This window comes from Delphinapterus leucas, chromosome 13, assembly GCF_059928025.1.
Source record: "Delphinapterus leucas isolate spDelLeu-1000000601 "Yukka" chromosome 13, BTC_Dleu_Yukka2, whole genome shotgun sequence".
Taxonomy (NCBI): Eukaryota; Metazoa; Chordata; class Mammalia; order Artiodactyla; family Monodontidae; genus Delphinapterus; species Delphinapterus leucas.
The window spans coordinates 82,971,229-83,547,944 of record NC_143141.1 but is presented as its reverse complement, the minus strand read 5'-3'; the positions used below and the strand labels follow the sequence as shown (position 1 = coordinate 83,547,944).

General features: G+C 41.7%; 2 protein-coding genes across 6 annotated transcripts; one reads left to right on the top strand and one right to left on the bottom strand.

The window, feature by feature from the left end:
* Positions 1-120,656: 120,656 nt before the first annotated feature.
* On the bottom strand, positions 120,657-463,750 carry NBAS (NBAS subunit of NRZ tethering complex). Of its 5 annotated transcripts, XM_089923419.1 has the most exons (52): positions 463,587-463,750; positions 462,197-462,251; positions 460,595-460,631; positions 457,755-457,832; positions 457,354-457,401; positions 452,781-452,824; positions 439,660-439,793; positions 437,628-437,761; positions 435,838-435,936; positions 415,812-415,950; positions 409,084-409,152; positions 398,306-398,434; positions 388,763-388,826; positions 385,842-386,035; positions 384,481-384,738; positions 383,641-383,766; positions 380,233-380,384; positions 373,366-373,506; positions 373,025-373,103; positions 369,585-369,689; positions 369,080-369,216; positions 339,446-339,529; positions 332,201-332,354; positions 320,818-321,003; positions 319,308-319,481; positions 312,813-312,946; positions 306,898-306,960; positions 304,893-305,015; positions 300,022-300,124; positions 296,634-296,863; positions 293,853-293,965; positions 287,721-287,834; positions 282,873-282,986; positions 280,595-280,752; positions 279,519-279,608; positions 268,835-269,002; positions 265,858-265,971; positions 265,416-265,539; positions 253,854-253,930; positions 253,328-253,465; positions 240,566-240,795; positions 236,239-236,349; positions 226,061-226,311; positions 224,494-224,828; positions 194,214-194,429; positions 190,597-190,799; positions 188,390-188,479; positions 168,569-168,764; positions 148,264-148,403; positions 144,475-144,613; positions 139,050-139,178; positions 120,657-121,050 (listed from the first exon to the last, which is right to left on the bottom strand). In XM_089923419.1, the coding sequence occupies exons 1-52, from the start codon at positions 463,701-463,703 to the stop codon at positions 120,775-120,777; spliced, it is 7,116 nt and encodes a 2,371-aa protein (XP_089779545.1). In that variant the 5' UTR covers positions 463,704-463,750; the 3' UTR covers positions 120,657-120,774. The 5 variants fall into 5 exon arrangements, with proteins under 5 accessions (XP_089779545.1, XP_089779549.1, XP_089779547.1 ...); XM_089923423.1 differs by lacking the exon at positions 460,595-460,631 and having other exon boundaries at positions 457,755-457,852; positions 462,153-462,251; XM_089923421.1 differs by lacking the exon at positions 398,306-398,434.
* A 21,936-nt stretch (positions 463,751-485,686) lies between these two features.
* Positions 485,687-518,965, top strand: DDX1 (DEAD-box helicase 1). Its single transcript, XM_022554140.2, has 26 exons — positions 485,687-485,791; positions 488,689-488,740; positions 489,047-489,110; positions 490,108-490,137; positions 491,115-491,211; positions 493,289-493,336; positions 495,004-495,087; positions 495,326-495,409; positions 495,778-495,854; positions 496,423-496,495; positions 498,080-498,156; positions 498,269-498,383; positions 499,108-499,246; positions 504,268-504,328; positions 507,409-507,507; positions 508,312-508,401; positions 509,131-509,319; positions 509,989-510,040; positions 511,729-511,875; positions 514,199-514,290; positions 516,001-516,073; positions 516,227-516,299; positions 516,379-516,421; positions 517,534-517,629; positions 517,871-517,991; positions 518,637-518,965. Exons 1-26 carry the CDS (start codon positions 485,776-485,778, stop codon positions 518,765-518,767), a joined length of 2,223 nt encoding a protein of 740 aa, XP_022409848.1. The 5' UTR covers positions 485,687-485,775; the 3' UTR covers positions 518,768-518,965.
* Positions 518,966-576,716: the final 57,751 nt, after the last annotated feature.

Genomic DNA, 576,716 nt, shown 5'->3' with positions numbered 1-576,716 from the left:
GATATTTGCCTTTCTCTGCCCGGCTTATTTCACACTTTTTCACTTGACCACACAGTTGGAGATTTCTCTATGGGAAGCGTTTCCAAAGAGAGAGAGAGAGTCAACAGTTTTAAGTGTCCCAAAGTGGTTAAAGATACTGAGGGCGAGACTTGATTTGAAAGTTATGACTTTCTCAATAATATATATATTTTTTTTTGCGGTACGTGGGCCTCTCACTGTTGTGGCCTCTTCCACTGCAGAGCACAGGCTCCGGACACGCAGGCTCAGCAGCCATGGCTCACGGGCCTAGCCGCTCGGCGGCATGTGGGATCTTCCCGGACCGGGGCACGAACCCGTGTCCCCTGCATCGGCAGGTGGACTCTCAACCACTGCGCCACCAGGGAAGTCCCTCAATAATATTTTTAAGAGCTGGTACGTAGAGTTTGTGAGTGAGGAAAGCACATTGCAAAGGGTGATGTAAGGAATAAATGGAAGCAAACTCTCAAGCTATTCTTTCAAGAAGGGGTGGTGGGTGGTGAGAAAGACGCAGTGGGAGGTGGAGCGGGTAGATGGGTTGAAAGAAGCTTGCTTCAGGATGGGAGTGTGACGGCTGAAGGAGGGATTGAAGATGAAAGCGAGGGCAGAGACCGGAGATGAAACAGGATTCCAGCAGAAAGGCAAAGGCTCTGGTGGAGAGGCTGGCCCCGAAGATAAGAGACGCTGGGCAGAAAAACAAAGTTAATTAAAGCACAGAGGGAATTTGAGATGGAGGGAAAAACGGAGACAGAACTCCATCCCTGAGGTGGAAGGGTGAAGGGGTAGATTGTAAACAAAAAGAATATACATATTGTTCATCTTAGGATCCTCACAGCTAGGATATGAGAAAGGGCTTTTATGGGTAAAATGATGCTACTACATGGTGTCTCTTATTTTGAGACATCTAAAACAGAACTTGTTGACATGGGTGGGGGAAAGAGCATGATAATCCTGCTAGCATTAGATTCTGTAACTATGGAAGTCTGAAGCAGAAAGATGAGTTTAAAGTCATTAATAGATTAAAAATCAACCATCACCTACCCGGTGCTTATTCTGCACCAGACACTATACAAAAAGCTCACAATACAGCAGTAAGTGAGAGGGTGACTCTGGAGGAGCACAGAGTCCAGTGGGAAAGACCAAGGTTTAAATAATTATCACCCGTGATGAGTGCTCTAGAAGAGGCAACACAAAGGGGAATGAACAGAGAAGAGCAGGTAATAGTACATCACTCCAGGGCCTGCCTCTTAGTAGGATCTGCTTTGCTATGTGTTTTTGACTGAATTAATGCATATAGAAGGCATTTGTGTCACTTTGATTTACAAAATGGAAACCTAATATACGTATTTCAGTACAATACCTAGTGGGAGTTCCTTCAAATTAACTTAATGGTTAATTCATTCTTTTAAGGACTGTATAGCATACCATGGTATGCATGTACCATAATTTATTGCTATTCCCTTATTGGTGAGTATTCACCAATTTGTTTCCAGTTTTCTTTTCTTTTGTTTTTTGTTTTGTTTTGCCACTATGAATAACGTCACATTGGTCATCCTTATTCACGAGTCCTTACATCTTGGGAATTTAATCTCTGTGAGAAAGGTCACCAAGAGTGGCTCAAAGGATAGAGGTAGTTTAAATTTTATAGGTGTTGTCCATTGCTTAATAAAAAAAGCTGTAACTTTTCAAATTTCTAAGTTAAAACTGAAAGTACTATCATTTTCCTCTCATGCTTGACAACCATCGGTTTCATATTTCCCTTTAATTTTTGCCAACGGGTATCAAGTTATATCTCATGATTTTAATTTCCATTTCCTTAACTGAGAGTTAAGTTAAACATCATTTAGTGCTGACTGGCCACTGGTATTTGCTTTTCTCTGCATTAACAATTTATGCCTTTTGTTCATTTTCTTAATGGTTGTTTTCCTTCTTGTCAACTTGTAAGAAATCTTTGGATATTAAAAATATTCATGCTTTGTTCATTATCTGCAATAAAAATATTATCAAACCATTACCTTTGAGAATTGACTTTATTTGTGGAGTTTTTTGTATACACAAAAGTTTGAATATTCATATATTCAAATATGCCTTCACATTCTTACATAGCTTTGGGGTTTGAAGTTTTAATTAAAAAGGTATTCCTAACTCCTATATTGTACATGTAGTTTTTTAGATTTGTCTACATTTAACTCCTTAATTCACCTGGAATTTTTTCTATATGACATAGGATTAAATATGGCTTAAGATGGGTGTCTTCTTTCAGATGAATATCCGGTTGGGTCGGCACCATTTATTAAATATTAAAGTCTCACATGTAATTGGGATATATTTATGTGTTCTTTATTTTGTGTCCCATTAATCTATTTCTCTATTCATAAACTAACACCATACTGACTTGATTACAGTGGCTTTATGGTATAATGATATCTAACAAGGCAAATCTCCACTTCCTGTTCTTTCTTATACTTCTCTCATATTTTTTTTCAGACTCTTATTCTTACATATAAACCATGTGATAATTTTCTCAGTACCCTCCCAAACTGGGGACTCTGATTGGCATGGCATTAAAATGTAATACTAATTTAGGGTAATTAACAAGTTTGTGATAGGAAGTCTTCCTATCCAAGTATAACATATACTTTTCGGTTTAGATTAATTTTACAGACATACCTCATTTTACTGTACTTTTTATTGTGCTTCACAGATATTGTTTTTTTACAAACGGAAGGTCTGGGCAACTCTGTGTCAAGCAAGTCTATCAGAGCTATTATTCCAACAGCAAGTGCTCACTTTGCGTCTCTGTGTCACATTTTGGTAGTTTTCCCAATATTCTGAACCCTCCACCAGCAAAAAGATTATGACTCACTTAAGGTTCAGATGACGGTTAGCATTTTTTATACTAAAGTATTTTTAAATTAATGTATGCCCATTGATTTTCAGACACAATGCTACTGCACAGTATACACTGCCATATAATGTAAGCATAATTTTATATGCAATGGGATACCAAAATATTCAAGTGCTCACTTTATTGCAATATTCACTTTATTGCACTTGTGTGGAACCTAAACCACAATATCTGAGGTATGCATGCACTATAGTTTTCTTCATATTGATTTACTGTGTTTCTCGTTTTATTGACTCAAGTACTTCAGGTTTTTCACTATCATAAATGAGTTCTTTTCCATATCAGATGAGGGAAAAGTCATTAATAATTTTGTAGATAGCTCCTATATCCAGCCACCTTACCATATTCTCTTAATAACTGTAATAATATTACTAGAGTCTCTTGGGTTTTCAAACATAAAATAGATCATAAGCTCAAAGATAAAGCTTTATTTCTTCTTTCCAAATGTTTGTAGCAGTTATTTTATCTTCTTATATTTTTGCATTCACAAAAACCTCTCTGAACATTAAATAATGAAGGGAATGGCAGCTAAGCTACACAGTTCCTGATTTTAATTGAAGCAATTTTTTCCATCTAGAATAATGTTTACTACCAGTTTTTAGTCACTGGTATTGTCATGTTTGTTGTCTTTAGTCTTTATCATATTTAAGTAGTTTTACTTGGTTCCCACTTTTTGAGTTGTTATCAGGAACTGCTGTGGAATTTAACAATTGCCTTCTCAGTATTTACTATTATGAGGATGAAGGTTTTCTCCTTCGGTTTGTTGATATAATGGGTAATGTTACATGTTTCCTTGATGTTGAACCTCAGTTGACTAGAAAACAACTCTGCCTCATCATTGCATCTTATTCTTTTGATACATTGCTGGAATCCATTGACTAATATTTCGAACATTTGCTTTTATATTCACGAGTGCAGTTGTTTTATAGTTCTGTTGAATAGATCAATGACCACAGAAGAAACCTGAACTATGATTAAAGGACTACCATTGAAAAACTCATCAGCAACTTATGAGCTCACGCTTGCACTTTTTTTTTTAACATCTTTATTGGAGTATAATTGCTTTACAATGTTGTGTTTGTTTCTGTTGTATAACAAAGTGAATCAGCTATATGCATACATATATCCCTATATCCCCTCCCTCTTGTGTTTCCCTCCCAAATAACAGATAATTGCATTGTTTTCTAATCTAGCGATTTCCAAACTTTGGTATGAATACAAATCACCTAGGAAACGTGTTGGGAAAAAAAAATAACAGCAACAAAAAAAAAAACAGAGGCTCAGACCTTGACAGACTTCAACAAGTCTAGATTTCTGTATTCCCTATTAGCTATCCAGGGGATTCTGACACATACCAAAATCTGAGAACTACTGTTCTGTTTCAAAAGCTCCCAATTCATTTTATGAAGACAAAAACACTTCAATACCAAAATCTGATAAACCTAGGGTCTTTTTATCTTTTTGAAACAGAAATCAGATTGTGTCAATCTCCTGCTTAAAACTATTGAATTGTTTTCCACTGTACTGGAATAAAACCCAAATTCTATACTCTATGATGCCCTGAAGCATTTGGCATGCCACCATATTCCTTTGACATCTTTTTGCTCTCTGAGCCACAGCTTTTCTGTCCTCAATCTCAACAAACTCAGTCTACTTTGCGGCCTTCATAGTTTCCTCCACCTGGAACCTTCCTTCCTCCAGATGCTGACATGCTCACCTCTTCTTGACAGTCCAGTATCAGCCTAAGTACCAGCAAGTCTTTCCCTACTGGAGTCTTAAAATAGTTCCTTGTCACTACACTACCTGATGCTTTCTTTTTTATGTATCTGCTCATTTGTTAATATTCTCTCTCTCTCTTTTTCCTTCCCTTGCTCTCTCTCCTAAAATGCAACCTCCATATCAGCAAGGAGCTCATGCATCTTATTGAGCACTAAATTTCCAACACTTAGAATAACACTTGACATACCGAGTCAATGTATTTATTCCCTTATTAGTCCATAGGCTTCAGAAGATACAATTCTTTCTGGTTCATATCTGTAGCCTCAGAGGCTAGTATGACACAGATGCTCAGGAAACATTTGCTGAATGAGAAAATGAATGCTTGTTGGTTTTTACTCAACTCTGAAAGGATTCATAACAAAGGGTGGTTGATTGTAAAATACTGCATTAAAACCTTATAGAGAACTTAAAGACTTTCTAAGAAACGGGAGGGAAGACTGGCCTGAGGAAGAAAGTCTCACTAGGAGGGTCCAGCTACAAATTCTCACCAAAGTGCCTTTTCCCAAAGGTGTGACTTCCCTTAGAACCATGATTGAATTATAAATCTTACCAAAATAAGCTGAAAATGATTGTCTGGTACAGACTCTCTGCTTTCAGGCTGTTTCACCATCATTATCCTCACTCTATAGATGAAGCTTGATAGTAACAAAAGAAAAGAGGGACCTTGGCATTAGAAAGAGGGGCAAATTAGGTAAAACACAGAAGTCTAACTAGAGTAATTTCAGCAAACTCTTGGGAGAGGTAAAGGAATTTGAAGAAAACTATTACCAGGCCTTGGAAGTACACTCCTGCGTGTTTTGCGATGAGAAACACACAAGAAGGGCTGATGGTGTCCGGTCAAAATATTCTGGGGTGTGTCAGCGTTCTCGTGTGTGTCCTAGTAAGGTTTCATCAAGTGACGTAGCACAGAGTGGGATGGGAGGTGGGGAAGCAGAGTCAAAGAGAAAGGAAGATGACGGCTCTGCTTAATGGTACTGCACTGAACACTGAAAGTGTGCCAAGAGATTAGACTTCAAGTGTTGTCATCGCCGAAAAAAGGTAACTACAGGAGGAGATGATATGTTGATTGCCTTGACTGCAGTAATCATTCCACCGTGCATATGCATATCAAATCATCATGCTGCATACCTTAAATATACACATTAAAACATTTTTTAATCGAAATGTAGTTAAGTTACAATGTTGTGTTAGTTTCAAATGTACAACAAAGTGATTCACATATATATATGTATACATATTTATATTTTTTTCTTATATATATATTCTTTTTATACATTCTCTTCCATGACAGGTTATTATAAGATATTGAATATGATTCTCTGTGCTATATAGTACGTCCTTGTTGTTTACCTATTTTATATACAGTAGCGTGTATATATATTTTTGGTCGCGCCGCACAGCATGTGGGATCTTAGTTCCTCAACCAGGGATCGAACATGCGCCCCTTGCGCTGGAAGCGGAGTCTTAACCACTGGATCGCCGGGGAAGTCCCAAGAGTGTGTATATGTTAATCCACATTTTTATTTAAAAAAAAAAGAAAAGAATCAAAGAAGGATGGAGGGAGCAGGGCTTGGTATTCATGGAGACCACTCAGGAACAAATGCCACACTGAGTGAAAGGAGTGAGCTGGTATCTACTTCCACCCTGAGTTTTGCAGATATCAGAGGAAGATCAGAGATGGTCAATGATTCCACCAAGACCAAAGAGCTAAGGGTGGAGAGGAAACAGGCAGAGTGCAGACCTGTCTTGCTGCCCGCCCCTGCCATTGACTGCCTGAGAGGTTTTGGTCAGGGCCCTTCCCAGCATTACCTGTCAAATAAAGGGGAGGGGACAACAGGGGGAGGGGAACAGGAAGGGAGGGGAAGGCACTAGATGCTTCCAACTCGGACTCTCAAGTCCAATATTTGCAGTATTCTCTCAAATGAGAGCTGGGAATTCAGGAAGAATGGTATTCAAAAGGATCCATTCTTCAAAAAATGCTAGTAATTTGTCTTTTGAAGGACAACCTTTTTAGCATTTAAAAAAAAAAAAAATTCAGGCTCACAGCCTCCACAGGTCACCAGGGAGGAAACTCTTCACCATGCTGTTCCTGCTCTTAATTAATTTAAGCATCTGTCTGTTACCTTCAGAAGATCATCTTCTGGGAAAAGGGGAAGTTGATACTTTCAAGCATAATTTTTCCCCCCAAATCACATGAAAGGTCTTAGCAGTGAAAAAGAGTGGGCCAGGTTCTCCAACAGCTAGTTCAGAGTTGTGATACAAGGGGAACAGCCGTCAGGGGACAGCAAGATGGCGGGAAGGGGGCAGAGGGTCAGAGTCAGAACTCTGTGGGCCACAGTCGTGCGTGAGTTGGAAGAATTGGGGCTTTTAAAGCAGAGGAATGACCAGCAGAGGTTTGAGGAAGGAAAATCCAAATCAGGGATTTTCTGAAGCACCCTCTACAACATCCCCTGAACACTGATGAACTGACCCAGGAGCTCCTTGACCCCATCCTGGCCTTGGTGGTGGTTTCCTTTCCAGATGCCACTCCAAGAAGGAGGATGGAGCAGATGTGGGAACCCCTGTCTCTGCCAGGATGGCAGGAAAGACAAGAGAGGCAATGTTTCGTGTGTGTGTGTGTGTGTGTGTGGCAGGGGGTGAGGTTTACAGATAGGATTCCTGTTCACGCCCTGCCCATTTCCACCTCTGAATTTCTGGTGTACAGTCATTAATACAGCTTTTAGCATTTTATCCGCTTCGAAGCACTTCTCAACCTTGGCACTGTTGACATTTTGGGTCCAATGACTGTTGTGAGCAGTGTATGGTGCACTGTGGGATGCTTAGCAGCATCCTTGGCCTCTACCCACTAAATGCCAGTAGCACCCCTTCCCCTCCCAGTTAGAACGACCGAAAGTGTCTCCAGACAGTGCCGACGCCCCCGAGTTGAGAACCATAGCTGGAGATTGTGTGCGTCACACTGGCTTTTCAGGTGTGACTTCAGATCTGAGAATACAGACCATGCTTGTTCTTTGTTGCTCACCTGCCTCAGAAACCTAGTTTTGAGTCTCAGATCTGCCACTAAGCCTACACGCCATCATTTGCTTACAAGTATAAAAGGAGAAGGTATATTCTCAAATGTTTTCATCTCATGTATAGATTGTATGCCAATATATCAATCACAAAGTATACAGAAGCTCATGCTTAGAGTTTATTATAATTGACATGAGATTGAGAGCTACAAAGCGTTATTACCAACCAACGACCTCGTATAATTACCTGCCAGCTCTGTCACTAAAGAGCTGTGTGGGGCTTCCCTGGTGGCGCAGCGGTTGAGAGTCCGCCTGCCGATGCAGGAGACGCGGGTTCGTGCCCCGGTCCGGGAAGATCTCACATGCCGCGGAGCGGCTGGGCCCGTGAGCCATGGCCGCTGAGCCTGCGCGTCCGGAGCCTGTGCTCCACAACGGGAGAGGCCACAACAGTGAGAGGCCCGCGTACCGCAAAAAAAAAAAAAGAGCTGTGTGAGCTTGGACAAGTTGTTTAGCATCTCTGGGCCTCAGCGGTCTCATTTTTGAAGATAAGTATTTAAGGACCATAAATAACCTCAAAGGCTCTACAGTCTGGGATCCACGTCTCAGTTGGGCTGTGCTATGTTCTTAGTGGATCCCGCCTGGGGGTCCTTCGATCTGAGCCTTGGCTGAAGCACCGAGACGGTGAATGCCAAGTCCTCGTGCACAATGAGGTAGAAGACTCTTGGCAAACTACCCACATCTGGCCTATCCCTGGAGTCGGATGATGGATGAGAGGAAAAGCTGGACCAATTTTTCACTCTTATAAACAATGCTGCAGTGAAAGCTCTTGTAAATCTTTCCTAATTTACATATGTAAATGTTTCCTTAGGGTAAACACTGAGAGGCTGGATTACTGAATTAAAAGTGTATGCATATTTTCAGTGTAAGTAGAAACTGTGAAATTGCTCTCCGAGAATTCAATTTCTAGTGCCACCAGCAATAAATGAGAGGAGTTGTTTTTCTATGCCCTTTCTAACACTTGATAGTCCCAATATTTTAGATTTTTCCAATATGTTGTATTTTTAAAATGTTACCCCGTTTTTGTTTTATAATTTGTACTTTCCTGATGATCATTGGCCTTGAGCCCTATTCATGTTTGGTGCCTAGCAGAGTCACTGTATGAAATAAATACTAGTAAGTATTTTTATAAGATTTTCCAAATACAACAGCAAAAGCAAAATTTACTAGACGATGTGCCAGGAGGTATACAAAGCACTTTATACACATTTCCTCATTAATTCCCTCAGCTGTTCTCTAATTATTTTTCCTTCCCATTTGATAAAAAAGAAACGGAAGCCCTGCCAGATCAAGTACATTCCTCAAGGTCACAAGGATAATAAGACAACACAACTTCCAGCTCAGGTCTGACTCCACAAACGGAGTCCCATTCCACCTGGTCACCCCCCAAATCTTGGGTGAGCACCTACTCTGGGCAAGAGCTGCAGGGGGCTTACAATCATGAATGCTGTGCCCATTCCAGGCATAACTGGGAGGATTTCACATACTTTGATATAAATACAGAGAATCACACACAGTGAGCTTTACCACTTACCGCTCACCAAATGCTTTCTCCCCACCGCACGTTCGGTACTCACTTCAAGGCTTCAGGAAGAGACACAGGCAGGGCCTGTTTGAAGCCTGTCCATCCATATCCTGCAGATGTGAAACCTGAGTCTCAGAGAGGTTGTGAGTTGTCCAACAGGACCCAGCTGACAAGTGGTGGAAGAGGCTGAGTACCCGAGGAGGAACCAAAGTAGGAAAGACAACTGGAGTACCTGAGGGAGGTCTGAGCAAACAAGGAAGGCCCTGGAAGAGCAGACCCTGACAGGAGCCTAGAATATGGGAAGGTTTCTGGGGTGGGAGGGAACACAAAGAATCAATGTGATCCTCCAAATGTCAACATCAAAGGGACAGAAGTATCAGTATTTTCCTGGAGCTCAGATTCACGCAGGTGCTTTGCTCTTCTCTGTGGTGAGAGTTGTAATTACTCTCCTTCCTCCACCACTAAAGCCACTGGACCTCAACTGAGGTCTTGCCCTGAGGACCCTTCATTTAAAAAGGCTGCCATTTGGGCTCCAAGAGGGCGACAGGGGACCTGAGGTATGTTGCACAGCCTCTGGTCCCACACAACCTTGTGTTTCCTTCTGTGACGGGACCAGTTAGAGTCTCCTAATGGTCTCTCCCACTTTGGCCAGTCACCCCATTTCTAACTTCTCTGGGAGTAGAGACCAAACCTTACTCTTCTCCGTATCTCCCTGTCCCATCCCACCCTGTCTCCGCCTACGAGGCCTAGCACTTCTGCTACCAACACATTCACAGCGTTTCACAGTTTACAAAATTGCTCTGTAGCCAGGAGTGGACGCTCTTTACCTGAAATCTGGAACTTTTACAATGTGAGGGGACCTCTTTTCAAAACATACCACAAAATAATAAATCAAAATGAAGTTCAAATGAATAATTATTTGGAATTGGAAATAAATGATTCCAAACTGCAAATTTTAGGAAGTGGACAAATATGATAAATATCATGAAATCTAGAAAACAACTTAGTTCTCTTATCTCTAATCATCCTTGTGCTACACCTCTACAATCTTGTGTCCTACATTTTGTGGCTGCACCCTCTTTGATCCTCTTTTCATATGACAATGATTTGCTAAACGTATTTATATAAGGACAATTAAAAAATTAATTCCATCTTTCCCCCAGTATGATTGATTAAAACTTCTTTTTTATTAGTAGTAGTTGGGAGGCATGAAACATGTGACTTTACACACAGACAGAGTTGCTGACTGTGATACTTCTGTGGGTTTGTACTCTACAAATACAGGTATTCTCAGAAATTCCATTTCACGTGATTCCCATCAAATAACGGAACTATAGTGAATGTATAATTGTATACGTTATAGACTATATTCTCAATAGGAGAGAACTTTCATTTGACCGTTAGATCAGTACCAAACCTCCCACTTGGAGTTTTACACACCTCAAGGTTGGAAGAATTTCCCACAGACGAGCTCCTAGCTCTGTGCATTTCATATGGTGTTTCTCCTGCATCACCCAACCAGGTCTGATGGCTGGCGCCATGGGACATGTTCATATGGCAATATGGCCTCTGCCCCTACACCTTTGTGTCCTAATACCAGGTGAGTCAGCACAGTGACATCCCCCAAGACGAGCAGCAGTAATTTATCCCTCAGAGTGACTGGGACCAAGTGAATATATCCCACTGAGCCCAGACAAATGTATCCCCCAAATCAAGTCTCCTTTAGCCTATCCCAGAAAGGCCCACAGCTGTTCCATACCGCCTGACTCGAGGGGGGTGTAAGATGGAGTAGAAAACAGGATGGAAATCAGAGTGAAAAGAGACAATGTTCTTAACCAATGGCAGATACAATCTCTTACTTTTGTAGATTTTACAAAAAGACCTGATCACGTGAACATGATATGAGGGGCCCTAAAGCTTTATCTTCATTGGCCTTAGGATAAATCCACCTCTGCTCTGGCTCCTGGTTCCACAGGAGACACTATGAATCCACATTTGTAGCACTGACTAACCTTTTGCGAAAATTGGAATAGCAGAAGCAGAGGAAGTAAATTTGAATACAGACCCTGAATCTGATTAGTTGGTGGCTTTGGACAAGTGACTTATCTTCACTGAACTTAGTTTCCTAATCTGTAAAATGGAAACATTAATACCGGTCTCGGGAAGCCACATGGAGGATTAAATGTAAGGAAAGTGCCGAGCACACAGTGGACACACTAGCACTGTTGCTGCAGTTGCACACTGAACAAATAGGTTGAAAATGGAGACAACTGGAAGGTGGGTCTCATCTTCCTGCACTAACAACCCCTTAGGTGCCTTCAGCTCAGAAACATTCTATGATTCAAAGTCCCCATAGACATAAACCAGGGAAGGATTTAAAGAAATAGTTACATATGATTTTTCACAGGCTAATCTGTGGCTCCATGTGGGTCAAAGAAGATTAAGGGCTCTTGGAAATTCAAAGGCTGATTACTTCAAATCCCATCCCAGGAGTCAAGAGGGATATAGCACAGGTCAATATTTTGTGCACAAGCCAGGTTTTTTAATATAAGCATTCAGGGGAAGCTAACATAAGGCGAAGGGTTTCCAGAAAGCTGTGACTTTAAAACAAATCCAATGCAGCAAAGCTCTGCTCATAGCCTTTGCACTCAGTTGGCCCCCTCCCTGAGCCTGTGGCCAGGTCTCACCCCTGGCTCAGGTGCCCCTGTGGCTGCTGGAAACCAATTCCTCCCTGCAGCATCCCAGGGCCAGGAGAACTCAGAAAGGGCTGCTCTGGAAGCCAATCACCTCCTGACTTTGTATCTTCCTTCCCAGCCCCTCCTCCAAGCTCTGCTAAAGGTGAGGAGGTGAAGATGTGTCTGCACTTAATGGGGAACAAATTAAATGACAGCTTAAATCTTGTAATGGGCCAGGCAGGGGGTGAGGTGAGCGCTGCCTCTTCAAGAAGGTGATTGAGCCATCTCCTCCGTCTCTGGGGAGAAGGGCCGATTGGCAGAGAGAGAAGAGCGGTGAGCATGGAATTAGGAAGGGATGAACCAGCCAGGGGCACATCACTCCGTGCTGCCCCTGCAGGCTGACTCAGCTCAAGGCCTCTGAAAGGTACTTTCCTAGAGCTTGGAGTACCTGCAAGAAGCAGGATTCCAACAAGGCAGCCTCAATCGTCTTGGAGTGCCTTCCCCCATTGCACAATCGTACTCCTTGTCAGCATTTACTATGTGCCTACCGCATGCCTGCTGTGGGTCAGGTGTTGACACACATTCAATACATTCTTGATCTCATTTAACCCTCACCGCACCCCCAACAGAATAAGTTTTATTACGGTGGGGGTGGGGGGTGGGAATTGATGCTTAAAAAGAGGTTATGGTGACTTGCCCAGGGTCACACAGAGCCCAAATCACAGCCGTCTAGGAATCTCTGATTAGTCCAAAGTGTCTGATGGTTTGTTTTGATAAAGCAAATCTTTGCTGAGTCTTGCATGTGCATACAGACTTGTCCATATGACCCTGAACCCTCAGAGGGTAAACAGCCGGCAGTCAAGGCTCCAAAGAAGGAATCAGAGCAAAGGCTTCCGAGAAAACTGGTCAGGACCAGCAGCCTGATGGTGAACTTGTGCCATCCGGACTCAACAAACAGACGTGGGGCTCAGCAACAGGCACTGAGCTCACGACGACAGCCGACCCTGGACTGACTTCAGGTGGGCTTCTTTAAACCCACCACCCGGGCTTCCCTGTCACACTTGAGCTTTTGCCTTTATGAGCCCTAGCCTCGCCTTTGGTCTAGGAGATTCTTCACAAGGGCTGCCCCGCCTCAGACTCCCTTCTTCTCTCTGAGAAATCTCAGGGCTCGGAGCTGCCCCTGCATCATTCTCTGACAGGGAAACAGAAGGCCTCCATCCCTTGCTCGCTCTCCCCTCTGATGGTGAGGTTGTCCCTGCCTTGCCTGGGGATAAATTCAGCTTAACTCTCACAGGTCTCAAAGTCTTTGTTTCTCTTTTATCAGTTAGTTTTCCTCGAACTACTGCCTAATTAAGTTTCCCTCTCCAGGCTTAATCCCCCAGGCTTAATCCCCTGTAATCTAATTTACACATCACTGGCAGATGAAATTTACCAAAATTTAGCTTTGATCATGTCAGCCCCTACCCCAAATCCTTCCATAGGGGCCCCCCTTCGAATAAAGTCAAGCCCCTTATTCCAATATTCACATCACTCTTTACTCAAGTCAAAGGGAGCTACCTCGTGTTCCCTGAGCAGAGGGCATATCTCACTTCTGTGAGGAATACTGGTCCGCACCTCACCGTGATGGTCTCCAGACCTGGATGAGAATAGAGAGAACTTTCTGGAAGAAGGCAGAGCTGAGCCTCCACAATGGCAGGTTCAAGGACCTCCCCGGGAATCAAAGAAGTAGGCAGTTACCCATGCAGAAATCCGGGTCCATCTCCAGAGGAAATCAGGGGTCACAGACCAAACAACTGGGCAAATTCTGAGATTCAGGAGCACTTTTGCTCTCCCATATCTGTTCCCTACATCTGTGCCTTCTTCCATGAAAACCCTTACAACAAAAGCAGCTCTAGGGCAGGAGGGCCAGAGGGCTGAGGTGGCAGGATCCCACTTGTAAGAGGTGGAGAAATCCCTGAGGGAGACAGTAGCTGTTGAAAGGGGAATAAACCCTTCTGGGGTGGACCAGGTGAGCCTGGGACGGAGAATGTGCCTGGTGGCTTGGACGTGGGAGGGGCACCCAGGTCGGGTAACCAGCTCAGGACAGTAGCAGGAAGTCATCTTCGACTGTACGTCAGACAGAGAAACAAATGACTCCTGAACAAATGAAGAAATCTCTGCCGCCCAGCAGCTGCCCACTGCTTGTTCCAAATAAATAAATAAACGAGCACGGCACATCTGGGCCCCTATACCATATGCACGGTGAGAAGCCTTGTCTGTGCTGCTTCCAAGGGCTCTGCCAGCACCGATGTTCTATTTTTTCCTTTTTTTTTTTTTCTCTTGGATACTAAATGGAAATAAGGTCTGGGAAGGTGGGCCCATTTTCACAGTTGAGAGCACATATTCTGAAGTTGGCGTCGGAAGAGACTGTCTTTTAGCGAGTGAAAGTGAAGTGAGAAATGAAAGTGATTTGTGTTTGTGCTTCACGTGTTTCTCTATTTGCTTTAAACACAGACAATATTTAGTAGCACGTGCAGCTTCTAAATCCTCCTGATATTTCCAGAGCCGAGAATTGCTGGCAGCCTAACATAGAAACTTAGTCCAAATTGGTTTCTTTTCTAAGAAAGAGAATAAGAAGCCGGGGGCCACACCTGAAGGCTGGTGGTCTTTTTCCTCATTTCCGATCCATCTATAAATATATAATTACCATCCTCTGCACAAGAAAAGGCAAAGAAGTGTCAAGAATAGCTTGAACCAAAGAAGTGACAATGTCACGTGCTGGCTGGAGCTGAGTCACGCAGCAATAATGACCATCATTTGGTTAGGTTTCTACTTATTACTATACACGTTGTTAATTGGAATCAAAGAAAGAAAATTACTGCGAGAGGTAAAGTAAAGAGACAGAATTACTCCAGGAAATCAGGAAAGAAGTGAAATGAAAAACAATCAGGCTAAAATAACTACCAGGAAAGAATGGAAGAGAAAAGAAACGCACATGTTTTATGTGGGATTCACAGGAAGCCTGTTGGCGCTGGTCTGGTCTGCATTTCTTCTAAGGGGTTGACCCAACATGAAACCAACTGAATGACACTAGCAAACGCCACATGTGTTTTCTACAAGAGAGGAGCTTGGCAAGGCTGCCAAGTTGACTATACCCCCTTCCTTACAAGAAATCATTGCAAGCCAGGTCCAGAAAGCCAGACGACCACAGGAGCCTCAGCCTCCTGAGCAACCACAGTCAAATCAATAAATGGAAGAGATTCTGGGATCTCCCCATGTCAATTAATAATTAAATTTGGCAGGACCGATAACCCATGACTTAAACCAGAAGCCAGAAAACATTTTCAGTCAAGGGCCAGATATAAACGTTTTAGGGCCATGCCGTTTCTGTCTTTACTCAATTCTGCCATCCTAGTGTGAAAGCAGCCAAGACAAGACATCAACAAATGCACGCATCTGTGTTCCAATAAAACTTTATTTACAAACACAGGCAGCAAGACAGATTTTGCCACCCCCTGAATTCAGTGACCATAGCAAATTCTATTTGACAGGACTTGACCATTTAGATGGCACCCTGGCTTGCTTCTTCACTGGCTCACCTCAGGAATCCGCAAGGAGGCAGAGTAGGGATGGCTAGACTCATCCGACGGACGAGGAGTTGGGGGTTCACAGAAAACAGGCACAAGGCACAAGGTCACACAGTCTGCAGGCAGCAAAACTGGGGTGTTCCCTCCATGCGTGCCTTGGGCCCCCATAACCTGGTCCGGCTCCAATTCCTGCGGCTCTGCCTTCCGAGGACCTCTGGCTGAGCAGTGCATCTGCGCGAGTGCTGTGTCTGTCCTGGCCTGCTCTGTCTTTCTTGTGAGGCCTCTTCTCCCTCCCTCCATCTCTCTGCCTGAACGAGCTTCCTCAGAGTCAGATGTCAACTCCTGCTAAAAGCCCTTCGGTATCTCCCCGTGATCCACAGATTAAGTAGGACCTACGTGACCTTCCTGACTCAGGCCACGGGGCTCTCCCGGCCCCGGCCTCTGCCTAGCTCTCCATGCTCACCCCTCGCTGAGGCCTCCTAAACCTCAGCGATTTCAAAGGGCATGATGTGCCCACGAGTCGTCACGCTGTACCAGGCCTCTGTGCCTTTACACGTCCTGCTTCTTATGCACAAAAGCCCACCCCTCCCCCCACCCCTTATCCCGGGATGTCTCTGTTAGGGAGACCATGGTGGTCCAAAGGACTTAAAAATTCCCCAAGAGTTAGAAAACCTGGGTTCTAAGTCTAGTTCTGCCAGGGGGACTGGTGACCCTCTACTGGCCAGCCTGCCCTTTGGCACTCAGCTCGGTGTCTCCCCCAGAATGCCCCTGACCTCATCCCACGCTGGGCCGCCAGGGCTCCTGTTCATATCCTCTGTGGTGATAAAAAGCCCCCCCACTGTAAAGCCTCCCTGTGCCCACAGCCTGAGAACATAAGGCACCTGGACAGAGATCCTCTTCCTAAACTTTCTATTCCCAGCACGTGGCTGAGTGCCTGGTACGGAGCAGACGAACAGTGAATGGTGACGGAGTGGATGGATAAATGATAAAATCAGTGAACAAAGTTCACAGATGAGGGAACGGAGAAGTTCTCACTCTGACTTTCTCATAAAGGGTTAGGCTGAATAGAGAGAAAATTTTTAAATTTTCCTTTGCTTCTACGTAAAATTTAGACAGTTCTCTAGTTGTGCTTCTGATTTTTCAGATTCCAAATGACAAAATTAGCATTCTGTAAGGCCACCTGTTAATATGCTGATGCTGCAGGATTTGCAGGTAGAAAGGCCTTTGCATGGTTGAGTTCCTCACATTGCTGAAGCATCCGTGACAGCTGACTTGACAATAAACTCCCAGCTAAGAAGCCCCACAGCACAATTATTTCAGCTATATTCAAGCCAATTGACGTTACACATACAGAAGAATGAACAGCAAAACTGTATTAATGAGGTTTTCCATAAAACAGAAAATTAAATGCGCTCTGCGGCAAAACATACTAACAAGGGGCTCAGCGGAGTATGGAATTAAGATTTCACAAAATAGCTACAAAGGCGGAGTTCGTGTTTAGGGTGCCCAGGGAGAATGTAGAGAAAAAGATTACCCTCTGAGTTGGAACACCAGACCTTTTGTCCCGACTCAGATGTTCAGCAACTCACTTTACTTACCTAAGACTCAATTTCCTCATCTGAACAATGGGGGTGATAATCTAGGCCTGCCTACCTCACAGGGTGGTTGTGAGGTTTTACTGAGATGACCTCATTTTCTAAACTGTAAATAACTGTAAAGAGGCAGAAGGTACTCTATTGTCCATGCTTCTATTTAATCTAGCAATTATTTTCACCAAAGGACAGCAGGATGCTTCCCATATAAGATAAATGTGACCCATGTGTTGCTTTCCACATTTAGCCTTCTGTTGGAAATGAAACAAAAATGCACTGGCTAGCGCCAAAACATAATTGGGGAAAGGCTAGCACACAATAATGAAATGTCACATGCTAATAGGAGCTCCCCAAGAGATGATGTATCGAAATCAGATTTCAAAGGAAAGAGCCCATTCCACCCAATTAGCAAAGACTGATCAATTTCTAAACATGATCTTCTCGCAAAATAAATATCAAAATCTCAGTCATGTATTTTCCAACTTTCCTGGGGCATTCCACTTAGATGAATCAATCCACGGGGCACTAATTGACCGCCAGCACTGGGTCAGGCCCTGTGCTGGGAGTTGAAAATACAATACGACCCAATCCTGAGCTCACAGTCTAACGGGGAAGATAAAGGATTCTACAACAGTGTGGGAGGAGGGGATGGTACGGTCGGAACAAAACGCTGAGGAGGCACAGAGAGGGGGAACCATTCTCTGCATGTGTGTGGGCATTTCCCCACCCCGCAGTAACACGGGTCGAAATGGTCCTGCATTGTGTTTCATTCTGTGATCTGAGAGCATGGAAAAGTGCTTCTCACACCGCCACTCAAAAATGCCTTTCCCAACATCTGGCAATCGCCAGAAACCCACACGTAGTGGGTTTCAGATAAAGATATTCCCGTTTCTAGTTTTCCTTCCAAATCCCTGCTACTCTGGGCTGGGGAAGAAAGGACTGTTTCAAGATCATTTCACGCAAATTATCTCAGTTAATCCTCACTGCACTTCGATGACTTGGGTTCTATTAATCCAGTTACAGAGGAGGTCACTGAACCTCAGAATGGTTAAGTGGACCTTCCAAGTGTGGCACAGCCAGCAAACCCTGGATCCTCCACTCCCAAGCCTGTCTTCTCAAATGCTGCATCAGCTCAAGCATCCAGCCCTTCTTGGCATGGTATGAACCATCTAGAATGGTTTCTAGGACCCTAGCCTCAGTAACACGGGCAGCTGAGTCTGAGGTCCTGGGGCAATGGAGGTTCTGATAAAAACAAAGAGAAAGGAGTTCTTGGGTCTGAGATGACAACATCCTGGGAGGGGGTTAGGGTAGAGACAGAGAAAGGAACAGACACTGATAACTGCAGAGTTCCCACCAGGAGTTATCAGAACCTTACAGGGCGACGCTCCCAGCACGTAGTGGACATTCACGGGGCAGTAGTGCTTTATTACCACTGCCCCGAAAATGCACTGGCTCACTAGAGTCTTCAGGGCTACCCAGATCTCCTTGTTGTGATTATTCTTAACTATACCAGAGGTGTGTCTGCCAAGCCCCCATCTTACAATAAGGAACTTGAGGTCAGAGGAATGGTCTTGGTTACCAAGACAGAAAATGCTAATTCCAGAGAATTCTGGAGAATTCTCAAGAATCTGGGGCTTAGCTTTGCCTCCACCTTCGTAAAGGACTTTGCACAAGTCTTTATCCTTACCTGTGAGATGGGAGTTCTCCTAGTTAAATTACTTTCAACACAAGGCAGAAAATAATAAATTAACATAATTACTACAGGGATGAAAGTATATCCATTCATTAAACAAGTTGATGCTAACTTACTAGGTGTCATTGTTCACTGTGCAAGAGTCAATGATACCACCCGGCCCACCCTACGCTGTGGTCAGCAGGTTCCTCTGGAAAGATTCAGAACTTGAACATGGGTAGATAATTGCATGACAGTTATACTTACTATCATCTTGGCCTCTCTCATTTGAATCTAATCCTTGAACCTAATCCAGCACTTAGATCTAATCCCCTGTTTGCCCTACAGCATTATTATTCCACATTTTATAAATGAGCAAATTGAGGCTCAGAGGTATTGAGTGACCTCCCCAGGAAAAGAAAACAATAATAAGTGTAAGGGAAGGGCTTGAATCTATGTGCTCTGGTTCTGAAATGTGTGCTCTGCTCCAGAAACATCTCTGGCCTGTTGGCCATATCCTTTATCTATAATGTCCACTATATTTTCCCTATAAGAATCCAATATCTTTTTTGACACTTTTCATTTGGAAATAATTTTCTACTTACCGAAGATATGAAAGATAGTCCAGAGTTTTCCCTATACCTTTCAACCAGCTTCCTCTAATGTTACAAAACTTTGGTCCATTTATCAAAACTAAGAAATTAAATTGATATTAAACCACAGATTTTATTAGAATTTTCTCAGTTTTTCCAGGAATGCCCTTTTTTCTGTTCCAGAATCCAATCCAAGATATGATGTTGCATCTGTGGGATGTTGTTGATTAGACTGAAGTTCTAGATTTGGGGAGAGGGTACCACAAGATGGGATGTCCTCATCACATCATCAATATTAGGGACATGTGATCAACATGACTTATGACTGCTGAGTGTAACCTTATGATGAAGGTGCTGTCTGACTTTCCCTTACTGTTCTCTATTTGCTAAAAGCTAGTCACTAAGTCCAGCCCACACTCAAGGAAATAGGTATTAAGCTCTGCTTTCTGGAGAGAGAAGCATCAAAGAATTTGTAGTCATATGTAAAAAACACCACAGTAATTAGTAAATATGTGAGGAGATACTTTGTGCCTATGTGAGGAGATACTTTGTGCCTATGCAAAGGTCCTGTTTCTCCTTAAAGTTTCACTGATGAATTTTAGAATATATCAATTGATCTTGACTGTAGCTATCATAACTGCATTGCTCTAATAGCGACTTTTTTATTTTTTTATTCCTTATATATTTATTAATTAGAACTCTTCTATAAGGAAGATTTGCCCCTTCTCCCCTATTTACTCAGTCAAATCAGTGTATTCGTTTCCTTTTCTCTCCCTGCCCCAGCCCTAGATTCAGCTGTTTCTCCAAGGAGCCCTGGTTCCTTTTGCTGGAGAGTAGTATTTAGCAACCAGTATCTGGGAGCTGGGTATGCTCATTGCTACTGAGGTGTCCCTGCTTGTAGCCTTTCTCAGCAGACAGAGCTAGGAAATAATTGTATGTATAATAGTTCACATATAGTAGTTCACGTATGCTGACAAAACTCTCCTCGACCAAACTCTTGCTGGGCTCCTCTGTGCCCTCTTCTTGACTAGATCTTGACCTTATCCCCATCCTGGCCTTTGGCCGACCCAGTCCAGTCTTAGCAAAGAATCCTGCAAGGTTTCTTGACATCTAATCACCCTTGATACCTGGTCAAGTTCCTAACCCCCCACCTTTGATATCTAAGTTCTCGACATGCCTTTAGCAAGAATCCCATTGGGTCAGTTGAGCAAGAATCCTCTACCCTCGATATATCCTCTTAGTACTTTTCCATCCACTGACCCCTTCACTCTGTCGGCTATATGTCTCCAGCTGTCTTTGCTGTATTCAGAGTTGAGCCCAATCTCTCTCCCCTATTGAACTACCCCTATTGCAATAGTCCTAATAAAGTCTTCCTTACCATTTTTCATCAGCTTTAGAATATTTTTTTCTGTAACAATATATACACACCTATAATGATTTCTGTAACTATCTAGCTGTACACACACTGACACATCAAAATAAACATGAGTTCATATTGCTATCTCTAAATCTAATCCAGCAACTCAGGGTTCATTCTAATCGTCAGTGCCCCTTATTTGTATTTTCTTTCTCTGACAGTGAGAGAAACTCTGTTCTCATTAGCTACAGTTTATGTACTTATCTGTTAAACCCTAGCAGACATGTAGTTTCAGAATTGCTAACCTATACCCTGTGAGAAACAACCTTACCAGTCAGAGTACGGTGTTGATCAGTAGTTCTTTTCTGTCTTTAACCTTATAACATCCAAGCAAACCACTATTTTCCAAAGTTTCTTAGGTCCTTATTCCCCACCACCACCTCCACTGAGGTTGTGTCATATAATTGTATACAGTTAGATTCATTCATTACAGATTGCATTTGATCCTGGGATCCCCTGCCACTCTTTATTAGGTGAAGGAAGTTCCCTTCTATTCCTAAATTGCCTACATTTATATGATGAATAAGTGTTAAATTTTGCCAAATGCTTTTCATGTCTCTACTGAGATGATCATATAGAGTTTGTATTCTTTCGCATCTTAATAAGTGAATTACGTTGTTCGAACTCCAAATGGTAAACCAATATTGCATCCTTGAGATGAGTCCCACTTGGTCATGAGGTATTACCCTTTTATGCATTGAACACTTTGATTTACTAGTATTTTCTTGAGGATTGTTGCCTCTATGTTCATGGCATGCTAGGGTGATGCTAACCTTATAAAGTCAGTTTAGAAGTGTTCCCTTTTGTACTTTCTGGAAGAATTTGTGTAGAATTGGTATTATTTCTTCCTTAAATATTTGGTGTTATTCACCATGAAACCATCTGGGCCTCTAGCGTATTAATCTTAGCTATTTAAATTCCCTGTCAGATAGTCTCTACATCTGTGTCATACCTGTGTTGGGTTCCGATGATTGCTGTTTGGGATTTTTTTGGGGGGGGGGGGGGGGTGGAGGTGTTGCTTTTCCTTGCCTTTTCAAACACCTTGTGATTTTTTGTTGAAAGCAAGACATGAATGTATAGGACAGGAGAGACTGAGGTAAATAGTTCCTATGTCTAGAAATGGGTATGCCTTTCCTTTGGCTAGGTCTCTAGTGTCAGGGGCTGGGCGGGGCTTGAGATTTACTGTTGCTATAGTTACCTTCAGCATATCACAGTCTTCAGAATTCCTGTAGAGACAGCTTGTGTCTAGGGTTTACCAGGGCAATGTCTGTTTGATTCTGAGTTTGCTCTTCCTTTTGTGCTGTGACTCAGAAACGGTCTCCTTCCATACTCTTGTCCTCTCCTATCCCTTTTCCAACAGTATTCTGCTCTATTTGTCACTGAAATCTCCTTAGGGTGGTGGTGGGGATACGGGTGGGAAGGGGCCATCTCTGTAATTCCGATTAGGAATTAACCTCAGGCCTGTACCTCATCCCTGGGTTCCTGGAGTGTGGCCTTCTAGGTGTTCCTGCTTCCTCTCTTCTGCAGTTGTGGGCTCAGCACCTGATCCTTCCCTTCCCCAAGGAGCAGTGGTCCTCCCCACTGCCTTTCTTCAGCCGCTCTCCTGAGCTTTCCCCAATGACCATGGACAGCATAGTGGCCCAGGGCCCCAGATTAGGGCTCTTGTTCTGTAGTGCAGATGGAGAGAGGCTGGGGCAGAGATTCTCATCTCTCCCTCATGGCTGCTCTTTCCCTCACTCAGACCTTCTGTGAAATAGATGGGGTTCATAGGCCGTGTGGGAAACATCTGTAAGAGGAGACAGACCCCCAGTTTCAGCAGCTGTAGAAGTCTCCCTCTGTCCCACCAGCCCCCACCCGGCCTCCACCAATCTGTCAGCTCTTCTAGCACACGTCCTCTCACTCACGTTGTGTCTCTCCCAGGTGAGCACGTGTTCACATCTTCTCTCCCTGAGGGCACGGTCTCTCCTTAGATTTCCTACAGGTTGTTACCTCTATGCCCTCAGCTCTCTGATAGTCTCAAAAACAGTCATGAACTCGAAATAGGCCCACTCTTTTTCATTGCATTGGTGGTTAGTAGTACTCCTTCCAGCCCTCTGTGTCCTGGGGTGGAAGCTGGATTCCTATCTTTTTATGGCTAATTTTTATTTTAGTTCTTAAGGCTTAATTTGAATAAGCTAAAAAGTTAGCTCAATGGGAATGTCTTATTCCAATTCACGTAAATCTTAAAACTTAAAAAAAAACTTAAAAACGATCATCATAAATCCAACTCAGAGAAATCTCTTTTAACCACAGTACGCACATAATTATAGAATTGGGGGGGGTATCACTTAGACCCAACAAACACAAGCTTCCAACCTTCCTGTTTTTTTAGACTCCACAGGCAATTAAAAATGAGAATAAGTTGAAGGCAGACAGAAAGCTTCCCTTCTGGAATAGCAAGAAGCTGCTGCTACTGTGTGGAAATGGAGAAGACGTTACATTTTTACTTTATTTATTTTATTTTTTGCCACTTTAATACTGGCAGTCATTTTATTTTGAGTTCATTTTTAATTAGTGCAGAAGAGAGTCACAGTCAGTCCACGGCAGGGGAAAAGAGTTATTCTAGGCAACTCTACACTAATGATAATCTGGAAAGTGCTGAGCAGAGATGGATTTCACTAATGACAAACTCTACACTAGGAGTGTTAGTAAAGGTCACCAAGGAGGTTACTGGGCCTTGAAGGGCCTGGTTCTGAGAGGTGATGGAAAGGAAGGAAGGAAATCCATACAGAGGCTCCGGAAAAACCTATGGACTGGTCACGGGGGTGGGTCGAGCCGGAGGAGAAAGCTGGGTGTCTGCTGGCGGAAGTTCTGACTGCTGGCTGGAAGTTGGCGGAGCTTGCACTCCTGGGTTCTGAGCAGGGGAGATGCTCTAAGGAGGTGAATTTCTCCAGCAGGAAGGACGGAAGCAGGGGCTCCCATGGGGGCCATGGAGTCCAGAGGCAAAGCACTCACGGTCTCCCCGGGGTGCTGCAGTATGATTAAGAGAGAAAGAGTTGAGGGACATGATGGAGGCAGAACAGAAAGGACTGTTTTATCGCCTGAAAATAGTGAACAAAGAGAAAGGAGACAAGGATGGCTCAGGTTCTAAGCCTCAGTCCCGCCTTAGCAAAGGCAGGTGCAGCGGACCAGGCAGCGGGAACAAGGGGAGCAGATCTGGCTGCCATCCCAGCTCTGTGATTTCCTGGCTGTGTGACATCGGTCAAGTTACCTAACCTTTCTGGTCTAGATTCCTAGCTGTAACACAGGGATACTGACCTCAAAGCCTTTGGCACAGAGTCTACATCAGAAAACGCACACAAGATACTCAGCACAGTTCCTGGCTCAGAGGAGGCGGTCAGTGGCTGCCTATCATTCTTTAGTCTTGTATCCAGCAAATGGCTACTGGAATCGTCTCTGTGCCAAGGACTCTGCCCAGCAGTAAGGACACTGCAGGCAGAAAGACAGACATTGCCCCTGCCCTTTTGGAGCTTGAAAGTACCAAGAACTAGGGGTAGTAAATGGGCCCTAGAGCCAGGAAAGGACTGAGCTGGTACCCAGAGTGAAGTGCCCCCTGCAGCGGGGAGGGGAGGGCTGAGGAGGGGAGAGGGCAAAGCACGACTTCCACACACTTCCGTCCCACGTCCATCTGAGCCTGAGGCTCTCTCCCTGCCCTCAAATCCCTCAAAGTGCAAGGCACATGCCCGGGCCCACGTGAGAAGCAGCCCCACCTTTTCTCTCCATCGACCTCACGGCGCACCCACCTTCCATCAGCTCAGCCCCCATGTTCTCTCAAAGCCAAAAGTGCCAAACAGCAGCCGCGGAGCTCCTAACACGAGAAAGCAGGCGGCTTGAGGCTCTGCCCGGAACCGACTCTGGCTCCCTCCTCCCTCCCCCGAGGACCACCGGCGGCCTCCGTCCCACAGCAAGCGCTGACTGCTGTCCCATCCCAGGTCAGACCGAAGCCAACCCAGCTCAAGAACCAGAGACCATCACCAAGTCACCGGGCTCTGGTCCCCCTGACCCGGGACTGGCCTCAGCAACGTGGCTGCTTCCTCGTTCCTGAGACCACAGCTGGCTCTGCCCTGGTCCCTGCCCTCTTTGATCAACACACAGCATCCGGAGTCCTGCACTGATGAGGTGCTGTCCGCACGTCAGGGCTGAATCGCACAAGACAATGTCCCTCCCTCAGCGAGCTCTGCCTGGGCAATTACGGGTGATTAGAAGACCCTGTGACGAGTGTGTGGCAGAGAGAAGGGGGCTCTGGGGGCCACAGAGGAGAAGCAGCCAGGAGCAGGCCAAGGAGCCGTCTGCAAGGAGGTGACGTCTTAGCTGAATCCCTGAGGAAAGGTAGGAGCTGGTCAGACGAAGGGCTGTGCAGGCTGGAAAAAGTTGGAAGTGAAGAGCGGATGTGCTGTTTAAGGAATTGTAAACTGTTCAGAACAGCTGAGCCTGTCTCCAAACCTGCGCGGCTGCCTCGTGTGCCAGTTCTGTCCAGACCGCCCGCCTGCAGCTGCAGCCCTGTCACCTGCACCGCAGCTCCCAGATGCCAGTCACCTGCCTGCCGAGAGGTCAGGTGTCACCTGTGCTCAGCCTCCCCGGTGCCACGTTACAGGCCCCCGAAGGGCCACACCGCTCCCTCCTGCCGGACCTCCTCCAGGCCCCCACCTGCTCAGGCTGCCTCATCTCCCCTCCTTTCTGGTACGTAGTCCTCTCTGGGCCTTGCTTTGCGGCTCCCTCCCATCTGCTGCGGCGGGAGCATCCCTGCTGCTCAGGCAACGCTCAACCAATCAAACCTCGTGGGCGTGGCCCTCTGAGCTCAGCCCAGAGGAGGAGGGGGTTTGCGGGCCATGGGGGCTTCCAAGGGGCCTGGAAGCGACCCTCCTAGGACCCAGCACGTCGGCAGCGCCTGGGCCTGTGAATCTAAAACAAGAACCCCCGAGGCAATTTCCTCTCTGAATTGGTGCTGAATTCCCAGCCGAGGGGGCCAGCGGCTGGTGGAGAGCCTGAAGAGAGCCCTGGGCCCCTCCAGAGCTGCTGTCAGGAGATGGCGACCAGCGCCCACCTCCTCCCGACCGACCACAAGGCAGACCACGCGCTGAGCAGGGGGGTGCTTGTAAACAAGCCGGTGACAGGCCCAGGGCCACCAGTCTGATGCCTAGGGAGCTGACAAAAGACGAGAGATGCCATGCGCACGTGTCAAGCCCGAGGCGCTGGGGATGTGGGCTGTCTGCTTCTGGCGGCCCAACCAGCCCAGGCCCTGGGCCACGAGCTGGAGGCCTTAGACGTCCCGGCCTGGAGCCCTTAGACCTAGATTTTAGTCCCAACTGCAATTCTAAACGACGTGTGGCCTCGGGCCAGTTCCCTCTCCTCTGCACCTCTGTTGCATCATCTGAATTATCCAAAACTCCAACTTCCAAAATTATCCAAATTATCCAAAAATCCAAAACTTCCACACACGGGGTCTCTGTGACTTGCTTCCCATCTCATTCAAGCCACTGCACTTCAGTAATGCAGCCCTAGACACCATCCCCAACACAACCTCAAAACAGAAAGCAGCCTCCCTTTCCTAATTCCCACTACATTTTATATATACTTCTTTAAAAACAAAAAAACAACAACAACCAAAAAAAAAAAAAAACTTTTTTTTAAACTAGGTTATCTGCAAGAGGCCCACAATCTTTGATCCAAAACCTTTGGGCCTGCAAAATTACAAGTTTTCCTATCTTAGAAAGGGATGGAGGGCATATAATGTCTATCATGTAACACCCAGCTGGGTCTCAGGCAACACCCAAGCACCCCACCATCAAACACTGGCCATTCTGCAGCCAAGCATATAAATATGGATATGCATAGAAAATGGGGTGAAGATAACTCAGCTCAGCTCAGAAACAAAAAAAATCAGGATGAGAAGGGTTTGTGCAAATGTAGCTGCTGGACAGACCCCAGCCCAGACAGACATCTGGAATCTGGGTTCATTTGGGTTTCCACCTTGACCATCTACCTGTTCCTGGGCAAGTTCTCTAAGCTGAGCCTCAGTTCTCATGTCCATAAACAGAGATCATGATACTGAGCACAGGCTCATGAAAAGAAAATGAGAGTAGGGATGAAGGAAGGAGGTAGGGGGTGATAGAAATCTAGGTAAGTGCGGGCAGGGCACTCTGGATCTGCCCAGCCCTGGTTTTCCTCCACACTGTCGTGTTCAGGGTCTCCTGGTCTGAATGCCCCCCTCCCTGCTAAGCCCCTGTATTGAGCATTTTCTTTTTATATTTCCAGTACCTAGTGGAGAGTCTTGCAAATAATGGGTCTCAATAAGTGCTTGTTGAATGAATAAGAGAATGATAGAATTACTAAGGACGCACTCAACAATCACCTGGTGGCTGCACAATGAACACATCCTCCGAGATGTGTCCCCGAGACAGTAGCTTCTTCTCCGGCTGTCTGTTGTCCAAGCAGACACCCTCGGCCAGTCACAACCACTGAGATAACAGCTGCAGAACCAGCCATGCATCAGTCAGCGACTCAAACACAATTGTGTGAAGGGAACCTGCCAGGTGAATTGTGCACAGAATTTATAGCCGCACTGGGATTTCACGGAGGTACAAGAGAAGGAGGCCAGTAACAAATTGTTGGCCGGAGCACAGGACTCGGAGTCAGACACACCTGGTTGGGAATTCTAGCTTGGTCATTTCCCAGCTGTGGTCCTGAGGCAAAAGACCTCACCCTCCAAAGGCCTTGGTTTCCTTTTTAATGAAAATAATAATAAAACCTGCTTCCCGAGTTGTTGTTCATGTCAAAAGCACAAAATAAAAAGCCAGTAACAGCTGTTAAAATTTTACACTGCAGATGACTGCACCTTAGAGCGAGATGCAGTCTCTCACCATCACCATGATTAGGTTAATTGCTTTAATGTGTATTGCAATTAAAGCACCTATATTTGTCTCAGGCATTTTATCACATATCACTTGATGCCAACCTGACTGTTACTGTGGGACTTTGATCAAGTCAGTGATTGATGGACGGCAGACATCAATTAAGGAGTGACCCAGATTTATTTTGTCCTCCTTGACTTTTCTAGAAGTGTTCTTTTCCTACCCTCTCAGAATGTTCAAACCCTACCCACTTTTGCAAGGGCCAATTAAAAGGAGGTCTTTCCCATGAAAACTTTCTTTCTTGTCCCCCAGCCATAAATGCACTCCTTTCCTCCTACAAGCTCCCATCACTGTACTACAGTGACAGTGGACTTCTCACATCTCCCTTCTTGATTGTGAATATCTCTGGTCAGCAGGGGCCAGGTCTGACTCACCTTTGTCCCTCTAATGCTCGGTACACTTAAAATACCCCCAGCCACTAAGCGATCCCATCAGACAAAGTGGTGAGGAAAAAGAAGCCTACTAGGTAATAAGATGCAAAAGCAAGCAATAAATACAGCACCTCTCTTTCCAGGGGGACATTTATGTACCTAGTCATACCCATGTGCTTTCAGGCTGAAGTGTGATGCCTTGGGAGGTCCTAGACACACCATAGTAGAGGCTAGCATTGTGGTGGCTCTCATCTCCCACCCCCCCCCTTCACATCCGTCCTTCTCCCATCATACAAAACAAGGATGTGCTTCTTGCCCAGCTGAAATCTCCCCATGCTAAGCTGCCTCTGGAGCACAAAACAAAGAGATATTGCACCACTCAATTGCCCCCTAGAATCATGGCGCTATGAACCATTCCGATCCATCTCAGAGACACAACTCCCAGTAAAATTTACTTTCCACATTTAGTTAATCAGTAGACAAATTTGCTATGTATATATACATATACATATGTATATATACTGATAAATTGCATACTAAAAATAATTATAACAGTAATTCAATATAGAAAAAAACGTTAATGCTTCAGAGTTTAATAATTAAGGGAATGTACAAATTATATTGCAAATTATGTACATATTTTTGTTGCAGGGACATATGATGGGATGATTAATAAGAGACTTTTAAGTGTAAAACTATATTATGTTAATTTAAAATTTTGAAGGGGAAGAGAAACGGAAATACAATGTCAAGAAGGAACAATGTAAATCTGCAACTGTTAAAAAACAGTTTGTTCATGTATTTTTTTTTAATGAATGATGGTAAGTATAAAGTCACTATGGTTTTTACATTCCATTAAATACATTAAAAGAAAGGATGGAACGTTTTTATTATAAAATGTCAATGTTTTACAGGAAGCCAGAAATTGTGTCATTTGCATCTCTTTATAAGTACGATTAAAATGTTTAGATGTGTACACTGATTTTAAAATTACTTTAGGGGTATGCCACGTTTCTCTCTAATAAATGAATGACCTGTTGAAATTTGAGAAAACAAAGGTGAAATAAGTAAATTACTAACTGCTAGAGAACAGAATGTGTCCCTCCCAAAATTCATATATTGAAACCTACTCCCCAGTGTGACGGTATTAGGAGGTGGGGCCTTTGGTCGGTGATTAGGTCATGAGAGTAGATTCAGATTGGTCCAGCTGAGTTTGCCATGCTATGTGCATTCCTGGTAGTGTCCTCCGGAGCACCCTTTAAACAACACTTTAAAGCAGCACCTGCTACACTGTGCTCCACTGAACACCCATGTTTTTACGAAGTGTTAACAGAAACCCCAAAAGCAAAAACAAAAGAAAAATTTTGGAGGCCAAATACGTTTGGAACTTAGATGATCACTCTTGAAGATTCAGATGGTCATTAGGATGTTAAGAGGTTTCTGAAAGCTCTGTAGCAAAGGAAGTTAACCGTTTAACTAAGACACAGCTTCCGATTTGGGGACATGTCACTCATTACATCTGGCACTGGGTAAATGATATTCATCCACTGCTATCTGTGTGACCTGGCGATGAGATCACTTGAAACGGTGTCTAATGAGAAGAAAAGGAAAGCAAGGATGACTCATGAGCAAGTACCAACACTTCAGGGGTGAGTGAAGGAAAAGAACAGTCAAAAGTTTAAGAAGAATCCAGTGGAGATACGATGGAAGAAATACCGAAAGAGAGTGGCGATTTTGAAGCCAAAGGAGGAGAGAGTTTCAAGAAAGAAGACATGGGCTTCCCTGTCTTGGGAATGAATGGTTAAGAGTCCGCCTGCCAACGCAGGGGACGTGGGTTCAAGCCCTGGTCCGGGAAGATCCCACATGCCGCAGAGCAACTAAGCCCGCGTGTCACAACTACTGAGCCTGCGCTCTAGAGCCTGCGAGCCACAAGTACTGAAGCCCGCGCGCCTAGAGCCCGTGCTCCGCAACAAGAGACGCCACCGCGATGAGAAGCCCGCACACCGCAACAAAAAGTAGCGCCCGCTCGCTGCAACTAGAAAAAGCCCGTGCTTAGCAACGAAGACCCCACGCAGCCAAAATTAAATAAATAAAATAAATAAATTTACTAAGAGAAAAAAAAAGAAGACATGATCAGGAGGGTTATCCACTGCTGAAGGATGGAGAAGAGTGAGACCCAGGTGAGAACACCAGTGGTGCTCTTATACCACTAAGAAGCAGTGGCTTCTCGGAGAGACTGGTGCAGCACAGTGGGGGAAATGTCACCTCGAGAGCCCTTGCTCTTCCTCCTGTCCATCTTCCTCTTTCTCTTCCTGAACAGTTCGGTCCTAAAGCCATTGGGTGGGGCTAAGCAAGGTGCGGGGTGAGGAGTGGAGGACAAGCAGCGCCCCCTTGAGGGGCATGGGGGCCAGAGGAGGGCGAGGAAAGCGTCTCTTCGGGATGGTGAGGGATGGTGGCCAAGGGCAGCAAGTCCGAGTCTGAGCCTGGGTCAGCAGCGCAGCCCAGCATGGGGGAGCTGGAGCCCGGGGGTGCAGGGAGCCCCTGCGGGTGAGAGACGGCAAGTGTGGGAGGTTGGTTACCTACAGGGGTTGACAGAATAAAAACACATATTACCATTACGGGAGATTTCTCCCTTTTAGAGAAGGGAGTTACAAACATGGGCAGGGAGAAATCTAGAAAGAATGTTTTCTGTTAGCTTGGAATTATACCTATTGTGTGAATTTATGGTTTTCAACATCCCGCAGGTCCCAAAATGTAGGTTGTCGTTTTAAGCTTTAATAACTTCCAAGTATAAACACTGCAAACTTCCAAAACACATCATTTGAAAAATTATTTACATTTCTTTTACAGGTGTTTACTTTGTGAATTTTGAACTGCCGAGTTTTCATGTGCTCAGTCCTTCTGAAGATGGAAAACATTGGCCAAAAAATTAAAAACATTATTCAAAACTTTCTAAACGAAATAAGCGTAAAAGAGATTTAAATAAACTTTCAAATAATGATTTTTGTAACTTTACGGTACTTTTGCTTCTGACATTATTAAAGTTTAAAAAATTGCTAAAATTATGCTGTTAGGGTGACAGTCTTCCTAGACTCTCTTAATGGACATAGCTAGAGAATGTGTGTACATATGTGTAACTCATATAATACACACAGGTATAACTTTTTTAAATTTTTTAATTTATTTTTTTATACAGCAGGTTAACTATTTATTTTTTATCTGTAACTATAAACGTTCTACATAGCAGCAAATAAGCACCACTAACACCCAAAATCTGGCTTGCAAATACCACTCGCCTTTAAAAAGAACACTTTGGAAACATAAGACGCTTGAAGAAACTGGCCTCAGGACACAGCATGGCCTCTGTCGTATTCCTGCCAAAGATGCATAACCTGAATCTATTCATGAGGAAACATTAGACAAACCTAAACTGATGGACAGTCAACAAAATAACTGGCCTGAAATCTTCAAAAGTGTCAAGGTCATTAGAGTCAAGAAAAATGGAGGAATTGTTCCAGACCCAAGGAGACGAAGAAGACAGGACAAGAAGGCACACCAAGTGACTCTAAACTAAATGCATTTGCCCTAAAAGACGTCGCTGGGGCAAGTGGCAAAACTCAAATGGGACTGAGGATTGACGAGAGCACAAAGCATCGATGTTAATTTTATGATTGTTTATGTGGAAGACTGTCCTTGTCTGTAGAAAACACACACTAAAGCAATCCGATGTGATGGGGCAGCAGGTCAGCAACCTACTGTCAAGTGGTTTGGGGAAACAGAAGTGTCTTGCACTGCACTCATAACTTTTCTGTACAGTCAAGGCTGAGTGAGAGGTTTTCTTCATTAAAATAAAAAGGAAATATGGACTCTTAAGAGACTCCATTTCTTCATCTGCCAAATGGAAGTGCTCGTGCTTGGGGGAGCTTGTTGAGGGAATAATAATGTACATGCATTTTTCTTGATTAGCCAGGAAGACCCTTTGCAGACCTCAGATACTAACTACAGAGCAGCTGGAGAGACAGTGGCGTTCGGCTAAGCCACAGGGGATGGCTGGGTGAGCCAAGGGCAAGAAGAAACATCTCACTTCTGAGAAACAGTGAACCAGTTTATTGTTGTTTGTTTCCTTTTGTTTTTCAAGACAGGGTAGATTGCACAGAATTGGACCCTGCTCTCATTTTCCCTTTTGCGGACATTTGCCAAAGTTTGCAAACCCAGTCGAGAGCAGCTGGCCTCAACCCCAGGCAGCTGAGGCCAGCTTCAGCCTCTCTGTGTCCTCACCTTCTCTGTGTCTATCCTTCCCTTCAGCTTTCCTTACACAAGGCCTGTGTGCACTCAGCAATGACCAGCGTGGCTTCTTGTAAAAACCCAAAACACCAAGTGTGAAACAAAAATCGTTGGTGGGGAGCTCAGTGATTGGGCAGGAGAGGAAGAGAGACTAACCCTGCAGTATCCGTTACATCGGCAATCATGTGAATACATCCGTGATTCTCAATGTAGGAGGCAATTTTGACCCCTAAAGAATATTTGGTGATGTCCGAATTCATTTTGATTGTCACAGCTGGGGGGCAGAGGGACAGGGGAGAGAGAACATGCTGGCATCCAGTGGGTAGAAGCCAGAGGTATGGCTAAACATCCCGCAATGCGTAGGACACCCTCCACGACAAAGAATTATCCAGTCCAAAGTGTCAACAGCAAAGTGTCAACAGCGTGAAGGTTGAGAAACCCTAGAATTTATTATCTAACAAGAAATACACACAAATTTTAAAAAATATTTGGCTTCTGCTTTGAATCAAAAACAAACCAACAAACTACAGATCATTAAGCAAGGAGCTGTTGACATTTTAACAGGCTAAACATCAGGCTAAACATATAACAGGCTAAACATATAAACACATGTAACAGGCTAAACATATAAACACATACAACAGGCTAAACATATAAACAGGCTAAACATATAAACACATGTAACAGGCTAAACATATAAACACATGTAACAGGCTAAACATATAAACACATGTAACAGGCTAAACATATAAACACTTTAACAGGCTAAACATATAAACACATATAACAGGCTAAACATATAAACAGGCTAAACATATAACAGGCTAAACATATAAACAGGCTAAACATATAAACACATGTAACAGGCTAAACATATAAACACATACAACAGGCTAAACATATAAACAGGCTAAACATATAAACACATGTAACAGGCTAAACATATAAACACATGTAACAGGCTAAACCTATAAACACTTTAACAGGCTAAACATATAAACACATATAACAGGCTAAACATATAAACATATAACAGGCTAAACATATAAACACATACAACAGGCTAAACATATAAACACATGTAACAGGCTAAACATATAAACACTTTAACAGGCTAAACATATAAACACATATAACAGGCTAAACATATAAACAGGCTAAACATATAAACATATAACAGGCTAAACATATAAACACAGTAACAGGCTAAACATATAAACACATATAACAGGCTAAACATATAAACAGGCTAAACATATAACAGGCTAAACATATAAACAGGCTAAACATATAAACATATAACAGGCTAAACATATAAACACATATAACAGGCTAAACATATAAACAGGCTAAACATATAAACATATAACAGGCTAAACGTATAAACACTTTAACAGGCTAAACATATAAACACATATAACAGGCTAAACATCAGGCTAAACATATAACAGGCTAAACATATAAACACATATAATGGGCTAAACATATAAACAGGCTAAACATATAACAGGCTAAACATATAAACAGGCTAAACATATAAACATATAACAGGCTAAACATATAAACATATAACAGGCTAAACATGTAAACACGTTAACAGGCTAAACATATAAACACATATAACAGGCTAAACATATAAACACTCTAACAGGCTAAACATATAAACACATATAACTGAAGTTCCTAATTCTGAAGCCAGCATGACAGTACACAGCATTTAATGCACAGGCAGTTCATTGTAATCTAGGTCACTGTGGTTGGGAAGAAAGTTGAAACCCTTGTAGAAATGGCTCCAGGGTAATAGAAAGTGGCTGGGATTAGGGGGTCAGAAGCCAGAATTCAATTTTGGTTCTATCGACCGCTACTTTCACAACTGGCCAGGAATCTCCACCTTTCCTCATCTGTAAAAGGTGGTTAATATCCTGACATTGTCATACACTGCACCCCTGACCCTGTGGCGCCTTCCGGGGACAGACGCCTCCCCCGTTTCCTCTGCTGCAGCTCCTCTCTGAATTACCCAGATAATCTCATGAATATTTCCTGAGTTTTTTAGATGCTAAAAACCACCACCAAATGGAAGGAATTAACTACTTGATGATCATGAGCTCGTAGCCCCCGAGCTACTGGCGCCTAAGGATTGATAATGTTAACCCCCGATACCTCGACATCAACCAATCAGAGAACTGCGCATGAGCTAATCACAGACCCTGGGACACCCCCCCCACCCCCACCCCCCCACCCCCGCCTCCGTCACTTGACCTTTAATAATGCTTTGCTGAAACTCGTTGGGGAAGTCCGGGGTTTTCTGAGCAGAAGCCACCCATTTTCCTGGCATGGCCTTGCAATCATCTTTTCTCTGATGCAAACTCTGACGTTTCAGTTTGTTTGGCCTCCCTGTGAGTCGGGCACATGGACTTGCGTTCGGTAATGTGTTGACCCACATGCCACAAGCAAGGAACACACGAAAGCAGACCTGCAAGGCGAGCCTGTTTCAAGCAGCACGGGGATCCCGCAGGATTCCCTTGCTCTTATCTTTAGGACCCCTCTTCCCAAAGCCCTTGCTTCCAACACCAGCCCGTGTCTGAGCAACGGTGTCGTCCCCACCAGCCTCTGAACAGCCACATCTCAATCGCTTTTTCTTTGGCCCCTGTTTTGAGCATCCGCCTATTTTTCTGATCCCTGACTTTGGCAAAATCTATCACCAGGCTGGGGTTGATGTTGATTTCACCGCTAAATCGGGCTGGGGGATGTGGGTCATTGTGAGAAGAGGGATGTGGAAACAATCTGTAAACTCGAATGTGCTCCACAGATGGAGGAAAACTGTTGTTAGGACAACATCTCATGGTGTCTCGCCTCCTTAGAACCCGGACCACACCTGGCGCATAACCCACGTTCAGTAATGCCTCCTATTGTTGATGGAGCTCACAGGTGTGTGGGGTGGACGGGGGAGGCCCATCCTCACAGAGCTCACCTGTAGTGAGGAAGACAGACGCCTCCAGGACCAGCAGAGAGCCCTAGCAGGAAAACGGCCTGTGTGGGATGGAGGGGCGTGTCCTCTTCAGAGACTGTCTTACCTAGAGCACCAGGGGGTCTGACACAGCCTCAGAGTTCTCCCTTGGCGCTGGCCTGATTAGACCTGACCCAGGGAACTGAAGGCTTGTCACGATATGCGCATCCAGAAATCATCCAGAGAAGGCAATTGGGATGAGATTCTTGCTGTAAGAAGAGACTGAAGAAATCAGAGATGCTGGCCCTGGAGAAGAGTGGAAGTTCACTGAAAACGTATTCTGTGAAGCTCTGGGGGTCCGAATTAGGATGAAAGGGGGGATTTCAGTTCAACCTAAAGAAGATCTTCCCAGTCATCAGAGTCAGACCACGGCAAAAAGGCTGAGCCATGGGGAAGTGTGTATTTTTCATCACGAACTAGTATGTTTTAATCATGAACTCTGATGGGAAGGGTGGCAGTGTGGCTACAAAACAACAACAGCTCCATGGAGAAGGCTGGTCATTTCACGCATCACACAATCACCTCATCAAGAGTAAGCTCCCAGCATGCCACACTTGCTGGGTGACGCTGAATGAGTCACGGAACCTCACTGGGCCTCTGTTCCGTCATCTATAAAAGGAGGAAAACCATACCCCATACCATGAAGCATCAAAATGAAGATCAGTGAGCTTGCTTTGAAAAGCATAAAGTGCAATGTAAAGGATGTGGATTTGGGTTGTACTCCGCCCCCACCCCTGTGACGTCATCAGGAAACATTCCCCATCTCCTGGCAGTTCTTCTTCACCAGTGTCCCCATGCAGCTCGAGTCTCAGTGCTGCCATCTGTGCATCAGTGACATTTTCTTTTAGTGAGAGCAGCACAGAGAGAACTCTTTTTTTTTTAACACTGAGTTGTACTTTTTTTTTTTTTTTTTTTTTTTTTTGCGGTACACAGGCCTCTCACTGTTGTGGCCTCTCCCGTTGCAGAGCACAGGCTTCAGACATGCAGGCTCAGCGGCCACGGCTCGCTCCGCGGCATGTGGGATCCTCCCGGACCGGGGCACGAACCCGTGTCCCCTGCATCGGCAGGCGGACTCTCAACCACTGCGCCACCAGGGACGCCCAGAGAGAGCTTGATGTAATGAACTCAGTGGACTACATCGGACTGTCTGCATGAAGACCATATTCTACTGAAACAAGGGGAGAACACAGCACAGGGCCTGCTGAGCCCCTGTGTGCCCTTGATCCTGGCACTCATGGGGTGGACCACTTCTTTCCCTCTCGAGGGGGCCTGCAGTCCTCCCAGCCTTGGAAGGGGGAGAATGACCAGCCGGCTGGGGCAGCAGGAGGAGGACAGGACTTCAAGTCGAGGGAATCCCAGGTCTTCACCTTTCCTGATGGGTAATTTGAGTTCAGCACTGTAACCTCTCCGAGCCTTAGTGTTTTCAGCTGTAAAATTGGAGAGATTATCTTAATTCTGACCTCAGAGCTTGCAGGGAGGATTAAATGAGATATTGCTGGGCAGAGCTTCAGTGACAGAAAAGAGAGGCACATGCCCACTCCCCTTACTGCCCAGAAAAGAAAAATAGTATAACTTTCACACACGGTACAGGACTCTCAAAAGTATAAGAAATCAGCTATATAATTTATGATCTGTAAATCGGGCTCAATTCCATATAAAATATAAAACAGTGCAAAAAAAATCACAATGCTTTCATCGATACAGAAAATTAAAACAGTAGAACTATGAAGACTCGCTTCTGAGACAGGCTATAAAGGATGGTCCAGGGCTTAGGATAAAATGATAAAACTGTGTCCTGGGGGATTTGGGACCAGAGACACAAAACTGGCTCCCCCCATGGCAAACACTACATACACACACGTGCTTACAGGCATGTTTGTGTGCACACACCCACATACAAGCGCACAGACGTTTGAACCCAACTGGGTCTAAGATGATCACTGAGAGGCAGCTTAATATGGAGAAAAGAGCAAAAGCTGTGGAGTCCAAATGACATTCTGAGTCTGTGGTTTTTCTTACCAGCTTCATGAGTTTGGGCAAGCTACTTCTCCGATCAGCATAAGAACTAATTTTCAAAGTTGCTGTGAAGATTAAATCATATACCTAAATTGGCTAACCTACTGTCTAGCACATAATAAGTATGTGATATATGGTAGTTTAGAGTGGTAGCCATTACCTATATGAATGTATGTGATTGCATTAGAAGGTAGTGGGTGTTGGCGGAGACAAGGCCCACATGGGCTGACCTCCCCAAGGTCACGTAGGACATGTGGGTGGGGTGAGAGCCCACAGTTCCTGCTCCCATTCCTGTGCTCCATTCACCTGTTCAGTGGTGAGTACGGCCCCCAAGAGAAATTCACCAAGTGGAGAAGCCTGCTCCAGCCAGGAGCTCCACCAGAGCGCTCTGGAAGGCTGTCTTCCAACTCCCTCCCGGTTATGTGGGTGGTGACAGCCCAGGAAGAAACAATCTCAATCTTTGTTTATGGAAAACATTTGTTTGCAAAATCCCTTTTTGTGTACATCACTAAAACCCTCAGTTTGTAATTCCCCATCTGTGGTTTCACAGGGGAAAATAAGTAAACATTAAAGAAATTTTTTAAAAAAGTGTTACATGATGAAACCTGCAAAAATATACACAAGTCAGGAGGGCCTGGCAGAGAGAAAGCAAGCCAGGGGCCCAACATGAAGTGAGACAGTGACCATCAGCCCCTCCCTCTAAGATGGACAGCCGAGACCCCGAAAGCACTCTCTAGGCCTTTAAAAGGAGGGCAGCCCCAACCAGGCTCCATCAGCTGGAATTAAGTTGGGCCATCCACAGTTCTAGTTAACACTGCTGTCACCCTGTAGCGACAGAATAGGTCCTTCTGGGATTCACTGTAGGAGAATAAAGCTGAGTTACTGCTGCCCCAGTTGCTGGCCTCCTTTAGCATTTCTCCACGACCCAGGCTTTGCAATCTCACCTGCCACAACTGCGGACCAGAAAGGATGCCTTAGCCATTGAGCTTGAAGATTACCTCTCAGTGTATCATCTATTATCCTGTGTTATCACCACACAGAAAATGGACTTGGTCAAGCTACACAGAGTCATGAAATGCCTGGGCTTCCAACTGGGCTCTTTATACTGGAGGAAGGATATCTGAAAACCCCATCTCAGTATCTAACCCAGCACGATCCTTTTATAGGCAATTATCCCCCCGTTTGGCCTGAAATTCAAATAAATGTTTAGAAATGCTCAAACCTCCGGATGAAAGCTGTAATTAATGTGTCAATGATTTTCTTCTAAAGGGCATGCAGTCAAAAAGAGGAACCAGCATATTAGAGCAATTAATGGAAATTAGAGACGTGAGGACAATGGGTTTACATTCTGGTTTCAAACATTTTCAGGATTTAGATGCTGTCAGGTCAAAAGCTGTTGTGGCTGGAACCCAAACTCTGATTAACATTCATGTCTTTGAAGGGGCATCACACATGCACAGTGAACTCTGCAAACAGCAAAACCTAAAAAGACAAAGTCCTGCCACATGGAACTCAAAATCTGAACAATATGTAAACTAAACAGAAAACAGAAGTATTCCATCAAAACAATGTGGACAGGGAAGGGGTGCTAGGCTTAGGCAAGGAGGGACACTTCAGGAAAACCAGAATGGAGCTGAGGTGATAAGCACAAACAATGCCACCTGTACCCAACACTGGGTCCATAAGTGACATCTCCACAGCTGTTCCCACAAGCCAACTTCAAATGGCTGGGCTGGGCTGCAGACTTCCCTGTCTAGCGTATTATCAGCCCTGGAATTGCTCTAAAATCACCCTTCTTCTGGAGTGTGCGCAACTCAAGGGCAAATCCTAGTTTTTATATTCCCAACCTTCAGTTCAATGCTTGCAGAAGAATAGATGCCCAGAAATTGCTTCCAGAATTACATTAGATTGAGTGCTGACTTCTCACATCTATCTAATTTTTAGACTCTTCTTTGGGTTTCTAGAAATGTGTATGCATCTTTCAAGGTCCCCTGCATGTTGCCTCCTCCCAGAAGCCTTCCTTAACTGCTACAGCCCACAGTAGCCTGACCCTCCTTTGTGCTACAAAATCACTCAGCAGTCCCTATATGTCTTTAGGTATCAGCATCTAGACTGTAAGCTCCTGGAGGATGAAGAGAAGGTCTTTTTCATCTTTGCATCTTTCACAACTGATTTTTTAAATAGATAAGGTGTTATGGACTGAACTGTGTCCCTGCAAAACTCAAATGTTGAAGTGTTAACCCCCTGTACATCTCAGAATATATATTTGGAGATACAGTCTGGTCTTTAAAGAGGTAATTAAGGTTAAATGAGGTCATATGGGTGGGGCCCTAATCCAATAGGACTGTTGTCCTTATAAGAAGAGGGAGGGCTTCCTTGGTGGTGCAGTGGTTGAGAGTCCACCTGCCGATGCAGGGGACATGGGTTCGTGCCCCGGTCTGGGAAGATCCCACATGCCGCAGAGCGGCTAGGCCCGTAAGCCATGGCCGCTGAGCCTGCGTGTATAGAGCCTGTGCTCCACAAGGGGAGAGGCCACAACGGTGAGAGGCCTGCATACCGCAAAAAAAAAAGAAGAGGGAGAGACACCAGGAGTGAGCACACAGAGGAAAAGCCATGTGAAAACACAACGAGGAGACAGCCATCTACAAGCCAAGGAAAGAGTCCTTGGAAGAAATCAACCTGCCGACACCTTGATCTTGAACTTCCAGCTTCCAGAACTGTGAGAAAATATATTTCTGTTGTTTAAGCCTCCCCATCTGTAGTATTTTGTTATGGCAGTTCAAGCAGACAAATACATAAGGTATACAGAACATGAAACTATCTTTTATTTGTCCTTTCTCCTCTAAGCAGTAGAAGGGGAAGCAGGGAGATAGAGAAGAGAGAGGGGATGACTTCAGCCTCCAAGTTCCTGAATTTGACCACATTGATAATCACGAGAATTAATCCTAGAATCGAGGACATGTATACGTTAATTGTGAACACAGATTTAGAATGAGGCAGAATGATCTAAAGTTATGGACCTTGGAAGTAAGAGAGCCCTGGATTGGAAGAGTAGATCTGACATTTACCAGCTGTGTGTCACTTAAACTCTCTGGACCTTAGTTTTCTTATAATTTTTTTCACATTTGAAACATCTACTTCTGCCTAGTCTTAGCCTAGACTGCTGTAAACATTAATGCGTTAATGTGGGTAAAATACCTATAATGACTGGCACATTCACAGATGCTGAATTACAGGGAAGCCACAATTAAGGAGCATTCAAAGCAGGAAGAAAGACACTTCTGGAGAAATGGAGGAACGTATGTGCTCAGCATATACTTCCTTGGAAGGTTCTGGGCCTAAATCTCTAGTGAGGGTCTTCTCCCACATCTGGATGAGTGGCGGAAGTGCCGAGTCCTGACAAAGACTCTCCTTAACCCAACTTTAGGCAGGCTCCTCTAAGCCCTTCCTCCACTGGGCCACATCCTTGGGCCTTGTCCTCAAGAGCAAGAAACCTGCTACGTCAGTTTAGTGAGAGTCTTCTCCCTGTAATATCTGATCACCCTCAATATTTGATCAAATTCCTAATCCCCCTGTATCCTCCTAAGTGACATCTGATCATCCTGGCCTGCCCTCAGCAAGAATCCTAGGTCAGTTTAGCAAGAATCCCCCTACCCTCTTGGTAATTTTCCATCCACTGACCACCCAACCCACTCCTTGGCTATAAATCCCTACTTTGATCTAGAGTTGAGCCCAGTCTCTCTCCCCTACTGCAGAACCCTATTGCAGTGGTTCCTTGAATGAAGTCTTTCTTACCATCTTTAAACGGGGTGAGAATAATATTTTTTTAACAGTCCAAGCTCACCATGTGGGCTTGAATCCAGTCTCTTTTCCTGGGCAAGATAGAATATATTCATCTCTTGAACGCTGGTGTCTATTACCTGGCAGTTCTGATAAACTGTATTCAGGTAATGGAAGTAGCTGGTGGGAGTAGGAGGAACAGGAGTAATTCCTACTGACTTGCTTTTCTTTCTTCCTTTCTTTCTTTTTCTTTTTCTTTCTTCCTTTCTTTCTTCCTTTCTTTCTTTCTTCCTTTCTTCCTCTTTCTTTCTTTCTTTTTCTTCTTTCTTCCTTTCTTTTTCTTTTTTCTTTCTTCCTTTCTTTTTCTTTCTTTCTTCCTTTCTTTCTTTCTTCCCTTCTTTCTTTTTCTTTATCTCTTTCTTCCTTCCTTTCTTTCTTTCTTCCTTCCTTTCTTTTTCTTTCTTTCTTTTGCTGTGAAGGTGTTTTTTTAAATTTTTAAATTTACTTTATTTTCAGTTGAAGTATAGTAGATTTGACTTGCTTTTTTTGTTATGATTAGTTTTTTTTTTTTAACATCTGTATTGGAGTATAATTGCTTTACAATGGTGTGTTAGTTGCTGCTGTATAACAAAGTGAATCAGCTATATGTATACATATATCCCCATATCTCTTCCCTCTTGCGTCTCCCTCCCACCCTCCCTATCCCACCCCTCTAGGTGGTCGCAAAGCACCGAGCTGATCTCCCTGTGTGATGCGGCTGCTTCCCACTAGCTATCTATATTAGATTTGATAGTGTAGTGAGGTGGATGGACCTAGAGTCTGTCATACAGAGTGATGTAAGTCAGAAAGAGAAAAACAAATATGGTAGGCTAACACATATATATGGAATCTTAAAAAAAAAATGTTTTGGACTTGCTTTTCTAAACAACAAGCTGAATAGCGGCAGCCCCATCCAGAGACCACACTTGAGAAGGAGTGCCTGTTCCTGGATCTTGTAAATTCTGGACACATCCCCTTATCTACAATTGACAAAAGAACATGAGGACACGTGCATTTAGGCTATTTTTGCAATTTATCAAAACTCTTGCAGCAGGAAGCTCAGGACTCCCTAAAATAGCTCCTGATTACCATGCCCAGCAGTGAAGCTGCTTTGAAAATTGTCAAGTTGCCCAGAGAAGAGATTCCCTCCGTCATGACAAAAACCCAGAGTGGCTCTCAACACTCCATCTTGAAATGATTACCTTCAGAACTCACGCTAATGAGTGCTTTTACTGAAAGATCTCCATCTTTCAGACCAATGAGCTCTGAAGTCATACTCACTGTGGGAACTGCAGATCTTATCATGGTTTCAGTTAGGCTCAAAAAGAGAAAAAAAAAAAAAACAGATCTGGCAAAGAGCAAAGATGGCAAATGACACTACAAAAACTACTTTTCAAATTTCAAAGGATTAAAAGTCAGGAGGTATTGCTCACCTCATCTCTGTAAAATCTTCCGTCATGTTGACAGAGGAAAACAAAATAACTTTTCAAGGATGTTTTTCCTCTGTGACAACGTCTACATAAAACATGCATGAAAGAGCAAAGACAGACCAATGTCTGGCCTTGTTCGTGAGTGCTTGTAAAATGAACAGTAGCTTAGCATTATCATTACACTAGGGAAGCCAGTAATGCATAGATGAATTGGAGGTAACTGGGACCCCTTTTATAAAGCCCATGAGGAACAGACTCCCGATCCAGGTGTCCTACTTTTTGTGAAGACCTCCACCATGAAGATCTCAGAACTGCAGTGTCCCCTGGAAATACCCTTTATTTAAAAAACTAGGACTTCCCTGGTGGCGCAGTGGTTGAGAGTCCGCCTGCCGACGCAGGGGATGCAGGTTCGTGCCCCGGTCCGGGAAGATCCCACATGCCGTGGAGCGGCTGGGCCCATGAGCCACGGCCGCTGAGCCTGCGCGTCCAGAGCCTGTGCTCCGCAACAGGAGAGGCCACAGCAGTGAGAGGCCCATGTACCGCAAAGAAAACAATAAATAAATAAAATAAAAATAATTCATTTTTAAAAGTGGAACCCAACTGTCTCCTAACTTGCTCTCCCCCATGGGCCTACTTGTGATGCCGTTTCTTAGTTATGTCTGTAAATTTCTCATCCAGGGGAAATCGAGGCACCAAAAGGATGGCTCTAAACTAGGTCTCTCTGGTCACTCTAGCTCCCAACAGGCACAGCTCTTCCCTTGGATGGATGATGCCCCTGAGGCCCCTAATGGGCCTTGATCAGCTCTTTCTGTGACCTAGGGTCCATCCTGGCCCATCTTGCAGTGAGAATTAAACTCAAATACATCTGCCTTGAGGCTAGAGGGCTCCACAGTTGCTGCCCCTGAAAATCAAAGTGAAAATCAAACTCAGCTGGGCACTGCTGGCTCCATGCCAGCTCACTAACATGAGCAGACACATTCTATGGCTCCCCTGGGCCTCCCAGTCTAGGCCCTTCAGTGTGGGCCAGGCCAAAGGTCAATCAAGTTTCCTGCCCTAGGGCTAACGGCTCTCCACTAGGACCACCAAGTCCCTGCCATGGAAAACTCCAGCCTCCTTCACACTGGGGTGAGCCCTTATCCTAAGGGCCCACACAGCCATCCCAAAACAGGCATCATTTCTCAGGGCACCAGTTCCTCATACCTACACCCGATTACGTTGTTACAACACTTATCTGAAAGACCAAAATGTAAAACAGATCAAAGTGAAGCTTTTTGGGGAGAAGATACAGGGATTCTATCTTCTCTATCAAATTCTTCATTTTGGCAGCTGTGATTCAAGAACACACAGCTGGGGGTGGGAGGGAGAAAGGGGGAACACAGCAGGTTAGTAACGAAGTAGGCATGGGAGGTAGCATTTCCCCAAGTTGGTCCCTCCAATGAAATTCCACCCCACATGCTCTCTTAGGATGTCAGATCAACACTCCCCTACCCAGAAGAAGGGTTTCTGTCCCCAGCCCAGAGGAAGAAGAGACCTACTCCCCCAGGAAGAACTCTTTAAACCAGGGGTTCTCAACTGCCAGGGAACATTCAGATCTGTCCAGAGGCATTTTTGTTTGTCATGACCCTTTGTCATCCATCGGTATCTAGTGGGTAGAGGCCAGGGAGGCTGCTGTCCCCACAACTAAGAATTATCCAGCCCCAGACATCAGTAGTGCTGAGGTGGAGAAACCCTGCTTCAAACCATAGCAGATTCTGGGTGAGCTTCTCAGAAAACCACCAGGCAGAAACAGGATACCACATGCCTTCAAGTTACACCTGAAGGAGGACATGGATTTCTCCTGAGTTTAAGGAGAAATCCGTGTTTCATGAGTTTAAGGGGACTCATTTCCTCCCAAACAAGGAATAAGCATCTATCACCCTTTTGCTTCTGAAGTTAAGAACAGTACTCCCTCCCTACACAGTCTTTCTCAGCTGGAGGTGGGACTGAGAGCCACAAGATGTAATGAAAACTTTATCCATGAAAAGGTGAAGTGACTGAATCTTTGTCCTTGAAGAGTTTGTAGAGATAATAAACAAACAAACGAGGATGGATGTCCACACAAATGAATATTTGAAGTTTTCTGCCTACTTTCTCAGGATGGATCTCTAGAAGGGATTACTGTTTCAGAGTTATTTGTCTTGAGGCTCTGGAGATATTTTCTCATTACTTTCCAAAATTTTACCTGATAAAACTCCCACTAGCAGTGTAGGAGCGCTACACTGCCTCACAGCTCTGGCTAATATTTTTATCTTTAATCTTTGGTTATTTAACAGGTTAAACAAATACTCACCTTGTTGTTTTAATTAACTTTAGTACGGCTAGCTTGCTTTATTTGTTATTGGCCATTTGTATTTATTCTTCAGTGAATTTCTCACTGCGTTCACTAGGGTTTTAGGGTTTTCTTATTAGTGTGAACATTTTTATATATCAAGTGTATGAATCCTTTACCATATTACTATAAATATTTTTCTAATTTCTCATTTGTCTTTTGAATTTTTTATGTTTTGGTTACATGGAAGATGCTTAAAATTTTTTATCTAGTCAAAGCCATTTGATTCTTTAAGATTTCTCCTATAGCGTGGGAGTTCCTCTTTAAATAATCAGGTAAATATTTTCCTATTTCAACGTTGGTTTTGTATTTATAGTCTTATAAACATATAATTACATAAATATTTAAATAGTCTCCATACAAAGCAGTAAGGGAAATGATAAATATACCACCTAACTAAGAGTCACAGGGAAAGGAAAAGACTCTGACATTGACATTTCTCATCTGAGAACAAGTGTAGCCTCCCATTTTATTTATGACTTATTTTATGTACTCAGTAGACCTTTTTAATTAAAAAAGAATTATTGACAGCTAAGACACAAAAAAAAGTATAAAGAAGAATATAATACACTCTCCTGTATCTTTGCATTAGCAGGAGATAAAACAATATCAACGCCGTTGAAGACACCTGAGCCTACCCCTGGGCATCCCCTACCTGCCCCACTGTGAGTAGTCATGACCCTAAATTTGCGTTTATAATTTCCATGCATTTTTTCCACTTTGTACTGCTTAAATATTATTAAGCAAAATATACTTTTTCATGTTATACACACACACACACACACACACGTGCAGGCACACACACACATGGAGACATACATGTATTGTATAACACTGTTTTCCTTTTCCTCTGTGACTTGCTCTTTTTTACTTACTATTATGCTTGGGAGACTCATTCATATGGATGCAGATAACACCAATACATATTTTTCACTGATGCATTTTATGTGTTTGAATGTATCAACTTGTTAATAGGCATTCAGCCTCCCAATTCTTTTTCCCTTCACACACAGCTGCTGTTAATATCTCTGTGCCTATATCACTAAAATAATTTGCTAGTGTTCGTCACAATTTCAACAGGATATTTTTAGAACTAGACATAGTGATTTTATAGTTCTTTGGGAAGAAAACACTTGAAAAACTCAGGGAAAATCAGAAAAATCTCTGGTGAAGAATAAGGAAGATAACACCAGATATTAAAATATTTTATAAAGCTATAGTAATCAAAACATTTTACTGTTGGTTCAGGAATAGAGAGAACAGAATAGCTCAAAGAGCTCAAAAATAAACCCAAGTCCTTAAGAAAACTTGTGCAATGTTAAAGGAAGCATTTCAAACCAATGACTTAAAAAAAAAGCTGATTTAATCAACAGTGTGGGGGGACAAGTGGCCAGTTATTTCATAAAACTAGGCTGGATTCCTATATAGAAATTAATTCCAATTGGATTGAAGATGAAAGAAAGAAAAAGAAAGAAAGAAAGGAAGGAAGGAAGGAAGGAAGGAAGGAAGGAAGGAAGGAAGGAAGGGAGGAAAGAAAAAAAGAAACAGAGGAAAGAAAACAACACGTTTATAATCTCATAATGAAGGAAATCTTTTCAAGCAAGCTATGAAAAGAAGAAGTCATAAAGAAAAATATCAACAAATTAGATATGGTAAAAATAAATATTTTTAAGATAGCCATGGTGGAGGGCGGGAAGGGGAGGGGACGTAAAGTCAAAAGTCAAACAAAGGTGTGTGTGGGGACAGGTTTGCAATTCATGTGACAGATACAGGGTGAATTTCCTTAATAGACAAAGATCTCTTACAAACTAATATGGAAAACTTTAAACCCACAACAAATAGACAAGTAACAGATTTCAAGCAGCGTGCTCACACACACACACACACACACACACACACTAAAGTTGTCAGAGAACATATAAAAATGGTCAACTGAACTCACAGTGAAAGAAATCCCATATACCCTGTTTTCCTATGAGAATGGCGAGGATTTAAAGGATGGACGATACCCAGTGTTAGCGAGGGTGTAGCAAAAAGCTGATGGTCGAACATAAGTCTGGGTAGTTTGATAGAATCTCTATACATTTAAAATACACATAGTCTTCAAGCCAATAATTCTACTTCAAGGGATTAATTTTGTTACACAAAAATTAATCTACAAAAGTGTCCACCGGGCCATTGTCAGTAATAGAAAACAACCTGATATGCCCTGAATGCTTTTTGGTAGGAAACTAGATAAATAATTCATGGCAGACCTATACAGTTGAATACTACGGGGTCGTATTTTAAATGACAATATATCAATGCTAAATTGTTAAATAATGAAAAAGCAAGTTGCAGAACAGCATGTGTGCTAGAGAGAGATGCACTCTCCACTCTCCTGCATCCTGCCCTTTGCTCTTGGAGACAGCTTGTATGGACCACATCAGCAGACCTGCCCTCTGGCTTCCTGTTGGCATCCGCCACTGGGCAGCCCCAATAGCAGACCAGAGGTAGTAGAGTAGAGAGAGGTCCAAGGATGTATCCCCCTGGCTCCCTCATGGCAAGGATGCCTCAGGCTGACTGTGCACCCCCAGCCAAAAAGCAGTGAGTGTTCACTCAACTTTCTCCTTCTCATTTCTGTAACTATTCCTTCCCCTCATTTCTTCAGCCCAGGGCTGGGGCCACCTCTGTTACTATTGGCTCCCATTTCCTGCTCTGTCTTGTGTGGTTCCCCAAAGTATCACCCATCTCTTTGTAACTAACCCCTTTGCAACTAACTGAACTTTCTGGAAATTACCCTCAATAGAGTATGTCATTTGTTTCCTACTGGGATTCTGATGTACTGTGTACACTATGATGCCATTTATGGACCAAAACCACTGTCTCACACACACACACACACACACACAAATGCCAGGAAGGATCCACAGAAAACTGCTGCCAGTGATCACCTCTGGGGAATGGAGTTGGTTGGTAAAATTGGGAACAATGAGTGTTTTACATTTTCCTTTGTATAAATTTGTGCTAACTGAGGTTCTTCCCAAACAAAACCAGCATTTATTTACTTTTAAAACAGAGAGATGTTTAAAGACAGAGAATTACAAATCTGCCACTGTGCCCTCTGTCTTTAAGTCTTTGATCAGTTCTTTGAGGTGCCTTTGAGGGGTCGGATCTCTTCATAAAGAACACCTCTATCCTAAACCTCTATCCTAATAACTGCCCCGATTAGACACGGGGGCCCTTGGAGCTAAAAGCCTGGAACAGTCTCTCCCCTCCATTCCACACCAGCAGCAAACGTTGAAAACATGAGTGTGTTTGCTTCATCTTATCTGATACAAAGGTTTTGAGGATTGGCATGGAATGCCCAGGAATCTGGTCAAGGAATATTTAAAACATCAAAAAAAAAAAAAAAAAAAGAAGTCTGCTGAGCAAAGGAGAATCTAGAATTTCTCAGAATCAAGGGATAACGATGCAGGCCAATGCGCCTTCTTTCTCCTGAGGACCTGCCCTCTCAGCCGTGCTACTTTGGAGGAGGCTGAAATTTAGCCAATATCAGGAAGATGAGATTATCTAAAATCTCTTTATAAAATGTCTCTCCCAGCATCAGACTTGGACTGGGACCTGGCATGAGATATTTAACAAGGGAGAGAGGGGATGGGACCTGGTGACAGAAACACAGGTTGCTTTCCAGTAACCTTAGAGGCCAATTCTTGGTTGTCCACTAAGCCCAAGCCCCGTCTGAAGTGGCTTCCATACCTGAGATGGTTTCCATTTCACTGTAGCATCAGGTTCTCAGAGCCCTTTGTCACTGTTGACCAAGTCCACAATCGAGTTGTCCCCAGTGGCTTCCTTCAAAATGCCCCTTACCCTACAGCAGCCTGGCAGAACATTTCTGGCTGCCCGTCGGTTCTGACTTCCGAGGCCAATGACTGTGCACGCAGTTGTACCTCTGGTCATCTCACCTGTGACTTCATTTCTTTTAAGTCACTGTTTCATCGAGGGACGGAGAAATATTTCACAATGGCTCAGAGCTCTTCATAGAAAGTGCTAGGATTGTTGCATTGCAATTCCAACAAGCAAGGATAAAACGAAACCACCTTATTTATGCTATGCAATCAAGTTATAAATTAAACAGAGAAATGTCTATTTTTATGTCAAGATTTTTCCCTCCTCTATGAGTTGTATGAAGGCTTACACTGCTAGGACCCTGATGTTTCTATCACATACAGCCAACCATGCAGCATTCGGTTCAACAGACTTCTTTGGTTTGAATCCTCTGTGCCAGTCATTTGCCGGAAACTGGGAGGCAGTGATGCATAAGACGGCACCCCTTCCCTCAAAGGGTTCGCAGCCCAGTTGGGAACACAGAAAAGTGAGTAAGTAAAAGCAGCCCATTGTGTTTCATGTAATAGTGGGAGTAGGTGTGAGGTAATGATGTAGCACTTTGAAGTGTGTGATGCATTCCGGAGGGGAAGAGAGAGCTGGGAAGGATTCATAGAGGAGGTCTCTGGATCATGGTTTTGAAGGTTGCATAGGAGTTTTCAAGGCATACAAGAGGAGAAGAGACATTTTGGACATAGGTCCAGGTATCTACAAAGGCCCCAGGATATAGGTGGACTTGCTGGGGCTGAGCGCTGAGAGCAGAGAGTGTCAGGAGATACTCTATATTCCTTTAACACAGAATTGAATTTTATTCTGCAGGAATAAAAGGAAGCCCTGATGGGAGAAGCACGGTCAGATGGCAGTTTCACTGTGGGTGCTGCGGTGGGAATTAGCCTAGTGGGGGCATCACAGTATTCTTATTATGAACAATATAATATCAATAAAGCTGGCATAACGCATTCTCCTTAAGGGCGCCCTCTTTTACTGCTAGAAGAAATAATGTTTTGTCCTATATCAGTTCTTCCTTCTAGAAAGCTCAAAGAAGCTTGTGAACTTTGCCTCTTTAATCTTTTCCAACATCTCTGAGGACAGGGTGAGGAGATAACACCTCCACTTGGCACTCAGACACAAAGACGTGCATGTGAATCACGCAAAAGGAGGGCTTTGATCTCCGTCAACTTCACCCATTCCCCAGCTCCCCGCAGGGGAAGAGGACCCTGGTCCTGGACCTCCAGGGTGAAGACAGGATTTGAGGGCTCTTGATCTGAATTGCCGACCGCGAGCCTGTATTGAGACTTTTCCAAATAATGGGCTTTTCATTGGAAAAATCTCAGACCGTACAGAAAAAAGAATAAACACAGGCATACCAATCAGTAGTTATTCCATAACCCAGAGATGATGACTTTTAACATTTGGATGTATTTCCTTCTGATCTTCTTGGCCACACAATAAAATCAGGATGAGAGAGAATATACAATTTTGTGTCCCAATAACTTTCAATCCTGCTGAAGGTGGAGGGAGACTTGAGAAAATGGGCATCATATAAGGAGTAAAAAAAAAAAGGAAAATGTACTGCAATTTGTTAGTGATCAAGATCTGTGAGACAGAAAACTGCATAAAAGTGAAGGTCATTTCTACAACCTCTGTTCTAAACTCCTCTCAAGCAGGAAAAGTGCAATGAAGTTTTAAGTTATAGTTGTACTGTGTAGGCAACCTCACAATCCCCTCCAAAGCCTGGTTAATCTGACTCTGAAACTATAAAATGACAAAGGACCAGGTTAATCTCAGAGGCTTTAACTCCAAGTTTGATTCTTCTGAAAAGAGGAAATGTGAAATTTTGAAACAGACTGGGGTGGAAACCTAGTCCAGCCACCAACTAGTTGGGTAGTCTTAATCTAAACATTCAATTTCTCTAAACCTCAGTTTCCTCATCTGTAAAATGGGAATGATATGCCCACCGTCATAAATGTTTGGGAATTTAAAAGAGGTTGAAGCATGCAGTAAGCACTCCATAAAGATACTTCACCACCAACACTCTCACTTTCAGGTCCCTAAGAAATCAGGTAGAAGTCATCGCTCACTTCTGAGGCCCCTGAAGGGACCTGTCAGGATCTACCACCTTCACTCCTTTCCACACGAATTCCCAAGGACACAGGACCTTCTTTGCATCCGTTACTAACCTGAACCTCTCACCATCACCCCTGCCTTGACCTCTAAAGCGGCACTCAATTTCTGAAGCTCTTTTCATTCTGAAAGAGCTCCGGTTCCTATTGTATCTGGTGTGTCCAATCCATTCCCAGGTTCTCAGAGGATGTCGCCATACTCCCTGGGCTTCTGCCACCCTTGGCCCGGTCCTCCAGGTGGCACTCATGCCCTGCGATGCAATTCACTTGCTTGGCTTAGCCCTCTAGCAGACAGGAGCTCTTTGAGGGCAGAACTGCATTCTTGGTCATCTCTGTAGAACTACTCCCTAGCTCCAACGGCCAAGCAGAGAGAACAGAGCCAATAAACACTTACAGAAAGAGCGATGTATACAATAATTCAAACTACATGGCATGGTCTTCTACAGCTCTAATATTGGCAAAGAAGCAGTTCTTTTCTTTCCATTGTCTGAGTCTGATAAAAAATAAAGAACAGAACACCTCAATGCCACCCGAGAGGTTCACAGAAGATGAGGGGGGCCAAAGAGAGCAAGCCAGGCCCTCTGCCCCAGAAGCCACTCCTCTCCACCAGGACACCCTGGCAATGCCCCAGCCACGCAGGCAAACTGGCCTTCTCTTTCAGCACTAGTGGACTTGGCAGGCTCTCAGCTGGAAGAGGTGGCCCTTTCTCCTCCAGAAGTCCTGAACCATCACGGTCAACCCAGTCTTTTTAAGCCCAAAGAGCTCACATGCATCTCAACATAATTTACCAGAACCGAGCTGATGAGAATAAGGCCTCATCCACAAAGATTCAGCTTCAGAGCAACACCATCCCTAAATGCTCTCATGTGCCAATGACACCTCCTCTCCTCTCTAGAAACGTTGTTCTCCTGACCCACACTTGAAGCCCTCACCAACTGGGGCAAAAAAGAGATCTGCAGGATGATTGCTCTAGTTACCTATGACCTCATTAACAAGTTATTCCAAAACTCAGTGGCTTAAAGAAAAAAAAAGGCAAGCATTTTATTGTAGCTCGTGATTTTATGGGTCAAGAACTTGGGCGAGGCTCAGCTGGATATATCTTCTGCTCCATATAGCATCAACTGAAATCATTCAGTGGAATTCGGTGGGCGGAAGGGCTGGTCAGGAGGACCAGATGGCTTCACTCCCATGTCTGGTACCCAGTGGGGATGGCTGGAAGGCTGGGCACAGCTAGCCTGAAGAGGCATCACGTGACCTTTCCCGCACAATGGTCTCAGGGTAGTCAGACTCTTTCTGTGATGGCTCAAAGTTCTGAGAGGGTTCAAAGAGCCAGGAAGCATAAGCCTCTGATTTCTCAGTAGCATCATTTCTACCCTATTCTATCGGTCACAAAGCCCACTCAGATGCAAAATGTTGAGATATAAACCCCACCTTTTGGTGGGAGGGCTGCCAAAGAATTCACAGGCACCTTTATTTTCCTTTACTTTTAAAATTCTTTTTAGGTTCCTTCTTTTAACATCTTTATTGGAGTATAATTGCTTTACAATGGTGTGCTAGTTTCTGCTGAATAAGAAAGTGAATCGGCTATACGTATACATATATCCCCATATCCCCTCCCTCTTGCGTCTGCCTCCCATCCTTCCTATCCCACCCCTCTAGGTGGTCACAAAGCACCAAGCTGATCTCCCTGTGCTATGCGGTTGCTTCCCACTAGCTATCTACTTTACATTTGGTAGTGTATATATGTCAGTGCCACTCTCTCACTTCATCTCAGCTTACCCTTCCCTCTCCCCGTGTCCTCAAGCCCATGCTCTAGTAGGTCTGTGCCTTTATTCCCATCTTGCCACTAGGTTCTTTGGAACTTTTTTTTTTTTAGAATCCATACGTATGCTTTAGCATACGGTATTTGTTTTTCTCTTTCTGACTTACTTCACTCTGTAAGACAGACTCTAGGTCCCTCCACCTCACTACAAATAACTCAATTTCATTTCTTTTTATGGCTGAGTAATATTTCATTGTATATATGTGCCACATCTTCTTTATCCATTCATCTGTCAGTGGACACTTAGGTTGCTTCCATGTCCTGGCTATTGTAAATAGAGCTGCAATGAACACTGTGGTACATGACTCTTTTTGAATTATGGTTTTCTCACGGTATATGCCCAGTAGTGGGATTGCTGGGTCATATGGTAGTTCTATTTTTAGTCTTTTAAGGAACCTCCATACCGTTCTCCATAGTGGCTGTATCAATTTACATTCCCACCAACAGTGCAAAAGGGTCCCCTTTTCTTGACACGTTCTCCAGCATTTATTGTTTGTAGCTTCTTTGATGATGGCCATTCTGACCAGTGTGAGGTGATACCTCATTGTAGTTTTGATTTGCATTTCTCTAATGATTAGTGATGTTGAGCATCCTTTCATGTGTTTGTTGGCAATCTGTATATCTTTAGATAAATGTCTATTTAGGTCTTCTGCCCATTTCTGGATTGAGTTGTTTGTTTTTTTGTTATTGAGCTGCATGAGCTGCTTGTAAATTTTGGAGATTAATCCTTTGTCAGTTGCTTCATTTGCAAATGTTTTCTCCCAATCTGAGGGTTGTCTTTTCGTCTTGTTTATGGTTTCCTTTGCTGTGCAAAAGCTTTGAAGTTTCATTGGGTCCCATTTGTTTATTTTTGTTTTTATTTCCATTTCTCTAGGAGGTGGGTCAAAAAGGATCTTGCTGTGATTTATGTCACTGAGTGTTCTGCCTATGTTTTCCTCTAAGAGTTTGATAGTGTCTGGCCTTACATTTATGTCTTTAATCCATTTTGAGTTTATTTTTGTGTATGGTGTTAGGGAGTGTTCTAATTTCATTCTTTTACATGTAGCTGTCCAGTTTTCCCAGCACCACTTATTGAAGAGGCTGTCTTTTCTCCATTGTATGTTCTTGCCTCCTTTATCAAAGATAAGGTGACCATATGTGCGTGGGTTTATCTCTGGGCTTTCTAAACTGTTCCATTGATCTATATTTCTGTTTTTGTGCCAGTACCATACTGTCTTGATTACTATAGCTTTGTAGTATAGTCTGAAGTCAGGGAGCCTGGTTTCTCCAGCTCCATTTTTCTTTCTCAAGATTGCTTTGGCTATTTGGGGTCTTTTGTGTTTACATACAAACTGTGAAATTTTTTGTTCTATTTCTGTGAAAAATGTCATTGGTAGTTTGATAGGAATTGCATTGAATCTGTAGATTGCTTTGGGTAGTAGGGTCATTTTCACAATGTTGATTCTTCCAATCCAAGAACATGGTATATCTCTGCATCTATTTGTATCATCATTAATTTCTTTCATCAGTGTCTTAGAGTTTTCTGCATACAGGTCTTCTGTCTCCTTAGGCAGGTTTATTCCTAGGTATTTTATTCTTTTTGTTGCAATGATAAATGGGAGTGTTTCCTTAATTTCTCTTTCAGATTTTTCATTAGTGTATAGGAATGCAAGAGATTTCTGTGCACTAATTTTGTATCTTGCTACTTTACCAAATTCATTGATTAGCTCTAGTAGTTTTCCGGTAGCGTCTTTAGGATTCTCTACGTATAGTATCATGTCATTTGCAAACGATGACAGTTTTACTTCTTCTTTTCCGATTTGGATTCCTTTTATTTCTTTTTCGTCTCTGATTGCTGTGGCTAAAACTTCCAAAACTATGTTGAATGATAGTGGTGAGAGTGGGCAACCTTGTCTTGTGCCTGATCTTAGTGGAAATGGTTTCAGTTTTTCACCATTGCGAACAATGTTGGCTGTGGGTTTGTCATATATGGCCTTTATTATGTTGAGGTACATTCCCTCTATGCCTACTTTCTGGAGAGTTTTTATGATAAATGGGTGTTGAATTTTGTCCAAAGCTTTTTCTGCATCTATTGAGATTATCATATGGTTTTTATCCTTCAATTTGTTAACATGGTGTATCACGTTGATTGATTTGCGTATTCACAGGCGCCTTTAATCCTTCAGATAGAAAAGGACTGTCATGCTAGGGTGGCTGACGTTTTCCCCTGGAATTAATTATCTCTGTCTCTCAGTGATGTTTCCACATCAATACCCACAGTCCTTAGCTCAGCCAAGCAAAGCCAAAACCATTTTCCTTGTGAACTCAGACATCCTTGGGTCTCACTGGCCTGTGACTAGCAATGGGGTCGTGGAAACTTTAATTTAGAATTTTGACTAGCATGCCACCCCTACCTGTACAATGGCTGAATCTTCACCTTTTACTCTTAAGTTTCCCCAAGTTACTTTTGAGGGTTCCAGGGGGATATCTCCAGGGGAAGTGTGTTGAAGACTGTTCACTCAGAATTAAGTCCTCTCAAGTTGTTCACAGACCTCCTCACTCTCCACTGAGATCCTCAGAATAGATAGGTAGATAGATAATAAATAGATAGATAGGTGATAAATGGATAGACAGATGACACATAGGGATAGGTACAGATAGACAGACAATAGATAAATGATGGATAGATAATAAATGAATGGATAGATAATAGGTAAAAGATAGATAAATGACAGAGATAGACAGACAGGTAGATAGATGATAACTAGATGAATAGATAGATAATATACAGATAGATAAATACATGGATGGGTAGATAATAGATAGATAAATGATAGATAGACGACAAAGAGAGAGATAGAGATAGATAGATAGACGATAACTAGATGAATAGATGATAGATATATAAATAGATAGGGAGCAAGCTCACAGGCCATATTTGTTTATTTACTTACTATGATGTTACAAGAACTGGCCAGTACACCCAGCCAAGGCCCTCTGCCTCCAGCACAGTCTACAGTCCACTGGCTTTCCTGACACCATGTGCTCTTCTGTCCCGTGACCTCTTCATCCAAAATTGCTACCCAAAATCCCATCCTGGAGAGAGCTGCTCACAATGCAGCCACATCCTTCTCGGGGCTTCCTCACTAGAGAGAGGTGCTCAGTGGGCCAGGGCCTCTCCCTCTCCCCCATCCTGTACAGTTATGGTCATGGGCCCTTTCTTCATGAACCCAGAGCCCAAACTGCCCCACTCAGCCTGTTAGACAACTGCCCTCAGTTCCCTGCATCAACACAGGTTGGCTCTCACCAGATGGGTCGTGGAGCCCAAACTGTTTGAGACTTGAGCTGCCACCTGGAAGCCTGGCCGTTTCTGTCCACTCTGGGAGGTTGCATTTTGGCAGACGGCACAACAACGCGACTAAGGGCATAGCTGGGAGTCAGGGGCAACTTGTCTACGCACTAGATGTGTAATCCGCAGAAAGGCTTTTAACCTCTCTCTGTTTCCACATCTATGAGATGAAGATGATGCTATCCATCTCACAGGGGGATTGCAATAACTAAATAAACAAGACAATTGAATACAGAATCTGTTCCCTCAAAAAGTACTCAAAAATGGTAGCTATTAATAAGATGAGGGTAGCGGTGTTATTATTGCACCAACTTACCTGGTTCTGCCCCTGAGCCCTCAGCTATGTCCTGGGTCTAGCACCACCCATGACCACATCACAAAGTTCCTTACCTGGTTCTGCCCCTGAGCCCTCAGCTATGTCCTGGGTCTAGCACCACCCATGACCACATCACAGAGCTCCTTAGGTCCTCATCTGTTCTCCTTGCTCTGACAATGATCTGTATGCCAGTCCTTACCCTCTCTGCCATTCATCCATTAATTCATTCATTTAACATGTTTGTGGAGTCACTATTACAAGCTGAGCATTGACCTAGGGGCTAGAGATACAGCAGAGATTTGGTCATGGCCCTAACAGATCTTCCAACACCACTAGCTCATTTCCTGTTCTGAATCAGGTGATAGCTGACGACCTTGACTCTCAAATCTCACAGCTGGAAGGTCACTTCCATTCTCTCTGGGCCTTTAATTCAGGTCCACTCTGCTTGTGGCATCTGCAGTTCCTGACCCAGTTTGGCTCCCAGCACCCCTTCTCAGCTATGCTCTCACATTCTCTCTCTTGCCCCCTTCTCTCCCAGCTTCCCCGAGTGGAAACCCCACCCAAACAAGCGCAGGCCTCTGGGGACCAGGGTTTGCATCAGCCCACCCAGCCATTACCCTGGACCCAAGAGCTCACTTCCCCAAACTTAGAGAGAGCTATAAAAAGCATAAGAGGGGTTTCCCTGGTGGCGCAGTGGTTGAGAGTCCGCCTGCCGATGCAGGGGACACAGGTTGCCCCGGTCCGGGAGGATCCTGCATGCCACGGAGCGGCTGGGCCCGTGAGCCATGGCCGCTGAGCCTGTGCGTCCGGAGCCTGTGCTCCGCAACGGGAGAGGCCACGACAGTGAGAGGCCCGCGTACCGCAAAAAGAAAAAGAAAAAAAAAGCATAAGAGCTATTATTTATTAGGTATCTCCTAAGCTCTTTGCAAGGGTGCTTTCATTTACTCCTCCCAGCAAGTATATGTGCTAGAAGCCTTCACCTCCACTTTACAACTACGGGGACTTGAGACTTAGAAGGGGGACAAGAACTTGCCCAAGTCAGCTCATACGTAGGAGGTGGCATTCAAGCCCAGGTCGTGTAAGAATTGAAGATGAGAGACTGGACAAGCTACACAGAAAGTTAATGGACGTTTCCCCCACTTCCAAGGAGTTATTCATCCTTTGTAGCATTTTCATTTACATGCGTCTCCCTGTGGTGGACATGGCCACTAGTTAGTAGGAAAGCATCCCTGTCAAGAATGGAGCAGATGTGTGGGGTAGAGCAGAGGGAGATCATGGAAAACACTTGAGGTGGAGAGACCAGCACTTTCCCAATGTTCCCCGCCCACCCACAGGACCTGGATGAACTCTTTCTTTCCAAGACCCCGCTATCCTGGGGCATTTGAGCTGCTTTCTGTTTCCTGCAAACGAGCCCTCTAAGTCCATCACTCATGAGGACAGTGCCTGCCTTCCTTTCCTCTCTAACTCCCTGTTGTGTAGTCCTGCACAGGACACAGCGGATACCCAAAATCTGATGGCTAAGTCCACAGCAGCACCCTCTTAAACTTTTTAAATAAAAGCTGGGGTTTTGTTTTGTTTTGTTTTTTTCCAGGTTTGTTTGGAAGGAACAAAATGTCCTCTTCTATTCCACACGCAATATGTACCTCCTTCAGCGCTATTTGTAAAAGTGTTCTAAAACTGAAAATTGTTGTGAGCTAAAATTGTCTGCTCTCTCCTGCAATTTTTTTCTGTCTCAGAATAATGCTGTGATGAGGAAAGAATGGATGTTTGATACAGGTAGATCCTGCTTTTACCAACATAACACACAGAATCATCAAACCATTTTCATCCAACACAACAAAAGCCTAGTCCTTCCAAATTTGTGTGGGTATATCAGGGGAGGGGAGGGACTCCATTAAGAGGCCCCTGGGAATGACTGCTCAGCCTGTATAAAAACCAGCATGTTCTCACAAAGGTGAGAACCACGGAGGTTGGAGAGCATGGGCTTCGGGGTCAGAATGATCAACATGTGAGTTTCAGCTCCACAAGTACCAGCTCTGCAACCTGACACAAGTGGCTTAGTGTCCCTGAACCTCAGTTTTAACATCTGTAAAATGGAGACAAAAATGCAGACAGTAGGTTGGCTGGCTGGATCAAATAAGAAAACATATAAAATATCTAGTATAATAAATAATACATGGTGAGCACTTTATTTTATCACAGAAGCAACATTCAAACAAATATACCTATCAGTAATTAATTAATCCATTATTCAAGTGGCTTGTTCTTAGTAAAACCAGTATTAGAAATAGCCCAGAGTGTCGGAGATAAAATCTGTTCTGCTGCCTCTCAATTATCTCCTGGAAGTCCCCCACGCTTTCTCAATTCTGGTTCCTGAAGACGAAACACAGCCTCCAAATCTCATGAAAGCCAGGCACCCTCCATCTGCCAAGCTGGTCTCAGGAAAAGCTGACTCACAGTCTCATGCAAACAAGGGGGGATCCCTTACAGAGGCACGTGTGCCCCTCACCACTCGCCACTCATCCTTCCCTCCCTTTCTCTCCCCCTTTTCAATGGTCTGAGAAGTAGGTTCATTCATGGTGAAGATAAAATTGCAGAACATTTAGACAATGTAAAACAGAACCAAATAGACTCAAGCTCTGTAAACCACTTAAAAATTATTCATTATACAAAAATCTGTTGATTTGCTTCCTGTGAAGGTGACTTTTACATGTCAACTGGGCTACAGGGTGCCCCGATACTGGATCATGTCAACTGGGCTACAGGGCGCCCCGATACTGGATCATGTCAACTGGGCTACAGGGTGCCCCGATACTGGATCAGGCCTTATTCTGTTTCTGGAAGGGTGTTCTGGGATGAGATTAACATTTAATTCGGAAGATGAATAAAGTAGATTGTCCTCCCTACCGTGGGTGGGCTTCATTCGAGGGCTTGAATAGAACAAAAAGGCTGAGTAAGAGGAAACTCCCGCCTGGTGGCCTTTGAACTGGGATTCATTTTTTTTTCCTACCTTCGGACTCAAACTGAACTAAAGCCTCAGCTCTTTCTAGGTCTCAAGCCTGCGGGTCTTACACTGGATCTAAACCACCAGTTCTCCTATGGGTTCTGTTTCTGTGGAGAATTCTGACGCACACAGTTACTGAAGACTGTTCTCGTCTATTCATTAAAACAGGAATTTGAGTAACTTCTGGGCAATGCTGGTCACGCAGTAAGAAGTAGTTAGAGCAGGTAAACTGCGGGTTTCTCGAATGTGATGTGCGTGGCCAGCCTTTCTCCTTCTTTAGTCTGCCCTTCATCCCTAACCAGTCAGACTAATGATGTTTGGCTGCAGTTATTACAGTTAAGGAAGACAAAGTGACAGGCCTGGCTCTCCCCTACAGCAGTGCACCTAGAGGAAGGGAAACAGTAAATGTCCTCAGAGAACTCACCTTCTCAGGCATCAAAAAAAGACAAACTTGAACATCAGGTCTCTTTCGGCCTGGAAGAGACACTGGTCAGTCCTGCACGCGTTGGATTAGGGACTGCCTGCTGGCCATCCTGGTAACAGGACAGAGGGTATGCCAGCCAGCTGGGGAGAAGTTGCTGAAAGCAGGAGAGACATCACGCTGTACGAGAGCTGGTCCACCCTGGCCTGGGGAACATTTATTCCCTTTAGCTTGCCTTTCATTTATTCACTCCTTCATTTATTCACACAACAAATATTTACTGAGTGCCCGAGGTCCAAAGCTCCGGTGGCAGGAGCTCAAAGTATTAACTCTGGGGTTAAATAGTCTGGACTAGAGCCTGAGGGACAAAACACACAGCAGGCAAGCCTTGAGGAGAAGCAACCTGCACCCAGGAACAGGCCTGGGTCTGTGCAGACGGAGGCTCGGGGGGCAGGTCCAGCAGGAATAGGGAGCTGGAGGGGAGGACAGGGCCAAGAGTCAGGACTCCTCTCCCTGGTGAGGATGCAGAAGGCCGTCATGCCAATGGGGACGGGACCAGCCAAAGAATTTGAACTCGATCCAAACCCACCCCAGGGACAGAGAATTTTTGAGTATGTCATAGGACCTATATTTCAGAAAAATATATCTGACAGGGGAAAGTTAACCCAATTTCCTATTTTTCTGGATTTCTTTTTAATTTATTTCTTTCTGTTTCACTGCAAAGGCCTAGATGTTGAACATGAAAGACCTTTTAAAGTGGAGGGAAAGGAGACGAAAGACACTTATTTCTTCTCCTATGGTAGAGTCTTAAGTATATGCTTTATCTTTCCCACTAGATAAAAAGTTTCTTGACACCAGCGGCCACAGCTCACTCAGGACCCCCTGCTGCTCTGTGGCCTGTTCCCGACATGCTGTCTGCCAGCGGGCCTAGCAACTTCTGGGGGCTTTCCCCTGATGTCCCCCATGGAAGCACGGGATGAACTTTAGGACCACAGAATGTCAGAGCTTGAAGAAATTTCTTCCAATCTCAGAGGTGGAAATGGAAAGCGATGTGAACAGGATGAAGCAATGAGTCCACGACAGATTCACGACAAGAATCCAGATGGGCTAATTCCTGGTCCAGTGTTCCCTCATCCCAGAAATGGATTGTGATGGAAGAGAATATACCCAGATTCAGGCCAAGAGACAGGCCTGTAAAACCAACAGGGCTCAACAGACCCATGCTGGATTCACACAAACGGCACCAGACAAGCACAGAGCAAGGGTGCCGACCTGCCCATAGCCTGTCCCTGCAGCCTCCTGGCTGGTTTCAAATGTGAGACTAATCCGGCAGCAAAACTACCCCTTCCATTCTCCCCAGAATGTTCCAAGCTACTGGAAGCCTTGGTGTCACAAGATCAAATTACAAATGGCTTTGTGTTTCATGAATTTCAGAATTCTGCAAGCCAAAGAAATGGAATTGGCTTTTAATATATACCCAAAATAATTATTTTAAAATTCCTAATCATTCCAGAATCACAAAAGGGGAGAGTGGGGAGAGACTCTGGACCCTCTCTCATCCAATTCTTCTTTGTACATGTGGGAAAACTGAGGCCTGGGCAGGACAAAAGACTTGAGATTTGCCCAGACTGGTGTTTACAGCATCTCTTTAGAGCCAAGGTCACAGCTCAGACACCCAGAGGACAGACAGGTAATGGAGTAAGCAAGGCTGGGTGCAGGAAGGGGAGGGGACACGATACAGAGTGAAAAGGGCTCTGGTGGGTACACTGAGAGTGGTCCCCACGCAGTTCCAGAAATGGTTGCTATGGGCACAGATAGGCTACGTTACCAAGAATTTTTCCCAAAAAACCCTGAAAGTCAGAATTTTATATGAAATCACTACCTTTTAAAAAAGGTTGAGAACTGAGTCAACATTTTTAAACTTTCTGCCAGAAATATGTGTCTGTGGGCAGAAGGTGGCAGGTGGGCCTCCGACCTGTGACCTCTGGCCCAGAGGATGGAGGCCAAGCACATGGAGGACAGCATAGGCCCCCCCTCTCACTGCCTTTTCTCCCTGTGCGTCTGTCTCTTTATGCCTGTCTGAGTGTGACAACGCATCTTTTTAGTCATCTGGGAACTTACAGAGCTGAGTCTCTACTTTCAGCTCTCTTGCATCAGGTCAAATCACCTACATGCAAGTAATTCTGACTCCTGTGGGTGAGTCTCTTGGGCTCCATAAAGATTTCCCCAGCTCAACCTTGGTTTCCATCAGTGTAAAGCATTAGATAACCTCGACATAAGACATGTGCATATGGACCAAAACAGAATGTGACCGGCTGATCCCAGCATTAATAATCTGGTAGCCCTGTATGGGCACGGTGTTTTCCATGGAACAGCTGCAGGACAGCCATCTGGCTCGAGCAAGCTAGAAAACCCAGAGAGAAATGAAAAGAGCATCCCTTCACATTTACCCTCAAACCCTGCTGTTGAAAATTAACAAGACATCTTTGAAATTGCTCCAAATAGAAAAGTAATTAAAAGAGGAAAGCCTGGTCTCATCTCATTCTGTTTCCGGCACTGGAAAGAACCCACCTGAGGCTGTAAAATCCCTCTGGGTAAGTAGCTAACAGGCCTGACACCCAGATGCATATTTACATTGACATTTATACTAATAACATCTCACTCCTTATTTGGAAAAGCCACAGGAAGAAAAAAGGCTTCATTTGGGAGCTCTGTAGCATTGGATAAAAGGCATTTCAAATGGTTTTCACACTCCAGCTTTGTATAGCCCACACTGCGAGACTCTGGAGAGATAACCTTATTGGTCGTCGCATCCTGCACAGAATCCTCTAGCTGACGCTGCGTCCAGCTAAATCCTTTAGTGACCCTAAGCTCTGAAAAAATTATGGTACCCTGCTCTCCGTCCTTACCCATGTCTGTTATTCAAAACACACTCCCAATCCTAACACAAACAAAACTTATGCTATGAGAAACTCAAGATAGCTTTTCCTAGATATCTAAGGTTGAAAAATTCTGGATAAGTCCATGAAGTTGAAACTTTCTTCATTTTTGTGGTGCCCTGTTTTGGGTGTCCCAAGCCTGGGTCCAGGCTGTCTGTTTGGCAACAGAGCACCAGCCTTGCTGAGACAGGGCCTCAGTGAGGAGAGTGCACTGCCTGGGCTTCCTTGTGACAGGAACACGTGAGCACTTCTGCAGAGGCCATCTAGTTCAATGACCCACACCTGTAGCAAGGTGTGACCCTGAGCCCAGAAATTTCAAATACACCGCATACTGCTTCATTATTTCATTCGTCTATCAGTAAAATGAGCACCTAACCCCTTGGTGACTTTAATAATCGCCAAGTAGAGGAAAGTACACTTCGAAACCTTTTCCTAGGACTCCTGGATTCCACTGTTGAACTGCATCACTGGTGGCAAGTCAATTTGCATGTATTTCAAAAAACTTACCTAAGATGGTTTCAGGAGCCCAGCATGATCAATTACGCACCCTTGGCAAAGTAAGGAAATGCATGTTCTAATTAGTTAGGTATGCAAAACACAATGAGCATTGGACTTGAAACAAAGGAAGAGATTTGGAAAGCTCAGGTCAAGGTTCATCAATAAGCTCCCAGAGAAATGAATTAATTGCTTCTGCTTTTTGGCCCCCCATTTAGTTCCACAAATATGTTACAAGCCAGCGTCTTCCCTCTGGCCTTTCCGCCATGTCTCTGAAGTTCCCTGTTTCTTCAGTCATGTGCTTCCCTTGCCTGGCTCAATGCTCCCTGACTATGGACGTGGCCAGAACATCCTCCAGGGTGCCTAATTCACGGATAACTAGTCTGAACTAAAAACATAATCCACTCAGGGTAACTGACCCTATATGAAGTCAGCTTAAAAAATAATGTCTACCCTGGGCTTCACGGATTTGTATATGACATGATTATTTCTTAAGTCAAATGGAAATCACAGGAGGTCTAATCCCCTTTTAGGTGTGTAGATCGTCACTGGTAATTCTGATGGCAAGGAGGAAGCAAGACAAACTCCATAAACACATCACTGTTATTTTGACCCAAAGCACAGAATTTCAATGGAATTATTCTAAAATGTCCCTCAAACAGAGCGAAGTGTTCATCCCTGGCACCAAGGACATTCGAGGCCCTCCATGAGCTGGCCCAGACACCTCCACTGCCTCAATTACTGCTGTAATCAAGGAAAAGAGACTAAAATAAGAAGGTATTTCTGCCTGGCGAAGGTGAATAAACATGTTCAAGATACACATTATGTGCTCTTATATGAAGTGTAAACCGGTACAAACTTTCTAGTTGGCAATATGTTTAAACACTCGGACCCGGTAATTTCACTTCCAGAGTTAACTCTAGACATCAGCAAGACAGATGAAGATTTTCTATAAGGAAGTTTATCACAGTGTTATTTACACAGATGAACAACTTGAAAAGAACCCATGTCCACCGTTAGAGAATCGGTTAAATAAATTATATTAAAATCCAAGGTTAAATATCATGAAGCCATTAAAAATGGTGTTTACCAGGGACTGCGGGGATGGAGAAATTGGGAGATGTTGATTAAAGTGTACAAAGTTTCAGTTATGCAGGATGAGTAAGTTCTGGAGATCTAATGTACAGCATGGTGATGATAATAGTGGACAATACCGTACTATTCTTGAAATTTCCTAAAAGGATAGATCTTAAATCGAATCTTCTAAGCACGCACACACACACTAATGGTAACAATATGAGGTCATAAAAATGTTAATAACTTGATTGTGATAATCATTTTGCAAATGTCAAAACATCATGCCGTACGCCTTAAATATACATATTTTTATTTGTCAGTTATACCACCATAAAGCTGAAGAAAATAAAAGGGTGTTTAAAACAATTATTTAAAGATACGGCAAAAATGCCCATCATATGAGTACGTAAAACCGGCTACTTTTTTTTAATATAGAGAATGACTGTTTTCCCAACTTATTATACTCTTATAATACAAAATAGTTTTTAAAAGAAAAAAATGGATGATTCTCACAATACTTTATAAATGTAAAGTGTTATTTAATTATAACGGATTTTTACAGGAAAGCCAGCTTCTTGTTGCTAAATTGAGAGGCAGAAAGTGAATTTTGTTAATTTTTTTTTTTTTTTTTTTTTTTTTGCCTTACGCGGGCCTCTCACTGTTGTGGCCTCTCCCGTTGCGGAGCACAGGCTCCGGACGCGCAGGCTCAACGGAAAGCCCCTAATTTTTAATAATAGTTTCAGAAAGACATAACAATCTGTGGAACCTTCGTTTCTAGCCAAACTGAAAAATCAGCTTCCCATTCGATGGATCTCGTTTTAAAATGTACAAAAGGGGGCTTCCCTGGTGGCGCAGTGGTTGAGAGTCCGCCTGCCGGTCCAGGGGACACGGGTTCGTGCCCCGGTCCGGGAAGATCCCACATGCTGCGGAGCGGCTGGGCCCGTGAGCCATGGCCGCCGAGCCTGCGCGTCCAGAGCCTGTGCTCCACAATGGGAGAGGCCACAGCAGTGAGAGGTCTGCGAAATGCAAAAAAAAAGTACAAAAGGAAACTGCAATAAAGCAAGGCCCATAAAAAAGTCATTCGCCTGGACCTCCCATTCACATCCAGTGCAGCCCTTGCTGGCTATTACGGTAACTGTTTGGAAAGAACATACTCCCCTCTCTGGTAATCAAAATGTGTCTTCTCCTCCATCTGTCTCATAATGAGAAGTCATAATCTTCTTTTTATGACATCACTATAAAAGACATCAATAGAACAAAAAAATACATTGCTCCTGGTAATAATAGTGTTTGTTATGGAAATTGTAAAATGTTCCCATGTAGGTGCAATCCACTTTAATTAAGCCTTGTCAAAGAATACATTTTCCAAACATCTAAATCAGATATTGCAGAGCCATGAACTTGATGTCTTGGGGAAAAAAATGCACCTCAGGGATTATGCCTGGGGCTGAATCAATTTTCTTAAGAGCCTGCATGGCTCAGGACATTTGTAATGGAAGCTAAGCCCAGCCTCTCACTTTAAGTTCAGGCTGGGAGTCAAGGACTGATGGGGTCCAAAGACTGTGCGAAGTTTTCCTCCTCAGCCTTCCCCCCCCCAGCCCCCTCTGCGGAGCTCTCCTCCAGAGTGGACCCCAATCTAAGCAGAGGGATGGAACTGAGAGCCGATGGATCCCCATCACAGGGTCCAGGAAGTTTCCAGAAAGAGAGGAATGAGGTAATGTGGACCCAGCCAAATTCTAAGGAGGAAACCATAATTTTCTTTTCATATTATCTAAACCTTTAATATAAATTCCTTTTCAAAAATTAAAAAGGTAACATGAGTGCCCCATAATTTTCAAAACACTACTAAAAGGTACAGTAAAAACTAATCTTCCCTACAGCCGTTGTAGCTCACACCTTGTAAAGTAGCCAACGGGAGTCAGCCTGGCATGGATCTTTCCACAATTTCCTCCATGCTCTCAAAACAAACATAGGCGGTGTCATTGTTTGTTTTTATTAAAATCAGGGCATTTCACATGTATTACTCTGCAATTTGTTTTACTCACTTAACAGCCCTCCAGGTCAATAGCTACAGATCTAGGAAATCAGCATTTTCAAACATTCAGCTGTGTTCCCGAGTGCCCACCCTGTGCCAGGGCACACAGGGGTAAAAGCTGCCAAAAGGAACTCAATGGGGCCCCGACCACAAAGGAGCGCACAGTCTAGTGGGGGGACTGATAGACACATACCGCCGGGAATGCCCCAGACGAGGTGGGACACCAGTGTCGCTGAAGATCCCACTACATCTGCCCCAGAGAAGGGGTGAGGGAGGGCTTCACAGACAAAGTAACGGTTGAGCCGGGTCTAGAAGGGTGAATGGATCTCATCAGGCAGACAAGGATAAGAAGGGCATTCCAGGATGCAGGAACAGCTTGTACGAAGGCACAGAGGCATTAAGGCAAACAATGAAAAGTCTGGTGGGCTTAGAACTGGGACTTTTCATGGGGAGTAGGGGGCAGAGACAGGAGATGGCGGGATGGACATTTAAGCTGGAGTCACACTGGGAAGGGCCTTTATAGCAGAGCAAGGAGTTTACTTCTTATACCTTGGGTAACGGAAGCCAGTGAAGGTCTAGAGCAAGGAAGGGGCCACTGTCAGGTTTAGCCCATGAGAGACACTGCTGCAAGGTGGAAGGCGGGAAGGAGGAGGAACCTGGGCATTCTACCTCTCTATCTGTGCTTCCTGTAGCATCTCTGGTGTGACTGCATCTCCTCTGCAGTCTCTAGAACTGCTCTAGCTCCCGCCCTACAGTCCCCACTTCTAGATGTAGCAGCATCCCCTTCCCTTGTCCGTCCAGCCCTCGGGCTGCCCCCTCCATCCTCTGCTTGGCTTTGCCTCCCTGGCTCTTTCTTCACCCATGGAGCCAATTCCCTGCTGGCAACTCTTTCTATGAAAATACTGAGTGTTTCTATTTTCCACTGGACCCTCAGTGATGCACAGTACTTCCATTTTATCAGGATAGTATAAGACCATTAAAATTGTTTTATAAATGTTTTAGTGTAGTGAAGAAACGTTTATGCTATAATATGAAAAAAACAGCAAACTGCAGAACTGCCTATGATATTATTTCAACTATGTTTTCAAACTGAGATTTTTTTTTTTAAGACCACTAAGACAATGTTAAAATGTTAATAGCTGTCTTTGGTTTGAGAAGAGAATGATTTTTTTTTCTTCTTTTAACTTTTCCATATGTTCATTATTTTCAATGATGGGCGTATTTCAAAGTTTACTTTTTAAAACTGTCACCTCCTGGCTTGAGTCTGACTGGGAACCAAGCACACAGCCCCTGCCCACCTGCTTCCCCAGCTGTCCACGCACAGGCTCGAAGGAGCTTCTGCCCTGTCCCCTACCTTGCCCGGGCCTCTTTCCCACCGCCAACCCCCATGACCCAGAGGCAGGGAGTGAGGGGAACCTCCCCTCTAAGCATTAAAACCCCTCTAACTCCTTTGATGACCATGGCCATTTGTCTAGGCAGTGGCCAGGCCCTGGCATGGGAACATAATCTTCCCCTAAAAGCTGACATTACCACACTGACTGCCATTCTTCACACCTACCCGCATCAGAGGGCAGGAAGATCACAGCGTCTGACCATGTCTCGGAGACACTGCCGGAGGCTGCTCGCACCCGTCCTGGAGGAAGAGTAGAGAAGGACTGCCCAGGCTTCCCTGGCCCCGGAGCCACCCAGGCCCCGTGCGGGCACATGAGCTCTGAGGCTGGATGGGGAGCCCCACGAGTGCCTCCCCCTGGAGGCGTCTCAGATCTGGCCTGAGGCACCAGGCCAGGAGTCAAGTGGTCTATATCAAGACACAGAGCTTGTAACCTAGTCTTTAGATCTGTGGGTTCTGTCAACCCTACCTTACCTGAGAGCTTTGGTTGAAAAAAGCAGCAGCTCAGCTCACACACACACGCCTGAACAGTTGCCCTTAACCCAAAGGTTTTCCAAGCCCCACCTTCATTACTTTGCTTTTTCAAAGCCAACTGCTCCCCAATTTACCAGCTGGTCTAATAGAGACAAGGACAGATTAGGTAATTAACAGCCCTTCCTGCTGTTGAGTCAAGCTCACAGCTGAAGCTCAGACCCAGTCCCTTGGGCTTAGAATGCCATCCTTACTGGCCCTCACTGAAGCCATTCTGTGGGCTGCAGAAAAGCTCTCTGCAAAACAAAAAATGAGAAAACACAGCATGAACTTTGGTGCTGCTGGATGCTCAGAAACAGTCCTTCATTACATAAGTCCTCCTCCTAAATCTTCACGTGTTTCAGGAGCATCCTCTAGCTCTCCCCATGCAATCTCCAGTGTCCGGTTCCAAGGACTGTCACCACCCACAGACAGGAAGATGCCATGCCACCAAGCGCCCGAGACAGAGCAGTCAACAGGGCAGGGAAGGTGCAGAGAAGGGGCAGTGGGTCAATCTGAGGGTTTGTCCCCTGAGCAATCCACCCTGGTTCTTGTAGGTGATGAGCCACTTCCTCCACAATAAAAACTTTTTTATGACCTGGCTCTTATCTGTTTACTACCATCCCAACATGGTAGAAATCAACAAAGTTATCTTTTGAGAGAGAGACATGGGAGAAGGGCTATGGAAGGAAGAGATCAGGAGCATCTCAAAGCAAAGCCTGAGACAAGGATTTGGAGCAAGGAATTGACTGGGAGGTGATCCCAGGAAACACCACAGGGGAGACAGGAAAGAGATGGAAGTAAGTTGCCAAACCAAGCCATTACAGTTTAATCCCCTGGGCAGCTGTGGGGGCTGAGACAGAGTTAGACCATCCGAATTGGGGTTGCAGCTGGGGTATATACATAGCATCTCCTGTCCATCACTGGTTGAGGGCTACTGGGTGGGCTTGTGAATTCTCTGGCACTTCCTTCCTGCTCTGAAAATGCTCTTATCAGAGGGATGGCTGCTGGGTAGGGAAGTCAAAGAGCGCCCCTGGTCAGGCCCCTGAGGCCACAGAGCTCCCAGGCCATAGTGGAGACTGAGAGGGAGTTCCGTTCAAGTTTATAGCATTATGAAGAGTAAATGGTAATAATATTATATAACAGGGGTTGTCAAACTTTTTCTGTAAAGTGTATAAACTAGTAAATATTTTAGTCTCTGTAGACCACAGGGTCTCTGTCACAACTACGTAACTCTGTTTATATAGAGCAAAAGCAGCCATAAATAATACATAAAGGAATGAGTAAGGCTGTGTTCCAATAAAACTTTATTGACAAAAACAGGTGGCAGGCCAGATTTGGCCAGCCTCTGCTAAATAATAAAAACCATCTATTGGACATACCCTGTATTATATCTACGATCTGACTTAATCTCTAATGTTAGGTATTATTTCTCTTATTTCATAAACGAGTGAGTTGGGACTCAGGCTGGGTCACTCACCCAGTGATACCTGCCTGGTTAGTAGGAAAAGCCAGGACCCTCACCCAGGACAAGCTGGCCCCAAACCCTGTGTTAGTTTTCTATGCTAGCAAAATATCTACAAAATATTTAACAAATATTTACAGGGAGTTGCTAAAAATACAGAAACTTACTGTTAAGTGAAAATTTGTGATACAATATTATATAAACAGTATAATACTAACTCTATTTTTTTAAATACCCAAGAAGAGCTTGGAGGGGTATATACCAAGATTTTAGGTGATCCTTTCTGAGGGGGTATTAGCATAGATTATTTTTATTTTTACATTTTTCTCTAGTTTCCAAATATCCTACAATGGGCACATGTAACTTTACTAAAAAGGTTAACTTTGTTTTTTTAACTATAGGTACAAGTGGGACCACAGAGGAAGAAGTTATTTAATCTCAGTGATTCCTGAGATGGGATATAGCCATCCTGTAATGCTGACAGAGGAGAGTATAAAACTTCTGTTTTTATTTATTTATCTTAAAAGATAAGAAAAATTTACATTCTACTAAGTCAATGCTCCAAATGACCCTGGCACCCTATTTAATTCATATGTCATATGACCATGTGTCTAGGACACATGGAATCCTGTCGGGAAACAGAATTCCCCAAGATGGCTTGACAGTAATGTCCGGGCTTTGTAGATAATTTCACTGTATTGTAAATTATTTTGCCATCTATTGTATTTTGTGTGTACCCAGTTAAGTTATAGGTGGTATTATCTGGTGTTTATTTGAAAATGGACAAATGATTTAAAAAATTTTCTGCAAAGAAGTATCCAGGTGGGGCTTCCCTGGTGGCGCAGTGGTTAAGAATCTGCCTGCCAGTGCAGGGGACACGGGTTCAAGCCCTGGTCCGGGAAGATCCCACATGCCGTGGAGCAACTAAGCCCATGCACCACAACTACTGAGCCCACATGCCACAACTACTGAAGCCCGTGCGCCTAGAGCCCGTGCTCCACAACAAGACAAGCCATCGCAAGGAGAAGCCCGCGCACCTCAACGAAGAGTAGCCCCCGCTTGCCACAACTAGAGAAAGCCCACACGCAGCAACAAAGACCCAATGCAGCCAAAAATAAATAAATACAATAAATAAATTTTAAAAAGAAAGAAAGAAATATCCAGGTGAAGATAATATAGTAATACAGGCACAAGTAGACAAGAAAAGGAAAAGGTGGTACTTCTGAGTATGAATTTTTTTCATCCACAGTGCAAGGTGGTATGATGATACTCTACAATGATGACGTTCTAATCAAATTACAGAGGAAGTCAGCCCCCAAAAAACCATTTAAATTACGAGCGTTCTGTTTGAAATGTGACTTTCCAGCCACTATTATAAAGATAACCCATATACCCTAAATACACACAGGCTTGGCTTTTAAAGTGTAAAGCATCCAGAATATGGGATTTTTAAGAATTTCTCATTTTTTCTGCTGCAACAACAGGGGTGAAATTACACAGAGCTACAATATGGTGATAAATTAAATTGCATTCTTTGTCAGAAATACATTTGGAAGACACCCAAAAGTTTTTATGTGGGAAAATTTGGGGAAAATGATTATTTATGTACTATCAATGTTTTTCCAGGCAGTTGAATTAAAGTGCAAACGTTTCTGACATGTCCCATTTTATGGATTTAGATTTGAAGTATTTTATTCTAATGACTCATACAGTTGTCCAGGTTGTGCACTGCACACTCCAGAAGACATCACACACATTGTAGTCTATGTGATGTGTGCCCCCTAACATTGTGCAGTGTCCTTTCTGGGGGCCCTGATGTAGTGACCTGGAATGACACGTGAAGAACTACTTTATATGAACGGTGAAAGTTATTGAAGAAGATACAGTCTCAACAATTGAACCTGTAACAGTAACTGTGTTTTACAGGAACACTGTAGAAACACAACCACTAAAATTGAAAAGAGACTCCAGAGTGGGGTTACAGAGCTAGTGTCACACATGAAATGCATTCACGGCATCATTCAGGTTATCACAGCAAAGAAATATAAGCTAGAGGTGCACACAGTGCCACAGAATACCATTGATGTAATTAAATATAAAAGGAAAAGGGTATTTGAATATTAGGATTTTCACAAAACTTCATGATAATATAAGGTATGACCATGACCTTCCTTTGGAACACCCAATGTACTTGAAATCGTTATTGAATGAACTAGAAAATGCATGAGGCAGCTTTCCTTTACAAACAGATAGGGTATGACCTATCCTGTGATGATAAATGGCTCTCAGCAGTGTGCCACAGGTAGATAGTTTTTAAAAAATAAACACATTTAATTTGACCCTTCAAGGTCAAGAGTGAGTGATGAAGTAACTCTTTTCCAAAGAAATTCAGGTGCAGAAGAGCATTTTTGAAAGCATTTCCATCACTATGTGTTTTCTTGCCAATACACTTGGTTATCAACTATAATAACGTTTACATATGCACACTTAAAACAGAAGTCTCTGGCCTGCTTAAAAATCTTCCAAATGAAGTTTCAATGGGTTTGGGACCCACTTGTTTAAAAATGTAAAAATGGAACACCTTCCAATTCGTTTGCAAGAAGAAATGCCTGACACCAGGAAGATGGAAATTTACTAGCCCAATTTCAATAAAAACCTTTGCATAATTGATGGATGGCGTTGACAAATGAGAATCATAATTAAGTAAACACAGCCACAAATGCCCTCTTCCATTTGGATCCACAGCTCTTTGTGAGGGTTCCTTTACAACTCTGGCAGCCAGTAAAATTAAGCATTTTTTTTAGACTGAGCTTCAAACTTCAATACCTTGCTGTATCATCTAGTGTTAAAATTTCAAAAATAATGAAGCATATCCAGTCTTAATACTTACTTTAAAATATTATTACTAATTCCCGTGGCAGCAAAAAGGCTTTTTGTAATGTAATTTAGAATATTATTATCAATGTCATATTGATATCACTTTTAAATGTTCTATTTTTGTGTCTATTATATAAGGTAATACATATATAAATTACTTACATGTTTATATTATATATAATACGACATATATAAGGTACAGTATAGTAGTATATTTATAAGTACATATAAGTTAATAATACATATACAGTATAGTAATACATATATGAATTATAAATGAAAAAACACATAGAAAAACCTTAGGATTTTCATCCCATCTGAATGTGCAGTAGGGGAGGGGCAGGTATGGGTTTATTGAAGGGGTGAGTTTTAAAGCAAGAGTAGCACCTAAATCATGATTCCAACTAAATCATGGATGGAGAAACACAAATTTCTTTATCCAATCTTAATATTCCTTCAGAATCAGATGGGGGTGGGCCTAGAGCAAAGGAGAGGATGTTGCCCTTTCTATAGCAGGATCCTGTAGAAACTCATTTTCCTGCAAGATGAGAGAGGGTAGAAGGAGAGCTGGGTTCCAAGAGAGTGAATCTCACTCTTCAGTAACTAATTCGAGGGGTGCTGAGTGTACAATCCATTTCTGAGAGTGGAGATCATCCGGGCAGGGATGCCTCTGCATGACTTTATGGGCCATTTCTCTTGCTCTTACAAGGTGAAGTGACCTGCCCTTTAAGACCCAGTCCAAAGGTCCCTTCCACAATGCTTTCTCTCAGCCCTGGGTTGGAGGTGGGTTCTACTTCCCTTCAACTACCTGGCTCCTCAGAATGTGTTAGGGCAATTCTGAGGGAGGAGGGTCCTAGGTGTCAGGAGGGCTATCACCCAAGATGGGACAGGCAGTAAAAGCCCAGCAGCATGGCAGAAGACTCAAGTTCAAAATCAAGAGGCCATAATGAGCACCAAGTGTGTGGGGAGGTGGGAGAACAAGTGGTGAGGTGAGCGGCTGGGACGATTACAAGGAGGGGGTGAGGTGGGAGGAGCTGGTCCAGGCAAGTAGGTCAGGCCAGCATCCCTGAATAGAAGACGCTCTCCACCCACCCGTGCATCCCATCCCTATTACTCAGTTCTTGAGGGATGGGGGAACCAAGTGGTATTCATATATACATTCACTCAACAGTATTCAGGAAGGGTCAGGTGCTGACCCATGCTGGGTTCTTCCTACCTGATAATACAGTTATTTCCACTCATCTAAATTCTCCTACCCAACAGTGAGTTCCAGCAGGGCAGACCTCTAGCTCAGACTTGCAGCTCCATGGTGTCTAGAATATGGGCTCCCACAGGTCTGATGAAGAGAGAGAGGATCTGTGAGTCCACTGTGAACCCATGGGACTTGAAGTGATCGTCCACTACCCTTACCACAAGCTCTTTCCAGCATTCGAGAAGAAGCTGGCTTGATTATGGGTTGAAACGACAGCTCTTTGCTCCCTCTCCCCATGCACCCACGACTAATGTCTGTCTTCACATCAGACTAATTTGGAACGGTTGGAAAGAGCAAAAGAATATGCCGGGACAAGCTCCGAAGCATCTTCCTTGCATCTACCGTTACCTGGCCCTCTGCTCTAGCCAGGGAATTCACGGGCCTTGAACCAAAAATCACTCTATCCAATACCCAAGGGTCTCGTTTGTCAGGGTTTACAGCTTTTGGAGGGTTGTATGCGGAGCACTGAGGAGGGAGGGAAGGAGGGAGGGAGTGAGAAGGAAGGAAGGAAGGAAGGGAGGGAGGGAGGGGAGGGGAGGGGAAAGGACAGAAGGGAGGGAGGCATGGCTTGCCCAGCTGGCCAACCAGCCAACAGAATCACCCTGATCATAAGGGAGGAGGAAGCAAATCAGTCTCACATGTGACTGCTCCCAACACAGCTCTGTTTGTTTGTTTGTTTTGTTTTGTTTGCGGTACTCGGGCCTCTCACTGCTGTGTCCTCTCCCGTTGCGGAGCACAGGCTCCGGATGCGCAGGCTCAGCGGCCATGGCTCACGGGCCCAGCCGCTCCGCGGCATGTGGGATCTTCCCGGACCGGGGCACGAACCCGTGTCCCCTGCAGCGGCAGGCGGACTCTCAACCACTGCGCCACCAGGGAAGCCCACAGCTCTGGTTTTAACCTTCCCTCTGAACCTTCAGTCTTCCCTACCCACCCCACCCACCACTCCCCTTCCACATGTTGTGAAGGTTATTTTATGTGTCAGCTTGACTACATCACAGCCTTCCCAGATTACACATTATTTCTGGGTGTGTCTGTGAGGATGTTTCTGGATGAGATGAGCATTTGAATCAATGGATGCAGTAAAGTAGATCACCCTCCCCCATGTGGGTGGGCACCGTCCAATCTACTGAGGGCCTGAATAGAACAAAAATAGGAGAAAGGGAGGATTCATTCCCTCCCTGTCCGTCTACTTGAGCTAGAACACAGGTCTTCTCCTGCCCTTGGACTGGGATTTACACCATCGGATCCCCTGGTTCCTTTGAACTAGAATTACACTGTTGGCTTCCCTGGGTCTCCAGTAGCTGATGGTGGGACTTCTAAGCCTTCATAGTCTTGTGAGTCTATTCCTCATAATAAATATATGTTTATGTATCCTATTGGTTCTGTTTCTCTGGAGAACCCTAATAGTCATGTCAAGTTTCTCACTGAAAAACTTCACTGATGCTTCACCCTAAAAGTGAGGTCTGTAGTCAACATCATCATTATCCCCTGAGGAACATCTTAAACTCTGAATTCCCAAACCTACTGATCCTCTGGCAGGTGATTCTCACACACGTTAAAGTTTGGGAAGTTTTATTCTATTCATTCAAAGTGCATACAGTAGGCACTTACTCTTTGCCCTACACTGTCCTAGGTTTTTCCTAAAGGTCTTCACTTTGTGTAATAGTCCTCTATCTGACCCCACTATTATAAATTCCTTGGGATGAAGGACAATGTCTTACATTCCTCTGTATCACTGAGACCCCAGGCACAGAGAAGCTGCTCAATAAATATTTTCAGATTAAATGAATAAGCAAATTTATATTTCTATATCCCCAGAGAAGCTATATTTTTTTCATCTGAGAGTTTTCTTCCAAGAATTTAATAGAGAGAACCTGGAACAGGTCCCAGAACCAAAGGAAGAGGTGCAAATATGGTCTGATCAGAGCTGGACTGTCACCTCCATGGTCTGCACAATTTCCTTACATCACGTGGCCAAATGAAAAGTTAGCTGTTTTGAGGACCATGTAAGTATCAATATAAGTCTACGATTACTGAGCCGATTAGCAACTAAAAAGCTTAGATATTTTTCTTTCATGCAGCAGCTAAGTCATGCCTTTCCTATCTCCCCCATCGTGTACTTGTGAGAAACTGACTTTCGGATGGAATGTAGGACTTGTAACTAGGCATTCTTTCAAGAATCATTAATTGTCCATCTAACCTGTAGTCAACATTCTTCTGTACTCTGGAGATACAGAAAACACAGTCTGTGCTTTCCAGGAGCAAACAATGTTACAAGATCATTTATCTGCTACATGTTTTTTGTTAGATTGAGGATGTCTCAGCATAGAAAAATCTTTTTGATAGTGTGCTGATTTTTTCACCCAATGTTTTTGTGGCCCATCCCAGCTTACTACCATAAAAGGATCAGAAAATGTCATCAAAGACATTGTTTAAAAACTGATAAATAGTTCAGGAGCAAGGACAGAAGTCTCTGGTGCCTGGAAAGAAAAATTCAGGTCCCACTGAATTCAAACATTTAATAAATCTCCACCTTGTATCAAAAATTTTGCAAGATACTGGGGATTTGAAGATTAATCAGGTACAACCACAATCCTCTAAGAACTGCCCAACTATGGTTGTGACAGGGACACAGCACACATGTACCGTTTAACGTGACAATGACCATTGGCCATGTCCAGGTCATATTTCTCCCTTGGTCTCCCGAGATCTTTGGAGAATTGTCTTTCATGTCTTTCATGTCCAAGTCACACACACAGGGAAGGCTAAGATTTGTTTGTAATAGAGGATGACAAAATATTTCAGAGATCATGAATGCCTTTTGCCTTGGGCAACATCTGTCCAAATTGAATTTATTCCAACAACAGGACAGCTATTACAGCAGCACTCTTTCAGCACCGTCATCTAATGAGATGGCTTTGGATACTATTAAAAGTTAAATCAGTCGATAAGTGAAATATTAAAATCACCAGAGAATTGGCCCTATGCACAAAATATTAACACTGCAAGCTCTAAATCAAATGCTGAACATGAATTTAGCCAAAGCCATTAAAACAAGACTATGGACTCTGTACTGAATTTTGGAGCTGCGCCTGAGGAGAGTTTTTTCAAAAGCTGAGTTTTCCCTCTTGTTAGAACCTTGGTGTGAGGGAGCTACACGGTGAGGGCTCTCTCGGGATGCTTAACACTGGAAAACCTCTGGGAACCCACAACACTTAGGAAATGATGCATCAAATCACAGGGCAATGTGACAAGTTCATTATCTATTAATCACCTCACTCCCCCACTAGACCATGACATCCTTGAGGATAGGGACTGGTTGTCACCCAGCTCTGTACACCCAGCTCTTAGCCAGTGTCTGCCACAGCATAGGTGCTCACCAAATGTTATGTTCAATCTCCTTCCCACGATATTCTCTCTCTCTCTCTCTCTCTCTCTCTCTCTCTCTCTCTCTCTGTCATTATCTCATTATCTCAATATCTCTTGCTCTTTCTCCCTCCCTCCCCTCCTCCTTTCTCTCTCTGGGTCCTCTAAGAGTTCCCTGTCAAAGTCACATGCATCTTTCAAGGCCCAGTTCACCTCTTCCAAGAACAGTCTCTGATCCCAATGTCAGAATCACTCTCTTCCACAATTAATCCCTCTGCCCATGGCTTGAGATATGAACAATTTGTTGGACTATTTTTTCCAGCCTGACTGAAATTACAGTTACCTGTACAAATGTGTGTCACTGTCTTTTTTTAGGCTCTCCCAGATTTTGATCCTGAGACAAGGATTCAAGTTCAAATGGTTTATTTGGCAGGTAGAGGGAACACTGGAATGGGAGTGGGCTAGTGGTACAGGAAAGTGAGGCAGTCAATAAAAAGTACTGTGTTAAGCTAGTTATTACCAGGAGGTGACTGGTTCTTCATCCCAAGGGAAAACTCTGGGCAATGGTATAAAACACACCCCTAAGAGTCCACCTGAGGGGTGTGAGAGCTGGGGTATTTATACACCAACTTCTAGAAATACATATTTGAGGGCTACTCCCAAAGGCTGCTCCCCAGCATGTCCAGACTGCCAGTAGCAGGGAGAGAGTATCCTTCTGTAATCCCAGGGGGAGAAACTTCAGACACAGGGTATGCTATATATCCTCTTCAAATTCATATGTTGAAGCTCTAACCCCTAATTTGACTGTATTTGGAGATGGAGCTTTTAAGAGGTAATTAAGGCTAATCAAGGTCAGAAGGGTGGGGTCCTAGTCCAATAGGATTAGTGGCCATAAAAGGGGGGAAGAGAGAGATCTCTGTCTCCATGTGCACACAACAAGGAAAGGCCATGTGAGGGCACAGAAAGAGGCAGCCATCTGTAAGCCAGGAAGAGAGCTCTCACCAGAAAATAAAATGGCAGGAACCTTGATCTTGAACTTCCTACCTTCCAGAACTGTGAGAAAATAAATTTCTGTGGCTTAAGCCACCTAGCTATGGTATTCTGTTATAGCAGAGCAAACAGACTAAGACAGCTGTAGTGCACAGAAAGGTCAGAGGAACCTAGGAGGGGCAATGAACACATCTGTTTCTGTGCTTCTCACAAGACGGAGCCCAAGGCAGGGACATGCAGTGCTGTTTTCCCTGAGCACCAACCAAAGACAGAAGAGAAGCAACACTTACTGAGTACTCACTACATGTCAGGCACTGTGCCAGACATTTAAAAAAGTTTATTTTATTTAGGCATCATTTACATACAGTAAAATGCCCACATTTTCAGCATACAGTTTGGTAAATTTGACAAATGTGTATACCCAAGTAACTACCCCCCACAATCAAGATATGGAAACATTTCTATCACCCAGAGATTCCCCTCTCCAGTCAATCCCCACCCCCACCCTGGCCCCAGGTTACCACTGATTTGATTTCAGTCACTACTGATTAGATTGTTCTCTCCAAGAGTTACAAACAGAATCACACTATACACAGTGTTTTGTGTCTGGCTCCTTCTTCTCAGCACGATGTTTTCGAAAATCATCATTATCTTAAGAATCATGTAGCATATATCAACAGTTCATCTTTTATTGCTGACTAGAATTCCACTGTAGGAATCTCTCATAATTTGCTTATTTACTGGCCCACTGATGGACCTCTGGGTTATTTCCACTGGAAGTTATTATTAATAAAATTTTATCAATATTTGTGTATAAGTGTTTGTGTAGACACTTGTTCTTTTCCTCTTGGGTAGCTTCCAAGGAATTGAATTGTTGGGTCATATGGTAAGTTTATGTTTAACTTTATATGTAAGTGTACGCTAGGTATTTTTAACTTACCTCACTTAATTTTTTGACCACCCAACTATAGGGGCATAATCATTCTCTCTGAGTAAGTACACTGAGGCTCATAGAAGGTGAGTGACTCACCTAAGCTCCTATAGCTTGTAAGGCCAGATATGGAATACATGCCGAAGTTTTATCTAGCCCAAAAAATTTTGTGCTTTTTTCGTGATACCATCTTGCTTTTATTTATTGACTCAGCGAAGAGGACTGGGTGTTGAATCCCCCTCCACCCCCCAAAAAATAGATAAAGAGTTACTTACATCCTTCTAATGTCTAAAAGTGTCTGGTTCAGGAAAGGCTGAGTGACCATATTGGAGTAAATGAACTCCAGGGAGAGGGGGAAAGATGGTTACAGAGGCAGAAACCCTGGCTGGACCTGACCTGGGACAAGCACAACGATATTACTACTTAACCACAACTAATATACCTACCAGTGTGGAGTCCATGCTTTTGAAATTTATAATTGATTGTCTACAGCCTGTCAGGCTGAGATACTACCTATGAATAATGAGCATGAAGGAAGCAGTCAGTTTTGTCAGTCTGTGTGTGAGAAAGGGTTTTTAAGTCAACATCCAAGCAGCCAAGTGAGGTTAAGGTAGAGAATAATATCAACCTGTAGGCTGACCAAGGTAATCCGATCAATTAAAGCGAAGTAAATACCCCTCCACACGGACCTCAGAACTCACCTACTGGGGAATCAATTCACTGGAATAAGGAAATAAAGGAAAACGGTTTGGGTTAAGTTCAAATCTTTAGAAGAATTCTTAAAGGAGGAATTGGCCTGTACGGCAAATCTGTTACTGCTAAAGATGCAAACTTTGGCTAATGTCCAGAAATAGAGACTATTAAAAATGCATTAGGGCTTCCCTGGTGGCGCAGTGGTTGCAAGTCCGCCTGCCAATGCAGGGGACACGGGTTCGTGCCCCGGCCCGGGAAGATCCCACATGCCGCGGAGCGGCTGGGCCCGTGAGCCATGGCCGCCGAGCCTGCGCGTCCGGAGCCTGTGCTCCGCAACGGGAGAGGCCACAACAGTGAGAGGCCCGCGTACCGCAAAAATAAAAAAAAAATGCATTAGAAGGGTCATGTTTACATTTCTATAGTCAACTAAAAGCCTCTGCTCATACAAAATGGGGTGCCCTCTGTATATTATAGTCTTTAGTGTCCATCAATAAGCGGTAACGTGCTTGAATTCCACAGAATTGCCATTCTTGGAAAAATGCAGAATATTCCTTGAGTTCATGGCCAGTGTGTGGGATTAAAACAACAGCAACAACAACTAGGAGTCATACGTGTTTGTCTGATCCCGTCCCGCTGCTGTGTCACATGCCTACTCTAGGTCTCAGCCTTGCCCCCGTAATGAGGATAATAATCTCTCTGCTACTTATCCCGTGAGATGCTGTCACGAAGAAATATGTCCTAAGGTGCTTTGGAAATAAGAGATCTTTCAGTAATGTGAGGTTTTTAAAATACTTAAGTGGTTTAAATGTTTATGCTTTTCTGTTTACATTGTTAATTGTTAAAATATACTTCTTGGGCTTCCCTGGTGGTGCAGTGGTTGAGAATCCGCCTGCTAATGCAGGGGACACGGGTTCAAGCCCTGGTCTGGGAGGATCCCACATGCCCCGTGAGCCACAGCTACTGAGCCTGTGCCTCTGGAGCCTGTGCTCTGTAACCAGAGAGGCCGCGATAGTGAGAGGCCTGCGAACCGCAACGAAGAGTGGCCCCCGCTTGCCACAACTAGAGAAAGACCTAGCAAGGAAATGAAGACCCAACACAGCAAAAATAAATAAATAAATTTTTTAAAAAAAAAGCTTTAAAATGTACTTCTGGCAGATGGAACACATAATCCCTTTCCCCCTCAAGCGGTCATTTAAATGACAATTAAAGAATTCTTAAAGTATGAAGCCACAGAGTCAAAGGGACTAGTAAAGGATACCACCGGAAATGAGAGAAGTCAATTTCTGAAGCCGGAGGAGAGGCTAAGGGTAGCTGTACCCAAGAACTACAGAGATGAAGATTCATGGGAGTCCCAGATGAGGAGGTACCAGGTCCAACGAAGGCACATTCAGTCTCTGAACCAGCTGCACAGACCCCAGGGAAGTGATATACAAGATGATTTATTTGGGTATGGGAAGGAAATATTAGAACTTCTATTTATAATTTTCTTAAAACAATAAATAAAAACAAGCTGTACTAACATTTAATACATATGCTGATGGGGAGTAGTACATGTAAAGTACTCCTGCATACATGCACAAAGATGGACAAGAATGAAGACAAAGTTAGTTCAACAGAAATTGAACCAGAGAAGTTACAGCCTGTTTGCCAGCCTAAGGGACAGAGGCTGTAAGCAGGGGTGCTACTCAAGAGTCTACATACCAAACACGGGAACTCTGACCCCTTTCTCTGTCCAGCGAAATACCTCCCATGCAGGAGATTAGAGGGCACTTCTAATGGAAGTGAATCATTCCAGCCAGGGTACCCCAATGATAAGGTGAGTTTGCAACAGTTCCACTTGTTGACAAGCCTTCTCCCTAACACAAATCCACAGAGAAAATTCCATTTCACTTTGAAGTCCACTCTTAAATATTAGCAGACAACCAGAGATAAGCAGAAATGTGAGGAAAGCCTATAGCATGAAAGATGGGGACCAAAATAAAGAGCTTAAAGGGGTCACAAAATGTTGGGGGAAGGAAAGGAAAAAAAAAAAAAGTCCAAGATAGAAGTGCTGGCCAATTCAGTTCTTTGTGAGAGCTCTCTTCCAGGCTTGCAGACAGCCACCTTTTCACTGCATCCTCACGTGGCTTTTCCTCTGAGTGTGCACAGAGAGAACGAGATCTCTTGTGTTTCTTCCTCTTCTTATAAAGGTACCAGCCCTATCAGATTAGGGTCCCACTTTTACGACATCGTTTAACCTTTATCACCTCCTCAAAGGCCCTATCTCCAAATATATTCACATTGGGGATTAGGGCTTCTATCAATAATATGAATTCTGGGGTGACACAAACATTCGGTCCATGACAAAAGGCATCAGTAGTAGCAACAGGATATTGAAAACCGACACGCGTGCAGCATTTTTTGGTTTACAAAATACTCTCACACCCTATTTATTTTCGAACCTCTCAGAAGAAGGTAAGGAGTAAAAGGATTATTACATCACACTGGCTGATGAAAAGCTCTCAGGATTTTTTAAAGATGCAATTAAACCATCTACCTTTCAGGAACTTTTAATTTCATACATATATAGGTTGGATTTCTTTATAAAAAAAGAAAAAAATCACATTAAATATGTACGTGAAACTCATTTTCTCATTCTAGCGAAGGAGATTTGGAAAAGTTGAATAATTATTTTTTCTCTCTCTCTCTTGCTTTCTTTTTTCTCTCTTCCCCACCCAATGCTAAAGCGTCTCCATTTTCAATGCTATGCTCCATCAATTAGACGCAGTACGGGTGTCATGGCCCCCTGCAATTTGTATCAGACCTCACAGGGCAAACGCAGTCATCTGGGGCTGTGCAGTGTGGGGTCACACACAGCCACTTGGGGCTTAGAGGTCTGGGTGAAGAAGATGCCCAACCCCCTCCAGGACCATACTCACGGGGGCGACGGAGCCCGCTCAAAAGGTCTCTGCACTTGAAGCCAGGTTGACCTCCCTGGCAGACAGGAAATGAAGCCTGGGCACCTCAGGTCAGTTTCTGGAATCCGCCCCACCTCTCGCCCAGACTCATCAGCTCCAGGCCCCACCTTGCAGGGACCCTCGCCTTTTCTCCTGCTCAGGGCCCAGCTCTTCCTTCTGCATCTGAGGGCTGGACTGGGCCTCCCTGGCCTCCCGGAGGAAGCCCCTGCAAAATGCGCTCTCCAGAAGGCTAGTCTTGAAACTTATCCTGAGAAGGAGAATCTCTGACACGATCTGGGAGTGTGTTTTTCAAGCAGATTTGGACATGTTCCCTAACTGCAGGCCTTCTCAGAGCCTTTGGTATGCTGATGTGCTGATCCACTGTAAGGAAACCATTAGAAGGTGGGCTTTTCCTAGACTCATGGCTGGGGACCCCTTTTGGGGAGTAGCCCCCCTTCTCATCCTCAGGGCTGGTGTCACTAGGAGCACAGTCTGGGAAACGCTGCCCTGGGAGCACGGACTATGCGTCCCCTCCTCCGCTCCCCTGCCCTGCGGGTCCCGCCCTTGGCCTGTCCAGATCTGCCCCAGCCCCTATCCTCTCGAAAGGACAGAGTGTGCTCAGGTGCACAGGCCTTGCACTTGCTGGGTCTTGATGCTCTGCTCTGCACCCAGGAAGCCCTTCAAGCAGCTGGGACTGGGGCTGTGCAAGAGGACAAGCCAGACAGCAGCGCTCTGCTAGCAGACTGTCCCCTGGGTTTATCAGGACAGGCTTTATTAACAAGAAAAAAGAAACGATCTGTTATGGACTCGCCCAAGTCCTTCACTGCTCTGGCGTGGCTCTCAGAAAGGCTATCGGACTCTTGTCAGTTGAGCAGAGGCGGCTTCCAGGGCCTGAGCCGAGCCCAAGACCACTGATCACCAAGTCTCCTGTTACCGCTAGCTCCTGGCTGGTGACGGTCATTAATCAGGAACTTCAGGGGCAGCTGGGGTGAGCGCGAGTTTATCAGTGAAGTTCACTGTGGAAAGTCTTGGGCAAGTTTCTGTGTAGGTTAGAAACAAGCATCCAGGTGTATTCTCAACCATCGTCATCACTAAAGGACACAGAGAGGTGGCGGCCGGGCTCCAGTGTCACCTGCTGAGCCACCGCTGCCCACACTCGCCACCTTGCTTACACCACGCCCCCATCTCCTCGTATCTGGGCCGAGCGGGACTCAGTTTAGCCAATGGAAGGTGGCGGGACAGACACTCTGCCAGCTCCAGGCCTAGGTCTCAGGGAGACCTGACAGCCCTGCTGTGTGAAGTGGGGACCCTGAGGCTCCAGGTCCATGTACAAAGTCTGGCTGCCCTGCTGGAGGGATGCCATGGAGAGGCCACGCAGAGGGGCCACGGAGATGACACAGACACACAGCATCCCGGCCGAGCCCAGCCTTCCTGGCCAAGGGGCCAAACAAGCAAAGAAGCTGTCTGCTTTGTTCCGATCCTGGCACACATCACAGGGGACAGAGATGAGCCGTCCCCACCCCTCCCTGCCCGAGTTCCTGACCCACAGAATCCTGAGAAATCATAAACCTGGCTGTTTTCGGCCATGACCTTCTGGGGTAGTTTGTTAAGTAGCAATGAATAACTAAAACAGAGAGGAAGTGGGGGACCCGTGGCTCGGAGTCAGGGTTCCAGAAAAACAGAGGCACGGCCTGGGGCGTGTGGAGTGTGAGGTCAGAGAGGGAAGGAGGAATGAAGAATCAGCAACAGACCCGGAGGGTAACTCTCACCACAGAGCGGGTTCAGACTCAGCAAAGAGGGGTGCTCTGTGCTCGGGCCGAGCCTGGGGGCCGAGCAGGAAGAGAAGGGAGGGCAGGGTCTCCGGTTCAGCCACAGACGGGCTGAGAGCGGGGAGTCACGGCAGAGGCGGGATCACCTGGCAGGGAGCCCCTGCCATCAATGAACATGGTCACCACCGTGCGCAGGGTCTCGGGGACCAAAGTCTCTCACATACACGCCAGCACCGCTGACCCTCACCCCGGGTCTGTGTGGTGGACAACACCATCGCCCCATGTTATGGCTCAAGACACGGAGGCTCGGCTATTAAGTGACAGGCTGGGGTGCAGTACAGGGCAGAGGTCTGGTCAGGAAATCCAGCTGGTCCTGAGTGAGGCTGTGTGGCATGGGCCCATCATCCCCGGGAGTTAGAGATAAGCTATCACTATTCATCACTTCTTCCCCTGGTTGTGGGTGAGGGTGCTTCTGCCCAAGGGTCCGATGGGAAATGCAGCCTCCCTTTCTTTAAAGTAGCCACCACGGGCGGCGTGGGCCTGACTCCCAGCTCACCCCTGACCCATGCTGAACCTTGGACCGCTTATCTGACCTGCCTGGGCTTTTGTTTCCTCCTCAGTGAATGGGGATGACAGCCTTTACCTCATAATGTGATTTCCAGGGTGAATTGAGCTAATTTTTGTAAAATACTTAGAGCAGTGCCTGGGTATAGTCAATGTTTTGTATTTGTTAAGTAGGTAACCCCTGAGAGCTTCCTAGGTGGCTGCTATAGCCTACCTGCCTCCAGGTGTGTCATCTTTGTGCAGGACCCCAGCCCTCCTTGGGGCATTTGCTCTTTATCAGGGTGAGGCAGGGACCCCTATAGGGAGTATGAAAAGGGTGTGGTGAGGTTTCCCTAAAATTATTCTCCCCTTGGGGGTCTCCTGGGTTCCTGCACGGTGTGTGGGGTGTCCCAACTCCAGGGAAAGGGCTCACGGTAAAAAGGAGCTGCAAGCAAGAGGAACCTGCTCCGCGGGGCTCAGCCCCGTCCTGCGTGTTAATGTAAAGTGGACGGTGCCATCAGTCACTGGGAGCACCTGTGCAGTTGGGTCCTGGTGGCCCTTCCTGTGAATGAGGTTTGAGAGCCCAGGACAAGCCCCCAGCCCCACTTTCTGTGGAAGGTGGGGTAGCTAGAAGGCATTTTCATCGAGGCAATTTTCATCACAAAAATAATGCTACATACTGTGGTTGGCTTCTCTAAAGTCTTAGATCCACAAGAATATAACAAGCATGAGATAGCGAACGTGTATTAAGCACTGAATACGAGCGGTTCTGTTTCATGTGCTTTCTCACTTTTCTTCCCCACAATAATCCTACCGGGTAGAGGCTGTCATATCTATATTTTACAGATGAGGAACCTAAAACTTAGGATAAATAACTGGCCCAAGATCTTGAAGCTAACCTCAGAGCTGTTGCTCGAATCCACTTTGCGGTTGGTACTCTTACCCACTGTTGCATTATTATTGGTAATAAAGATAACACTCAAGTCAATACTCAAAACGACTGGGCTTTTGAGAATCCATTTCCACGTGGTTTGGCAGTGCCGCTGGTCACTCACTGTTAGTTCATTTGGCTGTGGTCAGGGCTGGGACGCAGGAAACAAAGGGACCTTGGTCACAAATGTAGGCTGTCCCCACAGAGGCTCGCTGCAGAACTGAGCCCCTGCGGGTCCCTGAGGCTTTATCACCTTACACCATCCATCCCCACAGCTCTGCAAATAGAAATCAGACGAGAAAACCAACAAAAGTTCACCAGCCAGGAAGTGGCAGCTGGGACAGCAATGCAGGACGCCTGACTCCCAATCCCACCGTCGTTACCCGTGGAGAGATGTGGGCGGCCGCACCTGTTCCTAGAGGTCCTGATGACCGAAAATGTTTAAAGTCAAGTGTAGGGCCTTCAAGGGGGAAGTGGGAGAGGACAGGGTGTCAGCCGAGTGACCTCTTAGAATCTGAATGTGCCGGTTACACCAGGGAAACCAAACCAGCTTAGCAGACGTTAACAATGAACACATTCCTTCTTTCATTTTAATTATTCAGTGCCCGTTCCATGCCAGGGTATTGGTTAGTAAACATTGTTTATCACATTTAATACCCACAATACAACTACAACGTGGATACTGTTTTTATCCCCACTTTACAGCCAAAGAGACTGATGTTCAGAGAGATAATTAATGTACCCGCACCTGTCCCACCCCAAACCTGTGTTCTTTGCACTCCAGGTGTGTCAAGGGGCAAGAAGGGATGGGTTCGTCCTCACAACTCTCAGAAGTATAAAGCCATCTTCTTCTTATTTTCCAGGTAAGGAAAATGAAGCTCAGTGAGGTTTATGGCTCCTTGAACGTTCCCTGATGTGAAGTGAAGATTTTAGGATTTAAACCCAAAATGTTTCCTTTGCATTTTCCCCTTTAAGAGCAGGGATCCTGGCATACTCTGCTTTGGCATTCTACATGTCAATGTGGCCGACACAGGAAAACAGAGCTACCATATGATCCAGCAATTCCACCGCTGGGTATGCATCCAAAGAAAACAAAACATTAATTCAAAAAGATGCATGTACCCTGATGTTCATAGCAGCACTATTTACAATAGCCGAGATATGGAAGCAGCCTAAGTACCCCTCAATAGAAGAATGGATAAAGAAGACGTGGCATATACATACATGATGGAATATTAGTCATAAAAAAGAATGAAACTCTGCCATGTGCAACAACAAGGATGGACCTCGCAGGAATTATACTTAGTGAAATAAGTCAGACAAAGCCCAGTACTCTATGTTATCATTTATATGTGGAATCTAAAAATAAAACAAAGGAATAAATAAAACAGAAAACACAGATACAGAGAAGAAAACATGGTTACCAGTGGGGAGAGGGAAGTGGGGAGGGGCAAGATAGGGATATGGGATTAAGAGGTGCAAACTATTATGTGTAAAGTAAATAAGCCAGCAGGATATATTGTACAGCACAGGGAATACGGCCAGTATGTTGTAATAAGTGGAGAATAAGAGGAGAATAATCCACTTAAGTGGAGAATAATCTATAAAAATATTGAATCACTATGTTGTACACTTGAAACTAATATGATATTGTATATCAAGTATACTTCAATTTTTAAAAAGACATATGGGGGACTCCCCTCATGGCGCAGTGGTTAAGAATCCGCCTGCCAATGCAGGGGACACGGGTTCCAGCCCTGGTCCGGGAAGATACCACATGCCGCGGACCAGCTAAGCCCGTGCGCCACAACTACTGAGTCTGCGATCTAGAGCCCGCAAGCCACAAGTACTGAACCCATGTGCCACAACTACTGAGCCCATGAGCCACAACTACTGAAGCCTGCACAGCTAAAGCCCGTGCTCTGCAACAAGAGAAGCCACCACAATGAGAAGCCCGTGCACCACAACGAAGAGCAGCCCCTGCTCGCCGCAACTAGAGAAAGCCCACGGGCAGCCACGAAGACCCAATGCAGCCAAAAATAAATAAATAAATTTATTAAAAAAAAACAAAAAAACAAACAAAAAAAACATGTGGGCGAGGGACCCCGGCAGCCCACAGCTTCCTTCCTCTCCACCATGAACGCCTGGAGCTTTGTTTTTTCCCACACGTGGTATCTCTGGGACTGAGTGTTTCTTTCTGCATGTGACCCTTCCCCCAGTAGGACGCCTTTTGTCACTCTCTAATGGCCTATTCACAGTACCTCTCCACGTCTTTTATTCTTTTTTGACTTCAAAAACATCTATGTTTCACTCAGCCAAAAATTTTGCTCACTAATTCATCTTCTGTCTTGAAAGAAAGCCAAATGGGGATGAGATACAATTATTTGTAGATTTCCAGCCAGCCCATATGTCTCCCACTGTGAGAGTTGGGTTCTCCTCATTGGCATTCTTTGTTTTTAGCAGAATTGCCTTCTGGGACAGTGACCTGGTTTACCATCCTAAAGAACAAGCACAATACATCTTTTCTCTCTCAGTGCACTTTAGCCAAAATCCTTAAATCCTCTCCGTAGCTAAAGTCTGAGGCCCACGACGGCTGCCGTGACCAAGAATGATACTGGTTTGTCCTCAGCTGACAGAAGTGGAACAGACCTGCCACACAGTCACATCAGCCCCAGTTCTGCCGTGGAGGAGAGATGATTCCTGTCATCACGGTTAGCAGGGAAATGTTTGGGGTACACTTCAGACTCTAGGACAACTCTTTTTACAAGGGTCTGTGGATTGAATGCAGGCATTCTAAGAACGTGAACGGGGGAAAAAATTCTACCTTCATTTTCATTCCTTTCTAACTGAAATTTAGCATTCCTTTCAATTATGACAGTAAGCGACAAACCAGAGTGATGTAAATAGTAACGCAGCTGTCACCAGTACACATGTAGATATTTTTATATTATACAGCAGTTGTGGCAGATACAGGAAAATACTGTATACACCCGCTGCTACTTCCAACTTAGGGAGGATGTTTTATCTATACTAGATCGGGTTATTAAATTCATTAAAAGAAAGCACATGTTGTATTTGATCACAAATGGGGGGTTTAAACGTTAAATATATTATTATATATATCTACATATATAGATATATCATATAGGTACATAGATATAACATATAACAATACTTATGTTTTACATTTTGTTATCCTACGTGTTTTATTTTGTGCATTAAGAATCATTACTTTGAGAAGGGGTCCCTAGGCTTCATCAGACCACTAAAGGGACCCATGGCATAACAGTGGTTAAGATCTGTTGCTCTAAGGGAAGACTGAGGCACTTATACCCCCTCCCCAGCAGGAGGTGGAGAAAGAAGGAAGGAAGGATGATGAGGACGAAGAGAGTACGAGCAATGGAAATGCTACCAGAGGAACGAAGCGGACCAACAACGGAAGGAGAAACAGAGCTTTCCAAAACCATTCCAGGAACACGGCACATAAAACTGAGTGAAGCAGAGATTTTAAAAGAAGAATGGTGGCGCAGTGGTTGAGAGTCCGCCTGCCGATGCAGGGGACACGGGTTCGTGCCCCGGTCCGGGGGGATCCCACATGCCGCGGAGCGGCTGGGCCCGTGAGCCGTGGCCGCTGAGCCTGCGCGTGCAGAGCCTGTGCTCCGCAGTGGTAGAGGCCACGACGGTGAGAGGCCCACGTACCACAAAAAAAAAAAAAAAAAAAATTTGAAATCTTGAAACCCTCTATACGCAAATATCCACTGTAAGATAAACACTGACAAGCTTGAAGAATGGCCCGCGACCAAGGATCTGAGTGGCCCTGCTTCCGGCCCAGAGACTCCACAGAAGAGCAGCCTCAGCCAGAACCTGCCGAGGCTAAGGCCAGAATGAGGAAAGTTCTGGGGTTTTCATTGGATCCTACTGTGGAACGACAGGACCCAAGTGCCCTGGCTGACCAAAAGCAGTGGAGGTTGGAATCTGGGTGCTGGAACTCTGCATCACTCCTGGGCTCCAGCCCAGCGCTTTCACGGCAGAAGGGGAGCCACCCAGTGACCATCCGCACCCCCAGGAACGGCCCAGAGCTGGCACCCCGCTGAGGCAACCTGGGGGGTCATCAGGGCACAGTGCCAGCCCAGAGGGCTGAGTCATGGCGGCTGTCAGACCCCGTCCATGCCCTCTCAATTTCCCCTTTGGTTATTACATCAGGTCAGACATAGCCTTTCAATACTGACTCAACTGAGGGAGCCACTGGGGCTGACACCGTATCCCCTGCTTTCTACGTCTTCTCCATCCCTCTCACTACGGCAAGGAGAAGGAGTGGGACCTTGTCGAAGGCTGGGCTCCCATAGAAGCAGACCCTGAGGCCAGGTGCAGGGTAGAGGAGTGGGGAGGACAACAGGGAAGGGAAGGTGGCCAAACAGGACCATGTAATCGAGCCAGCTCAGTCCCACTGGGGGAACTCTGGAAGCCCACGAAAGACACACAAGTCAGAGCCATCCCACCTAAGCAGCTAGGGATGCTGGGGCATTGATCCACCATATTTCCTCAGTGCCTGCTTGAAGGATGACAAAGGGTGGTGGCGGTGCTTAATTCTCTGGCAGCAGCAAGAGAGAATCCACCAGGCTAGAAACGCAGGTGCTGGCATCTGGAAGTCAGCTGCTAGGTACTAAAGAGGGACAGGTGAGGGGATGGCACAGGGCACCAGCACCAGTGCTGCAGAGCTAAGATTTGCTGAGTTCTTGTTAGGTACCACATGCTAAACACTCCACAAACTTTCTTTCTTGTCATCATTCCAGTAACCACGTGCAACTAGTTTTGCTAGCTCCACTTTACAAAGGAAGAAATAGAGGCCCCGCCCCGCTGTCCGAGGTCAAACCAATAAAATGCAAAACTGAGAATTGATCGCAGGCTTGTCTGGCTTGAATACAGCGCCTTGCTTTTTCTACTAAACCGTACCTCCTCTATAGTTTCAGAAGGCCCTGGTGCAAGGCCAGCGTCATGGGCATATGACCCACGTGTTCACCCAGGATCCCGGTTCAAAAGGGCTCCAAACTTGTTTGAAAGCTTTGAGATTTCACTATCTGGAAATTTAGTAACTTTTGAACAACTGTCCCTGTATTTCCATTTTGCACTGGACAACAAATTATACAGCAGGTGCTGACTCGGCCTTGCCTACCTAAGTTCTAGTTTACTTAAGAAATGCATCTCAAACTCTTAGTCACTCAAAATCTGACTATACAGAATTCATTGAGAAATCCCTGCCACTTGGATAACAATCTTCCTCCCCAAAGTTACAGCGAGAATTAGCAGGTGATAATGGTTTAACAGCACACTCCCAGCAACAAAGACAGTTCAAATTATTTCTCAACAGCCCCAGCTGTTACTTTAATCTTCTCACTTCTTCCTTGTGTCAGAGCACAGCAGTTAATGACCTGTAATAAATCCTAGAAACTGTGACTTGAAAGCCACGGAGGCCCAGGGAGGAAACAGATCTGTATTTTCTTTGAGAGGTGGTATCTAGGTTACCTGGGCCCAGCAAGAATTCCTCGATATTAAGGCTCTTCTTTAAGGCTCTTTTTCTTTTAAGACCCACCTCGACATCTCTACCATCTCACCCAGGGGCTTACATTTTTTCTCTTAATCACCTGTACCTACCCTTTTATCTAACCTTTCAAGACAGCTTTGCTTTTTAAAGTGCAATGGCTGGATTATCTGACAAAGGTGATGGTAGATGTGGTGTCAGAGGAGAACCGTCCCAAAGCCTGGTGATGTGGTCCCCCAAGTCACATGCTGGGGTTGCAGCCATCACCCTGTGGCACCTGGACACACCTCTCCAACCCCACCCAACGACGTGCATGTGATTCCAGAAGGATTTCTTGAGGCCACCAATGCTCCATATACACCTTTACAGTTGCAAGTCCCCGTTCGGCTAAACCTTCTCTACTTACAGACAGATCTATGTGATACAAGCTAAGTTTGAATTACTCTCCAGTCAGCCTGGGAAAGTACATAAACAAAGCTCCTTTTTCTTCTCCAGCAGCATCCCTGGAGAGCACCTAAGGGAATTCCTCGGGGGAAACAGGTCCGCAATCCCTTAACCTCCGTTCCAATATCAACAAAGCTCAGAAAGCTTTATCTCAACTTATTTGGTCAAAACCTGACCCACACTTAACTGAAGCTGAATACTGTCTTTATCCCTTTTAATACGAATATTCCCACTTTCACCACAGAAACATGAAGGTATTTGACTATAGGGAACTACCCCAGACCTACTGTAGCTGTTACATGATGTAGAATAAATGCACCATACTCTTTCCAAAATCTGAAAAATTCTAAATTCCACAGCACGTTTGTTCCCTGGGGTTTTAACTAAGGGATCGTACCACTTCCCACCCCAAACATTGCAGTCACTGGACACCTGCAGTGTAGGGCATCGAATCAGGCAGTCCCTAGCCCAAGAACCTGGGAACCTGAGAAGGGGTGAGACACACTGTTGGTTCGAAACCCAGGGAGTCCCAGGGTGAAGTCCCAAACTGGCCCCTCGGCAAGGAGAAGCCAGACCACCCCAGATTGTTGGACGGCAGGTTTAGTAAGGAAGAGGATTTACATACCAGGCCTGTTTTGGGCGCCGCAAATCGAGTAGATCTCTGCAGCTGAGGCCAGAATCTTCACAGTTTGTAGAGGGGTCTAAACTGGATTTAGTCGCATATTCAGCCCAGATGGCCTCAGCAACACCCGGCTCTCTCAGGGCTGCGGGCATCCTTGCAGATGGCTCCCACGGTGGGGCCCGTGGGCAGAACTACATTCCAAGGACAGGGAGGGGGTGACGGGCCCAGGTACAGCTCGCAGGTCAACTGGTGATCAGTCCCACCGTCTCCGGGACCTCCTCCAACATGCACCCATACATAACCAGCCTACACAGTAGGACATGGTCATTCTGGTTTGGGGATCCCAGGGGGTGCTTCGTGGAGGAGATTTAACTGGCCTAGATGATGGCCTGGGGAGGGAAAGCCATTCCCGGGTGTGCAAAGGCACGGAGGCGGCATGCTGTAGGGGAAATGTGGGCTCAGGGAGCTCGCTTCTACAAGAGCCAAAGGCCGGAGGGGCAGTAGGAAATAAGGTTGGAAAAGTCACATCGGGGAAGTCCTTGAGTCCACACTGAGGCAAAGCTCGGTGACGCTTCTGGGGCTGTTTTCGAGAAGTTAAATTCTGGCAAAGCCGGGAAGAGCCCAGAGTGGGCGACTGGCCGGGAGGCGCCCGCAGGAACCCAGCGGGAAGATGTTTAAGGCCGTGGCTGGTGCAGTCCGCAGGAGCTATGACTGAAAGGAGACTTCACGGTACAAGGAAACGGGTCAGGGAGACGAGGGGAACCCGGTTCCCAGGACCCAGGAGCCCGCCGTTTGAGCCGCAGGAGGTGGGGGCCGAAGCCCACGGGGCGCCCCGCCTCTTCCCGGCTTCGCATCACCACTGGCGCACGCGCTGTGTCTCCCCGGCCCGGCCCGGCCTCAGCCAAGCTCTTCATTTGTATTTCGCGTGTAACTCACCCAGGGAGGCTTCATTGTTTAAATCTCAATTACTCCCGGTTCCGGAGAAGTTTGTTTAACCACACACACACACACACACACACACACACACACACACACTCTCTCTCTCTCTCTCTGTCTCTCTCTCTGTCTCTCTCTCTGTCTCTCTCTCTCTCGTCCAGGAAGTGTCCAAGAAGAGAACTTCCTAAAAGGTCAATATTCAGATGATCTCAGAAACAAGAAGCACCCGGAATGGAAGGGTCCCCACTTCGGATGGGAGAGACATCTTTGCTAAGCAGACAGAGGTGTAAACAATCTGTTACCTGCTGGGCTCGATCTTAATGCTCTTAAAGTGGGGCTCAGAACCGAGGCCTTCTCCCTCTTACCTTCAAGCATCCCCACCCTAAATTCACACTGATGCCACTTAAATCATTTGCTTCCTTATGGCTTTTCTATCTACCCAAGCTGGAAGATGAACCTCATTTTTTTCGCAGTGTAATGTGAGAGAATTTGCATGATACCCGCAGTAACAAGTGGGTCCTGAATTATGTATGACCCCCTCTAATGGGCCAGAACTTGTTTGGAAAGCATGATCTTATAAACTACTGGGTTTGCTTTTTATGGCAAATTGAATGCCATTCCCCTCTCTTGCTTTACATATTCTCCTAATTAGGCGACGTAAAATAGATTTTCGACCTGACAAATGTGATTTCTTTCCAAGAGCCCACATTTGTATGGAAAATTAAGCTCATTTCAGTCAGCTGCACCCTCTAATTTAGAGCTGTTGTCAGCATAAAGTATCATCATAAAAGGTTTCTCCTTCAGGAGCTCTTACGCCATCAGGATCTTAAGGTGGTATCCTCAACTTCAGGAGGGACAGTGAGGTTTGCTCCTCAGGTGGTCTCAGAAAGTCTGGCATGAGACTTGGGTTTCACTAAGGATGATTTAAATTTGGTCCGTATTTTGCTTATCTATTCCTCGGGAGGCAGAGTGAGTTTGACGTTAATAATAATTGCTACTCCTTCTTGAACCTGACTGTGCTCCAGGCGGGCGAGCCAGCTGCTTTTGTGATGCTGTCTTGGAGATGAGGTGGGTCCTGGGTGGCACCTGGTCCTTCAGCAGTGACAGAGCATCCATCCTAGGGGTCTCGGGGGAGCCAAAGTTGTAGTGGCCCTTCTGGCCCTTCTTTACGGGTGTGCAGAGGGGCAAGAAGTAGGGGGAGCAGTTGGGGGGAGGGTGTGAAGAGGTGTGAGTATTCCGGGGGTGGGGGCAGTAGAGGGAATATGTAAGGATCAGGACCCTAGGAGGTCTTCCCAAAATAGAACCCCACCCATGTCCTCCGCCTGCCTTTTGTCTGTAGGAAAACTTTAGTCAAAGAATGACTTTAATCAGAAAAGTGAAAAAATGCAGAAAGAAAGGAATAGAGTCAAGCAAGATAAAATAATAATACTTTAGCCATTAAACAAAGTCAGGGACTTTTCGTTCCTCCTCAAGGTCTACAGATAATATTCTGAGCCACGTCCTTTGAGCTGTTCTGCAGACGCCGAAAGCCACACCAGGTGGGAGAAGTTAACTGCTGCCCACAAGCAGACCCCAAACCAGCTGGAACCAGAAGGTTAATGATGTTGACCCCTGATGACCTCACCACCGACCAATCAGAAGAATGTCCACGAGCTGATCACGCCCTGATCTTTGAACACCGCAAGACTCCTCACTGCTCCCCTCTAGGGCAGGACACACAGTCTTGAGGGCATTAGCCCACTGTGGCCCCCCTTTGCCTGGCAAAGCAATAAACCTATTTCTTTCTACTTCACCCAAAACTCTCACCGAGATTTAATCCAGCACCAACGTGCAGAGGCCGAATTTCGGCAACAGGAAGACTATCCAGAAAGTATCGAAGCTCTGTGATCCTGGGTGGTGGAGTCCCTGATTTCTGCTCTCACCCCAAGCAGGGAGACACTCTTCTTTCAGACCTCGAAGTTGCTTATAGGATGAGATATACCTGCTTGTCTTTCTGTGCCACTCAAGGCCTTAGTCCTGATTATCTGCTAAAAAATACTGTGAACAAGAAACTTCACCTCCCCCAGGTCAAGAAGCTCTTGCACCAAAGTCCATCCCACATCCAGCAGAACCAAGAGATGTGAGACAAACATGCAGGAGCTTCTTAGAACATAGCTCTGGCTCAGCAATACCCTGCAATTTACAATTCCTGCAATTTACAATTCCAAGCAGAAAAACTTTTCTGAATAAAACATCTGCATCCAGGTTCATGGCTCCTTTAGTTTTCTCCAAGAGCAATGGGAGGAGGGCCTTTGTGTAACAAACAAGCCTCTCTGGAGATTTCTCTTTGGAAGGAAAGCATCATCTTTGGCCAGGGAAATTCACTTTACTACCCCTGAAAGGAGAAACGTGCTCACAGCTACTCACCAAGATTCCAGAATAAGTCTTAGGACCCAGAAGAAGCCTGCCACCACCGCCACCAACACTGCCCCCGACACATGATAACCCAGCATCAGAGCCTTGTCTGACAAGTGCAAGTACAGGGGAGGGCAGGGTCCTGGGGCAGAGCACGGGCTAGAGACCTGACCCAGATTTGGGACTGGAGGAGGTCACACCTGAGCAGAGATTGGAGGGTGGGTGGCAGTTAGTCAGGTGGAGGACAAGAGAAGGAATGAAAATTTCAGGCAGAGGGAACAGCAAGTGCTGTACCTCCCCTTGGAGAAAAAGAGTCCAGAGCTTTCTAGAATCTGAAAGAGGTTCAGCGAGGCTTAAGGGAGGGGCCCAAGGATGGTTCTGGAGAGGTAAGGAGGGTCCAGATTATGGAAGGTGGGGAAGGTCGAGGTATGACGTTTGGAAGGGGTCCATGAAGCATTTTAGGTAGAAGTGGTATGTAATCCGATTTGCCTTTGGCAAGAGTAATGATTAGAACTCATGGAGCATTTTACTCTGCACCAGGACCTGGGCTCTGTGCTTTCCAAGTACTACCCCATTCATCCTGGGGAACAGCCTGGTGTAATAACAGAGGGAGGGATCTAGAAGCAGATTCCCAGGCCACACACCTGCGAGGGAATCCCAGGCTCCTGGCTCTCCTTTGAACTGAGACCTCAGAACTGAACCCGCAGACCTTCTGTGTCTTCAAAACGATATTAAATAAATACATACACCAAGAAACAGAAAAGACAATACCAATATTCAGTAGATGCTCATTTCACGGCTAATTTCTCCAGACTCAGAATGTATCACTTTTGTGCAGTCGCTGAAATAGACTCAATCAAATAATAAAGAGCAATTAGAAGCTGTGAAGAAGAAAGAGCGGGATAATTAAGGCACATTACTTAGCTCAGCCTGAAACAAAGAAGTCACTCAAAGAATTCACCTTTTCCTTAAAGGAAAAAGAGAAAGAGAAGGCAGGTTTTAGTTTTCTCCCGTTTGCCTTTGAGATGTCAAACTTATTTTTCACATCTTAATTTTTCTGCTGAGTTTTTGTTAGTTCGTGGAGGAGCACTGATTCTGCTCAAGTGCCCTGGCATGGATTTCGGGGAAAAGGCCAGTGTGAGACACAAGACGAGGGATGTTCTGCCTCTCCTGCCAGGCTTCGACCATGGCCTGACAATGACCCAGCTGTTCCTCTCCAATTGACTTTTTCCCCTAAAATGTCAAGAACACAGGCCATTATCATCCTTTTAAAAAATGGTTGTTTTTTTTTGCGGTACGTGGGCCTCTCACTGTTGTGGCCTCTCCCGTTGCAGAGCACAGGCTCCGGACGCACAGGCTCAGCAACCATGGCTCACAGGCCCAGCCACTCCGCGGCATGTGGGACCTTCCCGGACTGGGGCACGAACCCGTGTCCCCTGAATCGGCAGGCGGACTCTCAACCACTGCACCACCAGGGAAGCCCCCCAAAATAAGAAGTTTTTAAAACTACCAGAGAGCCTGGGGTAGGCAGCTGCCTGTCATCTTGGGAAAAGCAATGGGGAAGAGGGAGGGGCATTAGGAACCTCTGATTTCACAAACATTCCTGGTCCTTCTGCCTTGAGCTGAAGCTCAGAGCTTGACCCAGTGTTCAGTCACTGTTTAAGGATGATATTAAGACAGTAAATGTGATTTTGATCTGGGTTAGTTTTTTACTTTGTTTTTTTTTTTACTTTTTGATCTTCTGTGACGTGTATATGTGTGTGTCTGGTGTGTGTGTGTGTGTGTGTGTGTGTGCACGCACTATATGGAAAACCACCTCGGATCCTCTGTGGAATTGGGCAGGAATAAGATATTTTAGAAACCGGAAATTCCTGCTGCCTGCTGCAATCACTATGTTTTAGCCCCATTCGTGAATCACATATAAGAGACCATGTCCTGGCAAACGGAGCAAGGGTCCTCACCTTTCCAAACAGTCCTTCATCTAAGAACAGAAGGTATGGGGGAGGCACCAAGGAGAGGGGTCGCATTGTTTTCTCCCAGAGAACCTCTCCCAAAGCCCTCCTGACATCAACAAGCCTGCTTCCCAAAGTCATCCCGATGTGACTTTGACATTCTTCCCACAGACTGAGCTCTATTATCCCTCTCCATGAATCTGGGCAGGTCTGTGGCTATGGTGTGAGTGATGCTATGTGACTTCCAAGACCGGGTCATAAAGGCGATATGACCTCTGTCTGCTCAGCTCGTTTTGGGACACTTGCTCTTGAAAGGCAGCCACCATGCTGTGAGGAAGCCCAAGCAGCCACATGGAGAGGCCATGTGTCAGCACTGTGGCCAATAGCCCTCACTGGCTGTTCCAGCCAACTATGAGAAAAATGAGCAGTGAGCTTTCAGATAATTCTAGTTTCTAGCTGTCAAGTCAGCCCGACCTTCCAGTCTTCCCAGCAGGGGCCCCAGACAGCATGGAGCAGAAACAGTCCTTCCCACTGTGACCTTTCCAAACTCCTGACCCTGGGGATCTGTGAACATAATGCATGGGTGGTTGTCTGACAGCTTTGTTTGGGGTGTTCTGTAATGCAACATTAGCACTGGGACACAGTGAAGGGGAAGGGAACACCAAATTTCCTGGGATTATAGAGTGTTACCATTTAGTGACCTCAAACAAGTCATTTAACCTCTATGGGACTCAGGCTCCCTTTGTAAACGGCAATAATGTTGATATCTATCTTACAGGGCCTTGTTCAGGGTTATATAAAATTTTGTACAGAAAACATTTGACAAATATAAGGAAACACTATTCAAATGGGAAGGATTATTATTTTTCCATTTCAGGAAGATCTGCAGTGATCCAATGGCAAATTCAGCAGGAATCCTGCATGGTCCTAGGTGATGATGCTGCTGGGTGGGGTCCCTGGGGCAGATGCCTCTCAACTTTAACTGTGACCTAAAAGGTAGTCATGAGAATCCAGAAATAAAGTGAAAATGTATATGAAATGCATTTCATTTTACAGTCCTACTAAATAGGGTTGCTCAGGGCATTAAATTGTATAACACGGTCACATTAAGGTTGAAAATAAAACATTTCTTAGGGGAGCTCTGGAGTCTTAACTCACAGCCAGGCTTATTCCTACCCCAGGTAGGAGACCAGAGGGAATCTTCACCAGGAAAGATGTGCAGGATCTGGGATTTAGTAAGTGGTCAGTAAATGTAAACTACTACTTTTGGTGCAGTTTGTAATGGTCTTACTTCTGTGAAAAATATTTCTTTTGGAGGAAATGCCTCTCAGGATTTTTTCTGGATAAATTGGCTCTCTCTCTGTCTCTGTCTCTCTCTTCCATCCTCCCCTCTCCCTGTACTCTCCCCTCCTTTTCCCTCTCTCCTTTCCCATCCTCTCCCTCTGTAAGTTTCCACAATTTTGAGTTTTGAGCTGGCACAACCCTCTACTGTGACTTTTTTCCCTCTTCAAACTCAGCACCCGTGTGTGGAGTGTTTTCCCTGAGCTCAGCACTTTGACACACGCTGGTTCGTTGAATCCTGGTGACTCATGAGGTAGTGACCATTGCTCCCATTTTACAGATGAGAATAGTGAGGCTCAGGGAGACTCAGGATTTACCATCAGTGGTAGAACTAGGATTGAAGGCCAGGCCTCTGACTCCACTGTTCTTTCTGCTCGACTCCAAGTAGGTGGAGGGCGCTTATCTCTTGATCTACTTCTAAACCGTATTTTAGAGGCTTGGGATGATGTCATTCTGTTTTAAATAACTTCATATAACTTCATTTAAATAACTGTCATTCTGTTTTAAATAACTGCCTCCAAATGCCGTGGGGAGGGTGTTTGCAAGTTGGTTTCATGAAGGCTATAGACTCATTTGGATGAAGAACCAAGATACTTTATGTATGATGTTAACAGAATCGATTATCAGCAAAGCTTGTTTTTTTATAACAGGGACGATCTCTATACTTAGGCCAAATGGAGAGGCAAGAACTCAAAACTTGTGTCCCCTTTACCAGGTAAAACCTGCCCCTCAACAGGAAAGGGGAGTGGGTGCTAGAGAAGAGTTCTCGCCCAGCATGACTGATTCGGGCACCACGGAAACCCAGATGTTATCACATCTGTATGGTTTTTTTTTTTCTCTTCCTGGAAGTAACAGGAAGAGAAATAACAAGCTCTTGAAATTCAAATTCCCATTGACTCTGAAGTCATGAACATATTTAAAAACAGTGTGAGGCTGTGACATTTACAATCACTAAATTCATGTCGGAGAATAAATCCGGAATCAACTCCAGTCACTGAAGACAGAAGAAGCAGGCATCTCCGGCCCTGTGTTGGGGCCCAGTGGCTTCAGCAATGATAATGTTCAGGAAATCCTGGATGGGGGTGACCACCCTCAGCAACCGAGCCTTTAGACACTTGCAGATGTGCCAAAAATCGGGGGTGAAAACAGAGACCCAGCAGCAGGGAGCAGAGAACAGGACAAACAGAGGGACCCAGCCTTGCTGCTTGTCTACCTCTACCTGCGCGGCCCGCTGGGCTCTACCTGCAGGCACAGGTGCATGGGCTGCATGCAGCAAAATGAATGTCACACCCTGGGACAGGCGCGTGCCTTTCTCAGCCAGAAATTCATCGCCATTAAAGCCAAATAAGGCTCCCGCCAATGTTGGGTGTGCTTGGCTGGTACTGCCACAGTGAGGCGATTCATCCAGGAGCTAAAGATGCTCACCTCGGCAGGGCTGACAGGCAAGCATTTGAGAGACATGTCATTGGCCACCCTCCATTCTGAAGAGACACCTGCCAGCTCTGCAGATGGGCGCCCTTCCTGTCAGTCATCCTTCCTAGCCTTGCTAAAAACTCTAAATGCATCCCATTCTCTGGGGGAGCTCGTCCCAGGTTGCCGGCTGGAAAAGCTTCCTGTCATTTTCCTCTCCAACTTCATCCGTCTGAAGAGGGTGAGGAAGGGGGAGCGTGGGCTAAAATAAACACCCACTCTCCAGATACCTGGAGAGCATCTTGGTTTTACTTTTTGAACCTACATCTGGCACACAGATGAGAATAAAGAAAAGGTTGAAACTTGAGAAGAATCATTCCTCCCTTTTTCTAACAGGTTTCATGTCTAGAGGTTGAGAGGAGGACACCCAAACATTCGTCCTGCCCGGCCATCCCACCAAAAGCAAGCAGTCGTTGAGCACGAGTTCCAGGGAAGAGGCAAACCAATGAAATGTGTGCGGGATGATTTTCTGCTCTGCACCCCAGACAGAAGCTTCCAGGAGCCCGCTGTTGTGATCTACCCCTTTGTGCCTCCCACGAGGTTGGACCACGTGCTCAGCAACCTTCTAGAATTCCTTACTTCATTTAAGGCTCCAAGGACCCTGCTAAGTCAATTACCACCCTCATTTTACAAACGGGAGATCTGAGGCCCAGGGAGCCCGGGGTCACGCGGCAAATGAGTGTCTGTGAGGCTGTGGGCTGGACTCTGTCTGACTCTCAGCCACTGACTGCTTCAGATCACAGGGCAAAGAAGACATGACACTGATTAACGGAGTGGAAGTCCCAAACAACTTCAGAACAAGGGCCAGACTGGGCACTCAGGTCATTGCATGGTTGCTCCCCCACCCTGGGCAGGGGCAGCATCCTGCCCTTGGGGCCACATGGGCCACAGCTGCCCCTTCTGCAGCCCTCAGAGGTGTGGCCGTGGTGGTGACCTGCCTCCAGCCACCCTTGGTCAGGCTGTCGTCCCCACCGTGGCCTGGTCCCAGGGCCCTCACCGTCACTCTCGTACACACGTGCACACGCCGTGTCACAAGACGACATGCCTTCCACGTGTGCAGCGTGGCCACAGCCCAGGAAGCGCCTCTGCCCCAGGCCCTCACCACCCGGGTGCTGGCCCCCTTGGCAAACTGTCCTGGGCCGTGAACACCAAGGCTATTTCCAGAACTCTTCCCACTGCCACAGACACAGTGTCAAACATGTCACTCCCCTAAACCCCCCCAACCTGCCAACTTAAGTAATGAAAACATGACATTTCTTCACCAAAGGAGTCTCTTGCACGTTTGACTCTTTTTGCTACTACCGACCCCAATATGATTCCATTCATAAAAGCCAGACTGAGCACCGCACTGGGCGAGGCCCTGAGAGCAGCACACGAGCCGGGCTGTCAGGAGCCCGTCCAGGCAGAGGCGTGGCCCTGCAGCCACAGCGGTGCGCGCCGGCCTCGCCTGTGCATCAACATTAATAAAGGCAGCGGAATAGAGAAAGTGCAGACTTTGAGTCAGCCAGCTCTGGGTTCAAGTCCCATTCTGCCAGGAACCAGTCCCAACTGGGACAACACAGGAAGTAGTGTTGTTTTGTGAGATTTGTTTTTGGTGCGTCACACTGTTGAAGCGACGCGGGCAAACTTTCTCACAGTTAAGGAGGAGGCCACAGCAATACATGCGGGCCGGCAGATGAAAGCCGACGACTTGCAGAAGTGCCTTTCTTTACTGCAAAGTGGTTGGCTTAGAAGCTACTAGAACAGCTAAGCTTTCCAAGAGGTTAAGCTATCTGGTGAAGCTGTGAGCAGAGGCCAATCCCTCTATTAAAACAGTGGATTAACGAAGAAGGCTACACCTGGAGTAGATGTTGAATTTGGATAAAATCGGGTCTCCAGAACCTAGTCTCGATGGAGGATGCACATGCCCCAAGTTTAAGGCAGCAGAGAACGGGCTGCTTCTGTTGCTGGGTGCAAATACCAGTGAAGTTCTAGCTGTGTGACCTGAGGCACGTTACTTAAATGCCCTGTGCCTCAACCTCTCCCTCAGTGCAATGGAATAATAATGGCACCTGTGTCATAGAATTGTGGTGAGAGTTGAACGGGTATTTAAAACCCTGCCTAAAACACAGGAAGCACTTAAAGTGCTAAATATAACATCTATTCAAGTATAATAACAGAGGTCATGTTAATTTCAGAATAAAATGTGATGCACGTCTTCTGTAAAACCGGGGAGACCTTTGTGATGACGTCCGGCAGAAGGCAGAATCCTGCTACGGGTCGTTTAAAAAGATAACTAAAAAGCTCAGCATCGCAGTCAGCAATGGATGGTGGATACGCTCTGGGAGCTGCTCCCTACAAGGGCCTGAGAGGTGGCGGTGGGGATAAAAGGGCAGATGAGTGACGACCCCGCCCTCTCAGTGAGCACGCACCCACCAAGCCAACCAGAGCCTGGGGTGCAGCGAGAGCCCAGGCAGTGGGGATACCGGGGCGCGCTTCCCAGAGCGCAGAGCCATGCGGCAGAGCAGATGGACAGGGCTGCCCCTCCCTGCGGGCCGGGCCCAGCAGGCGGCCCCACGTGGTGTCGGAAGCCCTGAGACGAGAGGGCAGAGAGGGTAAGGGTGCCCCCTACACAGCGCTCAGGGGGACAGCAGGGCCGTGAGGCCGCAGTGGAGGCAACGCGGCTCAGCGTCCCCTCCCCTGAGGAGCCGCTTCCCCCGATGTGCAGATTAGCTGGCTGCCTGCCCCTGCGGCTCTTCTAGGCCAGGGAGGGTCTCTCTGTCCCTCCAGCGCCTGACCTGCCGAGGCTCTCAGGACCATCCCTCGTTCTACGCGTTAGGAACCAAGAAGGTTCCCAGGGAAATGTGTCCAAGCATCTAAAGAGCAGTCCTCCGAGCACAAGGAAACCAGCTGCCCTGTGTCAGCCTGGAGGGCACAGCTGGCAGGCGAGGAGAAGTCACTGGGAGACAGGTGTGCACTCCAGGAAAGGGAGGCGTTGCTCGGAATGAAGGCTTTGCAGCCCGGCCGCTGCACGGGTGCTCCCCTGGGGCTGACCACGCTGTTTTTCAGGAAATTTGCTTGAAGAGAGAATGCTGGATGACGAAGGCCCCTTCCAACCCTAGCCTGTGACTGATCAAATCCTCGGACAGGACGTATTGAAGATATTTGCCCCCTTACCGCTCAGCAGAGGCAGCTCTGAGCCCACCTGCGCTCACCGCCCCCGCTTCCCGCAGCCCCCAAACGTGCCAAGGTTGCTGCGGACCTTGAGAGACATAATTATCGCATCGCTTCATGAGTGAATTAGGAGCAACCAATTCATTGCCCGGCTCTCCTGTTGAGTTTAAACATAAGACAGCAGGCTCAGATCAGGAGAAACCTGGCAGGTTTTACCTGGGGCCCGAAGCTAGTCTAAAATACCGATTTTGAAAAAGAATGAAAAAAGGCAGAGATGAAGGTATGTGTTTCCAGACTCGAAATATTCAGTCTAAGAAATGAGCTCCTCCTGACACCCAGCTCTGCGCCCAGGGCAGGAGGGATGCTGAGAACCCTCCGACTGCTCTCTGAAGTCCTGGGATCCAGCTGTGGGTGGAGACTGACACATGGGACAGCCAGAAAGCAGCTGACCACTGACCTGAGCACAGCCAGAGACCTCGAGGCACAGCAGCCATTCCCACGCGATGCCGTGTGCTGGAGGCCCAGACACAGTGAGGCCCAGGTCCTGCTGCTGCGGGGGCCCCAGTTAGTGGGGGACAGACAGTTGATAACCAGGGTCCCTGCAACAAAAACCGGTTGAACAAAGGTGAGGAACAGGGCCCTAAACCCAGGCGGCAGGGGTGGGTGTCCATAAAATCTCCCAGGAGGATATAAAGCATGACCTCAGTTCTGGAGAACAAGACAAAGAGGCGAGGGGAGGCCACTGCAGGCCGAGGGCAGTGCCCGAAAGGCACAGGACTGAGGGCGGCTCCAGTGGTCCCGGGGGGCTCGAGGGGACCCAACTTGAGCCTTGAAAGCTAGACAGGATTATCCCAGGCCCCAGAGCCTCGCATCATAAATGGAAGGAATTCCTCTCCAGCAAGTTGCCTACTTGAAAGCTAAGCCCAGCCCCTGCAGTTCCACACAGGGCAGTGGTTGGGGGTCTCAGCTCAGGCCTGACTCCAGCATTGACTAGATCAAGAGAAGTATGAAATCCTGGCTTCATCATAAGTGATGACAAATATAAAGAAAAGATGGAATTTTACAAAATAGAACCTGTAGCCTAGACATTTGAGATGTATTTCTTTATCTAAATTCACAGCTTAGAGATTTATTTCTTTACCTAAATTCACAGCAACCAGATACAATGACTAAGGGAGATTCCATTGTTTATTCTCCCATTTTAAGAAAGAGAAAACCGTCTTAGACCCAAATCTTTGCTGCCCATCAATCCAGTTTTTTGAACACGGATGATGTACCTGGCGTTAAGGTTTGTAGCTGGGTGGCCATTAGCCTGGATGGATCCTGGTCGGCAAGTTACAGTTTGCCCCAAACATCACCTGCTCCAGGAAGCCTTCCTGACTTACCAAGCCTCAGGTCCTTTAGGGCTAACCGTAAGGTCAGAGTCACAAACTTTAACCCTAAGTTTGCAAGCCTATTAATTCAGGCATCGCTGGAGGGGCGCCTGGGGCACAGATTTTCTTAGAGCAAAGCCCACCAAGTTCAATGCTCATGGCCCAGTGTGGGACTCACTGTCAACTGTCTATAAAATGAAGATGGGGCTTTCTTCACCCAGGGGTGGGTAGCTGAGCGGGGAAGTGGGAGCTCAGAGGGCATGCACATGGTACAGGGCAAGAACAAGGGAACCTAAGTCAGAGAGGTCTAGGTTCAAGGTCTAACTTTTCCAGTTTACAACTTCTCCAAGGAGAACCGTCTCTACAGCAGCAAAGGTAGACACACAGAAGGCGGGGTCAAGATCCACGGCAAGACAGAAGAGGATACATGAGAGCCAGATGGTGCGAGGGCGGTTTCTAGGCTCACGCAGGTTACACTCCAAGAGGCTGAAGGGAATTGCCAGTGCTTTCAGAGCCACCTGAGGTAAGAAAAAAATGGAGAATAACTTCCAAAAGTGCGGGCAGGCAAAAATTCAGAAACTGCAGCCCCGTTAGCCCGACGTCAATTGCTAGCAGAACTCTATCAATGGGGATCACGCAGATGGCGTGTGGGTTTGATCAGTGATGCCGATGTTGCCCAGCTCACCTTAGAAATGTGTTATGGACAGAGTTTAGCTTGTCTGAGCCAAACCCTTGATAAAATCCTTTCTTTTTTCTAGCAAGACGAGGAAGGATGAGCCGCATGCTGTAGTCTGAGGTGCCGTTCATGGTGGGGCTGTAAGGGTGTCTGCGGGAGAGCAGACAAGCCCTGCGTTGCTCCTGCAGGTCCCATGAGTGGGTTTTGCATGGAGGCAGATTTGCCTCCACTTTCAATCAGGGCTGTTTAACAGCGCAATGAGATTCTCTGAGTGAGCTCCCCATCACTAGAGGTATTCAACTAACATTCACAATAACACGGGCCAGCATTGCTCTAGAGGTATAGTGTTGGGATCTAAAGTGAGAAGACCCAAACGCAAGGATTTATTGGCCAATTACCGCCTGTGTAACCTTGGGAAATGCATTTTACCTCTCTCACTCTTGCCCGCCCTCTACATAAAGTGAGGATAATTCTTTATAGAGAGGTTACGAGTTACAGAGAGGTTGTAAGTCATAAATTAAACAAGAGGATGTCCATAAAAGCATTTTATAAACTAAAAAAATGCTCTGCTAATGTGTGTTAGCATTTTAGGAGTCTGGAAATAAAGGACTCTTGAGGCTGGTAGCATTTCGTGCAGACGGCAGGATTTGATGCCGGCACTCTGAAGCCTGGATAGAAATAAAGTGCCGTGAGCATATCACGCCAGCTCTGGCACGTGGTGCACAGGTTATTACTCAGACTTCTCGTTCATTCGCAATGATTTTAAAGCATCCAGGCTGGGTTGGTCTATCAGCTTGCAAGTTGGCATATTTTTATTTTGGTTTACTCCAAGTTTGAAACATGATGGATTGGGCACTCTCTAGGTCCACGAACTGTGGATGAAATTCCCCACCTAATTAAAGAAGTTGACAGATGGAAATGAGTTTCATGACATTATAGCCCCAGCTCACTGCTGGGCTTGGAGCGAGGTCGCCAGGCTGTTCACAGGGCCTCCGTGGGGAGAAAGACATTGCAGCTAGACAGGGCTGCTTTCCTCCTTTTCCCCTCCAAGGGGCTTCAGAGACACAGTGGTTTGGGGGCTGCTTCTCAGCTGGGACTTCGGGCAGCTCGCCGCAGAGCTCTGCAGACAGCTCCTGCTGGAAAGCTTGTGTCTGGGGTCTGGGGAGCATGACTGCGTTCCATTCCCACTTGCTGTGCGTCTTCCACTTCCTCGTATGATTCCATCAAGGAGGATTTGTTTGAGCAGCTACCCTACTCAGCAAACTTCGGTCTCTCCTGTGAATGAGACCTGGGCCCAGCCCTGTCCCAGCACAGGATCCTCTTGACCTAAAAGCCCCCAGAGCCGAGTCACCGAGCTGACCTTGCATTTATTTACTGCCAGTTCCCTCGGGTTCTAGCACTTCAGCCATGGAGCCCAGGAGGGTAGCAGACCTGGTGAGTGTTCCAGTGACCCAGTCTAACCAGTGATGGAGCCGGGAAAACGTGAGCAGAGGCTGCTCCATTAACTCTAAGGGACCCCCACACTAAGAAGATGGTTGAATTGGGTGATTCCTCACCAGTGATGGAGCCGGGAAAACATGTGAGCAGAGGCTGCTCCGTTAACTCTAAGGGACCCCCACACTAAGAAGATAGTTGAATTGGGTGACTCCTCAGACCCTTTCCAGTGCCTTAAATGATTACAAATTTGCAACTGCAGAGTAGTTAAATTTCCAAAGTATCAGAACACCATAGAGCAAAATAGTTAGCTTTTGGGCTCTGTCACTTAACGACCTGAGCGTCTCTGGGGAAGCACTCAGTCTCACTGATACTCCATTTTCCATCTATAAATAAGGATGAAAATCTCCACCTCCCAGAGGCATTTAAGTTCTTACGTCAAGTGCCTAAAAGCTTGACTGGTACATAGTAGGGGCTCAATAAATGTGTGTTAGTCCCTTTCCCCTCTGTCTCCGACAAGAGCTTCTCTTTTCCTTCAAGGCAGTAAGGACTCACCTGCCAGGAGGCCTGACAGGTCATGTACTGGGAAAGAGGGCGTGCTTCCAGGACTTCAGTGAGAGAGAGGCTGGTCCCCATCTAATCCACTTCGGTGGGAGGTTCCCAAGACCAGCACCCTGGCAACTGAGGACGCCTCCCTCCCTCCCCACACTCTGTCCCATTTCCCCAGGGACCCGGTGCCATACCCCACGGCTTCCAGGGGAGGTGGCCCCCCATTTCCGAATCTGGGAGCAGATGACGTGCCAGGGCTCTGGAAAGCAGAGTTACCCGTCTCAAGCTGGGCCGTGCTCCAGACGCTGGGCTTCATGGCACGGTATTCGCAAGGCTCTGCATTTCTAGACGTAGTGAATCTTCCTTCTTTCTGCAGAAGTAATTGACATGCATGCATAAAACTGTTGAAAAAGTTTCAGCCCATTTCTCTGTTCCCTTTCCACCGCGTAAACATTCCTACAGATCCCGGCTTGGTGGCCCAGATGGTCTAGGAGGAGAAATCAACAACTCATCGCCGGGCGTTTCTTGGTGCCACGGCACGCAGGAGGTTTATGTTTCACAATGGAAAGGTAAGTGTCTCGAACAAGGCAGAACCCAGGGTAATAAAAGCTCCTTTTATTTCATAGTTTCTTTCACAGTGGTGGGTTTTATTCTGAATCTCACTAGATGCTTAACAAGCATAAAAAGCAACTGTTTCTGGCCCCAAATCTGTTGCCTTCTGAGTTCTTTTTGTTTCCCTGAGCTGAGCCAGCTGAGGTAAGAGAAGGCTGTTCTTTGTGGGAGGGCAGAGATGCTGAGAAAAATGGCACTGTTTGCGCTGTAACCGGAACAACACTTGTGCGCGGGCCTGCACCCCACTTCCCAGACCTCTTCCTACAGTAGGTGGGGGGATGAGGTCTCTCCCACCGGGCAGGGGGACGGGTCACCGGACACAGGTGTGTGAAGCTAACCTGGCCTGTGGAATTGAGTTCAAGTCCACTCTTCGCACAGTATCAGCGCTGTGCACAGACTCTACAGAACATAATTTATAATGAGCTTTGTGTCTTGAATCCAGTCACTTATGTCACCCTCAAAAAGGTTCTTATTCAGTGTCTCTTAACCTTTCTGGATTTTTGAGAATCCAGAGAAAGCCATGGGCATCCTCACCCTCACACACACACACACACACACACACACACACACTGCACAATTTTGCATGCAACTTCAGGGATTTCATGGACCCCCCCTGAAGCCCAGCCATGTAACCCCAGGGATGAGCAGATCTCCAAGTTAAGACCTTTGTTCTAATGTGTGCCCATCCCAGGAAACCACTTCCTAAGGCACCTCTCCTCCTTGAGTGTAAGCTGTCCGAGGCCAAAGTCACACCATGTTCAGCTCCGTATTTCCCACAGCCATTAACCCAGGACCAGGTGATAATGAGAGAGCAATTCCAAGTCCAAATCAGCCCCAAGACCCAACAGGTGACTTTGCTTAATCTTTTAACTGAAAAAAGATTCTACCCACTACGTAGAGTATAGAATTATAATACACCTTAGGCGGAAGCCTCAACCTTGACCTTCTAAACCAGACAAACAACCCCACACAGCTCCGGGGGCCCCCCAGCTCCGAGCGCCTGTTCAGAGCATCTTCATAGCACAACCCCGTCACCTACCTCTGCTTCCTGGACCACTTCATCACCACCCAGAATTCCTCTCCCACGGGTCTGACGATACTAACTAAGCACCATGAAACACAGCTGTCCTTTCTTCCCATCAGAAGCAAAATATCTAAATATTTCATAGAAAGCTGCATCGAAAGCCCATTTTTGCTCCTTAAGACCTGGTCTGCAAGTGTCACTTGAGGATTGGGGGAGGGGGAGGACAGGAACATAATGGAAAGAGGGATGGCTCTGGATGGAAAATACCCAGGTCCCATTCCCACCTCTGCTGCTCACATGCAGGGCGACCTTGGGTATGTCACTTAAACGTGTCTTCACCTGTTTCCTCACCTGTAAAATGAGGATAACAGTATTTACCTCGCACTGTTGTTTTGAGAATCCAAGGCTGGGTATGTGCCGCGTAAGCTCTGAGGAAGAATAGGAACAATCCCACCCCTAGGGCACAGTCCCCCCGACTCCGCACACCCGGGCGGCAGGAACAGTACCCGCGGGAAGCTGGGAGCCTGTCAGGACCTTGCTGCAGCCGCCCTGCAAGGTCATCCCGTGAGCTGAGGGCCTGAGCAATGGCACTGATCCTGGTAACCTCCATCCCTTGGGAGAGGCCAGCATCAGGACGCCTCTGGGACCAGGAGTCCTGAACTTCTGCAGCAATTACCCTTTTCTAGCAAACTCTCTGGGCCCCAGAACTCGAGGTTAAGACACAGCCAAGAGCTAATAAGCCCAGCGCCCAGAAGAGCAGGGCTGCGGGATCCCGTCACCATGGCAACTCCTGCAGGTGCTCCTGAAAGGAATGACAAGGCCAAGGGAGTGGGGTTGCTTCTCTCTCCCTTTCAGCAGTCTAAAAGTGAGAGAGGTCACGGGGTGAGAGAGGCCACCTAATGCCAGCAACAGACACACATGAAGGCTCCTGCCTGGGGTGACCCACCTAGTAGCTGCTCCCCGATCTGTCCTTCCCCTCTGCACCAGGCTGCCCCTTAGTGAACATCCCAACTGGAGGAAATTGTGTCTCTGCTGCACAGACCTCCCAGCCCCCCTCTCGAGGCGCCCAGATACCTGTGTCCTGTCGCCTCTAGAGACCTAAACGAGGGCGGCTGCCAAGCCCCAGGTCCCCAGGGCCTCTCCTGCTTCTGCTGGTAACAGAGCCTGCTCTCTGCAGCGCTGACCCACCCGGAGCCTGTCCCCGGGATCTACCTGTCGGTGGGAGGGGCAGGGAAGGCTCCCTTTCCTCTTGGGTGGCCCAGACATTAAGCCCATGAACGCTGCCACGTGGAGAAGGCCCATCTGTGGGACCTGGTAGGCAGAGGGCTCAGCGACTGTTGGTAAGAAATGAGAGAGGGACTCGTGTAGGCATCTGAGTCCCTAGATCCGGGGTTCCCGGAGGCCCTCTGACCCTGCCCTTTCTGAGTTTGGTTACGAGAGTGAGCAATTCCCCCTCCCCCTCTGAGCTGTCCTCTGCCAATAGCACCCACATGTCCCCCACCTCCCATGCTGTCTAAGGCTGTGGAGACCCTAGTTTGGTGCAGCAGCAATCACTGCACCCTTCTCTCAGGGTATCTTCCATCACTGCTCCTGGGACCTGAATGCCTCCACCCCTTGGAAGGGGCTCAGAAGAGGCATCAGGAACAGGAGGGAGGAAATGGGGCATGGGGGCGGGGTGGGGATGTCTGCCCACATCCCTGAGACACCTAGCAGGCCACATTCACCTAAGGGAACACCAGCGACATCCCGGCCCCCAGGGAACTAGGAGTCAGATTTAGGTGGGAGAGCTCTACCACTCACAAGCTGGGTGACTTAACTTCTCAGTGCCTCAGTTTCCTCAGTTGCAAGTTGGGGGCTGATATGATCCACCTCAGACTTGTCAGCATGAAAGGAGATGATGTGTTGTCCCAGGTAAGATGGTTTCGGCAGGATGAGCAAAGATGCCTAAGCCCCACCCCACCCCCGGGATTTACTCTAATAAACCAGGAATTACAAAGCAGGGGATCCTCCCCCAGGACTCAAACCAGGGAAGGGCACGGTCCACCTGTCTGCTAAGGATGCTTAAACCGGGGCAGCTGCCGGTCCATAGGTTGGACTCCCAGACTCCATTCGTGGTGGGAACTTCCGGGGCAGAGCCATGCGAGTGCACCAGCTAGGCCTCTCTCTTGGGTTTAATCTTGGCTTCACTGGGGCATCTGCCATTCAGAGCCCAGAATGCTTTCCCGTGCAGAGCTTGTCATGAACAGTCCTATGCTTTGGAATAAATGAAGATGGTGGACAAACCACACTTACCCGTCGTAGGTATATACATACAATGGAATATTATTCAGCCTTTAAAAAGGAGGGAAATTCTGAAATATGTTACAACCTGGTTGAACCTTGAGGGTATCCTGCTGAGCAAAATAAGCCAGAGAGTGTGTGATTCCACTCGTGAGGTTCCTAGAAGTCAAAGCTATAGCGACAGAAAGCAGAATGCTGGTTGCCAGGGGCTGGGGAGAGGGACACGGGGAGCTGTTTAATGGCTGTGGAATTCCAGTTCTGCGAGATAGAAAAGCTCTGGAGGTTAGTTGCACAGCAATGTGAATATACTTAACACTCGTGAACTGCACTCGTAGAAACTGTTAAGATGGTAAATTTTATGGTATGTTTTTTACCACAACACACACACACACACACACACACACACAGCTTGGGACACGGAATAGAGGTTTGAGCCTCAGAGACCACAATGTTCAGATCTCAGATCTCCCACCTCCTGACTTTGTGATTTGCAGATACTGTCTAACCTGTGAGCCTCACTGTGCTCTATAAAATGCATTAAAAATAATAATATCCAGCAATGAGGTTATTGTGAAGATATACCTAAAAAGGATGTTGCACGTTACATAAAAAATTGCCACTAATCCAAACATGACATAAAGGCTTTGATTATATTGCTAAGGAGCTTCTCTTGTAGACCACAGAGAGCCACTGGAGGGCTTTCAGCTGGGGGAGGACAAGATCAGATAAGTTTAGGAAGATGGCTCTGGTGCTTGCAGGGAGGGGCCCTGGAGTAGAGAGACTGCAGGTGAGGAGACCAGGCAGAAGAGGGTGGGAACCAGGTGAAGATGGGGGTCTCTGTGTCTGCTGTAGTAGAGAGGCAGCTTCAACAACCTTCAGGGACCTGGCCCAACACGTTGTGGCTGAAGGTGATGAGAGAAAGGATGGGCTCAGTGATGTTCAAGTGAGCATCATTGCAGGTGCCCCCCACACACCGGAAGCCCCCGGGCAGCCCGTGGACCGCGGCAGCTGCCTATGGCTGGGAGGAGGTATCGCAGCTCGCAAAAGATGGAACTTTTAGACAGCTAACTGCCATCTCGGGGACAAGCTGCTCTGTGAGACAACCTTCAAGCAGAGGCTGGAGGACCTGCCAGACGCACTGGAGCAGGGAGTCCCAACAGGGTGGGTGGGAAGCAGCACCAGGCGACCTACCTCCAAGGGTCCCTCCAGTCCACGTCTCTGATTTCCTGCTCTCTCACAAAGGGGCCAGTCTCTTCCCACCTACTATCCAGAGAGAGTTTGAAAGATAAAGGGTGGCACACGGATGGAGCTCTGACTGAAGTTAAGTGTGGGAAAGCTGGGCTTTCTCCCAACTGTGTGGGGTTACCTGGAATTAGAAGGTTTTTTTTTTTTTTTTTTTCCTAAGTGGAAACATCCCTTCTCTAGGGCAGGATGAGAAAAACTTTTGCTTTAATAGGAAGTTAACATGAAAGGGTTCAGAGGATTTCTCTTTTGCCTAACAGAGCCTGGATACATTTTGGATCATCTCTTTACACGAGGAGACAATTGGTTCCTGACCCTCTGGCCGTGGTCGACCCCTTTTATCAAAGTGCATGGCTGTTGAGACTATTAGCCGGGCACAGAAAGCCAGAATTCTCAAGAAGTACGGTGTCGTGCAAAAGTTGAGCTTTAGAATCAGGTTGACATGAGTTCAAATCCTGACCCTCCCTCGTAGGGAGACCTTAGGCAAGTCAGTTCACCTCTCCGAGTTGGTCTTCTCGTATATAAATGGAGAATAATACCACTTTCCTCACTGGAGTGGTTTGTGGATAACTGTTAATGTATCTAAGAGAAATTGCACACATATAAGTGCTCAATAAATAGTACCTTCTATTATTTTTATTGCTAGTACTAGTGAAGAGCAAAACGTCTTCTTTCATTTAAAACAAAGGAGTTGTTAGAAATGGGCTACAAACCAGGGGATGGGGGGGATAAATTGTGACATTGGGATTGACATATACACACTACTGTATATAAAATAGATAACTAATAAGAGCCTGCTGTATAGCACAGGGAACTCTACTCAATGCTCTGTAATGGCCTGTATGGGAAAAGAATCTAAAAAAAAAAAAGAGTGCCTATATGTATAACTGATTCACTTTGCTGTACACCTGAAACTAACACAACATTGTAAATCTACTATACTCCAATAAAATTGTTTTCAAAAAATGGGCTACAAGCAAATCGACCAAATGACAGGAGGAGGCCTTCTCCCATCTCCTGGGAAGAAATAAGTTGTAAATAGGACTAACTTGGACACAGGGAGATGAAGGACGGAGGCACGGCACGGAGAACACTGAGATGTAGCTGGTGGTGTTGACGTGAATTTCAAGTATCCAGATAAGAAAGTCAGTCTCTTTCCTAAGAGAGAAACGGGCAGGGTTTGGGTGGCACTTCTTTCCCAGGAACAGGGTGGCTTTGGCTCCTGAGCCTGGGCCATTCAGCCACTGGCCTGCAGCTCTGCCACAGGACGGGCAACGTGAAGGGGCAGGAACCGGGGCCGCCATCCTCAGGCAGTCGAAGGCCCATTTAAATCCTCAGCCCAACTCAGGTGCAGTGGGGAGCCCTTGACTATTCAAGTGCTGACGAGAGCACCAGAGGGAGGTTAGGGGTCGCGCCTGCGGCCCTCAGGGGCTACTCCCTGGCCGCACCTGTGCAGATGCGCCCGTCTAGAGATGGACCTTCTGCACGGCTTTCACAGGCTCCAGCCGGGTGCCTCATCCTGACACCCCTCCCCAGCTCCCAGGCCCCGGAGGAAGAGCTCCCCAATGAATCTGAGCCTCACAGCAGTGGAGAGGTGTAGACAGGAAACAGATACAGAGAAAGCCAAGGAGTGACGCTGCCAGGGTCATAAATTAGCCAAGGAGGGCTCTCAAACCCAGATCCCTGACCCCATCCAGCGCGTTCTCATAAACCTCGCTGCCTCGGCAACAAGCAGGTTGCTGGCCCAGACAACACAGTTCCATTAGCCAGGCTGAGGGGTCCCTGTCGGAGAGTGAAACCCACCTCCCGGGCTTGGTTAGTTACGCATCAGGATCTCCCCACCCCCAGGCCCCCTCCAGGGCTGGTGAATCTCACACCCTTCAGCTTCTCTCACCCCCTGGCCTTTGTCCAGGGCTTTGGTTTCTGAAACCCGCTTCTTGAGCCTGAGGCACCCGTCCAGAGCTCCGACAACCACTGGGGAGGAGACCCCACCTCCAGGAATTTACCCCCAGCATCAGAATCCGAGCTGTTCTTCATTTCACTCCTAACGGTCTGATGCACCTCATTCCCCAGCTCTCAGCTGTGAGCGGTTGTTCTCCAAGTTTGCAGCGTGAGTCTCTGAGTCAGGACTCTGGATTCATTACAATAGGAAACCAAGCCCCGCTTCTCATGGCTCCCTCGGGCGGTGAAGAGAAAATCCCAAGGATGGATCCTCAAACAGGAAGCCTCCTTTTCTTCCTCTTAAGCCCGTGAGCACCCAGTACTCTATTTTCCTATTCTCCCGTTTTCGAAGCCATCTTCAGTTTATGAATTTGGAGTTATTAAGAAGAGATACTGGGCTTCCCTGCTGGCGCAGTGGTTAAGAATCCGCCTGCCAGTGCAGGGGACACGGGTTCGAGCCCTGGTCCGGGAAAATCCCACATGCCACGGAGCAACTAAGCCCGTGCACCACAGCTACTGAGCCTGCACTGCAGAGCCCGCGAGCCACAACTACTGAGCCCGCTAAGCCACAACTACTGAGCCCGTGAGCCACAACTACTGAAGCCCGTGCGCCTAGAGCCCTCTGCAACGAGAGAAGCCACTGCAATGAGAAGCCTGTGCACCGCAACGAAGAGCAGCCCCTGCTCGACACAACTAGAGAAAGCCTGCATGCAGCAACGAAGACCCAATGCAGCCAAAAATAAACTGAAAAAAAAGAAAGACCCAATGCAGCCATAAATAAATAAATAAATAAATAAATAAAAAGAAGAGATACTAAATCCCCAGCTGTAGGAGATAAATGAGAGGAGAGAGCGGCTGCGTGTACAGTGAACTGAAGAAAAAGGCAGCCTCTCTCCAAACAATAGGGCAAAACTGCGTTTGAATGCTCTCCTGCTACATTGATGGGAATGAGTTTTCTTTCCCAAAAGATAAGACCCAGTATTCAAGGTGAGGGGGAAACGGAACAGACACAGGGACCCACCTCAACTCCACACTGCTCGCTTCCTTTTAAAGTTAGCTCCTGTGCAGCTGCAGGCGAGGGCTGGGGGAGAAGCAGGTCACTTCCAGCCGGAGGACGCCAGCCTCGTCCTCGACTAGCCAAGCCTTCTGGAGCGGGGCTGGACTGGCATGGAGAAAGGGGCCAGAGACATGGCCAAGAGATGAGAAGCCAAAGACATAAAGCCTGCTCCCTCAACTGGCCGTGATGTAACATCACGTGGGCCTCACCCCTAGATGTTCTAATGTAATTGGTCTGGGTTGGCCTGGGGACACGGCATCAGTCTGGTTTAAATTCTCCTCGGGTGATTCTAAGGTGCAGCCCTGATTGTTACACTGGGCCCGAAGACCTTCAACGTAGGTGTTAACACTTTACACGTCCTGGTTGTAGTTAAGCTGCATGAGGCCATGATAACTGTCTACAGAGAATGTTAATAAATGGTAGTCAAACCTACTGCACCTTCTGGGAAATCTGGAACACTAGGGAAGGTTTGAACAAAGGCCCAGGGGTCTTCTGGGAGAAGCAGGGGAGTCTGTACGTCTCAGGATTAGGGCTCTTGAGCAGAGAGATGAAGGGCACCCCACGTTTCAGAAGGCTGGGATGTCAGTGGGCAGGTGAGACTCAAAGGGCATTTCAGAGCCCCCTGTGCCACAATATCATCAGTTCATGAATGGAAGGGAGGGATGGCCAACACAGCCTAGTGTCATTCACATGCCCTCCAGGAAACTCGCCCAGGTTCCTCAGCCGAGCACCTCAAGAGCTGTGAGGACTGGAGTTAATACAGCTCATACAGCGTCACGGCCAAGGGCTAGGCTCTGAATCAGATGACCTACGATTGCATCGTGGTTCCATTACTTGCTGGCTTTGTGTCCTTGGACAAATTACTGACCCTCTCTGTGCCTCATTCCCCTATAAGGTTGTAGTGAGGATGAAATGAGTGAGTGCACTTAAAGCTTGGGGTATACGTTCCGGAGAGAATTTCTGCAGCCGAAGCAGGGGCCCAGCACCGTTGTCAGAGACAGGAGGCCCTTGGTGGAGCGGGGCTCCAGCAGGTCACAGGGCGCGCTGGGCGGCTGCGGTGCAATGGCATTATCTTGTTGAACTGCAAATACCTGGAAAGGCATGATTAGCCCAACTCATGCATGAGAAAATGAGTCTGAGCCAGAGGAAGTGGTTTGCCCGAAGGTCTCACGGTCTTCACACCTAGGCCATCTGACACCAAAGGCTCACTCCCTACTCTGCTCACCCTGGCGTCCACTGTCCAGGCAAGGAAGGCTACGAAATCTGAGCGTGAGTGAGTGAGGGCCCGAGCATCCCTTTCTTACTCTGTTTTCAAAGAGAAAGGTCTGGGGCAAATTTTTTACGATAAGAAAGACGACATATTCCTTCTTTAACATTATGGTGAGCATCTAAATACCAACAGAACATTGTAAAGCCCAACTCAGCCTTCTACAGCATTTAGGCAATTGACGTGAATCTGGAATTATTCCCTTTGTTTCTTTGCTTTTTCTTCCCCATAGAAAGTGTTCAAAACTTGGAAATTTGGTTTCTGATAAGTAAGGACGTGAGTCAGATCAGAGCAGCATAAGTTATACGAGGGAATCCCTTCCTCATGAGCATTTCGGGGTGGGTGGCTTGGATGTGGAGACCCACACTCACTGCTGGCCTGGCGCCCTCTGGGCCTCATTTATAGATTCATATAGTCGGGATACAATACTGATGTCTAAGGCCTCTAATTCTGCAATTAGAAGAAAAACATCTCTAGATGGATTCCACTGAAATGGACTCTGTTATCTCAGAATACTGCTTACTTTGTTTACAATCAGTTGAAATGATGGAAGTCGGCTGGAAGGTTAGGGAAAACCGAAGTTGCCAGTAGGCATGCTTCCTGGCTGGATTAATGCCATCTGTACAGCTGGCAGCACCACAGTTCTAGGAAGACCTTTGTGACCTCGGGGATCAGTCTGGACAGATGTTATCTAATTTGGGAGAATTACGCTGAGACTTTTCCTCAGAAGCATTTCAGAAGCTTGTACAAGCCATTCCCAGATTCCAGGTGCTGCTGAAGGTTCAGGCAAAGAACTCAATCCTGGAATAGACAACTGGTCAGAAGTCAGTGGAGTGAGCTTTTATGCCAGTAAATCTTCCTCCAAAGATGACAAAACCTTTTTCCTGTCAGAAGACTCTAGCTAGCTACACTCATAGGAGCAAAAATGAAATGAAGCCAGTGATGACAGACGGTGAAGACGATGGTGACGATGATGGTGATGATGGTGATAATGGTGATGATGATGATGGTGATGATGGTGATGGTGATGATGATGGTGATGATGGTGATGATGGTGATGGTGATGGTGATGATGGTGATGATGGTGATGATGGTGATGGTGATGATGGTGATGGTGATGGTGATGGTGATGATGGTGATGGTGGTGATGATGGTGATGATGGTGATGGTGATGATGATGGTGATGATGGTGATGGTGATGATGGTGATGGTGGTGATGGTGGTGATGGTGATGATGGTGATGATGGTGATGGTGATGATGGTGATGGTGATGATGGTGGTGATGGTGATGATGGTGATGATGGTGATGGTGATGATGGTGATGGTGGTGATGGTGATGATGGTGATGATGGTGATGATGGTGATGATGGTGATGGTGATGATGGTGGTGATGGTGATGGTGATGATGGTGATGGTGGTGATGGTGGTGATGGTGATGATGGTGATGATGGTGATGGTGATGATGGTGATGGTGGTGATGGTGATGATGGTGATGATGGTGATGGTGGTGATGGTGATGATGATGGTGATGGTGATGGTGGTGATGGTGGTGATGGTGATGATGGTGATGATGGTGATGATGGTGATGATGGTGATGGTGGTGATGATGGTGATGGTGATGGTGGTGATGGTGGTGATGGTGATGATGGTGATGATGGTGATGATGGTGATGGTGATGATGGTGGTGATGGTGATGATGATGGTGATGGTGATGATGGTGATGATGGTGATGGTGGTGATGGTGGTGATGGTGATGATGGTGATGGTGGTGATGGTGGTGATGGTGGTGATGGTGATGATGGTGATGATGGTGATGATGGTGATGGTGGTGATGGTGGTGATGGTGATGATGGTGATGGTGATGATGGTGATGATGGTGATGATGGTGATGATGGTGATGGTGATGGTGATGATGACGGGTGAAGTGAGGTGAAGTGAACTTACTCTTACAGAGAGGGTGGACCCAACCAGGTATGTGTGTGGCATTGGTGGGGGTGTGGGGGGGAAAGGTGGAGACTAGGCTGTCCCAATATGCCACACGTCAACAACGCTCAGTGAGCCACATAACACTCAGTCCAATGGCTCTGACAGAGCAATATGGAAATTGACCAGAGGCAGCCTTTCCACATTACTTAAACTAATTAAAAATTATTCATTGTAGTAAAGGATTGTCCTAGATGACATTATCTATCTAGACTAAACATTCTTATGAGTACACGGCCACCTTCTCTCTCTCTCTCTCTCTCTCTCTCCAAATATTTCTTTGGGGTTGTGGTAAAGACCAGTGTGCATCAGACAGATCCTCCGATGGTCCTTTAGTCACAGAGTTTGCTCCCTGCCAACTGCTGCCTAGGGGTAGTTGCTGTGGGTTGAACCTGGTGTGAGGCTTTCATGAGAGCTAAGCCCAGGACTTCCAGCCGAGAACCTTCACCTTCAAGCGCACACTTCTGCAGTGGAAGCACATGCCAGTGAGTTGTGCATTGGGGTCCTTATGGTCCTGCGCAGGGAATTCCCTTTCTGTGCTGCTTTTCCCAAGGGTGTTGCTAACCACGCCCCTGTTACGATTGGCTGTGTGTTAGTCAGTGACCCCCCGACAGCCAATCCTGGCTGGCTCTGTCAGCCCACCCCCCGGTTACAGAGGTTCTACAGACATGCAAACCCGTCAGCCTTCTACGGAGATGTTGACAGGTTTGGAGGCCCCTAATCAATAGGCAGCCATCGTGTGCTGGTATTGATCATCTACCTGTGGCCTTCAAATCACAATTCATCTACATGAGTGACGTGGGGGAAGAGGTAACATTTCCTGGGCCCCTGCTAAGTATCTGACAGAGCCTCACATGACACACAACCTGTGAGATAAATAACACAACCCTCATTTTCTACAGGACAGACTAAGGCTCTGAGAGGGAGTACTTTGCCCAAAGTTGCATAACTAACCTGAGACGTGACTCCAGGTCCATCCTTCCTCCGTCCAGGACGTGCTCCAGCCACTGGCCATTCCACACGCTCTCCCCTTCCACCACCACCACAGCCAACGGCCTGAACTGAAGTTTTAGACACTGTATTAATTGTATTCTATCAGAAGAGATGGTTTAAAAAATAAATAAATAAATAAATAAGAAGAGTCCAGTCTCTCTTAATAGGAAAGTATGTTAACCAGTCGCTATAAGAAAGAAAACAAAGTAAAAAAAAAAAAAAAAAAAAAGTGGCAGCTTGCTCATCATTTATATACAGCTTTATTTGCAATTCGCTGAAACCACTGAGAACAACTGACAGGTACACATGTTGCCTCTGGAAACAGCTGAGCCTGGTGACGGCGGTGGCCATGGGCGGGCGTGCTCACACCCAGTGCTGCGCCGCACCCAGGGCTGTGCTGAAGGTCCTCAGGGCCCGATGGGTGCCCCGCGCGGCCAGGAGGAGTGACCCGGCTTCGGCCTCGTGGCCAGCTGCCCGCAGGTGTCTGGCCAGATCCTCTGCATCCCAGCGCCCTTGCTGGGGGCTGGCCAAGAGGTGCTCGACAAGACGTGGGTAGAAGGGAGTGGAGACGCACTTCACCAAGAGCTTGGCGTCCAGGAGCAGGGAGAGAAGTTCTCGGTCACAGTTTGAATCATTCACCTGCAAGAGGTAAGACAGGCAGGCGTGAGGGGTGGGCGTTGCTGACTCCCCACCAGCAGATACAGACACATCCCCGCTGCTGTGCTGGGCGCTGCCCTTCTGCCTTTGTTATCAGAAACCCCTTTACCCTGGCTAACAGCGCCTGTTCCGAGAAGCACACACAGGGCATGAGCGTCTCTGGCGTCACACACACGGGATGGCAGACCCGGTCTCCTTTTCACGTAAGACATGGCCATGTACCAAGACGCCCTGGGATCGCAGTGGCAGCTCCCACATCGAGTGTCAGAAGCTGTGCTAAGTGCCGGACGTGTGCTCCTTCACTGAGTCCTCCTGGTCTACCCTGTGAAGCCAGCACTTTAACCTCCTGACTTCACAGATCAGGAAACTCATGGCTAAGAATTTCGCTTAACATCGTGGTCGGTAAACTGTGGAGCCAGAATCTGAATTCAGGTCAGTATGACTTCAAAGCTCGAGCTTGTTAACAACCACATTTACCATTTCATTTGTGCTTCACCATGGTCCATATTCTTTAACCTCAAACCTCTCCTTTATGTAGATCCCTGTGAAAACAATTCTTTTCGGAACAAGAAAACCCTTTTTCTACTCCACTGAGAAAGTACAACCATCAACCCCACTGTTGTAAATAGGGTAACCGACAGGAGGTGTTTAAAAGTTGTTCTTGCTTAAGCCTCTAGAAAGCTCAGCACCAAACTCACCTTTTTTAAAAACAAGTTTTCTGTGCTCTTTCAGTTGCATATTTTCTGTACTTCCTCCCTGGTCTTATCTTCTTGGCCTATGCATGGTTTTCCATGGCTTTGACACTTAGCTTATATTTTTTTGTTTTACTATTGTCCATATTTTCATAAGGAATCAAGTCAACACGAATCACAGACCAAAATTCAGGGCTTCTCATTTACATTGGGGTGTCATAAAACAGCTTCACGACAGCTTCTTCTTCGTGTCACTGTGCACTTTTTAATAGTTTGGGGTGTAGTAACCACAGAAATAATGTGGCATTTCAAAGCCAATTATCTCATGTTTGGACCAACTCTATTACGTAACTGTACATGGCGTGAGTGTTCTGTGACAAGGAGGAAAGGCTACTGGAGACAAGAAGGTCAAGGGTGTCGACTGGCTGCGAGGATTAAAACAAAAGAAGTTCTGAGAATAAAAGTTACTGCCCACTACCAGACGGCGCCTATCTTTCCTACCAAGCAGTGATCCTTCAAAACCCCATAAAGATGTCAGCTCCAGTGCCATCTTCTTGGTGACACTTCCCCTAGATCTCCTGGCCAAGCTGAACCCCTCACCCCACACTCCAGGACGCCGTACACACGCCCCTCTGCGCTGTATTATGGTGCTTGGTCCGGCTGCCTTTCTACCACCCTGGGAGCTTCTTGAGGGCACGGGGGGTTGCAGCCCTTTTCATTTCAGCATGCAGTTTAATTCGCACTCGTTAAATGGCTGAATGAACCTACCTCACTGAAACCTGTCACATTTTTGTAAAGTGCACACGTACATGATTGAACAAGATTCTAGACTCAGAACTGAAGAGTCTTGCAAACTCTGGGCATCTTTTCTTCAGCCTCTCATTCCATCAACCGTTACATTCCGCTCATCCACCTCTGACTCAGGAAGACACTGACGTTGAATTCAATTTCCCACTTTTTGTTTGTTTTCGTTTTTAGAGGTGGTGACAAAAGCAACTGGTACAAGACCAGTTTTTCTGCTGCTGAAAGTGGCAGAAGAGCTTTCCATCCTCCCCACTGGGGCGGCTGCTTACGAAGGTTCTGCATGTCTTCTTTCCCTCCTTTCTCTTTTGCTCCAGAGTAGGAACCAGGACCTGAACTCCATCACGGTGCCTGCCACTTCCTGAGAGGCCCTCACGTGCCACTGAGGCATCTTCTCTGTAAGCCTTAAAACATCCCTTTAAGACTGTTCTGATCTCATTTGACAGACGCATAAACCGAGGCTCAGTGAGCTCGGAGCCATGTGTCGAGCATCATAAGGCTGCTGCCGCCCAGGAGCCCTCAGCTCTGACTAGTGCGTGCGTTTACCGTTTGTTCCCCCCCCCCGACCCAGACTACGAGCTCCTGCAGAGCAGGGACGGTGTGTCCTCTGTTCACCCTGCAGCCCCAGGCCCAGAAGAGCGTGGGCCTCATGGGAGGAGCCCAGCAAGATCTGTGGAATGAACACGTGAAGAATGAGTAACTCCAAAGCTCGCGTCCTTTCACGGTACACCTCAGCCTCGACACACGGTCATGTGAGCGCGGGCACACACACAAGTGCACGAGTGGCGGCTGAGTTACTGTGCGTGTTGTTAGTTTGGTTCACTGTTAAAAATAAAGAATCCTTCCACCTAACCCTCCAGGAGAGAACAGAGTGTGTGCCAGGATGCTACAGGCAAATGTTTGATAAAATACGTGGATAAAAGTCTCAGCGTCCAAACACCGCAGGGTGGTACTTTCTTTGCTGCCCTGAATAAGCCTTCAAGGCTAGGACACCTTTATTATTCTTTCTGTTGACTCATGACCCCTCCCTCTGGGGGCCTGAAAGGCTCCCAGAAAGGGAATGATGGATTTTTCCAGCTCGAGGAAGTGACAGGGGTTCTGTGAATGCTGCCCCTCTGATCCCCTCTTCTGTTTGCTTCTCTCCAGCGCAATGACATCCTGAAAATTGGTTTCCCACTGGATATGCCTTTCGGATAACTGCCCGTGTCCTAAGGCAGGGTGGGTGTCCACCCTCCAAAAGCTCTCCATCTACCATCCCGGCTGAGGAAGCCTAAGGCTATAGTCACGGCAGTGAACTCCGACATCTCCCCTGTGGTCCTGGCCCGCTCAGAGGTTCCCTAGAGAGAGGCGGAGGCAGAGACCGTGGACCTCCACTGAGCCTGGGCCGTGGCCAGGGGAGGGCGTGGGGGAAATTCTGCTTTAGTTCCTCATAAGCAAATGCTGGGAAAATGCAGGGCTGACTCTGTTTCCTTTCTCTGGCCTTCTATCTGATTCCGGCTCTTTGCAAGATGTACAGGATGGCCAGAGTATACTTTATAATTGTCATGTGCAAGGAAAACACTGCATATTTATTCTGTACATATTTGGGACAAAACAGAGAATGAAAGAATACAGAAAGTAAGAGAAGGCCTTTCTAAGGACCCAGTGCAACAACTGCGTTTTAACGAAGAGGAGCCTGAGAGTCAGAGAAGGAGAGGATTGCCCAGGATTGCCCGCGGTCACAGGCAGCCAGAACCGCTCCTCCGCACACGCCAAGCCGCCTGCCTCAGGGGCACCAAGGCCAGCCTGGGTCTTCCTCAGCGCAGCAGAGCTCCTGGCGTCATCGCGACATCGTGGAGCTGCTACGTTACTTTTCAAGCCTCAGCTTGTCTTCGTTTTTCTTGTTTTTGACTAAAATCCTAACTTAAGCCACTGATCATCTAGTACTACCTACCACAGAAGCCTACAACTGTCTTACCAGTTAGAATTACTCATTCTAACCCACCTGATTTTTCTTTGTGAAATAAAAAGAAAAAAATGGAAATAGTTTTAAAAAAGAAAGAAGTCTTCTGTATCAGGATCACCACAAGAAAATTATTTTATCCTCCTTTTCTCTCTAGTAATTATCTATATGCAAATATATTTCCACAATCAATCCTGTGACACTTGTACCTACCTTTCTCATATGTTGAGAATTCTAAAAAACGATTTTCACACAGTTTTCATTCCTAAAAAGGTTAATGGGGCTTCCCTGGTGGCGCAGTGGTTGAGAGTCCACCTGCCGATGGAGGGGACACGGGTTTGTGCCCCGGTCCGGGAGGATCCCACATGCCGCGGAGCGGCTGGGCCCGTGAGCCATGGCCGCTGGGCCTGCGCGTCTGGAGCCTGTGCTCCGCAATGGGAGAGGCCACAGCAGTGAGAGGCCCGCGTACCGCAAAACAAACAAAAAAAAAGTTTAATGGCTGCAAAGTAGTCTATTGAACAAGTTTTTTAACTTCCCCTGCTATAAATAGCTGTTTATAATCATTTGATATTATTGAAACACTACAAGTGAATGGTTTTTACATATATCCTTTCTTTATTTGAATTATCTCCTTAAAATAAATTATTACAAGAGGTATAACTGGGGTCTTATGGGATGTCATGTATCCCCCCAAATTCATATATTGAAGTCTTACCCCCCAATACATGAGAATGTGACTGTATTTGGAGACAGGGCCTTTAAAGAGGTCAATAAGGTTTAATGAGTCATTTGGGTGAATCCTAATCCAGTTTCATTGGTGTCTTTATAAGAAGAGAAGATGACACACACATAAACCCAAAGGCAACCACACGCGGACACAGGGGGAAAGCAACCATCTACAAGTCACGGAGAGAGGCCTCAGAAGAAATCAATCCCGCTGACACCTTGATCTTGGACTCTGGGCCTCCAGGATTGCAAGAAAACAAATTTCTAGTGTGTAAGTTGCCCAGTCTGTGGTACTTTGTTATGGCAGCCTGAGCAGACCAATACATGGGGCAAAGCATCGGAAACCATTTTTGGCTGAGGATGTGAGAGCAGTGCAGTCACACAGTGACGTGGACCGTCCAGCTCACAGGGGTGCTATCAGGGGAGGAGTGTGTCAGTTCCACTGCAAACTTCTCAGCTGTGGATGTTATTGTTTTGAAAAGAAACTCATTTTGCTAATTTAGGAGATATGCATAGGTACCTCAAAGATGATTTTATTTTAATTTGTTTATTTGCAAGAATGAATTTTTTCCATATATTTCCTGTCATTTTTATTTTTTCTTGTGGGAAGGATCAAATCCTTTGCTCATTAACTGGAGTTTCAACATCATTTTCCACATGTGAAGGAGTTCTTTGTATAACTTAGACATTAAATTTGATTTGAGTTATTGATATAATGGACATTCTAATCTGTTGTTGGCAATTCTGTTTTGGTTATTTGTTGTCTTGTAGAAGTTTTACATTTTTATATCATAGGAAAGGATCTGTTCCTTTGTGATCCTTTTCCTATTGCTTTAAAGCTTGGAAGCTATACTGGCTTGAAGGATCTGATATGTATGCGTGTATGTGTATGTTTGTGTGGGTGTGTGTATATATACATATACATATATATAATTTTCTGATTTTAAAAATATCTTAACTTTTTAATTGGTCGGGAATCACTTTGGTGTATGGTCTGGGGAAAATCAACATCCCTGACGTCAGCTGGATTGGTGCTTTTTTTTTTTTTTTAACATCTTTATTGGCGTATAATTGCTTTACAATGGTGTGTTAGTTTCTGCTTTATAACAAAAGTGAATCAGGTATACATATACATATGTTCCCATATCTCTTCCCTCTTGTGTCTCCCTCCCTCCCACCCTCCCTATCCCACCCCTCTAGGTGGTCACAAAGCACAGAGCTGATCTCCTTGCGCTGTGCGGCTGCTTCCCACTAGCTATCTATTTTACGTTTGGTAGTGTATATATATCCATGCCACTCTCTCGCTTTGTCACAGCTTACCCTTCCCCCTCCCCATATCTTCAAGTCCATTCTCTAGTAGGTCTGTGTCTTTATTCCTGTCTTACCCCTAGGTTCTTCATGACATTTTATTTTTTTCTTAAATTACATATATATGTTAGCATATTTGTCTTTCTCTTTCTGACTTACTTCACTCTGTATGACAGACTCTAGGTCCATCCACCTCATTACAAATAGCTCAATTTCGTTTCTTTTTATGGCTGAGTAATATTCCATTGTATATATGTGCCACATCGTCTTTATCCATTCATCCAATGATGGACACTTAGGTTGTTTCCATCTCCTGGCTATTGTAAATAGAGCTGTAAATAGAGCTATTGTAAATAGAACATTTTGGTACATGACTCTTTTTGAATTATGGTTTTCTCAGGGTATATGCCCAGTAGTGGGATTGCTGGGTCATATGGTAGTTCTATTTGTAGTTTTTTAAGGAACCTCCATACTGTTTTCCATAGTGGCTGTACCAATTCACATTCCCAACAGCAGTGCAAGAGGGTTCCCTTTTCTCCACACCCTCTCCAGCATTTATTGTTTCTAGATTTTTTGATGATGGCCATTCTGACTGGTGTGAGATGATTATCTCATGGTAGTTTTGATTTGCATTTCCCTAATGATTAATGATGTTGAGCATTCTTTCATGTGTTTGTTGGCATTCTGTATATCTTCTTTGGAGAAATGTCTATTTAGGTCTTCTGCAAATTTTTAGATTGGGTTGTTTGTTTTTTTTGTTATTGAGCTGCATGAGCTGCTTGTAAATTTTGGAGATTAATCCTTTGTCAGTTGCTTCATTTGCAAATATTTTCTCCCATTCTGAGGGTTGTCTTTTGGTCTTGTTTATGGTTTCCTTTGATGTGCAAAAGCTTTGCAGTTTCACTAGGTCCCATTTGTTTATTTTTGTTTTTATTTCCATTTCTCTAGGAGGTGGGTCAAAAAGGATCTTGCTGTGATTTATGTCATAGAGTGTTCTACCTATGTTTTCCTCCAAGAGTTTGATAGTTTCTGGCCTTACATTTAGGCCTTTAATGCATTTTGAGCTTATTTTTGTGTATGGTGTTAGGGAGTGATCTAATCTCATACTTTTACATGTACCTGTCCAGTTTTCCCAGCACCACTTATTGAAGAGGCTGTCCTTTCTCCACTGTATATTCCTGCCTCCTTTATCAAAGATAAGGTGACCATGTGTGTGTGGGGTTATCTCTGGGCTTTCTATCCTGTTCCATTGATCTATCTTTCTGTTTTTGAGCCAGTACCATACTGTCTTGATTACTGTAGCTTTGTAGTATAGTCTGAAGTCAGGGAGCCTGATTCCTCCAGCTCCATTTTTCATTCTCAAGATTGCTTTGGCTATTCGGGGTCTTTGGTGTTTCCATACAAATTGTGAAATTTTTTGTTCTAGCTCTGTGAAAAATGCCAGTGGTAGTTTGATAGGGATTGCATTGAATCTGTAGATTGCTTTGGGTAGTAGAGTCATTTTCACAATGTTGATTCTTCCAATCCAAGAACATGGTATATCTCTCCATCTGTTTGTATTATCTTTAATTTCTTTCATCAGCATCTTATAATTTTCTGCATACAGGTCTTTTGTCTCCTTAGGTAGGTTTATTCCTAGATATTTCATTCTTTTTGTTGCAATGGTAAAGGGAGTGTTTCCTTGATTTCACTTTCAGATTTTTCATCATTAGTGTATAGAAATGCCAGAGATTTCTGTGCACTAATTTTGTATCCTGCTACTTTACCAAATTCATTGATTACTTCTAGTAGTTTTCTGGTAGCATCTTTAGGATTCTCTATGTATAGTATCATGTCATCTGCAAACTGTGACAGCTTTACTTCTTCTTTTCTGATTTGGATTCCTTTTATTTCCTTTTCTTCTCTGATTGCTGTGGCTAAAACTTCCAAAGCTATGTTGAATAAGAGTGGTGAGAGTGGGCAACCTTCTCTTGTTCCTGATCTTACTGGAAATGCTTTCAGTTTTTCACCATTGAGAATGATATTGGCTGTGGGTTTGTCATATATGGCCTTTATTATGTTGAGGAAAGTTCCCTCTAGGCCTACTTTCTGCAGGGTTTTTATCATAAATGGGTGTTGAATTTTGTCGAAAGCTTTCTCTGCATCTATTGAGATGATCATATGGTTTTTCTCCTTCAATTTGTTAATATGGTGTATCACGTTGATTGACTTGTGTATATTGAAGAATCCTTGCATTCCTGAAATAAACCCCACTTGATCATGGTGTATGATCCTTTTAATGTACTGTTGGATTCTGTTTGCTAGTATTTTGTTGAGGATTTTTGCATCTATGTTCATCAGTGATATTGGCCTGTAGTTTTCTTTCTTTGTGACATCCTTGTCTGGTTTTGATATCAGGGTGATGGTGGCCTCGTAGAATGAGTTTGGGAGTGTTCCCCCCTCTGCTATATTTTGGAAGAGTTTGAGAAGGATAGGTGTTAGCTCTTCTCTAAATGTTTGATAGAATTCGCCTGTGAAGCCATCTGGTCCTGGGCTTTTGTTTGTTGGAAGATTTTTAATCACAGTTTCAATTTCAGTGCTTGTTATTGGTCTGTTCATATTTTCTATTTTTTCCTGATTCAGTCTTGGCAGGTTGTGCATTTCTAAGAATGTGTCCATTTCTTCCAGGTTGTCCATTTTATTGGCATAGAGTTGCTTGTAGTAATCTCTCACGATCTTTTGTATTTCTGCAGTGTCTGTTGTTACTTCTCCTTTTTCATTTCTAATTCTATGATTTGAGTCTTCTCCCTTTTTTTTCTTGATGAGTCTGGCTAATGGTTTATCAATTTTGTTTATCTTGTCAGAGAACCAGCTTTTAGTTTTATTGATCTCTGCTATCATTTCCTTCATTTCTTTTTCATTTATTTCTGATCTGATCTTTATGATTTCTTTCCTTCTGCTAACTTTGGGGGTTTTTTGTTCTTCTTTCTCTAATTGCTTTTGGTGAAAGGTTAGGTTGTTTATTCAAGATGTTTCCTGTTTCTTAAGGTAGGATTGTATTGCTATAAACTTCCCTCTTAGAACTGCTTTTGCTGCATGCCACAGGTTTTGGGTCGTCGTGTCTCCACTGTCATTTGTTTCTAGGTATTTTTTGATTTCCTCTTTGATTTCTTCAATGATCACTTCGTTATTAAGTATTGTTTCACCTCCATGTGTTTGTATTTTTTACAGATCTTTTCCTGTAATTGATATCTAGTCTCATAGCGTTGTGGCCGGAAAAGATACTTGATACAATTTCAATTTTCTTAAATTTACCAAGGCTTGATTTGTGACCCAAGATGTGATCTATCCTGGAGAACATTCCATGAGCACTTGAGAAAAATTTGTATTCTGTTGTTTTTGAATGCAATGTCCTATAAATATCAATTAAGTCCATCTTGTTTAATGTATCATTTAAATCTTGTGTTTCCTTATTTATTTTCATTTTGGATGATCTGTCCATTGGTGAAAGTGGGGTGTTAAAGTTCCCTACTATGAATGCGTTACTGTCGATTTCCCCTTATATGGCTGTTAGTATTTGCCTTATGTACTGAGGTGCTCCTATGTTAGGTGCATAGATATTTACAATTGTTATATCTTCTTCTTGGATCGATCCCTTGATCATTATGTAGTGTCCTTCTTTGTCTCTTGTAATAGTCTTTATTTTAAAGTCTATTTTGTCTGATATGAGAATTGCTACTCCAGCTTTCTTTTGGTTTCCATTTGCATGGAATATCTTTTTCCACCCCCTCACTTTCAGTCTGTATGTGTCTCTAGGTCTGAAGTGGATCTCTTGTAGACAGCATATATGTGGGTCTTGTTTTTGTATCCATTCAGCCAGTCTGTGTCTTCTGGTGGGAGCATTTAATCCATTTACATTTAAGGTAATTATCTATTTGTATGTTCCTATTCCCATTTTCTTAATTGTGTTGGGTCTGTTATTGTAGGTCTTTTCCTTCTCTTGTGTTTCTTGCCTAGAGAAGATCCTTCAGCATTTGTTGTAAAGCTGGTTTGATGGTGCTGAACTCTCTCAGCTTTTGCTTGTCTGTAAAGGTTTTAATTTCTCCATCAAATCTGAATGAGATCCTTGCTGGGTAGAGTAATCTTGGTTGTAGGTTTTTCTCCTTCATCACTTTAAATATGTCATGCCAGTCCCTTCTGGCTTGCAGAGTTTCTGCTGAAAGATCAGCTGTTAACCTTATGGGGATTCCCTTGTGTATTATTTGTTGTTTTTCCCTTGCTGCTTTTAATATGTTTTCTTTGTATTTAATTTTTGACAGTTTGATTAATATGTGTCTTGGCGTGTTTCTCCTTGGATTTATCCTGTATGGAACTCTCTGTGCTTCCTGGACTTGATTAACTATTTCCTTTCCCATATTAGGGAAGTTTTCAACTATAATCTCTTCAAATATTTTCTCAGTCCCTTTCTTTTTCTCTTCTCCTTCTGGGACCCCTATAATTCGAATGTTGGTGCGTTTAATGTTGTCCCAGAGGTCTCTGAGACTGTCCTCAGCTCTTTTCATTCTTTTTTCTTTATTCTGCTCTGCGGTAGTTATTTCCACTATTTTATGTTCCAGGTCACTTATCCGTTCTTCTGCCTCAGTTATTCTGCTATTGATCCCATCTAGAGAATTTTTAATTTCATTTATTGTGTTGTTCATCGTTGCTTGTTTCATTTTTAGTTCTTCTAGGTCCTTGTTAAATGTTTCTTGCATTTGCTCTCTTCTATTTCCAAGATTTTGGATCGTCTTTACTATCATTACTCTGAATTCTTTTTCAGGTAGACTGCCTATCTCCTCTTCATTTGTTAGGTCTGGTGGGTTTTTATCTTGCTCCTTCATCTGCTGTATGTTTTTCTGTCTTCTCATTTTGCTTATCTTACTGTGTTTGGGGTCTACTTTTTGCAGGCTGCAGGTTCGTAGTTCCTGTTGTTTTTGGTGTCTGTCCCCAGTGGCTAAGGTTGGTTCAGTGGGTTGTGTAGGCTTCCTGGTGGAGGGGACTAGTGCCTATGTTCTGGTGAATGAGGCTGGATCTTGTCTTTCTGGTGGGCAGATCCACCTCTGGTGGTGTGTTTTGGGGTGTCTGTGGACTTTTTATGATTTTAGGCAGCCTCTCTGCTAATGGGTGGGGTTGTGTTCCTGTCTTGCTAGTTGTTTGGCATAGGGCGTCCAGCACTGTAGCTTGCTGGTCGTTGAGTGAAGCTTGGTCTTGGTGTTGGGATGGAGATCTCTGGGAGATTTTCACCGTTTGATATTACGTGGAGCTGGGAGGCCTCTTGCGGACCAGTGTCCTGAAGTTGGCTCTCCCACCTCAGAGGCACAGCACTGACTCCTGTCTGCAGCACCAAGAGCCTTTCATCCACATGGCTGGCGAGCGGCTAGGAAAGCGGAGGGTGCCGGCAGGGACTGCTTTCACGGGAGCGGAGCTTCGGCAGGTAACTGCCCCGAGCTCTGGGGCACACTCTCGCGGACTCCGTCTGCCGTGGGCCGCGCGGTGCTCAGGAGCGCGATGCCGGAGTTGGAGCGGCGCTGAGCCCGGTGCTTGCCCTCACCCGTCTGCCCGACTCGGTTGTGTCACTGCCTGGGCTCCCGGCCGCTCCTGGATTGGTGCTTTAAGGGCTTGAGGAAGAAAATATATTCGGTCACTTTTGGAGTCAGTTGGATGTTTGAAATAAATATGTCAGAAGTCCAGGAGGATTAGTTGATTTAATTCCTCTGATCAAATAACTCTGAATTAGAGTGTGATGTAGTCATCTTGTGAAGAGAAAGCAGACAGGCTTTTGGGTGAGAGACCAATTTCCAATCCTGGCTTTTTAGCTACATAGATGTATGACCTTGTTAAGGATAATCTCTCCAGGCCCCAGTTTCCACATGTGAAATACAGACAACAGACAGAGGTTGAGATAATCTATGTTTTTAACTGCCTAGCACAATGCCTGGTGTAGAGTTCAAGTTCAGTAAATGGCTGGAGTTATTACAGTCAAACAAATCAGGAATAAAGCACAGAAGAAGAAGGAGGCCTTACATATATCATACAATGAGTAAAAGGCTTGCCTTCTCTGTCAGTGATTTTTTGTTTTTTGGTCGGTGATTAATTTTTGAGAATAAATGAAACTTTGCAGATCTTGGAGAAAAAAACTTATTAAAGCACGAAGCACTACTGTCTTCCAAGCCATTAAAATGTTAACTGCTTAATTCCTGTTTCAACAATAGGTAATGAACCTCCTCTGAATTAAATCTTTGATTTTATGAATCCGTACGAAGCTAAGAGTAATTACAGTAAGGAGAGAAGCTGAAATCCCAGTAGCCCAATGCATGCAGGACCTCATTTCAATTACTTTAAAGAAGTTTATTTAATATTATTTCACTGTTTACTTTAGAGAAGGATATTTGTCTCACTGCTACATATCCTATTACTAATAAAAGTTATTAAATATATCAACTACAAGTGCAGAAAAATAAAAGGACAACAGAAGTGTATACTTGGAATAAGAAAAATGCCTGCAGGTAACTTTTTGTTTTCTCTATCTATTTGCATGGCATTCAGACTCCATTTCTCGGCACACCATCAGCTCCACTCCTGGCACGGGATTTAGTAGCATACATACCTCTTCTAAATCCAAAATTAGGACAATGCTCTGACTGAGGATCTAACAATGGGAGAGAATCTTTGAAGATTCAAGCTTGGTCACCTCTATGACCCATTCTGGGGCCCTGAGTTTGGCTAGTTCCAAACTTTGTACTTGCCCCCTTTCTACTTTGCTTAATTCCTTGTGTTATTATTTCATATGTCAATCTCCTGATGAGATAATTCCTCTACACAGAGGGATGTGTATTTTATTTCATCTTTACAAATGTCTTACCCATTCCTCACACCAGCACACAGTACCAGCCTATGCACAATGGTGCTTTATATGTCTGTTCACACTAAGTAAGGCAGCCACCCATCAGAGCTATCTAGAAATCTAATAGGTTAGCCCATAGGGAGTGAGCTGCCTGTCGCTAGAGGCAACCAGCTGAGACGATTGGGAGATATTCTGTTGCAGAGCTTCCTTCACGGAGAAGACCAACTACCAGCTGAGGATGAAGGAAGATGGGTGAAAGCAACACGTCTAGGTATGTACAAGTTAAAATGGTATTTAGAAATAAGTAGATATGCCCAAAATTCTGAGAAAAAGAGCCTGGTACTAAAAGAGACAAAAGAACAGTGATTGTAAAAATAGGTCAGTTTCATAGAGAATGGACTTGAGGACACGGGGAGGGGGAAGGGTAAGCTGGGACGAAGTGAGAGTGGCATGGACATATATTCACTACCAAATGTAAAACAGCTAGCGGGAAGCAGCCGCAGAGCACAGGGAGATCAGCTCGGTGCTTTGTGACCACCTAGAGGGGTGGTATAGGGAGGGTGGGAGGGAGACGCAAGAGGGAGGGGATACGGGGATATTTGTATACATATAGCTGATTCACTTCGTTATACAGCAGAAACTAACACACCACTGTAAAGCAGTTATACTCCAATAAAGATGTTAAAAAAAAATAGATCAGTGTAATGGCAATTGGTATCTGTAAGAGATACAGGAAAACACTCACTTGATCCTTCTTTGCATGACTGGATCGCTTCAGCCTAACCTGGTTTGGATACGCTTAGAAGAAAACCAGCTGACATAAGGGCCAAAACAAAAGAAGGGCTTTGCAGACACCAAACAGGGCTGTTAGGAGCCCAGCCCAAGGTCCCTGTTATCACAGCACGCCGAGGCTGTGGGGGACATGTGTGAGCCTGACTTCAACGCGAGAAGGCAATATTACGGGAGCACTACAGCGGGGGACAGATGCTCACCAGGGAGGTCCTTGTTGGAAATATGGATTGAGTTAAAGGGGGAGCAAAGAAAGGAAGGTTTCCCGGTTTTATATACATGTTGGCCCTTGAACAACGTGGGTCTGAACTGTGCTGGGCCACTTACACGTGGATTTTTTTTCAGTAGGAAATACTACAGCACTGCACAGTCCCTCGTTGGTTGAATCCACGGATGTGGAGGAACCTCAGATGTGGATTCAGAGGCACCTCGGGTACAGAGGGCCAAGCCTAACTTACACGTGGCTTAACCCCTGTGCTGTTCAAGGGTCGACTGTAAACATGTTAATCCAAGCATGCTTTTCTGAGAATCTTTAAAGCTCTCCCTCCAACCTAGACACTGGTCACTGCGAGTAATGTTGGTAGGTTCCAGTACCTTCATGGCAAAATTAAAGGAGATAAGAATTTAATATGAATTTATTAAAACCATGAAGGACTGTGTTGTGGAAACAATTGCACCGGGCAGAACTGAGATCCACATGTTCAAGATAAAGGCTGCAGGCTTCATTCTAGAGGTGCTCTCTTACGAGGGCTTTCAGAGCACAGCACAGAGCACCCAGGGAGTGGTCAGCTCCCCACCCCTAGCCGGGCTGGACCAGGGCCCAGTGACTTAGCGGATTTGGAAAAGGAAGCCCTGTACCGGGCAAGCTGTCAAGCTAGCTCTGCACTGCTCTTTTCAGTGCTGATACTATATGGTTCAAGATGCTTTCAGCAAGTTCACTACCCCGTGGAGACAACCCTTTTCCAGTATCAGAGAGCCCACTAAGTTAGGTCAAAAGAAGCGGCGTGGTCAAGTACAGGCTCTGAACACTGGATCCAGGGTTTCAATTTCAGGTCAGGCTACTTACTAGCCGTATGACCTCTGAGGCTCAGTGTTTTCATCTGTGAAACCAGAATGGTATCTTTCCAGAGGATTATTAAAAAGGGACGGTCAGGATGTTCCTATTATAGCACCTGGCACAGTTGGCACTGGAGATAGTTATTACTAGCATCAGGGAGAAACACTTAATTAGGTGCCAAAGGTCTTAAACCCTTCCATGAATGATTCTTTTAACAGGCACGTTGTCCAGGACAGTCCCTGCGATGTGGCGTCCGGGCAGAGGCACTGAGCAGTACTAAAAAGGACGACATAGTGAAGAGCAGAAGCCACCACACGTCCGGAATTATGAGCCGGGAAATGTTTCAGTCTGTGAAGCTATTGTAAATACACATCTGCTTACTTTGATGGAATGAGTCAAGAGACTTCCACCTGGTAGAAGGTATCCAGAGATGAGATTCAAACTCACCAGCAATGAATATACTTCTTGGAGAGAAGAAGGTTTTGAAGGTGAGCTCTAAATCTCACCAAGGCTGATGGAGAGGGTGATCCGGCAGTCAGGACCACACCAGAGTTTTAATTATTCATCAGTGGCATAATCTCTAAGAAGGCCTTTCTATCTCTGGCCTAGGAAAGAAGCTGCTGGCCATTTGTAAGGACATGCCAAACACCAGAGGCTTGCAATTTCAGAAAAGTTTAGAGAAAGAAGTGAGCACCGCTATTGGCAGAGAAGCTGGTATAATCTCTGGCATCAGCGTTAAGTACCACCCTTTTAAATGTAAACACCTATAAAGCTGTCAGTATCTTAGAACAAATAGCAGAATTATACAAGCTATCAGCAAGCAAGTGGAGGCGTTTTCTGCCTGGATCCACGCACTGTGCAGGAACAACTGCCCATCAGAGGAGTTCCTTTGACAGATGTTTTTTGCTTTTGTTGTTTTTTTCAATGTCAACAGGAATTACCGTCAACAACCAAAAGGGCAGAAACAAGTTACTGATGAACTCAGCCCCCCGCCCCCACAGTAATGGACAGAGTGAATAGCAAAATAAACACAAAAAAAGAAAGCCAACATTTCATATTTTTCACTGTAATACCAAGTATGATTTAAAATAGCTTGACAGGAGCCCTGCAAAAAGGCCCAATGAAACTCTTCCCTTAGAAAAGTATAACATGACTTTTTAATGGTGCTGGGAGAGCAAGGATAAATTATAGTAATTTCTTTTCATTTGTATCGCACTCCTGAAACGACAAAATTACAGAGATGGAGAAGAGATTAGCAGCTGCCACTGGCTGCTGGGTGGGGGGGAGGGAGGGGCTGGCTGTGGCTATAAGGGGTGGCCTGGGGGGTCCTTGTGATGGAGCTGCTCTGGGTCCTCACTGTAGTCACATGAATCTCCAAGGGACAATACTGCATAGAACTTTATGCACAGACACACACACACACACACACACACACACACACACACACCACACACGAGGGCACATAAAACTGTGAAATCCAAATCAGGTCCGGAGATTGTATCACTGTCAACGTCTTGGTGATAATTATACTATAGTCATGCAAGATGTTACCACTTGGGGAAACTGGGTGAAGGGTACAAAAAAATCTTGCTGTTATTTTCTACAACCGAATGCGAACTTAAAACTATCTCAAAATAAAAAGTTAAAAAATGTTTAAAAACTGGAAAAATCTGCAACACTTTATTTCCCTGGAGGATGCAAAAGCTTCCATGAACACACCTGAAGGTCACAGATGGGCCAGCCTAATGTGAGTACTCAACTTAGTGCAGAGAAGTTACAAGTCAGTGTCATTACCGCATTCCTAAAAGTAAGGGTCTCAGTGGTAGGTGAGTGACTCGCCTCAGCAACGTGCGCCTCTGGCTTTGGCTTTCGCACCTGTGACCTGAAGGCCACAGAGGTTTTGGGTGTTCTCATCGCAGCCCTAGGCGAACCCCCACAGGCTTTCAGCACAGCGCTGCGCGTCAAACGTGCAGATCAAAGTGTTATATGGAGGGGAACCAGTGCCGTTTAAGAATGACTTGGGTGATGCAACATTCCCATCTGATTTCTTATTTTGATGGTGTGTGCACGTGTGCGTGTGCACATGCGTGTATGCAGGGGTGTGTGTCAGGCAGCAGGGCTGGTTCACAGTTAGGGAGCCCCCCTTCTAGTTGCAGTTCTGATGCATTTGAGATAAAGAATCTTTAAAATGAAAACTGAGACGCTCGCCTATGGGATTCAGGAGTGTGTCAGGAATGCCCTACACAGGACGAATGGGGAACGGCAGTGTTTAATACATCACTGTTTTATGCTCAAAGAGGCCCATGGCAGGTTTTAGTGGGAAGACCTGAGCAGAGATATGAATACGTTAAACGGTGGTGAGGGAAAAAAGACACTGAAAGTATGCAGCCTGATTTTCTCCAGTTTTCCCTTCTTCCCGATGTCTTGGATTTGCAATTAAAAATCAGCTAAGAAAAAAAAATCTCACTGCAGTTCTTAGTTTCTTGTAAATTCCCAACATTATGCAACTTTTATTTCAGCACAGAGAGACAGGGAGGTTACCACTGGACAAGTCCCCTCAATTCCCTACTTCAGTCTAGTTTCTAGAGAGGCCCTTGTCATGCTCAACTATCAGTGATAACGAAGCTTTTTTTTTTTTTTCCTGTACGCGGGCCTCTCACCATTGTGGCCTCTCCCGTTGCGGAGCACAGGCTCCAGACGCGCAGGCTCAGCGGCCATGGCTCACGGGCCCAGCCGCTCCGCGGCATGTGGGATCTTCCCAGACCGGGGCACGAACCCGTGTCCCCTGCATCGGCAGGCGGACTCTCAACCACTGCGCCACCAGGGAAGCCCCACGAAGGGTATTTTTATCAACACAAAATCTTTAGAGAAACTTTACATTATTTTGAAAATATATCTAAATGAATAAAGGCACTAGGTTTTTCTCATTTTGTTCATTATTACTGTTTCCAAATGCAATTATGTTCTGCTTTCTGCATCCTTTGTCATTAACAAAATTGTACATCCATGACATCTGTTCATCAATCTCTTCACTGCACCACTGCTCTAGGATCCTTCTGCCCTCTCTGGTCCCTAAAAGACATCCTCTTGTATTTTTGTTAAAGCACACACATACACGCTTCAAATGAAAGAATGATCGCCCCGCAGAAGGGTTTCAGTAAGGATAATACAATGCAAATTCATTAAACACAACCCTGAGTTATCTAATCCTAAAGTGTAAAATTTAAAAAGGGAAGTGAAAGTTTCTTCCTTAATCATGATAACAAGGCAACAGCCTTGAGGGAGGACTCTCCAGCCTTGACTCTAGCCCCCCATTCCTCAAACTAGGAGGGGCTTCAGTGGTGGTGTCGGCCGCCAGAGGAAACACGAGCTTGAGATTCCCGACGGTGCCAGGACACATGACTCTTTCTCACCCTTTATTAGTAGATAACCAAACACATGCAGGCACAGAAAACCTGCTTGATGCTAGGAGCTCCTCGACCAAGATTTCAAGTGGCAAGGACTAGTCCGCTAGTCCCAGGCTGCTTTGACATTTTCTTGAGACTAATACACGGCTTCTCTAGAGAAGATGCTTCATGATCTGGATTTGTATTCTTGGCACCTAAACCCAGAGTGTGGTTCATGGGAGGAGTTTAGTGAATGTTTGTGAAATAGACAAATATCTACTGCTTAGATAAACAGAAGCAGCTAATGTGGTCAGAGTGGAGATAAAATAGTCCTGAGTAAATCACGGTTGTTCTTGATGAGAATGGCATTACTAATTCATTTCTCTGAAACATAAGAAAGAAATTCCGCAGGGAGCACCTTAGCAATGGCGGTGATGTGGTCCAGGGCCATGGCGTGCAGATGCTCGTCTCGGCTCTCGAGGAGAAGCTTCAGAGACGGGAGCAGCAGGGCCTGGTGCTGCAGCAGCGAGCACAGCTCCTTCACACCCTGGAAGCACAAGGGCAACTTTGTGAGTGAGAAGAAAAGGGAGCGCATCGAAGCGCTGGCATGATTCTGCTTGTGTCTTTCCACGCCTTTTCCTATGAGTGTGTGTGTCTGTCTGTGTCTGTACAAAATGCACACATGGGACCACCCTGATTTAGTGTTTGATACCTGTTTCACTCACTTCACCATCTATTCATAAAATCTCTCCAAGTATCAGATATTCACCTACAACGTTGCCATTTTAATGGCTGCATAGGATCCCGATGGATGGACATAGGACTGGAATTTATTTTCCTAAACTCTCAGAGCTCTAGTTTCCTCCCAAGTAAAACAGAGGTAAACTGTATCTACTCTGCAGTGTGGGGTGTGTGTGTGTGTGTGTGTGTGTGTGAATAAGTATTAGTGAATAATAATATACAATGCTCAGCATATACTAGACGCTTAACAATAAAAACTATTGTCAATTGTTAAAATTATCAAAAATATCTAGTTATCACCCACTGTAACAAAGGAAATCAGCAATTTGCATATTTTAAAACCTGTTTATAGTTAATGTCAATGTAAACTGGATGCGTGATATACTTAAGATGCTCCATCTTCATAAAAACTACTCGTGGTCCAGAAAAATGAAAATGGATTTAGATTGTCACAGACATATTTGCATTTTATTCGCGGCCCTTTTTTTATGCTGGCTGAACCTGCCATCAGAGAGCAGGCTTTTCTATAAGATAACAAACGATAATCTTTCACAACAAAAGTATAAAAGCATAGAAAATAAATTTTCAAGCTATTCTTCCCTGCTGAGTTACATGTTCCCTCGGTGTCCTGACTTTAGCTGTAACGTGAAGAACAGAACACTTGGACCAGAGACCGGACAAAGAGCGCAACCTCGTTATATAAAGCGAGGGCTGTTTTTGAAAGAACTGGGGGTCACCGCCCTGTGTGGGACGACCTTCCTCTTGTGCTACTCCAACAGGAGCACATCGGAGGAGGAAAACTCAAATGCATGACATTTTCATAATTCCTTTACGTTATTATAAAGAGTAGATAAAAGAAGGCTGACATAAAGAAGCCCTGCTTAAAGCTTGGGATAAAGGTCTCTTTGGAATTCCACTCACTGTCTTTTATTAGCTTGCACCCAGCAGGCCACTGCTGGAAATCAGGCTGTGCCCCCCAAACCCGTGTGAGAGTGATCAATATCGGCTGGGTAACAGCTCTGTAAAATGTGTACTTCAAACACGGATTCTCATTCAGGAAAGTGCTCTGCATGCCTTAAGGCACGTACCGCATACAGAGGCCTCTCACCCAGCATCGGGGCCAAAGAGAAATGCGGATTTTTAATCTGGGATGCCAATACCTGCAGAAAACACTTGGGAAGACGAAATATAAACCCCCGTGCGTGACAGTCCAGCCCAGCCGCCACGCACCAACCTGCTTCCTCCGCCTTCCTCCCTGTAGCCTTACGGCCTCGCCCTCCCACCCTGCACAGTCCTCCGAGAGCAGCGCCTGCACGGGAGACCTCCCTCTCACCACGGGATGCTCTGAGCTGCGCTGTCCAGCAGGGCAGCCGTGGGCCACGTGGGGCTTGTGAGCATTTGAGATGTGGCTAGTGCAACTGAGAAACTGCATTTTAAGTTTTATTCAATTTCACTTAAGCTTGATTTTCATACCCACGTGTGGCCCACGGCCGCCACAGTGGAGGGCGCAGCTGAGAGTGTGAGGCTCTCACGGACCTCTGGGTCTTCGCACACGACGTAACCTCTGCTGTCTCTCTCTCTTTGATTAACCCCTACTCATCGTTAGGTCTCAGCTTACAAAGGCACAAGAAAATTCCATTCCCTGCGATGGTACCTCTGATGTCCCAGGTTTGGCGCTCCTATATTCTGGCTATACCTCGTTGAATATTTCCTACGTTATCTGTCATCTTGTATTACTGTAATCATTCATTTGTCTATCTGCCTCACTTGAGGGCAAGGAGGTTTTTCCTTCTCTGTGTTCCAAACTTGCTTAGTACATGCTGTACCCCAAATTATTTGTATTCTCTCCCTTAACTCTCATATATGCTTATTCAATACGTTATCAGTAATTGGTAAATAGGTATTTCTCAGTAATTTATGATATTTGGAAGAAGCATATCACTTGGCTGATCTCAGCTTTGATGAAAAATTTATGGAAATAACCTATACACCCCTTGAGCAGGCATAATGGCTAGATATCCCACAGCCAGACAAGGACACCCAGGAATGGAAGAATTCATTTTATGAGAGCTACTGAGTGCTTTTTATCTCTTAGCTAACAGTTACTGGCTAAATGCTTACTTGTAATTAAGGACTATACTATATTCACCAGGTATTTCCCCCTGTGTTACAAGAGGACAGTTTATTAGGATGTTTATAAAGGGATTTGGGGAGCTGCAGGAAAGGTCAAAGTAGCAAAGGGAACCACAAAACACCTTATATGGTACGTTCGCAGCTCAAACCTGTCTGGCCATCAGGACACAGAACAACAATGAGAGGCCTTGAATGCAGAGGAGCAGGTGGGCTGGGGCCCAGAGCCAGGCCAGAACCCTGGGCGCCGGTCCTCCCTGTGGACTGGGGTTTATGGTGATGCCCTGGGCCCTGTGGCTGACGGTCGTCAGAGCAGCGGGACCGGTCCACCAGCGGTCCTTCTGTCCTCACGCGACCCTCCCACTGGTCCTGGGGTATCCAGCACCTAAAGGTGTGGCAGGGCCCGCAGCAAGAGCGTGGAGCACAAGGTGTGCAGGGGTGGGTGTCGTCGATTCAAAAAACCGAGCTCTCGACGTCCTCAGGAGTGCCTCAGCCGTGAGAGAGAACAGTCACACTAAGACTGAGAAGCCAGGGTCAGCTGGGCTCCCTCGTGAGCTGGGGGGCGGGCTCCCACACACCCGCCGCAGTGTCTGCCATGCTAGTTCCTGCTGTGCCTCTGCAGGGACCCTCGGGGGCAGCCACAAGCAGATGGAACTTGGGATTTTACATCTAAATGCCAGGAACTTGTTTTATGCCAAGTTGCTAATTTCTGGTTCTACAGATACCCCACTCCTGAGGACGCTGCACGCGTTGCCACGGACAGAAGCTGAGAGGAGGATATGTTAACTTTCAAGACCGTGGGACACATGACCTGTAAGAAACAGTGATTTTATCTTTCTCTAATATTTTCCATCAGCAAAACCATCATGGCCATAAGTAAACAAGTACCATGAGCAACAGCAGGAGATTGTGAAAAGAGCCACAAAGAAAAAGAATCTCTACATATGGGAACTTGGTAGGAGGATGGGAAATGGGGATGAAGGATAAAGTAAGCCCCTTTAAGTCCCGTCAGAGATAATCAGGCAAACGCATCTCACACACCGGGCAGTAGGGCAACCAAAGGTACTGGAGGAAAAAGAAGTGAGTCATGGATAATTTTACTGCCACAGTGATATTAAATCTCATGGAAGTCTGAAATGAGACTATGCAGATTCCAAATGCGGTAAAATAAACTTAACAAGACATTTCCATTTTATGATAATACTGTTCCTTCCTTTGAAACAATTCTGATTCACATTTGAGCAAATTTAGTGATTAATAAAAATAGTACACGACATTTGCAAAGTTCCTTCAATCATGGCATCCTAAGAAAAAAAATCTACATATGTACCTAATTAAAACACAGAAGATAGCAAAACAGAAATGAAGAAAAGTCACTGTGGCAACAGAGCTCTTGATGATGATCTTTCAAATCATCAAATTGGAACAGAGAAGCGATAATGACCCGCTTCAAAATGGAGCTCAATCCAGTACCTTACTCCTCACCCCAAGAGAATGATGGACTCATGAGAGGCGGTGAACTAAGTGCTACGGATGAAGAAGTGAAGAGACAGCCTCAGGTCACGCTCCTCCCAGGACTGGGGACCTCACAGGACAGTCAAAACAAGAGTCCCCGCTGAGGTCATGTGGTCTAACCCCTTGTTTCAGAGATGAGAAAGTGGAGGTCCAGAGATCCTAAATAATGTTTTCCTAACCTAGATTCAATAGAACTGACAGTAGGACACTTCTGGTGTTTGGTCCTAATCTAACAATGCTTGATCTTAGCTTATGTTAAGGCAGAGATGAAACCCATGTTATTTACTTACCCTGGTGGGGGTAAGACAGTGTGTTGAGTCCCCACTCTCCTCAGTATGCTGAATCCTGCCTTGGGTGAAACAGAGATGCTACAGCCATGGTTCCTATAATATAGCCTATAATATAACCTATAATACAGGTTCCTATAATATACAATATAGCAGAGCCGATCGCAGGTACATAAGCATCTGACTCAAGCAAATCACAGGCTACTGGAGTAAGGGGAAGTTATCTTTGGTGTTGGTACTTTAAATATTTTATAGAATAATTTTGTCATTCTGGTGGTTGAAGACGTCTTTAGATGGACACAGTATTTTAAATTCAATCAAAAAACACTTAGCCAGTCCTTCATTCAGAAAACAATTCATTAAATTGCACTCATAAAGAGAATATTTTCCTTGAGTGAGATGACAATGAAGATTCAAAGAACCCTATTTACAATTTTATTTTCAAGTTTATCTGCTACGTGGTAGAAACTCAAAAACCAATTAATCAGTGTAGTGCCATTAGCCAAAGGCTTAAATTTAAGACATGTAAATTGCTCAAACAATACATTGCTGAGGCCAGATCCACAGCAGGGGGCTGCAGTTAATATGTGCTTATTTTAGAATGTACAAATTTACATATATATTACACAAATATCTCTGCGACACATATTATAGGATCAAATAGAGAACAAGGTCAACATGGAGGTGGCTGAGTTTTTATCATGTTTACAGAGAATAAATATTGTGGTTATGCAATCTTATTACAATGATGTCAAAAAAGTATGTGAAAATCAGAGTGGCTGGTTACCTGCCGAGGAGTGCTAAGGTAGCTGCTATGTTACCAACTGGCCTGGGTCGGCCAGACAGGACACTTGAGCTACCGTGACCTCTTAGAACAGAAACGTGAGGTAGACATAAAAGGGCACCCAAAAAACCAGAAAACTGGGTTCTACTCTGGGACTTGTAAAAGGAAAACTGCTTCAGAGCTCTAACAAAGAGTAAATGACCTCAAAGAATCCTTTTAGCCCTGCTTTTCTTCATTTGATCGGTCACAAATTACGGGCTTTACTTTACCTACCGATAACTTAAGCTAAATGTTCCCCAAGTACAGTCACTGGTATTGTTTATACCAAGGAGCTGGGAAATGGAAAGGGATATCCCCCAGGAAAGCCACTTGAAATACCCACTCACCTCTGCAGGGAGCATCTGTTCGGTGTTATATAAAGAGCGGCAGATTTTCAAAACTTCATTCCCCAGCCCTTCCTTGTTCTCCACCGTACATCTGGTTAGCATCACTGTAGCCAGTCTCACCCACGGATTATTGGTTATGCTGGTTCGAAGGGAGAAAAATGCAAGGCATGGGAAACGACGAAACTTATAACAATTGTGATAAGAAATTTTAAAATAGAAAAGAAATCCCACTTTTTCAAGTAAAATGCTTTTGGCAAATTGCAGTCATAACCTGCACGATGTGTTCCTTCACGTCTATCTTGGAGAAAAGACACCAGCCCACAGAGGGGAAAGAGCTTGCTGTGGTATGGACAAGTGCCCCAGCAGCATGGAGCCAGTGGGTGGACGCCAACCAGTACAGACTGCTTTGAAGCCCAGCAACTCAGGCTGACATTCCGGCTCCCTGACTGTTTGCGCGAGTCACAGAAGTGACTTATACACGCTCAGCCTAGTTGTATTGTTCTGGGGAGGCCACCCAACCTTTCCGGGCCTTGGTTCTTCTCACGGCGAAAAGGCAATTTAATGTTTTCCTGGCAGGCTTGCGCTGCTTAATGAATGGCGTTGCCACTGTGAAGTACCACTCTCAGTAGCAGGCACATCTTACTATTTATTCTCTTATTTCTGAGACACAAAAGCACAAAAGTTTGCCTTTTGTTTCCCTTCTCTGGCAGCCGCTACCGTGACTTCATAAAAACATCACGATTTATATTTCAAGAGACAAGTGAAAGGTACATTCATTCTGGGGTACTGATTTTACTTACAACATTTTAAAATAATTTTACTCTTTATTAAGAGTCTGTTGTCTCATTAGCACAGCACTAGCTTCTAGCCACCGAACACCAAAGGATGGTCCCTCCCTGGAAAGAATTTCATTCCTTGTGCCTGAGAAAAACATCAAGTGCAACAACAAGGGGACTCAGAATACTAGCCTTTGGCAAAGCCTTTGTGTCTCAGCTCAAACTAACAACTCGTGAGGACAACGAATGCTGCTTATTTCAAGGTACAAACAAAGCTCAGGGAGCATCTGGTTGATGGATTCTTCGTACACTAGAGGACTCGCCCTCTTCTTTCCTCTTTAAAGTCTGGATTCAGTTCTCCTGGGGTTTTCCCTAACAGGCCACCTCCCTGAAGCAGAATTGCACAGTGCATCCCAGTGGCTTTTACAACAACTATCAAAACATATTGCCCAGTGTGTACAGGTCAATCCCAAACTCCCCAACTACCCCTTCCCCCCACCCTTCCCCCTAGCAACCATAAGTTTGTTCTCCAAGTCTGTGAGTCTGTTTCTGTTCTGTAAATAAGTTCATCTGCACCATTTCTTTTTAGATTTACACTGCTGTATTTAAAATGGATAACCAACAAGGACCTACTGTATAGCACAGGGAACTCTGCTCAGTATTATGTAACAACCTAAATGGGAAAAGAATTTGAAAAAGGATACATGTATATGTTTAACTGGATCATTTTTCTGTATGCCTAAAACTATCACAACATTGTTAATCAACTATACTCCAATATAAAATAAAAAGTTAAAAAAATGTATTTTGCACCAGCCAGCTGTGATACACTGGAGGAAAACTACGGATCTTCCCTAATGCCAATCTATTATGCTTTCCATACATGTTCTGACAAGGGACTAAAACCAAAACTCCTAAGTTGGTACCAGTAAATTAGCGGTCATGTGGATCAAGCAAAGTTCTTGAAAGTCAAATGTTTGACTTTACCATGTTGACCGGCAACATTCAGTCATCGCCACACTACCCCTCCCTCCCCGCTCCCCACGCTCCCCTCCCCTTTTCTGGTTGTCTTGGAAGTGCTGGAGTCATACGTTGGATTGTCTGGGGGAAAAAAAGTATTCCCAAGTACTTTTAAGGACCTGTTTTAAGTGTTCCCTCATACGTTCTCCTGTGCTAAAACACCAGTTTGAGCCAGGAAAGAAGCAGAAATGGACTTTATTTGACTTATTATTAAGTCAAATATGTATGTATAACTGGTTATCGCTTAGGTAGAGGAGACACAGCTGGTAAGAGGGTTAAGTGGACTCTGGTAATGCTTGGTTCTGATGCTAATGATTTCATAAAGGAAGTCTGTAAACACAGGTTACTAGCAGCTTACAAATTTCACACAGGACTACAAAAGCAAGAACGTATGTTTGAAAATGAGTGAATGCATTAAATGTTTAAACGCAGTCAGTGTTTTAAGTAAAGCCGAGCTTGCTTCTTGTGGGGAAGTGAGTGCTTTGCAATGGTCAGTGTTCCGAAAGTAAAAGAAACTGTAGAACCAGTTAACTAATCTACCAGAAGTATCATACTTTCAATTTGAAAAATTCTCTTTAGACTCAGAGATCCATTTTGAGTGTATGAAGAAATCTATAATTCAACTCTCATGATCTTCTAAAAAAGGGAAGCATTACTGACAATGTAATTAGTGGGTCCCACATCTATTTCCCATTATCATCTCCTAGGAGCTGTTTAGAAACTGAGGCCCAGGCCCCGGTACCGAGAGTTGGACTCGGAGAGCCAAGCATGGGACTCTGTTTTTAACAAGCACCCTCAGGTCCTGAGGCAGCTCTGCCAAGATAATTGGGAACCAAATGGAAATGCTCTTTCAAGGTACTGTCACAAGTGAAACTAAAGCTTTTATGATGTGGGAACTTGCACTGCACGGTTTCACAGAGTGAAGGTAAGAACCTATGCTCAAGCGCAGATGTCAGCACGCCATCGCTGCCACAGATGCTTGAGATCTAAGAGACGCTTCTTGCCTTTCTGAAAACACTTGGTTAAAAAACCAGACCAAACCAAAATGCCCGCCTCCTTGGTTTGCTTCAGGAATTCCTAACGGTCTCGTCTGAGGGTGAAGGTAAAGGGGCTTGCCCAGATGTTCCTTAGTGCTCCTAAACTGCTCACGGAATCATTTCGAGAAAACATCCTTCTGTGTACATCTGAGGTGTGGAGACGTACTGGTCTGGGCGCACAAAGTGCTGGCTGACGCGGGAAGAGCAAGGTGAGTCCCGGCCGCCGAGACATTCGCAACAGAAGCGCGGATGCTCTCGTTTTTTGCCAGAGGAGCAGCAGTTCTTGACAGACAGCATATGTGCTCAGAGGAAATCTGGCCACTTCTTCCAAAGGACTCCTTGGCCAGCAGCACAGGGACTGCGCGACTACCGGGGCAGCTCTAGTGGTGGCTGCAACCTCAGCCTGACACAGAGGATCAGCATGGGCTGTGGAGGTTCCAGCAGCTGTTGGAACTCTGTCTCCTCCGTCTCAGGGCCAGGTGCTGCCTGAAGCTGTTTAACTTCTGAGCTTCCATGTTCTCATCCGTAAAATTCGATAACATCACCTTCCCGTGTAGCTTTGCTGTGTGACTTGACAGTGTATGTCAACTGCACATAACACTGTGTTCTCAATAAACGGAAATTATCAATTTATTCCCCATGGATTCTCAAGTTAGCATCGTAAGCCGTGTTAAAAGAGCGTCAAAACATGTCCTGGTGAAAATACTGGCACAAATTTTGCTGACATCCTAAATCAGATGTTATTATCAAGCATTGTCTATTTCTGAATAAAATATTTGGCTTTAGGGGTAAGGAGAAATGGAAAGAAACTGTGATATTTCAAGAAAAACAATTCTAATTTCATCTAAAGGTTTATACTGATTTTATATATTTCTTTCATTGGCTCTTCTGAAGGTAGTGATTTTTTAAACCTAGAGTCTAGACAAATAGAAGTCTACTTTTATGTTAATACTCACGTATATTCCCGTTTCACAGGCGGCCAAGCCTGCAGGAGCAAAACCAGGTGCTGGAACTCGACCTCTCGGTGACTGGCCTCCAGGAGCTCCACAAAGAGCGAGTAGCGCTTCTCTTCATCCTCCGTGTCAGTTACGTCCACCTGGAAGGCGGAACACACACTTGAAACCCACAGCAAAGGCCACGGAATTGCTGTCCGGAAAAATTCAAATTTGATTATTTTGATTAAATGCTCTTTCGGAAACTTTTACAGTGTGTCAAGGGGAAATTCAACAACATCTCCCCCACCCCCACTCCCCCAAAAGCCTTCAAAAGCTCTACGTTTTACCCAACTTCAAACCTCTATGTTACAAATTGCTTAGAACGAAGTCACAGGAAGGTTCTTAACATTCTTTAGCAAAATAAATTCAAACAAGTAGACTTCCATAGAACTGGCTTATTGGCATTCAATGTATGTTATGTTAAAATACTGAACTGTTTCATGTGAAATTATAATAGTTCACCATACTCAATGTTAGCCAATGTTTTTAGTTTAAATTATCCTGCATTGCTAATTTTCATTTTAGAATGAGTATCGCTAAATCTTCACATTGTCTAGAAAATTTCTCTAATTTGAAAGTAAAGATTTTACTAAAGTACATTTGACATGGAATTTTTTTTTGCTATAAATCAAAATAAAGTAAAATAACTTTTATTCACATCTCCATTTCTAGCGCAAAAGAAGTCTATCAACTAAAAATACTAATTTTTCCTCTCAATGAATAACCAAATGATACTTCTTTTACATTGAGGCGGTCCTCAAGCAAGTCATACCTCCAACACCTCTGTGAATAAAATGTTTGCTTTTTTTTTAAGTTAGAAAGCAGTTTTAAATATAAAAGTAAGCCAAAAGCTGGTTCTCTTGTTTCCTAGCCTCTCCCAACATAGACTCTCTATATTTGGACTCAGAGGATGATACTCTGAAAGAATAATGAGAACAGATGGTTACCTATATATTTGCTAAATTGTCTATACTAATGCATGTTTCCAAAACATTTGATTTAATGGTCACCCTGGCTCTGACCCCAGCAGTCACCTGAAAAAGTTATACCATGAATTCTGCATTTTCACAAAAGTTGATATGTACAATGAAATTATTGGTAATTACCATGTGGAGTCTTCCTCACACAGTGACCATTCAGATCCTTCCAAACCTGACTTAAAGCCCCATGTCATTCTTCCACGGAATAATAACCCAAAAGCTTTTTCTTGTTTTTAAAATAATTTTATAATACAGTAAATTAGCTGATCCTTCCAACAGCTTTGTATGGAGAACTGCACAGGTATTTTTAACCTCAATCTACAGATGAAGAAACAGGCTTATCTGTCCTGGTAACATGGCTAGCAAGCAGCAGAGCTGATATATAATTATACTCAGATCAGGATGTTCTGAAGCTAGAGGACTCAGTAAGCTAGAGAAGCTCTGAATTATTTAAATTAGTAGTCTAATTGGGAGTTTGGCAATATTTTCTTGCCTATTTATAAAGAAAGGTTTAAAAAAAAAACAAAACCCTCTCAAACTCAAGACATCCATCTGTCATTATCTGACCTCACCACCTTCAATTCCTCTCCAGCCTCGGGGCCTCCCAGGCGCTCTGCGCATTCATCACTCCCGCTTCCACCTGGGGAACTTGGATCTGCTTCCTCTGCCTGGCACATTCTTTCTTTAGATGCCTGCATGGCTCATTCTCTCATTTCTTTCAAATCTCTCAAATGTCACTTTTTGAGGGAACACACTGCGTAACTACCCCCCCCCACAAAGTAGCATATTCCCCCACCCCTATCTACCTCCCTCACCTTTATTTTCCTTCTTAGCACTTACAAGTACGTGACATATTGCATATTTGTTTGAGAAAACAGAAACTTATTTGTTCATTGGTTTATCCCCGCTACGTAAAATAATACCTGATATAGAATAAATGCACCGTACTTATTTAGTGAATGGATGAAATAATGAATGGATATACAAATGAATGAAGATAATTTATTTATAAAATCTTGTAACGCAGAACTATATTAAATATTCATGGAGTTACCATAAATTTTTGGCTGTTCTTTTTTTATTGGAGATAGATGTAAGGTTTAAAAAAAAGATCCCACCAAAAGGAAATCACTAAAAAAGACCCAGAGGTAGCATGTGTATTGACATTATGTTTCAACCGATGATGCCTTGCAGTTAGCTATGTGATTTCAATAAAGTCCCTTGTTTTGAGTCTCATTTTTCCTCGTCTGAAAATTGGGCTCCAAAAATCCCTGATGTCCCAGAAGTTCTAAGGAGGTATCTGGAGGTCCGCAGCAGGGTAAATGGCTGCTTTCTTCTTTCTGAGTTATAATCTGAGTTTATTTGTAGAGAAGGTTTTGTGCTTAAAAAAATATTTTTTAAACAACTGAATGCTCTGTCTCCCAGCAGTGCCAATATTCCAGTTTCTTTAATAAACTGCAGTATAGTTAATAACAAGATGATTCTCCCTTACATGAAATGCAGCCATATCATGAAAATGAAGAGATTAGGCAAAAGTGATTCATGTTTTCAATATCATTTAGATTTCTTTCTTTTCAGAAACTATAATAGCTTGTAAATTTTTAGGGCATGAACTGTATCATAAGGGAAGGAAAGAGAAACTAGAAACTATAAATTAGATCTCTCTCTGTTTGTTTTTATATTAGTGTACCAATATTAGTTTCCATTTTAAAAAATGCGTTTGCTAATAAGTGTTTTGTACAATGCCTTTCTCACACGTACACAGAATTGTAAGAGTATGGCTTTTTCAGGAAACATTTTCTCCTGAATCCTCACTAATCATTTCAATTATTAGTAACTTATTTTTCAGAGCATTGACACCCATGTTTAAAATACAAATGTGAAAAATGTAGTAACTTAACACAATTATCCATTTTGTGTATGGACACTTGCATACTCCCTTGTTATCAAAAAGGATGTCAAATTGTTATTACTCAGCTCTTAAGAAAGCAGTTTTAAATTCTATCGCTGTAGCTACGAAAGCTTTACCTTATTTGAGAAGAAAATGGGCCTAAAAATGAACTTGAGCACATGTTTGTTTTTTTTAACACATGATAAAGAATATACTTTGTTGGATAATCATTATATACTCTGATATACAAGTGTTCATCTAGGACTTGTGTCCACATATTAAAAAAACTAAATTTATCAAAACTTACCAAAATAACATAAGCTTATCTTGTTCATCATGTCTAAAAGCCTTTAAAAATAAATTCTGGTAACTAAAACTCAAAATGAATTTTTGTATAAAGAAATATAAAAGGTAAACATATACAAGGAATTCCAGCTTGGACAAAATGGCTTTGACCCATTTTTCCCTACTCCTCTCTGCTAAGCACAACTATAAACTATGAAAATAATGAGACACCAAATGAGAACTCTTAAAGGTAGGAAAAAAGAAAGCAAACTAGTTTGGGACCCTAGGACTTGAGGAACAATGCAGCAGGAGGGTATCTTGTGTTCCTTCACCAACAGAAGGAAGACACTTAGACCCAGTGTTTCCTGACTCCTCACCTAGAAACAGAAGACATCCCAGGTAAGGTCATTTCTCAGAATTCCAGAAGAAAGGGAGAAAGAAAGTGGAGCTGAAAGAGTATTTTAAGAAATAATATCTAACAACTTCTCAAATTTGGTGGAAGATATGAATCTACAGGTTTAAGAAGCTGAGCTAACCCCAGAAAGGGTAAGTCCAAAGAAATCCACTCCAAGACACAACCCAATTAAACTCTTGAAAACAAAAGACAAGGGAAAATATCTTGAAAGCAGCCAGAACAACACATTACCTAAGAAAGAACAACAATTTGAATAACGGGATTAATCATCTGAAACCATGGAGGCCAGAAAGAAGTGGCACAATATTCTTCAAGTGTTAAAAGAACTGTCAATTGAAAATTCTATATACAGAAAAACTACCCTTTAGGAAAAAAAGGAAAATAAAAACATTTTCAGATAAGGAAAACTAAAAGACTCTGTTACCAACAGCCCTCATCTTAACGACTAGCTAAAGGAAGCTCTTCAAACAGAAAGGAAATGATAGAAGAAGGAACTTTGGAACATCAGAAGGAAGAATGTAGAATACAAAAAGCAGAAATATGGGTAAATACAATAGACTATCCTTTTTTATATAAATTTTCTAAATTCTATTTGATGATTAAAGCAAAGATTATAACACCAACTGATAATCAAGGCAATGATATTTAAAAGCAGAAAGGTAAAGTGGCCCAAACAGAAGTGATAGTTCCACATTATACTCCAAGACAAGGAAGTCCACTCCTACCACTCTTATTTAGCATCATACTAGGAGCTCTAGCCACTGCAATAAGGCAAGAAAAATAAATAAAAGGCATACATATTAGAAAGAAAAAAATGAAATTCTATTTGCAGATAACATGGTTGTCTACATAGAAAATTCAAGAGATCTATTAAAAAAAAAAACAAAAAAAACCCCTAGTACTAATGAATGAGTCAGCAAAGGCACAGGACAAAATCAAAACAGAAAAATCAACCTCATTTCTATATACTAACAATGAACAAGTGAAAACTGACAATAAAAACATAATACCATTTATAATTGCTTCAAAGAAAATTTTAAAATTTACATGTTCAGGATCTATATCCTAAAAAAGTATAAAATGCTGATGAAAGAAGTCAATAAATGAAGAGATACACTGTGTTCATGGATGGAAAGACTCAACCTAGTAAAGATGTCAATTCTCTCTAAACTGATTTACAGGTTTAATACAATGTCTATCAAAATCCCAGAACGGTTTTTTTGTAGATTTAGACAAGCTTTTATAAAATGTAAATGGAAAGACATTCCCTGAATAGCTAAAACTATCTTGACAAAGAAGAATAAGGTGGGAGGAATACCTCTACTTGATATTGAGATTTATTATTTAGCTACAGTAAGAAAGATAAGTGGTATTGGTAGAACGATAGAGACAAAGATCAAAAGAACAGAACAGAGAACGTAGCAGCGAATATACCCAACTTATTTTTGACCAAGGGCATAAGCATTTCATTGGAGGCCAGACAGTGTTTTCAACAAATGGTGCTGGAGGAAATGGATATCCCTAGGCAAAAAAGGGAAATAAACCTCAACCCAAACCTTACACTTAATGCAAAAATTATTCAAAGTTGATAAGAGATTTAAATGTATTAAATGTTAAATGTAAAACTATAAAGCTTTAGGGAAAAAAAACATAAGAGAAAACCATGAAGATCCAGGGATAAGCAAAGCGCCTCTGCTCATAAGACTTGGAGGAACGTGAGAAATCCATGGAGAATTGTCTCTCAGCAGTTTTTTGAGACGTTTACAACCCATCCTGCTGGAAAGAGTCCAAGACTAGTCTATCTTAATGCCAAATTCTGTTCTTTAGAAAAGAGTATTAAGTGAAGGTTCCTAAACATGGTTTTCTAGATGATCAAAGAGTTAATACTTCTTCTTTTGAAGAGTAATATTTACTGTAAAATTTATTTAAGAAAATGATGACACACTAAGTTTAAAAAGGTACATCTTTCGGGCTTCCCTGGTGGCGCAGTGGTTGAGAGTCCGCCTGCCGATGCAGGGGACACTGGTTCGTGCCCCGGTCTGGGAAGATCTCACATGCCGTGGAGCGGCTGGGCCCGTGAGCCATGGCCGCTGAGCCTGCGCATCCGGAGCCTGTGCTCCGCAACGGGAAAGGCCACAGCAGTGAGAGGCCCGCGTACCGCAAAAAAAAAAAAAAAAAAAAAAAAAAAGGTACGTCTTTATAATTAGACCCATATATACTAAGCCCCTATACCAGTGACTTGAGTTATTTTCACATATACTATGTATTCTTCTATCATTGATTTCAGCCCTTATAATAAGTTCCACTTATTACTTCTAGTCATTTTCAGTATTTTTCTTGGGTTTTCCAGAAATTAGGATGATACAATCTATAATAATGGTAATTTTGACTTTTTAAAAAGTTATAGCTCCTACTTCTGTTTCTTGTCTTGCTACATTGACTAGGATGCTGAAAAATAAGAATGATATTGGGCATTCTTGTTTTGGTTTTAATTTTAATGAAAATGCCTTCAAATTTTTAGTGTTAAAAAAGTCTGCTATAATTAAAATCCTAGTGATCAGCAGGGAACATGAAGCACAGCAAATGATCAATATACATTTTTTGGTAAAAAATATAATAAAAATATTGATGTTATCTACATACTTTCTATAAGACGGTTTTGTCCCAATATATTTTCATATCACAACTAGTAATAGTGCTCATTAATGGTAAAAAAATTTAAACAACTTTCAGTTGAAGAAAATCACTATGTCATAAATCTGACAAATTATCTAAAAAAAAAATTTAGGAAGAGAAGTATTGCTCTGAGACAATAAAAGTTAAAGCAAACACATCTCAGAGGCTTACAGAGATTGTGAGAGCATGTGATTTATATTAATATCATGGGAACTAAAATTCCCTAAAATACCCCAAAACAAGGCAACTGGCTGAGCATGAATGTGGACCTATGAAAGAATCAGATTCTCTCTTTTCTGAGAAGTACTGCAGTCTGTATTGAAATATATATTCCCAGTATCTAAATATATTTCATAAAAGTATAAGGGGTACAGAGAAATGACTTCGGTGTCCAAACAGAATATGAAATGACTATAGAATGTATTTTAAAAGAGAGGAAAAACTAACTGTAGGTGGCTATCAAATGCTCCAACATACTTCATAAGGACTTCATAACATACTTCATAACATACTACCATAAGGAGACTCTAAAATAAATAATAAAGGGCAATTCAATTAAATGTGCAGCTTTTAAAACAGTGTTGGTAAAGTCAAAGTAATACAGAAAAATGTTTATTTTGGAGACATTACTGGACCTTTCTGAGGCTTAATTTCCCCTTTTGTAAGATGAAGATCCTTCATATTTATATCACGGTTGTGAACATTAAATAAGAGGATACAAATAAGATAGCTAGCAAGAGGCTGGCACATGGTAGGCACACAATAAATGATGGGTATTATTTATATTATCATCTATATAATACGCTAGATATGAAAAAGCAGAAAGCTGGATGTGTGCTATGATTTCTTCTAACAAGAATTATGCCTACAGATTAGGCAGGACAGAAAAAGAATACAAAGAAACATGGCTATTTTAGGATAATGGAATCATGGGTTAACTTTTATCTCTTTTTAAAGTCTCATTTATTTGTGCAACAATTAAAGTATTTGAAATGACTCTTAAGCATGCCTTCCAAAGATCAGTAAAAATAAAATTGAGAGACATTGCTATTTTTTTCCCTACACTTTGTTTTATCCTGTCCTTTTCCCCAGTGAAAACAAAAGGAACATGTATCTGTTTTAACACTTCTGTCCCTTCCCCAGTGAGCAGGGGGTGAAAATGTTCACTATTTTACAGGCACCATAGAGTTGGTGACGACTCCATACTGACACCAGTAACTAAGTATCACAGGATTTTAAAGGGCAAAATTCGAATGTGACGCAAACATAAGGATATTTCTTTCCCTTTTTGTCTCTGAAACTGATGTTTCTCTCCTCATTGAATTGGGTGACTTTAGCCCTTGAGGTAAGTCAATTTGTCAAGCAGCTGCAGCCTCCTTATCAGACACAGAGTCACTGTCCTTGAAAAAGTGGACTGAGTCACTTATTCTCAGATGAGAACAGCTTTAACCTTAAATTTCTCTGAGGCTGCTTGAAAGTGAACATGACTATCTTAAACTGAGGCACCTCTCCTGCAATCGGCACCTTCCTATAGGCATTGATAGCAGCTTACCTTATCTTCAGATATCTGTAAACATGAACAAGGTATTAATGCATATGAAAGTACTTTATGAATAGAAAAAAATGACCAACATGTAGAGGATTATTACTGATAGTAGTATCACTAGTCACCATATTCCTACCCTGAATGTGAGTTTATGAGCTGTTCTAAAAGGCTCATATGATGACACCTGATTTAAAGTTACCAAGGCACTGTGCAACTCCATTCACGAACACAGTAAGGTCAGGCTGAGCTTTCTGTACACAGGGCTTCAAAATACAAAACAAACAAAAATCCCTACTTCAATAGATATACAGAAATATGAAAAGGTAACAGAAATGATCTCTACAATACTAGACCCTTGTATGTTACAGCTACTCCTTTTATAAGGTTTCTGGTGGCCAACACTGTCTGTTGTGTCCACTGGGTCTAATCAAGATCTCTGGTGAAGGAAAGTCAAATTTTTAGAAGACAAAGAAGTCATAAGCTTCTGCTGGACTTAGTGAGAAGCTATTAGACTTACCCCACCAATCTCAGCAGTGCTTAGGCCAGTATCTGGCACACAATAAGTACTCAGTAAACAGTATTATTACTATTAACTATAGTAACTGATTATTCTTAGATAAGAGAATATAAACAGAACGTAAATTACGATCATGTCCATTTCTGAGTATTTTTAAGTTTTATTAAATAGAAAACATAAAATTGTGGTAATAGGACTAAAGTTTAAATACTAAAAGTAGGATAGCTATCTTCTAGGAGATTTTCCCATTTCTATGGCAGAGAACTAAAGAATAGATGTAGCTACTGAGAGAATTTCATAAGTACTATATCTTGCACTGCTTATAATAAAGGCAAAATGTGTTGTTGAAACAGCCTGAAGGTTCAAACAGCCTTCCCTAGCCCACGCGGAGGGAAGAATATCTACCAAAGAGAGGGTGTACGGATAAGGAACAAAGAAATGAGAGATTGAATTATTTCCCACCTTTGCCTCTAGGTCTGGTGATGAGCACAAACATTTAGCCTCTGCTTCTCTCCTAAGGTATATTAGGAAAATGATATTGTATATCATTGTGTATTTGTGAACTCCTCAAGAATAAATGGTTCTCTATTGCCATAAAAAGTCTCTCCTAGGGCACAGCAAACATGCCCTTGGGATGGGGGGAAACCCAATGAAAGAATTAAGTTCCAAAGGGTTTTCCAGGTGTTTGAGGCTGTATGTGTGGTGCATAAACACATAAACATACACAAAAAGCTAGCAACCACACTTATGAGCCATGTTCTACAGCCTACTTAATTTATTGTATCTCAAAAGATAGAAATTACACAATAAAGCATTCCATAATCACTCTCCATAAGTGCTGTTGTAACTTCAATACATAATACATATTTTCACATGGCTAAATATTTAATGAAAACATTTTTAAATGAGACATATGAGAGGGGGAAAATACTTTGTTTTAAAATAAGAAGATGTGCCTTACAAATTTTTTCTCTAGGACAAATAATCAATCACGCCATAAGAGTCTCCATAAATACACATGTTTACTTTAAAGAACTGCTATACAAGCCAATCTTTTAAGGCCAGACTTTGTTTTTTAGTTAATGTTGATAAAGTATTAATAGAATAATTCATGGAGCTGGAAATGCTTTCACTGTAGTGTATCATTCAGACTCAGATGGAATACTGGCCCTGCCGCCTCATAGCTCTGTGACCATGTAAAAACACCTCAACAAGCCTTAGTGTTTTCATTTGTAAAAATAAGGTAATAATACCTAACCTATCAGGGTACTTTGAAAATAATATAACATAATATAATATATAACATAATACAGGACAATATACATACATACACACACACCTGTATAGGTATCTAACACTGAGTTAACACTGAGCTACTATGGCAGCCACAGTATTGGTAGTTCATTATTATACATCATTCTGCTGTGTTTTAGCAGAGGTACTATAAAGATTTCTTAACTACTCTGAGCCTATTTGCTCATGTGTTGAATGGAATGATAAGATCACTTCCATCAAAAGGGTTATTATGATTTCTATCAGTTTCATAGTGATATCACAGGGAGACCTGCATCAAAATCTTCCTCTGATTTAGGAAATTTCCTTTTTTTCTTGTAAATATGCTAATTTGGCTGCCTTGATAATTATGTAAGCAACAAAATTCCTCATTAAAAAAATGGATCCATGACTTTGTCTTATAATCAGCTTCTCTGCTGTTCTGTGTTTAATGACACGCTCCACCACTGACTCGTCCTTGACCGGAATCATGGAAGTCCACGCTGAAACATCTTTTTTGCCAACATGGCTAATTTCAAATGTTGCATAATACAGAATTATCTATCCAATATACATCCTAAAATTTATTCCAGTAACTGCATCTTTTAAAAATGTGATGTTGGGCTTCCCTGGTGGCGCAGTGGTTGAGAGTCCGCCTGCCGATGCAGGGGACACGTGTTCGTGCCCTGGTCTGGGAAGATCCCACATGCCGCGGAGCGGCTGGGCCCGTGAGCCATGGCCGCTGGGCCTGCGCATCCGGAGCCCGTGCTCCTCAACGGGAGAGGCCACAACGGTGAGAGGCCCGCGTACCGCAAAAAAAAAAAAATTTAAAAATGTGATGTTGTTTGCATATTGTGTTACACCAGGACATTCTGCTCATTTTGTCTGAAAACATTTTAAATATGCTAATATCCCTATGTAAACATCAACTGTAAACAATTGATTGCCATTTCTCTATGGACAAAATCTTCCACCTGTAGGGATGTAGGAAAACATAACATCTAGTAAATGTTTTTATTATTTATCAAAAAAAAGGGTTATTATGAGGTTCGAATGATAAGATACACATACAAAGCCTAATGTTTGGTTCATAGATGGCTCTAAAAAACATGAAAACTGATAGCATGTGAAGTATCTTCTCAGCTTAAGTAAAAACAGATTTCTGCTGTAATGACCAGAGTTTTTATTTTGAATCTATTTTTATTACAGTTAGAAGTTATCCAGAGAATTATGCGTAGTAGAAGAAAATGGTGGCCATTGAGCTATGTGGCCTCCTATATATTCTCTATATAGAATACCTACATACCCTCCAAAACAAAAAGAGCAAGAACAAATAAATTAAATAAAACCCATACATTCAGCACAATTACAGGCCAAGAATGTCTAAACTTCAAAGTATCGTAAGTGAAAAAGGAAGAATGCCAAACTCCAAAGAATGATCTCTCACATTCCATGTAAATGTTTCACATATTCAGAAAGTGGATCCATAATTGAAATAAACACGAACAGCAAAAACCATACAAATAGAAATAAAATTAATCTATCTATAAGTGAATAAGCAAATCACAGTGGAGGTGGTGTGTGTGTGTGTGTGTGTGTGTGCGCGCGCGTGAAAAAGAGAGAGAGAGAAGGGGAGGGAGGGAGAGAGAGAGGGAAGGAGAAGTAACCTTGAAAAAAGATTTTTGAGTACTATTACTCTAAGGCTAAAGACAAAAAGAGCTCTACACAAATATTCTAGATAGTAAGTTGGCTGGAATTTCCAGAACTACTTTATGTGTACTCTAGGATTAAGCAAATAAATAAATACATTGTGGATAATGAGAGTCAAGTTTCTCACTGACAAAGAAAGGAGTTCACAAATAAGGAAAGAGAGAAGACTAAACTGTGTGGAACTAGATTGGAACTGGAAGGATCAATACAAACTCATGGTTTTTAAAATGAATATAGACAGACATAAAAATAGATGTAGACATATGTGTGCTCTGTCCCCTAAGAGGATCTAGAAACTATAATACCACTGCATCAATGAGTACACCTAGCACCCGAGTCTTGGCTTCTAAATGTCACTCTTTATTTAAAAAATCAAGCTCTTTAAAGTCAATGACTGAATCCAGATCCAGACAGGGAAAGTGTAAGAGGGTCTCGAACATCTGTGGTTCAAAAAGTGATGGGATGGGCACAAGTCAAAAGGATGCAGGAGAAGACCTGAGCAAAGCATTAAAATGGTGACAGTAATAGATTACAACCGCAGAACAAAATGAGAATCCTTGAGCTTGTAGTGATGTAAATAAATAAATAAATGAATAAATACATACGGGGGAGAACAAATGATAAAAAATACCATTTGGGAGACACCACAGTGATCATTAACTCAGGCAACAGTCATCAATGCATGCTAAAATTAGCTGGTGAAAGTACGGCGAGAAACAGTGCTTACACAATCTCAAAGTACCTCAACACAAGACATGTATTAATCCCAAAGGGAAAAAAGGTAATTTTATATAGAAGAAATATGGTTGACACCACCTCAATCAAGTGATCAAAATGAACACTGTCAGTAAAGGAACACAATAGTACCGTATATCTCCTAAGATAACGTAGTGGGAAGGACCCAAAATCACTTCTGTGGTATTCTCACCAAAAATGCACAACTTGGGCTTCCCTGGTGGCGCAGTGGTTGAGAGTCAGTCTGCCAATGCAGGGGACACGGGTTCGTGCCCCAGTCCGGGAAGATCCCACATGCCGCGGAGCGGCTGGGCCCGTGAGCCATGGCCGCTGAGCCTGCGCGTCTGGAGCCTGTGCTCCGCAACGGGAAAGGCCACAGCAGTGAGAGGCCCGCGTACCGCAGGAAAAAAAAAAAATGCACAACTTGAATACACGAGCAAAACTCAGACAAAGTCAAATTTAGTGGTATTTTACAAAATAATTGGCCAGTGCTTTTTAAAAAATGTCAAGGTCATAAAAGGGGAGGGGGGAAAGAATGAGGAACTATTTCAGATTACGGGACCCTAAGGAGACATGGCATTAAGTGCAACGTGTGACCTGCACCGGACTCGGATCAGAAAAAAAACCATTAGTGGGCCGACTGACAAAAATCTGAATGATGGGTAAAAAAGATAAGGTATTGTATCAGTGTTAGCTGCACTCATCTGAGATGGTAATATCTGGTGAACCAACATGAAGAGTATGTAAAATTCTTTGTATAGTTGACATCATTTTTTTGGTATTAAATATAAAATTTTCAAAATGAAAAGTTAAAAAAATTAGAGAACTTACGTCCAACTACCTCACATCCGCACCACCCTCTGGTATTCAAACACGTGTATGTTTCCTGCTTCTTTCCCCCTATTTTTCTTCAACTTTTCCCTCTAATGCATTAGAGGAATGAAGAGACAATAGCAATGCAGCTCCTTGGGAGCACGACTGCTACTAAGCAAAGGGCACTTGGATATAACTGTCCCACTATAAACAAAGCCAACTGGGCTGATCAGACCCCGGGGAAGGGTGCCCTGTGATGGAGTCAAAGCCATCCCCATGCAGTGACATTTACTAAACTCAAGTTTATTTCCCAGGAGGTGGTCGCTGTGAACTAAGACCCACGTAAGGCTATGAGGACAATCTGCCTGCGTGAAGGGGATAAACAGGGCCTCCCTATTTCACCCCCACTCCCCAAAAAAGTGCTGTTGAGATTTAAAGCACACTACTGACAGCCCTGAACTTCGTGTCTTTCTCCACAAAACCGGGTTCTTCTGTATTTCCTAGCTAGCTAAGGAGCACCACTTCCTCCCTGGTAACTTCAGCAGAAATCAGAAAGGCACTGGACTCGTGTCTCATCCCCTGCACCCAAGGAGTCACCGAGTCCACTGGTAGAAACTCCTTCAGCTCTCTTTTCTAACCTCTTCCATCTTTGAAGCTGATACAAAGTTCAGGGCCAAGGTCAGGCAACTTGACCACAGCCTCTGTCCCCTAACTGGTGCCCCTCCAGTCCCGTGTTCACGCAGAGGTCAGAGGGCTTCTCCTAAAGCCCGGATCTGATCACGCTGCTTCTTGGGCACCAATTTTCCGGGAGGCCTTAGGGTCACTGGGGTAAAAGCTGAGCAGGACACGGGGGCGGCTCCACCGTCCGACCTGCTTCTCTCCAGTTTCATCTCCCGGTGGCTCTTGCTTCCACACCGTACACCCAGCTGTGCTGAACTCAGGTCAAGGATGCCCTCCTCAGAGCAGTCTTCCTCACCGCCTCCAGACAGAAGAGCTGCCTGCCCTCCTGAGCCCACGCACCGTGCAGACTTTTACCACAGCACCGAAGCACTTAGAGGATTTGCTTCTCTGTTCACAAATCTACATTCTCCATCGGATAGGAGTCCCCACACCAACAGCGTCCATCTACCTGGACCGGAGTCAGAGCTTTGCATGTGCGATTCCATTTAACCCTCACACATATTATTCCCATTTTACACATGAGGAAACTGAGGTTGTAAGAGGGTCAGTAACTAGTTCAAGTCCCCAGAGCTAGTCAGTGGTGAAACTGGGATTTGAATGCAGGTCTGCCTGGTGAAGAGCCCAAACGCTTTACTACCCTTTGCTTTGTCTCTTTTTCTAACCCCAGAGAGTAGCACAGGGAACGGTGCGTAATCTATGCTTGAAGAATCTTCGATGAATATTTCACATAGCGTACAGTTCAAACAGCAGTCATTAGGCACATTTTTCAGAATGTTTTAACTGAGCAGCAATTAACACATATAATGCTGTGTATTGAGAGAGTGGAAAATGCTAAAAGATGAAGCAATGTTTTCTGTTCTCTGAATCAAACTCCTGATTTCTCACACTTAATCACATCCAATCCACATGAAGTGACAGCGGGAAGAGAAGAGGACAGCAGAGCATGCTACCGAAATGTTACTGCTGAATGCATTCCCCTGGCAAATAGGAAGAGGAGTACTACAGGGCCAAAAGGAACACAGGCTTCCAGCTCACACAGAACTGGATGTGAACTCCAGTTCTATAGCTCACAAGCTGGGCAGGTCATGTAACCTCATCTTCTAGGTCACGTGACCTCATCTAAAACACAGCAAATGGTAACTACTCTGCAAGGCTGTTTTAAAGATGAAGCGCAGTGATGTGCACTTAGGACAGACACAGTCCACAGTCTCCTTATTTTCCCCCAGTGATGCCAGTGACAAGAGGGTGAAATCTTTAAAGGAAGAACCCATTATTCATAAGGAAGGACCTTCTCAAGGTCTCCAAACATTTGCAGAACCCAGTAATACGGATGTTCGCTTAACTTTAACCATTTTAGGAAAAAAGGCACATTGATCTCTTGCTCATATGTGGACAAACGTGCTTCTGATTTGTTTGCTTCCACATGAGAAGCAACTAGCTGGTCAGAAATCACCATCGGCAAAATACGGCAAGTTAATACAAAACAGTATCAGTCTAAAAGCACCAGGCCACTCTCTAAGGAAACAGTTGCATTATTCCGAGCAAGTCATTTTATTTGCATGTAAGGGGGAAGCAGCATGGTCTAATCATCATTCATGGCAAGGACGTCGGACTGAACGTCAGGAGTCTCGGCCTTGCCACTTTAAAGGTGACCTTGGACATGTTTTTTAAGATTTAATATTCATTTATTCAACAAATACCTGCTGAGTGTCTGCAAGATCCCTGTTCTCATGGAATTTATATTCTAATGGAAGAAGAAAGACATCACATAACAAATAGACAGACAGATAGAGGGGAAGAAGTTAGCAGACAGGGGTAAGTGAATAGAAGAGAAAAATGCTCATAAAATAGGTTGTGACTGGGTGGATGTAGTCATTTTGGAAATGGTGACATTTAGGATAAAATCTGAGGACGTAACTTCTTCCTTTTTGGACACCCACATCCCTCTCTATAAAATGTGACTACTGAACGAGGATGCTTTTGAACGTGTCTTCTAGTTCTAGGAATTTGTGATTTCATGGCTATTAGAGAAGTACTCGTGTGAACACATATTTTTAACATGAAATATTATCCTATATTTAAGAAAATCATTTATGGCAATGAGTCTTAGCTCTGAAGACATTTAAGGTAACAGTAATTCTTCTGTAAGGAACTAAATATAGCTTTGCACACTTAACTTTTCCTACTGATCTTTGTCGGAGCTCTGACAAGGAAGTGAGTATTTTGTTGATGTTTTGGCAAATGAAGCCAAGCTGGCCTCTGATGAGAAGGGCTAATGTATCCTTCCATGTATAAATGAATTTGTAATGAGGTTAGAAGTTGTCTTAAACTAATTCTTTCTGTTGATCACTTACAACCACAAATTCAGACAGACTGAAATTTTACGAAGTGAAATGAAACTCTAAGCCACATGTTCTTTTTTACATAAAAACAGAAAAAAAATATTAAGGTGATGGGGTATGAAATTTTTTAAGGAAACATCAGTATTTTGACCCATATTTTTCATGTACCAGTTAACTAGAAAATTTCAAAACCTGAAAAACTCAGATAAATTGTACCAAGGGAATTAACACATTACATTCATTCCCCTCCCCCTCTACCTTCCTCCCTCCCCTCCGTCTCCCTGCTGCTCACCAAGCTGGGGCACATTTCTGGGACGGAAACGAAGGCCTTTCAAGCTGTTGAAAAATGAGGGCCCGTATCCTGCAGGAGCTGGCTGGCTTCCCAGCCAACACATTGATTAGTGGGATCACTACTTTGGGCACCTTGAGGATAATTAAATATTAAGTCCCTATTTGATGTATGCAAAGTCTGCCTGAGAGGATTACCAGCCTCGGTGAAGGTAGCAGTCCCACATTTTCTGGTAATTGAACATTGCAATGTCATTACCTATTCTTATCTTTACACTGTAAGACTGTCTCTATCCTTAATATTACCTTTGAGGATGGAGAAGGAGATAGGGAAAAATTAAGAAAATGAGAGCCTGTGCAATCAACACTTTGGGGTCTCCTAGGTGTTTGGGATATGGAGATGAAGACGACCTCTGTCGAAGAAATGACAGAGGTGAGCAAACCATCCTCTGACTCCTCTGGTTCAAGGCTCCATTTTACCTGCCAAGCAGCCGAGGCTCACAGTTTAAGAATCTTCTCCAAGATCGACAACAACAGTGGGGGGCGGATGGAGACACATGCATATGACTTGTCCACCAGCGCCCCAACCTTTCTACTGGTCTAGTGAGAGGTAACACAGTTTTTTAAAAACAGTAATGGAGCCCACCTCAAATGTAAACTATGGGCATAGTTCTACAGCATTCCAGAGGCTGCTGCTACTTCCATTCTGATGCTACAAATTTTTTGCATTCATTTTCTAAATAGCAAACAGCTATTTTATAAGGCAGCGTTCCCCTACCAATTTCACTTGCCCTCCAAAATAGATCTGAACAAGCAAGGCGAGGCTGACATAGAAAACTTAACTTTTAAAGGAGGAGAAGGAGGAGACACTCAGTGATGTAATTTATTTTGAAGAAGCCTACAAACGAATAACATAATTAAGCCACTATGGTAGTTTTTTTTTTTTAATTGAAGCATAGTTGACTTGCAGTGTTGTATTAGTTTGAAGTGTATGACATAATGATTTGCTATTTTTATAGATATACTCCATATACAGTTACTGTAAAATACTGGCTATATTCCCTGTGCTGTACATTACATCCTTGTAACTTATTTGTTTCACACCTAATAGCTTGTACCTCTTAATCCCCTCCACTTATCTTGCCCTCTCCCTACCACTCTCCCCTCCGGCAGCCATTAGCTTGTTCTCTGTACCTACGAGTCTGTTTCTGTTTTGTAATATCCATTTGTTTTATTTTTTTTAGATTCCACACAAAAGTGACAACATACACTGTTTGTCGTTCTCTGACTTACTGGGTTGGCCAAAAAGTTCATTCAGGTTTTTTGTTACATCTTACAGAAAAAGGCCAAAAGTCAACCTTTTTGGCCAACCTAATATTTCACTAAGCGTAATACCCTCCAGATCCATCTGTGACGCTGTAAATGGCAAGATTTCATTCTTTTGTATGGCCTAGTAATATGCCACTGGAGATATATATCTGTCTATCTATATATCTCACATTTTCTTTATCCATTCAACTGTTGACAGACACTTAGGCTACTTCCATATCTTGGTTATTTTAATCAGTGCTGTTATGGACGCTGACATGTATGTATCTTTTCGAATTAGTATTTTCATTCTTTTTGGATATACACCCAGGAGCGGAACTACAGGATCATATGGTAGTTCCATTTTTAATTTTTTGAGGAACCCCCCTACTGCTTTCTATAGTGGCTGCCCCAGTTTACACACCCACCAACAGTGTGCTAGGGTTCTCTTTTCTCCACATCCTTACCAGCCACATGTAAAAACATGAAATGAGAACATTTTCTCACAACTTATACAAAAATAAACTCAAAATGGATTAAAGACCTAAATGTATGGTAATTTCCTTATTTCTACTACCAAATACTTTAAGAAACTCAGATCATCAGCTTCCAAGGACCAGGAAATTGTTCTTATACAGAGGGAAAGTAGGAGGAGGTAGAAAATGTAAAAAGCGAAGGAGACATGAGATGACTTTTACTAAAGTCAAGAGACACCCTGGAGAGATGTTTGTTGGGGGCCTGAAAAGCTCACAGCACCAGAGGAAACACTGGCCAAACGAGGAGCAACACGCAGACTTTGCAAATGAGAGACAACAGTGTGTATTCAGTGAAATTAATGTCAAGTCAGCTTAGAAAAGGGCATGGAAAAGGAGTCTTAACAAAGCTAAGCTCCCTTAAATACTGTCTTTGGAACAAGTTCAGCTAAGATGAAATTAAAATCTCAGAAATAGCCAGAAGTCACTGAAGTTATCTAAAAGCTGCAACTTGTTCTCTGAATAACTGGAACATCAAGGAAAACTCAAGAGAAGAAATAGTGGTTATACTTATGTTATTTCTGAAGCGTTTAGACCCAAATATCAGAGTGTATGTTCTAATGTGTCAACACAACAGGTAAGATGGATATTTTCCTCTTTTCCCAGTTTCCACATTGCTTCATAACATTTCCGGTGCACAGATCTGACATGAAGTGAGGCTCCAACCACAGAAGCCGGCCTCATCGTCCTGCCAGGACAGAGGCATCAAGGAAGATGCAACTGAAAAAGGCTGAGAACTTGAAAAATGGAGGTTCTGTCAGAAAAGTACATAAAAGTCAGAGCGTTCATTTGTTTCAGGATGAGTCAGAACTTAAGGTTCCACCCGGCAAAAATAATGTGACCTAGTTTGGAGCTTACCTCCGAGATGCTCTGGGGACCTTCGGGTCTGCTGAAAACAAGCACACCTCGAGCATTCACTATGGCAGGGGCCTGGAGTATGTGCCATAGCCCATTGCATTAGTGTTCGCAGACTGCTCCTGAAAAAGCCTGTTAGTGGTCTCTTGATGCAATTCAAAGCGAAATGCTGAGACTAAATAATGTGATAGGGTCATGATGCTTCAGAGAGTATTATTCAGATACCAGTGACTTTTAATACAATCCATTTCAGCAATTTGGCAAGATCAGAGAATCTCTGATAAGTCCATCTTGTTTGAATCTCAAATTCCCTAACTCTGAAGAATAGATAACAGTATTTACCTGTTTCTCTCACAGAGGGAAATAAGAATATGTGAGGTAATTCTAAAGATGCTCTGAGAGGAGTCTCGAGATGCCCTTAATATTTGGTTCTCTTCTAAAAAGAAGTTCATTGTTCTTTAAATGAAATAATAAGGAAACAAACAGAAATTATAAAGCAAAGCTTTAAAATTAGAAGGTACACTGAGTTGGAATCAGACTTCCAGGAAACTCTTTCGCAGACTAGATTAACCTAGGAAGTCTTATTTTCTAACTTTTATTGGCCTGTAGTCTACTCTGCAAGCTAAAGCACTTGATGAAGTGTTGACTCTTAGATCCTATGCTTTCAGGACGCATCAGTTTAGAATCTAAGCCAAAATTCAACAGCCACCGTATTTCGATTTAGGAATTGGCATTTCCACTTAATCAACAAGCATTTAAGCTCTGAACGTGTGCACAGCATACTTAGAGGGATTTGAAAACTGATAGGTATATCCTCCAGGGTTTCTCCATTTTCAGGTAGTGGGGAGACAAAACTTTTAGTAGTAGTAGTAACAGCAGTAATAATAATAATAATAATAGATCAAATGTGTGGACCTCAAGGTTCAATGAATTAAGTTTGAAATGGTCAGGGAAGGGTCTAGAGAGGTGATGGACTGAGTGAGCCCTGAAGGATGATATGGAGGAACCAAGATCTCGTGTGCCTGCTGCATTTTGTCTGTGTGTATACAGAAGAGAAGGGAGGGCATAACAGTGCCTGGGCAGAGCATAAAATAAATGAAATAGCTATACTGCATGCTGAATTTCCACTTAGATCTGCATTTCTCCAGGGAAAGGGTGAGCTGCCATAATTAACTGATACTATGAAAAATCCTGACTGTACCCTATGAAGAGAAAAATTGGATACACATGTGAGGTGACTGAGGCATCATCTACTATGCATATTCAAACATACGGAAAAATAAAAACAAAATCTGTTGCACACATTTAACTGCTACAGAGTTGGACTGATGAACACTGGGAAGCGTGCATGAGCAAGCTGGTTACTCACCTGAAGGTGGTTTAAAGTAATCAAGAAATAGCAGTCAGATGCTCCCTTACCTGTCTCTGGGGCCAAGTGGCTTTGAGGATGGCCTCCGTTCTAAAGAACACAAGGAGCCTGCCATCCTCCTCGGTCAGGTGAAATGACTGTTCCAGAATCTGCAGCACTTGAATGCGGGGCCTCACGGGCCAGGCGTCGTCAGCACAGAAAGGCCGCAGCCACTCCAGCAGGTCCTCAGAGGACACCAGCTCTTCTCTGCAAAATCAAGGGTTAGGTTAAAAAGAAAAAAAAAAAAAGACTTAGTAGTTTCTAATTCCAGTAATCAAATGTGGTGACTGATCTAAACAACTGTTTGTTGGGTGACTTTATTTTTTTTCCTACTGCGAGGAAAAATGTAGGTTTTAAATGGCTTAAAGCAAACCACATTAGGTGTTTAAAAACTATGTAAAATGCATGTGATTTTTAAACAGTATCATATTCAAATGAGTTACAGAAAGCAGGTAAACATAATCAATATGTTCTTAGCTACTCCATTTCTTAAGCAAAGTTTATTAAGAAGGCACGGCTTATTTCTAAGTTCTATGAAGATGTATGCCCAGTGCCCATCCAGTTCCCAGGGCTTAAAAGACTCCCTTTTTGGGCTTCCCTGGTGGCGCAGTGGTTAAGAGTCTGCCTGCCGATGCAGGGGACGTGGGTTTGTGCCCCAGCCCAGGAAGATCCCCAAATGCCGCGGAGCGGCTAGGCCCGTGAGCCACAGCCGCTGAGCCTGTGCGTCCGGAGCCTGTGCTCCGCAACGGGAGAGGCCACAACGGTGAGAGGCCCGTGTACCGCAAAAATAAATAAATAAATAAAGACTCTCTTTGTATTGAATTGAATTGACAACTAGCTCAATGGGCAAAATTAAAGATTTTCAAATCAAACAGTTTTCAATAGAACACTGCTTTACAGTGATAACTGTTTCTATTGATAATAGTTCACATAGGAGGGTGCTAGATTCTTGGATAACCAGGTAGGCATCTGGAAAAAATCTTTGATTGAAATATTATTTTAGTCTTGGCAAACAAAATAACTCTTGTAATACAATTTTCATGAATGGCTTATCTCATCAACTAGTTAATAACTTTGAATTCAAAGAAAAAGAAAAAAGTATGGTTTATTTCTACTAATGATACTAATAGTGCCAGGCATCATTAGGTAATTTTATATAAACTATTACTAGTTGACAATAACTATACAAAGTAAATATATTTACTTTGTAAATATTTTATTGAAAATTTTTTCAGTTTTATTGAGATATAATTGGCATATAACATTGTATTAGTTTAAGGTGTACAACGTCATGATTTATGTATATATACTGCAAAATAATTACCACAGTTAAGTTCAGTTAACATCCATCATCTGATATAGTTACAAACTTTTTTTTCTTGAGATGAGAACTTTTAAGATCTCTCTTAGTAACTTCCAAATATATAATATATTTTTAACTATAGTCATCATGCTGTACATGTAAATTCCATTTTATAGATGAGGAAACAGACTTCATGGAAGTGATAGTGTATGCCCACAACAACTATACTAGTGCAGTATGACCCCAAAGTCCATGTTCTTTCTACTATTTTTCTGTGATAGAATTTAAATAAGGGGTTAGAGTATCAAATTTGATACTACCTTAAAAATAAAATATGAATGTGTGATTATTAAAGAACTGGGAGGTCTAAAAGAATTTGTCGAAGGGGACATTTGTACAACTTTCTATCCAGTACTAGAATCTTTTCATTTATAATCCCAAATGGACCATCTTAGGAAAACAACTCATTTGATGGTGATGTCGATGAATTACTACCATCGATGACTGTTAAGAGGTCACTCATACAGAAGCCTCACTTCCACAAGGCCCTAGAGATCCAGGCTAAAGCACTGACTTACATACATTCTTTTATAACCAGATCCTTAGGCTTTCACCAATAAACCACCTACATCAAGTTCTAAATTCCATGAACTAACAAGACCACATAAAATTTTTTTTAAAACTTCTGAGAATAAAACTCTACAATACCACTGAGTATTTCTCTCAGTGTGCATTCTATAATATACTTGCCAATACAATTTCAGGGCAATTTAAATAAAAAAAAAAGTTCGTTATTTGTATTTAGGAATAAAATATATTACAAAATGCCATGGACAACTGGTTCCAGCATTTCCTAAATTTACAGACATTTGTTAGTTTTACCTATGAGTGCCACTCTTTCTATGTAACAGAAATGTCAAAACCGGGGTGCAAAAGAAGCAGAATGCTATAAACATTTCCTGGATATCTACTACTTGAAAAGCAAACAGACAGTATTGTGTAGTGGAAAGAGTATTATTCTGGAATTTGATGGACCTATGAATCTTTTCCTAACAACTCTCAATAAAAGTCATGAATGTCGTCATTCCCGTCTTACGGTTAAGTAGACAAAGGTCCTGAAAGTGTCTCTGTTGGAGTCTTTGCAACCAAGATAACTTAAATAAAGTACCCAGAATTGTATGTGGCGCAGAGGAAGGATTTAATAAACAGCAACCGTCGTCCGAATAGTCATCACCATTTTATTATCAGCATCAACAGAGCACTAGCTTGTCCTGGATGATCAGGGATGAACAATTATATGACCTGTGCCTTCAAAGAATTAATAACACAACGAAACAGAAAGACTTCACAAATGACCATTCTCTAAATATTAACATAATACAAATGTGAGCAATTGTTTTGAAGAAAGAGTAAAATCAGGCAAGGCTTCACAGAGGACGTGGCCTCTGAACCGGATCACAAAGGGCAAATGGAAGGCACATAAGTGGAAAGGTGGGAAAATATAATCCAGATAAAGAGAAGAGCAAGGGGAAAAAAAAAAAGTCCAAGATTTCAAAGGACATAGCATGTTCAGGGAGCAATAAAAGCACAGATGGCTGGGGGTCAATCAGAGGAGACAGCAAAGTGAGGACAGGTCTCCTGACCTGGATAACCAGGAGCTCGCACACAGGCTGAAAAGGTGGCGCACGTTCAAGCTCTGAAAACACAGGCTTTGCAGACATCAGCCCAGATTCAGTTCCCAGAATGACCACTTCCTGACAGCACTACACTGACCAAGAAGTCACGTAATGGTTCTGAGCCTCAGTGTCTTATTTGTAAATTGTAGATAGATAATAACCCCTTACTCATGGAGTGATTGAGAATGAAATACATAAAATGAAATAATAAAGCACATAATACATTATCTGGCACATAACGAAGAACTTCAGTTAGTGGCAGCAATGATTATTGAGGACATTGGTCTTACCAGGTGTGGAATGGGAATGATGGAGGGTTTCTGAGCAGTGAAATATCATAGTCATGTTAGTGCTTAGAGAGGTGTGCAGGCCGGGGCATGCTCAGGCCCTTTTGGTGAGGCCTGCACTGGTCAAATTAAGTGTAATTCAAGAGAAAAAAAGATTAAAGTACATTTTGGGCTTTGAGTCCAAGCCAGTTTCACATAATAAGAAGCTGTTATTTTTGACCCTGTCACCCAAGTGCCAAGAGGGGAGCAGGTAGGATGAGCTAGAATGGGAAGAAGCTGGAGTCATGAAGGCCGGATGGAAGTTACGAAAATAATGCAAGACCTACATACAGTGAACAAGAATGAAAACTGTTAATAATAATAACTATGAAAGCTTACTGTGTGCCATGAATTACATCACTTCATCGTCACTATCTTTTTCATGTATTCTGTTATCATCTCCAGTTTGTGGATAAGGAATTAACCAAAGAGACGTTTAATAACTTGTCCACAGTCACACAGTAAGTCGTGGAGCCAATATTTGAACTTGGACGATGTTACTGCTTTGTCAATCACTATGCAATGCTACTGAACCAAATGGGGGCAAATTCCAGAACACTGTGGCAGTAGATTAAAATTATTCAGGTACTGATGTGATACAGAGAGATTATTATCATAGCGTTTCCCAAGTCATTAGATTTAGATTCCTTTTACCTAACAACTTGCTGTGCAGTTGATAACATTGGACATTTTGGAAAAAACTGCTCTAAGTTTTGGTTGATAGTTCAAATACATAATAAAATTACGAAAACTCATTCCTAAAACAGAAACATTGTGCTCTAGAAGCACTACGTTATAGATGAGCTTGGCTATATACTGTGAACATTTGTGCTCAATAAGACTGCACAGAAATGAAAGGCAGCTCTGTAGGAAAAGCTGTCCAGGAAATCGACTAGACAGTATCTCCTAAAGTTTTTAGCTGCAAAATAGTTTACATTTTAATTTCAATTTGAGTTTTTAAAATTCGTAGTCTTTCTTATGATTTGGCAAATACACACACACACACACACACACACACACACATATACAGAGGCAAAGAAAGAAAAACAATGTTAGAATTGTGATAGAATGTTAACAATTGGTGAATCAAGGGGAAGAGAATATAGTCATTATTTTTTCTGTGGGTTTGAAATTTTTCAAGATAAGCAGGTGGGTAAAAAATAACCAATTGCAACTTTCTTTTTTTAATAAATGTATTTATTTTTGGCTGCGTTGGGTCTTCGTTGCTGCGTGTGGGCTTTCTCTACTTGTGGCGAGCAGGGGCTACTCTTAGCTGCGGTGCACAGGCTTCTCACTGCGGTGGCTTCTGTTGTTGCAGAGCACGGGCTCTAGGCTCACGGGCTTCAGTAGCTGTGGCACACAGGCTCAGTAGTTGTGGCACACGGGCTTAGTTGCTCTGCAGCATGTGGGATCTTCCTAGACCAGGGCTTGAGCCTGTGTCTCCTGAATTGGCAAGTGGATTCTTAACCACTGCGCCACCAGGGAAGCCCCCAATTACGACTTTTACAATGTAAAAAAACAAAACAAAACAGAATGGGAAGGAAAATGATTCCATTTTTATAGCATTTTATGGAGGCAAGGAGAGGGTTTAATGAGCTTAGGAATAAAAAGAGAACATGATTTCAAAACGTTTTTACCTTATTATAAAAGAGATATACAAATGATTTTAAAAAGATGTGAAATAGGTAATAGAGAAAAATATCTCAGTTTCATTGCAAATACACAGACATTTGCTTCTACCTCTTTCCCTATAATGAGGATTTCCGTGGTGGGGGGAGGTTATTGTACTACACAGGGTAATTCAGTACACTATTTTTTTAAAAAAATTAACTACTAAAGGAAACCACACACACATTCACACAATCAGTTTTGGCCCAAAAGATAAGGAGTCTTCTGAAATACACGAGTAGTTCTATTAAGAGAAAAGAACAAGAGCAGCAACAATGACAACAAAACTAGGTTCACTGAATGATTAATTTGAGAATATGATGTTCTACTAGGTAAGTAAGGTAGTATAAGAGGATATGCACAAAACTACAAAGGAACGGAAAAGAAATGCCAACTAAACAAAGGCAATTATTGAATCAAAGAAAAAAGACAAGATTCTGAGAATATTAATAAGCTGATCCTTTGTATAAGAGTTTGCAGATTCTGCGTGGCATAAACGTATGAAGATACCCCAACCTTGAACTTAAATGATTATGGTCTATTAAAAGAGACAGTAAATATGAAAAGCACTTTATATATCATGATGTACTACACAAAATAAAATTGTTCTTATTTGAGAATGGGAGAAGGAAAGACTGCATTCAGACAAGACAAACATAGACCTCTGTGATTTCTTCTAAATATAAATGTCATAGAACTGGAATGCCTGAAGGAAACAGAAGGTCACTCTGTCCAACCTTCTAGATTGAAGTTATAAACCAGCAGCCAGCGTTTTGTACTGGCTTACACAGTATATACCAATGTTTCAAAATTTAGAAATTTTACACAACGAAGATTTACCAGCTCTTCTTTTTTTCTCCCGCTTTATTGAGATATAATTGACATACAGCACTAAGTTTAAGGTGTACAGCATAATGATTTGACTTACATATATTGTGAAGATTACCATAGTAAGTTTAGTGAAAATCCATCATCTCATATAGATACAAAAAGGAAAAAGAAAAATATATTTTTTTTCGTGTGATGAGATCTCTTAGGATCCACTCTCTTAACAACGTAGCTCCCCTTTAAATGCTGGAAGATAAGGACTCACTGGCAGCTGCTTCCCTTAGATAAGGCCTCCTGAGCTCTCAAGTACCCCTCTGCCTCCAAACTTCCTACCTTCCCTTAAGCCCCGTCCACCTTGCTCATTTCCATTACCTGCCTGGCCTCAGTAGGAAATGAGTTTGCAAACTGATCTGTACCATGCTAGGCTAGATGGAGAGAGAAGGACAGGCAGGTGGGCGGGCCCAGGGCGGAGAGCAAGTAAACGTGAATGAGCAAACAGTGAGAGACGTAAGTGCTCATATTCTGGGTAGGTCCCTGAACTCAGTTAAGGAACCGATCCACACACTGCGCACACTTTCCTCACTACACATGGAACGGGGTGGAGCAGACATTTTCCAGGACAACGTCTTCTATTTATCAGCTCCCGTGAAACAACTGGGGCACCTGACAAAGAGTAAAAGGGAACTGAAAACAAATGAATGCATAACGTGTTAATGGCATTGCAGTAGTATAAAAAGTGTGATTTTTTTTCAAATAATTATCATAATCAAGTTATATTAAAAGACAAATTCCTACAAAGGCAATAATTTTGGTGTGTGCAGAATTCCAATCTCAAATCTTAACTTTTGGTAAATAAATACTAACAACGTCTTTGTGGCTGCTCTCAAATGTACGCCAATCAGAAAATCTTCTTGAGGTTCATTCATCAATAGAAACATGGACACATCTCACTGTAATGCGGCAGAAACGGCAGCTGTGAAGTAATAAATATGGCCTTAGGTGGCCCCAAGGAACACTGCAGTGGTAGAGTGGATCCACCCTCCTGGTTGGCGACCAAGGCTTTCAGCAGGGTTCATATCACAGAACAGAGGGCTCATGCACTGGGGGTACTTGGAGATCATCTGATGATTCACTTTGCCTCACAGAGCGGGAAGAGTAAGAAGAAACCGGATTCAATTTGCTCTAGTGGGTTTTCTTTATCTTTTCCTTTTTTTGGGGGGGGGTGGGGTCTTCTGTGTGCTTTAAAAATAATGTGAAGTCCCTAGGTAACTCCAAAGAGCTCAATGAAGCCTGAATGATCTGACACTGTTCAATATACACGAAGCTTTAAGACAGCTGAAGCTGCTACTGTGATTAAGCAGCAATTCAAACAAACAAACAAAGACTCCTAAAACACTCAATAGTTCTGAAGGAAGTCTTTCTCCCTCTTTGAATGGTGCACAGAGGAATTCCTCATTAATTATCTGTTCTCTGAGTGGATTTACTTCTGTACATCCTTTTGAGAATCACTAATATACTGGTGGGTCATTTCTGTTAGGAAATTTTTTAAAGGTATATGAAGGCAGGGAGTAGAAAAGGAAATAAGGCCAAGGCAGAAAGAAGGAGGTGGAAGCGGTGAGAAAATGGAGGAAAGTAATGCCTTAAGACCTTGCGAAGTTCAGTCTATGGACTAAGGGGCACTTGGGAGCTGGTTGGAAACGCAGAATCTCAGGCGCTACCTACACCTACTCAAGTAAAATTTGTATTTTAACAAGATCCCTGGGCAATTCCTAAGCAGAAGGACGTTTGAGAAGCACTGCCTTAACAGTCCATTGCAGACTCTTCAATGTCAGAAAAAGGTGAGATACGGTAAGAGAAATTCACAACATGTCTTTATCTGGGCGACCCCAGACAATCTACAAAACCTGTCTGACCTTCATTTCCTCATCTGTAAAATGGAGATGACAATAATAGTAATATGATAGGGTGGTTCTGAGGACTGAGTGAGTTGTTAAATAAGAATAAGTAATGGATGTTCATTAGATTTTTGGTTTTAAACCACATCAAGGTATTTTCTTAGTTCCTGGTTTAGTGGGTATATTATTTTAGAACATTATAATTTTAGCTGTTGAATTTTTTGAAACATTTTTTTCCCTAGGCAAACTAATAAACTAATCCTTAACACAAACTAGAAATTTAAAATATACTCTCAAAATATGATGTTACAGATATACATAAATACAGGCACACCTCACCTTATCACACTTCACTTTATCGCACTTTAGACACTGTCTTTTTTTTAACAAATTGGTGGCCACCCTGCATTGAGCAAGTCTACTGATGCCATTTTTCCAAAAGCATTTGCTCAATTCATGTCTCTGTATCACATTTTGGTAATTCTCACAATATTTGAAACTTTTTCATTATTATTATATTTGTTATGGTGATCTGTGATCAGTGATCTTTGATGTTCCTACTGTAATTGCTTTGGCATTTTTTAGCAATAAAGTATTTTTTAATTAAGGTATGCAGAATTTTTTTTAGACACAATGCTTTTTCTGTACAATTAATAGACAATAGTACAGTATAAACATAACTTTTATATACACTGAAAAACCAAAAAAATTTGTGTGACTTGCTTTATTGTGATATTCACTTTATTGTGGTGGTCTGGAACCAAACTCTCAATATCCCTGAGGTACATCTGTAATGGGAGAAAACATACACGCTCATATAATAAATTTAATAGGCACAAGCCTCTGAATAATTATCGTACTCTCATCTTTAATTGTAGATGTTATAAAAGGTTTTTGTCAGAAACAGACTCACAGACACAGAGGACAGACTAGTGGTTCCCACGTGCAAGTGGGGTGGGGGAGGGATGGATGGGGAGTTTGGGATTAGCAGACGCAAACAATTATATATAGAATGGATAAAAACAAGGTCCTACTGTATAGCACAGGGAACTATATCTAATATCCTGTAATAAACCATAATGGAAAAGAATATGAAAAAGAATATATATATATATATATATATATATATATAAAACTGAATCACTTTGCTGTACACCAGAAACACAACATTGTAAATTAATTATACTTCAAAAAGATAATTTTTTTTTTTTAAAGGTTTTTGACAAAATGGAGCCCACGTTTCCGCAGAGCTGGAACTCCTGGCTCGGGGTCTCTCCCCTCCACTGCCACGGAGCTGCCCTGGAGCCCCAGGGGAGGGTGGCCTCACTGAGGCTGCCGGCTCTGGAGGGGCCCCACCGGCCAAAGCCGCGACCGTCCTGGGGACCGCGGGCCAGTTCCCTGAAACCTGGACCTCGAAGGCCACCTTTATACACACAAAAAAAGGGTTTTTCCATTTGGAAGCCAACATGTCAGAGTAGACACGCCACCCTGAGGGCACTCTCAGAAGGCCTACTGGCTCCTGGGCTCACCAGGAAAGAGCAGCTTCGGCCCAGGTTTGGCAGAGCTGGAGGAGGGCGGGGAGAGAACCATGTCAATGAGCTCTGGAGTCTGAGCGCAGCACAGTTTTCTGAAGAAGCAGGATGCTGATCTAGACGTGGAAAAAGACCAGTCGAGCAGCTGTATTAGAAGACATGTGGTATATACGAAGCTTGTGATCCATGGGGGAAATTTTGCCAGGTGGCTGGCAGGGTCTTGGTGCTCCGGCCGGGTGTCAGGCCTCAGCCTCTGAGGTGGGAGAGCCAAATTCAGGAAACTGGACCACCAGAGACCACCCGGCCCCACGTAATATCAATTGGCGAGAGCTCTCCCAGAGATCTCCGTCTCAACACTAAGACCCAGCTCCACTCAACGGCCAGCAAATTCCAGTGCTGGACACCCTATGCCAAACAACTAGCAAGACAGGAATACAACCCCACCCATTAGCAGAGAGGCTGCCTAAAATCATAATAAGGCTACAGACACCCCAAAACACACCACCGGATGCAGTCCTGCCCACCAGAAAGACAAGATCCAGCCCCACCCAACAGAACACAGGCACCAGTCCCCTCCACCAGGAAGCCTACACAAGCCACTGAACCAACCTCACCCACTGGGGGCAGACACCAAAACCAATGGAAACTATGAACCTGCAGCCTGCAGAAAGGAGACCCCGAACACAGTAAGTTAAACAAAATGAGAAGACAGAGAAATATGCAGCAGATGAAGGAGCAAGGTAAAAACCCACCAGACCAAACAAATGAAGAGGAAATAGGCAGTCTACCTGAAAAAGAATTCAGAGTAATGATAGTAAAGATGATCCAAAATCTTGGAAATAGAATGTAGAAAATAAAAGAAATGTTTAACAAGGACCTAGAAGAACTAAAGAGCAAACAAACAATGATGAACAACACAATAAATGAAATCAAAAATTCTCTAGAAGGAATCAGTAGCAGAATAACTGAGGCAGAAGAACGGATAAGTGACCTGGAAGATAAAATAGTGGAAATAACTGCTGCAGAGCAGAATAAAGAAAAAAGAATGAAAAGAGTTGAGGACAGTCTCAGAGACCTCTGGGAGAACATTAAACACACCAACATTCGAATTATAGGGGTCCCAGAAGAAGAAGAGAAAAAGAAAGTTCTGAGAAAATATGTGAAGAGATTATAATTGAAAACTTCCCTAACATGGGAAAGGAAATAGTCAATCAAATCCAGGAAGCGCAGAGAAGTCCCACACAGGATAAATGCAAGGAGAAACACACCAAGACACATATTAATCAAACTATCAAAAATTAAATACAAGGAAAAGATATTAAAAGCAGCAAGGGAAAAGCAACAAATAATATACAAGGGAATCCCCATAAGGTTAACAGCTGATCTTTCAGCAGAAACTCTGCAAGCCAGAAGGGAGTGACAGGATGTATATAAAGTGATGAAAGGGAAGAACCTACAACCAAGATTACTCTACCCGGCAAGGATCTCATTCAGATTCGACAGAGAAATCAAAAGCTTTACAGACAAGCAAAAGCTAAGAGACTTCAGCACCACCAAACCAGCTCTACAACAAATGCTAAAGGAACTTCTCTAGGCAGGAAACACAAGAGAAGGAAAAGACCTATAAAAACAAGAGGGAGGAGATAAGGGGTTATATGTATATGTATAGCTGATTCACTTTGTTACAAAGCAGACTCTAACACACCATTGTAATGCAATTATACTCCAATAAAGATGTTAAAAAAAAAAACCCAAAACAATTAAGGAAATAGTAATAGGAACATACATATTGATAATTACCTTAAATGTAAATGGATTAAATGCTCCAACCAAAAGACATAGACAGGCTGAATGGATACAAAAACAATAGCCATATATATATGCTGTCTACAAGAGACCCACTTCAGACCTAGGGACACATACAGACTGAAAGTGAGGAGATGGAAAAAAGATATTCCATACAAATGGAAATCAAAAGAAAGCTGGAGTAGCAATTCTCAATCAGACAAAATAGACTTTAAAATAAAGACTACTACAAGAGACAAAGAAGGACACTACATAATGATCAAGGGATCAATGCAAGAAGAAGATATAACAATTGTAAATATTTATGCACCCAACACAGGGGCGCCTCAATACAAAAGGCAAATGCTAACAGCCATAAAAGGGGAAATCGACAGTAGCACAATAGTAGTAGGGGACTTTAACACCCCAATTTCACCAATGGACAGATGAACCAAAATGAAAATAAATAAGGAAACAAAAGCTTTAAATGATACATTAAATAAGATGGACTTAAGTGATATTTACAGGATGCAATCCATCCCAAAACAAGAGAATACACTTTCTTCTCTAGTGCTCATGGAACATTCTCCAGGATAGATCATATCTTGGGTCACAAATCAAGCCTTGGTAAATTTAAGAAAATTGAAATCATATCAAGTATCTTTTCCAACCACAACACTATGAGACTAGATATCGATTACAGGAAAAAAAACTGTAAAAAATACAAACACGTGGAGGCTAAACAACGCACTACTAAATAACCAAGAGATCACTGAACAAATCAAAGAGGAAATCAAAACATACTTAGAAACAAATGACAATGAAAACATGACAACCCAAAACCTATGGGATGCAGCAAAAGTAGTTCTAAGAGGGAAGTTTATAGCAATACAATCCTACCTCAAGAGACAAGAAGCATCTCAAATAAACAACCTAACCTTACACCTAAAGCAATTAGAGAAAGAAGAACAAAAAACCCAAAGTTAGCAGAAGGAAAGAAATCATAAAGATCAGATCAAAATAAATGGAAAAGAAATGAAGGAAACAATAGCAAAGATCAATAAAACTAAAATCTGGTTCTTTGAGAAGATACACAAAATTGATAACCCATTAGCCAGACTCATCAAGACAAAAAGGGAGAAGAAAAAATCAATAGAATTAGAAATGAAAAAGGAGAAGTAACAACTGACACTGCAGAAATACAAAGGATCATGAGAGATTACTACAAGCAACTATATGCCAATAAAATGGACAACCAGGAAGAAATGGACAAATTCTTAGAAAAGCACAACTTTCCAACACCGAACCAGGAAGAAATAGAAAATATAAACAGACCAATCACAAGCACTGAAATTGAGACTGTGACTAAAAATCTTCCAACAAACAAAAGTCCAGGACCAGATGGCTTCACAGGCAAATTCTATCAAACATTCAGAGAAGAGGTAACACCTATCCTTCTCAAACTCTTCCAAAATATAGAAGAGGGAGGAACACTCCAAAACTCATTCCACGAGGCCACCATCACCCTGATACCAAAACCAGACAAAGATGTCACAAAGAAAGAAAACTACAGGCTGATATCACCGATGAACATAGACGCAAAAATCCTCAACAAAACATTAGCAAACAGAATCCAACATAGCACATTAAAAGGATCATACACCATGATCAAGTGGGGTTTATCCCAGGAATGCAAGGATTCTTCAATATATACAAATCAATCAATGTGATAAACCATATTAACAATATGAAGGAGAAAAACCATATGATCATCTCAGTAGATGCAGAAAAAGCTTTCAACAAAATTCAACACCCATTTATGATAAAACTCTAAATTTAGAGAGTAGGCATAGCGGGAACCTACCTTGACATAATAAAGGTCATGTATGACAAACCCACAGCCAACATCGTCCTCAGTGGTGAAAAACTGAAACCATTTCCTCTAAGATCAGGAAAAAGACAAGGTTGCCCCACTCTCACCACTATTATTCAACATAGTTTTGAAGTTTAGCCCCAGCAATCAGAGAAGAAAAAGAAATAAAAGGAACCCAAATCAGAAAAGAAGAAGTAAAACTGTCACTGTTTGCAGATGACATGATACTGTACATAGAGAATCCTAAAGATGCTACCAGAAAACTACTAGAGCTAATCAATGAATTTGGTAGAGTAGCAGGATACAAAATTAATTCACAGAAATCTCTTGCATTCCTATACACTAATGATGAAAAATCTGAAAGGGAAATTAAGGAAACACTCTCATTTACCACTGCAACAAAAAGAATAAAATGTCTAGGAATAAACCTACCTAAGGAGACAAAAGACCTGTAAGCAGAAAACTATAAGACACTGATGAAAGAAATTAAAGATGATACAAACAGATGGAGAGAAACACCATGTTCTTGGATTGGAAGAATCAACATTGTGAAAATGACTATACTACCCAAAGCAATCAACAGATTCAATGCAATCCCTATCAAAGTACCAATGGCTTTTTTCACAGAACTAGAACAAAACAACTTCAAAATTTGTATGGAAACACAAAAGACCCCAAATAACCAAAGCAATCTTGAGAAAGAAAAATGGAGCTGGAGGAATCGGGCTCCTGGACTTCAGACTATACTACAAAGCTACAGTAATCAAGACAGTATGGTACTGGCACAAAAACAGAAATATAGATCAATGGAACAGGATAGAAAGTCCAGAGATAAACCCACACACCTATGGTCACCTTATCTTTGATAAAGGAGGCAAGATTATACAATGGAGAAAAGACAGCCTCTTCAATAAGTGGTGCTGGGAAAACTGGACAGCTACATGTAAAAGAATGAAATTAGCACATTCCCTAACACCATACACAAAAATAAACTCAAAATGGATTAAATACCTAAATGTAAGGCCAGGCACTATCAAACTCTTAGAGGAAAACATAGGCAGAACACTCTATGACATAAACCACAGCAAGATCCTTTCTGACCCACCTCCTAGAGAAATGGAAATAAAAACAAAAATAAACAAATGGGACCTAATGAAACTTCAAAGCTTTTGCACAGCAAAGGAAACCATAATCAAGACCAAAAGACAACCCTCAGAATGGGAGAAAATATTTGCAAATGAAGCAACTGACAAAGGATTAATTTCCAAAATTTACAAGCAGCTCATGCAGCTCAATAACAAAAAAACAAACAACCCAATCCAAAAATGGGCAGAAGACCTAAACAGACATTTCTCCAAAGAAGATATACAGAATGCCAACAAACACATGAAAGAATGCTCAACATCATTAATCATTAGAGAAATGCAAATCAAAACTACAATGAGATATCATCTCACACCAGTCAGAATGGCCATCATCAAAAAATCTACAAACAATAAATGCTGGAGAGGGTGCGGAGAAAAGGGAACACTCTTGCACTGCTGGTGGGAATGTGAATTGGTTCAGCCACTATGGAGAACAGTATGGAGGTTCCTTAAAAAACTACAAATAGAATTACCATATGACCCAGCAATCCCACTACTGGGCATATACCCTGAGAAAACCAAAATTCAAAAAGAGTCATGTACCAAAATGTTCATTGCAGCTCTATTTACAATAGCCCAGAGATGGAAACAACCTAAGCGCCCATCATCGGATGAATGGATAAAGAAGATGTGGCACATATATACAATGGAATATTACTCAGCCTTAAAAAGAAATGAAATTGAGCTATTTGTAATGAGATGGATAGACCTAGAGTCTGTCATACAGAGTGAAGTAAGTCAGAAAGAAAAAGACAAATACCGTATGCTAACACATATATATGGAATTTAAGGGGGAAAAAAAATGTCATGAAGAACCTAGGGGTAAGACAGGAATAAAGACGCAGACCTACTGGAGAACGGACTTGAGGATATGGGGAGGGGAAAGGGTGAGCTTTGACAGGGCGAGAGAGAGTCATGGACATATACACACTAACAAACGTAGTAAGGTAGATAGCTAGGGGGAAGCAGCCGCAAGGCACAGGGATATTAGCTCGGTGCTTTGTGACAGCCTGGAGGGGTGGGATAGGGAGAGTGGGAGGGAGGGAGACGCAAGAGGGAAGACATATGGGAACATATGTATATGTATAACTGATTCACTTTGTTATAAAGCAGAAACTAACACACCATTGTAAAGCAATTATACCCCAATAAAGATGTTTAAAAAAAAAAAAAAAAGTAGATTAAACTTCAAGTTTTAGAATAGAAAAAAAAAAAAAAAAAAACAGAAATATAGATCAATGGAACAGGATAGAAAGTCCAGAGATAAACCCACACACCTATGGTCACCTTATCTTTGATAAAGGAGGCAAGATTATACAATGGAGAAAAGACAGCCTCTTCAATAAGTGGTGCTGGGAAAACTGGACAGCTACATGTAAAAGAATGAAATTAGCACATTCCCTATTACCATACACAAAAATAAACTCAAAATGGATTAAATACCTAAATGTAAGGCCAGACACTATAAAACTCTTAGAGGAAAACATAGGCAGAACACTCTATGACATAAACCACAGCAAGATCCTTTTTGACCCATCTCCTAGAGAAACGGAAATAAAAACAAATGGGACCCAGTGAAACTTAAAAGCTTTTGCACAGCAAAGGAGACCATAAACAAGACGAAAAGATAACCCTCTGATTGGGAGAAAATATTTGCAAATGAAGCAACTGACAAAGAATTAATCTCCAAAATGTACAAGCAGCTCATGCAGCTCAATATCAAAACAACAAACAACCCAATACAGAAATGGGCAGAAGACCTAAATAGACATTTCTCTAAAGAAGACATACAGATGGCCAAGAGGCACATGAAAAGCTGCTCATCATCACTAAATATGAGAGAAATGCAAATCAAAACTACAATGAGGTATCACCTCATACCTGTTAGAATGGGCATCATCAGAAAATCTACAAACAACAAACGCTGGAGAGGGTGTGGAGAAAAGGGAACCCTCCTGCCCTGTTGGTGGGGATGTAAATTGATACAGCCACTATGGAGAACAGTATGGAGGTTCCTTGAAAAACTAAAAATAGAACTACCATATGACACAGCAATCCCACTACTGGGCATATACCCTGAGAAAACCATAATTCAAGAAGAGTCATGTACCAAAATGTTCATTGCAGCAGTATTTACAATAACTAGGACATGGAAGCAACCTAAGTGTCCATCGACAGATGAATGGATAAAGAAGATGTGGCACATATATACAATTGGAATATTACTCAGCCATAAAAAGAAATGAATTTGAGTTATTTGTAGTGAGGTGGAGGGACTTAGAGTCTGTCATACAGAGTGAAGTAAGTCAGAAAAAGAAAAACAAATACTGTATGGTAACACATATATATGGAATCTAAAAAAACCCAAAAGGTTCTGATCGACCTAGGGGCAGGACAGGAATAAAGATGCAGATGTAGAGAATGGACTTGAGGACACGGGGAGGGGGAAGGGTAAGCTGGGACAAAGTGAGACAGTGGCATGGACATATACACACTAGCAAATATAAAATAGATAGTTAGTGGGAAGCAGCCGCATAGCACAGGGAGATCAGCTCAGTGCTTTGTGACCACCTAGAGGGGTGGGATAGGGAGGGTGGGAGGGAGACGCAAGACAGAGGGGATATGGGGATATATGTTTATGTATAGCTGATTCACTTTGTTATACAGCAGAAGGTAACACAACATTGTAAAGCAATTATACTCTATAAAGATATTTTTTTAAAAAAAAGGTTTTTGACACTATTTCAAATCCCTAGAAGACTTAACCCTGATATCTAGAAGCAAGAATGTGGCTAAATTTAAAAGGAAGTCTGGCTGCTGGCTCCACTGGTACCTGCCCGGGTGTTGTGGTTTTACGTCATTTACCCTTAGCACAGATAGAAGAAAAGGGAAAGGGGGCTTTCACGGGAGAGGCGGGAGCTGCAATTAAAAGGTAGATGGTATCTGTACCAATATAAAAAGTCAAAGGAGGACATGCTGATGAAGGCATAAACTGTCTAAAAATTAAACACAAAACTGAACTCTTGGTGGTACCCATTAATACACACACCATAATTCTGACTTTTCAATCTCTCTGCCAGGAATATTATGGGATGGTGTATGCCTCACCTAAGAGCACATGCATATTTGTGTGTGTGTGTGTGTGTGTGTGTGCGCACGCGCACGCGCGTGTGTGTTTGTGACAGCTGACAATGTATATGAAGAGAGATGATTTGCCGTTTAAACAGATGCCATAGTGGGCAATGCGTGTTCACATTACAGGGCTGGGACCGAGGGAGGGTTAGGGGCACACACGCCTGGCGTGGCCTCCTAGAGGGTTAGTCAGTCATGTCAGACCAAGTAACGAGCAAGTGACCCAAGAGCATTACTCTATCTTTATTTATTTGATTTTTTTAATTGAAGTATAGTTGATTTACAATGTTGTGTTGGTTTCAGGTGTACAGCAAAGTGATTCAGTTATACATACGGTCATATGTTGTTTTTCAGATTCTTTTTCATTATGATTTATCACAGGGTATTGAATATAGTTCCCTGTGCTATACAGTAGGACCTTGTTGTTTACCTATTTTACATATAATAGTTTGTATCTGCCAATCCTGGAGCATTACTTTAAAAGAGTTTAAATCCCCATGTCACTCTGAAGACCCCGCTCCCCGGGAACTACCTAGAAAAGACAGAGCGACTCCCCCCTGTGACTCTGGTGGACACGCTCTCAGGGAGGAGAACTGAAGCCAAGGGTGTCAGGTTTAACTGTCCACATTCACAGAACACTTGCCAGGAATAAAAGTTACGACTTTGTCTGTCTTCCTCTTTTTCTTTTGTAAGCGAAAAAAAAAAAAGTTCACTTAAGTTTTTTGTTGTTGTTAAGGAGCCTTTGTTATTCTGTGTCTCTGGGATGAAAAGTAAGATCTTGTTCTGATTCTCCATTCCCCAGTGTCTTCCTCTTTGGAAATTGAAGCTTAAGAAAAGTCTGTATTCAAGTGACCCAAGTTGGATTCTTCTGTATATCTGGCTGGAAATTCACTAAGAAAAACACTGCCTTCTAATTTTTTGAGATGTTCCCAGTGGGACGAGACTGAGAGACCCCACTGGAAGGGGCTTAAAGCAGTGCCTGTGAAGATCCCTCTCATCACGTGGGCCCGGATCCAGGTCCGGGTACCTGACAGCCACTGTGCGACAGCTCACAGGGGAGCGGTGATCTGAGAACTGACTGATGGGCTGTGACTGGAACAGCGGCCGCTCAATGGACCCTCTAGAGAGTGGCTGAGGGTTTCCCACGCAGCATCTCTGCCCACCCTGCTATCTGCTGCACCTGCCCTGTTGAAGCAGTGTCCCTGCCTGGACCACACCTCCTCCTTCTCGCAGACTCAGATGTCACAGACCAGCTCCAATGCCGCCCTGTGTGGATCGTGCCCTAACTTCCCCGGGCAAAATAAGCCACTCCCTCCACCTTGCTTTCTGCACAGCGCTGACCACTCTATTGCGTGGTAACTGGGAGCCCAGGCAAGCTGGTCTCCCCTGTAAGACTCTGAGCTCCTCCTACCCAGAACTAGCTGTTCGTGACCGAGCACGGAACATGACACACACTAAACGTGCAGAACGGTGACATTTCTTTTTAGAATAAGAAGCCCATGTTAGCCACAGCTGTGGCTTCCTCACCATTTAAAGACCCACAAGCGAGGGAGTTTAGAGAAAACGTGCAAAGTAAAAGGCACAGTAAGTCGAGGGCCCTGCTGGCCATGTTTGCCAGACCCAGCCATATGGCTTATCCTATGTTCTTTCACTCAAACCGCGGGCCCAAAGCGATGCGTGGAGACATTCTATAAAGGTATCTGAGCCCTAAATTATGACGCAGGGACAGACCGGACTCCTGGCTCTATTTCCTAGGCCTCTGACTCTGGGCAAGTCAACTCCTCTCTCCCAGACTTTCTCTCCTCATCTGAGAATGGCAACCACATATGCAGGCGTCAAAAATCATAACCACTAAATCTACAAAGATCAATGGAAAGAGTTCCAATAGCAAGTAACTAAAACAGAAGAGAGAAGTGTTCATACATTTTGATCGAAATCGTGTAAAAATGTATCTGTACCTGAACAATAACTGGAAGGCAATATGCAAATAAAAACAATATTTTACTGAATGAACTATGAGGGGGTTTCTCAAATACGCTTCATTATTATTGTATCAAAGAAAATTGGGGTGAGGCCTTACAGGGCTGCCATGGATATCAGACATAGGAAAGATCTTTGTCAACTCTGGGAAATACATAACTGTCATTCTGCTGTTGTTGTTATTCCTATTACTACTACCAGTGCCCCTGAATGAAAGGTTCTTCTTAAAATGGTTTGGAGACACACACATTCCTAGACTTATAAAGCCTCTACACTCTTAGTCCTCAGACAACACAGATTTAACATATATAAAGGTTTTAAAAAATAACATATACACTCTAGGAGTTTCCATACTTAATCAGTATAGTTAACCTCCTGGAGATGTAAACCCCTGCTCTCCTAAGAAGCAGAGCAGGTTCCTCTCCCTGGCCACCCTCAGAAGGAGGTGGGAAGAGACCACACTCTCTGAGGCCAGCAAGGCCCAGGAGAGAAGGAGAGGGTCCTGTTGGAGCTGATGGGCTAAGAGTACAGCTGGGAAAACGCATCTCCAGAAATTCCTCAGCTCTCCCTTCAGAACCGCCTAGAAAAGATGCTTAGTCACGGAAGCTTCATAAACATGGATATTAAAAGTAATCCTAGGACTCCGAGGAACGCCATTCAGTGAGACCCACAAACTGCTCCAGCCTTACCCTTTGTCGACACTGGCGTGGACGGCTGCAATAACCCCTTCCAGGACGCGGAGAGGGTCCGCCGGCCCCCCGAGGTCAGCACTGCCTCCACTGCGAAGGGAGAGACAGAGAGAGGAACGGAATCAGAATAGGATGGCTCAAGCCTCAAAAACAAGTGGACATTTACACTCAGATGAATCCAGCTGGATCTCGGCACAGCATATACCGCCAGCTCATAGCCGTTCGTGGTATGTGCAGCCCACAAGGGTACCAAGTCCTATACTGTGTGCTAAGGATGTGGAGATGAAACCTCTGCCCTTAAAGAGCTCACAGTCTAATACAGGCTTGTTTTCCTACCAAGAGAGTAGAGGAAAAGGGGAAAAAAAGAAGGAAAAAGACAGAGTAAGAAAATCTACTTGCATTCTGTCATCCAAAAACTCAAAGATATACTCAATGGGCATTAAAAATAAGAGCTATTTTAAGCATTAAGTATATAATAATCTAAATTCTCTAGTTGGCCTTTTTTTCAAAACACTAATATTTACATGGTACTTACTAGGTAGCAGGCACTGCTAAGTGCTTCACATACATCCTGACATTTAATAATCTCAACAGCCCATGAGACAGGCCCTATTATGCCCATTCTACAAATGCATATGTCTGGAACTCTACTGAATTCTGAAAATGTAACAGAGGAAAGAGAAGTTTTAGATGAGTTTTTGAATAGTTTGTTATATGATTTAAACCAACTGCTGCTGTATGTTCATCCTTTTGTCATTTTATGCCTACTAAATTTCACTAACTTTCTAAAACGTAAATGTTATGGACATAGTCAATAGCAATTTGTTTTCCTTTGAAAAAGAGGTAGGTGAACTGAAGTTCCCCTTCCCCCCACTACTGAAAGATTTAACTCATTTTTATTGAATGTCTCCTGTACAATAAGTCTACCATTTATTAGATCAGAACAAAATCTTCAGTAGTAGAACTGGGCACAGGGAAAAAGAAAGGAGTATAATTTATGTCAGAATTTTATAAGCGTAAAAATATATCATATTTTAATTATATGAAAATGTACAATTTTTGAAAAATAAACTAAATTATATTCAAAACAGTAATTTTTCAAATTTTTATTTTTGTGAGCTTCATCTAAGCCTTGATTTAAGAAATAATCAAAGATAACTGAATCAAAAAGGTATAAAACATGGTAAACAATTATCTGTCATCATTTGAAAGAGGAAAGTGGCTCTTATAATCACAACCACCACCAAAACATAATAAGCTCGTAATAGAATAAAGCTTTATTCATTTCATATTTGCGATTTCTAAAAAGTGTTACACTATTTCATTTCTCTCCCTGTATATAAAATTACCAGATACCTCAGAGCATTAAGGTGAAAACCGGATGAAGCTGGGTAATTAAACTGACGAAGCCTCATTTGATTTCAGCTCAGCTGCTGAAAATTGACACGCATTTAATCAAAAAGTTCCTCAAGAGCAACACAGAATTACAAAGAATGCTTAAAAGAAGAATAATTTAAACACAACTAAATCTTTTAGGCTAATTGCATTATTCACAGAAAGCACTTGATGCCTCATTATTTTCTAAGCTCAACTTTCCCTTTTTCCTAATCCCCTTGGATATATTCCTACAAGGATACCAGCCTATCGACAGAAAGCTAGAATTTCTCAACTGTCAGTTTTATGCCATTAATTGCAGGTAAATAATGTCCTAAGATACTTAACACATGTCCAGCATCTTCAGCATATGATTAAGCTTGCCTTGTGTACTTCAAAAGAAACTTCTGGGAACTGGTTTCCCACTGCCACAAAGAAGGGGAATTAGAAGAGACAAGCTCTGAAAATCCACGCTGAAGTCACATCACAGTCTGACGCTTAGCGACCTGCTTCACATGCCCTTTTGGCCTTTCCCTTATTTCAAGAATTATCTGGGTGCGAGAGAGGGTCTACCCAGAAGTTAGCTAGCTTCTTGACATGTTACACACAGGACCAATGACAGAACACTGCCATGGTTCTCCATTCACAAGATATTTTAAGACATGAGACTGAGAAGTCTAATGATAATCTCTCACTTTTTATGAAGTACATCATACTTTATAAAATGCTCCTACATACATGATAGTATTTTACCTTTCTAACAACCGTGAAACAAGCACATTATTGGCAAAGTATCAGCTCAGGTTCTCCTCAATGACTGTTTTATAGCTTACCTCAACGCAGAGATGATTTTCGTTATCGCACCATGTACTATATCCTTAGGTGGGATGTCAAGAGGGCCAACGGCCACCTCTAGCAGCTGTTGAATCATTCTTAGAGGCTGACCGTCTAAACACATGGCCACGGCTTGATCCTGAACTTTCCCTTTTTCTGACCGAGACAGATCATAGAGGTAACTATATTTCTGCAGTGTTTCCTGCAAACATAGGGAATTCAACATGTAAATATCAACTAGGAATTACATGTCTACATGGACAGAGTGAAATATACTTAGAAGCTCTCAAACCAAATACGCTATGACCACAAACACCACATGGAGGAATACGCAGGGGTTGTTAAGAGCTTGGTCTCCAGGGCCACCCAGGCTTGAGCGCAATCCTCGCTTTAATTAGTAAGCCATCGTGATCTCAACTTTCCAGTATCTATAAAACGAGGATGAGGACAATCACTTCTTATGAACAGAGGATGTCATAAACATTCAATAATATAAAAATCAGTCCTTGGGCTTCCCTGGTGGCACAGTGGCTGAGAGCCCGCCTGCCGATGCAGGGGACGTGGGTTCATGACCCGGTCTGGGAGGATCCCACATGCCGCAGAGCGGCTGGGCCCGTGAGCCATGGCTGCTGAGCCTGCACGTCCGGAGCCTGTGTTCCGCAACGGGAGAGGCCACAGCAATGAGAGGGCCACGTACCGCAAAAAAAAAAAAAAAAAAAAAAAATCAGTCCTTTAGCACAATGTTAGGCACAAAGTAATGCTCATTAAGGGCAAATTTCTCTATTATTATTATTGTGCTATAACCACATGATAGTTATAATCTATTAAGCATCAACTATGTAAACCCAGGTATTGTACATATGTCATCTGATTTAATGGTTATCATTATCCCACAAGGAGTTTTTTAATCAGCTCCACTTTACCAAAAGGGAAATAGAAGACCAAAGATGTTAAGTAACGTGTCCAAAGTCGCACAACCAGCCATTAATGGATCTTAGGATTAGAAGCCGAGATTCTACTTTCCCCACTGCACTCTCCCACTCCACACTGCCAGCCGCTCTTTGATAACACTGTACAAACTAACACGACGACAGGTAACTTAACAGGACACCGGCTACCGTTGTTCAGCACCAAATGTGGCCACTTGATGTTCATAACACCTTCCAGCTTCCACAAGTAATTCTCAGTATAACTGCTTTGTCTTTCAAAACAACCATGTGGAAATCTAAACATTAACTGGAAATTTGATGGTACTGAAGAATTACTATTACCTTTTTTACTGGTAATGCTGTAGTGCTTAAGTTTAAACATATCTTTTAGAAATAGATATGGAAGGATTTGTGGATAAAATGAAAAGATGACTGGGTTTTTCTTTAAAATGATCCACAGGAGCGTAGTAAGGGTAGGTAGGGGTAGGGGTGAAATAAGATTGGTCACATTTTGATAACTGTGGAAGCTGGGAGTTGGGCACATGAGATTTCATGTCACTATTCTCCCCATTGTTTTCTAAACTTTCTATTAAAAAAGAAAAAGACTGTGAGTTAGGCAGGGCAGTTACTAGTATCCCTACTGAGACAAGCGGAAACTGAGGCCCCAATGGCCTGTAATTGAAATGGCACTAACCTTCTTGAGTACCTAAGATGGTCTTGCACGCAGTATACATAAAGAGGTTAAAATCAAGGCCTGAACTTAAAAGGGACAAATATATGAAGTTGAAGTTACTTCCAGCATTTGCTCTGAAAGGCGCCTTAACAAAATCATATAATGTTCAATTTAGGAATCAGAAGAGGCTCCTATTACAGACCATCCACGGTCTAACATTTGCAAGTAGCTCTTTGGTACCTTTAAATCTAGCTGAAGCAAGTGGCTGCTTTTGTTAATAACCCCCTTGGCCCCATATACACTACTCTAGCCACTGAAAGACAATACTTATTCCAAGGAGAGTAATGACAATTCTCCAGATATGAATATAGAATACTTGATTAGAAAAATGAATACAAATTTTAAAAGTTTTATACTAGTAAGTATAAATCACTTTTACCTGAAGATCCAAATTTTACCCTAGTTCTTATAATTATTGATCATAGAACTGTAAGTATCAACAGGATAAAATCAAGATTGGTAAAGCCAATCTGCTCCCTGCAAAGGCTTCTATATTGCTCATACCATTATTTAATATTATTCATTAGATAGCCTAACAGGCGCTGTAAAGCACAGAATGAAATAAAAGTGTTATCAGACTTTTGAATTCTTCCCCTTATCTTTTGCATGAGGGGCTTACATTTCTGTGTCTCATACATATTTTGAAGTCTCCCATTTGTTCATTATCTGGACTCCTCTCCACTGGCTGATCTTTCTGGTCAGAAATATTTTTTACAAACCAAGAATACAATTCAATAAACTTGTAAGGTTTAAGAAAAATAAAAGAGGAGGTTAGTGGCCACTTACAGGTTCATTCACCATAGCATTAAAGGGCAAACGGAATTTTTTTTTATATACCTAAACGCTGTTTTCACCTAGACGAAGATCATTTACTTATTGATTTGTCAACTTTTAAGTTATGGAAAAGAATATTAAAATTTCCATGACTGTGACAATACAGAAGAAAAGCTCCAAAGGCTACAGAGGGTTTCCTCATGTAGTCCCAACACCCTGGTCCCCAAACCTCATCATGGCAGGGGCTCCTGACTCTCATGGGGTGCTTTCTGAGACACCATCAGGGTCTCAACAAGAAACCAACTAGGAACAACTTTATTAACCAAAAAAATCATATCAATAATGAAGTTACACTGGAAAATGCAACATAAAAACAGGATGAGTACATATAATTTTTAAAAAAAAAACTGTTGAAGCAGGCATGGATGGCTATTTCTGAATTTTTCTGAAGATTAGGGGGAAAAAAATATATCACTATTCAATTGGACAGCAAAACATCTACCAGCTAGAAGGGGAGCTTGAGAACCACAGTCTTCATCATTTCTCAGCTTTAGCAACCACTTTCTCACCCCAGGCACCCATCCTGGCCCCCCTTCTCCCACCCCTCTCACCTCCTCACGTCCTTCCTCCCCAAGTTATCAATTGTGTTAAGTGGCCTAAAATCCTTTTTAAAGAAGCGAAAACTGAATTGACAATCAAGAGATAATGACGAGGTTAAAGGATAAAGATTTAAGACAATTATCTGTAAGATTTGGAGGTGGGGGGAATAAATTAGGAGTTTAAGCTTAACATATACACACTACTATGTATAAAACAGATCAATAACAAGGACCTACTATATAGCACAGGCAACTATATTCAGTGTCCTATAATAACCTATCATGGAAAAGAATCTGAAAAAAGGATACATGCGCACACACACACACACGTGTGTGAGTGTGTGTATATATATATATATATATATTTATATCTAAATAAAACTGAATCACTTTGCTGTACACCTGAAACTAACCCAACATTGTAAATTAACTATACCTCAATAAAAAAAAAGGTTATTGAAAAAAAAATCTGCAAGATTGAAAACCCTATCAAAACTACGAATACAGCTTTAAAGGATAAATGAAAGAATACACTGGTATTATCTGAGTGAGTGAGCACACAGAAGTGTGAATTTCATTACCTGCTCACTATTCTTCAGAGAAACGATGAAGCTGTGGTTGAGGGTTTCCAGGTGAGCCAGTGACGTCTCCAGATGACTCAAGGCATCTGCATAGGTCATCTTCGAATCACTAGTCTCTTGAATGTCTTCTGAATTTCTTTTCCTTGGCTTCTCAATAAAATGTTTGACTGTCTTAATAGCCTTTCCAGTCATTTCTTTACGTGCTTCCACAGATAGCTTTAACAAACAAACAAACAAGAAAAACAGGAATTGAACAAAAGTTAGATAAATCACCCTACATTATTACACATGGCATATTTAAAAGATATTAATGTGGTAGAGAGAACAAAAGTAAAATTTTAATACGTACAACTTTAGTGAATAGGACTTTTGCTAGACTGGTTTTTCTTCCATGAATAAAACAAAAATAGGGAGGTACCACTTGCACTATTACATGAGCAAATACAGTTTTTTAAATGCTAATACCCCAAAGCAGGTGGTATCTTGATGAAACTAAAAGTCAAATAGATTACTGGTTACAGTGAAAAAATGAGGAGTCAATTCTACAACCAGTTCTGATCGTTTACTATAAGGAAATAATTCAAAAGAAGAAAACAGTACAGGAATGAAGATTTTAACTGGAATAAGAACATAAAAATAAAACTTCAAAAGCAATCTAATTGCCTGATGATATGAGATATGGTAACCAGCTCATGATAAATTACTAGATAAAACATTATGCAGCTGTTAAAATTAGAATTATAAAAACAGTACAGCCGTTTGGAAAATGGTTATCATAAAATGTTCAATTTTAGGAGTCAGAAATCATAAAACTATTTATACCATGCTTACATTAAAATCTGAACTATACCTGTGCATGTGGCTGAATACACACACACTCTCTCTCTCTCTCTCTCTCGCTCTCTCTCTCTATTGGTGACCATTATGTTAAAGTGTTGGGATCATGAGCAATTCTGTTCTTCTCAATTTTCCAAATTTTCTATAATAATGTTGTATTCACTCATTTACTCACCAACTGCTTACTGAATTCTGATATGTGACGGCCACTGCGATAGGTATGTAAGGGTTATATTTTTCTAATATTTAATATGTTAAGTTCACTTGGCCTCAAGAATGCAAACTTAAGTTTAAACTTAACCCGTTTTGATGGAGGCACCACGTACCTCTGAGCCATTCTGGGGCCTTTTCAGGCCCTGCTGATTTGTGCTGCTCTGGACCCTGGAATTCAGTCTCTTGTCAACTACTCTAGCAGACGTGTACTAGAGCCTTAAAAGGGCTTTGTGTTGATTTAAAAACAACAACAACAATAACAGATAAAGAGTCCTAGGACAAACTGTTATCTTTCCTATTACTTCTTAAAATCAGTCACGGTCCGTCTCTGGGTATTCTGAAAACTAGGCACAGGCATCAATACACAGCACCAGCGACCACACCAATCAACACATGGCAAACCTCCCCCACTCTCCATTTCCCATCAGCTCCCTCCAAGTCATTCCACATAAGATTAATGTTTTATGAGAGATGGCATTTTCTTAATCCCATATACATATTGGTAAAAGGATCTTTAGGAAAGCACTGCTTTCACTGAATTGTAAGTATTTGCTTTGCAAATGCAGCTTCCAAACAAGTTCTGTGGCCCCCACTCCTTACGTGATGGCTGCCTCCCAGCACCCATGACATGAAACAAAATCAGAAGCTACCACTGACTGCCAAGTATTAGTTACATTACTATCTCTTCCCCTAATTAACTGCGAACTCCTTTATGTGACTGAGAAATACAAGATACTAGAACTTGTGTTTAGTTCAGCAGACCTCCCTACGCCCCATTATGCGGATGGAAAGACCGAGCCCCAGGGAGGCTGGGTGGTATGTTTGGGTTCATTATGAAAGTGAGGAGAGTAAAAGCCGGAACTCAGAGCCCGTGGTTACCAAGACAGGGCTTCCCCTTCACTGCGCGTCACACAGATGCCACTTGGTCACGTCTGCCTCGTCACAGGCTCTGACAGAGCATGAACAAAATCAAGGCTTCAAAGCCCTACTAGGCCCTATATGATTGGCCCTTCACCTCACCCCACCTCTCTAAGCCTGTATCCCGCCTCTCTCCCGCTCTCAGCCCACTCCTAAGACACTCACCTCCCTGCAGGCCCGCAGAGCCTTTCCACTTGTTGGTCCCTCTGCCTGAAATGTTCTCCTCCCAGTGTATCCTCATGGCTCATTCCTGTGCTTCCCTCAGGACTCGGCACAAACATCGCCTTATCCGAGGCTTCCCTGACTACTGAGTAAGAGCTGCCACATCCTCCGTCCTCACTTGGCCTCGTTCTCCTTACCCTGCGTTATTTTTTCTTCACAACTGGCATGCTGTGTTTCTATTTGCTTACGGTCTGACTGTCACTGCTATCTTCCCAGAACTCAGAATGGTGGCTCATACATAACACATTTGTTGAAGGTATAAAGGAATGAACGGATGAATGACAACATTTCAAAAAGACAGAATAGCAAAAGCAGAGTTGCAGAAGTAGGAAGGCTTATGACCTATGTATAACCACTAGTGAGCACTTTAGACGGAGCAGGGGTGGGAAGGGCCAGATAGGAACATGCTAGGCTTTGCAGGGCACGCGCAGTCTCTGTTACATCTTCTCTTGGTTGGCTGGCTGGCTGGCTAGTTCTTACAGTCCTTTAAGAAGATATAAAAACCAGTCTTAAGGTATCTGAGAAAAAACTGTCATCCTTTCTCAAGCCTGCCTTTGTCTGCCCTTCCAGAATCAGCTCAGGGTTCACTCCTTTGAGATGCCGTCCCTAACATCATCTCCTCCTGCTACGTGTTCCTTTTAAAGCTTACCTGTATCAAAGAAAGCATTACACTGTGTTAAAATCGGCTGGTTACCTGTACGTTTCCCTGACTAAACAATGTGATCCTTCCGGGTAGAAACTGTGCTTTTTAAATCTCTGTATCCCTAGCACCTAATACAATGTCTAGCACATTGTAGACAAACAGAAAATAGCTACTAAATTACTAAACAACTCTGCTCAACATACAGGGGAGAAGTGGCATGGACATATAGACACTACCAAATGTAAAATAGATAGCTAGTGGGAAGCAGCGCATAGCACAGGGAGATCAGCTCGGTGCTTTGTGACCACCTAGAGGGGTGGGATAGGGAGGGTGGGAGGGAGACGCAAGAGGGAGGAGATATGGGGATATATGTATACACATAGCTGATTCACTTTGTTATAAAGCAGAAACTAACACAACATGGTAAAGCAATTACACTCCAATAAAGGTGTTTAAAAAAATGCAATGAAATAACATGTTCTCAACGTGTCCCTAGAAACCTGTGGTCCAGAATGCACCAGAAGGCTCCAATTTCTCAGGGACCACACTGTCCTGTTCCGGTAAGATGGCCCCACGAGACTAAAATTGCAACATTTTAAAGAACTTGACACGAAAACCTCAGGACCAGATGTGTGCTATCGGGACAATGCCAGTTGGTAGTGATCAGAAGAGACGCAGGAAGAGGCACAAGGACATTAAACTGTGATGAGTTTGGGTTTATTCACTGACATCCATCCAGTGAAGGCGCTGTACATCCGCCTCGGGCTGGGTGCTGGCGACACAGACAAAATCAGATCAGGTCCCTGCCCCTAAGTATGTTAAACTCTAGTTGGAAAGACAGATAAAAGGCATTATACGGAAGCAGGATCCTTATCCAAGTGCGGGAGGGTAAACGCGACCTGCTGCAGAGAGCCTCCAAGGGGCACTGCGTCCCGACTGGAAGTGAGGGACTGGAAGGAAGGTCTGCTGAGGGAGGCTCTCTCTAAGGAGAGTCATCAGGAGTGAGTCGGCACGAAGACAGGAAAAGAAGAACTTCACGAGGTCCCCAGGTTACAGGGGCAAGTGGAGACGCTGTGGGTAAATCAGCATGGCCGGGATGCAACCTGCAAGTAAAGGCCCGTCAGAGCCTGAGGGAGGAAGAAGCGGTGGCCCAACACGAAGGGCCTGTGTGCCGGGCGACAGGACTGCTCTCTATCACCCTCATGCCTGGGAAGCCATGAAAGGAAGGAGCTTATGCAGAAGAGTGACACGATCGGTGCTATCGTTGTCATGAATGGCTTGATTCAAAATTCACCGAGACAACTTTCCTTGCGTGCAGGTGCTTTAAGGCTGATAAACCTCGCACAGCGGACACTACTTTTTCTTTTAAGAATGAATATAGTGTGACTTCGGAGCTAGGGCTGATACTTAGGAAACGGCAAGTGACTTCAGAAAAGCCAGACGCTACCTACAGAGTCAGCTGGACGAATCAGGGCTTACCTGCTGTTCACACTGCTAATAGCAGCTAATGGGGGCAGATAGATACCTTTCTTTTTGGGTTCAATTTAAAACCTCACCCTACTTTTCTTTCATCTCTCCCTCCTCCTCTTCAAGCACAAACACTCCAACACTTACCATGTGCTAGGCCTGGTCTGGGCACAGGGGATACAAAGGGAAATCAAAAAAACAATCTCTACCTTTGAAGAACATACATCCTAATGGAAAAACCAAACACAAAAGTAAGTATTTATAAAATGAGACAGAAGTATAAACTAACTATGTGGATGCAAGAAAAAGCATCTGTCTTAGGAAGGCAAGCAAGTCTTTAAAAAGGAGGTGGCACCGAAACCAGGACTTGAAGGATGAGCAAGAATTCCTGTGGAAGAAGCGGGTGAGGTGAATTTCAGTAGAGTGCAGCATGGGGACTTTAAAAAGGGAACGCTCTATGATTGTGACTCTCAACCTTCTATTGTACTCCAAAACACCTGAGGGATATAATATACTCCCACCAAAAACAGTGGCTCACCACCTCGAGGAGTCTCATGGGGTTGGAACGGTGGAGGCGAACCATCAGCTAACAGTATATTTGGGAAAACAGGAAGCATCACTTCTGAAAAAGATCAAAAAATGCCCCCATAGCATTTTTTGAGGAGGAATTTGATAGAGGAATTTGATCCCCTCATAGCGCATCCTCAATCCCACTGCCAAGAAAAGTTAGACACTCTTCTTCCTTCAAGCTCACTCCCGTGGAAAATCACAGCTCTAGGGGTAAGGGAGAGCCCTTGGTGTAAAGTGGAAAGTCTGTGTGTGTTCAGGCAGGAGACGGTCCTGCAGAGAAAGGACACAAAGGAGGGCTAGGGTCACCACAGGCGCCACGTTGGGAAACTTACATTTTCCTTCAGGCCAGTGGCCTTCAAACTGGGGTATGTGTGCCCCAGGCACAAAGCCTTTTTGAAGGGCACAAAGGTTCAGATAATTTTAAGGGAATCAGTTCCTAAACTTTTACCTTCTCTAAATGCTCTTTCCTAAGACTGGCCTTGAGAACGTGCTGGAGGTCAGAGTGTCAGGCCTATTCTCTTTTACCGCAGGCCTTCCTCTACTCACACAAGAAAGACATGCCCTGCATCCTTCCTGAATCAGACTCTGATACACTGTCCTGGAGTCTGAAAAGCTCCAGAACACCAAACGAAGGGACAATTCAAGTCCTGGTGTGTGACATGACTCCAACATCTGGATAACACATTTCTTTTTGCATGTCAGAAGGTTTTCGATTCTTTGCTTTCAAAAAACTTTATGAAGGATCTAATTGAGTTGTCAGTTGATAAATCATTACAAATGATTTTTAACAACAGATTGCTATGCGATTTTTGGCTGATAACCTTGAGGGCATTCAAAGAATCGAGTGGCACTGCTATGACAAAACTCCTTGCCCATCCACTGTGAACAAAGTTTCAAAATATTCATGCCTATAAAAATGTAAAATGGAAAGAACTGATGTTGAATGCAATATCAATCTAGCAATAGTAAGAGTCAGCCATGGGCACATAAACTAATTAGAAACAACGTTTAAAGCCCTACCCATCTCATTAAGAGGTACATTTTAAATACAATTTTCTTGCAATTAATGCTTATTTATCAAAAGTTAACATATCTATGTTGTTCTAGTATATACTGCAATAATTGAAACAATAACTCAATACAGAGTAATTTTTAAAAAATAATCTTAGAGCCCTATTGAAACCTCACAACTCAGATTGGGACTTGAAGCCCCATGTTTGTAACCCTCAAAATTCATACATTGAAATCCTAACCCCAGAGGTGATGGTATGCGTGGGTGGGGACTGTGGGAGGTACGTAAGTCACGAGGGTGGAGCCCTTATTAATGAAATTAGTGCCTTGTACAAGAGGCTCCAGAAAGATCCCTATCCCCTTCGGCCATGTGAGGACACAGTGAGAAGGTGCCTACAAAAAGGGCTCTCACCAGAACTCGACCACGCTGGTACCTTTATCTTGGACTTCCAGCCTCCAGAACTGAAATCAATAAATTTATGTTGTTTATAAGCTACCCAGTCTACAGCATTTTGTTATAGAGCTAGAACAGACTAAGCCATCAAGTGTGTGAGAGGATAACCAGGTTATTTTAAATTCTGTTAGGTCCATGAGTAAAAAGTTAAGTCCACTGCTTTGGAGCACTGTTTCCCTGAAGTGTGACTTTTAGACCACCTATATTGAATTCAATTGAGCGCTACTTTAAAAAAGCAAATTCCTGGCTTCCCTGGTGGCGCAGTGGTTGAGAGTCCGCCTGCCGATGCAGGGGACACGGGTTCGTGCCCCGGTCCGGGAGGATCCCACATGCCGCGGAGCGGCTGGGCCTGTGAGCCGTGGCCGCTGAGCCTGCACGTCCGGAGCCTGTGCTCCGCAACGGGAGAGGCCACAACAGTGAGAGGCCCGCATACCGCAAAAAAAAAAGCAAGTTCCTGAGCCCTCCTTATACTCACTGACTCTCTGTGAGGCTGGGGAAGGCACTGGCATTCGTGGAAAGAAACCTGTATTTTGTACAAGCTTCTCCTGGTTAATTCCAGGTGGCTGGTGGTGAATGTGGGATGTGGATGGAGATAGCTCCCAGGACTGGAGGCTGAGGGACAATTAGGTTAGACCGTCACTGCAAGTGTCTAGACAGGTTGGGGGAGTGATAGAAAAAAAAGGCAGTTTTTACATGGATGCCCCTAGAGATTATTATACTAAGTGAAGTAAGTCAGACATAGAAAGACAAATATCATATGATATCACTTATATGTGCAGTCTAAAATATGACAGAAATGAACTTATTTACAAACAGAAACAGACTCACAGACTTTGAAAACAAACTTACGGTTACCACAGGGGAAAGGTCGGGGGGAGGGATAAATTAGGAGGTTGGGATTGACATATACACACTGCTCTATATAAAATTGATAATCAACAAGGACCTACTGTATAGCACAGGGAACTCTACTCAATACTCTGTAGTAACCTATATGGGAAAAGAATCTGAAAAAGAATGGATACACGTACATGTATAACTGAATTACACTGCTGTACACCGGAAACTAACACAACATTGTAAATCAACTACACCCCAATATAAAAAAAAAATTAAATTAAAAAAAAAAAAGGCAGCAGTTTGGGATTTAAATGATAAACAAAGAAGAACCAAAAGACACATATGCTGTCCTGTGCTGGCTGCCCAAGTTACACACGTGCAGCCGGTGCCTGTCAGTTGACCGAGCAGCTCCCAAACATTTCTGCCCAAGACCAATAGTAAGAAACACATTGTATATCAAAACTCAGTATCACAATATATATGCATTGAAATGTATGCATATATTAAAAGCCAACTAAAGTTTCATGAAACAATATAACCCTGACTGTGGCGAGGTACAATCTGGTATCTGATATTAATCTACCGTCTAGTGTTCTTTCCTGTTTGTTTGGTTTTAATGCTGACCACAACACTCTAATTACAGGATCCACTAATGGACTGGAACTCATAGTTTGTAAAGCACCTGCAAATCTGCTCCAGTGATGACAGGATGACTTGTAGGGGTCAGCAAAGTTCAAGGCTACCAACAAGGTATCAAATTATCTAAGTCAGATTTAATTGACTTCAATAAAAAAGAAGCCCCTTTGTTTTACTGATAACATAATGTTAATCTCTCTCTCTGCTGACGTTGAATGTTATATATATGCTTTATTTCTATGTCTGCTTTCCTTCCTAGATTATGAGATCCATCAGAGCAGGACCCATATCTTATTCATTTTTATACTCTCAGTACTTAGTCTAACATTTAAAGTACTGTTTTAAAATTGTAAATATAGAATATTACAAAATAGTACCTTCAATGTTATCCGACAGAAGATGAAATTGACAAGTTTAAAAATTTTTGCTTTAATATAGTTAATGATATATTCAAGCACAAAAATAAGAATGCAGCTTTTGTCACACTGAATTATATACTTAACAACAAAATCAACCTTACAATTTTGCTCCTCTGCTTTACCTATCAATTGCTTATATAATAAAAATGAATGACGCCAGACACAGAGGCCACTTTATCTTTACCTTTTGCCTTGTACAATAATTACAGTAATATTACTATTCTTCAGCAAAGTGTAAATGGTCCTGTCTTTTTCACTATTCACTTCCAGCAGTCACATAAGGTAATCCATCCCCAAGTTTTTCAACAGCTTGAAGGTCACCTTTATCTTAACGGAGAGGGCCATGAAGAACGTTAGAAATGAGATGGAATGTTCCTGCAATCAGTAAGGAAGGCTACTATCCACTGTGGCTATGAAAGCATTCATTCACATTTTCCGTTTAAAAACCTTTTCCTATCATATGTATGCATGGGATCCACAGCACAAATTGTTATTATTAAGAGCATTTTAAGTAGACCCACTGAATTTATATCAAAGCCAAGTGTAAATATGAAAATTCAGATCTTATTCCAACACTCACAACTATTTAGTATCATTAAAAATCAACCTGAACTACTGCTAGATGTTTGAAAGTGGGCTGAAAAGAATTCAAATGTCGTTTTATCTTCTAGGATAGAGTAAAACAGAAAGAGGGATGAAGAAAAGCAGAAGGGGAACTGACAAGTACTGAGTACCTACTGACACCAAGATCTTTATACTTGCTATTTTATTTAACCCTCACAAGAGTTATCCAAGGTACATGTTCCAGATATTGTGCTTGTCTCCCTTACGCCCACTCAGTACCTTGTCTAATAGGAGCTGACCATGCAGTGGGTGTAGGACTGACTCAGGGCTGCTCAGGGTTAGTCGTGATGGAGTTAGGCCATTCATGATGATCTCATACCTCTCTCCACAGTGGTTAGTTCAGGTACAATGGGTTGAAGGTAATCAGTACCTGACATACCAAGAGCCCCAGATCGGTTCAGGGGTGATCGAACCAGTAAAAAGCTCTGACTTCCCGTTTGGTGCCTTCACGAAGTTCTCTCACCCTATCTGGTGGATGTAGACTAGGAAGCAATGTAGCCCGTTTCCGCAGATCAGTGCACTGATGCAAAGAGCCTGGAGGGTGGCGCTAAAACCATAGACAGCAGAGAAAAGAGATGGAAAGAAATTGGCTCCCTGATGACCACCCACTGCTGAATCAGCCAACCCTGAAGTCAGGCCCACCTCTGGGCCTTTGAGTTACACGAGCCAGTAAATTTTCTGCTCAGTTAAACTAATTTAATTGGATTTTCATTTGTATCTAAAAACATTCTAAAATTAATCTATATTTATATGGTAGTAATAATTGTGCCCCATTATACAGAGGAGAAAACTCAGAAGGTAAGAGTAATTTCTCCAAGGTCAAGCCTGATGGGAACTCTGGAAGGTCTAATTATAAACCTGTCTCTTTATTCATCACCCTGCTACCATTCAAAGAACTTCACAATGTGCCTAAGATCTATCAAGATTTAATTCAATATGTTGAGAGGCCACAATATTAATGTAGGGAATCTCCCAGATTTTCCTGGGTCGATGTTAATTTAAAATTGTTTTACTCTGTTCTCCTCATGGAAATTTTATCATTTGATAAGTGGCATCAATCCCTCAGTCTTCTACACATATGGGTGGCATGAAAAATCCCTCATCAGATGATGTACGCGGAACAAAACACTGGTTATACTATGCTTAAGGGACTTTGCTAGGTGATTCAGTGACCAAAAGGTTAAATAGTATCCTCAAAGGATGTATATAGAAATGCATTATTAAAACAGAGATACAGCACACATGCCTACACTACAGTTAATTATCACAAATCGAGTGAGTTTGGTATCAATGCCTCTTTGCTCCATTATCATCTCTCCCACAAAATACTGCAGTGGCCTTCACGCTGGAGCTTCCCTGTGTCCAAGCTGGTGTGTCTTCTGTTCCTTCCTCCCGTCATCACCAAGGTGATCTTTCTAAAGGAAGAATCTGACAATGTCACTACCCAGCTTAAAATTTATGTCTAACTGATCCATCCTCAGGATAGTCTAAAACCTTTAGCCAGGTATATAAGAATTTTCATTCATTACCCGGCCCTTCCTTACCTCTCTAGCCTCATCAAGACACTTCTATTTATATCACCTGTCTTGTAGTCAACTGAAGGTACTAGATTATTCCATGCCTTTACTAAAACTGCCAAATCTATCTGGAATGCTCCTCCTAATCTTTCCCTCCGTGGTACTCATGACAAACATCCTCATTTGTTAAGACTCGGCTCTAATACCTCCTCTACTATGGGGCCTTTCCTGGCTGGTCCCATCAACTCAACTATTGACCATTTCTACCTTAATGCTACCACATCACAAGCCATCTATCACATCAATTATGAAACTTTCACTAATTTATCTGTTTACCATCTCCATCTATGAAGCGTTCCCCCTGTCAGGTAGGCAAAAACAACCAGCATCCTGAAATGGCTGCAATTAGACAGGGATCTTCCTTTGGGTACCAATACTTAAAAAGCTTTTGGCACCAGATGAGAGGAGAGAGCCTGGTTTTTCATTATAAATCCCTTTGCTGCACAGGCTAGAGAAAGTATTCATAAGGTGGCAGTTAGAAAATACATCTGCTTATAAGTTTAAATGTACTTAACTGAGAGGAGGGCTCCTAGGATGAACAAAGAACGGAGTAGAGGGAGCCCACATCACTGAAGATACCTGGTTATACAACAAACAACTCAACTACGAAGTCAGCCAGAGGGAGGAGCGCATTTCATAGCGAGGTGATTTTCAGGCTCCTCGTCCCTCTCTGCTTTTCTTTAATGTTAAAATACGCTTTGGTATTTGCTGTACATTATTCTGAGATTGTTGATTTATTCCTCTGTCTTCCCCAAGACGTCCACCCCCTGGGAATTTAGAGTCCACAAGCTTCCCAGGAAGGAGTTGTGTATTCCTTCTTGCGCATTATTAACGGAGAGACCCGCAAGGGCTGCAGAAACACACAGCAGCTCAGCGCCCACCAGACTCCTCCTCAGAGCAGAGGCATTATCACTTATGATTGGACTGTGTACACGGTCTTTTGGCCACCTTTCCATTTCTCTTACTAAATTATTATTACCTCAGTCCATTTGAAATAATCTTCCAAGCACAAAGAGAGAATGAGTTTTCAGCTTGCCAGTCGAGGCAATAATCACGATCACCCCAGGTGGGCTTTTGCAGCCAAATTCCTCAGGCAAGGGAGGCAGTGGAAAGCAAGATTTGGGGAGCAGGCCTGTATATGAATCCTGACTTGGTTACTTGCAGCTCATAAGACACTGGAGCGGTTATTTAACTTCCTTGAGCCTTAACTTTCTTGTCTGTTGAAATGGTGGTAAAAGTATTTACTTCACAGAGCTGCAGGACAATTCACAGTAATATTACAATAAATATCGTCTTCCTCTTCTTATAGAATCTTGCTGGAAGGCTGGATGTGAAGAGTGAGATGGGTAATCTACACCCGTGTTTAGGTGCCGCCTAGATGCCTGTGACAGACTTTCAGAAGGAAACGTTAGTTCCCCTTGCTGTTATAGGGTGATACTGACAGACATCGAAGGGCTAATTCTTAGGCTTCTTCTACAGGTCACAAGATTCAGAATGCATGCCATGCCCACAATCCCTCTTTGAGGAAGCAGTCAGAAGGGGCCTGTTAGAAATAGGTTATCTGGGCTTCCCTGGTGCCACGGTGGTTCAGAGTCCGCCTGCTGATGTGGGGGATACGGGTTCGTGTCCCGGTCCGGGAAGATCCCACATGCCGCAGAGCAGCTGGGCCCGTGAGCCATGGCCGCTGAGCCTGTGCGTCCGGAGCCTGTGCTCCACAACGGGAGAGGCCACAACAGTGAGAGGCCCGCATACCGCCAAAAAAAAAAAAAAAAAAAAAAAAAGGTTATCTGCTTGGCAACAAACCTCTCCCGAATCTGACCACAGCTGACAGGTCCAGGGACTCGCCCAGCAGCTGAAGGCAGCCACAGGGTGGCTGGACAATGACCTTTGGGGTGGCCGTCACACAGGGCTGCTCTACAATGGATCATGATACGCAACCAGAAAGGTGCCTCTCGTGGGAAATTCTAAGGTGAGCACGTGTGTGCGTGTGCATGAGTGTGTGCGTGTGCGTGGGGCGAGCAGGCTCACGCCTTCACATCATGACCCAGCAGCTGTGTGGGGAGCCTTGCTCACTGAGATGGCTTCCTTGCACTCATATTCTCAGCGTTGCCACCTTGTCACTCTTACCATAATGACCCAGTAGCTGCGGTAACCAGAGTGTGCAGGTTCCTGATGGCCCGAAAGAACCAAACCGTCCATGGTGTGAAGCACGGAGCACACCGGTCCGTCTGCCCTAGGAAGACATCAGCCTCTGAGCTCGCACCCACTGCTAACCCCACGCACAATGCATAGTTCCATTCTGCGCCATGCATGCGTTTACAGGTAAGATCTACGGGGTACTGGAAATCTGAAGCTGATCCCCAGGTCATGCCAGTTTATCCTTTCAAACGCTTTACATATGGCGCCATCTGCAGGTTGCTGCCCCCCAGAAGCACCTCAGTTCCGTCTTTCTAATGACGGTCCCGAGCTGCCCTGCTAGCCTCTAGATATGTAAAGCCATCACTTTAAGTCAGATTATTTCAAGCATAGTGAATGAGTGAAGTCTAAAATGATTCTGTAAAGTAGAGCTACAGCTTTTGTACAAACAGCATGCTTCGAACAAGGTTTCAGAATATGACAGCATGAGGTTCAAATCCTGGCTCCACCACTTATATATATGCTAGCAGTCTAGGGTAAGTCCCTAAACTCCCGAGCCTAAGCTTTCCACAAAAAAGGGTGGCATCGCCCACCCCACATAGTTGTTACACAGAGCTTATGAGACGATGCCTGTACCGCACCTGGCCCGTGCTAACACTCAGATGCTACTTCTCTTCCTCTCCTTAAACCCTCTCCTTAAATGTAGTCACTGGCTTGCTTGCATTCCACATCACCTGCAAACTCCACTGATGGTATTTGGGAATAATGCATGATCCATCTGGGTCAAACAAACTTTCCAACTTATCAAAGGTAAGACAGACGTTTTACGCACATGCAAAATACTTAACTATGCCCTGCATTTTACGTATGTCTGCTACCCTTCTTCTCTTTTCCACTCCTAAAACAGAATAGTGTCATGCAATCAACATCGAATTTGCAATCAGGAGACCTGGATGTGAAAATGGGATTGGACACTTACTGTTTATTAAACTTTGGACAATCGTCCTTTAGGAATCTCACTTTCAGGCCAAAGATGATAATACTTGCTTCATAACCACCCCCATGGGATATCTGTCAATCTGTCAATATCCTAATGTGTGGGGAAATGATCACACTCAAATCCAGTGTCTACTTTCATTGCTTCCTTGTATTCCTTGCTCTGTTTATATGAATGTTTGCCTTGTATTCCTAGACTGTAAGCCCACTGGAAGCAGGAACCATATCTCAAATGTCCTTTGGGCTCTCACCGCAGGACAAGCGTAGCGCTCAATAAAAGCAAAAGCAGTAGCAACAACAGTATTAACAACGGTAGCAAATATTTATTGTAACCTTTACTTTGACTCATGCATAGTTCAAATTACTATGCTGTTATTAAATCATTTAGGTAAGGAATCCTAATATGTGTACTTCATAATAAAGAAACTGCTGAATTGAAAAGGAAACATTTTAATCTATATTTTATGAGTATGTAAAACTGATTAAGGATTAAAAACAGGCACCCGGCAAAAGGATGACTTGATGGGATAAAGTACAGGAAAAGCCCAGGCACTGGAGGGGAGGTAGGTTTGTCCAACGCATGAAGATTCAAAGAACAGCAGACTTGTTAACACTGAGAGTTCATAAGTAGAGTTATGTTGAAAACTGGACGAGGAGCTCATTATGATGCCCTTAACGGGCCAGCAATCTTACCACAATTCCCTGTCTATTTTCCCATTCTCCTAAATGATTGCTCTGTCCCTTCTCCTCTCTCAAATCTCCAACACTCCCTCCTTTAAACTTACACTCAGCTAATTTCTTTGTCTCCTCGTTGACTGAGAAAACAGAAGCAACCAGAAAAGAATGTCTACCATCTCCTTCCCCCGTATCTATCCATCTCCCTGTAGCTGTGTCCATTAGCAGCTCTGCCTCCCTCCCGCTATCACGGGAAAGTGACAGGGATCCTGCCAAAGGCCAACTGTTCCACCTGGGCTCTAGGTCCCATCCATTGCCACCACTTACCTCAGAAATTCTCCCCTTGTCTTCCTATGTTTTTTCCATTAATGAATAAAAATATTGTTATATTTTTTAAATCTTGAAACTCTTCTTGTCAGTCTCTGCTGGTTCCTCATCATCCTTGGCCCTTGATACTGGAGAGCCCTGGGCCTTCCTCCTCTATTCCCCCTCTTCTACCTAACTCGCTCCCTTGGGAATCTCATCCAGCCACCTGGTTTTGACTCTTTTCTACACTGACAATCCCCAAACGTATTTCTGCAGCCCAGGCTTCTCTGCTGAACTTCGGAGTCATATATACAACTGCCTGTCAACAGCTGGAGTTGGGTGTTTAAAAGCCACATCACTCTTTAAAAACAAAACAAAAACCTTTTTATTTTGAAATAGTTATGAGACATTGCTAAACAGTACAGAGAGGTCCCATGTACCCATCACCCATCGTCTTCCAATGGTGTATGTACTCTTACAGAAAGTCACATCAGTTTTAAAAGTCAAGCAACAGCAAGAACTCCTGATCCTACCCCAAAAGCCGCTCCTTCCCAATCTCAGGAAATGGCAAATCCACCTTTCCAGTTGTTCAGACCAACAATCTTGACACCATCCTGAATTACTAACATTTTCCCACATTCCACAGCAAATCCATCAGCAAATCCCTTTGGCTCTATCTTCCGAATAAATCCAGAATTTGACCACTTCTCACCACTGTCACTGCTACCACCCTCATCTTTGACTTAGAAAACTGCAGCTGCCTCCTAAGCTCTGTCTCCTTACTTCTACCATTACCTCCTGTAATACTTTCAATACAGCAGGAGAGTGACCCTGTGTCAATGCCAGGTCCGATCACAACTCTCCAGTGGGTCTCATTCATAGGAGACCCTGTCCAAGCTGCCCGGGTCCTATCGTCCCCTCCCACTGCTCTGTCTCCCATCCCACTCCAGTCACCTGGCCTCCTCGCCGCTCCTCAGACAAGCCCCACATGCTCCCTATCAGGACTTTCCACTTCCTAGTCCATCTTCCCTTCAATAAGCAACAGCTTGTTGCTGTCTTACTTCCTTAAGCTCTTTGCTCAAAGATTACTTTCTCAATGAGGTCTTCTTCGACCATCTTACTTTAAATTGCAGCAGTCCTGCTGTCTTGCACTTCTGAGTCCTTCCAGGTTTATTTTCCTCTAGAACTTACTACCATTTCACACGTGTGAACTTAATCATTTTGTTTACTGACCCATTTCCACCTCTCCCTGGCGCAGGTTCCCTAAGGTCAGAGATGTTTGTCTGTGCTGTTCAGTGCTATATACCCAGCACTGAGGACACCTGTGGATACACAGTAGGCACTGATGTTGATTTTCCATTCTTGTATAACAAATTATCCAAATTCAGAAGCTTAAAATATTGATTATCTCTCAGTTCCTATGAATTATGAATCTGTTGTGGCTTGGCGGGGTGCCTCTGGCTTAAAATCTCTCACAAGGTTATAATCGAACCACTGGCCAGGATTGTGGTTTCATCTGATGACTTGGTTGGGTGGCAGGAAGAGATGCACTGCACGTCAATGAATGTTTACTCACATGGTTATTAGCGTCCTTGGTCTCCTGCCACGTGGGGCTCTTCACAACAGGGCAGCTGGATTCCCCAAGAGTGAATGATCCAAGAAGAGAGAACATCCAAGAAAGAACCCACAGCCTTTTCTTTCTTTTTTTTTTTTTTTTTGGTACACGGGCCTCTCACTGCTGTGGCCTCTCCCGTTGCGGATCACAGGCTCCGGACGCGCAGGCTCAGTGGCCATGGCTCACGGGCCCAGCCGCTCTGCGGCATGTGGGATCCTCCCGGACCGGGGCACGAACCCATGTCCCCTGCATCGGCAGACGGACCCTCAGCCACTGTGCCACCAGGGAAGCCCAAGCCACAGTCTTTTTATAACTTAATTTTGTAAATGGTGTCCCAACACTTTTACTGTATGTATTCTGCTGGTTAAAAGTAAATTAACAAGTCCAGCCCACACTCAAGGGGAGGGGATTACACAAGGGATTAAATACTGGAAGGTAGGGATCATTAATGGCCATCTTAGAGGCTGTCCTTCCCAGCACTCAATAAATATTTGGTCAATGAATGAACATATTAGCTAATGATCCACACTTGAAGAGATCCTGTTCCCAACTTCTCTGGGAACTTATGGATTTTTTACTTTTAATAAATGGAAAAAGGGCAAGTAGGACAAATAAAGACCATGTAAAAACTTTAACAGGAGAGCCTTTCTTTTCCTTAGAGTCTTGTAACAGAAGGTCATTTTTCATAGGACTGTCTATAATTTGTTTATGAGTAACTTCTGTTACATCATATCACATTTCAAAAACTGTATTCTCTTATCCTTCAAGTGTTCTGCCTGCTCCCTTTATTGTGTGCCTTTGACAATCACACTGGAAAAACAATTCCTTTTTATTTATTTTATTTTTTTAGTATGAACTCAATACATATTTATTGAATATCTGAATAAAAGTATGATTTTCAACTCACTTGGAAAATGCCTTTTTTTAAAACATCTTACAGCCACTCTGGAGAACAGTATGGAGGTTCCTTGAAAAACTAAAAACAGAACTACCATACAACCCAGCAATCCCACTACTGGGCATATACCCTGAGAAAACCATAATTCAAAAAGAGTCATGTGCCACAATGTTCATTGCAGCTCTATTTACAATAGCCAGGACATGGAAGCAACCTAAGTGTCCAATGACAGATGAATGTATCAAGAAGATGTGGCACATATATACAATAGAATATTACTCAGCCATAAAAAGAAATGAAATTGAGTTATCTGTAGTGAGGTGGATGGACCTAGAATCTGTCATACAGAGTGAAGTAAGTCAGAAAGAGAAAAACAAATACCGTATGCTAACACATATATATGGAATCTAAAAAAAAACAAAAACCAATGCATTTTTAGATTGGCTCTTCTTTGCTTATCTCCTAAGCTCCTGGCTTTTTGCATTTTTGTCAAGATAGGATATGCTTATCAAACTAAACTCTCACCTTGGAAAATAAAAGAAAATGGTTCTTTAAAAGCAAAGGCATTCAAGAACTGGAATGGAAGCATAATGCTTACAACTATAATAACACACACAGGCTAGCTGAAGGTCAGATGAGAGTAGTATATATTGCACAGTTAAAACCCTGAAGTAATCACTATTAGGTAGCATTATTAACAGATATATGCCTGCAACACAGAAGGCATTCAATAAATATTTACTGATTATCTCTTCCTTTGTACACACAGCATTTATTAAGATCCTTAATGGTACTTCTTATATTAAATTATAGTTCATTTGATACACATGCATACTTTTTGCCCATCAACTGTGAGCCTCTCAAGGGCAAGGAGCTTGGCAGTCTTTTATTTGTTTAGAAAACATAGGACAATGGCACTGAAAATGTGCTCAGTTCCTGTAAACAGTTCCTGAATGTATTCGGAATGAATAAAACTCACTCAGTTCAGAATCAAAGGAGTCAAATGATGACTACACCAAAACCAGAGATAAATGAGCAAAATACTTATTATGAGATTAGGAAAAACAATTATGAGTTAACATTTAGTCATCTTGTAAAACTGAGTAAATGTAATGCTTTGTAGTCAAGTTTAGTATGATTATAAAATAGCAACCACAAACACCACAAAATTTAGGGGAAAAAAAGGATAACATGAGTATGCCCCCACTTAAATACAGTTGACTGATCTTGGACAGAGGAGCAAAGGCAATACAATGGAGCAAAGACAGTCTTTTCAACAAACGGTGCTAGAACAACTGGACATCCACATGCCAAAAAAAACAATCTAAACACAGACTTACATCCTTTACAAAAATTTACTCAAAATGGACCATATATTTAAATGTAAAACACAAAACTAAAAATTCCTAAAGGATTACATAGGAGAAAATCTAGATGACCTTGAGTGGGGCTGTATAACACCAAAGGCACAATCCATAAGAAAAATAACTGATAGCTAGACTTCATTAAAATTAAAAACTTTTGCTCTGCGAAACACAACGTCAAGGAAGTGAGAGACAAGCTACAGACTGAAAGAACTTATTTGCAAAAGATACATCTAATAAAGTGCTTTTATATAAAATATACAAAGAACTCTGAAAACAACAATAAGAAAACAAACAACCCTAGTAAACAATGGGCCAAAGACCTTAAAAGACATCTCACAAAGAATATATACAGATGGCAGGGCTTCCCTGGTGGCACAGTGGTTGAGAATCCGCCTGCCAATGCAGGGGACAAGGGTTCGAACCCTGGTCCGGGAAGATCCCACATGCCACAGAGAAACTAAGTCTGCGTGCCACAACTACTGAGCCTGTGCTCTAGAGCCCACGAGAGGCAATTACTGAAGCCTGCCTGCCTAGAGCCTGTGCTCCGCAACAAGAGAAGCCACCGCAATGAGAAGCCCGTTCACCACAACAAAGAGTAGCCCCCGCTCGCCGCAAGTAGAGAAAGCCCATGTGCAGCAACAAAGACCCAACACAGCCAAAAATAAATAAATAAAATAAAATAATTTTTTAAAAAACGAATATATACAGATGGAAAATAAGCATATAAGAAGATGCTCCATATCATATATCCTCAGGGAAATGCAAATTAAAACAACAGTGAGATACCACTACACACCTATTAGAATGGCCAAAATCCAGAACCCTGACACCACGAAATGCTGACAAGGATGTGGAGCAACAAGAACTCTCATTCATTGCTGGTGGGAATATAAAATGGTAAAACCACTTTGGAAGACAGTTTGGAAGTTTCTTACAAAATTAAACATACTCTTACCATATAATTGAACTCCTTATTATTCATCCCAAGGAGTTGAAAACTTACGTCCACATAAAAACCTGCACATTAATGTTTACAGCAGCTTTATTCATAATGACTTAGAAGTGCCAAGATGTCCTACAGTAAGTGAATGGATAAATAAACTGGTATATCTACACAATGGAATACTATTCAGCACTAAAAAGAAATGAACTATCAGGCTATGAAAAGACATGGAGAACTGCAAATGCATATTACTACGTGAAAGAAGCCAATCTGAAAAGGCTATGTAGTTTATGACTATATGAGCTAGAGTCTATATAAATAAATAGACTATATGACACTCTAAAAGAGGCAAAAATACGGACACCGTAAAAAGATCAGTGGTTGCCAGGGGTTGGGGTGGGGCATGAATAGGCAGAGCACAGAGGATTTTTAGGGCAATGAAAATACTGATATTATAATGATGGATCGATAATACATGCCATTGTACATCTGTCCACACCTATAGAATGTGCAACACTAAGAGTGAATCCTAAGGTAAACTGCGGACTTTGGCTGATAATGATGTGTTAATGTAGGTTTATCAATTGTTTAAAAAAAGAAAGGTACCTTCTAGTGAGGAATGTTGATAATGCGGGAGATTATGCTTGTGTAGGGGAGGAGCAACTGGGAAACCTCTGTACCTTCCTCTCAATTTTGTTGTGAACCTAAAACTGCTCTAAAAAAAATAGTCTTAAAAAATATATGGGGGGCTTCCCTGGTGGCGCAGTGGTTGAGAGTCCGCCTGCTGATGCAGGGGACATGGGTTCGTGCCCCGGTCCGGGAAGATCCTACATGCCGCGGAGCGGCTGGGCCCGTAAGCCATGGCCGCTGAGCCTGCGTGTCCGGAGCCTGTGCTCCACAACGGGAGAGGCACAACAGCGAGAGGCCCGCGTACCGCCAAAAAAAAAAAAAAAAAATATATATATATATATATATATAATATATATATATAGGAATGCCACTTTCCACTCAGGAATAGGAGCTTCAGAAATAGTGTCTTCTGAGACAAACGTGCATTTGATATATATCCTTTCAATTTAAAAACTTATGAAGAAGATCAAAAGATCTTCATGCATTGCTGTAATGTATACTCTGATAATTATACATAAAGATCGATGTGGAGATATACACTTACCAGTAATTAGAAATAGAGGTGCATGTAGTTTATTTGTCTTTAAAGTAAATGCCTTATCTTGAATAAACTAAAATCCATTTACTTACATAGAAAAAAAAGAGTATGTATGTATTATGGCAGTACGTCAGCTTTGAGTTAAATATTTCTCATACTTTTTACCATTTTTCCATTTTGGTTTAAACTTCAGTCTTTTTATAAAACCTTATTATAAAGTCTTATAAAGTGTCTAAAACCTTATTATATATAAAAGTATCGGTAGGCAGAATTATGGTCCCCAAATATGTGTACATCCTAATCCTTGAGATCTGTGAAGACGCCACCGTACATGGCAAAGGGACTTTGTTGATGTGATTACTGGTACCGTCCCTGTGGTGGGGAGAGTATCCTGGATTATCCACATAGGCTCCCCTCTCATCATACGAATCCTTCAAAGTGAGAACCCTTCCTGGCTTTGGTCAGAGAGAATTATGTGAAGACAGAGAATCAGAGAGATGCAACGTTGCTGGCTTTGAAGATGGAGGAAAGGGGCCATGAGCCAAAGAAGGAAGACAGCCTCTCACCATTGGATTCTCCCCTGGAGCCTCCAGAAAGCAGTATAGGCCTCCCTGCACCTGGATTTTAGCCCACTGAGACACTTCTCTGACTTTTCACCTACAGAAGTTTAAGATAATAAATTTGTATTAAGTCTCTAGGTGTGTGATAATTAGTTACAACTGCACTATAAAAACTAATACATGGAGGTGATTTTTTTTCCCTTTTTTAAAAAAAATTTTTTTAAGGAGGAACACATAAATTGTGTCAAGGTGAAGGTGATTTTAATTGAAACACATGAAATCCAGGTTATTTGAGGAATAAAGAAGAAATGAGGGATGAAAGTCTTGGAGGATATATGGTATTTTTATTCCATGTCCCAAAGAGCAAGGAAGGAAGTGGTTCTATTTCTTATTGTTACGGAAAGGAGGACAGATCAAAGGGGCAGACGTGGACCCCATTTAAGCGAATAACATAAACGTATCCAATAAATGAACAAGTTGCCTCAGAAAATAGTGGGTGCCTGCCTAAGGAAGAAGGATTATCATTTGCTGAAGACCTCTAACACTAAACAGATAAGACTAGGATTGGAATTCTGACTCAGCTACTAACTTGCTTCTGACCTTGAGCAAATTACTTAACCTCTAACCTTCAGTTTGCTCATTTCAAACTGAGATGTAATACCTACATTGCAGGGCTACTGTGATGATTACTGGAGATAAGGTCAAGTGGAGAACCAGTGCCCGGTACATAACCAGTGAACGATAAATGGGAGCTATTACTACTATTATCACATAGCACATACCGTGATTTCCGTAGATGACAGATAATTCCTAAGGTCTTACCATTTATTTTTAGCCAGACATTCATTTAGTATGTGTGGCAGGAACCATCTTCTCCTCCTCTGCAGCTCCCACCTAGGCCCATAAAGCAGGAAGTTCCCCCGATGGGTCCCGAGAAGGTAAGTCCTGCCCCTCTCTTCACCTGTCACTCCTCGGGAGAGGAGGAGTGACAGCTGGTGACATGGGGGGAAGAAACTGATTATGGGTGGCTAGTCCCCTCCCTTTCTTTTTGAAATCTGCCTGTGAGGAGAATACACTTTTCTTCTGCTCTTGTCCTTTCAGTGGTAAACGTTTGTGAGACAAAAGGGTAAACCGCGGACTTTGGTTCCAGAGAAGCATTATCTGTCCAATACATTCATATGGCTATGGAGCGTTTGAGATGTGGCCCGTCTATGCTGACAGGTACTGTGAGTACACAACAGATGGCAAAGAGTATGCAAAAACAAGAATGCTAAAATATCTCATTCATATTTTTATACCGATTACATGCTGAAATGGTAAATATTTAGGACAATTTCACCTATTTTGTGTTTCTTTTCTTAATGTGACTACTAGAAAATTTCAAATTCCACAAGTGGTTCACATCACAGTCCTATTAGACAGCACTAATCCAGAGGCCACCTCTCTGGGTCCCATGAGTGGGAATCAAGTTGGGAGGCAGCCCTTCTGAGAAAGCACACACGCTCTCCAGATCTATCCTTGTGCTTGGCAGGGTTGTCTGAAGATCTGGGCAGGGAGCAAGTATGAGGAAGGCTGACCGTGGAAAATCAAGCCATGGTCGACACGCCAATCCTCTCAACAATAAAGTGACTTTAGTTTCCATCTAGCTGATCCCTCTATCTCTTAACTGATTGCAACTTGGGAAGACAGGATGCTATTTATTGCTCTTTCCCCATCAAACCCCAAAGATATGACAGAAATATTTCTATGCCCATGGAAGGAGCACAAGCATACAATTCAGATGCAAGCACAAAGCAAACCTAATAGTCCTTTCCAGGTCCCTAGGGGCACAGGTTTCAAAAACATCTACACTGATTGCAGTTGAGAGATCTACTGCAGATGGTTTTCAGCAGAAGCAAACATGGGCATGAGTGGCAAAGCTCCCCAGGGAACAGGATTCTGAGACAAGTGGGATTCCATAGCAATATGACAGTGACAGTGGCCACTGGGACACTTAACTGGAGGAACACAGAGCTTAAATGGGGAAATGGACATTAGGAAGGCAGAGTGACTGCAGGCAGGGACGTGTAAAATAAGTCAGTCTCAGAGAGGAGACAGTCTGGATGGGTATTTTCCCTTCCTCCATATGGAGAACGCACACCGCATTTAACCCCTTCATGGGAGACCTACCCAGCCAAGCTCTAGACAACTGGTTTGACCTGATACGCTGGCAAAGCTAAACTCAGTAAGCTTTTCTCTGCCGACTCTCCTCTGCTCCCACACCAACAAGCCACTTCCATGCTCTCCAGCATTCTAGGAATGTGTATTTGGACTGAACTAAGAACAGGATTCAGGAACCTTGTTTCACTTGGCTGTTTCAGGGCTGGTGATTCGCTTGAGTTTCCTAAATTACACAGCAATGGAGCTGATGCTGAAGCTGTTTTAATTTTTTTCGCTTTTTCTTTTAGAGTTTTAAAAAATGAGATGCATGGAAAACTTGGAGTGGGATTAACTTAACTTCAGATTTGCTGAAGAAGCTATACTCCTCAAGTGTAAGAAGGTATATTCTGCTGAAGGAACCTGATATTACCCAGACACCTAACTCAGACCTCTCTGGCTAAGATAGAGCAGAAACCAGGAATATCATCTTTGAACTTTACTTTTGTTGAACTTACGAATTTTGGATTTTGATGTAATTGAACTTTAACTAAAAGGGCAAGAGGATTTGATTTTAAGGATGTCAATTTCTTCCTGGGAATTTAATAATGAGAATCTAAATTTGGGCCATTTTAAAGTTGCTGACCTGTAATACTTGGCATATTTCTACTCTCACTGAAGCTTGTTGCTTAACTTCTGATGAGCTTTAATCATCATTCCAGTTGGGCAAAATGTGAGATAGGAAATAGAAGAGAGAGTAGATTTTTAGCCTAGTCCACAGGGAGTCAGAAGAGTGCGCTGTTCTGACCTACCTTAGAGTTTTCAGAAGCACAGGCTGTGCTGCTGCCACTACTGATCCCAGGAGGACACGCCACGAGACTCATAGGTACAAGAGGTGTGGCCCCAGGAAGAGGGGACATCAGGACCAGGTCCCGACAGACCCTGGACTCCTTTCTCCCCTCACTGGCAAGAGGTTTCATTATTAAGCTGAATTAGTTAAGGAAACAAAAAGCCCATTGCCCTCTCCTCATCTTTCCATTATGAGGAGAAAACTTTCACTCCAACCAACAGGCAGAAACCATGGGAAGAGCACTTCTGGCATCTCTCCCCTCCTTATTCCTCCCCACAGGAGGAGAGCAGACTTCAAAGCCATGCGTAACACGGCTACTCCCCGCCAGCCCTGCCTGTCCTCAGTGTGCACTCATCCTTGGCTTCCCTCTAGAATTACTTTCTATAGCAGCTCTAACTAGTCAAATTTCAAACAAGTGTGAACTTTTGTGAAAGACAGACCATTGGGTTGCAGATCCAGGCCATGCTCCCTAATTCCAGCTTTGCCAAAAATATTTATTTATTGTTGATATTTACTTTCATCTTTCTGAATTCTAAAAGGGGCTATGAGTGAAGGCGGGGTGGAACCATGATTAAGCATCATCCTCATACTCTATTGCATCCAGGCCCCAGAAAAAAAATCATCTCTTCTTTGAGCTGAGATCCTGGCCTGGGAATAAAGCTGAGGAAACCAGGTTGAAGGAGTGCCCCTCAGGAGCTGCACCCTTACTCTGAGCCCCTTCTCTTTTCTTATACGTCTCTCCCAGAGAACTCCCTGCTTAGCTTGAGTAATATTAAAAAATAAATATATTAGATAAAAAATTATAAAAGGAAATCTGTAGAAGGAAAAAATATATTGCAAGTTCATAAATTCAAAGGATGATATAATGATATTACCACGTACACATCCCATTTACATTTTCAAATTCTTTCTGACACGTCCACATCTGGAAAGCTGATTAGAAGTTAAACTATTTTGAGAAACTGAAATTTTAAGACAATCTGTTATGCACTTACCAGACATATCTTCATTATTATTTAAATTACAAACATTCAGGAAGTTGAAATGCTCTTTCATGTGGGCCTCAAGGTTGGCTGCCGTTTTGGAAACAATACCCTATGACAGTGGTTCTCAAAGTGTGGTCCACAAACCACAAGAGTCCATGACTCTTTCAAGAGGTCTGCAAAGTCAAAATTGTTCACCTTTTTGACTTTTACCACTAAAACATTATTTACCTTTTTTCACTATGTTGACACTTATATGATGGTGAAAAGGCAATGGTGGATAAAACTGTGGGGACTTTGCACAATCAAGGGATTGGCACCAAAATGTACTAAGTGTCACTGTGTTCTCCATTGGCATTTCACTTGAGAATGTTCTTGATGAAGGAGTAAAAATGATTGATTTTATTAAATCTCAACCACTGAGTGCACATCTAAGTGCATATCTTAGATATCTGCATATCTAAGAACTGAGAGATACACATGAAACATCTCACCGTGTACTGAAGCGTAGTAAGGAAAAAGCATTTGTGTGACTGTCTGAGTCACGAGTAGCTGAAGCAGCTGCTCTGGCACGCATGACCATTTGTGCTTGAAAGAACAACAGGTAGACAAACTATAGCTATTCAGACTCGAATATGCGGCAAACATTTTCTCCAATGTGAACAAAGTGAGCGTGTCACTTCCAGGAAATTAACTCACAGTATTTGTTGCCAATGATACAATTGAAGCTTTCAAGCAAAAATTCGAGTTTTGGAAAACTTGTACCTACCACTGTGAGCCTGACAACTTCCCAATACTTAAAAACTCACTGGATAAGATGGGCGTTCAGAGTAACCCATGTGACTTTGTTGAGAACGTATAATGCACTGTATCAACATTTGGATGATTTGTATAACTGAGCGGGCCAATTTTCCAAACTCTGAATGCATTATATTCCAAATCATACATGGGTAGAAGATCCAATCAAAGTGCAATCCAGAACAACAGTTTTAATATAAGAGAGCACAGAAAGATCAAGGATAGGGTCTCTGACTCCACACTACACCTAGTCTTTAAGAATTTATCATTTGTTGAGTTTTACAGTAGCATCAAAGAACACCCAAAATTACACCATAGGCTATTAAAGCACTCCTCCCTTTTCTACCTTGTATCTGTGTAAGGCTGAAAGCTCTTCATTTTCTTCAGCCAGAACGACAAAAATTGAACACAGAAACAAAGGCGAGAACCCAGCTGTGTTCTATCAAGCCAGACATGTGACTGTAAAATGATGTCACTTTCATTATTTCATTCTTTTTAAAATGCTGTATTTCCATTTTCCATCAAGAGATGCTATTCATGTCAACCTATAAATGGATCTATATAAGAATTAACCTATAAATGAATTAAACAAATATTTTTAAAATGTCTTGGTTTTAATTTCTAATATGCCAAATATCAACAGATATTACATAAACAAAAGCTTTTTAGGGTCCTCAACAATTTTTAAGAATATTAAGGCATCCAAAGATCAAAAGATATAAGAATAGCCAACCTATGATAATAATTATTTGAACAACCACACTGAGGAGTGCCTGCTTTATACTATGCTGGATACTGGAGCATTTGAGAGAAAAGGCAACAGCCTTGCCCTCAAGGAATTTCTAATTTCACTGGGAGTGTAACTCTCAATTATAATAATTTTACTGTAAAGAAAAGAAACCCTTCATTTTCGGTTTCTTACAGGCTTTTTTTTTTTTTTTTTTGCGGTACGCGGGCCTCTCACTGTTGTGGCCTCTCCCGTTGCGGAGCACCGGCTCCGGACGCGCAGGCTCAGTGGCCATGGCTCACGGGCCCAGCCGCTCCGCGGCATGTGGGATCTTCCCGGACCGGGGCATGAACCCGTGTGCCCTGCATCGGCAGGCGGACTCTCAGCCACTGCGCCACCAGAAAAGCCCTTAACTGGGGTTTTTAAAGAAGGATTCGGGCCAACTTAGTAGCATTTCCTAAGTAGGATGAGGATTTTCCACGTCCTTATTTTTGGATGTAGCTATATCAGCAACTGAAAGCGAGCGTTGAGTGTAAAACACAAAGGCTGGGGTTACATGCAAGCACCCCCTTATCTAACCACATCATGTCTGAACCAGGCAAACAGTGTTCTGACCTGCATTTCAGCTTTGTCGACCACTTTCCTAATTTCTAACTCACTAACTTGTTCTCTGCAAAAATGCTTCTAATGACTGAATCGGAAAAGCAATAGGAGAGCAACTCTGACCTGACTCAACTGAAACGCAACCATTCAGAACTGGAGCCAATGCACTTTAAACATGTGTATTCTTTTCCCTTCTGCATATGCATCACCTCGAATGTCGTGCAAATTCACTCTTGGCCTACATGACATAATGATGCTTTGTGAACATTCTCCCCAGGATTTCTACAAATTCTGCTATGAAGGCGAAGCGCCTCCTCTGGCTTATTTCATTATGGAATGGGTACTAAGTTCAGCTTTGGGACATTCCTCTCTGAATTGATTGCTTGCTGTTCTCGTTAGGCTCTCTGGACGTTCACCAGTTCTTTCCAAACGTTTGGCTCTGAATTAAATGTGGGTAAACGTTTCAAAACTGCACACTATATATGAGTAGTATACACTTATTTTACATTTTTAACACCATGTACAAGCTGTGGCAACATCTGGTGTTTTGCAAACTTGGCCACGTCCAGATGCATTTCCTTTTCCAAATGTGTCCTCTGACATGTGAGGGTTGTATTTCAATATGAATTTTACACTCTCTTTCTCTCTCTCTCTAGGATAGCACTGTGTGATTTCAAACATTCATTGTATCTAAACTTTATACTTTCCCTCTCTGAATGGAAAATTTAAAGCTTGCCAATTAATAAAATGAGAACAAATATAAAGCTAGACGAAAGGTATCAAATTAATTTATCTCTCTCACTTTTCTATACCTTATTTGACTTAGTAGAAAACTGCCTCTTAACATAGTTTACAGCAAAAGAACATCTTGCTGGGAACTACACCATCTGAGCTAAGACAAAGCAACGCCACAATGAACTGGCTCAACCCCTACTGGGTCAGCTATGCATCTTTTCCTCAGGAAAAAATGCACATATGTCCACAAACAACTGTGTCATACGTTTTCTCCTGGTTGGAGGGCATCTTAAAGATATACAATTAAGAAACTAAGGAGATGAGAATGTGCTGTAACTTAAAATCATCTGACTTAAAACATCATAAATACCAACTAAAACTGAGTAGACTCTACATCCAACTCCTAAGTTTGTTTAATCAGGAGTAAGTAATTGCTGTTGGGACGTCTAGGCTGTCTGTCCACCCCATACCGTGCTCACAATTAGCACGTGGCCCTGGCTGGCCATGCTGGGCTTTGTCTCTGCCCTCATATAAAATATGTAAAACCTCCTTCACCCTGGGCCCCTCCATCTTCCTGGCCAGTCAGGTTGTTTGTCAAGCTCCTTCAGCCGTTTCATAGGTCCCAGCTCTGGAGCCATTTCCTTGGATTTCAACTCCCCACTTGGTTCAGCCCCTTCCCTCCAGTATGTACTTGTGGCACTGCTAGTACTTACTTGGACTCAAACCTCTTCTCATCCTTGGAGAGTCACCCAGTATTTGCTGGACTCTTGTCTTTCCCCAGACATTGTGAGGTTCCTGCCGGGCTTTCCTCATTTAGACTCAGCCCTGCTCTGGAAACATCCCGAGACAGGGTGCTCCGCTTGGACTGAAAATGCTTGGGGCTCTCTGGCCCCACTGTTCTCCCACAGTCCCTACAGAGGCTCCAGGTCCCTTGACTCTAGCTGTTTGTTTCTATGACTTCTTAGAAATAGTACCATTCAGTGGTTAAGAGCAAAGACCCTGGAATAAGCCTCCTTGAGTTCAAATTGTGGCTCCTCTATTATCAAATTAACTTTGTTGAACCTCTGTTTCCTCACCTATTAAAAGTAGGATAATACTATCATCTATTTCAAGATTCCTCAGTCACTGCCTCTGCCTGAAGAAGACAGAAGTTAACAGAGATTCCTGAGGCGAAACCACGTAGCTGGTTAAGTGGCAGGTTCAAACTTCAAAGCCATGTGACTCTAAACCCGTGCTCTTTTCAAATATATCACGCTACACCCCTTTACAATCATCCTTACTTTTTTCCTTAAAAACAACAAAAATGATTATCTCCTCTTTATAGCAGTGGCTGTAAAATTTAAAACCAAGTTATTAACTAAATTCATCGAGTTACAATAATAAGGAAATGAAGTCATTGGTTATCCACAACTATTAATCTAGCAAGTTAGTTAAAACTAGCATTCCCCACAGATGTTTGAACATCTACCTGGGCCAACCTCCAGATGAATGACTTGGATTCTTAGCCTCTACACTCAATTTTCATGATAATAATAGCTATAATAAAAATTCATGGGATAGGGTCCTGGGCAGACTTGCCAACTTGGGGGAAAGAGAAGGCAGCAGCAAAGGTAGGGAAGAGAAAATGAAAGGAAGTTCCAAACGCAATGCAGTTCAGCAGTTGAGACCAGCAGCTGGGAGATTTTCTAGGAGAGATAATGCCCCGTGTCCAAGCAATGAGAAATTCACATTTGTTGAATAGTGGCGTCTGGGTGGGAGGGCAAGAAGGGGAGGAGAATAACCCACATTATCTATTTTGTGTGAAACTCTACAATGTTAAAGGATCGAGAGGAGAAGTTAGAGTCCAATTAAAGGGCTCAGACCTGGGCATGGAGCGGACATTGGAAATTGCCACACAGACTCACATGGGTAATTCTACCACCAAGTCATGTACTACGTAGCATTCACGCGAAACTGTTTTAAGACCTGGACTTAATCGTCGCTAAGTTGGTAGCCTGGCTCTGAGTGCAAGTAATGTGGGCTTGGCACTGGAGGTTCTTTCCACTTGTCAATTGGAAAGAACAGGATGGAATATTTACTATAAAATGCCATATTATGAGAACTATAACATGAACAAAATGTACATGCAAATTAGAACGGTTAAGCCTGATTTATATTGCCTGCACAACTGTGATAGAGGAAAATGATCTCCCAATTAAAATACCTCATGCTTAACAAAAAACAAAACTGCCAAACATGTTAAGTATTCCCTATTTCAAGAAAGCAAATAAAAACAAAATCGACAGAATGTAAGAGCAATTTTCATTTCTTCTAAAGCGGCCAATCTACTTTAAGCTCTTATCTTTTTGGTTACCTTGGTCACAGCTTTTGGAGAAAAGGTCACTGAATCCACCACAGTGATGAGGTCACCTGGGAGGAGACGATCAAAGTACTTCATGCAGGCGTCATAGGCGCACAGCCACTCGGGGGAGGATGCCGGGACTTGTTTAATGAGGTGAGGGTCTCCAGTCCAGAACAACTTCTGTAACCAGATGGTGTACAGAGAGCTTGGGGAAAGCATGCGCCCATCCTTTTCAGGGATTTTGGGAACAAGTTTGGAAATGGATAAGATATTTTGACTTGAAAGGACTGGCTCCAACGCCTCAAGAGGATTCATGTTTTCATCTGTCAGCTTTTTGTAATTAAGACCTATCGGAAAGAAAAGGGGAAAAAAGAGAGTAGTTCATTCCCAGATAACCATACAGGAGCTTTCAAATACACACACAGCCCCTCTGCGTGGCTGAATGAAAAGATTTAGTTACAGCACAGCTTCATTTGTCAATGAGATTCATCAGAAGATCTGAGTTCCAATCCCTGCCTGCAACTTAACCAACTGTGCGACCCTGAACAGGTCACTCAACTGCTGTGAGCGCCAGCGTCCTCATTTGTATCCTGGAGACGGCAATATCTCTTCGCTTCTTCAATCCCCCCATGGCACCTATGTCTTCTATCAGTGCTCTCACCAAACTGCACTATATTCGTTATTCATCTAGTACCTCATCAACTACCTGAAGGCAGGGGTTGAATCTTACTCCCTTTCCTCTGTGTCTAGTCCAGGGTCTAATTCAGCTACTCAGTAAGCCACTGATAAACTGAAGTAAATACTCACAGTTGTTATGAATAGCAGATGAATGCAGCTTTGCAAGTGCCTTGTAAATTGTAAAGTATCATACAGATTTGAGAGGTATTAACACGGTTAATTTCTTAGTTATGAGCTACAGACACCATTCTAAAGATTTCCACAGGGCTTCCCTGGTGGCGCAGTGGTTGGGATGCAGGGGACACGGGTTTGTGCCCCGGTCCGGGAGGATCCCGCATGCCGCGGAGCGGCTGGGCCCGTGAGCCACGGCCGCTGAGCCTGCGCGTCTGGAGCCTGTGCTCCGCAACGGGAGAGGCCACAACATTGAGAGGCCCGCGTACCGTCAAAAAAATAAATAAATAAAATAAAAAAAATAATAAATTCCACAATTTATCAAAGATTCAAAGGCTCTTATTTTAAGGGTTTCCATACATACTTTAAACACGTAGGTCCACTTAAGTGAAATTCTGCCAAATTGCCTATTGGGAAGTGTCTCAGCCTTGTCATTTATGTAGATAAAATATAACCAGTGGAAGCAGGGAAAACACCTTTGGTGTACTAGTCAGAAACTTTGGATTTTAGTACCAGGTCTGCGTTAAGTCACTGTGTGACTTAAGTTTCTCCAGTATTTAATTCCCTCAACAGTAAGTAAAGGAGTTGGAGACAGAATAAAGTCGATTAGCATAAAAATACTGTGGTTTCACAGTTATGCCAGCCACAATGCAGGAACAGGACTGTATATAGAAAATTGCCCTAGATTAAATTTAAAGAATGAGTTCAAGCAGGAAAATGATTAACTTACCTGATGCAACTACCTTAAATTTCTTTAGCAGCCGAATGTGGGTTTCTGGTTTAATGGTGTATTTCCCCAAATCTGCACAGCCACAGCTTTCCAGCAGAGTGAAATAATACAGCAGTCTTTCATGATCAAAGCCATCAATCGTGGGATAAATATACTTGACCATGTGCTTGTGAAAGGCTTCGGGACTGGTCTTCAACGTCTCGAAGAGATGAAGGGACTGGGCTCGATTTTCAATTTCTACTGTGGACAAACTGAAATTAAGAGACAAAGAAAGTATGTTAAGATTGGTAAGATTTGGTTCCTTTATTAAACAACAAGTTTTTTGTTTGTTTGGAAACCTAGGAAGAAAGGCTACTTCTTACAAATCCCTTCTTGCTGCCTAATCAAAGACAGGAAACCACCAGTGTTGTGCAGGTAGTTTATATAAAGGGAAACAAACGTGTTTCAAATGGTACTATATGATTTTCACGTTGTCTCATGCGGGTCTACAGTACCCTGTAGTTCTCTACAGAGAACTGCCCAGTGCTTACTAGCTAGGAAATGAACCCAGATCTGTCACCTTCTACTATGCATTATTTATTCATATCACAAGAAAAATTTAAAACCTGAGCTTCCTTATAGAAATGTAAACAAATTTATTATTTCAGGAATTTAGGAAATAGAGAAGTGAAGAAACAACCCCAACTTTCAGGCATAAATTTTATATCAGAGGCTTGAACTGACAGTAGACATAACCTTGATACTGTGTTCAAACAGAATTAAAATAGAAAAGAAGAGATACCTGCACTTTCACTTGAATTATCTGTAGTAAGGAATGCCACGTGAATAAAGCACACATCAATATTTTCATCCTGACTTAGCTGTCTTTATAATGTTATTTTTTTTTAAGTCATTTAAGGTTAAACTCTTGAAAAAAAAATTTAAGGACTTCTGCTTGGTTGATCAGTTTGTGTTTTTTGGGTGACGGGGAGGGCTTAATTTTGGTCTCATGCTTCTCCCTGGACAGAGCACGGTGCCTCCTGCCCAGCATAATCCCAATGCCCCACGCGGGATGAGTTTCAAGCTTTCTAACCGTAAGAGGCCTTCAAGCAGCCTTTGGCACTAACAGAAACTCCCAGCTTCCAGGGTTCGTAGAGTAGCAATGAAAGTACCTAGGAGCAGGAAGTGAGGCCTCTGACAGGATCAGTTAGGTTTCCTATCATTTAAATACGACGCCCTGTTTATTGGAATCCCCCTAAGTGCCAAGACATGTTTTTCTTTTACGTAAAGTTAATACACAACATACTTTAAAATTTGTATCAGGATGTGATACTTGGGATAACAGCGGCGATTTATAAAGTCAAAATATCAAGCAATTCAAAAATGCTCTTTTAACTTTCACTTCAAGAGAAACCCTATTTTTCTATTAAGACACGGTTTAAACATTTACAAAAATATCCCTATCTATAAAAATGTCCCAGAGTATCCGTCTATTCATAACATGCTTTATTTATTACTTTGCCTGTCTCCCTCACTAGACCATGTACCACTTGATGGCAAAGATGATACCACATCTTCTTCAGCTTTAGCTTCTCAGTACCAAGCACAGTGTGTGGTACAAAGGAAACGCTCGACACGTGCCTTATGAATGCCAAATAGACGGGAGAATGAACCAAAACTTAGGTGTCCTCTACGGACAAGGCCCTGTGCTCAGCACTGGGGAGGGTATAGAGCTGCAACACAGAGCTCTCATCCAGCAGTTGCATTATACATACTCAAAAAACACTGCAGAATAATGGTGTGGGCTGACAAAGGACATGCAATTATATTCCAGTTACGAGTGGGGTCACTAAAGCTGTCATTTCAGAGGAGGTAGATATCGATGACACCAGAAGGCTTATTGAGAGAAGTACTTGAGCTTGGTATTGTAGAAAGGAATGAAGCAGAAATAATATGAACAAAAGTATTAAGACAAGAAAGCACAAGGCCTGTACAGGAAATAGCGAGTATAAATGGACGGCTATTTCAAAACTCTTCGGATACTATCACTATTCAAAGAATGCAAGGTCACCCCTGAAAGACACAGGCAGACCTTGTTTTATATTGTGCTTTGCTTTATTGCGCTTCACAGACATTGTATTTTTTTTTTACAAATGGAAGGTTGGTGGCACCCCTGGGTCAAGCAAGTCCATTGGTGCCATTTTTTCCGACAGAGTTTGTTCACTTCGGGTCTCTGTGTCACCTTTTGGTAATTCTCGCAATATTTCAAACTTTTTCGTTATCATTATATCTGTTATGGTGATCTGTGATCTTTGGTGTTCCTATTGTAATTGGGCATTGTTTTAGCAATAAGGTAACTTTTTTGTTTTTTTTTTAAATAAATTTATTTATTTATTTATTTTTGGCTGCTCTGGGTCTTCATTGCTGCACGCAGACTTTCTCTAGTTGTGGTGAGCGGGGGCTACTCCGCTGTGGTGCGCAGGCTTCTCACTGTGGTGGCTTCTCTTGTTGTGGAGCACAGACTGTAGGCACGTGGGCTGCAGTAGCTGCAGCACGCGAGCTCAGTAGTTGCAGCATGTGGGCCCAAGAGTGCACGGGCTTCAGTAGTGTGGCTCGCGGGCTCTAGAGTGCAGGCTCAGTAGTTGTGGCGCACGGGCTTAGTTGCTCCGTGGCACGTGGGATCTTCCCAGACCAGGGATCGAACCCACGACCCCTGCATTGGCAGGCGGATTCTTAACCACTGCGCCACCAGGGAAGTCCCTAAGGTATCTTTTAATTAAGGTCTGCACATGTTTTTTAGACATATTTTCGCACACTTAATAGACTATAGTATAGTGTAAATGTAACTTTTATATGCACTGGGAAACAAAAACATTCATGTACCAGCGTTATTGTGATATTGGCTTTATTGCAGTGGTCTGTAACCAAACCTGCGATTTCTCCCGTACTGTACACCCAGTGGTATATGAAAGTCACAGAATTCCTGATGTTCCTTCATAATTTGCAAAGTGAAGTCTGAAAACAACGCAGTGAAGAAGGAAATAAGAAACTGTGTCATCCCATTAAGATGATTCACGTTGACAAAGACTTGCAATCAGAGCGACATGCCCGATGGAAGAGGAAAGAAACCCTGCACTTATTCCATGTATTACTGTGGCAGGCAAGTGAGAGACTGTCATCAGAGAGGTTAAGTGACGCCTAAGACCAAGCGTCCAGATCTGTCTGGACTCCGCATGGCTGGGGCTGCTCGCCTAGTCACAAAGCAGCTGTCAACCAATGGCGCTTAAGCGCCCTCACTAACAACCATTTCAAAACCAGGATTCTTTCTGTGACAGACATTAGCTCTCTCTCGGGGGCAGTCATCTAAAAGAGTTCTCCTGTCACACTTCACTGCTATCCCCTGGCAAGCAGCGTATCTGAGACTCATCTACAAAATGGACAATGGCTAAACCGTAACAGCTTTAGTCCATCTGTGTTCGACTAGATTCTGAATACAGTCTCTCTCAGTCAACGTTACTTTCCCTCCTCGCCCACCCACCTATTCTTCTATGCCTGCAGTTTACTTTGCCTGATGTGCAATTTTCCCTAATTATCTTGTCAAGAGAGATACTGGAATACTTTTAATGGCACATGATAAACACGAAAACCTCCCTCTTCAGTAAATTACAAGGTACTAAGATCTTCCATAGATGCCAGTAATTGATAACCCATTTTAAGTGTTCCCATCAAAAGATGCTGTTATCTTCCTTTTGGAACAAGAAATGAAATCTCTGCTTAGAAAACAATTCCAAAGAACCCACATTCAAGAGAGTAGGAAGAAATACAAGGAAACTACGGTGGAACTTTCACTGATTAAATCAGTAGTTACCCTTAAAAACTGTTTAAGTGGTTTTTCTAAGCTTTAGCTATAAGGCAACTAATATATATATTTATATTTGTATATATAAATATATATATACACAAACACATATATAAATATATATATACACACATATGTAAGTATACATATGGTGCAAATTTAACTTTCAGAGATTAACTACAAGAAGAAAATTAGCATTAGCTGTACTGAAGGCACAAGGAATAAGTTATTAGCACTAATCCCATGATTAAGGGATTCTGTAATGGCTTCGAGTTGTCCATCAGCCGAAACTGTGATTCAAGAACAGCATGAATTGAAAGGTCTTATATTCATGGGGGGAAACAAATCTATTTAAATGCATTTTACTTTACTCAATCTGAGACTGAGTGATAATATTGATACAATTCCATGAGTTGACTGAAGAGGAGAGAAGAAGGCGAGAGGGAGAGAGCTCCTGGGAAAGGCTGGAGGGAGCAAAGGGATGGGGTCCACTGGTCCACACGGTTCAGATGCAGAACTTCTAAGCATTTCCCCCAAAGACTAATCCTAAAAGTGTGAAGATACAGAAATCCACATGAATGACCATGACCATGGGTGAATAGGCCTCCACCACTGATTCCTATGGGAAGACACAATTCTACCCTCTAAATCACAACTACTCCGACCTGAGGGAAACAGTCCAAGATATTTGCCACACAAACGCCTCAGAATGAACGTGATGTGGCAGCCTTGACCTGCAGTGCTGCCTGACAGCTGAATATGTGGTTATGCTGGGGAAACGTGGTAAAAAATAATCATGGCCTTTTCCAGTTTTTCCAACATTTTAGCCAAGTGTCTTTGCAAACCAAACAATGAACTTTAACTTTGCAAGGTCACCTACACAGTTGATGAGAGAATCAATAATGAGTACCTTGGAGTCTGTTTCTTGTCACACTAGTACTTGGTGAGTTCCTTTGTGGAACGTTTTCTGTGGACAGAGTGGTGACGTGGAAAGAAGCCCATGTGAATAGGCTTCCTCCATAAGGACAACTCTGACCCCTTAAGCCTTTTCATTTCTCATAAAATGTCAATTCCGACTGGTTTATGTAGTCTCATATTATCACCTCTCTAACAGAAAGATATTTTAAAAGACACCATAGCACAGAAACAGCAACAGGCATCATTTACTGAACACATCTTATACGTTAAGTACTATGTCATCTCATTTAATTCTCACAAAGCATGTATATTATAACTGATAGCACACTGTCCTGAAAAATAATTGTTAAAAAATCAGATTTGCAATGTTAGGCTGATAGCAGTCAGAGGGTGAGTTCACTAAATCTGGTCTGTTTCCAGAATTAACAATAGCAACTACTTTTTTTTTCCTTTGAGCATCTAATACATGTCAGGCATTTTGTATAAATCTCTCAAATCTCAGAGCAATTCTGCAAAATGGAATAAGAATACTCAGTTTGCAGAGGAGGAAACTTAGGAACAGAGGGATGAAACAACTTGCCCACCACGTACACACTAGAAGGAGGTCACAGAGCCACGATTTAAACCCAGACCTGCAGGATCCAAAGACTGTGCACTTTCCACAAGACGAAAACAGGCTCCAAAATGCATCTTTTTGCTTATTACATTTTGTGCCAGTGTCAGGAATTTTTTCCTATCTGGGGGAAAAGTGGCCTTAAAAATCACAACATGGAAAGGAAGGTTGCAGATACATGGAAACAATTGCTTCCGTTTTGGTGATGGTACTAATTAGTTCTTCCATTTTTAGGACTGGAAGATTTCTTCTTATGTACAATGCAAATCACAGTCTCGGTCATGATCAGGATCATGGTCCTTTAGGCCAAAGAAAGATCAAAATTTTATGTATGGCTCAATTTTAAAAAATAAGTAAGACCTATGACCTGAATTTCTACATTCAACCTTCCTACTCTAAATGGATTTTTCCTGGTTTGAATTTTCACTTATCTTCTTTTTCAATGTTATAACATACTTTTAAGAAGCTAAGTTGCCTTAAATCCCCTCTCTACACACCAACTATTCTCAAACTCCTCAACTAAGTCAAGAAGAGAAGGCCAGAACTGAGAATTCTTCATCATATGACAATCTGGACACAAACCTGCCTATGAGCGACAGCAACCCTCAGGCAGAGATTCTGTGTCACTTGTTTCAATGCAGGAAAAGGTAGATGCATTATAGCTCATTCACCTCCCCACAGCTACAGCATGCTCTTGCCCATCCTTATACTTGAGACCAAAAGAATCCTACCAGGGAATATGAAATTGACTGTGCAAAACAGCACAGCACAGAGTCCCTTCCCAGGGCCCTGAAAGAGGCAGCACTGAACTAACCAGCAGAGATGAAGAGGTATCACGATCTCTGCCACCCAAGCAAAATCACTTGGATAATTAATCCCCTGGGTGATGGAAAAAGTACCTACTGGAGTGAAATGAAAATGTAGGATGTATGGCCTTCAGGTCTGCAGTTTAAATAAGAAGGAACAGACGGACTGTTATCAAGGCTGACAGTGAGAGGCACTTCTGGCCCTTATGTAAGCCTTTGCTCACTAGGCCCCATGCGCTCCAGCCACAAAGGCGTTCCTGTAGTTACTCAAAAAGGCCAGGAACGTCCCTGTCCGAGAAATGCCTGAAATGCAATCCCTCTGCTTGAAATGCCTTTTCTTCCATTCTCCAATAGCGAGCTCTTTTTACGTCCGAGAGAGGCCTTTCCCATCTGCTCCCTGTGCATTTCCTTTATGGTACTTATTATGACCAGCAATTTATTTTTTAGTTGTTTTTAACTGTGTGTGTGTGTGATGGGGGTCTCCCCAATTAGAATATAAGCTCTATAAAGGTAAGGATGTGTCTGTCTTGTTCAGCATTTAAACCTATGCTTGGAACACAAAGGTACTAGGAAAAAGATAATAATAATATTTAATGAATAAACAAATGTGGTCCTATTCTGTCAGCTAGAAACATCCTCTGCCATTTCAAAATGACCCCATATTCGAAACTTACAGACACACATGGAGTCAGCAGGACTGGTAAGAACAATAACAGGAATAATCTCGACAGCATTAAAGAGCCCCCGGCTATACGCTTTCCACGGATTCTCTCTAGTCTCTACAACCATACCAGGTGGGGATGGTGGTCCCCTTAACTGAGAAAACAGTGACCCAAGAGGATTAAGAGACGTGCCCAGGTACACAGTTGGGGGTATGGGCAGCAGAGCTGGATCTTGAAATGTGGCCTGACTCCAAAACCCATGCCCTCACTGGTAGTTAATGTTATCTGTAAGATGCACCAAAGTGTCTAGAACAGCCTAGAGGTGAAGATGGCTGTGAAGGCTGCAGTGAGTGAGAAATCAGCCCTGAGCTCAGGGAGCTGAACACGCCCTGGGAGAACCAGTGTCCGCCAGATGGAGCCGACTCCAGGTGTACACAGCCGCTCAAAGCCATCACTGATGTTGAAAACTACCAAGAAAAAGAAAGGAAATGAGGAAGAATAAGGGGGAAAAAGGAGACCGGGAACTCCAGTTTGGGTGTTTACGACAATTATCTCTTTCTTACCGGAGTGAAATTCCAGGAATAAACTACCATTAATTATGGATCATGTGTCAGGTACTGTAGGCTTGATATTTCACCAGGAAGTCGTTTAATTTTTATGACACCTCACTTAGAGTAAAGGAAAATGAGTTTCAGAGAATTGAATTCTCTTGTGCAGGGACACACAGCTGGAGAGACACAGGATTTGCTCTAGGTTTCTTGATTGGAAGGCTTCTGCTCTATTGCACAATGCTGCCTCACCCGACCTGTGTGTCTGCTTATCTGTACATTCGGTGAGACAAGGAAATACCTCCAAATTCAACCAAGAGGAAGGAGAACGTAAAATTATAGAAAAAATCAACTTCAGGGGGGAAGATGGCTTTTATAACGGAACAGTAATAAAAAAACCCTAAGGTACAGAACATTATTTTTCTTGCAGCTCTGACCTATTAACTTCCCATTGGCATTGGCTCAACAAGTAAATATTGGGCAATTTCTATTGTACTAACAAGGCTGATCTTTAATACTTGTGTTACTAAGCTGAACTGAATAGTAAGGCAAACACCAGGCTTTTAAGTAAAGAACATGAAGCAACAAACCACTTGCTAAATCAATATTAGGTGTTTTGTCACTCACAAGTAATGACAAAACAGGAGGTAATGATTTTCTGCTTTTGTAATTTCCGTGCGTTTGTATAATCACACCACTATCAGGTATAATGATATGCTGGGAACCGTCTTGCACGTTACTAGAGTGCCTGATAATTTATAATATATTCAGAGACCAATGGAGCATCCTGTCTGTACAGACATGACAACCTTTTATGTCACATTCAACGAAAGGAAAAAGATATTTAATAAAATGCCAAGATTTTTTACGCTAATGTGCGTATAAGAAACATTTATTTGAACATATTTCTATGCCTCAAAAATGGTGAAGTCAGTACAATATTTATCATAGATAACACTATTACCCATGTAGCAATTTCATAAATACTAAAACGTAGAGGGTACAATTTCAAAGATATTAATAAAAATTAAAGATGATGAGTTATAAGCAGGTCCTGACCATTCAATACTACCTCCACTTCTTGAAACTATTCCTTCCCATGGCTTGCCTAGAACAAGAGCCCTTCCTCTGGATTGCTCTTTTTGTCCCTTTTGCTAGCAGCTCTTCCTCTATCACTAATTGTGGAAGGTCCCCGAGGTCTGTCGTAAGTCTTTCTCCTTTGCTCATTCTATGTTCATCACCCAAAGCACACCCACAACATAGCTTATTTATCATCTATGTGCACATGGCTCCCAAATTAGCATCTCCAGCTCCACCTTCTCTTTTGAATTCCAGATCTATAAGATGCACTGTCTACTTGACCTTTCCTCTTGGGAATTTCAATGTGTATAACTTTTCCATTCCTTTGCCTTTTCCTCACCCTCCCCTGAAATACCTTGTGTCCTTAACTAGTGTTTTCTGTCTCAAATGATGTCACTGTCCAAGAGGCAGACCAAGTAAAATCCTGGAGATAATTCTTGACTCTTCTCCTTTCACTCACCTTCATAGCTAGTTTATTCTTATTAATCAATTTATTTATTACCATTTATTTCACCTTCCAGGTATCTCTGAAACCTATTCTCACCTCTCCTGTACTTTCAAAGCCCTCCTCCAGGCTATGGTCACCTGTCCTGCAGTCTATTACTACCATAGCTCCCGAACTGGTCCATATATGTCTATGCTGGCCTCCCTAAAATCTTTCCTCAACATTGTCGCCATAGTGATCTTATCAAAATGCAAATCTGATCATATTACCTCACTCTCTTTTACCAGAATCTTTAAATACCTTCCTATTACTCTTAGGAAAGAGCCCACAGCCCTGGATAGGGCTTGTACGGTCTGGCTGCAAGGTCTGGTTTCCAGGTTCTCAGCAGCCCCATATCACCCCGTGCTCCACTGACTCTCAGGGCGTCACCATACTACCCACCTGTTAGGCTCAAAGACATCATGTTCCATCCTGTCAAAGGGCTTTTGCACTCAACTGTTTTGCCTCCCTAGAAAATGCTTCCCATCTCCTTGTAGTGTACTTAATTTTGAGTCACTATTTAGGTCTCAGCTCAAGAGTTATTTCTTTAGGAAAGCCTTCCCTAACTATGCCAAATCCCCTATTTGGGCTCTCTTACACAGTGCCTATAACAGTTTTAATTTCACATTTGCTTATGTCATTATTCAATTATAATCTGTCTCCCACCGTAGACTATGAGTTCCAAAACAGCTGAAATTTACTGACTATTGTAACCCTAGCACCTAACACTGCTCCTAGTACACAAGAGATTGTCAATAAATATCTTCAAATAAATGAATGAATTAAAATCTCAAACTCAGGACTATTATTACTGAAAAACAAAAACTAAGATTACAGTTAGTTTATTGGTATGTCAGAGACATATGAAGAGAGACTATACAAAGACACTGGTCTACTACAGCTCAAAAGGAAAAGTGAAATTGAACAGTATGACTTCAAGATTCCTTTAAAATAGACTCTGAAAAGAAAGACACGGAAATAAACTTGCATAAGAGTTGTGTGCATGGGCTTCCCTGGTGGCGCAGTGGTTGAGAGCCCGCCTGCAGATGCAGGGGACGCGGGTTCGTGCCCCGGTCCCGGAAGATCCCACATGCCGTGGAGCGGCTGGGCCCATGAGCCATGGTCGCTGAGCCTGCGCGTCCGGAGCCTGTGCTCCGCAACAGGAGAGGCCACAGCAGTGAGAGGCCCACGTACCACAAAAAAAAAAAAAAAAAGAGTTGTGTGCTTACCCACTGTCGGTGAACAGGAACTCCAAATGGGTCATGAAAACTTCCCAACAGGAGACACTGTAGCGCTGGGCCAGAGAAAGAGCAATGCTGTAGACGTTCTCCTCAAGCGTCCTTCATGAACGTCCATCAGCCAGAGGGAAGGGGGAGGAGAGAAACACATGGCCTTAATCAGCAAAGAAGACGCTCGTTAGGACCGCTCTCCAGCTGACAGGGGTGCAGCCAGCACAGTCCTTAATAAGACATTTCACAGTAAGTCAGGAAAAGTACACCGAAGGAATTTTAATGCTCTTTTTATCTCTGTGGTGCATTGCAATTAACCAAGGAATTGTCTAGATCAGTGGACCTCAACTGAGGGTGATTCTGTCCCCCAGGGGACATTTGACAGTGTCTGGAGACATTTTTGATTGTCACAGTGGGTGAGGAAAAGGAGAGAGCTGCTGGCATCTAGCAGGTAGAGGTCAGCGAGGCTGCCGACCATCCTACAATGCTCAGAACAGCCTTCCCAAAACAAAGAATGACCCAGTCCAAAATGTACTGAGATCAAAAAATTCTGATCTAGATACCAGAGCCTACCGTCAAAAAGCAGTAGAAAGGAAAGGGATCCCTACCCTACAGATAGATATTTGAGAAAGCACAGTTAGCCACTCAACAAATTTTTGTTTTCTCCATTGGGCCAGCTACTATGTTAGCTGCTGAGGGCATAAAAACAAATAAGGTATTTCTTGAGGAACTTACAGTCTAATGGGGGATGTGAAATGTGAACCAGGAATCAAACAGAATGTGGGGAGTGCTAAAAGAAATGCTACAAAATACTGTGAGGATGGAGACGAGAGAGTGACCAATCTGAGCTGAAGATCGGAGAGTAAACAAGGATTAAATAAGTAGAGGCTGTAAAGAGGGAGAAGAGACAGATGAGCTTCTGACAGAGGAAGCAGAAGGGGGCGTGGTGTCACAACCATGACCATACAGGCAAGCTGAAGGACCTGTATCTTATCCTGTAGGCAATGGAGAGTCAGTGGAAAGTTTAAACCAGGGAATGGTATCATCAGATTTGAGAATCTCTACGCATATAAGGAATTCTGGTCCAGAGCACCTACATAAAGGCCATTTTGGTAAGACTACTGCAAGACCCCTATTTCCCAGAAGTAGAGGAAATATAAGGATGGAATTCTTGGTTGGAAGAATGGTGGACAAAACCACAGAAACGGGAATGAAATACCTGTTATCATTAAGTAATACTGCTAAGACTGTACTTACCCCAGCTAAGGAAACCAGGACATTTATACATTTGATCAGTCTGGAGTTGGCAAATGTTTTCTGTGCAGAGCTCGATAGTAAATCTTTTAGGCTTTACCACCATACAGTCTCTGTAGCATATTCTTCTTTCTATTGCTTTTTATTCTTGTTTTTCCACAAAGCTTTAAAAATGTAAAAAATATTCTATGCTCATAGACTATAAAAAAAGAGGCCAAGGACTGGGTCAAGTCTGTCAATGCCTGGATTATTAGGTAACTGTCAAAAATTATTTCTTGGGCTTCCCTGGTGACACAGTGGTTAACAATCCACCTGCTAATGCAGGGGACACAGGTTCTGAGTCCTGGCCAAGGAAGATCTCACGTGCCGCGGAGCAACTAAGCCCGTGCGCCACAACTACTAAGCCTGTGCTCTAGAGCCCGCGAGCCACAACTACTGAGCCCATGCTCTAGAGCCCGCGAGCCACAACTACTGAGCCCGTGCTCTAGAGCCCGTGAGCCACAACTACTGAGCCCACGTGCCACAACTACTGAAGCCCGCATGCCTAGAGCCTGTGCTCGCAACAAGAGAAGCCACTGCAACGAGAGGCCCTCACACCGCAACGAAGAGTAGCCCCCACTCGCCACAACTAGAGAAAACCCGTGTGGAGCAACGACGACCCACCGCAGCCAAAAATAAATTAATTAAAAAAATTTTTTCTTAAAGTACTCATTGAATACCAATATCCACGCGATAGATGAGAATTCCTGGAGAACAGGCACCATTAGCAGCTCACTCTTCCTATTGTGGGAGTCTGGCACAGTGCCTGACACCAGGTACATGCTCAGTAAGTATTCACATCTTTATTATCTGATAAAAGTGGGAACTAACCAAACTATACTCTGTTCTCCTCAAAGTCACCCTAACCACTGAGAATGTAATAATTAAGATACAGAGACGACAAAGGACAACTATAATGCACTCACAGAAAACAACTGCCACTAAAGGGACATACAGTTAGGAAGAAAATAAAGAATGGTCACATTTGAAGGTGGAGCTGCAAAACAGAAGGAAGCAGGTCCTTCGAGGATCCTTGTATGTGAGACGCTAAAATGCCATCTCCAAATCAGAACTGCTAACTCAGAAAACCCACAGACACTTTGAGACATTTTAAACAAGCCATCTAAAGACTGCTGTATATTTTTCTAACCAGCAGATTGTGGAGAAGATTCTATTATATATTTATCAAAAGCATATGTTTGTCCTCAGGACATACTTCAAATAGCATATACCAGCTGGATACTTAAAAAGAAAAGACAAAGACCAAGCCAAATGTAACTGATGATGTAAGGCGTGCCTTAACAACTTTTGTTCTGCATAGTAACCTCTCTTCTAAGAAACCATGAGCATGGCACCAAGGATTACCAAATGCCCAAAGAAAAAGCCCACTGGACTTGGAAATAGGAAGCCCAGGCTCAACTCCTGGCTGTGTGACCTTGAACAATGCTTTAAAGCTCTGTGGTTCTCAGATTCCTCTTCCAAAAGTAAGGAGGTTGGATTAAATGATCTCTTTGGTCACTTTCAAATTGGATATTAAATGACCCTACGAAATTATGAACCTCCAGGAGAACAGAGGGGAAGAGAAAAAAGAATTCTATTATTTCTCTTCTTAACTTAATTCTGCTATAGGTTGTTCCTACTCTCTCGCTTTGATCTCTCTGTTCCCCGCCTCACTCTAAAGAGAATCTGGGGTGTCTTCTAGTAGGAAAGAAGCCCAGGCTAATATAAAACTATTACAGAGTACCAAGGTTACTTTGCCACTTTCTTTAAGATTTAAGAATAATGATGAAAAATAGCATATACCACTACCATAACCAAGCCTATCTTTGTTATTTTAAGGTAACTTATCAGGAGAGAGAAATAATCGTTAAACGTAACCACAATTTAACCTCGTTTCAAGGGCTGGAAGCCTAGACTGAACTGCATACCAATGCTTCCTTGAGAATTCAATCCAGCAGTGTGGGGAGGGCACATGGTGTGAAGATGTGATGCTTTTGGCATGTGGCAGATCAAGGTTAAAGTCACAGTTGTGATCTTTACCACCTATGTAAACTTGGGCCACTTACTTTATATCTATGAGCCTCACGTTCTTTAGCTGTAAGATGGGGATAACAACATTTTATGTCATACGGTTATCTTTAAGGGTTAAAAGATGTTTATAAAATAAAGTTTACAGAGCACCTAACACAGTTCCTGGCCCATGATAAGCACTCCACAAATTGGGGTGTTAAAAACAAAACATACCTCTAACTTAACAACCACTGTGGGTGAACACACTTTAAAAAACTTTTTTTTTTCACTTTCCCACCATTTGACATGTAATTCTCATTTGATCTGAACTCATCTGATCTAAAACAAAAAATGAAGACGAGTATGAAAACCAAGGGGAATTCCATACCTAGAAAGGGACCTTCCCAACCGTACCACCATCTCAGACAAGGGCTTGCTTTTCTCTTGAGACTGGTAAGGGACAAAGGAAAGAATGGCAGCTGCTACAGGCCTCAAACAAGAAAGTGCTCAAGTGGTTAGCTCTTCTTTCTCTAGAAACCCAGGACAGATAAAGGTGTCCTGGACCAATAACACTCAGTCCCTCCTTTTGTACTAAGTCAACGGTACCTAACTTTTAACATACTGAGGAAATTAAACGGCCATGTAGTAGCAAAGTGAGACTCTAGCCAGGAATAAAAGGGAATCTTGTTTTTAAATTTCTATAGTAAGCTTGACACTTTTCACCCCTGATCACACTCTATCACCTCTAACATGGTACTGGTATTGGATTATCAAAATCATGGGAAGCTTTTTAAATAATTCCCATCCTTACTACTTAAATCTGCAGGCTCAAAATACCGTCTGCATCACTAACCCATTTGGGAAGACACACACATCCCTCAGGACAGGAAGAAGTAGGGGAAAGTCCTTTTTATAGCAACCATGAATGGGAATCTTCACAGGACTGTGACTAATAGTCCTGGTAACTCAACTTGTTCTTGTACGTTCTAAATCCATCCCTTTACGAGACCAGGGTATTCCTTACTCTGCCAGACCGAGGATGGTTTCCCGTTTGTACTGGTCATCTGCAGTAAACCGTTGCACATCCACACCCTTCCGCAGGCCCTGGAGGATCTGAGCCTGAGTGAAGTCCAGGAGGCGCTCGTTGTAGTACTGTAACTGCTTGGTCAGTGCAGCGAGCTCCTCGGGCCAGGCTTCCTGTCCGTATCGAGTCACATGCCTGGTGACCATCTTGATTAGCTCTTTGGGATCGGCCTATGAGTAACAAAAAGACTAATTAAAAAAAAAAAAAAAAAAGAGTAAAGTGGGAAGAAGATCATGTCTGCCGGGCACCTGTTTGACCCTTCACACCGCTGCCATTTAGTCCAGGCTGACAACCACCCTGAGGAGGCAACTGCAGAGGCGGTACGTTTTGCAGACCACAAAGACGGGACACAGAACTGACTCCAGGAGCGCGTTTCTGGACTCCTGCTCTGCTCTTCCACCTTAAAAATCACCACCCACTTAAAGAATAATGTATGCTTGCTTTTTCAACTACCATCATCCTATACCAGATCTCTTCCCCAACTATCTGACCATTTATAATAATTCGCCCTGGAAGTAATTTTTATCATCATTGCCCCTAGATAAATTTTCTTTGGGCCATCTAAGTGTTCTCAATAACAAAGAGCTGCAGTTCAATGATTCCACGAGAAATGCCTAAGTAGCTAAGTAGAAGAATGTTTTCTCCAGGGATAAGTGAGGGGGAAAAGCCCCATCCCTGTTCCTGAAATCATCAATTTTTCTAGTTTCATAAGAAAGTATGCAACCAATTTTTACTCTGCTCAATTTGGGGCTCAATGGGATATTGTTCCTTAAATCTAGCAGCTTCTTTAACAGCAATACAATTATTCCAACAGAACAAAACCCAGAACTGAACGGCTGACAGGAAAGGAAAATAAGTGGTTGACCAACCACAATTATTTATATTAAAGTTGGTCCGGGTGTCCACAAAGCAACAGCAATGCAGCCATGATTCTGGAGTTACCTAATATGTGAACAACATGAACTCAATCCCTCCCAATTTCTGGGAAAATATGGCGCATATTTTAATACCAGCAAATTAGGAAGAAAACTCCAGAAATCTACCTTTGGTTCTCAGAAACACATCTAATTACCGTAAGCCATCAGCATTTCTAATGTGTAAGCCATTATTCTGAGCTACACACGAGATTTGTCAATGTCGAGTCCATATTACCTAACCTAGCCTGACATTCTCTCTTGACCCTATTAAGGAACAATCTGGGAGTACTGATAAAAACCAATTAAAGAAATCTTCTTGGATTCCAACAGGTGGATTTAAGAAAAAGTCAACCTTACTCAATTTTTCCCCTACACCTAGGCAGACACTGAGTCTTACTCTCAAAAACCAGATACGTGTCTCAAGTCAAAAGACATTTGAAAACTAATGCTCTGAAGTAAGCGGCTATAAGACCACCTGTCATTCATTCATTCAACAAGTATTTTTTGTGCACCTATTATGTACCAGGTGATGTACTAAGATGTGACCCTTTCCTCCAAGAATTCAGTCTATGAGGAGAGACAATCAAGCAAACAATTATAAAATAGTGTGATACAAGTAAGCACAGGGTGCTATGGGAATACAGAGGAGTGGGACTTGGGCACATATCAAGGAGGTCTTCTTGGAAGAGTTAATTTCTAGGCTAACTGCTCAGGTATCAGAAGTAAAAAGGCCAGCAAAAAAATAGGGAGACAAATTCTAGTAAAAGGGAGAGTATGTGCTAAGCCTGGATGCCTAAGACCTGATGGGAAGATGGAGTGAATAAAGCTGATCTAACTGCAGTTAGAAGTGATTTGGGAATAGGCTGCATATGGCTGGTACTTCTGGAAATGGATATAGGCGAAGGAGACCTCATGCCTCAGCCAACCCCCTCCTACTTACGGACTGAAGCCCTGAGGCACCACCCTGAACCGCCCATCGGGGCAAAGCCCCCTCTGAAGCTGTCTGGTATAGGGATGCTGCTGGGGACCAGCCAGCCTGTCTACACCTGCTCTGCACCCTGGTGTGCTCTGTTGTTGCCTGCTCTTCTCACACCTCATCCAGTTAGCACTTGCCTGCCTAGGGAGAGAGCAGGTGCAAATATCCAATGATCAGGGTTTCAGGGCAGCAGGAGAGCTCTTCTGTAGGTGTTCTTTCAGGGAACTCTTTGGGTTGGTTTTGCACTCCACCAGCAAACCCACGTTCATCAAAACTGTGAGGAAGGCTTCTTTCCATATACACTCTGACCCTGTGGTTTCAGGTGAAAGTCCTCAGCCTCCAGTTGCCCAAAGCGCTTTGAGGGAGAGGCTACAGCCAGGCCGTCCATCTCTAAGTGTGACTCCCACCCCCACGCATGCAATTGACCACCTCCCCTTGCCCAAGGGTTTCTCACAGCTATTGCTCCACATTCATGTTTTTACTGTTTGCTTTCTGGCATCTCAAGGACTTGGTCCCTGTATTGGGAGAGTAGACTATATATGTGATCTCACTTCTATTCTCTTTGTATTCTAATACCATTTATGAAACAAATCCCCAAACCAGGTAGAGGGTTAATCTCCAAAATGGCAGCACATAGCAATAATGAGCATAAATACTGATATTTACATTGGCTTTTCTTTATCTCATAGAGAGCTTCAAGTCTCCACATACAACCTTCATTTTCATATGTGGCAAAAAACACCTATTCTCTCCTTTTGCGAATGAAGAAAATGGCATGGCAGACTGTAATAAGCGTGGACACAGAGAAGTTACTAGCTGACCTTGTGCAAGTTACTTAACAACTACAAATCTGATTGTCTCATCTATAAAATGGCAATATATATAGCTTGCATGGCTTCACAAAGCCTAAGAGACCATACACACACACACACACACACACACACACACACGCACACACACAAAATACACAAACCAAGACCTGGCCTTTAGCAGGTGCTCCAAAAATGAAAGGGATTATGGAATTTACTCAAAGGTATACACCAGTTACACTTTACTTGCACCTCTATCGCATACTTTACATTGCCTTCTCTTATAAGTATTGAAACACAGCTTCCAGCAGGCAGAGACCATGGGTACTTAGTGGATTTGTCTTTCCTAGAGCACATTAGAGTTTCTTGAACAAGTCAGGTGTGGAGTAAAACGGAGACACACTGAACAGCAGTTGTAGCTTTTAAGTTAGTAATACTAGTTTATATTCCAGATCCTTCATTTAGCAGAGATGCAATTTGGGGCAAGTTACATCATGTCTCTGTTTCCTCATCTATAAGAGAGTCAACAAGCACACCATCCTCGTGGTTTGTTGGGAGGCACAAACAAAATATTTTAAAATGTCTTTTACTCTCTTATTATATGAAAGCAAATTGGGCCCAGCGCTTACTCCCAAGAAACTAAAACCAGTGATTGTCAAAGATGTACACATAAATAACTCACAGGAGGCACCTGAATATAAGAACCATTATAGAAACACAAACAAGAATGCTGGAAACTCCTTAGAGGGAGCAATGGACACCCCTGACTCTTCTGGGGCTCAGTTTCTTCAGATGTAGAACAAAGGAGTATCACAAGACGATCACCTTTCTAAGGCTAAAATCCTATGAATATTTAAGAATTCAATCATGAAAATAAAATAAAACCTTGTAAATCCCTCCAGGTGTGGAACTGGGGAAGTTCTACATCTCATCTCATTGATGCCTCCACTAAACATCAGAACAGATTTCTTTGTTAAAAATACAATTTCAGACCAACAAATTATAACCAGTAGGTCCCTACACAGTTTAAACAACTTTCATACCTTCTCCTTTACTAAGTAGAAATTGTCTAGCCCCTCTGAATAATTTTTACTTCACATTCTCTGTGCATCAAATGTGTTCACTTTTCTAAGAAATATTTAAGAACAAATACCTAATATTTCAGTCTTCGGTATGGAACGGACATAGTGCTAAATATACATGAACTGAATCTCATTTAATACTAACAATCTTGGGGGACCAGAGTCTACTAGTACCATCCTCTTTAAGATGGGTAAGGAGGTGAGTAGCTTGACTAAGGCCATTCAGGGTAGGTGGCAAGGCAGGATATGACTCCCAGGCATAATGTCGCCCAAGAACCAGCCTTTTATATTTGTTGTGCAGGGGGGGTATCTCTTAAAATTATAAGAATCTTGACAAGATCAATGTACACACAGCTCCCACCAAATGTACATGAGATCTGGCATTTGAGTCCTGTTACAGATGATCAACTTTCAATGATGGCCTTAATGCTGTCATTCTATATTACATCAGGACTGACCTATTCTTTTGACACACACATTCTCCCTCTCATCCCTTTTACACATATACACACATGTGTAAATACAAATGGTCACAGAGGACACACCATGGTAGGTGTTCAACTGGAGATCCTGGTTTGAGCTGTGTTTCCAAGCATTCTGTCTTCTCTAAGAATAACGGAGAGAGATTTAGAACAGAAAGAATTTAGAATATCATTTTCTGTTCAACCTCTTGATATAAATATACCTCCTTTTAAATTTCCATCCTAATAAGGTGGTGAAAAGGGGCATTCTATTAATTCCTTGATGATAGGTCTTCAAGGTTATGGATCAAACATTTGTTAAATGTGTAGGAATATTTTCAATACTTATTTATTGGTAAAACATAATACTAATTCTTTCAAAATCTTCCCAAAACAAAGAGCATTAGCTATGAGGAAAAAACATAGGAATTGGCATCAAAGAACCTGGATTGCTGGTTCTTCCTTCCTGAGCGTCAGGTTTTCCATTATTAAAATTAAGGCAATTTCTCTCTGATAGACTCTTCACAGAGACTGAATGAGAGTAGATGGATGGACATGTTGTAAGTTCCGGCTTTCCATGCAAATTTCTCGTCTTACCATCATCACTACTAGTTTCTACCCCTTCCTTCAGGAACTTTACTGGTCATGATTACTTCCAATGTATGACTTAAATTTTAATAGTAATTCTTCCCCTGAGCTTATCACAATTTCTCTAAAAATATTCCCAAAGCATCCTCTACTCAGCCCAACACTTCATTTCATACATTCATTCATTCACGGCACAAGTGTACTGCATTAAAGTTTCTAAAGCACTTTCACATGATTTTCATTTGACCCTCATACCCACCCAGTGATGGGCACAGGAGACTGCTGTTGCTGTTTTACAGATGCCAACCTGCATGGAAGGCATCCTGAGCTGGGGTCCGGCAGCGAGGAAGTGAGTCCAACCCCCAGCCTCTGGCCTCGTGGGCACCCCACTCCATCAGCCCTTCCTCCCTATCCTGCCAGCGGGGCTCCCTCAATGCGCCACACCCAGCCTCACACCTGAAGTCATGAATTTCTGTGTGCAGAGTATATTCAAACCTCTCTTCCTCTGTTTCCCACCTAATTTCAATGATATGATCCATGGGTACGAAAGCTCCCGGCCTCTAAGAAACTTTTGAAGGACTTTATGGGTAGCTTCAGAATCTCCCATATTCTGGGGCTTCCCTGGTGGCGCAGTGGTTGAGAGTCTACCTGCCAATGCAGGGGACACGGGTTCGAGCCCTGGTCTGGGAAGATCCCACATGCCGCGGAGCGACTAGGCCCATGAGCCACAATTACTGAGCCTGCACGTCTGGAGCCTGTGCTCCGCAACGAGAGGCCGCGATAGTGAGAGTCCCGCGCACCGCAATGAAGAGTGGCCCCCGCTTGCCGCAACTAGAGAAAGCCCTCACACAGAAATGAAGACCCAACACATAAATAACTAAATAGATAGATAGAGAGATAAATAGATAAAATAAATAAAATTAAAAAACAAAAAGATACTGCAAAAACTGAAAACATAAAAAGGCATCAAAAATTTAAAAAGTGTAGAGAGTTGGGCTTCCCTGGTGGCGCAGTGGTTGAGAGTCCACCTGTCGATTCAGGGGACACGGGTTCGTGCCCCGGTCCAGGAAGATCCCACATGCCGCGGAACGGCTGGGCCCGTGAGCCATGGCCGCTGAGCCTGCGCGTCTGGAGCCTGTGCTCCGCAACGGGAGAGGCCGCAACAGTGAGAGGCCCGTGTACCGCAAAAAAAAAAAAAAAAAAAAAAAAAAAAGTGTAGAGTGTTAAATTACTCTAATTTTTTCCCCCAAATTTGGCAATGCAGTTCTTCTATGGGGTGAAAAAAATGCGATTTCTTTAAAGAATATGGTCAAGTCCCTGTAAAAACAAAATGCACATAAATATTTATGACACCAAAATGCTGGATAACTTCATCTGCTACTTACTAGAAGAGGTAATAAAACCATTCAGGCTTAATAGTCTCCATTTCTTGGTAATATTGTTTGGAAAGTTTTGAACAGGTGGTATGTTTCCCCTCTAGCGTTGTTATTTGCTTGAAATAATTTTCTACTTGGCATATTCAATTAGTAGCTTAAGAAAACACATTTTAGAAATAGTTTACCATAAAGTTTTGAATTTCATCCCCTGCTGGGTTTGCTTCTCTAGCATATAAAACTAAAAGACACGTTTCCATTTTTAACTGATTTTATTTTCTGAAACTTTTTAAAAAGAATGATAGAGAAATCACAATTCAAGATGCATTTACGTGGGGAGGGATAAACTAGGAGTTTGGGATTAGCAGAAACAAACTACTATATATAAAATGATAAACAACAAGGTCCTACTGTATAGCACAGGGAACTATATTCAGTATCTTGTAATAACCTATGATGGAAAAGAATATGAACAAGAATATTTATGTATGCGTACGTATGTATGTATAACCGAATCACGTTGTGTACACCAGAAACTAACACAACACTGTAAATTAACTGTACTTCAATCTTTAAAAAAAGATGCATTTACAATAATTACGAAGGTAAGATATAAATGAAAAGAATCAAGGTACAGAAAAATGTGTATAGTTTACTCATATTTGCATAAAAAGTTATTATATAAATACGCATATCCATAAACTATTTCTGGAAGTAGACAAAAGGGAAATACTTTTTGTTTTATCCTATTTTCATCATTTGAGGTTTTTGTCATGTGTGCATTAACATAAAGAGTTAATTAGGACAAATACTAGAAGAGAAAATTCTCTGCGAGTGACCATTTGCCAATCATCATTACAGGTCTCTAAAAAGAAACATGAACGCCCAGTGGGCTGCTTCAAAGCTCATCCAGGTTTGCTGCCGGGTGTGGCAGACTCGGGATGTGCTTCCCGTCAAGATGCACATGCTTTTTATCAGAAATAACACCACAAATTATATCAGTACTTTTATTCAAACCTAGTAATCTACCTAAGTTATCATTCTAGCAGCTCAGAACTACAGGGGGTGGGAAGAGAAAATGTGAAAATAGAAACAAGCTGAACTGACAATCAAGTGGAAGCTAAGCTTCACAGAGTGTTATTATGTGTGGACAACAAATTGAAACCACTTTGATTTCAGTTTCCAGGATGATTCGTCAGGAGTTTGTCATATCTAATTCCAAACCCAGCAGTGCCGTTTTATACAGGGGGAGATGCTGAAAAGACTCAAATAATGAGTCATTAGGTAGTCAATGGACAACGCAAACATACTTAAAACATCCAGCTAACGTGCCCATCCATGAGGGGTCAGGGCTCGAAACTGTAAAACTGAAGGTTGTCCGAATCACAGCAGCTGGAATGATTCCTCAACTTATTCACATGCCAATAAACAGTCACTGAGTAACTGCAGTGGGTGAAGCCCTGGGGATTCAGCGAAGATGGGATTCCTGCCCTCAACAAGATTACCACGAGGCGAGAAGACAGACGTGCATCAGCTACCATAGCCTAAAAGAACCACTCCAGTGGGTGTCTGGAGGAGAGCCGTGAGAGACGGAAATTAACTATACTACAACTTTAAAAAAGGATGCATTTACGATAATTATAAAGGTAAGATATAAATGAAAAAAAAATTATTTCAGGCCGGTATCTGCTGAGGCAGCAGAGAAGACTTCACACAGGAGGCTCTTCTGAGCTCAGACTTACCTATTGATAGTGGGAAGAAGAAGGAGGTATTTCAGGCAGGAGAATTACATCTGCACAGGCGCAGAGGTGTGGGAATGGATGTTAAATTAAGAGAAATATACATTCTGAACAGCTGGAGCATAGACCTCAAACGAGCTAGTGTCAGGATCATGGCTGCCGGGGTGAGGAACAGCCGCCAGTCCTCTGAGGGGCTTCCCTGTCATACACAGGAGGAGAGACTTTAGCCGGTAGCCATCGCAGAGCACGTGAAAACATCCTCCTGGGAATGACCCGTTAGGAACTGTGGGCCAGAGATCACTCAGGTCCGAAACACAGTGACACACTGCTTCCGACACAAAGCTAGGGCGGCAGCACATCCAAGTAAAAGGCAGGTAAAGACTGGGGTCAGGAGCTCTAAGTGACAGGTGTCACCTTCTCCCAGAGCAACCCTGAGCAAGTAACCGCATTTCTCTGTGTCTTACTTTCTGCAACATGAGACTGCTCGACAGATCAAGCGGGAAGGAATGTGAAAGGTACTAAGACAGCCAATGCCTTCCCAGGGTTAGTCTGACCTTCCTACTGACCCCTGACAACTCTCGTTCACAAGCCCCCACTAAGCCTGCTACTGTCACACCCATCCTGACACCTTCCCAGCCAGAGAGAAGAGACCCCATCCGGTCACAGTGAAGTCTGGTCATAGACTCTATTTCTATGCTTTTCCTCTGCAGTCAGGCAATGCTTCCGAGCCTTGAATTTTATAGCGTGACATTTTAATACTTTCTTAAATATTTTGTGAAAAAACACAGCACATATGATGGGACAGGGATACCTCAATTCATCTGTTACAGATTCCACCCCTCGATCTGGAACGTTCTTCCCCTCCATCTTTCTGGTGCTATGCTCGTCCTTTTCGTTACTCAATTGAGGTCTTTCCTGAGCCTGTTTAAATCGTATTCTACACACACAGTCCTTAACTTTCTTCTTGTTTTCAAAGCTCTTATCACAATCTAATAAAGTATACATTTTATTTACTTATTTTGTTTATGGTGCTCCTTCCTCGGTGGAATGTAAATCTGAAAAGGGCAACGGTTTTTACATATACTTTGCTCACGACTCTCTCCCCAGGATCTAGAATACTCCCTGGCATAAGTAGTCATCTGACAAATATTTGATAAACACACACATAATTCAATTATTTCATATGTACTGAAGAATTATTAATTTTCAGTAATCCACCCAGGGAACATTTGTTTACTACCCTTGATATGTCAGGTCCTGCTCTAAGCAATGAGGAAAACAATAAATACAACACAGACACTGGTCTCAAATAGCTCATTTTCTAGTGAGATGGAAGTAGATAAATTCAAAGTAGTAGAGTATAAACGTTATGAGGTAAGTAAAGGGCAGTAAAAACGTGCATAGAGGAGCACCCAACACAGCGTGGGAGCACGACAGAATGGTGGCAGGTGGTAGGAACCATGCCTTGGTGAGGTAAGACCTGAACCAAGCGCTAAGCAAAGAAATGCTGGGGAAACATCATAGGCAAAAGAGTACAACATACTGAATGCAAAGAAGAGAGAACACGCGGGCTGGCTGAGAAATTTAAGCAGCTTGGTACGGCTGGAGTGAAGGAACGTGAAGTCGCAGAAACAGACAGAGGCCAGACCACCTGCTAGGGCAACAGGAAATCACTGAAGGATTGTAGACTCAAGGGAGGATGACCAGACCTCCATTTTGGAAAGACTTCTCAGACAGATGCTTGGAAAAAGATGCAAATGCCACAAAAAGGAAGAGACAATGATGTTTGATTGCCTTTTACACTCTTCATCTCACCCTTCAGACTAACAACCAAATACTTTCCACAGAGTTGCCAAGAAGTCTCTGGAGAATTAGCTGGCTTGTGACCTAGCCGTGTGCCATCTTAACGCTATCAGAGGGCACATGTTTCTCTGTGGAGCAGCTGAGAAGTTAGAAATCATGTGTTGAGGCATCACCACTGGGCCACGTGAGCCTTGCTGGCTTCTGTTTGCCCTAGGCTTTAATGCTGCTTCCCGAAGCAATGACCCTGACCAGCAGCTGCCTTACACTACTGGGCCCAGAAAGGGAACGGCAACAGGTGTCAGGAACCACGTCACGGGGTGGGTGAGTATTCCAACAACCAGGAATCTGAGGCCAAGGCCTAGGGTGAGGCAGGAGACCTCCAAGGGACATCTTCAAAGGAAAGAACAGTTTGACAGGAAAACGGTGACAGGAACAAGACCAAGAGCTAAAGGGCAGCGATGGTGGGTTGACATAAGGTGAAAGGAAGAAACGGAAATTGGTGTAAAGGGTAGAAAAGGGCAGGAATCAGGTTTCATCATTCTTCACACTATAACACCAGGCTCTACGTCCTTCACAGCTGGCAGTCAATCAATGCTGGGTCGATGAAAGGATGGGCAAAATATAAGACCTGAAAATAAAACACTCATACTTTCCGTTGGGAATACACAAGAAACCAAGATGGACACACCTTTACTTCCAACCCTCATCTTTCAGTGTTCTACTTCCTCTCTCTGCACGCTTTAGTCACAGAAATCTTAGGTGGGGTTTCTTACAGTGACTTCAGTATCTGAAGTAGGAAACAGTGACTGCCAGATATAAAGGCCAGGATGGAATTTACTGGTTTTCTCCTGCCTTACCTCTCTCAAAGACAGTTCAGGGTTTGGGACTTACCTCTCTCAAAGACAGCTCAGGATTTGGGACTTACCTCTCTCAAAGACAGTTCAGGATTGGGGACTTACCTCTCTCAAAGACAGTTCAGGATTTGGGACTTACCTCTCTCAAAGACAGTTCAGGATTTGGGACTTTCAATTTTTGGTTCAAAGTAATTTACTATCGGGGAAAACAGGAAAAATACAGACTGCACTAGAACTTCCCTTCAAGAGGACTACTTTAAGCTTTTAGGTAATGAAACCGAAGATCAGGCCAAAATGGGGCTCTGCAGCCAGCTCTCTGGCTTCTGTCACAGTCTGAACATGTGGTCTGTCTGGCGAGGGTTTCCAGTCCTCTCACCTGCAGCTCCTCTAATCCACCTTTACGTAACTGTCTCTCATGGATTTATGGTAAGTGGTGAGTTCACTGAGGTCAGACAGCCATAATCACCTTCTCATCTCAAGACTCGCTCAGAGGCCGTGGCACACATAAGGTGCTCAGGGCGGGGTTTAGGGCTAGACCAGCTGACCAAGTGGCCTTTCAATCCTCTGTATTCATGAAAGGTGGAACACAGCGTTGGGCATGCAGTGTGACCTTAATATAGATTACACACATGGAAATAGTACATACTACATGGGAGTCCTGAGCCAATTATCCAGCACTTGTGTATGTACTACTGAAAAGATAAAGACATTTAAAAGCAGACACCAACAAACGCCATGAATACTCTTTGCCAGCCAACCAACTGAATGGAATAAGAAAGACATTAAGTAAGTACACTGCTCCAGAAATAAACCTGCCACACTTCCACCTATATAACCACTTCTTGCCCTCAATTATAACACAGTAGGTCAATTCCTTATTTCACATAGAAACATACCTGTGATATAAAAGCAAAACAAAGGAAAATTACTAGAGTATAGGATAAAAGTACTGCACAAAGCAGCAGTAGCTACTGAAAACAGAAAAATAAATTCAAAATTTCCAAAATAAAGTAATATATCAACTGGATAAAAAAAAAAGAAGCAGCCCTTTTCTTGGCTAGTTTCATCCTAATATACCTATTCCTGAGAACAACACCCACTGACATTGATGATGCCCTTGGGAGAGTAACCTGCTTGGCACAGGGTTCCCCCACCCACCTTCCTCTTTTTAAATAAAAACTGATGAATGAAAGCCATAGATTTTGCCACGAATGGAATGTTTTCACATACTTAAAGGTTCTTAGATATGTTTTGGATGGCAGAGGCAGCTAGAACTTTGATACTCATGTGAAATTATTTCTTTATAGTCTACTTTGGGTCGGAGAGGAAGAATTCTGCCTCAGTAAAAACTGAAGCTTGGATTCGTACACAGAGTGGATTTGGAAGTCTGATCTATTTGCTTACCTACTCTTAAAGTGGTAATTCTCTTAAAATGTCCAGTATAAAAAGGAAATAATTTCCAAACACTGATGATTAAAGGTGGTGTATACAAGTAAACCTAGAGGGCTTCCATTTTCCAGCAGCATCTGGAACACTTCCGTGTCCACAAAAGAAGGCACGTGTAACTTGAGGCCACGTTTAGGTGCTCTAACTCAGAGATTAATAATAAAGTTAAATAAAAGTGTCAGAAGCTTGGTGGCAAGTAGGCATAGTGTGCCTCAACATTTCATCTGCATAATTACTACTCTCATATCTCTCTGGCTTAAAAATAAATAGAAGTGCAGCGCCGTTCAAAGAGCTACATTGCCTACTGTCCTAAATTAGACAAAGCCATCTTCCTCTTGAGAAGTGAGTTAAAAAGCTAACTCTCCATTTCTCCTCTCCTTTAGCATTTCCTAAGAACGCTGTAATATAAAATAAATGACAGAAGAGTTAGGGGATGAATCAGCATTCACAATAAATATTAGAAACCCTACTTCTTATTAATTCCTGGAAAAGCAACTACGTATAACACAGAAAAGGCAAAGGCTGTCAGCCACTGGGAATACAAAGCACTCTGAATACAAAGTGCATCAGTCCCTCCAAAGAGGTAAACGTGTTTTAACTACTTTAGAAAGCTTAACCCTGCTCAATAACAAGATGGAAACCATGAGGACTCACCCTGTAAAGAGGATGGCACTTGTCCCTGAAACACGGAGCCAACCGGGCGTAGATCTGTAGGCTATAGTAATAGGCTGCCAGCTGGAGAGAGAGAGCAGAGTGGGGCTGCTTTTCAAAGCACCTGTTAGCGTCTAACACCTAGGAAGGGAGCACGAGAGAAACAGCTCAGCTGAAAGGAAATTGGCACAACCGTCATAAACCATCACATTTCTAGTCCTTACTCTAGAATTTTGGTTCCAAGTTTCTATCATATCAACTAAAGCTCAAGCTCATCTTAATATGACTACATTAAAATTCAGAAGACATTATAAGGCAGATCCTATGCACATGAAAGTAGATTTTAAAATCAACATTTCAGCTAACATTGTAGAATTCACTTTCCGGATACTGACCACAGTCCTTCCATCTTGCAAGAACAACCAGAAGGAAGTGAAACATATAACAAACAATTTACTGGTGAAAACCCCCAGTAAAGGCTTAGCTTATTCATTTTTAAGTCCTTGTTTCTTGGAAAGGGTAAACTTACCTGTGGTAAGGCAAGGAGATAAGCAAGAGCCAGGGTCATATCATTTGGTAAAGCATCGCTCGCCAGCTGCAAGAGAACTGAATGTAGAAAACATTATATATATATATTGCATTATATTATTAGAGGATCCATGTGACATTCATAGTTACTAAGTGTCATGACTTTAGTCCTTTATGATGTCAACAGTAATTCGTTTCAGAGAACTCTTTAAGATCATTTATGAAAGTCTATTCAGCACCATAGAAATAACAGACTACGTGAAACTATGTTAAATGATAACCTTGCCTCAACTCAAATTATGCTGTTTGTTACTTACACAAGAGAAAACCCAATTAGTGCAGCTACAAAGTCTAAGTGCAAATAGATCAGTGAGGATGGTTTCTGCCAGCTAATCTTTTGGTTTTCAAGACCCAGGCCAAGCTATAAAATTCTGGATGTCAATGACAGCTACTGTAGAAAATGACCATCTGAGCAGCAACGATGAGAGCACCAACACAGCTTTTTGTGAGTGCAGATTTAGGATAAATCTTCTGATTTTACTACAATTACGATAAGTGGTTTTGTTCTTTCTCTTCACCACACTCCACACTCCAAAACCAGTCTCTTGCTTTGATTATAGAACACCTTAAAATATCCCAACCATCTACAACTTTTCCACAAAAATTTTTATATAAGCAACGACCTATCAATGTCATGGCTTTAATAAAGGAGAGAACACTGCCAATAACATCTGTGTTTATATCCATTTTTTTTCCTTTTTTTTTTTGCGGTACGCGGGCCTCTCACTGCTGTGGCCTCTCCCGTGCGGAGCACAGGCTCCAGACGTGCAGGCTCAGAGGCCATGGCTCACGGGCCCAGCCGCTCCGCTGCATGTGGGATCTTCAGAGACGGGGGCACGAACCCGCGTCCCCTGCATCGGCAGGTGGGCTCTCAACCACTGCGCCACTAGGGAAGCCCTATCCATTTTATATTAATAAGGAGGTATTCCATTTAGGGTCTCAAGTGACAAATACCAGGTAGTCACTGTAATCACAATGTAAATCTTTTATTTTTAAAGAACGGACTCTCCTAACCTTCACTAATGAAGGTAAACAGTATTTAAATAATTCAAAGTAAATATTTCACTTTGTAAATACACCATATAATTTTTTCCCAGAAGATTCACCTTCCTAATTGTGTCTTACTTGAACTAAAATTTAAAGCCATCCATATAATCTGAGCTCGGCTGACCAGTGGAGCAGTGGGTGGGTGTGCGGTGAGAAGCCAGCTGCAAGCGGCTGGAGCGTCAGAGGCTGACCTAAAACTCAGCATGTCCTGCGCATGATCTATGGGGGAAGAAACTGAGCTTTCTCCACTGTGCCTCTGCAAAGAGTTCTCTAAATACTCACTTCCTCTGTGTTCTCCAAATCTCATAAACCAAGTTGGACCACCAGTCAGCCTCAGGCCTCCCAGGGAACTGTACTGTCCTAGAGATGTTTTCTGATCAAAAGCTACTCATTTCAAGGCCCATTTCCACATTCAGCCCTTCACTCAGCACCAATGAGAACTTTCTCTGAACCTAATATTGCTCTAAAATAAGAATCAGAGTTCCTGCCCTTTCAGAGTAAACACACTAAGACCAGAAAAAGTCTTCAAATAAATAATTTAAAACTACAACGCAAAGGGCCCAAATCAAATTTTATACAAACAAGTATGAGAGCAAAGAAGAGTTATAAAATCGCCGAATGTATTCTAGAACACTATCAAAACTGAAGGATGAAGGACTTAAGCTATACATTTTGGACAACAGAAGATGAAGGAAGAAAAAGCATGTAAGCTTAGTCTGCTGAAAGCCCTGTACTTTTGAGAAAGATTTACTTAGAGTCTAGAAATTGCACACCATACAAACACACACAGAAACACACACACAAGCCCAGGGCTGCCATTTTGGCTTATGTCTGCCTTATGTACTTTACCATTTAATACCTGCCCAGCTGTCCGCGGGACCTTTAATTTGGAGAAAAAACAAAATCCAATAGTTTCACATACTAATAATTCTTCCCTATTATTTTTCTTTCTCTGTTGCTTTTCTTATAAGGCGACCTACAACTGCAACCTTATTTAGTTTTTTTCCACCCCCGTTTCTATTTTCTTCAGGTACTTCCCTTCCTTATGCACAAAAGAGGCCAATTTTCAAACAAGTATATCTAAACCCACTCACCAAAAAACAGCCCTGTCTCTTCAGAGCTCAGGAGCCCTTATTTCAAGTGAGTGGCTGATGCTCCAGCTAGTAGAGGACCACCCCTCTCCCTCTCAGAGTTGTGGTTGGTTACGACCAGTCTGAAGCCTGCCTGGGAAAATCAGTCCCATGACTGACTATCTTCCCGTCAGACTTTTCTTTTTTTTTTCTTTTTAAATCCTGTCATCAACTCAATCTTTCACTCCATTTAATGTGCATTTGGTTATTTCCAAAAACCAAAGCACCCTCAAGGGATGAAAAAATATGGTACCACTGAAGATATTCCTAAGCATATGCTACAGACCCTGAAGGAAATTCCAAAAGGAAAACAACCCAACAAAAAACAAAAACAACAAAAAAGAGCCATGACAGCATGGTTGGAACAAATGCATAGTTCCCAGAAGATACCTTTGAGAGAGAGAATCTCCATCTGAATACGTAAGTTCCAGTAGGTTTATTTTTTAAATAGTTATATTAATTCACAGATACAACTCACAAGATGGTCACTAGCATTTCTTGAACATATATCACTGAATACAAAGCTTTCAGCAGGCAAAATAGAAAAGAAATAGTTAATTTCCATGAGCTAAAAGTAATGACAAAAATCACCCTCGAGTCCAAAGAATCATCACTGTTAATTTTCACCAAGCAGTGAAAATAATCACTTTGAAATACAACTATTTGCTCCAAGTGAATAACAGCCACATGGGTTTTATTTCATATATACAAATGTGTGCATCATTTCAAACTTTTCTGCATTTTATAATGCTTTGACACTGGGGGGTCTTGACGATCCTGGTGAGACTGCCCTCCCAGGGCTAGCTAGTCAATTGGCAGGTAGAGCAGATGGTTTCCCGGTGAGCACGCCTTTGATCTACAGACCAACCAGTTCAGAGCCAATTGTCTGAACCACGCCCTCTCTCTCTGGCTTTTACACTACAGAGGCAATACTACCTCGCCCTGATCACCTCAGGGCCAGGTGCCAGTCAGCCAGAGACCATCCCATAGCCCAGAGTCCACCAGGTTATTCAAACTCTCCATCGTAAGCTTGCTCAAGCGTGCCTACCACACCTCTCCTGTTCCTTCCCACGAAAACCCATACTCTGGCCTCATGCCTTCTGCCTCCAGGTGACCTGAGTGCCTCCCCATGTGGCTGAGGTGGCTTGCCGTGTCTTCTGTTTCTAGGGATTGGTGAGTATAAACTTCTTCCTTCATGACAATCATTTTCACGTCTGGGTGTCTGCCCACACCTGAATAAAACCAGACTCTGGGTACATTTCAGAGCAACAAGTAAAACATCTATAAATGTACAATGAATCCCTGGCGAACAAAATCAGGCAGAATGACACAGCAGGAGGGAAACCATCTTCAGAAGCAGAAAGTTACGGGATCAAAGCTAAGACCTACCACTGACTTACTGCACAAGTTTTTCCAATTGATCATCCTGTACCCAGTAACTGTCATATTTCTAAAAATAGTACACTATTCTCCCAGTGAGACACATAAAACCCCAGAGTCATCTTGGACTTTACTCTCTTCTCCGCTCCCAACATTCAGGTAGTCATCAAGTCCTGCTGAATTATTCCTAAAGAACTGGTTCACACATACTTTCTATTTTCACTGCCACAAACTCTAGATTGTCAGTGTTCAACACCTGGACTCTTTCAATAACCCCCCAACTCTACCTGATGCCTTCAGTCTTTCTCCTTCCAATCCATCCTTAAAATAGTAGTTTCATACTAATTTTATAGGAATGTTCATTAAGTACTGTGTAATCATGTCTCTCGCCAGCTGAAAACACACACACACACACACACACACACACACACACTCTCTCTCTCTCTCTCTCTCTCTCTCTCTCTCCTACCTTCAATGGTTTCCCATTCCCTAAAGAAGGAAAGCTAGATTTCTTATTTAGCACTCAAGGCCTTCATAAATATGGGGCAGCCATAACTTATGGTTTTAACTGATATTATCTCTACCCTATACCCCAGCCAAATTAATCTGACATTCAAATGACCTATAATGCAAACTCTCTATAAAGAAAGTACTCATGCCATTCCTCTATATAACAATAATAACAGTTATTATTATCATAAAATGAAAATAACTATTTAAAAAAAAATCTGCTTTGATGAGCCAGATATGAGATAGATGCTTTGTATAAATTAGCTCTAAGTGCCACAAAAAGCTCTGCAAAGAATGCAGTATTAACTTGTTTTTACATAGGCTTGGAAAGCTATGTAAATCACCTAAACTCAGAAAGGCAGTTAATCTGTAAAGACAGTGTTATGAACCAAATATTTGTGATTCCCCCAAATTTATATGTTGAAGCCCCAGCCCTCAACATGAGGGTATTTGGAGATGAGGCCTTTGGGAAGTAATTAGGGTTAGATGAGGTCATGAGGAGTGGGATCCTCATGATGGGGTTAGTGCCCTTATAAGAGGAGACATCAGAGTTCACTTGTAAACACTCTACTCTTTCTCCCCACTCCCTCCCTCCCCCGCCCCCCGTCCTGATGTAAAGACACAGCGAGAAGACAGCCATGTGCTAGCCAGGAAGAGATCACTACCAGAACCCAAAAACGCTGGCACCCTGATTTCCAGTCTCCAAACTGTGAGACCAAATTTCTGTTGTTTAAGCTGCTTGGTCTATGGTATTTTGTTATGGCAGCCCAAGCTGACTAATACAGACAGGAAACAAGACATACAAAATTAGATATCTCTTCCTGTCAATATGTACCAGGCTGTCGACAATATTATGCTATTGCAAGCAATGAACATATGCCATATTTTTCATGCGTGTGAATTCATAGGATAAATTCCTAGAAGCAGAATTATTAGGTTAAACAATACCCGCAGCCATAATTCTCATAGCTGTTGCCGAATTGCCACGTGTTTTTCAAATTCTCACTTTAAGCCAAGTCCTCACTGCAGCAACTCGACCAGGACTGCTACTTAGCTGGCACAACTCACCCACGTGAACGTCCATTTGGCCCATTTCTCAAGAGGCTTCTTGACATCTATTTTAACTACACAAGATGAAGATCCCTTAAGGTTGGGGTAAGTCCAAAATCCACTCCACAGGGTAAGCCTTCACTCATATGAATTGACTCCTCAGGATTAATCCTAAGAGAAAGGCACCTGGCCTATTTCCCTTCTCTGGGGAACTACGACTCAGACTTTTGCCCTACTGTCATAGGATGAACTCCAGCGAAATCCAGAATAATAAATTCTATTTAAATTCTTCTGTGATTGGGTTCTGTTACTGGTACAGTCCTTGTGCAGATGAAGACTATAAACTCTAGATAAAGCACAAAAGGCGGGTATCGGAAGGCACTGGAGAGGCACTGAAAGCAGACAGAAACTGGAGGGTAGATGCCATTTGGAAAAATGACACGGCACCGGTGATTTCCCATTTTTACAGCTTCTATCCTGAGGGCAAGCTCCTGTCTGTTCCTTGCCAGGCAGGTAAAATTCGGATAGAGAACCTGAAGTCTTAAAGAACCAGAGCCCAGAAAAACCACAACCGCTGACAAGTAAGAGAGGTCTGATAGTTTCTTATAAAACTAAACAAATCCATAATCTTTGGCCCAGCAAGTCTACCCTTAGATAGTTATCCCAGAGAAGTAAAAACACAGGTCCACAAAAACACTGTACAAGAGTTCACAGCAGCTTTTTCATAATAACCATCAACTGGAAAAAGCCTTCATGTCCCTTAACAGAAGAATGGGTAAACTGTGGTATATTCATACAATGGAATACTTCTCAGTCATTAAAAAACAAAAAAAGAGGGCTTCCTTGGTGGCGCAGTGGTTAAGAATCCGCCTGCCAATGCAGCGGACACAGGTTCGAGCCCTGGTCTGGGAAGATCCCACATGCCGCGGAGAAACTAAGCCCGTGCGCCACAACTACTGAGCCTGCGCTCTGGAGCCCACGAGCCACAACTACTGAGCCCATGAGCCACAACTACTGAAGCCCACGCACCTAGGGCCCGTGCTCCACAACAAGAGAAGCCACCGCAATGAGAAGCCCGCGCACCGCAACAAAGAGTAGCCCCCGCTCGCCGCAACTAGAGAAAGCCCCAGCGCAGCAACGAAGACCCAACACAGCCAAAAATAAATAAATAAGATAAATAAATTTTTAAAAAATCTTTGTAAAAAAACCAAAAAACAAAAAAAGGGAAGAAAGAAAAAAAAAAACCTACTGATAGATGCAGGTAAACCTCAGGTTTTACACAAAGAAGACATCCTGTATGATTCCACTGAATGAATTCTAGAACAGTCAAAAGTAATCTACAGCGGGGAAAATCCAAACATTTGTCACCTGACTGGGAGTGTGGAGTGGGTGTTTTCAGGAGAGAGGCATCAACTTTCTGGGGTGAGAGAAATGTTCCGTATCTTGAGAGGAGTCAGGGTTACACAGGTGCTGCACTTGTCAAAACTCACCAACCTCACGTCTACACTTAAGATTTTTGTATTTCATTGTTTGTAGATGATATCTCACAGAAAAGTAAGAAACGCTGACTCCAGTTAAAGATATGCACAGTGCAGTGTCAAGGGGTGAAGTGTAATGATGCCGACAACTTTGAAACATGTCAGCAAACAAGCTGGATTTGGTGGATGGACTACAGCAAGTATAGTAAATGTTCGCTGTAGAATCTAGGTGGAAAAGTATGGGAGTTCGCTGTAGAATTTTCTCAACTTTTCTGTGCATTTGAAAATTCCCTTAATAAAATATTTGGGGAAGAAAAGAGAAAAAACTCCTCTCTGAAAACAGTGCCAAATGCTCAAGCTCCCCGTCAGTTATTTTTTTTCCCAAATGGGGTTTCCTGAAAGATCCTTGTAGACAAGTATACACATGCCTCGTCTCCAGCACAAAGGCAGCTGAGGTTCCGGCCACACAAAGTCCATGACCTCCCCACTGCTCCAAGATCAGAAAGACCACAATCACTGGCATCGGGTACACCACAGTCCCCTACGTCCCCAGGTTGGAAGGGAAGGGATCATATCTCTTCCCTAATCCTTAACACAACTGTTGAAGTCATCTTGTGACATCTTTTTCCTCCACAGCCAGATTACAGCTCATCAATCCCTACAACCCAGAACCCCTCCTGACTAATAACCGAATTGTTGAAGGAAACTGATGGTGGAGGGACCCGTGGGGAAGGGAGTGGGGAGAGACACGATTAACTGCCCACACTTCACACCACCCGAACTTTTCCAGCAGCCCTCACTGAGGCTCAATTATTCTTGCAAAGTGGAAATCAAGCCCCCACATACGGGAAGCTTCTCAGAGTTTGAATCTGTGAGCCATCTGATGCGACGCAGGACAAAATTATCAATGAGGATCTGAAGTAGACCAGATCCCACGGGGTTTCACTGGGATCCACCAGATGTCAGGCTGGCCACAGACTGGGTCACAGTGATTTTACATTACCATTTAAGTTTTTTTTTTTTCTTTTCCCCAAAAAAGGCCTGCCCTACATTTAGCAGTGTGTATGAATTTAATTTGCAGTGCTTATTCTCTAACCTTGAATACAATGCATTTTCTAAACAAGTTATACAGCCAAAATCAGAAGAAATCTACGTCTAAGCCTCCAAGCACTAATTCTGTGCAAAGGAAGCGCCTCTGGAAAGCAAGCACTCCACGATAAAGTTAATTCCAGAACTAAATTCACAGAGGAGGGCTGCCCATATTATTGATTTAGAAATCATTAGCCATTAAATCATTCATTTAGCTAAATAAATAATGATCAGTTTTCTTCAGCTAGTCTCCATAAAAACCTTTCCATCAACTTTATTAAAAAATCCTGAGAAGTCAGCTCACGTTGGGAAGTTTAACTTGTACCGTGACCTACTTCTGAACCAAAGTCAGGAGTCCCATTTTTACGAGTTTTAATTTGGGTCATTTAACCTATATCATTCATCCAATCTGCTGACTTTCTGACAAATATTTGATATTATAAAATAGCCAGAGATATCTGTCTCAAATATATTAGCATTATCAAGAGAAATCAAACATGTTGATCATTTTGTAATACACAGGAGTATCAAATCACTATGCTGTATACCGGGAACTGACAGTGTTGTAGGCCAATTATACTTCAAAAACAAGCAAACTCATTGAAAAAAGAGATCAGATTTGTGGCTACCAGAGGCAGTGGGTAGTGGGACGGAGAATTGGATGAAACTAGTTAAAAAGCAGTACAAACTTCCCCTTATAAATAAGTACTAGGAATGCAATGTACATGATTAATATAATCAACACTGCTGTATATTACATAGGAAAGTTATTAAGAGGGTAAATCCTAAGAGTTCTCATCACAAGGAAAAATATTTTTTTAATTTTTCCTTTATTTCCTATCTATGTGAGATGATGAGCGTTCACCTAAACTTATTTTGATAATCATTTCATGACGTATATAAGTCAGATCATTACACTGTACACCTTAAATTCATACAGTGCTATATATGTCAATTATATTTCAATAAAATTGGAAGTGAATAAAAAGAGATACACCACACATGTCAGGTTCATTCAACTCAGAATGCCATTTAACAGATGCAACAAAAGGCATGCAGGGAAGGGTATGGCCATAGTCTGTTGACTGACTTATTATAAATTTCAAGGGTTAGGAATAAATATCTAAATGTACTTTTTAAAAAAATGAGACATCTAGTATTCTAATGTATCAGACCTATAAGATCACATTTTATTTGTACCTACTTTATAATAGTGTCGCCTGTTTATCTGCAAAAAAAAGGAGATATCAAATGTGAGAGTTTATGAAAATGCTTCATGATTTCATGAACCCAAATGTAAATTAAAGGGATGATTTATATTAAAATCACCTCTATATTTAAAAAGTTCCATTCTTACTTAATATACACAGTAGGTACTCTGAAATGTTTTTCCTATTCAACAATATTAGAAAAAAAATTTTTTTTAATATTTTAATGAACTTGGGTTCTTTCCCATGATGGGATATTAAAATCTGTCAAAAAGGACAATTTGAAGAAACACTAGGGCAGAAAGAAAATCCCTAAAATCCCACTAAAATCTCACAGACACTACAGTACTAAGAATAGAACACACATCTCTGGGAACTTGGATTCAGATTCACCAAAAGCATAGTCTCAATTCCTGTCCCAATAACTGTCATGCACGTACTGCACCTACGCTCATCATTGTGAAGAGACACTGATTTTGCACCTATCATATAGAAAACCCTGGTGAAAGTGTTAGAAATAGATATAGCACTCAGGATACGACCCTTAAGCTGAAAAGACCAGACACAGACATAAAAGATACAGGTGGCTTTCTCCAGGCTGCCAGGAAGCAAGTGTGTCAGAGTTTGAAGAACAGACATATGACGGTTGGAAAGAATCTGTTATCTTTCGTGAAACATCCAAAGGGTCTTAACCATGGTTTCACAACTGAATCGCCTGAGGAACTGTAAAAGATATCTGATGTGTTTGGACCCCACTTCAGGGATTCTGAAATAAATGGTCTCCATTGGATCCCAGGCTTCAGTATTTCTTAAAAATACCCTAAGTGATTCGAATGTGCAACCAGCACGGAGGGCTATGGCAGCAGGCCTTGAAAACAAGGTGAAATCATAATTGGATGGACTAAAGTACGAGATGACCAATGGCAAGGAAGTCAGCCAGGGCAGGACTAGCCGTTAGGAAAAGGTGCGCAGACGGGGCCCCATCATCACCACTAAAGAGCAACAATCCAGAGGTGGAACATACAGGCCGTTATGCTCACTGTACAGATAAGGAAACTGAATAATATTCTTCTGCTTGAGACCCCCATAGCATTCAGTAGCAGGTCCACTTAACATGTTTAACTCAGCACCCGCGTTCCTTCCAGCCAACTGCTGCCTCATTCTTCACTGGTTGCCCACACTGTCTCTCCTCTCCCGGTACTACGGTAACACACAAATCCCTGAAAAATCATGATGCCTATCTTCTTTGCTTCTGTGCATCTTCTTCCCTCTACCTAAAATATCCCCCTTCTGTCTCTCCTAACACATCTCCCTCTCAAATTCCCCCCTTTTTCATGTACTATACTCTTATTCATCCTTCAAGACTCAGGTCAAATGCCACCCGCTCCAGGAAGCCTCTTCACACGCCCTCTTCACTCAGTGGTCATAGGTCTGTCATCCCAATGCCTCTTGTGTTTGCCTGTCTTAGCGCTTACACATAAATTTGTCTCCTCACTTGACTGCAAGCCCACTGAAGATAAAAATAGTGTCTTCGGGTTTCCCTGGTGGCGCGGTGGTTGAGAGTCCGCCTGCCGATGCAGGGGACACGGGTTCGTGCCCCGGTCCGGGAAGATCCCACATGCCGCGAAGATGCTGGGCCCGTGAGCCATGGCCGCTGAGCCTGAGCTCCACAACGGGAGAGGCCACAACAGTGAGAGGCCCGCGTACCGCAAAATAAATAAATAAATAAATAAAATGAAAAAATAAAAATAAGTTACAGAATCAGGTTTCTGGGAACATGGCAGTTCTATTCCCCACACACATTTCCCCAAGTTTTATTCCACACAGCAATGTGCTCCATTAAGAGACAGCATCGTCCAGGCTCACTGGCAGTTAGATGTAGCCAGCAATAGGTAAGTGGAAGTCCTGGACAGGACTGCCAAGAAAACTGTTTTTCCCACCCCGCTTTCCTCCTTACTGATGCCTGGAATATAGACAAGATAGCTCGAGCCCCAGTAGCCTTTAAATCCTGAGGTACCCACTAAGGATGGTAGAGCAGAGAGAGAGGGAAAATTGAAAAAAAAAACAAAAAAAGTCAAGACAATTACCCTGGAACCTTGAAAAGAAGGAGGTTAAAGAGGAAAAAAGTACAAATGGCAAGTTGTCTTTGGTAAACTTGCATACATTTCATTCTTTTCAAAAAATTTCACATGGAAAGATATGTCACCATGCAGAAAAGTTTTAAGATGAAATATACATCTACATTCCATGAAACAAGCACTTAAACATTCTTAACTAATCCATAAAAGCAGGAAAAAAGGAAATATTTATTGAGCACTTTATATCATTCACTATAAGAAGCACTTTACATAATTAGCAACCTTAAGATAGGAATTATATCTTATTTACCTTTTAAATCCTCAATTGGTAAGTACCCAGAAAAGAGTAGATACTCCATAGATGATTTAAATCAATGAATAAATAGATGTATAAATGATGGTGTCAAGTTAAGCCATTCAAAATTACTGAAAATGTTATTGTTTTTCCCAACTCTCATTCATTTATACAGTCTCATCTATTATTCTCCTAATATAAGTTACACACTGTCGGGAACTAGAACCTTCTTTCATACCTTCTGTTGTTGGAAATACCTCTTCTCCTTCAGTTTTAGTCTCTGCCAGTTTCCCAGTTCTCAGCAATACTTCTGCAAAGCTTTCTACCGGGACATGATGATAGGTGTCATAGGTCACTTCAGACTAGACAAAAGAAGCAGTTACACCATTTGGTAGGGTGTCTTTTTCTCTATAAAGATATTCTTAGAAAACATAATGACAGGAATTTTACCTTCTGGTAACTTGAATTACTGAAGCACGTTATTTTATGTAAAATTACAAATAGATTTTAGTCTCATAACATGTTGTATATGAAACAAATCACATAAAACCAATGAACAACATGAGTAAGAGCAAAGCAAAAGAAGTACATTTTCAGGAAAATTGTAAGTTTTGTTCATTGTAAAATGCCCACAACACCATGACAGTTAAATCCGTGTTCTTAGGCACACTGTACCTTACCTCTACAACAAAGGGATTGGAGATGACAGATTCGTAAAAAGGATGACAGCCTTGTTTTTCTAGGCCTTCGTTGGCTCTGGTTCCAATTCGATAAGCACCACCAAATTCTTGTCCCTAAACAGAACAAAGTGAAGAACACTGGATAAAAAGAAAGAGACCTGGGAGGGGAGGTGGAGGAGGAAAGGAAGGAAGACAGAACAAACAGATTTCAGGAGAAACTCATCAATGTGCATGTGTGATCCAAAGAGAGAGTGTCAGAGTGACACCGATATCCAGCGGAGAATGTGAGAATAATCACCATATTCTAAGTGAAGCACTTCAACCTCACCCTGAAGGGCCTTTTGATTTTCCTGGTCACTTTGATATCACCGAATCAGAAACGTCAAAGCAATCGGTGTTACACATATGGCCAACATTCTATACAACAGTCAGAATAACCTTTCCGAAACATCATTCTGTGCATACTGTTCCCTTGCTCCCAAATCCTTCAGTAGCTCTGAATAACGCAGTCAACAGTATTCAATCTCAACTGCAGAGAATAACATTCAAACTTATTAAATGTTAATTAGCTTTAAAGACTAACTCTCCACACCAACTAAACCATCTACTTTATGCATCCTACCGGCCACTATGCCTTTCTTCCATTATGAGGGTAATGGTCCATGCTGACTGCCCACCTCTCCTTCCAGGCCCACCTCAGACCGCACCTGCTGAAACCGCACCAGACGGAGACAAGGTACGCCTGGGCCCCCTACATCACTCCCACCTCCTCCACAACTACAACCCACACAGATGCCTTCATGAGACTGGTCATCAGTATTCCTCATTAGCAGTATTATAGTAACCCTACCATGGTTAACCGTCTTTATGTTTTGCTCTCCTCAAATAGATTGTAAAGAGCCCCTTACTGGAAAAGCCTAGTAGAAGATATTCACCCATTCCTCCAAAGTTTATTGAGCACTTACTTTAGGCCAAGCATAGCCTCCGGAAACAACCAAGCTCCTGCTGCAAATGATGTGAGAAGTTACAACTGACACTTACTAGAAACTATACATTAGGCACAGTATCAAACACTTCATCTAAGACACAGACCCTCAAAACACCCCAACAGGTGAGACAGAAAAGTAACCCTAACCGTAATCCAGTGTGATACATGAAACGAAGAGAGACGCACAGACTTAACCCAAAGTCAAGCCCACTGCATGTCAGTAAGTGGTTTCTTCTGGGCGATCATCCTTAGTTCTCTTTCCTGCATATCCCACATTCAGACCATCATCAGGTCCACAAAATACATTCCCTAAACCAAACACTTCCCACTTCTTTCATGGCTACCCTAATCCAAACCACCAACATCTCTCACCTGGAGTCCTGGAAGAGAGATCCGTCTTTTTGCTTCACTCCTGACTCACTACTGACGGCTCTCTACACAGAAGTTAAATAGACTTATGAAAAGTAAAGTTGGATCACACAACTGCATTGTCTGAATTTTCCAACAGCTCTCCGTGCTGCTGAGAATAAAACGTGTAGTCCTTATCGCAGTCTATGGAAGGCTTTGCATGGTGGGCCTCTTCACCACCTCTCTGATCTCATCTCCTACCATTGTCCCCACTTATCACTCTGCTCCCCCTTACTTTGGCCTCCTTTCTGTCCTGCAAAGATGTCAAGCACATTCCTTCAAAACGTACTTGCCCTACTTGGCTCAATCAGCTTTCTGCTCAGAGTGATTCCTCTTCTGAGAAACTAACTTCCCTAATCAGAACTTCACTCCCCCGGGTATCACTCACTATTCCCTTACCTTGCTTAATGTTATCTTCATGGTACTCATTACCACCTGCCATTTCATTATTATACAAATATTGCTATCCGTTGGTTTCTTTGTCTCCTCCACTGGGATACAGGTTACACAAGGGAAGGGAATTAGACTGAAGGATTTCCCCACTCTTTTCCCAGTGATGAGCACATTATCTGACACATGGAAAATGCCTGTATTTGCAGAATTAATTAATAAATAAGATACTCAAATGTTCAGGGTGCATTTATAAAAAGGCACGTTTCTTTTTCCTCTTAGTTTTCCAGTGAGAGATTAAAGGATGGATGGCAGTGTGAGAATGCAGAGAAGACAGCAGGGACACAGTGGGTTAAGACGTCACAGAAAACAAACTCAATTGTTCTACTGCTTGTCTTGACCTCTACTTGCAGAATACGTGAAAGAATCGGTTAAACCATTCTCTTTACCTAAAGGCCCTACTAAAGACTGAATGTTTGTGCCCCCCGCCCCAAATTCATACGTTGAAATCCTAACCCCAGTGTAATAGTATTAAGAGGTGGGGCCTTTGGTAGGTGATTCGGTCACGATGGCAGAACCCTTGGGAATGAGATTAGTGCCCTTATAAAAGAGACTCCAGAGAAGTCCCTCACCCCTTTTGCCGTGTGAGGACACAGCAAATAGATGGCGGTCTACGAACCAGGAAGCAGGCCTGCATCAAACACTAAATCTGTCAGCGCCTTGATCTTGGACTCCCCAGTTTCCAGAACTGTGAGAAATAACTGTCTGCTGCTTAAGCCGCCCAGTCTACGATATTTTTGTTACAGCAGCTCGAGAGAACTAAGACAGCCCCCAGGCTGGCTCCTAGCACTTCTCTTCCACTACTGGCCTATAGAAAAATAGCAAAAGAGAGAGAGCCTTGATAAACATCATTTTCCTTTTCATCCCAGTAAACTTCAGTTCTGACATATAAACTAAACCGTACTTAAATCCGTGTTGCTGTCTTTTGCAAATATTGTATGGTAGTATATTACATTCCATAAAATCAATTACTCATTCCCTATCTGATGCGAGGCCTAGATTTCTTAAGAGATTATTTTAATCATCCAAGGAAGATAAAGCTGTAACAACAGTGAAACCAACTGAAGAGCATGCTAATGAACTGATATAAGCCACACCAATTGAGTTAAAAAAGCAAGATGCATTGCTTACTTGAAGGGGTCGAAGGTAAGTCAATGACTTCTTCCACCACTGCCCATCGCTGACGGCCTGCAGCACAGCCCTGGTGGTGGTCGTGGTGTTGGAAAGGACTTTCATGGTGGTAGCAGTGGTCCAGTGGAACAGGTCAGCTGAGTTGCTGCCTGGGACACTTACTTCATCCTATGTTAAAAAAAAAAGAAAATGGCAAGAGCAAAACCGTGGGAAGTCACAAGAACAGAGCAGAGAGTGATAATGTGGCTACTTAAAATTATCAGACAAATAGATCTAAAAATCCATCTTTGCCAGTAACAAAAAAATGTGAAGCAAAGCACTATTCGCATATTGTACCTCCTCGAATCATTTACAAAAGAAAATTCGGTAAAGGAAAATACATCTTAGTGCATTAGTCAAAGAAATATTTATAAGGCAAAGAATGGGTTCATCATTTTTTTACCAATATAATATCCTCCAATGAGATACTCATGTTTGTTTCTTTGACAAGACATTTTAAAGTATTTATTATTTAGATTAATTAAGAAATATTCATTTGAACAATGCTACTGTGACCCAGACAAACTTAGAAGATTCAGATGACCCACCTTTAGATGTTGAAAGGCATTTTGTTTATCATGTAAACAAGTGGATGATTATTAGTATTTAAAAGGTTTATAATGTGGAACCTCCTGCCAATCTTGAAGCAATCAGCTAAAATTCGAACTGTCCATTTACTAACCCAAGAGATTCCATGTGGAGAAAAATGCCAATATATTAACATTTGTTTAAACAGAAATGACAGCAACTACATCTGCTTTTGATCAAAGAAAGATAAATTTGTTCTACAAAAGCCAAGTTTTTGGTTTAGTATCTGTCTATTTCTACTTATTTTTTCTGTCGTATCCCAGTTAAAGGAAAGAAAAATTAAGGTCTAGTCTTGCAATTTAAATAGCTTTCTTGTCAATAATAGAAGCATAGTTTAATTTGGCTATTTAGGTCTATATCACATCATTCATTAATATGTTATTTAAGTAATAAAAAATGATAAATCATGTAATCACTCAATAATTACCAAGACATCATCACACAACAAACGCTTAGGACAAATTCACCATTTTAGACCAACCTGACAGTTGCTATATCTGGTTGGTAGAATTATGGCCCCCCAAAAATGTCTATATCCTAATCCCTGGAACCTGCAAGTATATTACATTACATGGCAAAGGGCCTTTGCAGATATGATTAAGAACACAGACCTTGAGGTGAAGAGATAATCTTGAATTATCTGAGTGGAACTAACCTAATCACGTGAGCCTTTAAGGCAGAGAACCTTTCCCAGCTAGGGTCACAGAGATGCCATGGGGGGAAGAGGCAGGCGAGATGTGAAGCATGGGGGGTTTCAACCCGTCATTGCTGGCGTTGAAGATGGAGCGAGGGGGCCATAAGCTAAAGAATGCGAGAAGCATCTAGAAGCTGAGAAGAAACTTCAGGTAACAGACAGCGAGGCAATGAGGACCTCAGTCTTACAAACACAAGGAATTAAATTCTGTCAACAACATGAATGAGCATGGAAACAAATTCTCCTCTAGAGCCTCCAGAAAACAACACAGCCCTGCCGGCACCTTGATTTTGGCTGAGACTCTAAGCAGAAACCCACCCAAGCCTGCCCGGTTTCTGCCCTATGGGAATTATAAGAAATCAATTTGCATTGTTTTAAAGCTGGTAATTATAGTAATATATTATAGCAGTAAAAGAAAATGACTACATCATGTTAGGATCCTTAATAATTTCTAGAAAAGCATTTGAATTTTATTCTTACTGCTAATGTATTTAAGCTGTACTAACCAATACTTACAGTTTACCTACTTTGCTGTTGGTTAAGTTTTCTCAAAAGATTTTCTAATTTTTTAACATGAAAAAGAATTGTGTCCCAGCACTAGAAGAAATGATAATTATGTGATGCAACAGAGGTGTCAGCTAATGCTACAATGGCAACTATACTGCAACATTAATACATCAAATCAATGTATTACACACCTTAAACTTACACAATAATGTATGTTGAGTGTATCTCAATTAAAAAAATTTTTTTAAACCTCTGTTTCCCATGACCACTTTTGGTGACACAGCAGGCTATAAAACAATTATTCCATTTCATAAAATAAACCTAAAATTTACTCTGTTCATATGGATTGGCTAACTCAAGATAGAAAGTTTTAAACATGGAAACTGAAAAGTTTGTTTCAGAAGATAAATGAAATTCCAATGCACAGAAATGTACATGATAAAAGGATTTTCTGTGAGAGATTCCTCCCTTATAAGAATTATAAAAGAGAAAGTAAAATAAAAGGCTCATTTAGACTGCAGAAGAAGCATTTAATTTGGGGGCAGTCTACCAAGATTATAGTGTAACCAGAGGCATTAATGAGGAAAACAGTTTTCTTTCAACTCCATGTAATGGGGAAAGCGAAAAGAGGTTAGGCAAAATTTACCCCTGAAATGATTACTACTGGCAGTTTTTATAGTCATAGTTGCACACTGCTAATTAATTTACAGTGTATAACAGCAGAAATAGATCAATCCCCCAAACCAGGTCAACAACCCCCAGCATAAAATTTAACATGAAATCTCATTAATGTCAAGTGTTAACACAGCTCAAAGGTTAATCTCCTAAGCACTAATAATATTTTTCAAGGCCTACAACAGACAACATAACCAAACAGGTTCACAAGAACAAGGACAGTTCCATACATCAAGCGTGGCTTACAGAAACAATTCTTGTTGATCAATTACTATAGTAATCTATTTCGGAGCTGCTCTCTCTGGTATCTGGTAATTTGAGGGTTAATTTCTGGGAAACCTGTTTGCCAACTGAGAACTGAGCTGGTGGTACCCATAACCTAGGTAAGGATCACAAACAGAGTTCAAACTCAGCTCAGCCCCTACCCTCTCTACTCCAACATATCTGTAAATAATCCAAAGTACTTCCCTGCACCTAACACTTACTTATAGCAAATTTCATCCTGAATTCGAAATATTAAGAATGCAACCGTTATTATTGGTGGTACTACTTCTGGAACTACTTATGAGAAGAAGCAGTAGAAAAACACCCCGTGTTGTAAATCACTCTAAAGTCTGACTCTGCTTCAGTTCATCTGCTAATTAACAGGCCAGGCTACAATTTAGACGTTCTCATCTTTGGGAGTCATAGCCCCCTATACATTTCTAATGAAAGCTATAACTGCTTTCCCCAGAAAACTGAATGCACATTCATGTGTACATACATGAACACACAAAGTCACAAACAGACATATACTAACACAAGAAATTTGACACACTATTTCAGGGGCTTTAGGGACTGAATCCTTTTTGAATCTTCTAGCATTCTTGGATCCAGATTAAGAGAACTGTAGTTAGGAAAAACAGAGGTATATGGAGTATATTTTTATTTTCTTTTTCCATGCCCAATTTTTTAATCAGCACTTACACAAAGTTATGGAGGACAGACCACAAGAAAACAGGAAATTGTCTCTCTGAGGAGCCCATTTCTCCCATTTTATCCCAGGGCAATACTAGCATGAATATGCAAAGATGTGTACATAAAATGCTCAGTGCAGTTCAGTCCAAAATAGAGGAAAACTGGGCACAATCCAAAAGTTGAAAAGCAAAGGAAAAGATAAATAAATCATGGTACATACATATGCAGTGACCACTGTTACACCATGACATAAATGGTCTATATGTAATGACAAGGGCAGATGTCTGTGACACATATCATTATATGAAAAAAAGCAAGCTTCAAAATAATATATGCAGTACAAATCCATTTTAGTTTAAAGAATAAAATAATAGTCCTCCAGGAGACAGAGGAGAGCTATACAGAAAATCTGTCTATGCTCAGAAAAAGTCTGGAAAGATATGTATAAACTTTAAAATGTTTACCTCTGAGCAGTGGGATACATAGAATGGGGAGAGAGAAAGAACTGAGAGAGAAGAAAGAGAGCTTACATATCAATGTATTATTGATTATTTTTATACTTCAAAAATATCAGAAAGACCAAAGTTACCACAAATATACATGTACGTCTTATCAAAAATTAACAAATGTCAGTATTTTTTCATAAGTGTTTCACATATCTTTTTTTTTTTACTTTCAAGAAATAAAGTATGCCAGATTATATTGATTATCTGAACTCCTATATTATCTGAATTCCTAACAATCCCTATAAGCGGACTGTTAAAATAGAAGCCTGTACTATATTTGTAATTAAAGAAAACGTTACACATTCCAGTCAAGATGGAGTCATGAATTATGTTGCAATATGTTCACCATGCTCCAAAATACTGAGAATAATAGAAAGAAGAGGCAAAAGACACTCAACTTTATAGAGTTCAACACCTGGGGGCTCAAAATTCAGATGCTGGCAATGGCCGCCAGGCCCTCCTTCTCAGAGAAGAACTGGGAATTAAAAGGATTCCCTGTAAGACGGAGAACTTCATCCTGGCTCACTGCCTGGGGTTATGCATTTATATTTATTTCATGAAGCTGTGGGCCGATGGAGGCAGAGAACTTGAATCAGAGCCCAAAGGAACTGGGCAAAACCATCACTGGCTCCATGTCTGTATTTCTCACATCCTCACTAGTACAGGGGGAGGGAGTCCCAAGTGAAAAGCTACTCTAGGATGTGGTTCTGGACTGAAGCACCAAGGGATTAGATAGGAGGAAACCAGAAAACTACAGAATCCTTAAGGAGGGTCTAGGGAAATAAAGATTAAACTGAATGAGGACTTCCCTGGCGGTCCAGTGGTTAAGACTCATTGATTCCACTGCAGGGGGACACGGGTTCAATCTCTGGTCAGGGAACTAAGATCTCACATGCTGTGCTGCATGGCCAAAAAAAAAGAAAAAAAAATTAAACTGAATGGTAGGGCTCAAAACAAGCTTGCAAACCAAAATTTCAAAACATCCGGAAAAATGAAAATTACTAAGGCAATAATTTTAACAAAAATCCACTGCAGATGAAATCATTTTACACTTCATAATATTAATGTGTGCCTTTTGCAATATAAGATCGAAAATCCTTTAAGAAGGAACAAGATATCACATAAAAGAAAAAACAAATATGATGCGATCAAGTCCATTTTTGTTTATGATATGAGGTAAAGTTCTAACTCATCTTTCTGTATGCGGATATTCCTCAAGCCTATACTTCGATCTCATACAAAAAGTGGTTCATTATTACTTATTTATCAATAAATATAAAAGCTAAAACTCTTAGGAAAAAAAGCACAGGAGTAAATCTTCACAACCTTAAGTTAGGCACAGATTTCTTAGATACAACACCAAAAGCACAAGCAATAAAAGAAAACGTTAATAAACTGGACTTCAGCAATATTAAAAGCTTTTGCACTTCAAAAGTCACCGTTAAGAAAGTCAGAAGTCACCGTTAAAGTAAAAAGTCAAATCACACACTGAGAGAAAAATATTTTCAAATCACACATCCAACAGCTTGTACCCAAGAGTTTAAAAACAACAGCAAAAACTCTTACGACTTAGTAAGGAGACGACAAATAACACAGTTAAAAAATGGGGAATATATTTATAGCCATTTCACCAAAGAAGGTACAGAAATGGCCAATAAGCACATGAAAATATGCTCATTATCATTAGTTATTTGGAAACACATACCAAAATGATAATGAGATACCACACACACCTACAAGAGTTGCTAAAGCAAAAAGCCGGTCGAGAATGTTAGCAAGGATACGAAGAAACTGGAACCTTAATACTTCCTGATGCAGCCACTTTGGGAAACAATTTGGCAATTTCTTCCAATATTTAACACACATACACCATACAGTCCTTCAGTTCCGCTCCCAGATACCTACATGAGAAATCAAAACGTATTTCCATACAAAGACTTGTATACCAGTGCTCACAGCAGCATTATTCATGATAGCTAAAGAGTGCAGACAACTTAAACGTCCATCAACTGCTGAAGGGGAAAAGAAGGGGCTGTCCGTGGTACTGAAATACAACTGTCATTTGCTTGCTTTTATTTCAGTATTTCTAAATAATCCATTTATAAATTCAAAATAGCTGTATGCTTAGCCCATGCCTCAATTCTAAACATTAATTAGTCCAGTTGTATAAATCTGTAGCCACTTAAGATGTTCATAACAAGAACTCCCACAGTGAAAATGATTTTTTAATGGGAACCTTGTATATTAACCATTTCCAACTCTAATTAGATTTATCTGGGGAAAACACTATTGGCTACGTGATATAACTAACACTAACTAAACAAAATGTTAATACACTCTAAGTGGTGGAATATTGTTACACCTAAAAAAAACATAATAACCAACATTAATAAGAAACTAGAAATCTTTGATTTGGTAGTTATTCACAAATTATGCGTTTTGTTCTATTTAAAAACAAGTATCTTGTTCACCGGGACAACAGCCAATACCTTAGAACTGGTATGCTCCACTTGTACTAATGCAAATGCAACAGAACAGCACTTAACATCTTTTCTTCGCTTGGATACTTAAGTAAAAATCATTATTTTCACAACTGAGTAATGAAAGTCTTGGGCATTAAGCAGATTACATATACAGTCAGCTCTCATTTATGAGTTATAATTTAACGTGGTTATTACATCTACTGTTAATGTGTAACACACGGCATCTTACGGCTAAGCACTGCAGTTTAATCTAATAATAGTAGCTATAATATTCTGAAATATGCTTCATGAATCAAAGCCATCATGTGTTCACTGAGGGCTTGGATTAGCACTTCTTGAGACCTAGATCTATTACAGCTTGTTGGAAGAGGAAAAAGGAAGACCGGAAAGCTTTTAAGGAGCTAAAAAAAAAAAAAAAGACAGAAACAGACATTCCTTTTGGAAGAATCCCTTTTCCTCGCTAAATGGATCCTGTGGAGGACTGCTGGCGGTCTCCTACAGTTACTGGAGAAATCTTAATGGAGCAGTATGTGCCCACTTTTGGTGACACAGCAGGCTCTACTCCAAAGAGGCTACCAAGGGGCCGGGCTGACACTTTCTAATTCATCAGAAAATAGGAAACTCAAAAGCCACAAAAGGCTTTTCATGGATTCTATAAAGAAGGATGGGGATTCAGAATAAGCTTATGGAGCTGAACTCAGCAAAAAATGGTGCAATTCTCTACTAAACAGAGAAATGATACTCCCCCTTACAGTGGCCGAAATACAACAGGACCTCAATAGCAACCAGAGCACACACATATGAGTTAAACTGGAAATTCCCTATGTTTTTAGGCTAAAATCTACTTTCTAATTCATTTTTACCATACACTAATCTTTTTGCAGTGGGAGTTTCCAAATTAGCTTTACTAAACATTTACGAGGCAGTCACTCTGTGACAAGCAGTCTATGGAGAGAGCGCAAAGGTAAATGGCATGCTTCCAGTTGCCGCACAGACCAAACCGTACCACACACGTGCTGATACGATGATGCGAGATGCTTGGGGGATGCGGGGGAGGGAACAATGGGGACTCAAGGAAAGCTTGATAAAGAAAACGACAGCTTAGATGGGATCAGGAGGGCAGGAAGATGACAAGAGCACAAGACAAGAAGGGCAGGACAGGCAAAGAGAACCCTAGATAACACCAAAGCTGCGAGAGAGCCTACTCAGAGAACGGGGCAACTTCAGTGTGACTGGAACACAGCACGTGTTTGGAAGGCATGAAAAGAGAGGAGGCTGTGGAGACAGTGGGTGATACGGCTGAACAAGTGGGGAAGGATCAGAGGTTCAAAAGGTACAAAAATGGGGATAAAGATCTCATGAAAAGCAGGTCTTCCATTGGACCTTGAAAAATAGTAAAATTTGCCAACTCCCCAATATAAGAACTGTTTTGAATCCCATGGAGAAAACACCATAGAATTTAACGTGCTTTCATATCCAGTAAGAGAAAACCGAACAGAAACTAATCAATACAACAAGTCAAAACACGCCAAAGGACAAAATACACCTACACCACTCCAGGCCCCTGGAAAATGCTATGACTCCCGTTCAAAGACAGTGTAACCCCTGGAAAATGCTATGACTTCCGTTCAAAGACAGTGTAACCCCTGGAAAATGCTATGACTTCCGTTCAAAGACAGTGTAACAACGGTAACCAAAGAAAGTCCACTATCTGCAGTGCTGACTGCAGAACACAACCCTCCTCCGAGTATCTCTCCTTCTAGAACTGTGATGTCCAACCTGGTACCCAGTGGCCTTGTGTGGCTAGTAAAATTAACATAAATAAAACCAAACAAAATGTAAAATTTGATTCCTTAGCTGCACGACCTTTATTCCACGTACTCAATAGCTACATGTGACTAGTGGCTACCACACTGGACGGTGGAGATACAGAATATTTCCCTCACTGCAGAAAATTCTATTGGTCAGTGCTCTCCTGGAGTCACCACTACAGGAGGAATAGGAGAAAAACCCTTAAGGGCCAAAAATCACATTACAAACTTCTTTGAGATCCTGAGATCACTTAGCACTGAACAGGGGATACACATGGGTATTCAATAAATATTTGTCAAACTGAGTTTTAGTATAAAAGAAAGAATTATGGAAATGAAGTAATTGTACATATTCCACTGTAGGCAAAGCTAACTATTCCTTAACTCTATTAATAAATTCCACAACTGAAGCTCTGTACCAGAGTTCTAAAAGTAACTACACAGTATACAGCTACAGATGAATTCAGCAAGATGAATACAGCCAATTTATAAAGAAGATGTGGTGTGTACACACATACACACACACACACAATGGATACTACTCCGTCATAAAAAGGAATGGAATTCTGCCATTTGCAACAACATGGATGGACTTGGAGGGCATTATGCTAAATGAAATAAGTCAGAGAAGGACAAATACTGCATGATATCACTTATATGTGGAATCTAAAAAATACAACAAACTAATAAATATAACAAAAAGGAAACAGACTCACAGGTATAGAGAAAAAACTAGTGGTTATGAGTGAGGAGAGAGCAGGGGGAGGGGAATATAGAGCTAATGGATTAAGAGGTACTAACTATTAGGTATAAAATAAATAAGCTACAAAGATATACTGTATAGCACTGGGAGTATAGCCAATATTTAATAATAACCATAAATAGAGTATAACCTTTAAAAATTGTGAATCACTATTTTTTGCCTTATATTACATAATATTGTACATCAACTATATCTCAAAAAATTTTAAAAATTAAAAATAAAATCAATGTATGGAAATATAAGGCAAACAAACAAACAAAAAACACAAAGACAAAAAACAGGAGATTAGGTGTAGCTCACTTATCACAACAGATGTCTTCCAAAATAGTTACTAATGAATGACATTTTACACTTTGAAAGTGAAGCTTACCATTTAAAGGAATCCTGCGGAAACCAATCTATAAAGAGGATTATCATCTCTAAATTTATCTAGTTAGAATATTAGAAATAGCTACTGTCTTTGACCTAAAAAAGTGCCAATCCTGTGTTGCTACAAATAGTCATAAAAAGTTAAATTCCATGGAGCAAAGGCTGACCCACAAGAGGGAGGTCTCAGTGAGTACATGCTTCCTCCTTCCTCTCCCAGGGTGAACTCTCCTGAGACTCATACATACTTAATGGGTCCAGACAAATTTTATTCATAAGAATTTCAATGAGGAAAGGGAAAAGGGATTAAAATTCAATAAAAAATGGACAAGAGAACTGAAGAGGAACCTCACTAAAGAGGACCTCTCCTGAGATAAGCCCATCTCATTAGTAATCAGGAAAATGCAAATCAAATCACAAAAAGCCACCACTGAACACTTAAGAGAGTAGATATCACTGAACACTTAAGAGAATTGGTAAAATTGAGAAAACCACCCGTGCCAAGGTGCTGGACTGGAGCAAACGGCAAATCCCAGACACCGCTGTTGAGAGTGCAACGGTAAAACCCCTTTAGAAACTTATTTGGGATTGTCGACTGAGGTTGAACGTACACATTTTTCTAATAATGCAGACTTCCAGGGCTAGGTAGATCCATGCCAGAGAGAAAGGTCTGCACATGTGCACTAGAAACACGTACAGAATGATGATGCAGCATTATTTTTAGTAACCAAAATGGAAAACAAACCAATGTCAGTCAACATTAGAAAGGATAAACTGGAATATATGCATATAGCAATAAATTTCTATACAGCAGTAACAATGAGTCAACTACAACATGTATAATAGCATGGACGGATCTCACAGACATAATGTTGAGTGTAACTATTTCCATAAAGTACAAAAACAGGTAAAATTAAACTATCATACTGGGAGGGGTGTGACAGGTTTTAAAGTTTTAAAACAAGAACAAAACACACTTGGATCTAGTTATTGGGATGAGTCAGGATCTCTGGAAGGAGAGAGATTAGAAGGGCGTGAGGGGACCTGTGGAAGGCCTGTCATGAGCTATTTCTTCATCTGTGTGATGGTTTCATGGATGTTTTCTTTATACTTTATGATACTTGGACATCTTTGTTTTGTGTATTTTTCTATATGTTATATTTCACACAGAAAAAGGTTTAAAAGAACAGTCTTCACACACACACACACACACACACACACACACACACAGTAGGGTGACCGTTTCATTCCTCTCACAACCACCTTTCACACTGCCCCCTCTCACCCTGACTCACCTCTTGTAGCACTTTGCTCATCAGTGGTGACACACTGATAGTCTCTCCTCCTTCTGGATGGATTTGGAAATTCACTCTTTGATAAAGAATCTGAAAAAAGAACAACTGTTTTTAAATTTGCCTCATTTTACAATGTAGGCTTGAAATTTAAAAAGTACTCTTTTGAGGGGGAAAAAAAAAAACAACCCACTATTTCCTAATGACTACTTCGCGGTAACAGGCTTACTATGGGACTTCATGAACACCTTCACAAGGATGCAACCACAGTTTCAGGATCAGAATCAAGTGTGAAAAACCTGATATACAATGTAATAAATGACCATGAGACGAAAATGTGATTTCCAGAATCTCTTCACATATATATATATATTATATATATTTTTTGCGGTACACGGGCCTCTCACTGTTGTGGCCTCTCCCGTTGCGGAGCACAGGCTCCGGACGCGCAGGCTCAGCGGCCATGGCTCACGGGCCCAAGTGCTCCGCGGCATGTGGGATCTTCCTGGACCGGGGCACAAACCCGCGTCCCCTGCATCGACAGGCGGACTCTCAACCACTGTGCCACCAGGGAAGCCCTCTTCACATATTTAACAGTACTGTATTTCCTAACCAGAGTACCATCCTCCCTGACACAGATTTAGCCTGTGAATTTTAGGAAATTCAGCTTCTCTCTAACCAAAGCCCATATCCTGCCATTTCCAAAGGACTTCTAAGGGGATGGTGCCATCACTGGTTTTAATTCATATGGTTTCAAGTATATTGTACAAAACCACTTCTTACATATTTTATTCTTGACAGCACTAACTTTCCCCATTATATTCAATAATTTATTTCCTAATATACTTTCTTTTTTTCTCATACCTGTACCCTTTCTTCTTTACTGTAATAAAGCCAACAACACTAATTTATATCCTAATATCTTCGAATCCCTTTTCATATAAGTGACAGACTATTTCTTTCCATAAATTAAAATTTTCATATTGCTGAAAAAGAAAGAGCACAAATCCCAAATCCACAGACTCAACAAAGTATACTTCATACAGTTCAGGAGCACTTACTTTATTGGGAACACTTACTTCTGTCTTCAGAGAGCTGCTGGCAGCCAAAAGAACTTCAATGCTGCTAGCAGGGCAATGTGTCAAAGCAAAAGCCACGAGTTCTTGACGAGTGGCCAAGTCCTGGTAACCTTCTGATTGTCCTAACTGGCTACAGACATCCCAACTTTTAGAATAACCTGGAAAAAGGGCAAGAAAAGACAAACTGATTTTCACTACAAGAAAAAATCTTTAATCTAACATGAGAAACGGCTTTCTGCTTAGGTCTTATGTTACCAAAGCAAAGTCAGTCATTAGTGATGCATATTATTATATAAGCAGAAGCACATAAGGATCTGAAACTAGAAAAGAAAGATTAGGTGAGTTCATTGTCTAGAAAGTTCAGTGCTGCTCCAGAGAAATTCTTCTGATAAACTATGTTAAATTTTACATTACCTGACAAGGCTACAAATAATCTACTGAGCTTTGATGTTGAGTAAAAGACTGGGTATCTGAATTCAGAAAGACTTGAGGGTATGGCCCAAGCACTTGTGTGAGCTTGAGAAAGTTCCAAGTGTCACACATCCTTCACCACTAAAAAACAATAATAATAATAATTCCTCCTTCATTGGGTTGTTAGAAGAACTGAACAATCTTTATTTAAAAACAACCTGTATTTAAAAGCTGTATTTATACACTGCAAAGCCTAGATAAAGAGAAATTATTATAGAGAGCTACACAGAATCATTCACTTTATAAAGACAGAGATCCAAGGACAGTGCCAAAAGTACAGTCAGCCCCTGAAACCAGCAGTTTTATCCTATGCAAGCTTACACTGTGAATTCTTAAAATGCACTTTTATTCTTATTTGAAGGCATTCCAGTTAGAAAGCAGGCCTTTTTTCTAAACATACAGAGTCAAAATTAGTCAAAATTACAGGTACCATCCTTATAGGAAAAAAATTATTACAAAGCTCTCCAAGTAAGTGGTAATAAATTAAGACAACAATGATTATCCAGAATACCATAATTATTCTGAACCTAATGTTGCAAAATCACTAGGTTAATATTACAGAACACAGTTCTTTCAGGAAACCAGTTTTCTAATGCTGAGGTTACAAAGCGTTGAGCTTTTTCCCAGAGTTTTCAACATTTTCATAGATGTGTTGCCAGACCCTCTCCTTGACAAAACTTTATTCAGGCTTCTCTGAGCCCTCTTCTCAAGGAGGCCTATACCTTGGCCCAGTCCTTGCTGAACACGTATAACCCAGTTTTATCAAGAATCCTGCCAAGTTAGTTCAGAGAGAATCTCTCACCCTTGGTATCTGATCACCCCGGCCTGCCATCAGCAAGAATCCTGTTAAGTCGGTTTAGTACCAATCCCCCTACTCTTGATGTCTCTTCGCTGTCATTTTTCACCCATTGTTGACCCCTCAACCTGCTCCTCAGTGGTAAATTCCCAGCTGCCTTTTCTGTATTTGGAGTTGAGCCTGTTCTCTCTCCCCCACTGCAAAATTCATGAATAAAGTCTTCCTTACCATTTGTAACAAGTGTCAGAATATTTTTTTCCTTTAACAGTATACATACAGAAAGTATACCTAGCATCAGTGCACAGCTCCAGGAGTTACCATGAAGTGAAGCAGTGCATTTATAACCACTCACTAGGAATGCACAGACAATGGGTAAACGGATGTGCTTGAGTTTTCACACAGTCAGACACAGCTACAAAAAGCAGATCATTTAGCACAGAGCCTGTAATAAGACAGCATCACTTCCTACCCCTCTGGGGAATGTATTCTTTAATAGAGAAATTATTCCACAATATAACCTGCTTATCCTCCAGAGACTTGAGTTATAATTTCAATATGGAAAGTTTTAGGGTTGCGAACTACTTCCCAATTACTCAACATTAATTTGAAAAGCGTTATGCTATCTCTTAAAAAAATTAAAGAATAGAAATACTGACAATTTAGTCACAAATTATAGATACTTGAAATTTTTAAAATTTTCTTTTATATGACAAATACATAAAAAGGCATTAAAATATTTTAAAATTGTTATTAAAATTATGAGCCTGTTTTTAATCTGGAATGGAAAGCAACCATATCTCAGATAAAATATAACCCTTGAGCCCATTAAAGTATGTATATTAATATACAAGCACATGGAATACATACTTATCAGCACTCACAAAACATTTCTCAAGGCTTACGAACACAATGTGGTTGGCTTACCGATTAGGCAACTAATTTCAAAACAGACCTCTTCCATTATTCACCACGTAAAGAGGACATGAGCAAAGTGTTTAGTATCTACTTCACCTGTGGCCATCAGCTCCTGACAATGCACATTGGCAGCTCTGTAGTCATGGAAACGAAGTGCTTGCTCTACTAGAAGGATTAGAACCTGTCCACGCCTTTCTTCTGGGTCTTCACCTGTAAACACATGCAAATGACTTACTGATTCGGGCAGTATCAATTGATAGAGGAGCTCCTTAACACTATCTTCCTAATTAATTCCAAAATAAAAAAACAGAGATTAGACTGATTTTTATAAGATTATAGGAGAAAAGATCATGGCCACTTAGACCTTCCAATCTATTTATTAATCATGGAATTCTCTCTCAGTCTCCTAAGTGATCAATGATTAATATCAGCCTCAGACCGAAAGTAAACTGGTGCAACCTCTATGGAGAACAGTATGGAGGTCCCTTAAAAAACTAAAAATAGAACTACCATGTGACCCAGCAATCCCGCTCCTGGGCATATACCCAGAGGAAACCATAATCTGAAAGGATGCATGCACCCCGTTGTTCACTGCAGCGCTATTTACAATAGCCAGGACGTGGAAGCAACCTAAATGCCCATCAACAGAGGAATGGATAAAGAAGATGTGGTACACACATACAATGGAATATTACTCAGCCTTAATAAAGAATGAAATAACGCCATTTGCAGCAACATGGATGGACCTAGAGATTCTCATACTTAGTGAAGTCAGACACAGAAAAACAAATAACATATATCACTCATATGTGGAATCTAATTTTTAAAAAAAGGAAACAAAAGAACTTATTTACAAAACAGAAACAGGCTTACAGATATCGAAAACAAACTTATGGCTACCAAAGGGGAAACATGGTACGGGAGGGATAAATCAGAAGCCTGGGATAAACACAAACACACTACTATACATAAGATAGGTAACCAACAAGGACCTACTGTATAGCACAAGGAACTCTACTCAATATTCTGTGACAGCCTATATGAGAAAAGAATCTGAAAAAGAATGAACATATGTATATGTATAACTCAATCACTTTGCTGCACACGTGAAACTACCACAACACTGTAAATCAACCATACCCTAATAATACATATATATGTATGTATGTATGTATGTATTCACCCCCAGACCAGCCATTCCAATCTAAGTGGGTAGAGGAAAAGTTTTCCTCCCAATAGGGAATTTAAATATTTTTCCTATTTATTTAAAAATTTTACCCTTTGAATGTTCTAATTATAATTCATAAATGACAAATAAAAGGGGAAAAAACTTAAGCACAAAGTAAAATGGACTTAAATTTTATAGTTTCATTGTGATAAAGTTAATTTGTATATCAGGCAATCTGAGCAGGTGGTTAAAAGGAAAAACATAAGCAAAAATAGGCTTGAAAAGAATGATGTCTAGAAAAATCCTACAAACAAAACAAAATTCTCAGGGAGAACAGCCAGGAGTATAGCCAGACTAGAAATCTATTAAAGAAAATGATCCAGATGTTTAGTCTGAAGAAAATACTAATGGTGGTCTGACAAAGCCCTGAGTATATGAAATATAATTTAAATTTTGTCCACAAATTCTTTGATACTCTTCTAAAGATGGAGCTTAATGCTTCTCCCCTTGAGTGGGGGCTGACTAGTGATTTACTTCTAACAAACAGAACATGCTGTAAACAACAGTGTGACTTCCAAGATTGGTCATAAAAAGCATTACGGAATCCGCCCTGCTCTCTCGTAGATCAACTGCTCTAGGAGAAACCCAGGAACTGCCATGTTAAAAGGACACTCCGGAAGCCCTGTGGAGAGCTCCACGGGGCAAGGAGCTGAGGCCTCGCACCACCAGCCAGGGAGCAATGGAGGCCTTTTCCAACAGCCATGGAAGCCAGCTCAGGAGCAGATGGCCCAGGCCCCTCAACTTAACTATTTCCCTTGAACTTGGGAGGGCCTGTGTGACTGCTTCTGTGAATGAGACACAATGGAAATGAAGCTACCCAAATTCCAAAGCTAAATTACAGAAAAACGACATGAAGTTTCGCTGGTTTCTCTGGGATCCCTCAGCCACGTAAGACATCTGGGTAGTCTGAGAACACCTTAAGGAAAGACAATAAGGAGAAGCCACACAGAGAAGAGAAAGCCCTAGCTACTCCATTCCCCAGCTTTTTAAAAGATCTTCTCAGCCCAGAGGCCAGACATGTGAATAAAGCAGGCTTTGGGATGAGCCCATCCCTAGCTGCTGTATCTGACTGCAATTTCATAAAAGACCCTGAACTGCCCAGTCAACCAGCAGAACTGGGAGAGATAAAAAGACGTGACTGTTGTTATTTTAAGCTACTAAGTTTGGGGGTGGTTTGTAAAGCAGCGATAAATAACCATAACATTCTATAAGCTTCAGACACATGTCACCTGCCTGTGATCCCTTTCTTAATACCACTCCACCCCCAGCAAAATATGAGAATTGCCTTTCTTCAAGTTCTATAACATTTGTTTACAGAAGCCATGTGCTACCGTCACAGCCCACGATGCAGCATAATTCACTGCTTCCGCAGACCTCTAAGATTCTAAATCCCCAGAGGGCAGCAGGTGTGTAACAGAACCCTGTATCCAAAGTACTGACAAAGTGATATTACTTTAGCTCTCTGAGGCCTCTATTTCCCCATCTGTAAAATGTGGCTAATAAGAGGCTGTTGTGCACAGCAAAAGAGGCAGTACGTTAAAAGGGCACAGAAGGGAACTGGCACACAGCAGTCACAGGTACGTATTAGCTATTATGTGCACTCAGGGGGCTCACAATAAAAACACTATGTTGAATGAAATGTAGATACTAGTCTTATTTTTTAATGATACTGCACTGAAGTTATAATACAGATTCCACATTAAAGTTTGTGAAAGAGAGGTGGCCAAGTTGAGATGGTTCCAAATACGAGAACTAAAATAGCTGCAATGAAGAAAAGAGGTCTGAACACCATGTGGGCCACATAAATGGGCTCTGCGGGACGGAAGAAGAATGTTCATACCATTATAAATGCAGGTTGGCCAAGATCACTGATCTTCCCATTTCTATGTCAACGTCACAAAGACAAAAATGGAAATTAATCCTAGTAGGCAGGTACATGGAAAATGCAGACGGCATCCCTGACTGCTTCATTAGTTTCTATGAACTGGATCCTTATGAAATTCCTCCCTGATGATCAGAGTGCTTCAAAGTTTACAAAGTGCTTTTATATGCATTAACTCATGTGGGTCTCTTATACTCTGGCAGGTGAAGCAAGGGGGGTGTCATTTCTATTTTCCAGATGCAGAAACTGAAGCTTGAGTCATTTAGCAAATGAACGGGACGGTCAGGAGTGGACCGGTCTCCTGACTCCACACCCGATTTCTCCGCAGCCATGGGAGATGCCTCACGAAGGATGCCTGGCCCCAGTCACGGTGTCGGCACCTTTCCAAGGCTGCTACAAGTCCAAAGGTGAAGATGCTAGTGTTATGCTTTTGGATAGGCTAGAAAAGGACAACTGACACAATAAAATTTACTAAAACTACAGGCCTTAAGAAGAAGAGTTCTACACATAAAAAATTTTAAACATTAATAAGTGTGTCCACTAAATATACTAAATATATATTTTTTAAAGCTCAAAATAAACAAAAATCCCCTTTACTTTTTTTTTAAGCTAAAAATGGAATTTATCTCAATTTAAGTAAAACAATTCTTGGGTTAGAAGTCTCTTTAGGCAGGATTACATCCAGAGGCATGTACTATATCATTAGGGTATTTTCTTTCTCTCTTTCAAATGGATTTATTTTCAGAAAACTGATCAGATAAATGACGGCCAGCATCCCCAAGGTTGTATCCTTATGACTTTCATTTGGAAAGGAAGAAAGAGCCTCTGTCTTCCTGTGTTTATATATCAAGCATCAGGAAAGATTTTGATTGGTTCTGTTTGAGTCACACGGTCATCCCTGAACTGGGTGGTGGACAGAATACTGAGGCCAACAACTGTGGCAAAGCATCTTGATTGGCAAGTCTCCCGGGATCACATGGGCTGGGAGATGGATGGTGTCCCAAAGGAAGACCACTTAGCAAACAGACAGACGTGTAGTACAGATAACTAGTGTTTCAAGTCAGCAGGGGGTTCGTGTTTATTCTTTTAGTTGAAACGGGAAGGTAACTGTCACAAATTGTGCTGGATCCATTTGAAAAATTTAAGCTGCACATTTAAAATCTGTTTAAGAAGATGAGGACCCACTTGACGATGTCCATCAGGTGGGATACATGTTGGATAAGTCAAAAATACGAAAGAAAAGTATTAAAAGATTGGTAAGCAGAACAGTGCAAAAAGTGAAGTGTAGAGTCAGAAAGACTTTCCTTGAAAGCCATGGCCTGCTATTTAACCCTGTTGAGCAAGATACTTAACTTCTCTGATCTTCAATTTCCCTCGTAAAATAGGAAGAATACATCATCAACACCACTTAATAGAAAATGAAATAACACATGTGAAAACCTGACCAAATAGAAAAGGCACAAATTTTTCTAAGAAACTATTCAGGACCAAAAATATCACACCAAATTTCAACATTGAAGGTGAACTGGTAGGGCCGGCTGGTCCTACTTTTCAGTTTTCTGGTTATAAATGGTAACCCTGACTTCTGTTTCTGACCTCGAAACCACTTGGTGGCACCCCAAATAAGCCTGCCCTCGTTTAAATAACAGAAGGTCCAAACAGCTCAATATAGGTGCACGGTTTTACAACATGCCAACCTTTCTAGAAAAGACAAATCCTTGCCCAAAAGCAGCTCCTCTGACACCTATAAGCACATATTCCTAGGTGATGTTTGCCTAGGTGATGTTGAGAATAACACAGATCCGTACTCTGCAGTTCAGCATTCAAAACTTACCTGCTACCCTCAGCAGCTCAGCCAGGCCCAGCAGTTTGGTAGATTGCTTGTAGCACATCGGGGACTGGCAAATACACTCCTTGATGAGGCCGATCCGATCAGAGCACAGTCGCACTACAGAGAAAGACATACTTTAGACTTGTGACCAGGGACATAACACTTTGTTATGTCAACCAAGCAAAATGAAAACTGTGTTAACCCCCAGATCAATAAGAATTAAGTAAAAGACACAATTTTTTAAAAACAGTAAAGTTACTGTTGCTTCTGAATAAATAATGTAGAACATGGATCTTTTCTTTATCACCAAACTTCTGAAACACAGCAAATGAACTGGCATTCTGAAGCTAAGAAAAAGTGTCACCTTTTCAAGTGCCAGGTCAGGACTTAGGGAAAATTTTAAAGAAGGCGGTATCTGTCTTTGAAAACTTCGCATACTTCCTGGTACACCAGTCGCGCCACCTTACCTCAACCCCCCTAAAATCCATTCCATGTTCCAAATATCCATCTTCTACCTCCACCACGTCATACCAGTTTGGAGGGCAGGAGTCCTCAAAGCGCTCACTGACCCAATTTATTAACCTTTCTCTAAAAACAGTCCCCATCCTCTCACTTAAGCTAGATGTTAGGAAAATAAAATATGTCTGATCACACTAATCCACACTATGAGGTAATTAGGCACACTTAAAGGGGGAAAAAAAACTTGAATTAAAGACTATTATGTATATGCTAGGAAGAAATGGTATCTATTCAGGATAGAGGTGTTAACTTTTAAGAAACATGGCACTACCTGGGAAGCTAGGACCCAGTAAATACAACAATAACAATTATCATGATAGTAGCTGACATGAAATGAATATGACCTGTGTCCTAGGCACTGTTGTAGGTGCTTTATGTGTGTTAATCCTACAAGGCAGAACCTAACAAGGCAGGTACTATTATCCACAGGGGAAGAAACTGAGGTGCAGAAAGATTAAGTACTTTGGCTAAGGTCACTGAAAGTGATGGGACCTGAATTCAATCCAGCTCCTTAAATATTCTTCACACCTTCATTCCTTTATCCATTCCTAAATCCGTGGCTATATAACATACATCCTATTTTCCCCCAAAACTTCTTCTAGGTAGGTGGGAGGGGGCCCAGGGATTGTGGATATAAAGGAGAAAGGTAGTAGTTTTTCTTTGGAATAGGCTTTTTTTTTGGGGGGGTGGGGAGTAAGTTTTTATCATGACTAAATTTCATACTCACAGAAAGGTTGCAAGAATGGTACAAAGAACTCCGCTACAGTTTTTGCCAAGATCAACCAATTGTTAATCATTTGTTCCATTCACACTTGCAATCATGCATGCCCTTCCCCCCTTCCCCCAAACACATGCATATATACACATAAACGTATGTATCTACACACATCTATTTTTCCTGAACCATATGCAAATATCATGTCTTTTTATCCATAAATACTTTAGAGTGTATTGGGCTATTTCAAGATAGCTATTCATGCAACTGCTAGTACAGTAACCCTGTGGCGGTCTTTACTCTAAGATGTAAGGTAGACGTAGACTTCAGTTGCTTCACAATCAGGACGGCTAATATCTAAGCTGAGTACAGCTTCCGCAGACCGTATTGTTTTCACGTCACAAATACCCACCTCATTAACTTTCAGGCTGGCCATGTGACTTCTATAGGCAATGAAATGTGGGTGGAAGTGACATACGCCACTTCTAAGCAAATGCTTAGGAGTCATCATCATGGGATTCCTGATCTCTTCCCTCTGCTGCTACGATGCCAGGTTTAAACTTACAGTATCGCACTGAGATTTTTGAGTTTTTTTTTTTTTTTTTTTTTTTTACTATAGGACAGTCTAACAAAAACTAACTGATACAATATACTTCAAACTTTTTCATAACTTTTCTCAATCAAAAGACTGGGTTTTTTACCTCAACATCTGTTGTTTTATGTGTTTTTCTCCTAGTACATATATATTTTAAGAAAATGTGTACCATTACTTCAACACTTCAGATTCAGTAACTATGAGAAAGGTATTTCTATATATTTCTAACCTGATTTTCAAAACAACACTTATAGATATTATCATCATTCTATGTACCTAAAAGTCCGGGTTTTCACAGATGCTTCAATGGTCTTGTTTGATGAATTCTTATACCCTTCTTAGAGAAACTCTAGGTTTATAACTCTAATAAGCTGATTTCCTTACTGTTACCACTCTTTCCAGCTCAATAAAATTAAGGTGGAAAACTGAGACTACACACGGCAATGGATCATCATTTTCTCTATACTTCCTTTTACTGGAATGCTCAAGTTTGGTTTTCTGCTTGTTGCCCTAAGCATGGTATATTACTAAGACTTCAAGCACATTAAATACATTTGGAGAGTAGGATTCTAACAGAATGTAACTGCCATGTTAAAAATGCCTTTTTATTTTATTTATCTATCTTTTAAGCCTCTGGACCATCACTATACCAGTTCTCTTTTACTGTTTACCATAGGACATGCTAAATTATATTTCAAAATGTGATTTCTTATTTGAATTAATTCAAGCCATAGATGTTATTATCTTTCCATGAAGGGAAGAGGTCTTTTGACTCCTAAAATTCCTTTTCAAACTGAAATTAATGAACAAGAAAAGAATAAGCATATATGTATCTTTTAATAATTGAGGATTCCTCAATTTCCTCTAGATCTCACAAATATTTTTAAAAACTACTACAAGACACACACACACAAACACACACACACACACACACACACACACTCCCATATCAGACATAAGAACCATTTATTGGCCAGTTACCCACACGGCAAACAGTCTCATAACAACCTTAGGAGGAAGGGAGAGCACATGCCCAGCAAAACACAGATGTAAAATTTCAATTTCGGTCGCTCATGAAGGGCATCAAAGATGCAGAACGTATATAGCTCCTCATGATGTTGCAGAAGGACAAATCGGACCATATAGGTGAGGAAGGAGATAATGTGTAGAAGTCAGTCACTTAGCTGATGACAGAGAGCAAAGGTCAGAGTTTCCTTCTCAAAGAATCTTTTACTTTCACACCTCCTCATCAGTAGAGTATTGTTTACTGTTACATATGCAAGTTCTTGAGCCAAACAGACTACCTAGTTCCACCTCTAACTAGCTGTGTGACCACAAGTAAGCTACTTAACCTCTCTGTGCCTTGATCTAGAAAAATGAAAACAATAACAGTCACTACCTCACAGGGTATTTACAAGAATTAATAATTACATGCAAAGTATACTTAGAACTTAAAAATCACTCAATTATTATTATTATTACTAACATATTCACAGAAATGCTTAAGTATTGGATTCTCTAGTATAAGGATTCTCAGTGTTCAAGATATAACTTTCAGGACTGTCCAGGGAATATTTTACTATTATCTCCAACTGAGGAAGGTAAAGTTCAAAGCCATTAAGTTGCCACAGATCACACACCTCAAGGTGGCTGAATCAGAATTTAAACCCAACAAGACAGAATCAGGCCTGCATGTCACGCCTCTCAGTATATTAGTCCCTCCAAGTCAAGAGGTACCCTTCATTATTTTGGTTGCTGGAATAAAAGTGCCTAAATTAGTCTTTATTGAATGTAAGGAAAGGAGAGTGGAGGAGAAGGAAGGGACAGTGAGGGAGAGAGGGAGGGAGAAGGAGAAAGTAGGTAAGACCACTCTAATTCTGCCATCATTAAGAGGACCTCCAAGGAAGATAATAAAAATGACAGCTGATACTTAGAGAGCTCTTACTATATCCCAGGCACTACAAACATACAGACTTAATCTTTATAAGCAATTCTATAAGGTACTCATTACTAGGCTCATTTTGTAAATGAGAAAAGTCAAACACAAAGAAAGGTTAAGACACGTGTCCAGTTACTCAGCAATAAGTGGCAACATGGGCTCCCAGCTGGGCTTAACACAATGTCGTAAGTCTGGAAAACCGACTTACTCTATTGTAGAAAGAACACAGGGATAACTAAAATATCCTAAATTGGTTCACTTGAATAGTAAGAATAATTTACGCAACATAAACACCCAAGATATGGGGAAAAGCACACATATGTACACACACAAACACACCATAGGCGATTCTTACACGAGGCATTATTTTTTATATGATATTTGTAATCCCGTTTTCTATTAACTCATGCATGATAACTTATCTAGTACCACTAGCCCTCACCTGCTGAGAGGTGCAGCAACTCCTGGAGTGTAGGCAAAGAAGGCTTCAAAGCAAAGTGACAAAATGAACTACTGTACACTGACTACAATAAAAAATGCCTGGACCATAAATCTTTAAATATCAAGTAACTTTGTTCGTCCAATATTACTGATGAATACTGAAACCTAAATTATATTTGTGACATAAATACAACAAACAGTACACGAAAAGAATATTCCATCTCCACATCCAGAAGCCATTCTAACAGGAAATTCCAAATTAATCTATCAAACTGAAAAGCTGTCAAAACATGAAAGCAAAGTCTTCCTTAAGACTCTCCTCAGTCAGGAAACTTCTCAGAACCTACAGTTTGCTGATGTGCAAATAGTGCTAACCGAGCACCGAAGAAAAATCAGAGCGCAACGTAATTTTCAAACTTTAATAGCATTTGGGAAACCATTTTTTGTATTCTATCAATCTGCTTGAATTAAATAACTAGCTAAAATATACACACACACAGAGTCAAAGCTATAATGACTTGACCTAACAAGAGATATAAGAAAGACAAAAGTTTCACAGTGCTCTAGACTCTCTCATGACTGAAATCCTCAATTAAAAATATAAGTGTTTCGGGAGAGGTGGTTAACAATTTAAGATATTTGAGAATAAACTGAAAATGCTTTTTGGTAACTGTGATTAATCCTCACAATTTTAAGAAGCTCTGAGCTCAAAAATTACACAAATGGTGCGAGTGAATAGAATTTCCTAGTGATTTAACAGTCACCTTGAACACAGTTGTTTCAGATGTTGCCGGCTATTTATACATCACATACAAACTACTGTCAAACAGAGATATTCAAGGTAATAGTAATATTACCTTTTAAAAGTCTAATAAATTTGTCTGACAAGCAGAACTTTAATTTTTAGTAAAACTACAGTGGAAATCCACATGAAAACATGAGAATGTCTCTCCTGCCTCATATTCCCCAAGATCCACCTGACTCAAAGCACCTCAGAAGACAAAGACACCAAGGAACCTTTAACAGGCTATCACTGACCGAAGATACTAGAAGTTTAAAAAAGGAAAAGAGAGACACACACACAATTCTGATGAAAATTTATCAAAAACCAGAGAGATGGAAGGAACTTAGTTATGCCTCCCCCACTCCCAATTCCAAACGTTTCCAGAGTTAAGAACAAAGGTAAGAGCACTTTGCTGTACACCTGAAACTAACACAACACTGTAAATCAACTATACTTCAATAAAAAATAAATAGTAAACATCATTTTTTTTAAGAATAAAGATAAGAGATTACATGGAAACTAGCCAAGCATACCACAAATCACCAAGCATACCCACTTCATTTAGGGCAATGAGGTCTGGGATTGAAAATCTACCTCCTCCTTATCAGGTAAGGTTCAGGACACTGGGAGACACCCACTGTCCTGACAGGACAGGTGACTGTGTAACAGCAGGATTATTTGAGTTGGTACTAACCTGACTTCTACCTTTAGGTAAAAGAACTCGAGCAATGTTAACAAATTGCTAGTAACTTAATTCTAAACAACAACTTCCTGTCATTCCCGCTGCTTAAAAAAAAAAAAAATCTGTTTAATTAAAGAATATTCTACAGTAAGCATAAAAACAAATAAACTATTATCATTTATAGCTAATTCTAAATCTATGCAACTGAAACAAATAAATAAATTGCAATCCAAAACTGATGTAAACCTGAAACTCTCATCCATATTCCCCAATTTCTATTTGTGTTTTTATCCAATAGCCTCACAGATGTACTGTTATTGAAAAACGAGACAGAGGGCAGAATCTAGTGCTAATGGACTAAATGACCAAAAGTACTCTTTAGTTAAAAACCTAAAAAGGAACACGAGTGAACTAATGCAAAATGAGTTAATAACAGTGCAACACTAAATAGAAAACTCACCTTGCAAAGGCAGAATCTTTACCCCAAATTCTTCGAGGCACCCCAGGGCTTGGATAAGATCTAGCTCCTCTTGAATGGCAGCGGGTCTATCTGTTATCAGCTGTAAGCAGCACCTAGGAGAAATTCATTTTTAAAAAGGAAAAGTAACATATGTTCAGCTAAGTTGCCTTTCTATGATCAACAACATAGAGATCCAACACATTTATCAAAAACCAACTTCCTGCCAGGTATTCTGCTAGAGGCTTTCTGATCTCTTACTTAATCCTCACAGCAAGGCTGTGAGACAGGCAAACATCACCATCTTCTTTTTAAGGAAGCCAAAACTGAAGCTCAGAAATGAAGCAATTTGCGCAGGGTTATGCGGACAGTACGTAAGGTATCACAGGATAAAGCAAGACACGTTAGCTCTGGGTGTAGTGTTCCGTGCACTGTTGACTCAAAAGATAATGATCATGTAAAAAAGATTAAAAAAAACAGAAGGAATACAGTTAATAGTTATTCTTTTAAGGAAAAGAGAAATGTCTTGATTCGATCAGAATTTTGTCTCTCAAAGGAAAAGGAATAACCTAAGAAACTGCACAAGAGACATTTTTCTGATCAGAAACAATCAGTTGGTGATGTAGTACTGAGATAAATATAGATGAAAGTGATTTGATAATCTATGAATTTGTGATACCTATGGAGTATTTTAAGCCAATTTTTTTTAATTCAGAGAAAGTATACTTAATAAATACTGTAGTTAACAATAAACCTATTTTCTGAAAGGTGCATGGAGAGGAACAGTGGAGCATGAGACTAGAAAGACAGGTAGAGATCAGGCCATGAAGAGCTAACAGTGCTAAAATCATGGACCATCACATGAAAATATCTAGGCCCCAGGATCTACCTACAAGACCAAGCGACAGATATAGGCCTAGCTCGCTCTTTCAAACTTTGGGGATTTAAATCGGATGAGCACTGACACATACTTACTACTGGTTCAAGGATAAACAGTATGCAACCTATTTGTGGCATCTACCAAAATGCTAACTGCACTTTGAACCCAGGAATCCCAGTTCTAGGAATTTATACTACAGATAGGGTCTCACATGCCCAGACATAATTCTGGATGTTCACTACCACAGTCTTTTTAAAATAAAATACACTAAATCAGGAACTAATTAAATAAATTGTATAAAAGTCAAATAGTCTACAACCATCAAAAAGGAATGAAACAAACCTATATGTATCCACATGGAAAAACCCACAATATAGATCGTAAGTGAATAAAACAAGACACAGAAAGATAGGTACAAGTAGTATACACTTATTTGTGATTTAAGAAAGAAGGGGGTAACTTTTAATAAGATATTCCGGAAGGATACACAGGAAACTGATTAAAAATATAACTGAGGGATAAAGTTAGAGGAACTCGAATGAGGAGAAAGACATCTTCCATATCTATCTTTTGTGTATTTTTAAATATTTCATCTTGTGGATGTACTGCTTCCTCAATTAAAAAAAAAACCTAGTAAATAAATAGTAATTTAATCAATAAGAATGGATGGGCTATTTTCTATTTCAATAAAACTGTAAACAATTAAATACATCTGGGCTCACAGGTCTCAATCAGTTTGGTGCCACATTACATACATATGACATCTTTTTTAAATGAAGGTGTGTCCTTGTAGGAGAAAAGGGGATGGATGAAAGGCAAATACTGCAAGTACTGTGTAGTTTCAAAAATGATCTCTAGGAGCATCTGTCAAAAAGATTTAGGTCAAACACAACTCCCAGTTGTTCTATTTGATATTTTCATCATCTGAAATAGAAATACTACCCCTTGGGAGAGAAGGAAAAAGTTTACTAACTATTTTAAACAACTTTGTCAAGTTCAATAACATGGTTTGAGAAAACATGATTCTTTCTGTGATAAGTTATCACTGGGGGGAAAAAAGTTACCTTTAAGTTTTGCTAGAGTTGAAACAACTACCAGTTATTTGAGGGGAAAAGTAACTCTAAACAACTACCACAATCTTTACATCAAAATAAATTCCAAATGGGCCTAAAATTTCCATGCAAAAATAAAACCACCAAAGTAGTAAAAAAAAACAATACGAAAAACTATTTTAATGGTCTTGGGAATTAAAGGTCTTTCAAAGGATGACACAAAAGACAAAAAAGAATAACAACCGAGTTTTTTAAAAATTCAAAATAGCCACTTGAAAGATAAACTGTATATTATTAAAACTTGGCAACACAGTTTAACCATTAAGAGAGGCAAAGGGCACGTGTCCCATATGCAAAAAAAAAGCTCCTAAGAATCAATAGGAAAAAGAGGAACACAAACTTTCCTGTTCAACAGGCTAAGAGAGGAACAGAATTCAGAGTCCAGAAATTTCCCCCTGGAAGGGACTTCTGAGCTTTATCATCTAATCAGAGCGGAAGCCATGTAAAGCATACAGACACGACCTAATGTGTTGAAATTTTCCAGAACTTGAACTTGCTGGCTACCACTTGAATCTCTTCCAACAGAAGAAAAGTATAACCCTATAGATAATCATCTAGAATGACTGTGGGAAAGTGTGCTAGAGAAAAAGGGTCACAAGAGAGTTGATGAATACTTAGGACGTAATTAAGTTTTCATTCTATATTCAAGCAATAAATAATGGCGCCCCATAGAGTAGAGTCAATCTGTACTTGTGATAACATATTTTGTGAGGTAGAGGATAAAACCAACAATGAAGTTTGTATATTCTAACTCCCCCCCTCCCTCTTATGGAGAATACAGAGTTCCTCTACCTGGCCAGATCCATGCAGCTGTCAGTGAGGCCGGTAGAAGAATTGAAGTACTCTCTGCTGGCAGCCAAAACCAAGTCAATACTTTTTTCATAACTGACCCTGTACTGGGTTTTTCCTTTATGGGCTACACTAGTTGGTGGATTTATTGAACAAGCACTGCAGTGCATCATCTGTCCAGCCAGGTGGATATTTTCAAGGCGACTGGAACACAGAAGGCTCTCTGTAAATATCTGGGGAAAAGAAGAAACTGGAGTTAGTGCTTAAAGAGGGAGGACTCAGTTCTTGACACAATGGAGGCTCTGATATCCAAGTGAAATAAATTTTTAAAAATACATCCATCCTACAGGCAGAGGTTGCACAATATTTATGAATGTACTAGATGACAATGAAGCGCACTTTAAAATGGTTAGTATTATGCTATGTGAGTGTCACCTCAGTAAAAAAATCCCCCTTTCAGGAAGAAGAAGAAATAACTTAACTGAACAAACCAATGGTAAGCATAATATTAATGTGTTACAACAAATACTTGAGTAAAATATCCAAAGTTCATACTTATTAAAAACAGGATCCATTAGACACACTGTCCCACACTCTGCTTAAAGTATTTATAACATTTCAATTTTTTAAAAGAAAATCTTTGAATATGATACACATGATTAATGACTGTTTAAAGCATCTGAAGTCAGCCTCATAAACTAAACACCCAAGCTACAAACGTTCTACTTACACCTAGTCACTAGAATTACAATACACCACATAACATTTTTTTCTAATCTGCAATTTAAAAACTATTTAAATAAAACAAAAGCCTCTGATGGAAGGCAGTTATGCAAATGTCATTGTATTTTACAAGGCAACTAATAGCATCAATTAACATAAAATTTATTCCATAATTGAGGTTATCTACTTACTCCAAAAAAGTCCTATTAAAGAGCTCCCTTTAAACCCACACTAATAGCATCAATATATAAATAGCACAAGAACTTCCACAAGAACGTTCTTTCCTATCATGCCACTGTTGGATGAGGATAACACAGAAAAAGAAGCAAGAGATAAAAAGTAGATTTCATGGAGAAGCAAGAGTTTCTTTATAATTAGGAAGGCTACCCAATTTTCATAGGACCCCCTTATTTTCACTTGTTTCTAGGCTTCTGGAGAAGACATTTTTAGACAGGTGTTTCCTAAAATGACTGATAAGGATAAAATTACTAATACCTACGAGAGATCTGCTATAAAATCCATATTGTGACAGAAAGCGAATTATCAGTGAGTAACCCTAATCGCTTATATGACAGGTGAAAATGGCTTGCTCCATGTGACCAAAATGACTTAGATGTAACAATTTCTCTATTCCTTTGGTTTATTCAGGTAAGCCATAAAGAGTCAATGCCCAATACTGAAAAATAAAATTCACTCACTCTAATATTTTAAAGGTTTTGCTGAAATGAACAATATAGATTTCTGCTCTACGGGCTGTATAGAAATCTTGCACCTTATCAAAATTATGCCAATGAGATTTAAAATTATTTTCCAATGACAGCAAAACCTAATACAGTGGCCACAGGTCAGTAAGACAATATAGCATAATTTAAACATCACTAAAATATTTTAAAATGTAAGTTTGCCAAATCTGTATTATCTTCTAGAATCGGTTCAGGACAGTTATAATATGCTTTCAAATGTTTTCTCAAAGGAGGAAGACTAACGGCGCGAAGTCATTAAAATATCAAAGCCTAATGCAAAGGTTAAAATATAACTAGAACAATTTACTACGTCAAGTTGTTATGATAGACTACTCTACACAGGAGCAAGTTCAAGTGTAATATACTTAATGCTAAGTTTTCAATCAGAGTCAGAAAATACCAGGAAATAACGCTACTCCCACTTTAAAAACACTACTTCAAGCAGGGTTACTAATGACAGTAAGATTTTGGACCCCATGTGCATATAGGTTATTTTCTCCTGAAACTGAATTTCAAGTTTTGCTTTAGATACAAAGGTGAAGTTTCTGGCAGCTGTACGTGGTCTGAGAGTGTAATCACCGATATAAAGTTTACACTCATCAAGCACATAAAAACCTGAAGTTCAAATACAAAGCCATTCATTTCTCAACAGTCTGTATTAGCGCTCTTCTGGTAAAACTACCTTAAATTAAAATACCAACCAATTTCACGAAACAGAGACCTACTTTATAACTCTCATCTTATCAACGGGTTACGCTTCGTGATGTCAGAGCAGAGCAACACAAGAAATATTCTACAGGATTTTGATCTGGTTTGTTTGATAGGCAAATTCAAATGGGAACCCTCTTTTAAACTGTATCTCATTAAAGTCGGGTTAGCTGGATCACTTTTCCATACAAAGCGTGAGTAATTTGGTGGTAATACACACACCTTCCAAAATAAGGATTAAATTCTCCTCAATTACGCTCCTAGTCAGCTCACCACCCTTACGCACCCTCTATGTCCCAGACACTGTAACATGCCCCGGGGCAGCTGAGGGTGAACACGATGTGATAATGCCTACCTAGGAGCTAACGACCAAAGGGAAGAAACAGACAGAAACAAAGGAAGGCTGTAACAGAGATAAGTTATATCAAAGGACAAAGGAAGGCATCCTAGAGGGCATGATTAGTGAGCTGAATCCTAAAAGTTATCAGCAATTTTCAAATTTAAAAAAGAGGAATATACTCCAGGCAAAGGGAATAATGCGTACAAAGTCACAGAAACAGGAAACAGCATCGTGAGTGGAGGAATTCATGACAGATTTGGCACTGCTGGAGCACAGGACACAAGGCGGGGAGTGTCAGTCAGAGGCGAGAATGGACAGGGTGGCTGGAATCTGCCGTGGCTTTCTATGCCAGGCTAAGGAATACGGTTACTTTCTAACTGTAGATACGGTATTTTATCTATTTTATATAGCAGCGCATTTTAAGAAGGGGAGTGTCATGAAAAGGTCTGTTTTAGAAGAATACTCTCTTCCGTGTAAATGAGGAAGAGATATGGAAATAGGGAAACAAGTTTGGAGGATTACAACAATTTAGCAGAGATGAAGAGAGGACAGATTTGACAGACTTTTCTCAGGCACATGAAGCAAATTTTAGTGACCACAAAAACTATGGAAGAGAGAGGATCCAAGTACGATTCGGAGTTTTCCAGCTAAGAATTAACCCACTAAATAAATGGTGTTGCAACGAACAAAGAAGAAGTTATGTATGCAAGTGCTCAAACTCTAAAGCATCACTCAGTTATGAGCTATTGAATATTATTCAATAATTCAATCCTATTACTTACAGTGAAGCTTATGGTCATCATCTTGTGTCCAATCAACAAAATGTAACAACCAAAATTACAAAATTACAAAGAAATATTTACATATGCAGAGTTACCTCGTAGCAAGCATCAGAGTCTAGACAGGTGTAAACATTCTGCTGCATAGTTAACATGTCTTGCAGCAACATTCTCCAATGAGACTCACTGACAGGAGGCTGCCTGGGGGTAAAAAAGAAAATAATTCATGAAATTGCTCTCTTCAATTGGTCAAAAGTAAAAAAAATTGGTACCACTATTCTATATGCCACACAGCTCCCACATGATCAAGAGAAATAGATCTCATTTGAATTTCCAGGGAAAAAAACTTTGATTAAAGATAGAGGGAAGGGCTTCCCTGGTGGTGCAGTGGTTGACAGTCCGCCTGCCGATGCAGGGGACACGGGTTCGTGCCCCGGTCCGGGAAGATCCCACGTGCCGTGGAGCGGCTAGGCCCGTGAGCCATGGCTGCTGAGCCTGCGCGTCCGGAGCCTGTGCTCCGCAACGGGAGAGGCCACAACAGTGAGAAACCCGCGTACGGCAAAAAAAAAAAAGATAGAGGGAAAAGTTGGGCAGCGACGCACCAATGCCAGAGATGTTGCCAGAGCTGCCTCTGCTGTAGGCTGCCTAGACACAAAACTGATAATGGCAAAGGTAAACAGCTATGAGTTTCTAAGGTAAAATAAAGCACACGGCAAAGTAAGATAAAGCAGCTGTGATACAGCAGAAAAAGCACTTGGAGACAGGAGAATGAGTTTCATATTCCATCTTCATCCCTCTGCAGTCGCCAGCCGGGTATGTTCTTAACTTCAACCACACAGGCAGACCCAGAGGGCAGCAGGGGCCACACCTGGCATGAGTCTGGAGGCGGGAAGCACAGCTGGCCAGCCCGGCAGCCCCAGTGGTTCCTCTCAGTGGGACTCCTTGAGGCAGTCCACAGAGCCTGGGATAGAGCACTGCGGGGGTTCTCTCCCATCCAGGCGACAGCCCAGTTGCCAGCCCAGGTACGACAAGCCCTGTACGGTAGCTGCAGCTCCTATCTGGCTTAGGAAGAAGCTTCATTCCCCACAAAAGTCAGTACCTTTTTTTTTTTTTTTTTTAAACGTCGTTATTGGAGTATAACTGCTTTACAATGGTGTGTTAGTTTTTGCTGTATAACAAAGTGAATCAGCTATACATATACATATATCCCCATATCTCTTCCCTCTTGCGTCTCCCTCCTTCCACCCTCCCTATCCCACCCCTCTAATTGGTCACAAAGCACCGAGCTCATACCTTTTGTAACAATTCCATTGGCATAGTTTTCAGGGTCCCCTCGAGGATAAGCCAGTGACCACACATGGGAAAGCCAAAGCTTCAAGCCCCTACCAGGTTTTCTAGTTCATTTACACAGTTCCTCTAGGAGCAATTTACCAATCAGAGATTAAGTAGTGAGGCCTACACTATCTAGTTGATCAAATACCATTTCATGTTAGTATCCAGACTTACAGAGTTAAAGAATCAGTGGTTCAGATTCTCCTGCAACAGGGGAAACAGTGTTGTTAACAATGTCACAGAGAGTCACATATTAGCTGCGTGACTATATTTAACATTCCTGAATTTCAGCTTTCTCACTTAAAGAGAATCTCAAAAAATGATAAGGAAGGGATGAGATTAATTTTGAAAAAACACAGACAATGAAACAAAATTTTTCCTGAGTATAAAAACAAGCTCAGTTACCTGTATGGATTTGAATAAATTTCTTAATTTCTTTGAGCTTCAGTTTCCTTTTTTGTATATTATGAGAATTAACTTGAACTAGAATGTATGAAAAGACACTTCCCATATTTTTCTGGTACAAAGTAGCATTCAACAAGTGTGAATGAATAAATCTGGAAGTCACAAACACATCTGTTTGTTTTTCTGTAGTCACATACACAACCACTAATATTGTCTAGTAGGAGGGAGAATGTGTTGTAATTCTCTCTACCTCTCTCAAAAGTTCATCTTTGTTGAATATATGTGAGTTTGGAATCATCATTTATGTTTATTTTCTAGTCTTGAAGTTCTACATAATCATGAATCTCATTGTTTGAAAAGGGTAGGTTTGGTTCTGTTTTCTGTTTGTCGAATACCAACTGGGTGTTCCTTTTCCACGCGTCATTTTCTTTCTTATGCATTAAAAACAGGGTAAATAGACTGTGTTTAATAGTATTGCTATGGAAAAATTATGCATTGGGGATCTTTCCTACAAAAATTCTAGTCTTCAGGAATTTTTTTCACCTAAAATTTTTAATAACCATATGCTTCATTTGCTTATAGCATTTTCTATTTGCTACACAAAATGAACAATTATTTCTCTATGATATGTATTAAAGCTTAAGAGAATACATTTTTTTTTCCAGCATTCAAATACACAAAACAAACTGATATATTTGCAAGTCTTCAAGGATAATCTCTGAAGTGTTTCCATTAGTTAGACCTTGGTACGTGAACTCTTTGGGTGGGCTTCAAAGAATTAAAAGACTCTTTCAAATTTCGCTCACAGGCAGAAAAGTAGCAAAATGTTTGAAAAAGTGAGTGCCCATCTTGCACCAGATTCATAAAATCAGACCTGGGCACTGTCTAGCTGAATTCAAGTTCTCGCAGCCCAGCTGTTCTTCTAGAAGCCAGCAACACTGGGACAGATGGTATTAATGTTTTCTCACACATGGCTAGCCTTAAGTACAGGTTCTAATTAAAATAAATTATAAGACATTATTTCCAAAGGTCTTTTTAGAATACATGCAGTAAATAAGAACCAAGAGAAGAACCTGGAGGCACTATACAAGAGGTGTGCAAATTGATAGGGAAATACCTGAATACAAACATGATGTATTAATTACAGCTTTGGATTTTCCAGCGAGAAATAGTATTGCACTCAAGATAGTAAAACCTGATTTGTGACAGTCAGTGAAATCTGCCACCATTTAGAATATGCATAAGAAAATTCGATAGGTGCTAAAGGCCAAGCCATAGTAGCATATATGAAATAATTAAGATTCATTTCAAGTTGACTACCTTGAAAAAAGAGGCCGTACTCTCTTACATATTCACAGTAAGTAGAATGCCATAAGTAGAAATTAACTGCAAGGACTTTAGAAGTATTTGAGGGATTCAGTGGAAGGACAGCAGGTAATCTAGCAGCAACAGGGAGGCTTTCTTACTGAAGAGTAGGTTCTTGACTAGAGCCAACATGATGGGAAATACTGACCCATCGTTTATAGCTGTAAAGAAAGTTTAAGACTTAAATTGTCAACACCTCCTAAATTATTCACTTAGTAATTACTGAGAGAGGGCCAATGATATGTAAGGTTCCAAATTAGATGTTTGGTGACTGTAGCACTTGCCTTAGATAAGCTTATGATTTTGAAGGGAACATAAGGCACATAAATCAATAACTAGAGTAAACTGTTGAAAGAGACAGAGATAAAGAGAGAATTTTAAGGCTTCCTGTAAATCTACAATAATTTTAAGAATTACTATAAATCCATAATAATTAACACAGGATGGTTATTAGAGGAATGATAGACAAACAGATCAATGGATCAAAATAAAGAACCCCAAAATAGGCCCCCGTAATATGGAAAACTGATATTCAACAAAGATGCAAATGCAATTCAGTACAGAAAGGACAGTCTTTTCAACAAATGATGCTGCAATATTCAGATATTAAAAAAAAATAATCTATACCTTGAACAATAAACAAAAATGAACTTTCAAAATGGGCCATGAAACTGATTGTAAAATGTGAAACCAAAAGTGCTACTAAAAATGGCAGGAGGAAATCTCTGTGCCAAAAGTTTCTTAACATGACATCAAAAGCACAATCAACAAAGAACAAACTGATAAGCTGGATCTCATCAAAATTTATAAAGTATGCCCTTCAAAAGACACAGGTATGAGAATGAAAAGATAAGGCATAGATAGGAGAAAATCTTTGCAAAGCATATATCTAACAAGGACTTGTATCCTAAATGTATAAGAAAACTCTCAAAATCAGTAAAGAACCCAATTTTTAAAACGATCTAAGAAGATACACTGATGTCAAATAATCACTTAAAAAGATGCTCAACGTTATTACTCACTGGAGAAAGCAATTAAAACCAAAATTAGATACCACAACATACCTATTAAAATCACTAAACTTTAAAAGACTGACCACAGCAAGTACTGACAAGCATGTAGAGCAACTGGAATGCTCCTAAAAGACTGATTAAAAAATAAAATGGTACAAATGCTTTGGAAGACAGGCAGTTTTTCTAAAAGTTAACCATCCACCTACCATATGATCCTGCCATTCCACTCTCATGGATTTATCCAAAAGCAATGAAAGCGCATGTCCATACAAAGGCTTGTACATGAATATTCATAGCAGCTATATTTGTAAAAGCCAAGACTCAAAATAAACCAAATGTCCATCAACAAGTGAATAGATAAACAAAGTGCAATAAACCCTTCAATGGAATACTAGTCAACAAATAAAATGGAATAAACTACTGATCCATGATACAACATGGATGAATCACAAAATAATTATGCTAAGTGAAAGAAGCCAAACAAAAAACAAACAAAGTGCATACTGTTATGACTCCATTTACATAAAATTCTAGGAAATGCAAAGTACGATGTAGAGACAGAAAATAGATCAGTGATAGCCTGGGGAGGGGATGGGGGTGTAATGAGGAGAAGCAGAAGGAGGGAGGGGATTATAAATGAGCAAGAGAAAGCTTTTAGGGGTGATGGATACATTCATTATTTTGACGAGGTGATGGCTTCCTGGGTATATACATATATCAAAACTTATCATATTCTATACTTTAAATATGTGCAATTTATTGTTGGTCAATTATAACCCAATGAAGTCAGAAAAAGAAAAAAAGTAGTACTTTTTCTTAATCACATACAATTATCAATTAATTTTATTACTCACTTACGACCGGTGTGCCTGGTCAATCTAACCATCAGCTTGTGTGCCTCCTCTGAGCTAGACTGAGTATTTTTAACATACGAAATTGGTTTCTCAAGTCCATGTTTCTCCAAAATCTCTGACACACTGTAAGTGAAAAGAAAAATTTTTAAATAAGTCTTGCTACCAAACAAAAAAGCTCTTAAGAATCTTAAACACACAAGTAGCACTTAGGTGTTAAAAGTATTTTTTAAAAAAGTAGCATAAAGAATGACCAAATTTTACAAATTACATTAATTCTCCGCAAAAAAAAAAAAGCTAATAATTATATATCAAATCTTATTTCCCCTACTGACTTTTATTACAATATACTTGGGATAAGTTAACATTTTTTAAAAAGCCTGGCATATCCTTATCTCAAAATCTTCTTTCTACAATCTTCCTGTACTGTAAGAGCATCAAGTCAGCAAAATAAGCCAAATCTATAACTGCAATACCCAGCTTTAACTCTTAACAACCTTAGTGAGTATTCTGTTATAGGCAAGGCTGCTAGAAAAGCAATAAGCAAAGAATTTTAGGGTTGGAAAACCACAGAAACCCCATAAGGCTCAATCTCCCTCAAGAATCCATTCTATAAACAAACAAATAAGATTTCTGTTCTCATATGGATCTTCTTGAGATATCCTATTCCATAATTATCAGCATTTTATATACACCTTTTCTGTCTCACTAAATCTCACATTTATGAATTAACCACTACTGGGCTTAAAGAGAGGTTGGACAAAATTCAGTAACTCTTCATAAAGATAAGTTCCATGGGTCACGTCACCTGACATGATATACACTAAAACATTTATCAACTATTAATGGCCATGAGGTGGAACTGCAAAAAAAAAGTTCTCCTTTTAAAAGGTTAGTCAATTAAGGTGAACAGTGAAAGACCTGGGTATCATCCAGAAACCTAAAGGGTGTTACTGTTCCCTTGAGGTATTGAGAGCATAATTTGACTATCAAGACAACCCATGGTTACACCCAGGAACGTATGGTGAAATAAATGATGTATATTATGAAATACTTTTTAATGAAATGCAGTATGTTTATTATATTGTATTTCCTTGAGAAAGCTCTTTTCAGGTTCATTAGGGAGAAAAAGGAAACCATGCAGATTTGTAAGGAATGAATCTATACTGACTTAACCCATTAAGCTTTGTTCAAACTATGCTCAATTTTTCAGGGAGGCTGGGGAGAAGAGAGGGACATCGAATTAGTAGATTCCCAAATTCTTATACTTCACATATTACCACTATCAAGTGATGTTATTACCTATAATTTCTATAATTATATATTGGAAGAACAAAGTTTACTAGTCCTAAAATTTCATTTTTAATGCAAATATTTAAAAATTACACACAAGCACATTATATATACATATAAAAATGAACACTAGTAAACAATATTAAACTTCCTGAATAGCAAATTAGAAATTTTCAGTCTCCAAAAGAGACAGTTTAATGCTTCATTTTCACAGTAAAGAATATTGCTAGAGTCACTAATATAATATAACCCAGAGAGTCAATCAAATGTAGTATACCCCCAAAAAGGAAAGTCAGGGGTTATAATAAACATTGTTTGCTGATGGATGTAATAACTGCTGAAGGAACTAATTAATAGTTCTTATTTACCTACTATGTGTGAGGTACTTTAAATGCTTTATCTAGTATCAATTTCACATCTCATGAGGTAGATATGAGAGCTAAGAAAACCCTAGGCTCAAAGATCACTCAGCTTGTAAGTTACAACACCTAGATGTGAATACAGTTCTACTAGTCTTCAAAGTCCATGTTCTCATTACTGTAGCATTCTGCTAAAATAAGCTAGTATTATATTCATTATTAAGAAAATTCACTCCTAAGAGAGTCAAACAAATATTAGGTGAAACTGGAAATGATCACTAGGCATATTTAAGGTAACATTTCTCGGACAGACCTCCTTAATCAGCATAGAACCAAAAGATCGTCATTTTTCTCACCTGAGAATGTGTTCCAGTTGGTCTACCATGTCATGAAGAGCTGTGGTTACCTCTGTCTTCTGACTAAAGGATTAAGAGAAAAGAATTTAAATTAGGTTTTAGTAGTAACTTTTTACTTGAAATACTAAACTCACTTAAGTTTAAAAAAAAAAGTGATGTTTCCCTTGTATTTAATATATGACAGTATCACCCTGTCCAAATAAAAGGTCAGTCTTATCTCCTATACTCATTCAGCATCTTTCATGACTCAAAAGAGATTAAGATAAAAAATACTGGAATATAACAATATTCTCTATTACAGATTAGTGAGATATGGGCAATTATTTTCCTAAGAACTTTTAGTTCAGTTCTGCTAAAAGCAAAACAGAATTATATATCAGTTGTAGTCTTTCTTTAAAGAAGTGGTAAACGATAAAGCCATCATTTATTTCTCCTCTTTTAACCAATAAAACAGATTAGGAACCATGGCCCTGCACGTTGGCTTTCTCCTAGTCCTATCTATTCCACCTGTGACTCCCCTAGGACTTTTCCATTAGGATTCTATATACTCAGGGGACTTCTCCCATGTCATCATTCACTCTGCCTCCACTGCAATATTTTAAAACGAAAGAGAAGTACATAGCCATCATACAGATAATTCCTACCGGGAGTGGAGATAACAAGCATTTTTCCTTTCTCGGGAAAAAAGTAGACGGGGGACTAGGAGAAACATTACCGTGAAAAAGATTATAAACTAATAAAAACGTGGCTGATAGGGTAGATTTAGCACGGCACAACGCACATACAAGTGCAAGGGATTTGGTAGAAAGGTTAAGCAACTGCTATAAAAGCCCTCTGCCACCCTCTGCAACTCTGTGTCCCAACTTGGAGGGACGACTCTCAACTGAGAACCACTGTACCTGACACTCTCAGGTGCCTTCCAACCAATGACTCAACTGAATTCCAGCAATTCTTAGGATTTAATAAGAAAGCTAAATATAAATCTTTATCTGGACTTGGAAAATTAAAAATGACCTAACTGAACACAAAAGTCTCACTCACTATCTTTATTTTTTTTTATTTTTATTTTTAGATGTTTGGGGTAGGAATTTATTAATTAATTAATTTTTGCTGTGTTGGGTCTTCGTTTCTGTGCGAGGGCTTTCTCTAGTTGTGGCAAGCGGGGGCCACTCTTCATCGCGGTGCGCAGGCCTGTCACTATCGCGGCCTCTCTTGTTGCGCAGCACAGGCTCCAGACGCGCAGGCTCAGTAGTTGTGGCTCACGGGCCTAGTTGCTCCGAGGCATGTGGGATCATCCCAGACCAGGGCTCGAACCCGTGTCCCCTGCATTAGCAGGCAGATTCTCAACCACTGCGCCACCAGGGAAGCCCACTCACTATCTTTAAAACGATCAATCTGTCCTGGTCTAAATCTATGTGGCAATTAGTTCATGCAATTTACAAAGATTATACTCTCTTTTTAAACCAAGTTTCAGGCCTTGGACTAGAGTGATAAATTAGGGTATATTCCACTTAAAGTCCTTCAAAAAAAAAAAAAGATCATTTATTGGAGATAACTTCAATTACCATACTCATTCAGAAAAAATATTTTTTAAATTATCATTTTGTAACTCTACAATAAACATTTGTCACTGATTTTCAGAATATAGCGTTCTTCCTCTGTGAACTGACATTCACAAACATAATGACTAAAGATTTTTTTCAGCCAGATGAAATGTGCTGCCTGGGTAAGATGTACAAAAATTTAATTTCCTAAATAGTGAAAAAATACACAGTTAACCATTTGGTAAATACCAACCATTTAACCACTAAAAATAAACGACTGATCACTGGGAGAACGTGAATTGACGAAGTTGGCACAAGGACGAAAGAGAACCAGAGGAAGTATTTTGAAGGCCTATATTTTAATACTAGGCTAATTTATAATTGCAAATTATTTAGAAAATTATAATTATGAAATACAATCATTAAGAAATAAATGGAACAACAAAAGAGTACCATGCTATTTTTTATGTTTACCAAAAAAAAAAAAAAATCTGTTAGATCAGAAACCATTAATCTGAAGCCAAGAAAAGCTTTCAGCCACACACACACAAAAGAGGCATTTCTTAGCCTACACATTCTTTGAAAACAAATATACTCATCCTCTCATTATAATGTCTACACAAAAAATGTTCTTTTAATATCATCATTCAATTAATATCATGACTTTCTCTTCATGGTAGGCAAATTAGTATTTAAAAGTTAATAGATGAGCTCTAATTGATATTTATGCTTATTTGATCTCACTGAAGAACTGAAGAACTAAGTCTAATACATTTACTTTTAAAAATTGCACATGTCAGTTGGAAGTCAATGATTTTACCTAGATGATTCAAGGACAACCAAGGGGCACCGAGTGGGCAGAGGGACCATCAAATTACCCACCTAGACCCTTTAAGGAAGAAACCCCCCACCACTTCTGCTCTCTGAGGTGCTTGTTAAGAAGAGGATTCTGCATCTCTTGTCACCCTCTGGGAAGAGCACCTTGACTACTGATACTCTGACATCCACTGGGCTGAGGTTTTTAAATGATGAGTAATGACAGTTTGCTAAAAAACTGGTAATACAATCCACGTTACCAGCCCTTTGTTGCCTACTGAAGGCCCACGGTTCCCAGAGGTACACTTGCTGCTCTTCACTAAGGATGGGAGGGAGCTTGCGGTCATATCTGTACAGGTTTGGGTAATAAATAGATGCTGTGATTATAACTTTTCCTACATGAAGGCTCCCTAAACCTGGACTGAGGAAGGGAAGTATTAACCACTAAGTACAGTCTCCATTTAGCTTTACCAGTAACAAGGCTAACTGCTTTCCTTCTTGGGGGTCAGTACTTAGATCCTTAATGACAAGAGATGAATAATCAGGACCTGTACAAACCACAAACCACCCAACATTTCTGTAACATAATACACAGAATCTGAGATTACCTTACCCCCCCCAAAATCAAAACTGAAGCAAGACTGACAATCTAGCTGCTCACATATAAGGCAATTTCCCAAGGACTCCTATAAAGAAAAGCCTTCAGCTTGTCAAAAGGCATCCAATCAACTTTTAGTATCTCAGATATAAATTCATGGCCAAGAATCACTAGACATGGAGGAAAGGTCCCCACAGTAAAAACAGAGATGCAAACAAACAGAATAAGAAAAATCAGAGATCACGGCGGGGCAAGGGTAATGCAAGGTGCACAAGTGAATTTATGCATCTGTGAAACAAGAGCAGGGTATTATTTTGTTTGAAAGTGAATGAGAAAAAGTTCTTGGAATTTAAATAAGAAAGCCAAAATAAATTTTAAATTCAAAATACGGATTAGAAGATAAAACTATAGAAATCTCCCAGGTCACTTAACAAAAGATCAAAACATGGGAAAAAGAACAAAAAGAGCAGTAAATAAATTTAAAATGTGCAAAAAAAGAGAAAAAAGGACATGCAAATAAACTTATCAAGGAAACTTAACAGGAAAAAAATGTAAGAAAATTTCCCAACCGTTTGAAGGACATGAGTTTCCAGGTTGAGATACACGATTTAAATGAACAATGATAAATTCAGACTCAGAATAAAACACATCCTTATGATACTTCAGAACACTAGAAATGAAGGGAAGGTACTGAAGTATTCCAAAAAGGGGAGGAAAAAGCCATATAATAGCCTTGGACTTCTCAACAACAGTGGAAGGAGAAGACAAGAGTGATGCCTTCAAAACTCGCAAGGAAAAGGATCAGAAACCTAGAATTCCAAACACAGCCAAGCCTTCCATCAAGTGTAAGGATGCAATTATGATATTTTTTTTGACATATGATAGTCTTAAAATAAACATGCCTCCATGCAATATTTGACAGGAAGCTATTCAAGATTATGTTCCATCAAAATAAGGGAATAAGTAAAGAAAGGAAAAGATAATAATCCCAGAAATGCAATATGCAACACAAGAGAGATGCAAACAAAAGTCCAAGGATGGATGCTGTACAGCAGAGTAGAGAACAATTCATATCAAAGGAAGAGAAAAGACAATTCTAAGAAAGATGTTTCAAAAGTAAGAGGGAGCGAGAGAGAGACATAGAGTGAAAAGAGAAAGGACAGATTACTTGATATTTTTGACCTTGAAAAGGAATTTTACACTTCCGTCAGAAGAGTGAAGGAGGTAAATGGAAAGAAAAAACGACAAAAAAGGAAATTATTCAATCCACGAAAAGCAAAAAGTTGCATAAAAAGGAAATATAATCATACCCAGCTCTGTGTAAACAGTATATACATAATCATAATGATAGAAATACCACTTCGACTACACTGAAAAAAATGGTTAAGAGAAGTAGGTATGGGGGAAGGGTAGGCTTCAATGAAAGGAAGTCAATAATCATCTAAAATTGTAAAATCAATAAATGGCAACGTGAGCACAATATTTTAAAGGAGGCAGGCAAAGTCAAGAAGAAAAGCATGATCTATAATGAGTGCTTACTTTTAGAAGACAGGTATCAAAGGATGGGGAAGGAGAGCAACCAATAGTTTTTTACCAATTACAAGTCTTCCTGTACCCTGATTTTAACTAGGACATACATTATTTACTTTATGGTTAAAAATTAGAAGGGGATCATGTTCCCTCGGACTTCATGATTTTAGAATAGCACCTCCTCACCCCCACCAATTTGTTTTTCTCCATGGCACTGACTTTTCAAAGTGAAAAGACAATATGACCTGTAGAATATCTCACAGTCTGTATTTATCTGTTTCTTTTCTTCATGGTGTTATTTAACTTGTTCTCTTATTCCCTACGTTGACTGTAAACTAGAAGTTTGGCTTAAAGGATTGATTAGATTCAGGGTAAGTAATTTTACTTCATACTGCTTCTCACCAGGAGGCACATATGGCTAGGCTGCCTGATTGTAAGTGATGCCATATTTGATAACTTGATCAAAGGTGGCGGCAGTCAGACCTAGACTTTATAAAGGTCAATTTCCCCTTTGCAATTACAAAAAAAAAATATATTTGCTAAAGGTAATACTTTGGTACCATGCGAATATCCCTTCCCCATCAATTTTTCACCTGATTTCAATTCTATTAATGACTACGTGAAACAATTATTTCACATTGGGTTGCAAAATCAAGTGACTTCTATCATTCATTTCACACACAAAAATAAAAATTTCCTTGGAAGGAAAAGAGAGGAGAAGAAGAAAACCAAAGCATGAGGAAGACTTCTTGTCTAAACAACTGATTTTGCAAATGAGGAAACTGATGACCATAGAAGTTACGTGACTCAGCTGTAGTCACAAAGGCTTAGAAACAGGCCCACCGATTTTTCATTCAGTTTTCATGCTTTTCCATGTGCTGTTATTAACTTCCCCAGATATGAAATTTATAATATGTACTATGTGTTAAAAGAGTGATTAAAGGAATGATTGTTATGTGACTTGCAAAGAGAAAATATAATCTGATTTGCATACCACTAAATGAGGTATGTATATCCATACATTATTACTTAGAAGTTTTACTCTGGGCAAGGGCCAAGAACAAACAATTCACAGAAAAAATACAACTAGCCCATAAATAAGGAAAAAGCTTAATTAGAAACACAATTTAAAACAAAGAGATATCACCGTTTATCCACTTAAGAGAGGACTTTTTGTTGTGGTGGTAGTGATATTCTTGCTTGCTTTTTAATGGATAATTATCAAGGTTAACAAAATTATAGTGACGTCCTATATACTGTTAGAAAAACAAGTGTCTATCTCGAGACAACAGGTTTGCACGTGATCTCATTTTCTTCTTTATATTCCCAAAATTCTCTATAATGAACATTCAGAGAAGCAACATCTTCATTTTAACTGTTAGAGTAAAAAGACACAACCATAACAAAGGCACACTGTGGGTTCTTACCCATATCCTCTCTGTGGCAGACATTCTAATAAGTCATAGCAAAGAGCGAGCTGGTCATTTCGTTCACAGTTATAGATGCATTCTAGTGCTACTGCCATCAGTTGGTCCTGATCAGGAATGATTTTTTGCTGCAACTAGAGAAATAAAGCATGTTGTGCTAAATGTCAATAGATTTACATCCAATTTTGCCATATCCCAGTACCACCGTCAATAGAATGTTAAATAGCGCAGTTAATCAGCCACAGAAACAAATCTTGGTTTTTCTTTAGCTTACAGACTTTTGGGGTCTTCAATTATTCTAAATGAAATTGCATTGTGATTACAGAATCAGCAAGAAAAGAAAATTTGTACCCATAAGCTATGCATCTGCTGAAAACAGATTCTTCAATTCATGACCCATTCAAGATAAAGTAGATAGAAGAAACACAGTGAACTAAAAAGGCAATTCATTAAAAACAACATTTCTAACCCTAAAACCAAATTTTATGTGTTTCAATCACAAAAATATATAAAATTCCTTAACTAATATCCAGAAATGTTCAAACCTACTATTTTTCAGTGTGCATTATGTATTAGTCATTTAACACAACAGTATTGACATTCTATTCGAAAGAAGTCGCATTGCAATGCGGTAATATTCATATCCCAAAATACACTCCATATTTCTGATGCAGAAAAATGGCTATTGGGGGTCACTTTCCCATTGTAAACCACAGAGACCCGTTCTTAAAGTATTTTCTGGGATATAAAAATAACAGATTTGTGCCTTGTTTTCCTCATCTATAAAACTGGAATATTAACATCTTCTTAATAGCATTGTTGTGAGGATTAAATAAATACATGTAGAATGCTTATGATATCTTCCTGCTTCCTGTCTTTCCCTCCCTGAGACGCTGAAGTGTCACTTGAAAGTTAAATGTTCTAGAGTCCCTATTTGATCAGGTATGCTCAAAACCCTTTAGTAGACCTTCAACGTGAAAGGTAAAGAGCAAACTTTTTGCCTTCCACTCAGGCTCCTTCATGGCCTGGTCCCCACCCACTTTTCCAGTCCTATGAATCACTACCTCTCTGCTCAAAGTTTTAGTCCACTCAGGTTAAATAACTTCCCTTTATCTAAACATATCATTAGTTTGATTACGTCCCCTTGTCTTATTCTACTCCTACCTGGAATGTCTTCTCGAGGAACTTCTTAAAACCTTAGTCTCTAAAACCTCCCGAATAATCCAGTTTTATGTCCATTTGGCTGACTTCAACTGGACTTCCCCAGATTTCCAGAGTCTCTTGCTTATACCTGATAACTGCTGGTCCAATGAATAAATCCTCATACGACTCTCTACATGAATTCTTTTTCCTCTCTGTACTCCTATGGCACCTTTCCGTTCTCTTCCTATGCCACTCAGCATATCCCTTCTTAATACACTCTACTGTGTACGTGAATCATAACGCTCACATTAAGATACTTTTCACTGTTGTCCTATTAGACTCTCTACAGGTGTCCAGCTTCATATAGTACGACACACTTCCTTTTATTCTCATTATTCCTGTACTAATATCTCAGTGGTCACTATTAAACCATCATTTGTCCCACCTCAAGCTAATAGAAGGGAGCCCATTTAGGACTTTCCAAGAAATCAATAAACCTTCCCCACCATGGGCTGCTAATTATCTCCCATATTGCATAGCAAGGTAAAATGTAACAAAGTCATAATTTCTTTCAAAGGGTCTTAAAATTATGCACTAGTAGACAACTAGAAAAAGAACAACAGATGTTAAGCTAGAATACTTGGGAAACCCCAGAGAAACAAGCAACAAATCAGTGAAACAGTGAAAGAATCACTGAAAATTATCATACAAAAATCAATAACTTTCATATACACCAACAATAAAGTTAGAAAAAATGAGGGTAAATAAAACTCAATTTGTAATGTAAACAGAAAATTAAGTGGTTAGGAATAGATTTAACAAGAAATGTGCAAAACCTATATAAGGAAGAATTTGAAAGACACTAAGAAAGATTTGAACAAATAGAATGATGTCCCCTATTCTTGAATAGGGTGACTGGACATTATACTAAAGTTCAGATAGAAAAAATATATATACAAGAATAACTTTTGAAAAACTGGGGGAAGAAAACACTACAGAGGAATACTACCCATACCAGACTTTAAAAACAGACTATAAAATCTCTATAATTAAAACAGTGTGATACTTAGTATATGGACAAACAGACCAATAAAACAATAGAGAAACTCTAGAATTAGACTCAAAACAAATGGAAATTTTGTATATGACAAAGGTGGCATCTCAAATCACTCAGGTACAGATAAACTTTTTTAATAAACAGTGCTGCAACAACTAGGTAGCATAAGGGAAAACATAAAATAGATCCGTATCTCGCACCCTGCAAAAGAACACACTCCAAATAGATTAGGGGTCTAAACACAAAAATAAAGCCATACAAGTACTAGAAGAAAACATGAGTGATTTCTTCTTTAACCTTGTAATGGGAAAAGGTTTTCCACCATGTCTCAAAATACAGAAGCAATTTGAAAAAAAATTGCTCAATTTGATTACGCAAAAAATAAACTGTAAAAAATTCTGCATGACATAATACACCATAAACAAAGTCAAAAGACAACCTACCCACTGGGTGAAATATTCACAACAGAAACCACAGAAAAAGGACTAATTACACTAATATATATGAATTTCTAAAAGTTAAGGCACAAAGAAACAAAAATCAAAGTGAAAAATGGGAAAAAGGCAGGAATGGACAGTTCACAAAGATGACAATGCCTCTCAAGCATATGAGAAAATGTTCAAATTCACTCATATTTAGAGAAGTACAAATTAAAACAACACTGAAATGTAATTTTTCACCCATCACAGTGGCAAAATCTTTTAAATATGACAACAAATTGTGTCTGCAAAGTTGTGGAGAAACAGCCATGCTCATACATTGCTGGTGGAAATGTAAATTGGAACAACTCGTCTGGAGAGAAATGTGGTAATACCAACACAACCCTGCCTTTAGAGCCCAGAATCCCCTTGCAGTAATATATCCTGAAGATATGCCAATAATACAAAATAAATATAAACAGGTTACTCGTTGTAGCACTGTTTGTAATTGTCAAATACTGGGAATAGCACAGAAAACTAGTGAGACTGGGTAACAGTTTTCAATTTTATATTTTAATTTCCATAACCACACATGGCTAGCGGCTACCATACTGAACAGCACAGCCCTAGAGGCGCTTTTCAATTTCCTAAGGAGTGTGGGCCCAAAGTAGGCCAACAGGAAATTGCAGCTGAGAGTTTACAGTGTTAAGGAGACTTCCCCATTTGTCCCCATTACTGGAATACAGTCTGATATCTACAAGCAGAAGGGCCTAGTAAGTATTCAATACTTCTAATTTGGACCCCCAAAGGACCACACCCTAGGAATACGGGAGAATTGGAAATAGGACAGTCTTTTTGAAACCTGAAACAGCTCAATACCCGATCAGATTAAAGTGACCTTCACCGTAGGAGAATGGTGGGAACAGCAAAAACAAGAGTGGCATATTCCATATTCCCCCGAATTCTAATCTATTATACCTGGGTTGGGCCTAGAAAATTGTTTTCTTTTTAATCCATATAGTTCTGATGCACAAATGCATTAGAAGAAAAACAGTATAAAAGACAGAAAACGATACGAGACGGTAGAATATTTTATTCCCAAGTCATCTCTATCCAGACTTGCCCAAGTTACTTCACAAGTTTCACTTCCCAAAGAGGGATTCAAGTAAAGAGCAACGGCTTAAAATCAGAAATGAGTGCTTAAAATCAGGATGTTATAAAAGAGAGGAAGAGTTTGAAACACATGAGATAGTTGAAAAGACAAATATGTATTATTGTTCCCATTATTCGCTCCCCTCCTTCTAGTAGAGGATTGTTCTTCCCTGCCCCATTAACACCAGGTGTGGCCACAGAGCCTTCAGCCTGTGAAATGTGAGAGGGAGTAATTTGAGGCACTGGGAGCTAAGCTTTAAGAGCCACTGTGTGGTTCTTTGTTCTTTTTCCTGTGCCACAAGTTAGAAAAGGGGACTGTTCTTTCAGCCTGAGTCCTGGAATGAACAGGACATGGAACACAGCAGAAGCCCAACCACAGCCTACACAACACTTGTGAGAAATGAACGTTTGCTGTTGTCAACTACTAAGATTGCAAGGTCATTTGTTAATGCAGCATACCTTAACCTAAGCTGTTGGATACAGAAATCACGGCTCCCTTTATAGCACTAAAAATACCTTGTGCATGATTCATGGCAGATCCAAGGTAAATTCTTTTTGCGAACAGTCAAGGAAAATAAAATAAAAACAATGCTCCAAGGACAATCCTAGCACAGCAAATAAATGTAATCAAGTGATCTAAAGCATCATAATGAAACCCAGAGTTAATCATTCACTCCTTCATTTGCCTGCCCAAATGCACTGAGCACTTGCCCTCTACAAGGCACTGCACTAGTCCCTGGCAGTACAGAGACACCGGAGACAGAGCGGACAGACCCAGGAAACAAAGAGAGGGAGAGGCAAACTTGAACAAGCAATGACAGCACAGTGAGATATGCATTATTCTAGAGGCAGCTACAAGGCCCACCCTAGCACAGATTAAGTCCCCAGAGGTTTCACAGCAGAGGGAGTCTTGGACAGCAGGATCCTGAAGGGTAGGCAGGTATTTGTTAAATGAAGGAAAGGGGTCTGATGATCACAAGCAAAGAAAATAGCCTCACAGAACACAGAAAGGCAGGAAAGAACCTGACAGGGTCAAGAGGTGAAAAGTCAGTGTGGGTAAACCAGTGCATTCATGAAGGGAAATGAGGCTGAAGAGGTAGACTAGAAGCAGACCGCAAAGAACCTTCCACGCCAACATTTACCCTGCAGGCAATGGTAGGCCACCAGAGATTTTCTGTAGACCACGGCATGATCAAATTTGTGCTGTGGAAAGATAACATCGATAGAAATAGAGAGGGTGGATTGGAAAGGAAGAGCCCAGCAACACCATTATTCTCTGCTTTGATTTTGACATATTTCAAGAAAGGCAAATGGCTATATATTTTATTCAAAAGGCACATGACAAATTACCGAGTAAAAACAACAAAAAGCTGACTATATACAAAGGATTTACAAGACTCTGTAAGGAAGAAGGATCACAAACAAGATTACTCGAAGAATTTAAAGTCACTTCTTTCTTCTTCATAAAGCATTCATATTCAACCCATCCTGCTTCTCACATAGCATTCTGCTGTCATAAGCAGCCCACCCTCGGCTCATAGTAAACCACCCCAAATTTAAAATCAGAATACTAAGTGGAAGCTGCTTATGAGAAGATGGAAAACTTCAAATAGCCAATGAACAGAGATATTTCTGACAGACAGCCCTTCCAGAAACCAAAAAATGTGTGAGATTAACTAAGCAATGCTTTCCTTTTCAGCTTGATTATAATGGTCTATGACCATATACCTTAGAGGACATCAAATTGCTAACAAACGCTAGTACAAGGAGTACTTTCAATTAGAATTTAGGATTAGAAGGGGCCTTCAATGCTTCTGCTTGAATCCCAACCTAATGCTTTAACTCCCACTACAGAGTCAGTGCCTCGAGTGACTACGCCACTCTGCTTGAGTCCCCTCCAGTGGAAAGGGAGCCACTGTCCCTTGAAACAGTATATTTGATTTATGGTTAAATTAAGAGCTTATTTACATTTCAAAAGTAACCCGCACTTGACAAAACGATTTATCACCAGTAAATCTGAACAACTATTTGATTTCTATAAAAAAAGATAGATAGATAGATGATAGAAGATAGACAGATAGATAGGTCAGTCTTCAGCAAATATAAGAGTTATTAAGAATAATTATAAGATCTCCTTACGGGATCCTAAAAATTTTAACAAATATTTTGAAGGTCCTCCAGGGTAGAAGTCTTTTCTTCTTCTTCTACTGGTGTTACAGTAAAGCATAATGGTTAAGAACACAGCTGGGAAACTAGAAAACCTATGTTTGAACCCAAGGTTCCACTCCTTACTGTGACCCCGGGCAATTGCCTAACCACTCTGTATCACGATTTTCTTTTCCTGTAACAGTAATATAATCAAAATATCTACATCATAGGATTGTTACAAGGATTAAATGAGTTAACACTTGTAAAGTGCCTACCTATAGTAAGAATTCAATACCTTTCAATTATTAGTCTTTTTGGTATTGCCAGTTTCCACAAGGTAGTAAAGAGTCAACAAACTTTGGAGTAAATCAATCAAGGTAAACATAATCTTAAAAACTTCCAAAAAATTTTTGGACTAAACTGCTAAAACATTTTTAAAGAATAAAATGATAACTACTTCTTCTGTTTAAAGAGAAATTACTTGCAAAGCCTAGTATTAAAAAATTTGTAAACAGAACCTAATTCTGTAGGGAAAAAAGTACAGAGGTTTTTTAAGATGTTAAAGTTTCTACTTACATCAGGCTTGGAATGCTGAAATATCTTCAGGGGAAATTTTAAGTCTCCTTTAGCTAAAGTTACTAAATATTCCTTTAATAGCTCATTAGCCACACCAGGAGACTGTTTCTCACAACGATGAAGAAAGGGAACCATCCACTGGTAGGCACTTGTCACATAATTGTCCTCAGAACACTGAAAATGTAATTCACCAAAACAAACACACGTTAAATTAAACACCTGATAATAACAGACAAGTTAAAGCTCAAGGATAATCAGACTCGTGTGAAACAATGAAAGCCCAACACTTTCTAAAACATACTCCAATTCACGCCTCACAAGGAGACTGAGAGGCAGCAGGAGAATCACCTTCTGCCTGGGGTTGGTAGAGCCAACAGCAGCAAGAGCACTGTGATCCATCTCTTTAGTACCATGGCCACCCTAGTACCATGGTACATGGTACTAGGTCATGGCAGCCTAAGCCCAGCTCTGTAAGACAAACACGCTGCTGCTACTATTACTCCTACTGCTGCTCAGTCTTGAGGTCTTCCAGAGCAAAGAGAGATTCTACCTCAAAAGTGTATGTATGTGTATGTGTAAAAGAGTTAGCGGGTGGGGGTGGGGGGTGGGATAGGCCGACAGAAAATGTGAAAGGGAAAAGAACAGAGAGAGATACGCATAAAGAAGCTCTAGAAAGGAGTCACTTGAGAAATCCCAGATTCTCTTCCACCCTTTTCCTCTTCTTCTGTTTGTTTTACCCCTTCACATCTACCTTCACGAAACTCCGAATGACACACATAATCTTACTCATTATCCCTGAAATTATACAATCCTTTCTCGTCTTTATCCTAGGAGATACACCTGAACCTCTTAAGAGGCATCTTGCATGTAACACAACTCAATATTCACTGGGTGGATCATAGGGAAAAGAAATTAGTAAGAGAAAAGGAAGGTGGGGACAGAGGGAAAGAGAAAAGGGGGATTGATAAGAGAAAAAAAGATGGTGAGAGGCATGAGAAAGAGAGGAAAAGTGGGCTCAGCAGAAATCGGTTCCTAACTTTGGAGACTGTACTTCCCCCCACCCCGAGTGACCCCCCCCAAAAAAAAATCTACGAATGGCCGGGCAAATTCTCCTTCACATACAAACCCTGAAGGCAAGATGTTTTCTTCATACAACCACCCAGCCAATCATCTGAATATACAAGTAGTTGGGAATTTTAACAAAGTGAGGATCAGAAACATGATTACGAGAATGACAGCTAATTTAAATATGCCTTGCTAGAAGGGGGAAAGAAAGTCATATACAGATAACTATGGATGAAGGGCAAAGAAGGTACAAAACCAGCCAAAGTGGTTCTGATGCCTTCAGTAATTTATTCATCAAACTTGATTTTTTTTTTTTAAGTCAAGAAACCTTCCTTTATTGACTAAGTTCTCTGGTTTGAAGGACACTACATCTTTGGCTTTGAGACACATATTAATCAAAGTACATATAGAATAGTTAAAAAGAAAGTTTTAAAATAAAACCTACACTATTCATCAGTAACCTTAGTTTTTCAATGTCTTTCATCTGCTGGAGTTCTTTCAAGGTTAGGGTTAAATCACACCCTGCTTCATAAACCAATGCTTCCAGAGTAACCAAATTATCACAGAGAACCAGCAAACCAGGAATATTCCGCTCCATTCCAAGTCGAATAAGTGACAATGCACAGTCAACCTAAAATGGAAAGGCAACAGTAAGTCTCTGAGTATTATATCTTTCTTTTCCATATATTCTAAAGTAAAAGCCTCTAGTATAGAATCTAGCAATAATCCTTATAATCATTTTATATAAAACTGCATTACTACATACTTTTTTATTCAGTACAAAAACATCAGACTTCTTTATGAAATATATTAGCACCAAACTGTCCCAAAAGAATCAAATAATCACCAAGAAATACTGAAAATAAAAGAAAGACAACCATCTTCAATCTGTAGAGCATTACAGTTTACTGAGTTGTTTACATATATTTGTCTATTTAATTCTCAGAACGTTAACAAGCAGGAAAAAAATAAAAATAAAAAAACATAGCTAGGTAGTGATAATGTCAAATTAACCTATTTTCACTATACCACTCTGCCCCAAAAAGAATGCTTGGCTTCCATAGTCCTGTACAGTACGTCTCCTTCCACAAGTCCTCCCTATAGATGACATTCAATAAACTCTTGCTGAACGGTTAACTGATTAATTCAACCTTCTCTGTCCCAATTCCACTATTTAGACCTCCCTTACAACAAAACAAAGAATAATCTTTCTGCTGATGCTCAATACACAGCAATTTCACTCCCATCACTTGATCAGGCTTATAAAATGGACATATTCTGATTGACAGCAAAATCATCTAACGTAGCCTTAACCCCCAGCGCCTTATACTTCTCCTTACTTGCTCCCTTACTCCTAGAAAAGCAATTATTTATTGAGAACCTACTATGAACTGAACACCATTCTAAGTGTCAGGAATACAGAACTGAATAAGATGAGGTCTCTTCCTTCAAAGATGTCTCCATCTTGTAGGGAAACACAATCTGGTAAATTAATGATTGAAGCGGAGTGAGGGTGCCTGGGATCTCAAAGAAGAGGGCAAGCAGCCCAACCTGAGAGCCACGAAGTCTCCCCGAGGGGAGAACACTTAAAATGGGTTTTAAAGCATCAGTGGATATTAGTAAGTAAAGAAAGAAGCAGCGCAGGGGAACAGCATGGAAGGCAGAGATGCATGAATGTCAGGAAGCACGATTAGTTCCATAAACTGAAAAGAAGGTATGAAGGGAAGCGATGAAAAACAAGGCTAGAGTAGCAGAGAAGGGCCAGATAAAAAAGAACATCGTTTGCTGAGCTAAGGAATTTGCAGTTTACCCCGAAATGCAAATCTAAAGGATTTTCGGCTGAGGCGTGTCATAATAGACTTACACCTTGGAAAGAATACTCAGTATTTATTGAATGAATGACAAATGAAATATGAATGGACTGGAAATGGACTGGGCTGAAAGTAAGCAGACTAGTTAGGAGAACTGCAATTACTAATACCGGAAGACTCTCTACTAGTGACAAGAATAGCCCCCTGGGGGGACAGCAATATTTAAGGGACAAGCCAAAGACTCTGAGCCACACTGCGGAGAGGAACATGAACAACTAAGACAAAGACAATGAAGAAAGCGAAATGACATCACAGAAGCCTAAGGAGAAGAGATTGCAGGGAAAAGGAAGCAGTAATGTCAAAGGACAATGTTGTTAAACACCAAATGAAGGCGATCTGACATTAAAAGGCGAGCAGGGAGCCTTACTGATGGAGTTTCCGTGGAGTGGCAGGAGTAGCCAGACGCCAGGGAAATGAGGAGTAAACAAACACTGAGGAAGTGATTGCAAAGGGCAGAGTGGCTACCTCTGAGCTGAGCTGCGATGGAAAGGAGACAGATAAAACGGAAGCTAGGGAGAAAATGGCTCTAATTTATATATATATATATATATAAGTCTCTGAGTATATACATATATATATGTGTATATATATATACACTCCTATTTCATGTATATATATATACAAGTGTGTATATATATATATATGAAATAGGAGTGATTTGAACTTTTTATGTCCAAAAAAAGGCAGGGGGGTAATAGGCCAGAGGTTAAAGATACAGGAGAGAGAGAAAAAATGACTGCTAGAACAATCCTGAGCAGGGGGCGGTGTGGAATCCAGGGTACGGGTAAAGAAAGAAGTTCAGGAGAATGCAAGAGAGACCTCTTCCTGTGGGAAAACTGGAAAGAGTAGGGCAAATGGAAGTGATTTCTCAACTTTCACCATGAAATACAAAGCAAAATCACTGCTGAGAATGATGAAGGAAGCGTTGGTGCGAGGAAAGGAGGAAACAGGGAGAGGAAACAGTCACGCAGCACAAAGAAAAAATGCCAAGCGATATCACAGATCCACCCAAAGCCCTTCCAGGACTCAGAGATTAACAGGTGAAGAGGTGAAAAAGGAAGAACTGCATGTTCAGTTGAAAAGAGTGGCGCAAATAAAAATGAGGGAGGAAACTACAGGTAGATAAGGCATGAGGCAAAAGGGAAGGGATCCAGCAATACCTCAACAAAAGGACAATTAATGTCGGAAAAGACACATCTACCTGTATACCAAGTTCTTAAAAACTCAGAAAATCTCAAAAAGTATGAAGAAACTCGATATGTAAAGCACAACTTTGTGCAATAGTCTGAACACATAGTACATTAGCAATTTGTAACACACTCAACCAATTTTGCGATCCAGATCTGCGTTTCTAATATCAACTTTGACGTTGTTGCTTACCAAAATAACCACTGAAGTAAAAATGTTTGAAAATCAAATTACTGACACCTTAAAGTAGGTTCTGTTAACAACTTACAGAATTATACCACATACCCCAAGCCCCCAATAGATAAATTTCACCACCATATGTACACATTTTCCTAAACGAACAAACAAGATTTCCAAAAGCCATTTATAGGCGCTAGGGAAGAAGTAGCACTACATCAGTTTAACCTGTAAAAATGAAAAAGGTAAAACTATGCCAGATACCACTTTGATTATAGCATAAGCCACATGAAACATCAATACATAAAATGAAGCTAAAGAACAATACCCCTATTATAAGTGTTTTTAAATAAATCAAAGAGATGAAAGAGTATACAGCCAACTAAATAAAGCATCCCCAAATCACTTTCCTTTCTTTATAATTATTCATTTTTTTAACTTCTTATTTTATATTGGGGTACAGCTGATTAACAATTTTGTAATAGTTTCAGGTGCACAGCAAATCTTTATTCTTGATTACTAAAACAGAAATCAAGATGTCTAGGAATTATAATTAGACTTAAAAAAATCATATTTCAGAAAGTGCTAACTTTGTTTTTGTTTTTAACAGACTTTCTTTTTTAGAGCAGTTTTAGGTTGACAGCAAAAATGAGCAGAAAGTACAGAGATTCCCCACATCACCCCGGTCCCCACACATGCACAGCCTCCCCCGTTACCAACATCCCCCAGCAGGGTAGCACCTTTGTTACAATCAGTGAACCTATACTGACACACCATTATCACTCAGTGTTCACAGTTTACATTAGGGTTCACTCTTGGTGTTTACTTTCTGTGTGTTTGGACCAAAGTAGACTGACAGGTATCCATCATTATGGTATCATACAGAGTATTTTCACTGCCTTAAAAATTCTCTGTGTTCCATCTGTTCATTTCTCTACCACCAACCCCTGGCAATCACTGATCTTTTTACTGTTTCCATCATTTTTCTTCTTCCAGAATGTCACATGACGGGAATCAAACAGTATATAGCCTTCTCAGACTGGTTTCGTTAACTTAGTAATATGCATTTAAGGTTCCTCCGCACCTTTTCATGGTTTGATTGCTCATTTCTTTTCTGGAGTTCAGTAATATTCCATTGTGTGGATGTACCACTGTTTATTAATCCATTTGCCCACTGAAAGACATCCTGATTCATCAATTGTAACTAACATACCACTCAAATGCAAGATGTTAATAATAGGGATAACTAGTGGGTAGGGCAGAAGGTGAGAGGAATATATGGGAACTCTGTACTTTCTACTCAATTTTTCTATAAACCTAAAGCTCCTCTAAAAAATAAAGTATTAATAAAACAAAGAAAGAAAGAAATGTAAAAAATGATAATTTATTTTACATTCCAGTACAGGCCTTTTTCTTTTTGTTAGTGCTATTTTTTAAAAACCTGAATAAATATTTTGTAACCCAAATTTCAGTCATTAAACACTAAAACTGGTATTGGCAGAAAATGAAACACATAGATCAATAAAGCAGAATTAAAAGTCTAAAAATAAACCCACATATATATGGACAACTAATTTCTGGCAAAGGAGCAAAGAACACACAATGGTGAGAGAACAGTCTCTCCAATAAATGGTGTTGGAAAAACTGGACAGCTACATGCAAAAGACTGAAACTAGACCACTATTTCACATCATACACAAAAATCAATTCCAAACGGATTAAAGACTTGAGTAAGACCTGAAACTCTAAGACTCCTAGAAGAAAACATAGGCAGTACACTCTTTGACATCATTCTAGCAATATCTTTCTGGATCTGTCTCCTCAGGCAAGGGAAACAAAAGCAAAAATAAACAAGTGGGACTATATCAAACTAACAAGCCTCTGCGCAACAAAGGGAACCATCGACAAAATGAAAATACAACCTACCAAATGGAAGAGGATATTTGAAAATCATGTATCTGATAAAGGGTTAATTTCCAAAATATATAAAGAACTCAAACAGATCAACAACACAAAAAACAAATACCCAATTAAAATATAGGCAGAGAAACACAAAACACCCCGAATAGCCAAAGCAATCTTGAGAAAGAAAAACAGCTGGAATAAGCAGGTTCCCGGACTTCAGACTATACTACAAAGCTACAGTAATCAAGACAGTATGGTACTGGCACAAAAACAGAATTATAGATCAATGGAACAGAATAGAAAGTCCAGAGATAGATCCACACACATATGGTCACCTTCTTTTTGATAAAGGAGGCAAGAATATACAATGGAGAAAAGACAGCCTCTTCAATAAGTGGTGCTGGGAAAACTGGACAGCTACATGTGAAAGAAAGAAATTAGAACACTCCCCAACACCATACACAAAAATAAACTCAAAATGGATTAAAGACCGAAATGTAAGGCCAGACACTATAAAATTCTTAGAGGAAAACATAGGCAAACGCTCTATGACATAAATCACAGCAAGATCCTTTTTGACCCACCTCCTAGAGAAATGGAAGTAAAAACAAAAATAAACAAATGGGACCTAATGAAACTTAAAAGCTTTTGCACAGCAAAGGAAACCATAAACAAGACAAAAAGATAACCCTCAGAATGGTAGAAAATATTTGCAAATGAAGCAACTTACAAAGGATTAATCCCCAAAATTTACAAGCAGCTCATGCAGCTCCATATCAAAAAAACAAACAACCCATCCAAAAATGGGCAGAAGACCTAAACAGACATTTCTCCAAAGAAGATATACAGATGGCCAAGAAACACATGAAAGGATGCTCAACGTCACTAATCATTAGAGAAATGCAAATCAAAACTACAGTGAGGTATCACCTCACACCAGTCAGAATGGCCATCATCAAAAAATCTACAAACAACAAATGCTGGAGAGGGTGTGGAGAAAAGGGAACCCTCCTGCACTGTTGGTGGGAATGTAAATTGATACAGCCACTATGGAGAACAGTATGGAGGTTCCTTAAAAAACTAAAAATAGAACTACCATACGACCCAGCAATCCCACTACTGGGCATATACCCTGAGAAAACCATAATTCAAAAAGAGTCATGTACCACAATGTTCATTGCAGCTCTATTTACAATAGCCAGGACATGGAAGCGACCTAAGTGTCCATCGACAGATGAATGGATAAAGAAGATGTGGCACATATATACAATGGGATATTACTCAGCCATAAAAAGAAATGAAATTGAGTTATTTGTAGTGAGGTGGATGGACCTAGAGTCTGTCATACAGAGTAAAGTAAGTCAGAAAGAGAAAAACAAATACCATATGCTAACACATATATATGAAATCTAAAACAAAAACAAAAAATGGTTCTGAAGAACCTAGGGACAGGACAGGAATAAAGACACAGACGTAGAGAATGGACTTGAGGACACGGGGAGGGGGAAGGGTAAGCTGGGACGAAGTGAGAGAGTGACATGGACATATATACACTACCAAATGTAAAACAGATAGCTAGTGGGAATCAGCCGCATAGCACAGGGAGATCAGCTCCGTGCTTTGTGACCACCTAGAGGGGTGGGATATGGAGGGAGGGTGGGAGGGAAACGCAAGAGGGAGAAGATATGGGGATATATGTATAGCTGATTCATTTTGTTATAAAGCAGAAACTAACACACCATTGTAAAGCAATTATACTCCAATAAAGATGTTAAAAAAAAAAAAAAGAAACTAGAAATCCTATACAGCTTCAGAGTTGTTGTCAGTGAGGAATTTCAGAAATGCATTTTGATTTTTTCATACGTCCTATGGTCATAAAACAATTCCTAGGGGCTTATGGGCTCCCATTTGTTGATTCCAATGCTTAATGTATTGTGTGAGGCAACACAGCTATTCTAGATTTTTTTCAGAGCAGGGGATGCAAAGTTTTCTAAAGAGCCAGACAGTGAATATTTTAGACTTATGAGCCCTGTCACACTTGTTCAACTCTGCCACTGTAACAGAAAATCAACACGGGCCATACTTAAATGAATGGGTGTGGCTGTGTTACAGTAAAACTGTACTAACAGAAGGAAGCACTGACACACCTTGCTTTTGATTATGATTGAGGTGGTGTTTTCTCTGTGCTACGCTGACTACCCAGGTTCCGTTGAGTAAAGTGATTTCTGAACTGCTCCCACTTATTTTTGCTTCTTAAGAATCAGATAAGGACAGGAGGATCTCAAATATTATTGGGCAGTAGGTTATCTTTTTATCACTTACTTTCACGCTTGAGTAACCTGAAGCTAGTGTGGTAAAGGTACTCCTAGATTCTAAGCATGTATCTCTGTCTTCAAAGCTCATGTTCTCTCCTTCGGGCATGTGAAAATTTTTTGGAGGCTTCTACAGTCTGTCTTTTTGCTCTTGGAGTTTCTGCAACTGCAGGTAACCTATCTGATGGTCCCTTGCTATATTCTGGCCTTAGGTCAACTCATTTCTATGAAGAAGTTAACAAGTGATATCATTTGGTGATACACATGTGAGTATGTCCTCTTATTAAAAGGAGACTCCCAAAACTGAAATGTGTTGAACAGACAGAGAAGTACATTTCTAATTGTATACTGAATATACCATGTTAAAAAGTAGACAAGAGATTTTAGGAAAAGGCTACCTATCTAATCACACTTTGTATGTCTTCTTTATCTACTCACAAGGCAAAGTTTGAAAATATCATTCTTCTCTTTTCTCTCTGTCATATTTGAGTTCCTGGAACTGGCAAAACGTAACCATGAGTGCCTGAGGCAGCTTCCTCCCAATGTGCCCTACGTGTTCTGCCACTGTCTCCACTGCCTTTGGAAACTGGAGGTGACTCAGCACTGAAGAATCTTACTGACTCTTTGCATGACTTTGGCATAAGAAAAAGTGCACATTCCTCTGTCTACCCCTAGCTGAGCTTATGAACAGGGACTCTGGATCCAGTCTACCTGGGTTCAAATCCTAGCACCCTTACATGCTAGGTCTGTGACCTTGAATGACTTTTTCTTTTTTCAACATTTTCATGCCTCAGTGTGAGTATATATGACGGGAATAGGAAAGCACTAATCTCCTAGGGTGACAAGGATTAAAGGAAATCACATATGTAAAGCACCTATAACAGTGCATGACAGGATGTGAGCACCGCATGGAATATTAGCTGCTATCATAATCACTATCATCAACACCTCTTTTCAAAACTTCTCCATAAATGCTTTCACCTGTTATTTGTCAGATTATCTGTCCTTTCCTGAGTCTTCTACCAACATTTCTCTTTGTATCTTTATTATAGAACTTAAAAAGTTATGTTTAATAGTATACGACTTGAATGCTTGCCACTCCCATAAAATTCAGTGTCTTAGGACAGAAGTCATAATGCTCTCTTCCTCATCTCTTTTATCACAGGGCCTTAGAACGATGTTTTCTCATGTACTGTACATCAGCTAAGTGTGAAATAAATAAGAATGCAGGAACCCCCTTGCACTGTTGGCGGGAATGTAAACTGACACAGCCACTGTGGAGAACAGTATGGAGGTTCCTTAAAAAGCTAAAAATAGAATTACCATATGACCCAGCAATCCCACTACTGGGCATATACCCAGAGAAAAACATAATTCAGAAAGACACATGCACCCCAATGTTCACTGCAGCAATATTTACAACAGCCAGGTCATGGAAGCAACCTAAATGCCCGTCAACAGATGAATGGATAAAGATGTGGTACATAAATACAATGGAATATTACTCAGCCATAAAAAGGAATGAAATCAGGTCATTTGTAGAGACGTGGATGGATTTAGAGACTGTCATACAGAATGAAGTAAGTCAGAAAGAGAAAAACAAATATCATATATTAACGCATATATATGGAACCTAGAAAAATGGTACAGATGAACCGGTCTGCAGAGCAGAAATAGAGACACAGATGTAGAGAACAAACGTATGGACACCAAGCGGGGGAAAGTGGCGGAGGAGGTGGGGGTGGGATGAATTGGGAGATTGGGGTTGACATATATACACTAATATGTATAAAATAGGTAAGTAGTAAGAACCTGCTGTATAAAAAAAAATGAAATTCAAAAATTCAAAAAATAAAAAATACAGGCAGAGGAGCTGAATAGACATTTTTCCAAAGAAGACATACAAAGGGCCAACAGGCATATGAAAAGATGTCCAATATCACTAATAATTAGGAAAATGCAAATCAAAACCACAATGAGAGATCACCTCATGCTCGTTACAATGGCTACTATCAAAAAGGCAAGAAGTAACAAGTGTTATATCTAGAAGTTCAGCTAAAAACCACAAAGTGCTCAGACAAAACTGATCCAAACAGAACCCCTTCTCTTGTTAGCCAGAGACAATAGTAAACTACATGTGTTTGTAAACTCCTGTAAATCAAAGATGCCACCGATCTTAAGAGATGTCTGCTACACAGTATACAACCTACATGTGCCTGTACAAACTACCAAAAATGTACCTCTGTGACTCACTTAAGAGCTTTCTTCGTCAATTGTTTACAGGTGAGTTTCTCCTGAATCAGCGAAGTAATAAATAATGCCTTTGCTTAACGTGACCGATATGAACTGGTCATTTCCAGATGTGTGATACTGGTCTCAGACTACAGTTCTCAATGGGAGCAGAACTGTCCACCAGGAGGCGCTCCGAAAATCTGAGGAAGCATTTCTGTCTTTCCCAAGTATTAGTGGAACTTACTAACATTCAAGGGTGGAAGCCAGGGATGACAGACATTCCACAGTGTGCAAGCAAGGCAGTCCCACACAACCACCTTGTCCTAATCCCTGCCTACCTTCAAATACCCTGAAAAAAATATTTACCATGAGCTGTTCACATCCCAGACAGCAATTTGTAGTGTTTAATTCAATACACCTCAATCTGTCTGCAATGTCAGCTATCTTGTTCAAAGTGATTTCTCACTGACTTTAGTCACTTTTTTAGTGTACTCATGACCACGCGTTTACGTATTTTATTTATCCCATATACCACAGTTAAGTCATTATATTAATTTTTTGGAAATTATTTCTGTAAATACAGTATGCCCATGATTTTCACATCAGGATAATAAGGAAGTATTACAAAATATTTGCTACAGAAAAAATACAATGGGTCTGAGAATTGAGATCCACTCTTTTGGATTAATTTATCTGCCTTTCAGTCATTAAGATTTGTGTAATTGTCCATTTTTATATGGACTCTATAAGAAATACTATGCAGAGACCTGTATTTTGTCTGGCTCTGCTACTATGTGTCCCTGAGCAAGCTGTTCACTTTCTTTTCTGTGGACCTTAGTTTGTCTATCTATAACATAGAGAATTAGGCTGGATCCCCTCCAGAGATTCTTTTCATTCTGGTATCTTAGAATTCTAAACATTTTCAAATGTCCTTAGCCATCTTCAAAAACCTGAAAAGTCAATTATAAATATTCTTGGCCATCCTCTGAAAAGTTTGATCTATAATATTCCCATCAGCTACAGCAAATAATTTGTCAATTCTATGAATACTAAAAATAGAAATTAGATTAAGCAGAAATTCAAGAAGGCTATCAAATGCAGACACAGGGCTGTGCCAGATACATTAGGCAGAAATTTAAACAAGGGGGTTTATTCCTTCCTGCAATACAGCTGTTCATCAGACTTTCTGAAATCACCCTTCCTGACAAATGAAAAACTGATTGTAGGACAGGAAGCCCAAAGCCAAAACTGCAAGTAGAATGAAAAAGACACCCACTGGCTGGACCCTGAATGAGATTTCAGACAAGATAGGGCGTGTTCAGGGTGGTATAGCCGTAGACCTGAATGAGATTTCAAAGGCCATTCTGCCATTCTTTGCTCCGAATTGCCAACTTCTGTTCTCTAGGATGAAGACAACTTTTGCTTACATTTGCAGAGAACTCAATTGGAAGAATTTTTAATGTTCTCTCCTGTATATTTTATTTTTTATCACTGACTCCAGTGTAAGAACTCACCCCCTGAAAAAACCAAAGTACAGAAAAGGTAGGTAGCACGTCCAGAGTCACCAGGTCTATTAGCAGAGGTCTATTAGTCCAGATTCCTATTTAGATCTCCGAAGCTACAATACAACCCTCATCTCTCTCTTCTACACCCCCCTCTGATGAAGCTGTTACACATCTCAGTAAAGGCACATGGGAACTGAGGGAAATTAGGCTTGGACTTCAGGAAAGTGTTAGAAACAGACCCTCAAACAGGGTTCCTGGAAAGCAAAATAACAATCCACTGCATTCATGCAATGTAACAGGGGACTAATCAAGCATTTCTATGTTGATACAATCTTTCGACTTAAAATGGTATTAAGCCTATTAAGCATGTATATAACATCTGGATCAGTATGTACGTATTTTGTAGCTTACATTTTAAAGAAAGGTTTTGAACAGCTTTTGTTATATGTATTTGCTCTTTAGGAATCAAAAAAAAAAAACCCACAAACGCTTCTGAAGCGAAGAATAAATGAATGAAATAAAAAATTTTCATTTCATCCCTTGCAAACTATTAATATATACAGGATCCCTGGCACTGCTGTCAGCAGCCAAAACATGCACTGAATGCTAAGGATCTGACACAGCACTGCCGGCCTCACCTGCAGAGCATAATGCTCTATTTCCTCCGCTCTGCTCTGATACCAGTCCATAACCTTCTCTACTGTAAGCTGGGATGTCCTGTACCTCAGCAACTCAGGCTGTGCAGCGTACAAGAACTCACTTTCATCTGGGAGACTCGGCTCAATCACCATTCTGCAAAGCACAAAAAGTACAATTAATAACTGATTGAAATGCTAGGGGAAATTACAATTTTGTGAAAGGGAGACAGAGACAGAGATGTGGAGAGAGCAGTTACTGAGACTGCAGTATGTATGTACATATGTGTGGGTGGGTGTGTTTATGTGTGTTTTCCTATATATATCTGTGCACTTACAAGATAAATGGGAAATTTGGGGGATGCTTAATTTAGTTTCCTATTAGTTTTCACAATTAAAAAAAATCAGAATAGATAATAAATCAAAAAAACTATGCCACAAATCAATCAAATAAGTATTAAATAAAATCAGAATCACCCAGGGTAGCTTTAAAATGCACATGGCTGGGTAACTGCCACAGGTCTACTAAGTCACAATGACCTGTGATGCCAGCCAGGCCTAGTTTAGTAAAAGCACCCCCAGGTGATTCTGATCCAAATATAAATTAAGCAGTCCTGTTTTCCACATTCATAAAAATAAGAGGAAATATACCTTATTTATGTTGATAATATAACTTCAGTAGGTATCAGCAGCATAGTAATGCACTGAAATTTGCAAAATAAGGAATTACTCTATACTACGTGCCATCAAGAGTGAAAAAGAAACAACATCAAGAGGAAGATACCCGGGGAAAACATCACAGGGATCACAAATTATGAGGAGTTCTTACGAGGACAATCCTGGCCAATTGCCTTCAATGGTTAAGAACTAAAAAAATAAATCAATAAGTAAAAAATAAATAAAATATCCCTTACGGATATTCATTCATCTAAAGTAAGTCAGTAAATGACAAGTGGTATAATTATTACTATTACAAGGCAATGGGCTTCAGAGTCAGAACTGAGGTGCAATTCCTTCACTGAAAGCTGTGAAACCTTGCATAAATTAGTTAAAACTCATCAAAGATTCATTTTACTCATATCAAAAATGGGAATAATACCATGCAAGAATATTCAAAATAATATAGATAAAGTACGCAGAGAACGCTGTCTGGCCCGGAGCAGATACTTAATTTTTACTTACAGGTATTATTTCCATTGGAATTACTAGCACTTATAATATATGACCAGACCCAAAGCTGACAAATATTTGGGTGTTTAATCAACATGACTTAGACAACCTACTGTGCTTACAACTGGTAGTCCTTTACTTAACTAGACTCACAACCGTCATTAACATTCTGACCACAGTGATTCTTCCCCATCACTGCCACATAAAAGTCACATCCCTTCCCCTGAAATCTTCCCATTTCAGGGAAAAAATACCCATAAGCAACTTTGAGTTCCTTTGATACTTTTTTCAGTCCTTATCTATTTCCCTCAGCACTGTTTCACAGAATTTAACCATTTTCTCCTTCTAGAAACATGCTTGTCTTTCGTTCCAGCATGTCATACTGTCGTGCCATACTGTCCAGCTATACAGGTCCCATCTTTCTGGCTGCTCCTTTTCAGTCTTCTTTGCTAGAATATCCTCCTCCAGCTGACCATTAAGTACTAGCTCTTCCAAATTCTCCAGCTCTCCTGTCTTCTCACTATACTCTCTCTAGGTCTCCCCTTCAATGCTACAATATAAATTGACCACCATATTTTTACGCCTAACCCAGACTTCACCTGAAAGCTCCAAAATCGTCCTTCTATATGCTCTTAGATGTTTCTCAGGCATTTCAAACGCAACAACATCAAAACCGAATTCACGGGCTTCCCTGGTGGTGCAGTGGTTGAGAGTCCGCCTGCCAATGCAGGGGGAATACGGGTTCGTGCCCCGGTCCGGGAAGATCCCACATGCCGCGGAGCGGCTGGGCCCGTGAGCCATGGCCGCTGAGCCCGCGCGTCCAGAGCCTGTGCTCCACAACGGGAGAGGCCACAACAGTGAGCGGCCCGTGTACCGCAAAAAAAAAAAAAAAAAAAAAAACCGAATTCACGATATCGCGAGGTAATACGTTCTTTTATAAAACAGAAACATGATTATATCATCCCCATGCCTCCTTTTATAGCTTGTCATCTGCCTTAAAATATTCTAGCCTCACCTTGATTCCAATGTCACTTTTGTCCTGTATACTTCAACAATCCAGGTCTTATTTTCAGCCCTTAAAGGGGACCTCACCTTGAGCCTTTCAAATGGTCTTCCCTCTGCTTAGAACACTCCCTCCCCTCATTTGCCAAACTCACCCTCTGCTAAGCTAAATCCTATTCATCCTTCAAGTCTCAGATTTCATACCACTTCCCAGGGAAAACCTCCTTGACCTCCACCAAGTTTAGGTCTCCCTATTACGTGCTCCCAGTGGCCCCTGCACTTCTCTTTCAAAACACACATCACACTGGTAATTTAGAGCAGCAGCACCTTTCCTGCGAGGTTATATACTTCATGAGTACAGAGGCTGCATGTTTTTCTTCCTCCAGTATTCTTGAATCTAGCAGAGGACAGAATTAATTACAGTAGACCCTTGAACAACATGGGTTTGAACACTGTGGGTTCACTCACATACAGGTTTTTTTTAAAAGTAAATACCGTAGTACTACGCCATCTGTGGGTGGCTGAATCCACGGATGGGGAACCATGGCTATGGAGGGAGGGCCGATTATAAATGACAGGCAAACCTTTGAGTTCACAGAGGGTCGGCACCCCAACCCCTGCGCTGTTCAAGGGTCAACTGTAAATGAAAAGGCCACGAGATATCCTATAACCACCCTTGTAGATACAGAGAGTCTGCTGGTTGCCAGACATAGGGGTACAGGGTGGAAGTAATCGTCGGGGGAGGTGGGGGAGGCAATAAAATCAATGGATTAAAAAAAGAAATGTCCTGGGAAAGCTTGTATCATCTTCAAAAGCATCTTTTCTTCTGTCAAACGTTTCCTAGCTTTTCATTTTTATAGTTTTAGGAGTTCCAGCGCAGCAAGTTTTGCTTACAACTTAGCTTGCTGTGCTTGGTCTGAGAAGAAATGCCCTTACTCCTTTCATCTCCTTGTTAGCATCATAAAAAGGCACAGGCTAAGGAGAACTGGGAAGCATCAGGTGAAGGAACAGGGCTACTCTGTCAAAAGCACCATCTTAAACTGAGAGAACTGTGGGCAACGGTATCACACACCTTCCCTCCGCCATATCCACTGGCATCAACCTCCCACCTTTTCCAACTTATATCCATCCTCTATCTCTCATTACAACTGGCAACTGCAGACTTCTAGTTAAATAGGGCTGATACATACCATGCATTAAGCTCCACTTTTTCCTGAAACTCTACTGAAATGACAGTAGAAGATTTTTAAAGGGGCGAGGGGGTCACATAAACACTCAAGGAGGAACAGAGTATATGGAGTAAAAAGAAACTAAACCATTATCTTGCACTGAAGCAAGTCCACAGATAATGGCCAGAACTAAAAAATTCAAGGGGTAGCTAAACAATTATGTTACTCAGAGATTGGAGTAAATATCAGAACAATCCTTTAAAAGAAGTGAAAGTAGTTACTCCTGGAGAGCAGGATATAAGGAAGGGGAACAAAGGAGTATGGGTTTTGGTTGTTGCTTTTTTTTTTAAACAAGATTTGCAGAAACTTTTAAACCTTTAATCTATTTGCAACTATATACAACTTTAATAAAAATTTTCAAAAAATATTTTTTAAAGGCAAATAATAGCAAAAACACAGGAGGACATTCAATTGCTGTTACAATAAAAGCCATCAGAGAGAAAAAGGTAACTAAGAGTTACATATTCTATTGACTCAGATATCAAAAGTGAAAGATACACAATGAAGGGAAACTGCCAACATTAGTGCTAACATGAAGAAAGCTTCCAAATTTCACTTGCAGGAAAGCTTCCAAACTCATTCTATGAGGCCACCATCATCCTGATACAAAAACCAGACAAAGATACCACTAAAAAAGAAAATTACAGGCCAATAACGCTGCTGAACTTAGATGCAAAAATCCTCAACAAAATACTAGCAATTCAAATCCAACAATACATTAAAAGGATCATACACCATGATCAAGTGGGATTTATCCCAGGGATGCAAGGATTCTTCAATACCTGCAAATCAATCAGCCTAATGCACCACATCAACAAATTGAAGCATAAAAACCATATGATCATCTCAATAGATGCAGAAAAGATTTCTGACAAAATTCAACAACCATTTATAATAAAAACTCTCCAGAAAGTGGGCACAGAGGGAACCTACCTCAACATAATAAAGGCCATATACGACAAACCTACAGCTAGCATCATACTCAATGGTGAAAAGCTGTAAGCATTTCCTCTAAGATCAGGAACAAGACAAGGATGCCCACAATCACTACTTTTATTCAACACAGTTTTGGAAGTCCTAGCTATGACAATGAGAGGAAAAAAGAAATAAAAGGAATCCAAATTGGAAAAGAAGAAGTTAAACTGTCACTGTTTGCAGATGACATGATACTATACATAGAGAATCCTAAAGATGCCACCAGAAAACTACTAGAGCTCATCAATGAATCTGGTAAAGTTGCTGGCTATAAAATTAATGCACAGAAGTCTCTTGCATTCCTATACACTAACAATGAAAAATCAGAAAGAGTAATTAAGGAAACACTCCCATTTACCACTGCCAACAAAAAGAATAAAATACCTAGGAATAAACCTACCTAAGGAGACAAAAGACCTGTACTCTGAAAACTATAAGACGCTAATGAAAGAAATCGAAGAAAACACAAACAGATGGAAAGATATACCATGTTCTTGGATTGGAAGAATAAATATTGTCAAAATGACTATACTACCCAAGGCAATCTACAGATTCACTGCAATTTCTATCAAATTACCAATGGCATTTTTCACAGAACTAGAACAAAAAAATCTTAAAATGTGTATGGAGACACAAAATACTCCAAATAGCCAAAGCAATCTTGAGAAAGAAAAATGGAGCTGGAGGAATCAGGCTCCCGGACTTCAGACTATACTACAAAGCTATAGTCATCAAAATAGTATGGTACTGGCACAAAAACAGAACTATAGATCACTGGAACATGACAGAAAGCCCAGAAATAAACCTGGGCACCTGTGGTCAATTAATCTACAACAGAGGAGGCAAGACTATACAATGGTGGGCAGTCTCTTCAACAAACGGCGCTGGGAAAACTGGACGGCTACATGTAAAAAAATGAAATTAGATCATTCTTTAACACCATACACAAAAATAAGCTCAAAAGTGGATTAAAGACCTAAATGTGAGACCAGACACTATAAAACTCCCAGAGGAAAACATAGGCAGAACACTCTCTGCCATAAATCGTAGCAATACAATACCTTTTCTGATCTGTCTCCCAGAGTAATGGAAATAAAAACAAAAATAAACAAATGGGACCTAATTAAACTCAAAACCTTTTGCACAGCAAAGGAAACCATAAACAAAATGAAAAGACAACACACAGGTTGGGAGGAAATATTTGCAAATGATGTGACCGAGAACAGATTAGTCTCCAAAATCTACAAACAGCTCATGTGGCTAAATCTCATCAAAACAAACTACCCAATCAAAAAATGGACAGAAGATCTAAATAGACATTTTTCCAAGGAAGACATAGAGATGGCCAAGAGGCACAAGAAAAGATGTTCAACATCGCTAGCGAGTAGAGAAATGCAAATCAAAACTACAATGATATATCACCTCACACCAGTCAAAATGGCTATCATCAAAAATCCACAAACAGTAAATGATGAAGAGGGTGTTGAGAGAAGGGAACCCTCCTACACCGTTGGTGAGAGTGTAAATTGGTACAGCCACTATGGAGAACAGTATGGAGGTTCCTTAAAACACTAGAAACAGAGCTATCATATGACCCTGCAATCCCATTCCTGGGCATATATCTGGAGAAAAACATGGTCCAAAAGGATACATGCACCCCAATGTTCACTGCAGCACTGTTTACAATAGCCAAACCATGGAAGTAACCTAAATGTCCATCGACAGAGGAATGGATAAAGAAGATGTGGTACATATATACAATGGAATATTACTCAGCCATAAAAAAAGAATGAAATAATGCCATTTGCAGCAACATGGATGGACCTAGAGATTGTCATACTGAGTGAAGTAAGTCAGACAGAGAAAGAGAAATATCGTATGATATCACTTATATGTGGAATCTAAAAAGAAATGATACAAATGAACATATTTACATAACAGAAACAGACTCACAGACTTAGAGAATGAACTTACGGTTACGGGGTGGGGAGGAAGGGTGGAGGAAGGGATAGTTAAGGAGTTTGGGATTGACATGTACACACTACTATATTTAAAAAGGATAACCAACAAGGACCTACTGTATAGCACAGGGAACTCTGTTCAATGTTATGTGGCAGCCTGGCTGGGAGGGGAGTCTGGGGGAGAACGGATACATGTATATGTATGGCTGAGTTGCTTTGCTGTGCACCTGAAACTATCACAACATTGTTAATCGGCTCAACTCCAATATAAAATAAAAAGTTAAAAAAATTTTTCACTTGCAATGACCGTACTACTGGTTAGGGCTTTTATTTAACATTTATCAGACAGATAGTTCATACACACAGTTTTTAAAAAATCCAAAGGCATAAGATGATTCATATCAAATGTAAAACGAGCAGGGAGTATTCACCAGACTTTGAGGAGTGCGGGATAAAGGGGTTCCAATGCTCCTCATCAGGAATTTCAGCCCCACACCTCATCTCCCACCCCCTTCTGTGCGACCTGATGCCTCCATGTTCTTTCCATGGCTAAGTCGTATAAAAGTGAAAATTAAAACTGAATCAAGAACAAAATTGCACACATATCATAAAAACAACTACGAAAAATATACCTGTATATGTCAAAGAGTAAAAAGGAATACCCCAAAATGAAAAGAGTTGTTCTACAAGGACCACTTGTAGAATAATTCCTTTGGAGCATTTAACATTTTTCCATTAAAAGAATTTTTAACATACCTTGAGTAAAGTCAAGTTTTTAAAAAAACTTCACTCAAACTCTCAAGCAGGGCCACCATCAAATAAATGACCATCCACCAACACCACCTGCACAGGGCCTTCTATTCATCCAACCCACAAAGAAATGAAGAGCTTTCACGCTGGTTCTTCCTTACCTGCACTCCAACTCCTCACACCAATCTTTATATCGGTGTTTATGTTCATGCCAAGGAATGATCATCAAGGAGTCACCGTCATAACTTAAAATTAAAAAAAAAAAAGCGTAAGTATTTAAAATACACATTACCTCAATGGCTGGCAACACAAGGAACATGACGCAAAAGTATCCCTATAACCTTAAACCTACAAGATTCCTGTTTATGGTATGATAAGTGGTACATGATACATATCATATACAATATGTAAATTAAAAATACCAAATTGCTGATTTCTCTTTGATCATAAAATGGTTCAAAAGAAAAGAAAAATTCAAAACAAAAAATTTGGCATGGGTATGTTTTCATTCACACATTCTAAAATACTTATCAAAAGTCCATATTTTATGTTCTTAATGCTAACATAAATGGTCCCTTGCCCTCAAAAAGCTTATAATCTAACTTGCTGTGATCACAGAAATGTTCTCTAACTGTGCTATCCAATACAGTAACCACTAAGCTACATGTACCTATATTAACCACTTGAAATGTGACACTGATACGAAGAAAGAAACCTTTAATATTATTTCATTTTAATTAGTTTTATTTAAAATTTAAATAGCCACATGTGGCTGGTGGCTCCTATATTGGACAGCCTCGACCTAGAGGACAGGTAATAGCCACAGTGAAGAAATAACTCTGCAGGTAAAAAAATATCACTAACAAATGACAGAAGGAGAGTCTAAGAGGAAAAGACAAGTCCTCACTGGATGGAATTAAGAATAAATTAAAAAGGAAGAGTCAGGTAAAGACAGTAGAGTAACACAGCAGAGCAATGTGCTACGCACCAGGAGACAAGGGAAACATAAATGCATCCACCTGTTAACCATCTACGCAGTCTTTCGCACATGACTTTCTAAAGTGAAGCACTTCAAACATTACCTCTAAAGTACCTTTTAGTCCTAATATTCCCTAAATCCATGAAAACAATGGAAATATCCTGAATTAAGAATGAAGACAAAAATTCTAAAAACAAATTTCAATTGCTTTGTTTTTACAGTTCAATAAAACATCTTATCTCATATTTGAGAATCAACAGTAGCACTTCCGAAAATTTATCATAGCCCCAAAGAAAGGACTGCACTTTTGTACATTATGAGGTTATGTTTTGCAATTTCTTATCTTACTAAGTTATGAAACATGCCTTGCACAAAAAATACTTCATAAGCGTTTAGAAATTATGTGACTAAAGAGATTAGTCTTCACGTAAAAGGGAACAGGAGACCACCGGGCGGGGCGAGTTACAAGGAAAAGAGAAGCTAAAAAGATCTGGAAATGAGCAGGGCTAATTCATCTACCAACAGCATCCCCTTTAAAGTCATTACCATTGGTGCAAAGTATCCGAATTCAAAGTTCCCCATTAGATATTCACAATAAGAAATGTATTACATCATATTTTTAAAACACAGTATTTTACCTGCTTTTTAGCTAGCATGTAATGTCCTAGCAAACTATGTACCAGAGATACATTTTTGAAGGCCTGTGAGTTCACAGGTTAAACTGCAGAGTCATGCAGACGATTACAGTGTTCACTATGGGTGCCCCTGTCACACTACTTCATTTGTCACCAAGTAAAAACTATTTTATTTTCTTCCACATCAGTAACTCATATTTTACCACAGATCACTGAAAAGTAGAAAATATAACATTTGGATACAATGATGATAATAATGCTCACTCTTCCAACATGAAAATAAATTGTACCAATGGACTGAGGAACAAGGAAAAAAAAATAACACACCAAACTATTCCTGCCTTTTCTAATTAAAGCAGACACGGTTCCACAAGCTATACAAAATGTTTTCCAAAAAATTAAGAAAAATGTTATCTCAAGTTGAGATTTGTATCTTCTATACCAAGTACGTATTAGATACAAGGATCATTACTAAAATGATTAGTAATGGTGTGAGTCTCTCAGCAAAATAACATTTATTTGGTATTTGAAGACCAGAAAATTGTAAAACTTTGTCAAGCTTCAGTAAACAGAAATGGGTAAGAAAACATGCCTATTTTTATCAAAACACACATTAAAGACAAGTTCTGCTCTGAGGCTCACTCCAAAAAGTAGGCCTAATAGAGTCCCAAGTTAATGATGCATTTTTGCTGCATTTTCAAGGCACAGCACAACTAAACGTTTCAACATGTTTCTAAATGTGCTGATCACCACTGATTTAATGATAAGAATACTAGTAGTAATATAAAAGGAACGATCAGCAATAGCATAGTCTTTAATATTTATTGACCTCTCGCTACGGACCAGACAGGATGAAATGCTTGTAATATATAATACCTAATTTAGTCCTACCTAACGTAGGTGATATTATCTTCCTCCTATTATAATGAGAACACTGAGGCCCGGGCTAACTTGCCCCTCCTCATAAAGTCAATAAATGACAGAGCTAAGGATTCAAATACAGCTCAACAGTTAGAATCCGAAGCTTACCCTTCTGGCTAGTAGATGGCCACCAGGTTAGACAGAGGTACCAGTCAGATTGTGCACAGCAGGTAGAGGGCAATATGAACCTTCCCAAATCTTAATTCAGACGACCCAATAAGGACCTTTTACATGCATATCTGAAGGACACATTTAAACTGAGATATAAAACCAATCTCGACACCATTAGATCACTAGTACTAGTCTCATGAACCTAAATTCTACCAAATATGGCTACATCATCAAAACTTACATAAAAAATTAATTTACATTTGGTAGTGTATATATGTCCATGCCACTCTCTCACTTTTTTCCAGCTTACCCTTCCCCCTCCCCGTGTCCTCAAGTCCATTCTCTAGTAGGTCTGCATCTTTATTCCCATCCCATCTTCATGAAAATTTTTTCTTTTTTAGATTCCATATACATGTGTTAGCATACAGCATTTGTTTTTTCTCTTTCTGACTTACTTCACTCTGTATGACAGATTCTAGGTCCACCCACCTCACTACAAATAACTCAATTTCGTTTCTTTTTATGGCTGAGTAATATCCCATTGTATATATGTGCCACATCTTCTTTATCCATTCATCTGTCGATGGACACTTAGGTTGCTTCCATCTCCTGGCTATTGTAAATAGTGCTGCAGTGAACATTGTGGTACATGACTCTTTTTGAATTATGGTTTTCTCAGGGTATACGCCCAGTAGCGGGATTGCTGGGTCGTATGGTAGTTCTATTTCTAGTTTTTTTAAGGAACCTCCATACTGTTCTCCATAGTGGCTGTATCAATTTACATTCCCACCAATAGTGCAAGAGGGTTCCCTTTTCTCTACACCCTCTCCAGCATTTATTGTTTGTAGATTTTTTAATGATGGCCATTCTGACTGGTGTGGGGTGATATCTCATTGCCGTTTTGACTTGCACTTCTCTAATGATTAATGACGTTGAGTATTCTTTCATGAGTTTCTTAAGGGCAGAATTTTTGCTTGTTTTGACTATTGCCATATCCTCAAAGCTAAAATAGTGCCTGACATTTAGCAGGCTCTAAAATAATGTGGCAACGGAATTAATTAACTGACAGCACAGCCAAGGTTTTTTTAGAGTGATCTCACGAGTATCACAAAAATTCAAAATTGGAGTAGAGCAATAAAAGGACTTACAGATACGTCAAGGAGGTATATTTATATGGAATCTGTAGATCTGACAGTGAGAACAAGAATACTTTCCTGATATAGATTATTATCCCGATGAAAGAGCAAGCTATACTGGTGATGGTATACAGCTACAATCTAGATTATTTAACATGTCATATTACACTTATGGGGGAAAAGTGATTTCAGAATACATATTTTCCAAAATCTGACCATTTTTTACACTTCAAACTAATTGATTAGTTCTATCATTACCATCTTTAATATACCCATATTTTAGCTACTTATTCTTTCATAAGGTAAACAGAATGATGGAATGCTTAATAAAATTCAGAGGAAAACGTTTTCATTAATTCTGTTCCCAACAAAAATATTAGCCATGTAAATTAATCACTAAGTGGATTAGGTGAAAATGTGGTTAAAAAAACCTAGAAAACACAACTGTTCCTTCTAAAGAACTGTAGAAAGTTTGGTTAGTTGCAAAACTTACACTTTGAATCTGAAGTTCTATAAACACCAAATAACATTTACATACTCTTTTTTTTTTTTTGCGGTACGTGGGCCTCTCACTGTTGTGGCCTCTTCTGTTGCGGAGCACAGGCTCCGGACGCGCAGGCTCAGCGACCACGGCTCACGGGCCCAGCCACTCCGCGGCATGTGGGACCTTCCCGGACCGGGACACGAACCCGTGTCCCCCGCATCGGCAGGCGGACTCCCAACTACTGCACCACCAGGGAAGCCCTTTACATACTCTTTATTTCACCTTTTTCTTCTCTTGTTTCTATTTTGCTAGGGAAGACTTAGAAATTAAATGCATCATCCCCACTAAAAAAACGAAGTACATGGTAAACTTAAATTATCTCTTTACAAAATAATGGCTGCTTTTGCTTAATTTGAGGATTCTTTATATTACAGCCCTGCTCATTGTTTTATGGCAAACAATAAGCTTTGCCAGTTTCATCTGAAGGTTACATTTATCTGTCAGCAGAAAAGGAATGACTATAACAAGTCCTATTATGTTCAACTATTCTCTCACCAATTATTTCCCACACTAAATATAAATGTTTTATTTCAAAGAAATTTTATCAGGAATAAGCTTACAAAAAGTTCTTTTATTCGTGTTCTATGCCTTGGAAACAAAAGGCTAAACAGACAGCGTATTACTACTAATTGCCACCTTTCATGCACTGGTTTTAAGATGTGAAGTTATATTTATTTCTGTTATTTAGCATAGAAGAAAATGTTCTGGAAAAGATAGGACAAAAAATAATAATAATTTGGGCCTACGTGTATAACTACATGTGATTACCATCACTGAATAAGTCAAACTTGATCAGAAACTCAAGGGGAAACCAATTAAAAAGCTAGTTATCACTCAGAACACCAAGTTTGAAAGAAAAAGTTTAAAGACATCAGAGTTCTCCTCCAGTTCAATGGGATTCAATTTCATTAATAAGTGACTTAGAAAATACAGAATCAGCTAATAAGATATCCTGAAACTTACCAGTATTCTCAGATGTTAGCAGTGTGTAAAAGAGAAACAAGAGTAAAAAAACAAAAAAAAACAAAAAAAACCCCACCACACTAAGATTTGACTTCTCCTCCACTAATTTAATCTCTGGGACCCAGCTGCCTCATCTATTAGTAAATACTGTAATATTATGTGCCCAAAATGAAGATGGGACTAGAACAATGTTTTCTTGAATTCTAATCCAGAATAACTAGAGCGTGCTCTTAGAAGTCTAACCTCTGTGTCAGAACTGTGATACCACCCTGCAGAAACACGTAATCTTGACCAAGCTATCCAATATGCCTGTGCTTCAACTTCCTCATTAGTGAAATAGGGATAAGAATCTAAATTGGGGAAGGATCAAATTAGAACATATAAAGCCTTCAGAACCGTACCTCGTATACAGTAAAAGTTCATCCATCATAAAAACCATCAATATTATTAATGCCACCAAGAAGGTTTTTCATGTGTAGTGAAATACAGGACATATGTGACTGACTGTCATTTCAAGATCTACTTTATGATAGATAGTAACACCATATTAAGAATCATATCAATGATTATACTTACAAATGCCTAACAATGGCAATAAACTCTGCTGACATCATACCGGGTATAAGGCACCTGGCCAATGCAACAAATAGTAACAAGAGAATTTGAGGCGCTGATTTACAAGGTAGTAATAAGTAACATTTTCCACAAGGCATCATCTCTCTCCCAAATGCTTACAATCAACTTTGATAATAAATATTTAACCATGAGCAAAGGATGGTTTGATTATTTCTAAGGAAAACTAGTCGTAAAATCATTAAAGTTTAAGGGAAAGGCACAAACTCCAACAGAGAACCACTGAAGAAATTTCCAGAAAAGTTAGTTATAAATAATTGAGAAAGGACGCTATTCACATAGGTGTTTAATGTCAACAAAACAAGGGGCAAAGGATGAATAGAGACATCAATGATATGAAAATTCCCCCCCAATACCACTACCACTATCACCCGCCCCTTGAACAAATGACTAATTTTGAAGAAGAGACACTGAAGGTCCTCAGAAAAATGAAGAATACCTATCCTCACTACAAGGAAAGTCACTAGGGAAAAAAAGGCATTCTCAAACCCAGTTTCAACAGCTTATACTTAAATAAGAATAAGCTAAAATGAATAACATCTTTAAAAAATCAAACAAAACATTTATATAATAATTTTTATGACTGGGGAAATCAAGATGGCAGAGAAGTAAGGTGCTGAGCTCACCTGCCCTACGAACTCATCAAAAACACATCTATACATCTACAGGTGGAGCAACTCTAGCTGAAAACACCCTGGAGACTAGAAAAAAGTCGCTTCTATTTACAACCAAGGCTGTAAAAAAAGATTCACACAGAGGTGGGCAGGAAGGGAGAAGAGATCAGGTCGGAGCCTGTGTCCCTAGAAGGGGACACAGAAGAGGAAGGGGATATCAGAGAGTTAGGGATCCTCCCTAGGGAATGAGGGATTTGAGATACATGTTAGACAACCCAGCCCTGTGGTCCCACACCAGGAAGACAAGTCCCCTTAACTGTATTGAAAATCAGTGGGACTTACTTACTTAGAAACTGAGATATAAAATACGACCTCAAAAGCACAAAACATGGAGAGGGGATGAAAAAACGTAGATCTTTTTGAATGTGTCTGAACTTAAATGACTACCAGTTTGAAAAAAGTAGATATAGCTATAGGTCAACATATATGAACCGCAGGGTAACTACAAATCAAAAACCTACAACAGATACACAAAATCTAGAGAGAAAGGAACACAATTATAACGCTAAAGGGAATAGACTAAAAGAAGAAAAGAACAGAGAAGAACTATAAAAAACAACCAGAAAACAAGTAACAAAATGGCACTAAGGGTATACCTATCTGTAGTCACTTTAATTGTCAATGGACCAAATGCTCCAATCTAAAGATACAGAGTGAAGCAACAAGGACCTACTGTATAGGAGAGGGAACTATATTTGATATCTGGTAATAACCTATAATGGAAAAGAATCTTAAAAAGAATATACATATGTAGGTAAACAATCACTGTGCTGTACACCTGAAGCTAACACAACATTGTAAATTAACTATACCTCAATTTTTTAAATGGTTTCAAAAAAAAAAAGATATAGGGTGACTGGATAAAAAAAAAAAGACATACCTATATGTTGCCTGCAAGAGACTTCAGAGCTAAAGATGCACACAGACTGAAAGGGAGAGAATGGAAAAAGATATTCCATGTAAACGGAAACAAAAGGAAAGCTGGTGTAGCAAACTCTTATCAGACAAAGTAGGCTTTAAAATGAAGTCTATAACAAAAAGACAAAGAAGGGCACCACATAATAATAAAAGGGTCAATCGAAGAAGAGGATATAACGTGTGTAAACATATATGCACCTAACATGGGAGCACCTAAATATATAGAGCAAGTATTAACAGACATAAAGGGAGAAATTAACAATAATACAGTAACAGTAGGGGAATTTAACCCACCACTTACATCAATGGACAGATCATCCAGACAAGAAAAAGAAATAAAAGGCATCCAAAATGGAAGGGAAGAAGTAAAATTGCCACTATTTGAAGATGACATGATACACATATAGAAAAGCCTAAAGTCTCCACCAGAAAAACTATTAGAACTAACGAATGAATTCAGTAAAGTTGCAGGACACAAAATTAATAGACAGAAATCTGTTACTCTTCTATACACTAATAATGAACTATAAGAGAAAGCAAGAAAACAATTCTGTTTAAATTTCACCAAAAAGAATAAACACCTAATAAATAAACTTAACCAAGGAAGTGAAAGATGTACACTCTGAAAACTATAAAACACTGATGAAGGAAATTGAAGATGATAACAAGAAAGGAAAGGTATCCCATGTTTATGTATTAGAAGAATTAATACTGTTAAAATGTCCATATTATCCAAAGCAATCTATAGATTTAATGCAATTCCTATCAAAATACCCATGACGTTTTTTACAGAACTAGAATAATCCTAAAATTGATATGGAAGCAAAAAAGACCCTGAATAGCCAAAGCAATCTTGAGAAAAAAGAACAAAGCTGGAGGTATCTTGCTCCCTGACTTCGGACTATACTATAAAGCTACAGTAATCAAAACAGTATGGCACTGGCACAAAAACAGACACAAAGATCCACAGAACACAACAGAGAGTCCAGAAATAGGCCCACACACATATGGTCAATTAATCTTCGACAAAGGAGGCAAGAATATACAATGGGAAAAAGACAGACTCTTCAATAAGTAGTGCTGGGAAAACTGGACAGCTACATGTAAAAGAATAAAATTAGAACATTTTTTCACACCATATACAAAGAAAAATGCAAAATGGATTGAAGACCTAAATGTAAGACTGGAAACCATAAAACTCTTAGAATAAAACATAGGCAGGACACTCCTTAACATAAATCATTGCAATATTATTTTGGATTTCTTTTGGAGAGGCAAGATAGGGGTAGAGGGGTAGAGGATTAAAAGGTACAAACTACTACTATTTATTACATAACTACTTTATGTAATAAATAAGATATATGGATATATTGTACAGATAGGGAATTTAGCCAATATTTTATAGTAACTTTAAGTGGATTATAGTCTATAAAAACACTGAATTACTATGTTGTATGCCTGAAACTAATATAATATTTTAAATCAACTATACTTTAATTTTTAAATATTTCCTTATATTGTTTCATTTCACCATCAAAGAATCATTTGAATTAAGATATGGTCTTGCTATCTCAGTAAAAATATCATTTGAATTCTCTAAAACCCATCACTGCATTAAATAAGAAAACAATATTTTAAAAAATAATAATAATTTTAATTTAATACTAATTTAATAATACTTTTTCCATTCAGCATTTGGTGTTATACATATAACAAATATGTATAAATGTGCCTTTTTCATTTTTATTTATTTTTCTGATGATTTTCATATTTATAATGCTGTACCTATGGAAAATACGGTCTTCAAAAATTAACCTATGCACCCATGGTCAATTAATCTACAACAAAGGAGGCAGGAATTTACAATGAAGAAAGGACAGCCTCTTCAATAAGTGGTGCTGGGGAAACTAGACAGCTATATGAGAAAGAATGAAATTAGGACATTCTCTAACACCATATACAAGAATAAATTCAAAATTAATTAAAGACCTAAATGTAAGACCGAATACTATAAAACTCCTAGAGGAAAACATAGGCAGAACACTCTTTGACATAAATCACAGCAATTTTGGATCCATCTCCTACAGCAATGGAAATAAAAACAAAACTTTTTTAAATGGGACCTAATTAAACTCCAAAAGCTTTTACACAGCAAAGGAAACCATAAACAAAACAAAAAGACAACCTACAGAATGGGAAAAAATATTTGCAAATGATGCCACTGACAGGGATTAATTTCCAAAATACACAAACAGCTCATATAGCTCAAAAACAAAAACAAAAAACCCAATCAAAAAATGGGCACAAGATCTAAATAGACATTTCTGCAAAGAAGACATACAGATGGCCAAAAGAGACATGAAAAAATACTCAGCATCCCTAATCATTAGAGAAATGCATATCAAAACAAAAATGAGGTATCACCTCACTCCGGTCAGAATGGCCACCATCAAAAAGTCTACAAATAATAAATGCTGGAGAGGGTGTTGAGAAAAAGGAACCCTCCTACACTATTGGTGGGAATGTAAATTGGTACAGCCACTATGGGGAACAGTATTCAGGGGCCTCAAATATCTAAAAATAGGGCTCCCCTGGTGGCGCAGTGGTTGAGAGTCCGCCTGCCGATGCAGGGGACACGGGTTCGTGCCCCGGTCCGAGAAGATCCCACATGCCGCAGAGCAGCTGGGCCCGTGAGCCATGGCCGCTAAGCCTGTGCGTCCGGAGCCTGTGCTCCACAACAGGAGAGGCCACAACAGTGAGAGGCCCGCGTACCGCAAAAAAAAAAAAAAAAAAAAAAAAAAAAAATCTAAAAATAGCTCTACCATATGATCCAGCAATCCCACTCCTGGGCATATATCTGAAGAAAACCATAAGTCAGAAAGATACATGCACCCCAATGGTCACTGCAGCACTATTTACAATAGCCAAGACAAGATGCAACCTAAATGTCCATCAACAGATGAATGGATAAAGATGTGGTGTGTGTGTGTATATACACACACACGCGCACACACACACAATGGAATATTACTCAGCCATAAAAAAGAATGAAATAATGTGATTTGCAGCACACATTATTTGGATGGATTGACCTGGAGATTATCATACTAAGTGCAGTAAGCCAGACAAAGACAAATATCATATAATATCACTTATATGTGGATGACAATGATATAAACGAACTTATTTACAAAACAGAAATAGCCCCACAGACAGAGAAAACAAACTTATGGTTACTAAAGGGGAAAGGTGGGGGAAGGATCAATTAGGAGTTTGGAATTAACATATACACACTACTACATATAAAACAGATAACCAACAAGGACCTACTGTATAGCACAGGGAACTATACTCAATATTTTGTAATAACCTACAAGGAAAAAGAATCTGAAAAAGAATATATATATGTATGGATCACTTTGCTATACACCTGAAACTAGTACAACATGGTAAATCAATTAAAAAAAACAATGGGCTCAACTTAAAAGTGGTGAATTACAATTTTCATTTATAGTAATCAAACAAACTTTATATTCGAGGTTGCCAGTACTTCATTCAGTGAGGGAGAGTACATATTAAATGTGATGATACTGAAAGATCTGAGGTATAAGAGTCAAATAAGAATCGATGAAGAATATCTTCACACCGGGTAGGCCCAAAACTACATGTCCACAACTATCAAAAGGGATGTATCGATAATAGGAGAGAAATCCAATCCATTTCACTCTGTGCTCTGTGTTACTTAGACTGACCCAGAACCAGCAGAGAGAATAACGGTAAGGCCCTTATTTCATGTTACTTCAAGACAACAAGACCCACAACAAAGATAAAAGTATATGACAACTGAATTTATCAGCTATAAAACTAATGAAATATACCAAAATGTCCATGAATTGTATCAATGTACATTATAAACCCTGACCATATATAAGGTTGTACTGCTAAGAGTTTGAACAAAAGGATTAGAGGGGAAAAGAAGAGTTTTTTTATCTCCTTTTTATTCATATCACCAAATAAAGCAGCATAAATAATGCCCATGCAGATCCCAAGCTACAGCAAGATTGATTTCCTCATTGTCACCCTTCAAAAATCCCTGCATATTCCTACTTACAGACCTGTACTAAATGGACATTTCACACACCATCTATAAAGCTATCCAACGTTGTCCAGTCTATAGCTGACACTTATAAAATGCTTATAATGTGTGAGAACTACTATACAGTTCTAAGCTATTACACACACACACACACACACACACACACACACACACACACAAATTCAGCAATCCTGAGAGACAGACAATATCCTTTCCCATTTTACCGTAGAGGAGACAAAGACACAGAAACGTTTACTTAGTAACCCGTCTGAAGTCTCACAACTAAAATACTGCAGCTGGGATTTGAAGCCAGGCAGTCTGTTTCCAGAGCCTGTGCTCTCAGACACTATGATGTCCTACTTATCTGAACCCCACCTCTCCCAGCTCAAATTCCCACTTTTCTCAGACGATTCTATGACCATTCCAGGCACTGCTTTCTTCCTGTTCTAAATTCTCACTACTAATAACTGCACAATTCATCTGGCATTTACTCTTACTTAACCTTAAGAAAATATACATAAGGTGGTACATTTGTCTCATGTTTTCATGAAGTTCTTTAATTTCCTAGTACATATTTTGTATCCCCACTAAAAGTAAATTTTTTCCTTTCTTGTAAATATTCCTTTGCATCCACCACAACTCCTAGCGGTGTTACATGCATAGCAATAATATATCATCATTTTAACTAAATTTATATAAATGCATTATTTCATTTAATCCTCAAACACCCCATAAGTTAAATATTATGATTATAAATTTGCAGGTAAGTAAACTCTATGAGCTCAAAAATCATCATTGACTTACTGAATGAATAAATGATTCAATGATCAACAGAAACAGATCCACTGATATTCTTTTAATTCTAAAAGCAGAGCTCTCAAAAACAAATAACAAGAAAACTCTTAAGAACTCGAAATATAAGATTTAGTCGAGATATAAATGAACAATAAATGAAAAATATAAAAGTCAATTTAGGAGGAAGACTACATACCTAAGACTGTGTAGCCAACTCCTTCAGCACTTATCTCACTGCTACTGTAATTATCTGTATACATGTCTTCCAGAGAATGAGCACTTTATACCCTCAGCACCTAACTTAAAGAAGGATCTCAGCAAAATGATTAAATCAAGTAATTAATTAGATAACTTCTTTAAGAAAGGAAGCACTGTGACTCTAACTTCTGAAAAACTCTTCAAAGAGAAAAATGTGTACTTCAGAAACCAAGTTGTATAACGGCAGTAAGAAGAAAAACATGTGGATATAAGATACATGAAAAGAAAAAAGAAAGAAAGCACAGTAACCTAATCTAAATGGGTAGAAAAGTAGTATGATTCATGGCAGGCATAGTTACAATTTTATCTTTAACTGTGTCAATCAATGTAGTGTTCATTAAAGGAAAAAAACTGAAACCTTCTCTGCTGTTCCCAGATCAAGCAGCTTACCAGGCTTTCTTCCAGATTACTAAACCCTGCATGTATTTCTGTTACTGCTGTCAGTGCACTGAATTACAGTTATCTGCGTCTTGCTCCTTTACTAAACTGTAAGCTCCTTCAAAGCTTGAGTCATTTTTATATCCTTCGTTCAATACCTGGCATGCATTTAAACCTCACTAAATATTTAATGGATGAATGGATGACGGACAGACTGAAAGACAGATGGATAAATCTGAATAAATGAAAAAACGAAAACTCCCCGAAAACCACAGGGGTATTTACATCTCAAGATCAATATGCTTTCCCTGTAAGTGAAGGTTCTGATAATGCACCTGAGGTTTATTCAAAAGTTTCTGATTTAAAGTTTCTAAAATGAACTGTAGGACTCCCTATCGCGCAGCCATGACATTAGCAACATTGCAATACTGCAGACCACAGTTGACTCTTGGCCTGCATGTAGGAGCATAGATAAGCACAAAGAGATGTGGAATGTCCTAAGCTTTCAATAAACAAAGAGGCATAAAAGACTGTTTGCTCTGAGATACAAGTCTATTTACAGCCTTTTCATCATGCGTCTTCTAAGTCTAGGCCAAATTACACTGCAGACTGACAATAACCACGACTGAAGAAATGAAAACCCCAGAAATAAAGAGGGAGAGGCTCTGGTGTCAATTCCACAGGTTGTGATTGGGAAGACAATGGTGTATGTGCCTGCAGTGCTAGTTATTCTAACACATCTCTACTGCTGATGAGCTTCAAAGTTAAACTAGACACAGTAGGAAGAGAATGAAAGCAAAACACTGGAGAATTTGAAGGAAATGAGTCTCATTTATTAATATAGATTCTTAACTATGTAATAAACACTCATTCACAAAATCAGAGACAGGAAGTACAGAAAGTGATCTGGGAATTGACCCTGGAATAAAAACAAAGTCCAAATTATCCACAAGGAAAACAATAACAAATAAATACCTCTATATCTGCATTGCTAGATCATGTTCTATAATTTTCAGATTAAAGAAACACATACAGATTAATTTACCCCATTAAAAATTCAGAAACCTATTTAGATCAACTGTATAGCTGATCTAAGCTAACCTTCTAGTATACACAGTAAGGTAGCTGGTGAAACTCAGAGGTGTAAATGAATAAACCAACAGAATTGGGGAAAGGACGAAGCACGTTCCATAACAACTGAGATACGAACTCTACTAATGAGATGAATAAACCTAAATGTCTGGCATCCAATAAAAAATACAAGGTATGCAAAAAAGTAAGAAATTATGGCCCATAACCAGGAGAATAATCAATTTCCAAGAAACACCAATAACATGATAAGGAAAGACATAGAAAATAAAGAAGACCCAAATGTAACTCCTAGGAATAAAAAATTCAGCAGCTAAGATGAAAAACACACTGATGGGGCTTCCCTGGTGGCGCAGTGGTTGAGAGTCCGCCTGCTGATGCAGGGGACACGGGTTCGTGTCCCGGTCTAGGAAGATCCCACATGCCGTGGAGCGGCTGGGCCCATAAGCCATGGTCGCTGAGCCTGCGTGTCCGGAGCCTGTGCTCCGCAACGGGGGAGAGGCCACAACAGTGAGAGGGCCGCATACCGCAAAAAAAAAAAAAAAAAAAAAACCACACTGATGTCATTAATAGCAGACACTGCAAAAGAAAAGATTCATAAGTTTATAAAGACATAGTAATAGGAACTATCCAAAATGAAACACAGAGGAGAAAATACGAAAAAAGTTAACTGTGAGACAGAATCAAGCGGCTAACACACACGTAAGTGGAGTCCCAGTAAAGAGTATGCATATTGTATGCATATTGGGGATGGGAGGAGGAAGAGGAAAAATACCTGAAGAAATAACAGGCATCAATTTCCTAAATTTAGCACAGAAGATCCAAGAAAGTCAATAAGCAACAATCAGAATAAACCTGAAGGGACTTCTCTGGTGGCACAGTGGTTAAGAATCCGCCTGCCAATGCAGGGGACACAGGTTCGAGCCCCGGTCCGTGAAGATCCCACATGCCACGGAGCAACTAAGCCCATGCGCCACAACTACTGAGCCTGCGCTCTAGAGTCCGTGAGCCACAATTACTGAAGCCCGTGCACCCAGAGCCCGTGCTCTGCAAAAAGAGAAGCCACCGCAACGAGCAGCCCGTGCACCACTACAAAGAGTAGCACCGCTCGCAGCAACTGGAGAAAGCCTGCGTGCAACAACGAAGACCCAACACAGCCAAAAATAAATAAATTAAATAAATTTAAAAAAAATACTTTCCTGCTAAAAAATGCTAACCATCATTAGAGCCTTCAGCAAGTCATAATATTTTTGCAACAATAACATCAAAGATTACTGATCACAGATCATATAACAAATATAATAATGAAAAAGTTTGAAATATTGCAGAAATTACCAAAATGTGACAAAGTGAGCAAATGCTGTTGGAAAAAATGGTGCCCATAGTCTTGCCTGATGTAGGGTTGCCAAAAACCTTCAATTTGTAAAAGACACGGTATCTGCGAAGCACAATAAAGCGAAGTGCAATAAAACAAGGTCTGCCTGTAAATGGTCTAAGCAAGCCAATTAAAAGGCAGAGATTGTTAGATAAAACAGCAATATTCAGCTACATTCTGTCTACAACAAACACACTTTAAACATAAAAAACCAAAATGTCATTGTACAGCCAGCATTAGAAAAATAAGAGAGGTATTCATTTAAAGAACATCAGAAATCTGACCTCTGTTGAGGTAAAACAGTCCTCATAAACCACTCCATACGTTTAACAGACAAAACTAAGCTGCCATGTTATAAGTCAGGGTAGCGGTTCTGTTGGGTGAGGTGACCAGAAGAGGGTGCAAGGAGAGGGCACAGGGAGGCTGGTTATGTCTGTTTCTTAATCTTGTTCACTTTATGACAGTTCATCAAATTGCCCATTTATGATTTGTTCATTTTCCTACATCTACAAGTCAATAAAAAGTGAAATTAAAAACTTTAACTTCACTTGAACAATGCTCAAGTTTTGATTAATAATCTGGAATGTCAAGGCACCTGATACCAGAAAAGGGGTACTGTCACAGATGAGAAATGAAAGCATTGGTGTCATCAAGGAGGAATATTCCCTATTACAATTATGCATTTTGTTTATTCATCAGTCTTTTAAAGCCTACTTAATGCACTTAAAACTAAAATATATCTATTGTGACATTCCCATCGACATGTACCAAAAACTGCTGCTGCTACTGCTACAGCCATATCCACTATTAACACAACCACTGCTGTACACTGAATGCCGATTATATGCTAGGAACTGCGCTAGGTAACATTACCTCTTAGGTTACTAAACCATCACAATCCCTCCACAATTTCCCCATTTCACACTTGACAAAACTAAAGTTCTGAGAAGCTAAGTGACTTCCCAAAAGTAACACAGCTAGCAAGTTCAGGACCAGGACACACACCCATGTTTCTGACTGAAAGCCTCTTGTTCCTTCCATCGTTTCTCTACATCAAATATGTGTCAATGCCAGGCATGCGATCCCAACATTTGTACATATCTTGGATTTTTTCCACAGTTATTACATATAGCATCTAAACTTTTAGGATTAAAAAATGGTACACACTGAGGTCAAAACATTTCTTAAAATAATGCAGATGCTCTGTCCACAAAATATCAATGTGATTTTTTTTTTTTTTTTTTGCGGTACGCAGGCCTCTCACTCTGTGGCCTCTCCCATTGCGGAGCACAGGCTCCGGACGCGCACGCTCAGCGGCCATGGCTCACGGGCCCAGCCGCTCCGCGGCATGTGGGATCTTCCCAGACCGGGGCACGAACCCGTGTCCCCTGCATCAGCAGGCGGACTCTCAACCACTGTGCCACCAGGGAAGCCCCCAATGTGATTCTTAATAGACTTTTACTTACTACAAATACAATATTTAAACAGGCTGGCCTGTATCAGAAATTGGAAAAAATGCATCACAGAGTTATTTATATGTTCGTTAAATACATGTGATAAAGAGATTCACTGCTGTTACAGGCAAGTATTTACATATTAATGAAATCTTGACAGGAAAATACATTGTGTGATCATAAAGAATTATAGAGACTATTTCCCAAATGGTAATTCGACCATTCAGAAGATGTTATAATCTACTTAAAGATCCCATGTTCTGAAATTATTGGTCAAGGTATTAAAGTTTGGAAGAAAATGAATAATGAAAGAAAAATCTCATCTCCATGAAAAGAGTATCATTTAGTATCACTAGGTAATGCTGAATCTAGTAACAGAATTTTAGGAAAATGCATTAGTTTAAAAAAAAAAAAATAGGAGGACTTCCCTGGTGGCACAGTGGTTAGGAATCCACCTGCCAATGCAGGGGACATGGGTTCGAGCCCTGGTCCGGGAAGATCCCACATGCCGCGGAACAACTAAGCCTGTGCGCCACAACTACTGAGCCTGCACTCTAGAGCCTGCGAGCCACAACTACTGAAGCCCATGCTCCTAGAGCCCGTGCTCCACAACAAAGAGAAGCCACCGAAATGAGGAACCTCTGCACCGCAATGAAGAGTAGCCCCTGCTCACCGCAACTAGGGAAAGCCCGTGCACAGCAACAAAGACCCAACACAGCCGAAAATAAATAAATTCATTAAAACCTTAAGGATATTAAAAAAAAAAGCTAAAAAGAAAATAGTACCTTCTCAGAGACTTTTTAATTTCAAATAAAGTCATAAACTTTACATCAGCTGTATACCTTAAACTTATACAGTGCTATATGTCAATTACATCACAATAAAACTGGAAGAAAAACATCATAAACTTTAAACTATATTAAGCCACATTAAAAACATTTGACAAGGGCTTCCCTGGTGGCACAGTGGCTGAGAGTCTGCCTGCCGATGCAGGGGACACGGGTTCGTGCCCCGGTCCGGGAAGATCCTACATGCCACAGAGCGGCTGGGCCCGTGAGCCATGGCCGCTGAGCCTGCGCTTCCGGAGCCTGTGCTCCCCAACGGGAGAGGCCACAACAGTGAGAGGCCTGCGTACCGCAAAAAGCCAAAAACAAACAACAAAAAAGAAACATCTGACAAAAGCTATATATACACTAAAATAATGATGCATCTAAAAAAAATTTTTTTAATAATTTCAGGACATATTTCTTCCCTAATACCTCTAAAATTTTTTCCCTGAAAGCAGGGTAATAATCCCTTTTCTGAAGCGACCTTTTTTTTTTTTTTTTTTCCCGGTACGCGGGCCTCTCACTGTTGTGGCCTTCTCCCTTTGCAGAGCACAGGCTCCAGACGTGCAGGCTCAGCGGCCATGGCTCACGGGCCCAGCCGCTCCGCGGCATATGGGATCTTCCCAGGCCGGGGCACGAACCCGTGTCCCCTGCATCAGCAGGCGGACTCTGAACCACTGCGCCACCAGGGAAGCCCTAATCCCTTTTCTGCTTATCTCATAGACATGCTATGAGAATTGTATATGAATCATAAAATTCATTTGTAAATTTTTTTTAAAGTTTCATAATCATGAAATGTTTGTCGAATACAGAGCAAATGAATTAGTAAATCATTACACCTTCATTTCTTTAGTATAATACTTCTGAGGACCAAATACATAACAAATACCAACATACTTTCCAAGGTCCATAAAAATTACTCTAAAAAAATATGTTTCCACTTTCATAATCAATAAAATTGCCCTAAATCTATTTTGCTGCTTTAAATAAATAGAAAGACAAGAACTAATCAAGTCAAAATCTAAGATGCCCACAGTGCCAGGAGACATGCAAAGCAATTCTCCCACTGCCAGCCCCAGACCCTGCTCCCAGACAAGGGAGGCTCTTAGGCCTTTCCTTTCCTATCCAACCACCAGGTTATTCTTGGATTCAGAAACTGCCAACTTACCCCATTTTGTAGCATGCTGCCTGCACGCCTCTCTCTAATGACAGTCACTGCAGAAGGCCACATACTTATTTCAAGCCTAGAATATAAGCCAGTTTATTGTTCTTTGCTCATAGCAGTTCAGAAATAAACTGCACATACGGGAATTGAATTTTGGTTAGGTAACTAATCAATTTTTCAATTTTAAAGGGTAAAGAAACACTTTTATATTTCCCTTGCAAATCAAAAAAGTGAATGCAATGCCCCAATCTTTCCATAATTATTTCATCATCCAGGCTATAGTTTAGGTGATATTTCATTACAACAACAACAAAAAAACATATGGTGCAAATAGAATGCCCAATAAAAACTGCTTTTTAAACGTTTCAAGGAAGAAAAAAGAGACCTTTATGATCAGGACTGGGCTACATAAAAACATGAGTAAAAAAAGATTCATAATTGTTTACTGGAAAACCTCTGTACTAATTCATTTTCAATTAACAAGTTAATTGGGAACATCTTTTGTACTCTGTGACTAAATGATATCATATATGTGAGGACTAAGTAAGTGAAACAACTTCAGGTTAAATATTTATTCAGATGACTCTTTCCTATTCAAACTTCCCAGCATCAAAAACACACTCAACCTTCAAGGCCTAGATCAAACTTCACCTCTGCCAAGAAGGCTTTCCTGACTTACCTCCTTTGTAACAGAAAGTAATCTCTCCCATCTCTAAAGCCATTTATACTCCTCCTATGACACATATTTTAACTTTATGGTAGTTATATCTATAATTAACCTGTCTGATCTTCCCTACTAGATTCTAATTTATCTGTGGACAGGGACCACATCTGACTCATATACCTATCTACCTATTTAATATAATATAATATATTATATATATAATAGTCCCTAAATTTTTATTGAAATAACACAACATTTTATAGATTCATTCACCTTCTTTAGACTGTTCTTTCAATGAAAATGAAATAGTATAAAGCAATTTAGAAATGCTTCAATTTTAAAATCAGTTTCACATGTACTCATGATTAATTATGAATTTCACTGAAGAAGTTAAAATTCAAAAACCAACATCTGCTTCACAAGAAACACTACAGTAACATGCTTCTTATGGGAGAGAAACTTCCAGAATATCCTTAAAACTATGAAACTAAGCCAACAGTAATTGATCCTGGTACTGTTTTCTGTTGCCTTTCAAGGAAAAAAAAAAAAAAAATCAACCAAACAATAACTTACCTTCTGAATCGAAAGCTGCCTAGAGTCAATGAAAAAGATAGTTCAAATTATTTCAACTCTGAAAAAATCACAAACTAATGTAAAATATCAAAACATCACTAATTTGAAACTCGAAGTGTAGGAAAAAGTAAACTCCTATCTACCTTTCAGGTGTGAAGAATGGGAATAATGTCATCTGATCTTTTTCAAGGTAAATTCTTTATTTGATTTATATGATTTAAGTTAAAAGGTATATTAATTTGACCTAGGTCAAGTTTGTCCTACTGAAAAATCTAATAAAATGCATATTGATGTTTTGCTTTTATGACATAAATTTTATGTTGTTGTAGTAACAGAAAAAGTCTCCATATTTGGCTACTCAAATCCAAGATTTAGAAAACAAAGTATTAGATGTGGTATTAGAAGTTCCCTTCATTTGGATGCCCTCTTCATCATCGAAAGACAAAGAGAAGGCTCTCCACAAGGAGTCAGGCAACAATGGTGAGGTAACATCCCGTCCTGGACTAGAACCCATCTTTGTCCTTTACCTTATTTAAGAAATACTTTTGCAGCATAAACAGAAACATGGCCCACAGGTGGCCAGCCACTCCAAGTCTTATTTGTGATATTAATTTTACTAAAAGCATATTATGCCTGGAGGACATCATGCCAGTCACAAGAAGACAAATACTGTAGAGTGAAATTCATAAAACGAAAAGTAAAATGGTGGTTGTCAGGGGCTGGGGTGAAAGAAAAATGGGGAGTTGTTATTGAATAGGTACAGAGTTTGTTTCCCAAGATAAAAAGGGTTCTGGAAATTGAGTGCACAACAATGAATGTACTTAACACTACTGAACTGCACACTGAAAAATGGTTAAGATGGTAAATTTTTATGTATTTTACAATTTTAAAAAAATTTTTAATAAAATAAAAAGTATATCAAGGCCAAATGGTCCTAATGGTCCCTATGCTTAACACAGAATCAAAAATATACAACGCCAAAGATATGATCCAGAAATACACTAAAGATATATATATATTCACTCTGAAGACGACTGACTGTAGACCACAACTAGTATATTACCTTACTTTCAGTAGGAAAAGTCAGACAGGTTTCCTTTATAGGTTGTTTCAGAAAGAATGCTTCTGAGTCCATTTTATTTACTTTGCTACATCGACCCCTTGTGTTTTCCAAATTTCTTCACATAACTACCATTCGTTCATACAACAGTCATTAACCATCATTGCATTCATCAGTATATTCATAGCACCTGATTGTAAGATAATGTTAGTCTGGTCATAAAAAACAAAACAAAACAAAACAAAACGTGCCACGGGATACTAGCAGCCTCTAAAAACAAAAATATCCTCCAAATTTGTCACCCAAAGGCCTTCTAGTTTTGGGGGAGTGACAAAGACTTATCAATGAGGAGAAAAGGATGCAAAGCTTATTTACCCAATGAAAAATGAAAATGGGAAAATTCTTGGGGACCCTGGATTTTCTGTTGCATTACCAAGCGGGGTAGAGAGGCACCAAAGGGACAAAGGCCTGAGAAAAGCAGAAATGATTTAGGGTTAGCAAGGGAATAAAATACCAGGGACAAACACACGAGTTAAAGTATGCACAGCACAAAGAGGGCCTGGGTCTGCAAGTCACAGGGAGGAAACTTCTGCTGGTTGGCTTGTCACACAATTTATCAGGCTGTTTTGCAAGGTTTTTCTAAATGAAGGCGGGGTAAGTGCTTTTTACACCCTAGGATAATAGCACTTTCTGAATATGAGACTAGGTATGAGAATATGAAACGACTATAAACAGACCTAATATTAGGTTGACATCATATTCTATTTAAACAACTGGTGACTTAAAAGTTTTCACTCAGCCACTTCTTATTTTCAGCCTTAATGATATGTCACATAAATTACTGTGGAACTAAAGGTAGTGAATGGTCAGAAGTCAGTCAGCAAATAATACAAATAATCGCCAACTCAGAAAAGAAAATGGAAACGTCTAAGACACATTTTCATAGTTCACACAAGCAGAGCCCATCTGTGTATTATAGCACGCTTTTCACAGTCAAAATTTCAATCATCAAATAATCTAAACTTAGATATTCACAAGGAAACAAACTGCCAAGTTACTATAGAACACTTTTTCAAGGATGATGAAAAGAATGAGGTGTTCTGGATACTCTATTTCCATCAACAGAGGTTTGCTACTTATACTATAAAATGCTTTAAATATTGCAATACACCAAAATACGCTAAATATAATTCAATCTTTCCTTGCCAATTCTGGAGGCGATCCAGGAATATAGATATTAGGATCAATTTTCACTGTCTAGTAATAAATATATGTGTCAAAGAACTTCATGAGTGACAGATACTGAATGTCAGAGTTTATTTCCATATATTAAAAGTAAATGAAGTCTAAATGCAATGTGGTATCCTAGATCAGGTAGTGCAACAGAAAAAGGATATTAGGAGAAACACTCCTTAAATCCAAATAAATACGTAGTTTAGTTAATAGTAACATATGGTCAGTTCTGCAATGTTTTCAAAATGCAAAGTTGTTCCAATAAATGAATATATTATGGAACAACTTCAGCATAGCAAATTTCACATTTGCTGATGCCCAATTCCATTCACAAGAAACATTAGGTGAACACAGAAAACTGCGCTCAGCTGAACCAAGCCACGTCAGCTCACGTGTGCATGCACGCACACTCCCCAAACATCCAGCAGCAGCCTCAGTTCCCAGAATGTATCAGGAGCCACTCCAGTCCACATCTGGGGCTACAACTTTGTACTGGAATTCTAATCACCCCCCCCCCCACTTCCCAATGACACACAAACTGCAACTGTTCCCCACACTCACTTCCATAAGCAGTCTTTTTCAGGTCTTTGTCAAGGTAACGTGCCATCTTTTAGTGCTTACGTGTCTCTTAATCATTTAATATATGTAAAACTATACTACGATTGTTACTACATTCCTAACTTTGCTCCACTAACCCTATTCTCCCCATAAGCCCTGTGGTTCCCACTGCAGTATTTTGCATAGTGCAGTGACGTTTAGGAATGCATATGTCACGTTATATGCAGGACTATTCCAGCAGTAATTTCTTAGTTTTGACAAATGTGCTAAGATTATGTAAGAAGGAAGAGGAAGCTAGGCGAGGGGTGTACAGGAGCTTTCTGTATTATCTTTGCAACTTTTCCATAACTATAAAAATATTCCAATAAGTTTAAAATAATAATTATATAACATATATAAGGCCAAGGCCTTAGCATGGGATTCTGCATTAATAATAACTCCTAATGCTTAAGTAGCAATGACTTGGTGCCAAGCACCATTCGCAGTGTTTTATATACATTAACTCGGTCATTCTCACAATGCTATGAAGTAAGTGCTATAATCATCCCCATTTTACAGGTGAGAAGACTGAGGTGCAGTTAGAAAACGTGTCCAAGATCACAAATCTAGGCAACTTGGCTCTAGCTAGTCAATGTTTTTATCCCTCTGCTATATTATTTCAACAGACAACTGTTCTGAATACAACCTTTTAAACTAGCCTGCTTTCATCACTCTGGAAAGGCTTTCCAATAAAACAAAAGACATAAATGAAAACTCTAAACTTTCTAAAACATGCTATAAGCATCAAAAATACTAAAAGTCAAAAAATATATTTCTCTTTCTTTCACCAAAAAAAACCCTCTATTACCACAAGTTGTCAAAGTTAACAAAGATGGTAACAAATGTCACCTTTGTACTTTAAAACTAAAAGAGTCAAATAGAATATAAAATGTAAATGTTTTACAGCAATGGCAAACTAAGGATAGGTAGCTAACAAAAAGATGTATCACCTATGACAGATAATATAATTTCAAAGTTTTATACAACTTGGTCACATTTCATCAATGTCAAATACGATTATTTAAGAATGACAATATAAAACACTAAACACAAACCAAAGTTCCCCAGCAATCATAATCATAAAATTTGGTTCAATTAAAATAGTTAATCAAACTTCGATTAAAAGCCAAGGCACACATATATATGGAATCTAAAAAAAAGAATGGTTCTGAAGAACCTAGTGGCAGGACAGGAATAAAGACGCAGACGTAGAGAATGGACTTGAGAACACGGGGAGGGGGAAGGGTAAGCTGGGACAAAGTGAGAGAATGTCATGGACATATATACACTATCAAATGTAGAATAGATAGCTAATGGGAAGCAGCCGCATAGTACGGGGAGGTCAGCTCAGTGCTTTGTGACCACCTATAGGGGTGGGATAGGGAAGGTGGAAGGGATACGCAAGAGGGAGGAGATATGGGGATATATGTATATGTATAGCTGATTCACTTTGTTATAAAGCAGAAACTAACACACCATCGTAAAGCAATTATACTGCAATAAAGATGTTAAAAAAAAAAAGCCAAGGTAACATTCTGCCACTGGAATCTCAAAACAGAGTAGGTGAAAGGTCAACTATTTGGCTGACCTAAGCTAGGAAGAAAATAAAACAGGAAAGGAGGATTTAAAGTGAGGGTAAGAGAGAAAAGACAGTCTCTTCAATAAGTGGTGCTGGGAAAACTGGACAGCTACATGTAAAAGAATGAAATTAGAACACTCCCTAACACCATACACAAAAATAAACTCAAAATGGATTAGAGACCTAAATGTAAGGCCAGACACTATCAAACTCTTAGAGGAAAACATAGGAAGAACACTCTTTAACATAAATCACAGCAAGATCTTTTTTGTTCCACCTCCTAGAGTAATAGAAATAAAAATAAACAAATGGGATCTAATGAAACTTAAAAGCTTTTGCAAAGCAAAGGAAAGTACAAACAAGATGAAAAGACAACCCTCAAAATGGGAGGAAATATATGCAAACGAATCAATGGACAAAGAATCTCCAAAATATATAAACAGCTCATGCAGCTCAATATTAAAAAACAAACAACCCAATCCAAAAATGGGCAGACCTAAATAGACATTTCTCCAAAGAAGACATACAGATGGCCAAGAAGCACATGAAAAGCTGCTCAACATCACTACTTATTAGAGAAATACAAAGCAAAACTGCAGTGAGGTATCACCTCACACCAGTTAGAATGGGCATCATCAGAAAATCTACAAACAACAAATGCTGGAGAGGGTGTGGAGAAAAGGGAACCCTCTTGCACTGTTGGTGGGAATGTAAATTGATACAGCCACTATGGAGAACAGTATGGAGGGTCCTTTAAAAATTAAAAATAGAACTACCATATGACCCTGCAATCCCACTACTGGGCATATACCCAGAGAAAACCATAATTCAAAAAGACACATGAACCCCAATGTTCACTGCAGCACTATTTACAACAGCCAGGTCATGGAAGCAACCTAAATGCCCATCGACAGACAAATGGATAAAGAAGAAATGGTACATATATACAATGGAATATTACTCAGCCATAAAAAGGAACGAAATTGGGTTATTTGTAGAGACGTGGATGGACCTAGAGACTGTCATACAGAGTGAAGTAAGTCAGAAAGAAAAAAACAAATATCGTATATTAACACATATATGTGGAACCTAGAAAAATGGTACAGATGAACTGGTTTGCAGGGCAGAAATAGAGACACAGATGTAGAGAACAAATGTATGGACGCCAAGGTGGGAAAGCGGGGGGGGGGGCGGGGGGGGATGAATTGGGAGATTGGGATTGACATGTAGACACTGATGTGTATAAAATGGATAATTTTATATTTATAATGGATAATTCAAAAATAAAAATAAAGTGAGGGTAAAATTCTAAATAGAATGGCCAAGGAAGATAGATAAACTGGAAGAGACAAATAAATAACCATATAATATGTTAGGTATAAGTGCTAGAAGAAAAGAAAACTCAGATAAGGGCAGAGAGAGGAGGGAGTGGAAGCAATGGGGAGGAGTGGCTGAGGAAGGCCTTTCTGAAGAGGGAGCCTTTGAGCAGAGACCAAGTCATGTGAAGATCCAGGAGGGCACACCCAGCGGGAGCACACTAACCTTGAAAAGCCCTAAGGGGGGCGGGGAGGGAAGGCCTGGTATGTTCATGGGACTGCCAGTGTGGCAGAGTGGAGACAGCAGGGCCCTGTACCGAGTGTCCCAACAGCAATCTGAAGGCAGTGGGGAGCTACGCGGTCATTCTGCGTTTGGGAGCCGTCCATTTAGAGCTTAGTGACTTGTTTCTAATCAATTCAACAGATCATTAAAAAGTCATTATTACTTGAAAAATACAAGTTGGCGGGCTGAAGAGAAGATAAAGCAGGATGAAATATAGGCTCTACCACTGAGCAATGTATACACTCACAGAAAAACAAGGCATGCACACAGAAAGTTCTACAGCTGTCCGAGGCAGTAAACAAGGAAGTGGCAAGACCATTTCAGGAGCTGGCAAACATTGTAACTGAGGAGAAGAAGAGAGAAAGCAAAAAAGGCTGCAGATTTAGAGTCATTTCAACTCATCTCTTCCTCAGTTTGAAAGCATGATGCTGCAAGCAGGAGCTTCTGTTCCTGTGTAAACCATACCTGATGACTCCTGCTGAAGAGGAACTGTGTTCACTCATTTCAAGACCCCTACCATAGCGTCAGGCATGCAGAAGGGGCTCAGTCAAACAGTGAGGGGTGTTTACATTCCAACAATCAGACACTTTGTGTCCATCTGACCCAAAGTTTCCAAGTGATTTGAAAATGAATAGCAAGTACTCAAAAAATATATTTCCTAAAAAAGGGAAATAAGTCCTACGATTGTATCTTATGGATCTCCACGTCCATTAGAGTAAAACTTTGAATAGGGTAGAAGAGTACAGGCTTCACCTATGGGCTAAAATAGCAATTGAATCTTTAAGGCGGTGGGAGCCTTGAAGAAACATTACCTGGATACCTCCCTTGTTAATAAGTGAAAGCATATTCTGTTGCAATCCCTGCAGGACATCTTTTCATCTCTTTTGTAAATGGGCATAAAATGGACCTAATTTATCCAGTTAGCAAACAAGTTTAGAGAACCACTACACGAACACCTGGGCCCTGAGGATCGAAAACGCAGCAAGAGATGGCCTCCATCTTGAAGTTAGTGAGTTTAAGGCTGGGTGTTTATTAAAGAAGAGAACAAGGGGGAGAAAGGCGTAATAAAAATGACTGACTATAATACAAAATAAAAAGTGCTATACTGCAAGAATGAACAAAGAATTATGAGAATATAGGGAAAGGAATAATTACTGAAGGCCTCATAGAAGAGGCTATGCCTGAAACATAACTGTGGTTTCGCTTTGCAGTCACATAAAAGACATTACTATTAAAATCTATTGTTCTTTCTCAGTCTTTCTAACTACAGCAAAAATATAATCAATGTGAAAGACTTTCTTGAGAAACAAATATTAACAAAAAAATAAATCTATATTTTCTCAATATATTTAAAATGATTATAACCTAAGGACTCACAAGAAATCAGTCTTTTCCAAGTTTGTCTAAGCAACACATCCCACAAGAAAGATTAGAAATAACATCTAATTACCCTCTGCTGCAATGATATACCCAAAGTATTTACTGCCATTTAAATCGGTTATGACAGCCACCATAAAGGAACCATAGATAGGGCTTTCAAAGATAACATATAGCACTGGGCATTGTAAAACTATTCTAAAAACCAATTCTGAAATTTCAGGTTAAAATCAAACGTTTATCTAAGCAATCATCAGAAGACAATGCAAATAAATGAGTTCAAATCTAAGGAGAAACTACCTTTAGAAAAAACGTTAAGACAGTGGCCCTTTTCTCTATACAACAACGTACAGTAGAAAAGGTCATTTCCGTTCAGATTAGATCTATTTTGTGAATAGGCAGAAAATAAATGAATTAATTGTTAAATATTTATAAATACATATTTATAGACTGCATTTACTTATCAGTATTCAGATCTAAAAGAAACTGCTTGAAAGGTATATCCCAAGCTTTTTCTTTTTGCTCACTTTTATCATAACAAAGAATTACATTTTAGTACTAACAGTAATGCAAAATAGGGAGTTTATAACTTCTATTTTTAGAGCTTACTGACTTACAACTCTAAATAAAAATAGGTTCAAATCCTGGCTGCACTTACATAAAGTTTAATATGCTATTAAGCCTCTGTAAATCTCAGCTTTCTATAATAGCAGAGATAATACCAAAAGTGTTGGGAGACCGGATGTAAGTATGTGCCAAATGCATAGTAATTACTGTATAAATGCTGGTCATTATCGTCAACACCTAAGCCTACAACTAGCAGGGGAGGTGCAGAGGAGGAATGAGGAAGCCACATGATCCAGTTCCCTTCCCATATCACTGTAAGTTGCCAGTAGCTAGAGTCTGTAACAATGATTTCAGTCAGAGCCGTCATAATCCCTTACAGTGTATTTTATAGTTTACAAGCAGATTTCATACAGATCAATTCACCTATTACTAAAAGTATGCAACATGAGTAAGCAAGACAGGGACTCTCAACTCTTTTTAAGACTGGGCAAACAAATTCAGAAAGGATGCAATTAATGACTGAGCCACATTTACTAGTGGGCTAGTTTACCAGATATAAAAGGTCTCACAAATGGACATATTCTTCCCTTCTGCCTCTATGTTGTCAGACAGAAGCAAGGTATGCTACTCCCAGGTGGCATTCAGGCCTGGGGCTGATGACCTGCCCATCTCCAGGCTACACACTGAGGCAAACACAGCTGAATCTGGAACAACAGGGAGGATAAGGGTGTCAACCCTCCATGCAGTCAAAAACCCCTATATAACTTATAGTCAGCCCTCCATGCACATGGATCCTCTGTACACATAGCTCCACATCCTCAGATTCGGCCAACTGAGGATCATGTCGTTTTGTAGTATTTACTACTGAAAAAAGTCCATGTGTGAGTGGAACTGCACAGTTTGAACCCGTGTTGTTCAAGGGTCAACTGTATTTTCTCTTTTCTTCATTCTCAGGAAGTGATGTTCTGGCCTTTGGAAGCCCGCCAGATGGTACAACTGGGTCTTAATGGTCCCACTGGTCTTAAGAGTCTATGTCACAACCCAATTATCAAAAAGCCTTCAACTGAGATAAGGAGCATTAGTATAATGGGAAAGAGGTACTTTGATTTCCCATCTGTCTTTGTGCCTCTGGAATTTCATAGGGAGAAAAGGTTGTTGAGAAAAGCAGGATCCCCAAGACATTCCTGGGTTCCCTGGACCTACAACCTAATATTGTCAGAACTACACTTCAATTTCTAAAAGATACAACTAATTCAAACAGACACTGTTATCCTAAAAACTGTTCTTAACCATAAAACAGTATATATTGAGTACATAGCCATAAAGCTAGGAGACTTTTTTTTTTTTTTTTAAGTAGCAGAAGACTTTCAAAAAAAAAGTAAAGTTCACATTCCGTACATTACAGTAATCCTATTATGCTAGACATATTTTGGTTTGGCCTCAGGATCACGTAAAAATAAGTTAGAAATAATTTTATAATCAGAAAAAAAAGTTTAAATTGTTTACATTTTAAATTTTTTTAATTTAAGATGTTTAGCATGAAACAAAAATTGTTACTTAGCAAAAAGGTAAAATTCAGTGAACATAGTACATACCAAGCTTCAGGGAGCAAAACGGAATATTCATGTGGAGAAGTGGTCTCTGGGAAATTGGAGAGAATCACGAGGCGATGAGGAAGCAGGTCAGATCCATGGTAAGTGAACAGAATTTCTAGGGCTTGTACATTACTTTCCTGTACAGAAGGCAAGGGCAAGTTTCTAACGTGAACCTTAGAAATAAAGGAGTGATTTTGTATGACAACATTCAAAACCTTAAAATTAACTTTTTTATGCAGTTCTGATATGAAGTGCTTTGAAAGATTCCTGATTTTTCCAGGTCTGTATCACTTTTCTCAACCTAATGCTCTAAAAATTATTTTTAGAACTCAGAATAATGAATAAAAAAATTTTAACATGATTCTATTTTCTCTACATTTATTAATATAGTACAACACAGAAAGGAAATGTAATGATATAGGCATGCAATAACATTAACTGCATGGCTCAAAGACTTAGAAAGTGTTAATAACCATAATTGTTTTATTTATAAAAAAGAAATTACCCGAGCATAAGTTCTTGCTGAGAGAACAATATTCTGATTTCTGAACTTCTTAAAGAATTCAGCATCATATCTCTGTTCAGATGCATGAGGCACTCTGAGGATTTCCTGAGGGGAAACAGTGATTTAATGGAAAGGCTTTTAAATATGGGTGACAAGAAAATATTAAAAACCATTACAGCTCTGCCTACCTAAATAAATAAGGCCTGAATTAATTAAACTCTCGACTGTTAACTAAAGTACTACATCTGTATTCTTGTCTTTATTTGGAAAATGGCTGTATTTATAAATGCTGTTAATTGAAAAAAAAAAATCCAGAAGTAAATGAAATAGGCAGTAAAATTACAGTAGGACAAGCAAAATCCACCACCCGGTAAAAATGAATAAGCAACAGTTATACATGGCTATGTACTATGGACACCTGTCATATCTGTGTGAGAACTTTAGATTAACTTTACTGCTGCTGGAATTATCTATGTAAATTGCAGATTGAACCATTCATTCTTTAATCAGATATTTATTAGGTGTCAATAATGTGCAAGGGGCAGTGTGATAGGCAGTGGTGATACAATGAACAATAATACAGCTTCCCTGCTCTCCAAGTAGCTCAAAATCTAGTAGGAAAGACGAACAAGCAATAAGAACAGGTAAAGGGAAACACATAGGAAGGGTGCTAAAACTAGTCCTGGGAGGACAGGGAAGGCCTCCCAGAAGGGACGCCAAAGCTGAAACATAAAGAATAAACAGGAGTTAGCCATGGCAATGGCAAGTGTACATCTCCCCACCACAGTGGATGACTTCAGGCTCATTTCTCTTGTGTTTATGCTGAACCCCAGATACCTAGCATGCTGGCTTTCACATAATAAATAGCCAATAAATATTTGTTAACTGCATTAACTTACTGAGATAGAAAAGAGGGAAGAAAGAGGATGTTCAGAGGAGGTTCTTGCTTCCTATTTATTTAGACAAAATACTTACCTTCTCTAAGCCTCACATCCATAAACTGAGAGGATAGCAATACCTGCCTCAAAGGGCTGTCAAGAAATAATCTGAATTAAGTACCTAAGACACTGGCTGGCAAACAATAAGTCCTCAACAAATATGTTGGTATTTTTTAAGGTATTCTCTTAACTACTGATTTCTTCAAATATTTCCTGAGCTCAACAAGCCAGGTCCCGTTCAGAGCTCTGGTGATACTGCAGCAAACAAGACAAGACCCTTACCCTTATGGAGCTTCTATGCTTGCATCCCGCCCCCCCACGCAGTAGTCCTATAGCCCCATAAGTCAGCCTCCCTTTTTTTAAGGACTAGTTGAAATATCACTTCCTACATAGTCTTCTTGGACATCCCCAGGAAAAATTTAATGTTTTGCTCCATTATGCCCCCTCATCAATTCTTCATATCTTCATTATCATCACTTATTGCCCATATAATGAGGACTCCACAAGGACTATTCCTTGTTCATCTCTCTACCACCATCACAGGCATAATATCTGGCATACAGTAGGAACTCGTGTAAAATTTAAATAAATCCATTTTTATCTAATTTATCACAGAATTAATAAAATAAGCCATGCCCTATGATTAAAATGCAATGCCTATCTCTACCACTATCTAGCTGGTTAGTCACTGTATCAGAACATCGTTTCTAAGTTTTAACGGCCAAGTTCATCAACTTCACGTACTTTTCAAAAGCTTAACTTAATTCCATTTTTGTGGGCTCAACAAATACTTTAAATTTCACTATTACCATGTAATAATAAATGCACTTACTACTGTCAAATAGGAAATAGCAATTCAATAACTAAAAAATAATAAAATAAAATTAACTGGAACGTGAAACTCTGAATATTTTATGGAACTTTTTCTTTGTAAGATCTCATCAGTGAAACTAAAGCTAAGTATAAAAAATAATAAACTATATCTGTACCAACATCAGTAATTCACAATATGCTTTTATATATTACATCAATATCACAGAACTCGGACATAATAAAAGGATATGCTTTAAAATAATATGACCATCCAACAGTCAAACTAGTTGTACTACAGACAAAACTATTAGGAATGTTTTGTAAATTGTTTGTATGAAGTGATATACTAATTACCATGTTTACTAATAACCAGAGAAATAGTCCTCTTTCGTCACTAGTATTTTGTTTGAAAACATTCTATTGTATTAACAGCTGGAGAATCAAATGCTTTTATTTGCCTGCAGGCATCACAAGTACTAAGTACCTCCATTACTATGGGGACGGGCATCACGTTATCAGATGAACCATTCATTCTTTAATCAGATATTTATTAGGTGTCAGTAATGTGCAAGGGGCACTGTGATAGGCAGTGGTGATACAGTGAACAATAATACAGCTTCCCTGCTCTCCAAGTAACTCAAAATCTAGTAGGGAAGACGAACAAGCAATAAGAACAGGTAAAGGGAAACACATAGGAAGTGATGTTTACTGAGTCCCTACTATGCGCCAATACCAAAAGCCACGGTGTGACCACAGAAGGGAGGCTGAGAGATGGAGGAAGTAAACTGCAAATGAAGTCAAATTTCAAAGGTGGGAAATTTATACTAAATCCTGGGTAACGTAAGCTATGAGGGTCATGTGAAAAAGCAATCTATTTTATGAAATGCTTCTCGCGCCTTTAACAATACCTAAATCTCATGGTACAGAGTGCTACTGAAATGCCCAACATGGGATATTTGTGGTTGTGGTCCCGAAGAAACAATTTTGAAGTACGCTTTAAGTTCAAGTGACTAACTCTGGCCATAATTAGGATCAAAGTTTAACCAACTAAATTCAAACCACTAATAAATCATTAAAATTAAACAAGTCAGAAATAGTCATATTAGGATTATTAAAACCCAGTGTATACTGAATTTGGTACTATAGACAGCTATATGCCATAACCTAAAGTTTAAATGTAAAATAAAAGTAAATGAAAAGGATCATAAACCTAAGAAACATAGATTCTCAGAGATGGCTTACGCATTTCTACTCCCTAGACTAACAAAGCAACTTCTGGCCTTTCATGAATCTCTAAATTTTACCAAAACTGATGTATAAGAGAACCTGCTTCTATACAAAATGAACTTTTCCCACATAAATAGTTCTAAAGACCAAGAATATCAGATATGAAGGCAGCCTTAGCATTTATAATGACAGATCAAATGAACATAATTCGCTTGATTAAAACTACTCCTGGGCTTCCCTGGTGGCACAGTGGTTGAGAGTCTGCCTGCCGATGCAGGGGACGCGGGTTCGTGCCCCGGTCCAGGAAGATCCCACATGCCGCGGACAGGCTGGGCCCGTGAGTCATGGCCGCTGAGCCTGCCCATCCGGAGCCTGTGCTCTGCAGCAGGAGAGGCCGCAACAGTGAGAGGCCTGTGTACCGCAAAAATAAAACAAACAAACAAACAAAAAACTACTCCTTACCTCATATGTTGCGAGTCGATCTAAGTAGGTTAATAATTTCAGTCTACAACGGCAAAGTTCCTTTTGTTCCAGTGTTAACCTGTTTTGAACAACTGTATTAGGCCACTTATATTTACCTACAAGCACATTTCTCTAAGATCTAAAATAGAATAAAATGATCAATATTCTATTAAGCCTCAAATTCAGGGAACAGTACACAAAAGCACAAGGGTAAAACAATACTAAATGCATTTGATTTAACTTGCCAAAATAATGTACAGCAATTGTCACTAGTAAAGAACACACTTAGATTACTAGGTATTTTAAAGAAATTACCAAATGAACAGTAATAAATCATTTACTTTGAAAAGTTCACTAATTTAAGTAGTTCTTGTCTCTTCCTGAGCTCCTTCTCCTTTTTCTTCTCGGCAGGCTCTTCATCAGGTGGGGAAAGCTCCTCGTAGGGGATACCGTCAATGTCCATTTCACCAAGTAGTGTAAATCTGTGAGAAAAAAAGAAAACCCAAATCTGTGTATTTTTTAAAATTTCATATAGTGAAGTACCTTCTCCTACTTTGATTTTATTACATTGGTTTCTGCAGAAACAGAAACAAGCAATTATTTGAAAGAAAGCTTTTGCTATTTATTATAAGCAAAGCGATTCTTTCATTTATGTCCATAGGATGGGCAAAAAGTCATCAGTAATCATCACACGTAGAAACTCTGAATATCAAGAAAATGAAAACTGCTTACGAAAACATGGGAGGTTAGAGTCACCCAATGTGAAACAGCCTATGAAGAAAACGTTGCCCAGAGTTTACAATGTGAATCACTTCTATTTAAGGTTTTGAAATGGTAATGAATGTCAGTCTCATTTAAATTACTTATCAAATACACTATCACATTTATATCCCCCCAAAAGTTCCAAATGTTTGATGAACAGCAGCTCTTCTCAAATAACTTTATTACTGTTATTAACTGACATCTGTAGGGTGCTTAAAAGTTTATGAGGTGACTCCCTCCTGTGAGAGCACCGGAATCACAACAAAGTGCTGAATGATCATCAACAGGAAGACACTGGAACTCACCAAAAACCCCAAGTCCAAAGACAAAGGAGAGGCTGCAATGAGATGGTAGGAGGGGCGCAATCACAATAAAATCAAATCCCAAGACCACTGGGTGTGTGACTCACAAACTGAAAAACAATTATACCACAAAACTCCATCCACTGGAGTGAAGGTTCTGAGCCCCTCCCAGGGTCAGGCTTCCCACCCTGGGGGTCTGGCGACAGGAGGGGGAATTCCTAGAGAATCAGACTTTGAAGGCTAGCCGGATTTGACTGCAGGACTTCAACAGGACTGGGGGAAACAGAGACTCCACTCTTAGAGGGCACACACAAAGTAGTGTGCACATCGGGACCCAGGGAAGGAGCAGTGACCCTGTAAGAGACTGAACCAGACCTACCTGCTAGTATTGGAGGGTCTCCTGCAGAGGCAGGGGGTGGCTGTGTCTCACCATGAGGACAAGGACACTGGCAGCAAAAGTTCTGGGAAGTACTCCTTAGCGTGAGCCCTCCCAGAGTCTGCCATTAGCACCACCAAAGAGCCCGGGAAGGCTCCAGTGCTGGGTCGCCTCAGGCCAAACAACCAACAGGGAGGGAACCCAGCCCAACCCATCAGCAGACAAGCAGATTAAAGTTTTACTGAGCTCTGCCCACCAGAGCAACACCCAGCTCTACCAACCACCAGTCCCTCCCATCAGGAAACTTGCACAAGCCTCTTAGATAGCCTCATCCACCAGAGGGCAGACAGCAGAAGCAAGAAGAACTACAATCCTGCAGCCTGTGGAACAAAAACCACATTCACAGAAAGATAGACAAGATGAAAAAGCAGAGGTCTATGTACCAGATGAAGGAACAAAATAAAACCCTAGAAAAACAACTAGATGAAGTGGAGATAGGCAACCTTCCAGAAAAAGAATTCAGAATAATGATAGTGAAGATAATCTAGGACCTCAGAAAAAGAATGGAGGTGAAGATTGATAAGATGAAAGAAATGTTTAACAAAGACCTAGAAGAATTAAAGAACAAACAAACAGAGATGAACAGTACAATAACTGAAATGAAAACTACACTAGAAGGAATCAACAGCAGAATAACTGAGGCAGAAGAACGGATAAGTGACCTGGAAGACAGAATGGTGGAATTCACTGCTGCGGAACAGAATAAAGAAAAAAGAATGAAAAGAAATGAAGACAGTCTAAGAGACCTCTGGGACAACATTAAACGCAACAACTTCTGGGGTCCCAGAAGGAGAAGAGAGAGAGAAAGGACACGAGAAAATATTTGAAGAGATTATAGTCAAAAACTTCCCTAACATGGGAAAGGAAACAGCCACCCAAGTCCAGGAAGGGCAGAGTCCCATACAGGACAAACCCAAGGAGAAACATGCCGAGACACATAGTAATCAAACTGGCAAAAATTAAAGACAAAGAAAAATTATTGAAAGCAGCAAGGGAAAAACGACAAATAACATACAAGGGAACTCCAATAAGGTTAACAGCTGACTTCTCAGCAGAAACTCTACAAGCCAGAAGGGAGTGGCATGACATATTTAAATTGATGAAAGGGAAGAACCTACAATCAAGATTACTCTACCTGGCAAGGATCTCATTCAGGTTTGATGGAGAAATCAAAAGCTTTACAGACAAGCAAAATATAACAGCACCAGCACCACCAAACCAGCTCTACAACAAATGCTGAAGGAACTTCACTAAGTGGGAAACACAAGAGAAGAAAAGGACCTACAAAAACAACCCATAACAATTAAGAAAATGGTAGTAGGAACATACTTATCGATAATTACCTTAAATGTGAATGGATTAAATGCTCCAACCAAAAGACACAGGCTCGCTGAATGGATACAAAAACAAGACCCATATATATGCTGTCTACAAGAGACCCACTTCAGGCATAGGGACACATACAGGCTGAAAGTGAGGGGATGGAAAAAGATATTCCATGCAAATGGAAATCAAAAGAAAGCTGGAGTAGCAATACTCATATCAGATAAAATAAGACTTTAAAATAAAGACTATTACAAGCGACAAAGAAGGACATTACATAATGATCAAGGGATCAATCCAAGAAGAAGACGTAACAATTATAAATATATATGCACCCAACATAGGAGCACCTCAGTACATAAGGCAAATGCTAACAGCCATAAAAGAGGAAATCGACAGTAACACAATAACAGTGGGGGACTTTAACACCTCACTTACACCAATGAACAGATCTTCCAAACAGAAAATTAATAAGGAAACACAAGCTTTAAATGACACAATAGACCAGATAGATTTAATTGATATTTATACGACATTCCATCCAAAAAGAGCAGATTACACTTTCTTCTCAAGTGCACACAGAACATTCTCCAGGATAGATCACCTCTTGGGTCACAGATCAAGCCTCAGTAAATTTAAGAAAACTGAAATCATATCAAGCATCTTTTCCTACCACAATGCTATGAGATTAGAAATCAATTACAGGGAAAAAAACGTAAACACAAACACATGGAGGCTAAACAATACCTTACTAAATAATCAAGAGATCGTTGAAGAAATCAAGAGGAAATCCCAAAATACCTAGAGACAAATGACAATGAAAACACGACGATCCAAAACCTATGGGATGCAGCAAAAGCAGTTCTAAGAGGGAAGTTTATAGAAATACAATCCTACCTCAAGAAACAACAAACATCTCAAATAAACAACCTAACCTTACACCTAAAGGAACTAGAGAAAGACGAACAAACAAAACCCAAAGTTAGTAGAAGGAAAGAAATCATAAAGATCAGAGCAGAAATAAATGAAATAGAAACAAAGAAGGCAACAGCAAAAATCAATAAAACTAAAAGCTGGTTCTTTGAGAAGGTAAACAAAATTGATAAACCTTTAGCCAGACTCATCAAGAAAAAAGAGGGAGAGGATTCAAATCCATAAAATTAGAAATGAAAAAGGAGAAGTTACAACAGACACCAGAGAAATACAAAGCATCCTAAGAGACTACTACAAGCAACTCTATGCCAATAAAATGGACAACCTGGAAGAAATGGAAAAATTGTTAGGAAGGTATAACCTTCCAAGGCTGAACCAGGAAAAAATAGAAAATATGAGCAGAACAATCACAAGCAGTGAAATTGAGACTGTGATTAAAAATCTTCCAACAAACAAAAGCCCAGGACCAGATGGCTTCACAGGTGAATTCAATCAAACATTTAGAGAAGAGCTAACATCCATCCTTCTCATACTCTTCCAAAATATAGCAGAGGGAGGAACACTCCCAAACTCATTCTAGGAGGCCACCATCACCCTGATACCAAAACCAGAAAAAGATACTACAAAAAAAGAAAATTACAGACCAATATCACTGATGAATATAGATGCAAAAATCCTCAACAAAATACTAGCAAACAGAATCCAACATAGCACATTAAAAGGATCATATACCATGATCAAGTGGGATTTATCCCAGGGATGCAAGGATTCTTCAATATATGCAAATCAATCATTGTGATACACCATATTAACAAACTGAAGAATAAAAACCATATGATCATCTCAATAGATGCAGAAAAGGCTTTTGACAAAATTCAACACGAATTTATGACAAAAACCCTCCAGAAAGTGGGCATAGAGGGAACCTACCTCAACATAATAAAGGCCATATATGACAAACCCACAGCAAACATCATTCTCAGTAGTGAAAAACTGAAATCATTTCCTCTAAGATCAGGAAGAAGACAAGCATGTCCACTCTCACCACTATTATTCAACATAGTTTTGGAAGTCCTAGCCACGACAATCAGAGAAGAAAAAGAAATAAAAGGAATACATATTGGAAAAGAAGTAAAACTGTCACTGTTTGCACATGACATGATACTATACATAGAGAATCCTAAAGATGCCACCAGAAAACTACTAGAGCTAATCAATGAATCTGGTAAAGTTGCAGGATTCAAAATTAATGCACAGAAATCTCTTGCATTCTTATACACTAATGATGAAAAATCTGAAAGAGAAATTAAGGAAACAGTCCCATTTACCACTGCAACAAAAAGAATACCTAGGAATAAACCTACCTAGGGAGACAAAAGACCTGTATGCAGAAAACTATAAGACACTGATGAAAGAAATTAGAGATGATACAAACAAATGGAGAGATATACCATGTTCTTGGATTGGAAGAATCAATATTGTGAAAATGACTCTACTACCCAAAGCAATCTACAGATTCAGTGCAATCCCTATCAAATTACCAATGGCATTTTTTTCAGAACTAGAACAAAAACTCTTAAAATTTGTATGGAGACACAAAAGACCCCGAATAGCCAAAGCGGTCTTGAGGGAAAGAAATGGAGCAGGAGGAATCAGACTCCCTGACTTCAGACTACACTACAAAGCTACAGTAATCAAGACAATATGGTACTGGCACAAAAACAGAAATATAGATCAATGGAACAGGATAGAAAGCCCAGAGATAAACCCATGCACCTATGCTCAACTAATCTATGACAAAGGAGGCAAAGATACACAACTGAGAAAAGACAATCTCTTCAATAAGTGGTACTGGGAAAACTGGACAGCTACATGTAAAAGAATGAAATTAGAACACTCCCTAACACCATACACAAAAATAAACTCAAAATGGATTAGAGACCTAAATGTAAGACCGGACACTATAAAACTCTTAGAGGAAAACATAGGAAGAACACTCTTTAACATAAATCACAGAAAGATCTTTTTTGTTCCACCTCCTAGAACAATGGAAATAAAAACAAAAACAAACAAATGAGATCTAATGAAACTTAAAAGCTTTTGCAAAGCAAAGAAAACTACAAACAAGACGAAAAGACAGCCCTCAGAATGGGAGAAAATATTTGCAAATGAAGCAACTTACAAAGGATTAATCTCCAAAATATATAAACAGCTCATGCAGCTCAATATTAAAAAAACAAACAACCCAATCCAAAAATGGGCAGACCTAAATAGACATTTCTCCAAAGAAGACATACAGATGGCCAAGAAGCACATGAAAAGCTGCTCAACATCACTAATTATTAGAGAAATGCAAATCAAAAGTACAATGAGGTATCACCTCACACCAGTTAGAATGGGCATCATCAGAAAATCTACAAACAACAAATGCTGGAGAGGGTGTGGTAAAAAGCGAGCCCTCTTGCACTGTTGGTAGGAATGTAAATTGATACAGCCACTATGGAGGTTCCTTAAAAAACTAAAAATAGAACTACCATGTGACCCAGCAATCCCACTACTGGGCATATACCCAGAGAAAACCATAATTCAAAAAGACACATGCACCCCAATGTTCACTGCAGCACTATTTACAATAGCCAGGACATGGAAGCAACCTAAATGCCCATCGACAGACGAATGGATAAAGAAGACATCAGCCATAAAAAGGAACGAAGTTGAGTCACTTGTAGAGACGTGGATGGACCTAGAGACTGTCATACAGAGTGAAGAAAGTCAGAAAGAGAAAAACAAATATCGTATATTAACACATATATTTGGAACCTAGAAAAACGGTACAGATGAACCGGTTTGCAGGGCAGAAATTGAGACACAGATGTAGAGAACAAACGTATGGACACCAAGCAGGGAAGGTGGCGGGGGGTTGTGGTGGTGGTGGGATGAATTGGGAGATTAGGATTGATATGTAGACACTAATATGTATAAAATGGATAACTAATAAGAACCTGCTGTTTAAAAAAAATAAAATAAAATAATTCAAAAAAAAAGTTTATGAGATGCTTTCACAAGATATATAACTTAATCAAGGTAATTCTCTGAAGAAGGACACAATGCTACACATAAAGTAAGTGAATGAAGCTCAGATTTGCCTACGGTGGTTCAATTCACCGGTAAGCGCACCTAGGCGCATGCCGCCTTAACCTCACAGCTTAGAAACGGCCAGCATTCAATAAATGTTTGTAGAATTTGCTCTTTTCTTAGCATCAAGCTATCACATGTAAACGTATTTAACTTAAAGGAAAGAAAACTGACCTCAGATAAAAAAGCATTAATCAAAGGCAACTGCTTCATTGCAGAATAACCTAAATAAAGAAAAGTTTACCCTTTCCAATGTCTCAGCTTAAAAGTTTTCATAAAGTCACCTTTACTTCTATCCACATCTTTCTGGAACCAACCTGCCATCATGTGCTCCTTTCCCTATGGCTAAAAGAGCCTCCAGGTCTGTGCCTTTTAATCCATATTGAAGCAGTTCTTTTGCAGCATCCACATTTTCAGGAACTCTTTCCAAGCACTCATGAAGAACCCAGGATCGTTTCTTTATTTTACTCTGGATATAGAGAAAATTTAAAAACAGAGGCATAAAGAAACCATGATATCTGAGAGCACCTGAAAACTGCCTTCTAGAATTATAAAGCTATACGTAAGAGAGTAGAGCTACCTGAAACCTTGGCCACAAGCAGCTGCTAGAGCATCTCAACATTAAAAAGCTACTTTCCTAACAGTGACTAGGACTGGGTAGAGGGCATGTGATTCCAACTGCTTTCTTTCTTCGTCTAATAAAACACACTGAAACACAAAGTTCAGTACTCTTTTTTGGAAACATAAAAAGCTCTTTCCAAACTTCTTAGTTGCTTTTTAGTTTGCACTTGGGCTGTAGAGAAGAGTAGAAAAATAAAGAAGGCAAGATTTATCTTCTTGTAACAAACATGTTTAACTTTGAAACAAAACTAATGAGGCATAGCATGTCAAGGTTCTGTATTTACTTGACCATGAGATGTACTCCAAAGCACAGATGATATTTTTTTTTTTTTTTTTTTTTGCGGTACGCGGGCCTCTCACTGTTGTGGCCTCTCCCATTGCGAAGCACAGGCTCCGGACGTGCAGGCTCAGCAGCCATGGCTCACGGGCCCAGCCGCTCCAGCATGTGGGATCTTCCCGGACCGGGGCACGAACCCGCGTCCCCTGCATCGGCAGGCAGACTCAACCACTGCACCACCAGGGAAGCCCACAGATGATAATTTAATCATAAAAAGTCATGGTATGTTGCTCCTTGGAAAGACGAAGGGCCCATATGTACTTCCCTCCCAACAGCTTCCTCTGACTCCATTCATAATTCCTGACTTGCCCTCTTCCTAGAAAGAGCCCTTGTGGATACAAATTTAGGGTAAAATCTGATTCATACCCTACACATTCCTTTACACATTCCTTCATATCAATTCTTTCCTGAAATGTCTCTGAACTCACATCCCCTTCTCCACATCTATGGCCTCTGTATCAGTCCATGTCATTGACACGTAACAACTGGGACACTGCAGGAGTCTCTTGCCTTCGGCAAGGTTTCCCACCTGAACCCAAATCAAGGTATCTTTCTAATCAATATGCCCCAGTGTTCACCATCATGGAATCTCAGATCCAACAGACTGGTTTCCTTACAGAGCCATTCATCCAGGAGATATTTACTGAGTACTTTTTGTGTGCCAATGAAAATAGAACAATGAATAAGCCAGGTTTAGTCACTGGCCTCATGAGTCATGCTCATTTTCTTTTAATTTGCTCATACCACTTGTCCCATTAAGAATGCCTTCCTCTCTTCTAGCTCTACTTTGAATCCTTTCAAATCCCTGCCCAAAACATCTTCACTATATGAAGACTTCCATAACCGGAGTCTATAATGATTGCTACCCTCACTGGTTTCCCACAGCATTTGTCCGCAATCTTCTTGTATGGTCATTTCTATAATGAAGGCATAAAGCTTGTCTTCTCGGGAAGATTATAAGCTCCCTAAAAGCGAAGGCCATATTTATGCCACTCCTGTACCCCTTTCATTCCTGGCATAGTGCTTTTACTCTTCACTGCCTATTTATTTTGCTGAATTAAGTATTTCCCCCAATAAAAAATGTACATAATTTGTCTCTCCTAATATTTGTGAGCTCCTTCAGAGACCAAATCTGCTTTCTACTGTGTTACAGAAAAGGCCGTTAAGTGGATATACATGAACTCATGAGCTCACTGTCCTGAGTCACAAAAGAAAGAAAGATAATATAGGTTTGCTGTTCTGATATTCTAAAGAAAATACAAGCAACTTTGTCTTTTTCCTTTATTTCATTACCTTTCATGCTCTCTCAACTCTGATATCTTGCTTGTATTAACAGTTCATCTTCCCGTTTGGGTGAAGCATCAACTTCTTACGCACAACTTTTTCAGATTACGTTTTTATTTATTTTTAATTACTCATGTACATGAATTTTTAGGGAAAACAACTACCATGAAAATTTCCCAACACTTCTTAGAATATTCCTAAATGAAAAGGCCAACATAGTAACTCTAACTGTGGCAGCACATAGCAGGAAGGATTTAACTGTAGGATTTAAGCAAAAAGGGGGTATTTGGCAAGTTTGATATGACAGTTATCTATTTATTGCCTCTCAGCCTCAAAAGCACTCTTCAGAGCCAGCTATGGGATAAACAGCCTTTCCCATTTGCGGCTGACACGATATTGATGTCAACAGAGGGCGCTGCAGGCCACCGCAGAGGAAGAGGCTCTGGTCTCTAGCCCACGTGTGCGCTGGTTCTTGCTCCTGTCTTGGCAATGCCGGCAGGCGCCATCTGGTGGTGCTTACTTCCCCCTCCCTCCTTCGGAGGACAACTTCCCACTTAGTGTCAGCTGCACTCCCATGGACAGATTCCTCCCCAGCGAATCCTCCCAGACACCTGAAGGGGAAGCTCCCTAAACTAGGCTCGCCTACACTCCAGGGGGAACGTACAATGAGGTATCACCTCACACCAGTTAGAATGGGCATCATCAGAAAATCTACAAACAACAAATGCTGCAGAGGGTGTGGAAAAAAGGTCCTGGCCACGGTTCCTTATCTACCAGCCTTCATGCTGGTGGGGGGCTCCCCACTTACCAGCCCCTGGGGTTTTCCGACCCCCCAACCTCAGTTCACGGCCACCCTAGCAACAGGCATCCAGCTGGCCCATCCATCCCACCTTTCCCTGCCGGCCAGCCTTGGCTACTATGGAGCAGCCGTGGCCTCAGGCATTCCAGCGAACTGCTCGGCCGTCCAATGTGCTGCAACCACTCCTTGTCCAATGAAGCCTGAATCCCAGCCCAGGGGGAGCCCTCCCTTCCGAGTTTGTTCCCTCCTTGGGTACATGCCGTTCAGCCCCAGGGTATTCCTTAGAGTTCTCTTTGCCCTCATATAGTAAATCTCTTGTTGCTAGAAAATATTAATTCTCCATATTAAAACTGTTCCTGTTCACATTACTGTGTGGTTCCTGGCTTCTGACAGGACCCTGACTGATGGAGGTGAACAGAGGTTAACTGAGGTAGATGAAGGGAAAGGATTAGGCCAAGACCAGGCAGTTGGCTGGTTTATCAGTGAATATTTGGTCACATGTCTTCTGCACCAACGTCCAGCTGCAGGGCCGACAGAACCTGATAAGATAATTTTTCAAGGTAGAATAAAACACTTCATATAGAAAAGTCAGCAGTGAAAAGTACTCCAACATGAAGCCCTACAGCCAAAAGTTTTTCCATAAGTTTGAATTTTACTGCATGTTCCCCAACATCTTAAACATACCAAGTAATTCTGAATTGAAGCAATGTTGACAGCTGACTTCCTCCACTGCCTCTGATACACCAGGTCAGTATCCAGGGCGTAGGTCTGAGCCAGAGACAAGGCTTCTTCATACTCTTCACTTTCGATCTTTGGACAAGGAAATGGAACACGAATGTGACATTACCGAGCAGTCTGCAGTGTCAAAATGATGACAGAATGAACGATGATAGCGTAGGTCATTCCTAACCACCTTCATGTGCACTGTGGCCCCAGAAGCTCACAAACATGACAAGGGGCAGATAGATCAAGTATTTCCTTTAAGCGCTTTAACAGAAAGATGAGAAACACAGGTGAAACACCCATGGTTATAAAGTAAAATGGCAAAACCAGGACCAGCAGGGCGGCCCGACTCCTCCTCCAGGACTCCGCTTGTGACAGTGCAGCACAAACACGTGGAATACTCAGTGTTGATCAAATCTGCTTCCCAAGCAAACCCCGGACTAGAAAGCAAGTCTGCAGTTCTTCCCTCATCTGCTGCAGTCTGAGGAGACAGCTGTACTTCAACACAGAGGAAGTGAGAGCTGAAGGCCACATGAAGTGGAGTGAAAACCTGGGTGGAGCCACCAAGTAGACAATTGGTCCACATGAACCCCCCTCCCACCCACTGCTCTGACTGTGACTGCTCAGGCACAAAGACCAGCATTATTCCCAGCAGCTTTAGCATACTGACATGGCTAAGATGTCAACGATAATAACAATCCCTCTTTAAATTTCTTCCTTTATTAAAAAAGATAGTTTTTTCTCAATAGAGGCAAATCAAATCTGATGCTGTGACTGTGGATAGTAAAGGGGCACCCTCACCTTCCTCTGGTAGAGCTCCTCTGGGGTCGTAGACCGCAGGCTCACCAGGCGGTAGTTTTTAGTAATGGTTCGAGGGCGTTTCCGGGCTGGTGCGAACCGCTCCATCTCGGTCACTAAGTACAAGCCCTGTTTTATATAACCAAAGTAGCGAGCCTTGGCAGATATTTCCTGATCGGAATCCGAATCCTCTTCTCCTTCACCTTCTTCTCCCGCCCTTGTCTCCAAACGAGATCGTTTGGGGGCAAGTTTAATCTCGCACTGAATTGAAAAAGGAGATGTTAAGTGAATAGTGAGGAACTAAAGATAAGTTTTTAGAGCTAATGAGAAAAATATTTTTAATTCTACTCTGGTTTGATTCATTACATCAGCCGTGGGATTAAAACTAAGAATGGAACTCAAAGAAACCCAACAACAAATGCTATATATTTACATCAATAGCTCCAGAAATAAGCACAGAAGTTATTGGCTCCAAATCTCTAAAACTGAAGCCTGTTTTAATAACAGGTCATTAATACGGTCTTGTAAAATATATACCTGGTAATTACTTTAGGGAAATAAAGGAGTTGAGAATGTTAATTTCTTTCTTTTTGATATTTTTGTACCTGCTGTGAAAAGACGATTTTTTCCATCTATTTAGCAACATGAACCTGAAGGTATTTATTTGCTTTATCAAGCATAGCTCCCCAGCTTTTAAACAATGTCTTCACAAAGTTCTGAGTCTGAAGTCTGAACGATAACTTTCATTCCAGACCTAACACAGTTGCCTTCGATTTTAAGCCCTGGTTCTCTTTAAAGCACATCTTTAGACTCGGTACCAAACTTAAGGGGAGAAGACATTTGTCAGTCTGCACTGAAGTGAAGGCTATTGAAGGCCATTACCTTGAAAGACTTAAAATAATTTTAAATGACCAAAACATAACTTTAAAATATTAGCCTCTTTTCAAAATTTTTGTCATGATAAACAAGTTTTTCTTAATAAAAGAACCAAAAGTTTTAAGCTGTCATATTTCATAGGAATAGGTTAAAGACTGCATTTCTTAGGTAGTGATATTATTTATATTTTTAAGATAACTAATCCAGGAAAAAGAAAAAAGCTATCATGTCAATGAGGAAGAAATGCTTTACAGAGAGCAAAATGACTCTAAATGTTCTTCATTCTTATACAAATGCACTTTTTTAAATTGTCTAAACAATAGATCTTTTTTATACTGCACCAAGTTCTGATTCCAATAACAAATTTTTCTTTTTAAAGACAAGATTAAATAACGGGATAACCAAAATTAAAATCAGATATTTAGATTTTGGGGGTAATAAATGTTTACTCTCAAACACACTGATTGCTTTAAAAGGGAAAGCATTACCTCCAAAATCAAAAATCCCCCATCATGGGTAGCAGTGACTTGAGGGGATGGTTCAAACCATTCACAGGATTTTCCCAGTAAATTCTTCAAAGTTTTCACCGACGACACAGTCAAAGCACCAGAACAGCGAGCCAAAATCACTGCACTGTCCACCCACCAATTCACATCTATCAGTGGGTAAAAGGACTCTTTATCTAATGGGGGAAAAAGTAAATCAATACAAATCCATCCATCAATGTGGTTTAAATACAACACACTTAGTCCAATAATCAATTTTAAAACCATGTGAGTCCTAAAGGTACGACAAATAATAAGAAAAATTAAAATGTAAGTCACCACTCAGATTTTTACTCAAGTAGAAGATACAAAATGGTAATTTATTTAATGAACATCTGAATGCCAACAATTTGCCAAAGTCCAAAGTTCTAGGGATGCAGAGGTAAATATATTAAGGTCTTTCTACTCAAAAAATGAAAAATATTCAGAGATATGTCACCATTTTCAACATATAAAAAAAAGGTAGGTGTGTACTGAGAAATGGCAGACTCAGGAAGAACTCTGACCTTCCTCTGGAGCAGGTCCTAAGATCCTCATGTGAGAGGTACCTTCTTTATATCTGGAGGAAAGGAGCATCCTTATCTCCAAAGACGGAGGGAAGCCAAGAAAAATGGAAACAAACAGGCCTTGCTAAGTTCCTCCCAGTTTACTACCCTTAGCTCAGACCCTTTTGTCTCTCATGTCTTTCTACAACTTTCCACTCTTCACCCAACCTAGTATAAAACTGATCAGGTGTAACTGTTCCTCACATCTTCGTTTCCTTATGAAGGCTCCTGTGTCCCTAAAACATATTAAGTAAATGTGTATGCTTTTTTCTTTTTGTTAGTCCAATTTACTGGGTCTCAGCTGGAGAATCTAGTAGGGTAGTGGGAAAAATAACTTTTTCCTCCTCTATACTTGCAACTAATCAGAAAGAGGAAAACATATTCAAGACCAGTAAGGAATTGCAGGGGTTGGGGGAGGGTGGATAGAACTGAACTGTGGTTCACCAAATTGAGGCATTCGAAAGGAAATGGCATGATATTTACTATAATTTTATTGCCCTTTTATACCACTTGTTCCACTAAGGATCTGACAAGGTTTAAAGGTAATACATACAAAGTACACCATAAATTTTAAAATATATGTAAACATTTGACTAAGGAGATAGAGATTTTAAAATAGGAGGTCAATGGAATTCCCTGGCAGTCCAGCAGTTGGAATGGGCACTTTCACTGCCGTGGGCACGAGTTCGATCCCTGGTTGAGGAACGAAGATCCCAGAAGCCGCGTGGCACGGCCAAATTAAAAATAAAATAAAATAGGAGGTTAACTGCATGAGAATAACTCATTATTTTAATTAAAAAACAAAAACCATGACAACTCAACATTTTCTTCCGATTTAAGCCTAAAGCAATCTATATAAATAAGGAATTCCAAGAAAACATGAAAAGCAGTGTTCCTGGGCTTACAGCTTAATGTAACGCGGGATGGAAAGGAGCACATCATTTAAATATGCAGCCAACCTTCTAATCTGACAAATTATATTTTTTCTCAGAAATGTTTTTCTCAATGAGTATTTCGGATGATTATTTAACAAAAGCGAATACGTGAACATGACACGTGGTATTAACAAATCAATACTTTCAGGGTCTTTAAATGTGAATTAGAAGCATAATTTAATAAAGATTTTGAACCTTGTAACTATCACTAATTTCATAGGAGACACTTAAAACTTCAGCAGTGTTTAACTTGGGGAGTTTCACCTGAAGAAAAAGGAACCAATTACTCAAAGTAACTCTTAATATTTTAATTTTTGTTTTTAATTTTAACCTACCAATTAAATAATCACTATTGCTTTTAATTAAATGTAAATACTGGGTTTCTTTTCTATTTATAAAAGTAATACATGCTCACTGCTAAAAAAAAAAAAAAAAAAAGATAAATACTCAGAGTCTACCCTTTGAGGAATCCCTTTCTGCTATCCCCTCCATGCTCATTTACAAAGGAGTACACTTAGGAGCTTTGAACTCAGTGTGCCATCTCCACGCTGGCCTGTAGAGGGAGAGCCATGCTGCATGCCACAGGCTCTGCCTCAGCCTTGGGAAAACTCAAAATATTAACACCTGACAGTCAGAAAGCTGGATCTGTTGCCTTGTCCCCGTCCTATGAAATCTTGGTGTTCCTTCCAAAGTGAAGCAGAAGTATCTAGAGACTTTTTTATATGTAGGGTAGCCGAATATGCCACCCCAAAATGTGCCACTGTGGCATAATGATTATTTTGGGCTAGAGGCCACTGAGAAGAAGCAGACACAAGAAAAGCTCCCTGCCCTCTACCTATTTGCGTAAAAGTAGGACATAAATTTACAAAGTTGTTCCCCTCTCTGCTCTCTACCACGAAGGACAAGAGTTCATCACTGGAGACAAATTTAGACCCTTATGAGCCCAGAGATAGCACCGAAGGAATCTACATAACTAACTACTGCTTATCTTCCATTACTTTCCCCACATACTTGCCTTCCCACAATTTGTCACTCCTAGAAACTCCAACTGCTTTTCCTTTGTCTTGTCACTTCGCTAAAAATTGACTGTTTCTTTGTTTAGATGCTGTATAAGCACAATTTCCAACCATCCCTCGGAGTTACTCATCCCTGGGTTCCCCCCGTGTATAAACTCAGTGTACATGCTAATAAACTTCTGCTTGTTTTTCTCTTATTAATCTGTCTTTTGTCAATCTAATTTTACAGATCCTCAGGCAGAGAACCTACGATAGCAGAAAGAAAAGGAGTTTTCCCTCCCCTATATATATCATACCATCTAAAAAGCACCTTTACTAAACAACACGAGTCTCTTAAGGTTTTAATCATCATACATCATAAAACTCACCTTTGATTTTTTTTCTCTTCTCAGTAGAGAGTCTCCAATCAGGATTAAGGTCATCATAGCCTGGCTGAATTTGAAATATAGGCACATAAATTCTTGGATCGACAAGGTAAGAAAATTATGAGAACATCATCAAGAACTTTGGATTTTTTTTTTAACAAAATACAGAAATGATGCTTTCCTTTCATCTCTTAGTTACACCTAGTTGAAATCTATTCCTCTCCAAGATCTTGAAAAGCAATTGTTCTTATACCTAAGATGTGCACATGCAAGTACTGTGACTCAATTTAATGAAGAAAGTAGCATGAATAAGAACCGTGATGGCTGGCTTCCCTGGTGGCGCAGTGGTTGAGTCTGCCTGCCAATGCAGAGGACACGGGTTCAAGCCCTGGTCTGGGAAGATCCCACATGCCGCGGAGCAACTAGGCCCGTGGGCCACAACTGCTGAGCCTGCGCGTCTGGAGCTTGTGCTCCACAACAGGAGAGGCCGCAACAGTGAGAGGCCTGCGCACTGCGATGAAGAGTGGCGCCTGCTCGCTGCAGCTAGAGAAAGCCCTCGCGCAGAAGCGAAGACCCAACACAGCCAAAAATAAATAAATAAAGTGACGTAAATTAAAAAAAAAAAGAACCGTGATGGCAAGCATACAATTCATACAAATGAAAGCAGGATACACTAACAATTCTGCGCACACGCACACGCACACGCACACGCACACGCACACACACGCACATGCACACACACGCGCACGCACGCACGCACGCACACACGCACGCACACACGCACACACACGCACAACTGCACACTGGGAGAACAGCCATGCCGTTGTGAATGAAACACCAGCTTGGATGTAAGAGCTACCCTTCCGCTCGTAAGGCAAGCAACCCTCCAGGTCTCAGTTCCCACAGCTCTGAGGTTGGATTCCACAACTTCCGTGTCATCTCCAGTTCTAACTTTCTATGACTGAAAACCTATTGGACTAAGTCAAAAAATATAACCATGCGATCCTCAAATTCAATACATTCACAGTCTAATCTCATGGCAACACAATGCCCTGCCCACCTTTGTGAACGTCAAGACACACCATGATCTCTCAAGCATCACAAAACAACAGAGATAAAGCCACTGCCAGACATTTCCCAGGCCCACGTCAATCCCATAACCTCCAGAATCACAATAGTATGGGGGGAAAAAACAACAAAATATCAATTGGGGGTTATCTGAACTCTTAAGCCTAAAAAAAGTGATGCTGTACTTATGTCAAAATGTGCTTTTTCATCTTATGCAACAGAATATGCATATATGTTTTACTACCAAGTTATCAGTGGCTTATACATTAGGGTATTAAAACTGACATTTCTTTCCATACCCTGAGAGAACTTTCTGCTCCCCACTACTATAAGTCGCCCAGAGCAGACCCTGAGAACAGAAGATATAATTCGTTAACTCTATCAGAAAAAAGTTGCCATAAAAGGCTATTTATATACTAGGCGAAAAAATGGATTGTCCTTAAGTATAAAAAAAAAATTAAGTTTCAAAAAATCAGAATAAGGTACGTATTACTGAAAATAATCAACTAAATTAAAATCTTATTTGACCATTACAAGGCACCTTAGAAGTTTCAGTAGCTCCGAACCACCAGCTGCACCTCCATCAACAGCACCAGAGGCGTGCCAGCATTTATTTACGTGATGCCATGTGTGCCCCCCCACGTACATTCTGGAGTACACAAGGAAAGTACGGGATAACACTTTAAGCCCCACAAACAACAACAATTACGATTCAGCCTTGGGTAAATTTAAGGACGTATAGATTACAAAGAAATTTAACAAGAACTCTTGAGAAAAAAATGTAAAAAGAAGTCCTCTCATTGGCATAAGCACTTTGAGAATTCAAAGTGTGCTTGTCTTCATCCAAGTCAACGATGAGCAAGAGGACCATGAACAAGCGGTACTAGTCTAGTAGAGCCAATCTCCACACTCTGGGACTAGACTGTTCCATGTAGATTGCTTAAATAATGGGTATCTCTTGTGAAACCAATTTTAAACCCAAGGTGAAGATTTGTTCCTCTGCATCCAGGACTGTTAGTCATCCTTGTACTCCCACGTCTATCAGTGCCCACCCCTGTCACAGTAGTTAAATGCTGAATGAGAGAATGAACTAATGAATCACTGAGCTCTAAGTAGAATGCCTAAGCTATAGAAAAATTAGTTGACATAGTACAAATATTCCTACACCTTCTCAAAAGTGTGGTTTCTTCTGCTATTTAGTCAATGAATACTGTGCACTTACACTATGAAAGAAAGAAGAAAAAAAAAAATCAGACATTATATGCCCTATACTCAAGCACATAGATGGCTAAGAAATGGGTATAACTAACTATAACCGAAGGTCAAATTTGATAACTGCCCAAAAAAGAGGTATAGATAAAAGTGCTAAGGGTCTTCAAAGGATCAAGAGATCATTTTGGATATGGGCCTGAGAAAGATGAAGGGAGTTCAAGAGGATCAAAGAAAGCCTGATGGTGTTATATATGTTTATGGCTGGATAAGACCTGGATGTGGAAAATGGGTGGAGGACAACATTCCAGTGAGAGACCACAGTGTGCACAGAAGGACACAGGTAGGGAAAGACTAAGCTTATTCAGGAAAAAAAAGTAGGCCAGAGGCTTCCCTGATGGCACAGTGGTTGAGAGTCCGCCTGCCGATGCAGGGGACGCGGGTTCGTGCCCCGGTCCGGGAAGATCCCACATGACACGGAGCGGCTGGGCCCGTGAGCCATGGCCGCTGGGCCTGCACGTCCGGAGCCTGTGCTCCGCAACAGGAGAGGCCACAACAGTGAGAGGCCCGCGTACCGGAAAAAAAAAAAAAAGTAGGCCAAAGTACGGGACTACAATGCATCATATTCTAATTATATGCATTTTTGTTTGTTTTAGGGTTTGGGGGGGAGGACAGGATTAATGAAATCTTTTTTTTTCATTGTGGTGAAATTAACATAAAATTAACCATTTTTAAATGAGTAATTCAGTGGTATTGAGTACGTTCACAATGTCTGCCACCTCCATCTAGTTCCGAAACATTTTTATCCCTTCAAAATAAAGCTTAGGCATTAAGCAGTTACCCCCTTTCCCCTTTCCCCAGCCACAGCCGCCATCAACATGCCCTCGATCTCTGTGGATTTACCTATTCTGGGTATTTTGTATAAATGAATTCAAACAACCTTTTGTGTCTGGCTTCTTTCACTTATCATAATGTTCTCAAGGGCCATCCAAGTCGTGGCATGGATTGGTAGCTCATTCCTTTGTTATGGCTGCATAATATTCTATCGCAAGTATATACCACAATTTGTCCATCCTTCTGTTAGCAGACATTTGGGTTGTTTCCAGCTTGCAGCTGCTGTGAACAGGTATGTGAATGTACTTGTTTGACTACCTGTTTTAAATTCTTTGGGGTATATACCTGTCTGTACTTTTGTCTTAGAAGTACACAGCAATTCAGTCTATATATCTGAACCAAGCGTTCAACTTCACAATATGTGGGAGTTTGATGAAATTATCTGTACAGTATATTTAAGAAAGAAGCCCAAACAAAATCCCAAACTTAACTCTGCCTCAGGCAGAGGTGGCCTGCCAGACCGGCAACCTGACAGCTTGTCCGTTGCTGCTTTCTATACTGACATTCCCACTGCTCCCCTTATACTATTCAAACTGGCCCCAACTTACCACCCTTCAGAGCCAAGGACTCTGTGAGGAGAACCATGATCTGGCTGTGCTTTATGACATCTGATTCAAACGCTGCAGGCTGCTACTTTGAAGACAGGATCACCAAGCTCCCAAGACCCCCAGGAAAGCGGGGGGTGGGGGGTACTCAGTCCCAGTACTATGTTGATATATCCTGAGCAGCAGCCTCCATGCCACTCCTCTCTGCATGACGTGCTACCGTATGTCTGAAAACAGCCTCAGGTGCCCTCACTTTATAGGGCAGCAGTAGCCTAGAGGAGGATGTCCTAAGGATACAGTTATAGATTTTGTTCAGAGAGGCTATTATGGCTAAAGCATACAGCTTACATCTGTTTTCTTCAGATTTAAGGCTTTTATTTGCTGACTTTTCTTTTTCTTTTTTTACAGCTGGAAGCTAAATATAACAAAGACCTTGTTGCCAACAGCATAAAAGCAACCTTTAAATGTTTATTCATTCCACAAACATTTATTATTAGTATTTAATACACCAAGTCCTTTGTTAGCTCTCAGGGAAGAAATGTATATTCAATTCAGTGCCTCCTCTCAAAGAGCTGACAGTCTAGTGAAGTTGTAAAAACAGCTGTGGTTTAGATCACTATTAATGACATGAACTGTTATCTTCCCATTTATCCTTCACTGATTCATCCACTTAACAAAATTAGGCCAGTACCTACTATGTGTCAAAGAGAAAATACAATCAAATGGAAAAGGTTAGTTTTGTGTCTACTACATCCAAGTAAGTACAGATAAGCAAGTAATAAAGCTTCTTCAGAGAACAATTAAGGCCAAAAATGAGATGTAAATATATAAACATAACATACGGGAAATGTTTGAAATGAAAATCAGTTTGGCAATTTTACTATATATTCCAAACATGAACAAAACTTAATACAGATTTCTAGCCAGATGGATTTTCATATTGATAATGAAAGCCAAAGTATTTAATCAACTAAAAACTGGATAGAAGTAAATCAGAACGGGCACTTCCAAATTATCTTTAATCATTAGATTTTACAGAGAAAATATTCATTCAAACAAAGCATATTATGAAAACTGGTAAAGTAGCGTATTGCTTGAAGAAAGGCCCAGATGAGCTGAATTCACAATTTGGTAAAAGACTTTAAGTGTGGATAGTGCAACAGAAACATTAGTTTTTTTCTCAGGCAATGTTTAAGGTAAAGTTATAAGCTAACTATACACTATATATTATATACTCTATTTTAAACTAATTGGCTTTCCGTTCATTCCCCAGAGTAGCCACAAAGAAATCCAAAGCCTGTCCTACCTGGCTGACCCAAGGTCACTTGATTAAACTGGACAAATGAGAAAAGAGCACTGTTTTAAGTGTTTTTCCGCTGTTTAAGAGTTCTTCAGTGATTTCCAGCCAGTGATGAATACGCAAAGTGACGCCACACATTTGGTAAGTGACAATATTATACCTCTCGCTTATTAATATTTTCACATTCCCAGTGTCTCTACATAATGAACTGCACAACTCCAGGTGTCATTCGTATAAACCACACGGGCTATCTCTCCCTGTTTTCCATTAACATCTTAACTAGTACCCAATCTGCCCACTTGAAGTCAGTATTTCTAAGTATAAGCACTATAAGAAGATTCTCTGGAAAAAAGTCTTGACCTACAAAGTCAGAGGACCCGAGTCAAAATGGAACATTGATTCTAACATTTAGTGATCTAAGTTAACTTCTTTTAGCACTACTCCCATCTCTTAAAACGAGTATAAAAACATTTTTTACTTAACAGGGTTTTTTGTGAAGTAAATGAGAGAGATGAAAATTGCTGTCGATAGCCAAGCCTTACTATACAAACACTACTTATTCCCAACAATCCCCCTCCCCAAAACCACCAACTGATATATGCACCATTCCTCTGAGCTTATCTTTTCATAATATTAACATGTTATTTTATTAATGTGTTTATAATTTCCCTTGCAAGACTATGAATGTCCTAAGGGCAAGGATTGTGACTTATTGCATTTTCTACTGTAGTACTTGGTAGAGATTCAAATACTTGAACTTTATTATTTTACGATAATTATTCTGAATAAAGTAACAACCTACCCTTGATAGCACTGTTACATGCAAGCTTTATAACATTTACTCTAATGCACTATTACTTTTATTTAAGTATAGTTTATGTACAATATTATATGTTACGGGTGTACAACATAGTGGTTCACAATTTTTAAAGGTTATACTCCACTTACAGTTATTATAAAATACTGGCTATATTCCCTGCGCTGTACAATATATCCTTGTAGCTTATTCCATACATAATAGCTTGTGCCTCTTAATCCCCTACACATAGCTTGCCCCTCCCCTCCTCCTGCTCACTACTGGTAACCACTAGTTTGTTCTCTATAGCTGGCTAGTACACTAGATTTTAATGACTCTCTTCATACATTAAAGTCAAATCTAAAATGTCCAATATCCAATGTGATTCATCCCCGGAATATAGGTGAAAGGCTCAAACAAAGTATGGTTGTTCAAACTTCTTTTGCTGGACAAGGAGTTACCATCCTCACCTCATGTCACCACATCATAAGTACTGTGATATGATATCCATCATAAAGTTAAGGGCTCACCAATGACAGACTTTCTCAATTACTTATTCTAGTATCTAATACACACTGATTAGCTAAGAGTTCAACACACCTGAGAGGGCTGAAGAAATCCGTGTTACGTTCGCAGAGAAAAAGAATTTGTCTCTGTTCTTTTAAAGATCGCATCAAATAAAGCGTAATAAAAAACCTAACAAACAGGGTTTTTCCCACCTTTTTAACAGTGTATTTATTTCCTCACATGGTCATGGAAAGAGCGTGGACATCAGAGCCAGAGAGCTATGAAATCAAATCTCAGTTCTCCTGCTGACTTGCTGAAAAACCCTAAGACAAAATTAGTGCTCAGTAAATAATAATAGAGGTTATTATTAGAGTACATTTTATAAAAGCTGCAAGACTATGTGTACATGTACCTCAACCCTACTGAGCTTTATACGCCTAGATTAAGTGTATCAAAAGAAAGCATAGCATTCTGTGAAAATGATGAAGGCTCACAAGAGTTTGTTTATGATGGAATGAAGTTCACAAAGTAAAACAGAAAGGGTTGGACCAAAGTAGCGTGCAGGAGAGGAGGGCTCAGGGTGCAGGTACAAAGCAGCATAACAACCAGACTAGAAAAGATGGCAGGTTAAGTGAAGGAGCTTTTGCATTGTGATCACAACCTTTGAATAGATGAAATTAAATGCCCTCCCTGTTCTCAACTTTGGACAAAAATTTATTTTGAGGCTAGCACTGGCAGGGGTCTCAGAGGGCCAAGCCTGTCCTATCCAGCTAGTTTTTCCAGGGGCTGAGCAGCAGCAGGAAAGGGAGGGGTTGGCAGCCACCGGCCTGTGATGCGATGCGCTCTGGAATGAGGATGTGCCGAGCAGCCTTGGTGATGGCAACCAGGTCCATGGTTTTCAGCTCCGTGAGCCCCAAATCCCATTTTTTCCCAGTTTACTCAAGCATTCAAGGGAGATAATTTACACCAACCAAATCAGAAGAAACTGATAGGTAAGCCCAAAAAGGTGAAAATTATAATAAAAGATACAACTAGCTTGAGGAGTTGTATCATCATACAGTCTGTCTGCAGACTGTAGGGTGGGGGGGAGCGCTGAATCAGAGCCACAGAGGTAAGGTGGAAACTCTTTGAGGTACAACTGAAAAATCAGGCTTCAGCAATTCCTGATGAACTGCCTTCTAAACTCGCAGCATATTTCTGTTCAAAAGGCTCTCCCTAAGACAACACTAGAGACAAATTTCTGGCCTGAACTCATGTCTTCCCACCGTGCATCTCTGTTGCCATTTCCAAATTCCCTTCCTTTCTTGTCACATTACCTTTCTCATGGCCTATTCCAAACGACTGAGATATTTACATTTACTCATTCCTGAGTTTCAAGATTTTTTAACAATTTTTGTGTTTTTAATAGAATCATTATAAAAACCCAATGAATAACATTCATGGGCTAAAGAGTAATGAATTATAATGAAACTGATTGGCAACTAACGATAAAAATGTCTAACCAGTTAAAAATTCAAGTATATGCCAATAAGGACTACAAGAGACGCAGGTTATCTTTGCACGTAAAAAAAAAAAAAAAAAGGTACCCATAATTTCAGAAAACGAAACAGCATACTAATGAATTTTTTTAATAGTCCTTGTGCTATATGTACGACATTCTAGGACACTCACAAGATGAAATATTAAGTGTGCTTCAGAACTTGATCAATATTTCTATTCCAAATGACTAATATTCAAAGTGTTCACCTTTTAAGAAAAAACTTGCTCAAATGTAAAATTTCCCATATATAATAGAACATCAGGGTCTTCCCAAATAACAAAAGCTAAGTATCTTAACACTACACATTGATAACCATGGAAAATGCACGGTACCTTCTGGATCAATGATCTGATGACCCTAGCTGAATACATTAAAAAAACAGTTTTGAGAGCTGGTCCACTCCACTTCTAGAGTGAAGATATAAGTCAACTTAGCTCTCATTTCAGAGGAGACAGAAAGAATGTCCCTCTACTTGGCTACTGAGGTTGATAACTGAGGAGGATCTCTTTCTTCTATTTAGAACAAATCTAGATCCAGTAAGTAAGACAGAGTAGCAGAGATGTGGAGACCAAATTAAATTCCACATGGTGAGGAACTGGGCCAGGGGAAGGCAGGGGTAGGGACTCTTCCTACAATTGTGTCTAAGAGAAAAAATTGAAGAACAGCAAAAACAAATAAATTTAAGTCTATGAAAAGAGTATGAAAGTGTAGAGCCCCTTTCTCTTTTCCTCTATTCTGAGAAATACAAAATGCTGTTTGCTTATTAAGAATTCTTTTATAGTGCAGTTTGATGAAATGAAATTCAAAACAATGCTAATAAAAAGACCCTGATCCATTCAGACCTTGCAGGGAATATGCTCCTTTCTTAGAATCACAGAAGTACCCACCAAAGCTGGTGACAGGATACTCTATAGGGAAGGGGAATGGGGATGTGAGGGAAGAAGAACTAACACTCAAAGCGCTGGCAGGCAAAATTATCTTCAGAGCAGTGAAAGATTTATAACATAAGCTGTATCTAACTGAGAAGATTTTTCTTAAATCTTCACTCTATCACAACGTGTGGCATTAAACGAGCATTATACCTTACCTGCCCATCCTGATTTTAGATTACAACAGACATTGATACTATCCGTCACTAAACAACTCAATTGTTTAATTCTCAAACGCTGTTATTTCCAGACACTAAAAAAATGAACAGTTCTATCTTTCTCTGTATCTTCTCTATCTACCTTTTGAGTAAAGAGACGAAAACTCCCTTCAACCTTACGGAAGCCCAGGATTACTAGCACTGCAAGATTTGGAAAGAAGTCTAATCTTTTTACGATATTGACCCTTCAAATCTTTGATATTAGTCAACTTTTGCTGAAAGCTTAACATCTCCATTCTGTATTTTTGCAATGAGAAAGGGGGAAATGCAGAGATCAAAGGACAGAGGACACTCAGGATACAGAGTCCTGCTCTACAAATTAGTACCAGCACACAGTGCTACTCTGTTCTCCACCTGTCCTACTACACTGATAATAGTATAATGTAAGTAAAGAATAGGACAGCTTGGGAATGATGAGAATGAGTAATAGCTGTGAGCTACATTTTAAAACATAAAATATCAGCAAAATGAAATTAGTATTGTCAGTACTCACCCTTAAGCGAGAATCATTCTAGGGATAATCATAATCAAGAGACACACCTGCTCATTTTGATTCCACTCCCCCTGCTGCCTCAGAGATGGAATGGCCCAGATGCTTAGTTTTCCTGAGAAGTGAACGGCTGCAAGGAGGGTCCCGTCTGGAGAAAGTCTCATCCTAAAGATCCCATCCTAGACAATAATTATATTACATTAACGTCAGAGCAAGTAGCCAAATAGAAATAATTTTCAGAATTAACGCTCTTTAGGGGTGCCGTATCGTAAATGATCTCTCATAACTAAGGATTCTGACAGCTTCATAACACTATAAATGTGCTCCGGAATATAAAAAACAGGACTCTTGCCCTTAAGGAGTTTTTTTAAATCTACTTTATAGTGTTACAATTTACATATAACCCAAAACCCAAATATGTGAGCATTATAAAAATATTCCTTTATATCACACATAGATTACCATGAGTTCTCAATATCTTTCATGAGTGGATGTTGACAAAATTATGAATTTCTTGAATTTTGGGTACACACCTTTACAAGAACCTTTACAAGATTCTCTGCGAACACAATGCCTGGAATATTCTATACCATGGACAGGCCACAAATTCAGGAAACGGAGAGGGAGAAAGAGAGAGATGAAGGAAAAGAGGGTCCAAATGGTGATGGGAATAAAAGACCGACTAGAGGAAAATGCATTCCTTAATTTAAGAAATACATTAAATGTGTAAGGTATTCCAGACCTGCTGGCAAATTATTCAATCTAAGGATTCTAAGTGTTGCCACAGAACAGAGACATTTTGTACCACACTGATTTTACGTGGCCAACGCCGGGCACACAGAGAAAGACTTGCCTGCCCAGTTCTACTTGTCCAGATAATCTCTCAGTCCTTTCCCATGAGGGTACCAGGTTTGCTCAGTTACCACAAGAGAAACCATCCGAGCAGAGATGTTACCTGCCTACCAACTACAACAGAACCAGGAGAACTGAAAAAACACTAACTAAAGACCTATTTCCCATTCGAGCATTTATTAAGAACAGGGTCTAAGGTAGTTTCCCCACAAAAAACAAAAAGAGACCAGAAAATGGCAGTCCACAACCATATTTCTCCAGAATATTTAGAAAATCGGGCAACACGGGGCCCAAATGGCAATAATCAGATGGGACTAGGTAGTATATGCCCTCTTGAAAGGGTCATAAGCTTTCCAGTTAGGCAAAACCCCCATCATTCTCTATTATGGCCCCAAGATTAAGGCCAAAAGCTGCAGAACTGAAAACTAAAGATGACTGTACTGAAAAACCATAGATTACAACAGGTTCGATTCACTATATTATCTACCTGGCCTCTGGTAGACAGAGTCTAAGTCCTCAGGTCTAAAACGACTAAGGCACATTAGCCATCAAAGACAAAGAGAACAACTTCAGGAAGTGAGGAACACTGCTGCATGAGTGGATAGACAAGAAGATTAGCATCTGCTAATCTCCTCGCTGAGGACTAAAATCACTTTAACGAGATGTAACAGGTCTATCCCACAGTGTCATAACTTAATGGAAGAAGACTAAAATACAAGTGCCTGGGAAGGAGAAGCAATAAAAGCAAAAGCACTTTAAGCAAAATTTTAAATACATCAGCTCTTTTCCTCTGTGATGGAGACGGGGGAATGAGTAGAAGATGAAGGACCTGGCATCTTCCTTTCACAACTCTAAAGTCAATTAGCTCTATGGTTTTGCACAAGATGGGCCTCCGAAGCATAGATTTGCATTAATTAAACGAACTCTCAGGGCTTCCCTGGTGGCACAGCGGTTAAGAATCTACCTGCCAAGGCAGGGGACACGGGTTTTTGCCCTGGTCCAGGAAGATCCCACATGCTGCGGAGCAACTAAGCCCGTGCGCCACAACTACTGAGCCTGCGCTCTAGAGCCCGCGAGCCACAACTACTGAAGCCCGCGTGCCACAACTACTGAAGCCCATGCGCCTAGAGACCGTGCTCCGCAACAAAAGAAGCCACCGCACTGAGAAGCCTGCACACCGCAACGAAGACTAGCCCCAGCTCGCGGCAACTAGAGAAAGCCCACGCACAGTAATGAAGACCCAACACAGCCAAAAATAAAAATAAATAAAATAAATTAAGAAAAAAAACCTCTCCACCCATCCTTTAGAGTTTCAGATGTCGAAACTGAAGACCTGAAGGGTTACAACACCTGCCCAAGATCATCATTCAGTGTTAAGTAGCAAAAGCTGAACCAGATGCAGAGTCTTCCATCCCCCTCCACGTGCCCTGATGGCACCATGATCACTGCCCTCACCTGGGCCAAAGCCTTTCTAGTAGTGACAGGCATGCTCCTCAGTAGAAATTATAACCAAGTATACATTATGATTTCAACACCTGAAGAGTCAGTCACATGTGATCTGTATGGTAACCTGCAGGTACACCATACGTTTCATTAAACGACCCCACTAAAAGTGCTCTGAAAGCAAGTAGGTTTATGGATCTCTTCAACAAAACAAAAAATGTATACTGAATAATGTGAATAATTTAACAACAGCATTATGACCAGGGAAATAATGAGTGAATATGCTAAATTTCCTTTTGTTTTCATTCCTCCCTCCCTTCCTTCCATCCTTCCTCCATGCTTAAGTAATAAATATATTAACTAAAATGTTAACCATTTGCTTTTTTTTCTTCATCCCCTTAGTTTCATTTGATGCCATGACATTCACACTGCAAACTTACCATTCCTTTCCATAAGCATTTGGTTGTAGAAATTTGCACTCACACACACAAAAGTAGAAATTGCAGTATAATAAATACCCAGGGGCCCAACAACCATCTTAAACAAACATCAACATTCCAAGCTTGTCTCACATGTCATTCCCCAATCACCACAATGCCCTCAGGGACCTTTGTCCCCTGGAGGATTTTAAAGCAAATCTCAGACATTACAGGCACACACATTAAGGGTACATTTCTTTCAGGTCCCAAGTTTAACTTGCATAAATATGCACAGTGCGAAGATATGGTTATTAGCAGCAACTGAACTGTAGCCAGCTGATGACACAGACAAGTCACCTATGTTACTTGAGAAACACAGTGATTTCCTTCTACAATATAAACTCTGCTTCTTATTTATAGAAACTTTTCTGAATATCTATAGCATGCAGGGTATTTCTGGCCCAGAAAGTAATTTATTATCCTGACAGTAACTGTGACACAAGATGTAAAGCCACAGTTAGAAAATCCATGCTAAATTCTGTAAGCAGAGTCTGCAGTATTTGGAAACCTGAATGCCTATTGGTTGGCAAGGAAGAGAATTCAGGAGTGTATGCTTTGGAAATAGGAGGCAATGGCTTTTCAATCAACTGTACATCACAATAAAAGTAAACTTCTAACATTCAAACCATAACCCCTCATATTGTATTAAGATTTTTCAGCATAAGTGAATAACAATCTTGTTCTCTTCTCCTCCATTTGAATTAAGTAGTTGTAAAGGCAATAAAATTTAGGTGTAGCTATAATTTTCACTTTGGTTAAAATGTGTCTGTGTGGGCTTCCCTGGTGGCGCAGTGGTTGGGAGTCCACCTGCCGATGCAGGGGACATGGGTTCGTGACCCGGTCCGGGAGGATCCCGCATGCCGCAGAGCAGCTGGGCCCGTGAGCCATGGCCGCTGAGCCTGCGCGTCCGCAGCCTGTGCTCCGCAACGGGAGGGGCCGCGGCGGTGGGAGGCCCGCGTACCCCTCCAAAAAAAACAAAAAAGTGTCTGTGAATTTCTTTCACATTTCTCAACTACGAATGCCATTTTCATTTTAATTATCATTTCAACAGTTGGAATGTTGGTCAAGAATACAGAACTTGGCAGGGAAAAGAGGAAAGCTCCAAGATGAGGAACAAGACAAGGATGCCCCCTCTTGCCATTTTTATTCAACATGGTACAGAAAGTCTTGGCCAGAGCAATTAGGCAAGAAAAAGAAAAGGCACACAAACTGGAAAGGAAGAAGTAAGATTGGCTCTGTTTGCAGATCACATGATATTATACATAGAAAACCCTAATGACTCCATCAAAAAACTGTTAGAATAAATAAATTTATAAAATTGCAGGATACAAAATCAACATACAAAATTCAGTTGCCTCTCTATACAATAACAGTGAACTCTAGGAAAGAGAAATTAAGAAAACAATCCCATTTACAATAGCATCAAAAAGAGTAAAATACTTAGGAATAAATTTAACCAAGGAAGTGAGAGAGATATACACTTAAAACTATAAAACATTAATGAAAGAAATTGAAGAAGACACAAATAAATGGAAAGAAATTCCATATTCATGAATTGGAAGAATTGCTATTGTTAAAATATCCATACTACCCAAAGTGATCTACAGATTCAATGCAACCTCTATCAAAATTCCAATGGCATTTTTTACAGACATAGAAAAAACTATCCTAAAATTTGCATGGTACCACAAAAGACCCAAGTAGTCAAAGCAATTCTGAAAAAGAAGAACAAAGCTAGAGGCATTATACATCCAGGTTTCAAACTATATTACAAAGCTATAATAATCAAAACAGTATGGTCTTGGCATTAAAAACAGATATATAGGTCAATGGAACAGAATAGAGAGGCCAGAAATAAACTCAAGCATATATGGTCCATTAATTTACAACAAAGGAGCCAAGAATACACAATGAAGAAAATAGTCTCTTCAACAAATGATACTGGAAAAACTGGATAGCCACATGCAAAAGAATGAAATGGACCCCTAATTTACACCATATACAAAAGTCAACTCTAAATGGATGAAATACTTGAACATAAGACCTGAAATTGTAAAACTTCTGGAGAAAGCATGGAGTTGGGTAAACTTCTTGACATTGGTCTTGGCAATGATTTTCTTGGACGTGCCATCAAGGCAAAGGCAACAAAAGCAAAAACAAGTGGGAATACATCAACCTAAAAAGCTTCTACGTAGCAAAAGAAACTATCAGCAAAATGAAAAGGCAACCTACGGAATGGGAGAAAATACCTGCAAACCATATAACCAAGAAGCGGTTAATATCCAAAATATACAAGAAACTCATACAACTGAATAGCAAAAGATAAATAATCCAATTTAACAATGGGCAATGAATCTAAATAGACATTCTTCCAAAGAAGACACACAAATGGCCAACAGGTACATGAAAAGTTGTCCCACATTACTAATCATCAGGGAAATGCAAATCAAAAACAATGATATATCATCTCATAACTGTTAGGATGGCTATTATAAAAGAGACAAGAGATGATAAACACTGGTGAGAACACAGAGAAAAGGGAACCCTTGTACACTGTTGGTAAGAATGTAAACTGGTATAGGCACCATGAGAAACAGAATGGAGTTTCCTCAAGAAAGTAAAAACAGAACTACCGCAAGATCCAGCAATCCCACTTCTGGGTATATTTCCAAACGAAATGAAAACATTATCTCAAAGAGATACCTGTACTCCCAAGTTCACTGCATCATTACTCACAATAGCCAAGGTATGGAATACACACACACAAAGGAATATTATTCAGCCTTTAAAAAGAAGGAAATCCTGTCATTTGCAAAAACATGAATGAAACTGGAGGGCATTTTGATAAATGAAATAAGCCAGATACAAAAAGACAAATACTACATGATATCACTTATACATAGAATCTTAAAAAAAAAAAAAAAAAAGTCAAAATCATAAAAACAGTGAGTAGAACAGTGTTTGCTTACCAGGGGCTGGGGGTTGGAAGAACAGGGAGAGGTTGGTGAAAGGGTACAAACTTTCAGTTATATGATGAATAAAGTCCGAGGATCTAATGTATAACATTGGTAACTACAGGTGACAACACTGTATTGTATAATTGAAATTTGTTAAGAGTAGGATTTAAATGTTCTCACACATATACACAGACACAAAAAGTAAATATGTGAGGTGATGCATGTATTAACTCAATGGGGGAAAATCCTTTCACAGTGTATAGGTACCTATATCAAATCATCAACTTAGCTATCTTACAATTTCATCTGTAAATTATATCTCAATAAAGGTGAGGAAAAGAAAAAGAAAACAGTGACTATCACTTACCACCTGCTTCCATTTACGCCATGAGGTTTTAACTTCATTAAAAGGTAGTCTAGCTAAATAATTACTTGGTAAGTTAGCATCCCTGGATAGACAGCATGGGACATAGGAAGAGGACTTTGCACAGTAAACTGTCTTCTTACATTAGTCATTCATTTATGGCCCTTTTAATTAACTTCACTGTCAATTCTCCTATTTACCTCCTCATCTCAAATCCCTTCCTAAAACTTTTCAAAAGATATCTTCCCTTACTTCATTGAGTCTTTTGTGTAGCAATGTAATACTAACAAAATACTACTGAAATTAATAATGTGAACATTATTTTAACTTCTACTTCTCATTTACACTAAACCACTAGCTCAAATGTCCATTTGATCTTGTGTTAATTAAAAACACTAATTAAAGCCTTCTCCTACTGGAGCAATATTTGGAGTAGGAACTGTGTCTTCTCTCAAACACTGCAATAAAACTTTTCAACTGTCCTTTCTAAAAGAGAGATTTTTTTAAATGTTAAATATCAGACCTTCGTACTGAGATTAGTTTAAATTGCCTCACTTTCTTCAACTGCCTATCATCTATATAGGACAATTAAAAATGAGTGATTTCCAATTTCATTATACCTTTCAAATGTACAAGCTATAGTAAAATCAAAGTACTGAATTCTAGTGCACACATTCAAAATGTTCTAAATTACTACATACGCTTAAAGGAAAAAAAAACTCAGCTCAATCAAAGGTGAATTTGTAAGTACTGCTCTTCCAACACTCGACAATTATTTTCTGAATATTACACATTCAATAATACATAGTACATGCCAGGCACTGTTTTATACTCTGGGGAACCTGCAGTGAAAAAAACAAACATAAACCCCTGCCCTCAAGGTATTCGGTAGGTGCTCTAACCCACTGAAGTTTAGAAGTCTGACCCCAAAGAATAAACAGAAATCTGTTTTCAAATCAAAAGAAAGTCATCCTCAAAAGCCTGGTTAACAACCTGAGGGGGGGAACACTGCAAAAGTATGAAGGAAATAAAAAAGCCTTTGGAGAAAAAAAAGTTTCCAAGCTAATACCCTTTTCAAAAAAATTATTTTTTAATTATAAAACTTTATTAAAACTGTGAGATATTGTCAGGAGAATAGACATGTACACCAATGAAACAGAAAAGAGAACAGAGAAACAGAGCTACAATGTACCCTCTGTAAATGTCTGTCCTGACAGACATTATATAAATTATGGTGGCAGTATAAAAATTATGGCATTATATAAATTAGTTGGGAAAGAATACAGCACTGAATTAATGGTACTAGCCACACGGAGCATATTATAAATTAGATTCCTACTATATCCAATAAAAAGAAATTCAAGATGGATTGAAAACTTACAGGTGAAAAGCAAAACCATGAAACTTTTAAAAGAAAACATAAAACATCTTTACAACATCAGCATGTGAAAGAACTTCGTAAGACCTCAAAGCCCAAAGCATAAAGGAAAAGATTTAAATTTAAACTTTCTGGAGGAAGGAAGGATGGGGAGTTCGGGATTAGCAGAAGCAAACTATTACACGTAGGATGGATAAACAACAAGGTCCTACTGTATAACTATATTCAATATCCTGTGATAAACCATAACGGAAAAGAATATGAAAAAGAAAAAAAAATATACATATAACTGAGTCACTTTGCTCTACAGCAGAAATTAACACAAGATTGTAAATCGACTATACTTCAATAAAATTTAAAAAATAAATAAAAAATAAATTTAAACTTTCTGGTGACAAAAGCTCAAAAGAAAACAAATAATTTTGATTATTCATATACTCTTCAAAAGATAATATATGCCAGACAACCAGCAGTTGATTATTTTGAATCATGTAAATCTGGGGTATACTAAACCACAATTAAAAAGGACCCACAGACTACTAATTATTGGCGCTATGATTATGGATATAAAGGAGTTAACAGATCAGAACGGCAGCCACCACTATCATTTATCATGTGCCTGCAAGGTAGCACTCCCTGCCTTAGCTATTTTATATACATTCCCTCTAATACTATCCAATCAGTGTTGCTGCTTTATAGTCTGACAAGTGAACAGAACAAAATGAACTAAATATTAACCATGTGGTTACTATATAGGAAAGCACTTCCTCTTTTAAAAAATAGCAGTAGTTAAGAGATAACACATTTTAAAAGAGAAATAGAATTGCCGCCAAACTTGAGTAGTAAAACAGATCAGTCTTTCTGAGATAAGAGGTAATTTTTAACTTGGGCTACTTTTAAGTACAACATATCTTGGCTTCTGCTTCTTCAATTGTCCAACTAAGGGTTTAGACAAAAGCCAACAAGAGGTAGTGAAAAAAAGCACTAGATCAAGAGCCAACTCAAGACCAAACCCATCTCTGACACTATCTAGGTAGGTGAGTTTGGGAAAGCCATTTCTCTTGAGGCTTTAATTTCTTCATCAATAAAATAGGCATCATAATGCCATTAATGCAAGCCTCCTCTGAGATCATGTGAAAGGACTTATAAGCTAGAAAGTATTCACAATAATAAGGAATTATTACATAATCTCTATGAGACCTGTCAGGTCTAAAATGATGGTGCTAAAAATCTATGCCCCATAATTATTTCTGGGCTAGGAACCACTGAATACAAACACAATACTCATATAACATTCAGATATTTACTGAAAGGCCCTGATTTTAGAGTACTACTTTCATAAAGTCTTTTTAAAAAGTCCAAACAGTTAAGGATTCCAGTACCAGGTGCCACAAAGAAAGATCAAAACGTAAGGAAATTAGTTGCTACCTTCTCCCTCCTTCTGTTCAATCATAGAGGATACCGATGAAAACAAGAAAGAGCTGAGTTCCACACAAAAGAATAACCAATAGCAGGAGACAAGGTAACATGAATCTGGAGTTCCCAGGAGGTAAGAAAGAGTAAAAAGAAGATGGACATTTTATAGTGATTGAACAGTTACATTTGCCTATTAATATACCAAATCAACTAATAAACACAGCATCTAATATGTAAAGGATATGGTACAAAGGAAAGTCATGTACCAATCTATCAATCCCCAAATAATTCTTGTTCTAAACACAATACAATTATGTTGGTCCCAATAAAATAACTACGGAACACAAACAGTAAGAGACCATGGACCCTACCCCACAGCAGAGTGGAGCGTTCTGCAGTGTCCTCCGACACTTCCGGGACTTTGCACATGCTGCTTCCGGCCTGGAAACAACCAGCCTTCCCCTATCCGCCTGAGGATCTCTTACTCACTTCCAAATCAAGTATCACCTCCAGAGTTCAATGGTCCCTCCCTGCACCTCAACGGCGCTTCATATTATATTACAGGACAGGTTATGAAACGTGTCATATTGTCCTGTTCTACAGCTGCTTCTACATCTGACTCCCGCACTACACTGAGGGCTCCTTGAGGAAGTGCACTGCATTTTATTCATCTATTTATTCTCATCTCTAACACCATGGCTGGCTCAAAGTGCGTGCTTGCTGGCTGACTAAAAGAATAAATAAATGCTGACACTCCACATAATTATCATCAAAAGAATTAAAAAATGAACCCTTTAAAATTTGTTAAAGATACAGTTATTATTTAGATGGAATTAAAGAGAATGGGAAAGGATCCAGGGAGGAAAACAAAGTAAAGCTCTCATGCACTATTATGGTAACAGAAAGACCAACAGAGGCAACACAGTAAGTTAGAAAGAACAAAGTACATGGCAGAGGCCAAGGCATTTAGTCTTGCTTATGGTTCTTCACCTGCAAAATGAAGACAAACTGCTTGAAATGACTAAAGAGAATGCTAACTGGAAAACTGTAAACATACAAGGGATTAAAAATGAAAGTGACTTTCCAGACCTAAAGAGTAGTGTTATTGCTCAATGCTACAGACAGAAAAGCCAAACCAACCCAGAAGATATGAATTAGTTGAAGTCAAGGGCACAGAAATAACTAGGACTCAAAATTTTAAATATATTAAATACAAATGCAGCAAGAGAATACATGTTGTATTTCTTACAATTTCCATATTTCTTACAATTTCCCTTAGTTAAGAAATTGAAGAAACGAAAATTAATTTGTTTGATTCCCCCCAAAACAGGAAGGAGTATGATCTGAAGCCCCATGTATGTCAAGACTCTTGTGAGAGCCATGTAGAGGGGATGACTATAACCATCTCCCTCAGAGACAGCGCCAAAGCATACGGGTATATCCAGGATGAAACTGCCCAGCATCTCTGAGATGGATCCATGTTTCTCCTATTGAAGAACAAAACAGTTAAGCCCAGGATCAATGTGGCTCATCCTCTTGAAACACCAATAATCTCAGATTTAGGAAGGAATCTTTTTTTATTTTAAAACCAACAAACATAAGGGATATGTTATGGACAAGGATACAAAAATTCACAAGATAGAATAAGAAACTTCAAAGATATATAATGATTCCAGGAGACTTCTTTGGGCTATATCCCCAGATCCAAGAGGACTAGATTCATTCTTTTTTTTTTTTTTTTAATTTTCTTTACTGAGATAATAATGATATATATAGTAAAATGCACAAATCTTCAGTGAACAGCTCCATGAAATCTTATTAATGCATACACCCCTGTAATGTATAATTAAGAGCAAATTCAGATGAAAATCTGTAATATTCAAGATTCATTCAACTCTGTCCTTAAGGGGACCCTGGCAAAGATGCCAATTTGTATTACCTGTTCTTGCCCCTGGCGACTGTAAAACTTGCCACTTAACATCCTTAATAATCCCAGGGTCTTTGGTACCTACAAAATAGACACACATCATAAAAAAAAAGATCAATGGAAGGCTTCCTCATTGTTTAAAGGCCTTTCATCATGAAATGAAAACTACAGCATATCTAGTATTTTAAGAAATGGTTAAGAAAATCATGAATAAGTATCAGAAATCTTGGTGAGATTTTGTTTCCGTTTGGGAAAAAAAATCCAACAAGTGACAAATCTTACAAAATGTACCCATAATCAAATGTATTTTTAAATACATACGTAACAAGTCTAGTACAATCTATGCAAATTAGAATCTAATGAGTGGCTCTTCTCAAATGAGTCTGGCCCAGGTTACCATTTTATCCTAGCATCACTATGGAAAAGGTCAATACTCCCAACAGAAATTTCATTCATGAAGAAATTCATCCCATACTTGAAAAACACCAGAAAAAAATCACTGAGAAACAAGTATTTGAAATAATAAGACTATTTTTGTCTCTAGATTTAAGAAATATACTTAAAGCAAGAGGGAGAGATGTGTATAATTTTTTAGAAATGGAAAATAAGCATTGCTGAAGTTGTAGAGAATTTGGAACACTGGTACATTGCTGGCAGGAACATAAAATGGTACAGCCACTGTGGAATACAGTCTGGTGGTCGTTCAAAAGTTAAACGGAATTACCATATGATCCAGAAATTCCATACTAAGTATATACCCAAAAGAACTGAAAACAGGTGTTCAAGCAAATACCTGTACACACAAATGTTCACAGCAACATTATTCATAATAGCCAAAAAATAGAAACAACTTAAATGTCCACTAACTAAAGAATGGATAAACAAAAGGCAGGGCTTCCCTGGTGGCGCAGTGGTTGAGAGTCCGCCTGCCGATGCCGGGGACACGGGTTCGTGCCCTGGTCCGGGAAGATCCCACATGCCGCGGAGCAGCTGGGCCCGTGAGCCATGGCCACTGAGCCTGCGCGTCCGGAGCCTATGCTCCACAATGGGAGAGGCCACAGCAGTGAGAGGCCCGCGTACCGCAAAAAAAATAAAGTAAAATAAAAATAATAAAATTTTTTAAAAGGCAGTATATCCATACAACGGAATATTATTCAGTCATAAAAAGGAATGAAGTACTGATGCACACTAAAATTTGGATGAACCCCAAAAATATGTCGCTAAAAGAGAGAAGCCAGATACAAAAGTCTCATACTGTATGATTCCATTCATATGAAATTTTCAAAACAGGTAAATCCATAGAAACAGAAAGCAGACCAGTGACTGCCAGGAGCTGAGGTGAGGGAACAAAAGGGAGTGACTGTTTAATGGGTCTGGTGTTTCCATCTGGGGTGACGAAAATGTCTTGGACCTAGATAGTGGTGACAGTTGAACAACGCTGTGAATGTACTAAATGCCACTGAACTGTACACTTTAAAATATTTAATGGTCCATTTTATGTTATATGAACTTTACCTTAATTTAAAAGAAAAAGGCAAAGGGGGGGCAGTATTCTTAAGCTGAGGTTAAAAATGTTCCTACCAGAACTGCTGAGCAGCTGAAGATATTACTGACGGCCTAGCTCCACATTTCCTCCAAAAACAAGAAAATACAAGAAGAGAAAAATAAATCTGCATGAAAACCACACCCTCACTTAACTTGAAGATCAAGGATCTTCAAAATCATTGTGAGTAGAAAGAGAAAAACCACCAAACTCCAGTGTGTCATCTCCACTGCTCTTGCCATCCCCACGCTCCCACCCACCCTGACCCAGGCCGACACAGGCTTGTGGTGAGCAAAAGCAGACTGAAAACACACTGCAGGGTCCAGGAGGACAGATACGACAAGCTAGCAAAGGGGACTAAGGTCAATCTAAAACCACTGCCAAAAATTGTAGTCTAAGAAAACTTCCCAGAAATGAAAAAAGACCTGAATCTATATATTGAAAGAGTGAACAGGTACCTGGGAAAATTAACCCAGAAAAATCAACTCCAAGAAATATTCCAGGAAGGATACTAGATTTCAAAGATAAAGGAAATCCTCAAGGCCGCCAAACAAAATGGCCAAGTAACATACAAAGAGAAGATAATTTGACTTGCATCAACTTTTCAAATTCTACATAAAAGCAAAGCAACAATAGTGCTGTGTTTTTTTAAAGCTCAATGAAAGAACAGGTAAACCAAAGATTTTATATCCAGATAAGTTTTCCTTCAAATGTCCAGGCTATGAAAAACAATTCTGACACACAAGAACTTAAGGAACTCTTCATCTGTGAGCCCTTCTCAAAATATCTATTAGAGGATAATTTCATCCAACCAAGAGGTGACTGAGAAAACTTCAAACAAAGGGACAGGGAACATTTTAAAATACATAAATGAACATCTATGACTAAAGAAACATGATGATGAGGGTTGAAACTATCGTATAAATATTGTGTGTTTTGACAAAATAGAAATAATGCAACTAGAAAAGGGAGGAAAAAGGAGAAGGGGAAAATAAAACCAACTAACTGATTGTTGTATAGGCAATTAATAGGAATTAAAGAACACCAATAACCTGATAAACTGGTAAAATACTGGAGGGCACTGATAACATCAGTAAGACAGTTTCAGTGAAATCATGGAGATAAAGCCCCATTCAAGTGAATTCAAGAGAGAAAAGAAAAGTTGGAAATGGATCAAGTATAGATGACTCTTGAACATGCTGAAGGAAAGGAACAAATGGGCTGGTAGCAGGATTTAGTAGGTTCTAAGTCCCCTAAAACTAAAGAGTTTTTACAATGGGAAAAATAAATGCATGTTGTTTGCTGATAAACCTAATGGGCAGCAAGATTCATGATGTGGATAAACATCCTTCAATTAGCAAGTGTGAGATCCAGTGGACAAACGGAGGAGCTGGCCTTAGCTAGTGCAAGTACAGCTCATCTGTAATAACAAGAGAAAAGGTACGGAAATTAGGTGCATATGTAGGCAGGTGGTAGGATCTTATGAAAATATTCTGATTCCTTCTGTTTTCTCAGGGAAACAGGATTTCAAAAACCCTGTGTTCTTTCCAGAACAACATTCTATACTGAAAAGGAAGCAGCATCAATAACAAAAAAGTCAGTTTTGTTCATTTTTTATACATTTTTTCCAAAATTTCCACCTTAATAATACAAATAGATAATAATTAACACTGTAGAACATCTTATTGTTTATCAACGGCCTTCATATTTATTACCTCATTTGATCCTGGCAAGAGCCTTAAGACACCAGTGCTAAGTGCTGAGCTAGAATTCCAATCCCAACCTCTGACTCCTGAGCCGGGCTCCTTCCTCCCCCGCAGTGACTGAACTCTCCCCTAGTATTTGCTATAGCTTCTTGCCCTTATTTGTGGGCACAGCTGTACCTCCAGTACAGTAAACCCCTTGAGGGCTGCTACCTGTATGTTCTGATACCTGCATCGGTGATTTGATGTTGAACAAATGAATAAATAAAACTATCTCCTATAGATGGCACGGACGTTAATTTGGAAACTTTGCTCAAGGTATATATGGAATTTTGCATAGCCTCTTTTACAACCCAGCAGCCTTGTGAGAGATGAGAATATATGTGTCAGCAGCATTTTTCGGTTGATATTCACCCCAAAACAATAGCAGCCTTAAACAAACAATAAGAGGTTCCATGCAGACAATATCTGTCACCTGACAAGAGGAACTAATCTTATAGTTTCAAATTACTTTGAGGTAGGGGAAAGCTACACAGAATGATTGTGCGTTTAGCTGCAAGACACATTAAAAAGGCACTAACAGGGCTTCCCTGGTGGTGCAGTGGTTGAGAGCCCGCCTGCCGATGCAGGGGACACGGGCTCGTGCCCTGGGCCGGGAAGATCCCACATGCCGCGGAGCAGCTGGGCCCGTGAGCCATGGACGCTGAGCCTGCGCGTCCGGAGCCTGTGCTCCGCAGCGGGAGAGGCCACAACAGTGAGAGGCCCGCGTATCGCAAAAAAAAAAGGCACTAACACAATTAAAGTACACTTGCAGCATTTCAAGAAGTTTATCATACGGCGGAGCACTCAATTTGCAATTCAGTATTTCCCCCCACTTATTTTGTCACTGCACAAGCAATTTTCCTTTAAGAGACTCCAATATTGAAGCTTCAGGCCAGAGAGGGAAGGACCATACATAGCAGAGCAGATTCCAATACTTCAGTAAGGAGCAAAGTGAAAGCACGGAGAATTTAAAGAAGCCATGGTGAAAAAAGGTTTCATAGTATGTGACAGTCCTCCATGCCTTCCCCTGTCCCAGACTCTGTCACAAATATACTTGATTACACCATATTGAAATGGCCCTTCACAGTTTGCCTACTTTCTCTCGCCTTATATCCTCCATACTTACCAATTCTTCCTTTTTTTTCCCTCAACCTTTTGACAAATTTCCTAGCTACTGAAAAGTTGAAATGATTACACAATGAAATACCAGCATACCTTTTACCTGAGTTCACCAATTATTAACATTTAGCCACATTTGCTTTATCTGTATGTGTATGTATACTTTTTTAAAAATTGTTTTTTTGACTGAACCATTTAAAAATAAGCTACAGGGACTTCCCTGGTGGTCCAGTGGTTAGTACTCGGCGATTTCACTGCTGAGGGCGCGGGTTCAATCACTGGTTGGGGAACTAAGATCCCGCAAGCCACATGGCGCAGCCAAAAATAAAATTAAAAAATAAAAAAAATAAGCTGCAGACATCACACTCAGACAGAGTCAAGAGATAAAATTGTTCAAACCCTTTTCAGGATCTGCCCTGATACATCTCACATATAAGACGACAAGCTGGGTGTGAAATCGGAGACAGAAACATGACTAAATTATAACAAATATGAAATAACATGTCCAACTGCTAACTCACTCTTTTTTAAAAAATAAATTATGGGATAATCATCACAGCATAAATTTGACAATGCCAATGAGATGTATGTAATTTCACATGGGGAGTGAGGAAAGTGCTAAACAAGAGCTACAAAATCTGGTTCCAGCCCTGCTGCCCTATTTTTAGTTGTTAAGATCTCCCAGGGCCTTAGGCTCCTCATCTGTGAAATGGGGTTAATAACACTCAAACTGGACTCCTTACTGGATCCTGCAGAGAGAATAAATGGGTGCTAGAGTGAGTAAAGGGACCGTGAATGGAAGAAAAAGCACACGACACAGTACTGTATAAACTGATGTACGAATATAAACTGTTTTAAGGTCTGGTGCCATATTGAACCAATAAGTTGAACTAATTTTAAAAAAAAAACAACCCTACTACTTTGTTGGGTTAAATTCACAATCACATATTTCAGCATATGCTAAAAACTAAAGAAAATAATTAACGGAAGCTTCCTATGATTGCTAAAGATTTCTTTTCAAAAGTACTTCTTCACTAGTTCTTCTTCAACATGAAAACGTTTAACCATTGTTTTACAGGATTATTTTGAAATCAATATATTTTGAGGCAGAAATAATGGAACAAATACATTCATAGGAATAACTAGCATGGCACATTCACTTACACCATGTTTCACCTTAATTTCTTGGTTTCTTCCCTCATTAGAAAAATACTGTATCTGAGTGCCCACCAAGTATCAGGCTAAGCACAGGGTACGTAATTATGATCTTACAGTTTATACAAAAAAGTCAAGATATATATTATCACAGAGTGGCCAATATGGTAGAAACAATTAATATTCACTAATATCTAGTTTTTCTTGCCTTTCTGGACACACAGAAAACTACTTCCCAGGCCCCTTGAAGGTAGGAGGGGCCACATGATGAGTTTCAGTAAATGAACTGCGAGCAGAAGTGATGCCAGTTCTGGTGTAAGACGGTTAAAAAGTCCCACCTTTTAGTCCTCTCCTCCCCCCTCCTAAGGCCATAAACTGAGACAGCGGGCCCTCAAGAGGTCACCAGCCCCCACATATCCTTTAGTCATCACTTGGAACAAGTTGTTCAGGGTAGTCATGATATCAACAGCAGGCTTTGCCACAAATAAGGAACACACTTTCATGGGGTAACCCACAGAAATGTCAGGAGTTTTCATTTGTTTGTTTATGTGGCTCTTTTTATTATCACAACAGAGCCTAGCCTATACTGACTATTACAGCATAAAGGAGTGACTGACAGAAAACAAAAATTCAATTAAAGAAAGAATAAATGAATGGTTGGACGAAGCACTGATCAATATGGAACAAAATGGAAGTACGAAGGCAGTTAAGAACTTGAACAGGGGAACTCATGCCAGCGTTTGTACCCTCATTCTGCCACTTGCTAGTCGGGTGGCCCAGCTAAATTTCACTTTCCTCATCAACAGACTGGAGCTACTAACAATACCTACCTCAAAGGGTTACTGAGAATTAAATGAGCTACTACACGTAACAGCGCTCAGAACAGCTGCCGGCACATCAAAAGGGACTTAATAAATGTTAATGTCTAAATAAGCAAACGCAAGTAATGGGATTACTGTTAGGTTGTTTTTCTGATATCTGCAAATATTGTTACTAAAAATGAGACTCAAGTTAAATAAAACATTCTTTAGGTAAATTTGATATTTGAAAGAAGTCCTAAAATTTCACTTGCATTAGGTTACTTTCTTCATTTAAGGCAAATTGTTTCCTTCTCTGTATCTTACAAAGGGCTTATCTAAGACCTATTAGCAAAGTGAAATACCACAACGAAGACTTACTGCAGTGACCCTGTCTCCACCATGAGTAACTGGCTTATAATAAGGTGATCCTGAAAGAACTCTCCAGGCAGAGAGTCCACAGCTAGCAGCTTTTGGTATGCCCACTTCAGCAGTTTCACATCCACCGACCAGTAAAAGTCTAAAAAAGAGAAGGATAAAAAGAATTGATAAATTACAAATAGGAACAAGACAACATCAAAACAAAGAGAGCAGAAACCTTCACAAGGAAAACAAATAAAATTAGTATATACTAATCCTAGAAGGTAAATATTTTAGAGGAAACAACCAATAGAAAACCAGATGGGTTTTAAACTAGAATTTCACCTTCATTTACACATTCAAACATCTGAAACTCAGATGAGAACTCAGAAATGAGAAAAAAAATGTTTTCAGGTTGGCCACTGAATATCTAAGGAACTATATCAACACCAATAAACTTTAATAAACAGATACGTCACCTCACATAGACACATGTGTACTAGTTACAGCAGTGCATCGGAAGCAATGAGGGCACAATTACAGATGCTAGAAAGAAATGACAGCTGGGGTTGCTGTGGATGGGTCACTAATAACTATACTGAAATAAGACTGTACATTATGACTCGTTCACTTTTCTGTTTGTTATACTTCATTGCAATGAGAGGCCAGTTACCAACAGGACAAGCAGTCTTACAAGTACTAAAAGTTAGAAGACTATGTGGCCACTACACAAACTAAGCTGATTAATAATGGAAGCCAACAGTCATGATTTTTAAAGTTAAGTCATGTTTAGTAAATCTGGCAGGGAACGTATAAGACGTCATAATCACCTATAGAAAAAAGAAAAATGTTTGAAAGTAAAACTTCTGATACATTAAAGGAAAACACTTGTTGTCCCCAATAACAATAAGGCAATGGAGTAACAGAAGAGAGAAGCCAAATCCTTCTTAATGTCTCAATTTTTTAAAAAGGCCCTCCCTACAGGCAGGAAACTCCTTGCTGCTTAAGAAAAAGAACAGGTTTCTCTGGTCATGTCCACACAACGCTCCCCCCTACACAATCTACCACTATCCCAAATGACAGAAAACAACATCAGGCTCCCTTTACATCAGAACGTACCTGATATCTATCATCACCAGGCCCCCGCTGTGTCAAAAAAAAAAAGGATGCACTTCCTCACACAACAAATTAGTGCTTATCTTTTTCTAGACCATGCTCATAGATAAATCAAAACTTTAAAAATTTTAGTTTCTGCATAGAAATCAAAAGGGGGAAGGAAATGACACTTCCTAAGACTCCTCAGAGTTGGCATACCAAAAGACTGACTTGGTTTTATGGTTATGTTAACCAATGATGACTCTTAAACTTTCTATAATTCTAAGTACCTCATGAGGTAACACCATGAGTTACTCAATACAGCCAGCTGAGCCCATCAGTAGAAGGGTGTGCTCAAGGGCAGTCAGACAGAGCGCTACATGTTAGTGCAGAAGCAACACCTGTCCTCTGTTAATTCTGCTTACCTTGTGGGGCAAGCAGAATAATGGCCCCCAAAGATGCCCATGTCTTAATCTCTTGAACCTGTGAACATGTGGCATCACGTGGATTTAAGGTTGCTAAGCAAATGACCGTAAAACAGGGAGAGTATCCTGGATTTTCCAGGTGACCCAAATAACCACAAAAGTCCTTAAAAGCACAAGAGGGAAGCAGGAGAGTCAGTGTCACAGTGATGTGATGTGAGAAAAAGAGTCACCCAGTCTCTGCTGGTTTTGAGGATACAAGGGGCCAAGGAAGCTGGGCTGCTCTAGAAGCTGGCAGAGGTAAGAAGACAGATTGTCCCCCTGAGCCTCCAGCGAGGACACAGCCCTGCTGACACCCTGATCTTAGTTCAGTGAGACCCATTTCGGACTTCTCACCTCCAGAAATGTAACATAAATTTATTTTAAGCCCCTAAATTTGTGGTAATCTGTTAGAGAAACCACAGAAAACTAACACACATCTTGTTTATTTCCCAGCCCTGGAATTCAGACAACCTGTCAGTCTCTAATTCCACCAACTGCCCTCTTCTCATTTGACCACCTTCCTTTCTTCTTTTTCTTCACTCTTAATGAGATATAACTGACATACAGCACTGTATAAGCTTAAGGTATACAGCATAATGATCTCTTTTTCTGTCAGTCTGTTTTTGAAGCACAACTGACCTACAACACCATGTTAGTTCCTATTCTGAACTAAGCTAACAACAATAAAAAAACCAACAATAATTTTTTAAAATCTCATCTCTACATATACTCTCAGATGTAAAACTTTCAAAACTGCATAAAACCCTTCTAGGTTTAGCCATAGAGCTTAGCCCAACTCAGTCTCAAAAATTCATAAAGTAATGTAAATGTGCTTTATTCGCAAACACAACTTGAGCCTTCAATCAAAGCCTTTTTCCTACTGCTTTTATATATATAGTCTAACAAGTTTCCATCACAGCAAATCATAAGCAACAAACTCTGAGAAGATGCTTGAAGCAACCCGCTGGGCTATTTCTACCCTCCGCCAGTCCTCAGAGCTAACACGTAATTAACGCTGTTCACCAGGGCAAGAGATTTTGGTCCAAAGTCAAGGTAGGAATACGAGTATTACTTGCCTATAGCAACCATTCTGCTCAAATGATTTTTACACCAAAACAATTTCAAAAAAAATAAGTAGACCTAATGCAGATAAAATCATATCATTCCTCTGGCTCTAACTACCAATTTGAAAAAAATACAGTTGAAAAAAGAAAAATACTTCAAACAACACTTCAAAGATGCAATCTAAACAATAGGAAATCTAAATGTAAAATAGATAGCTAGTGGGAAGCAGCTGCATAGCACAGGGAGATCAGCTCAGGGTTCTGTGACAACCTAGAGGGGTGGGATAAGGAGGGTGGGAGGGAGACGCAAGAGGGAGGGGATATGGAGATATACGTATGCATATGGCTGATTCACTTTATTATACGGCAGAAACTAACACAACGTTGTAAAGCAATTATACTCCAATGAAGATGTTAAAAATAAATAAATAAATAAACAATGGGAAATCTAAAAAGTCTACACAGTAGAAAACTACAGAATAAATGACCTGGCTTCTTCCGAACACACACACACACACACACACACACACACACACACACACATACACACTTCTCTCTCTCTCTCTCTCTCTCTCTCTTTCTCTCTCTCTCTCTGTAAGAGTGAGAGAGGAGGAGAGAATGGAGAGCAGATCAATGAATTAAAAGAGAACACAGTCTGGATATTTGAAGATATGGACAAATTATTGTTAATTATCTTTGCATACGACAATGGTTTCATGTTTATGTTTTTAGAGAGTCCTTATGTTTTAGAAATACACACTGAAATATTCAGATGAAATACTACGCTGTCCAGAATTTACTTCATGATATTCTAGGCACAGGAGGGTGGAGGCCCGGCTGAGGCCATAGATGAGATGAGGCTGGCCGCGAGTCGACTGTTAAACTGAATGGCAGGCACAAGGGAGTCAGTATACTCTGTGAACATGCTTCAAATTTTCCATAAGGAACTTTTTTTTCAAAAGTCAGTTTGTTAGGAAAAACTCCTCTGAATAAATAGAAACAAAACAGGTAATTTTGAATATTTACATTTCTGAATATAGTCACAGTACTGTTTCAAACGGAAAACATGTGATTCTCATAAAACATATCTTTAAAAACCAGTAGCCTATTGTTATAATAAAAATAAAACACTATTTGAGAATTCAACAAATCTCTAAAAGGTCAGGATAAAGCAGATCCTGATAATGAAATAATTTTTCTCTACTCAGTGTACAACATTGACCATGTATAAATAAATATATATATTTTTTATAGTAACCATATAATTATTTTCTCAAGGGGTTGAGCATTGCTATTTAGTTTGCACTACTATGTCATGGAGAGGACAGATGTCATATTTAATTTTCAGATTTTAAAATATATGTATAAAACTTTATGTTGCCTGACTGTGGAAGGAGAGCTAACTGAGATTTCAGATTTCTTCTTATCTCCTGGTCTTGATACTAGAAGACACTTCCTTCCTATGAATTCTGATAAACATGGCCGTCAATAGATCAAACTGGTTACAACAAGATAAGCTCGATTAAAAATAAAAGAGATTCGGGCTTCCCTGGTGGCGCAGTGGTTGAGAGTCCGCCTGCCGATGCAGGGGACGCGGGTTCGTGCCCCGGTTCCCGGTCCGCGGTCCGGGAAGATCCCACATGCCGCGGAGCGGCTGGGCCCGTGAGCCATGGCCGCTGAGCCTGCGCGTCCGGAGCCTGTGCTCCGCAACGGGAGAGGCCACAGCAGTGAGAGGCCCACGTACCGCAAAAGAAAAAAAAAACAAAAAAAAAAAGAGGGCAGCAGACAACACTAAGGCGAGAATCTCGTAAAGGAAAACATCAGGGAGAAAATTTCAAAATGTTCCTGAAGGACATAGAGTTATGCATAAAGAGACATACCATGTTCTTTGACAAACTCTCAATACCTTAAGGATGCCAATTCTTCTTAATCTATAAATTGAAAGAAATTTCAAATAAAATCCCAACAGAATTTCTTACGGAACTGAACAAACTGATATAATGGAACTAGACAATATAAAATTCACATGGGAGTAGAGTTCTAAAAAGAGCCAACTCCATTCACACTGATAACCTTTCCCTTGATGGCTCGTGCTTTGTGCATCCTGACCTGTCAAAAACTTTCCTACCCTAGTGTCACTGAGATGTTCTCCTTCAAATTTGACTATATTAAAATCTAAAATTCCTCTCCATAAAGTGCAAAGACAAGGCACACACCAGGAAAACTTATTTATAAAACATAAAACTAACAGTGTATGTTTTAGCAGACAGAATCCATAAAGATCTCCCACAACCAGCCCAAAAGAAAAACAGACAAAGAATAAGCAAATCACAAGAAGAGAAATACAAAAGCCAGTAACGCAGATCAAAGCAACAAAGATTTATGCCAGCCACCCTCTATGCTTAGAGACACAGGAACTCTCATAAAGCTATTGGTAAGACTGTAGTAATCATTTTGGAGAATGATATGACAATATCTAAAAAATGCACCCCTTCCCAAAAAATACCCCAAATTGAGTTCTAAGACAACTCTAGAGAAATTCTTGCACAGGTATACTTATCTCTTGGTAAAAGAATACCTCATGTAGCACTATTTATAATGCAGGAAAGTTAGAAATATTTTAAATGTTTAAAAGGGATAAATAAATTCATTAAAATGTTCAGGGAAACATATAGTATAAAAAAGAACAAATATAAAAATATATATTGGAAGGTCGCACACTAAAACCATGAGAGCAGGCTGCCTCTAGAAAGGGCAAGTGAGACAGAGGAAAGGAAGTAGGAAATTTTGTCTGTACTATTGTCTCTCTTTTATTTATATATCTGGGTATAACTATACACATACATACACACACACCTTAAGTAAAAAATACAATCTCAATATTTGTTTTTTGGAGTTTTTTTGTTTGTTTGTTTTTTCGGTACGCGGGCCTCTCACCGTTGTGGCCTCTCCCGTTGCGGAGCACAGGCTCCGGACGCGCAGGCTCAGCGGCCATGGCTCACGGGCCCGGGCACTCAGCGGCATGTGGGATCTTCCCGGACCGGGGCACGAACCCGTGTCCCCCACATCGGCAGGCGGACTCTCAACCACTGCACCACCAGGGAAGCCCTCAATATTTGTTAATGCTGGGTAGTAGGTACTTAGGTGTTCATTAAATCATTCCCTGTACTATTCTCTCTGTTTCTAACTTAAAAAGAGGAAAATCAAGATACAGTATCCCAAATTATGTACATAAATTTCTTCCAGTTAATGAAGTCCAAGAGAAAAAAATTCAGTAAATTGGCTGTAACGCTTAGCATCAACCCACAAGTCTAGTCAAATACTGAAAATGAAATTAGCATATCATTTGCTTTGTGACATTTTGAAGCTGTTTATATGTTAATAGTTACATCTTAAGCATTCTGTGATTTACTACTGAAAGGATCACTAGATTTTTGCAAAAATTAAAACCGCAGACAATACTGCAGAAAATAACTGATATCATTAGTGTTATATTCTGTTGCGGTAAGCTTCTCCACCCAGAAATATTTACATGCAGTGGTAGCAAAACCTCCTTAAATATACAGTATTTGGCTCTTATGTACTCACTTCAGGAATCACATTTTGAAGCAAGTGATTATTTTTAAATTATTCTATAAAGACATAAAGCAATATGGAATTTCTATAGTACATATTAAATTCGGAAGACTAAAGCCCTCGATGTGTAGGAGTTTAAACTACTCGTTAACAAAAACATGAGAGTAGGAGAAAACTTTCCCAGTAATCTTCAACCTCAAAATTTTGTGGACAATAGGAAAGTCATGGGTCTAGGAATCAGGTATATCAGGTTCAAATACCTTTGCAACAGAGTAACTGTAATATTAGTTTCCTTCATCCCATCAAAATTTATAAACGCAAACCATGTGCTAAGCAATCAGGAACGTGCAAGACAAATAAAGAGCTTGCTTAAAAACCACTTCTAATTCTCAGAATCAATTTGTAGAGTCGTGTTTAGCTCTCCCAGTGTGTTAGTACCAACCATGGGGGGAGGCTCGGGGGCACCCTCCTTTCTCAGGTGGCAGTGGACACATATTCACACACGAGAACGACAGCGAGCACTGTCCACTCCAGGGAGGACAAGCCAACCCAGACCGCTGCTGCAGGGACCCTTGGGCTCGGCACAAAAATAGCCTTAAGGGCCAATTAAGTGTGTGGAGGAAGAAGTCAAGGAAGGCTTCACGGGGTAACACCAGAGAAAGGGTTCTCCTTTCAACAACTTCCCAAACAGATAAAGGGATCAGGTGAAGAGCCTGCTCCGCCAAGAGAACACGACGTACAAGAACACGGAGATGAGTCTGTAAATGGTGTGCTGGGAGGACGGTGAGAAACGCAGTGAGCGCCCCCAGCTTGTGAAGGCGGGCAGGGGTAGCAGGGCAGAAAGTTTGAAGGGTCCTTAACAATACAGAATGGTTTATCCTGCTCGCTTCCTGAGCACATTATCACCTGCTACCTCCAGAACGGTAACAGTTACGTAAATCATGCCTCCATCACTAAACGTTAAGCCATTCGGACACAGAGACCGTGTCTGTATCCTTCAAAGCATTTACCATAGCTGTTTCATTCAGGAAACATCCATCTGCACACTATGTGCCCAGAAGTGCAGGGGCACGAAGATAAATCCGACCCAGAGCCCCCGTCGTCCTTGGCTTAACCTCTCCAGGCTTCAGTTCTCCCAGCTGAGAAATGAAGGGGCCGAGCCAAACGACGGATGAAACTTTTTTCCAGCTCTGACACTCTAAGAGTCTAAACTTCAAAGCAGGAACGCAGGTATCAGACAAGAAAAATAAACTGTAAGCGATGGAGCCAAAAAACACAAGGAGTGAATTACATGAGCGGGAGTAAAGGCAGAGGCCAGGGCAGAGCAAGAGGCAGTGAGAAGAGGCTGGTCAGGCCCATTCGAGGAAAGAAAGGGAGGGACGGAATGTGTGCCCCACGCATCACACCAGACGTGATCTGGATGCCCTGGGAGAGGTAAAGGTGACCCTACCAATTGATTACAAGAAGAGTTATAACTAGTTTATTAAGAAGGGTCTTCAGTCTAGTAATTGTTGAAAAAAATCTGCCATCTAGTGGCTTAAAACTCCTTAAAGCCCAGGAAATGAATCTGAAATAATAGAGCAAGAAACTCTTGTATGTTCCCTGTCCAATGACCAATGGGCTTGTGGCATACAACCAGCAAGGAAGGGGGAAAAGGAAGGAAGGAAGGAAGGAAGGAGGAAAAGAAAGAAAGAAAGAAAGAAAGAGAGCGAGAGAGAGAGAGAGAGAAAGAGAGAAAGAAAGAGAGAGAGAAAGAAGAAAAAATTACATGCCCCCAAATTAAAAGTACTTAAGACCATGCGTGGCGAAGTAAGGGCTCAAAAACTGTTACCTACTACCTTCACAGCTAGAAGCTGTTCTTCTCTTGGGATCATAGAAATGTTCCCAATTTTAATTCATTCTAACTTGATCTTAAATATTCTTTGCTACAAAAATCTTGCTAGTTCAATATTAAAAATTCTGTTCATCTTGGATTTCTTGAATGTCTCTGCCCCTGTTGCCATCCCTCAATCCACAGCTGATGACAATGATCATCATCTAAAAATGTAATTCCCTCCCCATCACTATGATGGATTTAGGCAACTTCACTGCAAAAGCACAATATAATATGTTCAGCATCCCTCTGTCTGATCCATTCCATGTCTACTTTGAATCCTGATGTTCAGAACAGTCCAGGTTCTGAAACCAAATTCTCACCTTCTATTTCAATACCAATAGTTTAATTTTTGACATCTTTCTCAAACGTGTTCTCTCAGGAAAATAAGTCTTGTCTTTGAACCCTACCTCCCCCCCACTGAATCCTGCTAACTGTAGCCTGCCAGCTGTGCCTGAAAATGAATTTCCATAATGCCTGCTACCAAACTCCCTGCCACAATTTTGCTCTGTTAAATGCTACCTAGTAGTCTATACTAGATGTCCTTGGTACTTGAGCAGCTTGCTAAAACCACCATCTACTGTCTGTGCCCAATGCAGTGCAGCAAAATGTGGTCAAAAAAGAAGGACGACTTGAGGTTACAGAGCTAATAAGTAGCACAGATTTCCTGTCTCCTAATCCAGTACACATTCTATCATATCACAAATATATTTTTTAAATTTTCTAATTGTTTATAAAACAAAATTAATAGCATATATGTGGAATCTGAAAAAAATGGTATAGACGATCTTATTTACAAAGCAGAAATAGAGACACAGACATAGAGAACAAATGTATGGATACCAAGGGGGAAGGCGGGGGTGGGATGAATTGGGAGATTGAGATTGACATATATACACTATTGATACTATGTATAAAACATAGCTAATGAGAACCTACTGTATAGCACAGAGAACTCTACTCAGTGCTCTGTGGTGACCTAAACGGGAAGGAAATCCAAAAAAGAGGGGATATTTGTATACGTACAGCTGATTCACTTTCCTGTACAGTAGAAACTAACACATTGTAAAGCAGCTATACTCCAATAAAAATTTTAAAAAAACAAAATTAAGCATCATTCCTTAATTCCTATAAAATAACCTAAGATAACTCAATAGTCTTCTTTCAGCTCTCTACTCCAAAGAGAGATCCACAACAGCTAGCATCACTCCAAGTATAAGAAGAAATTCAACCTGGCCCAAGTTACTTCTTAAAATTGCATTTCCATAAATTTTGCAGAGGGATTATGGAGTAGTCCTTAAAATCAGGGGGGGAAACATATAACCCAAGTACAAAATATCTTGCTTAAGATTAATGAAATTCACTGACATATAAAGTTATCAGGTTAAACTACAACCAAAACAGAGAGCGAGAGGGAGGGAGGGAGGTTGGTTGATTTACCAGCTGAAGAGATTAAAAACTTTATTAAGGTCTACAAAGGCCCATTTAAATGTAACTGTAACATAAGGAGAACTAGCCCCTCCTATCAAAGAATCTCCAAAGAGAGGACTGACTGATGGGTTAAAGCTGATTGCCAAATAATTTAATTTTTTTCCGTGGTAGGCAAAAAAATAGTCAAACTAATAAAGAAGACTGTCTTCTTAAGACAGCCAGGTGGAGGCTGCTAAGGACCAAGATATTTCTGAGTCACACGTGTCTACCTATCTGTAACATATCCTGGATAAAAGCAGATCACAGGATATGGCCAAGACTCTCCACTTCCCTGCCTCCCCAGAAACAAACGCCTGTGGGAAAAAAAGAAAAGAAAAATCAGTCCGTGAAGCTCAGCGAGTCCCTTAATTCACACCTAAGGACTTTCACATCTGCCAAGACAATGCAGCTTTCTGTGCAGACAACAGCACCTCTTCATTTCTCTTCAAAAACCCAACCTGAACTCAGGGAAAGAAGAATTTTCTCACAGTGGAGGAATGAGAATTCTAAAGGCAACATGCAAAGCTCCCTAATATAAGTTAATATACTCGATTACTGACATTCATACTTCCCAGCTACAAGGCTGCGCACTAATCTCTCAAATGTCACCAGCCCCTACATTATCAAAGGCTGAACACCCTCTCTCACTGCAGTGGAAGTAATTAACAAGGATCTGGACTGCAGTACTCATTCCTTTTCTAGAAGCAAAATCCTTCATGAAATTATTAATCTTATCTAGCTAGGGCTTACGAGAAACTTCCTAATGTAATTTATACCCAACTGCTCCTCCAGCTGTCAAGAGTGTATCATTTACACATCACTGCCCTGATTCTCACAGAATATATATGACCTTAGGAACCAGAGAGTAAGATGGGCAATTTTATGGCAATGTAACGGCTATAAAGGCCCACTGATTAGCTTCCAAAAGCATCTCACAGGTCTAGATGGATCTTACACCTTATAAGAGGAGAACAAAATTTACCTATGCCCTTGGGTAAACCTTTAAGTAGGGCACTCTCAACACTATCTCCTCCACAAGATATAATTTAAACATCTGTGGGACCGATGGACATTTCCCTAGACAGGTGTGATGTACGAAGAAGAGATCGTGGCCCCCTATGCGTACTCTACTGCACCCCATCCCATTCTATGCCCAAGACTGTTTTCCTTCCATTTTGTGCCAGTGAAGTCATCATCACGCCTCCTGAGAGCTCATTCACACGAAAAACATTTTTGATCCCCCCACTAAGTACTAGTTACTTATTTGGAATACCTCCTTTATCCCATGAGTGTAAAGGACTCATATTTAAAATGCTGAGGGACTTCCCTGGTGGTGCAGTGGTTAAGAATCTGCCTGCCAATGCAGGGGACACGGGTTCGAGCCCTGGTCCGGGAAGATCCCACATGCCGTGCAGCAACTAACCCCGGGCGCCACAACTACCGAGCCTGCGCTCTAGAGCCCACAAGCCACGACTACTGAGCCCACGTGCCACAACTACTGAAGCCTGCACTCCACAACAAGAAGCCACCGCAATGAGAAGCCCGCGCACCGCAACAAAGAGTAGTCCCCGCTCGCCGCAACTAGAAAACAGCCCACGTGCAGCAACGAAGACCCAACACAGCCAAAAATAAATAAAATAAATAAATTAAGAAAAAATAAAGTGCTGAGTGTTGGTTAGGGGAAATCAGAAACCCCCATGAGATGACCAAATCAGGATGCGTAAAGCATAGCCCTTTAGCACTTCAACATGCCATTACTTAAAGGTATTCCTCAGTCTCGCCTAAAATTAACAGCTTTCTAAAGACATCTCTTGCATCTTCTGAGCCTTCCCAAGAATAGTAGCAATTCCTATCAGTGCATGCTTAGGAGAATGCAATTACCCAACTACTCTTTAGCCAGTTCACTCCTACCTAATTGCAATCTACTAATAGGCAAGCTGACACTTAGTTTATTATTCCTTGTAAATGTCTCAAGTTCTTTCTGCAGAATCTGTGTCTGGCTTAACACAGTTGACTAAAAGGATAAAAATCAATCACTCAAACGCTTAGATTCATCCTTTGTACAACTATGACATACATTATTAATCAATCATGATTCTTCCCCACAGACTGTATGAAACACGGGTATCTTTCTTAACATAAACCTTAGTATCCTTAACATAAAGATAAAAGTGTTCAGTTGGTGGAAATGTAAATTGGTGCAACCACTATGGAAAACAATATGGAAGTTCCACAAAAATCTAAAAGTAGAGTTGCCATATGATCCAGCAATCCCACTCCTGGGCATATACCCAGACAAAACTATAATTCGAAAAGATACATGCACCCCTATGTTCATAGCAGCACTATTTACAATAGCCAAGATATGGAAACAACCTAAATGTCCATCGACAGATGAATGGATAAAGGTGTATATGCATATACAATGGAATATTGCTCAGCCATCAAAAAGGATGAAATATTGCCATGTGCAGCAACATGGATGGACCTAGATATCATCATTATTAAGTGAAGTAAGTCAGAAAGAGAAAGACAAATACCATATGGTGTCACTTATATGTGGAATCTAAAATATGATACAAATCAACATATCTATGAAACAAAAACAGACTCACAGATAGAGAGAACAGACTTATGGTTGCCAACGGGGAGGGGAAGTAAGGGAGGGAAGGAATGGAAGTTTGGGATTAGCAGAGGCAAACTGTTATGTATGGGATGGATAAACAACAAGGTCCTACTGTATATCATAGGGAACTATATCCAATATCCTGTGAGAAACCATAATGGAAAAGAATATAAAAAGAATATATATATGTATGCATATGTATAACTGAATCACTCCTGTACAGAAGAAATTAACACATTGCAAATCAACTATACTTCAATAAAATTTTTTTAAAAAAGCAATGTACACCAAAAGGAGTATATTTTACTGTATATAAATTTAAAGTAATTTTTTAATTAAAAAAAGATAAAAGTGTTCAAATGAAAGCCTGCTTAAAGGATCTTTTTTTTCTTTCTTATGCATTCCTTTATTTTTTACAGTTTTACTGAGGTGTGATTTACATTCCACGAAACTCACAGGCATGAGAGATCTTTAGGGACAATGGAAATATTCTAAAACTGACTGGAGTAGTGTTTGCACAAGTCTATACATTTACTAAAAATCATTGAATTATACACTTAAAATTAGTATCAAAGAGTCATCAAGGATTCTGAGGATGGGTGGTTTCTCAAAAGGGCCGAAGAAAGGAGACATGTTTTCTAGCTTTTGTCTTTGAGATGTAATTCAGGATCTAGAAAAAGTTACCTTCAAACACTATCTTTGTGTAGTTATCAAACACTATCTTTGTATAGTTATCAAGGAACTATTGGAGATTCAAAGTTGAATAAGGCAGATATGGCTTGTAGAAATTTACAATAAAATTAGGATCAAAACCTCAAAAAAAAAAACCTATTGAAAGCAGGATACAGTACTCCCACTTATCCACAGTTTCGCCTCCTGCAATTTCAGTTACCCACAGTCAACTGCAGTCCAAAAATATTAAATGGAAAATTCCAGAAACGGTTCATAAGTTTTCAACTGCACGCCATTCTGAGTAGTGTAATGAAATCCTGCACCTTCCCGTGCCATCCTGCTCCACACAGCCCAGGAGGTGAGTCCTCCCTTTGGCCGGTGTACCCCACACTTTAGGCACTTAACAGCCATCCACGTTATCAGATACGGACTGCCGAGGTACTGCAGTTCTTGTGTTCACGAAAGCCTTATTTTACTTCATAACGGCCCCACAGCACAAGAACAGTGATGCTGGCAACTCAAATATTCTCTTACTGCGCCTAATTTATAAATAAAACTCTATCACAGGTTCACAGCATCAAGCAAAATAGTGAATTTCATAAAACCTTGAGTTTGTATATTACCAATTTATCCTAACTCCACTCTGGCTGATATATTTCATTTACAAAATCCTGGTGGATGGTAAATATCACACGATCACATTACTAGAGTAACCAAAAATAAATAAAAATGTGATGAATATTTCAGCTTCTTTCCTTAAAAGACCAGATAATGGAAAATATAAACAACCTAGCAATATTTTGTCATACACAAGAGGGCATTTACACATATTCCTTGCTTTATAACAATTTTCATTCAGAAACTTTAATGCAGTCATCCATCTCCAAGTTGACTGCTATCAAAAATTGTACATGATTGCAGAACCAAGAAGAAGCCCTCCTCCTGTGGTTTCATAATGTACTTACCTTTCCAAAGTTTTTGAGACCATTCCCCCAGAAATACCTTTTTTTTTTTTTTTTTTTGCGGTACGCGGGCCTCTCACTGCTGTGGCCTCTCCCGTTGCGGAGCACAGGCTCTGGACGCACAGGCTCAGCGGCCATGGCTCACGGGCCCAGCCGCTCCGCGGGATGTGGGATCCTCCCGGACCGGGGCACGATCCCGTGTCCGCTGCATCGGCAGGGGGACTCTCAACCACTGCGCCACCAGGGAAGCCCCAGAAATACCTTTATGTACTTACATCCTAGGCCAAAAACTGAAAGGCTTAAGAAGTAATAAGGTAATCTAACTTAGGACAAGTTATTATCATGTAATAACTATTGAATGTATGATCATTGCAAACCTACGGTCCCAAGTGAACCCCACTTACATTCCTGAAATAGTGCTAGGAAAAAAGAAGTCTAATACTGACCTTTGTAAAAAACCAAGACAACAGAATAGTCATCATGAAATAAACTAAACAAAGCAAAAAAACAGCCAAAGATTAAGACATAAAATGCACCTCTTTTAAAAAAGACAAGAAAAATAAAACAGAAAAATGTGGGGCAGAAGAATACAAAATATAAGAGAAGAAAAAGGGAAGAGAAAAATCAAAAGAAAGAAACATAATAATTTTTCTTCTCCACTCAAGAAATTAGTCACTCATCCAAGGAGCCCACGGATGGAGAGGTACCAACTGACAAACAGAGCTCTTATACTAGATGTTATTGCTTAAATGTACATTGCATGTATTTGTTGCCTTCAATTATCTGAAATTTTAATTGGAAATATAAGACCTATTAATTAAAATTTAAAAATTAATAAAGTACGATATATATGTATACATAGTAATTCTATGTATGAAAATGAATAGGCCCTAGTCGCCTGTGGCCTGAACTAGTATATAATCACCTATGAGTCACCCAGCCACTAGTATCTCGAAACTAAATCAACATCCCTCAAAGCATAGCTGATATGTTTCCTCATCTCAAAAATCCGAGTTCCTTAAAGAACAGAAAAGCCAATTAACGCTCCCAATTACCTGCCTTTCATACACCCATTCTCCCACCACAGCTATCACCTCTACTCCCCTCCTACACACACCCTACAGTGTCAGCCAAGCTGCACCACTTGAAATTTTCCAAATATAAACTGTGGCTTCCTGCCTCTTGTCACTGTTCACAATGTCACTTTGTCTGGAACACCCATCATGTCCAGATCATATCCATTCTGCAAAGTAAGTCCTAATGCCACCTGCCATACTCCCCTGATCCTTCAAGGAAATAATATCTCCTTTATCTGGATCCCCACATCACACTATATGTGCACTCTTTTAAGGCCCTTACTTCTTTCCAGTTTGCAATCCTGTTATATATGTGTGTGTATGTGTACATATATACACACACACATATTTAAATAGAGAAAGAAATATATATATTTGACATTACATATATACATATATATATATTTTAGATATACAGTTGATCCCTGAACAGCACAGTAACGGGTTAGGGGCACCAATCCCCACCCCTAGCAGTCAAAAATCTGTGTATAACTTTATAGTCAGGCCTCCCTATCCACGCATGCATGTAATACTCAACCAACCGTAGATCATGTATTCCTATAGCATGTATTTAGTGGAAAAAATCCATGTATAAGTGGACCCGTGCAGCTCAAACTCATGTCATTCAAGGGTCAACCACATATGCATATACATATATGTGTATATTATTTCTCATTCAAGAATATGAGACCTTGAAGTCAGGATTGTTCTCCATCTTTCTATCTTCCACAAACCTAACATTGTGTTGCACACAGCAAGCCACAATAAATAAGACAGTAATGGAAAGGCCAAATAACAACAGAACAGACTTTCTACCTCATCAATCTTTACTAATACAGGCAGACAATTCCCGTAACAGAACACATATACTTTTTAAGGGACAATAGATTAATTTTTTTAATGTATATAAGTGCTGAGAAAGATATTAATAACTGCACTAAAACAATAAAAATAAGTTGAACTAAACCAAGAAAAGGACTTAAAAGAGCAAACCTCGCTTGGGGTTTATATAATAAAACATGGTATCAAAGAAGATGTAAACATAAAGAAATAGGTCACCCTCAACAAAAATCAAATCAGCAATTGGAGTGTCATGGGTGCGATATATGGTGACACTGTGAGTATGCACTGTCTAGCCTTGGCAAAATTCACAACAGAGAACTAAGCATGTCAAAGTAAAACATATTCCATCCCCCTTCTAGCAGCAGAATTTAGTGACGACACATTAGTGAAGCCATGCAAGGAAAATACAAGATCTGAAACATAAAAACGAACATTAAAAGGCCATATTTTATATAAGAAGTTGACAAGAATAAAAAACAACACAGGGACTTCCCTGGTGGCGCAGTGGTTAAGAATCCACCTGCCATTGCAGGGGACACGGGTTCCAGCCCTGTTCCGGGAAGATCCCACATGCCGAGGGGCAACTAAGCCCAGGCGCCACAACTACTGATCCTGCGCTCTACAGCCTGCGAGCCGCAACTACTGAGCCTGTGTGCCAGAACTACTGAAGCCCGCGTGCCTAGAGCCCGTGCTCCACAACAAGAGAAGCCACCGCAATGAGAAGCCCGCGCACCGCAATGAAGAGTAGCCACCGCTCGCCAAAACTAGAGAAAGTCTGCGCGCAGCAATGAAAACTTAACGTGGCCATAAATAAATTAATTAAAAAAAAACAACACAATTTTCGGGCTTCCCTGGTGGTGCAGTGGTTGAGAGTCCACCTGCCGATGCAGGGCACACGAGTTCGTGCCCCGGTCCGGGAGGATCCCACATGCCGCGAAGCGGCTGGGCCTACGAGCCATGGCCGCTGAGCCTGCGCGACTGGAGCCTGTGCTCCACAATGGGAGAGGCCACAACAGTGAGTCCCACGTACCGCAAAAAAAAACAAACACACACAATTTTCTTTTTCTTATAATGTTTATTTTATCATCAAAAGAAATATTTGATTTACGAAAACAATTATTTGCAGCTTATACAATTACATTCAATTTTATAAAATGTGAAGAACTCTACTCTGAATGTGATCACTCAGCTTCATCTAAAGTAAAACAAAGTTGTATTAGCATTTCAGATTTATTGTATTTAGAAAATTCTTTCTTAATTTTTAAATTTTTTAATTGGCTAGACTTTTGAAACTGATCTTCAAATTTCTTAAGGATATACCAACAGACTCTTCAAGACAGGATCTACACAAATCAAAAGGTAAAAATTAATAGTATTATATTTATTCAATCCTATCATTTCCTGAATATCCATTATGTATTTAATCCTCAAAACAACTAGTGGCTCACTGAATACTCATTTCAGTTCCTTTTTCTCCCTTCCTAAGAAAGATTCTTAAAATAACTACATAGAACTTCCAGAAATGAGAAATATAAAAAATGAAAGTAAAAATACAATGAAACTAAAAATACAATGACTAGTTTTTAAAAGAGATGAGGCACAGAAGAAATAGTAAATAGAAGATATATCAGAAAAAATTAACCAGAATACATGATTTTTTTCTAAACAAGATCATATGTATCAATTCATTATATTTATAATAGATATCAATAGTGCTTCAAACTACTTTCTTCCTTAAGTAAATAGCTATACAGAAAAAATTAAAATAATCTTTTACTTCTCTTTTTCAACAACAACAAAGGGGAAAAAAAGAGAATGAGAAAATTAAAGGTGAGTCCAGGATACTCAACATCTAGATAATAGACATTCTGGAGAGAAGAGAGGAAATAGAGGGGAAGAAATAATCAAAGAAATAATTCAGTGAATTTTCCCAAAGGTGAGTATCCAAACTGAATGGCCAATACCATGGATATTTGAAAAAAAAAAACAAAAAAACCTACTCCAAGACATAACACAGTCAAATTTCAGAACACTGGGGGAAAATATAAAATAAAATCTCAGGTTTCAGACAGAAGGGCGACCCAAAAAATAGACAAAAAAAAAATGGATTTTACACTAGAGTAACATTAAAATTCTCAAGAGCATCTTTAGACATACAAGCCCTCAAAAAATATACTTTCCATGAATTCTTTCTTAGGAGGTTACAGAAGGTTGTGATTCACCAAAATAGCCAAAGGAATCAACTAAAATAAGCTAAGCACTATTTACAACAGCCAGGACATGGAAGCACCTAAATGTCCATTGACAGAGGAATGTTTAAAAAAGATATGGTACAAATATACAATGGAATATTACCCAGCCATAAAAAAGAATGAAATAATGTCATTTGCAGCAACATGGATAGACCTAGAGATTGTCATACTGTGAAGTAAGTCAGACAGAGAAAAACAAACATCATATGATATCATTTATATGTGGAACCTAAAAAAATGGTACAAATGAAAATATTTACAAAACAGAAATAAAGTCGCAGATATAAAAAACAAACATGGTTACCAGGGAGAAAGGGGGTGGGGAGGGATAAATTAGTAGATTGGGATTGACATATACACACTACAATAAAATAGATAACTAATAAGGGCCTACTGTATAGCACAGGGAACTCAATACTCTGTAATGACCTATATGGGAAAAGAATCTAAAAAAGAGTGGATATATGTATATGCATAACTGATTCATTTTGCTGTACAGTAGACTCTAACATGACATTTTAAATCAACTATACTCCAATAAAAAATTTTAAAAAATAAAATGAGCTAAAAGTGGTTACCTTTGGAAAGCAAGAAATTGGGTGGAGGAGTCAGTTTTTCAAAGTATTTAATACTTGGAACTCATAAAATAAAAGGTAAATTCATAAAATAAAAGGTAAATTATAAGGAAAAAAGAAGTCACATGTTGGGAGAAGATACTCATCATGCATATAATCAACCCAGAATTAATATCCAGATTATAGAAGAATGTCAAGATCAAACACCCAATAAAAAAATAAGAAATGATATCAAAAAGCATTCTACAGATAAGAAATATGAATGGTCAATCTCATGAAAAGTTTCTCAATCTCATCAGTTACCAGGGAAACTCAAATTAAAACTACAATGAGATACTCTTTTACACCTACTAGATCAGCAAATATTGAGAGGTAATTCTCTCAATATTTCAAACTTTTTCATTATTATTATATTTGTTAATGGTGATCTGTGATCAGTGATCTCTGATGTTACTATTGTAATTGTTTTTTGTTTTGTATTTTTTCATTAAGCTATTTACATTTTTTTTAGACAGAATACTACTGCACACTTAACAGACTACAGTATAGTCTAAACATACTTTTATAGGCACTAGGAAATCAAAAAATTCGTGTGACTTGCTTTATTACAATATCCCCTTTATTGCAGGGGTCTGGAACTGAATCCACAGTTGTGCCTGTAGTGGTAGGAATCGACTATGCAGCAATCAATGCAGCCCTAACTTGCAAAGAAGGAAAGGAGAAGGGAAGAACATCTATTGAGGCCCTTCTATGCAAGGGCATTTCACATGCACTATTTTTTAACTCTCTCAACAATGCTATGTGTTATTTATTAGCCTCATTTTACAGATAAGAAAAATAAGATTTAGAGAACTAAGAGAGAAGATATTCCTCAATGGATATTCCCAGTGCCCGATCGGACTCAAGAGAAGCTCAGTCTGCCAAACAGATGAGCATGAATGTTCAGAAGATGATTGCAACAGGGACTTCCTTGGTGGCGCAGTGGTTAACAATCCACCTGCGAATGCAGGGCACACGGGTTCGATCCCTGGTCTGGGAAGATCCCATATGCCGCGGAGCAACAGAGCCCGTGCACCACAACTACTGAGCCTATGCTCTAGAGCCTGCGAGCCACAACTACTGAGCCCATGTGCCGCAACTACTGAGCCCTCGTGCTGCAACTACTGAAGCCCGTGTGCCTAGAGCCCATGTTCCACAACAAGAGAAGCCACCACAATGAGAAGCCTGTGCACCACAGCAAAGAGTAGCCCCCGCTCACCGCAACTAGAGAAAGCCTGCGTGCAGCAACGAAGACCCAACGCAGCCAAAAATAATAAATTAAAAAAAAAAAGAAGATGACTGCAACAATATTACGGATGTTAGGATAACTATACACAAGGGGAGGAAATAAAGAAACCAAAATAAAAATCAGAACGGACAACTTCTTCTCTCTGAAACTGTGCCAAGACTTCTACATCCACCTAATACTCCACCAAATACGAGAGCAAACAGTTGCTTACCTGTGCCCAGGATGGTAAATAGCTGTGTTGATTCCATGAGGATAATGACTACTGAAGCTGAAACAGTGACTCTCTTGATAGCTTTGATTTGTTCCAACACTACATTCAAGAAGGTAAATAAGAAATAAATACCATTAAACCACAGTGAGATACCACTAAATACCCATTAAAATGTTTAAAATTAAAAAGACAGACACCACCAAATACTGCTGAGGATATAAAACTACCAGAACTCTGATAAATTATTAGTAGGAATATGAATGATATAACCACTTTGAAAAAGCTCTGGTAATTTCTTATAAAACCAAACTATCCACCCTATGACTCAGCAATTCCACTCAAAGATACTGACCCAACAGAAATGAAAGCATATATCCATAAAGACTTGTACAGGGACTTCCCTGGTGGTCCAGTGGTTAAGACTCTGTGCTCCCAATGCAGGGGGCCCGGGGTTCGATCCCTGGTCAGGGAACTAGATCCTGCATGCCTCAAAGAAGATCCCACATGTGGCAATGAAGATCCCACGTGTTGCAACTAAGACCCAGCATAGCCAAATAAATAAACAAATATTTTTTAGAAAAAAAAGACTTGTACAAGATTAGTCATAGCAGCCTTATTCATGAAACCAGAAACTTAGAGGTCCATCAATAGAAGAATGGATAAACAAATCATGAGTGTTATGGACTGAAGGTTTGTGACCCCCAAAGATTGAATGTCTGTATACCCCAAAACTCATATAAGACCCTAATGCCAATGTGATGGTACTTGGAGGAGGAGTCTTTGGGATCTATTAGGTAGGGCAAAAGAAAGGAACCCTCATGAATGGGATTAGTGTCCTTATAAGAAGAGGCTGGAGAGCTAACTAGCTCTCTTTCCACCATGTGAGGATTCAAGAAGTCGGCAGTCTGAAACCAGAAGAGGGCTCTCACCAGAACCTGACCATGCTGGCACCCTGATCTCAGACTTCCAGCTTCCAGAACTGTCACAAATAAATTTCTGTTGTTGATAAGCCACCCAGTTTATGGTATTCTGTTACAGCAACCCAAACTAAGACAAATGAGATATTCATACAATGAAATACTAATCAGCCATAAAAAGAATACATTACAGATACATGTAAAAATAAGGATGAACCTCAAGATAAGCTGAATGAAAGAAGACTTAGACAAAAGAGTACATACTCTCTGAGGCCGTTAATGTAAATCACTAGAACAGGCAAAACTAATCTACGATGGAAAAACGTTATAAACAGCAGTTGCTCTGAGGGTGGGTGTGGACAAAGATTTACTGGGAAGAGGCGTGAGGGAACTTAATAGCATGATGGTAATGTTCTGTACCTTGACAGGGGTTTGACTTGCACAAGTGTATGCATTCGTCATAACTCACGGGCTGGTACACTTAAGATCTGTGCATTTCACTGTATGCAAATTTTATTTCAAATGAAAGAAGACTATAATCAAACATTGAACTTGAATTAATGAACTTTAATTAATGATATGCATGCTAAAGTATATATGTACTGACTCTGAAATATATTAAAAAATAGAACTGATTAATGGCCAGATCGAAAGATGGGTCAAAATACGACACAGCAAGTACAGTAAAATGCTAAACAGGATTTAAGTGGAGGTATATGAGAGTTCACTACAAAAGTCTTTCCACCTTCCTTTTATATTTGTAATTTTTCATAATAAAATGCTACAAGGAAAAAAAAGCACCAAAATCTGACACTAAAGCAGAGAAATAAACATTATTTCAAACAGGGCATCCCAAATAAAGTGCATTTTTACCTTACAAGGTAGCTTCTAAGTTCTCCTCGGTAATTGATGACCAAGAGTTCTGCAGACCACTGTGCACTTGCTTTATACTCTAAAAATATCAGCCCAGCAATGGCATAGCTCAGATCACCTGCTAAACTAGATGCCTGTGAAAGAGGAGGAAATTAAGTTACTAAAAAGATACTAGATAGAAGTTAACATATGTATAATTGAAGGATATTCAAGACACTAGCCTTGCCAGGTATCCTTTCTAAGTAAGATAGCCCAGAATTGTTCGTATGTGAAGAATCATGTAAACCTAAGTGCCTAGAACTAGACACCCAACTCTAGACCAGCCCTCCCCCAACCACAGGCTGGAACCACAGCAGCCTCTTTGGGTGAGATGTTCACCTAGTAGGTGAATTTCTGTTCAGACTATACTTCCATTGCAAAAAAAGAAGAAAAACAAAAAAAAAAACTAATGCTATCATTCTGCCTCAAAGAATTCTACCATATAGAATTCAGACATAAGCTCTCAAATGTTAATTTCCACTGCCAGTAGTAACCAATGCTAAAAAAAAAAAGAAAGAAAGAAAAATGCCTCCAGTTACTTCCATTTGCCTAATCAGCAATTTAAAGGGAAGGACACTTAAAACACTCACTCAAGGCCAGCCTTTTTCTATCAACTAAATATCAGGCTATATTTGCTGAGGATCTGGAGGGCATGTGCACCTTAGCACACACAGTGAAGCACATAATGAAGTTTCCTACCCTGAATGGCTCCTCATTGTCTAGAACCGCTCAATAAAACAGGGCAGCCACATGTAGCTGCTGAACGCTTGATACATGGCTAGTCCAAATTGAGATGTGCAATATAAAAATACATGCCAAATTTCAAGGACTTAGTACCAAAGAAAGAACGTGAAATATTTCATCAATCATTTTTACACTGTCATTTCAACATGTAACCATTTTAGATAAGTTGTAATAAATAAAATATATCAAATAAATTTCACCTGCTGAACTTAATGTTACTAAAAAATTTTAAATTACACACGTGATCACATATATAGCTCACATTACATTTCTATTAGACAATGCTAGTCTAGAAAATAGTAACTCAACCTACTTAGTTTGGTTCCCCAGAACTTCTATACCAGGAGCCCAATGTACTTTTTCAAGTTTTTCCACTCATTTCTGAACAAAAATCACTCTCTATGTCCTTGGTTCTCACTCCTACCTTCTCATTAGAATCAGCTTAAAGACCTGAAACATTAAAGTCCAGGGCTCACTCAGATCAATTAAGTCAGACTCTCTGTTGGGGGAGCCTGGACAACCCAGCAATTTGTTTAGTTTTTCTTTTTCTTTTCTTTATAAAGCTTTGCAGGTGATTCTAAGATGCAGCCAGAATTAGAACCACTGTTCTACCTGCCCCTTTATTTTGTTCACTTGAGGAAGGAGGATACAAAGTAAAGAGCCCCGAATTCCTAAAAGAGACACTAATTAACTGGATTACCACGGGAAAAGTCATTTTACTTCCTCACAATTTATGCTCTCTAAACTGTAAAACGAGGGTAATAAGTACCCAATCTACTCAAAGGGTGTTGTGAATATTAAACAGGAATGTATATCAAAGTCATTAATAAAGTACAAAGCACTATACAAATATAAGTTATTACCACCATTAATTTTTTTCTCCACTCTCCATTTCAGTTTCTATCCCTTTAAGGTAACAAATTCTAACTCCTCCCAGGCCGGCTCTGTTGCAAAGGCCCACTGACTTCTTTCCTGCGCTGGAACTTTACAACAGCTTTCTGCACCTCGATTTAGTATTTACTTACTACCATCTTACAATAATGGTAGATTATGTCTGGACAGTGCATTACAAAATGCAAAGAATAAATACTTAACGTACAGATCTCTAACTAGATCTAAGTATCTTAAGTTCACAGCTTATTCTGATTTACATTTATAGCTCCTCTCTCATCACATTCATTCATTCAAGTACCTATACGTGAAAGGTAGTCAAAAAAAAAAATGTTTTCAGTTTAAGGGATGTACATACCGGGATTATAACAAAGAGTTCACTTCCCATGAGATCAAACACTCTCACAGTTCCCGTGCTTTCGGCATAGGCCAGCAGGGTGCAATCGTAACTCCATGCCACACATCTCCACTGGGGTTTTGGGTCTTTTGGAACTAGAATGAAAAGAAAAGTGCTTTTAACATTATGAAGATAGTTAACACCTATAGTTCCTGCAGCTAAAGAGAGTATTCAAGTATGACATCATTTCCTAAGGGTCTCTAAAACTCCTGTTCAGTAGAAAAGAACAGCTCCCAGAAAGCCACTTCAAGTAAGAGTGGAAAATGTAAACCGTGACAAGCCTTGCCCCACTTACTTAAGAAGCAAAGTCTACTGACACCAGTGGTCTGCTGAATGCTGAGCACGCCCTCATCTGGTAAAGGCTCAGGAATGACATACCTCAAAATACTTATGAAATTACGCGAGATCAAAAGCATAAAGATTAAGCAGGAGACTATTCCAGTCCAGTGAGTTAAGTTCCTCCAAAAGCAAAAAAAAAAAAAACAAAACTCAAAATGTCAACTGAGATCTTTTAGATATGTATTTCAAATATAGATTGTAAAGAAAAACAAAGTGGGATTATACTGACAGAATTAGAAAGGGAAAAGAATACATATGTATATTAGGCAACTGAATCAGGAACTGTTCTCAATCAATTACAAAATTATAAGATTTTGAGAATCAACACCTTAATAATACGACACCGGTATTTTCTTCTGTTCCGAATTTTTCAGTACAATAGAAAGGCTACCAGCTGCAAAAGAGAAAGGGGCTGTGAAACTCTAAACTGTTTTAAGTTTGTCTGACGTTTCTGATGTTTCCTTTGCTCCTGTTTCCCCTTATTAGAATCCCAGAACTGAAGAGCCAGGTAGGACCAGTGCCTTCCCTTTACCAGCAAAAATTCCAAATGATTAGGAGCCTCAAGGTGACACCAGGAGTCACAATCAGAACAAACCCAGAATGTAAGCATGCTGCCTTCCCGTGCAGTGTGCACTTCATTACAACACACGGCCCCTCAGTCAGAGCCTGGATTTAGCCTGAGGATTACTGACTCAGAAATGTTTCTGAAATTTATTGCCTTCTCTCTATTCCTCTGCTAATGTCGCAATTCAGGCTTTCATCATCTCTGGCTTACACTCTCATGACAGCCTCCTAACAGGTCTTCCCACTTTCAGGCTCTTCCCCTCTAATCCTTCCTCAATAGTACCCGAAGTTATCTTTATAAAAGAGAAAGATGAAGAGATCACATCTTTCCCCTGCTTTAAAATCCCTGATGTTTATCCATTTCCAAAAAATCAAGTCCAAACTCCTCCACATGCATAAAAGGCCCTTCACCAATGGTCCCACCAGAGCTTTCCAATTCACCTCCCCGCCCTTCCTCCATCATACACCTAATAACCCACCAATAACACAACCACCTGGCAAATAAACCATGCATACTCCAGTCTGTGTCTTTCATGCACATTGTTGCTTCTACCTAGAATGTTCATCTCCAATGCTACTCCGAGGGTACTTGCTTGTTAAACCATCTGTGGTAACAAACTGTCACCTCTTCCTTCTTTGACACTCTTCAGAACTGACTGCCCTCTTCTATGTGCCCCCAAATATACTGTACAGAAGTCTCTCATAGTACTTATCACATCAGACGATGGTGTTTACATGATTATTTCCCCCACAAGTCTCTGAGACAATGTCTTACTCAACACTGCCATCCCAGGACCTGGAACAGAAAGTGATTAACGTTTCACTAATGAGCAAAGCCCCAGCCTCTCAGAAAAATCTGTAGTAACGGGGTAAAGTAATGCTAAGGGTTTACCGTTCCTCAGGGACTAACAATTAAACGTGAATTATATAACTGAAGTCTTCTCTCCACCTAACAGAGGTACGGTAGAATTTAAACCCCCCTAATCTCTGCAATATATGTAAAATACGTTCTGTATATGGGGAAAGTATACCAGATGTCAACAAGTTTCTTCATTTTGACTATTTTTCAAAGGTAAAAAGCATGCCAAAAAAAGCCAAGAGAGGCCCCTGAACACAGGAGGGTCTAGGGAATTTTATTAAAGCCTAACGAAATACTGCATACACTTTGGAAAAGCAATTTTTTAAAGGTGGGAATAAAATGAAGAAAAAGATCAGTTCTCTGTCCTCAGCTTTAAAAGAACAATGAAACTTGGAAGTAAACTTAAGCACAAAATGATAAACAACAGAATACCTCAAGACCCACAAATACACAGATGCTACACAAACACCAGCAAGAGGACAATTTAATGTCCTGAAAAGTATTCACATTCTAAAGAAACACAGCAACATGTTTCCATTGTCTCTGTTTTACCTGCGATAACATCTTTCCTCTTCATTTTGACAGGAGGATAAACAGATTTATGTACTACCTTCCGTATCTGTCTGAAGTAAGTTCCACCTGAAGGGACTTTGTTTTTACTATTACTTCCAGTTATAACCAGCAGCTCCAGAAAACTCGGCATGTGTTTTGACCCAGATAAAGATATGTTTTCATTACAAGAGAAGATTTCACATAACAATGTGAAAGGAAAGACATTATCATCAGATTTTTCCAGCACCCTGTGTGGTTTTGGAGAGGAACGAACAGGACAGATTTGTACAAAGCCAGTGTCAATGGAGTTTTCTGAAAAGTATTCAAATGGGCTGATGATAAAGTTAACCAGCAGTGTGACAACTGCCACGTTGCTGGTGAAACCGTTTACAGCCGCGCTCATCCTGCACTGGCTGCGGCCCCTTCAACCTGCCCCACTGCCGAGCTTGCTTGCACCTCAGAGCTCCTGTCAGTGCTGTCTGCTCTGCCTGGAATACTCTTCCCCGAACCGGTCCCTGGCTCCTTTCCATCTTTCACGTCTCAATTTAAATCTTGCTTGCTTAGGCAGTGTGCTCCGACCACCCTGTCTAAGCAGCCTCGAGGCTCCGTTGTTCTTCTCCATTCGAATGATTTCATGCCCTTCACAGCTCTTATCCCAAATCAGTATATATTTGTCTACTTTTTATTGTCTGCCTTATGCGTTAAACTATAAATTCCAAAATGTCAGGTGCTGTGTCCGTATTGTTCATAACTTTATCACCAGCATTTCGTGCTCGGCTGGGACACAACAGCACTCAAGTGCTAAAGGAGCACACTTCAATCCAGTGCTCATGTACCCAAATTAGAACTGGAAAAGGGAAAAAATTACAAAGAAGGAACACCGGGTTTTATTCTCAGTGCTGCCATAAAACAGCTGGGTGTGACCATGGGACGATCACCAAGGGTTCAATGAACACTCTCTCCCAAACATTCTTTGACTTTTACATCAAGAACCAGTGAGTAAGAGCAAACTAGTGGCGCTAAAAGCCATGGAGAGGAGCTAAATATTTAAATGTTTGAAATTAAAGTGTTAGTAGAAGATATGAGAAAATTTTTACAATCCTAGAATAAGAAAGGTGAAAGCATACAAAACTTGGAAGCTATAAAGGAAAAAAAAGTGACAAATGCAGTTACCAAAAAAAAAAAAAATGCTCCATGGAAAAAGAAGACACTATAACACATTTGAAAGACAAATGGATTGGGAAAAATATCTGCGACATATATGACAAAGGGTAACTTTCATACTATATAGAAATAATAAGGAAATAGTCAAGTAAGAAAATAGTCAATAAGGAAAAGTCAGATAATCCAAGAGGAATATAGCCAAAAGGATATGATCTAACAATTCACAAAAAAAAAAAAAACAGCAACTTAACACATGCCCTACCATTTAACTAAACATAGGCAAATTGGAAATGAGATGCTTTTTTCCCTCTGCCAAACCTGATGAATATTTTAGAAATAGGTAACATATGGTGCTGACAATGGAGAGAAGAAATAGCTTTATAATCATACCTTTTACATAGTTGTATAATAAGTATAACTTTCAGGAAGGAAATACGGCAGTAGCTACATTTTGTATGCTACACCCATGGACAAACAGATGTCTTTTCCAGTGCTGTTAGAGGGGGAAAGGGACAAAGAGGGGAAGAGAAAGAATAAAACAAGCCACCGTACACAATCTAAATTTCTACTAAGAGGGGAACAGATAAATAAAACGTGGTTCACATTCTCACAATGGAATGCTGTGGCTTCATTTAAAAGACTGGATTACACCTGTGCACTGGGTGGGAAAGACATCATCAATACAGTAAGTGTGGGAGCAAGATGAAGAACAAAATACATAAGATGATCTTGTTTTTTTACCTAAAGAAAGTCAATCCATCTATGTACAGGTTCATATAAGCAAAGAAGGCTTTATATTAAACCATTAATATGTTTCTATGAAGAATGCAAATTGAGAAGATAAAACGATCTATTTGTTACTTCTGCATTGTTTGAATTTGTTCAAAGTATGTACTGCTTTTGTAATTAAAAGAAAAAAAAAACCCAGAGTAACTACTTTCAGACTAGGCTGCCCACCACAGCCTAAAACAAGAGACTAAGTTAGGAAATTTCATTTGAATTTTAAATAATGTCCATAAATTTTGCAAATGTGATGAAATCTATGAATCCACTGATCTTAAGGCTCAATAAACCTAAAGCGGGAAAACTAGAAAAAAATCAAGTCCCATGAGAGCCAAATTCCTGAAATCAATGAAAAAGAGAAAATCTTAGAAGCAGCTAGAAAAAAAAAGACACACTACCTACAGAAACAATAACAGCAATGACTGCTGCTTTCTCATCAAAACAATGCAATGATATCTTTAAACAGCTGAAAGAAAAAAAAAGGTCAACCTGGAATTCTATATCCAGAGAAAATAGTTTACAAAAATGAAAGCAAAAATCAAAGATGGTTTCAGACCAACAATAAGAGAATTTATCAACAGACCTGCATTACAAGAAATATTAAATAATTTCTTCAAGTTGAAGGAAAACACTATCAAATGGAAACGTTTACAGAAAGAAAAAGTTGAAAAATAACTGAAATGGAAAACAGAAGGAAAAATAAAAGATTTACCCTTGTTTTTTAATTCCTTAAAAAGTTACTGGACAAAAATAATAATATAAATATATATTGTGGCAGTTTAGCATTTATAAAAAGTTTGACAACAGTACAAAGGAGTAGGAGGGAATGGATATACACTGTGTAATAAAATAATTTTTAAATGCACATTGTAAACCCCAGAACAAATGCTAAAAGGAAACAGAAAAGAGATAGGACAAATAGAAAAATAAGAAGGTAAAACCTAACCAGTCCAATAATTGCATTAACTGTAAACGTTCTATTAATCTCCAAAATATACAAGCAGCTCATGCAGCTTAATATCAAAAAAAAACCCAATCCAAAAATGGGCAGAAGACCTAAATAGACATTTCTCCAAAGAAGATACACAGACTGCCAGCAAACATATGAAAGGATGCTCAACATCACTAATCATTAGAGAAATGCAAATCAAAACTACAATGAGGTATCACCTCACACCAGTCAGAATGGCCATCATCAAAAAATCTACAAACAATAAACGCTGGAGAAGGTGTGGAGAAAAGGGAACCCACTTGCACTGTTGGTGGGAATGTAAATTGATACAGCCACTATGGAGAACAATATGGAGGTTCCTTAAAAAACTAAAAATAGAACTATCATACAACCCAGCAATCCCACTACTGGGCGTATACCCTGAGAAAACCATAATTCAAAAGGAGTCACGTACCACGATGTTCATTGCAGCTCTATTTACAATAGCCTAAGTGTCCATCGACAGATGAATGGATAAAGATGGGGCACATATATACAGTGGAATGTTATTCAGCCATAAAGAGAAATGAAACTGAGTTTTTTGTAGTGAGGTGGATGGACCTAGAGACTGTCATACAGAGTGAAGTAAGTCAGAAAGAGAAAAACAAATATCGTATGCTAACACATATATATGGAATCTTAAAAAAAAAATGGTCTGAAGAACCTAGGGGCAGGACAGGAATAAAGATGCAGGTGTAGAGAATGGACTTGAGGACACGGGGAGAGGGAAGGGTAAGCTGGGATGAAGTGAGAGAGTGGCATGGACATATACACACTACCAAATGTAAAATACATAGCTAGTGGGAAGCAGGTGCATAGCACAGGGAGATCAGCTCGGGGCTTTGTGACCACCTAGAGGGGTGGGATAGGGAGGGTGGGAGGGAGATGCAAGAGGGAGGAGATATGGGGATATATGTATATGTATAGCTGAGTCACTTTGTTATAAAGCAGAAACTAACACACCATTGTAAAGCAATTATACTCCAATCAAGATGTTTTAAAAAAATGTAAATGTTCTAAACATTACAATTAAATGACAGAAATTGTCACACTGAAAAAAAAGCATGACAAATTATATGCTTTCTATAAGAGATGTACATTTAATACAGATAAATGAAAAAGAAGAGAAAAAATATGTCATGCAAATGCTAATCATAAAAAAGCTAGAGCGACTGTAATAATATTAGACAAAATAGAATCCAGGACAAGAAGTATTACTGGAGATAGAAAAGGACATTCCATCACAGTAAAGGAGCCATTTCATCAAGAAGACAAAATAATACGTGTAGGCACCTATAAACTAGAACCCCTAAATACATAAAGACTGATAGAACGGGTAAAATAAAATACACAATTATATTTGGAAATGTCAACCCTCCTCTCTCAGGAAATGACAGAACAACTAGACAGAAAATCAGCATATATAAAAATGTGAACAGCTCTAACCCAACTCAATGTAATTAACATTTGTAAACCACGATACCTAAAAACTGCACCATATGCAAGAATCAAATTCTTTTGAAGACAGACCATATGCTGGGCCATAAATCAACTCTCAATAACTTCAAAAGGTTAAAATCATATTGAATATGTTCTCTGGCCACAACAGAATTAGATATCAATAACAAAACTGCTTATATTACAACAAGCTTAAATGCTTACAGAAGAAAAAAGGTTTAAAGTCAGTGATATAAATTTCCATATTCCATCTAGACAAATATAAGCAAATTAAATCTAGTAGGCAGAAGAAAGGAAATAATACAGATAAAAGCAAAAATCAAAAGAAAACAACAGAAAAAGAAATCAAAAGCTATTTTTATTGAATATTAATAAACTGATAAAACTCTGGCCTGACTGATCAAGAGAAAAGAAAGAGAACACAAATTACCAATATCAAGAACAAAAGAGGGACATCACTACAGGTCTGACAGACAATAAAAGGATACTAAGGAAGTACTACAAACAACTTTAAGCCAATATATGCTAAAATTTAGGGGAAAATTCCATTAAAAAAACTGGAACCGAAAGAAGATGAAATTGAAATTTTAAAAAGCTTTATATCTATTTTAAAATTTTAATTAGGAATTAAAAACCTACTCACAAAACTCCAAGTTTCACTGGTGAATTTTATCAAACAATTAAGAAATAATTCCAATTTTACACAAACTCTTGCATAAAACAAAAAAAGAAGGAACACTTGTCAACTCATTATTTTGAGACCAGCGCTACTCTAATACCAAACCAGAAAAACATTACCAAAAAAAAAAAAAAAATCTATAAACCAATAGCTCCATGAACATAGATGTAATTAATAATCTGCTACCTATGTTACACACAATTATCTGCACAAAGGCCTAACGATGGTTCTACCTTGCTTGTGAAATCAAGTATAACACTGAGATACTTACTCCTCAGAGATCAAATTTATAGGCACTTTCTGGATAATTTGGATGATTGGGAGACCTACATCTTAACACTCAGGAAGTTATCCAGTAAAAAAAGATCAAAAAAGATACTTCGGAAAGTTCGTCTTTAACTTCAACCTAAAAGACTTAACAATCTATCTTTAAGTGAAGAAAGCAGATTATAAAACATTTTACTTTCACAGAGCATATCTATAGTAACAAGCACTTACAGAAAAATGTCTGAAAGAACAGATCACGGAATGTTAATAGTACTTATCTCTGGATAGTATGCTTATTTTTATTTTCTACTTTTGCTCATTCTTAGTTTCTAAAATTTTTGCTGAGAATGTACATTATTTTTTCAACAGGAAAAAAATTTATTAAAAGTTATGAAAAGAAATAGGGCTTCCCTGGTGGCGCAGTGGTTGAGAGTCCGCCTGCCGATGCAGGGGATGCGGGTTCGTGCCCCAGTCCGGGAAGATCCCACATGCCGCGGAGCGGCTGGGCCCGTCAGCCATGGCCGCTGAGCCTGCGCGTCCGGAGCCTGTGCTCCGCAACGAGAGGCCACAAGAGTGAGAGGCCCGCGTACCACAAAAAAAAAAAAAAAGAAAAAAGTTATGAAAAGAAATAGTTACCATATAACCTGAGGCTCCTGAATCACAGTTCAAGAATGAAATGTTTCATTTCAAAATCTGGGTGCTTCAAACAGTCTGTGCTTCCCAACCTTTTTCATGTCAAGACACACGTAGAATATCACGTTTGTATGGCACCTATGGGTAAATTGATGAGGTTGCTGGAAACTGGAGGCAACCAGCCTGAGCTCACGCTGTCAGAGGGCCACCGGGCCACTGGAGGGCTGATAGGACCTCAGCCCACCTACACTAGGCAAGCTGCTGCTCAGCATTAGGAAGCTCTGGTTTATGGTATCTCAAAATCAGAAATATGAGGAAAATCTCCTGATTAACATAGTACAGCTCTGAAGATGTCTAATTTCATGTGCTATTTTTAGGTCACTATTCAAGATAGAAAGAGAAGACTGAATTACTATTTATGGCCTGGCAAACATAGCCAACAAGTTGCAATCCACATTTAAATATCCTCAAACAGCATATACTTTATGAAACAATAACTGAAAAATACCAAAGTGGAACCAAACAGCTCCTATTTCAGTTTGCAGACTACGATATGTAGTTTCAAAAACGCATTAACAACCATCCGGCTCCTTCTCTCCAGGCATACACAGGAAATATCATTTGGCATATGAGTTATTCCCATAAAGATGAGTTAGATAATAAGCAAATGATCACTACCTCACATTACATGAAATGGAAAGAAGCCATTAATGCACATCGAAGTCATAAATCCACACATTCAGAAGCCAACAAAATAAAACATTAGTTCTCAAAGCATTATTACCTCACTCATGCTGCCACATTAACTGTACACAGTAAAAGCTCTAACAAATATTACAATTTGTGTAAAATACAGAAGGGTTAATCTTCCCAATTTCATGTTAACTTACAGATTTCTCAGTTTACTTACTGATTCAGAGTAGGGTCTAATGTCAAAGCTCAAAGGGGCTGTCTGTCTGAATCACTCCAACATTCTGAGCACCACTTCTCAGAAGCCCACTGCAGGCTCCCCGAGCCCTCACCCAACAAAAGGGACGCACTGGGAGAAAAGGCAATTGAATACCCCCAAATTATTCTTCTCGGAACTTCTTGATCCTTATACATTATTTAAGCCAAGCCTGGTCCACTTTAATAAGTGCTGGTGAAAAAACTATAGGAAGCAAATTCAGAAAATGCTAAAGCCCCAAGGTTTAGAAATTCACAAAAACTACTCCCCCTTCAATTTACTTTCAAAAAGATACTAAGCAAATACGGCTTCCTACCTACCCTTATTGTTCTAATTGTGGTATGTATACACACTTGCATACAACAGGAATAAAAAACAAGAATATCATGACAATTACCCATAAACTTATATATGTCTATATATATATACAAAATACATACATATATATGTATTATATATATATATATACTCATACATACACACACACTCATGAACTTACAAAATTAACTCAAAAGAAACAAGCAAATACACTTTTTCACAGATTCATTCATAAAAATCTTTTTAATAGTTCCCAACTACCATTATCCACTTGATATGGTCAAAAACTGTGTGCCTTCTATGTGCCAGACACCATGCTAGGCACTAAGAATGCGGAAAAAAAAAAAAAAGTTGAGTAAGGCAGAAGCCCTGCCTTCAATCTAATTAGGAATCAAACAAGCAAGTCAACAATTTAAAAAGGAAAAAGATTAGGCTAAGTGAAATGACATAGGTACAAAAAGTCCTACAGAAACATTAAGAAAAATGCACAAATCATGAGGAAGAGGGCAAGAAAAAAAAGGTTTCCAAAAAAAGCTGATGCTTCAACTAAAACATGCAGAACTAATTAATTAAATATAAAGGTGGGAGCTTCTAGGCTAAAGGAACCATCTGTACCAAGGCATGAAAAATACAATGGGGATGGAAAACTGCAAGCTACTTTATACTAGATCACAGGACGTATGGCAGGGGTATCTTACAGGACAGACACAGGCTGACTCGTGTCCTGAACTAGAAAATATGAACTGCGTTCTATAGTCAAGAGTGAACAATTGAAAGATTTTAGGCAGAATAACAGTACTAGTAACAGTAATAATAGCTTAATGCCTCCTAAGTACTTAGTATGTCAGACATTATGCCAAGAGCTTTATATATATTAGCTCACATCATTTTTCCACAACCCATTCTATAGGATTTTGCCTGTATTACAGATAATTGAGGCTCATAGAGGTAAAGTAACTTGTCCAAGGTTAATATTTAGGAAGCAGTGGAGCCAGACTTGAAGGGTAATCTTGAGAGAATTCTCAATGAAGAATGATCAATTTGACAAGCAGGGTAACGTATTGATAAGTGAAGGGCATATAGAAGAAAACCCTGTCAGGAGACTGTTGTAAGAAACCAAGTAAAAAAAAATGTTAAGAGCCTGAACCAGGGCTGTGATGGCTGAAGTGCACAAGCAGGAAGCAAGAGCCATTTAAACAGATTCCCAGGACGTGGTGAAGTTAAGAAAAGGTGAGGCTTCTCCACTGTGTCACTCAGTGTAAGTGCAAAGAATTATTTCTCTCTCTCTCCCCTGATGGACTATAAACCCTTAAGTCTAGGTAACCTATGTCTTATTCCTCATTGTAAACAGATTGCCTAGCATAATAGTGTCTGGCATATGGTGGCAACTAAATAAATATTTGTCAAAGTAAGAAAGAAGGGAGAGAAGGAAAAAGAAGAGAAACTGTCTAGATTTTTGGCTTGGTACAGATAATGGTACCACTGACCAGAGTACTGAGGGAACAGGGTTCTCCAAGTAACAGAACAGAAGGAACAGATTTTAAGAAGGGGAGGTAAATTTATATAAGTATGTAGGAAATTTCACATTTGCTTTTAAGTGACAATATACACTATACGTAAAGCTAACTCCATAAGAACTCTATTACTAGTTTATCCACTAGTATACGTGGAATTGTATAAGAATAACGATTCTGACATACTAATAGAATTAATATCACCACTTATATGGGACTGAAAACATTTTAAAAATATTTGATTTTTAATCTTCTGAACACATCTGGACAGCTGAGAATGAGAAAAATGAGAAGGAAACTGGCCCTAGGCCACTAATGTTGCATTTGACCAGGAACTTAAGACCAACCAGCCAGGGAGAATCCTCTGTCTTACCATCATTTTGTAGATTTCAAAGCTACCAATGCCTCCCTTCTCCTTGCTCTTTCACTGTTGATTATTTATTCTACCCTAATGCTGCTTTAAGATAAAATATGTATACTATGTGCTTCCAAGTAAATGAGGAAAGGTCCATGGAAAGCACTAAATGCAGCGCCTGGCACACAGGAAGGACATGACAAGTGGTTGTGTCATCACCACAATGACTATGATTATCATCATGATGATTCCTACAACTACTCCACTGTTAAAGTAACACAAGGTCAGACAAATGGAACTGGAGGTCCTGTAAATAAAACATAAGTAATGGATGCATTTACCTAACAGTACCCACTTAATTGTTTCCCTCCCATATGGTTCTCCTACCTTTTCATACACGGCTCCCACAGATCAACACACTCCCCCCTCTTCTCCTACCTTCTACTCATTCTTAAGGCTGCTTTCCAAAAGTCACTTTTTCTCAACAGTCTCATCTCACACCCCTGGTTAAACTCTCACTCTGCCCTGTATTTCCCTCATCAGATTTATCAAAGTCTACATGCCTACATAGTTGAGGGTCTACATGCCTCGTGAGGTAAGTGGCCATGCCTTTTTGCTCACAATCATACCCCTAGGACCCAGGAAAATGGTTCACATACATAAATGATACTCAGTAAATTTTTGCTGAATCGTATATCAAACAATGATCAAATCCAAGATTACTTTTACTAGTCTATAACTGACCAACTCCTAACATATCTACAAATTATTTTCTGCACTGAATTCAAAATACAAATACTTTATCCCAAAACTGGCTTAGACTTTTGTAAAACAGTTTCAATTTCAAATCTCTCCAAAATTCAGATCTTAAAGCAAAACATTTACAGAACAGAAATCAGTTAAGATGCTTTAAAATTATTTTAATAAAGTCATAATAATCCTTGTCAATAAACAGTATCTATTCTGACTTTTAAGAAATATTAACTGCTGGGACTTCCCTGATGACTCAGAGGTTGAGAATCCGCCTGCCGATGCAGGGGACATGGGTTCAATCCCTGGTCCGGGAGGATCCCACACACCGTGGAGCAACTAAACCCGTGTGCCACAACTACTGAGCCTGCGCTCTGGAGCCCACAAGCCACAACTACTGAAGCCCACACACCACAACTACTGAGTCCATGTGCTGCAACTACTGAAGCCCGCACGCCTAGAACCCATGCTCTGCAACAAGAGAACCCACCACAAGAAGCCCGGGCACCACAACAAAGAGTAGCCCCCGCGCAACGCAACTAGAGAAAGCCCACGTGCAGCAACAAAGACCCAACGCAGCCAAAATAAATAAATAGATAGATAAATAAATAAATGAGGGTTTTTGTTTTTTTTTTTTTTTGCGGTACGCGGGCTTCTCACTGTTGTGGCCTCTCCCGTTGTGGAGCACAGGCTCCGGATGCGCAGGCTCAGCGGCCATGGCTCACGGGCCCAGCCGCTCCGCGGCATGTGGGATCTTCCTGGACCGGGGCACGAACCTGCGTCCCCTGCATCGGCAGGCAGACTCTCAACCACTGCGCCACCAGGGAAGCCCAATAAATGAGTTTAAAAAAAAAAATTAACTGCTGCAGATTTGAATTTTTCATTTTTTGACTATTTTGGAAACTCTTACCTTGACATTTCCCAATAATAGATGTAAAATCATCTTTTGCAGACCTGCAAAATATATGTAAAATTAAGACAACAGTTTTGCCATAACAACACTACTGTGTAGTACTATAAGACGTCACAAACACTAACAGACCAGACAACTTCTCTAGACAACACTAAATCATTCCTTCTCTCATATGGATGGTTTTGTGCCTCAAGTAAGACCCTTTCATTGGTGACAATGTTTTCTTCCAACCTTCTTATTTCACTAGGAACATAGCTACATTAGGAATCTAGTGATACAAGCATAACTGATTTTAAGCACAGTCTTTTAATACAATAGAGATGCCTGGACCCTATCGGCAAAGGCTCTGATGCAGTAAATCCGGGACGGGGCCCAGAGGCACAAATATTTTTTTAAAGCTGCACAGATTGATCCTGGTTAAGAACCACTGGTCTGTACCATATTGCAGAGTTTAATCACTTAGGGAGAAAAGTCTTGTTTTAACAAGTCAAATAGCTTTAACAAGTGACCATATTTATATTAGCGACCTACTTAATATCTGTGATATTGAAATATATACTAAAGTATTCTAATTATTGTATCTTCAAAAATGAAAACTGGTAAACCTTCTAGAAAAGAATTTAGTAATAATTATCCAAAACTTTAATGTCCATAGTATTTGATGTAGCAATTTAAGTTCTACAAAGTTATCCCTAGGAAGTAATTACAGATACACACAGATATCAAGGCAACTAATGCAGCCTAAGTTATGAAAGAGAAAAACACAGCCAGTATGAAGAGATTAATTATTAGATTTTGCTATATATAATCAATGAAATATTATGCTATTACGATACGTGACATGGAAAGATGCTGACAATATCTTAATTTTCAAAAGTTATCAAGAAAAAGGTATCAAATAGAATGTAGAGCATCATCTACATATATATACGTAGTATATATCTATATATATATATTTTTTTTACACACACAGAAAAGTGTCAGAGAACATACACCAAAATGCTGACAGTAGACAACTTTGGACAGTAAAATTTGCTGTTCTTCTTTATAATTACTTAACTGTATTTTCTAATATTTGTAAAATAACTAAGCATTACCTTTAAAACAAACTTTACAGACTCTTTAAGATTTTTAGCCATTTATTAAAATATTATAACAAAATCCAGTTAGAAATATGGAAATAAATTTCCTCAAGAAATTGGACTATTAGGCCTCTATGTGGGCTAGAGCAGAAAGGACATGATCTCTGAAGTGAACTTGACCTGATTTCAGCTCTCTTGTGTAACCTGGACAAAATATTCAACATGATTTCATTTTCCTTTCAATAACACAGGATAAGTAACAGCAACTTCACAGCTTTGGGAAAAGATTAAATGAGACATTACATATAAATTAGCATGAACTAGACCAAAGTAAATGTTCATTACTTTCATCCTTAATATAATCACAAATAATAGTTTGCTCTTTTTGCTGGAAAAGGGGAGGGAGGGAGGGAGACATAAATTTGTTTTGTCGAAATTTCACAGAATGTATTCACTTAAGATAGATGAGCAAACTGGGGGGAAGGAGGTGCCTTCTTTATAAGAGTCCCCTATTTTAATGCTTTTTGTTGTATTCTGTGATGGTTTCTAATTAGTTCCCATATTTGTAACATATTACTTCACTATCTAGGAATAAAAGAAACATATATTAACCACTGATAATCCATAACCACCACCAAATTACAAATTAAAGTAGCAATTCACAAGTCATTTTTCACCCATGTGAGCGCCACACAAGCAGGCTATGTGTGCCATATTAGAGCAAGCTATTAGAGTCATTTGCCACTCACTACAGAACTAAAGTTGGGGAACAGCAGCTCTAGTCCTATCCTGCAAAAGGCAGAGCTGTTTCCTAAACTAAAGTGTGTTTCAGCTTTGCATGTTTTCCACAAAAACCATTTCACATTTATAACTGCTTCCTAACATTGAATAATAACCCCAGATACTGTAATTATCTTTCATTTTCTAGTCCAATCAACAAATATTTACTGAATACTGGGTGCCCACTACTATTACTTCTGGAGCCAACTTGGATTGTATGTGCTCTTCACTGTGGTAGAGAAGACACATACAGAGAAGAGAGAACAAACGTCTTAAATATTATTCAGGCACAGCCACTATTCATAGCATTGACTTTGGGGATCTACCTTGCCCTTTTTCTTTGCTCACCATCCCACATCTTTGCTCAAAGACACTTCCTTTCAGGTTACTGCAAAGTAAGTGTGGGGGTCTATTTTCAACAAAATCAACTGAGTGCCAACTCCGAGTAAGTCGGCAGGCTTGCCCTGTAATGCCCTCCCAGCATCCGCTTCCCCGTCCCACTTGCAAACACACCACTTACTCATTAAACATAAACTAAGCACCTATTACATCCAAGGAAATATACAAATGCTAGGAAAAAAGGACAGCCCATGCCTCCCAGGAACACACAGTATAATGGAGCTGTAGACTTCAAATCCCATCCCTTGAGTTTCAAGCAAATGGCACCCCTGGAGCTGTGCAAAGCAATGACCCTAAATATACCGGGGGAAATCCACATATAAGCATATGGGCATAGATGGCTAAAAGACATGATCAAAAGGTAGTATAGATGTGTAGATAAGGGCATGAACAATGAAGCTACGATGGCTGATTTCAAATCCTTGGGCAAGCTATTTAACCACATTGTGCCAGATTCCTTATTTCTGAAATAGGGAATAGTTACACCTACCTCACTGGCCTTCTGCAAGGGTTGAGTTACACACGGAACACACAACGGTCGATGTTAAAAAAAACAACGAACACAGTGGTGCCCAACATTGTTAGCATTACCTTATCATTAAGTATAATAAATGTGTTAATTATTATAGCAACATAAAGGATCAGCACCTAACCAATGAGGGGAAGGGGGATCCACTGGGAATGAGTTCCTGTAAGGCTTCCTGAGAGAGCTGACTCTTCACCATACCAGAGTCTTTGAATATAATAAGTTACAAAGCTTTTTTGCAAACTACAGACCAGATGAGTAAGACCTTGATGAGCGTCACTTCTGTTGCCCAGAAATCTTCCCTCACCACTTAATCTCAAATGCATGAGTGAATTCCTAAAGAGCTGGATATATGTGTAAGTTTTATAGATATAATTTTACACGCTAGCAATCCAGTAGCAAATGCTCTTATAAAAGCAAACAATTATTTTTGCTTTCCCTCACAGTCTTTATTAACAAGTTCCAGAAACCCTTTGTCAAACTCTCCTTCACAAGCCTAAATATCAATCCCATCCCCACATGCATATTCCAACCTTAACACCTAAAATCATTCCATTAATGTTCTCATTTCATGGGAAGAAGATGGAAATTTTGATTACTATCTGCTGTTCATAAAGAAGTCACAGATGAGCACGTTTCTCCAAAAAAACAAACACGTGACATCACTGCAGCAAATGGAGTAGGAAATGCTAGCCCATTTCTATGAACAGTATCAGTTCAAACACTGTGCCACCTGATGCTCACTTGTTGCTCTTAGAGAAAAGGGCCCCTGCCTATTAAAGCCATGCCAGATGAAGAAATGAAGTTCTGGAAGGCTGTCATTGTTGCCAATCATTTCTATCCTGACAGTCTTAAGAAGGATTACGTAGCCTCCCAATCTGAAGTCGGTGCCCCAATGGGGGCAAACCCTCTTGTCTACTCTCCCAAAAGTTGAGGGGTCCAGTTCCATTTGGATAAATGGAAAAAGAAATTTCACAAGCAGAAAAGCTAAAACCAGTGTGCTAACAACTGAATGCTCATTAATACTAGCTTTACTCAATAATAAAGTAGTAGAAAAAACTTTTGACCGGTATCTAGGCAACCTGAAATTTCCGCCTCAGTGCTTATCTTTTGAGACTCAAGAGTTAGGGCTTCCCTAAAGAAAGGAGTAGCCCCCACTTTCAGAGATGCAACACATTTGGCTTCCTGCTGATAATTTCCCAGAAAATCAACTAGTTTTCCTAAATTAGTTGCTATTGTTGCTATTCCTTTCACAACTGATATACTACTTAAAAATGAAGTACATGGAAAGCCCAGCTTAGAGACTTCTTCTACATGTGTGTAATGCCACTGATGTCTCAAGAGGACAGAGAGTATCACTGGTCTCCAGTAACATGAAGCCTTAGTGTTTTGCAAACCCAGATTCCATCTACAGCTTTCTGCCAACAAGTAAAGCAACCTCTATTTTTTGTATACCTTCCTGAGCATCTGCTTAGCTGTCTTAGTTAGCAGTAACTGGTCGAGCAAGAGTGATTTTCAGAGCTCTGGAAGATACGCCTTTGTCTACTGAGAAAGTAAAATTTCTCAGGAGACAGCAGAGTGACCTGGGGAAGTAGAAGCCATACTCTGAGAAAGCATCCTTCATCCTTCAATTGGCACAAGTTGGTGCCTGACACCTTACAAAATTACGTGAGTTACTAATAAAATTCCTTTAAGCATACCCCCTTTAAAAATCTTAGTTCTCATAAATTAGGTAAAACTTTTCTCAAGGGAAATTTTGAATATGAACAATAGTAACAGTTACCTGATCTCCACACACTGATCTTGAACAGCAGCCAAAAGCTTCCCATTGCTTTCATGGGAGAGAAAGAGAAACAAATTCCTATGTGAGTGTTTGCAGCCGTCTTCACCACAGATGGAATCATTTTAAGAAATTAAAATCATTTTCAAATTTGTTCATATCTTTAATTATCCAACTTTTTGACTTTATAATTAGATGAGTATATAGATACAAAAAGCAAACAAAATAATTCAGTACAGTTGAATTAACACTTTTAAACAATACTAATCATATGGGGCACAGGGAATTTATATACAACAAAAATCGAGACTGCAAGCCGTAAGGACCCCAAAGTTAAGATCCATGATGGAATTTACATGGTTGCCCAGGCAGAGGAACATTATGTGAATTTTATGCATTCTTACCTTGCAAGTACCGAATGCCAGTTCACCTGTTTATTAACCAAACGAACCAGTCCCTCAGGGAGCAGAAAAGGTGCAGGGCTGAAACCACAACACATCAGCTAACGTAACATCTAATCACGGAAACCACGTACAAGTAGGTAAACATTATAAATAACATATAGATCTATGGCAAGCGATAAGGATTTTTTTCCATTAAAATATAAAAACTGAATACTGGCAGACCCAAAACCAAAACTTACTAATTGGACATCTGAAACTTGACCACATACGTTTCTCTATTTCCCAAAAAACCTGGTGATGTGTTCGATGAAATAAATTTTGTATTTTTTCTAAGGAGAAGATACTGAGGGTGCCAGTAACATAGCAGAATGAGCTTATAAGAAACCCCTCCTTGGGAGGGAGGGAGATGCAAGAGATATGGGAACATATGTATAACTGATTCACTTTGTTATAAAGCAGAAACTAACACACCATTGTAAAGCAACTATACTCCAGTAAAGATATTAAAAAAAAAATTCTAAGAAATGTTTGACATCTTTGCAAAAAAGAAAAGAAAAAAAAAACAAGAAACCCCTCCTGCAATGCACACCTAGAAATTCTGGCTCAACTCTAACGAAAACATATTCTAATGTACAGCTAAACTCACAAGAAAGAAATCTCCAAGAACTACAAATGCAAAGAGAACTGAAAGTCAGGATTGGGTACAGGACAAAGAGAGAAACAGAACTCAAAATGAGAGTTAACACCTGGGAGAGGAAATGAGCTGTGGGCCACAGGAAGGACAGCAGCTGGAGGTGAGACTCCTGCAAAGGCCAGGACTCTCAAATGGCAGTGCTACCAGAGAAGGGAGAACTAGACAAACGTCACCACAGGCCCAGGGAGACCTTCCAGAATCTCATCTCCACCTGGAATTCTGGTCTGTGGGGGGATGGGAATGAAACCTATGAAAAAATCAAAACCCCAAGCTTTTACTGAATGCAAGACTGGACTGCGATTTCACTTTACTCACGTGACACAAGATGCCCAGGCATAAGCTCACGATAGCATCATTCACAAAATATATAAGGAAATGATCCACCATACGTGAATCAGGAGATAAATTAGAGGATTAACACATGAAGAAATCAAGAAAATAGGTGGAAAAGAAGCAGAAAGAAAATAATTTGACTGGGGGGGGTGGGGACAGGAAAATGAAAAAAAATAATAAAAACACAAAATAGGATAAAAAATATTAGTAATTTACATTCAGTATATTCATGTTCATTTTTAAAACATAAAATATTTAATGCCATCAGATAGTTACAGAAATAATAAAGATGAAACATGCAGGTGAATGATACAATCAACATGAGAATGATAACTCCCTCTGGAGGGGAAGGGTGGGGAAAGGTTGGGCAGAGTGTGGGGAGAGGACTTGAGCTGTAACATCTTGCATACAAAGAAAAACAGGGCTATCTGAAGCAAACACGGCAGAACAGCAACAACTGCTTTAATTCAGATGTGGACAGAAATCGTAACAGGTTTATTATATTATTGTCTATAATTCTCAGTCTGTTTATAGTATTTCATGATTGAAAGAAAAAAACTTGAAAAGAAAAAGCCTCTTGAAAGCAATATTGGCCCCGAAAACTTTTAGGTACAATTACCATAAACTCAAGAGCAAAAAACTCAACTACCAAAAAAAAAAAAAAAAAAACTCAACTACAAGCTTTTTGAAAGAAACATACCACAGGGAAGACGAGATAATCACCTCATGGTGTGCTCACTGATGGTCTGTACACTGATCAACGTGGCCAATGCAAGGAAAGGGACTTCTTGGGAGAAACATACCTCCTGATGCCTGATCTTAAGGTGTTTACACATTGGGCAAGGCTTGTATCAGAGGGAGCACTTGGAAGTCCTCCTTCTTAACAAATAACAAAAGGACTTACTGTCAAGGAGTGACCCAAACAGACGCATCTTCTGCCATCCCTTTCCACGGGTGCTCAGCACTAGCAAGTGTAGCCCGGTGACACCAGGAAAAACAGCCTACCTCTTACACTCCCCTCCCCCCCTCTACCCTCTCCCTCACTCAGTTCTCTATCACACCCCACACCCCCAAAAATAAGATAAAATTCAGTAAGAAATTTAATTTATGCACACACACACACACACACACACACACACACACACACACAGTAAAAGCAGAAAAGCACTGGAGCTAACCTCAGAGAAGAGCCAAAGGTCCCTTTTATAGAACTAGAACTCTATTATCTCTGGAGCTTTTAAGATTAGATGTCCTTGAGTAAAAGGCAATCTGTGGTAAATAATTCTATAAAACAATTCCTACACATGCATCTTGGTCAGAATAATCATTTCACTGTTCCTTTTAAAGGTGAATATTAGCGCCAGGCCTAAAAACACACTTAACCTTCAAAAGACTTAAGAAGTTCCCAAGAACTGAAACCTAAAGAACCTTCTCTGATGCATAGCAACTGAATGAATATTAACCACAAGAGTCGATATAACAATAAGAACAAAAAGGTTTTTAAAAAGATACACAAGCACAGATCCGTCATGTGGGCATTCAAGAGAAGGCTGGGAACACTGAGAGAAAGGAGAAATTGCTATGAGATATTCCTAATAATGACTAAGGGATCAGAAAGTCCCCTACTTTTACGGAGAGATCTTGTCAGGGTAGGCCAAATGTTCGAAAGGTCTATCTTATAAATTGGGTTCACCTGAATGTCAGTGTCCATATCACAATCTGGGATTCAATTCTGAAAACTTAAATCATAAATACAAATAATATTGTTTGTATTTGCTGTTCATACTGTTTCTCTGAAGAATTCATGACTCACCTGTACCAGATATATTGGCTTAAAAATAATAAACGATCTGTAATAAAAAGAAACAGCAAAGCCAAATATGAATGAGCTATACTTTAGGAATCATTTTCAATTTTAGATTTATTGATAATAAACCTGAAATATACTGTAGACTGAGTCATCACAAAACAAAACAAAACATGGAGAATACAGCTCTTGACAAGAATAAATATAATCTAATATACACTATAACTTTTACATCATATATTGATTTATATTAAGTCCCAAGTTTGTGTTATTCAAAGAACTTTGAAGTATTTCCTAATAGTACAACAAGTAAAAGTGGTTTGAGATGCTAAATTTCTCCTAACAGGCTTTAATAAAACCATGGAGTAGAAGTCATAGTAATCACCCATTAAAACCTAAGTATTTGTATAAAGGTTAAGATACCATTTTACACTTTACAGCAAAGACTTAAAAAATAATAATATTGCCTAAAATGAGGAAGTCCATGGGAAACAAAATCTCTAACACACTATGGACAAGCAATGTTTTATATGATTCCATTTAAAATGTAATCATGTGTGAACCTGTGTACATGGTTATGTATGTATCAATAGCAAAAGGTCTGAAGGATAAGAGATTATCTCCAGGTGGTAAAATGAGGAATTATTTATTCTAATTTGTGGTTGTCTATATTCTCTAAACTTTGTACATTACTTGTGTACATTTCCTAAATTTTTAAAATTTCACATTTGTGATAATGAAAATTGAACATGCTAGTACTTCTTGTAACAGAAGATAAAACTATTTTATCTTTATCAGAAGATAAAATTAGAGTTAATTTCAAGTACTCAACTCCTTTGAAACTGAACCTTCTCTTTATAAGTAGCTGAAATTCCCCAGTATAATAAGGATGGGCTTTGGATCCAGAAAGAAATGTAGTCAATCCAAATGCATGACCTTGGGCAAGTTTCCTCATCTAAAAACATAAATTGCTAACACACCTACCTTGTTGGTCTGGTAAAGGATTGCATCAATAAATACACATAAAGCCCTCGTAACACCAGCTTAATCGGCTAGTGCTCAATACTTTCTCAGATCTCGTGAGCTCATACATAAAGTCTGTCGGGAGTTAAACATTCGCCCTGGTTAATCAAATTTGTAATTTGAGTAACTCTAAACAGATGTATCTGAAACATCATGTAAAACACTTAAAACGGTCTGTCACTCTCTTTTCACCGTCGATGTCCGTAGATTCTCTGAGTGGGTTTGATTTTCTTCATTTCTTCCAGAACACATCCATAATGGTTAAACTCAGGCCATACTTTAAGCCGCATTAAAAATGTATGTGTGTAAACATATGCATACATATGTATATATACACACATATGTATATTTATAGACATATCATATATATCATATATGTATATATGCATTTTTTATAAAATAAACCTTACATAACATTTATGCTATTCATTTTTAATCAGGCTCTACATTAAAACTCAGAAGAACACATTTCAAATCCCTAAACTTCCTAAAACAGCAGTTATGAATAGAAAAAAATAAGAATGAGAAAAAAATTATCGGCTAACTGTATCATTATATGTAGAAAAATAAATATGCTATACTTACCCCTAATTGCTTTTGTGATGATAAAGGATGCACCATGTTTCCGGTTGCCTCTAGGCTGCAAATGGAAAAACAAACACATTTGAGAATTTTCTAGTAATACTTATACAATAAGTTATATTTCTTTGCTAATACTCAGAGTACTGGGTACAAGTTACCAGTATTTAAAAACTACTTATAGGGGCTTCCCTGGTGGTCCAGTGGGTAAGACTCCGCGCTCTCAATGCAGGGGACCCAGGTTCGATCCCTGGTCGACCGCATGCATGCTGCACCTAACAGTCTGCATGCCACAACTAATACCTGGCACAGCCTAAATAAATAAATTTTAAAAAAAACAAACTACTTACAGATAGAAACAAAGAGAAGCAGGAGAATGAGTACTTTCTCCAGTAAAGAAACTCAGAAAAGACGTTGTAAATAAGAATTCATATGGGCTGGGCTCCATGATCTTTAGAGAAAGTCCTTTCCGATCTTCCTGCATGTTCTGAGCCAAAAGCAGTGACTGGCACACGTTAGGGACTCATAAAATAGCTGTTGAATAAATGTGGATTCCTGGTTCTTACTCTTCATTCTGTGCCTGGGAGGTCCTCTCTACGAAACTAATAACTCCAAGGTCCAGATTACCAATCTCTACGACCCCTTTTTAACAGAGAGCCCAAAGCCGGGTCCGTAGCTCATAAATCTTCACTCCCCAAGGCATTTTGCTCACACCGCTATTACAGCGCATATTACGGTAGGCGATGAAAAACGTTTACTCCACTGTCTTCCCTCTAGACTGCAAATACCACGAAAGCTATTCACCTCTGTAAGCCCAGCGCCTGGCACAGTGTGTGGAACACGGACGAACACACACATACACTCATTAAATGCTTATATACTGAAATACACAAGACCCGGCGCAATTCAGGCCCAAGTAGGAGCAAAGGTTTGATGCCGCGCTCCACGACAGCCCAGCAGATGCTGAGATGGACTGTAGTGTCCTGGAAAATCCTCCCACTTCAGACGAGGATCAGCCTTGCCCAGCCCTAGCCGGCCCGCGGGAAGGGACCACCAAGAGTCTAGATATGAGAAGGACCCTCGAATCCAACGCTGTGCCTCCCCTCCAAGTAGGAGCAGTGAAACAAAACCAGCGTGGGGAGGTACATGCCTCAGGGACCGAGGTTCCGCCCCCCGACATCCTAATTTGGAGCCCAGGAGGAATCCCAGGAAATTCCACTTGGGGGACCCAGACCCTCGCTAGCCCACGGTACCGTTGCCAGGGCGACCGCATAAGCGGCGGAGTCCTGCTCCCCCGCCCACCCAGCTCCACTCTCCTACGTGGTTACTGCAACGTGGCTCTGCCGGGTCAGCGCCCGCACCAAGCTGGCCTCAGCCCTGGAGGGGCCTGGTTCACCTGTACTTCTGTCTCCGGGGGCCACTCGGTATTGACCAACAGGTCATAGAGAATCGTCTCCTCCTCGCCCTCCGCAGTGCCTGGATTCACAGCGGCCGCTGACTCGGAGGCCGCCATGTTTGACCGGACCAGAGCAGCTGAGGGCGGGCCCAGAGCAGCTGAGGGCGGGCCCCTACGGCATCCCGCAAGGGACAAGCTTCCCTGGCCGCTCCGCTTTTGGTTCACGGGGAAGGGGGTGGAGTTAACAGGGCGTGGAAAGGAAATGCTGGGTTAACCCTTGTGTGAATAGGTGGGACAATGCCTATTAATTGTCTGGGCTACTACTTAGGTCCTCGTCCCGGGTCACTCCCTGTTTATTAATTGCGTGAGGTCAGCCAAGTCTGAACCTCTCCTATCCAGTCAGCTTCTATAAAACAAAAGTGATAGACCATATCCCTGACATCTAGCATTTATGTATTCGTTGCCTACAGATAGAAAGAGGGCAAACAGCGGTTTTTAAATAAACACCAAAAAGTTTTCCAGTGCAACAGGCTGAACTAATGAAAGGTATCAGGGGAATTCCCTGGGTGGTCCAGTGGTTAGGGGTCGGCGCTTTCACTGCTGTGGGCCTGCGGTTCAATCCCTGGTTGGGGAACTAAGATCCCCGCAAGCTGCATGGCAGAGCCAAAAAAAGTAAAAAAATTTAAATTAAAAAAAAAATGGTATCAGAAGAATGATGCTATAGGAGTTCAGAAAAGGCAACGAAGGCCGGAGGGTCTAGAGGGGCTTCCTGGAGGAAGTGGAGCGTATCCTGGGTCTTTAACAACAGATAGAATTCGAATCAAGTGGAGAGGGTTTGGTGAGAGCCTTTCAAGTAGGGGGAAATGGGGTGAGCAAAGACAGAGGCAGAAATATCTAGTTGAAAGTGCAGGCAGCTGACTAGAACCCAAGTCCAGAAAGAGTGTGGGGCAATAAAGTGGAAATAATAGGCTGAGGACCTACCTGGAGGTCTAGTCTCATTTGTTCATTCATTGATTCATTCCTTCATTCAACAGGTTCCTCTCTGTGGAAAGCCCTGCCCTGTAAGCAGAGCCTATTGCAACCTGAATGAATACACAGTGTCCAGGGAATTAGCACTGTGTCACATTCAAAAGAAACACAAATACTGAAGATATCTTGCAGGAGTTGTATTGTGTAATATCCATCAAGATGCATCAGGCAGAGGTGCAATTAAAACCCTCCTCTGGGAAGCCTAGGCCTCCTGTGTCTCCCAAAGTTAAATGACCTCAAAGCAAGCCTGTCCCCTGCCTGCTCCCACTTCCTCTCTCACTTCATCTCCCGCCCCACGGCCACCTTCAGCCACGCTGGCCTTGCTGCTTCTGCACACATCAGACACACATCCTCTTCAAGCACTTGGCAAGGGCTGTTCCCTCTTCTTGGAAGAGGGAACAGCCCTCTTCTACCAGATATTTGCCTCTCTCCCTCATCTCCAAGTTTTTGCTCAAATGTCGTCTTCTCTCTGAAGCCTACCCTGACTGCTCATTTTAAATTTGTAACGACCTTCCCTGAACTCCAGCCCTCCAGATCTCCCTTACCCACTCTACATTCTTTTCATAACACTTGTCATTACCCAAAATGCTATATAATTTATATTTTATTACACTTGTTCATTGTCTGTCCCCTTTCACTTTCACTCTGCTCTGCTAGAACAGAGTGCTCTACTGTATACATATAGATGCTAAAATGGAAAAAAGTCAGCTTCCCACCTGTGTAAGGGAAAATCCGGATCTTCCCTACAATGTATTTCTTCCCTGGGAGTCTCCTTCACTTCGTACACAAAGCTCTTCACTTCTGACACTTCTGGTCACCAAGTGTATGGAGGTTTTCCCCACACCAACAAGTTCTTGGACAACTGCTGGTGTCCAAGAATTCAGCTCAGTTCTGGCACTATCTAACTGGAGATCGTATCAATCCTACAAGGGCCCCCAAAAGACTAACCCCATCTCACAGACACACACACTTCAGATGCCAGTCAGAAAACTCAGGTTATCACCCGTGCTTCTGACCAACTGGCTATAGACTGGAGATTCCAAAGGGCCCCCTTCTTGGGTTCAATTAACTTGCTAGATAGAGCAGCTCACAAAACTCCAGGAAACACATTTCTTGCTGAAGGATATGATAAAGGATACAGATGAACAGCCAGATGACGAGATACAGAGGGTGAGGTCTGGGAGGGTCCTGAGCACAGGAGCTCCTGTCCCCGTGGAGGTGGGGTGCATCACCCTCCCAGTGTGGACAAATTCACCAGTCTGGAGCTCTCAGAAGCCCCTACCAGTGGGATTTGTATGGAAGATTCCTCATGGATGTGTGATCAATTATCAATTCCCTTTCCAGTCCTCTCCCCTCTCTGAAAGATGGGTGGGGGAACTAAAAATTCAAAGCTTCTAATCATTGCTTGGTCTTTCTGGTGACCAGCCACCATCCAGGAGCCCAGTCAGAGTCAGCTCATTAGAACAAGAGATGCTCCTAGTATCCTTAACACTTAAGAAATTACAAGCGGGGCTTCCCTGGTGGCGCACTGGTTGAGAGTCCGCCTGCCGACGCAGGGGACACAGGTTCGTGCCCCGGTACGAGAAGATCCCACATGCCGTGGAGTGGCTGGGCCCGTAAGCCACGGCCGCTGAGCCTGCGCATCCGGAGGCTGCGCTCCGCAGCGGGAGAGGCCACAACAGTGAGAGGCCCGCGTACCGCAAAAAAAAAAAAAAAAAAAAGAAATTACAAGGGTTTTAGGAGCTCTGTGCCAGGAACCAGGGGTAGAGACCACTATATATATTTTTCCTTTTATCTCACAGATGCTATATACATCCCTGCCAAATCCCCAGAGTTGATAACAGTGCCTGGCACAGAGCAGAGGCCAAATATATATTATTTGTTGAATAAATGAAAAACTCCCCCCAGAACCTTTTTTACACATTGTCTCCCCCAACTACTTCTCTTCTCAGCAGCTGTGTCTTTTTATCAAATCTTCAAATGCAAACACCAGACATCTCCTCTCCCCACCCAACTCGGGCTGGCAAGTTGCAGAGCCTCAGGGAGCACTTCTTACATCACGTGCTGCAGAAGGTGAAGGGGTAGGAACACCATTCACTCAGAGGGAATACAGTGTCGGGGGTGGACCCTGGAACGTACGGGGCCTCCACACTGCCCCCTCCCGTTTCTGTGCACCTCGTCTTGTTGGCTCTTCTCCTCCCTATCTCATCCTTTCTCGGTTAGAAATTGAGATTGTGTTCTACTTTGTCCATTTTCTTCTCTACCTCCACCTGATCGACACAACCATAGCCGGCAGGTAACAGGCCAAGCTGACAAAGGATGCTCCCTTCTTAGATTGTATTCATGGGAGACCACCACAAGTGCATCACCAAGAATTATTTTTTTTCTTTCACCATCATCACACTGTGTTCTTTGTTTTATCCATCCTCACCCTTACCCCATTTATCATAGTTTGCACACCAGAACAGGAAACATAAAGGCATGCCTGGCTGACCTCTGAGGAGGGACTTGTATTCTGAGGAAACAAAAGCACAGGCAGAAACAGGACTATTTGGAAAGTGACTGGACATTTAACTTGGAGCAATTCCTGGAAGGAAGATTCTGCTACCGGAGGTGCTTGGAGCAGATAGACAGATTATGAAGTCTTCGTCAGCACCATTTAAAATCCAGAATATTCCTGGGAGGAGAAGAATGTGAGGTGACCAGTAATACGGAAGAAGGTGGTAAGAATATGTATGTCCTGGGCTTCCCTGGTGGCGCAGTGGTTGAGAGTCCGCCTGCCGATGCAGGGGACGCGGGTTCGTGCCCCGGTCCGGGAGGATCCCACATGCTGCGGAGCGGCTGGGCGCGTGAGCCATGGCCGCTGAGCCTGCGCGTCCAGAGCCTGTGTTCCGCAATGGGAGAGGCCACAGCAGTGAGAGGCCCGCGTACCGCAAAAAAAAAAAAAAAGAAGAATATGTATGTCCTGAGAAGTGCTCCAGTTGGAGACCATCAGGCACTGGGGTTGGAAAGAAAAGGCAGAGGGGTGATCAAAGCATAAATCAAAGTTCACCTGAGTCAAAGGAGTAATGATTTAAGACGGGTTGGGTGACTGAAGCCAAATAGCTAATGAGTCTTATTTACAGTCACTAATTAGTTGTCCAAACTGAGACACTTTTGAACTTCTCGCTCTCTATTTTTTTTTGGCTGTGCTGCGCGACATGCAGGATCTGTTCCCTGATCAGGGATCAAACCCGTGCCCCCTGCAATCGAAGTGGACAGCCAGGGAATTCCCTGAGACACTTTTGAAAATGAAAAGGGATGATTTTAATAATTATGCCAGGAAAACAGGCATGAAATAGGACTGTCCTGGACAAACCAAGATGATGGTCACACTGACCGTAAACAGGAGAGTGGCTGATTTAATGACGAGACCTTGGGCAGTTCATAAGGACAGCAAGACTCTTCATCATCACCCTCTTCTTCCTCCCTCGTACCCATAGTGACAGCTGTCGCTGTGTCTGCCCGGGCCTTTTGCTTCTGTAGAACTGCTCCAACTGCCTCTTCCTTCACTCAGTCGGGATATTTTCGTGGGGCAGCCAGTCCCCAAACTCTGTCTCCTTGATCCATGTTCTGCCCACTCAAAGGGCCCCATGCCCCTGACTTCAAGCATTGGGCAGAGAATTCTTCCCTGCAATTTATTTATTTATTTATTTTAAAGATTTAAGTGGAGGAAAAAAGCGCCTTTCCTTTTTGGATCACAAAGTTTGAAGAACACAGATTGGGAGCTGTCAACAGCCATCGTACTCACAATGGAGGGAAAGACTGTCTGCATGGTAAGAGAATGAAACCAACACGCAGAGGAAAACCAGAGGGCGGGAGACTTCATTTGCTATTAACGTGCCTGAGACAAGTGGCATCTGCATGCTTGCATCCTCCCAGGTAAGCAAGCCGGCACAGTCACCTTAAGCTAATTCGAGTTGAGTTGCAATGCCTTGAAACCACGTCTCTCTTGACACTTCTACCAGCGGATTTGGCAGATTTACCTAATTTAGAATCTGTAATGTATGGCTGTCTGCAATGTTGCTTCCGAGTTGAGTCATTAGTTAATAATACATTGACAGTATTATTAATTAATACACTGAGAGTATTCATGGCTTACAGAGCCCTTTCATCCTCACAGCCACTGCTGATGTGAATAAACAGAAGCTCTGGGGTGAGATTCAGATCCCCATTTCACAGGTAAGGGAATGAAAACTCAGAGAACTTCAAGGTCACAAGAGACCCAAAATTCAAACACAGTTCTCCAGGTCTTGGTCAGGCACTCCTTCCTTCACACCACAGCACGTCACAGGGAGCATTTAGATGGTGCAAAGTGGAAATGAACTGTCTTGGATGACCAGAAGTTCCAACGCGTGGGATGGGAGTACTACCAACCTGTTCTGTCAGCGGTGGGGGGGATTAAATATGTCACAGATAAGAGTTTGGTTGCCATGTATTACCGTGGTCATCTAACCAACTTCTTAATTTAGCTGAAGGTCCCAGTCTGGTTTAAAGATATTTTAAATCACGAATAAGTCATTCTAAAAGGAAAAATTATGTTTTCCAAATAACCAAAACAAATGGTAACTCTGTGAGCTACTTAAGGAAATAAGACTGAAATAAAAATTGAGACAATTCCAAAATAGGCATAATAATAATAATAGCTACAATAATGGCTCCAAGCACTGTGCCAGGTACTTTGTTATACCTTTTCACTGTAAGGAAAGGGTTAATATCTGTACAAATGAGGAAACTCAGGCTCTGAGTCATTGTCACCCAAACAAGGTTACACACAGGTAATAGTGGATCCAGAATCAAAACGCTGTTTTGTCTAACGTTCAAATTATTAATAGAGAAGGTATTGTGATATATCCCTTTTAAAGAGCAGTAACTGATGTTTGTATAAGCCTCTGATGAGGTTAAGGAAAAAAAAAACCAGAAAACTTCCGCATTTCTTCCTATCCTCACAGCGTATTGAGTATGCCTCAACTGAACTAAAATATAATTCTCCTCCACATTGCTGATGGCCATAGACATTTCTACCTTAGAACCAGACAAAATTACTTATCAACATCTCACATAAAAGAATCATTTTTATCCTCTTAATTCTTCCAAGTAGAGCTATCATTAAGTGATAGATTCAGTAGGAGCTTAGCAGGTTATCTCCCATCAGCTAAAAAGCCCATGACACCAGAAGCCATTAATGATTCTGCATTTAACCCTTTGAACTTCTGCCTATTAGAGACCTCTGAGATTAGTTCATCGTATGAAGTGCTTCCATTTAAATTTGAAATTGCATAGCAAAATTGAATTTGGACATTTGAATGCTGCCTGTTATAGATGTCATACATCTGTACTTGATTGAATGGGAAACTATGTATTGAATGGTAGCTCTTTACGAAGAGAATGAATTTTCATCGTAATAATAAAATACTTAACAGAGCAACCCAAGACATTCTATTTCCTCCAGAAAGCCTGAAGAATCCCAGTCAATCCTTCTATAAATATTCTAAGACTGCCATAATATCTCTTGGCAGGCAAATAGACGTTGTAAAGTTCAAGCATGGTATTAGCTAAGAAGAAACCACCAGCCCCTTGCTTAAAGTTCATTTACTCTAATTCACTGCCCAGTTCACACAGGCCCCTTTCCCCCACTTTCCTCACTCACAAATCATATGGAACAACAAACTGGGGAATAGCCTTACCAGAGGCATACGCAGTGACAAATGCAAAACTGAGCAGCAAGTGTAAGAAGTGAGCAAAACAATTAGTAAAAAAAGGTAAATTATTCAACCATTGACTTATTACTAAGAATAGCTCTTTTGTCTGGTTTAAAAACAAAGGTAAATGATCTGTAATGTGCTTGGAAGCATCAAAAAGTAAGATGAATTGATGGATAGATCAGATGAATAAATGGAAAGAGACGTCATAAAACAAGTGTCGAAAAATATGAATGATAGAATCTCAGTGGTGGGTACATGAGTGCCCACTGTAAAATTCTTTCAACTTTGCTATATGTGAAAACTTTCATAATAAAATTTTGGGAAAAAATGTAAATCTATAATTTTCGATAGCATGATCAAGGGATATGGGAGAGGGAGTCCAATAAATAGTGTGATAAAGTCCTTTCTGATTTGGGAGCGGGATGGAGATTCTAAATAACTGCCAATTTTGATAGAAAAATATACTGTTAATAATATATTTTCTTTGAAAGAAAGAAACATAACACATAGCTTCCAAACCATAGAATAGAATTTTTAAAATAAATAAAACTATCCCTTTGAGACAGGAAAGGACAGAGTAAATAAGCAAACATAAATGAGGATAAAGAGAAAATTCTCCCATTGGAATAAGATGGTACAATGATCATTAAGCTAACACAAAACCACACACTCATATATACACCCAAACGCACTTCACACACACACACAATACTCTCTTCCAACCTCGCCTTGTCTCATAAAGAGTAATTTCAGAAGTTTGGAATATAATTTCTTCCCTGCTCCTTTAATCAGTCATTACCTCTTCAAATATTGCCTGGACGCCATTCTCTTTAGACGTGTGTTGCACTTTACATTTTTGTGGGTGTCTGTGTTGTGTATTCAGTATCATTTCTTCATCTCTCTCAGTTCGCTAGTTCACTTCTCTGTTTAGTCTATATTTAATCTTTCCACCAAGGTTTTCTTAACCAATTACATATCTTATTTCTAGAAGTTCTTTTTAAAATTCAAGTATGCCGGTCATTTTGTTAGTTGATTATTTCTTATGTTTCAATTCCTACTTTTAGAAATACATCAAACATAATTCATATTCTCTACCTGATTTTTTTTTTTTTGCAATACACGGACCTCTCACTGTTGTGGCCTCTCCCGTTGCGGAGCACAGGCTCCGGACGCACAGGCTCAGAGGCCATGGCTCACAGGCCCAGCCGCTCCGCGGGATGTGGGATCTTCCCGGACCGGGGCACAAACCCGTGTCTCCTGCATCGGCAGGCGGACTCTCAACCACTGCGCCACCAGGGAAGCCCTCTACCTGATATTTCTAACACCTGAAGCCTTTAAGGATTTTCTTTTCCAGCTGACTCTTGCTCATGGTGGCTTATTTCCTTATGTAGTGTGTGTGTGTGTGTGTGTGTGTGTGTGAGAGAGAGAGAGAGAGAGAGAGAGAGATTGTTCACTCATGTGCTTTGGAATACAATCTGTGAGCATTTTTTGAGGCCTGGGTTAGAGGGTACCTTCCCCCTGAGAAGACTTGCCTTCACTTTTGCAAAGGCACCTGCAAGACTTGGGTCCAGTTTAAGAATCTATATTTCAGATATTAAAAATAATGTGAATTTAGCCCCCAGACTTACAAGAGGGTCAGGCTGTGGTCACAAATTCTCAAAAGAGACCTTTATATCCACTCATATTCCGGGCTGGGCGGACAAGTTTATCTGCTGTAGGACTGTGTTTTATGAGATGTATTTTTAATTGCGTAGCTCTTCATGGATCCTACCTTTATGCAAGGGGATCAGTGATCCAACTTCCCTCCTTTCACAGGCCCAAGGCTTTAATCCCTGCCCCCTATCCCATCCCACCCACCTGTATGTCAGCCCTGAAATCAGAGCTCCATCTCTAATGCGTCCCTAAAGCACCGGCGACTTCACTGCTTGCTTCTTCCAGGTATTCTCCTGCCTATTGCCAGGACTCTGGGTTTCCTTTACTTTCTGGCAAACTCATCCATTCATTTTAAAAGTTAAGTATTTGTTTTTATATTTTAGCAAGCACTCTTGGTGTTTTTATATTTTAGCAAGCACTCTTGGTGTTTGTTCGTTTGCCTGAAATAAAACACTCTGGGGCCTCCCTGGTGGTGCAGCGGTTGAGAGTCCACCTGCCGATGCAGGGGACATGGGTTCGTGCCCCGGTCCGGGAGGATCCCACATGCCGCGGAGTGGCTGGGCCCATGGGCCATGGCTGCTGAGCCTGCGCCTCCAGAGCCTGTGTTCCGCAGCGGGAGAGGCCGCAACAGTGAGAGGCCCGCGTACTGCAAAAACAAAAACAAAAACAAAAAAAACACTCTGAACCTCACAGAGGGAAACACAAAGGGGAAGGCATTCTCCCCAGCTGTGCCAAAAACAGCTACGCAGCTCACAGGCACACAGACCACAGACGGCAGATCAACAATGGCTCTAGGGGGAGGTGACTGGCAGTATCCAAAAGGAATGGACTCATTTGCCCACGTGTTTAAGATGCCTCTGGGTCTCCCTGGAAGTGTTTGGCAGGGGATCTTACAAATGACGAAGGGTCCCGTGTCACCAACCAGGAACAAAACTAGTGAAATTACAGCATTTCATGTTCCAATGATGACTACCGTTCATGTCCACAGACTGTGGACACCTAGGGAGTCTCAAATAACACCGATAATTCAAAAATTCAAAAGGCAGCTCTAATAGCAAGATGCTGTAATTCTTTGTGGACAGGGACAATGGCTTTTAAATCCAGCTGTAAACCCAGCTTGAAGGAAGGCTCTGAATACATGTTTATTGACTGCATGAATTATTCATGGTTACGTTGTCGCTGTTACTGATTAACCCTTGCTTAAAAGAGAGACTGTAACTTTCAGAAATCATTTCTTTTCTCCAGCAAATAACACAGGCTCAAGGAAAATTTCTCTCAGTAGATAAACTGCTCATGAGCTATGATTTTTTCTTTTTCTCTTTTACTACGGTTGTAGCGAAATTATGGTCAAGTCCTTCCGTTTATCCTTGAGTTGCCTGCAAAGGAAACCTACAGTGGAAATATTAACCTCGAGAACAAGGATTCAATGAAGCTGATGAGGGATTCACCATGAGTTTTTTAGTTTTTTTTGCGGTACGCGGGCCTCTCACCGCTGTGGACTCTCCCGTTGTGGAGCACAGGCTCCGGACGCGCAGGCTCAGCGGCCACGGCTCACGGGCCCAGCCGCTCCGCGGCATGTGGGATCTTCCCAGACCGGGGCACGAACCCGTGTCCCCTGCATCGGCAGGCGGACTCTCAACCACTGCGCCACCAGGGAAGCCCCAGTCATGAGTTTTGATAAGGCAAAGTCCTCTCCCTCTGAATCTGTGCTGAGCCTGTGAGCGTTTCCTCTTGCATCTGAGTCCAGACTTTAAGAAGGTCTAGCAGCTTCCCTCTCCTCCCTCTTGGATTCCTGAGCCGCCAAGAAGGCCAGGCCAGGCCACCCTACTAGAGAGACAGGCCCAGAGGAGAAGCCCCAGAGAAGACAGCAAGCGACAGAGGGGCCACATGGAGGAGCACAGAAGCTCCACATCTCCCTCCGGCAGCAGCGAGCCTCCTGAAAGCCATCTGAGGCTGCAATCCTGGGAATCTGTGTTCAAAACATGAGTCATCTTCTCTTGACATTTTTTTTCTTTGGATGTTAATATCATGTTTATGCCTCAACATAAAGAGGCTGAAACAGACAACTGTAGACAAAGAATGGCACCTGCAGTATCAGTAAACAAAGGATGTTGCGGCCATCAAGCCATCGGCCACTGCAGCTGCCTCTGACCGTGCACCCTGAGAAGATTCAGGATGGAAAAAACAGGACACTGGTCCTAGATAGTTAAGGTGCATATCAAAGGAATGATTTCAGTGAGCCCAGGCTCTTGCATCTTCCCATATACAGAAAAGCACTAAATTCATTAACTTGAGACATTTGTTTTTTCTTAATTAACAGTAATTTTTGATGTTCTGACTACCTGGGTTTTGTTGCAAAAACTCCTCTATATCCTGGATTCTCCCTTATCTCTTCAGAGCCATCCCTCAGAGCTATCTGAGAGGCTGTCTCCTGGGCTTAAGTCCTCAGCAAGTCCGCCGAATAAAACATAATACTCAACTTTCTGGTTCTGCTTTTTTTTTTTTTTTGCAGTCGACAGAGCATATGTGCTATGCCCAGGTCACCACTTGATTGGAGGAAACTTTATAGCAAGCATATTATCGTTTAAACCCGGGATCCTCAAACTTTACTGCAGATAAGAAGTAATGGAAGCCAGGCCCGAGGGCTTGATCATCCTTGAACTCTGACCCGTGGGCAAGTCTCTCTTTGTCTAGGACTGGATGTTGGATGGTGAGATTAATCAAGGTACACATCTGGACACCACTGTCACTGCAGACTGCCAGGTCTGTGGGACTAATACCCATGGCAAAGAGATGAGGTTTCTCTCTTTCTCCTGATCAAAACCATTCCCTTTATCCATCATAATTCTTTCTCTGAAGCTGGGCTTAATTCGGGGGTATCCCCATCTTTCCACATTCCCCTCTTTACTGGCTACACACCCTCAGCCTGTAACCACCCGGGTTTCTTTTACAATTAGGATTAAAACATAAAGCCATTTCTTCTTCAATTGTTGCTAATGCCGTCACCCAGTTATCCATACTAGAAACTTGAGAGCTGTACTAAGGCCTTTTTTCCTCTCTCATCTACTCCAGTTCCACTCTTCCCTCCTCCCCCACCCCCATCAAATCCAAAGAGCCATCAGACAGGGACATTTAATGATTGTTCTCTTACCTGTCATTTCCAGCCGGACATTCTTTGTCCTAGTTCAAGTTTCAGTTATATCTTACGTGTATGGCTGAAAGCCTGTTATGGGGCCTACACAAATCTATGCTTCACAAAGTCACTAGAAAGAGTTACATAAAATAAAAATCTGGTCCCATCACTGTCTTGCTTAAAATCTGCTTTACCCACAACAGAGGTTCTCAGACTGCAGTCCCCCGATCAGTGGCAGCAGCATCGCCTGGAAACTTGTGAGCAAAGCAAATGTCAGGTTTAACCCCAGACCTACTGAATCAGAAACTCTGGGGAGGGGGCCTCACGTCGGCATTTTAACAAGTCCTCCAGGTGAGGGCACGCTGAGGTTGAAAGCCACACATCTACCAGATTAAACCAATCTTCTTAATCTGACATACACAATCCTCCCTGGTCCGAACACTTTTGCCTTATTTCTATCCATTTTATGACTTGAACTTGACATCTGAAAAATGGAGAAATATTTGTTATTTCCAGGTGTGGAAGCCCATCCCCCAAATTGTCCTCCAATGATCCCAGCCTCCTTGCATTCATGCCTTGTGTATTTCCCTCCACGTGGAATAGGGTTGGTCTCTAATCAGTGGGATATTGTGGTAATGAAGGCATGAGGCCCAAGGGCAAGGGGATATGGAATGTATTTTGTTATGAACGTGTGATTCATAGCCATACATATATGGATATATTTACACACACACGACAGATAGTTTCATTTCCTGCCCTTTTTAAAATCCCTTTATCGTGCAACAGAAGATGTATTTATTTTATGTCATAATATTTAAGTATTGATAATCTTGCATCATGGTATTCAAGTTACAAGGTATCAACAAGAGTAAACAGCATGCAAGGATGTTGCCTCCTCCCCTGGAGAAAGGGTTAGTGAGTTTTCAGTTGTACACAGGATAGCTGTATCATGTTAGGCAGAAGTATGACCTCGTTATTATCTTTATTTTGAGATTAAGGGTGGTTTAAGGAGATGCCAAGTTGACAAGGGGTGGACTTGTGATGGTTAATTTTATGTGTTAACTTGTCTGGGTAAAGTTGGGCCTCGTCCTATCAGTTGAAGGCCTTGATAGAACAAAAGGCTGGCCTCCAACAAGCAAGAGGAGGCTGCCATCAGACAGCCTTTGGACTTGAACTGCATTATCAGCAACTCCTGGTTCTCCAGTCCGACAGCCCACCCTGTAGATTCTGACCTTGTCAACCTCCATAATGGCATGAGCCAATTTCTTAAAATAAATCTCTTTCTCTACATGTACACATCCTATTGGTTTTGTTCCTCTGGAGAACTGTGCCTGATACATGGCCACACCAATTTATCCCCTGTCCCACATGCTTTTCTTACAATGAAATGTTGACATTCCCCCTTTAAATGGTGGAATCTATGGTCCCCTTTAACCTAGCCGACCTTTGTAACTGCCTCAGTTAGTAGAAAGAGGAGGAAGTGACACTGCTTGACCTCTGAAGCTTGGTCATTAAAGACCACAGCGTCCTTGGGATGCTGCTTTTGGAATACAACCACCATGTTGTGAGAAAGCCCAGGCCACACGGAGAGGCCACAGCTGGCCAACAGCCCCAGCTAGGGTTTCTGTGTCATGAGCGTCAGTGCGTCACGTGAGTGAAGGAACCTTCAAATGATTCTAACCTCTAGCCTTCAAGTCTTTCAGCTGAGGTGCTAGTTACTGAGGAACAGAGATAAGCCCTTCCTGCTGTGCCCTGTGCCGGGTCCTCACTCCCAGAATCTACGAGCATAATAAATGAAGCTTTTATGCCACTACATTTTGAGGTAATTTTTTATGCAGTCATAGTAACTGGAACATCACTGTTCAGAGAGACACTTGAAGCAGCCTTTACGAATTCCCAGTCTTGCTACTGTAACATCAGGGGAAACTATATGACCAGACAGAATACATTTCCACCATATTCAGGATTATTTTCTCCAGGCATTTTGAAGAATTCTTTTTTTTAATGTTGATATCTTTTATTAATTTATTCAGTAAATGTTTACAGAATCCCTCTTTGTACTAGGTGCTACATTAGGGGATTAGGAGATCACAGTGTTTGCTTTCCTGTTGCTTATGAGCTATATCTGAAAGGATTAAGGAAGATCTATATGAGTGACTATAACACAAAACATGGCAATTTGGGATCATAATATAACAGAGACCATACAAAGATTGAAGGAAAATGGATGGTATTGATTCCCTAAAAGAAACTGTTTTCTACCCCGACTGTGAATTTCTTTCTAAGGGTTCTGAGCATGTAGAAGGGATTGGGGAGAGCAAATGTGTTGCACATGCTCTGTGCATGTTTTCATTTTAACCTAGGCTAAATAAACTCAAATTGAAATTTCTCCTATAGGTCTTTGTATTAAGAGAACCTGAAAATCAAAGAGGATATTCTTTTCAAATGTAGTTTTGTAAAATACAAAAAATTGGAGCAAATAATTTTTCTGATGGCCCTCTTTTTTCTGTTATGTCTTCACAAAAGGATACAGAGCTGCAACAAAAGGAACTCAAAGCATAGGCCTCAGAGCAATTAAATAGCCTGTTAGATAATCTCTCTCAAATATGAGCTATTTTCAATACACTCTGGATGTTGTCCTATCTATCTATAATCTATCAATCATTTAGCTATATGCCTGATGCACCTGGAGTATGAACAGCAAAGGTGTCATTACTGTGAAGATTTGGAGAATGGACTTTGCCCGGAATGTCTCTTACCCATCAACATGGACTTTGCCCACCGGAGTAACATATATATAAAACCTATATTTGCCTTGGAAAAAAGATCTTTGGATTTTCCCTGGCAATTGCATAATTGTTATTTGAACTTCATAATTCTATTATGAAGGCAACTGAAAAAAATATGTCAGGCTTATGATAATGACTGATTGTTTCAGCTATTAAGAACAAACAAACAGAAATACAAAACCAGAACTCCAGACCAAAATCTTCCGTTTGGCCCTGTGGAACATTGAATTCCACAGGAAGATGGATTTATCTTCTCCCTGGGTCTGTCAATATGAATAAATCATTTTAAAGAATTCTTTTTTTTTTTTTGCTGTACGCGGGCCTCTCACTGCCGTGGCCTCTCCCGTTGTGGAGCACAGGCTCCGGACGCGCAGGCTCAGTGGCCACGGCTCACGGGCCCAGCCGCTCCGCGGCATGTGGGATCTTCTCAGACCGGGACACGAACCCATGTCCCCTGCATCGGCAGGCAGACTCTCAACCACTGCGCCACCAGGGAAGCCCTTGAAGAATTCTTGACCACCCTTTTTATCAACCCCCTCCTTCTTTAAATATAGCAAGTGGTCTTGTTTCAGTCTGCTTCAGATAAAATTCACAGACCTTGGGGATTTCCCTGGTGGTCCAGTGGTTAGAACTCATCATTCTCACTGCCGAGGACCCAGGTTTGATCCCTGGTCTGGGAACTAAAATCTGACAAGCCACGTGGTGTGGCCAAAAAAAGTAAGGAAAAGGGCTTCCCTGGTGGCGCAGTGGTTGAGAGTCCGCCTGCCGATGCAGGGGACGTGGGTTCGTGCCCCGGTCCGGGAAGATCCCACATGCCGCGGAGCGGCTGGGCCCGTGAGCCATGGCCGCTGAGCCTGCGCGTCCGGAGCCTGTGCTCCGCAACGAGAGAGGCCACAACAGTGAGAGGCCCGCGTACCACACACAAAAAAAAAAAGTAAAGAAAAAATCACATACCTTGTTAACAAGTGATCAGTTTCACAGATAGGAAGGAAGTGCAGTAAAACAAGGACCCGGGGAGAGGGGCTGAGAAAGTAAGCCTGCACCCTGGGTGCAGGTGCAAAATGTGTCTCTTTTGCAGGTAATGGAACTCAGGGGTCCTGGCAGATTCTGGGCAGCTGGATTCAGGACATCTGTCTGGTGCAGAGTCTGTTCTTGAACACCCACAACCTTCAGGCCGTGTTCTCCTGCTCAGACTCTAAGTGTGGAGCCATTTCCCCACGAGCCATCGGCGTCAGTGGCAGGAGCTGATCAGCACAGGAGCTGGCGGGCAGGGGCGTCGGAGTGATGTTCATGCCTGCGGGCCACTCAGCACCCAGCCATAAATCATGTCCCTGCCTGGCTTGCTTATAACGAGGCGACGCAGTTAGTAAGATCTCTTTTTCTGTGTTACAGCCCCTCTGAAACTCATCCGAGTTGTCCTTTGTTTTCTGCTTCCCATATATCTGGAGTGATGGACTTTATGGCCACTTCTTCAGGGGATAGAGAATTATAGATCTCTGGATTTATGTCCATTTGCTGGGCTCTCTCTGGTCCCTGTACCATAAGGTGAACACTGGGGCAGCAAGAATGATGTTGCATTCTAATAGATCTGGACCCGTTTCTGACAGCTTATTTTGACAAAAGCATGAAATTCAATGATTGTTGCTCAGCTCAGAAGCTGTAGGAGATTCAGAGGGAAAAAAGAGGATGTTTAAACATGAGCCTTCGCTGTCTCCAGACTGCTTTCTGAGTCAGGTAAACTGTGAAAAACAGGGTAGGCTAAGCCAACAAACTTAAGGACAACAACGGCAGGTCCGGAAGGAACATGATTTACCCCAGAGGATGAACAGGCGTTTTCCTGATGTTGAGGGATTGCCACCTGCTACTTGAACAAATAAGAGGTTTGTTAGGGAAGCAGGGGGGTGTGGAAGGCAGCCTCTAAGCTGGTCCCTAAATGCCTTTGTGTGTGTCTCATGCCTGTGAACAGGCCTCTGTGACCAATGAGATATGGCAGAAGTGGCAGTGTGACTTTGATGGCTAGGCTGTAAGAGATATCACCCGCTCTGCTTTGTTTACTAGGATCGCTGGTTTCGGTGGCAAAGGGGGGTGGTGTAGGGGGCGCCAGCAACCATCTCATGAGAACATTCAAACTGCCCTGGAAGAGGTCCAAGTGGAGGACAGAGGCCTCCTGCTAATTGCCACGCAGTCATAAGAGCCAGTGACCTTTACAAGCTGATCTTTCCCCACCCCCACCCCGCCCCTGCCCCTAGACTTCAGATGATTGCAAACCTGGCTAGCAGCTTGACTACAACAGCAAGAATGGCTCTGAGGGGACATGCCCAGCCAAGCTGCTCCTGAATTCCTGCTCCACAGAAGTGTGAGCGATAATAAATGTTCACTGTTTTAAGTCACTAGATTTTGGGGTCACTGTTCTATAGCAATAGATAACTAATGGGGGTATATAAATTAGGATTAGGTTTGGTCATTTGGGAGAGAAAACCCAAAACAAAGAAGATAGATGTTTATTTCTCTCTCATGTAAGAAATCTAGAGTCACAATTCTGGCTGGTATGGTGTCCCTTGGTGCCAGGGACTCAAGCTACTTCTCTCGTACTGTTCTGCCATCCTCAGTACATGGCTTTCTTCTCATGGTCCAATATGGCTGCTCAAACCCCAGCCATTGCATCCCTGTTCCAGCAAGAGCAAGAAGGATGCACCAACTCCATTAAGGGCACTTCTCTTTATATGCCACTGGCCAGAACACAGGCATACGGCCCCGCTACCAGGGGGGTTAGGAAGTGGAGTCTTTATTCTGGGAAGCCATACATCTGGCTTAAAGTCAGAAATTTAAGGAAAAAGAGACATAAACATCGGGGCAAACTAGCAGTATCTGTTAGCCAGGGATTGGCATAGAGCAGGATTTGCTGCAAGTTGCTAGCTTAGCTGAATCGGAATAATAATTAGGAATTTGCCAAGAAGAGAGGCGTAGTATACTACAGATGGCAGCACACTCTTTGCCATTCCTTGCATCAGGAGGTAGAGCCTGTTTCCGCTCCTCATGAATCTGGGCTGTGCTGATCATGTGACTTGTACTGACCAATAAAATCTGGCAGAAGTGACACTGGGCTACTTCCACAGCTGACTTGAGATATGCAGCCTCGGCTTTCTATTTTGGGGCCCTATCCTCCTGAAACCCAGCTACCATGTAGGAAGTCTGTCTTCCTTGGGATTAATCTTGCTGTGAGAAGGTCCAAGTTGGCCATGTGGAGAGAGCACAAATTCCAGGCTCACAGAATCATGACCAATAAATTGGTCGTTGTATTCATTTGGGGGTATTACTCAGCAATAGATAAGTGAAACTAACAGGGGAAGGCTATTCTGGGGAGAGGAAACAGCATTGGAAATACACAGTGGTGAGAGGCAACCTGCCGTATGCAAGGAATTCTAATATTCTTTTTTTTTTTGGCCGTGCTGCACAGCACCCCAACCAGGGATCGAACACGTGCCCCCTGAAGTGGAAGCACGGAATCCTAACCATTCATCTGCCAGGGAATCCCCAAGGAATTCTATATAGTTTGACATGCTGGAGGGTAAAATGACCCCAAGGGTACACGCTGGCAGGAAGCAGGAGGCTAGACTTGGAGGGTCTGGTGTGTGCCGTCCTGAGGAAGATGGAACCAGGAGTCTTACCCACCAAGAGCTGTATCAAAGTGGAGAGGGTGTCCTGACGGAAGGTTGGCCACATCTGCTCACAGCAGGATTCAAGATCCAGAGCAGGTGAGGCCGAGTTCTCTGTTCTCCTAAGACATAGGTCTGAGGGCAAACTTCCTGGGGAGCCTTTGAGGAGGGATAAGTTGCAGTTATCTGTGTGGCATGATGAGTGGGTTTGTATTATGTATTGTGAGGAAGGATTTGTGGGGAGCTACGTAATGAAGATATTGCATTTTCTAATTGACTTCTTTTACATTAAAACAACTCTCTCTTGCTGCTTCCCTCTTGGTGGTGGCTGGATTATGTATTGTGAGGAAGGATTTGTGGGGAGCTACCTAATGAAGATATTGCATTTTCTAATTGACTTCTTTTACATTAAAACAACTCTCTCTTGCTGCTTCCCTCTTGGTGGTGGCTGGATCCTTAGGAGCTAGGAACGAGGGCCCAGAAGGAGCCGGGATAGGGACTGGGGAGTGTGGCTGGGTGCCAATGAAAGGACAAAGTAAACAACCTGATTTGAATTACATTCCCTAGGTTGGGTTCAGGCTCACTTCCTCCATTACACACGGCACATTTCATCTTCATTTTTGGTTGTGAGGAAGTGACCATATATTCAAGGGCTGTTTTAGTTTTTTAATTCAAGTGATTTTTTTTTTTTTTTTTTTGGCCATACCACTTGGCATGTGGGATCTTAGTTCCCTGCCCAGGGATCGAATCTGTGCCCCCTGCAGTGGAAGCATGGCATCCTAACCACTGGACCGCCATTCCTCAAGGGTTGTTTTTGAAGGTGCCTTCATGACTCAAGCCAAGGTCGCCTCCATCTTGGAGCCACGATAGGTTTCTTATTGCTCTATTCTAGAACATTTGAAAAAATTTTCGGAGTGATTCATTACACAAAATCTATACTGATGAATGTCTCACCTTCTTTCTTTTCTGTACCTGTTGGGTGTGTGTTGGGTGGTGAGCCAGAGAGAATTAACAGTGGCTCAACTACTTAATTCATTCTCCAGCCACAAGAGCTCTTGAGGCAGACAGAGCTGGGCTGGTAGCTCACCACCATCATCAAGGACCCAATCTCCTCCTATTTCCTGCTTCAATAGCCTTAGCATGAAGCTTTCATCTTCAAGGCTCATCACGGCCTTTCCAGGTACCATGTCCATATTCCAGAGCACAAAGGGTATCTTCCAGTCAGATCTTTCCTTTTTTTTTTTTTTTTCTTTAAGGAAATCCTCTCTGTACTCTCAAGGGCCTGGGTATCTCAAGGACCTATTTCGTAGGCCTGACTTTGTAGCGGCAAATCCATCTGGTCTGCAGTGGCCTAGTAAGTACAGCTTACTTGAAAATTCAACACATAACACAATCTCTCTGGGTGTATGGATAATACAGCAAAATTCCACCATATGTGATTGGCTATGGGTCCAAAAGGTCCAATTACCCAACCCAATAAGATGCTGGGTTATTGTGAGGTTATAGAAGTAAATGTCCAGGGAAAAGTGCCAGCTGGGAGTTTTACGTCCCTTTCAACCTTTACCGGGATCAACTGCAGTTTGGCGCCACCTAGTGGTGGTTGTCTTCCTACCTAATGATTTATGTAGGTGGGTTTCTGGAGCCAGGCAAGGATTACAGGACTGTCTCCCTGGATAGTATGTGCCCATTTAATCAGCCTGTTTTGGGCAGGGTGGACCAGCAGGATACTGGACTGGGGACTCCCATCATTTATCTCTTGGTTGGATGAAGGGGTTGCCTGCCACTTCTTTGCTTGGCCTTGTCCTACCTGCCAAAGAGGGGAGCCAATCACATTATATCACAATTCACATTATTGAAGGTATTATTATATCTCTCTCGTATTATATTTACTAAATAAGCTAAACTTGATAGGGAATGAGCAGAAAACATTATCTGTTACCTTGAAACCCTCTCTAGAGACTATTTCTTCCTCTGACCTAGATGGAGTCTCCAGCCTCTTCCAGAGTTTTTCTGGTCACTCCCAGGTAACGAAATGTTGCCGGGCTATTTTCATCACAATTATAGTCTCATTTCTGTAATTAAACTATTGGGTCCAGTGTCATGATCATAACTCACAACTTTAACCAAAATGACAGCAGCTTCCTCCCTCCCCAGTTTAGCAATGTGGTGAAGGATGCAGTCCATCTCTTTTCTGCTCTCCCCTCTACCATTAGCTGTTGTTTCTGACCCTTGGGGAGCGGTAAAATCTGGACACGGAGGAGACCCACCTTTATTTGGCTGGTGCGTTTGTGATCTGAATCTGGCGCGCTCTGGCTCAATAATGCCCAAGGTCGATTTGTTTTTAGATCAGGGGTACTTTTTGTTGGTTTCTTGGAGATTCTTCTGCTGGTATCCTCCAAATGCAACTTCCATGAAGCAGGTGATGTCTGTCCTCTGGTTAAAAGGTATGAATAAAACAGGGTCCTTTGGGGATCTGTCTGCTGCATCATTTAGCTTCTCCAGGCAGCTTTCTTGGGCACATTCCCCCCCCCCTTTTTTTTTGGCTGCGTGGTATGTGGGATCCCGACTAGGGATCGAACCTGCGCCCCCTGCATTGGAAGTATAGAGTCTTAACCGCTGGACCACCAGGGAAGTCCTGGGCATGTTCCCTTTGAAGAGAGCTTCAAGTTCACTCTCCACAGGTCCAGTCAGCCCTGGGTTTCCCCACAGTTGTTGGAAGAGTGGTCTGCTCCTACAGCTGGCTTCTCTTCCCTCTGGCTCTTTTCCTGCCCTGCTGCCTTGGGGCCTTCTAGTCAGAGTTTCTCATAGCATGCCTTTTGCTTCCCAAACTCCTGAGATCAAGAGTCCCCTGGAAAATGCTTTGTCCCTTGAGAGAGGAAAAATATGGCGTACGTGGCATCTATTCAGAACCGCTACATTGCCCAACTCTCAGGGGGTATCACATATACATTTATACAAAATATAATGAGAATATAGACTATAATGTGAATGGTGCCCCCTGGAGGTGCGAAGCTGCAGGCAGGCCTGACTGTCCTTGTTGGAACTTTAGGTGAATCCTATTACATGTAATAGTATAATAATAGAGCTAACACATATATTGTTACCACGTGCTGTGCACTGTTGTAGGTGCGTTACCTATTTTATTCAAGCCTCATACCAATCCTTCAAGATAGGTACTATTATTCATGGTTATTTCACAAATGAGTAAACTGAAGGCCAGAATTGTTCAAGGTTACACAGCTAGCAAATGGCAGGGCTAGAATTCAAACGCAGGGAGTATGGCTCCAAAAGTTGTAGTTCTAAGTCCGTCTAAAACATCTTGCCTGAGGGTTTGACTTTTCTCATGTCATTCTGGGGCAGGCTACACATTAGGTACAGCATGGACCCTAAAGTTAGGCGGATGTGGCTCAGATACCACGCTGCCATTCAGTAGCTATATGGCTTTAGATAAGTTACTTAATTTTCCTGAAACTTAGTATCTTCGTCTAAAGATGCTAATACAAGCTGACAGTTGTTGGCAGGATTAAACATTCGTTTACTTTTCCTATCTTTCTGCAAAGAGAAGAGTCAAACTGTAAGGACGTCAAATAAATGTGAAATTATCAATAATCCATCAAACACCGGGGAAGGGAGGTTGGGAGACCGAAATCAGTCAAAAGTATTTAGGAAATGACTGTTGGGTGCCAGGCGCTCACTAGCGCTGGTTTTCTGGGCGATGAATTCGGTACGTTCTCTCCAGGTCATTCACACAGCACAAAGCCCTGCTTATCTTTGAGAGGCTGCGGGGTCTGAGTGAGGCAGGAGAGATGGCACAGTTTTGCTGTCAGGTCATCCTGGGCCATTGTGTGACCCTCATCAGGTAACGTCTGCTTCCTTGCATGTGCAAAAGTGCTCCTGATGACACATAGCGTGCTCTACATAAAAGGTAATTCTGAGTACGTCTAATGATGACGGGTCCTGGCTACTTAGGAAAAGCAAGGGGCAGCTGAACTGGGTCCGCGCCGAGGAGTCCGCGGCGGATCTTTTCTTTGGTCGGAACAGTTCTTTTGGAGCTGGGTCCTTGCCGGGACTTGGAAAGCAGCACACTCGGGCCGGGGGAGGGGGCCGGAAGCGCCGGCCGCTACCGCGCCGCGTGTCCTTTCGGAGGGAGGGAGCGCGAGCTGAGTCGCGGAGGACTGGGCGAAGATGGCGGCTTTCTCCGGTGCGTCTGCGGAGCTGGGGCTGGAGCGGGCGGCCCGATGCACGCCTCGGCCCTGGGCCGGCTGGAGGGGAGCCTTTGGGGCAGGGGCGCACAGGTGCCGCGCGGGACAGGAGGGAGCTGTCCAAAGCTGTCCCCTCGGTCCCAGCACTGCGGGCGGATCAGTGGCGGTGCGAGAGGCCCGATCGGTGCCCGATCGGTGTTGCAGGGAGAGCCTTTCCCCCCAGGTGCTGGCCGGGCCGGGCCTCCCCGTGCTCGCTCTCTTCTTTCTCTCCTTCCAGCCTCCCTTCACTCGGCTGTCCTGCCGGGACACCCGGGGCTGCGAGAACGATGCGGCGGCGTTGCTGCGGCCGCTCTCGGAGCCCCGGCCTCTTGCTCTTTGACGTGGCAGTGGTGCTCAGGAACCCTTTTCTGTCCGCGCCCGATAGGGGCTTGGCCTGGCCGAGAAGCAGCAGGGCGCGGGGAGGGGTCAGTTGGAAATGACCATCCTGCATCTAGTTTTTTTCAGGCCCTTCCAAAACTAAAAGTTCCAGGCACAAACCTGATATTTATTTGTGGTTAAGCTCTATTATATCAACAGTAACGTTGAATATCTAAGCTAAAGGGAAAGCATTTTCGTCTGCGTACACACCAGCTCATCACAGATTTTGAAAATCGTTGTTTATTTGCGGATGATGCCCTCCTTTATTTCAAACAGGAATTTTAGGTGGCGTACCTAACCCGACAGTTGTTTTTCTCTTTTCCTTTATCATCCTTCCTTTATACATCCACAGTTTTACAAGTTGCAGTAAGCCTTATAGACTAAAAGTCGTACGTATGTTATATAGCAATAAATGTATCAACTTAGGCCTACTATCTTTTAATATTAATCTATTAAGATGACTTCAGATATAACAGAGTATTGTACTTTCTTCATTTTTCTCCTATTAGAACATTAGGAATTCCAAGTTTTTAGTCGTGAGAGAGGATTTCCGATTGTTTTAGTTGCATTTCATAATAGGCAAGGGGAAATCTGCTCAGACTGGGAGCTGTTTTTGTTTCCCCAGGTCTCTCCTCAAACAAGATTTCAGAGCCAAGGTGTGTAGAGCAGTTCCAGGTTGTCATTTTATAGGTTCACTTCTTTGGGAGTCATCCACAGATTTCAGGAATATTAGAGTAAAGGACTAGAAGAGTCTGTGATGTGAAATAAAGACAAAAGTGGAATTAAAGAGCATGGATATTCCTATTTTTCTGCTGAGCGTTAAAAATGTTCTGTTTAAAGAAAACATGGTTTCAAAGCAAACCTGCAGAAAACATGACCAGAATGAAACAAGAAATTGCCTGGAATTTGCTGAAAGCTGTCTGTGGTTGCTGCTTGCAATATAATAGTTTCACAAGCAGCTTCAGCTTGCAGTATTCTGTATGAAGCATATTGAAGACCATCGCTCCCTTTTTTTAAGCAATTTGCGTTGTAGGAGAGAGAATACACCTAGACTTTAATGGGGGCAATTTTTAAAAAGGTCAGCTTGGATATACAACTTTTGATCTTGAGTAGTTTTGCAATCTGTGGATTTTTCTGAAGAGATTTAGGGGTAGGAGAGCCTGCCTTTCTGAAAAAGATTTTTACCCTTTCCCATGTCATCAATGTTTATATTAACTAGTTTACTATACAAAATGTTAGTGTTGTATCTATTGTTAATTGCTAGTATGTGTCTTCTCATCTGATACAAAGAAAAAGCTACTGTTGCAGTGGATTGTGTGTTTTTTTTGCGGTACGCGGGCCTCTCTCACTGTTGTGGCCTCTCCCGTTGCGGAGCACAGGCTCCGGATGCGCAGGCTCCGGACGCGCAGGCTCAGCGGCCATGGCTCCCGGGCCCAGCCGCTCCGCGGCATGTGGGATCTTTCCGTATCGGGGCATGAACCCGCGTCCCCTAGCATCGGCAGGCGGACTCTCAACCACTGCGCCACCGGAGAAGCCCAGATTGTAGTTTTATTTTATGCCTTTTCACAAATGATTACAAGAAATACAAAATTTCCAAATAGCTTATCTCTGGGGCTTGGGTATATTTGAGTGTTGCTCATTTTTTAATAGAAATATATACTTTTGTAAAGATAATAATAAAAGCTACATTTTAAAAATGCAGGCTTAAAGGAAAGATCACTTGTTTGGAAAGGAGATTTAAGTAATACAACTCAATATTCCATGTATACCCTCTACAGTTCATTTGAGAAGTGATAAAATTTCAAAATCCAATCAGAAATAACCCAATCTATTCATTTAGGATTCACTTTGATGTAAATTACTTAAATATGTGAACAATTAAGAACAGAGTAGTTCTTCAGCTGACATTTCTAGTTAACCCAAGTTCTCACCAGCAGCCCCTCCCTTTTCAGTTTACCAGAGTTTTGATCATGACTGCCTGTAAATGTGGGCCCTCTCTACTTGCCTATTCATTTTTCTCAGATTGCTGAGGGTATTCACATGGTCCTCAAAGAGTCAAGGCACATGATTTCCACATTATCTCTAGGTGAAACAACCATGGTACTGGTCTAGAACTTTCCAACTCTGGCAGATTTTTCACCAGTCATAGGGAGGAAACACTCACTGGTGGATACTATGTACTGAGTGATAACTATGTGCCGGATGCACGCATATGATTATCTGTAATCGTCCCATATTCCTACAACATAAGCAATATTAGCTCCATTTTGTGTGACGAAATAGGTTTATAGCTTGCCCAAGGTCACATTGCTAGTGAGAGCTTGAATTTGAACTCAAGTCTTTCTCCAAAATTTATACTCAACAGATACTATGTAACTGAGCTATGCTTCAAACCTGTTTCCCCATTGAACAGTAATTTTAAGAGCAATATGATTTAAGTTTAGTCTGTGTAGTTTTTAAAATTAATTTTTGTTTGCAGAGATGGGTGTTATGCCTGAAATTGCTCAAGCTGTGGAGGAGATGGATTGGCTGTAAGTACCTCCATCTTGAAAAGCTTAAATGTACCTGTGACAACAATGTTTTTCAATTTAAATAGTGGTTAGTGTTTTTATCAAATATTTTTGGGCCCAGTTGGGTAAGTGAAATTCAGTTTTTTCCTGTGATTCTTTAAATCATAGAGTTTCCTTTCTAAACGTTGATATATTTTTAGCTGAAAAAGATTGGCAGTGTTTACCAAATAAAATTCTCTTTTAGGTTTATAGTTTAACATGACTTAATTAGCTTAGGTGATTTTTTTTTTTAATTAACTAAAATTCTTCAAAATATGATTCTTTTAGTCTCCCAACTGATATCCAGGCTGAGTCCATCCCACTGATCCTAGGAGGAGGTGATGTCCTTATGGTATGTTTAAATGTGGTGAGGTCGTTGGAAGCTGGGGAAACACAATTCTGGGGCTGTTATGACCTACTTTAAGAACTCCATAGGCTTAAAAATGGTATTTTCGCCAAATTAATTTTATTTATTCACAAACATTTAAGCTACCTATGCTGCATTCAAAGTAATTAGGTAGAAGTTGTGGGGAACACAAAGGTGAATAAAATGCAGTCTTTGCCCTTCAGAAGCTTCAACCCAGTAGCACAGTAAGACATGTACATGGATAAATGTCATACAAGGGAAAATGTGGCACCTGCCTGAGAGGTGCAAAGTATGAAGAGATTCAAGTGGGGTCCAGTTACCCTTCTGCTTGAGGAATCATAAAGGACTCTGCTTGGAAGAAGTAGATTTTGGACAAGGGAAGATAAAAGAGAAATGCTCTCTAGGTAGAGAGCACATCAACAAAAACCGTGAATAGGAGAATGCAGGATATGATCCCAGAGTAATTCGCTTCAATGGTAGCATAAAATACGTGTGTCTGGGGTGGAGAGTGTAACTTGAGATAAGATGAGAAGTATACAGTGGGTCAGATTATTTGTGCCCTTTCTTAAGTGTCATGCTGAAGAAGTTGGGTGTTTGTTGGCGGTGTGGATCATTGGAAATGTTTAACTAGGGATGTGTTGCACAGTTAGAATTGTGTTTTTATGAAGACTGCTTTGATAGCAGCTTGTAGTGTAGCTCTAAGACATGAGATACTGTTAGGATACTTTTATAATAATCTTGGTTAGAATAATAAGGGTTTAGATTTGAATGGTAGCAATGGGAAAAGAAAAGGGAGAACAGATTCTTGAGGGAATGGAAGAGGAATGGCAAGATTGGCAATAAAGTTGAATGAGGAAATCTTAATCTGGAGACACTGTGGAAATAAAGGTAGCTTGTGAATTGTTAAAGATTTCTACGTGCTATCACATTAATTTGATTTCCTTAACTGACAACTTAAACTTTTTTTTTCTTTTTCATTTAGGCTGCAGAAACAGGAAGTGGAAAAACTGGTGTAAGTAATAAACTTAAATTGACTTACTTTTTAAGAGTTGATTTTATTTTTCATGAATTTATTTTATTTATTTATTTTTGGCCACTTTGGGTTTTCGTTGCTGCACGCGGGCTTTCTCTAGTTGCAGTGAGCGGGGGCTACTCTTTGTTGCGGTGCACGGGCTGCTCATTGCAGTGGCTTCTCTTGTTGCGGAGCACGGGTTCTAGGTACGCGGGCTTCAGTCGTTGTGGCACGCGGGCTTAATAGTTGTGGCTCGCGGGCTGTAGAGTGCAGGCTCAGTAGTTGTGGCTCATGGGCTTAGTTGCCCTACAGCATGTGGGATCTTCCTGGACCAAGGCTCAAACCTGTGTCCCCTGCATTGGCAGGTGGATTCTTAAGCACTGTACCACCAGGGAAGCCGGTAAGAGTTGATTTTTACCGCAACTTTGAACAGTGGTTTTTACTTTGAAGTATTTAATCAAGTATCCTCCTTCCAAAATGTAAAAAGTGGTTGCTTGCCACAGAGAACAATATTTTTGTTGCCAGCTCATTCTGAAATAAGATTTATAAGAGTATGGCTTTAAGAATATAGTTTAAAACTGGTCTTGGAGAAAGAGTTACAGTATCTTTAGTATTTATACTCACTTCTGAATTTTAATGCAGTGGCTCTAGTAATAAAGAAGTTGCAAATAGAGGTTGATCTCTTGTTGGCCTAGACTAGAGAAATGGTTTGTCGGAATAATATTTATCCTTTTTAGTTTATTTCATTCTGTGGGTCCCGATTGTTTATTGTTTTGGGCTATCAGCTGGTTCTTATTTCCTTCATTCAGTCAACTCTTGGTATCTTACTGGTATTTTGGGTTTGGGCAAATTGGAGCAGCGCTCAGGAATATGTGTCATTATTTAAGGTGCGTGCATGATTTTTGTAATTTATATTGATTATTGAACTGTCACTGATATCTGAATGCTAATGTAGAGAACTCTTGTTTATTTGCTAGGCTTTCAGTATTCCAGTTATCCAGATAGTTTATGAAACTCTGAAAGACCAACAAGAAGGCAAAAAAGGAAAAGCGACAATTAAAACTGGTGCTTCAGGTAATTTTTGCATATTATTAATATCCTTTTGTATAAATTAGTAATTCTCATTCCTTGCATTTACAGATGTGAAGTTTTTTTTTTTAATAAATTTATTTTATTTATTTATTTTTGGCTCTGTTGGGTCTTCGTTGCTGTGTGCGCGCTTCCTCTAGGTGTGGCGAGCTACTCTTTTGCTGCAGTGCATGGGCTTCTCACTGCGGTGGCTTCTCTTGTTGCGGAGCATGAGCTCTAGGTGCGCAGGCTCAGTAGTTGTGGCTCAAGGGGTTAGTTGCTCCATTGCATGTGGGATCTTCCCGGACCAGGGCTTGAACCTGTGTCCCCTGTATTGGCAGGCGGATTCTTAACCACTGCACCACCAGGGAAGCCCCAGATGTGAAATTTGAGTGTGCATTTTTATTGTCAATATCCAGGGGATGGTATTGTCATTTGGTGCCCTGGAAACCAGGGATGCTAAATGTCATTTAGAGCATAAACACTGAAAGATTGTCCCTCCTAAGATACTAACAGTGTTGTCTTTGAGAAAACACTGGCATTTTAGAAATTATATTTAGTTATTTTAATGTTTTTCTTAGCCTGATAACTTTATGCATAATATTGAAGATAAATTGGTACAGTATTTTACAAAGGCATTAAGGAAAGATTTTACAAATAGTTGATAGAGTATAAACCCATGGTGGTAGGAAATATTGCCTTCTACAGGGAAAAGAGGCATGCATTTTCCTTTAACATAAGAAAGGAGGAGCCCAGGAGGCTGAAATGTAAAGTGTACATTTTAAAGTCAGTTTCTTATTTTCAGTCCTATCTCCATGGAGACTGGTCCTGTCTGTGCCATGAACAATCTTACATTAGTGTTGTCATCCTTAAATTTTGTTGCTTTTATAAAATGCTTTCTGAATTCCATTCTATCTTGAGTAATCTGTGGTTTTGTTATATTTTAAGTCACTTTTGTTTCATGATACAAAACAGGATTGTGACAAAATTGCAGGCTTAAGTGGAGTGAGCTGGCATATCAACATTTTCTTCTCAGTAGTTGAAAGTAACAATGTTACATAGTTTGTAGAATCAACTCATTTATAAATGAATTGTGAGATAATGGATATGAACTAGTTAGACTATTAGTCTGTTTAAAAATAGTCTCAGAATTTGTAGCAACTATAAACCATCATTTATCAGAGAGAGTGATGAAAGAGAAGGATCCTATCTGCTTCCACAGAAGGATAACCAGAATGGTTGCAGTTCCAAAAATCATGTCCTATGAGGAGTAAGGAAGCTAGATATTTAAACATGCAGAAACAAATAAAAAAGGGAGGTGGTATAATTGTTAAATCATTGTTGGGACCTGGAGAGAGAATAATTGTTCTAGAAAATACTGTTTAATTCCTAGTAGCTTGATTGAGCCCACAGTGGATAGAGACCCTCAAGGGAGCGTTACTTCTCCATCATTCCAGGTGTTTAAGCAGATGATAGATACCATTTGCCCAGAAATAATCTAGAAAAGATTTCTACCTTGGGTGGAAATTGGGCTTGAAAACACATAGCGTTCTCTTTAGCTATTGTGATTCTTTGCCTATCCAGACTCCTAAGATGTTTTAGAAAAGGAAAATGCCGATCCCATAAAAGTGAGGAGGAAAAGATTTTGTGACTTAGGAATTATTTAAAATAAAGGACTTGCTTTTCTTTTAATAATGATAAAGTGATAATTAGATTCTGATATGTTGGTGGGTTATTTTCGTTATGATTGAAGTCACCAGAGCTTCCTTTTACTAATGCTTTCATAGTTATGACAAAGATCAGTGCCATCTAATAAAAAGGTACTGAAGCAAGTGAGCAGAAGAGGTTGCCCTGAATGGGCCAGTGACTATTATTTGGGGCTTGTTTCAGTTTTCAGTTTCAGTTTTGCCTTTAATAAAAACAGCAGCAATTTTAATCGTGCATTCCAAATAGTGTGTGAAACCATATTGGAACTAGAGGAGTTAAGGTACCATATAAAATATTAAATATTTGCTTTATTTTTTGTAGAATGTTTTAAATTATGTTTGTTTGGGGTTAACTTTTCTTGTTTTAATTTGCTTAGTGCTGAACAAATGGCAAATGAACCCATATGATAGAGGATCTGCTTTTGGTAAGTGGATAGATTTTAGCAGCACATTTGTGATTCAGAAACTTGTTTTTAATGCAATGTTGAGGAAAGATAAAGAATCCTTGTAAACTGGTAAGGGGTTCTTGTGTTGACGGCAGATAAAGTGTCACCTGTTTTCGTAAGAAAGAGATAAGCAGGCAGTGGAAAATGGGCAAAGGATGTGAATAGGCAGTTCACAGGAGAACCAAATCCAAATGGCAGTAAACATACAAAGTTCAAGTTTACGGGTAACAGGGAAATGGAAATTAAAGTTACAGCGAATGTTGTTTTATACCCATCTGATTGGCAAGAATCCAAAAGGGTGATAACCGACTTACAAATTACTGCCTCTCTGGAAAGGAGTTTGGCGTTACCTGTTAATATTGAAAAAAACATATATTCCTGGAAGGTCAAGCTCATTGGAATGAAAGTGCCAGTATGTAAGAATATACTTTCAAAGCTGTTTGATGCAACATTATCTGTAATGATAAAAACTGCCAGTAAAGTAAATGATACTGCTAGCATGGTAAACAAAGATTAGGGTGTATCCAAGGACTGTTGTGTAGCTATTATAAAGAATAAGTCTGAACTGCAGAGTTGACTTGGAGGAATTTTCTCCAGGTGTCAATGAGTAAGAAAATCAGGATGCAGAGAAAGGTAAATGGGCCTTGAGGAATCGTGACAGAAACAAACAACCCCACGCTGCTACTCTCTACCATGTGATATCTAATTTATGTAAAAGTTTATATATGTATATATGCATAAAGCATTTTAAATACAAAAATTTTTATGATTTACCCTTGTCAGAGAACTTTTTTAAAATTTCAGAGGTCTATATAATGTACCCATATGAATAAGAATTTATACTTTGAATAAATAATTGAATTTCTTATAAGTGAAGGGAAATGTGTGACGAGATGCTTTTTTAAAAAATTTCTTCTACATTCAGGTGGCGAATATGATTTGCAAGCCTGTATCAGGACGGAAGCTATAGTTTCCAGTACAGACAAAAGCCAAATGCTTTACTTAACGCCAAAAAGCACCAATAAGCACTATGACTGACTATGATGTATAACACAGAACTTCATCTTTTAGAGCCCTAATATTAGCAAATAACAGCTACAGGGTTATTTGTTCAGGCTTTTCCTGCTTTCCCTTTATGGTTTCTGGATCCACGGATTAGGGAACAAGCCAGAGTTTCTGTTTTTCTTTTAGTGTAGCATTCACTCAAGCTCTAATTTCGGCATAAAATCAGAGCAACAAGTATTGATGAGTGGGTGCTGCGTCATCCTTAGTATCCATTTCTCTAAAGGACTCTAGAGAATAGTTGTCTAAACGTGTGTTGGTGATGCAGCTGCGGTAGTACAAGTCAGGTTAGCTGCTGTGTTGATGCCTTTTTAGGATTGTTGTGGTAAAATCCTGTCCTAGCCAACAGATAACAGTAGAGAAACTAGTCCTCAACGTAAGCCACAGCCCTCCAGGGGATGAATGAGGGCAGCTACTCATAGGGAAGACATTGCTATCCTTCAGGAATCAGCAAGTCTCAGTCCCTGGAACATCGCACCAAGTAATGAATTATCTTATTAGTGAGACTGAACGATACTTGTTTCAGAATGCGTGATTTATGTAATCTGTATTGACATGGTTTTCTGTGTTTTTCTCAAATCCAGCAATTGGGTCAGATGGTCTTTGTTGTCAGAGCAGAGAAGTAAAGGAATGGCATGGATGTAGAGCTACGAAAGGATTAACGAAAGGTATTTAAAGAACATTTGTACTTGTCTGAACTTTTGGGGTGATGTATTAATACCTGAACTTTCTTTAAAGTAGCTTTGAATCGAGGATCTGAAAAGATTTTTAGTGTTACAGGAAGATCTACAATTCTTCATTTGGAAGATACAAATTGTTATTCAGAAACAATGGGAAAGTAGCTACATGGTAAATGAATCATAAGTGTATAATTTATAAAAATCTCAAAGTATTTTGCCCTTGCAGGGAAACACTGCTATGAAGTATCCTGTCATGACCAAGGATTGTGCAGAGTTGGGTGGTCCTCTATGCAGGCTTCCCTAGACCTAGGTAAGTGTTTCTAAAATAAATGGAATTTGTTGTTTTACATTTGTGAATTTTTAACATTTTATTTTAGTGGGGAGCAAAATAGTAAACTTAACCATACAAAGTTTATATTTAGAGACATGGAAATAATAATATTTACCTATACCCTCCTTCTTCCAAGAAAAATTTGAAGTACCAAAAAATAGATATTATAACATCATAAAATCAGGAGGAATAAGGTTAAGGGTATGAATGAAGTCAGTAAAGTTAGTATGCATTAATATGTACCACACAATACTGTGTAGATGCTTCAAAATATCTTCAACTTATGAACTTTTATGGTATTTATAACTTTATTCTTACCACATTTATAAAATACTTCTAAAATCTAGGTACTGACAAGTTTGGCTTTGGCTTTGGTGGAACAGGAAAGAAATCTCACAATAAACAATTTGATAATTATGGAGAGGTAAGTTGTATTAATGACTTAATCATAGTGTTAGTAAGTTTTCTTGCATACTTGATCACTCATGACATGACTGAGGGTATAGAAATGATTGTGAAATTCAAGTGAATTTTCTGAATATTTTCCACGGAAAGTTCAGATTGGGACTTCAGTGAAGAAACGTTACAAAATGAGAAAAATATTTTTCTTTTATGCCATTTATTAGCCCCTCCAAAGTATATTACTTTGTTTTCTGTGTTCACCCCATTTTGATTTTGGCTTTGACTTTAATACTTGTGTTACTCTCATTTCTTATTTTGAATCATGTTAAATCTAAATACACTTGTCCTGGTAGCCGACATCTCTGGTAATGTGGAGGAGCCTTAATATCATGTTGATGCTAAAACGTCTGTCTGATGCTTCTACTGTTATATATGATATGCTATACTAGGCATTTTTTAAATCTACGTTAGAATTTTAAGGAAGTATTATGCAACACTAACACGTACTGTGGATGCAGCTATATTTGACCTTTTAACCTTATTTTCAATTTTGCTTTTTATTAACAGCACTTGACTTTCTGGTTTTCTAGGAATTCACTATGCATGATACCATTGGATGTTACCTAGATATGGATAAAGGGCATGTCAAATTCTCCAAAAATGGTAAGCTTTCTAGGGGCCGTTTTGTTAGAGAGTATATATGATATTCATTATTTGTGATTTTTAAAAATTTCCTTACCATCTTCAATCTTCTTTCTCTTCCTCCCTGCCTTTCTTTTGAACAAATACTTATTGAGCATTTGCTGTGTGCCAGGCATGCTGGTAGGTGCTGGAGATACAGCAGAAAATGGACTAGATAAATTTATGTACACTTTTGTGGGACTTAGCTACTGATAGGGAGAGACAGACAATATATGTGTTAGGTGGGAACAGTGCGCTGAGGGAGCGTATGAATCCGGGTAAGGGGCTGGAGAGCATTCTGGGGGGTCAGAGAAGGCTTCTCTGAGAAGGTGGCATTTGAGTAGAAATATCTTGGAAGAGTATTTCAGGCAGAGAGACCAGTAATTGCAAAGGTCCTGAGATGAAAGCGTGCTTGGGGTATTTAAACAGTGAGGAGGCCAGTGGGTCTGGAGCACACTGAGCATGGGGGAGGGTCGTAGAATCTTGGGTCAGTGAGGTGGTGAGGCCAGGCCATATAGGACCTTATAGGCTATGATACAAACTTTTTATTTTGACTGAGATTGGAAGCCATTAGGTTTTGAGTAGATAATTGGCATCGTCTGTCTTTAACAGTTTAACAGTACAATCACTGTGGTGGCTGCTTTGTTGAAAACACTGGGTGGTGACAATAGGTAGGGAACCAGTTGGATGCTAAGAGTTCTGTTTGGGGCAAGTTAAGTTTGAGATACTTATTAGACATCTGAGTGATGAAATCAAGTAAGTAGTTAAATGTACAGTTAAGTGTTCAGGGGAGGGATCAGAATTGGAGATATTGATACATCTTTGAGAGTTATTGGCTTATATATGATCCAGTCATAGGTCTGGATGAGATCACCTAGGGAATGAGAGTAGGTAATGAAGAGGAGAGATCTGAGGCCCAGGGTATTCTTGTGTTTAGAAGTTGGCAAGTTGAGGAGACTCCAGCAGAAGTGAATGAGGAGGAAAGCCGAAAGAGGTTGAGGTCGTGCAGTTCAGGTGAAGAAAGCTTTTGAAGGAGGAGGGAAGGATCAGATTGTGTCCAGTGCTGATGACGGGTCTAGCCTAGAAGGATGAGCAATGAGAACTACTGTGTTTGGCAAGTGGAGATCATTAATGAGCTTGACAAAGAGCTGTTGTGGTGGAATGATGGGTGTGCAGGGGGAGCCTGATTGGGAATCAGTTCAACAGAGAATGGAGTGAAATGAGGTGGACACAGTCAACATGGAAATCAGGCAGTTTTACTACATAAAGGAGAAGAAAAAATAAAGGACAGATGGAGGAAGTTCTGAGCTCAGGGAGGTTTGTCTAATTCAAGTGTCTACTGGAAGCAATCCCATAGGAAGGGAATAATTAAAATTGTAGAGGGGGAGAGGGGACAATTTCGGCAGTAAAGTAAAAAAGTGAAGAGGCTGGTATTAGCACAGTTAATCTGCAGTAACAGGAGGGGGCGTGTGAATGTGCGTTGGCTGCTAGATTTGGTGGTGTGAGCACGTGGACGTTCTTTCCTGGTAGTTTTAATTCAATTTCTCTCTCTCTTTTTTTTTAAAGGAAAAGACCTTGGCCTGGCATTTGAAATACCACCACATATGAAGAACCAAGGCCTCTTTCCTGCCTGTGTTTTGAAGGTAATTAGAGACATTTTGCTGTGATTATAAGCTACTTTGATCTTCGTTATTTCATATTGGTTAGTTTGCTCTTAGGTTAAGCATTTTCATTTTCTCCTTTATTCAATGCTAGAATGCTGAACTAAAATTCAACTTCGGGGAAGAAGAATTTAAGTTTCCACCGAAAGATGGTTTTGTTGCCCTTGCCAAGGCACCGGATAGCTTCATTGTCAAATCACAGCACACAGGTATAGCACCTGAGAGGGTAAAGATTTCAAGAATGGGGTATTGAAAACTCCAGTAAGTAAGGCTTCTTGTAGTGAGGTACAGATACTCCCCTTGCCTGTTTAGTCATGCATCTTTATTGACCATGTCAGTAAAATTCAGTTTCAAAACCTAATTCATAAACTCCCAAGTATTTGGTTTCGGTTCACGCATTTTGGGGAAGCTGATCGTGGTGATGATGGTATCTGGTATTTATAATGTGTGTGCTTATTAAGTGCCATGGCACTGTGTTAAGTGTTTCACCTGCATTATTTAGTCTGCATAACAACCCTGTAAGGTAGTTTTATAGACAAAGAACTTGAGGAGTAGGGACTTGAGGTCACTTGCCCAAGGTCACAGGACAAATAAGTGGTAGAACTGAATTCAAATCCAAGCAGTCTGACTCCAAAGCTCACACTCTCACCCCATTGTGCTGCCTAATGTGCTTCCAGTTATTTAAAGAAAGTGCATTCACAGCTCATTGAATTTATCGCAAAGCATATAATCAATTAAAATTACTGCAAGTAGATTTAAAGAATCTGTAGTTCATTTTAAGAATCTTTATTTTGTTTAGTTTGACTATCACCTATACCACTGGACAATTGTTATTTAAAATTTTGATACTGGAGTATTTGTGCTCGTGTTTTACCAATAAAGGTATCATGAGGTGTGATCTGAATGTATTCTAATCTTTTTTATTTTCTTAAGGTAATGCTCAGGTGGCACAAGCGAAGTTTCTCCCCAATGCTCCAAAAGCTCTCATTGTCGAACCTTCCCGAGAGTTGGCTGAACAAACTTTGAATAACGTCAAGCAGTTTAAGAAATATGTCGATAATCCTAAATTAAGGTAAAGCTTCCCTTTGTGCTCAAATGCCTATTGTCTTTAGGTCTGAGGTGTTTCAGAAGAAGAGTAAAGTAGGAAAAAAAATGAGATAGAAATTCAGAGTGTGTACATATGCATGTGTATGAGTGTGTAAATATATTTAACTGTGACATATAGTAGCAATTAGTTTCTATATAAAACTCCTGTTTAAGTGAGAAGAGTTCTATTAAAAAAAGTAAATTGAGGGACTTCCCTGGTGGTGCAGTGGTTAAGAATCCGCCTGCCAATGCAGGGGACACGGGTTCGAGCCCTGGTCTGGGAAGATCCCACATGCCACAGAGAAACTAAGCCCGTGCGCCACAACTACTGAGGCTGCGCTCTAGAGCCTGCGAGCCACAGCTCCTGAGCCCGTGTGCCACAGCTACTGAAGCCCGCGCGCCCAGAGCCCGTGCTCTGCAACAAGAGAGGCCACCGCAATGAGAAGCCTGCGCACCACAGTGAAGAGCAGCCCCCACTCGCCGCAACTAGAGAAAGCCCGCGCGCAGCAACGAAGACCCAACGCAGCCAAAAATAAATAAATATCCTTAAAAAAAAAAAAAAGTAAATTGAGATTTTTCCTGTGTCTCTTATGTAAAGAGTCATGGTTTGCAAAACTGTATCAGAGTAAAAATTAATTCTTTAAAGGGGCCATTTCATTTAATGTTAGCTTCATCAATTCCTTTGCATAGAAAATGTATCTCTGTCTGTCTAGTGTGCTGGTAAACCTGACTTGGCGAGGTTAATTCTAGCCTGTCTCCTAGTGGTGACCATCTTCCCTGTGGGCGTTCACACTGGTCCCTCTAGTTCGAGGGCTCTTTCTGCCATTGCGGGGAGACCGTAAGTCTAGTGATCTTGGAGAACTTCTGGCTCAGTAGCAATCCCTTTTAATTTGAGGAAAGCCATACCATATAAGTAAACTGCTCTGTCAGTTGATTTGACACTTGATTTTTATTAATTTTTCTTTTAATTTTTCTTAACTGAAATATAATTCACACACCATAAAATTCACCATTTAAAGTGTACAATTCAGTGGTTTTTAGTATATGGTCACAAGGTTGTGCAGCCATCACCAGTATCTAACTTCAGAAACTCTGAATTATTGATGTCCCGTGGGCCCATCTGTTTATTTATTTATATTTTTAAAAAGCTTATTTTGATGTCTGAGGTTTTTTTTTTTTCCGGCTGTGTTGGGTCTTCGTTGCTGTGCGCGGGCTTTTCTCTAGCTACGGCAAGCAGGGGCTACTCTTCGTTGCGGTGCACGGGCTTCTCATTGCGGTGGCTTCTCTTGTGGCGGAGCATGGGCTCTAGGCGTGCGAGCTTCAGTAGTTGTGGCTCATGGGCTCAGGAGTTGTGGCTCGCAGGCTCTAGAGCGCAGCCTCAGTAGTTGTGGCGCACGGGCTTAGTTGCTCTGCAGCATGTGGGATGTTCCTGGACCAGGGATTGAGCCCGTGTCCCCTGCATTGGCAGGCGGATTCTTAACCACTGCGCCACCGTGGAAGTCCCCCATCTTTTTAATGTTGATCTTTCTCATAAGTTAAACTTATTCAGGGATAAATTTATACTTAGTAAAACTTTTTAGGTAAAATAATTCCTAATTTTGTCTTGATGATTGATGCATTTCACTCTTTCAGTAACTATTTGAATACCTACCATGTGTGAAAACTTAGGCTAGGGATCAGGATATAACAACAAGAATTCATCTTTGCTTTTATAGAATTATGTGCAGGAGTGTGGAGATAGTGTGGAAGGCAGAGAAACAGCCAAAGTAATGTGATAAAATGCTTTAAGGATACGACACGGAGAGTCACTACAAGAGTACATCACCAGAGCATCTTCTTAGTGTAAGAGACTCAGAACTCTTCACAAGAGAGTGTTTTTGGAAGAACGTAAAACGCTAATATAAGTTGATTTTTGTGCTCTAATTATGTGTAAAGATTAACGTGCGTCTGGACAAAGCCTGGAAGGGAAGATAGATGACAAAATCAATTTATTTACTAAGATGGTAAAATTGTGTTACTCATTTTGGTATTCAGTACAAATGAGCCTTTTCCTTCTTTGAAGACCCAGCTCAAGTCCTGGTCTTTCTGTGAAGCTAACGTGTTGGTGCCAGCTCGGTCCTTTCTCCCTCCTCGGATACCGCTGTGTTGTGTTAGTGTTTCTTGTTTTAAGTGTGCATAGCTTTACTCGTCCCAACTCAGTTTTACACTCCATAAGACAGGGGCTGGTCTTTTATATTCCTCAACCCTACAGTGCTTTGCACACAAGCATAGATTGTTATGTGTATGTGTAGTTTTCTGCTAAATTTGTAGAAATAAATGTATCTGATTAGGAAAGTGGATAAGAGTAAAGTTTTATAGAAGAAATGATAGATTTAGGACCATAGTTACCAAACCTGGGAACTAAGGGACCTTATTTAAAAATACAGATTTACTGGTCCCTCTTTTGTATATACTGAATCAGATTTTCCAGGGAATAGGAATTGGAACTCTGTTTTTTAAGGAAGAATGGCACCTCTTCCAGGTGATTCTTAAGTAGCCAATCTGGCATCTGGTGTTACCGGATTTAGGCAACATGGCTCTGGTGGTAGGTGGTTAAGGACTATGCCAAGGTAATGGACATTCACAGACTAGAAAGCTTTTTTTTTTTTTCTTTAAACACTATAAATCACTTAAGATGACAGCAGGCAACCATGAAGCTGTTTCTTTTCATCAGTCATAGAATTTATGAGACTCAGTGTCAACATCATCCCCTTTCCCAGTATTTTATGGTATTTTTAAATGACTGATTAAATAAGAGTAAAATTAATAAATGAAGAGAGTTGATAGCTGCTTCTGATTGGAAGTTGTCTGGCTGCCTCAGGAAGTAATTTTGTCTGCTATTTATAAAAAGGAGACAATCTTTTTGCGCGTAGCTGTAGTGAGATATAATGCACGTGTCCTGCGGTTCACTCTTTAAAGTGTACACAGGTTGTTTTCGTTTCTGTTATATTCTCAGAATTGTGCGACCACCAAAACCAATTTTGGAACGTCTTCATCACCCTCAAAAGAAACACTACCTTTTAGCAGTCACTCCCGTTTCCCTCACACCTTCCTATCCCTGGGCAGCCACTGATCTCTTTTCCATATATAGAATTGCCTGTTTCGGACATTTTATATAAATGGAATTGGACAGTGTGTGCTGTTTCATGACTGGCTTCTCTCATTTACCATAATGTTTTTAAAGTTCATCAATGTTGTAGCATGTATCAGTACTTAGTTCCTTTTTATTGCCAAAAAGTATTCCATTGTATACATATACCACATATTTATTAATCCACTTATTAGCTGATGGATGTTTGGGTTGTTTCCACTTTTTGGCTACTGTGCCGTGAACATTAGTGTATAGACTTTTGTGTGGACATATATTTCCATTTCTCCTGAATATACATCCAGGAGTGGAATTGCTGGATCATATAGTAGCTTCATGTTTAACATCTTCAGGAACCACGCAACTGTTTTCCAAAGTGACAACACTATTTTACATTTCTACTAGTAATGTGTGAGGGTTCCAGTTTCTCCACAACCTCACTTTATTATCTGTCCTTACGGTTATAGCCCTTCTAATGGGTGTGAAGTGGTGTCTTATTGTGGTTTGGGTTTGTATTTCCCTAATAGCTAATCGTGTTGAACATCTTTTCATGTGCTTACTGGCCATTTATAAAGTCTGTTCAGATTCTTTGCCCATTTTTCAATTGGGTTATTTGTCTTTTTATTGTTGAGTTGTAAGATATATACATGTAGTATTATGATTAAATATATATAATTTGCAAATATTTTCTCTCATTCTGTGATTCTGTGGGCTTTTTCACTTTCTTGGTAGTGTCCTTTGAAGTACAAAAGTTTTTAATTTTGATGAAGTCCAGTTTATTTTTTCATCTGTTGCTTTTTTGTTTGTTCATCTTTTGGTGTTGTAAGGGACTTTGCCTAACCCAAGATCATGAAGATTTACTCTTACGTTTTCTTCTAAGAGTTTTGTAGTTTTAAGTCTTATATTTAGGTCTGTGATTCATTTTGCATTAATTTTTATGTGTGACCTAAAGAAGAGGTTTAACTTCATTCATTTGCACGTGCATATCTATTTGTTCTAGCACCATTTGTTGAAAAGACTGTTCTTTCCCCCCATAGAATTGTCTTGGCATAAAGCTTTTTTTCTTTAGAGTGTATTTTGTTATTTATTTTTGGCTGCGTCAGGTCTTAGTTGTGGTACACAGGATCTCTGTTGTGGTGCGCAGGCTCCTTGTTGCAGCGCACGGGCTTCTCTCTAGTTGTGGCACGTGGGCTCTGTAGTTGTGACATGCGGGCTCTCTAGTTGTGGCCCACGTGCTCAGTAGTTGTGGCATGCAGGCTTAGTTGCCCCGCGGCTTGTGGGATCTTAGTTTCCGGACCAGGGATCGAACCCGCGTCCCCTGCATTGGGAGGTGGATTCTTAACCACTGGACTGCCAGGGAAGTCCCAAAGTAATCTTTTTTAATCTAAACATATTTTTTAGAGGTATTTGGAGTGAGAAAAATTCAAACACAAAAGGATATTCTGTGAAAAGTAAGTCTCCTTTCACCCCATTCCCCAGTTTTTGGTTATCAACCTGGAGGCAACTTTTAAAAATTAATATTTATATATTCTTTCAGAGTATATATTTTATACACGTACAACCACATGTGTCTATAAAGATTGATTGAAGCCAGAGTTTGGGGTACCTGGAATTATCCTAATATAGAAAGATATATAGGTGAGGACTGATGTTTTCTGGGCTCCAAGCTTTTGCATTCTCCTCAGTTACTTTACCGTGCATTAACATTTTATGTAGCTCCTGGAAATGAAGCGCCTTGTTTCTTTCCTTCTCCAGACCTTTATTGTAGATTCTTTCTCAGTTATTCAATTGTAATATCCACCTCCCCAAAACTGAAAAAAACCAAACAATAAAGCAGGCTTTAATCTTTTTCTACGTTATTATTCTGGTATTTATTTCAGGGAGCTTCTGATAATTGGAGGTGTTGCAGCACGGGATCAGCTCTCTGTTTTGGATAATGGGGTAAGTTGTACTTTTAATTTTTAAAAAGTAACACTATGTGTTGTCATTTTGGCAATATAGTTCTGCTGTGTTTCAAGCAAAGTCAAATGAGGCTGAAATTAAACAAGTTCAAAAGAGTGTATGTATATTCAAAAATATCTTACAATTATGCCTTTTCTTTTCCCAAAAGTGTACAGCATAGTAGTTTCTTCCAAACACCTCATGCAAAATTCCAACATATGTGAATTTTTTTTGGTTTATCTTTTGAGCACCTGCGAATTTCCTTCGCATTTTCATGCATTTAGTTATTTCCTCTGGGGATAATTGAAAAAGAAGCAGCTGGAGTTAAGAATAGAAATAGAGATAAGGTGGATTGCAGAGAAGGTAGTTTTGGCAGTGATCCTTGGGAGGGCTGAAGGATGGTAAGTCAGTGGTTCTAGTAGGAGGGGAGATGAGTTCAGATTTGTGTAAGGGGAAGTCTTAAAGGCTGTGCTGTTACCGAGGACGAAGCTCGGACTGTGATCCTCATTACTGGGGAAGAAGTTTGGGAAACTCTTAACTGCCTGTCAGTTCAGGTACAGGTAGAACTTCATAAAATATTTTGTATGTATGAAGTAACTTTGTCCTTACAAACTTCTCTTTCATTTCCTTCCCTAAACATTTTATCATTTAATCTAAACTGCTTGATACTGAGTTACGGTGAGCAAATATGTTCTGCCCTCAGTTGCCTTGGTGCTGCTGTCAAATGAAATTTCAGGCTGAATGGTTTTGATTTGACTTGGTGTGGCATATTAAGAGCAAGGAATCATTACTGTACTTAATACTATTCTAAGACAGTAACATAGCTTTGTTATGTTCTTATTTGATTTGCTATATTTTAATGGTTATAAGAGAGATTTAATATGTTCATTCCCTATCTTGGTTCCTCAAACCCAAATTCATTTTCCACGTAAGTTATTAAGTTTCTTAACTTACGTTGTCCAGCTACGGAGCTTTTAGGGAATTCGATCTGCTTTTGCCAGGCAGATCTAAAATTTGGTACTGGCTGAAGCTAATGGCAAAGTAAGGGGAGTGTTATTCCATAGCTTTCCTGGCAGGATTCAGTTCCCTTCTACTTAGGGGATGTAATATATTCTCTTTCTGCTCTTCCTTCCATCTTACATTGTCTACTTCTGTTATCTCCCACCATCCTCTGGCACCCTTAGCCCTGTGTTATGTCTTATGCTGCAGGCAGAAGTCAGCTTTGGAGTCAGAGAATAGAACTATGTAATTTTTTTAATCTTTTAAAGTTGCACGGTTATGCAACATGTGCAGTTAGGCCTGAAGAAGTGGTTGGTGCCATTATCCAAGTCATATAGCTATTTCTCTCAGGCTTTTCCAATTTGAATTTTTGTTTTTAAACCTGAGAGACCGAGTTTCTGTTTTCATGCTGACTACCTGCTGAAATTGAGGAGGGAGGAAACTCGCACAGTGGGTTAGAATCCTTTGGTAAAGAGACATTACCCATAGAACCAGAGTGGTATTGTATTCATTGCTGTGTCCGGCACAGTGCTTGGCACATAGTACATTCTTAATACATTGAGTGGGTTTTATTTTCAGACAGTATTTTCTAGATTGAACTGAGACTTGCTTACAGCTATCAACATAGTTGAAACAATAGCTTCAGAAATGTCTTTCACTTTTTATGGGAGTTTAAGTGCCTTCTACTGGATCAAATTAAAAGTCCATTCAGCACGGTACTTTTTCAGTTTTTCAAGGGGTGAGATATTGAAGTAATGAGACTATAGTGATGAATTTGTTAGGAGATAGTTACGTTTTTAGTCTAGAGTGGAGAACACAAGTGAAAAAGAAGTCATTTTTTATGCCTGTTGATAAAGAGTAGAAGTTTTGAATTGTCTGATTTATTGAATGATTTTATATAATACCTTATTGTGCTCACACACATACCTCCATATACACACTTTAAAAATATTTATCCTTTGTTGATTACCTTCTAGAAATGGGCCACGCCCTGCTAAGTGCATTATATACATTTTCTTATTCAGTTCCCACAATAGCCCTTTGTGATGGTCCTCTTCCCCATTTTTACAGATCAGGAAGAGGGCTTATGCCAAATATTAAGTAATTTGCCCCAGATCTTACAACTCATAGGTGGAACTTACTTCAAAGCCTATGTTCCTAATCACTATACCATGGACTTGATTAAAAGGTGTGTCTGTGAAAATGGAAAATGTGGTTAATTGGGTGTACTGGCGTTGGCGGCTCATATTCTCTTTGTAGATGTCTTAAAATTTTTATAATAAAAAGCTAAATAAAACTTGTTCTTACTTGAATTAGACCTTTTCTCATGTTTGGACTTTGAGTTTGAATCCCAGTTGGGGTACTTACTAGCTGTATCATCTAAGTTCTTATGACTTTAGAATTCTAAACTTCAGTCTCCTCATTTAAAAACAGGACTAATAATAGTAGCGTTTTCCTTAGTGGTAACATGAAATGATATAATACCTGTAAAAGGTTAGCACAGCACATGTTCATTATAAGCACTTGACAAGTAGTAATTATTGCTGTTTTTTCCTGGATTAGGTCATCTTCATTATTAATTATAACCAAATTTATCAAGCACCTGGCACACTGGGCATCAAATGCACTACATATCTGATCTCTTAATTATCACAACCGTCTTGCAAAGCAGAAAATGTTACCCATTTAAAAAATGAGAAAATTGAAACTAGAAGAGATTAAGTAACTTGAGGTCACATGGCTGGGTAATGGTGGAGCTGGGATTTGGGTCCTGGTTTAATTTCAGAGTTCCTATAAATTCATTTGATTTTTCACTTGGAAAACAAATTTTGTATGCTAGACTGTCTATAACAGCTTAAAATGTTACAATCAGTTGCCAGAGTCTTCGCATTAATTTCAAAGCAGGTATAAGTTTAATAATACAGCATTATCTAGAACTCCTGTTTCGCACATTTACAGCTGACTATGACTACTTCAATATGCATGTTTTCATTTTAAGTAGACCATTGTTGGTTGCTATTCTAAGGTGATTACAATAGTTCTTCAGTTTTCTTAAGGTGCTTTTTTTGGATATTTTTTAGGTAGATATAGTTGTTGGCACTCCAGGAAGACTGGATGATTTGGTGTCAACTGGAAAGCTGAACTTATCCCAAGTTAGATTCCTGGTCCTGGATGAAGCTGTATGTTGAAATATACTCATGCTTTTAAAAAAAATATTTGCTTATGTTTTGGGGGATAAAATACGTGAAATGGTGAAGAAAAAATACAATTTAGTCATGATCCCAATATACCTAGAGAGAAACATAGTTACCAGTGTGGTGTATTTTCATTCACTGCTTATATTTATAGTAAATACTATTTTATGTAGTTGCAATCAGGCTATTTAGAATCTGGGAAATCTTTTTTAGAAAAATATGGTACATAAGTATTTCATGTCATTATTTATGAACAATTTTTAAAGGCTGTCTAGTGGTCTCTTATATGCACACTTCATGGCTTATTTAACCACCCTTATTACTAGACATGTAGGTTTGTTTTGTACTCCAAATAGTTATCTTGTTTGTACATAACATTTTTTGTTTTTTTCACACATTACAAATTACATTAATATGCTTTGGGCTCTTGAGATATAGTTCCAAGTTATTTTCAAGATGAGGTAGTTTTTCAACATTGAAGGTCTTAGCTTTCTCATATTAGAGTCGTATTCTTAAGGAGATGTGGGAGTTATTAACTCTCGTATTCATTTTAGAATACCAGAGTATGGTTTTTGAGTTATTTATTGTCAGCTTTTTCATATTACAGTCACATGGGCTTTAAAGTTGAATTTACAACTTGTCTTTAAATATCCAGTAGAAAATAATTACTTTGAAAGTATGGAGATATGTATGAATTAGTTTCTTTATCTTATATTTTGCAATTGATTTAGAAAAGAAAGATTTAGATACTGATTACAAAACTTATGTTCTTCTTCGCTTCTTATGCAGGATGGGCTTCTTTCTCAAGGTTACTCTGATTTTATAAATAGGATTCACAATCAGATTCCTCAGATTACCTCTGATGGAAAAAGACTTCAGGTATGAAGTAACTAATGCATCTTAAAATACATGTAGACAATTGTTACGTATTCATGCTTACTTTTTTTTGTTTTACATTCACATTTTAGTGTCTTCTAATTACGTTAACTGCTGTATGAAACATTTTCTTCATTAACTGATTAAGTAGTACACACAAAGGAAACAGTCTTATGAGCTGCTTTTAGAAATAAAGGTGAAGAGAATTTAAGGAAATTACTTAGGTGTAACAGAAGACTATAAGTAAAAAATTCTTAATCGTTATTTTTGTTTTCTACAGAGCATTTAGCGTTTATATTCAAGACTCTGAGTACTGCTTCCTCTTTGAAGGAGAAATGTCTTGAACTGTAGAAAAACAGTTATTTCCTTAGTAATTATTTCTTAAAATATTACTCTTTCTCATTCTGTTTTCTTAGGAAGAATTCAAGAGGAGAGGCTTTTAAGAGAAGGGGACAAGTTTATGGCTTTAGATTTTTAAAAACCTTTTCATTTTACTTAGTTTTTGTAGGACCTTGAGGAATAGATGGCATGATTTCTGTGGCAAGTGAGGGGACTGAAGCTCAGAGAGATTAACCCGCCCAAAGTCACACCACTAGTTGTTGCTACAGAGTCAGGTATTGAACTTGTCTTAGATTCCAGGCTTAGCGTACTTTGTGCCCCACATCTGTATTCATATGCTAGAATCATTATTATTATAAAAGCTTATCTAAATTTTGGTTTTTCTCTTCTTAGGTGATTGTTTGCTCAGCCACTTTGCACTCTTTTGATGTGAAGAAACTGTCTGAGAAGATCATGCACTTTCCCACCTGGGTTGATTTGAAAGGAGAAGATTCTGTTCCAGATACTGTCCACCATGTTGTTGTCCCAGTGAATCCCAAAGCTGACAGAATCTGGGAAAGGCTTGGGAAAAACCACATTAGGGTAAGTACTTTATAACGTTCACATTTGTATAGAGTAAAGCATTCATAAACTAGTTTAACCTTGAGCTCTTCATGATGCTCAAAGCAACCAGACATTGTACCTTTAAGAAAAGAGAAGTCTGGCACGTTGACCGGAAGAGTTTAGGTCTGTTAGGTATGGAATAAGTGATGGGCTCATACTTTACTTTTCTCTCTGTATAAAGTTACTTCTGTAATCATCTTTCTTGACATAGGTTTTGTAAATAAATAGGATTACCTGTGTATATCTAGGGCCAATTTCTGATATAATGATTTCCATTTTTAGTAGCGTTTTAGAATCTTCTTGATGTGCCTTATTTTTCTAAATATCAGTTTCATGAGTCCATCATCTCACTTTTTCACCATTGTTAGATTTACCTTTATATAATAAGGGTATGCTTATTTTAAATACACAATGTTTTGAAAACCACCTTCGAGTTTTCATTATTATATTTAAAATTGATTAGCCTTAGACCTATAATTAATGAAGTGTTTTTTGGAATCTGAAGAATGGTTTTGCCTATAGATTATAAAGGTGTATGTCTGAAATGCAATCTAAAGTTAGATACGGTTCTCCCTTTATAAAAAGATACCTGTTCTGAGTCATTACTTAACCCTTCCCCACTTCTGTTTTATCCTTTCCTTTTGACAGACTGATGAAGTACATGCAAAAGATAATACAAGACCTGGTGCAAACAGTCCAGGTGAGTTAGAAGAGTCAATAAAATGCGTGGAAAGATTTTGAAAACGAATTGATCTGTTTTACTGAATGTATGCCCTGTCTACTCTCATGAAGGAACAGGAAATCTGAAAATAAAAGGAACAAAAATAATTTAAAAATGGGGGGAAAGCTGATATCAGTCAGCTTAGAGGAATATTAATCACTGAATTTAAGATATTAGTCTCCTGGCATCCAAATCACAAATACTTTGGATTATACAATTCTCATTTTTCCAGGAAGCCAGCAAATTTCTCTGGCTACAGGTTGTATTTTAGCCCTGGATTCCAAGAGAAATGTCATGTAGATTCTTCATACCTGGCAGTTGAGTAACAAAGGAACATGTCTTTAGCTACAACCCTGTGAAAGATACAGAAATGATCCTGAGATGATTCTTTTTGTGTGTAAGTGTACAATTCAGTAGCATTGAGTACATTCCTACTGTGCAATCGTCACCACTGTCCATCTCCAGAACTATTTTATCTTCCCATACTGAAACTCCATATCATTAAATATTTATCAATTTTTAAAAAGCCTAAAATTAATTGATTCAATGAAGATACTTCTATGCAGAATTGAGACAGTTTGTATCAGGTACGTAATATTTCAAAGATATATGAAGATCCAGCATGATACAAGGATAGTGTTTAGAGAACCTAGAAGAGATCTGAAACCCATTAGGCCACACGTCTGATATCACATGTCTCAAGTGGATCATTGGCAAGGGTTAGACTGCATTTTGTTCATAGTTGGACTCATTGGTAGATTTTTAACAAGTATCTAAATGGTGAATTATCTGAAATTTTGATTAAAAACAGTTCCTTTGAACTCAGTTTTTTGTGTAGCTCCAAATTTATGAGGTGTATGCTCAGCCAGCCTTATTGTTGGAGAGGAGCAGACACTGATAGTCAAAATAATAATGTATCATCCCGCCGTTTGGGAATGCATTTTATAAAATAAAAATTTTTTACTGCCTCATGTATTTTTCCTTGTAAAAGTTTTGCTTAGTTTTTACTACAATTAGAGACGACTAGAGAGACCTTAGAAATATGTTGGATTACAAAATTAAAATTTTGCATTATATAATTGTAGAGTAACTATAGCCCAGCTTCACACTGAAAAATAGACATTTGGAGGATGGCAACTGTTACTAACTAGGTTTGACGTAAAATATTTATTTCATAGAGTGAAGTTTGAACTTTCTGGTGTTCAGATTGATTTAGAAAGTACATTTATTATTTTTTAAAGAGGTTAAAGTAATTGAGGAAACATTTATTGAGCATTTAGGGAAGTTAATGCAAAGCAGAATATGGTTAGTTCTCAATGAGAGGTAGGAACAAAGTTTTGCTGTGGGTATGTATTTCTGTTTATTTGTGTGTGTGTGTGTGTGTGTGTTTGTACATGTGCATTTTCCCTTATAAGAGGTACGGTTATAGGTGTTTTGGTATCCCATAAACTGGCATAAAAAACATTAAGAGAAACAAAAATAAATGAGCAAGTGGATTATCTCACCATTTCACCCTATCTTTTTATTTCTTGGTTTTGTCTATAATACTTGTATTAAAGTAGAGTTTTTTAGGTGAGTGAAGCAGTAAGTCTGTAATTATGTGTGTTCATGACAATTTCAGATTGAAATTCTGTGTTTTTTTTGTTGTTGTTATTGTGTTACTCAAGAGATGTGGTCTGAAGCTATTAAAATCCTGAAGGGGGAGTATGCTGTCCGAGCAATCAAGGAACACAAGATGGATCAAGCAATTATTTTCTGTAGAACCAAAATCGACTGTGATAACTTGGAGCAGTATTTTATGCAGCAAGGAGGAGGTAATGTTTCCTCACTTGAAATAAATTGTGTTTATTTTCTCACTTAATAGATTGTTAGTCTCATGTTGATGCAGTGTAGCGTGGATGCCCAGATTTTAAAGCAACGATGTAGGAAATACAATGAGATAATTTTCCACATAGGTACAGTTTCACTACAGTGAAGATGAATCACAGCATTCTAAGGCCCTTATATGATTTGGAAGAAGGGTAAAGTTTTTGATTAATGTTAAAATTTCAAGTGTAATCATTAAATAATAGAATGTATATCTTCTAAATCAATAACTGAGAAAAAAAACCTTAATCTAAAAAAAAGGTGAGAAAGGAAGGGGGGAAAAATGAGAAAAAGCAGAGCAGTTGGAAATTATAGAGTAATAACGGCTGGTGGAAAAATCTGAGCGTATGGATAAACACTATAGCATTTATCAGTGGACTGCAGTCTTCTGATGAAGAGCATAGATTGTTAGACTGGATAAAATATAGCTGTATGTTGTTTACAAGAAACATACCTAAAACCTGAGGACATGGATAGATTGAAAGGAAGGGGAATGAAAAAATATATGTATGTGTCAGCTAAAAGATTAATTAAAAGAAAGTTGGTCTAACTGTATTAATGGAGATGTCATAGACTTTAAGGCAAAAATATTACTAGAAATAAAAAGGGTCACTATGTAATAAAATATTCAATCTACAATGAAGATATAATGATTATAACTTTATGCTCCTCATAATTAATGTTAAATATATAAACCAACCTGAGAGAATGTTCAGTATAGTCAGTCATTAGAGAAATGCAAAATAAAACCACAACGTAATACAATTGTACACTCAGGGTGACTAGATCAAAAATACTTAAAACACCAAATTTTGGTGAGGATATGGAGAAACCGGAGCTCATACATTGTTGAAGTACAGTCACTTAGGCAAAAGGCCTTACAGTTTTTTATAAAATTAAACATTGCCGTCTTATGGCCTAGCAATTCAACTCCTAAGTATTGGCTCAAGGTAAGTGAGAACATATATTGATGAAAGATGTGTGCAAGATGGTCATAGCACTTCGTTTATAATGGCCCCAAACTGTACAGTAAGAGGCCATTAATAGGAGAATGGCTAAACAAAATGCAAAATATCTGTACAGTGGAATACTCAGTACTCAGCACTGAAAAGGCAGGGACTGCTGATTGGCCCAAAAATGGTGGGTGAATCTCAGAAGCATTATGCTGAATGAAAGAATTCTTACACAAGAGTACAGGCTGTATGATTCGATTTGTGTGAAGTTCTAGAAGAGCCAGAACTAATCTATGATGAGAGAAAAACCACAACAGTGGTTGTCCCCAGGAAGGTGGGAGTGTGGATAACTGGGAAAGGGCGTGAAGGTACTTTGTGGATGGTATTCGTGTTCTGTATCTTGATAGGGCTTTGGGCTACATGGGTGTATGCATTTGTCCAAACTCAGAAAGTGTACCCTTAAGATTTGTACATTTCCCTGTATGTAACTTTAACGTCAACAAGAGAAAAAACCTGAACAAATACTGCACTCTAGTTAATGATATGCATGTTGAACTGTGTACTGATACCTGCAGTTTACCTTGAAATGCTTCAAAAATATAAAAGTGAGTTGATAGAGGGATGGATAGACATGTGGTAAAGCAAGTATAGTCAATGTTAATGGTTATTTTTACTTTATCTATTTTCCCAACACTTATTCTCAAACATATAGCAAAATTGAAAGAATTCTCACAGTGACTATTACTACTCTGGTCTGAACTGCACTGCTTTTTGTTACTGTGTCTACTTGAAGACTTTCTTTTTTAGGATTGGCTACCACTGCACTTGCCTCTAAAATACCACTTCTCCATCCTTCCAGTTTGCTGCTTCTAATCTGCTTTGGCCAAGAAACCAGATAACTAAGTTGTTTAGAATACCTCGAGGGGGGCAGGCTTGTGGTCGCGGCCTTTTAGTAAGGGCATGAACTTCCTGATGCCTGTTTTGCTTCTTCCAAGAATAACCTCTTTTGTTTACTTTTTGGCTCTTCGCTTTACGTGGGTTAGGTGAGGTTCCTGGTGTACGCAGAAACGACCACCGCAGTTTGGGAAAGGTGACTTAAAATGTCCTTCCGAACAAATCAGTTTTAGTGCTCGTGGGGTTCATTTTAAGGGTATTTCACCTATGACAGAAACTGTGTTAACCATGGTTTATGACAAGTTGGGGTATAGATCTCTGTAGAATTATACCCCAGCTGGTAGTCTAAATGTTACTGGTTTTTTTGACATAGTCTTAGTCGTCACCTTTTCCAAGGTTAACTGTTTAATGTGCTTTTCACTAGGACCTGATAAAAAGGGGCACCAGTTCTCATGTGTTTGTCTTCATGGTGACAGAAAGCCTCATGAGAGGAAGCAAAACTTGGAAAGATTCAAGGTACTGATACTTAGTTGACTGCATTTCCTTCAGACGTAAGAGGGGAGTTGTATCTAGTTTTAATCAGTTCCAGTTAATATTGTTAAAGCAATTCTTGTCCTAGAAATTACAAAATACTTCTGCCCTATTGTTACGTCCTCATCACAGCAGGGCTTTGTCATCTTTAACAGTCAAATGGTAAATTACATGTTCTCCATCAGCACAACACTACTTGATAAGAATTTTCAACTTAAGGAAGTTTTAGTTAAATTCTTTCAGGTAGATATTTTTAAGAGACGTATCATTAGATAGTTAAATCATGCCTGTGAGCCTTTTTTTTTTTTTTAATAAATTGTAACAATACCCATAGGGAACTTAATTTGTAGATTCAGACAGGGATCAGAATACCTGTTTTGTAGAATTAAATATATTTTGAATTATCTGGGATAGACTGTCACAGTTAAGTGATTTCAGCTCATGAACAGGTTGTATAGCTTTTGGTGTAGATGGGTTGGGCTGAGCCATTTAGAACTCAAGGTCAGTGGCCTCCACCCACAAGCATTCTCATCATTTATCACAGTGTGTTTACCCAGTGTATAGTACAAATATCATTTCTCTCGGACCCATAATATGAAAAAAGGTAGGAAGTACTGGGCTTAAAAATTTTGGATTATGTTTCCATGCTGAGCATAATTGGTGTGGATGTTAAAACATCACAGCGGGGGACTCCCCGGGTGGCACAGTGGTTAAGAATCTGCCTGCCAAGGCAGGGAACACGGGTTCGAGCCCTGGTCCGGGAAGATCCCACATGCCATGGAGCAACTAAGCCCGTGCGCCACAACTACTGAGCCTGTGCTCTAGAGCCTGTGAGCCACAACTACTGAAGCCCGCACGCTCTAGGGCCCGCATGCCACAACTACTGAGCCCACCTGCTGCAACCACTGAAGCCTGTGCACCTAGAGCCCGTGCTCCGCAACAAGAGAAGCTCCCGCAATGAGAAGCCCACGCACCGCAACAAAGAGTAGCCCCCGCTCGCCGCAACTAGAGGAAGCCTGCGCGCAGCAATGAAGGCCCAATGTAGCCAAAAATAATAATTAAATTAATTTTTTAATTAATTTAAAAAAATCACATGGCCTCATTTCAGCATTTATGCCACCCTTCTCTATCCTGGCATTTTGTTGGACCAGAAGTCAGTATGCCCCTCACCCCCTCCAAATCTCTAACTTTGCTGTGCCTTGCAGCACAAATGACATCTGAAGGCTAATTGGTATATTCCTGGTGAGAACACCAGGGGCCCAGTCTCTTTAAGATTTTATCTGTTGTCACAGAAGGTGTAACCTTGAGGTAAAATATCTAGTATTCTGAAATATTTTAATACAAGGGTAAAAGTAAAGCTTATGTTTTTTACATTTTATTCCGTCTTATGTTTTGAATCACCAGTCAGGATTTCTAAAGATGAAGCCAAATTTTAGCAATGCTTTAAGAACTTTTATGTGAAAAAAGCAAAGATGAATCCAGTCATTGATTTATTCACCTTAAATGTCATATTTCAGCAAATTGCAACTTAAAAGTGCAATACTTGTTCCAGTGAATCATGAATGACTAGACCGCTAATATGATACGAATACATTAGTTGTTGGAGGTCTCATTTAGTGGAAAGATGGTATTTGTGGGGTTTTTTTTTAGTATATATACTAATAAAGTCCTTTCTCTCCTCTCTGTTCTCTTTAGAAAGGAGATGTAAGATTCTTGATTTGCACAGATGTAGCCGCCAGAGGAATTGATATCCATGGTGTTCCTTATGGTAAAAAGAAAGTTTTTATGCTTGCAGTTTGAATTTTATGGAATTCAAAGGAAACCATTTAATATGTTTGAAATACTCAGAACATCAAACATCACATATGTTTGAAAATTTTAGGAACTATTGTCAATTGCTAGTAATTGCTTTTGTTTACAGTTATAAATGTCACCTTGCCTGATGAAAAGCAAAACTACGTCCATCGAATTGGCAGAGTAGGAAGAGCTGAAAGGTACTCTGTCATTTTTTTTTGTCCTTTTTAAGTTTCTGTGCTTCAGGAATAAAGCCTAAAGACTTTTAAAATCTTTCAGGATGGGGCTGGCCATTTCCCTGGTGGCAACAGAAAAAGAGAAGGTAATCTTTTCAGTGCTGTATTCTATTCATTGTTTGTGTCGTCATTTTAGATGTTGGAAATGAAAGCAGTTTGATTTTTTCATTTACATTGAATTCAGTTGCGTATGGAATATAAATGAACTTCTTAATGGCATCTTTTTCTCTTCGTCCATTGAATGGACGACTAGTAGGATGAAGTTTAGAAAGGAAAAATATGAAATGTAATTTTCCCTGATAGCTTTCATATAATTTTCAGTGAAAAGTATTTAAACCCTCTCTGGCATCATGCCATGGTAGACTTTTTATGGGAGAGAGGGTTAACTTATTATTTTGATATAAACTGATACAATAATTTGATACAGATTTACAGAAAAGCTGCAAGAGTAAGGAACTCCCACACACTCATTCCCCAAACTACTTGTTCATTTTGCTTTTTGCTCTTTGCTTTATGGTACTGATGAACCTAGCGGCAGGGCGGGAATAAAGATGTAGACGTAGAGGATGGACTTGAGGACACTGGGCGGGGAGGGGCGAAGCTGGGGCGAAGTGAGAGTAGCATCGACATATACACACTACCGAATGTAAAATAGATAGCTAGTGGGAAGCAGCCGCATAGCACAGGGGGATCAGCTCGGTGCTTTGCGATGACCTAGGGGGATGGGATAGGGAGGATGGGAGGCAGGCTCAAGAGGGAGGGGACATGGGGACATATGTATGCATATGGCTGAGTCACTTTGTTGTACAACAGAAACTAACACATTATTGTGAAGCAATTATACTCCAATAAAGATCTATGTTAAAAAGTAAAAAAAAAATCTTATAGAAAACATTTGAACTTCATTTTTGATGCTAATCTTGATATAGCATTCTCCAGTATTTACTTTTCTCATTATTTTTATCTGAGAATTCCTTTCTATAATTGACATCTGTTTTAGAAAAACTTTTGGATTCCTTTCAAAAAGAACTCTTTCAAAAGACCTAGTTAGTGAGCTACTAATAGTGGTAGTAACTGGATGACAGACCATACCTGCAATCTATTTTTCTTGTGCTCTGAGGACAGAAAATGTTAAAAAACTAACTGAGAACAAAGATATCTAGCATGTTTCAGTCTCCGTACATGTTAATCTTCGTAGGTTTGGTACCACGTATGTAGCAGCCGTGGAAAAGGGTGTTACAACACAAGACTCAAGGAAGATGGTGGCTGTACCATATGGTACAATGAGATGCAGGTAAGGCTCACAGAGTCTTATTAAAATTGGTAGGAATAGACTGCATTTATCTGTAAAAGTTACGTATCAGCTCTTGCCTATTTGTGAATTGTGAGAATTAATGAGTGATTATGTTATGGTAGTTCATAAATTGTAACCTGTGAGTTCATCTCTTCAGAAATCTTACTAAGTATTACAGCCTTCCTGGTTTTATTTAATGCTGTTAAAACGCAACTCTGTCGATTTCCTCTCCCTTTCTTAGTTGCTGTCTGAGGTAGAAGAACATCTGAACTGTACCATTTCGCAGGTTGAGCCAGACATAAAGGTACCAGTGGATGAATTTGATGGGAAAGTTACTTATGGTCAAAAAAGAGCTGCTGGTGGTAAGCTTTGAATTACTTTTAATACTGTTTTAAATGTGAATGTGTCCCTTTTTTGAGCTTCAGTTTAAGAAGAGTATTTCACTTCCTTATGTTTAGTGTATATTTTTAGCATATTAATCATTCCCTCCTTATTAGTCTTACAGCACTTTATTCATACTTGTCTTGCAGCACTTTTTATTGTGTGATCTGTATGTGAATGGACAGCAGCTTAGCTGTTTCTCTTGAGGTGTTAATGTCATAAGAGTAGTTGAAAATTTATGGAATTATTAGGCAACAAGAGAATAATGGTAATTTTGAACAAGGGGTAACCCAGGATACTATTTATTCCCTTTACCTGCAATGCTCTTAGCTCCTTCCGGAAATTTTTTAAAGATTCAGGCTAAACTGGTGGTTTCTGAACCAAGGAAAAGAGAATAGGGGAGGGGTTGGTAGGGGTATTGGGACAGCTGTTAGTAAGGAGGGCCTAATCATTTATTTTAACTGATTTAACACTCTTAGAACTCAGTTTTGTAGATAACTTGCTCGGTAGTACATCTTTATTGCTAGGAGCAACGTTTAAGTTGATGTAATTGAGCCAAAGCATTGCTGACAAGTTATTTCAGGCATGTCACTCACATCACTTTGTGATTCGTGTGTGTGATACAGGTGGAAACTATAAAGGCCATGTGGATATCTTGGCACCTACGGTTCAAGAGCTGGCTGCCCTTGAAAAGGAGGCACAGACGTCTTTCCTGCATCTTGGCTATCTTCCTAACCAGTTGTTCAGAACCTTCTGATTTTAACATACACTGAATAAGGTTTGAATAATAGAAGTCTATAGTCTTAAAACTCTAAAATAGTTGTACTGCTTCCAAGCAGCAGTATTTATAGTAACTTAAGCTAGTAACGCTAACTCTTGCATGTCGAGAAACATCAGTCTTAGGAATTCTTCGTAGAATGGCAACCTAATGAAAATAATAAATTTGATGACTATATTTTCATGCAAGTTTGTGTCTTATTTTAAAATTATTTTCTAGTTTTTCAAGAAAGCTCTGGGTTTATGAAGTGAAGTTTATGGGTATGTGCATTCGGCAGAGGACCTGTGTGGAATTTTCACAAGAAGTGGTCCTAAATAGAGACAGCCTTGAGACGGTCATGGTCACCTCGGTATACGTTGAAGCTAGAGAAGAGTCGTGGCATGAAAGAAAAGTGTATGATCCTAAGGTGGAAGGACAGCTGGGTTAGTTTGGAGGCCTAGAGTTTTTTAGGGACTTAGAAAAGGTTCTGTGTCTAAGGACTGATGACTGATTTGGTGATGGTGACAGTGAAGATGTATTTCTGAAGGTTTATCTTCTTTTTAAGAACCTTTCTTTCCAGGTGATACATACTGTAAAGATAAAACTATTCTAATGTCCCTCTAGGTCATAAAATTAAATTTAAAGGCCGTTCTTTGAAATACATTTCCTCAAACCCTCTTGCCTAAAATACCAGAAGGAAAAGGGAAAATTTATATAGATATAATTGAATTGTTGCTTTGTACCTTTTGACTCTTATTTATAAAGTAGTATCTTTGGGAAAATTATTCTTACTCTAGAGATTCCTTAATAGCACAGGCTATTATAATTCCTTATATGATGGTTTTTAAATCTTTTAGCACTGAAATATTTTCTTCAAGCAAAATCTTGAGTGAAATTCACTGTGTAAGCAGTGGGAAAACCATTACCTAGTATACTGAGTCATAGTTTATGTGAAATTATTATGAGGATTCCATTCTTTTATTTATATCTAGACCACTGTCTTTGCTTTTTTTTGTTTTACTTCTACTACATAGAACAAGTAGTTTTTCTTTTATTTAGCAAGTAAGGGGGGTGGTTTACAGAATAGATTAATTCTTTTTTGTGACTTTTGTGACTTTTTTTTTTTTGCGGTACGCGGAGCCTCTCACTGTTGTGGCTTCTCCCGTTGCGGAGCACAGGCTCCGGACGCGCAGGCTCAGCAGCCACTCCGCGGCATGTGGGATCTTCCCGGACTGGGGCACGAACCCATGTCCCCTGCATCGGCAGGCGGACTCTCAACCACTGCGCCACCAGGGAAGCCCTGTGACTTTTCTTAATTAACAGCTATTAAGAATAAGTTTCCATATATTTAGTGATCTTTCTATTTTTATATTACATAGTTTTTTAAATTTACATAATACATTATCTGTAAGTAAGAAGTACATAAAAGTTACTCAAAATCCCAACACCAGAGAAACACACTTTTAACATTGTATATATTATTTTCCAGATATTGATACAAAAGTAAAACAAGAGATAAAGCAAAGAGATTTCTATTAAAAAAATTATTTAATAGCTATATAGTATTTTATTGTTTAGGTGTTCCATATATTATGTTAACAGTCTTCTATTGCTGGATATTTAGGGTAAATCCAATTTGTCACTAATTTCAACAATACTGAGAACAGTTTTACACATAGTTATTCATATGTTTGCATAATATTTCTTTGGCATAACTTTTTTTTTTTAATTGGGGTATAGCTGCTTTACAATGTTGTGTTAGTTCCTACTGTACAGCAAAGTGAATCATCTATATGTATACATATATCCCCTCTTTTTTGCATTTCCTTCCTATTTAGGTCACCACAGAGCACTGAGTAAAGTTCCCTGTGCCATACAGCATGTTCTCATTAGTTATCTATTTTATACATATTAGCTAGACCACTGTCTTTGGTGATTTCCTAGAACTACCATAACCAATCTCAAAGCTATGTGATGAGCTCCTTGCCGTGTTCATGCCCATTATTAATCACTGCTTTAGAAACAAGTTTTGAATTGACATAATGGCAAGGAAAAGTCTTGAGATTTAGAGCATTTAAGATTAGAGCTGGATTTCCCTGGTGGTACAGTGGTTAAGAATACGCCTGCCAATGCAGGGGACACAGGTTCGAACCCTGGTCCGGGAAGATCCCACGTGCCATGGAGCAACTAAGCCCGTGCGCCACAACTACTGAGCCTGTGCTCTAGAGCCCGCAAGCCACAACCACTGAGCCTGCGAGCCGCAACTACTGAATCCTGCGCACCTAGAGCCCATGCTCCACAGCAAGAGAAGCAACTGCAATGAGAAGCCCTCACACCACAATGAAGAGTAACCCCCGCTCGCTGCAACTAGAGAAAAGCCTGCGTGCAGCAACAAAGACCCAATGCAGCCAAAAATAAAATAAATTAAAAAAAAAAGATTAGAGCTGGAAGAGGTCTTTCTGATCTTGTTCATGTTCTCGTGTTGTAGGCACAGAAACTGAGTTTCCAGGAGTACGTGTTCACACAGCCCAGTTGGTAGAACCAGGACCAGAACCTGGGTTTCCTAGTTTCAGCTTTTACTCTTGGGTCTCCATTTGGAAGATGATTCTCAGGTCCAAATGGGGAGGTTAGAGAGGAATGCTAGATAGAGGTGGCAGTCTGTGGAGGGGTATTTTGTTTTTCTCCTCAAAGTACTGTCTAAATGCCGTTACTCAGGCAATGGAGTTTTTAAAAGAGGAAGTGACATGTAATCAGACCAGTGGAGGGGTTGCCTGGAGACCTGACTTTCCACTCACATCACCATGAATCCTTCCGTTTATGCTGGGTCCCTGCTTCCATTTTATTTAAAAAAAAATTTTATTAATTAAAAAAAAGTTTTTTTTTTAGGCCACGCCGCACGGGACATGGGATCTTAGTTCCCTGACCAGGATTGAACCTGTGCGCCCTGCAGTGGAAGCGCAGAGTCCTAACCACTGGACCGCCAGGGAAGTCCCTGGGTCCCTGCTTCCAGGTGCCCATTGTTCAGCCTCCGATTAATGCTAAGGATGTGAATGATTGTTAAATTCTGGTTATGTTTTGGTCACTGAGCCATGAGAGATGCTCATTGCCCCCTCCTTCCTATTAGAAATGGAGCCTCCTGAGCTTCAGTTGGTACTGGATTACCTGGCTGGAGACTGTCCCTCCCAGATTCTGGTCAGTGGGGTGTGAGATGGGTGATGTGTCATGTCCTTCCACCTGCCCTTTCCCTCCCCCCTCAGGCTGGCACCTGGTGTATTAGTGAGTCAGTGTTCACCGTTAGAAAAGTGTTATCCTTGGGGAGTGGCAGGGCAGTAAGACAGAGGGAACCTGGGTGGCCTTGTGGAAGAGCTGCCACCGTCTCTCAGAGGCTGCCTGAGCACAGTATGTTTAGGTCCCCAGTTAACACAGACACTAGAGGCACTTGAAGGTCCAGAAAATGTTAAAATATTAACCAGCAAATGTTAGTATTTCCGACTCACAGAGTCAGCTCTGCCTACTATTATAGTGTAAGAATTTATGAGTGTACTCACAGATCTCTTACTGTCAGTCTCCCCTCTGCACAGAAATGCCTAGACCGGCCCCACCTTCAACACTTGATAGACATGCCCTCAGGTCTTATGAGTCTCGGCACATTCTCCTTGTCACCCATCTCATCTTCTGTTCACCATTCATTCTCTTCAAAGCTACCTTCAAGCTCTGTTAGAATTATACTTTTCATAGTGACGAGTGGTTTTGTGTTTGGGGAATTTTTTTTGCTATCCAAATTTGAATAAACTTAAGTGAGCTTCTCTAACTCTGGGTTATGTCTCCACTGTATTGCTAATCTGGAAGATACTGGGAGCCTCTTATTAGGACAGAGCCACCCAAGAGAACATAGAAAACTAAACAGAAGGACCAAATGCTTTCATTGCCTGGGGATGTTTGCCTTAAGAGAACTGATTCTAAAGGGCTCCAACTAGTGGGATTAGTTATAGATTGCCAAAACCTTTCTGTACCTGGCTCTTCATACATATTTTTCTATTATAAACAGAAATGAGAACTTCAGGTTAGAGTAATCCCCACCCTTCCCTACTTTTTTACTTATATTCCCACTCGCAGAGAAAGTCACCACTAAATAACATTTTGGCTCATTTCTTTTTTTCTGTACATTTTTTGGTGTACATTTTAGATCTTACCTATATGTACAATTTTTATATCTTCATTTAATGTGAGTATTTTTCTTGTTATAAATACTTTAATCCACTGAAAGTGCTGTGGTCTGTAACTCATGAGCTTTGAGGGAAACTGAAGAGGATGTGAATCTCAGATGTCAAGCCCGGATGCGATTCCGGCTCTGACCCTACTAGCAGGTGACTGAAGCGAGGTCCTTAGCTCTCGAAGCTTCTGTCTCTTTGTTTATAAAAGTGGTGAAAATCATTCTCATCACTCAGGATTATGTTAAACATTCAGCCAAAGTCAGCAGATAAGAGGCACTCATACCACATTTTACGGTATTTACACCGTTTACAGTTGTCCTGTGTTACCGTCAACATCTTCTATCTTTTGGATTGTTTCCTTCACCTGGATTCCTAGAAACTGGATTCTTGAATTAAAACCAATGAAGCTTATGAAGATTTTTCAGGGTCATTTTCAGATTGCTTTCTGAAAGGGTGGTACTGGCCGACGTTCACATTAACAATATAGAAAGAACTCTGTACAACTTTTTTTTTTTTTTTTGCGGTACGCGGGCCTCTCACTGTTGTGGCCTCTCCCGTTGCGGAGCACACGCTCCGGACGCACAGGCTCAGCGGCCACGGCTCAGGGGCCCAGCTGCTCTGCGGCATGTGGGATCTTCCCGGACCGGGGCACAAACCCGTGTCCCCTGCATCGGCAGGTGGACTCTCAACCACTGCGCCACCAGGGAAGCCCTGTACAACTTATTTTACAAACTGAAATAGTACTTGTTGCATTTAAAGTTTGCTTTTGTCCTGTCTCTTCACGCGCTGTGTGAGCTGGTGCTGGTGAGTGGAGGTCCGCATGTCCAACTGGCAGCTTCTCTGCACGTGACACCTTAGCCTCCACGCCCTACCCCCTCCTGCCCCACCGCCATCATTATGCTACGAACAAGGATCCACATTTACTGTAAATAAGGTACAAGGCTTCTTTCTTTTTTTAAGGTAGAAGTGTGTGTGTGGCAGTGATCGAGAACGGTCCAGATTTAAAAATAAAAGTTGGTTCCCAGCCAATTCTAAATGAGCAAAACTACGTAGTCAAGTTTTTCACCTTATTCTTCTGACTTAAGAGGGAACTGTATACTTTATTGCAGCTTGAATGAGATATGTAAAATATGAAAAATGTGTAGGTAAATATAAATGAGATCTGGGGTAGTTTCCTTTATATAATACTTTTATTATTTCCCTATAGATGCTGACATCTATCAGGAATTTTTTTCCAGGTGACCTTATTTGGGAGAAAAAGGAATATTTGTTAAAAGGGAAAAAATGCAGTGGAACAGGAAGGAAAGGGAGGGATAGTATTTTGCTACTCTAGAGTAATTGATGGAGGATTCCTTTGGTGGGAGGAGTGGCAGGGGAATTTTTACTGTTGTTTCCCATCCTGTGGATTTAAATAATTGCCTTTCATTAAAACCATTTAAAGCTCTGATTTTTCTTACGGTGATTCTACTTGTACTGGTCAAAAGTGTTGATAGGGAATTGGAAATAGGGATAGGAATTGGAAAGAATTGGAGTCAGGCCTGGACCTGATCCTAGAAGTGCTCCTGACTTCTAGTTATAAGTCACAGGCAGAGATCTCCAGGTCTAAAGTGGGGCCTGGAATCTGCACTTTTACAAATTCCTTAGAAGATCGTGACACAGATGGACCTCAGACTACACATCAGGAAACGCTGTTACGGACAAATGGCTCTTAGATCTTTAATTCCCACTGCAGTCTTTTACCCCAAGACTCAAGCAAGGTGACTGAAAAGGACACCTGAGAGGGAGGTGCTTGCAGTACTAGAATCGCCTGGCTTCCAGGGTTGGTTCACTGCCTTTAATGAGGTTCCTTCCCTTAGGTCAGTGGTTCTCAGCCCTGGCTGTGCATTGGGACCTCCTTAGGGAGCTTTAAAAGAAAATACCAGTATCTGTACTTCACCTCCAGAAATTCTGGTTTTATTAATCTGGGGTGGGGCCGGGTATCCCCGGTGGTGCTTATGCATTGAGAGCTGCTGCTTTAAGCGGCCTGACCAGATGTTTCTTGATCCTGCTGCAAATCATCGTGTGCCCTCTGCACGTGGCCCAGCTGATACGTGTCTTAAAGTTAAATATAGTTTAGATTCATGCTGGAGCCCTTGCTGTTATACCATGCAGCAGAGGTTATTGTAGAGGAAAACTTTGATAAAAGCGGTACCATTTGTCATTTTTGAGAAACTAATAAGGTTATTTTAAAAATAAATTTTGCCGCCAGATGAGTTTCGTTCCTTTCAAAATTGTTGCTTTGGGGATTCAGACAAATCTTTTTAAGGTTTGCTTCGGTTTTTCAAAACCCATTCAGCCTTTTAATTTTTTCTTTTTGCCACTTGTTTGTATTTGAACCATTTCCTCTGCTTTCCACAGAGCCACATTATAAGCCTCTGGAAATCATTGGCTCAACTCATTATTTTACCTTAAACCTTGTTCCCCAGCTTGGTAACTCATCCTGTTCACCAGAAAAGGCTTTGGTTGGCTGTTGGCTGTATGTTGCCTTAACTTAAATCCCAAAGGATAAATACTTGCTACTGCCAAGTAGGACTTTGAGGGGGCAGCCAGAGGTTGTCTCTCTGCATGACAGTAATTGGATGGTAAGGGCGTTCTACTTTTTGTGGTGGCTTAGGGTCTCAGGGAAGAGAGTCTAGCTTGGGAAACCCTGATCAGAATAGGAGTCACCAGGGTGAGTGTGGAGGTGGAGAGTGATGGCCAGCAGGAACGGCATCAACTGAGTCTCGTAGGAGCAGCAGTGTCTGCTAATGAGTTTCGATTTTCCTTTCCTACAATATGATTCCCCTGAAATCCTCAAATGTTGCTCAGGGCGCCGGCAATTAGGTATGTCAGTATGACTTGGGTAGTAAAAGGAGGGCTCTGTCCGTGTTTGGACAGGGAGACGTTGGAGAGTGGGGGAATTGGTTAGGACCCTGTCCTGTGGGAAATTGTTACGTAATGGCAGGAGGGGACAAGAAAACCCTCTGGAGCAATCGTCCAAACCAAAGCTCAGCAAAAGGTGGCAGTCAGGCTCAGGGCAACCAGGTTTAGCAGGCGCACCCACGACTTTCTAGCCATATTTGGGAGAGAATTGGCTCAGCGGTAGTCGCACAGGCTGGAAGCTTGAGGTATTTTGTTTGGCTCTGAAAAGCTAGCAATTTGGAGACATTGAATTATATCCATATCATTAAATACCGTTCACTTAGAATATTGGTGTTAGTTCTGTTGGTTGTAATAACAAACTCTATTATATGCTTCCGTCCATAAATTTTTTATTCATTTCCCCGCTGTTGGCTCACAACCCAGCACCACGAGAAATGACGCAAAGGCAGCAGGGCCCACCTCTACCTACATCAGCTCTCTGGGGTCCGTGGCTTATCATTTCCAGCCAAGGGCACCAGGTGGCGTTAGTGTCACACTGTGAATACCCGCAAAGACCTAAACCCTTATGCTGGGATATTTTTACCACTTGGGGTCACTTAAGGATTACCTGACTTCCTTTTTTTCTCTGCTAAGCAAATCACAGATTCAAAGGAATTATTTCCCATTACATCTGTCAGAGTCTGTTGTCTTTTTTTCTGGATCCTGAAGGCCAAGAGATGAGAATTAGGATTTTTTTTTTTTTTAATCCGTGAGTTGGCCTCACACGGTTTGTGCAGCAGTGGTTTCTCCTGTTACAAAGCACTTATGGGACCACTGCACCCTGGGCCCAGCATTCGGGAGTTCTCTGTACAAAAGAACTTCCACACGTGTCAGAATTGCATTTATGCTAATTGCCATTCTCATTACCATCTCCAGAACGCAGGCTGCTTTTCCTCAGTCATTTCCTTGGTTCTGCCTGTCTCTAAAGGCCCAGATCTGAACGCAGTGCGATGGGGTATCATGTTAACGCCAGTCACCTTCCTGCCATTCATCCGGTGATCCTAGGAATTACGGCATCGCCCTTTGAGAGCACGATGGAGATTTGTGTGATGATCCCCAATTGACTTGGCCTGCCTGTGGGTGGGAAGGGGTGGGGTGAGGGCAGGATGTGTGGGCTCAGACAGGCAGCCCAAACAAAGAGCCTAGTCACTTCAGAAAGTGGCTGCGCCTCCTTATTTGAAAAGCCAAAATGATAAGCGGACACCCCAAGTGCCAGTCTCCCTGCCCACCAAGTGACTTCATGGGATTGAAGGTTAAGAGAGATCTGAGTGGGAACAATGACCACATATGTGATCTGTCCTTTGCTTTCTACTTTTCTGCAAAGAATAACATCTTGTGGGGTGGACACAGGAACCTTGAGTCATTATTCAAGAACAGCCTTTTCTGGTATAATTTAAAACTACAACAGGAATTCATTTATTTTCACCATTTCAGTTTATAGTTAATTCGTGTCAACCCCCAGTCAAGAACCTGAAATGGGCTTTTATTGCCTTAATTAAGTCCAGAATAACTTGGACACTAAAGGCCCTCTAAAATTTGGTCCTAGCCTTCCTAGCCTTATTTCTTTTATTCCCCAAGTCACATTGAACTTGGTCTTCTCACTTACCTCCATGTATAACAAGAGCTAACATTAATTGACCCATCCCTATTTACCAGGTATTGTTCTAAGTGCTTACTCGTCTTAACTCAGTTAACCCTCATAACCCCAGAAGATAGGTTCTAATAGTGTTTCCATTTTACAGATGAGAAAACTGAGGCTCCAAGTGGTGAGTGATTTACTTAAGATCACCTGGCTAGTGAGCAGTGGCTCTAGCACTGGAATGCAGGCGCGTATCCACTACGCCCTGTCGTTCTTGCTGCTGGCTGCTGTTGCCTCCTGGGAGGCCTTCCCGCCTTCCCTTTGCCTGTCAGATTCCACCCAGCCTCAGGCATCGGAGTCACTATTACCTCCTTTGTGGGGGGCAAGAGAACACCCCATTTTTGAATACCAACCACGAGCCAGATATTTTATATGCAGCCTCATGTAAGAGCCAATGTTCTTTTTTTCTGCAGATAAGGAATTCAGGGTTCCGAAAGGTTAAGACTGAGGCCAGAAGGTTAACTCAGGGCTCCAGAATCCATGATTTTTGGTTCCATGCTCTGCCTTTAGGAAGGCTTCCAGTACATTGCTCTTGGTCTTGCCCTTATACTTTAGATAGCTCTTAATTCTAAAAAGACGATTTCATTACTTTTGCCCCCTCTGTGTCTTCAGGTGGATCCAAAGTACTTCTCATGAAGGGTTTCTGGGCTCTACTCCCTTTTCTCTTCTGCAGTGTGCATAGTTGGCACATGACAGATACTGATTACCTTATTTTTCACGCCACGGGGAAGAGTCTATCCACTTACCCGACGGTGACGACCATTCTACAGAGACTGAGGCCCCAAACCGAAAGGCATCTATTGACTTAACCCTGAGCAGGAATGGCCAGGACAGGATCGGAGATCAGGACCGCTTTCAATAGGAGAAGATAGCTTTTAACTTCTTCAAGAGAATTTGGCCAAAACATGAGCGTGATTTTGAACATACGGGGCCCAAAGCTCCGACACCCCATGGCTGAGGTTTCAGTGTTATGGTGGACCCATACTTGCAGAGAAATATGTGAATTCATCACGGTTATTTTTGTAGCATTAAAGTTGGCGAACTTCCAAGTCAGGAACTTTCTGCCTTTGCAGTTCTCGGTTATTTGAGGCTGGATGACTCACTTTGTGTAACATCCTCTTGTTTTCCTCCTTTTCCTCCCATGGGTCCCCTCCTACCTGAGAGGATTGGCAGGGGCAGAGAGGGTTATGAAACTCAAGCCTCTGTCGACAACTTCTTCTCAGTTTTGTTAACATTTGTTGGGAGGCTGTCTTGATCTCCTCTTCTCTTTTCCCCATTAGGCAGGTCACTTCCTCTTCTGTGCCCTCCAAATCTTTTGTTCCTTCCTTTATTGTAACATTGATATTCCTACATTTTTATTTACCTGCTTCCATGTGAGGGTCTCTTCCTAGATAGGGTAGATCCTTTACAGCAGGTCTGATTTCAGTATCCTCAGTACCTGGACCAGAGTCTGACCCCAAGAAGATCGTTTAGTAAACATTTGTTCTGTTGGAAGGAAGGAAATAGGAAGAAAGGAAGGAAAAATGGATGGATGGATGGATGGATGGATGGATGGATAAACGAGTTATCACGAGAAATTTCTATGAAGGAACTTTAGACATTGGCTAGCAAAATAAGGATGAGAAGTTAGGATTTGTTACCTACTTAGTTTTTATTTTTTGGACAGGAGATCTGCACATCCGAAATACAAGGCCACTGAAATAGACAGACTCCAAGCCTCATCTTTCTCTTTAAGAAGGATTAATGTTTTTCAGACTGACTGTCCTGGCTTAACCCAGAACCACCTGGTTGTTCTTGGAGGAAATCCTCACGACCACTGTCCTCTCTTCTGTCAAGTCATTCTGAGACACAGCAGCAATATCCATCATGTAGGTGTACCACCATGCTTTGCTTTTTTTTTTTTTTTTTTTTTTGTCTCTACACCTCTGCAAGGCAAGAATAATTATTTTCCTCTAAGGAAACAGAGGTTCAAAGAGGGGAGGTAATAGTTAACGATAATAGTTGGAAACTTCAATACCCCACTTTTAACAATGGATAGAACAACTAGACAGAAGATGAACAAGGAAATAGAATACTTGAACAACACTATAAACTGACTAGAAATAACAAATATCTCTACAACACTTCACCCAGCAACAGAAGAACACACATTCTTCTCAAGTGCACATGGAATATTCTCCAAGATAGACCACACAGTAGGCCATGAAACAAGCCTCAGTATGTTTAAAAAGATGGAAATTGTATATATTCTTCAATCACAATGGGAGAACATTAGAAGTCAATAAAAGAAATAACAAATATGTGGAAATTAAACAACACAATACTAAACAACAAATGAGTCAAAGAAGAAATCAAAAGGGAAATTAGAAAATACTTGGAGATGAATGAAAAAGGAAACGTAGCATAGGAAATCATATGAGACGTAGGTAAAGCAGTGCTTGGAGGGAAATTTATAGCTGTGAGTGACTATATTAAAAAGGAAGATAGATCTCAAATAGATACACTAACCATCCACTTCAAGGCATTGAAAAGATTAAAAAAAAAAAGAGTAAACCCAAAGCAAGCAGAAGGAAGGAAATAAGAAAGATTAGAGTGGAAATTAGTGAAACAGAAAATAGAAAAACAACAGAGGAAATGAACAGAACCTGAAGTTGGTGTTTTTGTAAAGATCGACAAATTTGACAAACCTTAGCTAGAAAGAGATGAGGTAATTTTCCCAGCATGACCCCAGTAGTAAATGGCTATCGTCCAATAGACAATAGGACTCTCTGATGCCAAAGCTGGGGTTGGGGGGTCTGCCTCGCACCTAGACTGTGAGTGTCTCAAGGCCAGCAGCCTGCCTTACCATCTGTGCCTCCCCAGCGCCTTGCTCTGTGCCTGGCACATGCAGGAGCTCAGGAAATGTTTGCTGAACTAAAATGGAACGCAAGCCTCTCCCCATCCTTTGTCAGCCATCTGCGTGAGATGATAAATTATGCTTCCAGCTCAGATCGGGCTGAACTGCACTATTTCTGATGAGAAACGCTGAAAACAGCAAACTGCTTGTCCTTAAAAATAAACCTTTCAGCTTCAGGGATTTGGCCCAGAAATGAACCGTGTTACAGCTCAAGCCCCAAGATTGAGTTTATTACCTTGGAGCCAGGGGTTATGGGGTCTCTGACTGGAGTGAGAAACTCGATCACCTTGACCTGGCCCCGGGGCGCGAAGTAGGATTTGGCCACACCTCCCCGTCCTGTACCACTCCTGGAGAGGGCCGGCCCAGCTCAGAGGGGGCAGCTGATCCCAGGGAGCCCCAGATGCTGAATCTTGTCCCCAGACTGATAGATTAGGAACAAGGGTGTGGCGCTGGCACCCCAGCTGAGCCAGACCGAGCTCCAGGTGGAGTCTGGCTTTCTGACATTTTATAAGGGGTGAAATGTAAAGAATGTTGACTTTAATTAACCCAAGTGCATGTTGATACGTCCTGAAAGGCTGGTGGAGAGAAGGGGATCCCAGGTAGATTATGTGCCAGGAGGCTACCACGTGTTCAGGCTGGAGTGACAAGCCGACCTGTCCTGGGGGGCAGAGAGAAGGCAGAGTGCCTTCACAAATGGCACATCTTTGGGGCCAGACGTTCTGCTACGTGAGAAAGGCAGGGTGTTTGCCCATTTTTCAGAAGGACAAGATGAAGCCCCTAGAAGTTGCCCAAGACTCACAGCGGGCAGGGAGATGAACACATTTTTTGGCCTCCCGGATTCAGTGATTCCTGGTGCACCCCTGCGTGGTGGGAGCCTGCTTGAGGAGCTCTATTTACGGGTCCCCCCCGAAGGGTATGTGTGTGGTGCGAGGCAGGAGGGCGGGCGCTGGGCACCTTCGTGTGTGTGATTTCCCTGGCTTCTGTGCAAGGGCCCCCTTTTTTCCTTTTCTTAATTTAAAGATGACTCTTCTGGAAGCCTCCAATGTGGAATTGACCCTAAAGTGAAAAGAAGATCTTTTTAGGGCGAGAGCTTTGTTCTTGTGAATTTTCTGCCTCACCAACCATGGGGAATGTGAGCGGGGACGGGGGTGGAGGGTGGGGGGGGGCGGTGAAAAGTCTGTTAAAGAAGCTGCTCATTCATTTCAAGGGGCCGCGGAGCTATTTTGAAGGAGAAAAGTCTCCTCATTCTCTTGGCCTTTTGATCCACGCAGGCTCCATGGCAGGGAGTCGTTGAGGAATTACTCTGACCACCGGAGCCTTCCCACCTGCTGTCGATGGGGCAGAAGGGACTAGAATTAACATAAGGAAATATAAGCTTTAACTGTAACTTTAAAATTAACAATTTTCCACACCATAAAATCAGTAAAATGGTTCCCCGCCTTTTTTTTTTTTCCGGGGAAAGTGATGAACTGGTACGTGCATTTTAATCAATTATAAAACGTCTCCCTCTCCTCTTCTGTATATCTGTGTCTTCAGGATATCTGGCACAGAGGCACTATGCCAAATGTCGGACATAGATTTAAAATTTCTTTTTATAATTAGAATAAAAGAAATACCTACTGTCAATGAGTATCAGTGTAAAAATTTGGTGATATATTACATCAGGATTAGGTTCATTTACATACAGTAGCGTATTCAAAATAGTGGTGACCTAAACGCAAAATATTTATTTACTTACTTGCTTATTTACTTATTTATTTACTTTAAATATAAAAAAGATGTGGAGGCAGGCAGTCTGGAGCTGATATAGCTGGTCCTCCATCATCAGAGGTCCCGGTTCCTTCTGCTCTGCCATACTTAGTTCATAGCTTCCATCCTCAGAGATGCCTCATGAGCTTAGCTTGCTGCTGGGGCTCCAGCATCACATGTGCCCTTAGAACAGCAGAAAGGGGGGAAAAAGGGAGAGGCAAAAGGAACCCCCTACCTGATTTTAAAGGGCCTTCCCAGAGGTCTGACCCAACAACTTCTATTTACATCTCAGTCAACTAGAGGCCACATCTCTGCAAGGGAGGCTGGAACATGTAGGTTTTTATCTTTCCTTCTCTTTCTTCTTTCTTCCTTCCTTCATTTTTCCTTTCTTTCTTCCTTCTGTTTTCCTTTCTTCCTTCCTTTCTGTCTTTCCTTCTTTCCTCCCTTCCTCCTTTCCTCCTTCCTTCCCTCCCTTCCCCCCTTCCTTCCTTCTTTCCTTCCTTCCTTCCTTCTTTCCTTCCTTCCTTCCTTCCTTCTTTCCTTCCTTATCCAGGCATTTTGGGGTTCTGTGCCTGAGTCAGAATGGAAAGTTGGGTATTGGAGAGGCAGCTAACACCCTCTGCAACATGCACTTTATATATTTGATGGTGGAGTTGTGTGATTTTGGTGTCCATGCATGCGAATTATTCCCATCCATTGTGTCATTCATCAGTCACTTAGTCCTCATTCTACCTGCTCACGCCTTGCATGCCTAAATGATTAATACCCGGATCTTTTCCTCCTCCTGTGTGGGAGGTAGACAAGTAGACAGAATACAAGTAGGATCCACAAGTATGATGGCAGAGAGAACACTGAGGACCCAGAACACTGGGTGCAGGTTGGAGAGTTCAAAGAAAGCTTCTAGGTAGAGGTGACAGTGGTAAATTTTGAAGGATGATTCGGAGGAGTGAGTACTTCAAGATAGGAATGTTTACTTATTTAAGCAGGTGTGTGTCGACCGGTTCTCTATACCAGCATGAACCACAGCAACAACAGCAAAAACTCCTCGGAAATATCCTCTGAGCAATTCCTGCTTCGCTGAGATGGTATGAGTAGAAAATGAGAAACTTAGAGATGTATCAGTTAGGAACCTCCTGGTTCCAAGTGATACCAAATGCAACTCAAACTGGCTTAAGCCTAACAGGGAATGTACCAGCCTACATAACCAAGAAGCCCAGACTCAGAGTGGCCTCAGACAGGACTTGATCCAGGGGCTCACCTGATGGCAACGAGCCTCGGTTTCTCTGCACTCCTTGGTTCTGCTGTTTTCTGAGATGGCTTCGTGGTCAGGCTGTATCTGGTGACCCCCCTCCCATAGGTCCCAGGCCCAGAGCCCCTGAGTCCAGCCAAGCAGAGAACTGCTCTTGTGTAAGACCCAGATATTTTATGATGATTTGAACAACATAGATCATAGCCCCACTCATGACCAGTCACTGTGGCTGGGGATTTGGTGCATGACTGGCCAGGCCCAGGTTGCATGCTTGCTGCATCCCCAGAGCTCAGACCCCCACCAGAAATGAAAGGGATGAGGAAGGAAGATGGGCCCCCAAGGGAAGTTGGAGTGCAGTGGTTAGAAGGAAGGTGACTGAACGTCAAACATCCACTACAATAGGCATGGGTAGGTGTGGTAAGTATTGAGGTGGACATTCACTGGTGAAAATCATGAGGTTCAAAGAGGTTAGATAACGTATCTAGCATCTGTGGCTGGTGATTGGAGCCTTGATTTCTCTGACGGCAAAGCTGGTGGTTTTTGTCATCACTGATCCCACAGCGGGACCCCGTTCAGTCCCACGGCTTTGTGGTTGGGTCTGATCTGCCTGCATTCAGCTGAGTTATTTGCCAGTGGGCTGTCAAGGACGGGCCGGGAGCTGGGTGGCGCCCCAGGGCAGGGTGTCCGCATGTCCTGTGGGACGGGAATGACCTACACCATGGACACCCAGAGCCTGGTGGCTTTGCTCAGGGAAGTGCCTGAAAAGGGCTTTAGAACCTAGAGGAAGAAAATGCTAGCCTGACCAGTGCCTCAGTTTCCCCATCTGCATACTGGACGAAATCATCTGGACGGTCTGTCCTACTTCCCTAAGGTGTTTTTTGTCTTTTATGATTTTGGTCAGTTCAAGACCTGTGGCCAAACAGACCACACCCCATGTACTCAGGCCCGAAATTCCCTAAATTCAGAGCTGATGGACCACCGATCCCCCTCAGGAGGGGCTCCAGTGTGGACGGAGCCAAGCCAGTACAGTCCTCTTGGCTTTGTGCTGCGGTGCTCGGGCTCCTGGGGGGCAGACACCCTGGCGCCACTAGGCACTGACCCCCTCCACACAGAGCACCCCTCAGGGACAGACCCAGCCTGCCCTGTGGTGACCTTCCCACTGATGGCATGGCCTGGCAGATGGCAGGCGCTGGGTAAGGTTTTTAGGGGCAGCGTCAAACACACTGGGAAAGGGGTTTTACTAGAGAATTGGCTGCAGAGGAGTGAGGGTGGTGACAGGACCACAGGGAGGTCTTCTCTGGAACCCGGGCTCCACTTCCTCCCCACATGGGATGTGCAGCCCCTCAGGTTGTCCTCGGGGAAGCCTGACTCCCCAGCTACGTAAACACTGTGATGTCTGTAGCCGGCACCGAGGGCTCTGCCAGGCCCGCCCCGCAAGAGGCTCCGGAGGCTCCAGCGATGCCACAGGATGCCCTGCCCCACCAGAAACAGGATACCCAGCTGGGGACCCCTGAGAGGAGACCAGGGCCAGGAAATGCTTCTTCCTGCTGCAGGGACAGCTCAGTGACCTGGAAAGGTGTGGACTAGAGTGCTCGTGTTTCCACGGTGACATCACCTCTGGTGCGGACCCGAGGCTCAGCTCCTTGGACTCAATGAACTTGCACCGTCCACGTGGTCGGCAGGGAGAACATGGCGGCTGACGTTTTTCTGCATCCAGACAGGCACATCTTGCATTATGGGTTCACCACTGGAAGAATTCCTAGAATCACAGGATCTCAGCTCAAAGATGCCGAAAAAGAGAGAGGGATTCACTCCTCCACGACGCAGGCCTGCTGTCTCCAGCCTTCCACGTGACATTTGCTCCTAGGGATGGGAAGCTCGCTCTGTGTGAGGCCATGGTGTCACAGCTGGACCAAATGTAACTCTGTGTTGAAATGTGGACTCTTGTCATTCCCTCCACTGCTCCTCACATGCTCGCCCTCTAAACCAGATAAGTCTCTCTTTACTCCGTGAAGTCCTTCAGAAATGCACCCCACTGGGCTTTTCTCCAGGCCACAGAGCCAGAGGCCCTCTACGCTTTAAAGTGACTTCAAGGACCTCCTCGTGCTCGTCACTTTTCTCTGAATATGCTCAAGTGATGAGAGACGGAACCCAGGACCGACGCAACGCTCTAAGTAGGATGTGGCTGGTGGGGAATGAAGCAGTGTCTTCACCTCCTTGGAACTGGACATCGGACCTCTATTAATGGAGCCGCAGGTGGCCTGAAGTGTGGGCAGCCGTCAAATCTTAGGAGCAGCCCAGCTGCCTTTCTACCCCAGCCTTCACCCCATTCCAGCCATTAGGTCGTCCGCTTCTTTGACAATAATTGGCATCTTGAGCCCAAATCTGTGGCTTACCCTGTTAGCACCTCGTCGGCACATCGGGATCCCCACCGCTCTCACCCTCCCAAATTGTTTTGTTTTTCACCTCATGAAGGACGACGATTCTTTTTTCTTCTTCTTCACTTCGTTTTGTTCTGTCTGGGCAGCACAGCTTTCGGGATCACAGGTCCCCAACCAGGGATTGAACCCGGGCCCCGGCAGTGAAAGCGCCGAGCCCTGACAGCTCGGCCGCCAGGGAATTCCCAAGGACAACGGTCCTGACCATCTGAGCTTGGACCCATCTTTCCCGGGAGATGCGACAGCTTGTTGCCCCGGAGGAGTGGCCGCACTTCGCTGCCGAGCTGCCCGGGGCGCCTCCAGGAGCTGCCCGAGGGGCCTGGGACCTCAGCCTCCTGGCCCACGGAGCCCGGCGTCCTGTGTAGGACGTGGATTCGGTTCTCTCGCTCTCCCTGTTCCCGTATGTTCTCTCTGCCTCTCCCCGCTCAGCGCCCCGTCCCTCCGGTCGCCCAGCCACTCATCAGGCAACACCTTGGGCCTTGCCCCCGACCTGTGCTCAAGGGCAGGGCCGGGCCTTTCTCTCCCTGTGTCATCTCTAAGGACGTGCCACAGGGAGGGGACACAAAGACAGTGGCAACTCCTGGGACAGCGTGGAAAGCTGGAATCAAAGACTTAGAAGGGCCAGGGTGGGGGGGGCGGGGTCGTCCACTCAGCAGGGACTTAAGGACAGACCTGGATCCTGATGCAAAACCGGGCTATGAAGGAACCGACGGGGACCAGGTATTCAGGACTGCTGTGCGCTCAGGCGTGCTGTGTCCCATACGAGTGTGCCAAGCCCGGGAGGTGGCAGCTGGGAGCAAACTCCTCCCACAGCGAGGGGTCCCTTCTTTTAAGGTTCACCCTCTGGGCTACACATGCCCCAGATGTCTCCCACCCAGTCCCGTGGGCCCGGATTTGAGAGAGTGGTGGTTTCATGGCGCCTGCTTTGCCATGGCGGCCATGCCTCTGCTTTCCCTCCTTTTAGAAAACGACTAACTTCCTAGGCGGCATCCCTGCCAGCTCGCCAGCTATCCGGTGAGGCTCCCTTGCGCCCCCACGTCGCCTCCTGAAGCATTAAAAGCGATGATCATTGAGGACTCTCACCACGTGGTGATGCTGACGCTTCCGACCTGGGGAGCCTCTGCAGCTGAGTCAGGGGAGCCTCATCCAAGTCCCCCCACCTTCCCGCATGGGCTTCAAGTCAGAGGGCTGGGGTGCGCTGATCCGAGGCAGAGTCAGAACCAAAGGTCAGTTCGCCCAGAACCAGCTTGGGCTGCGTGGCCCTCAGCAGGCGGGAAGGACTTGGGGACTTGCCACCTCGAAAAAAGCCCTGTTAGATGAAAACTCCCTTTCATTTAACTAATGCAAACTAGAAGCTGGGGCCGATGATGGGCTATTGTCGCAGGGCTAGTTTTCCTGACTGAATAATAACAAAATTATGGGTACCTTTTAGTGAGTGCTTCTCTGAACAAGAGACTTGGACTCTTTACCTATTCCTATTGAGCCCAAATCTCTTTAAAGCAGGCCGGACCACCTCCACTTTACAAGTAAGGAAATAGAGGCTCAGGGAAGGTTCAGAAAATGCCCGAGAGCCTCCCAACTGGTAAGTCTGGGCCTGAGTTTAGAACTTTGGTATCTGACTCAGAGCTTGTGTTCTTTCTGCCCCACTGCTCTGCCCCCCTGGAAATAGCACTGAAGAACATCCTTCCCCCTCCTACCTCTGCCCCGGCTGCCTGCCCACCAGGGCCTAAAGTCAGGCCCCCTCCCTTTGAGGGGCCGGGCCAGGAGGGTAACGGAAGCCCTGCGGGGTGGAGGCAGGATGGCCGCCTAAATGCACTCAGGCCAGAGATCAAACAGGACAGCGTCGGAGCTGCCACATGTAAATCACCCCTCAGAGAGGGGCAGTTCCAAGTGACCAGCGAACTCAGAGATTCCCACAGACATCCAACACCACCCTCGGGTCCTCCCTGCATCCCCTCGGGGCGTGCCTGGGAACCCAGACAACGAGCCCTCCCAGGCTTCATCCCCCCATCTAGGATCTCCTGCGGCAGAGCTTTGAATCTGCTCCCCACAGTAATAAACACTCGCGCGCGGCCTGTGAAATGGTGGAGGGTGACTGACCTCAGATTCAAAACTTGCAGCTACTTCCTGGCTGTGTGATGTGAGACCCGCACATCGCAAGTTAAATAACCACGCTTTGTAACACAGTTACGGAAAGAATGGTGTTGAGCTGTGGTCTTGGGATGGGCTGGGATGGCGTGTGGAACCCACTGATGCACGGTTGGCACCTAGAAGAGGCGAGGCCCTTCCCCACACCGGCCCTCCAGGAAGGTTTTCACAGCCGTCACCCCTTGAAACGTCATAACCCTCGGAATAATAGGCAGGATTGTCTCTGCCCCTTGAGGAATTAGGTTCCACGATTAAGCCGAGGTCACTTGGCTTTAAGTGTCAGCCTTAGGACTTGAATCTGGCACCACCAGACCCCCAATTACCTTTTCTCTTCCTGCTCATGTGTTACCTTGGCTGTAAGAGATTTATGCCTAAAATTACCCATAAACTTCGAATAATTTTTCCCTGTACAGTGATAGCGTTGGTCGTGATGCCTAATACCTTGAATCCCCCGCCCTGTTTTGAGAGACCGGAGACCGAGCAGTTTTGCAAAGGTGCTCTGCAGAAGTGAAGCGCATCCTCGGAAGGGATCCGTCAGTGCCACTCACGCCTGATGACCGTGGGTGTCTGTTCGGGGTCCCTCGGAAAAGCCGGGGGTTGTCACCTTCTCTGGGCCTTCTGGTGATGTTCTGCGGCTGCAGGTTGGGCGTCGAAATGACGGCACAAATAACCCCCTCCTTGGCCTTCACCCCTGCCATCCAGCTCCAGCAGCTCTGGATCCTGTGGGAACCGGAGCTGAGACCCCTGCCCTGGGGAAGCCGGGGTCCCCAGTGGACCCCTCATCACCCCCGGGGCCTGCTTCTCGTCTTCCAGCGCCACGGGCAGTAACCCCTCGTCCTGTGAAGGCTGAAGAGGGAGGAATGTCACATGAAAGGTGCCCGAGGAGGCCTGGCCAGCGTCAGGCCCCCGATGGCAGGTGCCAGGTGGTTAGCATTAAGGCAGTGCCGGGGGGGGGGCGGTGGCTGGGCTGGGGGTTTGCTGGGAAAGAGCTGGTGCGGACGCTAATGGCCCCCTCGGCCTGTGGATCCTCGTCTTTCCTTCCTTCCGCCTGCCCTCGGCCTCACGCTGCCTTAAGTGACAAGGTTCTCATGTGCACTGTCCCAAAGGCTCCCTAACCGGGCCTGTGGCCTCCACTTGGCCACCGTGCTGTTCCCCTAACACAGTCTGAGCTCGTGCCCCTCTCGTGGCCTCCAGCCTCCCCGGCCAGGCACCGAAGGCCTGAAGGTCCAGCCTCCCCCCTCTCCAGCACACGCCATCCTCCAGCCCCACGGAAACGTCCACAATTTTTGTGTTTGTGGCACTTAGCACATTACACGATCAGGTGGAAGGAACGTGTCTCCAGCGTGGCCGGGAGCAACCCGGGCGCACCGCAGCCCCACAGCAGCGTGAGGGGGGGCACCGTCCTCTCCTGGGGCGGCAAGTTCTTTTTTTTTTTTTTTTTTTTTTTTTGCGGTACGCGGGCCTCTCACTGTTGCTGCCTCTCCCGTTGCGGAGCATAGGCTCCAGACGCGCAGGCTCAGCGGCCATGGCTCACGGGCCCAGCCGCTCCGCGGCATATGGGATCTTCCCGGACCAGGGCGCGAACCCGCGTCCCCTGCATCGGCAGACGGACTCTCAACCACTGCGCCACCAGGGAAGCCCGGGCAGCAGTTTGTTGAATCAGGCAGAAGCCCCAGAAGAAGGTGTGAGTCAGGATTGCTGAGCGTGGAGGGAAGGGCCCTAGGATATATCGGTTTGAGGATCCCTTGTCCCCCCGTAAATGTATAGAATGTTAAAGATTCAATTAATCCCTGAGCACTTACGAAGTTCCCTTATTCTATTTTCCTTCCTTTGAAACGTTTTGGACATTTTCAGAAATATGAAGTAAAAAACAAAAAATAACATGCCCCACTGGGCTGCCTGTGCCCCCTCCTGGGGGTGAAGCTCCTCTCATCCGGATTTCTCCCCGGTCCGTGCACTGGGAGCCGCCCTCGGGCCAGCAGCCGCCTCTTCTTCATCTTTATGTCCCCGGAACCTTGCTCACAGTCTGCACGTAGCCCATGGCCAGTGCTTGTTGAATGGATGAGCTGATCTCCAAAACCAAGATGGATTATTTCTTCTAATAAACTGCAGTGAATATCACCATGCCTTTGACCGTCTGAGTTGATTGACCAGTCCTATTGCTTGATTTATCCACATTTTAACCAGACCTTCTCGTTGCATCCCAGCACCTGTCTATGAGCTTTGAAGGTTCCACCCCAGCCTGGTCGTACCACGTGCTCTACACCCTGAAGTGTGAACCACGAGGGGCTTCCACCTTTGGGTTAAGTTGAACAAGAGTGAAAATGATTGTGCTCTCAGCCTCTCTCTCTTTTCCTTAATAAGAGAGGAAACGTTACCAATGGCAAGGTCTTCAAAAGGCCACTTCGCAAACCCCAAATTGACTTGAAAGCACACAAGCTTTCGCTGGAGGCCAGGCTTGGTATGTTTCTTATTATACCAGTGACCCTCACCCTGAAAACCCTTTGTAGATGGGCCTTTTTTCTAGACAACCCACTGATGAGCAAATGATCTAACAGATTTCACACCACATAAATTTAAGCCTAATAAATGCCTTCAAATCCAGAGCTCCTAACTCTGGGTTCAGAGAGGTAGTCCCTTTACAAAAGCAATCATGTAGACAATTAATAAACCCACACACAGCACTGGGAAAGAGTGAATTCTGCTCCTGTCCCCCGATCCCCTGTCCCGAACCAAACTCCCAATGATCAACTCCGGGAAATGTAGATTTACCCTGGGGCTCCTTATTGGGACAGAAGGCGTGTCCCTGGTAAGGTCCACTTGGCTGTAAACATATAGTGCCCTGTGCAGTACATTAGCCACTGGCCACATGTGGTTCTTTCAATTTACATTTATAAGAATTAAAATGTAAAATTCTATTGTTTAATTGCCTTGGCCACATGTTGTTAGTAGCTACTAAATTACAGCACAGGATAGAACGTCTGTCATCACAGAAAGCTCTATTGGACAGGTCTGGTCTATTATACAGGCAAAACCTCTCAGGGCCCAAATTGCTTCTGCTTTGTCTCAATTATCAGTAACCACGCCCCCCCGGGACTGTTTTATTACATTCGTTTAGGTAAGCAAAATGAGGTGAAGTTCATACTGAGGGAAAATGTAGAATAAAAGAAAAAAATCTTAATGAGAAAAAAAAAAAAAGCACTTTGTTTTAAATCCGCTGATGAGCTCGTCTTCTTTCAACTCTTTGCTATTTTGGGCGGCGTATTTAGAGTTTTGGGGATGAATAATCTCGATTATTCAGGGCCAGAAAATAAAATCTGCTTTCTCATACCAGTAAGACAATTGCTCTGTCTGAATTAACCAGGTGATAGCTGTGGCTGGTTGTCCTTAAGCTGCTAAGGGCAAGTACATATCTACCAGCGGCAGTGAGGGCCTTGGAGATCCCTGAGGTCCACAACCTCATGTAGGTTGAGGTGGGAGGGGTGGGAGTGGGGCGTGGCAAAAGCAGGAGTGGGAGGGCTTATCCGTGGCCACATGGCCACCCTGTGGCAGAGCCAGTCCTCCTGAGCCAGTCCTCCTGACTCATTCTCCTTCGTGAATCACATACCACCTCTCTTGGGATGTTTACGCCTTGGTTTAACAAGCTATAAAATGGGGAAAGACTTGCCCTTGTCTGACAGAAGGAGCTACTTCAGTGCCAAGCCAAACCAGAAGCTTGTAGGGCCACAGAGGTCCTGGGAGGTATGGCCCTAGATCTAAATTACAGGTCATCCCCAAAGCGGGCCTTCTCAGCTTCTACACTGGGAAGTGGGCTTTTCCTCCTAAGACGAGGGATTTCCCAAACATGAGAAGTGGGTTTAGATGAGGGAAAGCCCAAAAGAATGACAAATGGTCAGTAGCCTTCAACCACAGATGAAGTTGCCCGCTTACAAAATTGCGTCCCGGGCGTCCCGTGTGACTCCAGACCTCTGGATCTTCCTGTTTAACATCTTTTTTGGGGGGTATTTTAATGGCACCTCAAACTTATTAAACTTACCCTAAAACGAAACTGGTAGTCACCCTTCTCAAATCTGACCCTCCCCAATATTCACCAGGTCAGCGAATAGACCATCATTGTCTCGGTTAAACAAGCCCAAAGTCCTGGCATCATCCTCGACCCCTCACCATCCCTTGGCTAACTGTGTCATTGCCCTGTTTTCAATTCTTTAATGATTTCCGTTGACCTTAAGAGAAAGTCAAAGCTCCTTTATTAACTTGGAACCCTTACATAGGCTGCCCCTTCCTCTCGCTGGTCTCCCCTCTCTCCATCCTTCCCCTCTTTTCCTCCATTTCGGATACGACCTTTGGCATCTGTCAGTCTCTCTCAACTCCATGCTCCTTTCTCCCATAGAGACTTTGCAGTTTCCTCTTTCTGAATCCCTCCTGGGGTGCCAGGCCTTGGCCCATGAACTCTACTCACACTTCCCATCTCAGCTCAAGCATTACTTCCTCAAGGGCATCTTCCATGCCCTCTCGTCAAGGTCAGATCCCAAGTACAGGTTCTCAGAGCACCATGGACCTCTCCTTCAGAGCCTGCATTGCAGCTGCAATGTCTCATTTATTCATGTGATAACTAGACAAGCATCTTTCACCCCCACTAGATTGTAAGCCCCATGCTGACAGGGATCACGCCTGTGTGTTCACAGAGAACCCCTGGCCCAGCATAGAAGAAGCACTCTACAATACTGAATGAATGAATGAGTGAGTGAGTGAATGAATGAATGAGCTCCACTGTGGAGTAGGTCATGGCTGGGTTTGAATCTTGGTTCCAGTATTGCCTCAGTTGTGTGAACTTGAGCAAGTCATTTAATCCCGCTGAGACTCACTTTCCTAATATGTAGAAGAAGAACCTAATATTTCCTACAAGGAACTTAGGACAAATGAAATGATGGTGAGAGCACGCCTAAAACAGCCAGTGTGTCTGGCACACAGTAGGTACTCAAGCAATGGTTGTGGTCATCATCTAAACCTTCCCATTGGAAGACTGCGTATCCTACTTAATATTCTTTAAGGTTTCTTTTTTTTTGGTTTAAATTGGCCTGTGTGTCTGCTGTTTGCAACCAAAAAATCCTATAGGGGGGCTTCCCTGGTGGCGCAGTGGTTGAGAGTCCGCCTGCCAATGCAGGGGATGCGGGTTCGTGCCCCGGTCCGGGAAGATCCCACATGCCGCGGCGCGGCTGTTCCCGTGAGCCATGGCCGCTGAGCCTGCGCGTCCGGAGCCTGTGCTCCGCAATGGGAGAGGCCACAAGAGTGAGAGGCCCGCGTATTGCAAAAAAAAAAAAAAAAAAAATCCTATAGGGAATGTAGCTGTAGTCCAGACTAACAAAATAAAATCATCAAGTTCCAAGTTGATGCCTATATTACTTCTTTCTAATATTTTTTGGTACAAACGTTAACTCAATCAATTCTATGAGCATGTCAACCCTCAGAGGCATGTACTATCATTATCCCTATCTTACCTAGTGAAAACTGAGACACAGCAAAGCTAAGTAACTTGTCTGAGGTCACACAGCTAATAAGTACCAGAGACAGGACTCGGACCCAAGCTGCCTTGCGTTTAACCCTTGTACTCTGCTACTTTATCTATATTTTGAAGAATTAACCCCAAAGCAATTAAAGGTAAATAAACAAAATGCTTGAAGCGTGTTACATCGACCACTCCCTCCACTCCCATCACCTCCACCAATATCCAAATTACGTAAAAAAACCCAAACATATGTATACTTATCACATACGTAGAAAAAAGACATGAAAGACATAAACCAAAACAATGATTATCTCTGGGTGATAGGATCATACGTAGTTAAAAAAATTTTTTTCTTCACCAATTTTCAACCCTATAAAATGTATTACTGTTATAATGTAAAGAAACCAACTTTCTGAAAAGTAACTGAATTTCTGAGTAGTAAAAAAAGAAGAAGAAAGAGAGAACGATACCAAAAAGTACCACTGTATTCAAAATCCAAACAGAAAAGGAAGAGAAGGGAGTATGACATGGCCATTCTCCCCAAAGCTTTGCTGGATGAGGCCCATCTTTGCGGACCCGCCTGACAGCTGCAATTCTCGTTTTTCAGGCAAAGCTCTCGGAATTTTCAGTAATAAATAACCTTGGGCCACAATTAGCCCACTCAATATTGGATAATATTAGGTAGTAGTTGAGCATTAATTAGGTGCCTGGGAAAAGCCCTCACTGGGATGCAGAGGGCACCTGGGCTCTAGCCTGAGCTTGGCTGTCCCCTCATCGTGTGCCTTGGAAAATCTCTAGTGTCTTCATTTGCCAAAAGGGAGTGGTTCTATCTGCTTCATCACCTTTTGATCTGCTGCGAGTTGCAAGAAAGACAGCAAACCCTCAGTATTGTAAGCGCTTCACATAGATGAACTCATTAAGCTTCAGGACAGCCCAGCAAGTTAGAAATTATTATCATCCCCATTGTACAGACGAGGAAAATGAGGCATAGAGCAGCTAAAGAACCTGCCCTGGGACACATGATTGATAAACATAGAGCCAGGACTCAAATCCAGGCAATCTGGCTGTCTAGTGAATTGTACGGGGTCGTAACCACTATGCCGCGGGACAGCTCTGCGCTTTGAACGAGATTCAACTCAGGAAAGAGCTTGGAGTGGTTCAAAACACGAAAAAAAAAAAAAACCAAATACAAAGCAAGCAGTTAGTTTTGGGTCATTTTAAAGGAAATGACTTCTTGGTTTGGGGCAATGTTTTAGAATGGTTAGTGATTAGGAAATAGGTATAAACCTAGGAAAGGCTGCACATAAATAAAACATTTCCACCTCTCATTGGGGAAAAAAAAATGTTTCCACCAAGAACACAGGAGATTCCCCAAACAGGAAGAGAGACGCCTTACTCAATAAACTGGTGATTTGGTGTTTATGTGTCCTGCTCCAGTAATCTGCCATTCAGACAGCAGAGAGATCATGTAATTAGACTTATGAAAATTGCTTGGGCAAAGCAACCTTGAAACTTCCTCCCTCTCTCCATGAATCAGTGTGTCCTTCAATGCATCAGTTGACCAGAAATTTGGTGCAAGTCCTATGCTGGACCCATACTCCCAAGCTGAGTTAGTTGCCTTTGATGGGAATTGAATATTGTCTTAAGCCTCCTTGGTGGAAAAGACCTAACAAGGTCACCTGGTTCACCCCTTTCCCCACTTACCCTCTTCCACCTAAACTATCGTCAACAGATGAGGTGAGGTTCTCCTTGCAGGGACCTCCAGCGAGGAGGAGTATCTGGCCTCCCCCTGGGAAGCCCTCATCAAAATGTTTAGGGCCTGTGGAAGAGCTGCAGCGGGGGCCAGCTTATCAAGGTGGGATTTATTTACTTACTGTCCAAATCATTTCACATCAGATTGGCTTGTTGCTCTCTCAGCTCACGGGCTGGAGAGTGGAGGTGACAGATCACTCCATTGCTTACTTAAGCAACCATAAACAGGACTTGAAAGAAGGGCGTTTGCTGCATGCAGCTCATCTTTGGAGAATCTGACATGCATCAAGTTGATGGCAACCTTCTGCTCATTATCTCGAAAGGTCTTTTCTATTTTTTTTCTTTTTCTGTTCCCAGAGGAAGGCATTTTCCTTAGAAAATTCACTAGCTTTACTCCAAAGAGAGCAGTAGAATAATGTGGATCTAAGCCAGAAAGTGGTGTCCAGTCCCAATGGCCTGGGCGCTGTTGAAGGTTTTCTTTCCCGCCTATGGGGACTTAAGGGCAGGAGGCAGCTCCCCAGATTTTGTGGCACTTTTAAGTTTATCAGTTTGCCAACACCCCTTGAACTTTAAAGGTGCCTTTGATTATCCACCATTTGGGGTGCAATAGGATTAAGTTGTAATGAAGTTAGAATGTCTAAATAAAGGTTGATCTCTATGATATATATACAGGAGTAACACATTCTGAATTTCGTGGCATAATTTCAGTTTAAAGTATTTTGTTCTTCTTCTCACTGCCCTCCCCCCTCCAACACCCTCTTTCTCCTCCAAATAAGGGAGTAAATGGGGTGTGGACTATTCATACCAAGCCAAGTGCCACACTTGGCATTGGGCTTTTAGAAATGACATTATTTAATTAAATTATCAAAAGAACCCTACGCGATTTGCTTCTCATTACAGGTGGGGACACGGAAGCTAAGACGGGCTATGTCTTTTAGCTTGTTTAGCTACACTGACACGGTTAGTCCTGCTGTTGGGTTTCAAGCCCAGGTCTCGTGATGCCAAAATCCAGATGCCTTCTTTTGCTGCCCTCGTACCTGCCAGACCTTGGGGACTGGTTAGTGGTCAGAGAGGTGAAGTCTGGTCACCAGAGGCACACGCAGGCATCAGAGGTGTGTGTGTGGGGGTGTCTGACATACAAGAAGCTAGAGGATTACGAGAAACAAAAATTTTAAAATATGCTGAGAGAAATTACTGAGGATATGACATTAAAATCTAGAGGAGAAGGTAAAATAAATAATATGGTCAAGCAGGAAATAGAAACCATTACCCAATACTTGATCCAGCGACAATTCTCACTGGGACTCTTTTCCCATTGACCGGGTCTAGAAGTGAGGTCAAAGACACACAACCAGTAGCACTGAACAAGTAGCATATGTGCGTCACTTAACATCTTTCTAGAACCAACAAGTATTATCTTAATGTTATAGCATCCACCTTTGGAGGATGATAAGCCCTTTTGGTTAAGAACAAATAGAGGCCAGTGCAGTATCCACGCTCACACGAGTGTCCACGGGTACGTGATGTCAGAAGATACGCGCTTCCCTGGCTGGAGCCCAGTGGAGAGTCCCGGGATATCCTCTTCTACAGGCTCCCTGGGAGGCAAAGCAGACAGGTGCCTACCAGGCCCTCAGCTGCCCTGTTGTGTGACATTATATAGGATGCCATTTAACAGGTTGTAGAGACCTTCCTGGGGTCCTGGGGACCATGCCATTTCTTCTACATCCTCATGTCTGGGGTGATGCAAAGAGTGCAAATTATTCCACAGTCTGAAGAATCCACAGCGCGTGGGGGCCGTGGGGATTAGATGCCTGAGGCAGGGTATGATCTCATCAGCTATTAGCCCTCTCTCACCTTAGTAAATGTCATCAATGTCTTCTCAGACCTGGACATTTTGAGTGAAAAATGTCTCCTTGTTCATCCGCTTCCAACCGGGTACAAAGGACGGTGCAAACAGTTTGGCGGCTCCTCAGTTAAACATAGAATTACCATATGATCCACCAACTCCACTCCTAGGTCTCCACCAAAAGAATTGAAAACAGGTGTTCCGACAAAACTTGCACACATTCACAGCAGCATTATTCACAATAGCCAAAATGTTCGTCAGCTGGTGAATGGATAAACAAAATGTGGTCTATGCATATAATGGAATATTATTCAGCCATAAAACGGAATGAAGTACATGCTTTGCCATGGGTGAGCCTTGACAATATTACGATAGGTGAAAGGGAAGGACACAAAAGGTCACATAGTGTATGATTCCATTGATGTGAATTGTCCCAGAATAGCCAAATCCATAGAGATGGAAAGTAGATTAGCGGTTGTCAGGATTGGGGGGAGAAAGAGGAAAGTGGGGAGTGGCTGCTTAACGGGTGCGAGGCTTCCTTCTGGGGTGATGAGAGTGTGCTGGACCCAGATAGTAGTGATGGTTGTACAACATTGTGTGTGTGCTAAATGCCACTGAATTGGACACTTTAAAATGGTTAAAATGATAAATTTTATGTCATGTGAATTTTACCACGTTATTTGTTAAAAAGGATATAGCAATGAACCTCTATAATACTCCAGTGTCATGTTGGCGAATTCTGTTGTGTTTTTTTATTGAAGTATAGTTGATTTACACTGCTGTGTTACTTTCAGGTGTACAGCAAAATGAATCAGTTATACGTATATCCATTCTTTTTCAGATTCTTTTCCCATATAGCTTATTACGGAGTATTGAGTAGAGCTCCCTGTGCTCTACAGCAGGTCCTTGCTGTTGATCTCTTTTACATATAGTAGTGTGTATATGTTAATCCCAACCTCCTAATTTATCCCTCCCTCCCCCACTTTCCCCTTTGGTAACCATACATTCGTTTTCCATGTCCGTGAGTCTGTTTCTGTTTTGTAAATGAGTTCATTTGTCTCGTTTTTTAATATTTCACATATAAGTGCTATCATATGCTATTTGTCTCTCTCTGTCCCAATGCTGTTTTCTAAATCTGGCCGGAGCCTTCTCCTCGGATGATAAGATGGAAAGATGTCTTGCCTCACGGCTTCTCCAGGTACCAGCCCCAGGCAGGATCCCCACTCCCCAGGCCCCCGGCACACACAGCCTGTGCGTATCCGCCTGCCCAGCAGTAGGGTCTCCAGGCCGCTAGACAAAGACCCTTTCTTTTCCCGTGGTCAGGAGGAGTGGAGGGGGCACAGTGGATGCATAAACATGGGAAGGAAGGCAGGCCGCCTGAAAGCTTCCAAAAGCCCCTTTCTGACAAGTGAAAAATGTTGGTGACTTTAAGTCACAGGCCAGGCTTTTAACAACCCTCGGCATATTTATTTAACCCAGTAAATACGTTTATTAGCAAGGCCGCCTCCTTTGTAGAGCAGGTAATGGATTCCCCATATGTTTCTGCTTTGCAGACCGGGGCAGGGCGGCCGACACCTAGCCAGCCTCCTCCAGCCTCCGAGGCAGATGCCGAGTGTGTTGCCGCTTTACGGCCTGGCCCGGCCGCGTGTGTAATTACGCTCACTCCCAGACAGAAGGAAACCCTGGGCTGTGGCCTTAACTAGCCCCACGTTGCACGACCGAAGGGCATGTCTCGCAGGAGGGACGAGAGAGGTAATAAAGCTTTCACGTTATTAACTTTTTCCTTCTGAAAAGAAGCCTGAAAAATGCCATCGCACCACATTAAAGGGCTTACGTGAGAGCGGCCACCGCCTAATGAGGGACTGGGATCCGGGGCCACATGCGAGGGCTCAGAGGGCCGCTTGGAATGGAACGCTGATGTCGTGCCAGCCCGGGGGGCACGGGTGCGAGGCGGGGCGGGGGTCGGGCTGAGGTTTGCACCTGACTTGCGGGGCGCGGGCCCAGACGGGCGGGGTGCCACCCAGGGCAGGCAGAGCTGAGCCTTCACCTCTCTGCCCTGGGAGCGGGTGTCAGGTCTGAACAAGCATCGCTGCTTCCCTGGAAGACCTTCGGACGCCGTGCGGGAGGTGACATGGCAGCAGGCTGGTGTGATCAGAGTGACGGGTGTCAGAACAGGTGTGGAAAGCACCGAGCACTCAGACCGAAGGCGTGATGGGCTGTGTTGGGGCCGAGGCCCCCCAGGGAGCACAATGTGGCCGCCGGGACCTCCAGGGTGAACTGCGGTGTCGCCAGAGGAGCCTCCTGCAGTCTTTTTCCCAGATCCCAGCCATCTCACCCACAGGCCAATGAAAGGATTTCGAACTGTTTTCATTTGTTTTGATGGTTTGACAGGGGGTGACATTTCCTCCCTGGGCGTTCCAGTGAAGTCCAGTGGTCACAAGAATCCGTTATGGGGCAGCGGAAGGATATCGCCAGGAGCGATGACAGCCAGATTTGGCGCTGAGAGCTTGTCTTGCAAGTCTGGTGACCCTGGGTGGGCCCCTCTGCTCTCAGGCTCTCAGGCTCTGACTGGTTGACTCTGAGCTGCCCCGTCCACACTGTGAGGCTGTGTGCGTGTGCGGATGGGGGCTGGAAGGGGCGGGGGGAGCCAGGCAGAAGTCAGCAGAGTGAGAACCTTTCCTCCCCAGCCTCTCCCACATCCTCCCACTGACCTAAGGACACAGCCATCCTTCGGTAAGAAGAAAAGCAGGCAAAGCTCTGGGTTTGGAGGATGGAGAAGAGCTTGTCTAGACCCTAGAATTTGTCTCGTGGTGCAGAACCTCCCTCTGGTCCTCTGATCTGTTGGACCATCTTGCAGGCAGCTCACCGGGTCAGGTCCAAGGAGACTTCTCCAGCCCTACTCCCTGGAAATCTGTGTCTCCTCTCTGAGAGCTCCTGAGGACAGGCGGCAGCCTTTCTATCTTCTTGCCCACCCTAGTACTGAGTTCATGTTCCCACCAAAAATAGACCCTGATCTAGAACCGCTGGGTCCAGTTGCACAGGTTGGGAACTGACCAATTCCTGGAGGGTGCAGGGATTCATATAGACTGTGCTGCCTATGTGATGGAGTCACCCTAGAGTCGGGGACACTGAGGCCCAGGGGGGCTTGACTCAATAGGTATTGAATTTACCTTTGCAATTAATAAAGCACTTTTGTATGCCTTATCTTATTCAACTCTCTTTGTGGGAGCAGGCAGACATTAAGAATTCCATTTATGGGTAAAGGACCACACAGGGGAAGAGACTGGCCCAATGGCACATAGCCAGGCATGGGAGTGGCAGGAACAGGGCCTGAGTCTCCAGATACCTTGTCCAGTGCTCTGATCACAAGACCATGGACTTCCCATGAGGCCAATCTGCTCACTGTCTCTCCTTTGCAGGTGAAGGGTCTTCAGGCATCTCTGTATCATCCATACCTGGGTATCCCTGGGAGACAGCTGCTCTGATAAACCTCACGAGGTAATTCTGGGTTCAAATTCCAGCTCTGCTAGCTGACAGCAAGCTACTTAACTCCATTCATTCATTCATCATTCATCATTCATTCCATAAGTATCTACTGGGTGCCTGCTGTGTGGCAGGCGTGAATCTAGGCACTGGGGATACCGTAGTAAACCACACATCCACAAACCCCTGCAGTCAGTGCTCCACAGCTGGGCCCTCCAGGCGTGTCCTCCATCTGCCCATTCTCCTTGTGCTTTGTAGGCGCAGCCATGCAGTGACCTCTCCCCGGGGAGTAGAGGAGGAGGTCAGATTCTCTCCCTGGGTAGAGCCTCAACCCTTGGGAGCAGGCAAGGGAGGCGTGGGAAAACTACCCATTCATCCCTGTGCTTATATTCCCTGGTCTGGGGTGGCTGAGCATTGTCATGCTTGAGCTGGTGATAATATATTCTACTGCGAAGTGCTCGTAACATCCGTGCTTGTCTTGGTGAATGATTTTCCCTGATACGCAGAGCATTTCCTATACCATTCACCGAGCGTTGTTTATTTATAGGGTCACTGAAGGAAGGGAGATGCCAGTTTCCTCATATGTGAAATGGGGGTGGGGCAGGCTTCAGAAGAGTGTTTCATCCATAGAGAGATTATAATCACGCTATTAAAATGTCTGTGAATAACCTCAAACAGTGCTCAGCGCCTAGGAGGCAATGAGAAGAAAATGCTACCAATTTGCATGTTTGTTATTACTGGAGGCACTGAATTCCGTGCATGGAAGGAACGTGTCTTTGCTTGCAAAAGATTCCATGCCTGCCAAACTTACTCCCGTCATTTTCTCAGAGGGGGACTTTGCAGGTAAGATCTAGAATAGAGAGTCTTGGTGGTCTTAAGATAAACCACCTCCTCTACGAGGCAAAGGCACAGCAAAACTCCAGGCCTCATTAGTTTAAAACAGTCCCTGTCTCTTCCAGGAAGCTTTTCTACATTCGAAAGGGAGAAATGGGAAGAGGCGCGCTGAGGCTTCCGGGCTGGAATTCTCTGAGGCGGCAGCTGTTCGCATGTTTGCCCATCAAAGGCTGCATGTCGGGACAGCTGAGGGTTGGGAGATGAAAAGAACTTGTGGGTAGCAGGGAATCAGTGAACGCACAGAATGGCTTCTGAGAATCATGCTTGAGAAGAAAAATATTACAGGCGAATGCGAAGGATGACTTTTCCCTCGAAAAAATCGGCTCATGCTGAGACTCGATCTGAATCACTTAGAAGCAGGAGAAGGTGATGCTTCTGGGAACATTAAAGGGGTTTTTGTTTTCACTCTCAAGAACACCAGGGAGGGCTTCCCTGGTGGCGCAGTGGTTGAGAGTCCACCTGCCGATGCAGGGGACACGGGTTCGTGCCCCGGTCCGGGAAGATCCCACATGCCGCCGAGCGGCTGGGCCCGTGAGCCATGGTCGCTGAGCCTGCGCGTCGGGGGCCTGTGCTCCACAACGGGAGAGGCCACAACAGTGAGAGGCCCGCGTACCGCAAAAAAAAAAGAGAACACCAGGGAATAATTACAACTTCCTGTCACGTCATAACGACCACGAATATTTATTGATTGTCATCCTCACTTTATAGTTGAGGTGACTGAGGCTCATCACGTTTCAGTGTGAGGACCATGGAGTCAAACTAGTTGGGTTCAAATCCCAGCTCTACCACTGTTAACTACAGGTGATTTTGGGAAAGTTATTTATTCTCTGTGCATCAGTTTCCCCATCTGTAAAATGGGGATAATAAATCGTACGGGGGTGTTGTAGAGGCCTAGAACAGTGTCTGGCAACAGAGTCAGCACCAGGTAAATGTGACTGACGATAACGGTGAGGATGATGGTGGTGAAGACAGCGATGGTGGTGGTGAGGACAGGGATGATGGTGGTGAGGACAGGGATGATGGTGGTGAGGACAGGGATGATGGTGGTGGTGAGGACAGGGATGATGGTGGTGGTGAGGACAGGGATGGTGGTGGTGAGGACAGGGATGATGATGGTGGTGAGGACAGGGATGATGGTGGTGAGGACAGGGATGATGGTGGTGGTGAGGACAGGGATGATGGTGGTGGTGAGGACAGGGATGGTGGTGGTGAGGACAGGGATGATGGTGGTGGTGAGGACAGGGATGATGGTGGTGGTGAGGACAGGGATGATGGTGGTGAGGACAGGGATGATGGTGGTGGTGAGGACAGGGATGATGGTGGTGGTGAGGACAGGGATGATGGTGGTGGTGAGGACAGGGATGATGATGGTGGTGAGGACAGGGATGGTGGTGGTGAGGACAGGGATGGTGGTGGTGGTGAGGACAGGGATGATGGTGGTGGTGAGGACAGGGATGATGGTGGTGGTGAGGACAGGGATGATGGTGGTGGTGAGGACAGGGATGATGGTGGTGGTGAGGACAGGGATGATGGTGGTGAGGACAGGGATGATGGTGGTGGTGAGGACAGGGATGATGGTGGTGGTGAGGACAGGGATGATGGTGGTGGTGAGGACAGGGATGATGGTGGTGGTGAGGACAGGGATGATGATGGTGGTGAGGACAGGGATGATGGTGGTGAGGACAGGGATGATGGTGGTGGTGAGGACAGGGATGATGGTGGTGGTGAGGACAGGGATGATGGTGGTGGTGAGGACAGGGATGATGGTGGTGAGGACAGGGATGATGATGGTGGTGAGGACAGGGATGATGGTGGTGGTGAGGACAGGGATGGTGGTGGTGAGGACAGGGATGATGGTGGTGGTGAGGACAGGGATGATGGTGGTGGTGAGGACAGGGATGATGGTGGTGAGGACAGGGATGATGGTGGTGGTGAGGACAGGGATGATGGTGGTGGTGAGGACAGGGATGATGATGGTGGTGAGGACAGGGATGATGGTGGTGGTGAGGACAGGGATGATGGTGGTGGTGAGGACAGGGATGATGGTGGTGGTGAGGACAGGGATGGTGGTGGTGGTGAGGACAGGGATGATGGTGGTGGTGAGGATAGCGATGGTGGTGGTGAGGACAGGGATGGTGGTGGTGGTGAGGACAGGGATGATGGTGGTGGTGAGGACAGGGATGATGGTGGTGAGGACAGGGATGATGATGGTGGTGAGGACAGGGATGATGATGGTGGTGAGGACAGGGATGATGGTGGTGGTGAGGACAGGGATGATGGTGGTGGTGAGGACAGGGATGATGGTGGTGGTGAGGACAGGGATGATGGTGGTGGTGAGGACAGGGATGGTGGTGGTGGTGAGGACAGGGATGATGGTGGTGGTGAGGACAGGGATGATGGTGGTGGTGAGGACAGGGATGATGGTGGTGGTGAGGACAGGGATGATGGTGGTGGTGAGGACAGGGATGATGATGGTGGTGAGGACAGGGATGGTGGTGGTGGTGAGGACAGGGATGATGGTGGTGGTGAGGACAGGGATGATGGTGGTGAGGACAGGGATGATGGTGGTGAGGACAGGGATGATGGTGGTGGTGAGGACAGGGTTGATGGTGGTGGTGAGGACAGGGATGATGATGGTGGTGAGGACAGGGATGATGGTGGTGGTGAGGACAGGGATGATGGTGGTGGTGAGGACAGGGATGATGATGGTGGTGAGGACAGGGATGATGGTGGTGGTGAGGACAGGGATGATGGTGGTGGTGAGGACAGGGATGATGGTGGTGGTGAGGACAGGGATGATGATGGTGGTGAGGACAGGGATGATGATGGTGGTGAGGACAGGGATGATGGTGGTGGTGAGGACAGGGATGATGGTGGTGGTGAGGACAGGGATGGTGGTGGTGAGGACAGGGATGATGGTGGTGGTGAGGACAGGGATGATGGTGGTGGTGAGGACAGGGATGATGGTGGTGAGGACAGGGATGATGGTGGTGGTGAGGACAGGGATGATGGTGGTGGTGAGGACAGGGATGATGATGGTGGTGAGGACAGGGATGATGGTGGTGGTGAGGACAGGGATGATGGTGGTGGTGAGGACAGGGATGATGGTGGTGAGGACAGGGATGATGGTGGTGGTGAGGACAGGGATGATGATGGTGGTGAGGACAGGGATGGTGGTGGTGAGGACAGGGATGGTGGTGGTGGTGAGGACAGGGATGGTGGTGGTGAGGACAGGGATGATGGTGGTGGTGAGGACAGGGATGATGGTGGTGAGGACAGGGATGATGGTGGTGGTGAGGACAGGGATGATGGTGGTGGTGAGGACAGGGATGGTGGTGGTGGTGAGGACAGGGATGATGGTGGTGGTGAGGACAGGGATGATGGTGGTGGTGAGGACAGGGATGGTGGTGGTGAGGACAGGGATGATGGTGGTGGTGAGGACAGGGATGATGGTGGTGGTGAGGACAGGGATGATGGTGGTGGTGAGGACAGGGATGATGGTGGTGGTGAGGACAGGGATGATGGTGGTGGTGAGGACAGGGATGATGGTGGTGGTGAGGACAGGGATGATGGTGGTGGTGAGGACAGGGATGATGATGGTGGTGAGGACAGGGATGATGATGGTGGTGAGGACAGGGATGATGGTGGTGGTGAGGACAGGGATGGTGGTGGTGGTGAGGACAGGGATGATGATGGTGGTGAGGACAGGGATGATGGTGGTGGTGAGGACAGGGATGATGGTGGTGGTGAGGACAGGGATGATGATGGTGGTGAGGACAGGGATGGTGGTCGTGGTGAGGACAGGGATGATGGTGGTGGTGAGGACAGGGATGATGTTGGTGGTGAGGACAGGGATGATGGTGGTGGTGATGCTCAAGGCCTCATGGCTGGAAAACAGTGGAGTCAGGTTTTGAACCTGAGACTGCCGGCTTGTGTTGTTTCCACTCCCCCTACACCGTCCTACACTTTAGCAAAGGGCACTGGAGAATATTTAGCAGAAATAGCTCAGACTAAATTGAAAGCAAAATGTTAAAAAGCAATTTGCTTTACCACTTGCATTTCAGGGGAGCTACATCAGCTCATCAGCAGGAAGGTTGGTGGCAGTGGCCCTTGATCGGGGCCTGAGGCTCTGTATCATTCATTTGAAATTAAAAAAAAAAAAGAAAACATAAAATTTGAAAAGCCCCACAACAGCTTCTCGGCTCACAGAACACTCTACTAAGGTAAACTTTTTTTGTATTTTTCTTTTGTGGGGGCAGTTTTCTCAACTGCCTTTCCCACCTCTTTGCTCTGTTCATTCTGTTCCCTGTCCCTGTAACTCCTCTATCTCTGAGTCCATCCTTCAAGATCCGGCTCAAGCCCCACCTCCTCCAGGAAGCCTTCCCTGACCACCTGGTCCACAGGGATGGCCTCCCCCACTGTATCTGGGTGCCCACTTGGCCAGGAGCACGCACTCTGTGTGAAGTGGGACTCCTTTGCACGTGTGCATTAACTCCTTTCCTGGAAACTGTACCCAGGACTGGAGACCTGCCCCATATCCCCTTGTATTTTTTATTGTATTTTGTTTTGACTATGGGTGATCCTTATTTAATTTTGATAAATCCACATCTCCATATGCTCCTTGAGGCCTGGGGCCCTGAAACTTACCTTCTATTCTCACCGTTGTAGGTGACAGCATCTTATCACAGTGCCCAGATCAGGGAGACACATTCAATCATTCAGTCTTCCGATGACCAAACAAGCAGGGGCTCAAGACCTACCTCGTGCAGGCTCTAGGGGAACAGAGATGAGGGAGCCAGTTTCGTTGGGGCAGGTGGTGCCTGGTAGGAGAGGCAGCTCTAACACAAATAATTTCAACATGCTAAATCGTGGGGCAGAGGTGGGTGTTTGGCAGCAGCGAACTCTGGCCAGGATATGGGAGAGCTCGTGTGAATTTGTTGTCAGAAAAGTAGGGAAGGAGGCCTCAGGTAAAGGAACAGCTGGTGCAAGTGTATTTTGGCCTTTCAGGAGCCTAATAGGATTAGGCGGTGATAAACTGGAGGATGTGCTTGGACAAAGAACGGGCAAGAAGGCCTCAGAGGATTTGGTCAAATAACTCTAGGTGTTGGACTGGGTTTCAGGATTTTCGGCAGGGTGTGTAGTAAGACGTGTGTTTTAGAACATAGGTTAGAGTCTGCTTCCACTGTTAATCTGATTTGATAAGGGCAGAAGCCTCTGCTGACAGCCAGTATCTGAATGTGAGTAGCAGGCTGACGAAACACTCCCTAGGCAGCGACCAGAGCATAGGATGCGAATGCAGCTTGGTTTGAAACGGCTATCTGTGTCCTGCTCTGGGAGCGAGACCCCATTTTGTGCCCCTCCGTCCTCCCAGGAAGCTGTCTGTCCTGGCGTAAGCTCCACCTCCAGTACTTTTGGGCTTGCAAACCCCTGCTCTCGTCCACCACAGGCGGCTCACAGCTTTCAGCAGAGGATTACTTAGAAAAATAAGTTAATGACTGTCCTCGGAGCAGGCGAGGCTTGCTGGAAGAAGCAGGCATGCCCAGAATTCATTTCCCTCGAGTCTGATGGGGGTGGGTTGAGAACACGCGTTGCAAATTCCAGTCTAGGAAAAAAAGAAAGAACTCTTCACCCAGTCAAAGCAGCATCATTAGGAGTAACGTGTGGGGACAGGGCATCGTTTAAAAATATAAAAGCAGCTGTGAGCATCTTCTGAGCGTGGCAGGGTATCTGGGTGGCAGACCCACCTGTGGAAATGAGGATGGGCTGTCGGCTGTGTTGTTCTTGGGGTTAACGGATCCGGGGCCCCGCAGGAAACGGCTGGGTCTCCAGTGTGGAGGTGGAATGGGGAGACAGGGATGGGGCGGGGAAGGGAGGTGGGGAGTAGGCAAGGGACAGAGGGACGGCAGAGGACAGGCTTGCTGGCTCTTTTTAGTCAACGCCAGAGACCACCAACGGACCCCAGTTCCAGCTGGCTTCCTGCTCCTTGCCCCAGGCCAGCCCCTCTGATGCTCTCCTAAGGACTCTGAAGGCGTCTATACTCATTGATTCACTCAACTCACACTTAGTGTCCCAAACTTCCCACGGGGTAGAATGACACAAACCTCTTTGCCAAATGCTCTCTCTGAAACCGGCAAAGTCTGTTAGGGACACCAATTGCTATGAAAAAAACAGAGAGAGAAACACAAGCCGGGGGAGTATGTTGCTAACTTACAGCCTGTCCCTGTCCTGGAAAAGCCCCAGGACATCAAGGTGACTGAATCAGCTGGTGTTCTGGGACCAACCAGGGAGACCCAGGACAGGCACATGTGGAAGGAAGAAGACAAAGATGGGTGGGGCTTCCCCGGTGGCGCAGTGGTTGAGAGTCCGCCTGCCGCTTCAGGGGACGCGGGTTCGTGACCCGGTCCGGGAGGATCCCACGTGCCGCGGAGCGGCTGGACCCGTGAGCCATGGCCGCTGAGCCTGTGCGTCCGGAGCCTGTGCTCCGCAACGGGAGAGGCCACAGCAGTGAGAGGCCCGCGTACCGCAAAATATATATATATAATAATATATATTATAATATATATATATATATTTTATATATATATATATATATATATATATATATAATAAAAAAGAGGACAAGGATGGGAAAACAGCCACGCCCTGCTTGCCCTGAGCCGGCCTTCACACGCATTGTTTCTCATCTTTAAACTAACCCAGGTGATTGCTGCTCTATGTAGGTGGTAGGACAAGGTATCAGATCCCACCCCACTTGTGGAGACGACTTTGCAAATGTCAGGGTTATGTTTTACTTGTAAGAGGTCAATTATTTTCAAATAGAAGAAAATTGAGGCTCAGAGAGATTAATTTCCTAAGTCATAGCTAGTAAGTGGCAGGGTTGAGATCGCGAACCCTCTGGTCTGACTCTGGCCCACGTTTCTCTCCACTGTTCCATGAAGAAAGGGCTGCCTGGATTGAGCCAGAAGGTAAGCTTAGGGGTGCGGGGGAGATAAAGCTGAGGGCGCCCCGGGGCAGCCAGAAGTCTGGCCCGGAAGGCCTGCAGAAGACTTTGCTGGGGATGCAGCAGGAATGGGGATTTCCAGGCCCCACTGGAAAGGAAGATCTTAACCGAAGTGTGGGTTCCGGCAGTCCCCTGAGTCTCATGAGGCCCCGCGTCCTTCCTCCCTGGCCCGGCCGGAGACTCTGCTTCCGAAACCGGGAGTTCCTGAGGGATAACAGCCGGGAATCGTCTGCCGAGAGTTGTATACAGAGAGAGGAAAACAGAGGTAGAACTGGACATGGTGTAAAGAGATGACTTAATGCTTTCCCTGGTCTTCTCCTCAGGGCTGGCTGACCCGACTGCCTGGTGGGAGGCCTCAGCCCTGGAGAAGAACTGCTGAGATGTTGCCTCTCCTGCTGGAGATCTGGTTCTGAGGTTCTCTTGCGTCCCCGCCCCCATCTAGGCTCCCTGGAATTGGGGCCGAGTTCACTGGGGCTGCCTCACTGACCCTCACCTACATCCCCCATCCCCCCTGCAGCTCTGTCACCAGCTGTTTCACAGGTAACATGGAGGCTACCAGCAGGGCCCGGCCTCTTAACCTCCTCTGGACCTTTTCACCTATTTCACTGCAAATCCATGCTTTCAGATCTAGCACGTGGATCTGACCATGCACTGATCAACCTGGGGTCCCTTTGTGGCTGCGGATCCAGGGTACAACCTCAGCTCCATTTTCTACGGTCAGGAGCCACCTGGCCTGGCTCCTCCTAGAGCCCACGTTATAGCCCAGCGCCTCCCATGTACGTACGTAATCTTCGGTGGTAAATATTTTTTTACCTACTGTTACTCTTTTGAAAGTTTTTGGGAAGTGGAAAATGAGGATGCAGGAGGGCATCACAGGAAACCTGTGTCAGAGATGGTAGTTTCCCTGATCGTGAAGGGTCTTTTGTGCCACATGAAGGAAGTTTGGAAGTGCTTCTATAGGCAATGGGGAGCCATCAAAGACTTCGGAACCAGGAAAAATGTGCAGAGAGATAAGTAATAAGCGTATCAATGGTTTATTTCACTGATGACTATAACAGAGTGCTAGGAAACAGATCTTTAAACACCTCCCTCTGAACTTACACCAATAAAGCTATTCTTGTGGCCTCTTTCTTGCAGGGAGGATTTGGGGTGGCCTTCTCCGAGCAATGTACCTGAACGTGCACTGTGGTGACTGTCCCAGGACTCTGCAGTGTGTTGCATCGTGTCCAGGGCATCGGGAGAAATTGTCAGAACCGCCACCAACATTATTCCTCGGGGAGGCAGAATACGCAAAACAGACAAGGGTCCAATTCTGACTCTGCTGTTTGCTGGAGGTGACCTTGGGAAATCCCGGCGTCTCCCTGAGCCTCAGTGTCTGCATTTATAAAGTGGGGATGATGACGCCTTCCCCACAGAGAGTACACGAAATGCTGTATATGAAGCAGTTGGAATATAGCGGGAGCCAGTAGGAGCTACTTGCCATCAATCCCCATTCCAAAGTGACAGCTAGAGGCTGGGAGAAAAGCCATACACACAACATCAAAAAAAAAATTCCTTGGGGGAAAAAAAAAAGAGAGAGAGAAGAGACAGGAGCATTGGAGAGGAAGAAAGGAATTAGTGCTGTCAACAGCAGGTCAGTTTGTCTTAAAACCTTTCAAATTGTGGAAAGAACTGAGAAATGTATTTCCTGGGGCAGGAGGCAGGGGGCTGAGGGGGCCTTGTGCCGACTGCCTGCACGGGCAGCTGAGGGAACATTCCAGAGGGAGGGGAGCCTGGTGTTTGGGAAGCCTTGACAAAAAGGTGAGCCAGTGGCCACAGGCTACAGCCCTACTGCGAGCAGGCAGGGTGAGCCCAGGAAACGGGGGCAGAAGAGGCGAGAGAGGCGTGATGCAGCGTGGATGAACCTTGAACACACTATGCTCAGTGAAAGAGGCCAGACGCCAGAGAACGCATAGTGTGGGACTCCAGTGATAGGAAATGTCCAGGAGGGTCAATTCCACAGAGACAGAAAGTGGATTAGTGGTAGCCTAGGTGAGGGGGGTTGGAGAGAGATGGGGAGTGACTGCTAACACGTGTGGGGTTTGTTTTGGGGGTGATGTTCGAAATTGATTGCAGGGATGTTTGCATAACTCTGCGAATGTACGAGAAACCACTGAGTCATGTATTTTAAGCGGGTGGATTGTATCGTATGTGCATCACATCTCAGTAAAACTGTTACAAAAAAAAAAAAAAAGGAAAGAGACTCACGGGAAAGACATACACCACTTTGTGTATTTGTCTTAGAGACACAGCAGGTTCAAGGAACAAAGCTCCAGGACATTGTCAAGCCCAACTGCCCACTTTCCAGAACAGACGGCTGAGCCCCAGACATGCTGGGTGACTCGCTCGTGGCCCCAAAGCAGAGGGAAGGGCAGGACTACATACTAGCCCTCCTGTGTGCCAGGCCCACCTGTGCTGGTGCTTTGCATAGTCACCTACGCGCGGTGTTCGTCACGCGAGAAATGACCTTAAAATTCAGGTGGCTCTGTTGGTTTAAATCTCCATATCTCCCAAGGGAGTTTTGGCTGTAGTACAGTAAAAAAAAAAAAAAACCCTAAAGCCCACCTTAGGCTTCTTCCTCCTAAACTCTCTAGAATAGATAGGTGTTAGGGCCAAGGTCCAATGGTGATGGAGCCAGAACAAAAGGCCCCTGGGCTGAGGCGAAGAGGGCTGGATGTGTAATTTGGGGCATGACATCTAAACGGGCCTTCAGAGATACCTCGGCTGAATCTACTTTGAAATATGTGGTGTGTGAAGCACAGAGGGGGGAGGCAGTTTCCCCAGGGTCACACAGCAAGTCAGCAGTGGTGGAGCTGAGTTAAGAACCAGGCCTTTGGACCCTCTATCCAGTGCTCTTTCCATGGCACCCTGTGGCCGTCTTCAGGCCCAGAGGGGACAGGGAAGGAGGGCGGGGGCTGCTGTCTGTGCTGGGAAGGTGGAGGGGCTCCAAACACCCCAGGCCGGGGGACCAGGGGCCCCATGCTCAAGGGAAGTGCAGTCCGTGGGAGACAGAGGAAGAGCTCTAGCGGGGAAACGGATGGAGGGGAGAGGAGTCCAAGAGGCTGGGTCCCTCTGAGCTCTCTGGTTCCTAAAGGGTGGTCCCGCCTTTGGGACCAGGGAAGGGAGGCTGCCGATAAAAACCCGAGCAGCACGTCACCTTAGACCTGCTCGGGAGGTGATGGGCAATGCTTCTGGATGGTTCTGCTCAACTTTCCCACCTCAGAGAAGGAAGGGGAGGTGCTGTCCCACGACCAGGAATGGCTTGGGGGTAGGTTGGCTCTGACCTGGGTCCCAGTCTTCGTCCTGCTTCTGACTCACCGTGACACCTTAGGCAAGTTCTCGCTCTGCACTGGGCCCTGCCCTCATCAGCGGTAAAATGAGAGTAAGGCTCGTGCCCGTTCTTCTGAGCACTGAGGGTCAGCTGAGACCATGTCTGGGAAATCTGTGCGCTGCTGTTGTGACTTTATGACAGGTTTGCTGCATGCGGGTTGTGCCCTGGCTGCAAAAACACATTTCTGACACCATGGAGGTTTCTGTGCCAGGTCCCCGTGTTGGAAACAAGGTCCACATGGGGGAGGGGAGAGCATCTCTCTGGAGGGAGAATGTAAGTTCAGCCACCTGGGAGTGGGATCTGGGCCCCCACTCACGATGGCAGCCCACCTCTCCTGAGAGCTTGGCCCCATCAGGCCCCTAGAGGGGTCAGGAACACACACGGCACGGAAGAGGGAAGGCAAATAACCTTATCCATCATTTAGCCCTCATATTCTCCATAGCCATGATGACTCCCATTCTAAATTCTACACAAACCTGTATTCTCAAAATGAGAATGCCAAGGCTCAGAGAGGTTAAGTGATGTGTCCAAGGTCACTGGGCCAGTGGGGAGAGGCTGGGATAAAAACCTACGTCTGTCCAAACCCGAGTCCCACCGCCTTTCTGCCCAGAGCAGGGGGTACTGGAAGTGCTGCTCGCTCACAGTCTGATTTTGTTCAGGGCTGGCTGTGAGCCAGGCCTCTGAGTTTACTGAAATGTTCTGAGAGTTGCTGGGGGAAATGGAGCTTTGAACTTGCCTCATATAACACGGGCTGGTTCTCAGGATCATAAACATGTTTCTGAACCTAATTAAAGAGTCTCGTGAAAAGAGGGAGAGCAGAGCTGAGACATGACGGTCCGTCTAAAATCTCCCCGTGGGCCAGAACGGGAGCTTTGCTTTTTCCCAGACTTGGGGAGAACCAGCCCGCTCCAGGGCCAGAGAGTTAAGAGGCTTTAGAAAGAAGAAAAGGCTCTTTTACAGTCCTGGCTGGGGACCCGGGCTGTACCGGGGAGGGGATGTAGGAGGCGTAATTGGGGCTTGTAAAACATTTCCAGACGAAATCACTTAATGTGTTTTGGAGAGTAAAAGGCAACAGTCCACATAATCCGTAAATTCGGGCAGTTCTCTACAGAGTCAACAGAGCCGTATCAGGGGACCCGAAGGATGGCTGGACCAGTGATCGGTGTGCAGTGATGGCTGCAGGTGGACTTTATTCTGAGCGTGGGACCCCTGAGCCGCCAGACACTGCTCCCTTGCTGTGTGACCTTGGGCGGGTCACTTAAGTCTCTGAACCTCAGTTTCCTTGTGTGGAAAGTGGGGATAAAATGATACCAACCTCACAGGCTTGTTGAGAGGCTTAAATGTGGGACTCTATGCTAAATGGTTAACACAGTGCCTGGCACACAGGAAGTACGCGTATAAATATTTGCTGTCATTATTCTGCTGCCTTGGGAATGGGCTACGACCGGCTAGGGCAGCGCTGTGGTCCCTGCGGAATAGTGCACACCTGTGAGAGTCTCTAGAGCTGGAGCCATCGTGCCCTTCTTGAGCTCTTCCTCCCATTTTTGTCCTTTCTGCCAGTATTGGTCGCTCCCATCAATTTCCAACAGCCCCCTGGGACTGATTGCTTCATGGAGCCAGCCCTTTCCTCTGACGATGCCCTGTCCCTCTCAGCATAACATTGAAACCTCGGGGCCATTTACCCTGAATTTACTTTCTGCCTTACCTCCAGCCCTCTCCCCCTGTGGCTGTGACAATATGCCAAAAGTTTCCAGTTTCCCCTCCTTCTGGGTAAATGATAAATACTGCACTTCCTGGCTCCCTTGTGGTTGGCTGGGGAAAACAACTCGTTTTGGCCAACGAATTGTGAGCAGAGGTACCTATGGGCTGGAGTGCTTTTTCCTTCTGCCATGACAACTGGGGGAATGTTCTAAACCAGGCGTCAACAAACTTTTTCTGGAAATACATTCAGGTTTGTGGGCTATATGATCTCTGTGGCACTTCTCAACTCTACCATTGCCATGTGAAAGAAATCATAGGTAATCCACAAGTGAACGAGCATGACTGTGTTGCAATAAAACTTTATTTATAAAAACAAGCAGCAGGTTGGGTTGGCTCATGGACCATAGTTTGCAAACCCTTGTCCTAGACCAGGTTGCCCAGTAGAACTTTCTGCAGTGATGGAAATGTTCTATAATATCTATGCCATCCAATATGGTAGCCACTAGCCACTTGTGTCCATTGAAAATTACATAGCCCAAGGTGGCTACTCCTACTAGAGTGGACGGGCAATTCTGGGCAGTGGCTCTTCTTTCAGTGAAGGTCCTGGAGTGAAGATGACATGAAGGGCCACAGCGGACGTGTAGCCTGTCCAATTCTTGACCTTATAAACAACTGAGATTTGGGGGATTTCGTAATGATAATGTAATCATTCCTAAGTAATATACCCCTCACTGTCACCCCCGTACCTATCATACATATTTCATCCGCTTTCATGTGAGCATCCCAGGCACATCCAGGCTTCCAGGCCTTGGTTCATACTGTTTGCTCTGCCTGGGATACCCTCAACTGTCCCTTATTTCACTGGCATGTGCTGCCTCAGGGTTTACAGTTCAGCTCAGATGTTACCTTCTCTTGGTGGCTTTCTGATAGCTCTCCACACCACCTCCATGCAATAAGGATCACCTGCAATTTTCTTAGGACTCTTTGCAAGTATAATGCAAATATAATGTTGTTGTAACTTATCTTGTGTTTTCCACTAGACTGTGAGCTTTTGGAAGAGCCCCCATCAGATCATTCTTTAACATCTTCATTGTGACCGGCATAAATTTTGTTCAGTTGAATTTAATATACACCAAACCTAGCTCATGGTGACCTTTCAGGTCCTTAGGGACTTTCTCTGGCCCTGGGTTCAGCTTTGGATCATTTCCCCCTTCTTCTTCTCATTCTTCTGGCCACAGTGAGACATCTCAGACTCTACAATTCAGCAATGGTGATGGTGGAGCATGAGGAGAAAGGGAGGAAAATAGACACATATTAGTCTTATCTGGTAGTAGTATAAAAATATCAATTTGAGGGCTTCCCTGGTGGCGCAGTGGTTGAGAGTCCGCCTGCCGATGCAGGGGACGCGGGTTCGTGCCCTGGTCCGGGAAGATCCCACATGCCGCGGAGCGGCTGGGCCCGTGAGCCATGGCCGCTGAGCCTGTGCGTCCGGAGCCTATGCTCCGCAATGGGAGAGGCCACGACAGTGGGAGGCCCGCGTACCGCGAAAAAAAAAAAAAAAAAAAAAAAAATCAATTTGATATTTTACAAAACATTGAATCTACGGTAAAGAGCAATTGTGACTACAAACAAAGACATAGCCCTGCCAATGGCTTGCAGGGCTGGTCGTAAGTTATCAGAGTTGGCGTACCACCAAGCTGGGACATGTCTGGGAGGCTATGTCTTTCAAGGCCTTACTCTTAAAATTTCTTTTCAACGGGGTATCGCTTGTCAAAAATACATTTATCCTTTCAATCATTTTCATTCTATCTGACAAAAGATGTTAGTGTTTTGGTTTTCTGTACAAATGTGGTAACATCACCATCACTACCCCTTGCATTTATGCATCTCTTTGCTGTTAACAAAACACCTGCCACGCGTGTCACTGTGAGCCTCCCAGTAGCCTAGGGGAGAAAGCAGGGCAGTATTTACCAACTGCATTTTACTCATGGAGAAACTATAGCCCAGAGCAGGGAGGTCATTTACCGTCCGTCACAGCAGCTGGGGCCAAAATGGGAACTTGGACTCCAAGCTCTTAGAGCAGGCGTCTCAGCCCTCAGACACGTTCCAGTCTGATGGCCACGATGACCCTGTGCCCCTCCATCGGCACTGCCATCAGCCCCATGCTGGGAGGTTGGGGCAGACCTGCAGGGCCCTCGCCTAACCCTGAAGGCATAGGAATTCCACATCCTACCCCTCTGGGAGAACTTTAGCCAGAGAAATTTAGGTCTTCCTTATTACTTTTTGAGAAGTGTGGCTTGATTCATTGGGAGTCTGATAACTAGAAGTAATCAAATTATTTAAAATGAATTTGAGAATTTTGGGAGAAATACTGCAAGGGGAGTAATAGACCTAAACTTCTTTCAGTACCAGGAAGACATGTTTTAGGAAACTCTGCGTATCCAAGGGGTCATTCCTAGTCTCCATTAAGTTTTATTCTCCCTAAAGTAGCAAAAAAAAGAAAAAAAAGAAAAGTGCTGCTGCAGATTCTCTTAGACGTAAATTATTCTCCTCATGGGGGCCTCACCTGGTGGTGATGGGGAAGATGCCAGGGGCTACCTCTCTTCCCAGCTGGCTGTCTTTCCCATCACTCTTTATCCTCATTTGTGTTCCCTACCCTTAGCGCTCCTTCCACTCCCCCACCCTCCACTAAGAGCAAGAGGAAATTGACAAATGCATCATTATACTAGGATGGACTGCGATAACATTTCATTTTGAGGACTGAAGAGTCCGAGGTGGTAGACATAGTAAAATGTATACTGAATTCTTTTCAGGGTTACTGTGCAGGTTATGAAATCCCTTTTGGTCACTTATGGGCAGTTGGCCTCCTGAAATGTCCATTGTCTAAATAGTTCTACTAAAAATGGAAGAAACACTTACATGAGCAATAAATAAATGAAAATATTCAATATGGGTGGAAAGAGGTAAGACATACACATGTACATTATAAATTGGCATAGTATTAATTGGAGAATAGTGTGGTTGTATATACTTCATATGTTACATAACAATATGTATGTCAAAAGAAATAAAAAATTGTATTCATAAAGATATTAATGAAAGTGTTTCCACAAGAGCAAAAAGCTAGAAATGATTGAAGTGGGTTATAGTAGGAGAACGACTTAATAAGTTATAGTATACTGTTACCATTTAAATAATAATTACGAGGATTATTCAGACAATAGTCTTCAGACCAGAAATGTTAATGACAGAGGTATGTGCAAATACTAGACTTCAAGTGGGATGACTGAATTTATGAAAAATGTTATCTCCATGTGAATCAGGATCAGAAGAAAAAAAATGTAAAAACGAAAATAGTATGTTAGGAATGGGAGGGTGGGTAAATATATATATATATATATATATATATATATATATATATATATATATATACACTTCTATTTTTAATACTCTGATTTCCTGAGATTCCTTGTCAGTGTACCAAAAACCAAGAAACCACTTGTCTACATTATGATCTTTGAATGAAATCGTTTGAACATGAAGTATATTAGATCTGATTCCTTAGGGTTTATGAAATAGTCTTAGCAAAAAAAAGAAAAAAAAAACTAATGAAGATTTTTATATGAAAAGTGCAAAGAATAGCAAATATTTGTCTTCTACCTAACTCTGTCAAATCCAAATATTTTTCTATACTTGTTTCATGTTTAAAAAGAAGTAGAATATTGTAGACATAACTGAAGCCCCCATGGGGACCTGCAAGAGAAGATTTTTGCTTGTTTAATGTCTATGTTTTGGGCAGATCTCACCATGGACAGCTCAACTCTGTGCCATGTGGCATCACCTGGGCTGATTCAGCTGCACCTGGAGAATTCTCCTCAAGAGGGCTCATTCACATGTTGGCCAGCGGGTGCTGATGGTTGCTTCCTGGGCCTCTCCGTGGGGCAGATTGGGCTTCCTCACATCACGATGGCTGGGTTTCAAGAACAAGCATACCCAAAGACTGCGGGTGGAAGCTACCAGTTTCTCTTGGTCAAGCAGTCATAGAGCAACACTCAGGAGCAGCAGGTCCCAAAGTCACACTGTAAGAGGAGCACAGGGGATGGCGTCCCTTGCTGTGACCATCCTCAGGAAATACAGTCTCCCACAACACTCTTGCTCTTAGAGGTTTGGATTGTTATCTAAAGCCACTGGGGAGCTGTGACTAGATCAATCCCCCATGTAATCATTATGTTCATGATTCCTGAATGTTTTTGTGCCCCAGAAATGAAGCTGACTTAACCCCGGATCGATTTCAGAGGACGCATATGGCCACAGAGCTGACTGGCCATAGTTTCAAAAATAACTTCATTTCAGATAGGCTGACCCAGCTTTCCGTCAACTCTACAACTATTGTACATTATGTTACCTGTAGGCATGTGTACCTATGTGAAGTTGGACCCCTCAGCTGGAACACTCCCTGTCTCCCACAATCCCATTCATTACTTTGTCCTCTTAAGTCCCTCTGATACCCAGTCCCCTGTCTGCCTGCTGGGTGTGTCTCCCCCAAAACTCCCAGCTTCACTCTTGTTTATTTCCCCTCCGAGAGAGGCGGGTGCAGCTGAGCAGTTAAGACTACACCCTCTGAGGCTGGAATCCTTGAGGTTAACGCCTGGTTTTACTGCTTAAGTGTGCGTTGCTTTGGACAAATAACTTCCCTGCACTCAGTTTTCTTAGTTATAAAATATATTATAAAATGAGTTTATAATAATAGCACCTTACAGGGTTGTCATGAGGATAAAGTTGATACACTCAGACCAGTCCCTGGCGTTGACTTTTAGTATCATTTCAGTGCATCTTCATAGCCTCTTTTGGATCCTAACCCAGGCTTTCCTTCTATCTATGTTCTCATGTCTCTTCCAGAGAATAGATTCCATGCCATGTGACTTTTTTTCTTATTTAAAATGTGTAGATTTTTTTAAAGTAATAATCTTTCACATTTGTTTCATATCATTATTTATAAGATAATTTCATAGCCATTATCATGTTTAATCTTGATACATATCTGTGGTAGGTAGAATTCTAAAGTAGCCCCCCAGAAAAAGAAAACATAGTCCCCCAAATCCCTGTTCCTGACGTGTACACCCAGCATAATGCCCTCTGATTATGACGGCTTTTGATCTGACGGTTAGGTTACATTATGACACATATATGTTATATGGCAGAATTGACGTTAAAAAAGGGAGGTGATCTGCGTGGGACTGACCTAATCATGTGAGATTTTTACATCTGAGTCTAGAGGTCACAGAGGGTAAGTCAGAGATTTGAAGTGTGAGAGGGACTAGCCATGAAGAGGGTTCGCCATTGCTGGCTTTGACCATGGAGGGGGCCAGGTGGCAGGGAATACCAGTGGCCTCTGAGGGCTGAGAGTGGTCCCTGGCTGACAGCCAGCAAGGAACGTGGACCTCAGTCCTACAACCACAAGAAGTCGAACTCTGAACTCTGCCGACATCTGGTTTTGAAGAGGACCCCAAGCTCCAGCTGAGAATGCAATCAGCTCACATCTTGATTTCACCCTTGCGAGAACCTGAGACGAGAACCCAGTCATGCTGTGTCCGGACTCCCGACTGACAAACTGTAGGCAACAAGTAGAAGTTGTCTTAAGCTGTTAAGTTTGTGGTGATTTGTTACATAGCAGAAATAACTGTATTAGTTTCCTAGGGCTGACATAAAATATCACCACAAATTTGATGACTTTAAGCCACAGAAATGCACTCTCTCCCAGTTCTACAGGCCAGAAGTCTGAAACCAAGGTGTTGACAGGGTCGTGCTCCCCCCGAATGTTCTGGAGAAGAACCTCCTTTTCCCTTCCAGCCTCCGGTGACTCTGGGTGTTCCTTGGCTTGTGACTGCATCACTTTAATCTTTGCCTCCTGTTCTCACCGCCTTCTCCTCCTCTTTATCTATGCCTCCTCCTGTTCTGTCTCGTATAAGGACATTTGTCATTGAATTTAGGGTCCACCCATATCAAGAGCCTTAATTTAATTACCTCTGCAAAGACCCTTTTCCCAAATTTGTTCACACTCACAGGGTCTGGGTATTAAGATGTTGGGCATATCATTGTGGAGCCACCATTCAATCTTCTGAAACAACTAAGACAGAAGTAGGTCTCCGTATTAACTAAGACAGAAGTAGGCCTCTTTATCGCTCTTTTTTCAGAGAGGAAACTGCAGAGGGAATGGGCAAGTGTAGATCTTCCAAGTTGAAGTCCTGTAGATTCCCCACTACACCACAGATGCCTGTTTCTTCAACAGCACAACATTGGACAGACAATAGTGCTGATAAATATCTGTGGATTAATTGAAATTCCAAATTAGTCATGAGTGAAGTTCAGAAAAGGATTATACTGTGTTCAGAAAAGGATTCAATATTGAGAAGGAAATTATGTCTTCTGAATCTGCCTAAAGAGAGTATTTTCATGTGAACATTTTCATTCTTGATTAAAATGATTAAGAGTCCTTATGAAAGGAGAGGCTTGGAAGCTTTCCAAAGAGACACCATCCCATATGGATTAGAGATAAGAGATGGAAGGGAGAACATTCTGCCTAGTGCAGTCTGGAAGCAAACTGACCTGGGATTGAATGCCAGCTCTGTCACTTCTCATCCAAGTGACCCTGGGTAAGTCAGGTAATCTTTGAGTCTCTCTTTCTGAACTATGGTTACAACAATATTCCTATCTCACCATGGGTTTTTAAAGACAATCTGAGGTGATGGTAATAAGAACGCTCACTGAGGTGGTAAATACTAGGCGGCTTACACATATTAAGTCGTTTAAACCTCACAATCACCTTAAGAGGTCAGTACTTATTCCCATTTCACAGATGAAGAAACTGAGGCACATAGTGGTAAGTTCGAGAAGGCACCTTCTTAACATAACACTGTACTAACTGTGTCAGTTAGGAGTTCCTTTAAAAAGCAGAACTAGGGGCTTCCCTGGTGGCGCAGTGGTTGAGAGTCCGCCTGCCGATGCAGCGGATGTGGGTTCGTGCCCCGGTCCGGGAAGATCCCACATGCTGCAGAGCAGCTGTTCCCGTGAGCCATGGCCTCTGAGCCTGCACGTCCGGAGCCTGTGCTCCGCAACGGGAGAGGCCACAGCAGTGAGAGGCCCGCGTACCACAATAAAAAAAAAAAAAAAAAAGCAGAACCACCGTAAGGAAGATCGATAAGAACTTCAAAAAAAATTAGTAATTAGACTTTATTAGACTTTATGTAACTGTGGGAGCTGGTCAAGCAGTCTGGGTGCTGGGCTTGACCCCAACAGGGCCAGGAGGGATGGATGTGATGTAGGAGAGAATAAGGCCAAACTGGAACCGGCAAGGAAAGTAGGTCCGTGTCTCAGCCTCACTGCTCCATCCTCGGTGACACAGGTGACCTGCAGGGTTAGTTGGTGTCCTTCGCCACATGCCAGCACGTGCATCTGACCCGGGATTGCTAGAGGCTGGAGGAGCTGCTGCCGCCCCTGGCCACCAAGACGGACGCGCAGATCAGTGACAGAGCGTGGGAGCAGCAACAGTGTCTGGTCCCACCGCCTTCAGAGCCAAACAGAATGGCTGGGCTTTCATCCACCTTCCAGATCTCCTGAAAATGTTTTCTGTAGACAACCCTAAATCTGAAGTGTGTAGGGAGGAGAATGCTGGGAAATGCAATCTCAGCTCTGCTAACCTGATACGGGACAAACTCTCTAGCTACTCAAATATGAAAGCACCCAGAAGAGTGCCTGGACCAGTTAGTTCTTTCCTTAGGGCTTGGTAAGTATCAGCTCCTTTCTCTTCTGTCATTCTTGATTGACGAACAATGGATGAGTCTCTCAATCCAGAAGTGTTATTGTGAATAAGGTTCTAAAGACCAGGGCAGACAGGAGTCAATGATGGTAGAAGGGATGGTGGAGGGGGGGATGGGGTCCAGCCTCCTCTTAATCTCTCATCTTTCTCCCTAACCCCTCAAATCAACCTGCCATAAATATGTAGGTGACACTTCAAGGCAAGTCTCTCGGTCACCCCCTTACCCCCCAACAAACTGCTACCTCTTACCCCTCCTAGGCAGAAATTCAATAATGCCTCTGTTGAATGGATAGAGAAGATGTGGTATGTACACACATGGAATACAACTCAGCCATAAAAAAGAATGAAATACTGCCATTTGCAGCAACATGGATGAACCTAGAGATTATCATATTAAGTGAAGTAAGTCAGAAAGAAAAAGACAGATATCACATGACATCACTTATATGTTGACTCCAAAATATGACATAAATGAACTTATTCACAAAACAGAAACAGACTCACAGACTTGTGGTTGCTGGGGGGAGGGGTGGGGGACGGATGGATGGGGAGTTTGGGATTAGCAGATGTAAACTCTTGTTTAGGACGGATAAACAGCAAGGTCCTACTGTGTAGCACGGGGAACTCTATTCAATATCCTGGGATAAACCGTAATGGAAAAGAAATGAAAACGAATGTGTACGACTGAGTCACTTTGCTGTAGAGCAGAAATTAACACAACATTGTAAACCAACTGTACTTCAGTAAAAAAATAGAGAAAACACTAAAACTGGACAAAAAAATAATGCCTCTGTTGGGTGAGAGCGAGGCTGAGAACTGGACTCCAAGGGGCTGGGTTAGGACAGGTCATGCTCCCTGAAGCAACAGGGGAAAATGGCAGAAGAAGGGTGACCCAAGCTGAGCTCCCTAGAGGACAGCCCAGGTCCTTCATACGGGTAGTGGGCAGGGCCGGGGAGAGCAGAGGAAGGGAGGTTGATGGTGGGCTTCAAGGTCGGGAGCTCAACTAGGTGGTAGCGAGGGCAGGAACAAGCAATGGATTGGAGGTGGGCAGTGAGGGTTCTGCATGACCAACGTGGGACCTGGGCTACCCTCTAGTAGAGGCAGGTGTGGGGCATGGGCTGCACAGGAGCGGTCAGGCTGGCATCAGACCCAAGGCTGTGCCTGGACACCCATACTCCTGGCGGATTGGAGAGAGGACCAAGCCTAGCTTAGTTGGATACCATTTCTTGTTTATTTCTCCAGATCCAGTTCCTGTGCATATTGGGAACTTCTGTGAGTCCTGTCACCGATGATTTCCCCGTGACTATTCCCAAGAAAACACCCAGGCACTACCCTGCAGGTTTGCATATATTGTGTCCGCTGATGCTTTTCATAACTCAGCAGGGTAGGAATTATCACCAGCATTTTGCAGAGGACTGTTAGAGTTTTGGAGCAGTTGTGTGTCTTGTCTGAAGCCGCTCCCTTAGCAAGTGGTAAAGCTGGGATTTGAACCCAGGCCTGTCTGAATTCAAAGCCCCTGTTCTTATCACTTCAAGGAGGACTAAAGAATCGCCTGGAATTTTGGATTTTGAGGTCTCTGAGGCTTCTCCAGCTTTGGAAATCTGAGATTCTCAGGAGTATGAGGCTGGGTCTTTAAAAAAATTTTTTTTTTCAAATGGTCAACTGGATTTTTTAGGATTTGAGATAGGAGGCGGAGTTGTTTCTTTAAAACTGAAGAAACCCTTTAAAGCCTGTATTCATGATGGTTTTTCCACTTCAAGTTTTTCAATCTCAAATTCAAAGCAAAATTTTAACAATAAACTCTTCCAGAAATAGGTTGCAATCATCTTTTTGTTATTTTAATTGAGCCACTTTGCAATTATTGGAGTATTTTTTTTTGACGAGCATGCTTTACTTCTCTTGGATGACAATTCTGATTTTTCTTTTGAGAAGGAAAAACAGACCTCAACAGGTGCTTTGGGCCGAAATCACAATGACCCAAGGAGGGGGCGGGTGTGATTAATGGAGCTCCCCGCTACACATGTGGGGTCATCTGTCCTCGTGCTGGGACGCATCCTTGGGGTCCTGGCAGGGAGCGTCACAAACTGATAACCAGGGAGCCTGATATCATCTGGCCTTTTCTCTTTTGACTCCTTATTCTTTATTTTCTGTTTGCTGTTCCATTCATTTGAGCAATTCTGTGTTCAGAAATGGGTCCATGGGACTATTTATCTTTGAAAAAATTTCACCGTTTATAACAAGAATCTTTGCCTTTGGGGACCTGGGCATGAGGACCCAGAGTGGGAGGGCTCCTGTGCTGGGTTCTGAGATGACATTCATTCATTCCACAAATACTTATTGGACATCATTTCACCCCAGGCCCTCTCCGGTGCTGAGAGCTCAGCCGGGAAGGGAACAAGTCTCACTGACTCTGTGAGCACACATTCTAATTGAACAGATAAAGTGATCGGGCTTGATTAGAGCTCCAGGTCACTGGCCGCTCTGATTCTTGCTGTCCACAACTGAAGACAGCCCAGAGGTACAGAGCTCACACAGGGAGGGGCATCCACACTGATGGGGTGCCTCCTCCAGGCTGGGGATCTCTCCCTTTCACCCTCACAGCAATATCGGGTGGGAACTGTCATTGCCATTTTGCACATGAGCAAACCAAGGCTCAGAGCCCTGGAACCCCTCGCCCAGGATCACAGAGGCGGCAGGTGGAGCAGCTCCTCAAACTGGGGGCAGGCACTCCTGAACCCTTGCTGAATCCCACGCTCTCAAGTCCCCCTCGCCTGGGTGGAAGAGGGCACAGGGGACATGCTCACATGTCTCAGCCTCCCTGCCCCCCACCCCTCCAAGGCCAATCCTTTGTGGAATACCTGGTCCCTTTGGCAGCAAGCATTCACTTTCTTCTTGAGGAAAGAGGATGCTGTCTTCCAGAACACCTGATGAGACGGGTCTGCTGAAGCCCTGCGGTGGGATGAACACTCTCCCACGTGTTCCTCTCCATCCTGGGGCCTTGGCACTTGCTCAGCTCAGCTGGCAGAAAGGGATCATTAACAACACGAGAGACGAGACGGAGGCAGCCTTAGCGCAGTGATGTGCTGGGAGGTTGCCCATCTTAGCAGGACAGAGCTGAACGCTTGTAGGGATTTCACCCTGAGGCCTGACAGAGGACAGGTTTTTCTCATCCCCGACCCCTTCCAGGCAGAGGGTCTGATACCCTCGGAGTGAAGCCATGGAGTCCAGGGACAGACAGCCTGGCTAGAAACCAGAGGGCAAAGAGGATGGTGTAGGAGACAGGATCCCTTTGGGGAAGGACAGATGCGCCAGGTAGAGACTGGGGGCAGGTCTGGGGCTGGGGAGGCCTGACAGCTGCAGGGTGGTAGCTGACGAGCCTGTGCTTCTGCAGCCTGTGCCCCTCCCCCCAAAGGCAAGGCGCTCTCAACCAGGCTCTGATGAAAAAGCCCTGATTGTTGGCAGGAAAGCTTTTCTCAAACAGCTTCCACAGCAACCGGAGGGAACTGAGAGAAACAGCCCAACGGCTCCTGGTTGCTTAGCGAGGGCTGGCTGCCTGGAAGTGACGGCCAGCAGGGAGGGGAGGAAGTGGGGGGAGAGGAAGTGGGGGGAGAGGGGGGCTGTGCAGATTTGCTGTCAGAGTAGAATGAGGCTCCAGGCCTGCAGCCTGCTTCCCTTCTCTTCCCACAACCCTGACTGTCTCTCCATGGGAGAGCATCTCATCGAACATTCCGGATGTTCGACGAAGTCCAAGCTCCGTCCACCGCAACCCCCCAAACACCCTAGGCCCTGGAGTGAGTCTCCAGTGGTCCAGTCGGCCCAGGGAAGAATGGATCTGTGAACAGGCTCAGAGCTAAGTGGCTGGTGGGGCAGCCCAGAGCCTTGGGTACTTGGACAGGTCTAGGGCGCAGGGGAGGGCCGAGACTCAGGGTGAGCGAGTTGCCTTGGCCCAGAGGATGCCGCTCTCAATGGGGAGGGACCCCCTACAGCCTGGGTCTGTGGGTGGGGCTCTTTGCGATCTGGCTCCCATATCCTCCTTGAGCGGTAGCTTCCGGCTATGTTTGGAATCTGGGAGCCTGACTTTTTAAAAATTCCTTTTTGAAAATAAATAATTAAAATTTCAATGGAAGTATAGTTGATTTACAATGTTATGTTAGTTTCTGGTGTACAGCAAAGTGATTCAGTTATACATATATAAATATGTATTCTTTTTCATTATAGGTTATTACAAGATATCAAATGTAGTTCCCTGTGCTATACAGTAGGTCCCTATTGTTTATCTGTTTTACATATAGTAGTTTGATCTGCTAATCCTGAACTCCTCATTTATCCCTTTCCCTCTTTTTCCTTTGGTAACCATAAGTTTGTTTTCTATGTCTGTGAATCTGTTTCTGTTTTGTAAATAAGTTCATCTGGGTCACCTTTCAGATTCCACATATAAGTGATACCATACGGTATTTGTCTTTCTCCTTCTGACTTCTGACTCTAGTTGTATCCGTGCTGCTGCAAGTGGCATTATTTCGTTCTGTTTTATGGCTGAGTAATATTCCATTGTATATAAATACCACATCTTCTTTATCCATGCATCTGTTGATGGACATTTAGGTTGCATCCTTGTCTTGGCTATTGTAAATAGTGCTGCAATGAACATTGCGGTGCATGTATCTTTTCGAATTAGAGTTTTCTCTAGATATATGCCCAGGAGTGGGATCGCTGGGTCATATGGTAGTTCTATTTTTAGTTTTTTGGGTTTTTTATTGCGGTACACAGGCCTCTCACTGTTGCGGCCTCTCCCATTGCGGAGCACAGGCTCCAGACGCGCAGGCTCAGCGGCCATGGCTCATGGGCCCAGCCGCTCCGCGACATGTGGGATCTTCCTGGACCAGGGAACGAACCCATGTCCCCTGCATCGGCAGGCGGACTCTCAACCACTGCACCACCAGGGAAGCCCTATTTTTAGTTTTTTAAGGAACCTCCATAGTGTCCTCCATAGCGGCTGTACCAGCTTACATTCCCACCAACAGTGTAGGAGGGTTCCCTTTTCTTGAAGCCTCACTTTTATGACACTGTGGGCCAGCGTGCTATCTAGAGGTGGACAGCTCCAGGGTGGTGGCCTTCAAGGGGCCCAGCTGATGGCCCCCCAAGTTCTCACGGAGCCTGCAGCTCCTCCAGGTGGTCCCCACTCCTCATTCTCTGGAGAGCGGTCCTGGTTCCAGATGTGCCATTTACTCATGACACCCCTCTCCCCCTCGGTTTCCCAAATTGCCAAAGTCTGCCCCAAGCCGGGCTTCCCTCTCCCTTCATTCCTCAT

What these genes read in the sequence shown, in the direction of transcription:
- DDX1 (XM_022554140.2), top strand. An exon ending in TGTCAAATCACAGCACACAG is followed by an intron (nt 498,384 to 499,107) that starts GTATAGCACCTG and finishes TATTTTCTTAAG; the next exon opens with GTAATGCTCAGGTGGCACAA. An exon ending in CTGATGGAAAAAGACTTCAG is followed by an intron (nt 508,402 to 509,130) that starts GTATGAAGTAAC and finishes TTCTCTTCTTAG; the next exon opens with GTGATTGTTTGCTCAGCCAC.
- NBAS (XM_089923423.1), bottom strand. Translation starts at nt 463,703, where the DNA reads ATGGCGGCCTCCGAGTCAGCGGCCGCTGTGAATCCAGGCACTGCGGAG. An exon ending in TGAGCAAAGTGCTACAAGAG is followed by an intron (nt 269,003 to 279,518) that starts GTGAGTCAGGGT and finishes TTTTTAACATAG; the next exon opens with GATGAAGTAAGTGTCCCAGG. An exon ending in CCACTTGGCCCCAGAGACAG is followed by an intron (nt 148,404 to 168,568) that starts GTAAGGGAGCAT and finishes TCCGCCTTCCAG; the next exon opens with GTGGACGTAACTGACACGGA.